This window comes from Mugil cephalus, chromosome 17, assembly GCF_022458985.1.
Source record: "Mugil cephalus isolate CIBA_MC_2020 chromosome 17, CIBA_Mcephalus_1.1, whole genome shotgun sequence".
NCBI classification, from domain to species: Eukaryota; Metazoa; Chordata; class Actinopteri; order Mugiliformes; family Mugilidae; genus Mugil; species Mugil cephalus.
Window position 1 is genome coordinate 19,989,588 of NC_061786.1, and position 570,851 is coordinate 20,560,438.

At 41.5% G+C, this 570,851-nt stretch overlaps 33 protein-coding genes and 1 long non-coding RNA gene across 86 annotated transcripts in view; 21 read left to right on the forward strand and 13 right to left on the reverse strand.

Moving 5' to 3' along the window:
- Window positions 1-250: 250 nt before the first annotated feature.
- On the reverse strand, window positions 251-11,095 carry psen1 (presenilin 1). 4 transcript variants are annotated; one of them, XM_047610965.1, is made up of 11 exons: window positions 10,973-11,095; window positions 9,114-9,199; window positions 7,050-7,411; window positions 6,520-6,661; window positions 6,247-6,314; window positions 5,895-6,115; window positions 4,561-4,659; window positions 4,304-4,396; window positions 4,036-4,221; window positions 3,100-3,218; window positions 251-2,109 (listed from the first exon to the last, which is right to left on the reverse strand). In XM_047610965.1, exons 2-11 carry the CDS (start codon window positions 9,147-9,149, stop codon window positions 1,954-1,956), a joined length of 1,482 nt encoding a protein of 493 aa, XP_047466921.1. In that variant the 5' UTR covers window positions 9,150-9,199; window positions 10,973-11,095; the 3' UTR covers window positions 251-1,953. The 4 variants fall into 4 exon arrangements, with proteins under 4 accessions (XP_047466921.1, XP_047466923.1, XP_047466920.1 ...); XM_047610967.1 differs by having other exon boundaries at window positions 4,036-4,218; window positions 10,909-11,037; XM_047610964.1 differs by having other exon boundaries at window positions 10,909-11,036.
- A 981-nt stretch (window positions 11,096-12,076) lies between these two features.
- On the forward strand, window positions 12,077-15,433 carry LOC125023601 (enhancer of rudimentary homolog). The gene is made up of 4 exons (XM_047610968.1): window positions 12,077-12,415; window positions 13,298-13,385; window positions 13,836-13,956; window positions 15,236-15,433. Exons 1-4 carry the CDS (start codon window positions 12,413-12,415, stop codon window positions 15,336-15,338), a joined length of 315 nt encoding a protein of 104 aa, XP_047466924.1. The 5' UTR covers window positions 12,077-12,412; the 3' UTR covers window positions 15,339-15,433.
- Window positions 15,434-16,977: 1,544 nt separating this feature from the next.
- si:ch211-168d23.3 (BRD4-interacting chromatin-remodeling complex-associated protein) lies at window positions 16,978-34,263 on the forward strand. The gene is made up of 14 exons (XM_047611369.1): window positions 16,978-17,151; window positions 18,343-18,544; window positions 20,656-20,701; window positions 20,786-20,828; window positions 20,922-20,987; window positions 21,206-22,771; window positions 23,907-24,143; window positions 24,371-25,022; window positions 25,107-25,273; window positions 25,862-25,923; window positions 26,228-26,376; window positions 27,162-27,256; window positions 27,354-27,456; window positions 29,824-34,263. Exons 3-14 carry the CDS (start codon window positions 20,661-20,663, stop codon window positions 30,552-30,554), a joined length of 3,912 nt encoding a protein of 1,303 aa, XP_047467325.1. The 5' UTR covers window positions 16,978-17,151; window positions 18,343-18,544; window positions 20,656-20,660; the 3' UTR covers window positions 30,555-34,263.
- Window positions 34,264-34,488: 225 nt separating this feature from the next.
- On the reverse strand, window positions 34,489-42,608 carry exd2 (exonuclease 3'-5' domain containing 2). Of its 2 annotated transcripts, none has more exons than XM_047611370.1 (10): window positions 42,463-42,608; window positions 41,463-41,519; window positions 40,973-41,383; window positions 40,422-40,678; window positions 40,209-40,335; window positions 39,491-39,801; window positions 39,291-39,397; window positions 38,470-38,605; window positions 37,955-38,323; window positions 34,489-35,659 (listed from the first exon to the last, which is right to left on the reverse strand). In XM_047611370.1, exons 3-10 carry the CDS (start codon window positions 41,342-41,344, stop codon window positions 35,443-35,445), a joined length of 1,896 nt encoding a protein of 631 aa, XP_047467326.1. In that variant the 5' UTR covers window positions 41,345-41,383; window positions 41,463-41,519; window positions 42,463-42,608; the 3' UTR covers window positions 34,489-35,442. The 2 variants fall into 2 exon arrangements, with proteins under 2 accessions (XP_047467326.1, XP_047467327.1); XM_047611371.1 differs by having other exon boundaries at window positions 40,988-41,383; window positions 42,463-42,606.
- A 556-nt stretch (window positions 42,609-43,164) lies between these two features.
- On the reverse strand, window positions 43,165-85,028 carry numb (NUMB endocytic adaptor protein). Of its 4 annotated transcripts, XM_047610878.1 has the most exons (11): window positions 84,743-85,027; window positions 63,469-63,605; window positions 56,521-56,595; window positions 51,242-51,274; window positions 50,545-50,619; window positions 49,211-49,351; window positions 47,976-48,180; window positions 47,393-47,689; window positions 47,121-47,264; window positions 46,647-46,781; window positions 43,165-45,488 (listed from the first exon to the last, which is right to left on the reverse strand). In XM_047610878.1, the coding sequence occupies exons 2-11, from the start codon at window positions 63,592-63,594 to the stop codon at window positions 44,695-44,697; spliced, it is 2,025 nt and encodes a 674-aa protein (XP_047466834.1). In that variant the 5' UTR covers window positions 63,595-63,605; window positions 84,743-85,027; the 3' UTR covers window positions 43,165-44,694. The 4 variants fall into 4 exon arrangements, with proteins under 4 accessions (XP_047466834.1, XP_047466836.1, XP_047466835.1 ...); XM_047610880.1 differs by lacking the exon at window positions 46,647-46,781 and having other exon boundaries at window positions 84,743-85,028; XM_047610879.1 differs by lacking the exon at window positions 51,242-51,274 and having other exon boundaries at window positions 84,743-85,025.
- Window positions 85,029-88,649: 3,621 nt separating this feature from the next.
- On the reverse strand, window positions 88,650-126,655 carry galnt16 (UDP-N-acetyl-alpha-D-galactosamine:polypeptide N-acetylgalactosaminyltransferase 16). Its single transcript, XM_047611630.1, has 15 exons — window positions 126,201-126,655; window positions 118,274-118,455; window positions 115,079-115,177; window positions 114,895-114,962; window positions 110,786-110,851; window positions 105,608-105,729; window positions 99,963-100,050; window positions 99,562-99,646; window positions 98,196-98,299; window positions 97,386-97,512; window positions 95,320-95,412; window positions 94,469-94,552; window positions 93,782-93,908; window positions 92,733-92,849; window positions 88,650-89,862 (listed from the first exon to the last, which is right to left on the reverse strand). Exons 1-15 carry the CDS (start codon window positions 126,411-126,413, stop codon window positions 89,719-89,721), a joined length of 1,719 nt encoding a protein of 572 aa, XP_047467586.1. The 5' UTR covers window positions 126,414-126,655; the 3' UTR covers window positions 88,650-89,718.
- Window positions 126,656-136,979: 10,324 nt separating this feature from the next.
- On the reverse strand, window positions 136,980-161,587 carry vps39 (VPS39 subunit of HOPS complex). 2 transcript variants are annotated; one of them, XM_047611571.1, is made up of 24 exons: window positions 161,057-161,587; window positions 160,774-160,839; window positions 160,612-160,676; window positions 160,406-160,448; window positions 160,207-160,301; window positions 159,291-159,389; window positions 159,092-159,184; window positions 158,266-158,449; window positions 155,314-155,434; window positions 153,686-153,806; window positions 153,239-153,365; window positions 152,852-152,994; window positions 151,813-151,953; window positions 150,634-150,775; window positions 148,568-148,654; window positions 147,642-147,715; window positions 147,322-147,538; window positions 146,179-146,307; window positions 145,056-145,158; window positions 144,784-144,829; window positions 143,335-143,484; window positions 140,193-140,327; window positions 139,719-139,810; window positions 136,980-138,785 (listed from the first exon to the last, which is right to left on the reverse strand). In XM_047611571.1, the coding sequence occupies exons 1-24, from the start codon at window positions 161,127-161,129 to the stop codon at window positions 138,704-138,706; spliced, it is 2,628 nt and encodes an 875-aa protein (XP_047467527.1). In that variant the 5' UTR covers window positions 161,130-161,587; the 3' UTR covers window positions 136,980-138,703. The 2 variants fall into 2 exon arrangements, with proteins under 2 accessions (XP_047467527.1, XP_047467526.1); XM_047611570.1 differs by having other exon boundaries at window positions 153,239-153,368.
- A 2,348-nt stretch (window positions 161,588-163,935) lies between these two features.
- LOC125023724 (transmembrane protein 87A-like) lies at window positions 163,936-175,301 on the reverse strand. Its single transcript, XM_047611202.1, has 20 exons — window positions 175,143-175,301; window positions 174,167-174,224; window positions 173,471-173,568; window positions 173,124-173,240; window positions 171,861-171,908; window positions 171,734-171,775; window positions 171,519-171,645; window positions 171,343-171,404; window positions 170,613-170,796; window positions 170,416-170,515; window positions 169,906-169,999; window positions 168,102-168,173; window positions 167,851-167,959; window positions 166,460-166,518; window positions 166,264-166,367; window positions 165,738-165,814; window positions 165,321-165,385; window positions 165,176-165,228; window positions 164,202-164,232; window positions 163,936-164,094 (listed from the first exon to the last, which is right to left on the reverse strand). The coding sequence occupies exons 1-20, from the start codon at window positions 175,245-175,247 to the stop codon at window positions 164,053-164,055; spliced, it is 1,647 nt and encodes a 548-aa protein (XP_047467158.1). The 5' UTR covers window positions 175,248-175,301; the 3' UTR covers window positions 163,936-164,052.
- Window positions 175,302-177,335: 2,034 nt separating this feature from the next.
- LOC125023882 (WD repeat-containing protein on Y chromosome-like) lies at window positions 177,336-181,242 on the forward strand. The gene is made up of 2 exons (XM_047611436.1): window positions 177,336-180,612; window positions 180,742-181,242. The coding sequence occupies exons 1-2, from the start codon at window positions 177,450-177,452 to the stop codon at window positions 180,939-180,941; spliced, it is 3,363 nt and encodes a 1,120-aa protein (XP_047467392.1). The 5' UTR covers window positions 177,336-177,449; the 3' UTR covers window positions 180,942-181,242.
- A 1,081-nt stretch (window positions 181,243-182,323) lies between these two features.
- Window positions 182,324-192,079, forward strand: ganc (glucosidase, alpha; neutral C). The gene is made up of 25 exons (XM_047611077.1): window positions 182,324-182,478; window positions 182,976-183,038; window positions 183,215-183,317; window positions 184,033-184,160; window positions 184,289-184,468; window positions 184,641-184,644; window positions 184,738-184,801; window positions 185,117-185,213; window positions 185,316-185,499; window positions 186,031-186,175; window positions 186,261-186,496; window positions 186,574-186,700; window positions 186,792-186,871; window positions 187,750-187,893; window positions 188,054-188,150; window positions 188,226-188,327; window positions 188,614-188,788; window positions 188,901-188,969; window positions 189,487-189,551; window positions 189,639-189,715; window positions 189,793-189,867; window positions 189,957-190,070; window positions 190,692-190,804; window positions 191,192-191,295; window positions 191,788-192,079. Exons 1-25 carry the CDS (start codon window positions 182,450-182,452, stop codon window positions 191,895-191,897), a joined length of 2,685 nt encoding a protein of 894 aa, XP_047467033.1. The 5' UTR covers window positions 182,324-182,449; the 3' UTR covers window positions 191,898-192,079.
- Window positions 192,080-193,450: 1,371 nt separating this feature from the next.
- capn3a (calpain 3a, (p94)) lies at window positions 193,451-205,760 on the forward strand. 4 transcript variants are annotated; one of them, XM_047610525.1, is made up of 21 exons: window positions 193,451-193,928; window positions 194,150-194,219; window positions 194,857-194,975; window positions 196,022-196,155; window positions 196,310-196,478; window positions 196,788-196,871; window positions 197,004-197,098; window positions 197,179-197,256; window positions 197,328-197,488; window positions 197,577-197,746; window positions 197,941-197,952; window positions 198,074-198,282; window positions 199,504-199,540; window positions 200,174-200,257; window positions 200,418-200,475; window positions 201,466-201,539; window positions 201,813-201,881; window positions 201,965-202,043; window positions 202,992-203,108; window positions 204,285-204,343; window positions 204,555-205,760. In XM_047610525.1, exons 1-21 carry the CDS (start codon window positions 193,677-193,679, stop codon window positions 204,579-204,581), a joined length of 2,157 nt encoding a protein of 718 aa, XP_047466481.1. In that variant the 5' UTR covers window positions 193,451-193,676; the 3' UTR covers window positions 204,582-205,760. The 4 variants fall into 4 exon arrangements, with proteins under 4 accessions (XP_047466481.1, XP_047466482.1, XP_047466483.1 ...); XM_047610526.1 differs by having other exon boundaries at window positions 193,454-193,928; window positions 200,174-200,251; XM_047610527.1 differs by having other exon boundaries at window positions 193,458-193,928; window positions 201,466-201,530.
- On the reverse strand, window positions 205,461-221,414 carry znf106a (zinc finger protein 106a). The gene is made up of 22 exons (XM_047610524.1): window positions 221,333-221,414; window positions 218,685-218,767; window positions 218,424-218,485; window positions 216,856-217,050; window positions 214,245-216,038; window positions 213,709-214,162; window positions 213,565-213,634; window positions 213,316-213,470; window positions 212,631-212,691; window positions 212,224-212,529; window positions 211,152-211,905; window positions 210,720-210,760; window positions 210,123-210,268; window positions 209,449-209,583; window positions 209,250-209,366; window positions 208,959-209,150; window positions 207,912-207,974; window positions 207,690-207,809; window positions 207,372-207,443; window positions 207,203-207,274; window positions 206,971-207,117; window positions 205,461-206,893 (listed from the first exon to the last, which is right to left on the reverse strand). The coding sequence occupies exons 2-22, from the start codon at window positions 218,736-218,738 to the stop codon at window positions 206,837-206,839; spliced, it is 5,067 nt and encodes a 1,688-aa protein (XP_047466480.1). The 5' UTR covers window positions 218,739-218,767; window positions 221,333-221,414; the 3' UTR covers window positions 205,461-206,836.
- Window positions 221,415-222,124: 710 nt separating this feature from the next.
- pacc1 (proton activated chloride channel 1) lies at window positions 222,125-227,837 on the reverse strand. The gene is made up of 8 exons (XM_047610396.1): window positions 227,609-227,837; window positions 225,943-226,051; window positions 225,521-225,730; window positions 224,092-224,246; window positions 223,848-223,990; window positions 223,595-223,736; window positions 222,998-223,105; window positions 222,125-222,916 (listed from the first exon to the last, which is right to left on the reverse strand). The coding sequence occupies exons 1-8, from the start codon at window positions 227,642-227,644 to the stop codon at window positions 222,755-222,757; spliced, it is 1,065 nt and encodes a 354-aa protein (XP_047466352.1). The 5' UTR covers window positions 227,645-227,837; the 3' UTR covers window positions 222,125-222,754.
- Window positions 227,838-229,965: 2,128 nt separating this feature from the next.
- On the forward strand, window positions 229,966-233,549 carry nenf (neudesin neurotrophic factor). Its single transcript, XM_047611250.1, has 4 exons — window positions 229,966-230,145; window positions 230,223-230,283; window positions 230,417-230,520; window positions 232,101-233,549. Exons 1-4 carry the CDS (start codon window positions 230,002-230,004, stop codon window positions 232,275-232,277), a joined length of 486 nt encoding a protein of 161 aa, XP_047467206.1. The 5' UTR covers window positions 229,966-230,001; the 3' UTR covers window positions 232,278-233,549.
- A 149-nt stretch (window positions 233,550-233,698) lies between these two features.
- ezra (ezrin a) lies at window positions 233,699-244,909 on the forward strand. The gene is made up of 13 exons (XM_047611249.1): window positions 233,699-233,955; window positions 235,224-235,307; window positions 235,834-235,929; window positions 236,659-236,933; window positions 238,430-238,513; window positions 238,669-238,815; window positions 239,095-239,191; window positions 240,367-240,530; window positions 240,651-240,781; window positions 241,775-241,935; window positions 242,220-242,312; window positions 242,977-243,246; window positions 244,162-244,909. The coding sequence occupies exons 1-13, from the start codon at window positions 233,944-233,946 to the stop codon at window positions 244,324-244,326; spliced, it is 1,779 nt and encodes a 592-aa protein (XP_047467205.1). The 5' UTR covers window positions 233,699-233,943; the 3' UTR covers window positions 244,327-244,909.
- A 546-nt stretch (window positions 244,910-245,455) lies between these two features.
- Window positions 245,456-256,482, forward strand: kcnk3b (potassium channel, subfamily K, member 3b). Its single transcript, XM_047610234.1, has 2 exons — window positions 245,456-247,614; window positions 250,787-256,482. Exons 1-2 carry the CDS (start codon window positions 247,332-247,334, stop codon window positions 251,677-251,679), a joined length of 1,176 nt encoding a protein of 391 aa, XP_047466190.1. The 5' UTR covers window positions 245,456-247,331; the 3' UTR covers window positions 251,680-256,482.
- A 2,628-nt stretch (window positions 256,483-259,110) lies between these two features.
- Window positions 259,111-266,173, forward strand: marc1 (mitochondrial amidoxime reducing component 1). The gene is made up of 7 exons (XM_047611934.1): window positions 259,111-259,412; window positions 260,742-260,912; window positions 262,523-262,679; window positions 263,645-263,788; window positions 264,043-264,104; window positions 264,256-264,327; window positions 265,561-266,173. The coding sequence occupies exons 1-7, from the start codon at window positions 259,171-259,173 to the stop codon at window positions 265,685-265,687; spliced, it is 975 nt and encodes a 324-aa protein (XP_047467890.1). The 5' UTR covers window positions 259,111-259,170; the 3' UTR covers window positions 265,688-266,173.
- A 4,429-nt stretch (window positions 266,174-270,602) lies between these two features.
- On the reverse strand, window positions 270,603-281,743 carry hhipl2 (HHIP-like 2). Its single transcript, XM_047610434.1, has 9 exons — window positions 281,326-281,743; window positions 278,477-279,129; window positions 277,719-277,862; window positions 276,548-276,879; window positions 276,292-276,418; window positions 276,012-276,157; window positions 275,708-275,789; window positions 273,117-273,199; window positions 270,603-272,566 (listed from the first exon to the last, which is right to left on the reverse strand). Exons 1-9 carry the CDS (start codon window positions 281,659-281,661, stop codon window positions 272,019-272,021), a joined length of 2,451 nt encoding a protein of 816 aa, XP_047466390.1. The 5' UTR covers window positions 281,662-281,743; the 3' UTR covers window positions 270,603-272,018.
- Window positions 281,744-283,477: 1,734 nt separating this feature from the next.
- Window positions 283,478-295,118, forward strand: wdr32 (WD repeat domain 32). Its single transcript, XM_047611333.1, has 7 exons — window positions 283,478-284,169; window positions 285,758-285,871; window positions 286,432-286,629; window positions 287,460-287,662; window positions 287,764-287,844; window positions 287,924-288,069; window positions 290,815-295,118. Exons 1-7 carry the CDS (start codon window positions 283,712-283,714, stop codon window positions 291,184-291,186), a joined length of 1,572 nt encoding a protein of 523 aa, XP_047467289.1. The 5' UTR covers window positions 283,478-283,711; the 3' UTR covers window positions 291,187-295,118.
- A 616-nt stretch (window positions 295,119-295,734) lies between these two features.
- cpxm1a (carboxypeptidase X (M14 family), member 1a) lies at window positions 295,735-308,594 on the reverse strand. 2 transcript variants are annotated; one of them, XM_047611332.1, is made up of 14 exons: window positions 308,197-308,594; window positions 307,003-307,112; window positions 304,811-304,950; window positions 304,629-304,713; window positions 303,213-303,363; window positions 303,038-303,126; window positions 302,778-302,901; window positions 301,886-302,082; window positions 301,600-301,779; window positions 298,299-298,593; window positions 297,581-297,720; window positions 297,393-297,495; window positions 296,148-296,517; window positions 295,735-296,083 (listed from the first exon to the last, which is right to left on the reverse strand). In XM_047611332.1, exons 1-13 carry the CDS (start codon window positions 308,588-308,590, stop codon window positions 296,189-296,191), a joined length of 2,337 nt encoding a protein of 778 aa, XP_047467288.1. In that variant the 5' UTR covers window positions 308,591-308,594; the 3' UTR covers window positions 295,735-296,083; window positions 296,148-296,188. The 2 variants fall into 2 exon arrangements, with proteins under 2 accessions (XP_047467288.1, XP_047467287.1); XM_047611331.1 differs by having other exon boundaries at window positions 295,735-296,517.
- A 2,943-nt stretch (window positions 308,595-311,537) lies between these two features.
- zmp:0000000662 (RING finger protein 145) lies at window positions 311,538-324,584 on the forward strand. The gene is made up of 11 exons (XM_047611330.1): window positions 311,538-311,806; window positions 312,011-312,300; window positions 313,674-313,782; window positions 314,172-314,263; window positions 315,600-315,841; window positions 316,587-316,762; window positions 316,853-316,993; window positions 319,034-319,216; window positions 319,308-319,455; window positions 321,486-321,842; window positions 322,578-324,584. Exons 2-11 carry the CDS (start codon window positions 312,132-312,134, stop codon window positions 323,439-323,441), a joined length of 2,481 nt encoding a protein of 826 aa, XP_047467286.1. The 5' UTR covers window positions 311,538-311,806; window positions 312,011-312,131; the 3' UTR covers window positions 323,442-324,584.
- Window positions 324,585-325,518: 934 nt separating this feature from the next.
- On the forward strand, window positions 325,519-331,832 carry LOC125023822 (ubiquitin-conjugating enzyme E2 D2-like). 2 transcript variants are annotated; one of them, XM_047611334.1, is made up of 8 exons: window positions 325,519-325,898; window positions 327,501-327,564; window positions 327,951-327,982; window positions 328,190-328,267; window positions 328,613-328,718; window positions 328,823-328,916; window positions 329,063-329,112; window positions 330,691-331,832. In XM_047611334.1, exons 1-7 carry the CDS (start codon window positions 325,875-325,877, stop codon window positions 329,109-329,111), a joined length of 447 nt encoding a protein of 148 aa, XP_047467290.1. In that variant the 5' UTR covers window positions 325,519-325,874; the 3' UTR covers window position 329,112; window positions 330,691-331,832. The 2 variants fall into 2 exon arrangements, with proteins under 2 accessions (XP_047467290.1, XP_047467291.1); XM_047611335.1 differs by lacking the exon at window positions 329,063-329,112 and having other exon boundaries at window positions 325,523-325,898.
- Window positions 331,833-332,851: 1,019 nt separating this feature from the next.
- manba (mannosidase, beta A, lysosomal) lies at window positions 332,852-344,811 on the forward strand. Its single transcript, XM_047610229.1, has 17 exons — window positions 332,852-333,153; window positions 334,062-334,156; window positions 334,239-334,344; window positions 334,422-334,595; window positions 335,607-335,730; window positions 336,187-336,356; window positions 337,218-337,328; window positions 338,417-338,568; window positions 338,710-338,827; window positions 339,871-339,957; window positions 340,050-340,217; window positions 340,308-340,526; window positions 341,343-341,507; window positions 341,656-341,800; window positions 341,884-342,026; window positions 343,363-343,623; window positions 344,026-344,811. Exons 1-17 carry the CDS (start codon window positions 332,953-332,955, stop codon window positions 344,248-344,250), a joined length of 2,664 nt encoding a protein of 887 aa, XP_047466185.1. The 5' UTR covers window positions 332,852-332,952; the 3' UTR covers window positions 344,251-344,811.
- A 1,498-nt stretch (window positions 344,812-346,309) lies between these two features.
- slc39a8 (solute carrier family 39 member 8) lies at window positions 346,310-357,454 on the forward strand. Its single transcript, XM_047611252.1, has 8 exons — window positions 346,310-346,981; window positions 347,365-347,527; window positions 350,974-351,143; window positions 351,231-351,353; window positions 353,403-353,573; window positions 354,783-354,990; window positions 356,010-356,194; window positions 357,056-357,454. Exons 1-8 carry the CDS (start codon window positions 346,757-346,759, stop codon window positions 357,200-357,202), a joined length of 1,392 nt encoding a protein of 463 aa, XP_047467208.1. The 5' UTR covers window positions 346,310-346,756; the 3' UTR covers window positions 357,203-357,454.
- A 1,606-nt stretch (window positions 357,455-359,060) lies between these two features.
- Window positions 359,061-361,627, forward strand: nat8 (N-acetyltransferase 8). Its single transcript, XM_047610245.1, has 2 exons — window positions 359,061-359,203; window positions 360,718-361,627. The coding sequence occupies exon 2, from the start codon at window positions 360,727-360,729 to the stop codon at window positions 361,399-361,401; it is 675 nt and encodes a 224-aa protein (XP_047466201.1). The 5' UTR covers window positions 359,061-359,203; window positions 360,718-360,726; the 3' UTR covers window positions 361,402-361,627.
- A 1,207-nt stretch (window positions 361,628-362,834) lies between these two features.
- On the forward strand, window positions 362,835-402,623 carry dctn1b (dynactin 1b). 14 transcript variants are annotated; one of them, XM_047610550.1, is made up of 32 exons: window positions 362,835-362,973; window positions 372,471-372,722; window positions 374,467-374,545; window positions 377,507-377,538; window positions 379,184-379,228; window positions 385,014-385,031; window positions 386,773-386,793; window positions 387,365-387,541; window positions 388,495-388,518; window positions 388,909-389,106; window positions 389,849-390,053; window positions 391,204-391,282; window positions 391,373-391,532; window positions 392,035-392,139; window positions 393,998-394,189; window positions 394,280-394,396; window positions 394,493-394,645; window positions 394,756-394,916; window positions 395,000-395,168; window positions 395,274-395,342; window positions 395,431-395,643; window positions 395,745-395,906; window positions 396,238-396,369; window positions 396,456-396,584; window positions 396,711-396,853; window positions 397,018-397,184; window positions 397,685-397,696; window positions 398,252-398,379; window positions 398,466-398,652; window positions 399,805-399,878; window positions 399,970-400,059; window positions 400,750-402,623. In XM_047610550.1, exons 2-32 carry the CDS (start codon window positions 372,495-372,497, stop codon window positions 400,885-400,887), a joined length of 3,807 nt encoding a protein of 1,268 aa, XP_047466506.1. In that variant the 5' UTR covers window positions 362,835-362,973; window positions 372,471-372,494; the 3' UTR covers window positions 400,888-402,623. The 14 variants fall into 14 exon arrangements, with proteins under 14 accessions (XP_047466506.1, XP_047466499.1, XP_047466498.1 ...); XM_047610542.1 differs by lacking the exon at window positions 362,835-362,973 and adding an exon at window positions 366,320-366,491 and having other exon boundaries at window positions 387,368-387,541; XM_047610541.1 differs by lacking the exon at window positions 362,835-362,973 and adding an exon at window positions 366,321-366,491.
- Window positions 402,624-402,741: 118 nt separating this feature from the next.
- Window positions 402,742-415,612, reverse strand: alms1 (ALMS1 centrosome and basal body associated protein). The gene is made up of 18 exons (XM_047610540.1): window positions 415,263-415,612; window positions 414,073-414,235; window positions 413,859-413,979; window positions 411,993-413,784; window positions 411,705-411,864; window positions 410,364-411,512; window positions 409,936-410,051; window positions 408,655-409,591; window positions 408,103-408,207; window positions 407,356-407,511; window positions 405,717-406,594; window positions 405,361-405,478; window positions 404,949-405,164; window positions 404,605-404,873; window positions 404,068-404,233; window positions 403,930-403,987; window positions 403,020-403,119; window positions 402,742-402,921 (listed from the first exon to the last, which is right to left on the reverse strand). Exons 1-18 carry the CDS (start codon window positions 415,461-415,463, stop codon window positions 402,877-402,879), a joined length of 6,750 nt encoding a protein of 2,249 aa, XP_047466496.1. The 5' UTR covers window positions 415,464-415,612; the 3' UTR covers window positions 402,742-402,876.
- A 1,974-nt stretch (window positions 415,613-417,586) lies between these two features.
- On the forward strand, window positions 417,587-428,513 carry LOC125024174. Its single transcript, XM_047611890.1, has 18 exons — window positions 417,587-417,766; window positions 419,378-419,430; window positions 419,969-420,044; window positions 420,996-421,138; window positions 421,227-421,310; window positions 421,391-421,447; window positions 421,538-421,729; window positions 421,866-422,153; window positions 422,841-422,895; window positions 422,985-423,075; window positions 423,173-423,314; window positions 423,411-423,515; window positions 424,824-424,932; window positions 425,034-425,229; window positions 425,310-425,384; window positions 426,571-426,673; window positions 427,334-427,440; window positions 427,822-428,513. Exons 1-18 carry the CDS (start codon window positions 417,739-417,741, stop codon window positions 427,955-427,957), a joined length of 2,040 nt encoding a protein of 679 aa, XP_047467846.1. The 5' UTR covers window positions 417,587-417,738; the 3' UTR covers window positions 427,958-428,513.
- A 28,728-nt stretch (window positions 428,514-457,241) lies between these two features.
- LOC125023651 (nanos homolog 1-like) lies at window positions 457,242-459,008 on the forward strand. The gene has a single exon (XM_047611048.1). It carries the CDS (start codon window positions 457,397-457,399, stop codon window positions 458,087-458,089), a length of 693 nt encoding a protein of 230 aa, XP_047467004.1. The 5' UTR covers window positions 457,242-457,396; the 3' UTR covers window positions 458,090-459,008.
- A 726-nt stretch (window positions 459,009-459,734) lies between these two features.
- On the forward strand, window positions 459,735-475,069 carry bag5 (BCL2 associated athanogene 5). Of its 6 annotated transcripts, none has more exons than XM_047611215.1 (4): window positions 459,747-459,813; window positions 463,227-463,482; window positions 467,192-468,085; window positions 469,505-475,069. In XM_047611215.1, exons 2-4 carry the CDS (start codon window positions 463,451-463,453, stop codon window positions 470,043-470,045), a joined length of 1,467 nt encoding a protein of 488 aa, XP_047467171.1. In that variant the 5' UTR covers window positions 459,747-459,813; window positions 463,227-463,450; the 3' UTR covers window positions 470,046-475,069. The 6 variants fall into 6 exon arrangements, with proteins under 6 accessions (XP_047467169.1, XP_047467171.1, XP_047467172.1 ...); XM_047611216.1 differs by lacking the exon at window positions 459,747-459,813 and adding an exon at window positions 459,820-462,992; XM_047611213.1 differs by lacking the exon at window positions 463,227-463,482 and having other exon boundaries at window positions 459,735-459,813.
- Window positions 475,070-494,654: 19,585 nt separating this feature from the next.
- On the reverse strand, window positions 494,655-513,736 carry trmt61a (tRNA methyltransferase 61A). Of its 3 annotated transcripts, none has more exons than XM_047611073.1 (4): window positions 513,515-513,736; window positions 511,907-512,253; window positions 501,698-501,964; window positions 494,655-495,385 (listed from the first exon to the last, which is right to left on the reverse strand). In XM_047611073.1, exons 2-4 carry the CDS (start codon window positions 512,235-512,237, stop codon window positions 495,096-495,098), a joined length of 888 nt encoding a protein of 295 aa, XP_047467029.1. In that variant the 5' UTR covers window positions 512,238-512,253; window positions 513,515-513,736; the 3' UTR covers window positions 494,655-495,095. The 3 variants fall into 3 exon arrangements, with proteins under 3 accessions (XP_047467029.1, XP_047467028.1, XP_047467027.1); XM_047611072.1 differs by having other exon boundaries at window positions 494,655-495,388; window positions 511,907-512,306; window positions 513,515-513,733; XM_047611071.1 differs by having other exon boundaries at window positions 494,655-495,388; window positions 513,515-513,727.
- Window positions 512,851-517,212, forward strand: ckba (creatine kinase, brain a). 2 transcript variants are annotated; one of them, XM_047611069.1, is made up of 8 exons: window positions 512,851-513,000; window positions 515,191-515,378; window positions 515,470-515,624; window positions 515,702-515,834; window positions 516,206-516,377; window positions 516,464-516,587; window positions 516,670-516,859; window positions 516,946-517,212. In XM_047611069.1, the coding sequence occupies exons 1-8, from the start codon at window positions 512,978-512,980 to the stop codon at window positions 517,122-517,124; spliced, it is 1,164 nt and encodes a 387-aa protein (XP_047467025.1). In that variant the 5' UTR covers window positions 512,851-512,977; the 3' UTR covers window positions 517,125-517,212. The 2 variants fall into 2 exon arrangements, with proteins under 2 accessions (XP_047467025.1, XP_047467026.1); XM_047611070.1 differs by lacking the exons at window positions 512,851-513,000; window positions 515,191-515,378 and adding exons at window positions 514,155-514,329; window positions 514,609-514,810.
- Window positions 517,213-517,898: 686 nt separating this feature from the next.
- mark3a (MAP/microtubule affinity-regulating kinase 3a) overlaps window positions 517,899-570,851 on the reverse strand; it is a 57,406-nt gene continuing 4,453 nt past the window's right edge. For 2 of the 19 annotated variants that reach the window (XM_047611049.1, XM_047611050.1), the window contains exons 2-19: window positions 567,806-567,991; window positions 566,328-566,381; window positions 555,566-555,614; window positions 554,418-554,483; window positions 550,546-550,616; window positions 547,950-548,006; window positions 545,328-545,564; window positions 544,352-544,492; window positions 541,156-541,255; window positions 537,429-537,541; window positions 537,004-537,151; window positions 535,763-535,980; window positions 534,373-534,476; window positions 533,808-533,987; window positions 529,637-529,906; window positions 527,684-527,710; window positions 519,977-520,021; window positions 517,899-518,604 (exon numbers count right to left, since the gene is read on the reverse strand). In XM_047611049.1, the coding sequence (XP_047467005.1) occupies window positions 518,259-518,604; window positions 519,977-520,021; window positions 527,684-527,710; window positions 529,637-529,906; window positions 533,808-533,987; window positions 534,373-534,476; window positions 535,763-535,980; window positions 537,004-537,151; window positions 537,429-537,541; window positions 541,156-541,255; window positions 544,352-544,492; window positions 545,328-545,564; window positions 547,950-548,006; window positions 550,546-550,616; window positions 554,418-554,483; window positions 555,566-555,614; window positions 566,328-566,381; window positions 567,806-567,991 (2,412 nt within the window). In that variant the 3' untranslated portion in view covers window positions 517,899-518,258. Of the gene's footprint in view, window positions 518,605-519,976; window positions 520,022-520,485; window positions 520,505-522,151; window positions 522,200-522,452; window positions 522,533-527,683; window positions 527,711-529,636; window positions 529,907-533,807; window positions 533,988-534,372; window positions 534,477-535,762; window positions 535,981-537,003; window positions 537,152-537,428; window positions 537,542-541,155; window positions 541,256-544,351; window positions 544,493-545,327; window positions 545,565-547,949; window positions 548,007-550,545; window positions 550,617-554,417; window positions 554,484-555,565; window positions 555,615-566,327; window positions 566,382-567,805; window positions 567,992-570,851 lie in introns of those variants that run through there. The other 17 variants (XM_047611060.1, XM_047611051.1, XM_047611068.1 and 14 more) reach the window with 17 other exon arrangements.
- Window positions 522,433-527,107, forward strand: LOC125023657. Its single transcript, XR_007114660.1, has 2 exons — window positions 522,433-522,577; window positions 524,085-527,107. It is a non-coding gene; the product is annotated as an uncharacterized LOC125023657 (long non-coding RNA).

Below are 570,851 nucleotides of genomic sequence, written 5' to 3' on the forward strand. Positions count from 1 at the left end.
AGGCACGAGGCAGACCTGCACAATAACAGGAAGGTGGTCACAATATTGTGGCTGACCGGTGTACATTTTGACGGTGGCTAAATAGCAAACTCATAATCAAAAATGAAACTCAACCAGGCTATATTTGAACAGATTACTGCTTTCAAGGCAACACTGTGATTGACTGTAACTGCACCGGTTCAGAGACAAAAATCTAAAATAAGCGTCTTGAGAACTTTACTGTCACAGCAAAAAACAAACAGCCAGACAGTTTTCAGTTTCGTTGTTTATTAAAAAAAAAAGGAACAAAATCTGAATCAGAATAACCTTGCATAACACGCATGTGAAGGACAGAAAAAAAATAAAATCAGTCACCCAAAATATTCCCGTAAAAACTAATCAGGAAAAGAAAAAATGAACAAATACCACAAAATTGTTCTATCTTGGATTCTTTTTTTTTCTTGCAAAGGTTGAAACTCGAGGGCAACAACTTAAGAGCCGTCAGTGCATCTCATAAACTTTTAGCTTTTTTGTTTCTATCATGATTAAAATGATGCTCGATTATTATTATTTTTTTTCAGATATGCTCCACAAATTCACATCTAGTCCCTCATTTGTCGTTTTGAGTCGCACAAAAGTCTCAGTCCCAGATTTGAGATTTTTAGAAGTCCACGCCTAGTTTGGAAAATAATACCACTGATAATAATGATAATAATAATAAAAAAAAAAAATTACAAAGTGTCTCTTGTGCATATCTTGGAAAAAAACATACACACTGGTATCTGTGTACATCTGAAATCATTTCAGTGTGTTGATGTAGCATAGTTCCAAACAGCACCAGGCGAGCGTCATGAGGGCAGCTATAGCCTAAAGGTTCAGAGTGTGTGACCAGGTGATCACAGCTTTACAATCCATGGACACGGTTAAAAGAGGAAAAACAAAAAAAAAAACCCAAAAACTAAATTTCAGTCAGGGAAGAGAATTAAAAGCACATTTCTGTCCCGCACACTGACAAGAACAAGAACAACAACTACTGAAATGCCCCGTGATGCAAGGCACTGAACCTCCGACTGAGCTGCTCGGTGGCCGACCGGGTCCGTCGCCCTCTTCAAAGAAGCCGCGATATTAAACGTGGGAAAAAAAAAACGGCGAGGGCGGGAAACACTGAACCGATCCGTGTTCCGAGCTTCGAGTGTCTAAAGAGAAACGTTTTTTATTCTTAACAGCAGTGAGGACAAAGCACGCTCTGGTGACTTACATCTCATACATAATCACGATTTCTATCTACTATCATCATCATCATCATCATCATCAAATGCAAGTCCATGACTTGGTTGAAGGCTATTTTTTTTTTTTTGGGGGGGTGGGTGTTTGTGGAGGTGGCTCGTAATGCAAAATGGGCTCGTGACAGGGAGGGTTGAAGGTTGAGGGCGTAGTCTTTTAGAAAGGAGATTCAATGAAACCGCCTCTGCTCGTTCGACAGCTACCGCCAAAGGTGTCCCTGAGGAAGGCACCTGCTGTGAAGAATGTCCCCAGATATGAATGTGGCGCTGCTGGGAAAAGAAGAAGAAGAAGAAGAAGAAGAAGGAAAAAAACAAAACAAAAAGAAAGTAATGGGAGCTCTCGTGAAGCTTCCCTGCATAAATAAAGGTAAAATATTCCCACTAGGTTTGGACTGCGCCTCAAAAAAACGGCGGTTGTGAAATGTCATTTCCTGGTTTTGACACGGAAATAAAAAATGTTTCAGAAAAGCCGTCGAGTGGGGAAAGAGCCTCCCTTGGCGCCAGAAAGTAAAGTCAGAGCGAAAAATAAAACAACAACTTATGTCCCAGCATCGTGAGTTCTTCGGAGGGGACGTGAGGCCACGTTGATCCCTTTGGTTTCCCCCTTCCCACCCCCCGGCTGTGAAGGGACGGCTCTCGCGTTGTTGGCTGGAGAGCTTTGCGGGACGAGGGTCATCAGGGCGGCCTCCTGTTAAATGTAGAACTGGTGCAGCGCGAGCTCGTCCATGAAGGGGCGCACCAGGTTGTCTGTGGCAAAGTAGAAGACCAGGCCGAAGAAAATGGAGATGGGCAGAGCGGGCAGAGCCTTCTTGAAGATGGCGAGGAGGAGCAGGGTCAGACACAGGCCCTGTGGAGGAGACCAGAGGAAAATAAAACACGGGGACTGAAATATCGATACCGGGTCCTTATGCTCTAAAAACGATTCTCAAATCAAAATACCGATACTTTCAGTCATTCAAGGTAAAGTAGGAACGCAGTGGAAAGTAACTAAACTATTGAGTTGTGGCAACACAACAAACCTTGTGAAACACCTCAGGTTAAATCACAAGACAAAATATGAGGCATTTATGATGAGGAGGTGTTAGAATTAAGATGCAAGCTTTCACTTTACAGCAGTTCTTAATAGTTAAAGCATAATTTTGAATGGTTTTATTATTTAACTTATGTCTTTTTGTAGCATTTGAAGCAGCATTTTCACATATTTTGTATGATTGTGTCTCCATTCTGTTGTTGTATTATCTCAGTTATATAGTAAATGAGGCCACTACCTCAATATACTTCAGTTTAAAATGAATAAATATTATTTATGAAGCTATGATTTGAAATACTTGTTTTTAGATGAACCAGACACATTACAGTGTATTTACACAAATTATCGATATCGATGTCGATACCAGCCTTCAATTTCACTCAGTATTGGATCAGAAAGGAAATCGGTGGTATCAAACATCACTATAAAACACCCAGTGTGTACAAATGAGCTCAGCTTCTTATCAGGCATAACATTATGACCACCTCTCTAAGATTGTGTAGGTCTCCCTTGTGCCTTTGAGGATATTGGGATCTAGAGAATTTGGAGGCCATGTATTCATGTGTTTTTGAGTGTGAATATGAACCATGTCATTGCTATGTGGCGTCTAAGTAACGTCCACGTGAATGAAACGCCGGGTCCAAAAGTTTCCCAGCAGAACGCTGAATCGCCACAAGACGGTCGACGTCATTCACTTCTCCGGTCATAATGATGTGGCCGATCGGCGCATTAAAATAATTACATGTTGTGCCCAGAGACAGAGGATGAGGTTGCGGCGGCTGCAAAAATAAGCGGCCGGTCACTCACGATGAGGATGGCGACGAAGCAGGCGAGCGTAGTGTTCCAGTCGCCGCTGGCTGCGGCCGAGGCCTTCCCCACCAGCATGCTGTAGAAGATGAAGTCTCCGAGGCCGAGCTTGACGCCCCCTGACACACACACACACGAGGACACCGCATTCAGGGTGGAGACAATTCACAAACACAAATTTCACCCTGCGCTCCCCGCCGAAAACTCCCCGCGGGCTGTAATTACCGTACAAACAAGAGCTCCGACCCCGTATTTACCCCCGAGAAAGAGCAGAGACGCGAAAACCTAGCAATTGTGAATAATCGCGTCCCGATCCGCTCCGACTAAAAACGGGTGCACACACACACACGCCCTAATTTTCACAGAAAGAGGGGGGAACACATAAAAACATTCCTGGCGTGTTTCGTGTTGGGAGCAGAGGGAAGAGAGCGGTGATGATTACACAGTGAGAGGAGGCGGGATGACAATCTGGGAATTCACGAGTTGGAATTACAGAGTTCGGCTTCGTATTAGGGCCGGGAGGTGAATCTAAAAAAGGGTCGTAACGTGTTGTACTTTATGTCATACGACAACATGTCCCATTTCAGGCCACAAAAAACGAAACTCCCTACGCTTATAGACGCTCTGTGTCCCACACTGAGCATGATGTAGCATAGTAAGTTATAAACTGTGTAGCCATGGGTCTGCAACAGGGGGGGTTGCAAAATCTATGGTTGATAAGACATGTTTTATACATTTTTTTAACTTTCCCCCACAAATATTAAATGCAAAATGATGATAATAATGTATATTTACAAAGAGCACGAAGGAAAAGTTAATATAGAACACAAAAAATAGGTGGGGGGCCCTACTTAATGTCTCCAAAACTGAACTTTAGCCTCCTTTTTTAAAAGTGTAATTAAACGTCCTTGTTGGAGGACCCCGGTGCAAACTCACTCTCCTCGTCGTCCTCGTCTTCAACGGGAGGACGGGCCGACGGCATCTGCTGGATCTCCCGCCTGGTGTCCTCCGTGGACTGGAGGGGCCCGAGCCGGTGCTCCTGCTGGTTGACCCAGGAGGGGGTGAAGCCTCCGTCGTCCTGTGACGGGCTGGAGGGGTCCGGAGACGCCACCGCTGCTGCTGCTGTGAGGGGCCACACAACCGTCAGCCGTCGAGTTTAAAACTTAAAAAAAACGAATCCGCCAGTATTAAACTGCTCATTTACCTTCTTGAGCTTCCTGCTGAGGCGAAGCTCCTTCCGTCGAGTTCCTCTTGGGCCTGTCGGTGTCTGCCATGTTGACCAGCCACACCATTGTAGCTATGGAGGAAGTGTGGGAGAAGGTTTCAAGATGCATGTGCGCTTCCTCCTCGAAATCATCAATAGTTGGATTTTCTCAGATTGTACTTAAATTGTAGCCCCAACAATAATTAAACTGTCAATCAGTCAATCACTTATAAATAAGCGCCTGAGGTTCATCTTACAGGAGTAGATGAGAGCGGGAAAGATGGGCTCGTTCCTCTCCTGAGCCGTCTCCACCAGGATCCTCAGAGGCCCTTTGGGACAGAGCACCGCCAGCAGATCTGAGGGAGGAAAGACAACAAGTGATGTCAGCCTCCAAACTAAAGACTCTTTAGAAGCTCCACTTCCCTGTTTAGTAAAATGAGCAGAGTGAAATTCTCAGAATCGTTCGAGACTGTAAACATTTCCAGATAACTCCCCGAGACCCTGCTTCCTCAAACGGGGACGTTAAGTTTAAGGTTTTATTGCAGCTTATTCTGTCCTCGTGAGTGGACACTTTAGTCTGCCATCTAGTGGTAGCAAAGGTTAAAACTTGTTTATTTATGACATGCTGTACATATTTAACAAATTAACAATTTTTGCTAATTAGCAAGTACTCATTTGGGGACGTCATTGTTTGCAATTCTGTCTCATGCTGCCTTTTTTAATCCCAGCGTCCACATATGAGGACACTTTTCTTTTTCCCAGAACTACCACTTCCTGTTCAGAGATGATGCTTAGTTTCTATATGTCCAAATACTGTGGAGAAATTAAAAACGCAGACCAAATAAAAGCTCAGGAGGTTAAAAATCTTTTTCTTAGAAAGTAAAACTGACAAACTAACTGGAGACCTAACTTGAGTGATCGCCTTAAACTCCTGAGACCCGGCGTCCTCATACGAGGACATTACATTTTAGGTTTGTTGCAGCTTATTCTGCTTCATTTCAGACCTGCTGACACTTTTGTCTGCCATGTACTGGTAGAGTCAATGCACTTCTTCATTTATGCTTATTAACTTTTGTAGTTTGATATGACATGCAAAGTATTTGTTTGAGCACACTGGGGATTTCATGCATTAAAATATATATCTTGGCAGACACTGGTGACTTAAACTGTAATATACAGTAAAATAATCCTTGTGTCCACATCAATTCTTTCAAAAACTACTTCTAGTTCAAAGATGATGCTTATTTTTTTTTTTAATACTTTTTAGGCCCTACTAAGCCTAAATACCTAAAAATTCCTAAAAGTTTCTAAAGGGTTTTTGCGTGTCTGTGTCAGGCTGCATCATGAACTGAATCGCCACAAGACAGTTCATGTTATTTACTTCTCCTGTCAGTGGTTTTGTGTAAGAAATGTAACACAATATTTTGGACGTTCCCCTTTTTCCTCAGCCTCCGTCCGCTATCAACGGCAGCAGCAGCCGCTAAAAGAAACCAGATGTCTGCACAGGAACATCTACAGAGGTTTGATAAAGCCTTCGGTCTTCTTTCTTAACAGCACGCAGAGGTCAAAGCGTAGACGAGGGGATTTTTACCGTAGACCGAAATGACGGCTAATATGAGCCAGGCAGTCCACTCTGGCAGGTACTTGATGAAAACCAGGGCCATGAGGGCGCTGATCATGATGAGGTAGGCCTGCTGGAGCCGCAGAGGTCCCTTCCAGTGAATACACATCATGCCCACCACGCCGAAGTTCCACACTATTATCGCCAGGGTGAAGTAGTCCATGGCCACGTTGTAGGTCTTCAAAACCTCTCTGACGGAGGAAAAAAAACAAAACAAAAAAAAAACTCCATGACCAAGACTCCGTGTACCATCATGAATAATTAATTAATTAGAGGGCTTGATATCTATGAGGAAACTAATGTTGAGGTGTGTGTGGCTTACTGGAGGTAGATGTAGGAGAAGAAGAAGAGCAGGAGGAGGGAGGACAGGAAGAGCCAGCCTTGGATGACCTGTGATGGCAAAGGTCAGAGTTGTTAATATACAACTGTTTAACTGTTTTAATGACTTTAAATGTATTTTCAACAGGTGCATTTAAACGTCTTTGTGGCGTATTTAAACTTTCTTCTATCTTTACATCTCCAACTTCCACTGAAAATGACTTGTAGCCTGTTGGTTCTTCACCACTAGCGTGAGCACAGCGTTATGTTTCAGTACCTTGTAGCAGCGGTACTTGTAGAGCAGCACCAGCACCAAGGTCATGACGATGATCACGGTGATCATGATGGTGGCGTTCAGGATGGAGTGGACTGCTCTCTGTCCTACCGTGTCCGTGTCTTCGGGGAACGGCGTGTAGATCCTGAAGGGACGCGTTACGAAGCATTAACACAAACAAGTACGCCACTAAAGAGCAAAAATATTATTAATTTATTAATTAAAATAAGAATTATATGTAACGTATACTTTTGGGAACTTATCCTCTAATCTAGCTGCTATTTCAGGTGTTAAAATGCTCAGCGTAACAGCTTAAGATATAAACGTGTATGTTTAAGTGCTCTGAGTCAGACTCTGACATAATGATCTTATGCAATTACAGGACTGTCTTCAGGTTCTAACTATAATGGACATGATGGACAGTATATCACGTTAACTCCACCTGGTGGCGAAAAGACTGTACTGCATTTTATTTCCAACACGGCCCCTGAAAGGAGCCCTGCAGCCTGACATCTTTCGTCTTTAACACTCACAGTCTCTGGCCGTCGTTCTGGGTGTAGTAAGTGACGGACTTTATGGTCGCCACGACAACCACCATGCAGAGCGTCACGGGGACAAACAGCATGATGACGTGCTTGGCCCCGTATTTCAAGGTCAGCTCCTCGTCGTCGTCCTCCTCGGACGTCACCACGACCGCCGGGCGAGGCGCGGGGGGCTGTCCGTTCTGCTCCGGGCCACTACGGTTGACTCCGCCGTTCCCGCCGCCGCCACCGCCGCCTCCTCCACCTCCTCCTCCGCCATCACCTCCTGAGCCGCCCCGGGACCGCGCTCTGATTACCACCGCCTCCTGTTGTTGTGGGGCAGGTTCTGGGGCTGTACTGTCCTCCGGTTGGTTCTGTCAGTAGTGGAGAATAATCCTATTATTTTCTGTGTGTTTATAAAGATTGAATAAAAATGTATTTCTGTGTTTGCATAAAAACTGCAGAGGAGATTAAAAAAAAAGAGCAGTGCAAAAGAAACTGCAGACTGATCATAGCAAGAACAATCCACACTGGCATCAACTCTACAGGAAAAATATAACAAAAGAAGACGAATTTTTCCTCAACTTTATTGAGGACATTCAGTAGAAGGTGACCAAGTTGGACCCACATCCATTCAAGCTTCATTCATCTTTTAAAACGCTGTTTGTAACTTGATGTTTACACCACGTGGAGCCAAAATGCTCAGACAGAACCAGAGAGAAATGATAATATCAAAGCAAATGTTTTACAGACTGAACAGATTATCACCTCAATCCGATTCAAAACTCCTTCTTACCCGTCCAGTCTGCTCTCGCTGAAGTGGTTACATGAGCTTCTTTTAATTTCATTATTAGTACAATGTGAGTGTTAACAACCCTGGTTCAGTTCTGGGTTTCTGTTTCAGTCTGTTCTGCTCATGTTTCCCGTCAGCGCATCCTTTACATCTAAACAAAGATCCTCTTTGTCCGTTTAATCAAACCCTTCTCTATGTCCTCAAGCGGATTTAATGTCCACGGCACTTTGTTTTTTTTTTGGTTTTTTTACAGTTTGGTATTAAATATCTTCTCCTCCCATCTTTCTGCAAAAGTTCTGCATCAACACATATTTTATTTCTCCCGTTTGACAAAAAAAAAAAAACATCAATCACTGAGATAAAACTCCAGCAGACCGCCATCAGTCGAGCCATGTTTACGTTTCAGATCTTAACTGTTTCACGAGCTCACTTCCTCCACAGATAACAGCCAGAGCCGTTGCCTGTTCCCTCTCGCCCTGAGGATCCGTCCCAATCGAAGGCGAATCGAGAACAGTTTGCGGACTAGATCCTGTCGGGCACGTCGGGGCCTGCAGCAGCAGCCGGGACGTGAAGCAATCGCACCGGGCAGGTACGACGCAGTTACAGACGGGAGGCATCTCCACAGATTGACCTGAATAGTGAAATCTGCCACAGCTGTTCGAAATGACCTCGCGCTGCATTGTTATTCAGCCCCGGGAATGAGGCCAACGTCGGTCCCAAGGACACAAGAGATACAGACTACTTTACAAAATTAGAGTTAAATCAACCAACGACTCATGGAGCCGTATAACAGAATGTCTGTTTAATGTACTACCATTACTGTAGCATTGCTGCAGCGCTCATGTTCTAGTGTTATGGGCCAAACAAAACACTGGACAAGGCTTAGTGTTGTTAAGAGGACAAAAGGGGACTTCGACTCTTTCGCTCAGCTGTGGCGGAAACACCCTTCCAGTAAAGGCAACACACGGCCAGCCCAAATCCAGCCTTCACGTTCCTCCTACCGCAGCTGATATAAAAAAAATCTGCAGCTTATCGGGGCCGTAAAAAACGACATCATTCCTTATCGGAGCGTAATCATCCTGCTGTGTTTAAATCACCGCAACGGAGGCCAAATTAGACTCACTCCTCCACACTGCGCCGAGTCAAAAGATGACAGAGGACCAGAGGAATCTCTTATCGTCACTCACACACTTAAGCGCCATGATTTTCGCAGCCAAACATATTAGGCAATCATTACCCAACGCACGAGCACAGACGGAAGATAAAGAGATGTCCATACTGACCATGCTGTTCTCGACATCTTCTGCATTTTGCGCCATGGTTGGCTCGGCTGGCGCTTGTCCTCACATGCAAACCGAACTCTTTCAGCCTGAGGAGAAAGAGCAGGAAATAAAATTCAGTTTGTGTCGCTAGAAAATGGGTTTAAAAAAAATCTCACCAGCGACCACAATTAAACAAATTGAGGTTGTAAACATGAATAACGGAGGCTGTAAACAGAGAACAGAGAACATCACATATACCGGAGTTATTCCATTGTAAACTGTGTTGTTGTGATAAGAAACTACACTCACGCAAGCTACACAAAAACAAGTATAATGGCTGCAACTCATGCTAACACTTGTTTTAAGCCTGTATTGATTCTTACTTTTACTAACTCCAACCACTCACTGGACAATTCATTAGGTATGAAAGTGGAAATAAATGCATTCTACTGTAACAGTCCTGAAATAAATCGTATATTGATGAAGGTTGTGGTACTCAGACTTGTTGATTCGACTGTGTTTTCAGTTTGGAGGCTGTGGTTTCTATTAAATCACAGCACGTTGCACAGACACGTGTTATTTCATTATTTTAGTGAGTGGACCAGGCTAAATAACAGAAATCAGAATCAGAAAAAAACTTTATTTATCCGCGAAGGGCAATTAGGAGGACAAAGAGCGTTGGTTATAAAAAAAAAACAATATAAATTTGAAAGTGACATTGCAGTTAAAGTGTCAAAGTAGTATTGCACAACAGGTAGTGTTGCACACGTGACATTGCACTTGAGTGTAACACAGGAGGACTTAAGTTATTGTGACCGTCGTTTGGTTTTTAGAGTTCAGGAGAATAACATTGGGAGTTTAGCAAGTTTAACAGTGCCACAACCTACAGCCTCCAAAATGACCAGATCGTTGAATTATCACCTTTTTGACGTATAACTAAACGTTATAACAGTCGTGAAGGAGGGTTTCGTGGAGGCCTTCATTTTCATTAGTGCACTTAATGTGTTAGTAAGTGAGTTTAGATTGAAATGGTTGGTGGCTGCTCCTGTGAGTCCTGTCTATAATGGTGTAGAGTGATCATCTCTGCTTAGTCTGCAGTACTCTTTGTATTTCATCCCACTCTGACATCATGTATTATGCATTAATTGACCTTTATTCCAATTTTCTGAGAATAAAATTCCATTTCTCTGTGTTTGACCAGATAAAAAAAAACCTTTTTTAGCACAGGGATGGTAACACACAAATTAGATTTAAAAAGCACTGCAGCCTTATCAAATTAATTTTGGGCCTTACACGAGCCTTGGTTTAACTTTAAACGCTCCTTTCGCAAACAACAAGGACACTGTTTCTTCTCTTGTTGCTCACACTGGAACAATCTACGGCCATTTAGGACAGGAGGGCTTATTATTATATTAACCATAACTATTTCTATGTGTACGTACGATGGCATGTGTCATATAGAGGAAGTAGAGTCAATAACATCTGTAAACACGTTACTCATTTAAACGGGAATGTAACGTTCACGTCACTGAAAAAACGCCGGGAAATCATGATTCATCAATAACTGTTGAACGGTGTAAGTTTAATTGTGGCTTTTTACGTAAGTTACGCGGTAATTAAATATATATTAGCATGGGGTTACTTACATTTTCTAACTCACATGTATTTTTAGAGCATCGCTAAAATGGCTAGTTAGCCAATAATGTAATAACGGAAGACAAGGCAGCGGCCGAGCAGGGCGGCTAACAGTGGCTAACCTACGTAGCTCCGATTTAATGCAGTTTCTGAAGAGCAGCCTCTAAAGATTGGCGCTTACCTACAATGAATAGTAGATAATATCTTCGATTTTGTGTTCTCGAGTAGGTTTAAAACCGGGGTACCTTCTCCTCTTTGTTGTTCCTGTCTTCTTGCAGAACTTCCGGCCGCTGGTGTAACTACTTCCTGCTCGCACGTTCGTGATGTGCAGTTCGGCTCTTTTCTGGGAGTCGACTTTTTTTTTGCCACAGCTCCTAAACAAGAATTGTCTTTATTTAGTATTGTTTTATATTTTTAGTCCACCACAGTAATACAAATGATTTGTGGGTCGATAAGCCGCATTTTAAACAAGATATATACTTAAAAAAATCTATTTATACAGTTTTATACTGTTCTATCTAACCTTTGTTTTGACTGACTCCTGGGGAACTCGGTGGAATTTGGCTCCTCTGATTCACTACCAAGCATCATATTTTCAAGTCGACTCTGGAGTGAGAGTGTTAAAATGTTCTATAATTTACCAGTATGCCTAATAAACTGGCAAGTGAGGGTGTAATACAAACAACTCCTAATAGACTGCAAAGCCCCAGTGCACAGGTGTCAAACATCAAACCAAAAGTGGCCCACCGGAGGGTCTAATGTGGCCTGCGGCATGAATTTTCATGTGCCAAAGACTTTTATAGGACTGCAATCAATTTTTTTCACAGAAAACACCTATTAAACACCTGCTATTCCTAATGTGTCCACTCTTTTAGTCAGAGAAGTGGACATAACACAACACTGAGACCCAGGACTAAACAGTGGACAGCAATGTGCCCATATTGCACTTGTTTTAAAAGATATTTCAGTAGATGTAAACATTCTCCTAATTTACCTGTTCTTCTTTTCACTAAAACTAATTGAAAAAGTCTTATCATTACTTATAGGTTATTATTCTGTTATGTTGCTGGTCCGGTGTCCCTGGGCTAAAATCGGGTTGTATGTGGCCCCCAAATTTAAACGAGCTTGACACCTCTGCCCTGGTGTATTAGTGCAGTCATGAACCTAACAAGTAACTGGCCACATGGCGTGGACACCAAAACAAAGTTGTGTCCTCATCCTGATATGAGCAGAGATGAAACATAAAAGGAAAAAATAAATATTGGAGAACTGACTCTCACTCGATAGGAATCGGCTCTTCTTATCCACTACCAAGCATCGGCTCTTTCGTAAATGACACATCACTACCGCGCGCAGTCAGGGAGCGTTCAAGATCCGTTGTTTCACAATAGATTGCTGCGTTTATTATTTTAATTTGTGAACGAATTTATAAAATGTTTGATTAAACGGACGAGCTTCGTAAATGTGCACGATCAGTATTCAGCCTGGGGTGTTACTGTACCAACCTTTAAACTATTAAATCACTAAAATTAGCCTTAAGAAACGGAACCGTTAGAAATTAGCTCAAACATAAAACAGCCCCGTTTAGCTAGCCAGTTGTACTTCCGGTGTCAGAGTTCATCTCGTTCAGAGGAACCGAGGATCCAAGAAAACGGCAGTAACCGACAAAAAAACCCTCAAAAAGCATGGTTAGTGCGTGTTTATATGATCTCTTGATCTTTGCATTATATATTTTATGATTATTTCCAAATACCGAAACCAACGTGTCTGTTTTAACGTGTTATGTCAGGGGAGCGTGTGTGTTGATAGAGATAGAAGCTAATCCGCTAGCGTTAGCATGAATGTGGGGGACGTTTGGCTGTTGAGCAGCTGCGACAAAACCCCACAGACAAATAAAAGCTCACATTTACACTTTACCAACACCGAGTTTACGGCAAAAAGCAATTTCTATATATTTTTTGTGGTTTAAATGTACTTAATTGTCGCATTAAGTAATTGTTGGGCAACACGTCTTGCTAACAGAGGTGGGAGAATTCGCTGGTTTTGTTTGCTCTTCATTTAAAAAGAGATTATTTATCGCATGACATATAGATTTATGTCAATTATTATTCTGTTGTTTAAATGAAATGTACTGAATGATGTTTACTTGTTTTTATGTGCCACTGTGCTGAGCCCAATGCTGTTTCTGTTCTATTCTATTAAAAAATTGCATAAAATTTAGGACAATCAAGTGTTTGATGCTCAAAATCCAAAATGTTCAAACAAAGCCGATACCTGCGCAACACTTTACATCAAAACAACACCAAATGTCACTATTACTATATCCATTAACAAATGTATAATATGAAATTAATCATCTTCAGCTGACTAAGCACGAAAAGTCAAAGCAACACATTTAAACTATCTGTTCTGCACATATAGAGCAAAGAAAACAAAAGTGATCCACTTTTTTACCTGCGCGCTAAATTATCATAGCTGGACTAGATGTATTTGGTTCAACCAGGTGAGTGTTTCAGACATTGCAATGAATGGTTTAGTCATGATGTATCAATGTGATTATCTTCTTTCAGTCTCACACCATCCTGCTGGTGCAGCCCACCAAGAGGCCAGAGGGAAGGACGTACGCTGACTATGAGTCAGTCAACGAGTGTATGGAGGGTAAGATGAGGAGGCTTTTGTGTTCTCCTACAGTCACATCGTCTACTTGTCCATTAATACAACACAGAAAGGAGTCCCTGCTCTGTGCAATCTTTCTAGTTGAACCACTCAATGTGTCCATAAAACTTCCAAATGAGCTCCAGCCTTTGATAGTAAATAGCTGAGGTATATCAGTTAATATTCACAGCTGATGTGTATAACACAGTTTGTTATTACTTATTATTTCAGGTTTAAAAATGATTTAAAAAAAATCATTGGAATTATGTTGTTAAAACACATGTTATCACCTTCCTGTCGTCACAGATCTGTCTGATATTTAAGCGACAGTATCAAGTACTAATTTAGTTTGAAGTCAGTTACTTTCTCACTTTCTTTACTTTAGTTTTTGTATCAGTATTTTAATGCTTTACGATGAGGAGTGGACCACATTGTGTTTTCTGTCTCCTGCAGGGGTGTGCAAGATGTACGAGGAGCATCTAAAGAGAATGAACCCCAACAGTCCGTCGATAACTTACGACATCAGCCAGCTGTTTGACTTCATCGACGACCTGGCCGACCTCAGCTGTTTGGTGTAAGTTTGACTGCTGGTTATACACAAGCCTGCAGGAAATGACATGACAAAGATTTAATGTCAGAAAGCAACCATCAATCTTTTTTGGCCACAGTTTCACACACTGGCTCGGTAGACGATCAATCTTCACTCTAACTCAGTCTTCACAGACTCTTCAGTAAGCAAACAAGTTGCTCTTTCACATAGTAACATTGAAAGTTAACTTTCTTTGAATGACCAAGCAACATATTTTCTCCAGTTTTTGAAGAAAAGGTGCAAATATCACATTGATTCAGACGGCGTCTGGTATATCGGACTCTAAGCCGACCTGTTGTTGGTAGAAATTCCTACATTCTTGTCCCCAAACAGGTTTCAAACTCTCAAAATCTGAACCGACAGTAACATAACACGTTGTTTGCACGCGCCCAGATGTTAAGATGGCGTCTATCATCACTAAATACCACATCAGTTTTCATCCATTTATAGAAAATCAAGCACTTTGAGAAGATTTTCGTCTTACTGACAGTTCATCTCCGTCTCTACGCCTCTAATTTGAGGGTTTTCCTGTACTGTGAGAAATCCTAAAGCAGTTAGAGCTTTTAACAGCTTTAATCAGAAGAACGCACCTTACAAGTCAGAGTTAGGTCTCACCACAGTTGTTGCACATTTATCCTCATGCTGCATTTTCATTGTAGCCTAAAATAATTTAATCATTAAATTCAGTATCAGCATGTTCTGTTGCTGTTTTGTCTTGTGGTTAAACACATCAACTATTCATCACTGAAAAGCTGTCAGTAAATTATCTAAAACCCAAATAAATCCATGAGAGCATTTCCTGCTGGGATGTGTTGTTTCTCTAATAGATAATTTGCTTCCATTTATTCTGGTGCATCTGGCTGAAATATTCAAATCTGACCATCTACATGTTTTATTAATATTGTCTGAGCTAAATCCAGTTGTTTAGATCATTAGTTAAAATGACACTGAGCGCAGAGATGATGAATAACGAACCTGCTGCTACTAACCTGTGACAGCAGGTGGTTTCAAATAGCAGGTTCAGGTCTATACATGCAAGCAGCCCCTCTGCCTTGGAGCCCTTGAGCCCGACACAGTCCCTGCCAGCTGCCGTAGTGCTCCTGAGCTCAAAGAGCGACCGAGCAAGAAGAGCAATCTGCGAGAACGTCTCTGGTTCTGTCACGGTTTTGCGAGCGTTGCATGTTTCACATTAAAGCGGCTCATTAGAAACAGTGAGTGTGGACCAGTTAAAGCTGACTGAGTGTAACTTCCTGTGCTGCCTCAGGTATCGCGCCGACACGCAGTCGTACCAGCCGTACAACAAGGACTGGATCAAGGAGAAGATCTACGTGCTGCTGCGCCGTCAGGCCCAGCAGGCGGCGAAGTGACGCTTCCCCAAAGAGACGGGGCGGCGAGAGGGCAGGGGTCGGGACTCAGTTCTTTTTCCTATTATTTGTAACTTGTGTTTAAAAGTTTTTGAGTGATTTGTCAGCCTCCCTTGACGCTTTCTCTAAATTTACGGCGCAAGGCAGGGGAGGAGACTTTTTAGTTTATTTTCCTATTAAATTTTAACTTTTTAAAAAGTTTTGGTATCTTTGTTGCTGAACGTTCTTCACTTTTCTTTTTTTTTTTTTCTCTTTGAATCATTGTTATTTTACTGTTCGATTTTAATAAAGATTACCTTTACAATCAAAAGTCTAGTTGTCTGGCTTTGCTCATCTTTACCACTTTATTTCTTCCTTTAAATCAATCGTTTTCTCGCGTTTCAACTTCCATTTTCCGTATTCTCAACCGATGACTGACTGAGACAATTATTCTCTTACACTACAACAGTATGTTGGAAAAAAAGAGCAGAATGAAATGTGTTTTTTAAAATGGATACATCTCAAAAATGAAACATTTTTCCTGTCTTGCCTCTTTTTTTGTCTCTTTTATTTAACTTTTGTTTTACATCAAATCATTTTTATTATCAGTTAATCGGCAGATGATTTCCCCGATTTATCAGTTAATGGTAAAATGTATGAAAAAGATGAACGTTTTGTATATTAATAGACCAAATAAAGTCACTTTAAACGCACCACATTTGATATTCTGCTTAAATCACTGATTGATTTTGTGATCTTAGACTCATCGATCCTCAGTGGAAAGTCACAGCAGCTCAGTTGTGTTTAATAAACACTCAAAACCATTAGTAACAAGAGAAATAGGTATAGTTGTAAGTAATAATAATAAAATACACTAGTATAGATGTAAATTTACACTATATACATACGGGTTAGTTAAACATAGGATGGAATAATACAGTTGGAGGAGAACTAACACTTGCTGATTTAATATTTTTTGTGTGTGCTTCTGGGGGTATTTTAATTTCGTATCTTGTATTTTAATCTTGTATTCACTCAAAAGTTCATCTGGATGTCAGTTTTATTGGCAATTATCTCTTTTTCCCTCATTACAGTGAAAAGAAAATTAGGAAATAATGGTTTGCTGTTTAATTGACTTGGGAAATAGATGAATAACTAATTCCTTCTAGACATTTTTACACATAAACTTAAATTATGTCCGTTTGCTTCCACACAACAGACTTCCACTCAAGTCATAGATTTTTTGTAATGTAATTCTTGAAAATGTTCCTCCTTTCTTCTCTCTCCTAAACAGCATATGAACTGGATTGCAATTTACTCTAATTCTCACTTTTTTTTTTTTTGGCACAGTAGCAAATAGCCCGAGTGTCCAAATATTGATTTTGCTTTCCCACGCTATTGTGCCTGGGAAAGTTTAAAAAAAATAAATAAAAAATCTGCTCTTAAGTGAATAAAAAAATCAATTAAATGCAACGTGGAGTAAAGCGCGGGGACATTTGAAGCGTGCGCCCGGCTGACGGAGCGCAGGAGGCGGCCCGAGGTCTGGAGGCTGGATCCTCCGTCTCTTCTCCGTCTCCTTCGTGTAATTTCCCCACCTTTGTGTTGTGATCGGCTCTCTCCCCGTCTTGTTTCTCACACCCACACCACCCCCCCTCCACCCCGATACCCACCCCCTCCTTCATCCCACCCTACCCTACCCTACCCCATCCAACCACCCCACCTCCCCTCCGCTCCCTCCACACCCCCCCTCTCCTCCTTTTAGCATCTGAAAAGACCACTGAGTGAGAATCGATGGCGCAGAGGCCCGCTTGACAGGACAATAAACCACAAAGAAGGGGTGAGTTTTTTTTTTCCTCCTCCTCTGCTGCTTGTTTCCTCTTTCTTATTCTTTGCGGAATTACTCTAATGGCACAACGGCGAGGAGGATGTCTCGGGGCTGGATGCGTGGAAATGATATTTGACACAAGGCATCTTTTGTTACCGCGATATGATTTACAGGAGGCGTCAGCTGCCGTGGTCCCACTCCACAAATAACAAGAATTTTAAAGAAGAGGGGGGGAAATAAATAGAAAATGAGAGGAATCGGGAGCAAATTAAGCAGCGGTTCGGCATCATGCAACGTTTTTTTTTTTTTTTTTTTTTTTTTTCCTTATGAGGGGGGACTGGGAGTGTGAGGGGGGGGGGGGGACATTAATTTCTCATGAACACACATTCACCTTACGTAACCTATAAACGCGTCCCGGTGCTGTTATTGCGAGAGAATAGCTTGCACTTGTCTCTGCAGGTTTGGACGCCTTGGATTTCATTGGGCGATGCGGAACCTGGAGGGATGTTAATGCGGCTATCTTGTAAACAAAAATATGTCAGCGGGCTCGGAGTCTTGTTTTGGTTCTGTTGTATTATTATTAGTGCTACTATTAAAAGGACCTCCCCTGGAAGAGCTGAGCGCAAACCTGTGCGTAATGTTATAATCGCGCCGAGCTGTTCCACATTCCTTCCCCTTTTTCTTTTCTTTTTTTTTTTTTAACCCCCCCCCCCCCCCCCCCCCCCCTCCTCAGCCATGAGCCATGAGGAGAGGACAAGTCTCAATCCAAAGGCGCAGGGGGAGCCGTCTATTTACAGCTGAGGCGTTTTAGATCTGCCTCTCATGTCCTCTCATGCCACAACAATAGCTTCCATTTTCCTCATCAGCCTCGGGCATAATCGACCCCCCCACAAACACACACACACACACACAACACACACGCACACGCACACAAAATAAATAATAGATAGATAGATAAATAAAAGCTATTATTGGGTCTTAGTCTCCACATGTCTGCACGCAAACAGCTGAGGCGAAACTGATGAATCATATTATCGATCTCACCGCTGAGATGAGAATGTGTTTTTGGCTGCCGGTAACCTCAAGTGACCTGACAGGCGTGTGTTTGTGTGTTTGTGATGTACCCCCTCACCCTCCATCCCCACCCACACCCACACTCTCACTCCTCCCTACCCACCCACCCACCTCCTTTTCTCTTGGCAGCCTCTCCGCCGGCTTCCTGCACCGTGAGACGCAGCGATGCTCCTTCCGAGGGAGGCGTCTTCTCCGCCGTCCCGCCGTCTCCTCGGCCTCCTGGCACCGCCGTCCGCCCGCCTCCAGACACCGAAGCCCGGCCACGGCTTCCCATGAGGCGACCACCAGAACTCAACGTCGACCGCTCTGTATGGGGCCTCTCACATATGAAGTAGGTGCCTGTCATGGCCTGTCTCTGTGTGAACACACTGGAGTTGGTTAGTTAATCAGGTTGAGTGTGAAATGAAAGATCCAAGCTATACTTCCTGCCTCCTATAGACATGGAGACTTTCATCTTCACGCCTTTAAAGTCTGTGTCATAAAGTCTTTACATTATGACCCTTATTTTTAACCTCCTGAGACCCTGCGTCTTCATAAGTTTTAGTTTGTGGTTACTTCTTATTCTGCTTCATTTAGACCTCTTGTCCTCATAAGTGCATGCTTTTGTACAGAACCTCATCGTTTATTTACGCTCCTTAACTTTTCTTGTTTGATATAATGCACAAATTTAACAAATTCTATCAATAACGGGCTTCAGCATCGCTACTTAGCACGTACTCATGTGAGGACATCGGGGCTTCACTGTTTGCAATCCTGATTTTGCTCATAAATGTTCAGGTATTGAAATAGTTTTATATTTTTATTGCACATTGGTGATTTTATTGCATTACACAATCAAATAATGCCCGTGTCCACATACAGGACTTTTTTTCCTCCCAAAAAAACTCCTTCCCGTTCAAAGATGATGCGTTCAGAGATGAGTTTTCATGCTACTAAACCTAAATATCTTGGAGAAATTAAAGATGCGTCCCATTTATTGCAGCTTCCTGCTTCTAAAATCTTCAAGTTGCTGTTTTCTCTCATTTATATCACTGTAAATTGGTGTAAATGTTTGATTTGTGGCACTTTTACATGTTTAAATTGTAGTTTTATTGCAGCATGTACCACGAAAGCTGCGCTATATACACGTTAAGAACAATGATGCTAAAGCACAGCTGAATTCTAACGTCAGATATCGATAATGTGAATGCATTAAGTCAACTAGTTCTGCAAATTAAAAGAATGAATGTGTGTGGATATTAGGGTCAGAACTTTAGGTGTCTGTAATGTCAAGCAACTCCGTCACAAAGCTGCTATTTGGTCTAAAAAATAAAGACAAGAAATGGCATGGGTTTGTCTCCTTTTGGACTGAACAGACCCTGCAGACTCTTAGCTGGGAATGTTTAAACCACATACTTTCTACTATTGTGCTGATTTTTTTGTCATATTATCTAACCTTTAAAAACGAGGAGCTTTGTACGGCGAGAGGAGAATCCTATATACGGAAAGCACTGGTTAAAGATGAGTCTCGGCTGAAACTTCTGCAGCGGTTTTGTGAATAAGCCGGAGCCCCCAGACAAACAGTCTGATCTTTCTGTCAGTGATGCCGAGTTTCTGACTCACGCTGGGACAAAGATTTTCGAGGCATTTCTCAGCAGCTCGGTCTTAAAACAAACACCAGCATCCTCCCGCAGGTAAAAACAGACAAGGATCGATAATAAAACTCCTTCCAGTTTTTCATTCCTTCAGCAAAAAACTGCAGCAAAAATGTTTTGTTTATGACGCGTTATAGATTTATTTTTAATCACAGACTGAAACCCAAGGTCCAACACTATGACTGTGATCATCTGCACAGGAACACACTTAACTCCTATTAGTAAAAGTTTCCTTTACTACCCAGAATTTGCCTGGAAACATAAACTCATTAAATCGTTTAAAGTTTGGGCTGATTTCGATGCTGATTTTTTGGTTGAAATGCGACACAAAATGAATCCAAATGGCGTCTTACCGGACTCATATCAGCCAGAGTAGCCCAAAATGTCTCTTGCTCAGATGTAGAGTTGTCTCATTCATTAAAAAAAGTCTTAAAAAGGAAAAAAAAAAGGGACATGGGAATTAAAAATCATCTGCAAATTATGGCAACAAAACAGCTGAAAGAGGCTACAAGCATGAAGGCTGCAGCTGACATTTGTAAAAAAGAACAAAAAGAAAAAAAAAGGGGGGTTTTGGTTTGGATATGGTATTTTTTATGCTCTTGTCAGAAGGAACGAGTGCGCTGCATCTAAATCGTCTCATTAACAAAGATAAAATCTGTTTCAGTGACTCATCTGCTCAGTGAGTAGCTGCAGAAATTCTGACGCTAATTCTTGGATAGCTAAATGCTAAAGCTTGTGCATATCTGACAATAAAAAGTGAGAAGATTAACACAGTTTTCTTCTTCTTCTTCTTCTTCTTCTTCTTCAGTTGACATGGAGGATGAAGATGGGACTTGTCTACTTGATGTTTTGTGGTGAGTTTCTGCTTCTTATTCGCCTCAGTGTTCAACGTCCCGTTCGGTTTGGGTTTAACTCGTTTTGGTTCTCCGCCTTCGCAGTGACCCCCAAGCCCTGAACGACTTCCTTCATGGGACCAATGAGGTGAGTGTCTTCAGATGGAACATGCAAGAGCTGTAACGTAGCGCTGGGTTCTGTTCCTTTCCGACCTAAAATCATCTGATTTCATCCCACCAGCTGCAGCCTGAAGACTTGCTCATTAACTCCTCCTCTGGGGAGCCCTCCCTCTTCACAGACGCCCCGGTGAGTGTCTGGATCCACAGCCAGCAGCGTCACAACAACCAACATTTTCTCCCCGGAGAACCCTGTTTTTCTCTCCTCCTGTGCCTGAATGGGCTTTTCCTGTTAACTCCCGCTAATCACACGATTCTCCCCCACTTTCACCCGGACTCCTCTCTCCCCTCTCTCTCTCTCTCTGTCGCCTGAACCTCTCTTTCTGTCTCCCGCTGTTCCTCCTCCAGAGTCCCGTCTCCCTGCTGGGAGATGGCGGCGACTCCCCAGACACGCCTCCACCTGGGTGTGTGGATCTGTCGTTCCTGGAGGAGGCCCTCCTGTCATCTCCGGAGGGCGGGGGAGACCCGCAGGAGGCGCAGCGCGGGCCGCCTGCGGAGGCCGACCGCGAGGCGAAGAAGGGAGAGGTGGAGGAAGTGGCGGAGGCGGAGGTGGCCTGCGACATCCTCCAGCAGAGCCTGCAGGAGGCGGAGATCACGGAGCAGACCATGGCCCTGGAAGCAGGTCTGGCGCAAGCAGGAGACAGCCTGTCTCTGTACTCCCCCGCTCCTCTCCTCCCTCCCCCGGCCGTCCCCTTCATACACAAGTCTGTGACCTTACCCCTCACCCCCGCCCTGCCCAGAGACACCCAGGCGGCCGTGGAGCCCCCCCAGCCCTCCCTGCTGGCCGTGGGGCCGGGGTGTCCTTCTCTGAAACCCGCGGCTCCTCCACAGCTGATGGGACTCCTGCCTGGAAACGTGTTCCCTGCTCCTTCTCCAGAGACCTCCTTCTCTCTGAGTCCTGCCCAGGCCTCCAGTATGATCATCCACAAGGCTGTTCCCAGCGTCACCAGTCGGCCCCTCATCACCCCCACGCTGAGGGCGGCGGCGGCGGCGGCTGCGGCGGCCGCTCCGGGCATCGTCCTGCAGCGCGCCCCTCTCCCCATCCAACCCAAGCTGCCCATCAGCATCCAGCCCAGACTGGTTCAGATTAGCCCCAAGCCTTCCGGGCAGAAACCCACTCCCGGTCTCACGTTCGTCCCTGGGTCCGCCTCGCCAAATATTTTGCTGTCCCACGCCCCGGGCCAGAAGACGGTGGCTCCGCCGCAGCAGCCCAGCCAGCAGATCCACAAACAAGTCAGCCTGCAGCTGGTCAACCAGGGCGGCTCCTTCGTGCTCCAGCCTCAGGGACTCTTCCAAGGCCAAAACCAGTTCCTTCTTCCAGGCCAGTGCCCTGTTACGATTTCACAGCCCGCCAGTGCGGCTCGGCCGCTGCTGACGTCCAGCCACCAGGGCCCGTCGGTCCACGGCGTGACGTCCTCCACCGGGCAGCTCGTGGACGGCTCTCAGATCCTAACCGTGCCCCAAAGACAGCTGAACTTCAGCCCCGTCTTCACCACCCCCACAGGGCAGCTAGCGCTCCGCCAGGCCACTGTGCTTTCAGGACCTTTGCAGCTGCAGTCAGCGCCTGCTACTGTCTTCCAGATGCCGGCACAGCTGGCTGGAACCTACACCCCAGGAGGGCAGGGGCAGCGTGCCACCCTGGTCCACAGTCCCGCTCTAGGAAACCACATTACCCTGATCAACAGTTCAGGGGTGCTTCCCCCGGATCTCACTTCCATCTCGATCGTGAACGGCCCCTCGGTGGTTCAGGGGCTGCCTTTCGCCGCCCAGGCCCCGGCCCCGGCCCCGGCTCCTCAGGCGGGGGTGACTGAGGGGCAGCTGAGCCTCCAGCAGGCCTCTGTGGTGCTGCTGCCCGAGAGAGCTGTTCAAGAAGAGAGGAGCAGCCCGGAGGAGACGTTCCACCAGCTGCCACAGGTGAGCTCCCTCTGCAGAGACAGGAGGTCCGAGTTTAAATATTAGGCCGTGAGCTGGTACATGGGAAGTAGTCAGGAAGTTAAACTGTTTCACATTCATGTACAAATCCTTAAACTCCTCCCTGGTTTGCTCCTTGGATGTTTAACCTTTAATAATAATGTGTTAGAAAGACGAACCCGTCAAAACTGTTTTATTCCAAACAAAAACTGTCTAAAAAACAATGTTCATCATTATCAGCGTTGTTCTTCACCTCATATTTAACTTGTTTTTCATTCATATCCATGTCAACACCGGATTAAATGTTTTTTTTTTTGACCCAATAGACCTTTTAATATCATTATTATATATAAAAAAGTGGAAATTGAACTGAATTTGATCCACAGAGCAACATGAAACATTTTCTTTCATCCAGGGGTTCATGCATATCTGACCCATAACAACACAGGCGTCACTTTCTTTGTAAGAGATTTTAAGAATTTACTGAAATGGTGAAAAATTCTTTAGTTGTGTTAAAATGTCTGTTCTTGAGGACGTCATGAAGCCTCATCCCCACAGAAAAAATAATTACTTTTTACACATTTTTTACTTGGAAATGGGTCAAGTTTGACGCTAACACAATACAAGGTTATAAGGCTTAAAGTCATCTAAATCTCTGCATGCGTCATGATATGTGCCAACCGTTTTCAGATCTGAAGTAGAAATGCTCTTAAACTCCACTAGGGATGAGTATCGCTAAAGTACCCAAACCAGAATGGAAAACATCGAAACTTTTTTATTTTTGAGGCATTTTGTGACGTGCAGGTTGATCAGAATATTAATTTAAATACTAAAAGACGGCACATTTCTCTGCTTTTATGCTTTTCAATCAAATTCCTTGTTGCAGGTTGACCCGTCTGTATATTCCGAGGTGATATTTTAACCGTTTCTTAGGCATTTTGAAGGTTCACCTCCGTCTATGCAGGTGGAAAAGCATGTCAGCACCGCAAAAAAAAGAGCTAAGGGGACGCTAATTAAAAATTCAGTGGCACCGAAGTGAAGCACCCAAACGGTCTGGTTACGGCCGCTTGCGTCATCCCCGTCTGCCCGCGCCCGTCTCTAACAACAGCGCACCTCTCTGCTCTGCCCCCGCCCGCAGCCCTACGGACACGTTCTCCAGCACGTCTCCGTGCAGCCGCCGCCCCCCGCGGCCCTGCAGGCTTCGCCGCCCCCCATCGTCACCGTCCTGCAGCCGCCCCCCAAGCCGCCGCTGGCCCCCGATCCAGCTGCGGAGCTGCCCAAGCTCCTGATGCCCCCGGCCGACGTGACGCAAGCCGCGGACGAGGCGAACCACTCGCTGAGTCAGAACCAAGCCTTTATGCAACATCTGCAACAGGTCAGAAGAGACGAATAGTTAACACGCAACAGAGCTAAATATGTCATTCTCTTTTTACTTTAAGTCAGGTGAAAATAAGTGAAGGTTCTTTTAAATTGTGTCTCATTATTATACCAGAAAAATGTATATATTCACAGTTTTAATCAATCATTAGCTCATGTCCTGGAGGCTTTAGTTCAGAATCAGTGAAGAAGATTAAAGTGTTTTTTGTCTCGTTTCTACTGCAGCAAGCACTTAGTTCTCCCCTCACCTCCGACCTGCTGGCTGCTTCTCTGCCGGTGGTTCCCCTGGAGTCGCTCTCCTCCCCGGTCCCTGGCGACGGAGAGAACCAGCCTCTGGTCTCCGGTCCGGACGCCCACACCCTGATGTCAGACCAGTGTCTGGAGGTCTCTCCTCTTCACTCGGACCCCGAGGACGCCGCGGCGATCTGCTCCCCCCCCCTGAGCCAGGCCCTCTCTTCTCCTCCTCCTCCTCCTCTTCCGGCCGCCTCCCAGACGGCTCCGCCCGGGGCCGAGAGCTCGAGGACGGCGGCCCCTCCGCCCCTCGTCGAGCCTCAAGTCCAGTACCAGGTCCAGGTCCCGCATCAGCTCCAGTTTGCCCAGAACCCCGTGCAGATCCAGTTGTCCGCCCCCCAGTCTCCGCCACAGGTCCAGGCCTCCCAGGTTCAGGTCCAGCTTCCCGCCTCCCAGCCTCAGTCCTCCACCCGTGCTTCAGTCCACAGCAGCCCCCCGCCTCCGCCTCCGCCTCCGCCTCCGCCTGTCAGTGTCTCCGTGCCTCAGCAGCAGCCTCCTCCTCCACCTCCTCCTCCCACGGCTGCGCCCGCTGTCCTCTCCAAAGGAGGAGACGACGCCGCTGTCCAACAGCACACACAACAGAACAGTGAGTTTAAACACACTAAAATTAATAATAACAATAAATTATCCTGCTGCGCTCTCCTCTCACCTCCGTCGTCTCCTTGGTCAGAGCCGACAGCTGCCTTGGCCGTAGAGAGCAAAGCGTTTGCTCTCGATGTCCATCCGCCCTCTCCTGCACCCCAGGCAGCCCAAGTTCACGGGCCCCCAGCTCCTATGGAGTGTCCCCCCATCCAGACCAGCCAGCAGAGCAGCACTTCAAGTCCAGTTCATTTAAGAGTAAGAACATTCACGATTGACTGATGCATTCTTATAAATTCTTTTATGTCTAACTGGGAAGTTAGGTAGTTAGCACTGACGTCTCACAGCGAGAAGGGTTCTGGGTTCTAATCCATTTGCATGTTTGCATGTTCTCCCTGTGTGTGTGGGTTCTCTCCAGGTGCCTTTGCTCGTTAGGTTCTAAATTGGCCGTAGGTGTGAGTGTGAAAGGTTGTTTCCTCCTGAAATTTGCATCCAGGACACTTGTTTCTCAGACATATTACATGTGACATGTGACAGACATCAAAGTGGCCCCCGGTCTCACAGCGCCCAACAAATGATTCAACAAATGAACAGACTGAGGGATAAAAGAGTTCCTCAGTCCGTTTAATCTAGTTTTAATGAATGAATGAATGAATGAACTGTATCTGATCATAAAAGAAATGTATTTTTTATCATTTCTGTCATCAGTCGACATCATTTCCTCTCTGGACTGAGCTGAAACGGCTCCAGTCCGAGAGAGAGAAAAAAAAAAAAAAAAAGAATATAATGATGATTTGTTAAAGGTCAGCAAACGTCTACTCACCCAGAATGTTGTGTGTCTGCCAGCTGGCAGGTCCTCCGAAGCCGCAGAGGGAGGAGAGGCTCACACCAGCAATGCGCAGGCACAGGTAAGAGAGCGACGGTCTGCAGAAACTCGCCCACCGCTTAGAAACCTTCGCTCATCAGACGCACAGTCACGTTTTATTTTACTGGGGAATAACAGAAAAACGGATGATATGTTGGTTAATAAAATACGAAACTATTGCATCATGTTAAATGTGCAAATGTCACATGACATCAGTGGTGGAAAAAAACAAGATTTCCTATCAAACAGAAGATCAAAACATAATTTTAAGCCATTATTTTACAGTTAGATGACAGAGTAAAAGAGATCCAGTAGCACATCCCATGTCCTCCCTTCCTCCCTTTCAGGTTCCAGCAGCAGCTCTGTCTGGATCACGGAGCGGTGCAGAACCCGTTCACCGGCCCGGCCTTCTCCACGCTGAAGGACGCCGTCAGACGCCTGCTGCCTTATCACACCTGCGCAGGTCACCTGCCCACTCAGGATGACTTCAGTTTAGGTGGGCGAGCCTCGACCCTTTGTCTGTAAAAATCCCAGAGCCGCAGGCTAAACATTCACAGACCTAGAAAAACAACATTTGTCTATGAAAACATGGCTGCAGAAACGACGGAAGTTACTCAAACGAGGTCGAAAAAAAAATACGCGGCTTGTCGACCAGTGTGTAACACATCACATCGATCAGCCACAACATTATGACCACCTTCCTAATGGGCCATGGGCCTTCTCAAGTCGTCCTGTGGTGTCTGGCAACAACAGCCTCTATGGTGGATCATACTCGGATCAGTTTGGGATCTAGTGAATTTGGAAACCAGCTCAACAACAGTTGTTCTTAAACAGTTTTTTGTGTGTGCGTGTCAGGCTGCATCAATCAAGGAGTGTCACTTTTATGGGGTGGGGGGGTGTCTGGTCTGGTCTATGTGGGTGCTACATGTCTAAGTAACATGCACAACCTCCAAAAGTTTCTGAATTGCCACAAGATGCTCAGTGGTTTTTACTTTTCCTGTCATAAAACTAGCCGGTCATAATGTTTTGGCTGATCGATATGGTATACCTCCTTATTGTACTCGTGTTGCAGTTCTATCATGATCACGGTTCTTAACGTTCAGACTGTTGGGGGCTAAAAAAACGAATGACCACGGCTGGGGGCATCCTTGTCGTTGCCGTGGCGACCGCCTCCTTTCGGCCTCGCATCCTTTCAGTATCAGTTTCTGGCTTTTTCTGCTGCATGTGTTGACTGATCTGGCTAAAACCAGCTGACACCGGTTGAGACGTTCCTCTCCACAGTGGACCAGGAGTTTGACACCGTGACCGGGTTCCTGCTGAAGCGCACCAAGGACATGGTCAACAAATACCGGCAGCTACTGGTTAGAGAAGCGCAGGTGAGACACGACTCAGCGACATAATATTAAAACCCGTAAAGAATGCGGTGTGGAGGTGTGTGTGTTTGTTTGACGGGATGTGAACCGGTCTCCACAGCAGGAGAGTCCGTCGGCGGAGATGGTGATGCTGGAGCGTCTCTTCCTCCAGGCCGAGCGCTACACGTTAGCGGAGGACAGGCGGCGAGCTCGCAGAGACCCGGGTCAGTGTCCCAGCAGGAGAAACACAACCTGTCATTAGTATCTGTCAGCTCACAGACGATTCTTAACAGACTGGTTCAGCAGCGCCTCAGTAGCAGCTCCCAGGTGTGAACGTGTTATTAAGCCGGGTCGTGCTGAGAGAGACTCAGGCATTATGATTAAAAAAAAAAATTACATGTGAGAGGTTAAGAGCAAATTAAAGAAGCGGGGTTCTTATGTTAATTAAAAGATTGGGGAGAAAGAGGCTGTTAAATGTCAGGCCCCGGCTGATGTTGGACTCTAGGACCATTTTTAATTTTTTTTTTTTTCTTCTGAGGTTTCAGAATAGATCAGATGCTCTTATTATTAAAATTAAATGCTTGCGTTGATTAATTCACTTTACAACAGCTCACATTAATAAGGTCTGATTCTCTCTTGTAGTGTTAGGTGGAAATATAATACATTAAAAAAAACATTTGTTTTTTACATATAGAAAATATTTAATTAATTACAATAAATGATAAAAATATATTTGTCATGTTAAAAATATATCTCTGTCTGGTAACTATTTAATATCAGGAAAATAAATAAAAGAAAACAACATTAATTCATCAACACTACAAAATAAAAAAACATTAACTATGATAAATTTTAAAAAATATTTCTCTGCCTGCTTATTATTTTGTCCTACATTATTATTTTATTAATCATTGCTAAAAGGATAAAAAATAGTTGCAATTTATGACATGAAGTTAATTAATTATCAGGAAAATATATAAATAATAAATAAGGAATAAAAGAAGGCAACACTAATTCATCAACACCGGATTGGTACTGTAAAAAAAATTAAATAAATAAATAATAATAATAATAATAATGGAATAAATAAAGTACATTTTTATATTGTCATCGTGGATGAAATAATAATCAGATGAAATAATAATTAAATAATAATGCCTTCTTTTTCCAGACTCCGCTGTAGACAAACATCTGTGTGTATTTTTGTTTCTAAAAGAAATAAAATTACAGATTTTTTTTCTGTTCATTTGTTCCAGATCATAAAATTAGTTCAACTACTGAACAAAACTTTAATATGAGAAGTGATGCTGATTCTGTTAACTTTGGCTGCTGCCTATCACTATTCAGTGCTTGCAGGTCTCACGTGAGTTGCATTGTGGGTAATTGTAGGAGACAAATATGGACGAGAAAAACATGGACAGATTTCGTGACTTATTATTTATTTTGAAGGGTCAGTTTTGAGGAACGTTTCTAGGAGAGATGAGCACAGCTGGAACAGCCCTGCTGTTGCCGTGGCGACTCGACAAGTTCAGCCACCCTCCTCCTCCTCCTCCTCCTCCTCCTCATCCTCCTCGGCACAATTTCAGGATTTTAGATTTCTCTCAGGTTGTTGGTGACGTGTGTTAACAAATCGGTTTAGATGTTAATTTATTTGAGGAGTTTGTTAAACCAGCTACGTTAGTGACGTGGTTGTCATGGTGATGAGCGTGTACATGGATGGAGAGGTGTGGTTGTTTTGGCTCTGGAGGTCAAATATTAACATTTGCATGGACACTAGTTTTATTTATTTAGTCATTTAACCCATATTTATCCAGGTTAGTCACACTGAGATCAACGATCTCTTTTACAAGGGAGAAAAGACAGACTCCTGTCTACTTCTCTTTGATTAACACAAAAATATACAGAGACGTTTGTCTGCAGCTGGAATTTAATCTGAAGAATCTGGAAAAAAGAAGGCATTATTATTTAATTATTATTTAATCCACAATGACTATATAAAAATGTAAATTTTAGTATTTTTTTACAGTACAAATCTGAGGTTGATGAATTATTGTTGCCTTCTTTTATTCCTTTTTTTCTGATAATTAAATTAACCTCATGTCATATATCAGAACTATTTTCATCCTTTAATTAATGATTAATAAATTAATAATGTTGTATAAAATAATAATTAGACAGAGATATATTTTTATCATGACAAATGTATATTTTTTTATAATTTATTGTAATTAATCATATCTGGATATTGCAATATTTTCCACATATATAAAAAAATCTATTTCAGTTTGTTTTTAATTAACCTAAAACTACAAAGTAGAAACAGGCTTTATTACTGTGAGCTGTGAAGTGAAGTGAATTAATTAAGGAAAGCATTTTATGTTAATAATAAGAGCATCCTTTCTATTTTGAGACGGCCTTTATACACTTATAAGAATATAAATGCCTAATTTAATCACCTAAATTAGAACTTAATAATAATTTTTCCATATGAAAAACATTGGCATCATAAGTTCAGCCCACAACTGCATTAAATGATGCTTTGTGTATCTGGTGTAGATGAACGATGTTTCTCCTCCTCTCTTCCCATCCAGAGTCATTCATGTCGTCCCTGGCTGCGTCTGCATCTTCCCCCCACGGCGCCCACTCCTCCGGCCCCGCCCACCTGTGCTCCTCGGGCAGCCCCTCCTCCCCGCCGGCCTGGACGCGCCTCTCCGACCGGCCGCCCGGACTGAAGACGTACCGCTCCAGCTCCCGCGGCGCCCTCCGACTCACCATCAAGCACGAGTCGGGCTCCCGGAAGGTGATCCACAACTCGGCGTGCGACCCGGGGCTGAAGCGGGACCACACGGGGCAGCAGCTGACCAACGGCGAGCGGACCGACGGGGCCGCCCCCCAGCGACCTCGGCCCGACGAGGAGATGTCAAACGGGGCTCCGCCCGCTGACCCCGTAGAGAAAGCCCAACACGTGGAAGATCCCAAAATAAAACACCCTCTTTCTATGCCAGAGCCGCAGGGGGTTTGCTTCGCTCCCAGAGACGTCAGCGCCCCGAAACTGAAATGTTACCGGCTGGACGCGTCACCTCGGACGGAGCAGCAGCAGCAGCAGCAGCAGCAGCAGCAGCAGCAGCAGCAGCAGCTCAGCCCGGCGCCTCCACCCCTCCAAGAGGACAACATGCTCAGCGAACATCTACAGAGTGCCATCGACAGCATCCTGGAGCTCCAGCGCCTGCAGGGCCCCTCCGCCGCCGCCGCCCCAGCCAGGGCCACGTCAGGCCCTTCACTGGACCAGGCTGTCACCAGCATCCTGGAGGGACACCTGTGAGGTAATCCACCCCGACAGACGTCCCCCAGATAACAACAAAACAAACAAAAAAAAAAAAAAAACATCCGTCTGAGATGAAGGCGTCGTAGACTTTACCATCTGCTCCCGGAAGGAGTTCAGAGTTTTACATTTAAAGATTGTTTGAAAGAAAAACACGAAGAGGCACTATGAAGAGATGCATACCAGACAACAGCACTATCTATAGTCCCATAGGTGTTAGATACTTCATTTTGATGTGCGTTTGTGGAAAAAACAAAAAAAATCTATTTGAATAGGAGCTATATTGTTTCAGTGGTAGTCAAGTCATTCAGAGGTTTACGACACTGGTGTTAACCTTCATCAGCATATAGTATATAAGTAATAGTGAGGACAACGAACACGTGGAGTAGACTTGAGATTATTCAATAGTTTTTTATAAGATTTCTTTGAAGGAGTGGGAGGGACGGGGGGGATAAAAAAAAAAATAATGTGAAGTTTCTTTTGCATAGTGCCAAGCTTCCAGGGTATTTATTTTTTTGATAATCTGTGCCAATCGTGTTTGGTTTTTCTTTGCAACGCGTGAGGAACGAGTGTGTTTTTTTTTTTTTAATTTTTAGTTTGAGTGCGCGCGCGAACGACTTCCTGAGACGGGACCGAACAAACACACACATGTTAAAAAAAACAAACAAAAAAAAAAAGATCCCGCAGGTTCATTCATCATCACCATCATCATCTCGGCGTCAATGAATGAAACTCCAAAGAATTTGTGACTCGCTTCGTCCTGAATACACCAGCAAACGTCCGTGTCGTGTCTCATCCTGCAGAACTGGAGTCGAACCCAGAGAAAAAAAAACAAAAAAAAAAAAAAAAAACACACACACACACACTTTAGGCAGTTGTTTTATTTATTTATTTTAAAGTTGCTGTCACTCGAACTGTGAAATATTTCTGTTTTTCAGAGAATGATTTCCCACTCTGTGTGTATTAACATGCAAGCAATAATAAGTTGTTAGGAAGCAGCGGTGGTGGTGGTGGTGGTGGTGCAGGGAGGAGGAGGAGGGAGGTCTTGGCCTGTTCTTTAGCTCATCACCGTCCTTGGATGATTGTTTTTCCAGGAATGAGAGATGCTCAGTTAGTCATCGAAGCCCCGTGTACTTTAGAGTTTCTGACGTGTCCGAAGGGCTTCGTGGTGACGGCGTCGATGACCATTAAATAGAAAATAATTAAAAAAAAAAAACAAAAAAAAAACGTCAAAAACTAGCCTCTCTGCATCGTCGGACAGCCTTTGACCAAAAAACTAGAGGAATCATCCGCTTTTATTTATTTATTTGTTATTATTATTTGGTTTGTAGCCTGCCATACCGAAGCCGAAGATTTATTGTTTTCAATGATTTCAGCCGTTGTGGAGCAATATGATTTATTTTATTTTACTTACGTGACAATCTGTACGAAAATGTGAATTCTGTTGTGCAAAAATGTTCCTTGTAGATGATTTTTACCTTGAAGGTTAAAACTGACTTTTATTTTATTGTTATTGTTTTATTTTTTTTTGTGATGTAAATTCAAAAGAAAAAAAAAAATAATTAAGAAGTGCTTCAAAATGTTGCTGTTAATTGGAAAATGCCTTATCGTTAGTTCAGCGTACCTTTAAGGAAAAGGGATCTGCAAAGGAGAGATAATTCGTGTGATGTTTCGGATACTCCAACACAAAAAAAAAAAAAAAGAAAAACAAACAGAGATTTGGGGCTAAATCAAACAGGCTCATTTCTTGAATTATTTCTTTCTTTTACGTGTAAAAATCATCTTTTGTTTTAACGAACAAAAGGAGTTATAATATGCAGTAATTTAGTGTTGAAACTCTCTGCCGGTGGAAACACAACAGGAGGATTCATTGAGAAGTCTTGCTAAATGTTGATTATGCTAACCATAAAGCTAGCGGACACTTAGCTTAGCATAAGGGCTCCTCTTGTGTTACTCAGAGCCTCATAAGGCCCAGCTTGAAAAGTTCCGTACACAAACTCAAAAGTTCAGTTTGTTAAAATCTGCTTACCAGCACCGCTAAAGCCATGTTTGCATGCTATATGCTAAGCTAACTGAAAGAATTTGTCCCAAAAGAAGGTTTTGGGACAAAGAAGTTGTCAAAAAGCATCTGGGTTCACAGGTTCCAGTGTTGTAACCGTGAGCTTGCCAGTTCAATTTGAAGGTAGCATTAAAACCAGCGCTGTTTGCATGCTATATGCTAAGCTAGTCAAAAAAAGTTTGCTCCAAAACAAAAATAGCAAGCATATCTAAAAATGTATAAATCCCCCTATTTTATTATCATTATTGCTAAATAATGTTGAGTGATTCTACTTTTACCGCCATGTTTGGAGGCTAGGTGCTAAGCTAGTTACAAATTTGTCCCAAAACAACAAAAGCACATCACACTTCTGAGCACATCTTACAAAGTAGAAGCATTTCCAAGCGTTTCTTACGACAAGTTAAATTGATTCAAATTTTACATTGCATTTTTTGCTAACTATAAAGCAAGCTAGCAGCCATATGAGAGTGTGAGAGAACTACAAATATGGCGAAACAGATCATATGCCGCTTTCCAATGTGGGGTTTGTTCATCTTCCCGTCCACTTGAAGGCAGCTACAGTCATGTTTGCAGGCTATATGCTAAGCTAAGCTAAATGCCTATTTATCCCAAATCTGTGTTTCTCGTGAAAAGTTAGATTGATTCAACTATAAAGCTAGCAGCTACTTAGCATGAGCACTACAAATATGGTAAAAGAGGTTATATGCTGCATTCAGATGCCCTCTTGTTGGCATTCACAGTCTCGTGAGTGAACATTTCCAAAAAGCTACAGCCATTTTTGTAGGCTATATGCTAAGTTAATCGCAAATTTGCCCTAAAATGACAAAAAAGACATTACATTTTACAAAATGCAAGAACTTCCAAGTGAAAAAAAGTTAGATTGATAACATGAATTTATGCTAACTATAAAGCTAGCTGCTACTTAGCATGAGAACTACAAACATGGTGTAAGAGGTTGTTTGCTGCATTTAGATGTATTCTCAGACTTTTAAGCGGGAATTTCCGAGCTCAGTGAAAGCTCCCGACTTCCAGCACGACTAAAGCCATGTTTGCAGGCTAAATGCTAAGCTAATCGCCGATCCCAAAAGCAAGCGTATCTGAAAAATGAAATCATCCCCAGGTGTGTTTCCACCCTCCCCGGAGGTTTCTCTGTAATGCAGTAAAGATGTCAGAGTGCCAGGATTGCGCTCTCTTCGTCACCGCTAAACTTCTTAAAAAGGGGAATTCCACCAAAATTTGCTAGAAAGTATTTCCCAAAGCTTTGTCCTCGTTAATAATTCACTCGAGATGAGAAGAAAAAAAAAAAAAGTCAACTTTGGTGGAATCCCCTTCGACGAAGCAGCCGCCTCATGTGCCATTGTTATCGTTGCAGTGTCGAACACTGACCATTAGAAGGTGTCCTTAGTTTTGTTAGCGTCGTAGGACAAAGAGATTCTGCATGTCGAGCCGTTATCTTTTGTTTTTTTTTTTTAAATTTATTTGTAAATGTGCTTTATTTAATTTTCCTGACTGAACTGTGAAACCAGGGGAGCTCATAACTAATTCAGATACAAAAAAAACATTTGACTGACAGATTGTTCTGATGCCAAAATCAAGAGGCCTTAATTCAGCAAAACTAGATTGTAAAAAAAAAAAGAAAAAAAAAAAGAAGTCATTCCTGACAAAAAAAAGTTCAACTAAAGACTCCTTTGACCTGAAAGTCACGAGTGATTCATATATGAAAATGTTAAGAGAACCACTTTTCTACTCATTTTTACAGACTATTTATTAAACTGTGATTTTGTAAGAAATGATAATAAAAAATAAAAAAAGTGAACGTGTTTGTGTCTTTTTTTTTTTTTAAAAAAGTAAAAAAATACAACAAGTCACAGGAGATTAATACAAACTTTTATTTATACCTATATTTATTTTTCACAATTTTAGGAAAACAGCTTCAAGCTTAAGACAAAAAGGAAAAACACAAATAAAGACACGCTGCTGCTTTTGCGATGAGAGAGAACTGTCATTTTAAATTCTCACATCAGAGTTGGCACCTCATTTCGTTCCTCACTGTGCGGTTTGGATTCTGTGGAAAAAGACGTCGTGGTGAAACGGAAACGGGGTCCGGACGCCGCCTTCCGGCCTCCGGTTTCGGGCTGGGGATTAAGAGGCACATTAAAACATGAGCCATGAGACGTCCCAGCCGTCCGGGGGAGAACCGGCAGCAGGACCCGAGCGTTTTGGATTGTGGAAACGAAGCGGTCGAGGATCTCGACAACCAGACGGAGAAAAAGACGAAGCCTGGTGTCGAGATGTCTCTGGGGAAAAAAACATCATCTATCGACCTAAAACAGACAATAGACTGAAAACTGAAGCACCAAAATGATTTTAAGGTCGTGTTAAAATGACCCTCTATGCAAAGCGAGTATCATTTCTTCTCATTAGCTGCAAACCTGCATGGGATTGGAGGGGTGGAAATTTAAAGGGGAAATTAAGAGCAGGCTGCAGCTTTATCTAAAAATCAGTTCTTGAATTACAATATCTCAACTTTTTTTTTCTCCTTCATCTCATAAATAATTATACATTTGTCATCATAAAAAGTGTCCATATGCAACCATGACGTTAGCAAGCTTAGTGTTCAGTGCAGCTCCCTCCTCCTTCTCCTCTTCACAATTAAGAGTCGTTTACGTCTCTTATCCCACGGAGACGTCGTCCACGGTCCCGATCGCAGAGTGGCAGCTCGTCAGCAACCACGCGCTGCTCAGTGCATTCACCTGCTTTAAAGGTTCGAATCCAACGAGTGGACGAGACGCAAACAAAAAAAAAAAATAAAATGGCATCGGTCCCCGTTCAGTTGAGTTTGATGGGCAGGTCCTCTCCGTACTTGCGGAGGAACTTGCCGTGGTTGTGGTCGACGGACCAGAGGGGGGGGAGGTGGCGCGGGTGCATGCTGGTGAGGAAGTGCTGCCTCCAGCGGCGCTCCAGGTCCATGAGGCCCCGCAGGCCTTTCTCGGCGTGAGCCTGCACCACCTTCAGGCCGTGAGGCACGTACGCCTCGTTAAAGATCCTTCAGAGGAGGAGAGGAGGAGCAATTACTCAGGATTAATGAATAATTAGAAAATAGTCGTCAGTTGTTTGTTAACTTTTGGGTGACCAGACGTCCCCGATTTCTTTATTTATAAATATATATTCGATGTCCTGTACGCCGGCTGAAGTTGTCCCCGTAAAAGTGCCCAATTTCAGCTTTTTATCAATGAGAAAAAAAAATGTTGCACGCAGACTACAGTTATTACGGTAGTTGGTCGTGCTGCTATTGACATTACAGACACATCAGTTTAAATATGAATAAATATGTTGAAGCAGGCGTGTCAAACTCATTTGAGTTCAGGGGCCACATTTAGCCAAATTTGATCTCAATGGGGCCGGACCAGTAACACAATAGCTTATTAACTGGTAAATAACGACAACTCCAAATGTTTCCCTTTGCTTTAGTGCAAAAAAGTACAGCTACATGTAATGAACAACCGCGAATTTCTTAAGAGGTGCAAGGTGCAAAGTGCAATTTCTTATTTTATCAAATATTTTCAGCCGATATCTTCAGCGTAATTTTTGCAAATTTATCCCACGGGCCAGATTGGACCATCTGGCGGGCCAGTTTTGGCCCCCGGGCCTTATGTAAATAAAATTGCAATTGTCCCCGTTTCTTAATTTAATCTTGATAAGAATTAAATGTTAAACGTTTTTCTTTTTTAAATCTCTGAGCTGTAAATGTCCCCAGATTTCCCATCGGCAGTCAGTGCTGACACGAGTCCATGCAAACCTGTTTTACTACTAGTGTTGGATTATTCTACAATATTTACTCACAGTAAAGTACAGTTAATACTGTTCATACATTATACACACACACAAAAAATAAGAGGCTCATGGACCCACCTGAATAACACGTATTGACATTTAACTTCTTTAAATCAACACATTCATTTTGTTGTCCCTTTTCTTTCTCTCTGCTGATCTGTCCCTTTGTCTGAGTGTTTTTTTTTTTTTAATTAATTAGGTTCTGGTAACCTACCAGCTGTTCGTCACATAATGGGACGGCTCCACTTGGTGCCCTTTTTAAGCTCTGTCCTACTTCCTGTTGCTATGCCCCGATGGCGCGTAGGCCCGTGTGCTTTTAACCAGTTTCTGCCATGATTATATAAAAGGCTTTTTTTTTTATACTTTTTCTACCACAGAGTGCCTTGGCATTCTTTTTTTTTTTTTTTTGATCTCTCACCATTTGCTCCCAAATAGAGCACCTGAGGAAAGAACTATTCTGAAGTCTGTGAGCACCCTGAGTCCTTTGTGTCCTCACGGATCAGAAGAATGTTTCAATCAGACCGAGAGGAAGGACGCAAACCTTCCACAATTCAATAACTAACAGCAGTTTTTTTTTTTCCAGGAGCGACAGAAACATGAAGGTGAATGTGAGTAACAACGTTAAAAAAAAAAAAAAAACAGGTCTCTGCCTTGATCCTCTTCTCTTAACCTCCCGAGACCCTGCGTCCTCATGTGGGGACGTTAAATTTTAGGTTTTGTGGCAGATTATTCTGCTTCATTTAAACTTTTATCCTCTTAACTAGACAGTAGCTGGTGAAAAAACATGATAGCGGGCGTTTCAGTGGATTCATTCTGCAGCTGATTGGGGGACAAAAGTGCAAAACCTCATCAAATCTTACAGTTGAAACTTGTTTATTTTATATTAAATAACGAACTATAACTTCACGAATTAGCATGTGCTCGTTTGAGGACATTGGGAATTCATTATTTGCAATTCTGTCTTTGCACAACCATTTCCAGTTTTATATTTTGTTACATATCGGTGACTTTATTATAATATACAGTTAAATAATCCCCGTGTCCACACATGAGGACATTTTTTTCTTCAAAAAACTACTTGCTGTTCAAAGATGATGCTTAGTTTTTATACTAATCCCAAATAGTTTGGAGAAATTAGCAGATATAAACAGATATAAACCTCCAAGGTGACCAGAACTACTTTGTCAAATAAAGCTTTTTTTTTTTATTCTATTCTGCAAGTAAACACGTATTTTATTATTTTAAGTAGTGTCCGTGTATCCATTTAAATTTCTAATCAGATTTATTTCATTTTAGGTGAAGCTATGTGCAAAGACTAATAAATTGCACTCTTTAGCTTGATGTAACTTGTGCTATAAGAGGGTTACTTTCTTTGAAAACACTCAGTTACATTTACAGTTTATTAGTTTTATTTAAAAAAAAAAAGAAAAAAAAAGAAACAGCAGCCAAAAAAAATACAAAACCAACAACGTAAATCGATAATATATTGATAAGTTCTGAAACCCACCTCGTCTCCAGATCGGCCGCCCGCTGCAGCACCTCGTCCGTCAGCTCCTCGTCCTCCTTCACGTTCAGGAAGTTCTTGATCAGCGCCTGCAGCTCCTCCCGCCGCTGCTCCGGCAGTCCCCCCCCGGCGGTGAGCAGGGCCCGAGCCGCCGAGCGGACCCGCCGTCGGTCCGAGTCCTCCAGCAGGCGGACGCCCTCCTCGCAGCCCTGAGGGGCGGCGAACTCCTCGGCCAGCTGCTGCTTCAGGTAGCCGTCGTGCACGTTGGAGGCGGCGTGGCAGCTGGTGCAGAGCAGCAGGATGTCGTGGGAGTTGTGGTCCTTCATCTCGGTGGGAAAATGTCGCCGGTACTCGTGCGGCACGATGTTTTTCCTGTCGGGGACCGGAGGAAGCAACTCGGTGTCAAGACGGACTCAAACCATCTGCTTTAGCAGATTTCAAAGGTCAGATCATTCACGTAGAGTCTATATTAAATAAATAAATAAATAAAAAAGTTTTAAAGGAATTAAAAGTCAGACCTGATGTAGGAATCTGCTTTCCCACAGACCACGCACAGATTCTCCTTAGCGGTCAGGTAGTAGTCCTGCTGAGAGTCTGGACGTCCTGACGGCTCGAACAGGAGCCTCACGACGAACGGATCTTCACTCTCCAGCACTGAGACACAAACAGGCCTGTTAGAATTAATCTGCCACAACATTATGACCACTGACAGGAGACGTAAATAGGATTAACCATCTCATGACATTTCACTGATCTGCTGGGAAACTTTTGCACCTGGTTTTCATTCATGTGGATGTTACTTCGACATGTAGCACCCACCCAGACCAGACCAGACCAGACCAGACACCCCCCCCCACCCCATAGTAATGACTCTACTTAATGGCAACAGCCACAAAAACACTCTAGGACCAACTTCATAAACATGAAGAACAGAGCAAGGTGTTGGCCTCCAAATTCACTAGATCTCAAACTGATCAAGTACCTATGAGACGATCCACCATAGAGGCTCCTCCCCTCAACCCATAGGACCCCAAAGACCCCCCCCCCCACTAACAACATCCTGTTCCCAGACACCAGAGGACGCCCTCAGAAGATTCATGTCCATTCTCTGATTCAACTGTTCTGGAGGCACTAAGGAGACCTAAGGTGGTCATAATGTTATGCCTGATCTGTGTATTCACCCTTATTGTTCCGTTTGACAGAGACGGGCGTTGTTCACTAATAGATGGGTCATTCTGGGATTTAAACCAGTTAAAGATGTAGCGACACCAACATGATTGTGCCTCGTTAGAAAAACAATCATCAGCTTTAAGAAAGAAAAAGAAGCCTCCAGCGTTACCTCCTATTCCTTTATCCAGGTACCACTTGGCTTTCTTCTTGTCGCAGGTACACAGAGGCTGTCCATCCGGCGCATGCAGGTAGCAGTTATCATAGAGAGGAGACTTCCTGAAACAGGCAGACGTTTATCAAGCATCAACAACAAACAAGAATATCTAATAATTCCTCTACGGCCAACGACAACAACAGCTCCGTCCTCACCTGGCAGAATATCCGACTCCCAGCGGTTTCCTCTTGTTGTTCTTTCGAGGGTCTGGGACTTGCTGATCTCCAGACTCTGGGCTTTCATAAACCGCCGGCTTCCGCATCCTGCGCCTCCTCTCCCCGTCGCCCGACTTGTCGTCTCCGTCTCCTCGGCCCTTGAAGGGCACGTCCACCAGACCCTGGCAGCGGGAGGCCAACTCCGAGTAGGAGCTCCCGCTGGAAAAGGCGAGACCGGCTTCGGGCTGGAGGCCGAGGAGGTGGAGGAACAGCGCGACGGAAACCTGGGCGTCTCTGGCAGCGTACGTCATCTGGGCGGGCAGACAGGAGGGATTTAGAGAGGTGTGTGTGTGGGACTGTCTGATTACTGGTTAGTGGTTTGAGCCTGGGAGTCGTCATTGTTTCCTGACGTGTTGTTTTTCCAGACAAAGACTCTCTATTGGCTGGCGTGGCAGAGCTGCTTTCCAGCACTTTTACAAGTTGAGAGCACTTTAATTCTGTATAAATTGATTTCCATTAATGTCACTCAGTGGGTTTAAGGTAAATAATCCTTCATTCCGGCTTTAAATACTACAACACCCATGAGTCTGAGCGCGGCTTAGATTCCAAAACCTGACACTAAAGTTGAATTCAAGCTGCAGATGGTATCATCCGTTTTCTCACCGGGCATAACTTAAGCTCTGAAAAATGAGGAGCATGAATAAATGTGGATCACCACCTGCTCCAGTGTCAACTGATCCGCTTCCCAGTCGCTGCAGCGCAGCTCGAGAGATTTATCCAGAGATACATTCAACAGATCCGCCGCCAGGGACTTCAGACTGAGGCCGTTATTCACCAAAGCTTGCCTGAAACGCAGACATATTTTTTAAAATGATAAGTCTGGAATTAACATAACTTAGCAAAACACGACTAAAGAGACGACGAAAGCCACCTCTGTCTCAAGGCGAGGTAGCGCAGGTCGACCGTGCACGTCATCGACAGGCCGTAGTCCCTCGTCAGACGCTTTCCGTCTTCGTAGCAGCCGACGCCGACTTTCAAGATGTGTGGGTCTCTGAGAACCTCGATCAAGGAGAGAGGGAAGGACTGTTGGGGGCTGCGAAACGCCAGCAGCCGGACCAGGACGCAGAGACCGGAGTACGAGGCCATCTGCAGCAGGGAGACCGCGGACGCTCGGCCTTTCACCGACACCTGCAACGGAAAAGTAGCAGCCGGGTCAGATTTCAGATGAGACAAAGTCAAATGTCAAATGTAGAGATGGACGTTTAAAGGAAAATTCCACCCATCTGAACTTATTACACTGATTTAAATAATCAATCTGATGTCAAATGCATTTTAAAAGATTTATTTGATCTGGTCTTGAAAGATAAATTAATTTGGTGCTTCCTACAGCTCAAACCATCCTTTTCACCCTCACAATGTTTGTGGCATTCAGGTGGATTTATCCTTTTTCTGATGTGCCAACATGCAAAAGGTATTTCTTACGCCTTTGGTCTTTACCCATTCACAGTCAAGCCCGAGCACAGGGAAGACTGACAGCTCCTCTTTCATCAGCGGCCATATCCGCTGCCAATCCTCTTCAGACGACACCATCACCGGTTTCCCCCCCAGCAGCGACGTCTGACACTCCACGGTCTTAAACTCCTTGTCTCGAAGAGGCGCCCGCTGGATCCGTTCGTGCTCCACGGCTGTGAACTCCTCTCGGACGGGACACGGCGCTTCCACGGGATCAGCCGCCTTCTGGACGGAAGGCAGCCTCTTCCTCTTGGTTTTGTACACTCGCCATATGAGCAGCCCCCCTAAGGCCGCTCCCAGGACTGTCGTCAGGACGGCAGTTAAAGGCCCTCGATGAGACATGTCGAACTTGTAGAGTTAAACGGCCGCAAAAGTTTAAACCTGGAGCCGAGAAACGCAGGAGTTGGGTGTCAGCTTGGGGTCGACTTGGAAGTGTTACACGTTTCGTGCGATGTCTTACCTTTCTAACGTCAGTACATCTGGCTCTGATTCTGTGATCTGGACGGGCACCGCATATCTACACACAAGCAATCATTTTACATTTAATATTAATACTGATTGCTAACTGAGATGATAAATTCACATCTGTGCAGGTGAACCTGCTATAATAGTTTCATTTGGCATCAGTGATTATAATGATCCCAAATATGTGACACATAAAAATGTATGTTTTATGGTCATTATTTTCCTTTAACTCCAGGTCTCTGCAAAATATGGAGCCAATGTTAAGCAGCAAAAAACATGCAAAAGTTTAAAGAAACAACAATAACAGAGATTCTCTAGGTAGGTGATGTGCTGCATGAAAGCTAACCCACGTTAGCATGCTATTCTTCTACATCCATGCAGAGTTACAGGCTATTTTAAGTCGATTCTAAGCAGAACAGAAGACGCTTCATTGCGTTGCGATAAATAACAACACGTTTTATTTGCAGGCGCCTTCTCGACACTGAAGGACGCTGCACAAAGATGCACAGATACACATTAAAAAGAAACAGATAAAAAACAAAACAACAGAAGTGACAGAGCAATTGGCGTCAGATGGAATAATAAGCACCTTTAAACAGATGTGTTGTTGTGATTTGAAATGAATCAATGTTTCTGATTTGAGGTGGTAATGAATTCCAGAGGCAGCGACTTCACACACACACACACAACACAAACATTTGTCTGGAGTCAACGTCAACCTGTCACTGAACGGCGAACTAGCTGTTAAATAACCGTGTCAAACACACTTGACTGTCGTTCCCCTTCACTGTAATTTCGTTTTAAATGCGCAAACTTTGTAAGAATTACTTCCCAGTGTGTATTCGTGCTACATTCTCTCATTTAGGCGAAGTTGGACCAGCGTTAGCACAAAAGCTAAGCGGCTAACCGGTTAGCTTAGTTAGCTACGCGGCTCTCAGGCCGCATTCAAGTAAATTAGTACTTCTGTGATGTAACCGACACATTCTGACTCTTACCTTTACGTTTTTAAGCAACACAACGCCACTTTCCCACACATGTACACTAGCTTGCTGGATGGAGCCATGTCTTCCGGGCTGTATTTATAACGACGCATGCGCACCGGGACCCGGCTCTATAGGTAGCGCCGCCTGCTGGAGGGACGGACCAACTGCCGCACTGCATCAACATAGAGATCACTATATATATCACCAGAGAAATGTATATACATATAAATAAATACCTATAATAGAAAAAGTCGCCACGCGGATTTAACGAGGCAAATAGGTACGAACCTCCTATTGCATAATTACTGCATGGGCGATTTATTATTATTTATTATTTAACTCCAGCTGATGCAATGAGTAGCGTCTCATTTCTTAAACAACCGTGCCAAGCTGTGTTTATTCTCATATAACATACAGAGTTCTGATTGGTTTTATATTATGTGAATTGTCAGGGTTTATTTTAAACTAACTGTTTGAAAGTTAACATATATTCCTGCTATTATTAATTAATATTTATTCATGCACCGAGGACGTTAGGAACTTTAATTTACAATAAGATAAAACAATGAAGCAACAGTTTGTCTTAATGAGATCTGGAAATCAGTTCTTTTCTGCAATAACATTCGCTGAATCTATAAAAACATACATACATACAGATAGAGAGACATCACTAACAGTTGTTTACTGCATTCAATCAAAAACACGGACCAGATATTTTTTTTCCTCTACCACCATGAATTTATTCAATCTTTTAGCTTCAATATTTCTCCAAAAAAGTGGAATAAAGTAATGAAATAATTACAAAATGGAAAAATAGATCAGAGAATAGATCGTATTCACAGGCTTGATTTAAAAAAATAAAAACATGACAGAGAGAAATCAGACGGTGAGAGATGAAACCTTTTTTTTTTTTTTTTTCCTTTTTCTTATTTTTTTCGTTTTTAAATCTCCCTGCAGTTTTTCTGCTGCCCGTCAGAACCACGGGAGGCTAACGGAGGACGGGGCAGGTCAGCCACTGCAGCACCACAACTGACCCAACCCACGTTGATCAAGGTCACCTGTGAGGTTCGAATCATCTACTTTAGTGCTTGTGCAAAATAAAACAGAAAAAACAAATCAACTACTACTAAAAAAAAAAAAAAAAGAATGTGGAGAAAGAGACAATGCATCCTACCGTGTTAAATAAAATATTAAAAAACAAAACAAATAGGGAGGTCGTTACCGCACACGAAATAAGAATGCAGAGTAAGACGGGAGAAGTTAGACGTTAAGTACTGTTGTGTACTAAACTATTAAAAACTGAGCACAGGTCAGAGAGGCAACCAGTCGGGCACCGCCACCATCGCTAGGTCCACATTGATTGTTGCTGCAATGATTCCCTATTTACAGTGAGATGCTTCACATCCAATCACAGGATGCAAGAGACGGCGATGAAGAGATCTTCTTTTTAAAAAAACAAAAATAAAACACAAAAGTAAAGCAGCTGTCCCTTCACAAAATCTCTTTACATCACATTAAAAATTAGCACTGCCGTGAGCTGTGTGTACAGTATAGATTCTTTATAGATATTTATATATATATATTTATGTATAACATATACGATCATTTCTTGTATACACGAACATAAACTTGTTTCATCGTAGCTAGCCTGTGCCTTTGGCAAAATTACTTACAACTCTTCTGTTAGATTCCAAAGCTATTTAAAATATACTTAATGCATAAAAATAAAGATTTTGGCATTGTCTCGCTCTATTCTCATGACTGGGAAGTTATTAATGAGAACTCCTCATGTGGAAGCCGGGTTCTCAGTGCTGCAGTTCCTCCAGGTGAGGGAGGGATTGTCCTGCCAACAGGGGGCGCTGGGAGCTAATGACGGGAGGGAGGGAGGGAGGGGGGAGGGGCGGCCACACCTGGGCAGGTGGAGGGGCAGACGGGGTGTGGCGCCACACAGATATTCCACAGGGTGATGGCGGCCTCGCGCTCCACGGCACAAACAAAACAATAGAGACGATGCTAATGAAATGCCCGGGGAGCTGCAGCCTGTTGTGTGTTTTTTTTTTTTTTCTTCTTCCAGTCTTAGGGTCCTGCTCCCCACTGATTCACTCCACCTCACGTCAGCCCTGCTGAGTTCATCCACTTAAAACCGAGAGGAGGACATTCCCACCTCTTCCGTCGTCAATCATCCAGCTGCTCGAGTCTTTTATTGTCCGGTACTTTTTCTCTACTCTAAACGAACGCGGTTCCTCAGAGCTGGATCTCGAAGGTCTTGTGCAGCTCGGTGGAGAAGGGATTCGTGGGCGACGGCGTGGTGCGCTGGCGCGAGCGTCCCTCCAGGGCCGCCCACTGGGCCTCGAAGGCGTCCTCCTGCGGCTGCGGGGGCGGGGGCAGGGTGGAGGGGGAGGACGGAGGGACCTGAGCCGGAGCGGCCCAGCCGTCCGCCCCGTTGAAGGTCACGCTGCCGTTGGACGGCTGCAGGGGGGTGGGGATCGCGGCGGCGGCGGCGGCGGCGGCGGCGGACGGCGGCGGGGGTTTGATGAACGGGCTGACGTGACCCCCGGCGTGGACGTCGTGCTGGGGCGTCGTCCCGGCCGGCATGGGGAACTGCTGGGGCTGCGTCGCCGAGCCGAACACGTTGGCCACCATCTGCGAAGGGGTGATGCCGAACACGGGCACGCTGGGCTGGGAGAACGGGATCCCGTTGGACATGGGGTAGGAGGCCGGGGCCGGGGGGTGGAAGGCCGGCTGGCGAGGGGGCAGGATGGGCACGGCGGGCGGGAGAGAGGGCATGTAAGACACCGGGGGAGCAGGTGCGACGGAAGCCACGGGCATCGGCGCGGCGGCGGCGGCGAACGGCTGGGGGGGAGGCGTGGGCGTGGCCGCCGCCATGATGGGGTTCGGCTGAGGGGCTCGCACAGATTTGGTGACTTCTTCCAACCACCGGTCGGCCTCTGACGGCGTGCGCCTGTGGGACGGCGCCACCGGGGAAGACGTCGGGGGCGGCACCACTATCACCGGGGCAGTCGATGACCAGTCACTTCCTGTTGGTGCAAAGTACAAGAATGAGTCTCTGACTAAACATTCACCAGAGGACACGAGAGGGGACGTCGTGTCAGGGACGAGAGACTGACAGTAAATGTTTATGAGCCTGATTATTAACTCGTTAAAGTGAATCATTAGACTCAATGTGCAACGGAGGCACGTGAAGTTACTGTCTTGAAGTAGATCTAGAGCAGCGGTTCCCAACCTTTATTCCTTGAAACCTCCTCTCTGTACATCCATAAGTCTTTTTTTTAATTAATTTGAGGAATTATTAGTAATTTAACCTTTTAATTCACTTTCAATTTATACAAAAACAACTGTAGATCACTTTCTAACTGCAAAATTTACATCCCAACATTTAATATAAGTTATAATTTACTATTTTAAAGTGCTTTGTTTGTAGTTAGGACACATTCTCCTAGTTTATTCTCCATCTTTCCAACAACAGCCTTAGATGATGCCTTCGCTAAAGCTCCAAAATTCCATATCCCAACTCGGAAATTTCAGACATCCGACATCATTTCGTTCACGTGTGTTAACTCGGAGGAGAATAAAAATAATTTTGCTATATTGTCACCGTTTGCTGGACATTAAAATATGTGCAGCAGCTATTTTTTTTATTTTGGAAGTGTCTTGAATGCAGCATCAACTGCAGCTGGATCTCAACCTAACTCACCACCCCCACCCTACTTCTGATTGGCTAGTGACGTTCGTTAGGAGTGTGTAAAGCTGTGTTACTGTAATTCCACTGGTGAATCGGTTGGAAACCACTGAGAAACCAAACGGATGCAGCACCTCCATATACCAGCAGGTGGCAGCACCCATTAATCATTAAACCAGAATAGCTACTTTTAGCTGGGAGGCTAATGAAGAAATACAAACTGATCTAAATGATCTTGTTGTCGTGAAAACATCTATTTAAATGTTTGGATGAGACGAAGATGAAAAATGAGAGAAGCCTCCTGTGAATTTGTTTCTTTTCTAATCAGAGCGACTTCCTCCACCACCGATTCGACATGCTGAATCGACTGAAGAGCCGCCCGTCGGAGCTCAAATCAAACGCCAGCCTGTGCTCGTCCATGCCAGTCAAACGTGAAGGATTTGAGTAAATGAGTAAATGTAATATCCATCTCTCAGATGGAGGAGGAGCTGCTTACCTGTCTGCGCTGAGGCCGGGGCCCCTGCTGGGTTCTTAGCCCAGGGGTTAGTGTCTCGAGCAGGCAGAGCAGGGGGCAGAACTGGGGGGTTAGCGGTAGCGGCGGCAACAGAGAAGGCGGGAGACGTGCCATTCACTAAAGCAGATAAGAGACACGAGCTAGTACGAGCAAGCTGATGATGACGTGGGCTGATGCTTAGTCGGACATGCACAGAGTCATTATGGAGTTAATTAGCGATCGTAAAAAAAAGGAAACAAACGTCATGAGTGCAGGCAGAAAATGTCACATCCTGTTATTCTATAGAGCAGGAAATTCATACAGAGAGTTAACCATAATCTAATCTACTATCATCCGCTTTGTCTTTTTTTCTAATAACTGCAATAATTGAACTTGAAACGTTGTGGTTTTAAGCAGATTCAGTCGCAGCAGATGAGAACAGAGAGCGGGCGTCCAGGTGCATGCGAGGCGTTTTACCTGGAGCGACGGGAGACTGCGGGGACGAGGCCGGTTTGGGCATCGGGGCGGAGGAGAAGGGGTCCTCCGGGGGTCCACTGAAAGCCACGGTGATCTGGGTGCACAGAGAACTGATGCTGTCGCTCTCTCCCTCCACCTCGGGGACTGAACGAGGAGCACAAAAACAAGAGGAAAATAATCGTTCTGGTAGAAGATCTTTTATGTGTCTCGGCAGGTTTTCTTTGAAGTAACAGAGGAGGACAGGAGCAGCAGGACCAGCGTCCTCGACTCACCTGTGTTTTTGATGGGGAAGTCGGACTTGCGCTGCATGGTGGACGGCAGCTCGTTCATGCGCAGCGACAGCTGTCGCTTGAAGGGGGACGTCTTCTGGCTGAGGGCTGGGAAGCCCCTGAAGGAGCCCTGGCGGGCGAGCGCCTCGGCCGGCGCGTGTCTCCGGGGTATGGCCTGGGGACCCAGCGCGGACACCGAGAGCGGCGGGGAGGACGAGGGGGACGGGGAGCCTCCCGTCTGGTGCACCGCAGAGTTTGTCACACCGCCCGAGCTCCCGGAAACCTTCATGTCCGTCTCTGCTGTAGGAGGAAAAGAAAAAAGTCAGACAATAATCCTCAATGGAAAAAAATTGTTCCAATTGTACGACCTTTAAAAATCTCAATAAACCCTAAGTGATAAAAAGAAAACAAATGCTGCGTGAGGAAAGTAAAACAAAGCGCTAAATTCTCATCGAAACATATGTCACTTTGACTTTTACCCTGCTCCTCAAACGTCTGTTTAGTCTTTCACACGTGTTAAACAAAGAGGTACAGGAGGTTAAGCTGTGTGGTCCTCTCCACTCGTCAGGTAAATAACGCCGCGAACCTTTTTTAGCATCCTGTATCTGCCTCATGACCTCCTCCCGCTCCGCCGCCTCCGTTGCCGTGGTAACGCGAAACGAGCCCTCCCGGGTGAACGTGGTTCTGTTGGCGTCGAAGGTCGCGGTGACCCCGCACTCCTTCTCCCGCTTCTGCTTTCGCTCCAGGCAGGCGGCGAACGCACAACCCACGGCGTGACTGAGGCGCTCTCCCTGAAACAGACGGAGAGAAGGGGATTATACTCATGAATTAGTAAAGAAGTTCAAATGTTTACTCGTTTATCAACATGATAGGGAAGAGGATTGGGGTCACTGGAAAAGAAAAATTGTAGTTAGAGTGAATAAATTATTTTATTTTTTTGAGTTCTGACTCAGAATTCTCTCAGAATTATGTCTTTTTTTCTCAGAATTCTCGCTTAAATCTCGGCATTCTCACTTTTTTTCTAAGAATTCTCACTTTAATCTCAGATTTCTGACTTTTTTCCTCAGATTTCTAACTTTTTTCCTCAGATTTCTGACTTTTTTCCTCAGATTTCTGTCTTTTTCTTGGCTTATCACCCTTTTTCTAAGAATTCTCACTTAAATCTCAGAATTCTGACTTTTTTTCTCTGAATTCTCGCTTAAATCTCAGAATTCTGACTTTTTTTCTCTGAATTCTCGCTTAAATCTCAGAATACTGACTTTTTTTCTCATAATTCTCACTTAAATCTTGGCATTCTCACTTTTTTACTAAAAATTCTCACTTTAATCTCATATTTCTGACTTTTTCCCTCAGATTTCCCCCCGTTTTTGTCACTTTTTTGCTCAGAATTCTGACTTTTTCGTGGCTTATCACCCTTTTTCTAAGAATTCTCGCTTAAATCTCAGAATTCTGACTTTTTTTCTCTGAATTCTCGCTTAAATCTCAGAATTCTGACAATTTTTCTCTGAATTCTCGCTTAAATCTCAGAATTCTGACAATTTTTCTCTGAATTCTCGCTTAAATCTTGGAATTCTGACTTTTTTTCTCTAAATTCTCGCTTAAATCTCAGAATTCTGACTTTTTTTCTCAGAATTTTGACTTTTTTTCTCAGAATTTTTGCTTAAATCTCAGAATTCTGACTTTTTTAAGATGTCAGAACAAAAAAAAAAATCATTCGCTCTAACTACATTTTTTTTGGTAAACCTCTTCCGTAACATGACATAAATACATTATGTATTTACTCTATACGTATTCTGTGGAATACGTAGAATTCATTCTTACTGAGTCTTTAATGGCCATGAAGCAGTGGCAGATCCAGCGTCGGGTGGTTCCGTCCCTACAGATGTAAGAGAACGCCCTCTCGAAGTTCCTGTCCGGAGCGCAGAACGACACCTTCTCTATTGTCTGGTCCAGAATCAGGTCCTGCAGAAAGCGTTGATGTCGCATTGTGTTTACATAATAGACGGTGGTCACAGTTAACTGACTCTCAGTCAGTCAAAACGTGGGTTGAATGATTTCATAATGAGCAGGTCTGCCTCAACCGTCACCCACGGATAAGATGCAACGCTAAAAAATAATCTCTCAGGTAGATCTTGGCATTAGTAGCATTATTTTTTGATTACTTCTAATAGAAAATAAGGTAAAGAAAGTAAGAAATAAATCAAACGGTCAATGTTTTGTTAGAAATTACAGCAAGTTGACCAATAAAAACTTTTTTTGGCAACTTCCTGGTCAGCAGAGCACATATACAGGATACGGTGCAGCAACTTTATAAAAAATGGAAACATAACATGTGCAAATGCTGAGATTTAAAAAGGAAGATAGTGGTCCTTGGTTAGTGTAACATTAGTATAAAATGTTCTACTTCTTAAATATTTCTCACTGAAAACAAAACCACCCAAACCAGTTGAGTCAAACTGCAAAATATTTACACTCCTGTGCCAGTTCATTAGGTACACTAGTGAAAACAAATGCATTCTTATAGAACAGTCCTGCACTGAATCTTCATGAAGGTTATGGTTTAATATATTATAAGTGCTTTTGATTCCTTTTAGAGGCTGTGGTTTGTCGTACAATTGAAAAAGAAAACACGTTTATATTATTATGCTAAACCCATCGTAGCCTGTGGGCTCGAGGCAGTTTAACAGCACCACAAACTACATCCTCCAAAATGATCACACAGCTGAGTCATCACCTTCCCGACGCTGCTTCAACATAAACTGAACATAATAAAGTCATGGAGGGAGGTTTGGTGCAAGGCTGTTATATTACAATGCATTTATTTATGGTCAGTGATAATAAAATGCAAGAAAAGCAAAGTGTGCTGCAGTACCAGCGGCTTCCAGCAGGTGTCAGTGTGCTCTGTAACGCTCTTAACAGCTCTGCAGGTGCATTGAGCACATATTTCCTTTTAGAGGGCCTTTTGGAGGTCACTAGACTAAAAACATAGCAGCCTGACGATCATAATTAACTCCTGGAGCTCAGCGGCTTCCACCTTCAAAGCTCCTAAAAGCCACGTGTTTAAAAAAAAAAGAAAAAAGCCTCCTTGTGACTGCTCTTTCTTTAAGATCCTGGTATTTGCAAGTCTGCGCCGGACGACCGGAGAGTCTCGCTACCTTTGTTTTGTCGTCTACGACGCGGAGACCATCTGCAGACACCCACAGCACGGCTCGCACGGGCTTCTTCCCAGCCTGCAAACACACACACACACAACACAAACAGCCGAGTTAAAGAGAGGAACACTTCTCATGCATTTCCTTGTTATGTACCAATCCTTGGCACCTAAAAAAAGACTGTCGACACACACACACACAAAGCACGCCTGTAAATAAAGAGAAAGACAAAAGAGCAGACACGCGTCAGGACTTTTTTGTTGTTGTTTTTTTTTGTTTGAGTGTCGTATGGTTTTAGATTTGGTTGTGACCTCGTAGGTTAATCACAACAATAAAAAAGGAAACGCTCATTCACACAATAATAAGTTCATTGTTCCATTCTTGGTTCAAGGAAGAAGGGCTGAAGGGACAGAAGAAGGCAGGCCTGTTAATACAAAAAAAAAATAAAATAAACATACACCAAAGTGCCCCACCCCAGCCTAAACCACCCCACCGGTTCTCAGACGCATGCATCTCGCCACAGATTTCCCCTGCGTGGTTTTTATTTTTTTTTATTTTTCTCGTGTGTGTGTGCTTCTTCCAGCCTTCAGATGTGATCAAAGAGTGAAATGTGAGAGGAGGAAAAAGAAATAAAATAATAATAATAATAATAATGATAGTAAAGAAAGTGGCACTCAAGACACACAAAGCAACAACTTACTTTTGCAAAGAATCCTTTGAAGAATTTCCTGTCCTGGAAGTGGATGTGGTAAAAGAAAACAAAAAAAAAAAAAAAGAAAGGGAGGAGGGTGGGTGAGAGGGGTGGAGGAGGAACAAGGTATGAAAATGTTACCTAGGAAGAAGTCTAAACATTGTCTGGAGCCCGCAGCAAAGGAATTGATTTGGTGTTTCTTTTTTTTATTTTCATTTTTTTTTTTTTTTTTTTGGTGAAGCTGGGTTACGGGTGAGTGGATCGATGGGTGTTGTTTGATGATGAATACTGTTAGTATTTATTATTATTATTATTATTATTATTATTACAGTTCCCAACCAGATCCCAGTGACAGCAGGAAGTGAGACCCATGTGTTATTGTGTGATTTTAATTAAAAGAAGCAGCAGCAACAACAACAACAACAACAACAACAACCACCCTACAGGACTACGAGCGTCCCACGGCTAAGACAGAAGAGTGAGCAGCCTGGACAGAGGAGATAAACATGGCAGACCTTCAAGGTGTGTGTCTGCGCCGGGGGGGGATAATCCCAAATCCCGTTTTACTCTTTCTCCTCTGACTCCCGGAGCGAGACGCCCCACGGCTGCTCATCAGACAGAGACAGATTCCCACAGACGCTGGTTTGACCCCTGAATCGAGCCTCCGCTTGTTTCTGTGGTCGGCCAAGAATCAGGGGTCAAGTTAAAAAAGGCCTCAGAAAAAACCACGTAACGAGAGGAAAGTAAAACCAGACCCGTCCCAGTCTTAATCCCCCCCACCCCCCAAACCTCCCCTCCTTCCTTTCCCATCTTCCCCCAGAGTTCCTCTCCTCCTCCATAAGCTGTGAAAAGAAGTGCCACCCTGCTCCTGTTACACGGCCGCGGTGGAGACGGCCCCACGTTAATGCATGATTTAACGTGTTAACCAGCGCTGGAGATTCATTTGGAATGAGCTAAGCGCTTGTTAGTGTGTGTGTGTGTGTGTGTGTGTGTGTGTGTGTGTGTGAGAGAGAGAGAACCACACAAACATGCAGATGATGGCAAAGCCTGCACAGCTAGTATTAGTAAGCTATGGTTAGAGGGGGGGGGGGGAGTAAAAATCCAACTACTAGAATGGGATTGTGGAAGGAAAAAGGGGATTTAGATCTCTGCAATAAAAACCTGCTTAAAAAGACAAAAAAAAAAGGATGACACCAACAAAAATGTAACACAGTATTATAAGTATATAATGCGTGAACGGAGATGAAGCTGCAGCAGGGGAGGGGAAAGGGGAGGGGGGGGTTCCCTCGGCGGAGAGAACAGCTGAGCTTTGACAGATCAAGGTGAAGCCAACGAGGCAAAACTGAAACGAGTGAAGCAGGAAACTTAACCTCATTTCTAAGTGAGACGGACACACCCCAACACGCGCACACTCAAACCTTTTTAATGGTACGACCGACTATCGGTTTTGCAGGAGGGTTCTTACCAAAACCACCACCAGCAGCAGGATGTGCAACAACGACTCGCGCTTCTTGTGCAACTTCGGTCGCAGGGGTAACTTTGTGCAACAGATCAGAGTATCAGAGAGCATTCAACATCCTCCTCTTTACTTGTTGTCATATGATCTAAACCAAACCACTAAACGCATTAAAACAGGAGGAGACCTGCAGCGATGTGCCAACAAGAGATTCGTCCGATTTCATTAAAATCTCTGGTGATTACACGCAAACAAAGCTGTTGCGATGCAAGCTGGAACTAGTTCAACTTGATCCCTGCATTTTAATGGTTTTTTGTACGATAAGTTGTGAGGTAAAGAGAAAGGAAACATCGTCAAATCAGATGCAACATCACTCACGACTCAGAGAACTTCCTGGGTGCACGTCTCTTAAATCTTCAGCACAGCCCCTTGATCGCACAGGTTTAATTATAACGTAGCCCCGTTATTGCCCAAAGTTAATTAGCTTGATATGGAGATTTAATGGCAAATGATGTGACGTACACTGATCCGCCACAACATTATGATCGGAGGAGGAGAAGTAAATAACACTGACAATCTTGTGACACAGGCAAACACATAAAAACCCTTCAGGAACAACTTAAAAATCCACAGAGGCCGCTCAGAAGGGGGCTCATCTCCGTTGGGGGACCTACACACCATCAGGTAGGTGGTCATAATGTTATGCCAGATTGGTGCAGTTGCTCCACTGACCATGAAGCCAGTAAACGCCAAAACACAACAACAAATTCCCCGTGTTGACAGCAGGCTCGGAGCGTCTGGTGAACCCAGATGGAGATGCTTGTTGCACAACACGGTTACCGAGGCAACAAGAGCCCGGACCGTCCACCAGCGACGGGGCGATGAGCGAATCGCTGTCACACGCGGACGGGGTTAAGCTCCAGAGTGGAGCACGCATCATTCCCAGTGTTTATTTTAGTTTACGGTGGAAAAACATCCAGCGAGGCGAGTTTTCAAAACTGTGTCACATCAAAAAAGTCCTCAACGAAAAGCGTGACAGCACATGAAACCTGACGGATTTAGACCCATTGTCCGTGAGGCTGAAGTAGAAACGAAATTCCTCCGGCGTCTTGTGGCAGGGCGTGCCACCCAGTCTGCGCAGAGGAAAACAGTTCTGGGTCAACGTGAGCTCCCGAGCAACAGCGAAAAAAAACACTCGCAACTGCTAGAACTCCAGAATACACCTCCAGCACCCGGGAAGGCGGCCAACAACAGCAGCAGGAAGTGATGTCACCACGATGACACCGCCAAAGGGCAGCGAGGAGTTTGATGCCGCAGTGCAGCCTCCTCCTCCTCCTCCTCCTTCTACCCTCTGAGTCACGGGTCGCAGAGCTGTGAGAAAACTCTCATTACCGTCCCAAAGGCTGCTGGGAACACAGCGACTTAAAAGCTGTCGCACACAAACAAACACAAACACAAACTGACTGACAGCGAGGCCAACAACATGCAGCCTCCGGCATCGTCTACGCACGTGGACGCCTTTTCTACTTCTTCATCAGCTGCAGCAGTTTTTCCCCCCGACTTCCTCTCACATTAAGCACCTACAGGTGCAGCAGAGCCTGGTTTCCGACCAATTTACTTATTAGTTCCTGGAAATAAGAGTTTACTGCCGAGCGATATTAACTCGCTCGTGCTCTCCGCTGGTCGGAGCCTGCGTTTGTTTCCTGGCAACGGGCCGGCTTATTAAAAGAGTGAAGGAGGGAGGATGAACTGGGATCTATCAGGACTTTGCTAATTGTATATTTGTTTTAAGAGGACGTCCTCTGACATGGCCTGCTCGCTGTTTACGGAGACCTCGGACGACATTAGGTCTGCAGGCTGAAGGCCTATGAAACAAATCACCCGTCAAAAACTCCTCAGTCAAACCTCATTTCTTCAGTCAAATGCACTTTTTATGGACATCACTCTTTAAACCTTTCTGTTGATCTGCACCGTCACTCTTAAATATGAATTTATAACCTTGTAAAACAGTTTTTCTTTCCTTTGTTTCCTCATGATCTGAGTGATAAAGAAAACAACGGTATCGTGAAAGGTGGGGGGGGGGGGTAACGACCAGTATTAAGTGATTATTTCGGCCGCTTCCTGTAAGACGAGCCGCTTCGGGGCACGGTTAAACTGCTGCATTCAGGGCCGGCGCTCGGCAACGCGCACGAACGTAACGGTGGCAGATAGACTTCCCTTTATTTAGTTTGTGGGAGAGGACCTTGAAACGCTGCCAACCTGTTCGCTTCCCACCTTATAAATGCAGATCAATAAAGCCATGCCAGCCATCGAGCGAGGCCTCCGGGTAACGGGGGGATGGAGCGAGAGTGGTCGCGGGAGGAGACGGAGGAGTAAAATGTCATTAGATGAAGGAGGGGGAGGTGGAGGAGGAGGAGGAGGAAAGGAGGCAGGAGCACCCGCCTTTTTTCCTTTTAAGTTGGCTCCATTTTGTCCGCCTTGTTAAAACGACCGTAACTCAATCTGACCTTGCAGCCGTGGGCTCCGTTCACGCCATGTGACCTCATACAGCACAAGTGTGTGCATGCTGCCTTTGTGTTTGTTCAACCTTTGCGCATTTTCTACACACAAATAAATACATACGTACGGTATCACTGTGTAAACTGTGAGTCTGTTTGCCACCTGCCTGGTGGTGAACCTTCGTCCAGTGCGTGTGTGTGTGCAAACAATCTCCATCACGGCGTAGCACGAGTGCATGAAAATGTTTTACGTGCACGTTTGTGTCATGTATGAACCTGTGTCTAAGTCAGAAAACACGTGCATCCCTATAAATGTAAAGTTCATGATCTGTGTCGCCCTCTAACGAACACGAATCCTTAATTGAAAACATAAAAAAAATGAATTATTATTATTAGGCGTATTGCTCGGCTTAACTGTAATAACAAATTGCTCAAGTGGTCCTCAGCGCTCATTAAGAACATTCAACAGGACTAAAAGGCCCTTTACGCAATTTAATTCCAGGAAGAATGAGCACTGATACCAAGAAACAAGGTGTGAATTATTGTGAGTCACCTCTAATGGAAAAAAGAAAGCAGACACGGCTAATTTACCCCCGTTGGCACAGAAATCAATTTCGGTGAGCCCTCAGACACAAGCAACGCTAATGACATAGCCGCTAATCCTCATGAATGAACGCCGATCATACGGAGCATAGTCAGGCCTCAGCTGCAGACCTGTTGACTCAGGTTTGGCTCAGACTAAAAAAAAAAAAAAAAGGAGTCAGCCTCCTTTTACCCATGGGAGTTTATGACCTGGGTGGGGCGTTTACAAAACAACTGACGGCATGGAAAAGCGATCGCGCCGCGGCTTTCCCTCCCCTTTCCCCTTCCCGCCTGCTCCCCAAACTGGAATCTGTTCCTTTTTTTTTTTTTTTTCGCGCGACTCCGCCGGAATCTACCGCGGGCAGGAAGCACAAGCCGGCCTATCTGCTCCGACTACGACTACGAGGAGGGCGAGCGGCAGGAAGAGACGTCCAGAGCAGAACCCCCGAACGTCCCGGAGGTTGTTCAAGGGCCACTTTTGGGTGGAGACACAATTCAACGCCGGCGTCTCCAAGTGTAGAGGAAAAAAAAAAAAAGAGGCAGGAATAAACAAAAGATGAGAGAATAGGAAGAATTAAACTGCGCAGTGACAGGTCAATGGAGAGCCGCCACGATGCGCAGATGATAGAGACGGGTCAAAAAGAAGAAGGGAAGCAGTGGAGGAAAAGATAAGAGACCAAGGAAGTGGAGTATCTAGTGTTTTATAGCCTCCTTCCTGGAAACAGAGGAGGCTTTTTTCGGGTGAAACCTACCGTCTTCAGCCGCTTCACTGCGTCCTCACAGATGTGCATGCCTCTGGACTCCTCCACCTCCACATGTCCCAGGTACTGCAGGGCAGAGAGAGGACAGACAGGGACGGAGTGAGTAATGCTGCGACAATCTGTGGATGGCTCTGCTCAAGTTTAACTAAAGCCCTGAGAAATAAAAACAAACTCTGGAACGAGAACAGACATTTAAACGAGTCCAAACTGTCTCAAATCCCCTGGTACCCCAGCGCTGGTGATTTATCGACTTAATTAATTACTATTCTGAGGTCAATCACAGTTCAATTGCTCCCTACTTGACGCCTGAAGTCGTCCGTGGGGGGAAATGATAAGCCTTAAAAATAAAAGTGGGCAGATGCAACGACAACGTGTGTGTGTGTGACGCGACGAAACTAAAATAAACAGACGTTAAGGGCAAAAGTAAGCAGCTCTGTGCTCGTGCACCGGGCATGCAACCGACTCTTAGCCGACGGAAACACAAATTAGGGTTGTGTATTTTTTCTTTTGGGCTTCACCACATTCCTGGTACGAGAGGGTCATTACAACACAATTAGGACGAGGGCGAGCGAAGGTGTCCGTCACGGAAAACTGACTTTCTTTTGACCGTCTGTTTGGCCGGGAGCCGTAAACTGCAGCACGGTTACTCCCAAACAATATATTACTGCTTAAGGGGCTTCCCACAGTATGTTATCGCAATGACAGGCTGCTCCAGATGAAATAAACCTGCCTCTGCTAACGCCCCGACAGCAAGAGGAACGACTTTATTGTGAGAGCAGAACATTGCAGCGTCTGGCCTCCGTCAGACGTTATTCTCATCCTGTGGGTGGAAACATGGTGGTCTGAAGGTACAGACGCTGAACCGCACACGGCTCCTCATACATCAATAATTACCACAGAATCACACTCATATAATCACATTAAATATGACTTGGATTTATTTGTATTTAGTTAGTAAACGGCTGCAGGGACAGAAGATTTTAAAAGGATCTTGTTACTAATAAACAAACATCAGTTGTGGTGCTTTTTGCTTTTCAGACGTCATAAGTTTTTTCTGAATGAATGAGGAGAATCCACCTTTTTTTCCTGAATTCTGAATGTTACCCATGATTCATAGCGGAAGACGGTTTTGCTACATTTCCATCATCGCCGCCAACGCCGGCTTTTAGCTGACGATTGTGGACACAGGTGGACACATGATACGAATGTTTTAAAAAGCCGTGGGGATATTTCTGTGACAACATTTACAAGCACGTGAAAAAAAACAAAAAACGAATTATTGACTTAGTCTGACTTTAACTGGACAACTGCAGTACATGTAAACATGTTACTCCGACTAAAATGAAGACACCCAGACAATGTGGTTGGAAATCGATTTTGGGCATGTATACGGCTTAACTGGACTTTAACTGGACAACGAGTGTGCACATGCTCCACAACTGCTGCACGTCCAAGAAAGCCGGTCACAGAAGAAGAAGGTAACCAGAGTAGAAGAAGAACCACCTGAGAGACAGCGCCATCTTATCTGCACCTAAGTAGCGCACATATTACGTACGAGATTAAAAAAGTTGTACTATTATCCATCTTGTTGTTGTTATGCTGGTTTGCCGCATGAGCGACTCTTGTTTATTATATGACAACCGTAAAGGGGGCCATATTAACCCGCTGACAAGACACATATCGCCACCTAGTGTGGAGGAGGAGGAGGACATGTTCCTGTCAGTTATTGAATTTTCTCTGTTGTATATAAACTGGGACATTCAAGAAAGTTGGATTTTGAGCATAGCTCGATTAAGTCGTGCATGTAAACACACACTGCGTGCTTCATCCATCACTTCTCACGGACTGGGTAGATGACTTGAAGCTACACTGACATTGTCAACTACTTTTTGAAAACTATAAAAGCGTGGAATCATATAACTACCAGCACAGCAAGAACAATGGGCAAAGCTTTAGGCTTTAGGTTCGTTGGGTTCACCTGACCTAAAGTCATTTAGGTCCAGTTGGCCTTGTTTCAGCTCTGTTATTTGAAAGCTAAGACTCATCTAATTAAATAAGAGACGAGAAGTGTCAGCATCCGAGATACGATCAGTCACATCAATACTAATAACTCAAAACACAATTTCTTACTCTATTTTACAATTCTTGTGCATTTTATCGTAATTAAATCGTATCTTAATATTTTATGGGAGGTGTGTCTGGTCTGGTCTGTCTGCGGGGACGTCGTCTTGGAGGACATCCCTCAGGCCTGGAGGACAGAGGGGGGGGGACTCTACCCTGGTCTATCCGAGCCGGGTTGGTCTCTGCCCTGCCGTGTCACTGGACTATATGTTTACGTGTGCATGCATGGGTATTTTGTGAACCACTTTGTGTTGCATTCTCATCGTAGTTTGACTGATTGATAAAGATGTATATTGAAATCTTGGTGACTGAATGAGAAGAAAGGTCATCTCCTCCTCCCTCCTCCTCCTCCCTCCTCCTTCCTCCTCCTCCTCCCCCTCCTCATCCTGAAGCAGCATCACACCCTGCTATGTGTCACCCCAGAGTCACAACCCTGACCGCTCCAGAAGCCATTGTGCCGTTGCCGTGTCGGCCCCGGAGAGGAAGTCCTTACCCTTTCCTTGCAGATACAAACGCACAGCGAGTGCCGCCGCTGACCCGCGCCTGTCAACCCCGCCCCTCCGGCCCTGCTATTTCCAGCAGCGTGACGCAACAGCTGTGAGTCACACGGGCCGCTGTATTAGAATACAAATGTGTACACGCTCGTAGATGTGCACAATAAAGCGTGTGGGCTTTTTGAGGACAATGCTGATGCGAGGAGGCAGCCGTGGGTAGCGGGGAGGGGGGGGGGGACAATGGAGGCAGCAGCGCCGCTAATAGGGGATCAGCCAGGAGAGGAGGCAGAGGTGGGATGAGTAAACGCAGGGGGAGGCTTCAAGTGTCACAACAGATGCTTCGTCGTCGTCGTCGCCGCGTCTTTCTGCTTCCTGTTTGTAATCAGCCCCGGCGGCAACAGGCTGGAGGCCCGAGACGTTTCGCACTCGACAGATGTGCTCAATCAAAACAACAACAACAACAAAAAAAAAAAAAAAAACGTGTCACCTGAACGCAGCGCGGTACATGTGTTGATTAATTTAGTCGTGAAAGCCAGATTAGTTTGTGGCCCCGCGGTGGGATTAGTGTCACTTGGTGGTTAATCCTGAGGTGGGATATGATGAGATGGAGACTATACTTCACAGGAGGAGACGTGTTTAGGTTTGTCTGTTCCTGTGGTTCCTTCCTCACTCACATCCTTCCTTCCTTTCCATCCACCCTTCCTTCTTTCCTTCCTATTTCTACTTTCAATCGTCACTCCTCACATTTTTCCTTCCAACTCCCTTCTTTCCTTCCTTCCATCCCGACTTCTTTCTTTTCTTCCAACTCCTTCCATCCTCCCTCCTATCTTTCATTACTTTTTTCTTCCAACTCCCTTCTATCTATCCTTCATCCTCCTTTTCATCCTCACATCTTTCCTTACAACTCCCTTCTTTCTGTCCATCCTCCTTTCTTTCTTTCCTTCCATCCTCCCATCCTTCCTTCCTCCCTCCCATCTTTCATTACTCTTTTCCTTCCATCCTCCCCCTTTTCCTTCCAACTCCCATCTTTCTTTCCTTCCATCCTCTTCCTTCCTTCCTTCCTTACACCCTCCATTCTTTCCTTCTATTCATCCCATCTGTCCTTTCCTCCTTCTTTCCTTCAATCCTCACTTCCTTCCTTCCTTCCATCCTCCCTTCTTTCCCTCCTTCCTTCCTCCCATCTTTCCTTCCTTCCATTTTTCCTTCCATCCTCCCTTCTTCCCTTCCTTCCATCCTCCCATCTTTCCTTCCATCCTCCCATCTTTCCTTCCTTCCATCCTCCCTTCTTCCCTTCCATCCTCCCTTCTTTCCCTCCTTCCTTCCTCCCATCTTTACTTCCTTCCATCCTCTCTTCTTTCCTTCCTTCCATTTTCCTTCCATCCTCCCTTCTTTCCCTCCTTCCTTCCTCCCTTCCATTCTTCCTTCCATCCTCCCTTCCTTCCTCCCATCTTTCCTTACACCCTCCATTCTTTCCTTCTATTCATCCTATCTGTCCTTCCCTCCTTCTTTCCTCCAATCCTCACTTCCGTCCTTCCACCATCCCTTTATTCTTTCCTTCTTTCCTTCCTCCCTGTGAGCGACTGATTTCTGCCTAATAATCACAGTCGATCAGCTGATCAGACGTATTGATCAGTATTTATTTTTAACCCTTTAATGTAAATCTCTTTCTGGCTCAGAGTTGGATGAGAAGTGACGAGCTCGTCTCGTATCCGTGAAGTAAACGTAGGTGTGTAGCGAGCAGCTTGGTTTCACAGAGGACCACAAAGACAAAAACCAGCCGCACAAGTTCACATTCACATAAGAATGAAACCTCATCAGTACCAATTAGACGGAGCTGGATCTGAGGCCCAGGTCCTCTGGACGGGAGCCAGCTTATTAAATGTACTGGTCATAAATCAGAGTAAAAAGTCTGTCATATTCAGTAAGAATTCGCTCCGGTAAGCAGCCTGACTGTTTGTATCTGCAGAACATAAAAACTCACACACACAAAAAAATCTAAATTCAGCCATAAACATTTAGGTTTCCCTCTCATTTTATTCTAATCTTACACCCATCGTCAGCCTTCAGCCGTCACATAAGCGGGGAAAAAAAAAAAAAAAAGCGCAAAGTCGTCATTTCTCTGCCTTTGACAAATCACCTTGAATCATGAATAATTGTCCGTGCAGGCAATTTAAACGCACCCAGGGAGAAAACATGGACGGAAAGACGTGGTAGTGGTGGAGCTGGGCAGAGCGAAGGAAAGCTGCAGCCCAGAAAATGAAAGGCCAATTTCTCTCCCAGCGTCAACCATTTTTTCCCCCATTCAACTTTATTTAAAAAAAACAAAATAAATAAAATAAAGCCCATCGTCTCCTTGCCTCTATTTGTTGCTCTTGTCGTGTTGCAGTCTGTGATAATTTCACCACAACTAATCCAACCCACGCTACGAGGTTCCTCTGAGGCACCTAGAGCAGGAGGAGGGGGGAGGACGAGGGGTAAACGAGTAGCATGGTGGGTTGCACCCTCATTACGAAAGCCAAAAAATAAAAAAACATTGGTGGAAAAGTGTGTGCGGTTGCAGACATATGGCAACGAAAGCATAACAATCAGAAATAGGCCTTTTTTCTTTTTTTTTTTTTATTTCACCCACAGTGACTCATCTACTGACCCATTTCACTACTGTGACTGTGAACACTTTTTAATATGTTTTAGTGAAATGATATAAAGAAACAGGTTAAAAATAAGTGTAGCAGCGGCGGAGCAGGTGGAGGAGGGAAGGTGTGAGTCGAAAGGTGACGTGTGGACGCTTAGAGGACGTTTTGAATCTGAGATGCTCCACATACGGGATAAAAAAAACCGACGCACACACGTGCTTAAAGACACGACGCGTCGACATCTGCTCCACAGGTGCTTTCGAATGTCTTAATAACACGAATCTGAAGGTAGTCATAACACCTCTACGCCACCTCCTTTCACCTCTCAATTCCTCTTTCTAGTTTAAAAAGAAACGTGATAAAAACATCCCACAGGCAATCTGTTCTCTTCTTATGAACAATCAACATCTGCCAACCCACAACGAAGATTATCTGTCAAGAGAAAAACCTTCTCTGTCTCGTATCTGAAGCCTCTGAATCCTGAGTGAGGTGAAGCGTTCGAACCCGTGTGATGAGAGGAAGCGTAGCGTCGCACTTCTGTTTTGCAAAAGTGGGAAGCCTTTGTTGCCAAAATAAGGTGAACTCTCCACTCCGTCCACTGCAGCACAGCAGGTCTGATTCTATTTTTCTTTGCACTGCAGAGGTCTGCAAGTCCCAGACTTATGGGTGTTTTTTTTTTTTTGTCAGAGAGAGTTTCAGAGAGGCCAGAAATTTTTTTGCACATATACAGATCAGGCGTAACATTATGACCACCTTCCTAATATTGTGTAGGTCGCCCTTGTGCCTCCAAAACAGCTGTGACTCATCAGAGAGTCACAAGTGGGCGGGGTCTTTGGGTCCTATGGGTTGAGGGGAGGGGCCTCTGTGGATCATACCACTGATTAGGGGTGGGAAAGAATATCGATATAGCAACATATTGCGATATTTTCTTACGATGCAATATCAATTTTGAAAGAAAATGTCATGTTTTGATGTTTTTGTGCCGATAATGAACGACTCCCGCGCCTCCACCACCCTTTTTCTGTCCAAGTGTAATAAATTGAAAACGAATCATTTGGATAACTGTTGTTTTTTGACTCAGTTTGTTCAAAGAATATTGCAATATCTCACAGTATCGTAATATCGCAATAATGTATCGTATCGTGACTCAAGTATCGTGATACGTATCGTATCGTGAAGTCCTACCATAGATACTTTATCAGGCCACGTCAACACCTTGTTCTGCTCCTCATATTTTTTGTTTTTTTTTTGTGAGTTGCTCCTAATCAGGCTGCATTTTGCTGGGTCATTGCTATGGGGAGGTGGTGCATTATCTGGTCTAGGCGGGTTGCGCATAACATTTAAGTGACATCCACACAAATTGCCAGGTCCAAAAAGTTTCCCAGCAGAACATTAAAATTGTCACAAGGCAAGGTTTCATTCGCTTCCCCCGTCGGTGGTCATAATGTTCTGGCTGACTGGTGTTGGAAGGCTGCTGCCGCAGATGATCACGTAACCTAGAAAAGAGCCGTGCTCACGCTCTCTGAATGGCCATGATTAATCACAGCCGTGTCCTTGGGGAGGAAGGCGGCGGTGAAGTTTCTCAGAGGTTTTTGCCACAGTGAGGTCAGAGAATCTGTTGTAGGATGTGATGTGATGTGTGTGTGTGGAAGAGAGTTAATGTGGGAGGGGGGGAGAGCGTCGGGAGTCACCTTGACTGCGAAGCTGCATTTTCCGCTGCGGACGGCCTCCTCGTCCGTCTGCCACTGGTGCGGCCGACTGGACTCGGGCACGTAGACGTCTTTCTTCCGGCGGAAGCTCTGCCGTAGCTTATTCATCGCTGAGCTCCCTGCGAGCGGAGACAGACACTTTAATAATACCAGGGTGAAAACTGGGCTGTCGGCAGAAGAGCACGACTGACTAAAGCAGCTAGAGCAGCACCAAAAAAAAAACAGACCGTGTTATGTAATAAAAAAGTTGCAGTCAATTGTGTATGTCAACAGAGAAATTAGTCCACTTCCTGGGTTTGATAATGGATGAAAAGCTGGGGATTGTGCACGACCACATTACCAGAAAGCCGCTCTCTAGAGCTCCTTTTATTGCCTGTAAATGTTGAATCTTTTAAACACTGACATCAGTGCAGAACCGAGAAAAGCTGTTTTCTCTCTGACTCATCAGCAGGAACAAAGAGTCGGAGTCTGTGCTGCGTGAGGAGTCACGGTAGCACAGATAAAAAGCAGCTTTTCTTTTTGTAAAGGTAACTTTTTACCGGTTGACCATGGAACGACTGCAGTGATAGTTTAGATTTCAAAAGACATCAGCTGTATTTACATGGATGTTTTTTCCTCATTCTGATCAGAGATTAAACATTTATTCAAATTGATCCGTTCTCCTCTCGCTATTTGTCTGATTATTAGTGGAATACGAGAGTCAACGTAAACTCAGCAGCTGTTTCCACCTCGAGAAGTTGAGATTTTCTGTCATGTTTCATTAATATCTAGACCACGTCACTTGAGCTACTGAGGGGAATTTAGTTACATCAATTTTTGTACCTTATCACTCAACTAGAAAACACAGTTTGACAAGACGTGGCTTTTATTTTTGTGGCTTTCGCTTCCAGTTGTTTCTGTCGGTTATTTCAACAGTTATTGCGAACTGATGACGTCTCAGAAATGTGACAATATATCACTTAAAAATAAGTCCAAAGAGGAAAAAAACAAAACAAAACACAAGCAGGTGATTATGACTCAAAGATAGACACAAGTTATTTGGAACAAGGGGAAGAGTCAAACTTTCAACATGGTTTATAAACTTATGATCTTTATACGTTTCCTGTATAATGAGCGACTGTAAGAAACACGCAGGGTCATAAATCCGAAAGAATACGATGAGAAATACAGAAAATCGTAGCTCTAATATTTAAGGACGGTGTTGCTACCGTATCAGGCTGTTAAATATGAATAGATATATCAGATAAGTCAATAACGCCACATGTGGTAGCTTTATATGAACTACGTTACTATCAGCACATTAGTAAATTAGTTCAGAGTCGCTGCTATCAACATTTCAACGTGACAAGAAATGGGCCGAAATTTGGATGTTGTCCAGACTTTTGCCTCGTAGATCCTGGTTTAGCTTCACTAATCTCTTGTTATATCTTATTTGCAGTAACTTTTGGCAAAAGAATAACAAATGTTTGTTTTTTTATGGTCTGTCTGATTGGTACAGTCAAAAACACTGCAGCAAAGCGCTTTGTTTACCGTGCAGAGTCCCTCCAAAATGTCAACTTCCCAATTAATGACATGTTGTGAAAACCTCCTATAAAGTTATAAAACAATGATGCAAATCTGTTTTATTCTGGCTTATTGTCCACTTGTGTTTGCTGCACGAATATTCCTCCTATTAACAGCTTGACGGGTGGAGGAGTGAAAACTAAATTCAGATTTGTAGTATTGACTTTTACAGACGTCTCTGGGTTGAGCTGTTTTGTTTTGCAGGTTCAAAAACTTAAAAAGACATCACAGTTAATTAGGCCGGCGGCGCCACTTGAAACGGTTGCGCGTATGTCCGCTTGGCTCCGAGAGAAGGGGGATTAACCGGCACAAAACGCAGAGACCCAATTAAAAATTCCTGATCCCAACTAGAAGTGAAAGGTGCATCCATCACAGAAAGCTCGGCTCGCGTCTCTGCGGCGACTCGTAAACCGGGGACCAGGAAGTCATCCGGCCGTTTCCACCCTGACTTCTTCTAACACGTGAGCAGAGCAAAACTCCTCCACTCACAAGTTGGACCCGCCAACTTCTGAGCTGCTGAGGATCTGGCGAGATTAAAGGTCTTTTAATCCAGGAGGGCCGAGTGTCCGCTCGCATACGCTCTCAAGAACAAGCAGCAGCAGCAGCAGCACAGCAGCATGCACTCATGATCCTAACGCACACACACACACACACACAGGGCCTGAGCTCTCTGTTTGCATAATGAAACCTGTCCTGTGAGCCGGTAATGGCTGAGAGTAAAAAGTGTGTTTGAGGTGAGGCTCTCTTATCTGCATGTGACAGGCTGCAGCTCTGTGGGGCAGCGGACAATAAATAAAGCTTTCAGCGCTGACCAGGCCACCACAACACACATAAACACATCAAACTTCCCCACCGTCACTCCAGGCTGGACCCCCGGGCGCACCGTGGTCTTCGGCCGGGAATATCTCAAGAGCTTTTCCACATTTACTAGTATATATCTACACACTTAAAAATAAACCCGAGGGCATCTACAAAAGTTAAAAACCTAACCTTCCTTCACGCTGTCTGCAGCATTTCTTAGCCAACAGTAAGACTGAGCCTCAAACGCAGATATACAGAGAGTCTGAAAACTCTATAAAAGACAGAAACAACAACGAGTGAAATACAGGTGCTAAGAAAAATAGAAAAGCACCTGCTTCGCTATAAGAGCCAAAGATAATCCTGAGTGTACGTCTGCGTTTCTTGCACACACACACAGGTTGTAGTCTGCAGAGGAGTGAAGTGTTTGAAAACAAGACGACCGAGCGAGGAGGAGGAGGAAAAAAATATTGCTTCATCCCCCTCTCCAAACACGCTGGTTTATTTAGGTCATATCATGTTTGGGCTCACTGCAGTGCCAGTGACAGGCCGCATGCTTCCAGCCTGCAGAGCGACGAGGAGGAGCAGCGGGGAAACAGCTTTGCCTGCATCCTCGTCGTCCTCGTCGGCGCAACAAATTACAGGATTTGTTTCCACTAAACTATGCATGCGCGACAACGGTGTCACCTTGAACTGGTCTGCTACGCTGTCAGCGGGCGTGAGGCTCGCGCCCCAGCGGAGACGGTTTAAACACAGATGCTTCGGCTGCGCCGTTGTTCTTTTAACGCGTCTTTAAGGAAAGCGGCGGGATGGGTTTTGTGTCATACGGATATATTTTTTTTCATGAGCCCGCCACCAGAATTTGAAGCAGATGTGTTTCGACACTTGCCACAAGTTTACCAACTTCGCGAACCACACATTCTCTGCAAATAACTTCCAGAAGGAGGTTATGTTTTTTTAAAGCTGCGAGGGTCGGAAATTACAGTTGAAATGCGTCGCCCTTTCAGCTGATAAAATCTGGATCGCGTCAGGAAACGATAAAAAAAGACAGAGCAAGAGAAGATGTCTACATCCTAAACAGCCGAGTCACTTAATAAAGAAGAGAAATGTATACGAAGCTAAACATTTCAACCTGCAGTAGCTATTATTATTATTATTTGTTCTTCCAGGTTCTTGTCTTTTGGAACAAACACAAACTGTGAAGGTAAAAAGAAACAAATCCTAAGCCAAGCGTCGAGAAACACGATGCAAATCTTTGTGGGACACGATGGTCGAGTGCACGTCACATGAATCTTCAGCAGCTGAGTTCCTGGTTCAGTTCTTGGCCAGAGACAGGTCTCTGCTACCTGTCACTTCTCTATCTATCACTACTGTCTTATCTAAACAAATCCAATCTTTTTGTAGCTCGGTCTTTGCAGGTTATGTAAAAAGGAAGCTATCTGGCAAACAACAACTTTGCAGAGTCTAAAGTTGAGGTGTTTGGGGAGAAAACCTTTATAACAGCGGTGGCAGACTCTCGGAGAAAACGTGCAGAGAAAAACAGCGTCGCCTTTTTGAAGGTCTCGGAGGCTCAGGTTTGGCCATTAATGCCCCGTAGTTTTTTGTCTCATCTCACAGCGCCTCACCAAACTCCAACCTTCTAAATCATTTAACACACACTGCCAGCTTACAACCCACACACATTCTCTCCTGCTCACTGCAGCGACGAGAAAAAAAAAAAGAAAAGGAGGGAGCGGGAATCTAAGTGAAAGCGCATATATTGGTGTGCGTGGGAAAGAAAGCATACGCTCGCTGGGTTTGTGTATGTATACGGTGAACGCTGGTGCTCGGCCGAGCGTATGAATCTACGGAGTGAGTGTACAACATGTGTAACCCTTTGCAGTGAGTAGCATATTTCAAATAGCGCTGAATTTTTTTAGCAGCGTTTGAAATAAGCTCGATATTATTTTATGCTTTTACACGCCCCTAAACCTGATCCGATGAGCCAAGACAGCAGCATTCAAGTCAGGTGCAGGTAGTTTTACTCCTCTGCAGAGCTCAGAGGCGTCTTCATCAGGGTGACTGATCTGAACTAGATCAGCACAGATCATCCTCCTGCGCGGCTCAACCTTGCTTTCAATGTGGGATTAACCTCAAACTGACACCGGTTTACTCTGATTTAAATGCAGAATGACAGGATTATAAACCCAACCTGAAGTTTTACGTTATTTTGCCAACAGTATTTTGTGGACTGGATTTTATTAACTGCAGCGAGGCCTTTATGAACAGATCCAAGTCCAAGGTTCTGTAGGGTAAATGTTTATTTTATGGCAATTTGAAAAGTCTTACAGCAACATTCTCTGAATTGAAGTCGTAAAGGACGTTCTGTGCCAACGTTTGAACTGTATATGGTCACAGCTCCACCAAATACATGGAGATTCTGTGCAGAATCTGCATCCTCATCAACGTTAATAGTAATTGTATTGTGTGAATGGTGACGGCAGGAAGTGAACGGTAACGAGGACGGAGGTCACGCGTCGTGGGTCAGAGGGAGTGGAGCAGAGACCGAGCAGCGAGTGGGAGCGTTTAACTGCGTTGGTCTGGTGCAGAGAGTGGGAGTTTGTGGGTCATGAGCTGTGCATTCAGGCCCTTTTCGTTTGGCCATGAGCCAGAAGGAGACGTGGAGGTGGAGCAGCGAATTCAGACTGGGAACGCGGAAGAAAAGTGAAATAATTGGAAGGGAAATTTGCAGGACGGTGGGAGGTAGTGGTAAAAAAAAAAAATAACATAGAATCCCTCAGGTTTCTATTGTTTCTGATGGATCAAAAAATAATGGTGTGAAAACAATATGGAGCCGCTTTTAATTGGGTTTTTTATAAAATCTAATCAATGCAACACTCTGTTAAAGAGAAACCTGCAGCTAAGTGATAATAACAACTTCCAATTAAAACCGCAGTTGGGATTTATTGGCATTAAGGCAAAAACAAACAATGAAGACAACTGCAGTGAAACATAAATGGAGTAAAAATGCTTTTTACGTTCTGATAAAATCTCACAGAAGACTGTATTCCACTTAGTAAAATGTGTCGTATCTGGTTTATTCACTAAAGGTACTTATGTTTTTTTTTGTTGGCTAGGGACTTAACTTTGCAGCTGCATAACAAATGTTTGGAAACTCACACCTAGGGACATCCCTGCTGACAAAAGAAGCCAGAAATAGAAGGTATGTAAACGGTACTTTCCATCTATTAATATAACAGGTGCAGTCGTACGACATCGTGGGTTAAAAATCGACGACATATTTTCCTAAGGTCAACGTTTAGACAAATCCAGGTGAAACGGCGTAAATCGTGCGTGTTTCTGACGGTCGTCCATCGAGGATCCGGGTTTTTCTGTGACTGGAACCTTTTTGAATCGAGGTCGCAGGGTGAAAAAGAAAAATATCGAGCATGTGCCGATTGTTTTTTTTTTTTTTTTCCAAAGGTGTGAAAGTCTGCATACAAACACGATGATTTCATTGCCTCAACCCTCGACCCTCCAGCCCACAACAACAACAACAACAACAACAACAACAACAGCATCAATGATGGACTAGAGGCTTATAACAACATCAGTTACTGAGGCTACGTCAAAATATACTGTTGCTTTGCCGCTACAACGAACTAAAAAGGATTGTGGACTTTAATCGGGGCTGTATGTTCGTGCAACGTTGACGCACATGCTCTGCCTCTTCTTTTTTCGAGTTCTGCAGCAGAAACAGCGCCACCCATAGGCCTGGGATATGCACTACAGCCTTGGCACAACCAGACGCGGTTTTGCGATTGATCCACCTTTACAGATAAATTCTCGACACGACGCCAAGAAAAAAACTGACCAAAAAAAGATTGTTTTGAGGCATAAATACTGTCATCCAAGAGCAAGTTTTTAGAGCTTTTATGAGAAGAAACTGAAGCGGGACTGGAGACTAAAAGTCGTGAAGGGAGGTAAAAGCTTCGGTGCAGGAAAAGCAGGATCCGAAACCCTGCTGGAGCTGTCATGGCTCCTACAGTCGGACGCTGTGAGGATCTTTGGCTGCTCTCCTACCAGCACTAATGAGGACAATTACACAAGGAGCGCTTATGCTCTCCCTGTGTCCATGTACACAGAGACGACCGAAGCGGCGGGAGACAAAGATTCTCACATGCAATATCGCCGGGGCGCTCACTCGGCAATTACGGGCGCCCCCACAGTCAACAATGGAGGTGAAGTGTAAAGAGAAAAGAAACAAATAAAAGAGTAAAAAAAAGGACTTTTCTGTCAGTCACTGTGGTGCTGCTGCATGGGAAGGAAGGAAGGAAGGAATGAGGGAGGGAGGGGACGCTGGTGCTGGCTGCAGATGTAACAGTATTTGAATAATCTCTCCAGGAATGGAAAACTGATTAATCCTTGCAGAAGGATCCTAGGGATGAGTACAGCGGTTTGGTTTCAAAGAAGAAGCAGGGAGGGAGGGAGGGAGAGGCTCAAAAAAAAAAAAAAAAAATGGAGGGAGCGTGAGACCCAGAAAAAGAGATCGAGACAAAAAAAAAAAAAAAAAAAAAGGCCCCACTTGTCTGTCTCCTTTCAGGACCTGCCCCGCCGCCGTGCCAGCTGATACTCTTCATCCTGCTTTTGTGGTTCAGGGAATTCCGCGTTATCTGTGTTATAGTTTGGAGAGCAGCAACAATAAGATAGGATGTCCTCCGTCAATAAGGCCCGGGCCGAGAAAAGGAAAACACGGCGGCGGAGCGTATCCACCGAGCCACGGCTCGAGGTGATAGTGCCCCCGTTCTGCTCCCAAACGGCCTTATGAAACTGGGTGGCAAACTGCCGTGGTAATCCAATTTTCCAGTTCCTGGTTTATGCTTATAATATATATATATATATATATATAAAAAACACAGAAGGAGACAATCTGGACGAAAACGTGCAGTGCATCATAAAGAGACGAGAGAGGATCACAAAGTCCAGGACAAACCGTGGGACCAAGGCCAGGACAGTTTGTTTTTGTTGGTAGATTTATAGTAAGGAGCTGAAGGTATTTATAAGCCCGTAACAGCACAATAAAAACATTAAAAAACAATAATTCACAACAGACGTGGGTAACGTTACCGCTCGGGGGGCCTTGCAATTGATTTTAATGACAGCCTGATATCGGCATTTAAAGTTCAAGTACGAGAGAAACGATATGCGACGGGGGCGTCCCGCTGCTCACTCGATTAATGCTAAACCCCTAAATATGACATTCTGGGTCACGTGCAGCCATACAGAAGTAATTACTGTACAGTATTATACAGGGAAGTTTGACCTAAATGAGTCTGATCCTCGTCAAACTCAGGAGCAGCAGGCGGTTCGTGCTAAATAACTATTCTGCTGTGCATGTGTATGTGTGCAGGTTCAATAACGGGTTAAAATCCCTGTAATGTATTTTTTATTCATGAGTCACTCAGGAACAGAAACACAGAAGTAAACGGAACTTATTTGACAGACAAAAAAAACGTGCACCAACCTTGAAAATATATGCAATTATACTAAAGCCACGTCCAATAGAAGGCAAATTCCTTCAGTGCCACTTCACAATCAGTTTGTCTTCATGTTTATGTGGAACTGCAATCGCCTTTTTTTGCAAGTGCACAAGCATTTGAACCCTTTTCACACAATGTTAAAATGGTGTAATCTGGAAAAACAGGTTTGGTGCCGCTGTGACCGAGAATAAAAGACAGACCTGCTGCGACAACAGTGGAGTTGTTTCTGCTAGTTAAAGTGTATAACTAGAAGAAAAAAAAGGGGAGAAAACGGACAAATCACGGACGCGCTGCTTTTAAGCCAAGTCAACAAGTGTTAACTCATCACCATCTGCTCTGACTCAGCACACTTCCCTCACGCTTTCATGATCTCTACACTTTACGCTGGAACGGCCTCCACAACTGTCAGTGTGTCTTTGTCAGGTACAAGATGTGTCTGAACGATGGTCCAACAAACACAACCTGATAAAAAAAAAGAAATATTTAAAAAAAAAAGACACGTGCAAATAAACGCAAAAGTATTAACAGCGGACTGTAGCGTCTTAGCCTGCAGTTAAACTTGTTCTTTGCAGCACAGAACAAACAGCAGCCAAATATAGTCAGCATTATTATTCTGATAGCAAACTAAACATGTCAACAGGAAAATGTGTCTGTAATACTGAGAGTATTATTAGAGTGAAGCGGCTGCCAGACGGAGAGCGAATGATTGGGCCGCGGTACAAATGGGTGGTGCTGCACGGAGGAAGGAAACGGTGGGAATAGGAGTCCTGGCTACTGTTTGCTCTGCTCGCTGACTCCCCGTCGGCCGCTGAATCATTACAAAGTCCTCCAATCTGTTCCCTGCCCCCCCAGCGAGACGCGATGACCCCCCGTTTCCTGAGTGCACATGACTGACTGGGGTTACGGTCGAGGCGGAGGAATAAAGTAGGAGCCTGCGCAGGGGCTGTTAAGTGGCTCCTCTCTCCAGTAAACTCTAATGTGTGCACATCAATCCTTGAATATCTGGCGTTTTTTTTTTTTGTGTGAGTGCTCTCGCATGTGTTTGTGTATCTAGGAGCGGTCAGGCGCGGCATTAAGGAAGGCCTGGGCCGCCGGCGGCAGGTCGACCGGCCAAAACGCGGCGGAGCCACACATCACTTTGGGCAACAGCTGAGGCCACATTTAAAAACAGCCAGGGCAGATCCCTGGCACTGACCCGGGGGGTGGCAAATCACTGTCACCGGATCATCTGGCCTCGGGCATACCCGAGCGGTGATTCACAGGCCGAATCGATAGTCACGGTCCGGCTGCAACACGGGCCATCGAGGGGGCATCCTCAAGATTTATACTCCTTGCATTTGCCCCAAAAACACCATTTGGGAATTGTTTTTTTTTTCCTCAGACTCTCCCGCCAGTGGACACGCTGCGCCAAACGGAGTGACGTTTCAATTAAACGAATGGCGCTGTAAAAGCGGGGTAGTCATGCCACGAAGTAGCGCGGCTGAGTGAAAGCGCTAGGGCTGCTAGGAGGGGGTTTGATGTAGTGGTCTAAGTGCCCCAGCTCCATCAATCCCGGCCCCTCTTTAGAGCAAGCTGCTGCTGAGGACACACAAAAAGAGGGCACCGACTCATGTGGCATCCATGGGAAGACGTCTTTACAAACGAGCGTGCGTCCACATCCTGACCGGCGACAGAAAGAATTTCCTTTTTGTTCAATTAAGAATAATCACTATTCGTCCGTCTTTTGTGCAAACTGTGGGACAGAAGCTTGACCTCCTCGCGGGCAATCACTCACAGCTAACTACAACACATTGTCCCCGGCTGTGGAAGTGAACTCTTCTGGGAAACTTTGAGTAAACCTCCGAGCCAAAAAGCTACTCATGGAAACCGTGTTTACTTTTTCCCCTTGACATCACTTGCATGACACACTACAGCGGCAGCAGCAGCAGCGGCGGCGGTGGCGGCGGCGGCGGTGCAGAAAGCACACACACAAGCAGAAACAGATACACACAAACGCACGAAAAAAAACACGGATTTAAAAGTGAAACAGACGACCACAACTTCTCAAAGCCCCACAGACAAAAAAAATAAAAAAAAAGACCCTATTATTAAGCTTTGGTGGTCTTGAGAGTCCCATTAGGAGAGTTTCAGAGTGGAAACCAGGCCAAATTGTGCGCTGCGGGTATCCTTCCTTGCGTGAGCGCTGAAGAAACACAGCCAACGTTACACATTCACCAGGTGGTTAATACATGATCTATTAATCCTACTTATCGATGACTCACAACAGAAAACGTAAGCAGTCTCCGAGGCGAAATGCTGAACTAAGATGTAGTTTATATCTCCAGGGCTTCGACGACACCCATAAATAATATTAAACTAAACTAATAGCTCACCGTTTCTGGATTAGTACTTGTTTTTTAACTTGGTTCCAGCTGAACCAGGAGTAGGTGGGGACGAGCACAATCAACCACAGAAAATGTGACGCTAGGCAGCTGTTAAAAGGAGGATTTAACCAGAAGAAGAATAGTTTGTACCGGGTCACGTCAAGTGCGACACGGACGGGACCGTTTCTGTCAAGCTAAACAGGGCAGTTAGCAGGGAGGGTCATAAAAACAAACCGACTCTTTCCTGCTGAGCTGCTTATTCAGAAGAGAGAAATAAAATACCAAAAACTGAGTAACATGTATGAGGCCGACACATTTGGGCTTCTGGCAATCGCAAGTCAAACCTCTCACGTTCAGCTCTTCCTGTCGCTGTCGGGGCCAGTGACAGTTCATGGTTGGGTTTCTGAAACGCAGTCATTACTGCTGACACACGCGGGTACGACCGAAAATAAATAAATAAATAAATAAATAATAAAAGAAATAGTGCTTTCACTTTAACCGCCGACTCCGACTGCGGTTTAATTCACAGGGAAGTGATCGCGCGCTTTAATAGCACAAAGAAAAGCAATTACTGTAAGAAAAAAAAAAAAAGGGTCTCATAAAGAAGAAGGCTGCGTTAAAACCTTTAGGCAGATCACTTTAAGTGCAACAGCTTCATTAAATAAAACCGACGGAAAAGAAAAAACGGAAGCTCAGTTCACATCCTTTTTTTTTTTTTTTTATTATTATTTTACTCGCGATCGCATGAGAAGTTTGTCTCCGGGTCAAACAGTGCAAAGTCTTCTCTGTTACCAGTGTTTGTTTAATGGAGAGATGTCAGAGGTATTATCCTCCTCACAGACCTCTCACCCTCCTTGTTTACTTTGGTTAAGGTGACCCAGAGGACACGTCTGCGCGTGACGTCACGGTGAAGGGGAAGTCTCCGTGGACGTGGCCCGTCAAAAAGTGACAGATGAGCGCGGAGATTAGCAGCATTAGTTTGAATCAACAGTGTCTAAACTGTAAAATTAAATAAAAAACAAAGGGGGGGAAGAGCTGTTGTGTGATTGACTGAACCAACAGATTTGAAAAGCAGCAGATATTTTACAGGGTCCTGCATCACCAATAAACAACTGGGAAACCAGGCACCGTGTTGTTTTTCGCATTCAGTGTCAGGTAATATTAATGTATGTTTACGTTTCTGATGAAGTCATACCTTAAGTTACTTCTGAAGTTAGGTTTTGGACACGTTTGTCCATGTTGTTGTTGTTGTTTCGGCGTAGTTACGGCCCGACAGTAACTATTTCGGTTCCCAGAATAAACAGAACAGCTCATCATCTCCTTTTAACGTCGGGTTGTTTGGCTGCATCTGTCATTACTGAAGTGAAGTAAAACTGAAACTGAGGCTAATCCACTTCTCCAGATAAGGAGGTACTCCAGCACCTAGCTGTTGGAGGTGCGTTGCGTAACGTACCAAAGGTCATACTGTACTATTAGTATAGTATTTCCCCCCCGTGTTGATTTCAGGTCCATATAAATATCAAGATAACTGATTTCTGGCCACATGTCAATGTTTGTGGACCAACTGTAATTTGGTAGTTCGTAAAGATCATTGTCAAGTCCAACGGTCCTTAATTTGATCTGATAATCCACGTTTTCCTGCTCTCGCTGTATTTACAGATACACATTGCCACGTTTTTGCCTCTCGGCCAAATGAGCACAGACGCTCCTTATTGATAGGATGCAGCGACTCTTATTTGATCATAAATTCAAGAGACGTAAGTTAATTCAGTCATCAGAGAAATACTACAAAGAGGGGAAAACTACACAGTGATCAGAGCCAATTAACACGCTCCCCAAATGAGCTCCGCAGTTAGTCCAGGAGGAATTAAGCTGCACAGGAATGATCGCACTACTCCACGAGCGGCGGCGACGCACTCAAGGAAAGTTGCTCGTTAGAACGAGCGTCCGTGCATCCTGCCAGAAGCTGCTTGTGACTAACATTACTGGCTGTTTTTGTCACCGTTACTATCTCGGTAAACAGTGATCACGAAGCCAAGAGAGACATTTATCTGCCACGCAGTATGCAAATCAGACCAGAAGGATGCAAAAAACGAGAGAGTAAACAAAATGAGGATTAAGAACACAACAACAAAACCACCGACGGGAGCCGTAAATAACATCGACCATCTTGTTGTCACGACGAACTCGTCGCGATGACACTTATTAATGTTTCCCGTGTCCATTCTCTGATGAGTCACGACTGTTTTGGAGGCTTACGCAATATGAGGGAGGTGGTCACAATGCTGTGGCTGATCGGTGTGTGTCAACGTCTTGTCCTTAAAGATCATTCATGCTGTCTGGTGCATGAGCGAGGGTAAACGCCTCACAGCGGGGGACGCTGTCAGTCTGGGAGCTCACGGAGCGATGATGAAGGCCCGTCACTCTCCGCCGTCTTTCGCTTCCTCGTCCAATCATCGTCAAGCGACGGCTGCAGGGGGGGAAACCGATTCTTTCCGGGGCTTTCAAAACTGCACCCGCTGGCGTCTGACATTCGCACACCCACGCCCACACTTTTGACACTTATATTGATGTATTGCAAACACTCGCACTGAGAGCATGTGTCGCTTAGAGATGCGTTCAGACACAGGAAGGACTGAGAGGGCAGCGCAGGCGAGAGAAACGCTCGCCCGGTTCGCTGGGTGAACTATGCAAAGCAAAACGCATCCTGATATAACAGCCCTGCACTAAATCTTCTTAGAAAGGTTCTGGTGTTCAGCAGTTCTCTAACGTAACTAAGGGAGCTCTCAGTTTAACTATGTTTTTGTATTTTGGAGGCTGTGGTTTGTCGTCCTACTGAACTGCACCACATTTTTAGTCAGCGGGTTAGGCCAAATTACAGAAGCGCTTTTGTGTTTAATAAAATCCAGTTTAACAGCACCACAAACTACACTCAGCATCAGAGTTGAATTACCACCTTTCTGAAGCCGTTTCAACATGAACTGTGGGATTTAGTGCAGGGCTGCTATAGAGTGTACCTAATGTTTTGTCGGTGTCAGGTGTTGCTAATGCTATTTCCCCAGTCATTCCAATTATAATCCAATTCAATTCAATATCAATTTATTGAGAGATACTTAAGCTTTGAAACAATAATACAAAAAAACTAAAACTAATCCAGAGTTCTGTAGCATTTCCACAATATTTCCCTTCTCGTTGGCGCGTAGATACTTGCAAATCTTGCAAATCAAAATCAATCTGAATCAGAAAATCCATTTTTTTCGCTTTGATATGCACAGACACGCAGCAGGACCGAGAGGGCAAGCGACAGGGTTACATGCAGAGGCGTACAAAAGAGATAAAAGTGTGAGGAGAATTTTGTTTAAATGAGGAAAAATGAATTGGAGAAGGACAACGGGAGAGGAAGGCAACGGTTTTCATGGGAAAAAATATAGAAAAATCAATGACACAGAGTACTGCCCGAGTCAATGCGGTGTCAATAATACAGCTGTTTATCCAACAGTGCCGTTGGTCAGTGGCACTCACAGCCTGTGTGTGTGTGCGTTCGTGTCGGTAGCAGTATTTGTCGAGCAGCGGGAGCGATGAGAGGATGGAGTGGAACAGGAACTTCCTGCTGAGCGAACAGACATGTAATCGCTGTGCTGCCCCTATGACCAGGCCAAGACACACAACAAACACACACACATAAAGTCCTGTATGCACACACACACACACACACACGCAGCGTGCAAAAGTCATTTTCTGTTCACCTCGCCTGCCCTCCAGGTCGGGTGAAGGGAGCTTAAAACGTGCAAAAAATTGCTGCACGTTAGCCATTCGAGCCTGTAAACTACCTTCGATTAACTCGCGGGGAGGAAGGAGACGGACTTAATCAGTTAAAGGATTCCACGTGATGAGAGGAAGGTCCTGCTGACGTCAGGAAGGCGACCAAACAGGTCTTGTGAGCGCGAATGTAAATGCAGTTGTAGTATTCGGTGCAGCTGTGGAGCCGCTCGCCGGTGTCAGGAATTCCTCACACGTACCTGAGCACGAACTCTTCGGTTTCGCGTCTGGGCTATTTGTCAAGTTCAGGACGACCGCTGAATACCAAATTACACAACTGATTAAAGCCAAACTGAAACCACTCCCTGGCTATTTACTCAGCAGATTTATAGTGCGGCTCAGACGGGCGTCGAAGCAAATAATGTATATCTTAGAAAATGACTGAGGGGTTTCTGTAATCCTGTAGCCACCCGACGTATGCCTTACGTTTTAGGACTATACTGTGTTGCTTAGCAATGATGTGTGAAGTCTGGCTTGATGGCTTGAATTGTGTTAGCTGTGTGGCTAAATTAGATTAGCGAACAGAGCGCAGCCTCTGGAAGGAAGGTTTCAGTCTTCGGGCGGATGTGAGGCTGGACTATGAACTCTAGGAATGTCAGTAGGAATCAGATTATATTATGACAAGCTTCACTCCAAAACACTGGGATTCTGACTTTGCGGAGACTAATGTTTATGTAAGCACCGGGGTTTCTAAAAATAAGGCAAGAGATTTGTTCAGTGGTATATGATTCAGCCATCTACTTCCAAAAAGGAGTCCAGAGGAGAGGAGTGTAATATGATTTCAGCGCGTCCGTTCACACAAACCAGGATGAAGACATTTTACGTTTGAGGATCTGGGCTCAGTGAGCAAGTACGCTCGGCGGGTGTGTTTTCATTCCACCTAAAAAGGTAAAGCGAGGTGATGTCATTTGAACACCACGCCTTGAAACGGAGGCAAACTTATCAGTGAAATCACTTGGACCAAATACCCGGATGACACATGACTGAGGTGTAGGTGTCGCTGAAGGAAAGCTCTGCCAATTCACACGCCTGCTGGACAATAACGCTGCTCCCGGGCTTTTTAACTTGTGAGTTTTCCACTAAGGAAGCTGGGTGCCACCTCTCCTTATTATAACAGATTTAACACGAAGGATAAGGCGAAGAAGGAAAAGACAGATCAGTCTTGTCATTTCGTACGTTCTCAACAGACGTCGAGCTTTTCCTTCCTCGTCCGGAGCCAGGGGTTCTGGGCAGAGACGAACAGAAAAAGTAGGCAACGGCTGCAGAGCATCAGAGAATGGAAAATTACCAGGGCTCCACAATCATCTGGCCACCTTTTGATCAGACGGAGCCCAGGCACCAATTACCGCGGGATAATCGGCCGGCCCCTCGGAGGCCTGACGAGCTGCAGGCTCTGTGGGCACAACGGGTCAGTGACCAGGAGGCAAAGGCCTGGTCAACAAGGCTCGCAGAAGCAAAAGCTGGTGGTGGCCCTCGATGAAAATGCTGCACGAAGGCGGCCAAACAGCCCATCAGCACAGCGAGGCCATTGTTCCCCTGCTGTCGACTCAGCACAGTGGCGCTCTCACAAGCCAGACGTCGACAGAGGAATGGTGCAACGTAGTGTACAAACCTTCCCACTGCACAATCACTAAGGTTTTTTTTTCCACAGCTTTTTTCTTTTCCCCACCGTTTCGGGCAAATGACACACATGCGACATGCGTGGAAAACAAATGCGCACACGCGTGCTGCTCGGGCACCTGCCCCTGTTAAGTCCGCGGTCCGAAAAAAAACGCTGCAGTGCTCGAGGCGGCGCCGAACACACGCTGTGATGCAACGCACAGGAAACACGTTCCTCGCCGGCCTCCTCCCCGCACAGCTGATAACCCTTTTCCTACACGGGAAAAAGTCCAACCTACCTGCCCCTGACTTACCTCGTGCTATCGGGGAGGAATGTGGACTGACAATTAAATTAAACTGTGGCTGCTTCCTCGCTTTTTTTTTTTTTTTCTCCCCTCTCCAGCATTTTCCAGTTGAATGCAAATTCAGAAACAAAAACTTAGTCTCTCTACTTGAGGCTGAAACGTGAAATTCAACTCGTTAATAATTGATGTCTTTCTTGCGCTGGGAACGTTCGTTATCGATCGGGCTAAGCTACGGCGTCGGCTGCTATGCTCTTCCTCTCGCCGTTGTCAACAACAACAACAACAACAACAACTCCTGCAGTGCTGAAATGAGAAAATAACTCAATTGCACTATCAGGCTCCTCATCACAGAATCTTTTGCCTACTCATACCACCGCAGTTATCTAACAGAAATACAGTGGCCAGGGGACTTTGGATCAGACACGCTGCAGTTACACAACGAGCAGTGCGGGTAAAAGTAAACCCATATGGGCTGGTAGGAGCTTCCCAGCAAACCACGAGTGAGAGGAAGAGTCTGTTCTCGAAAGCAGCACGGTCTGAAGAGGCAAGACGCGGTAAAGCTCGGGGGCAGAGAGCTTGTTTATCAGGACATAAGCAAGAGAATGTGACAGGCCGGTAACGCTGTCACACTTTTTCTGCTGATCTAAAACACATCTTTCGGTCTCATTTGACATGTTCATGTCTTACTTTGCTGAACAGATTCCTCTGCAAAAACCTTTGTCTGCATTCAGTAAAATGAAGCCAAACCAGCTTTTTTAACACTAGCAACTATGTGAAGAATACTCATTAATAAAATAGCAATATTTTCTGCCATATTTATGATTTATGTTTGACACATTGGCATCACAGTGTATATAACAGATACATTTCACAGAAAGAACATTGCATGTGTGTGCAGCACACAAACAAATAAGCCACCTACATCTGTATAATAATAGAACATCTGAAATCTGTCCTCTTTTTTTTTTTTGTTTGTTTTTCATGAGCATATTTCTTCTGCCTTTGTGACACGTAGGACTAAAAACTCTGAACATTTCCGTGGGGTCACACTGTTCTGATCACTGCATCATCCAGCATCCACTGTGGTGGTTACCAGGAAACCGGTGCCACGGCAACGTAGATACGCGGGCAGCAGGCGGGGCCGGCAAAGGCCGCGACCGCACCACATGATTAGACACAACTCCGCCGAAAAGCCGCCTGCAGACGGCCGCGACGTGTGAGGGAACAGCGTCGCCGCCACCCGTGCTACACGCAGGGAGTCATTTGATATAAATACAGACGCGCACACGCAGGCGACACTTAGATTTTTCTGAGAGAAGTGGTCATTACAACAACCACAATCTGAGTTCACAGGAGTGCGTGCGCAGGAACCGAGAAACAGTCGCCTGAGAAGAGGCGACTGTTTCAAAAGCCCAGTGCCAAAACGTGATTTTGTGTCATCAACGTAAAAAAGTCTTTAGTCTTTACTACAAATGCAGCTGAAGATGAAACCGTGCACACGTGTGCATCGTTCCGTAATTAATGTTTTCTAAAAGGCGTTTAAATTTCTCAGCCAGGCGCAAACTACCACTGTAATTAGCAGCTAAATTGATTGCAGAATAAAATCTGATGGCCCGTCGGTGACTTTTAGGTCATTCCTATTGTTTTGTCTTATAAATAGATGCCTCTTTGTTAAGCGACGAGAACCCTGAGCCAAAGGGTTAGCGCTGGTAGCTGGTGCAAACTTCCCACCCTATGAGACGCAGCACCGTCATTCCATCCCGCTTCACTGATAATTAAAGACGAGATCAGAGGCCTGAATAAAGCATGAGCTGTTCCAGCCCAGGAGGCTCAGGTATCACACTATATTGAGGCCCAGAAAGAGACAAAAGGAGTCCCTGAGCCCCATACCATATCCAGGGAGGAGTGATACAGACGCAAACCTGTAAGGCAACTCCCTGCGTACAGTGACGCCCGCCCGCCCCCCCCCACCCACCACCATCACCAACCCCCTCGGCTTTAATCCACGGTTAAAACAGCCAGGGCAAAAAAAACGAGGAGCTCAATGCCCCTTGGACCTAATTAAGAGCTAAAGATATTGTCCCAAATGGGGACATTCAAAGAACTGCGCTCAAAGCAGTGAAACACCTCGTAACACACAACCTCACACTGTTGTTTTTTTTCCATTTCTTAAACGAGCGCTGACAAAGCTGAAGATGGCTACAAAGAAACTGCCTACAGATACAAATGCTGCGTAGTTTGTACGTAACATAGCGAAGAGCAGTCATTTCCTATAGAAATTGAAATATTTGCCATATGTGTTCACACCTGGAATTAAATGCATCTTATTTTATCCGGACACAAGTGGACTTTCACTACACAATCTATGTAAACAACTATATAATTTCCATTTCCAAAGATCGTTTTCATCCCTTGGAATAGAGTGATGCACTTTCCGCACCTGATCTGACAAAAACAGAAAGAACAAATAATGAAAAAAATTAATAATGCATCAGGGGCTATCAACCCCCAATCGACCAAGGTGTTTGATGGATTTGTACAATATCTCCTTGGACCATTGCAGCTTATGCCATTTGAGTAACTACTTGCACCCATGCAGAGGTTTTTATTAGTATTTTTAAAGGTGGCCACTTAATATGGTTTGAATGACCAGATCTTAATGCATCCCCAGTGAGTTTTGTTTTTACACTGTCCACTTGCAATCAGATCAGCCAAGACACATTTGGAAAACCAGGAGTAAACAGGAAAAAAAGGAAACAAATATTCCCACATGACCGTTTTCTTGTGGGGGAAAAAAAAAAAAAGTCATAATCAACTCCAATATCTGTTTACCAACAACCCTGCTTACCAACAAACACATGGGGAGTTCAGATCAACCCTGCGGTTCGACGGAGCCTATTTTTGGCTACTTATATTGAAACGGGGTCAGCTGCACATTTGAGATCCCGGTTCTAAAACCTCCCCTCTGGTTGAATCCTCTCAGAGCGACTCTGCTGGATCCCGTCCCAATCTGCTAAGAATATGGAGCCGCATGCAGAGAGCGGACGGTGGACTTTCAGTGCAGGGAAGTAGAGTCACCGAACGTCACGTGGACTCGGATGCCCGTGACGCTTACGTGAACTCTGGATCTCTGAGGGGACCATGAGAAGGATTTCGGCAATCTCCTTCGAGAGGCGTCCGTTTTATGGATCATTTTCTCTGTCTTGAGTCTTGAGTTTACTTTGGTGCATTTCGTTCATCTTGAGTCACACTGTCCACTTAGGGCTTGTAACTTAAATCTCCATCAGCCTTTCTTTTTAGTGCTTTCATCCTCAAAGGACACAGTTTTGCGGGTCAAAACAAATCCCGCTTTAGCGCCTGATGATTTGTGACACTGATGCAATCAAAGACTCACGTCTAATGAATAAATATTTCTTCACTAAAAGACAATTGGATTAAAAGCACATCCCGTGTCCCATATCGACGCTCTCACATTACGACAGACTGAATAAGTAACACGTGGGAGTCATGGACTATTGATGACAACACCTTAACCGGCACCAGAAAGTAATGATTAACGCGGCAGGTGAGTTGGATAAGATACATTGCCCTGGTCTGAGGATGAAAACAAAGAGGCGTATCTCTGCTTTCTGTCATTTCTCATTGATTCTGACTCAAAGCTGAGCTGACGCTGATTTCGCCATAAGCAATAAGAAACTCGGGGCAACCTCTCTGCTATCAGGGGACAAAAGTGAAGCATCCTGATTGCGTCGTCATCGCACAGTCAGTTTATCTACCTGCGTTGCATCACTGCTCGCCGTTCAAGCATGCAGCCTCACTGCTGAGAAAGGGCCTCTGGTTTCGGAGAAAAACGCTGAGAGCGACGCTGGTTTTCTCCCACAGAGTGAATCACAAAGCCTCGGACAGATACTGGCTCTTGCATTCTCCTCCTCTCCCAAACAGCTGACAGACTTGAACAGTGGGTTCGGTGGCAGGAAGCCAACGTAGCCTCCCTCACTCCGAGAGATGAGCTAAGCCGTGAGTTAGCGAACAAAAAAAAAAAAGGGAAAAAACTCTGCAGTCGTTTATTTAATTTCCAGAAGCCAAATCGCTTTATGAATTAATAGAAAGTCCTTATGCTATTACAGCAAACAAGGGGCGACATTATAGTTCATAACAAAATAATCTGCAGCTGTAGATCATGAGTGACCGCTTAAAATTTGCAGGGGCACGAGCAATGTCAATGTGTCAGTTGCTTTTTTTGTGTTACTCAAAATAAAAATATCAAAATTTATGGTTATTCAACTATAAACTATCACATCCTTGAGGTGGGCTCCGCTAATGAGGAACAGAAACATGATAGGCCGGGGCCAGAGGGAGTCACGCTGCAAATGAAGTGGTAATAAATGGACGTTAGGATTTAAGACTTAACACTTTATTGATGATTCCAGAAAGCTACCGGCTACATCTCACCTTGTATTAAATCTCAAGTCCCAGCCCTCATCACCACCAAACCACCATCCACAAAGCAGTAATGACTTATGGCCTGTAATGAGCTAATCCAAATGGGGTTTACCATCCAATAAACAGGATGCTGATGGTGCATGATCTCAGTTATCTATCATGTGGCAGGTAATCTGACCACTGATGTTTATCTGAATGGAAATGTCCTGCTCTGAGGTTGCTCCGAGCAAACTCTCTAGTAGAAAAAGGAAACATATATAACATAGAAGATCATCAATGGGCACATTTCTGCCACTTTACACAAGTCTTTGGACTGTGAGTCACTCGTTTCTATCTCCAGGGCGACTAACCTGTCTGATGACTGAGCTCAATTGAGACGTCTTTCTTGAAACTTGCCAAGAAAACTTGAACCTTCAGCCTTTAAAAATTGCCACAGGCTGTGAAGGATATATATGGTGACATATAATTAAAAAGACACGATTTTTAGCACGAGTTGTGCTGATTGATTCTGCTGAGTAACGTTCAGGTCTTAAAGTTATCCAGGTAACCAGAGTATCGGTAGCTACTTAACTAGCTATTTCTAGCTTAGCTAATTCGCTCGGGGGAGGGAAGAGGCAGGTATTCTCAAATATGTGTGGGAGTAAGCGGAAGGTCTCACGGCTAACACTTTGCTCGTTTTTATCTATCCGCTCGGGCAGTGGGAGCTAAACGGTAAGTGGGAGCTAACGTAGCCGCATCCGAAAAGCTAGCGCTGGTGCTGCTTTAGCCTGCCGAGCTAACGAGCTCCTTACCGCACCACAAACTTAACGCGCGTTTGTATTTATCCTTATTATTGTTTTCAACCAACCTGTGATCACCGCTGCGATCCAGAAGATGCCCCCTTGTCACGTTCCGTGCCGTCACCTGTGTCCCACGAACCGTGCCAACACAAAAAAAAAAAAAAAAAAAAAAAAAAAAAAAAAATATTCAAATCCCAGAGAGAGAGAGAGAGTGAAGAGCAGCTCTGAGTCCACCGCCGCTGAATGACGCTCCGGCGAGCCGCAGCCAAACTTCCTCCTTAGCAACGGACCGCCTCCCAGGCCCCGCCCCGTTGGTAGGAGGCGATCGATCGCCGTGATCGATAATCGATGGAGCGACCTGGATCACAGAGAGAGGAGCTCCTGTGCTTAAAGCCCAGGTATCAAACAAAACATGCCTTTATAATAATAACAATAACAACAACAACAACAACAATAATAATAATAATAATAATAATAATGATGATGATGATGATAATAATAATAATAAAAAAAATAACAAATAAAAAAATAATAATAATAATACATTTACAAAACATAGTGGCATCTTCTCAATGACATTTTGTTATGAACAGGTGCATATAATAGAGTAAAACAGGAGGAGAGGAGAAAAAACATGAAGATAAATCGTATTTCTTAATCAGATCAGTTTCATTGCATGTTTAGTCTTCACTACTGTTTTAAGAACTTCAGTGAAGGAGAGAAATTTGTCATGAAACACATATAATTAACCATCATGTACGTAAATTATTTTAATCACATTCTTTGTTTTCTGAGACAAAACCTTAAATAACGTCCTTTTCCAGAAAGGGTCAAACACATATTTTCCTTAAGCCTCTTGTCCGATGACTGCTGGGATAGACTGAAGCCCTCCTGTTACCCTCTATCTAATCTAATCTAATCTAAACATAAACATTTTCACAATGCTCTTCTTTGCACGAAAACTAAAGGAAACATTTGGAGTTGCCATTATTTATAGGTCAGTACACTACAGTGTTCCAGCCCCCTTGAGATCAAATCAGGCTGTATGTGTCCCCCCCCCCGAACTAAAATGAGTTTGACACCCCTGGTGTAAAGTATTCAGCAAGAGTTGTCACTGCAGCTGCTCCTCCTCTGTTTTCTCTTTGATAAAGTCCAGCATTCAAATCAAACCTTTATTTATCAGCTGGTCCATAGGTCAAACAAGGCCGAGGAACAGTACAGTACATTATAATAATAAGGAGAAGATTTATAGAAGAATTATATTTTATATTGAAGTGAATGAATGGGTAGATAGAGAAAAAGTACGTGTATATGAAAAGATACACAAAAATATATGCATACACATTATTATACTGTGTTTTTACTGTAGAGTCAGCTGGTAGGGTCCTAAATATTATTATTATTATTAGTAGTAGTAGTAATATTACAATGAATGAGTGAGTATGATTTAAAATTTAAATATATACATACAACTATTGTACTGTGGCCAGCTGATAGGGTCCTAAACATTATTATTATTATAATTATAATGAGCTAAAGTACAAATTCTTTAATGCTATATTTATAAATCCTCTATTAATTCTCTTGTTAATGTGTAATTCTTTACTGAGTATATATCCACGACCCTTGAGGTGGAGCTGATTGTGAATTAAACAGCATGTAGCAGCTATGAAACGACTCTAAAGTATAAGTATTATCCTGTAACAGGACTAATGTGGAGGTGATCGGGAGCATTTAACGAGCGTCGTGTTCTCTCTGTCTGACTGATATGCAAACTCCTTCCTGCCAGAGAGCGGCCTGCTCCCGTGTAACAACAGTCTTTTGCCTATTTTGCTGCATGTGGCCGTGTTATTCTCACTCTTTCCTTTCACATTCACCGTCCAGAGCTGCTCCCAGGTTCGACCTCCCTCCCCGTCCTCTCCCCGCTGATGACGAAACGTTGGCCCCTGTAAAAGGCCAGAAGTTTATCAGCATTAAGTTACATTCCTCGCATAGCTTTAGAGCCGACTGAGCCGCAGTGTGGCATGTTCAGAGGTTACAAAACCAACACAGCAACAAAAGAAAACAAAAGGAAAACCTATTGGTTAACAAAGTTGTCAAGCCTGTTATGCTGATGATTAGTAAATGTATTCATCATGTCTCTCTGTCGGTCAGACACGAACTGTCTCTCTGCTTTTTATCCAGAACTATCTTAAACTCAATCTTCTTTATGACCCGTGAGTTTTTCTTTTTTTTTTTTTTTACAACAAGGCTTCATTCATCAACCTGTCAAGGTCACTCATAAACGCTCCGACACATTTGTGAGGATATTCTGCCTCCCTGTGGCTGCTGCTCCCTGTGAACTCACACAGCTCTTCTCCTTTATTATTCTAATGCACTTCTACCACAGTGGATTTACATGTTGCTGTATCATGGCAGGAGACGTACAGATGGATTAACGCTGCCTCCACTGATCATAGTATCATTACTACGATTATTATCTATTAGTATTTTATAAACATTAATGAGGCTAAAAGCTTCAGTTCTATTTATTTTTGTTCCTTCCTTTCTACTTCTACTTTTACTTCTTTTATTTATTATTTTTCTTCCTACTTCCTCCTGATCCTCCTTCATTCCTTTCTTCTACATCATTTTCTTCTTATTCTTCCTCCTTTCTTATTATTTTTTCTTCTTCCTCCTCTTTCTTCTTCTTCACTCAAACAATACTGCTGTTTTTATATGAACCCAATAACTCCTGGCTTCTTTACTTCTCTCTCTGGTTTCATACATTAAAGGACCAAATGTAAGTATTTTTTATTTTTTGCTTTTTAAATTCCAACTCTAATTTATTTTTTATTTTTTTATAGGTCTGTTTTTAACAGAAGTCATTTGGATCTGATCTCTGAGGACGGTGAATGTCTGATATTTAGAAGAACTTACATCTTGAATTGTCTGTGAAGATTGTAGATCATTAAGAGTTTATCTAATAACAAAGCTTAAACGAAGGCAACTGGACTTGTTTGAGTTTCTCTGAGGTGTTTCACAACTTGTCCAGGAAGTTTCATTCAGTGTCATTCACACCTTTTGTCCGGAGAGTTTCTGGTCATCATTAAGTGTTTCAAGAAAAAAGAAGAAACCACCCAGGTTTATCTATTGAGCCGGCCTCCTGAAAAGAAATAAGATTTGTTCATTGCTGGTTCACTGGATCGGACCGTACTTGGCTCCTCCTTGGCTGCAGATAACGTCTCTGATTCACCTCCTCTCCTTCCCTGTGCCACTTATGAAAGATGCCAACACATATTTAGCCCTTTAGTCATAGTCTCTCACATCCTCCTGCTTGCCCATTTTTTTCTACTTCTACTTCCTGCTTTCTTGCATTTGCTGCATATTACATTAGAATTAGGAAAATCCAACATCACCAGATAATCGGTGATTACTTCCTTCACCCATCATAATCTTATGGCTGACCTATGTATGTGCTGCATGTTTGAGTTTACCTACTTCCTTCTGCTGCTATTTTCTCCTCCTCTTATTATTATTATTATTAATAATAAAAAAAAACTGTTCTACTAGATTTGATGTCATCTGCCACCTTGTGGAATTATGCATGTGCTGCAGTCAGTGGCTTTTTGACTGCCTTGTCCAAAATGTCTGCTTTCAAAGACGAATTTCTATTTTATTTTATTTCTTTTTCACATTATGACATCCTAAAGTATGAATCAATTCATTTCATATTAGTGGATTTATTTATTTATTTTTAGATATTTGTTTTTTCCATGAAACCTAATGTTGCAGAGGGAGGTCCATCTGGAAATTTTTGTTTTGTCATTGCCAGTTTTAATCAAAATAATAAAATAACTGGTTAAATCATAACTTGTATAATATATATTTTAAGTTCTTCTCTGAATTGGCAGAGGATTTTTTTTTTAGCCCATCTTTGTCTGAGCCAGGACAGAAAGTTGAGACAGAAAAAATAAATCCAACCAAACCAACAGAAAGGTTTGAAATGTTCCAAATACAAAGAACTTTTTATTTTGTTTTAAAGGTCTTATAATCACTTCAATAAATAAAATGGGGGATTTTCTGAGTTTCTCTAAAGCTTTTAGATACAAGCAAGATCGTTATTGTTGTTGTATGAATGAAGTTAAATTGAATCCTACATAACCGGCATTTAAAGCAAACCACTGAACATTTACTTGTGAGTTTATATCCAGATTTGCAGAACAAAAAGACACAGTCTTCGCTCCTCTTTGCATCTATGCTGTGATCAAAATGACGTCCGAGACCAAACCATTTATTTTATGTACATTAATGTCTTTGTTACCACGTTTTAATTTTTCAAACGACATATAGAGTACTTTACACAAATAAAACAAGCCATTATCTGCTTCAGATATTTACATAAAACTTTTATAGAGACAGAAAGGAAAACATTCTTTGGGTCTGACCATGCAAAACAATAAATAATCTTCCTGACGGTGCTTTGCATGGTGCTTCTTTTCATGACTGCTATCCATTAGCATTAATTAAAAAAAAAAAAAAAAAAAAAAGACAGTAAAAGAAGCTGAGACTTTAGTTGGCTATACAGAACGCTGCCCTGGTCCACGCGGTCATCGGTGGACGAGCAGAGACGCCGACTCAGGTGCAGATCAACACATTTGCTACAGAACAGCGTGGACTCTTTCTTTTTCTTTTTTTTTTTTTAAAGAAAATCCTCACCATTGCACCGTTGCAATTTCACGCCAACTGTGGACCAGGACAGATAACAGAAAAGGAAAAGTGAAATGTGCAACAGTTGGTTTTTTGTTTTGTTTTGTTTTTTCAGTGAAAAGCTTAGATTAAGAACTGCAGCATCCTTTGAAGGATGGAGCACTGTACACAGACGCCCTCAGACGCTCGACGGAGGCCTCGAAACGTTTCCAGCGACGCTCTCGTCCCCGAAAATGAGCAGGAGCTTGAAGCCGACATCACAAATGTACAGTTCTGACTCCTTCCATCCCTCAGCGAGGCGGCAGACAGAGTGCAACCAGGATCCAGTGTCCCCCCCCCCCCATCCAGCGGTGGCTCAGGTGATGACTTGCGGCTCCCAGGACTGGCTGGCAATCTGGGGGCGACACTGCGAGATGACCGGGGGTCCTGCCGGGGTCTGGCTGTCCAGGCAGAGTCCGCTCACCATGTGCTGCAGAGCCGTGCCTTTAGGCTTCCACTTCTACAGAATAATAAAAAATAAATAAAAAAGACATAAAATCACCAGTTAATCTCTGGCTGTCTCTGCTGGTGCAGACGTCCCCACGCGCTCCGTGGTTCGTATTACTCACGAACGAGCACAGGAGGTTCATGCTAGTTGTGAGTAATGGACTGAGTCAGACCTGGATTACAGCGAGCACGTGAATGACAGCACTCAGAGTGGAAAAAGCAGAGTACGGCCACAGCTGCAGGGAACAGCACCCAACAAACCACCGGAGGAGAAACGCCTTGAGCCAAAGGGGCCAGGGGACATATTTTAATCTTAAACACACTCACTACACTGGTGAAAACAAATGCATATAACAGAGCTGCATTAATCTTTATGAAGGTGGTGGTGTTCAGCATTTATTTAAAATAACAGGAGATCTTTTTATTCACCTTTTTGACAATTAATAAACTCCTCATGTTTTTCTGAGTCGCTCCTAAAGCATCAAGGAGTGTCATTGTTATGGGGTGGGTGGTGCCTGGTCTGGTGGGTGCTACAAGTTACATCCACATGGATGAATGTCAGGCCCAAAAGTTTCCCAGCAGAACACTGAATTGTCACAAGATGGTCAATATATAGTAAATATATATATTTACTTCTCCTGTCAGTGGTTTTAACGTTGTGGCGGATCGGTTTTTGTTCACGCATGTAGCTAATAAACTGGCAAGATAGCAGCAACAATACAGCTAATACAACTTACTGATTGAAAAAGAAATGTATAATAATATTTAATATAATTTTCAAGTCTTATTATTTACATGTTTTTCTTGTGTTTTTCAGCACCCAAAAAAGTTTGTGAGTAAAGTCAACTCATAAAAGTAAGCTGACATCATCTGCAAAAGTAAATTGACTTTACTTAAAAGACTACTCTCTAGTTTGATCTGCAGGATAAAATGAAGCAAATGTTACATAACTTTTTTTAAAGTAGATGGAGCTCCATGTTTCTGTCAGTGTAGTTACAATAATAAACGCAATTACTTTGACTGAAGGCAACAGCTTGGACAAATCAGCTCATTAACAAACTGCAATTTCACATGTTTATCTGGAAATAAATGATGTGTAAACGTGTTGTATTTCTTTCCTATAGTTTCTCTCATATCATCAACCCTCCCAGGAATCCGTCACAGGGTGCTCAAAAAAAAGGGGGTGAATTCAGACATGTAGATTATCTTAAGTAGCCCGTCTGACTGCAGCCTTCAAGCGCGTCTTTCGTCCTTCATAAATCTCAGGCTGTTTTCCACGGAAAAAAAAAAAAAAAAAAAAAAATCCCCAAGAGTCTAGACTCCCGTGCGTCAAAGCGCCACAGCGGGTTCGACGAGAAACCCGAGACTAAAAGCAAAGCCAGTGCAAAATCACCTGCTACACGAGGAGTGTTTTCCTCATCGGCTCACTCATTAAGCTGTTAGAGACGAAGTTAAGATGAGAGAGTGCCACGCTCAGGTTTCTGGATGGATGGAGGGGCGTAGGATGATCTTAAAATCCCAGAGAGAGTGCATGTGTGCCTCATACCCAAGGAATGTCAATAAAAAATAACATAATTTGCAAAGAAACGTTGCCAACAACAACATTCCTTCATATTTAAATGCTTTTTTTAAACACGCAGCCGCAGCCTCATTGCTGAAAATAAATATTTCAGTCCTCTGTATCCAACAAATACAAAGGCTGGAGTAATTTTTCCCTTTCTAAGGGATTAAAAACTCAGGACAAAGAGACCAAACGTCTCCCACAGCAATAACTGATTGCTTGTTGATGGGCAGGCTCCCAAAGACCTCTTAAAGGATTGCAATGGGCCCGCTGAGAGATGAGAGGAAGGCCTGGCGAGAGTCCTGCACACCGCACACACATGGTCTGAGTTAATAGCTCCCTCCTCGATGTCATAAATCCACCATGCGGCCAACTCGGGCCTCTCGTGGGACTCTTAGTATTCAACATCCACAAAAGAGGGGGGGGGGGGGGGGCGAGGAAGGAACAGGGTGGGGGACTGAAGTTATTGGAGCGCTTGTTCTGCCGCGTCCATAAAGTCAAACTGGCCGGATCTGAATCGGAGGCAATAAGATGAGTCTGAGCCTCCTGGCATCGTCGGGCAGACGGGCTGCTGAGCATCTGGCACCACCTCTCGTTTCCCAAACGTTTCATCTCTGAGCAGGGAGACGTGTCGGCAAGAAGAAGTCACCACTGATAGAGCAACGTTTAAACTAGCAATGGGACAGCTGGGATCGGGTCCGGTCCCTCCCACGACCCTCCAGAGGACAAGCGCTTAGAGAATATGAATGAATCCTTGTATAGTGACAATAAATAATAAATAATATTCTCTATCTCTAAAGTTGTCGCTCTGATCTGCTCATTTCTTATCCCGTCCATCCCGGTGACTCAGCCTCCTTTCTTTTAGACACAGCCACTGTCCCCAAACCATACATCACAGCAGGTTTCACTAAACCTTAATATAATAAATAATAATCGGAGTAAAAAAAATTTAAAAAAAAGCTTCATGTAACCACTTCAGTTGGAATAAACTGAATTTCCATATTGGGGTTTGATAAAGCATCATCTTAAATTGGTAAATTTTGCAAAACTCTTGATTTGATTGTTTCTGTCTGACTGGAATAAAACATTTCTGAGCATGTTTGATGTACGTAGAGGGAGCAAAGATGTTGGAAAGATGAACGTAGTAAGAACTGATGTTGACTGTGAGGCTCCATCTCGGTTGGTCTTTTTCTATTGAATCAGTTCTAAAAAGTCTCCCTACAGCAGGTGAAACCCTTTGTTCAGAGCCCAGAGGTTAAGGTGGAATATCCTGCTCTGGTCCATCCTGAGAACTTGATGTGCGCTGAAAGGTTAAGTCTCACCTGTCTGGGCTCTTTTGCGCTGCAGGGCTCCATCTTGACCTTCGACCCTGCCGTGAAGGCAGAAATAGCCAGGCAGAGGTCCTGCTGTCGGATCAGCGGCTCGATCAGCTCCCATTTCTGGAAAGACACAAGAGAAACATCTCAACTGAATTAATAAGAAAACACAACATTTAGGTTCAGCTGCTTCAAATAATAAAAAAAAAGCTGCAGAGTAATAAATGCCACGTCCAGGGGGGGGAGTCAGAATGTGACTGATGCAGTGTTTTAAATTAAGATTTGGCACAAGGCTGTTTTTCATGGGCTAACTGATGGCATGTTGATCAGCTCCGTCGCCTAGCAACAGAGACAGATGTTTTTATTTGTGTCAGACTGGAGGGACCGTCTTTTTAGAGATCAGAGATGATCAGGTTATTACTCAGATAAATCACAGAGCAGATGTTAATGATGCAAAACGCACTTGGACATAATAATAATAATAATCATAAATACACAGCACACTGACGTGCATTTTTTTTTTAGCATTATTTACCAAAACGATCTGTCAAATATCAGTTCAAATTAAGAATCTTTTATGATATACATCAATCAGCCATAACATTATGACCTAATACTGTGTAAGTCTCCTTTGTGCCTCAAAAACAGTTGTGACGCTTCAGTGAACGGACATGGACTTTCTTTCTGAGGGTGTCCTGTGGTGTCTGGTAACAGGATGCTGTTAGTGGGGGTGTTTGAGAGGGGGGATCATCCCACAGATACTTGATGAGTTTAGGCTCTAGGTGGGTGCTACATGTCCACATGATGAATACCAGGTCCTAAAGTTTCCCGGCAGAACATTAAATCGTCACAAGATGTTATTCAGTTCTCCTGTCAGTGGTCATAATGTTGTGGCGGATCAGTGTAAGGCTGTCTGTTTTTGTTGATTATGTGGTTGTTGGGCATCAGTTTCAAGTAGCAGCTTAAAGTGAAGAGTTTTGTCCAGGATCCGTCTATAACCTAAGGCGTCGGCGTGTGTGCAGCGACACGTTTACAGCGACCCTCCGTCTCCTGACCTGTGACTGCGGCCTGTTGCCCCCGATGCCCCTGCACTCTGCCAGGCCGAGGCCGTCGCTCCCGCGGGTCTCCAGGCACAAACCGCCCTGCCTCAGCACGCTGGACACCGCTTCCTGCTCCGGGACCCTGAGGGACAACCACAGACAGAGAGGAACCAAAAAGAAAAAAACGGGTCTTTATTACAACCAACGAGGAACAGCTGGACGGGGACTGTAACTGTAACTGTGGCACGAAGCAAAGCGCCTCAGTACGACATTGCTCCTATAAGAGGGTACGGTGACGATTAAAGGGGCGATGGATGTTTGGAGCAGACGCAGCTGGAGAGGCAGAGTGTAGCTTGAGAACAAAAAGCTCGTGGGACGCACTCAGAGGTTCTCATCCAGATCTGTTATATTTAGAACGAGAGGGCCATGACACCTCGAGGGGTTTCAAAACTGAACTTATTATACTCTTATCTGGTGCTCCATAACAGACAGCTCAAAATAAATATTAGGAGGAATAAAGTCAGCCCTATATTGTAGGATAATTTGCACATTAGCTGTATATCTTCTCTAAAAAACACTTATTTGTTGCCCCTCTTGCTGCTGCTGCTGCTGCTGATGGGATGTTCTTACTCTCGCCTGCTAAACAGGAACTTTAAAGTGGGATATATTCAGTGAAATGGCACCAGCTGAACATCGTCACACCTCAGCTCAGGATAGACGTTCTCCATGTACCAGCGGAAAGGTTTGCAGTTCAACTTCCGCCGCAGCGTCAGGCGGTCGGTGATGCTGCAGGAGGGAAAGACAGAGGGAGGAAATGAAACAGAAGAAGAATCAGATCAGAAGAATCAGGTGAGAGCTAAACCTCATCTGATTTTAAAACTGTTACGTTGTTACCATAAAGGGACAAAAGTTTGATTCATTTCTTTTAACCCTTTATATGTCAGTGTTTGTGAAGGCATAAATTTTTTTGAAAAAAAAAAACACAAAAATTGAAATATTTTAAATAATCTGAATGTCAGTGATTAGTAGCAAATCTGATTGTGATGATTGTAATAACAAAAATTGTTATGTTGTTACCATCCTCTTCAAAAATACCCTAAAAATAGCAAGTTAATATTTTTTCTACTTTTCTTTTTTTTCCATAAATCTTTTAATCCACTTCAGAACTAATCACAAATACTTAAAGTTTGATTAATTTCTTTTAACCCTTTATATGCCAGTGTTTGTGGTGGCATCAAATTTAAATACAAAGTGTATTTTACTTGATTAATTAGCAGCAACATTGATTCTAACATTTTGTCCCTTAATGGTAACAACGTAACAGCTCAGGCTGCACAGTGTAAAAATGAGCAGATCTTTAATAAGAACGGATCTTTAATAAAAATGAGTTGCAGTCCTCAGTGTCTCTATAGAAACTCTTTTGAGACAAACATTAACACAAAGCTCATCAGGCTAAAACATGAATAACTTCAACACATGAGGAGAGGCTGAATCTTCCACCTGTTCCTGTGTCTATGTGGTGCACGGACAGATGTAATGTGTAATAGACAAACCTGCCAAAGGCTTTGCCCTGAGCCGACGGCCTCGCAGAATAGTAGTACTGCTTATACTCATCCATCCAGACTTCAGCAGCCCGCCGGGTGTTCCTGCACGGACACAGACACGGTAAAGACACAACGTTCCTGCAGTCGACTAGAAAGATGACATCACAGCTCCTCTCTGCACCTTCATCAGCAACGTAATGATGCCTTGAGACTTTATTTTATTTTCAACAAGTGGAGACGGGTTAGTTATCTAACAGATACCTCCATGTTATTAATGTTACTGCACATTATCCTTCCTTTGTATATAACATAATATATATTTACCTCTGACACTATTTCTTGTACATAAGTTCATATGTACAATTTTTTGTTTATACTATTTTATTTTATCAGATTTTATAATTATTTATTTTTTATGTATTAATTAGTATTTATTCATAATTTATTTATTTGTAATTATTTTATTTTATTTATTTTTTAATTATTATTTAATTATTTCATTTCATTTTACTTTTTTAAATTACCTATCTTAACCTATTTTTCTTTTTTTACTTTAGAGTGTAGAACAACGTCTGTTTAAGTCTAAGTTTGCTTCAGAAGGCTCTGAGAGCTCCATGTTGCAGAATACTGGTTTTTAGTTTCAAGAGTTGATAAATGAAGAGGGACAAAAGAAGAGTAAGAATTATCACCTTGCTTTTATTTCGTCCAGCTCCGTCCAGCCTCATATAACATGGATTTCAATCAGTGTTTTCTGGAGCATTATGGCGTCAAAGTGACATTTGACATTTGTGTGAAATCATGTCATGATCAGAGCACAAACTCTTGAGTTCTGTGCGGCTGCACTGACCCTTCTTTTGATAAATTAATCCTGGCCTCTTCAGTCCGAGTGGATGTTTGTGCCATGTTTGAACAATTCATCCATTAAAGTTTCCTGAGACATCAATCACTAGAACAAAAACAGGAGGTAAATGTGACACTGACTCTGGACCATCTGCTTTTAATCAGATCATCCCAGAGTCCAAGAGAAAGTTTGGGCCAAACTTGAACAAACTCCATCCTGAAATCATGGCTCCGATATCGATCAGGTTCAGAAAAAACAGGACGGACGTGAGGTCACAGTGACTCTCTGACCCGATCAACGTGATCCAGACCCCAGAACTCTTATCCCTTCACCCTTCATCCAACATATTCCACCAAAGAGCAATTAATCAGTTATACACCACGGCCGAGCCACAGGTAACGGACTTTACCTTCCTATCGTGAACAAACTGAGTTTATGAACAAACAAACGTTACTTTGGTGTAGTTATTGACGTGAACGAGTAACCAATAGCAACAGCCAATACAGCAACACTCCATAAAACGGCCTGTGATTGGTGGAACACTACTACAGTCACGCTCAGATTTTTGCCTTTAAACACAGTCAGGAGGAGGCACAGAAGTCAACTGTCTCTTTCATAACTCTTGAATTAAAATATGCTAACCGGCTATTATCGAATTTGGACAAAATTTTGCCCAAAAAACTTACATATCCTGCCTTTAAGCACTTGGTTTTGTTTGCACAAGAGCTGGACTCGGCACATTTTTGGTCACTCTGGCTACATCTTGTTTGCATAGAGACATTTAGGTTTGGGAGATAAGTTTTTCTTTTGAGATTTAATTTTTAGCTAAAAAAGGACTAAATGTTTAGTTTAGAGCGACGTAGCAACATGTGTAATACCATGTGTCACTGTGGGAGGAGATAATACATGTAATAAACCTAATAACCACTTCTACTATTGTCAATCATTACACATTAAACCTTAACTAAAAAGCCAGTTCCACCTGGTTGAGCCCAAAGTGAAATTCCTTCAAGGCGTGGTCCCTGATACTGATCATGAAGATGCTTTTTTTTTTTTTTTGAAATGTGTGAAAAGTCTAGCCGGCGGGGGAAAACAGAAACTTTGCAGTGAACTGCGGTGAATCATGTGACAGTTAAAGACTGTGAGGCTGAACGCAGGATTAACCTTCTTGGCAGTCCGTAAATGCCATTTCAGGGTAATAACTATGCGCAGGCAGACAGATCAACCCACTCACTTGATGTAGGTTAGAGCGTTGCCCTCTGGGAAGTCGTACGGGTGACGCTTTCTGAACACGTGACCCACGCGGCTGCAGGGGAGAATCTCCAGACTTCCTCCGCACATCCACACCCGGAAAGAAAGCTCTGCGGGGACGGACAGGCAAACGAGAATGTGAGTCCGGGCACGTCACCGAGGAGCTGACTGTCAACGTGCATCCGTGCGTGTTATTCAGCCCGATGTGCGTCCGGCCCCGGGCATGTTCACCTGATGCGTTTTCACGCAGCAGCAGATGAGCTGTAAATCAGTGTTATGGAAGCTCTCGCAGCGAATCATTTAACTCGCTGCTGACTTGCAAATTCCAAGGACGTGTTTGGCATAACGCGAGCGTGAGGCTGTTGAACCTCTGCAGCATCCGAAAGAGCCACGCATAAATACATAGAATGAAGACATTTCCAGATTTGACTCCAGAGGAACGATATTTATTTATCCTGAGTAGAAAGTGCACTGTTGTTCTCATTAAGCTGAGGTCAAACCCATTATCCCGGTATCGATTGGTTCTTTATTTTCCCTTTTACTCGGGAGGGTGAAGCTAAAGAGCTAAAAGAATCTTTTTCAAAATGCAGCACACGTGCAAAACCCGTCTAGCAACGTTTAGGTCATTTACAAAACGCCAAAATAGAACAATATCATGAATCACTGAGTTCTAATAAATTAGGAATTTGAGAGTTTACGTCTGGGCCAACGTGGCCGAGTGAAGCCTGGTTTTCTAAACTATTTAAAGACTAATTTGGACGAAGGATGATTAATGCAGAGTTAGAAATCTCACCGAAGTTCTCCCCTCCCCAGATGTCCATGTGGATGTCGTACTGGCCCAGGTGGTTGAACCAGCTCTTGTCCATGACGAAGATCCCACCAGCGATGACGGGAGTCCTGCAGAGCGCGGGAGGGATGGGGGTTAATTAGGTTTACAGTGATTTATTCACACTCTCATTTCAAATCAACTAAAAAGGAACTTTTCTTTGCAGGAAAAAAAATAAAAATTAAGAATTTCTAACAACAGATCAAATAATCAATTAATTAAATCCTGTAAAGTCTGAACCGCATATTTAAGTGTTTTGTAATATTGACGTTTTCTCTCCACAGAAAAGGGTCGTTTACAGTTTTACAGTTTTTCATTTCTTGGAAAAAAAGATTTGCTGATGACTCATCCAGCACTAAGGGGCGTGTACTTAAGGTTTGTTCCTTTTGTACTTAATTTCCGAGTTCAGAGTTGGAATTTTCAACTGGAAGTTGGAGTTTCTACTCAGAAAGTCGTAGAATCATCACTAATTACCCCTGAGTTGAGTCACCAAGATGTCCGCCCTGTGTGTAAACACTAATTAGAAGCTCCTGCAATATTTCGTTTATTAGCACTTCTGACTAGTTTTTGTTGCATTAAATTGGTCGTACAAACAGTATTTTTCCACATACATGTGTTGAAAAGTTTTATATGGAAACTACAAGCTCATGTCCCGCTAACAAAGGCTAAAACAATAGCCTGGTAAAACCAAAACAGAGCCAAACACCATCGTGGCAAACTGGGGTGTATTTTTTTCTACATTTACGATTATATTTTTTATTAATTTTAGCCTTGTATGGTCTTATAGATTTCATCACTGTAAATAATTCTTAGTTCAAGTTATCTGGTGCGTTTACAATTTCTGTAACATAAATAACCTGAATTTAGTTTGACATTATTGCAAAAAACTTTACTTTCACTCAAAAAATGTAAATACTGAACACAGTAAGTTGTAATCGGACAAGGCGCTTTCATGGATACGGCCATTTAGTTTCGAATTCTGCCCTCCAAGGTAAATGAAACGCACCATTATTCTGTATCTAAACTATCTCAAAATTATATGCCCCTCCCCTCGCTATGCAGTACTGTATCTACAGAGGTGGGGCAGGACGAGGGGGCGGAGCCTGATGAAGCCACTGGATCCAACCAATCAGAGCAGTTTTTAGGAGGAAGCTGTTTTTAGAGGAAACACGTAAATATGCAGATACATACAGCACCCCAGCTTTAATTTATTACCTGTTCATGTCTTATTGTCTCAGTTATGAAATACTTTGATTCTGTTCTACTAAAACTGATGCACGTTAACGAGGTTCCCGTTTTAGAGGAGGAGAACGAAGTAAAGGTGTAAACGTACCTAATCGCCTGCGTGGGGTCGCTTCTCGCCATTTTCTGCTCGATGGGAATCTGCTCCCATTTGAAGTGAAGGCTCCAGTCAAATCCTGACAAAAGAAGGAATCAAGAGAGAAGTAATTAAAGTAAAATTCACAACCTCGATGCCCAAGTATCAGTTCTAAAGAAAACATCTAGATATGAGACTTTGGCTAAACCAAAGCTACATGATCTCATACCAGTCGTATGTTAGATGCCTTGTTTCTTCACACATGTATCGTATTCCAGGCTGGCTTTAATTAAATTCTGAATTTCTGCTCTCAGTATTGAATTCTGGCAGGAATTGTGACGTTACGCAACAGGGGTTTTCCCTTCCTGCAGCTGTGCGTTGTTAGTTATTACTGTGCACGAGTTGCGTGTCCTGACCTCCTCTCAAATCAGCTGACGCAGCCAAGTAGGCAAAGTTGTCCAGGCTGATGACGTCAATGATGGGGCTGACCACTCGCGTGTGATCCTGCATGGGAAGACGACAGAACGGCAGATTATTAGGACGCTGAGGGAAACACTGGACGGCATCTGAGGACATGGAAAGCAACCAGAATCTGAAGTACAGTTGTAGTAAATCATGTTACTCTGCAGGGGGCGGTAACAGTAGGGTTAAAAAAAAAGCCAAAAAACTCCAAATAAGCAGAAAAAGTTTGTCATGAAAACATGTTTTACTGTCAGTGTGAACTCAGTTGCTGTTTTTGATATTTACAATATTAATAAAAATGCATTAGCATAAAGCTGAAAACTAGCCACCATGCTAACGCTGACATATTTACACTTTTTAAACGTTTAATCACATAAAGTAAAGTAAGTAAAGTATTTGACCATTCCAGAACTTTAGTGAGAGTAATAAAAAAACTAAAAACTAAAAAAATATTAAAAATATCCCTGTGATTTTAACCTAATTATCACGGGTCTAATTAAAAATATCAGATTTAAAGATTTCCATGCGTCGTCCTTTCACTCTTCATAGCACAAATAGTTCATCTGGTAAAATATCCTGAGTTCACCAGAACAGCTTCAAAGGTTCGAAATACTAAATTTTATATTCATCTCTGAAAAAGTTTGAAAAATGAGCTGTCGGCATTTTATGTTGACAACAAAGCTTCGTCAGAATCGCCTGTTGGAACCTAAACTTACAGCTCCTTTACAAAACTAACAGAAAAAAAAAAAGTGCAGAAAATGTTCAACGGTGCATATTGTATTCGTATCCAACACTGTTTTTGAAATGCAAATTAGACTTTTATGTAAAAACTAAATACATAAAAGAATTGAATGACACTGTAAAAATAACACTGACTAATTTAAATCTGTTAAAGTTTAGTCGTTTACACATATATTTATTTTGGCTTGTTTATGCAAAAGATTAAGTAGGCATTTTGCAATATTAAGCTTTCCCTTATCCCTTTATTAAAATATGTTGGATTCATGTTAAGGGGGAATTAAAAAAAATCTATATAAAAAATGCCTAATCAACCAAAGATTTTGCGACCTCCTTACAGTACCTCTGCAGACCACCTATTGGAGACCTATCATTTAAAAATATAAATAAATATTAAACATTAGAGCGAGGGGTGGTGAACTAGTCCCCTAATAAAGACTAAAGGTTAAACAGTTAATCTTATATATTTCACAAAGGGTTTAGTTATTGGTCGTTTTGGAACTGGGACACATTTACGTAAGAAGAAACACGTCCTGCTCCAAAAAGCAACCATGATGTAAACAGAAGAGCCCGTTGATTGCAGATATGTGCGTCCATGCCAACACCACTGCTGTTTGCCCATAAAGCATCTGTGTGTGTGTGTGTTTGTGTAGTGGAAACAGCTTAGTGTCAGGACCGTCCAAACCAACTGTTTCCAATTAGAGCCCCGTCCCCGTCCCCGTCTCCGTCTCTGCTCCGAGATCAAACCTGCTGTGAACTTTGAGTTCAATGCACCAAAAGAGTGCGGGGGAAGTGTGAAATGCCAATCTGCCACAGAGCAATTTGGAAAGTGATGGTCTCAACAGCTTAATGCGACAGACATTTATTGGGCTTTTAATGGGCGTCTGTGATTCGGTAATGAACAAAGAGGCTGCGCTCCCAAAAATGGATGTCACTGATGATGTCTCAATATCTCTACCCCTCTCTTCCTCTTTTGTTTCTTCTCTCTTCTTTACTGCGCTGTCAGAGTGATGTGTTTTCCATCTGCTTTTAATGTCATGGAGAAAGTAATTTAAAGTTACTTCAAAGTCCATGTGAGAAGTGGAATAAAAATGAGAGAGGAAACAAATTGAACTGAGATCTGCAGAGAGGAACACAAATCTTAGCCCTCCGTCATTAGGAGCATATTTTGTGTGCGTGCGCCACAGTTTCGCGGGTTCCTCTTGCCATTTTGATGTGTTGTTGATGTGATTTTTTTGCCTCATCGTCCAGAAATGCCACACGGGTCTCTGAGTAAGAGCCTGACAGGAGGACACACTGTCCTGAGGAGACGAAGCTAAGGATCAGGAGCCAGACCTAAATCATGTTTTCAGCTGCACGTAATCCTTCATTTTACTTTGTTTGTGAATGTAATTTAATGCTAATGCTGAGACCACTCAAGTGCAAAAAAGCTGCAGACTCCATTCCCCGTAGAACTCTGTGTTAAAGTGTCCAACTTTACAACAGAAATAAAAACTATGGCTAATTTCATCATTGAAAGCAAGTGTGCAGGTGTTTTTTTTTTAATTTAAATCAACTAAATCTGAATTATATCAAACGTAACACTTAAAGCTTGGGTCTTCCAACATATTTTAGTAAAGGGATGAATGACGTTATCTTTCAGTCACCACTTTATTCAGTGATACAGGAGCTGTCTCAACACTAGACCTGTCAATCTCATCAGTAAGGCCCCGCCCCTATCGCTGCTGAGCCAATCACAAGGCTGCATATTACACGCTGACTCTGCCAGACTCAGCGTGAACATTACGAACATTACGCAATATTTATATCAGGTATGTTTACAGTAATTAGCCACCCTACTGTTGCACATGCTTGAAATAAAATTAAAAAAAGAACATTTGGACCTGTGTATTATTTCAATATCTTAATATTGAATGCAAAATTATAATAATAATGTATATTTATCAATAGCACGAGGCTGAGTTCAACATAGAACACAGACCTGAGGGTAGGTAGGGAGTTACAGGTGTAATTTTGGGGGGGGGGGGGGGGGGGGGGGGGGTTGTCCATCTTTATATGTATTGACAAAATTAAACTCTCCATCAGTGTTTCTGAGCCACTTGAATGTCTCCATGAAAAACTATAAGTCCAGTTACAGACTGAGAACCTTCATAAACATCTTTAAATGTAGTTAATATCACTGTTGTGATTCGTTTTGTTTCAATTTTCAGTCTGTTACACAAACAGGTTCCAACCTGAGGACAGTTCTCAAGACAAACTCAAAGTTTGCTGAAGAAGAAGAAGAAGAAGAAGAAGAAGTAGTAGTTGTAGTAGTTGTAGTAGTAGTAGTAGTAGTAGTAGTAGTAGTCCAGTCTGGATTATTGTACTTCTTCGAGGATTAAAAAGTACTCAAGGTCAAAAGCAGAGAGTAGAGAGTAAATCGCAATTGTTCTTCACGATCAAAAGATTTAAATAAATGATGCCATCTGAGACGTCACCTACATCTAGAGTGGAAACCATCTGTCGAAAGAGACTGTGCAACATCAGCGCAGGGAAACTAATGAATTATCAGCGAGCGCAGCAGTAAGAGGCTGTAATGAAGGCTGGATGAGTCACAGCCGCCCAGAGCCAGAGATGAGTGTATGGAAACACAAACACAATGTGCTTGTGAATAAAACATTGAAAGGCTTTGAGTTTTGTGTCATGCACAGTGTTTCAGATCAGCCAAACACAAAAAGTCCTCTTATTTTAAATGAACTCTTTCTCTACACTTTCCTCTTTTTATGGGTAATTAAAGAATTCTAATTTATCAAGTCTGGGCGAGAGGACTATGGAGACGAGGAGAAGATGGTTAGCTTAGCTTAGCTTAGCATAAAAACTACAAACAGCTAGTTTAGCTTGTATATGACGATATATCATGGTATATATATATTTTTTGTTCACCACATTTTCTACTGATTTAGAGAGGATTTAATGGACTATTTTACTGTGGTGATGAGTAAATATTGTAGATTAATCCCACACTAGTAGTAAAACAGGTTTGCATGGCCATGTGTTAGCACTGTAAGCTGATGTGGAAATCTGTGGGGAGATTTAAAGCTCGGAAATAAAAATTCTTTTTGAATTTTATCAAGATGAAATGAAGAAACAGGGACGATTTCATGTATTTTTACATATTAATTCACATTTAAACTGCTGTATCTGTAATGTCAATAGCAGCACAACCGGCTACTGTAATAACTGTAGTATGTGCGCAACATATTTTTTTTCTCATTCATAAAAAGCTAAAAGTCGTCTTAATTTTCCATCACACTTTCTTTTTTTACCTCCTCAAACAGCTTAGCTTCACATTTTGCACCAAAACTCTTGACAATTAAGTGACTCCTCTAATTAAATGGCACTCTTACACAAGATGTTTTCAGACACTTTGACCGAACCAGAGAGGCACTCGAAGCTAAAAGAGCCGACGATAAGAGCCCGGTGTTTGGGAGTGGAGTGAAGAAATTGGGGCGCGTTGAGGGCGTCTCTATCAGGTTTAGTGGGAGCACACGGAGGCGATTACCGAAGAGAAATGAGAAGTGAAGCCGCTCCTGCTGACTGCTGGGGTCAGCGGGAAGGTTAGCGATGGGGGTTGGCAGAGGATTTAAGGAGCAGCAGTGCTGATTAGAGCCCAGTCACAGGTCGGTAATGTTTGAGGTCATCAAACAGTCTATTAATCATTACGTCCAGACGGATTTAAATCAGATTTAGAGGGGCGGCGTAAACCACTGATAATCTATCCAATAGAAAAATATCCATTAAAACATAATGCTTCACTTAATTACCTTAAATAAAGACAAAAACAAAATAACAAAAAGGTTATAATCTGATGAATGTTTCTTTCTATCTGATTATTTTATTTATAGCAGTTTTAGAGCAGATTTTAGTTCGTGTTGAGAAAACAAATCAAAACTTCTTGTGTCTTAGCAGCTTCACACGTTGATCCCTGCAGGTGCTTTTGTACCTCTAATTATTGATCGTATTCACATTCTGTGCACGCTTCCCCCCCCCCGCGCGTCTCGTGTTGCAAAAAGCCGACAGGAACGTAAACAGAGAGGGAAACAGAGAGACTCGCGGCCAAAACGACACGGAAATTAATAAAGAGACACGCAAACGAAAAAAAAGAAGAGAGGCAGCGTTCACATTGTCGTTTTTAAACCACTAAAGTGACAAACACTCAGGAGCCTGGAGCAAGAATAAACACTGTCACATACCACTGTAGTAACTCTGCAAACCTAACATCATATTGTACGTTATGCACAAATAAAAAGAATAAAAAAACAAGCTGTTTAACAGATAAGGGAGTGTAGGTGGTAATGATGAAGGTGGTCAAACAGGCTCCGTCTGCACAGGTGGCGATTTTATGTGACGGAAAACCCTGATGTGTTCTCCCAGGAAAACACACAGCTGATAGTTCGGGGCCCAAAAGCAGCTCGAAACTTTTCCAAAAAACCGACGCCACAGATGCTGCTAATGCTGGCGGAGAATAAATGCAGCCGATTGTAATTATAGCCAATGGGGAATAAATTTAGACTCACGGGGACAAGTGGAAAACAGATTGGTTGAGGAAAATGACACCATCCCCGTTTCCAGCAGTGGCAGGAGCGTTACAGCTGGTGGAGCGTGACTCAAATCTTAAACCCGAGTGTTTATTTAATAATATGAAGTGCCAACGTATTACATCACAGCCAATAAAATATAAAAAGCAGCAAAAATCCCCTCAAGTCTACAGGAACAAAAAAAAAAAAAAAAAAAAAAACGTCCACCTCCAGATGAGTGTGTGCTGCGTGTATTAAATGTCTAATTGGAGAGTGTGAATGACGGCAGAGTGTGAGGTTTGTACCTCCTTGACTCGCTGGATCATCGGCTGCAGCCAGTCGGTGTTGACTTCGCAGTGACTGTCCAAGAAGGTCAAGATGGCGGCGGACGCCATGTTGGCTCCTCGCACACGGGACCGGATCAGACCTGAGGGAAACGCAGTCAAAGCTCGGTCAAACATCGAGTAGATTTTTTTTCTTTTACGATTGATTTTAAGATTTCAGTGTAGGCAGTCCCAGACACTGCCTGTTTTTAAATCCCTTTTATGATAAAACTCATTTTCACTCTCTATTTCTAATTTAGTATTTTTTATATAAATATACATATTTTATCTCTTGTATTGTACCTGTATATACATCCTTTCATCACTTTTACTTACTTTTGTTTAGTTGTTGACAATCACCAGACTGTAGTTAGTTAGTTAGTTAAACCTGGTACATTCTTTCATGTTCCCTTAATATATTATTGTCATTCTTATCTTATTTTATTTTTTATGTAACCTGTATTTGACATCCAAATTTTCCCTTTAAAATCAATCAAATTTTATCGCATTTTTTTTTTGTATCAAATTATATCGTGACATGCTGTATTGTATCGTATTTTATCATATTATATTGGTTTTATTATACTGTTTTTTTTTTAATCTTATCGTATCACATTGCATCGCATTTTATTGTTTTGTATCAGGTTTTATCGTATCATATTTGATATTTTATCGTATCGTATCGGGTTTTATGATATTATATCGTATCGTATTATCGTAGTTATCGTAACAAAGTGTATATTTTGCTGGAAGGACTCTTACTTTTTATCAAAGTTACTGTACTAAATTGAATCTGTGCTGTTTACTGTTGACTGTATTTTGTTATGTATGAATCCTCTGGCACAGAATGTTCTTGAGGATTAGTAAAGGTCGTGTCTTGTCTTGTCTTAATAGTGTTTGTAACTGAACGATGACTGATTGATGACTTGTCCTCTACACATCTGATCAGACATTTTTTTCATTTAATTTCTTCCTTTAAACAGGTGTGAACACGTTGTTTCAGGTATGGATCGCAGGTATAGAGGAGGCGGAGGGAAAGACGGCAGCAGTAAAGCTTCTCCAGGTGGTAACACTCAGATCTGCTGAGGCGACTGTTGACAGAAAACTCTCTCCGCTTCTTCAGCTAGATATTGCAACAGATTCATCACAGCTGAGAATCAAACGAGAGAGGGAGGACGTGTTTACAAGAGATTATTATTAAAGGCCACGATGCCGTCAAACTCAATTTAAACTGCGTTCAAAAGCAGAGCAACACATATCTCTGGTGTTTGCTCCGAAACAATCGGGGTTCTTGTTCTCACTAAATGTTTTTATTTTGGGGAAATGAATCATCTGTGTTTCTGGGATATTTACATTCGCCCTGAGCCGGCTAAGCTTCTACAGAACAAAACAGCCTTTAGGAAGGAAACCGATTAATTGGATTATTCTGAAGTAGACGCCAGAGCGTGTCTCGGTTTGTGCCCTAGCAACCACTTTAAAGGGCCTCGTTGAAAAGTGTTTATTTGGAGCTGAGAGTTTAACTCTCTTTTAAAAAAAACAGATCAGCTTAAAACACAGATTTAGAGCAAGCGGCGGAGAGGCGACAACAGATCTGAAGTGTGTCTACAATCACAGTAATTTGGATTTAGAGCAGGGATCTGTGGAGGAGGTTAACTGCCTTCCCGTTTTCTGCAACATCTACAGTTAATTAAGCAGATGTAGCACATCCACTCCAGTGTTTTGCTCCAAAATCAAAGATAAAAACAACAACAACTGCTGGTTCTATATATTTTATATGAAATAAGTGACCAATGCTGCATCTGTGTTGCTTAGAAACAAGTAATTATTCTCTATTTTAACACAAATTAATTTGAGATGCAGTTGATAACGAGGCTGATAACCTGGATACGGCACAAAGCAACAACAGATATGTGGGAGCCTGGCTCATCATTGCTTACTGCAGTTCGATAGTTCAAGCACAATGTTGTTTACACACACACAAAAAGGCACAAAAAGGCTTATTGATTAGCAGCAGCGCAGAAGAACGCGCACAATGCTGCGATGGAGGAGACGAGGAGGATATGTGCTCGAATCAGACACTTCCACCTCTCGTTAAAGCCCCGGTACAACAGCAGAGAGATTGGTTCAAATCCAACAAAACTTCATCATTTAAAAAAAACCTCTGAATTCATGGAATCAGGACAAATTTTCATCTTTATAATTAACTAAAAAACAGTGTTTGTTGGCACCAGCTGAAGGTTTTGAAGCTCCAGTCGTCGCTATCGTGTTAGTGCCTGACTCTGCCTAAAGCTCGGTTTATGCCTAAAGCTCGGTTTATGTCTTGGTTTATGCTCTTGCAACAGGTTCAACGTGGAGCCTATGACACAGGCGGCTACGCTGGTTAATGGCGTCTACACTGTGACCTGGTGTGCTGGCATCGTTCTGTAATTGTGCAGATAAATTTAGCTGTGTGGAGTTTCTCTGTGTTGAGATGAAGATGTGTGACCACAAATGCTAGGGGATGGGTGGTGATAACATAATGGCATCGGTGCTAACGGTAGTAAGTAAAAGCAACGCAGATTTCAGTGCTTCATTTCGGTGCCAGTTAATTTTTAATTAGCGCTCGTTTAGCTCTATTGCTGTGCCGACACTACACGTGATGTTGTGTCAGTTTTTTAGCTGCAGGGATAAAATAAAAAAGTTTGACTGGACTTCATCTCAAAAGACGTAGACTGGGCAAAGGCACATAGCATTTTTTTTAAAAGCTGAGAGATCTTTGATAGCCAGGCTGCTGCTGTTAGCAGAGTTAGCAGTAGTTCATCTTTTTCCAGAAAAACTGTTTAAATTTGTAAGTTGTGTTTGAAATACTTAAAATTTGAAGGTTCACTGAAAGTACTTGTTCTGTGTTGCTGCTGGTTTTGACACACTGTTGTTTTAATTATGATAATTATGACTTTGTTGTGAATTTTACTTTATATCAGTTACTTTATTTCTTAGTCTTTAATCTTTATGTATATTATTTAAATGAATATTCCGTTCAACTTGCGCGTCACAAAATGCCTTAAAAGTAAAAAGGTGCTGTTTTTACACAAAGTTTGTATGTTTTCCTTTCTTTAACAACTGGTACCGTTTCAGAAACACCGTCAGTGAAAGTGGCAGCACCTTTATTTTTTGACCAGCTTTAATTATGTGTACCGTTGTCATAAGGAAGAAATCAGGCTTTAAACACGTTTATTTGAGCCGTGATAAATGGAGGTCTATGGGGACTGACTCGCCTTCATAGCCACCCTCAGGTGGCCATTTGAGGAACTGCAGCTTTTGATTCTTTTCTATAAATGTCTTTAAATGAAAGTCACTATCTTATAACAATATGAAAGTCATTGAATTTATAATATTACGAACTCCGTGTCTGACGTTACAACGTTTAACTGGAGTAAGAATGTCGCACAGGTATTAAAGAACATACACGCATTTACACCTTACTGCCACAGAGGGCGTCAAAGAAGGCTATTAAATGTGATCAGTATTCGCCAACATGAACATTAACGCGGTGTTTGTGACCATAGAGGCATTTAATAACTCAGAACTCGAACTATTTCCTCTTAGTGGAAATATCTGAGTCTTGGATGCTCCTCCAAGGCGCCAGCTTGTTTGTTGTTTAGTGCTGAGAGAATCATGTGCAGCTGCTTTAACCTTTAATACTTGCAGCTGGAGGGTGACAGTTGCTGGCTCTAAAACCTAAACAATAAGCTCAAGGACACTAAAACGTTCCTGGTGCTGCTTGTTTGCTGCAGGGTGCATTTAATGCTCCAGTACTCGATGACCTCTGGCAGCCGTTGGACACATTAAAGGAGAGAAAGTCGATGACGCCTGAAGGTGTGACACCATTAAGAGTTAAAATCAATCCAGTCGCAAGGGGACAGGGACTATTTGATTAAATCTCTCAATGCCGTATTTTGTGATGTAAGACTTAAAACTTTTAATCATTTTTAAGCTAGACATGTGCACAAAGTTGGTCTCCTAAATCCAACAAGCTTATGTTTGTCTGCATGAGGTTGTTCAGTGCAAATAAAATCTTCAGTCTGCAGCGAGACTGGAGGCAACATGGAGGAAGAATTTGATTCTCGTTCCAAACTAATCAGTAACGGTCTTTTGAGTGTCCTTTCGTGTCAGAGGAATCTGATTCAGCAAATAAATGAATTCAGCACAGACACCTGGGTGTGATGGTTCAAATGGTGAACGAGGAGGCAGCACTTAAAAGGACACAAATATACATTTAATTAACTTAGATACTGGCGTTACCTCACATCTAGGACCAAAAGGTTGAACAGGCGTAACATTATGACCACCTTTCTTTGCTTAAATAGTTCAATGAATTGAACTGTTACGGTTCATTATTACAACTTCATCCTCTTCTTTTCAGAGACTCAGTTTTGTATTACTTCTAGAGGTTTGTTACTTTGGAATTCATACTCTGATTTAGCAAAAACATCAGCTTCATTAATGAACTTTAAATCCAGGCTGAAGTCCTTTTTAATACAGCAGGACTACGCACAATAGCTTAGACTAACTTTGTCATTTTGTATATGGCTCAGGAGAATGTAATAAAATTACAGATAAAATAAGATAAAAATTACAATATAACGTGCAGCAGCAGCGATGTAGATGTATCATAGTGCAAAAGAAATGTTTAAAAATGTGCAAAATGACAGTAAAAAAGAAAGTATGTTAAGTTATGTACATGTACAGTGTGAAGATGAGTCCAGTTAAGAGTCAAACAGTAGCCTCCTTTTACACATGACGAGTTATATTAAGGTATTTTAGTTTTTTGATGGGGGAGGTACCTTGAATTAGCCCAGTTGGTTTTTTTTGTTTCTTCTTCTACATTATTGTCCCTGTATTATGGCGCAAATAAATAAATTACAATAAATGGTAATTGCCTCTGTTTGTCTTGAGAGGCCACTGTTGAAGAGCCGTCACTCTGTTTTATTGTTTCAATGTTTTATTGCTCATTTATTTCTAATCTCAATAGGACTTATTATTAGCAAATAAAATGTTAAACGGTCTGTCTCATCTTTGTGTCTAGACTGATTAGAAAGCACACAACATACTGCGTCCTTCAAGCCTCTCGTTGCTGCTGCCTCCCCCCTCCCTCCTTGACTCCCCCGTTCCTCGACTCACCCTCTCGCCTTGCGTTCCTCAGGCATCTCACTTTGGGGATCTGAGCGAGCAGCTGGCAGTCGTCAGCTGGAAGAGGAGAGCAGAGGCGATGGTGTGTTATGGTACAAGAGGAACACTCACAGAGAGGAAAACATCTCCTCATCGCCCTCGTCAAACCCGTCACAATTCCACAAACACCATTTACTGCACATAAACACGCATAAACACAAGGACGCACACTCCATCTCACTGCAACAGTCAAAAAAAATAACAAAAATAAAAAAATGAGCGGCTCAGGCAAAAACAATAGATGAATGAATTAAAAATTTTCCATAAACAAACCCATTCCCATCATCGCTTGTTGCTGCACAAGTTGTTACAAACAGGTACACACACACACACCCTGGAGAGGATTAGCGTTAGCATCAGAGAGTGAGTGTGATCTTTTTTTTTTCTTTTTTTTTTGCAGAGGGATTGTGGGGTAGATCAAGCAGACCTGTTCCCCTCCCGGCAGCGCTGACAGAAACAAGCATGACAACACGTAATCCTCTCTGATTAAATTTGCTGTGTGTACAAAACGGTTTCACCGGGTTGGGAGAATGAGATTTGAGTGTGTTAGCGTGGCTTCAGAGGAGGAGGAGGAGGAGGAGGAGGAGGAGGACAGCTGGTGTGTGTGGGTGAAAACCTCCAAACATATGCGACAATGTTTACGGAGGAGACTCTAAACGACGAAGAAGTCATGGATCACGCCCACTGAGCAGATGTTGGCGTTTCTCTTTGTACACACTTCCTGTTTTACTTGGTGAAGACATGGTACTCCTACGTGTTTCGCCACAGTTTTTCTGTGTTGGATTTACATGAGTTTCGACTATCCTGCCTTTTGACTGCGGCGCATTTTGATTTTGAAATTTCGTTTTTTGTAACCTGGGTGGCCGTTCTCTAAGCAGCAAACTCTATGATGTGAACGAAATGCATTCTGGGAGCAAGTCCACATAAGTCACCACCAGATGCAGCCTCGATAAAAATGTATAGGGCCACATCTGGGCAGATGAGACGAGAGATGATGAGATGAGATGAGATATGATGAGACGAGAGATGATATGATGAGGTGAGATATGATGAGATGAGATATGATGAGGTGAGATATGATGAGATGAGATGAGATGAGATGAGATGAGATGAGATGAGATGAGATGAGATGAGATGAGAGATGATATGATGAGGTGAGATATGATGAGATGAGATATGATGAGATGAGATGAGATATGATGAGATGAGAGATGATAAGATGAGGTGAGATATGATGAGATGAGATATGATGTGATGTGATGTGATGTGATGTGATGTGATGTGATGTGATGTGATGTGATGAGATGAGATGAGATGAGATGTGACGAGATGTGACGTGATGTGACGTGATGTGATGTGATGTGATGAGATGAGATGAGATGAGATGAGATGAGAGATGATGAGATGAGAGATGATATGATGAGGTGAGATATGATGAGATGAGATATGATGAGATGAGATGAGATGAGAGATGATGAGATGAGAGATGATATGAGGAGGTGAGATATGATGAGATGAGATATGATGAGATGAGATGAGATGAGATGAGATGAAACGAGCTGAGATATGATGAGATGAGATGAGATGAGATGAGATGAGATGAGATGAGATGAGATGAGATGAGATGAGATGAGATGATCAATTATTCATCCCACAGTGTGGAAATACGCAGCCTCGCAGCAGTAGCAACTAATAAAACGATGTCAAGTGGGGGACGAGTATTAGTCTCATAATCTAATGCATGACAAAAATCCAAAGTCGGAGTTTAATGGACGTAATTTAGGCTAAAACTTGTGTGCTAGAACTCAGAATTAATCTTCACTGGAGCGCATTCTTGTCTCGACAGTTACTGGGAGTCACATGCACTCGCGGTTAAGATCGCTGTCCTCGGCTGAAGGCGGTGTCCTCATGATTAAGGCAAGCCTTAACAGGATTAAAGCCCAGCCCGACATCCTGCACCACCTCCTCCACCTGGCCGGGCCCGCCAGGTCACGTAAAGCAAACAATCGGCTCACATTCTCACTGCATCAGCTGACTGCACATGTCTGAACTCCCCCTGCACTTTGGCCACAGGAGCCCTTACTTAACTGTATTTATCTAATTACCACTTACGTTAAAATCAGTGCAGATTCGGGCTGATTAAATCGGGTTTAAACATAGCTCCGGGGTGCAACTCTGAAATCCAGATAAAAATTTCTGTAATTTCTTTCAGCATCCTGGTGTTTTAAACTGTGGTTTCCGTGGCAATGTTCCCATGCTGGCGCATCAGCTGAGGTGGATTTTACAACAACCAGTGATTTTCTTGTCTAAAGAGGCGAGCGGTTAACAGGGAGAAACTTCTGCAATTAGGAGTGTGTGGGGGAGAAAGTTACTCATGTAACCTGGGTTCTATGATAATTAGGGACGTCCTATTCTGTTCTTTATTAAACTCAGCCTAGTGCTATTTATAAATATACATTATTATTATAATTTTGCATTAAACATTTTTACTAAAATATGTTTGATTCATGTTAATGTGTATTTAAAGAAATTTAAATTTGTGTGGGAAAGTTTAAAAAAAAAATATATAAAAAATTTCTAATCAACCAAAAGATTCCGCGACCAAACAATTTCCCTAATTTCCAGACTTCATGGTAAAAAACAAAAGTAAATAAATTATGGAATTAATAATTAGTTTTTATTATTCTAAATATACATGATTCTTAATTTTATGTTTTAGGAACCCTGTCTGATGTGGTTTTTCCTCATTAACGATCACTGAAAGGAAGGCTAGGGGAGAAATTTACTCAATAAAGCAAATCCTAGGTTTTATTTCACTCCTTTTAGCGTCATATGATGGCCTTGCTGACTCATGATTTATGTTGTCACACTGTTATTACAGGGGTTGTCACTGCTGCTCATGTGATCCTCGACTTTTTTGTTTGCAAAATGTCCATAAAATGAAAAGCTTGAATGTCAAAGGAAAAAGAAAAAGAAGAACACTGGTTTCCAGAAGTGATCTGCAAGTCGTACGATGAACCAATCTCAAGACACAGCAGCAGGAGAAACCACAGAGAAGCTCCGGAGGAAGCAGAGGAGTCAGCCGGCGGGAGGCTTATTGGCTCACAGTCTAAAAACTAAAAGCCACAAACTGGAACCACAATGTTTGAAGGTGTTCCTCAACAGGAAGGAGGTTAAAATCTTCTGCTTCCTCTGACCGGTCCATGCCCTGCTCCCTGCCAGCCCGTTGCAGGGTGCAGGTAGACTGGCAGCGGCAGCGGTGGCGGCAGAGGGGGAATAAACGATGCATTAGTGAGCTAATGGAGCTCCCGCTGCTGCTGCCACTGAGACTCCACTGTTTAGATGTCTGGCCAGATCTGACACCTAGGAGCGCGTCTGAGCACACGGTGAATGTAGGTCGGTCGTCCCGTCCCGTTCCCACAGACCCGCATGTGGTTGCGATTAGAGAGAGAAAGCGCCGTGGACGGCGTAAACCCTGAGCTCACGTAATTCTCCCCGTCTAATGCTGACAAAGTGGCGTAATTACCAAAATGTGGTTATCCTCTAACTGCACAGTCAGTCGTGGTTAGGCACATGAAAACATTTTTTTATGGCGCTATTAAACTGATTTTCTAAATGTCAAGGTTAATGTCTTCTAATTCTATTTTACATGAAAAAGAAGAAGGGAAGCTCATGGTTTGGTCGCTCATTTCTGCTCTTCCTCTGATGTTAATGGACTTTTCATTTCCCTAATTTACATAAAAAATCCACAACTCTGACTGCATTTCAGACTTTCCGTGCTTTCACACGTCACTGAAGGACGTTAAACATTTCAGATTATTTGGATTTTTCATTGTCCCTTTGACATTTATGTCAAACATTCATACTGATGTTGGCGTGAAGACGCCTGGAGATCAAAAGTGCACCACATATGTTTTGATGAGCCACATCAGATTTTATAATTATTGATTTTTTTTTAAAAAGAAAAGGACAGAGAAGATGTAAAATCTTGCACACATTCAACACACACACACATCGTGCAAAATTAGCATTAATTTAGAGTGAAAAGTAAAAACACTCACGGTCGGAGCTGTAGTCGTCTATCAGGATGATTTCTTGAATCAGAGACGGAGGAGTTCGCATCAGGACGCTGAGCGGGAGAGAGACGCGAGGAGGAGAAGGAGAAGGAGAAGGACGAGATGAGAGGGAGGAAACACTAGGCGGTGTCATTGCTCCCGTCTGATTCAGGGGTTCGTTTTGTTTTACCTTTTGATGGTGCGGAGTAGAGTGGAGCGAGCCTCATTGTGGAAAGTGATGATGATGCTGGTGGAGGGAAGGTCTGGATCAAAATTCAGAGCTGCACACCTAGAGCCAGGAGAAGAGGAAGAAGAGGAAGAAGAAGAAGAAGAAGATGTTTTGAGTTTCCAACTTCCAAACTAACACATCTGATGACATAGGAGTGACGTTAAATAAAGATGGCGGAGAGTACACCCCAAAACGTATCATAAACGCATTTAAAAAAAAGCTAATTTTATTTAAAAAGGCTGATTTTTCCTATGTTTTATTTCCGTATTTTGTCTGTTCCGTTGTTTCATATCCTCTTTAAGTTCAATACTCACACTCCTGTCCTTGTCCATACAGACCCCTTGACAGTTTGTAACCGTGTGATGTATTTTGAGGGGCGGGGCTTAGCTGGAGGCAAAACACTATAGCTTGTAAACGGTGGTTAGCATATTTTAACGGACTGTTTTGGCAAAAAATGGACGAGGAAAATGCATATTTTAGAGAATATACTAATACATTCACTCCCTGAGATCATGAGTGTTTAATTTTAAAAAGCTGACTCTGACTGACGGGACTATATTCAACGACCCGTACACTCTCACTCACTAGATGGACGATTTGACCAAAGCAGGACACAGAGGGGACGAAGTCTGGTTTGTCTTTACCAAGTGAAGCCTCTCTGAAGTAAGTGGAACCACTGTGGAGAGTAAAGTAGTAAATGTAACTTCTACTGTTACTCTGTGACAGTGTTCGCCTCAAGCTTCCCTCTGTTTTGCCTCCAGCTGATTTTGTGACGTCACAGTGAGACCATGACGTCGGCCATGAAGGCGTCTGTTGGCCTCCAGTGACATAGAGGGCGCTGCTGAACCAAACAAGGTGCCTAGAATTGCGGGTCTTGAATCTGCAGCCTCCGGGTCTGCAGACATACCCTCCTCCTCCTCCTCACCCCTCTGCCCACTTGTGTGTATATCGCCCTGCTTTTCACTTTTGTTCTCTGTCGTGTCGTTTGTCACCCTTTTGTGTTCATGCCTCGTTATGAATTTACTTTCCATCTCTGCGGCGCTTTCTGTTTTCATTAAATGCCTTTTGTCTTGAACCCCTGAGTCCTGCTACTCCTGACAGAGAGTGGGAAGCGTGTTTACCTTCTTTCGTTTTAGACAACGCATACACAAACTGGCCAGAGTTTTGGGAAACGGTGGCCCACAGAGTCGCCTCAGCATTGTTGCTGTAGTGACATGGAAATACCCAGTTGCCTGGCAACGACTGCACAGACTTCTGACCCTCAGCTTTAATCTACTACCTGTCGCTGGGAGCTCTACGCACAAGAACATGGAAGCACGTTCCTGTAACTAATTCACTGCTTGTTTCTAAAATAACTAAATATATCATAAATGAGCCCATTAATAAAGCTGCTATTTTTTGGCTTGAGTCATATATTGGCTTAATTTGTACCTGCATGCCAATAAACACCAACCTGAAAAATGATGCTAACCTTTAAGTTGCAAAAACTGCAGTTCCTCTAATGGCCACTTGAGGCTGAGTCAATCCCCATAGACCTCCATGTTAAAAGGCAGCAGAAATAAACATCCTTACAGTCCAGTACAAAGACAACAGTTTTGACCTGTATAAGAAATTTCTCACTTCATGACAACAACATGTTTTAAAGTTATGCATAATTTAGGACGGGGCTGCTGTCAAGGAGTGTCATTGCTATGGGGTGGGTGGTGCCTGATCTGGTGTAGGTGGGTGCTACATGTCTAAGTAACACCCACACGAATGAATGCCAGGTCCAAACGTTTCCCAGCAGTTAGTACACTGGACTGTCACAAGAGAAAGTGGAATTTGGAGGATCCTGCAAATGCGTCATCAGAAAGGCTCTCTTGTGCAGTTTTTAAGCTCAAATAGTCCTGAATGCATATGTTTTAATTGAGAATGATGTCATCCAAGAGTGAAATGGTCACAATGGTAAACACAACTTCAGAATAATGATCATTTAATGACTTCTAAGTACCTCAACTGAGCTCACGACTCACTTTCATCTGCTCCTGTTAATTTATGTCTCATTGTAGCACTTAATGGCAAAATGCTTTAAATGAGGAGTCAATGTCACATTATAGCATAAATATGAAAAGGGAAATGTTTGGTTGAATGCGGGTCAGCAGCATTAGTGAGACAAAGAAAACTCTGATATGTGGGGTTTAAATAAATTAGAGAAAAGTAAGAAGGCTCTGAAGAATTTCACTTCCAACTCTCAAAGAGGAGCGGGTTGATTCAGAGTGTATTCATTTCAGCGAAGGGACGTCCATGTTTACCTAACTTTAATTTTGACTTTACTTATTTGTGGTTAAAATGAGCCAAAGAAGAACAGGGCATGTACAGAAATCTTGAGGTTAATTTCAATACATTTTTCAAAACCTTCTCAGTATCTTCTAATACCTCAGCACCACTTTGAATTACAACCATTTACATCAGTGACACCTTTAACATAACAGTTATAGTTTATGATAAAGACTATAGACCACTATCATACAACAGAATTCAAACAGGCTGGGTGAATAAATCGAAGGCTCATATACATGTTTAGTGTACAAACACTTGCACATTATTTATGCCTCTGAATTTCTGTCACAATTTACAAACGCACCCATAGTCGTCCAGTTTTTATCAAACGAATAAATTCACACACTTCATTGTTTCACCTCAAAAATACCTTCAAATTTTAAGACCTCATAAAGTCGTGATAAGACTTTTTAATGCATTTTAAGTATTAAAGAATTGAATGATCAACTTTTAATACTTTTCAAGACCCTGCAGATACCCTGAAGAATAAATGCATAATTAATTAATAAAATCCATTTCTTTCATTTCAAATGCATACCATATCTTTCAGAAAATCTTTCCCTCCCATTGTTGCTCATTGGTGGACAGATGGAGAAACAGCCTGGTGTCAAACAATGTGTTCGCCAGTGATTTATCATGATTTATTTTGCAAGGACTAAACTCACGACAGGTAAAGACTCATTTAAAATATCGATGAGATCATGGGACGGATCTTTCTGCACAGCTCCAAATCCAGCTCACGTTGGGATTTGTCCCTGATCCACTTGCGCAGATCAAAGCGGGCAGGCAGCACATGCATGCGGGGCGTCGAGAGCTTTTTAATTTAACGGCACTCACCTGTAGTGTCGGGTGTCCCGGATGGCTCGGTCGGGGCCCAGTCGGTCGCTCTCCTGCAGGTTGAAGGCGTGCTCCCTGTAGGGGTCATCGCCGGGTTTGAGCTGCTTCGCTGCCAGGTAGGCCCTCTCGTCGAAGCTGCCCAGCAGCTGACCCTGCTGCTCGGCCCGAGGGGGCTGCGTCACCTGCACAGGAGAGGGAGGGGGCACTTAAAATGCTTAGAAGAACTGGGCTGATATGAACGGTTGAGACGCGAAATAACTCATGTGCACACACGACGATGAAAACACAGCAGCACACGTTGTGCTCAAGAAGGGAATTAACTGTCTGTCTCAGAAAAAAAAAGAAAACAGTCAATGCTTCACAATAATAAAAAGAGTAATAAGCAACACACACAGCATCCTGGCTGCAATATTAGCCAATAAACTCCTCCAAATTTAAATATTTCTCATCCAATACTAATCCCCTACTCTTTTATTGCTAAGTAAAAACCCAGCATGATGGTTTTCAACAACATTAATATTCTCTTGTCAGTCTGTTTCAGGACGATGAAGAAAAATAGCTCCTCTGCAAACTAACTTTCGCAGCGGTTATTAAATTGCACCGCCCCTTGTTAAAATAAATAAATTGCTTTGACTTTTTAATCCAGTTTCCAGAAAAGTATCGGCCAACGTGATTAAAATGCAAATGCCGTTTTCTTATTGGGGTCACCGTGTCAGTACTGACCGAGCAAAACGGGATGGGCACTCATCAAACACAGGAGACACAGCCCATAAATCATGAGTAATTAATGGATTTTCCCCTCAAGGAGCTTTAGCGCTGGCCGGCAGTGCTGGGTGAGTGGGAGGTTAGAGCAGCTGATGAATACGTAAAGCGAGACGAGAGGAGCCCTCATCAAAGAGGGGTAGCGGTGAAATGGACAGAGAGAAAGACAAGTTTTGTTCAGTGCTGCTTTATCAAAGGTCGGTGTAGATGGAGGATTTCAGGTGAGCATGACCTCATTTTCAGTCTGACCGGAGGAGCAGTGTGACCCAAAACGTCAATGAAGGATTCACAGACAGAAAGCAGACTGACGGAAAAAACTAACACACACAATAGATGAAATGACGACGCCTACTGTGACAAAACCCACAGAAAACAATCTGACTCATCTCACTTCTGTGGCTTCGCTCTCTTGTTTACTGTTTTGGCCACCCTCGTCGTGTTCATGGTGTCAAATTCAGATGGAACAAGAAGCTGTTCGACATGGCACCCAGCAACTTGCAAATTGCGTCTTGCTGGAGTAAATAGTAAATAGAGTCGTTAGGAAACACGGAGCTAAGCGAAAGTGAATGTTGGCCTACACGCCTCAAGATAACTGCAAATTATGTTCTGCATCACGCTGCTTTCAAATGGGGTTGTGTTCACAAATAAACGCCACATGAGCATCACACATGTCTCCGTCACAACCTCGAAACTTTTGGGAAATTTTGGAAAAGTCAGATTTAAATAGTCTTAGACAAACTTTAATGATCCACAAGGGAAGTTGCTTGGTCACAGTTAGTTGCAAATAAAAGAAACACCACAAGTAAAAACTAAAATAAAATATAAGTAATATCTGCTAAAATAAAAATAAATGTACAGAATCAGCATATGAACTAATGTATTAAAATTATCTTATGTCTAAGGATAACATTGATATTCCCAACAACCTCATCCTTTCATTATGCCTTTATACTTCCTCCATTAAGGTACCTAGCTAAACTGTGAAAACAACATGTTAAATGCTAACAGTCAAGCTAACAACCAGGTTATCTTGAAATAGAAAATGTTACAAAGAAAACTCAAATTATATAAATCAATAACCCACTATTAACTCACTATCTTAAAAGGTCAGAGTAAACACAAACAAATTAAAAAGCAACATTATTTAGCTACTAGCTAACAAGTAACTTAGCTCAGGTGGTAGCGAAAAATGCTGCTTTCAAATTAGCTAGCTAGCTAGCTAGCTAGATGGATAGATAAACTGTCCTTTCTCCACAAATTTATGGGAGGATATTTACGGCTTTATTTGTACTTGTATTAAACCACATTTTTAATTTTATTTGAACATATATTGTTTGACTTCTTTGCCTTCATCTGCTTATATCATGAATCTAATTATACACTTAGCCGAATGCTATATCCATAAATGTCGATACACTCACCAAAAACCACTCCTCTCCATCTTTGAAAATGAGGTCAAGCAATATATTAAAACTATGAGACGTTCTACTAATAAGAAAGTCACTAAGACTTTAGATTTGTGCGCCCTTTTCATTGTTTTTGTGTAGGAGGATATTCGTGTCGCCTTGTATTTCTCAATAAAGTTTATTACAAAAAAAAAAGATAAACACGCAAATTAAAGCAAACTACGGAAGCCTTAAGTGGCCATGGAGGCACATATTATCTTTTTTCCATTTTCCTTTGATAACGAGTTAATTTCGAGTGAACGAGCGGGCTCGTTTTCTTGAGATAACGAGTTATTTATATCGTTTTCTCAGCAAAACAAAGTTTTGTTTTCTCAAGAGCTCGATATATTTAATTAGAGAGTGTTATGTCATTCTGACTAATGGATGCCCTTAACACTAACGTTATAATGTAGTAAAATAATAGCCTAACGTAATAGGTCTACTGTAAAGTGAGCCATTTGTTTTGTGCTTTAATGTTTGCTAGATAACGATTAAGTAAAACAAAGCTTTGTTTTCCGGAAATAACAAAACTTGATAACTTGAGATCTCGAGCAAACAGAGGAAATTAAGTCATTATCACAGGAAAACGGAGGAAATAATATGTATGAATGCATGGCCACTTAGGGCTTCCGTACAAAACCCAAGCTAGCAGATGCATTAGCTTGAATCTTGAAGACATTTCTGGAATTATTAACACAGTCAAAATTTCACAAAAAGACAGAAATAATGTATCTAGGTTGTTAGGTTGGTCTCTAGGTTGGTTCCTAAAGTTAGCAAAATGTATTTCTTAGCCATAAAACATATGAGGAACAAACTAGCTAGGTGTAAACGGCTAACGGAGCTAAAGAGCTAAATGCTACATATACTGTAACAATCAAGAGGAGCAACTAATAGTTAATGGAGGAAAATATTACATAAAGTATAAGTTTCTGTTGTCTTTGTTGGAATAAATAAATGCACCATAAATACAAAGGTTATATAAATGGCACCACACAAGACTTATCCAAGTGTGTAACCACAATGCTACCACAAGCCACTTGCTTAGAGCCCCCAACAAATGCAAACATGATGAATTAAGTCCTTCAGAGTCCAGTAAAAAATGTGTTTTTTCACAGTATTTTGCACAAACAACACCATCTTCACAAGAAAAATATATGCAAACACAAGCCTCTGCATCGTGAACACTCACATTTGAGTTCAGTTCAGTTCAATTCATCAGTAAAATGAAGATCAAGATGCGTGAGCTCGCAGCGTGCTCCCACTTCAAGAGCATCTCCACAGTTTTCAGACCACTCCACACCTAAGTACTAATTAGAGGCTGAGAGATTTCTAATGACATCTACTTACTTCTTCTGCATGCCAAACATTACTAATTATAGTTACCTGCCAAAAACGCTTCACATTTCAGGGATTTTAAGTGATCACACAGGTACATGGAGATAATATCCCACAGAGTTCAACCTCTTTAACTATGCATGTAAAAAATCTATGAAGGTACGGCTTCATCAAGTCTCATCTGTTTGCTCTGACTGTTAAAATATACATGTCTCATCCATGTTATGATCATTAGTGAATCACACGAGCAGAGCTACAGGCCTATATTTATCACTTTACTATTAGTTTTACTGGATTTAGCTTTGAGTATACTTCACATGTTCAGCCGATAGATTTAGATACTATATTATAATTTTCATCTGAGATGGATACTACAGCCAAATAAGATGGCAGTAAGTCTTTCCAAAACTTTGTAATCGTCAAGTCTCATGTGATTAAAAGTTAAAAGCTAAAAAAAAAAAAAATGGCACTCTGAAGATAATAAGACAAAAATAACAGAGGGCTCTTCGGGGTTCGGTCTGCTGAATTAAACATGAACCTCGTCTGCTGGCTCTTCTAAGCCGAGTTAAAGGGCTCTGCAGAGCACAACACACTGTTGTGTGTATGTAGCGGTGATGTTGTGCATTTAATCCTATTTATGATGTGTTTAGGTGACGCAGGAAACATGGAATCTATCTAACAATTCTGCTAGTTTAATGCATAAAATTGCATCTTGAAAACTCTTCACTGGCTTCCGGTCCAATTCAGAATTGAATACAAGGTCTCCCTCATCAGTGCATTCACGGACACAAACCCTTTACCTACAGGAACCTACAGGAACCTACAGGAACCCCAGTAAACCCCCTGAGACCTGAGCTTTTGTTTAATATGCATTTTTAATGTCCCCATTTGTCTTTATTTGGGGTTAGTAGCTATTGACTATAAAAACTAAGGATATCCTTTAAACAGGAAGTAGCTTTTAGAAAAAAAAATGATGTCCTCATGCGTGGACTCAGGGATTGTTTCAGTCAGGATTATAATAAAGTCACCAATATGTAACAATATGTTAATTTTCATGTCTGAACAAGGTTTAGACAAAAGCAGAATTGCAAATAATGATTTAATGTCTTCAATCAAGTACTAATTAATGACAAAAGTTAAAACTTACTTAGGACAAACCTTAAAACTTAACGTCCCCATGTGAGGACGCAGGGTCTCAGGAGGTTAAAAAAGCATTTTGATGAATGTAGCACTTTGGGATTGTTAAAATGTAAAGTGCAATACAAATTACATTTATTATTATTATTATTATTATTATTATTATTATTATTATTATTATTATTACTATTATTGTCTGTGTTGCACATACAGTCTGTTGGAGGCGTTAGCAACCTATTTGTCTTGAGCTGCAGGTGGTTTTACAAACTCATTAATTAATTGGAAGCACAATTTAAGCATTCTACATGTATTTCTTAAACTAAATAATATTGCAAAAAATTGGATTGTTTCACAGGAGAGATATAGTTTGGTTAGCTGAACCACACACAGTATTTGCTGGTGTGCACGGATGCAGTATTGATGAAGCTGGGATGTTAATAAATAATCAGACGAGGTTTCAGGTTATGTTGTTTTCGGGGGCTTCATATGAGATGATGGTGCAGTGAAAGTTGCCATATTGTGCAGATAAATAAACCTTTGTCCTCTCTCAAACGCTTTGAGTTACAGTAACCGAATCTGCCGTTAATCCGAGCCCAGACGAGGTTGTTAACGGCACATTTAACCTAATTCTCCCGGGAAGTGTTTATACGGTCACATGTCTGCAGAGTCCAAGAACACCGACACCGACCCGGGCGTAAATAATGGATCACTACTAATGTGTACACATGACGTTAGGTTAAAGAGGGGGATGACGACCAACTGATGGCTCTGCCGTCCTCACATGTTTACGACATGAGGCCTCGGCAGCAGATGTGCAGGTCAGACAGAAACCGAATTAGACTGAAGAGCAATGTTCACACACTCCATTACCGTCAGCGCTGGGAAAAGAGAGGAAATAGGAGCCAGCAGACAACTTTCACGGATGACGTCAGGAGTGAATCAAATGCTGCTAATGAACGTACTTAAATGGAGGGACGGAAGGAGGCGGGGGAGCGCTGGAGGGATGGGCACTGGAGGAAAGACGAATGAAATAATAATAATAATAATAATAATAATAATAATAATAATAATAATAATGAAAAAAAGGAGGAAAAGATAAAAGTAAATAAATATAAAAATATATATAATATATTCCTCAAGGTTAAACACTACAACTCAGTGCAATATCAGACAGTCATTATTAATATATTGTTTGTTCTGTTCTATTTTTATCTCATTATTCTTGTTACTTTTCTGCCTCCATGGACGTGGTTAGAAACTGTAATTTAGTCACTGTGGGACAAATAAAGAAAGAAAGAAAGAAAGAAAGAAAGAAAGAAAGAAAGAAAGAAAGAAAGAAAGAAAGAACAGAGTAGAAGAGGAGGAAAGATAAAACAGGGATACAAAGAACAGAAAGAACATGACATGGACGGAAAAGGGCTGTTAGAAAGAAAGAAAGAAAGAAAGAAAGAAAGAAAGAAAGAAAGAAAGAAAGAAAGAAAGAAAGGATGGAAATGTACAGCCGGAAAGAACAGGAGATGAGGATAGAAAGAGAAAGAAAGAAGAAGGGAAACATATAAATCAAATGACGGGAAGAAAAAAGGGATAAGAAGGAGAGATAGAATGTGACATGGATGGAAAAGAATTATAAAAAGGCAAAAAAGAAAGAAAGAAAGAAAGGAGAGTAGAAGAGGAAGGAAAGATAAAAGAGGGGTACAAAGGACAGAAACAACATGACATGGAGGGAAAAGGGCTGTTAGAAAGAAAGAAAGAAAGAAAGAAAGAAAGAACGAAAGAAAGATGTGAATATATGGATGGGAAACAAGGCAAAGGAGAGGAAGAAAAAGAAAAAAGGGCTAAGAAAGAAAGAAAGAAAGGATGACATGGACGGAAAAGACAATTATAAAAAGGCAAAGAAAGAAAGAAAGAAAGAAAGAAAGAAAGAAAGAAAGAAAGAAAGAAAGAAAGACGTGTGGGAGCCGGTGGTGGAGCTGGCAGCCTGTGAGCTCCAGGTCAGATTACCAGAACAAACTACAGAGAGAAGAATCTCAGTTTGGTGTAAAAGGTGAACGACCCCACTGAGCAAATCAAACATTCATCTGAACAAACAGTTCAAAGAACGAACTGATACAAGAAAACGCTTCCACTGTCTCTGTCTCTGTCCACGTCTGTCTCTCTGTGTCTGCTTCACACATTAAACTGAATCATAATAGTCCTTGCACAGCTGAGGCCTCTTATTGATTCACTAATTCACTAATCTCCTCAAATTACAACACAGTAAGTAACGGGTTGATTGAAAGTATCTTTATAATATTTTAGCCAGGATTTACATTCTTTTACGTTCGTCAGTGATGTGCCCCCTTTGACAGGTAGACACTCTGATCCCCGCTCACTTTATTTACAGCTCCAGCAGCACAGGCCAGGGCTACAGGTCTAGTATCTCTTTCCACTTAATGCAGCTGAGAGCCCGCAGCCAAACAGAGACGGGTTTCTAATCCGAGCTGGCACGCGCTCAGCCACGGCGGTGAGTCCTGTCTGTGGGCCGTGTCAAAGCCCCGAGGTTACACGGAGAAGCCTGACAACCAGCACACCTACGAGCCTACGAGCCCACGAGCCACGGCGTCCACCAGAGGTTATTTTCACTCCTTCTCCTCCACCACCACCTCCTCCTCCTCCTCCTGCTCCTCCGCCCCTGACGCAGGCGGCGACAGCCCACCCGGGGGCCCTTTAATGACAGAGTATAGACCTGAGAGCTGGATGTTTTCCACCTCACTTGTGCAGCCCCGGGAAAAAAAAGGTCTGAGCATAATATGGTTTACGAGGCGTTTGCGCACGACGCGCAGGACTTATGGAAAGCCTCTTACGGGCACTTGAGATTTCTCCCGGGCTCGGGCAGAAAGCAGGAGAGAAAGGGAAACACAAAGACACCGAGATGATTGTGCGGCACAGCCTGTGGAGTAGTAGTGATAATAATAATAATAATAGTGAGGATGGTGATGGGAATGCAGGAGACTGGAGGCGGCGTGTTGAGTCCGTGCATGCCCGTCAAACGCATTCCTGCTGTGGCACCCAGCTGTGCGCCACCGCCACCTCCTCCTCCTCCTCCTCCTCCATCCTCATCACCACCACCACCAGGTCTCACACACACATGCACATCAACATGCAGCACACACTCTCCTGCAGCGGCTCCCGTCTCCCTAACCTAACACCCACCACCACCTCCTCATCTCTGTTTCTCCCCCTTCGCTCCCCCCTCTCCTCTCACTCACTATCAGCGGGATGGTCCTGTCGTCGCGGTGGATCTCCAGCCGCCCGGGGACCGCCTTCTGCCCGTGGCCCCTGCCGCGGGTCTGCGACGCCGACGACGACGGAGACGACGACGACGACGACTGCGGCTTGTTGTCCTGCCACAGGTAATAGAACGTGCCCAGGATCCACGCAACGGTCAGAATCGCGATGGCGTTGGCCCGTATCCTGCGCATGGTGAGCCCATATGGAGGGCGAGCCCGGCTGGTTCAGGTCCGTCCGCGGGCAGAAGGTGCAGCCTCCCCCGCCGGTGATGGGTTGAACCGCAGCTCTGACAGACAACCTCTCCCCCACCCTCTCCGTCTCTCAGTGCGTGCGTCTCCGTGAGCGGCAGCAGCCTCTTCTGCTGCCGGAGCTCTGCCTCCTCTCTGCTGGGATTTGCGCACTGACAGAGCCACGGTCCTAGCGCCGAGTCATAAGCATCCCCCGTCCGTGCACGCACACATCATGCACTCGTGCACGCGCGCACTTTATACCATCCACTGGTGACAACGAAGGAAGGGGTTTGTCCGTGCAAAAAAAAAAAAAAAAAAAAAAAAAAGAAACGCATCCAGCGAGGATCCACTCACTTCTGGGTTCATATCAGCGGGGGAGACAGAGCAGAGGAGGGTCAATCTCTCCACCTTTTAACCTCCACTCGTTGTGGCTTTTTTTTTTTAAACTCCTTTTGTATTTTACTTCAAGAACATCACGTCTTTCCCTTTAAAACCTTAAGCCCTTCCCCTTGTTTGCATCCTTCCAGTATAATGTAGCCCATGCATTAACTTATACTGCATAAAGAAGCGTCTTCCATTAATGTTCTGCAGGTTTATAATCATCCATATATTTATTTAAGACTTTACAAGCAACAAATATGATCAGTTTAAAACATATTAGCGAGTATAATAATTCATAAGGTCACAACAACATGTAATATTGGCCAGTAATGGTCCAGAGTTATCCTGCATAAAGAAAATTACATTTATTTGCTTATTTATTTTCTTTAATTGCAGGCTGCTTTCACTGTTTTTCTGCTTAAATGAGTAATTTTCTTTTGGCGCTAATTAAAAATAACCACATATCTGAGAGTGTACAGGATGAGCCACGGTCATTTGCTTCAGTTTCTGATATAAAAATGGAGGAAAGCTGCTATTTCTCCCGGATGAAAAGCAAAAATGTGCAGGATTTTAGTATTTTTGTTTGAAACATTAGTTGTTGACCAATTTAAGAGATAGATTTGAATCACAAGGCAGTAAAAAGGTACAAAATAATGGTAGAGTGAGGTAGAAATGTACAAAAAGATATATCTATATGGAATATACTAGAATATGAAAATATGGGATGATGTAATGTAAGAGCATATAATATGGAATAGACATGGCATATGTGTAGATAAATATTTGATGTATAGAGTATGTATGTATAAAATGATACAAGATATATAAATACTGTATAAAATAAATGAATATATCAATTAAACAAGTTGTTTAATCATGACGTGTGTGATTTTCTTCATGCAAAATACAAAAAAACGTTTCTAACTGATCTCAGGGGAGATAGTCTGGGTTTTATTGGTCCAGGTTTAGAATAATCCTCCACGTTAACGTAACGCAGGTCAGTGCAGTTCATTTATTTGTGCACCGTCCACTCACACGTCTCCTCTCTCCTCTGTGTTCACTAATCTTTACGGTTCCTCGACGTTTATTCACTCCAACTTCAGCGGGAGCCGCTCAGTTCCAGTCACCATTGTCTGAAAATGCTTACAGCGCAGGCGAGGGCTCTGAATAGACCCACTGCTGAGGACTAAACTCAGCTTTATTCTTAATCCACAAAACATCCTGGAGTTTTTAATGGGGGATATTTACTCTGTAGCTTTTAATTAGATTGTTATGACTCAGGGATGAGCTTCATTCCGACTCCTCCCTCTGTTTTCTCTACTCACTCCTCTTTTCCACATCTGAACATCATCACCCGTCTCTTCATCTGACCTCTTTCATTCCTTCCCTTTGACCTCTCGCCTCTCAATTTTCCTCGAGTCCCATCTGTTGATAAACTTTCTGTGATGTCAGGGTCAAGGTGCGGCCTTTGTCAGTGCAAAGAAAAGCAAAATAAATCCCAAACTATCCACATACAAATGAGAAAACGTGTTAATTTAAATAAACTGACACTTTAATTTCTCGTAGGCTTCTTCCCCCTCAGCCGGACTTTCAGTGCACACTTACTACTGCAACATATGTGTCCCATCTGAATAAGAAGCAGCTCAGAACAGTATTCTGGGTATGCATTTTCAATTATGCATTCGAATTAAGAGTCTGCAGCTGAATTGATCAAGAGGAAGAAGAAGAAGAAGAAGACTTTGCAGTTGCATGAATATTCAACTCCTTTTCAAGTTAATTCAGAGTTTGCACAAATGACCTCTGTGACTTCTTCAGTGTGCGAATGAATCTGCAAGGCGTAAAAAAAAAAAAAAGTCAGAATACATTAGACCGAGAGGACCCCATCACCAAAATCCACAACGGCCTTTAAACATCCGCGCACACCAGTGAAGAAATCAGAGCCGTTGCATTAACACCCCAGAGGCATAACAGAGCCGGGGAAGCTGAAAGTGTTCATCTTATTCCCGCTCTGCCAGAAGAAACATAAAAACAGACCACAGCATGAGCTCATCCGACCCCACCTAACAGCGTCCACACAGCTGGGCCCACCAGCAGCACAGACACAGGGAGTTTTCCCTCATCAGAAACACAAAGGAACCAGATCCAGAGACAGAGCAACACGGAGTCAGAGGAAAATTGATTTCCAGCTGCAGCTAATCTGTGAAGCGTTTTATTTTAGAGATAAAACATGGTGGGATTAATGACTTTCTGCACAAAACGTCTTATCAAATCTGCTGTATTTTCATATTTCCACTACTTGTAGTGGCTTTATTAAAGGTAAATCAAACATTTGGGTGGTCAGGTTGCACATACTCATACATTTGGTTATTTAAAGTGACCAAAACAGCATTTAACTCCAAAACGTTTAAGTATTTATTAATGGATTGCAGGTATGTTTGAAATTTAACCCTGAACAGAGACGATTAACTCAGAATGGGCTCATGTTGAAGGCAGCGTGTGCACGGAACAAAAAAAAATAAGCAGATTTTGGGTCTGTGATCTGTGAAAAAAAAAAAAAACTGACATAACAGCAGCTTTAAATGAGGAATCGCTTGAAAACCTTCGGCTTTACCGCGGATAGCATGAACTTCCCTTTCATCGGGAGACTGCAGCTTTGTAAAAATTCAGTGATATGAGCTGCGAGCGGAGCTCTGTGAACTGTGTCTGGTGTCTCTGCGGAGCTCGGTGCTTGGAGGTTAATCTCATTATACATGTAAGCCGTCTTCCTACTCTTCACGACGCCCGTTAGCCCATGAGATCCGCCCAACACACACCCACCCCCCATACCCCGTGTAGCATGTGTGTATAGAAAGAGGAAGGTCGCGGGGGTCAGAGACACATCTGGCTCGAGGCTGCGCAATGTTTGTCTTCATTCGAGTGGACAGGGCCGCTGCGCCTCTCGCGGCTCAAAGCAGGAAGAGGTAATAAGTCTCTACACATTCAGACATCGATGGGGTGTTGGCACCGGCAGCTCGGCCTCACTCTCCATTTTATTTTTATTTTTTTACAATTTGTTTCTTCCTGGATGTGGAAACCCTGCCCTGAACTGACCGACTTTCCAGCCCAGTCAGTCAGTCGGTCCACCGCTCGTGTCAACAATCTCTATCCTGAGACACACAGAGAGACAAATCTCCACATTCCCATGTCGGCTGTGAAAAAAAAAAAAAAAAGGGGGAGGCGGGGTGGGGGGAGACTAGGGAGACAAAGTTAAATAAATTGGGTGGAAACTTGGAGTAAAACGTTGGCCTGTTCAGACTCATGAATCATCAAAAACCAGCTCACTAATCACAACAAGATGGAAAAAACAACAGAAAAACAGAAAATCTATATTTTATTTTAATTTTTTTGTCGGCCAAGTTGAAAAGTAAGAATCTGCTGACTTCGTAAGAAGAAATGCACAGAGTTAATGTAATGTTAGAGTAATAAACAGTAAGTCTGCAATTAAACAACTTTTCTGATAAAAAAAAAAAAAATGCAGGAATTTCACTCTAACTTGGAGCCTTTTGTAAATTTCATTCAAGCATTAAATAACTTTCAGTCGATCGCAATGTTAGCTAAATGCTAACTTTACCATGCTAACAAACTGTCAATGCAGAGTGCTAACGGTCTGACCGGCGTTTAGCACTAAGCACAAGGTGCAAACGTGAATGGATCATTAAAAGGTAATTTCAAATTTATCCATAAAAAAAGTCACATCCCAAATTTCCCTTTAGCTTTGATGGGACTTCATTTATTGGTGAGCTTAATGCTAAAACTAAGCTAACACGAGGAAAACTCTAAGAAGCCACTTTTATCAGCAGATTTATTAATTATCATGTTTACTATGTTTGAAACACAAAGTGCAGAAGAGGAAATGTTATATTTAAAGCTTTTACAAGTCGTCCTCCGGGAATCATGACTGGTTCTTGAACTGAACCAAGAAATTTAAATGAAACCATTGATATAGTTAAATGCATGGCGCAAATATTTCCTCTTACCCCACAGGTATTACCTGAGCTAATATACAGCTATTTATATATATTAGCTAACCCTACCGCTAATATTCCTGTAGGGTTAGCTAATATATACTTTATTAGCTAAGATATATACTATATTAGCCAAGAGTGTTTGCATGGATAGAAGGCAGTTTGATGAACATCATCCTCTGGGAAAACATGAACATCTCCACCAACTAATTATTCAGCGTCGGAGGTTATCAGGAGTATGTGAGTCTGTGTTTTCTCTCCAACAAATATATCTACAAGTTTTTCCTTATATCATATCCACAGACCGCCTGCCTACGAGGAGGTTGAAGGATTGTTGCGTTGATAGACGAGGCTTTTTTTTTTCATTTGGAAGCAAGAAAGTGCATGTTTGAGTGTGTGAGGACAGGTTTTGGTGTTTGTCTAAGGACCAGTTTAAGGTAAATCTCCAGAGGAAATGAATGTAAGTCAGTGGCATGTCTTCGACTGTGTGTGTGACTTCAGCCGTTTACTTCCAGGAAAAATCACTGCTGGCATTTCAGACAACTATGCCAGAATCCAGAAACGTGAACAAAGACACAAACACCACACACAGACACACACACACACACACACACAGACACACACACACTTTTAGACAACTCCCATAAGCCTCTGTGGAATTCCACAATGATAACAGTGGAAGTTCAGCCAACCGCCTCTCGGCTGTAAACGCTGATCATCGAGCTCAAAGATGCACAAGTTCAGTCTTGTGTGTGTTGCATGCGTTACTCAAACACAAGCGTCAGGGTGTAGACACACAATGAGCAGGAATTTATTTGAGCTTCCCTGTGATGTTGGGTGAAAAGATTTCCCATGCTGCTTTGCTGCAGACAGAATAAGCAGCTAGCCTAGGTCGACTATGGATGGATCAAAGTTTCTCTCTTTTATTTTTACATTTCAAGAAATTGTGGAGGAGACAAATTAATGAACACTTGGTGCAAATACACGACGTTGTGTAAATATCCCGGATTTAGATAGAAGCTAATTTCCGTTTAAAGTGTTCACAAAAAAAGTCCTTATGAACGTCGCCCTCTGTTTGGAAATCACTCTCCGTACCAGCAGGGGGCAGTAATCTGAATTTATTATTCAAAATTGGAAAACAGAAGCCCTGTTGTGGGTCTGCCCGCTGGTCAGAAGATCTCGGTCACAGCCAGTTACTAAATGGTGCAAATCTTCGTACTGGATCAGGAACCACGAGTCTGAGGTCTCCATTAATCCTGATTAATCCTGGATCCTATGGCTGTTAAGTATGAGTGGCGAGTTAGCGGACTAACCGGAAACACTGACCCCACTACAGTCAGTGAATCTAAGGAATTCATTAAATAGTGCATAGATATGTATAGCCTGTATAAGAACAGGCAGCAACTCAGCACATTCAGTAGCCTTTAATAGTACTCCACAGCGTGTTGTTAGATAGTGTAGGAGTTAAAGGTCGAATAACTTTATCAAATAGTTGGCGTGAAGCCTCCTTCTGTCTGTGACTACTATCCAGAGGATTTGGACCGTTCCTCTGTTAGCGTTAGCGGATGTCTTTTCAGATACATTTCAGTAGTACTTTAGTTGTGTTTCAGGATTGACATGTCACAGCGGCATGGGCTTTGATCCTTAGTGAACTGATGCTAGTTTGCTACAACGACCCACTGGCACCTCACCTGTCTTCTAGGAGGCGTCCATGTTGTTATTGTCACGTGATTAGTGACCAGGGATGGGCATTGATATGATTTTATTGATGTCACTGCTTTTATCGATTCTGCTTTGCGAACCGATTCTTTATCGATTCACTTATCAGTTCCGTCTGTGAATTTTTCATCTACAAAAGGTAGACGTTCATGGTTTCATGCAAACAACAGAAATTTTATTGAGTTTCTAAACAATAGATAAGAACTTGTGTAAATTTGGTAACTAATTGGAGACTTAGCGATAGCTGCACTTTTTGTCGAATCCATGGCACTTTTGGTATTTAATGTTGTGTGTCGTGGACAAATGCTTCATCATGTTGGTGGTGTTGCCGCCCTTAGTTGAAATTACGGTGCATAAATTGCACGTTGCTCTGTTACAGTCCCTTCTGGTGAAGTGAAGCCACACTTTGGACCATTTCAGTCTCTTCACCATCATGTCTTCCTTGGCGTCAGGTGATGGGAATAATATGCTTCTTCTTATGTTTTACGGCGGGTGGCTTTCTCCTAAACAGCTTTCAAGGGCATTACCGCCACCTTCTGGACTGGGACGTAAAGATTTGTCGTGAAAAGAATCAATAAAAGGAATCAAACAGCATGAGGGCTAATGATATCGATGAATTGAACCAGTTGGAACCGTCTCTTTTAAAGAATCGGTTCTCGATGCCAATCCCTATCACTGACTGGTCACCATGATGCTCAGTTAACCTTTCCTTGATGTGTTCAATCTGTGTTGATCCAAAACTCAAAAATCTATTTGAAAATTGTGGAGATGCAGAAGCGAATGGAAATACTGATGCGGAAACACGCTATCACCAAGTGGACCAATCACAGCTCTTGTGGTCTGCGGCATTTAGTTACATTTCTGGGGAGGTGCATGTCAGGATACGGCATCAGGGTGTGCGTAGAGTAGAAGAAAAAAATGTGTTAAATGTTAAAATTTGAAAAGTTTACTGCAGTTGCATCAATTACATTGGTGTAAAATGTTGGTTCTAATAAAAAGCTTGAATGTGAAAGATGTGAAATATTAACCTCTGACTAACCTTTATCCCTAAACCCAGAAAGCACCTCATAAAGAGCTGTTTTGTCTCTGTAAGCTACCACACCAGCTACCATTAAATAAGTCCAACTGTTTTCTTAATCATCCCTGACGTCTGATGGAACAAAGCTTTGTTTGTGGTTTCATTCGAGCTGACCACACCAGACCGGGTGGAGCTCCAGGATGCAGGGTCTTGTGAGCAGGAAAGTACACCAACCTGTTGTGTGGACATTGTAAAAGTCTTTCTTTGCTGACGTTGTGAGTGTGTTGTCTCTCCTTGCTTGGATTATTGTTAGCATAAGGGAAAGCGCGTCCTGTTGGAGAGGATCCACCAGGACCAACATGGAGCCACCAAATCCTGAGTTTACACACACCCTTTAAATACATACCGTGAACAGAACAAACTGATGTGATGACAATTACAGAATTGGATTCCCACGGAAATCTGTGCAGCTGTTTGATTCAGATCTTACATTTCATAGGCTGCGATTGTGTATTAATACCCGGCTCAGACTCTGCAGTGGCTTAGCGCGTAGCCAGCTGTCAGCGGGTGTTAGTGTAAATCTGTGGATGTATAAGCAACAGGCAGCAAAGAAAAACACTTTCCTACAAACCCTAAAACAAAACTGTGACAGTTTGCAGAAAACACGGGTGCATGGTAGCTGCGAGTGGTGAAACACTACCCTCAACAACAGGGATGAAAAATAGGGAAATTAAAAACAGGTGGTTGAAATGTGAATATTCATTAATAGACAAGATGTTACAATACCTTGTGCCATGATGCGAGGCAAAAAACATTCAGAAGCCTAGTCCGACTGAAAAAAAAAAAAAACGACCAGCAGGCTAGCAGTCAGTTAGCTACTAGCAACCGATAAGGAGACACCAGCTAACTAGCCTAGCCAACAGCAGCAGGTAAGACATGATGGGACATGCAACTGCACCTCAACCAACACTTCCCCCTCTGCCTAAGTACAGAATTAAGACACTAAAAGACACCAGCTAACTAGCCTAGCCAACAGCAGCAGGTAAGAAGAAGGAAGAAAAGAGCTGCTGAGACATTTCATTGACAAAAAGTGTAAAGAGAACAAATGCACAAATTGAACATCTGTTTGAAATGTTACACCAGGTCATTGAAGATGAAGAGAAAACTGAATCAAGTCCCAGGGATTAAATATATATAGTGGCAGTAGAGAAAATGATTCATCCTCTGGCAGCCATGATTGAAATGTCATACCAAGTCATCGAGTTCTTTTACTTGAAACTCAAACCAGGAACATGGATTCATCCTCTGGCCACCACGAATGTTTGTTTATGCCAGTTTATCAAAGTAGAAGCCGTGGAGATAATTTACCACAAAACTGAATGGGAACCAAATGATTAAAATTCTCATGGCCGAAGAAAAGAAATCAAGCCACACAAAAGAATTTCATGGTGTATCTAAAACAAAAACACAGGCAACAAAGGAACTTTCATCTTTCATCTTCGTCGTCATTGAGAAGCTGGTGAGATAAGTCCTCGAGATTGTCATGGTGACAGTAGAGAAATCTAACACAAAAGTAATCAGGATTCATCCCCTGGCAACAATGTCTGCCCCCTTTCTTTACACCAATCCTTCAAGTAGCTGCTGAGATTTTCTACAGAAGCGGAGTTTTCAGGATTCCCACGGTCTCCCTAATGAAAACAGATCACTAGAGTAAATAGGATTCATCCCCTGGCAACAACAAACATCTGTTTCTTTACACCAATCCCTCAAGTAGCAGTGGAGATAAGACACGAGACATTTAATTTATCCCATGTGACCGGAAAATTGCCTTGTCACAGTGGAGCAGAATTAGACAAGAATATATAAAACATATATGTAAATATGAAAGTATATACAAATGCTGAGGAGTCCACAAACATCGTGTTGTCCACCTCCTGGAGCCACCTCAAGAAAACTGACTTTATATTCACTCTGAAGGGGATTTTCTGGATATTTAACTTCAGCTCTCTGTTCTGCAAACCAAGGAGAAAGGACTAATTTGTGTGAACTGGGCCAACTGGAACATCTTGTCCATTTACACACTGGCGCTCTAGCCCAGGACATGACAGGATCCCAGTACAGTACAGTGAAACCACACAGACTCCTAAAGGGAGCTACACTTATTTAGAGCTCGATGAATTATTCAGCGTGTATTGAGCCTCGGGGGAACACTCGACTGCGACTAGAGTACGATCACGTCGGTCCGTTTTTCCAGAGACGATCGGCTTCAACACTCTGTCGGCTTGGGCCTCGTTCTGAGACTCGATTCCTGTCTCGGCGCCCAAAACGAGGGGCGTCATCGGGATCCGTCCCAGGCCCCGATGATGTAGAAAAAGGAGCTGGCAGACTTCGCCGTGTGAGTCGAATTGCGTTGCTGAGTAATCGGGCTTGTTGTGATTCTGTTACTCCAGCTGGCTCTGCTCAGAGGAGGAAGTCCATTAGCAGCACGAGTTAACAGTGCCGGTATTCTCCAGCGCCTCAGCCCCGGGGATAATGGACCTATCTGGGAAAAGACTTTTCAGATGAGATCTGGGATGTTGAACTGCTCACGATAAGATAAGGAGTCTTTTTTTCTGTCCCCTCATGGGAACAACAAGGGCTTCAAAATATAAAATTTTACAAGAAAATGTAGAAAAACAAAATGACTTCTGTTTAAAATGCTCAAAGTCTGTTCTGTACATATATATATATATATGTGTGTGTGTGTGTGTGTGTGTGCACAGGCTCTAAGGTTACATCTGTTTCCAATAAGACTTTTTATTTGTTGATTTATTGGCTCATCTGTGGAAGTTCAGTAGCGCCATAAAAAAAAAGATAAAACAAATAAATATGATGTAACAAAAAAGTGCCAAAATGAAATACTCAAAGTTATATTAAGGATGATTAAAAAAATAAAATTTAAATTAATATTTTAAAATCATTTAGCAATGGTTAAATTTCTATTTATACAAATATATGTGTAATAATAATAATAATAATGAGGGGGAATACGTAGTTTAATATACAAATTTAAATAACAATTACAATTTAAAAAATAATGTTTTAATATTCATAATTATGATTCAATATGTCAAATTGAATTTAGAAAACAAGACATTAATATTAATAATAATATTCTGTACATTTCAATGATCATTAATTTACCAGTTGCTGTATCTCACAATTTTCTTTTAATTTCCTTTAATTTCTTTCTTTTGTGTTTTATATTTGTAAAAACTTTCATTTATATATTTATGTTTAGAACTTACAGGCATCTGTACCTTGTTCAGAAAACACTGGTATGAATTTCAGGGTATATTTTCAGAGACCGTGATGTTCAGAGAGAACATCACGTTAAATAAAGTTAAATAAAAATAAACACCAGCCTCCAGACAGAGCGGCTCTCACGCCGACTCAAACATGAGTGGAAATGCTCGTTTATTACGGATTAAAGCCAAACAAACAGATGCTACCTGCTGCGTCGCCCGTCACAAGTAAACAGTGAGAAATTCCACCATCAACGCGCTTTATACAGCAAACGCACAACGGTACAAATGCTAAAAAAAACAAGAGGTCTTAAACAGTCTTGGCAAAGAATTGTGTGCAAACCTTGGAGAGCGGAGGAAGAAGGGAGTGAGTTCTCCTAATTATTCGTATTATAAACGTACATTCATCAAACACACGTTAACACCGCGGAGTCCAGCATCTTCTCGAGTCTCCTCCAGAAACAGCCACGTTTTTTTTTTTTTTGTAACAATATTGCCGTTAAAAATGATCGATCACCACACCTCGTCAAAAGTCACTGCTTCCAGTTCTTGTTACATGTGCGATTTGACAATAAATAGTTTGGACAACAAATCCGCCTTTAAAGTGCTGTAACGTGTCTTAAAGAGAGACCGGGTGAACTTGTAGAAACCACAAGATAAAAAAGCTGAATCCATTAGTGATTCTTGCTTTGGCTCCTTATTAGTTCATCTGAGACTAAATCTGACTCATCTACACTTATGGGGATCAATCAATGAATAAATCTGCTGTTTATTTTAATTGATTAATCAGAAATTCTTTGTCTTAACTATCCAAAACCTAAATGGTGAATGTTGCATCTTCTCAGCTATGCAGTGACATCATGAAGTGACACACTAAGCCACTGTCTGGGGCGTGGGTGAGTTTTTCTGGCGTGTCCTCTGGCTCTAGTCTGAATCCTGTCACCAGCCGTGGAACAAGTCGGTCAGTCTGATCGGCTGAACCACAGGAAACTAGAATAAACAAAAACGCGGCTAACTACGTTTTCCCTTTGAATGAAGAACACAGACTAGTTTTAAAGTCACCTTAGCGTGAGGTGGTTTCTGGGTTATTCTGTAGCTCAAAAGTTACCCGGTGTCACTTTAAAAATGAGACAACCTCCAGAGTAAATGCGTTAAAGAGTGGACGCAGCCGTTAAACGAGGAAAAAAAAAAAAAGGCCGTAGCTGTGAACGTTAGCCAGACGAGTTGCATCAGAGGTTTAAATAAAACACACAAACATGCTGTAATACAGAAGCTGTTCGCGCTCGGTCGGCATCGACACGTCGCTGTAAGTACAATCTTCAGAGTCACAGAAGGCATTTAACAGTAACTCCTGCAGAGTCTCTACGGCGTTTCAAGCAGTGTGAGGCCGACACAGTGTTACAGGAGGAGCAGGAGGAGGATGAGGAGGAGGAGGAGGCCGCGAACACATAACAAAAACAACATGATGAGCTTGTAATCTGCTCCTGGTGAGTGCGAGTCTCTGTTGTTACAGCTGTCAGAGGAGCACATTTTCTCCCATGTGTTACCGCGGGGGCAGCGAGTCCCGTCTAGCGTTACAGAGACACATGCTTTTTTCAAATGTCAGGGTCCTTCTTTCTCCTCAGCGCTCAGACATTCCTCCGGTTACTTCATGCACAGAGAAAGAAAAGCGGCGGCCCTCGCTTTCGGGAGGAGCTCCCGGGTCCGTTTCGGCTCCGGGAGTTCGACGGCGAAGGGTCCAGGTCCCCGACTCTGAGCTCCACCAGCCCCCCCCCCCGCAGTCCAGTTCAAAAGTGTCCGAGCAGCTGCAGCGTCCACAGGGAGGTTCACGCCCTCGCCTCGGTGTCACTGCTCCGTGGGACACACGGTGCGGTCTTTGCAGCAGAAGTAGTGCACGACCACGCCGTTGGGGTACCTGGCGAACGCACTGAAGGAGAAACAACGAAGAAGAGAGCGTGGGATTGTTACCGGAGGCGTCGGAGTGCGGATAAACAATTAAATATGTATGAGCGAACTAAAAATGAACAAAAAATAAGACGTTACTCGAGCTGCAACACCGTTATAGTCCCACACTGGGGAGGATTAATGTGCAGAAAGAATGCATGCATGCAAAATATATATATATATATACTCTCATGCACTCACACACTTGCAAACGTAAATGCATTCTAATGAGAAATTAGCTGAAACAAAACCAACTGGACATGTTTGTCTTCATGTCTAAATGACTCCTAGAGAGACTTCACGATACGATTTGTATCACGATACTTGAGTCACGATACGATACATTATTGCGATATTATGATATTACGATATATTGCAATATTCTACATAGAGAAAGTTAAATGCACCTTAAAAAAACAAGTTGTATCTGTGTACGTCAGATGATAATAATAACTAATTGGAAAATTGAGTCAAAAAAAATCCAAACGATCCATTTCCAATTTATTACACTTGAAAAAGTGGTGTTGGAGGAGTGAAGGTTGTTCAAGATCAGCCCTCTTTTAAAATCGATATTAAGACATACAAAATCAATACTGTATCGTGATATATCACCACATATATCACTCCTCCTCTACTAGAGCGGTTTAGGTTTTTAAGAGGAACAGCCCACCTGAAACGTACATAACTAGAGTCTCGTTAACGACCAGACACTGTCGTCCTGTTTCTTTCCCAGTCACTGATTCTCTAATGACCTAGAAACAGACACAAGCTCCAGGCTCAAGCTGTGACCGTTAGTTACAGGTGTAAGTTTCAGGTGGACACCCGCCACAGATGTTCCCAGTAAAAAACCTAAACATCCAGCTGGTCATTTAGAGCGTTGTCTTTTACTTTACATACTTCACGATGCCTCAGTTACCTGTTTCCTATTTTCTTCTTGCAGACTCTGCAGGTCTTTTCTTCCGTGATGACACATTTAACCTGTTGGTGGAAGATGCGTTCCTCCTGCACCTGAAAAACAGACGAGAGCAAACGATGTCAATCAAATTTTAACTGAGGGAGCTTATCGGTTTATGGTATTATGGGAAGTAAATTAAACCTTCGACAGTCGGTTCAATGGGAAAATTATAGCTCTTATAAACCACGTTAACTATTGACATGATGGTTTCTGTCTGGGTGGAATAAATTAATTCTTCCTGGACGTAGTAAACGTTTGAAAAGATGAAAAAAAGACTATTGAATTAATTGTCAATAAAGTTGGGAAACAACTCCCATCAAAAACATTTAATTTGGATTGAAGAACATTTAATTTCTCGTAGCAGATATGTTTTTGATAAAGACAACAGGTGATTAAAGTCCTCGTCAGACTTGCGGGAATCCACACGTCGCTCACCCGGAGGAACTCGGCCTGCAGCAGACTCTTCAGCACCTGGTTGCAGCGTTTCCTCTGAGCCTTCTCCTCCAGGACGCTCTCCAGGAAAACCCGGATCTCTCTGATCTGAGTGTTTGCCGGGAGAAGATTGATGGCCTGGAGAAAACATTGGCAGATCAAACACTGCTATCTTAACCGCATTAAGTCAACAAGCACATTGCAGCTCCTGAACTTTGTTGGGTTTTAAAATGAGCATCCTCTCCAGCAGCAGCAGCAGCAGCAGGCGTGCAGATTTTCCACATTCATCAGACTCATTACTTTGAACTTGTTAATAATATTATGCTCATATATTAAATTAAATTACACTCCCTCGGAAATCTAATCATCGGTCTTGCTTGATAATTCTTACCGTTGCACGATCCCCCAAAATGGAAAGTGCACCAGAATAACTCGATCACTTGGGAAAAGCGAACACAGTCGAGGCCCAGCGCTCTCGTTCTGCTCTTACTTGATTTGATTTGCTTGAATTAGCGAAAAGTCCCACTCAGACAGACAGAACACAGCTTCTGAGGAACACAAGTGGCGTTTATCTGAGAAGAGGCCAAAAACGAAGGCAGCTGGACCTGCAGACTTTCCTGTGGGTGGCGTCCACTTAAAAAAACTCACATGATTAGAATCTATTAGCCACCCACTAACCTGCGGTTAGAGGGTTTTATTCAGATCAACCTGGGTGGTTTGTTCTCTGCTCGGTTAATGGAAACTTTTAAAGCTTGGTGTTTGGATCCACCCAGAGGTTAAGCTCTACTGGTTGTCAGTATTTATATATTAATACCTGTGTGCTGGTCTGTACGTTGCTATAAGACTCGGCAGCAGCTAATTAAATGAAGTTTTTGTGTGTTGAAGTTAATGAATGTTGGAAAAAAATGTGTGATAAGACGACTGAGTCACTTCTCAGCCTTAGTCTTTCTGATAAAGCTTCCAGTTAGCGCTGGCTCAGGTGGCTAAAGGTCTAGACTGCTGGGGGACTTCCCATGATGCACTGCGCCTCTGTCCTCTACTTCCTCCTCTATTGCTATCAAGTTATTAGCATTAGCCATGTGTGTCCCTCCATCTTCTCTCTGTGTATTTCTTTCATGTGGAGCTGTTCATTAGTATAGTCAATCCTACCTGAACACATTATTCTCCAGCCGACCTCTTACACCAATCAGCCACAACATTAGGACCACCTTCCTAACATTGTGTAGGTTTCGCTTTGGGTCATTTGGATTGAGGGGAGGGGCCTCTATAGCGGATATTCCCACAGATACGTGATCACTTTGGGATCAAGTGAATTTGGAGGCCAGGTCAACACCTTGTGCTGTCTAAACTGTTTTTTGTGTGCGTGTCTGTTTTCAGGCTGCATTTTGAATTTTTATGGGGTGGGGGTCTGGTCCGGTCTGGTCTGGTCTAGGTGGGGGCTACATGTCTAAGTAACATCCACATGAATGAATGCCAGGTCCAAAAGCTTCCCAGCAGAACATTAAATTGTCACAGGACGTTCAGTGTTATTCACGTCTCCTGTCAGTGGTCATAATGTTACGCCTGATTGGTGTATATTCAGTGTTTATTCCCCTGTAAACAGGGTAAATATAGGAGCTCACTGTTCACCCAGACACCACTGACCTACTACTTGCTACGGGGGCTTCTGAAAGCATCTCGGGACCGTTTTAATTGTGACTGCTGCTTTATGAATGAGTGGAAGTGGTTTTATTAGAAGTGAGGAAGCCTCTTAAAGGAGTGTTGAAACATCCTGGAAGTCTGAACAACTCCTGAACAGCTTTAACTACCAGTCAAACCTCCAAACAATCAGTTGATTTATCACGATTGCAAAAACAAAAACAGCTACTGACACACATATATCAGTCATTAAAACCCTAAATACATCATCACAATTCCTGTTTTTAACCGCGCCAGGAAAAATACAAGTTTGTCCTCAAAACTTTTAAGCAACTATAAAACAAAGGACTTCTTGTTGTGTCGTCTTTGTCTCATCAACGACTGATTCTTATCTCAAAAATGAACATGAAATCTGAACTTTAGAGGCACTCTGATGATTAACGGCTGATCTAAATGCAAACATAGTCTGCTTATAGTCCTGTAGCGAGAGGTGAAACCTGATAATGCCGCACACGTTCTCTCCTGGAACGTTTGTGGGCACAGACACTGCAGCAAAAAGCAGCAGCTGCAGAAAGAATTTAAAAGATCTTGGTTATGTTCTCCCCTCCAAACAAACAAATAAATAAATACTACACATTAACAGAACTAGAAGGAAGTGTACATTCTGGTGTCGTCGCTCTGTGAGTCTGGGAGCGCGGCCAGAGGAAGCGATGAAAGCAGGATGCCATTAAAGTCAATGAGGGAGCGCGGAAAGACAAGACGGAGCGCTGCCGCCTGTGGGATGTGAACCCAAACACGCTCGTAAACCTGCCGCTCTTCCCCCCTCGAGGGACCCTTAATTTGACACGACTGTGGCCCGACACGGATCGGCGGCTCCTTTCACACACAATCACATCGAGACGCGCACACACGCCACTGTTTTTACAACTGCAGCGTAGCTCAGATCAGATAAAACAGCTTCTTTTATGTGTTAAAATATTTACAGTGACACCGAGATGGAACGGCAGCACTCCTCTCAGCATGAAAGTTTGACGAGCGAAGTAGGTCGCGAGCCAGTTTTTCCAACACCTTTCATTCAATTAACTCTTTGCTGTATCCGCATGCAGGTATTTGATGCATGAAAAGAATTTCATCAAAGGTTTTCACGGCGCAGGCATCTCTCCGGGGAGATCAGCTCCCAGCAGAAAAGTCTTTTTCTGGTTTTCTGGATCTTCTCTGTCACAAAGGAAGCGGCTTGATTACCCCCCGGCTGCTCCAATCTTTAAACGAGACGCGCCGCGTTCGGGCGCTGCTTTATTCTCACAGTCGTCAAACGGCTTGTTTTGTGCGGGTGCGTGTTGTCGTTTAATCATGTGAGCGTAAACAAGCCGACTCTGCCCCAGAATGAATTGGAAAATAACCCTTCCTTCGACTGAATAAGCAGTTTTTTTTAGAAAGATGAACTATTTTTTTTGCATTTCTTCAGACGGCAGGTTGATCTTCAGACTTCAAACCGATCGCTGTTTACCTTGGTGGTGTTGAGTTTGCTGTGGTGCAGCTCCAGGACCTGCAGGGCCGCCTGGAGGTTGGCCTGAGGCTCGGACAGCTCCATCTTGATGGGCCCCAGGCAGTGGACGTCAGGGGGGGACAGGTACATCCGCAGCAGGGACAGATAAACCTGCGGAGCACGAATACAGACGTCGATGTTGAGCTTAGCTTCTTCTTCAAATGACCGGAAATTTGTCGAACAGACGCAGAGAGAACAGCACAAAGACAAGTGGACACATAATTCCACGTAGGACAATAAACAAACGTCAACTAGAGGATCTCTTACAGTAAAAAAATACACAATTAGTGAATCAAATAAGTATAATAAGTAAGTAAATATTTAGTTTTTTTGTATTTTATCTTACATTATAATTCTTGTAAATATTGTGCATATAATATATTGTTTTTTTTTGTTATAGTGTTGAGTGTTTGTACATTGCTGCTGCAACGGTGAAATCTCCCAGTTTAGGATGAATAAAGCATCCATCCATCCATCCATCCATCCATCCATCCATCCATCCATCCATCCATCCGTAATCAATATAAAATAAGCCTCTAGTTCACACAAAAACACTGTTTTTTTTTTTTTAACAGAGCCCAGGAACAAACTGAAGAGCAACTAAGATCACAGACAAAATCTCAAATGTTTATATTTCTGTTTCTGTTTACATTTTATTATTTTTTCCCACTTAAAGTTTTGTATAAAAGGAATAAGAAGGAGATGTAATGCGTTGATTACTGGATATTTGTGAAACCTCGTGCATGAGTAAAAACTTATATTTAAGTCATTGCCCTTCACTTTGCAGCCTTTGCAGTTGGTCTCTGACGGACGCTCACGGCTGTGGTTGCCTAGGTAACCGTGTTAAATATTTTCCAGCCTAAACTCCATCGGTGTGGTGAAATTTGTTGGTAGGAATCAAAGCTGTGGAGGCTGTTTCCTTGGTCAATCAGCTGTATGAGTGTTCTCATGTTGAGATTAGTTCTTTGTGTGTAGGCCTCTTTATACTTGAGCAGAGCTCGTGTCTCGTTGTGTTTTGTATGCTAAGCTAAGATCTGCTAAAATCTTAACAAGAAAGCAAAAAATAAATAAATAACGGCATTAAACAATGATTTTTTCTGTGCATAAACAGTAATATTTTATTTTCATTGCTGCAGCAGGAATAATTCACTACGTCAGCTGTCATCTGAGCTCAGGTAGACACGTATTTGTGTTTGCAAAGCTGTCCCCCTCGGCCATAAATAACCCACTATATTTGCGCAGCACTTTCTGCAAACACAGAGATGCGTATCGCAAAGCAACAGAGCACACAAGATGAAGTAAGTGGTCATGAAAAAATAAACACAAGAGAGAGCCACGATGACATCTGAGCGGACAAAACAAACACGACGAAATACAAGCGGGAGAAAAAAAAAAGGAAAACGAACTCACGTCTTTATTTCCTTCAACTGAACTGTTGTAATGTCGGTGACAGTATCTGAAATCAGAGAAAAGCATCACACACCTCATAACGCTGTGCCTCCTTAACTTGTTGAAAAAGCTTATGATTAAATATGGTTTAAAGGAAAGAAAGCAGCTCATTATTACCACAAATACAGTTTAGACTCTTTTAAATGAATTGCTGAACATGAAATTAGTTTTCAAGCGTTCAGCTGCTGGTTTGTGTTAATACCAAACACGGTGATGTTTGCAGGAGAACTCACTCTTCAGCCATGCGGGTGTCTTTCAGGATGTGCACGTAGATGAAGAGCGCCTGCTCGTGTTTACCCATGCGGCCCAGGAGCAGCGCCCGCTCCTCCAGCAAACCTGGGAGACGCACGACGAGGTCAAAGGGGAAAGATAAGTCTGGATATTTACAGTCCTCACTGATCACAGGTTATCAGGAACATTTAGCTGCTGTCAGTGCTGCATGAGGAGGGGTCACACCACATACTGGACACAGAGTTGTATAAATGATTAATTTGCTTGAATAAATAACGGTTTTGCTTGTTTAATTGGGTTCTCTTGGTCTATTTGCAGGACATCTGCTCATGTTTTGAGTCATTTTTCTGCACAAAAGTAGAAAATTCTCATTTAAGCAGCGTGCATTTAAAAAAGAAGTAAAAGCTAATTACACATTCTAATATAATATAATCCTGCATCAAATCCTCACTGGGGACTGATATAATGTTCAGTTTATAAAGGTGGAAATTCAGCTGGATAATCATTTTAGTGCAGGAATCTTCAACATGTTGAGATTAAGTAGAGTCTCCCTACCAACTATATGTGTCCTATATTAAACTCGGCCTAGTGCCATTTATAAAAATACATTATTATTTTTACATTCAACATTAAGATATTCAAATAATACAGGTTCAAATTTCAAACATGTGCAACTACCTTCACCTTTAAACATTGCTAAATGTAACCTGATGGAGTCGGCGTGTAACTTTGCAGCTTTGTGATTGGCTCAACAGCGATAGGGGCGGGGCCTACTGTGTACAGGAGGCACAGATTGACAGGTCTCAGCTACTGTGGCGCTGACTGACAGATAACCTTGATTTATCCCTTCACTAAAACACGTTGGATTCATGTTAACGTGCGTTTAAACAAATTTGAAAAATGTCTAATCACCCCAAGATTTTGTGACACCAATGCACGATGCAGTACCCCCGCGGAGCCCCTAGGGGTCATGGGCCTATGTTCACGCCAGTTTATAAAATGAATTTAATTGCCACAATAATCCCACATCCTTGTTTGCATTAGCTGAACAAACATTAGAGCGAAATAACAGTGTGTCCACCGTGCACGCATCCGTCTGAGCCGAGTGTGAAGTCAAGTTCCTACCATCGAAGGGAAAGTCACTGATGAGTCTGCTCGGCTCGTAGCTGGTAGAAATATCCAGGAAGGACAGCAGCTTGTTCCTGAACTCCCCCAGTTCGCCGCCCTCCTTCCCCGCAGCAACAGCCTGAACCCCTGCAGCAACACAGAGCTTTTTTATTAAAGCATGAACAGAGCTGGAACGCAGGAGCAGAATTTAAAAGGCAAAACAAACGAATAAGAATCCGTGTTTCCCCTTTTCTCAAGACCCAATACTTTCTCCTCCTCTTCTTCTTCTTCTGTTGGAAAAAATAGGAGCTGAAGACTCAATGAACTACGCTTTATACATTCACTGAATAATTAAAGTTACATCCTCTGTGTTGATGTGAGCACAGAAACGTTTCAGTTCATTAGGTGCACATGTGAAAACAAATGTATTCTAATATAACAGCTCTGCATTACATCTTAGCTTTGTCTGCTTCACATTAATTGTACATCAGAGCAGTGATGAGGGAGGATTTACTGCAGGACTCTTTGTTTTCACTGGTGTTCCTAATGCTCCGGCAAGTGAGTGTATATTTAAACTGCATGAAGCCAAACTCACTGTGGAGAATCACAACAATCTCCGAGAGAAAACAATATCTTCATTTCATGAGGCGCGCACCGCGATACGCCTCAAAACTCTACCTGAAGTCAGGACAGATTTATTTATTTTATTGGTCGTTTTTATTCCACAAAAAGTTACAGCGTTGGCCCATTTTGATGCGTAGTCCCTGAAAGAGCATTAAAAGAGACCTAAGAGATGGATGGGTTCGATAATAAATCCCGACGTACGATCGATCTGCAAAGACGTGAGAGACAACGCTCTGACTTAAGAGGCAAAGTGAACCCATGTGCTGTGATGTCATCCTAAAATAAATTCACAAAGTAAATTGTTCTTTTGGCAGAGTTGATTTTCAGATGATATCAAAGCTCCAGGGTCACGTTGCCTCACAGCTCTGATGCTACACGGCCATATAAAGCTCTCCTCGCAGCTTCAAGTAGACAATGATGAATGTTGGGAATAAGACATGAGGCTCCGATTTCTTGCTGAAACGAGTGATTTTCAAAGTTTTTGAAACGATTCACTGTAAAAGTTTTCGTGTCTCCGGAGTTTCCTCCTGCTCGTACCTTCTGACAGTGAGTTGAGGTACTCTTTCATGAGGCCTTGGACTCTCCCCAGGTAGAGCTGGATCAGGTTATTGTGAAACTCGGGGCCCTTCTCGTCCCAGACGTAAATGATGTGCTCCAGATACGGGATGGCGAGCTCCTCGAAGCCCTCCTTCAGGAACTGCAGCACCTTGTCCCTGGGCAGAGTTTCCACCTCTGTCAGGTCTTCAGTGAAGATCTAAACAGGTAGAAAATACAAAGAAAACATTCAGAACTAAACACTGGGGACAAAGTCAGATGACGTTCTTGGGTGACACTTGTGTAGTCGTGTGTGTGTCTACCTTCAGGCCATCCTCAGGACAGATCTTCAGCACCCAGGGAGAAAACTCAAAGATGATGCCCAGATTCTCCACTCCTGTGTGCGTGAGTTAGTGTGGGATAAATTTAAGATTCATATTTCATTTTATACGTCAAATGCTCCCAGCAGACTCGTTCTGTCATTACATCGTTACCAGCATGCTATACATTAAGCTACCAGCCACTCCAATGCCATGAAGTGTGTTTATGCAACTTCCCATGTTGTAACAATGCACTAGTTTAATTTGAAGGATCTGTACACGGCCAGAGACATAAGATCTATTGGCACAGGACTAGTTTTACCTGTGAACATCTGGTAATGTGTAATAATAGTGGAGGTCCTGTGTTAACACTAACACAAAGATGCATCTCTGTGACTTGTATTTTATTTTTTTCTAGGACTTTTGTTTGATTTGCGGCTTTTTTCTGCCTCTTGTCACATAAGACTTGGATGCGCTGTAAATATCAAGATATCATGATAACAGATTTTGATGGACGATATATTACCAGACAAAGATAAACGATACTAACACAATGTGTTTTAATAGCAGCATAATTTCTTCCACGGGATCAATAGTCGCCCCCAACATCATGTTTTATTCTTTAAAATATATTTTTTATTATACTAATTTGCAAAGTATCTTGTAGGTTGTTAGAAGGTGCATTAACCATGGATAGTAAATTTGAGTGGAACTTTGCTTATCCCATGTGAATGTGCCACACAAAACCCAGACACAGTGGGGTCAGCTCTGTATCACATGATGTCCCTGGAGTAAAACTAATCCCGTGAGAATAGTGCTAAACATTCAGATGCCACCCCTGACATTTAGTCCGTGCTTTTCCCTAAATCCGCCTCAGAAACCAACTCCAGCGCATGGAGCAGAAGTGACATGTTTGGGTGGATTCTTACCGAGCCTTTGAAGGTACTGCACCGTTCGCTCGTGGCCCTTCAGTGGAGAGTTGGCCTTGGTGGACTGGTCCAGCAGCACCTGCAGAGCTGAGAGAAAAAGAAGAAGAAGAAGAAGATGTGTATGATTAGTGATGTACAGCAGCAACATGTCATCCGCCCTCCTCTGTCTTTACGCTGTGTTACATAATCGACAGTAAGTGGATGAAGCATGTGTGCAGAGTTAAGCGGTGGCCAGGAGCAGCTGGTTTGAATTGCGAGACACGGAGAGAGCGAGGCCGACTTTCGGCAGCATGACATCACGAGCACAAATTGCAGCAGGCCAATTAAAACCAGCTGCACGCACGGCGAGAAGTGCCCAGAATCTGCCGCAGAGCGCTGCCAGGGACAGAAAACACCGAGACAGCTCTGATTTACGACTCCAACGCATGCAGGAAACCCTCCGCTGAGATAAACTGTGTAGCCCTCAGACTACGGCTCCGGTACAAACACGTTACCATTTCCTCTTGAATTTACACATAACGGAACAATTCAGCTCAAAAAGCGTCTCTTGTTTTTGAACTGGGAGTGAACGTGGACATTTCTACCGTCGACTCAGTGGACATTTACGTATTAAGCCAGAATGCAACGTTTAATTTCAGAGAGTTATTGGAAACACATGTCTCATTGTGTTTTGTTTTTACGTGTTCTGAGGGCTGTAACGGATCAAACACGCTCTGTCATATAACTTGAACTGTGGTATCGCTCGTTATTCAGCTGCCTGATGTATGTGTTGTCTGCTGCAGGATGATTCAATCCCAGCCCACGTTATAGAGGCTGTGGTTTGTAGACATATTGAACTGTGCTGTGTTTTACTGACACTTATTTGTGTTATTTTGACCGAACCCATTTTAGTCAGTGGTTTAGGCTAAATGTAGATAGTTTTAACGTCTTTTAACGTCAGTCTGACCCTAATCTAACCCTGGTCTGACGTGCACCTCCTCAGAAATGTAACTACACATCGTGGCTTGGTAGTAGCGTGTTTCCACTTTAGTATTTCTGGCTGTTTCTCTGTCTCCACAATTTTTGCATTGATTGTTTGGGATCAATAAAGATGATAAAGATGCAACACATGCAGCAGTGGTTCCCATCCTGAGGGTGTCTGATCTGAGCTCATGTTGATGCGGGATACTGTCGGGTTTGAGGAGTCATTGAGTTCACCTATCAATGGAGAGTAACGTAGCTTTTCCTCTCCAAACTAACATCAAGAACCAATCAGAAATAGGGTGGGTCATGGAAAGGCCCCCCAACCCAGAAAAAAGTCTCAGTTTTTTTATTTTTTTATTTATTTAAACCTTGAATATGATTCATGTATTGATGGAAATGCATAATACTCTGGAGGGTCCAATGGTTTGTCTGTTTGTGTACAGGGTGGAGTGGGGTGGGGTATCTTAGATACAAGCGGGGGGGGGGGCTCCAAGGAAGAAAAGGCTGGGAACCAGTGACATAGAGGAAAAAGTTAACTGAGGAGGTTTTGCAGATTCAAATATTTACATGACTCATGAAGGTAAAAGCAATAATGAACCCGACTGGCAAAAAAAGACACAGCGCCATCTAGTGTTTGGGTGGTGGTGTTGTTACAGAGGGAGAAAAGGCTTGTGCCGGAGTCGTCTATGTGCGAAGGTTTACACCGTTTATGTCGTGCAGCGCTCCAAAAGAACGGTCTATATAGTTTAATGGCACCACAAACTACATCCTGCACTGTGATCTTTAATTTGATGTATTATGTTGGCTGCGTATAGCTATTACTCATTCATGCAAAAAAGAACATCTAGCTTTTAAAAGAAATAGCCTGTTTTAGGAGAGAAACACCATTCCAATCAGATAACATTTTAAATAAAATATTTGGATTTGTAACGATTTATTACCAAAGGATGTGATCTCACACCAGCTTGCATAAAGTTCTTTGCTGTAGCTCAGGCGAGACGCAACAAGTCCCTGAATATTTTACTATTCAGTCCTTCACAAAACATCAAGCGATGCTCATTTGATTTATGCAAACAGGATGTTTGCAGCAGCCTGGGACTCACCTTTCTGGTGCAGGCCCTTCTTTTCGTAGAGAATGATGAGCTCGCTGTACTTGTGGGCCTTCTTCAGGACGTACTCGCTCTCCTCGATGTGGCAGTGGTTGTTCTCCAGACGGAGGAGGGGGGACACGAGGGCCACGTTGGTCTGAACGAGCAGGAGATGAAAGGAGATTAAACAACACAGTGAACTTCCTCAACATGAATCAACTGGTTGTCGTTTCATCCAAAACAATTGTCAGGAAACGTCATTAGTTAAAGGTCGTACAAACAGAAAAAGGGACCGGCGGCGATGTGGCAGCGAGGCGCCGTGTAACGTTAAAGGAATTCAGAAAGTTGCAGCTACAATAGGAGAAAAACTTTTTGTGCACAGAGTTGCTAGCGAGAATCACGTGAACCCTGATCGAGAGCGGAGTTGACAGTCTTTTCTGATGTGTCATCTACTGTAGGAGTTATCCTGATCAGATAAAAGCCCGACCGAGCACAAACATGTGGTGGGAGTCGGCTGGATTCCCAAACGAGGGTGGACTGTTTCATTTTAACTCACGTTGGCGGCAGAAAGACTTTAAGGTCCATCCAGGTTGTTTTGCTCTTAACGCAGAGTCCAACAAATCGGTGAAGAAACTCATTCTGGCTGCTTCTACCTCTGACCTCATCCCTCATTCCAACACCATTCATCCGTAAATGAGGGCTGGCACGAAGATTTTCTGGGGTGAAATTCAAGTTTTGCTACATTTACAAGGTTTTTACTTCACAGAATCAAGCCCAGAATGATGATACTGTAACTATGACGATGTTAGTCTTTCAGTGCCTTTAACCACGACTCGAGACTTTTCCCAAAAGTAATTCTGCCAACATTGTTTAACACAAGACACATCTGGTATATGTGAGTTGCGGTAAAAAGACCGTGTTGACAATAGGTTTTATAACTTTTAAAGAATCACTGACTTATGCGGACGATGCAGACGGCCAAGTCTGTGACAGCTGATTTAAGTTGTGTCATGAAACATAAACATTAGGATTAGGCTGCTCGTAAATCACAAAGCACAGCACGAGTGGTCGACCCTTCACAGAGCTTCCTCTGCAGATTCATTTGTTTACAACGTGAATGGACGAGGGAACATTTATGAAAAACAACAATTAAGAGAAGTAAAAGTGGAAGCATTTAAAACGATTCGAACTCACATGCAGGTAACATTTCAGCAGCGTGGTGTCGATGATCTGCAGGAGTTTCTTGCGGCTTTTGATGGTGGGCGTTCCCTCCATGAGAGGAGACGTTGTAGACGGACTAGTGTCGTTCAGCTGCTTCACAAGGTGGCTGCGTTTCTGTGAGGAGCGTTCAACAAACATGTACAGTGTTAACATCGTGTGCTTACTTTGACAATTTCTGAGTGGATGCTTTTGTTGTTTTCTTTAAACAAACAAATAAAAAAACAGAAACATAAAAAGGGGCATATGTGCTATATAGACACTAGAGGTCAAGTTTGGAAGAAAGAGTAAATTTGTTCATAAACGATCGTAGTTTCATCGGTATATTTTGCATCAAAATAAACAGGATTATTATGTAAAGAGTAACTTATCAGAGGACATTTTTACTTTAATTATCAGGTACTTGAGTTTTTAGACTTAGACTTTGCTTTAACAACATCGTGGCACATATTAGGCATTGATACCATAAGAGATATCAATAAAAGCAAAGTCTGACCATGCAGTAAATAAATCCTAAAATACATAGAACTCATGCTGGATTTTAAAAAAGGCATTTTAAACAGAAACTTGAAGTTGCTTCCAACTTTTGGCCTGTAGTGTGTTTATACATATATTATATATATTATACACACACACATATATACAAACAGTCACTGGCCAGTTCATTAGCTACACTAATAAAAACATTCTCAGGAGTACATCTACACCTCGATCTTAAAAGGGAACTTCCACCCTCAAAACTTTCTCCACACATTTTATTTTCTTCATTTCCGGCAAAAACATCATAGATAGATGAACGTACCTAGAAATGAAGACACGGAAATTATATTTGATTTGTCTTGTCTTTGTCGATGTGATAAAATATCTCATAATGTTTTTGCATCCACATTCTCTCCATCTCCAAGCAAACTTAAATCTAGAACCACCACACACACACACACAACACACACAACACACACACACACACACACACACACACACACACACACACACACACACACACACAGTAAAATACCTGGGTGAGGTAATCGATCAGAGCGAGATGAGCCTTTTCCAGCTCGGCCCCGGACAGAGTAGGCAGAGGGTTGGGGTAGTGCAGCTGTTTGCGGTAGTCTGATGGAAGCAGGTCCGGGTAGAGTCCAATCACGTGTGTGGGATCTGCAGTGAGTCAGGAGGAGACAGGTTTATGTGTGTAGAGGACAATTTACAACACACATATGCTCCAAAAAAGATGCAACTGTAAGGAAACAGTCAAAATAGGCAAACTTCACAATTAGTTGTACGTAAATGGTTCGTCACAGTTGTCACAGCCAAATCAGATCAAAAGTACATGGTTTTGAAGACGTCCCAGCTAAAGGAACTCAGAGCTGGATCCCATGTGCTGATGCAACTGGAGTCGTACCTGTGCCGAGTTTGGCGAACACCTGCATGGAGTCGTCAAATCTCTTCTGGCAAAACAAATTGAAGGCGTACAGATTCTGGATGTGATGTATCTGCTGCTTCTTATCACCATCTGAATCATCCTTCATCTTCTGGCGGGAAGAAAAGGAAGAGAAAGACAAAAAAAAACAAAAAAAACTCATCATGCCACAGATAAATGTCTCTGGTTTCACAGTGTGAGTTTCCAAGGACACCACAAAAAAAGGACTTTACTTTTTTTTAAATTCTTGGAAAAGTCTCTGGGTGGCTACATCACTAGATTAGCTGACCACAAAGTACGGAGTTGATAGCATTTTACTATTTCCACACAGTTGCGCTTAAGATAAGTCATCTTTTTTGTTGGGTCCTTGCAGCTAAAGCCTAAACTGAATGGTTGAACAGTGAAGGCCGTGGTTGCGCCGCTGCTCACCGCCAGCTGAAGAGCCAGTTCAAACTGCTTGTCCTGGAGAAGCTGCCGGATCTGGCTGGCTATGGACACGGGCACCAGGCGCCAAACAAAGTGGTTGCTGGCAACGTACACGATATTCGGCCTGTGAAAGAACAAGAACAAGAGCAGAAAACGCAATTAGAGCGACGAGGCTTCTGAGGATGCACCAACGGTATCAGCATCATTATCGGGAGGAATGGAAACCCTGCGAGAACTGATGAAAGCTACAAATGAGGTTTAAAGAAAGGAGCCGTGAATGGGAGCATAGAGAAAAGAAAGCAGTCATTATCAAACCAGCAAAAGTGCAGCGGTATCAGCTCAAATCTATCTGATGCAACTCCATAAATAAAAGGGAAGGGAACAAATAATGAGGTTGTGGCCTGTTTGCAAACAAACATCGACGACATTTTCATATTTTCCTGAACCCCAGGCAGCTGTTGTCTCAACTCAGGGGATATGACGCAGATTTTTGAAAGCTGTAAAGCAATACCTTAGGTTATTATTCAATTATTGATCTCCACCCTGATGTTAGTTATTGTAGAGACTCGCACGGCTCAAATTATAACTGGAACTCAGGAAGGTTCCACAGGGAGGAATAAAAAGTAAATAAAGACACAGTGAATAATGAGATAATATTCATTTAACTCCACATGGCTGCGCTGCCAAAAGTTTCATTTGTCGATTCTTGCTTTTAGATTTATTTATTAGTTAATTAGTTAACAGCTGCACACACAAAACATTTGTCTCATTACTAATGAACACGCATCACTTACAAGCTTTTTTCTTTTCTGGTAATCGTTCAATTATGTTTTTTTTTCTAAACAAATGAGAAATAACTTATGCAAAAGCAAAGCAACTGAGTAAACGGTGCTTAATGTGGCCGTGGATCCATTGCGCTGGTAGGAATTATGAAAATGACTGAAACCGATTAACCCCTTTATGAGGCAAGGAACTATATACGGTAACTTCAGTACACTTGTTAAATCGCATCCCTGTGTCTCTCAGTGAGTTTTAGAAACATGTGGTTTTCACTCAGCCAGTTAGTAAAGATCAAGAAAACATTCTCATGTCAAATTCTTGTCAGATTTGGTCGACAAGGTCCACGTCTGCACTGAGCATAACTCATTTATCATGTACCAGGGAGAAGTGTCCTGTATGTTGAGTGTCTGAATCAGCACTTACGTTCTTATGGTCTAAATGTTTACATTTGTTTACCACTTAAGGACAAAAAAGGGGGTTGAAATTTAGAATTTTAATGAGTATAAAAGGTTAAACATAAGCCCAGTAAGTTGTGCATTTAAATAAATAGCCTGTAAATTTACAGTAGCACCACAGCTACGCCAGCTTTGCAGCCTCTAAGCAATGAGGCGTCAGCGTCAGTGTTTGGACTAATGCAGTTTTGTCTGATTGTTGGTTGATGTTCAGAGTCTGGAAGTCATCACTGTGTCCTCATTAGCTGTTTTTTTTCCCGACAAAACAAACACTCTGTTGAACAGATGCTAACCGCTGTTACGGCTATAATGGTACATAGGATGATGGACTGACAACAGAAACAGATGAACAGTTACTGAACGTCAACAAAAAGCCGCGCGGAGGCCTGGATGTCTCACCCTGCCGAGGTGATGAAGCGCGGCCTCTGCAGCTCCACGCTCTGCACCAGCAGCCGCGGCTCGAAGGTCCGGATCTCCACGTACCGGGGCAGAACCGCGATGATGTAGGGAGGCTGGTGCTCTGGGAACGTTGAAAAGAGGGTTTCAGAATGAATGCTGTCGTATTCTTGTGCACATCAACCGAAATCAAAATGACCACAGTTTGGGAAACAACGATATTCTGCAAATCACCAAGTACAGCGAGTATTAAAAAGGGTTTTTGTGAAGTAAATCATTTCATGATTGCAAAATTAATCTGGGTTAAATATTTTTACTTTTAGAAATATGACATTATCCTGTCTTTCAGTGGCATTGTGCAGATAGTAAAATTTAAAATAAAACTGCTGAAGTTATGATATGATTTATCTTTCTTTCTTTTTTTAAACTGGGCACTGGGAATGACGTCACACCTGAGTTATCAGCATAACAGTCATAGAAGTTTGGAAAACTAGATATCTGCATCCATTAAAAGGTCTTGGCTTGTTCAAATATAACTTGGTGGGAACTTGGTGTGTTCAATATTTACATTTTTTGAGTGCAGAGTGAAATTAAAGTTTAAAAAAAAAAATTCATATTAAGGAATATCATTACTATAATGTAATGTATAATAATAATAATGTAATAATGTAATGTATAATGTATAATGTATTACTATAATGTTAAACTAAATTTAGGCTATTTAAGTTCCACATATTGTAAATCGAACAGATAACTTGAACCAACTCATGAGTCTTTTACTAGAATTATTTTCTGTTGAATTACAGTGATGGAATCTACAAGGCCACACGAGGCAGTAGTGAGGATTCTACGACTTTCTGAGTAGAAAAATACGACTTCAGGTGGCGTTTCAGTTAATATTTGGACTCCGAGTATAAATGGAACGCACCATAAGGCTAAAAAAGTCTAACCTATGCATGTTTTCTACACCGGTTCGTACTATTTGTGTTTGTGCACTTGTCAGTCCAAACGTTCGTTACCTCTGTGTCTTTTTTGCCAGTCTGGTTAATTTTTGTTTCAATTTCAACAATGGCGACCGAAACCTCCGGCAAAATGTCTCCAAAACTCCTCAGTTAATCTTTCCTCTATGTGTTGCATCTTTATTGATCCAAAACAATCAATTGCAGAGATGGAGAAGCAGCCGGAAACACTAAAGCAGAAACACGCTACTATCGAGCCGACCAATCACAGCTCTTTGCGGTCTGCGTTGCCGTAGGATGTAGTTACATCTGTGGCGACGGCGTTATAGTTTGTGTAGGGTCAAACTGACGCCGAAGCCTAAACCGCCTTTAAGCATGTGATACAGCTCTCTGCAGATTTCAGTGGTTGTGGTTTTGTGCCTGACATGATGCCCTTAGAGAGTGTGAGAGTGGAGCGAGGTTTAGTAAAGCCTCTGCTGTGATCGAGGTTTAAATTACTCGGGGCGATGATGCAGGAAGTCCAGCCTGAGATGGCGATTTAGCAAAGACTTTAGACTTTTTATGATGACCAATAGAAAAACCCCCTGGCCCGAGTCCTCTGCTCGAAATATTCTAAACCGACTCTCATGCTCTGCAGACGCACGCCAAAGCAAATATGTTTACTGCATCAACATGAGGAAATTGCAAATTGTAGTGAAACCACTGCTCGGAGGCTTAATTTCCCCTTCAGCTTTTTCATTTCTGCATTCCAACAAACCGGGCAGCTTTTTCTTTATAACAACGTGAGAGCTCATCTGCATCGCTCCTGTCATGAGGTTCCCTTTTAAGCCAGACGTATGGTGTCACTGTCATGGGATGAAAAAAGAAATAAATAAAGAACGAATCCAAAACTGAGCTTCATCTCCTGACATGTGGAAAACAGGATCGCAGCTCAGACAGAGAGGAAAGAAAGACTTTGCACAAGGGAAGAAGAGGCTGAGAAAGAGAAAAGTCAGAGCAGCTGGATGACAGTAACTGCCAGAGCAAAGGCGGAAAACGGGCCAAAAAAATTTAGTCAGGTGTTTGGTTCATGTACAGTCACGGTTATGTGAACAAACCTGCTCAATCACTGTAATTGACGGGAGAATAGTTCACATACAGGACATGTTTTAAAAATAAAAACATACTCATAGAGCTGTAACGAAAGCTTTTATCTAAAGTGTAATTTTTCATCTATTGTAAATACTAAATAAAGTAATTGCATTATCTTACTAATTTTGTCTTACTATTGTTTATTACATCATGAACCGAGACAAAATCCTTGTATTTGTGGAGCATTCGTGGCAATACATCATATTCTGAAGGCACTGCAGATAGCATGCGCACAACAAAAACCTGCATGTGAAAATAAATTCCAGTTCCTATATCTGTGCTCTCCACTGTAGCTTCTTTTTGTCCTTAGAAGCGTCGAATTACTGAAAGCCTGTTTCCCTTTGTTTCGGCCGACACTGTTGCCAAAGCAGAAGAGTCACGAGTGCAATTGTGAAGTGATCAAAACAATTAATGTTTAACACTGACAACACAATAAAGTGTAAGCTGCTGAAATCTGAAACGGTTCATATGTGGTTTATTTTCTGCAAACAGGTGGATTTTCTGAGGTTAAATTGTTTAGAAAGTGTGAAATGAGTCCAACTAAAGCGGAGCACGTTAGACCAAGAGCGACACATTTTGCTTAAAAAAAATAAATAATGAAATAATAAAAAAATAGCTTCTGGGTTATCTGGAAGACAAGCTCACATGGAGCGGAGGGAGGATTTCTGGCTCGCGCTGCGTCCTTTTGACTTTGCTGTCAGTTCCTATTAATATCAGACACAAGTAAACTCTCGCAAAGATGTCGAGAGGAAACAGAATTGGGCTTGTAGTATTTTCTTCTGTCATGTGAGTGGATGTGTAACAGCAGATTATCCGTTTATATTCTGACTGCAAAAAAATTAAGAGCAGAATCTGTTTTTCTTACCCATGGCTATAGGGATATCTGTCCAGTTCAGGGCGCACTTCTGGGTGCAAACGCCCTCTTCGTTAAGTACCACAGTGAGGTCGTCCTGCCCAACAGCCACTTTGCCGTCAGCCAGAGGCGCAACAAGAGGCTCTAACTGCTTCCCAGTGGGGAAGAGCTCCTTAATAGAGCCACGGCCGTCCATCTAGACGACAGGAGAGAGGGGACAGGTCGGCCGTGAGAATAACAACATCCCAGCAACATAAACATTATCTGAAACTTAATTTATAAAGTTCTTTTCACAGACAATGAAATACTAGTTAGAAACGGCAAAATGGTCGAGGTATAGAGTACCAAAATTTAGCTGATGATGTGGTAAGAAGATAAGGAAGAAGGGCAAAGGAATAAACCAAAAATAAATACAAGGACGAAGGAGGGAGGGTGGGAGGGGCATGACTCAGATATGTGACACTTTTCAGGTGATAGTCCTTCAAACTAAGGCATGAAAAGCCAGTTTATATACAAGACAGCGTAACAAGGTCGCCTGTTAAAAATAGACGTTTCAGACACACGTTGCATGGTGAGCAGATTTTGAAAAATATGGTGAGTCGGGAAAAACTTTATCTGCTTCGAAGGACACAGATAAATCAAGTAGACAACAACAACAACCTGAAAATCCCTTTTAGACGCTGTAAATCCAAAGATCAACCTTTCTTCCATTTTTAAAGATTACACTTAACCTTTTATAACCAACTTAGATCTACAAACTTAAAAGCAATATGGAACTAGCATCGCTTTAAATTACAAGCAGGTAAAAGCTTTGTGTCACACTTTTTGTCACACGTACCCGGATGAGGTAATAGTCCCGTTTAAAACCAACACATATGGAGTTTTCACACCAGGCCATGGACTTTGGAATATCTGGTGCTCCGAAATCCCCCTGGGAGACAAAAATAAAGCATTAATAAGTGTAAATGTGTCGTAGGACTGGAAAAAAAAAAGGCTGAGAGTCTGTGAGTCACATCTCTTATGTACTTTAATTTTACCTGCAGCTCATGAAACTCCCTGTCCTTCCAGTAATACATCTGGAGTTTCTTTTTAACGGCAACACACATTCTGAGCTTTTCATCTCCAGCGCTGGTTTGCTGAGGGGAAAAAATTGAATAAATAGATAAATAAATAGAGACAAAATATAAAATTTTAAAATGTGAGCACAATACAGAAAAATATATTGTTAAGGTTTATTTAAAATAAGTCTTTACAATGCTTTGCCCATTTTCTACCAACCAAACCTAATGTCTCTAAATTATTTTTGTGCATTTTTAAGTATATTTTCGTAACTTGACACAACCGGAGCTAATTTAATGTTGACAAATGCTGAACTCTAATTAAAAAAAAAAAAAATTAAAAAGTTTATTTGATGTTACAAGGCAGAAGCATATTAGATCTGTGGACTGTTGCCAGTGTTGACACCATCTGAGGAAGTGTCCTGAGACCTTCACGTCTGATATTTCAAATGTCAAATATTTTAAAACCCCAGATTTCCATGAACTTCTAATTGTGAGCCTTTCATTTTATATTTTTCTGTCTGTACTGAAAGCTCCTGTTGATAGTGAGTGGTTTAGTTGTAGTAACGGGTTCTAGGTATAAACCTGAAGCTAAATTTGTGAAGAAACTTGAAACTCAAACTCCCCGGTCTCCATTAAGAAACAAGTTGCTGATAATATCACTTACAAATGAAAACTGTTCTCAACAGACAGATTCATATCTGGGAACAATAGATGCATTAACCAAAGACTCATAGAAGGCACCACCTCACGTTTATGTAAATTGTTTGCCTGGGAAATGAGTGAGGTTTTAGCTTCCAGGTTTGAAACTTCATTTATAAAAGTGAATTGGCAGAAAGGCTGACCCAGCGCTCTTAGTAGTATTGTAGCATTGTGCCTGAAATCCTAAACTGACCTGCAGGTCACATGCAAAGAGGGTGGCCCCTTTGGCTTTGGACACCACGGTGATCTGCTGGAAGGTCAGGAGGTCGTGGACATGAATGTTGTTCTCTGCAGCGGAGAATCCAAAAGGTTAATGAGGATAAACGCTTTGCTGTGTGTGTGCAAACAGAATTAACTAATTACAAAAACGTGTCAGAATGACAGGAACTCACCGAGCAGACTGACGAGAATTTTGTACTGTGAGACAACGTACAGCTGGAGAAAGAATAAGAAACATGATTAAAGGAGGTCAACTCCAAATGAAGCCTAAATTAATACTTGCAATTAAGAGCCATGTTTAGAGGGAAGTGAACCACTTGTTTATATTATTAGAAACAATGAGTCATTTATCCATTTTTAGTCCTAAACCTCACCCTACCTGCTGAATCTTCTTTGAGAAGTTCTTGTTGGATTTTTCCAGCGTCACCTCAAAGCGGTTGGTGCCTAAGACGACAAGAAAACAAGTTAATCAAAACTTAGGCTGCTTGCAATTACACGAGCAATGAGATGACGACCACATCCCCCATTTTGCTCTTCCTACCAGCATCTTTCTTGATTCGGTAGAGAAGGAGATGTCCAGGCTTCGTTCCAACAAGCAGCCAGTCCTCTGTTGGAAAAGAAACTCAAGAGTCAAAGCCAAAAACAAGAGATACACATCGATCACTTCAGGGAGGTTACAGTATGGAGGATTTATTTATTTATTTTTTTTTTTTAAGGCAGAATCTGAGCTGTGACATCTGAGACTACAATTCAATAGACGCCCAGAGAGACCACTTCAATGTCACACAATAACACAGTAGCTGTGGGACACTTGTATCACTTACCCCAAGCCGCAAGACAGTCGATCTGAAGAGGAAGCTTTTCCAGAATAGGAACCGACTCATACGCGTCGTGCATCTTGAAGGAATATTGCTGATTGAATAAAGACGAGTTGGTAGCAGCCTTTCAAGGGTGGTTGAACCTTTACATATTAACAAACGGACACGTTCAGCGTACGCATCGAGGAAATCTCTTCTTAAAACTCTCAGTGTCACCGACTGCAATAATCCAATGCAGTTGTGGCTTTTTAGCCAGCTAACTCCTCCACCAAAACAACAGCTGATCGTTAGCCTGCTAGCTTAGACCTTAGCAACCAACGGCTGCTGCTCATAAACATTGTCCCCTCTCACTCAACCGAAACTAAAAACAGAGCAACGGGAGTCGGTTACTTGCTCAATACGGGATAATGTAACCGGTGGTAACGCAAGACGCCCGGTAACGGGACGTCTAATTGTCCCCGACACGTCGTAGTCGTTAGCTTCGGGTGAGATTCTTGCTACTTCCTCGGTTGTGTTGACGACGGCTGCGCGAGGAGACAGGAGGTTTTGACAGACACGTGACAGACGTCAGTGCAATCACGAGGAACGCGTTAAAGGCGCGGTGCCGGCTCTTGTGATTCTCGCGAGATCTCAGAACCAGGCGTGAAAACAGCCGCATGGACTTTAATGAATTATCTATGGAAATTACTTGGCACATAAAAGAAACACCCTTAAGAACCACAACTAAACCTAAAGATAAAATAAAAATAAGATTAAAATGAAATCAAAATAAAATCTAAGTAGTATCTGGTAAAATAAAATAAAAAATAGGGAAAGAATTGTACAGACTTAACATATCATTAGCCTAACAGCATAATTGCTATTTTTTTGACTTGTTACAATATCAATAAAAATACCAATGCATGCAAAAAAATCGTATTTTGTCATGTTTTCCAAATACAGTTGAATATGACTTGAGCAATTATGCTATTGTGCTAACGACATGAACAAATACAAGTACAAGAAACAGAGATGGAAGAATATGCAATATATACATAGGAATAATAATCAGGTGCAATAGTGTCCATTAACATGTTATTGCATTATTACTTTGAAGATTTCTGGATTTAAAATGATGCAAGAATTACTTAGATATTGGAAAATATATTCCTTTATTTCCTATCTATCTATCTGCACTAAATCGTTTTATACTTTTTGATTAATTTAATTTTGTGGCTTGGTTGTTAATAATTCTGTTCCAGAAAAAACTCTTCAGGTGCAACAAAAACAAACTACGTCATCATTGTTCACAACAGTGTACACCCACCTTCTTTTATGGACCTCATAAAAAAAAAAAAAAAAAAAAACATCAAAAACATTTGAACCATAATTCAATATAAATTTTATTTTGCAGGACACACGCAAAACAAAAAAACAAAAACGTCTGACAGAACCATCAGCTTCACCAAAGAATGCAGACTCAGATCCAGACGTTTGGCATTAGTGTCTCTACGAACTTAAATATTCCCAACATAGACAAACATAAATAATGACATTTTTAATTTTTATTTTTTAAGAATATCCATACATACCGCAGTAGTGTGCACATGTTATAATTCTGCCAGATAAGGCAAAAATATTTTTGCAGTGTGACTGGGAAAGACTGAAAGGAATCTGTAATAACTGTGAAAGGATTATTATTTACTTATCATTTACCATTTAATGAACTACCTTGTGCTACTGAACGTGGATGAGGGAAACTCTGGCCCAGATGTTGAAGAAGGTGAAGAAGTAGTGAATTCACATTGTTGTATTTCAGCCCATCCATGAAGCAACAGACTTTTTCAGTTTTCACTTTGGTGATTACAACGAGAAGGAAATCAGTGCTATTAATTACAAAACCTTTCAGGCCTAATTTTTTGACATGTGACACTTTATGTTGTAAATGTTTAAGGAACATTTTATATATACATATCTTCCCCACTCACCAAGGACCATAAAGTCTTTCAGCTGTGTAAAAAATGATCTAAAATAATACACTCAGTAGTTTTTATAACCAGTGTTATTACATTTACTCATCTCAGACGACAGCGTTTCCAGGAATTCCCTCAAAACACAGCTGTAGCTTCAAGTATTAACATTCTCTGACAACGTGACCGTTTTTTATTTATGTCAATATTCTGATTACTGAGTTAGCCCGACAACAAAGAGGTGGCTACGTGTTACATTTAATATAATTAACAAATTAAAACAAACAAACAAACAAAAAGAAAAGGTGACAGTACATAAATGCATTAAAACTGAGTTATCTGGATAAAATCAGATGAAACAGCTCATTTAAATATTACCATTATAATGTGACCAGTTAAATACGTAACACAACAAACACATGTCCTGGAAAAACAGCATAAATGTTCAAAGATGTTGATGGCTTCAATATAATTTAACCATCCACGATAACTTAGTGTGATTCGGCATGTGTTTTCATAACAAATTAGGTTATCATCATCATTAAATATTAAATTAGTCAAAAGATAAAGGATAAGGTTTTCACAAATATTCCATTTTCAATAAGGGTTTTGTGGCATATTCATAATTTCTGATCGATTTTGGCCACGTTTGTGCAGAGGCATCATTGTGTGACCCAGAAAACCAACCTGTGAGATCATAAATGGCACGACGCATGTTCAAATACGCCATTGGCTTCAATGTAACGGTACCATCTGCAATAGCTTAGTGTTTTTTTGGCATGTGTTTTCATAAAATCAACTGATATCAAAAGTTGTACCAGGACATTCCTTCAAATCTGACCCTTCAGGTGTCACTTCTGCAGTTGAAGAGTGGTAAATTATTATAGGTTCATCATCTTAGAACCACACGTCTACATATTATAAAAATCTAGTTTCTGAGAAAGTGCGCTCAACATTTTTTTCTTTTTTCTTTTTTTGGTAAGTCACTCACTCACAACGCATTCATTGCTGCCTTAGTGAAACGGCTTTCTTTCCATTCTCACGTCATCGCTTCTACTCCATTTTGGATCGCTCCATCTTGGTTTTCAGGATTTCCTAGAAAAAAAAAGACGATTGCACAGTTACAGGGGAACATTTTAAACAGACAACAATGTGACCGGGAATCATGGGACTATCACGAGGAGAGTAAAATGACTCGTTACCTCTTCCTCGTCTAGCATTACAGGGAGAGCTCTGGATGTATAAAGAGAGAGAGGAAAGAATGCAGTGAATGGTTCATACAGTCCACGTTTGACATTTCAACAAGTTTGGTTGGACTTCCTGAAAACTGCCACACCCTTCCAGTCTGAGCTGGAAGCTGCATTAATACCACAGACAGTGTAAAGATGGACGCATCAAAAGTGAAGCCAAAATCAGGCGGCAACCTTCAGGTCTGAATGATGAAGCCTGCAACTATAAACTGCAGTTCATCAAGTGGCCACTAGAGGCTTCAAAAGGGAGCAAATCCCCATAGACTCCCATGTTAAACAGCCAAACTTTACAGCATTGTTAAACATATTTACAGCCTGGTACAAAAAACTGTTCTGGTCTCAATAGTTTATTTCACTATTCATGACAGCTGTACGGGGCGTGAATTCTTATCGAACTCATTTGTTTATTTTTTATTGAGGTTTATGTCAATATTTGTTATATCTGTGTGTGGGTGGAGTAAAAGAAGAATCCAACGGGTGACATAACGATGAGTTTGTCCAAAGTATATACAGTAAATGACCAGGCCAGTAGAGCTCCCCCTGGTGGCTGGCTGGAGTATAGGTCATAAGCTCCGCCTCCTCCATGTTAGTGGATGGGAATTGGGTCAAACTAAAATACTAACAACACACGTCAAATACATTTTTTTTTCTAAGGACAGTTTCTTACAGTTCAAGACTATTTTTTTTTTTTTTGGATAAGTTTCAGGAAAATGATGATGCATTGTCCATGTTTATATACAGTCTATGATTAACACACTTACATAAGCCAAGACAACACGACATACTATTGTTTTTAAGGTAGTGTAACACTGCATGGTTTCAAAAAGAAAAATTGTACTGTAAAACCGTTATGCTGTATTGTTAGCTGGCCACTTGTCGTCATATTACTCAGGACACATTTAAATACTAAAGTCCACTTTACTTACACATCAGCAACGGTTGTAGGAATGTTCTCCTCAACCCATTTAAGGTCTTCATCCTGACAGGAGCAGAGTTGTTAAACCCAAAATTAAAATTAAAAACACAAATGGACTAAGGAATAGAGAAGGTGAGAGGAGAAAGTCAACCTACCTCTTTACTCAACAGTTTCTGGGAGCCATTAGTGTCGGGTTTTGAACCTCTCATCTTCATTCCCTCTACAAACAAAGAAAACCCGGGTTGAGATAAAATCCTCATTTAATGCACGACGCACTACGATTACAAGCAGAGACTTTCTCTGTGAATCTGTGTCTGTGTGAACAGATTGAGGTCATGTCCTCAGTATCACTGGGTTATAAAAAAACAACCCCGAGATTAGTGGAGGTGCGCGAGCAGATTATTTTCATATTTGTGTTTCCAAGCTTCGCAGCTGCCACTCAAAATATAACAGAAAACTTTGCTTACGCCATCACGGACGTCATTTTGATGAGAGAAAATAAAGGCCTCACTATATATGTTCATTATAGCAAAACCAAGACAATAGGTTCTATTTCATACAATGTGTCTCACCAAATGCTTCATTCAGCATCGGCTCCTTGGCCTCATCCTCTTCATCCTCTTCATCAATCAGAGGGGAATGGGAGAACCTGAGAGGAAACAGAACACCAGCTGAAATCTACTTCACACCAAGTGCATCAGAATCAGAATCCTACACAAATACACAAAACTGGGCAGGCAAAAGCATCAGATTTTGTGCGGTAGGAGACCTGCTGCCAGTAACAGTGTGAGCAGTAAAATATATTACAGCAGAATGAGCAGCAAATCTGACAATGACATTGTTATAATGCACGTGAGGACATATTGCACACGAGACAACACTGCACAAAGCCTGAATTACTAACCAAGCAATTAACTAGAAGTCTTGGATTCTAGGATCAACCCGGTAATAAATCAATTAGTTTTTTTCAAGTGCATGTAAACGTACTGAGAGAAGAAACCAGATGTTCTCAGATGTGGTTTTAATGTTGTGGCTGATCAGTGAACTTTTATTCTGACTGAGGAGTTTATCACGAATATTCGTGTAACTGACTCTGACCTCTGGCTGTTGGCGGACGGCCGCAGCAGCACCATTATGACCAGCAGGATAGTGGAGAACAGGAGACGCCAGAAAGCGTCGTCCACCCACAAGTCTCTCCAGCCCTGCAGAAAGGATTTAAACAGAGGAAGACAGGGGAGTTCACGTTTCATCTGAGCATAAACAGAAAACAGAAGAAAAGAGAAAATAAACCAACCCTCTGACAGTCCACCAGCTTGAAGACTTTGGTGGTCCAGATGATGAATATGATGGACGCTGTGGACACAAAGCAAACACACAAAGTTTCATTTTGATGCAAATTAAATATGCAAATGCATAAAAAGAGCACATAGAGTCAATAAGATTAGAACTGAATGTAAGAGAGTTGCATGTGATGATTATTTTTTTACTTGTTACAGTTGTTTAGCTTAGCCTAGCATAAAGATTCAAAACACAGGGTAACCAGCTTTCTTGTGTCTTCAATAAGATATTAACGAAGTGCACATAGGAAACCGTTTTAAAACTGAGTGAGGAGGTATGAGCACCACGATATGAAGTGTAATCTAGTCAGGCAAATTTTTATTTTTTGTTGTTTGGACAGCTCCAGGCGAAATGTTTTATCGTTTCCTGTCGTTATGCTACGCTCGACACCTGCTGTCTCCCTTCCCTGGTACAGCTCAAGTCAAATGTTTACATACACCTTAGTCAAATACATTTCAACTTTTCACAATTCCTGGTGTTAAATCCTTGTAAACATTCACTGTATTTCTTTGAAATTGTCTCACCTTGGGTCAAGGTAGTTTAGGTAGATAAAGGTGTCAGTCACATTTGAGTAAAAAAATCTATAAATGTCTTATGATCTTTTTTAAAGGATTTTATTTTCATGGACCTCTTGCAATTACACCACAGGCCACAAGGGGGTTATAATGCGCAGGCGCAAGCAGTAATTCCTCTTTTTAACTGAACTTATGGCCTAGTGGCTTCCTCTTTACTGAACAGCCTTCCAGGTCATGTCGACGTAGGTCTTCTTTGATTGTGTTAAACTGTGTAGATGCAGCCCTGAACTAAATCTTCATTAAGGTCCTGGTGTTCAGAAATAGTCAAAGCTAAACTGAGAGAACTGTTTATTTGACTGTGCTTTCATTTTGGAGGCTGTGGTTTGCAGGTTTGCTTTCTATTATATTCTCAACACAATTTACCATTTTCCAAAATGATTGTACACTTGAATCACCACCTTTCTGATGCTGTTTCAACATAAACTGAACATTATAACAGTCGTGAAAGTGGTTATAGTGCATCTAATGAACTCCAAGGTGAGTGTAGATTCTTTTGCACCTAATTCATCCAGTGTCTTCACAAGCTTCACTGCTGTTTGATTAGTATTTACTAAGTAGTGGTTAAAAAATCTGTTTTAATCATTTCAATCTAAACGTAAATGTGTCTAAATGTTCACTAGTGCACATGCAGTTAAGTAGCACGTCCTAAAACTACAACTTGAAACTTATTATTTCCATTTCATGTAGCAGCTGTTTCTGAACTAAGGCACAGCTCTAATAATAGACGGAGCCATTTTTTTCCCCCTTTCGTCCCAGAATAGCTGCGACTCACCGACAACAGAGAAGATGAGCGTGTTGGTGAAGTGCTGGTATAGAGACAGCTTCACCACGTTCCTGCGGAGCTTCAGGAGACGAGTCGTTTGGGACAGACTGATGAAAATGTAGTCGGAAATTAAGGAGAACTCACGTGTGCGAATGCATTCAGATGAACTAAACACAACCAAAGGCTTTGAAGTGCTTCGGAACATTATAAACGTGATTAGACATGAGCATCCCTCTCAGATGTTTAAGAGTAAAGGATATCCACCACATGACGCAGGAGTCAATGAGGGAGAGGCTGAGATTAGCCACCAGGGCAACGGTCCCATAGAAACCCTGCAGAAAGAAGACACGTTTTAATAATTAACATTAAGAAGTCAGAGCCTGGAGGACACCATGGGGTTTTAGGTGGAATTATCCCAGAATTTATCCTTCCCAGCAGCTTCTGCAGAAATCCAGATCTGCACCCTGATCTAAATAATATCCTGTAGTGTGTCACGCTACAATTTTCAAATCTTTTCAGATAAATATCTCCTGAAATTTCTCCTCAAGTGTGAGATGCAACCCTGACTGAAAAATTGTGTTTTAAAACTTCCTGTAGTCTGGACTCAGTTGAAAGGAGAAAAACTCCCCATCCTTTTTACTTATTGCACAATTAATTGACGCACGTAAAAGACAGTCTGACTAAAAATGTTGTGTCTTTATTGTCATTTCCTCCTTCACTTTCAACAACGGCGACTGAAACTTTCGCTGAAGTCGAGTCGTATGAATGCATGTACCTTTGAAACTCCTCAGTCAATCTTTCTTTAATGTGCTGCATCTTTATTGACCCAAAACAATCAATTTGAAAATTGGGGAGAGGGAAAAGCAGCTGGAAGTACTAAAACAGAAATATGCTACAGCTGAGTGGACCAGTCCCAGCTCTTGGGGTCGGCATCGCCGCAGTGCGTAGTTACTTTTCTGGGAAGGTGCACGTCAGGCTACAGCGTTTGGGGCTGTGCAGGGCCAGACACAGAAGCACAAACCTATCACTCATTAACAGCTCCCTCTCTGTTTCCACCGTTGCAATCAGCTGACTGGGAGAGTTTCTGCTTAACCTTCTGAGACCAGAGCTGTTTGCTGTGCATTTTTTAATTTCCCCATTTCTCTTCATTTGGGATTAGTATAAAAACTAAGCATAGTCTGTGAACAGGAAGTAGGTTTTTGGAAAAAAAATGATGCCCTAATATGTAGAAACAGGGATTATTTAATATAATAATATTAATATAAATATCGTATCAATATTATAATAAAGTCACCAATATGTAATAAATTATAAAACTGTTAATTCTCATGTCTGAGCATGGCTGTGCAAAAGCAGAACTGCAAATAATGAAGTCTCAACGTCCTCAATCGAGTTCTTGCTAACAGGAAGTTGTAGCTCGTTACTATGAATAGAATTTGTGTATCAATCATAAATAAACAAGTTCTCATTTTATGAGGTTTGTCCGCTTTTGTTACGTGATCGCTCATGTTTTTACACCAACTAGTATCTAGATATGAGGATAAAAGTTTAAATGAGGCAGAATAATCTGCCACAAACCTGAAACTTAACGTCCCCACATGAGGACGCAGGGTCTCAGGAGGTTAACTATTCCGATTATCAGATGTCATTACTGTTGAATTTCAATGTGTTTCTACTCTGCTGCTGCTATCAGATGTCTTTTCAAAACTGCTGTGATCCTTCCCCATCGTCACAGCAACTCACCAGAGACTTCCGCTTATTTGGATCCAATCGCCAAAGACTTTAACTTTTCTCTGCTGTGCACGATATTAAATAAAATCTTTAAAGCCCCTGTCATTGGCTGCTTTTACAAAAAACACCCTTCAGATAAGAACTGTCAACCTATATCATCATCTCATCTGCCTCCCAGAGACTGAACCTGTCTGCACACTCAAAACAAATTCACATATATAAAGAACGCCTTGAATTCTGCAGTTTCACATAAAACAAACAGCTGGCTCGTAAACGCAACTGTGTGTGTGTTAAAGCCACGTGTGAATAAGACCGTAGAGTAGTCACACTTACACCTGTCACTCTCAGCACACCTTCCACCGAAGAAAACAGAAGGTAGAGAAGCCCAACAGCTGCCAGACGATGCACCGTGGTGCCCAACCTAGGTCTGCACAAGAGGAAGGAAACATCCAGTTATTTATATATGTCAACATCCTGAGACCTGGCGTCTGCATACAGGGACATTTTAAGTTTGTTGCAGCTTATTCTGCTTCATTTAGACCTGTTGTCCTCCATGAACTGGTAGCGAAGGGTCAATACACGTATTTATTTATGCTTATTAACTTTTCTAGTTTGACATAACATGCAAATTTAACAAATTCACAAGTACACGTTTGAGGACGTTGGGATTTCATCGGTTCCAATTTAGTTTTTGTATTAAATAAACATTTTTTTTTTATTCCTCTTATGTCAAACTAATCCCAAATACCTAAAGATGTTAATCTTATCTTTAAATCTTTAAATTAAGATGCATGAGGTTATGTATTAGCGGAAATAAAACTATTTTTTAAAGGGTTAACTCACTTGACTATGCCATATCCAAGACTGACAATGAGGACTAGGATTCGAGCCAGAGATCGTTTGAGTGCAGACAGCAGCTCAGCAAATATCACAGCCCCGAGAACTGCAAAGAGAGTAAGAACAGAAATAAACTGATGTCTACAACAGACACTAATCAAAACATGGAAAAAAAACGAACAGAAAAAAAGCTTTTCTCCTACCGTAGACTCCTTTGTATCGGATGCTCTGGTACTCGGAGTAGAACACGGCTTTCTCCAGCATGCCGAGGATGATGACGGCCCCGATCCAGTACTGGATCCGTAGCAGGTCCCTCCAATAACAGGCGCACCAGAGGAGCCAGAGAGCCCCGAACAGCACGTACACGATGCACATGATCATGAAAAACTGCAGACAGACAGATTTGAGATTTGAGGAAACCTCCAAAAATGCAATATGTCCAAATGAATCAAATAATTGGCCCAGGATGTTAGATTGTCCCAGGTTATTTACTCCTACTACTTCTGTCACTAGCACAAGTCATTCCTTTTTATGCATGTTGACAATGCCAAATAAAGAGAATGACATTATGCTACACAAGTCTCTGCTTTAAGAAAACTGCCAACTCTTCTAAAGGTGGAGCACTTCATTGAAAGAAGCCTAGTTCCTTAGCGTGTTAATAATTTGATTTGCAGCTGAGCCTTAGCCTGTGTCATTCTAGATGTTGTTGTTGTTTACAGTGACAACACAACATTGTGGATCTTTGGACACTCTGTCTGTTAATCTTTGATATCTTTATCTTGTCAGGGATTTGGACGTCGAAGGCCAGATGTGCATCTTGTTTCAAGGACTTGCGCGCTGCACGTCCACTCTGCTTATGTGATACACTCAGGAGTTTGGAGGTAGATCAGATGACAAACAGACAGAGATTCCTTTTAATTATTAGTGAGGTACCATCATCTGGGGCCAGTCCGCTGGAGAGGAGTAGTCATGTGGTCCCTTCATCTCCACTTTCACTGGGGAATTAAGGAGAAAACAAACCCGAGACCATTTCAATGAATCTCTCCGGTTTCATAGATAAATATGCAAACATAGTCCAAAGCTGTTTATGTTCAATAGATGTTTCTCACTTGTAAAAGAAAAGCTGGGCTCCTCTGCTATAATGTCCTCGTCCTCAGCTCCACGAGACAAAAGCTGCACGTTCACTATGAACAGATACGGACTGTCTTCCCAGGCTTTGGCCACTGCACCGATATCCTGCACAACGATTAGTCAGAGCCTTGAATATGACGGATTTTATTTATTTAGAATATTCCCAGTAAGAAGTAATAAAAGAGTGTCTTACTGGTTTGCCAGGCCAAGTCAGGCTCTGATTGGACGAGTCACTCTAACAAGGGAAAGACACAAATAAATAAACGTAAAAACCACGACTGAGCTTCACGTTAGCGTGGTCATTATGATCAATCACCAACCTTTGGGCTGGACAGAGGCTGGTAAGGATTGAAGTCTGTGTAATACGCCTGGAAGAGAAAGGGCACAGTAAAGAAATACATATACACTTAAAAGTATTAGAAGCTGTGAGAATTTTTTTACATTTCTTCTGCATAAAAATGACTCAAAACATCAACATTCTTTCACATAAGTCCTGATCACAGACAAAGAGAACTCAATCAAACAAAATATTATACTTGTGTATCTGTTTATTCAGGAAAATGAGCCAATATTACATATCAGAGAGGTACAAAAGTAGGTGCACTTCAAGTTAATTTTGAGGACAAATTAGAGTCCATCTGTTCAGAAGTTTCTCCAAACAATGTGATGAGACTCAGGAGTTGTCCAGTGTCTCATTGATAGATCTTTAGAGGAGTTGTTGGTTACAACATCATCCCTTAAGAGTTGGGAATCTACAGATCCACAGTCAGACAGATTGTGAACAAATGGAGGAGAATTAAGGTGATTGTGCGGTCCTCCAGAGACGTCTCAAAGGAACGCAGGATAACTTATAAGCAGCTAAAAGTTACCGATCAGCAGTTACTGGAAACCTTCATGTGGAGGCCTAATGTAGATTTTTTTTGTTTCTTGTCGGTGTTGTGCATGTTTGTGCCTGTAGGTGGCAGTATGTTTAGGCTTGTGCCTATATAGTCACGTAGATTAATAAGTGCAGGTGCACACACTGGAAAAGCCTTGGAGTGTAACGTTGCAGGTCGAGTATCGTTCTACTAACTTTATGGAAACACGTTATTGTGTCTTGAATAAATCAGCACAGAGAAAGAAGGAAATGTTTGGACATTCTTCTTTTTTTGTTGCACTTACACCTGCCCTTCATACCAATATGCACAGATAGTGACAAAGGAAGCCACTATACCCGACCTTCATGTGAGGAAAGAGTTGGGGAGGTTCTGTCCTGAGGAAGCTCCTGTCAATAGACCCTGACGTTTAGTTTAATGTTGCTGTTGCACAAGGAATTGAAAACAAGGGTTTACTTTACTGTTTCACTTGTTTGACTGGGTTCTCTTTGTCTCTTTGTGGGTCAGTTACTTTTATGCAAACACTTTTAAGCGCCACTGACTGGAGGAAACCAGCGAAATGCTAAAATTACAAATAAAGGACTTATGAAAGGCTCCTGATATTAGATACCTGCTACATTAATAAAAACTGAGATTCTACTGATACTAACGCGGCGTTTATGTGCCGTTTGTTGTAGTGGAAGAGATATCTTCGCCTTTGTCACAGACCTTTGGTGAGAAGAGGGAGGAGCAGTTCTCGAATAACATGTAGCCCTGACTGTGGAAGCCGGTCCAGCCGTCTCTCAGCATGTGGTCCATCCCAAACATGTTCATGGCTTTGCTGTCCTTCAGAGGGACGCAGAGAGAAGAATCAGTTACAACATGCAACCAGCTAACCGTCTAAAGTTATGATTATACACTTTACATTTTTAAATACTTTACTCTCTCATTATTATTATGTTAATAAATCGTTTTTAAAGCTCTAGGTACTGGAGCTCCTACTAACATGTTAAATTATATTTACACTGACTACAAAACAAATATTCACACATCCAGAGGAAAAAGTCAACACTCACTGGTGTGTTAAAGACCTCGTTATAGCAAACAGACGAGCGCAGGTACCAGCTGATGTTGAAGCCCAGGTTCTTGTCACATGACCCAGGGTCACCCTGGACTGCAGAGAAAGCAAACTCAAATGTTCGACAGAAATAAGACTTCGCTTTCCATCAGATCACACAGCGATTTGTGCTTTTCAGAGATTTACTTACTCACTTATACCTTAAAAATAAAAAAAAACAAGATTAATCACGCTGTACGTCCTGAATCATGAGACAATCCAGTTAAAAAACAATTAACATACTTTACGTCTGCAGCATTTTTGTAGATATTTGCAGGTATACAGAACTACAGAGCCCCACAGTAAAGGAGACATATCTCTGAAGATCTTTATGGGCTTCGACAGCATCATTAAGTCATATGTTCTGGTGCTGTCAGAGAATATACACCAAAACAGCATCACAGAACAACCAGCAAACTGAGGCAGACTGTGACGTCACCACACGCTGGACCATAAAGCTGCACCTGAACACACCACAAGAGACCGGAGGTTCATGGCTACAGGTGCAAGTTGGAATGCAGATCAACCAGTAAACCAAAAGCCTCACGTCTCTCGTCACTGCAACGCTTGGGGGCAGAGACTCAACACAGACGAGTTAATGTCATCATGTCGTCTGGTGAAGGCCAAAGTCTTACGTAGAGGTCAGATTACTCACACTTCACGAAGATGGTGGTGTTGGCGTACAACGTCTTCCGAAACACAGCATGTTGCGCCTGAAAGCCAACAGAGACGATTCAGTCTTAACTTTGTTGGATTCTCTTACGTTATGTTAAACTTTGTCGTACAAACCAAACAATGTTGCTGTGCAAATTAGTTAGTTAGTACAGTTGGGGGGGATTTGCATGCATGACAAAGATAATTTGCACTGTTTGTACTGAGACTTTTGCACACGTCCAGACTCCATCAAAAGCAGCAAACATAGGCCAAGATCAGCTCACTCTTACATCCTCCTTGGTGGTTTAACCTCCCTTTATTTACAGTGTTTATTTCAGGAGGATACACAATGATGCATTCATCCAGTGCACACATTTACTTCCTCATAAGAGGAACCAACCAGCTCACGTTACTGTATTTTCATTCAGGGACCCAACAGCTCAAAACAGACATTTTAGACTTGGAAAGAATTCAAGGATCCACAAGAGGAATTACTTGGTCACAGCAGCTTAGTTGCACATAAGAAAAAATTAATAAATAACCTTAACAACCACAAGTAAAAAGAAAATAAACATACACAAATGCACACAAAAAATCCTCTGTTTAGCACTAATGTAATAAAAAGCTGAATTAAATGCATCTCAACTATAACATGAACCTTTCTAATTACTCATCTGTCTCCTCTTGTGTAACACACCTGCACTACTACCATCACCTTTACTTGATGTGGGATAATACAGTTGTCGCCATCTAATAAGAGACGTTATTGTCAGGGAAGCATCATGGCTTTAGATCAGTTTAACATAGATTTAGATTCAGTTTAAAATATTAGCGCATCTTCTCACACTAACACAATGAGAACTGTCAAAGCGGAAATAGGGGTTGCTAGGGGACAGGTAGCTACCTCGGCTATCGACTGCTACGGAAGATTTAGCATGTCGGACCGGGTAATGACGGTAAAGACGCATAACACTGACCGGGTTGATGTCCACGCTCCACACGGAGACCTCCGCCGCAGTACCGGGACGGTAAAACAATGCAAAAAGCAACAACCATAGCAGATGCGCCTGAGGATCCGGCATCTTCGTATCAGCATCTACTCACAAGTGGTGGGCGGATCGATCCAGGAATATCGATACTTGCGAACTAGACGTGTGTTTTTTTTTTTAAAGTCGATCTCCACATCAAAATGTCGATACCAAGTCCGTTTCCACAAAAAATATTAACGTTTTTACGACATCGAATCGAGTTAGATTTGATGGAAGCCCTTACATCTAAAGAACACTCTGGTCAAAAAAAAAAAAAAAAAAAAAAAGGAAAAAAGAAGCCTGATATAATTTCACAATTACACTCACAAATGTTCATTGTAAAAATCATCATTTTCAAATAGACGTTTTGAACATATCGACATCGGTATTGGTATATTACCCTTGGTATTACTTGGTATCGGATCGAAAGGTATCGTACATCTCTACGGGTCAGACTCACATCCGCCTCCAGTTCCGGGTCCTTCTCAGGTGTAGTTCACACTTGCGCCGACAAGAGGGCTCCTTCTTTATTGAACCACATTTTCCTCTTGCTTTGAACATATATAGTTGACTATCCATCTGCGAAAAAGAAACAGTTCTTTATTATTGCCAAATGGCATATCCACAAATGTCGATACACTCATCAAAAAACAGTCCACTTCATCTTTGAAAATGAAGTCAAGCAACATATTAGAATTATAAGACATTCCACTAAATGAACATTATGAGGTGTCTTCCAGTGTTGCTAATGTCCCAGTATCGTACCATATATATATATATATAATACACACAATGAAAAAAGTAGAATTAGAACACTAAACATTTCAACAATAGTGCAAATGGTATGTATGTTTGTGCAATTTATTGAAATAAATGCGGGAGTTATTGCCCAGTAGGCTGTGAAGGAGAGGATTAAGGCACGAGGGATTTGACGGCTTGCGGGTAGAAGTTGTTTTTTAGTCTGTTAGTTCTGGATTTGATAACCCCGTATCTCTTCCCAGAAGGCAGTGTGGAAAACAGTCTATATCCAGGATGGGTTTGTTCTGTGGAAATGCGATTACCCACTTCTGGTCATTGCTACAAGTCAACAGACTGGAAAAAAAAGAAAAAGTTAAATTCAGCAAAAGTTTAATTCCGATTCCAATAACACAACAGAACAAATCTCCAAATAGACCATGATATGTCAGTCGGATATGTGTAGTGGCGTGTGTATGGTGGTAGAATTGTTGTCTTGATGTTAAGGGAGGGTAGATGGTGAATGTTACCTGTGTTTGTTTTTGTTTTGTGAATGATGTGCTGTATTCTCATGCCTGTAAGTAACGAAAACTGCATTTTTTTCCATTTGTTTCTGTGCAAAGAAGAACAAGTAATGTAGGAGAATATTTACATTTAAGAAATTATCCTTCAAAAACATTTTCTTAAGATAAATTAGTGCAGTTTGGGCACATAGCTGTCTTCTGTTTAGTCCTGGGTCTCAGTGTTGTGTTCTGTCCACTTCTCTTTATAAAAAAAAAGTGGACAATTAGAGATAGTTGGGAAAGTTTTCAATGACAATTGCAGTTACAAATCCAAATTCATGTTAAAAAGTCAAAGTAACGAATGTTGATACTGAACTGATACGACAGTAGGTAACAAAAGGGCTAATGTTGGCTAAACTTTATGCTGTATTTATGTCAGGATTAATTAAGTCAACATTTTGGAGTGATTACGAATTGGTGATAGATGTCATACATTACCCAGAGATTCATGTCGTTCATCCATTTCTCAGTCCGTATTATATACATACGGCCTCTATTTCTTAAAGTTTTTCTGTCTAACGTCGCCGGCCATTACGACATGCGCTACGACATTATATATATGTGCGTGTGCCTGACTAACGGTAGCAATTTCATCCGTTTTCCGGTCGACAAATGCTAGCAACGCAAAAATAAACACTGACTACATGTGGGATTTGTATTTACCGCTAGTGGTTCGTTTTCACCAAGATGGGGGGTGTGGCCTAATTTGCACATGATGTTATCTGCATATGACACCACTGTAACTGTCGGTGTGTGGGCGGGGCTTGTTGCTAGGCAACGTAGCTGAGTTTGGCTATGATCGAAGCCAAAGTGATCAAAGTCAATATTAGACTTCATAGTCATCTGGCTTTTATTTATTTACGGGATTCTATGAGAACCGTCTCAGACACATCAGAGGGTAAGAAGGTAGTAGTAAGTACGTGAGTAGTGACATCGTACCAGCAACAAGCGCACAGAAATGGACAAGCACAAGATGGAGGAACAGGTGCCAGAGAACACAGACAATGAAGAAATTATGTTTACGTCTGAAGATTTTCCAGAGCTCGTTCGCATATTCAAAGAGGCGGACGTCGATGGAAGTGGAGGGCTGGACACAGACGAATTCTGCGAGGCGATGAAGGAGTTGTTCCCCAACGCAAAAGCAGAAGACCTGCTAGCCCTCCATATGAAAATTGACGCAAACTGCGATTACAACGTGGACCTCGGTGAGCTTTTGGATTATGTGAGCAATAGTAAGAAGGCAGTAGAAACCTTGGACCACAAGAACCAACTTTTCCCAAGACCTTTTAAGGTCATTCCTGTAGATCACTATAAATCGATAGTTAGTTTGATGTACTGTCCTCTCAAGGATGAAGACGTTCCCAATGTTAAAAGAAAAAAAAATGATCCTAAGAATGACACGGATGATTCATCAGACCAAACCAGGCCTTACAAAACATACCAGTACATTTCCATCACTTCTGATGGTCTGCTGAAAATCTGGGGTGATGACTTCAAGAGCTCTCGCACAGTTTCGCTGCAGGAAAAACAGGAAGAGGCACCTCCCTTTTCGCACCAAAAGAAAATAAGTGTCACTGACATGGTGTACATAAAGGAACTCAATAGGATCGCTGTCTCTACTTCTGAGAGGGAGGTGTTGTTCTGTTTTTACAACCAGTCCCCTCTGGAGTTTGGAACACAGTACTCGTTAATTGAGGAGGAAAACTTTGTGAACGTCCTGAACTACTGGTCTGACGGCAAAAAGGCAATATTTTCCTTTGGTGATGCGGTTGGCTCTTTCTCTTTTTTCATATCTAATGATGTGAATTCAGGCCTCTTCTCCCCCAAAGCATTTGAGATGATCTCCTTGAGACCTTACAGATCCGCTTACGTTTCGACCCTTTTGAAGAACCAGAACAACAACTTCAACAGCTTTAGGATTTCCCTCTTCATCGACGAGTGCAGTCAGATTAAGTACTTTCAATGCATCGAATCATTTGCGGTCTGCGGTAGGTCTTCTAAGGTGATGGCCCTCGTATGTTTGTCCTTTCATTCCAAGTCCAGCAAACCCAGAATCTCTAAAAAAGTATTTAGGAGCACTGGACATCATGCGTTTTTCTCCTGTGCTGAATACTCCCCTTGGTCTGACTTTATGTTGACTGGTGGTACAGATGGATCAATGAGAATTTGGCTTCCCTTCAAGAACACATCCTGTGCACTTGACTTACCAGGACACAAGACACCCGTCACCCACCTTGTCTACAATACTATTGAAAACATATTTATCAGTCTTTCAGTTGATCAGAACATCCGTGTGTGGACTGATGGCGACTGGATCTGTAGACAGAGTTTTTTCGTTGAATGTTTGAGCAAAGCTCCGATCACCAGTCTGTATTACAACACACACAACAATGAGCTGTTTGTGGCGAACTCAAGTATGGCGCGGTGTCTGGGATGTGGCACAGATATTTTTAAAGATGAGCTAACATCCCACTACAAGCCTGTTTCCTCCATGCTCTACCATGGCATTTTCAAACAGATCATCTCCGTTTGCTGGAACGGCATGGTGACGGTGTGGGACGTCTTCACTGGGAAGGCCGTCATGCAGTTCAAGATCACGTCAGATGATTGTGTGGGCCCCATCATCATGGTATTTGATCAACCTCAGCGAAAATTAATAACGGCCGATCAGGATGGCAACATCAGCCAATGGAATTTCAACAATGGGATAAATCTCGGGACTATTTCTCTCACCGTCCCGAAGAGGGTAACAAGTATCCTATGCAGAGAAGACAGATTGTACGTCGCAGCAAGGCATATGAGCGTCCTCTTTGACTTTGACACGGACAATTGTGACCACAGATTTTGGAAGCATCGCTTACTGAAGGACATTGCCTGTGTGGATGTGCACGAACCCATTCTGGTTACTGCATCAAGCACGGGAAATGTTGTCATCTGGGATATAGAAACTACTGAGGTTTTGTTTTATCTCACAACCAGTGAAAACCCACGGACATGCATGGCATTAAAAGGCGACCAAGGACACGTTACTACAAAGTTTGCCCAAAGAAAGCAAAAGAAAGGGAAGGAGGCATGCATGAAAGAAGAGGAACTTTCCATTGGCTTTCATTTTATATGTCTGAAGACCAGGGAGGTGACTTGTAATACAGCCACAGTGCTGTCAACAAACGACGGCTATATCTTTGCCTGGTCGACTCTCATAAAGGGAGGACTGATAGGAAAGTTTAAGGCAGTGGACAGGGATGATGCCTTTATTACATCTATGGTCACGGATATGAAGGAAGACAATCTAGTGACCGGAGATTCTACAGGAAGGGTTTGTTGGTGGAATATTTCCGATTTTGGTTTTAAAACAAGAGACGACAAAGGACCATTTGAAAAAATACAAGGCTGGCCGGTGTCACTGTGTCCACCTCCTTTGCTGGGCTCCTGGGAGGCTCATCAAAGTAAGTTGGTCAGTGTTGCATGTGACCCTTTGTGTAAAAACATAATTACTGCTAGTCTGGACTGCAACGTCAAACTGTGGACAAACTCGGGTACGTATGTGGGCCTTTTTGGAAAAGACACGTGGAGGCAGATTTCTGCACAGTCCCAGGCTAAGGAGAAAACTGACCAGGAGAAAGACAAAAAACCAGATACACCACCAGCAATCGCTGATGGGCCAAGCTCTGTGCCTCAAGAGTCACCACCGCCATCGCCACCGCCACCGCCATCACCATCGCCATCAACATCGCCGTCACCATTGCCATCACCACCGCCGTCACCACCACTCTCACCGTCGCTGATAGACTTACAATTTTCGATAAAGACACCTGTAAAGGCGATAATAGATGAGGTTATGTTCCCACAATATGCAGTCTTAAATGTCATAAATGAAAAGTCACAAAATTTTGCATCGGAGCTGCAATTTTGGAAAAAAGAGACTCAGGAGTGGAGAAAAGAGCTGAATCGATCAACCATGAAGATAAAAGAAAGACTACCCGATAAATACCACTCAGAATCACCACAAAAACAGCAATCAGCTGGTATGCGGAAGTCAGGACTCAAACCAAAACCTGGTAGGGTTCAGCCCGCACCACATCCACCCAGCAAAGTACAGCTCCCAGCCATCGCAGCTAAAGGTGAGCTCACACATCTGACCCCACAGTCTGGTGGTAAAAGACTGAAAGACAAAACAGACAAACCGGAATCTAAACATGTACACCTGCCACCCATCACTGGTAAGGGTCCTCTGACTCCCCCCACCACAGGCCAAGATGGTACAGCTAAGCAGGGATCTAAACTAGGGTCAAGTAAAGTACAGCTCCCAGCCATTGCGGCTAAAGGTCAGCTCACGCGTGCGCCTCTGATCCCACCCATCCAAGGCCAGTCTAGCGGTGAAAGACTGAAAGACGGTGCAAACAAACCGGGATCTAAACGTGTACACCTGCCACCAATCCCTAAGGTCTAGTCCACCTACAGACACCAACATCCTAAAACCACGTAAAAGCCAGTAAGGCAAACCAAGTTGTTTGTGCATGTTTTCTCTGTGGGTTTTCCCCGAGTCCTTCGGTTTCTCCCCACATTTTGAAGACTTGCACATGCACTGTATCACAAAAAAAAAAAAAAAGTCTACTGTCTGTCTTATTTCACCCACCACCAAACTGTTTCTTGTTTATGTTAAAAGTTTCTTCCTTGGTGCTTCATGTCTTGCTTTACTTCCTGTGATTATGTGATTGGTTTCACCTTGTGTGCTCCTTCCTCTGTCGTCTCACTCCGTCTTTGTCCCTGTCCTTTGTCAATTGGTCCATTCATTTATCTCAAGGTTCTTTATATGTCTGCACATATGAAATTTGTTTCTCAGTGCCAGGAGCATAATATACACGAGGAATATAAAAACATAGACATACAGTGCAGAAGGTTAAACTGTTTTCTTTCTCAAGGAACACATTGACGAGACACAGTTGCATTGGTAACCATCATTCAAACTTGTTGTCGTTGGTTGTGTCCATGTTTCTTAAAAAAATACTTCATCACAAAACTGCAAAACTGTCCTCTTATTTAATACAATATTCACAGCCTGTACAATAGACATAGCTTGTTCCCTATAATTGTGTCAATGTTACACTTTTTGCTATTTATACGTCTGCTTAAATGTGTAATTTCTTATTTATGTACCTGTACTATATGCAGTCATAACATGGTTGCATCTAATCTCATCAAAAAAAAAACAAAACAAAAAAAAAGAGGGTAATGAATAATTGAATGCCAAGGATTTTATGTCAATGCACTGATAAAATATTACTATTACTTTATTAAAAATACCATAAAGCTGTTTATCAGCCACTATTTATTAGTGAAGAAGTATACGAGGAGGAGAAAGAACAGATGCTCTTTCTATGAAGGACACCCTGTAGATGTTATTTTAGTTTTGACCTTTCTCGACCAAACTATGGGAAAATATTTGCAACTTGATTTCTATTTTCTACATTGTTCCTCTTGCTTTGAACACATACTCTTTGGCTTCACTGACTATCCATCTGTGAAAAAGAAAGAAAGAAGAAATATCATTAATCTTATTATACATTTAGCCAAATGGCGTATCCATAAATGTCAATACACTAATCAAAAAACACTCATCTCCACCTTAGAAAATGAGGTCAAGCAATATTTTAAAGGTATTAGACATTCCACTAATATGAAAGTCACTTTGGTGTATTTGTATATTTGTATATATTCTGTAATATTGTATCTGTGATGTGTGTGGCCCCCTGGCGGTTGTCATTGCACTGCACTGGTTTGTATTTCCTAATAAAGTTTATTTAAAAAAGAAGAGGAGGAGGAAGCGGAAGACTCAGCAGCAGCAGAAACAGGAGGAGGAGTTTAACAACTTCAAACGTGAAAAAATAATGTAGTTGTTGTACAGACAAACCAAACCCGACTTTAGACCACAGGTGTTTCTGCTCGTGTCTGGTTGTAATGGCGGAAGTGAGTCAAGCCGTTATCAGGTACAAACACCTGTTGACATTTCACATTTCACATTACACAGCCTGTCAGTGTAGTTACTATGATCAGTGTTCTTTATTACTACATTTATTATCCGTGGCGCTGTCTCGATAACAAGCTTCTGCAGATTTATTTCCATCCAGTGTTGCATCATTATGGCGTTAAAATCATGACAAAATCTTACAGACACACAGGTTTTACTCGCGCCCATTTATTCACAAAAAAACTCAGTGTGGTTTGCAACTATTTACACTTAACTATTTTTATTTCAAATAGTAAACGAATAGTAAACAAATGCATCATGCTTCAGAAACAAATACAGCTTGTTTTACACATATTACACACGCAAAGAATATTTTCTTTCAATTACAAAAAAAAGAAAAAAAAAGAAAAGAAACTTTTAAGTACAAACTAACTAACCAGTTATTAGACAGCCAGGAAAAGAGTCCGTATCCCACCTCTTGTATTTCTGTTTACTTTCTGTTTGCTTGTGTCTCAGCGTTGTCCCTGATGATGAAGGCAAAGAGAAGTTCAAGAAGAGCCACCACGTGGCTTTTTACAGGTATGTGGTGCATTTAGAGAATTCATGAACACAGATATGAACCACTCACCTAGACCAGACCAGACACACACACAAAAAGAAACTCAGAAAACATGCATAGAAGATTGAGCTGCATGTCGTTTCGTTTTAAATGCACATTAATTAAACCAGCGCTGGCGTTTCTTGTCCCTTTTGAGGCGACAGATTCAGGGGCCAAACTTGCAGCACCGGGCCCTTTTGGAAACGCTGGTGCTCACGGAGAAGGGGGCACGTTTGGAGCTGTTGGAAACAGCCACACAGGTCAGTGTGTTTGTATTGACAATATTTGTGAGGTCTGTTGCATGTTCTACTACAATGACAATAAAGGCTCATTGTATTTTATTATTGTATTTTAAGAAAAACCTTTGTTGCCATCACATTTCACACTAACAATATTTTATTATTATTTTTATTATTTGAGATATTAATAACTGAGTTACTTTTGGAGTTTGACACGAATATGTTTAGACAGAGATTTAAAATGATGTGTTTTAGTCTCTTATCATTCCAGCCTTTTTGCAAAAACACACTGAATGCTGTTCATGAAGATTTTGGAGCTCATTAATGGTCATAGTCGCTTTTTAAAGCCAAGACTCTGAAGTTTCTGTCACGAAAGTCAGAATTGCTCTAAGTGGTTTTGTTCTTGAGTAATCAAAGTTGGCGCACAGTTAAAAAATAAGAACAAGTTGTTGGGTTCACCTGAATTTTTTGGTTTTTGAAAAAAACGTGTTGGTTGAACCCTACTTTAATTAATGAAATCAGAAGGAAATGACATATTGCATCATGCAGCATTTAGTCAAACAAGACTCCTGTACAAAGCTCTGTTAAAGAATTAAAAACAGTCTCACAAAGTATGTAATGATAAAGTAGAATTTCACCATAAATGAATAACACATTTATCCATAAAACATTAATAAAAATCCACCAGCACGTCACCAGTATAATTATCTAATTCATTTTTAATATCTGTTCACAGGCCAGGCTGCTTCTTTCTTTGTCACCTTTCAAATGTGACACTGTGAGGATATTAATAGATGAACTCCAGCCCATTAAAGCACGATACCGAGTTCCAGATGTGATGACCGAGGAGCCGCCATGTGAACAGTAAGAGCAGTCTTTTGTCTCTCTTTGGACAAATACAACAGATTAACTTCAGTTTTTTTATTCAGCTTCTTGGAAACAATCTCGATTTGCTGCGGTTTTACCTCCTTTCCTCCTTTTTCCTCTGGCAGGTTGAGAGTGGAGACGCAGACTAAGGACTCTGTCACCCTCTCTTGGTCTTCGGGACGTCACCGGGTACATGTGTGCCGTTTCCCTTTCCGTCTGGAGATCCTGTGTGAGAACGAAGTGATGCTCACATTCAACTCTAAAAGCAAACTGTGGTTTGAAAGGCTGGAAGATCCACCTACCAGGTACTGGTAAAATCACCGGATGAGATTTACCTTTATCGACCTTCCCTTAGAAATACAAGGTGATACGGAAAAAACAAACAAACAAAAAGAGAAAATACAGCAATCTACGCGGATAGTAATTAATTAAATACTTTTCTGTTTGTGTTTTTCTCATGGACGCTCCTCACGGTAGCGAGGTAAGACTAAATATTATGATGTAATAGTGCTGTTACCTTGAACCTTGGTCCAGTGTGTAATTACCTGTTTATTCTTTGTCGCCTTTGTTTCAGCTTCCAGGCGACCACACGTTGTGGAAGGAGACATTCAGACAGTTTGTGGATGTCAAAGCTAACGGTGTGTACCTGAAACCATCCCTGAAAACAAATAATTTGACGTATTTTAGTGTTTTAGTTTGACCCATCCACTAATATCGAGGGGGTGGAGCTTATGACCTATACTGCAGCCAGACACCAGGGGGAGCTCTACTCGCTTTGGCTTCACTTTAGAGGATCTGTCCCGCCGTCCATCTTTATTTACAGCCTCAGGTTTCAACATAAACTGAACATTAACGACCATGAAGCTAAAATTTAACTGTTTAATTAAATTGCGTCCGTTTTAACTAGTGTATCTAATTAACTGCTCATCCAGCGTCTATTTAAATCTGTTCAGGTCCCAGCAGCATCGGAGCAGACCTCTGCCTTCATGGATTCAGCCATGTTTACGGTCTACCAGAACACTCTGACAACCTGCAGCTCAGAGACACGAGGTCCACGCTTGTATTTCACGTCGTCACTAGCAACCGTGTCCTTTGCCTTCAGCTTTCAGGGTTTGATCTGTAACTTCGTCTAAACATTTCTCTCCGTCTCAGGGGTGGGGAACCGTACCGGCTTTACAACCTGGATGTTTTCGCCTACGACTTGCACAGTCGCCTCGGCCTGTACGGATCCGTGCCGCTGGTGGTGGCCCACAAGCCGGACAGGACTCTGGGAGTGTTCTGGCTGAACGCATCAGAGACTTTTGTAAACGTAGAGTACTCCACCACCGACCATCAGGTAACATCTGGTTCCAGTGATTGTCTCATGCCGTGTCTGAAACACCAGTTTAATATTTCTGTTTCATTTGTTTGATTGTGTTCTACTTTCAGGACGTGTTTTGAATATTTTTTATGCAGAAATGTAGAAAATCTGAGGGTTTTGTTTTTATTTATTTGCCAAGGGTACCTGTAAATGTTTAAACTCTTAGTATTTCATATATTTCACTTAGTTTTTCCAAAAAAAAAGAGAATTTAGGGACAGTGATAGTGCAGGTTATTTAAAAACTGTAAGACATTGTAAGGCCCCGATGAAGACCTGTGTGCTTTTAACCATTTTTTTGCTTAAATAAAGGCTTTTTTTATACTTTTTCTACCACAGAGAGCCTTTGCAATCTTTCCTTTTTGATCCCTCACTTCACACATCTCAAATATAGCACCTGTGTAAAGAACTACTTTGAACTATCCCGAGCTCCCTAAGCTCTTTGTGTTTTGTTGTAAGACATTTTATAAGGTAGACAAACTTTAGAAAATGATTTCCATCTTCACTCAGGACGACCAGACCCCCCCGGTTAAAAAGAGGAGGGTGCAGCCTCAGACCGACGTCCGCTGGCTGTCGGAGAGCGGTGTGATCGACTGCATGGTTCTTCTGGGGCCCAGTCCACGGCAGCTCTTCAGCCAGTACGCTCAGCTGACAGGTTGGCTGTGCAGCACTAAATTTATTCTACACACACATATATATATAAAAAATAAACTTAAATGTGTATATTGTTTGTGTGTCAGGATACCAGGCCCTGCCCCCTCTCTTTGCCCTCGGGTACCACCAGTGTCGCTGGAACTACGACGACGAGGCCGACGTGAAGGCCGTGGACGCCGGGTTCGACCTCCACCGCATCCCTTACGACGTCATCTGGCTGGACATTGAGCACACGGACGGGAAGCGCTACTTCACCTGGGACCCCGTTCTGTTTCCCGAGCCGGCAAACCTGCAGCGCCACCTAGAGAAGAAGAAGAGGAAGGTTGGGGTCAGCCTGAGAAATGTGCAGCGTTTAGAGCTTTTTCGTGTGTTTTTTCATGTTTTCCTCGTGCGTTTCAGCTGGTCGTCATAAGTGATCCTCACATTAAGGCCGATCCTGAGTGGTCCCTCTATCGTGAGGCCAGAGACGGAGGACACTTTGTTAAAGACAGAGAAGGACAGATCTACCGGGGCTCATGCTGGCCTGGTAATGTTTGTTTACACATGGAGACCTCACCTTATATTTGCCATCATGGTTGTGTTGTTTATTTCTAACTAGGGTTCATGTTCTTTCTCAGGTGAGTCCTCTTACCTTGACTTCAGCAACCCAGCGACTCGAGCGTGGTACTCCAGATGCTTCATGTTGGATAAATACAAGGTGAGGTTGTTGGGAAGTTTATTTTTGAGGTCGCAAAAAAAACAAAAGACTTGTGCAGTAGTCATGGATTTCCTTTATTCATACCCCTCCCACCACAAAAGCTCAGCTGCCCACAAATGACGCCAGTGTTCGTGGTTGGGAATTGAGCATTTTGAGCTTTGAAGTTGATGTTGGACGCAGGGAAAATGGGCAAGTGGAAGGATTTGAGCTGGGGTTGGGTGTTGCTGGTCTGCAGTGGTCAGTAGCAGCTGTTAAAATGGTCCAGTGACAGGTTCATGGACAGACAGGGACCTTAGAAGCCTGGACTGTGGTGGTTGGATCAAACAGATGAGCTACTGTAACAGTAAAGCTGACTCTGATAGAAAGGAGACAGGAGGTCCATGCTGCCTCCTGTCCACTGATGAAAGCTCCAACAACAGGACCAAGGAGACATGGACGAAGGAAGCTAATGAATCACGATTTCTTGGACATGTGGATGGCTGGATTTTGCATCACTTCACTGGGGAACAATCGGTCAATCTTCTAGTGGAAGACCTCACTTCCTGAAGCTAGTTGCAGACCATCAGCACCCTTTCATGGAAACTGTGTGGAATTCTCCCTGTTACAAAGCAAAAATGGTTCAGTTAAGAGTTCAAGGTGTTGACTTGTCTTCCAAATTCCCCAGGTCGCTGACCCCAGTCCAGCATTTCTTATTTTAATAGAGCCTCCACCTCTCAACCTGCAGGAACTTAAAGGATCAGGTGGTCATAATGCTATGGCAGATTGCTGTATTTTCTTCAGCGATTTGTTTCTGCAGACAGATGTAAAAGCATTCAGATGTTCTCTCTGTAGTTTTTGCTGTTTTTTCTTGTTGTTACAGTGTTTCTGTCTTGACTCAGGGGTCGACGTCGTCCCTGTTTGTGTGGAACGACATGAACGAACCGTCCGTATTCGACGGACCGGAGCAGACGATGCCGAAGGACGCAGTGCATTATGGGGGATGGGAACACCGGGATTTACACAACCTGTACGGCTTTCACCAGGTGAGCCGGTCACCTTTATACATCACCATATATGCAATTTCCATGCAGAGAAATTTGATTTTGAAGACGGATTTTGAGGAAATTAACGAACCTCAGCTAATGTTAAAGTGCATTAAGTGAATTCCTGCTTCACATTTAAATGAAATGTTTGTTCTCACAGCACATGGCCACAGTGGAGGGTCTGATAACTCGATCAGGTGGCTCACAGAGACCTTTTGTGCTGTCACGCTCTTTCTTTGCTGGATCGCAGAGACTTGGTGAGCTACTCGAACTGTTCACACCATCTCTGTATATTTCACTGTCCGTCGTCACTGACTGTGTTTGGGATGCAGGAGCCATATGGACGGGTGACAACGTCGCCACCTGGGATTATCTGAAGATGTCGATCCCAATGCTTTTGTCTCTTAGCTTGGCAGGCATAGCGTTCTGTGGAGGTGAGCACATCGCTGAACGTTTAGAGAAGAGTTTTAAGTTAGCTCAGGTTCTGTAGTTTATATTTAATGGATTTAAAACGTCTCTATACGGTCTCTATGTTAAAACATTTATATGATGAAGAACAAAAATATATTTATTTTAAGAATTACAGCCTTTCCAATGACACTGACAACTAATATGAGACATTTCAGAATAAAATTATAAAATTTAAAAGAAGGTTATTTATTCATTTATTTTATTCCCAGTGTGCAAACCTACTACCTCTTTAATCTTTCTGGTTTTCAGCTGACGTCGGTGGGTTCGTCCAGGACCCGGAGCCCGAGTTGTTGGTGCGCTGGTACCAGGCGGGCGCCCTGCAGCCGTTTTTCCGAGGCCACTCGGCGAAGGAGACGAGGCGCCGGGAGCCCTGGCTTTTTGGAGAAGAGGTCACGGCTGCGATCCGCACCGTGATCCAACAAAGGTATCGGCCCGGTTGGAGAGTTTTCCTCCGGCCCGCTTCAAAGACAAAAAAAAAAGTTTGTGTGGTTACGTCACACTGTAAAGTAAGTCAGTGTTATCTGTCGTGCACTCAGGTACTGCTTGCTGCCGTATTGGTACACCCTGTTTCACCAGGCTCACACCTCTGGATGTCCTCCACTCAGGTTGGTGTTGCTGCTATCTGCTGTTCAGTGGTTGAATTTCAACTACAGAGGTGGAGAAATATCTAGTCATTTATCAGTTCATAGATAGATAGATAGATATCCAATAGATACTAGATAGGTATCAGACAGATACTAAATAGATACTAGATGGATACTTGATAGATATCAGACAGATACTAGATAGATACTAGATGGATACTAGATAGATATGAGATAGATACTAGATAGATATCGGATAGATACTAGATAGATATCAGACAGATGCTAGATAGATATCCAATAGATACTAGATAGATATAAGATAGATACTAGATAGATATCAGATAGATACTAGATAGATATCGGATAGATACTAGATGGATATCAGATGGATCCTAGATAGATATCAGTTAGATACTAAATAGATATAGGATAGATACCAGATAGATACTGATAGATATCAGATAGATACTGATAGATACTGGATAGATACCAGATACTGGATAGATACTAATTTTATTCTCGTGTTATTCTACAGACCTCTGTGGGTGGAGTTCCCTGCAGAGCAGAGCACCTTCTCTGTGGACAACCAGTACATGATCGGTGACTTTTTATTTTTGCACATTTACTCTGAAAATCCTGAGATAACTGAACTGATCTGGGTCTAACTCTATTATTTTGGCGGGGCAGGAGGAGCCTTGTTGGCCTGTCCTGTAACTGAACCAGGTGTTAAAGAAATCAAAGTCCTACTCCCTGGATGTGAAGAGGTCAGGTTTAGTGTTTATACGTAGAGAATCATCAGCGTTTACATCAGCTGTGACGTTAAAGCTGGTTTCTGCTCTAGGTTTGGTATGACATCCATTCTTCAAAGGCCCACAGAGGAGGGGGGGCTCTGAGTCTTCCCGTCACCCTGGACACAGTCAGTGTTAACCTCATGTCGCCTCAGCCTCAGATTATATTATATGAAGGAGACGTAGCTTTGATGCTGTTGGTGTTTCCTCTGCACAGGTTCCTGTGTTCCAGCGCGGCGGCTCAGTGCTGTGCAGATCAGAAGGAAGTGGTTCTTGTACAGCTGACGTCCAGCAGCTCCCCCTCTCCGTCACCGTGGCTTTAAGCTCCCAGGTAACCTCCGGAGGATATTAAGAAGCCGGCTTTATATTTAAATACCGATAAATGTAAAAGCCGAAAACACTAGGGTCATGATTTCACCATCAAAATCTGCCTGAATTATTAGAAATTTAACGCTTTAATAAATTAAAAACTGTGTATTTTAATTAGGGACAAAGTCATCATGGTAAATACTCTGATGTATATTTGTATATTATTTATCTGAAAGTGACAATGCATGTTAATGAACAAACATAGAGTAAAAAAAGATGCTAATATCCAACAGGCAACATAACAGATATAATAAACAAGCAAGCTTCTTACAAATTGGTATAAATATATATACACTACAATGTTTTAGTACCAGGATCCTCTGGTCAGGGCTTCATCCTACAGCAATAATGACCCAAAACTTTAGTCAAAGCTATTTATCAGGATAAAAACAAGATGGAAAGCTTTGAAGAGTGAAAGCAAAGCTCCCTACAAGTGACACAATAAAAAAAAAAAGAAAAATGTTCTAAAACGTTTTGACCCCTAATATATATATTCATATCTGTAAATTTGTGTTCAGACATGTTGACGTGTCTATGTTTTAATCAGTGAATCGTTCCTGCCTCGTCTCTCGTTTCTCTTCAGGCCGTAGCTGAAGGCGAGTTGTACCTGGACGACGGTCACTCCTTCAGATACAGAGACGGACAGATGTTCTGTCTGCGCAGGTTCAGCATGAGGTCAGGTCGTCTGCTCTGCCGGTGAGTCACAGTCAAAGAAGAGGGCTCCAGGTTTAACATAAGATAACATAAGACAAGACAAGTCAAGAAGAAACAGTGACTAGAAAAGAAATTAAACAGGACACAAACACAGAGCAGGCAGGCAATAAAGGTACAGCTCGTCGTGCAGAGGGTGTGAGGGATTATACAATGTTGCACAGATTTTTCAGTCCCACTGCAGCAAAGATTAGCGCGATTAGACTTTTAGAAGGTCTTCAAGAGTCGACTGTAGAAGATCAAACATCCTCAGTCTCCTCTTCTGTTCCTTTTTACAGTATTCCTCCACATGCTGGCTCTCGATGTTAAATAAATAGTTTGAATCCATTAAAACTCACACGTGACGGTTTGACGCCTGCTGTTTTCTTTCAGTTCTGCTAACGAAGAAGGAACATTTGACTGTGGGACCATCATACAGTCGGTCACCATCCTGGGGCTGAAGAGCAAACCGTCCACTGTGGTTGTCCACGTGTCAGGTGAGGAGGACACAGCAAAAGTTTGGCTACAAGTTTACAGATGCTAACTAACAAACTAATAACCACCTTATATACACAGGAATAATGTAATTAGTGGAATTAGTGTGCATTGACATGAATAACATGGAGCAGGAAGGTGAAATGTTGTCCCGGATAGAGAGCAGATTGTCCAGTGTCCTCCTGTCCCTCTCTGTGACAAACATCTCCAACCCAACGCCAACAACATGCCCAGATATTTGGATCAACTTGTCAATACTAGTGGTGTCAAATACCAATGTTGAAGGCAAACATGCTTCTCCTCTTGGGAAAAAGGGTGTTTGTGTATTTCCTGCTGTTGCCACAAGGAGGCGACAAAGCTTCCTGACTGCAGCTTTAACTAATACTACGACATAATTTCTTTCACTGTGCGCTGCTGCGTTTGTAACTGGATATAAATACAAAAATATGTTATAGAAAAGCTTCACATGTTTTTTTTTTTGTTTTCATCACCAGGTGTTACTGACACTGCAGCTGCGTTTCAGTTCTCAGAGACCAGCTCCAAGCTGACGGTCCACGGCCTGAACCTCAGAGTGGCAGCGGACTGGGAGATCCAGATAGGTTAACTGAGACTACGGAGAGTTCTGTGATTTTTACTAAATGATGACTTGTGCCAAAGCTTCACGTTTAAATTCTGAGCCCTGAATCCGTCCACACGCTTGTGTTTCTCAGAGCAAGTCTGAACAAACCAGACACATCATCAGCTGTGAGCAGCAAGATTATTTTAATAAACACTTTCTAAACAATAGTTATTATCTGGCCGAAAGTTTCCTTGAATGAATGTGATGTTGCATTTGTTATACCAACATTGTTTTTTTTGTCGCTGTGTGACCTGACTTCTTCTTCTTGTTCTTCTTCTGCTCCTCAAAGTCAAACACAAGAATAATTCAACAAGAAATTATTGAAATAGCCAAATCTCTACAGGAGATAGTGATGTTTGATACTAGTGAGATCCAATACCGATAAATCTAAAACAAACAAAAAAAGTGTATTTCAAATCATTGTGTCATAAAGAATACTAGACATCAGAGTAATTTATTTATTTATTTTAAACTCTGAAGTATTGAGGTAGAGGCCTCATTCACTATATAGCTGAGCTAATACAACAACAGAAAAACCACAACCATACAAAATATGTGAAAATTCAGTTTCAGACACTAAAAAAAAGAAATAAATAAGACCATTAAAATAAATTATTTAATTATTAAAGAACTACAATAAAATGAAAGCTTGTATCTTAATTGTGACCCTGTTCTCTCCTCTTCTGTCCTCCTCGTCATAAATGCCTCATATTTTGTGTTGTGGTTCAACCTGAGGCTTCGTTATAATAGTTTAGTAACTTTCCACTGTGTTACTACATCACCTCTAATGACTGAAGTATCGAAAGATTTGAGAATCAATTTTAGAGCATAAAGACCTGGTATCGGAAGTATCGATATTTCAATATCGATCACTAATGGGAAACACTAGAATGAAATATTTTAAGTAAAGATCACTGAGAATATTTCAGTTTAAAAAGCATAAAAAGTGACTGTTTAGTCTCAGCCGCTTTCTGTTTTCTCTCTAGTTGTTGCCTTATTCGTGTTGGGATCGGGAAAGGAGGCAAACGTCACAGAAATTAGTTTTAAGCTTCTGTTTTTAAAGCTGTGCGCTGGTTTGGATTCTCTTGAGACGACGAGATCTGAACATCTGGGCGAATATCTTTTTCGATTTTGATCCCTGACGATGACGTTTGTCACCTGAAGCGTCCCAGTGGCCTATTTGTGATCCCCCGTCTAAACCCCCCAAAAAACGGCGGATTGAGTTCAGTGCTAAAAATGGACGATGCTCCTCTTCGTAGCATTATCCTGCTCCAGTTATGCTGAGACTGCTCGACGCTGAGCTCCATTGAGAACAGGTTTAAAGGGCTTGAATGCCTTCTGCTGAGGCAGGCCATCTAACGACCACTCTTTACATGCCCTCTGGCGCGGCCCGCTGGCCTTTGTCACCCAACAATGATGGCACCGGAGCACCGCAGCTGGGGAGGGATCATTGTCCCCCTCTCGGCCAATGGGAACGCGACGAGCCGACGTTCAGGTGCAGCCTCCGTGCATGTGTGTGCGTATGTGCAAAGGTGAATGCATGTGGAGTGAATGTCTCTTTCACACCGAGCATCGACTCTGTGACGAAGGGGAGGGGGACGTCACGCAAAGGAAGAGCCAATCAGATATTAGCTGTTTGGATTTATGCCAGGGTCTTTAGGGCTTGTAAGACTTTAGTACAAGAGGTAAAAGCCAGTTTTTTCTTTTGCCCTCCCCAAAAAAAAAAAAAAAAAACACGGAAGAGAGGAAGCGAGCCGAGACGAGATGCCTTATACACCGTCTGGCTTTTTCTGCGACCGGTTGATCCGGGAACGAGAGCGGAGGGACGGGGAAGGGTCCCTGAACAAGCCCCTGCGCTTCAACGGCCAGGACTACAACACCCTGAGACAGGAGTGCATTCAGAGGAAGAGCCTGTTCGAGGATGACTCTTTCCCGGCCACCGTCGAGTCTCTGGGCTTCAAGGAGCTCGGGCACAAGTCCAACAAGGTCAAGAACATCGTCTGGAAGCGGCCTAAGGTAGGACGGAGAGGGTTCAGGGTGTTATTTTGTTAGAGCTGACGAGGGATGTTACCTGAGGATGGACCTGAAATACCACAGGAGGGAGTGGAATTAAAGGAACGTCCAATAACATCAACTTATATTTGTGAAGTTTTCAGTGTTTGCAGCAGAGACGTCCGACTGATTCTTAGTCGACCCTGAAGTGACGTTAACTCCTGTTTGTGGTTTGTCTTCTGCAGGAAATCTGTGAGAATCCCCAGTTCATCGTCGGAGGAGCCAGCAGGACCGACATCTGCCAGGGAGATCTCGGTAAATCAAGCTTTATTCATGTCAACGATCGGATCACATTTATTCTTTTTGCAGTGAAACTACAGTGAAACGCTGGAGAGGAGCATCATCCTGTCATTGTTTAGCTCTTTCTAGATGTGGGAACCCTGCTGACTGAAGCAAAAAAACAAAAAAAATAACACACACAAGACATGTTGGGAAGTGTTTAGGTGATAACATGGTGGCAAACATCCCGTGTATTCCCTGCACACGGCCTCCCTGCCTCCCTCCCTCCCTCCCTCCTCCCTCCCCTCGTATTGTGCCTACTCTTTTGGAAGGGAATCCATCCAGCAGCACTTCTCATTGTTGTTCAGATTGGACCACAAATAAAGGGACAAAAGTCCTGGCAGACACTGTTAACCGTTCCCCGTTGAAAAACTTTTGACACTGTCCCCCAATCAGAGAATGCAGACGTCAGCAGCGTTTCTTTTCCTCATGCAAAACAAAAAAACAAAAAACAAAACAAAAAACTACATCCAGGAGAGATGTTGATGAGAGGCTGTAGAGCTCCACTACTGAACATTTATCAGACACTTCATCCCAGGAGCAGATCTTATCACCCGGTGGCTGTTTCCTCTTATTAAAGACATTATTTGAAGCTTCGTCTTTCTGTGTCCAGGTGACTGCTGGCTGCTGGCTGCTATTGCCTGTCTCACCCTGAATGAGAAGCTTCTCTATCGAGTGGTTCCCCACGAGCAAAGCTACTCAGACAGCTATGCCGGCATCTTCCACTTCCAGGTCAGAAACAATCACCTGTTCAGTCTCCACTTCTGTTTTTATCATTTTATACCTTCTTAAAATCAATTTACGGAAAACTAAACCCATAAGTGGATGTTAGAGCTTCAATAAGTTGACCTTCATCATCTCATTAATATTTTCAGGCAGTTTTGTTGTACATATAAGAGTCTGATGAGTTTTCTTTTTGTGCATGAGAGCTAAATATAAATCACCTGAACAATGCTAACTCAGCTAACACCTCTGACACAACAGAACAAACCACAGTAGCGTTAGCACAAGGCTAAGTTAGAGCTAACGGCTGAGAGCACACTTCTTTCTTCCTCACTGCGTTCACAACACAGTTTTCTATGTAGCCCAACATATTTGAAGACCCTGAATGTAAAGTCTATAACATAAACAAATTAATTTAAAATGAACTAAATTAACTTAATTAAACTGACACGGCTTTGGTTTTTGATTTCAAAACATCTGCAAACTGACGGCCAGAAATGTGTTTCACAGCAGGGTTAGGAGAATGTCTGAAATGAAAAAACTTTCTTGTCTTTTTTTATTTTTTTATTTTAAATCTGTCGTATCCAACAGGCTCTTAAAAACAATAAAAGACAAGATGCCCGTCTTGTGTAGCAGATTTCCTTCCCCAGTAGCTCGGTGTGAAGTTAAACTCTGACTTTAAAGTTTTTTATTTAATTTTCTGAATAAACAAATAATAAGATACTAAAAGAAGATAGGATCTTTTTTATTGTATTATATTTATTGTATTTTTTATTGTAATTGTCCAGTAAAAATGAATCCTGGAAACAGTTTAGCCGCTCTCAAAAAATTAATTAAATGATTGTGGAATAAACAGAAAAAAATAGTGCTTCTTTTTGTGAATAAGTAAAAAAAAACCTTTGGTGTAGGGGTGATAAATTAGAATAAATAAACGGATAGAAGACGGTGACCAAGGTCCAAAGTTTAAAAAGACTTTACTAAAAGTGACTAATCATAAAAAGTTGAAGAAATGTTTTTTCACTTCTCCTCCCTGACCTCCTCCTGTATCCCCTCAGTTCTGGCGTTACGGCGACTGGGTCGACGTCGTCATTGACGACCGCATCCCGACTTTCAACAACCAGCTGGTCTTCACCAAGTCCGCCGAGAGGAACGAGTTCTGGAGCGCCCTGCTGGAGAAGGCCTACGCCAAGTGAGCCGCTTTACTCTCCGACTGTTCACGTTACATGAAAGGAAGATAAATTACCGACACATCCCACGTCTTTGGATCCCTCCCGGCTGCAGATTTAGGCTTTAAACTTGCACATTTTGATTCGTCGATGAACGTAGCGTCTCTCTGTTTTCAGGCTGCACGGCTCCTACGAGGCCCTGAAGGGTGGAAACACCACGGAGGCCATGGAGGACTTCACCGGTGGAGTCACCGAGTTCTACGAGATGAAGGAGGCTCCTAAAGAGCTCTACAAGATCATGAAGAAAGCTCTGGAGAGGGGCTCGCTCATGGGCTGCTCCATCGACGTGAGACACCTTTTAATCTCATTCCTACTTCTAAAATATAGTTTAATTTAATAAAGCTCTGTGGTAAACCTTAGATTATTTAAAACCAAACTCAGAAGCAATGCATGGTTTATTTACATTACACTAACTTTTTAACTATTTAAGCAAAAGCAACATGTTTACGATGGTTATTTCACATTGAGCTTGTGGTATTTATTCACTGATTTTTATTATTTCTGCTTCATAATGATCTGTTTAATTTTTTCCACTATATGATGAGCTGCATGCCCTCCACAGACATTAAATATTTCCTTTATCCTTTATCCACAGTCCCTGGTTCCTGCTCGCTTCGAGACTCGTACCGTGACGGGTCTTGTGAAAGGTCACGCCTATTCTGTGACGGCCGTGGACGAGGTAAAGCTCAGCCAGGGGATAATAGCGCGTGGGACGATCCCAAACGTTTGTCTTATTATGGGGGGAGGGGGTTTACATGAGGGGCATGCAAATTCAAATATGAGAACCTCCAACTTGTGTGTGTCCCTGCAGTGTAAACCGTCCCAGCACAAAGACTCTAAAGTTCGCCTGGTGCGTCTCAGAAACCCGTGGGGTCAGGTGGAATGGAACGGCCCCTGGAGCGACAAGTGAGGATGTTTTAATCTCGATCTTTAGCCTGAATTAAAAACTTACTCTGAAGACTTTAACGAGATCTTCTCTCCGACAGCTCCAAGGAGTGGGCCACGCTCTCCAAGGCCGATAAAGACAAGCTGCAGCACCAGAGCGCCGAGGACGGAGAGTTCTGGTCGGTGGAACGTCGTCTCGGCTTTTCACTGTAGAGTCTGCGAAGTATCTAAACGTTCTGTTTCCGTCCAGGATGTCGTTCGAGGACTTCAAGAAGAACTACACCAAGATCGAGATCTGCAACCTCACCCCCGACGCCCTGGAGGACGATAAGATCCACAAGTGGACGGTTTCCGTGAACGAGGGCCGCTGGGTGAGAGGCTGCTCGGCCGGAGGCTGCAGGAACTACCCAGGTACCGTCCAGAGTGACGCTGACGCTCGTTCCAGTTCCTGGTAAAATATCGTCAAAGAAACCTAAATGCTAGCTGAAATGTCCCGCAGATACTTTCTGGACCAACCCTCAGTACCGCCTCCGTCTGCTGGAGGAGGACGACGACCCCGAGGACAACGAGGTGGTCTGCACCTTCGTGGTGGCGCTGATGCAGAAGAACAGGCGGAAAGAGCGCAAGATGGGGGCCAACCTCTTCACCATCGGATTCGCCATTTACGAGGTGTCCGCGCTGGTTCTCGTTGGCTGGTTGGAGCGTTAGGGCAGATTAAATAACAACGTTTCTTAGCATTTGTTTAAATTCCCATTTTGATTGTTTCCTAGTCTTTTAAAGAAATTAGTAAAAAGAAACATGTCTCTATGTTTTATTAATTTTTAAAAGACTTCAATCCTGATGTTGCCTCTTTCTTTCTGCAGGTGCCAAAGGAGGTAAGAAAGATGTAAACCACACTCACACTGGAGAAAGAGTTTGCAAGTTAATCACACAATTTACAAATTAGTTATCTATTATTTAATATATGTACAGTAACTGTCATGACCTCCCCTCCAGATGCACGGAAACAAGCAGCACATGCAGAAGGACTTCTTCCTCTTCAACGCCTCCAAGGCTCGCTGCAAGTCCTACATCAACCTGCGCGAGGTGACCCAGCGCTTCCGCCTCAGCCCCGGCGAGTACGTCATCGTTCCCTCCACGTACGAGCCGCACCAGGAGGGAGAGTTCATCCTGCGAGTCTTCTCCGAAAAGAGGAACACCTCAGAGTGAGTGGGTGAGGGCGAGGTGGGGGGGTGACCTGCAGGGGGCGCACTAGGCTGCATGAGGACGCCACCATAGAGAGTATTTTTATTGGTGTATTACTTCATTTCATTTTTTTTTAAGTAGGGCTGGGTATAGAATACAAATAAACATAAAAGTCATGTTAGATTCTTTGCACTGATTGTCATTTCTAGGAAGTGGAGTATATTAATGTGGAAAAACTCAAATTGAAGGAATTTCTGAGAGTTGCAACACTGTTTGAGACCAATTTAAATTAAGATTTAATCAGAAAAAGTAGGAGTAACATCCATCCAGTCTCACATTTAAAGATGTACCTTTTACTCTCAAATCAGACAAAGAAAAAAATCCTATTTAAGATTAAGAAACAGGCAAGTTTTTGGCATTTTTGCTCAAATAAATTATACAGATTAATTTAATTTGCTGCAGATGAACAATTTGGCTAAACAATGCTGTTAATATCCCAATGAATATGCATTTTAATATGCAAAACAAAACAGAATTATTAAGAGACGCTCAGCAGTGTTACAAGTCTTTTACAGATAAACAAAAAGCAAATGTTCCCAGCCCTGCTTGCTAGAATCTGCCTTTTACTGTGCGGGTTTGTGTGTCTGCTGATGGGGGTTGGGGGCTTGTGTCGGAGTGCTTGGCGGGTGGGACACAAAACCACCAAGAACAAACTGTTTTAACGGCGATTTGATTTGTAGAGCTGGACGAAATCGGCCCCAGTTCGAAGCTGTTATGGAATCTTTTTTAGGACAAGCGACTTCAGATATGGGCACGATCTGGTAAACGTTCTTTAAGCATTCAGTGCTGCATACTCTACAAAACAGCCACCTCCCCTCCCTTGCTGCCCGTGGAGGACCAGACCGGGGGGCCGGACCATGGATCATGAAAATTAGTTATTCATAAGGCTAATTAAAGTTAAAAAAAAAAAAATCAGGATTGCCCAAAACAAGAGAAAACACTTGACGGGAGGAAGCAACAGGTGGTATAAAACTAACACACTTTATTCACAGCTTCATTTAACAGTTTATTATTTTTACATTTACAGTGCAGCAGGATTATGGGACTATAAGCCTCTAGAAACTGTCAGTTTTATTAATTTATTTGCTCAGTATCTGTAAAGAATAGGAGAGAACAGGCTTATGGTCCAGATGAGAGGATGTTGTCACCATGGTGACCGCTGTTTGTTCATCTTCATCCAGGGAGATAGAGAACAGGATCGAGGCCGACCATCCAGTGGTAAGTGTCCTCTCGTTTTTCTTCTACATCCTTATAAAGATTTAACCTTTTTTGTGGTCAATAAATCCTTATTTTATTCATTTATGTTATGTTTCTTTGCAACTTGTGAAAAACATCCATCACATACAAATTTGAAATCTTCAAGTGTTTGTGACGGAAATTTAAAAAATTTTGGTCATTTGATTTTAATTTATGCTTTTATTTAATGTGTAATTTAAAGGTGAAAAGTAGAGCCCCTATAAGAAAGTATTTACCACATCAGATGTTTTCTGCCGTTCTGTTTTAACCGTAAAAGTGTGAACAGATTTCTACAAATAAATGTAAATTAATTAAAAATATATGAAACCTGGAAATTCTCTCAACTCAACGATGGAAACTACGATAAGAAAGGCAAGATAAAATATATACAGTATATATCCAATATTAAAAGTAACAATATTTACTGATATATTACAAGATAAATATCATTTTACAAACACAGCATGATGCTGCCACCACCGTGCTTCTACCTTCAATCTGATTTTCACGAAAAGGTTGAACAAGTCACAGAAATGACTCAGACACACGGCTAATCTTCAGATTTCTTTTATTTCCTCGCCTTCTTCTCTACTTCGCTGCTCCGTGGCGCTTCAGCCGGCCCCGGCCTCGGCAGGAGAGGAGAGCGAGGAGGACCAGCAGTTCCGGACTATTTTTCAGGAAATAGCCGGCGACGTGAGTGTAGGGAGAGAAATTTACGTACTTAAGAAAACTTTTACAATCCAAGCCTGTTTTAACTGCAACTAATATCTAAAAAACATGTGTTACAACATCTATATCCTGTCTTCTTCTTGTTCTTCTTCTACTTCCATGTCTCTGCGCGACCACTTCTGTCTCTCAGGAAATGGAAATCTCAGCCAACGAACTAAAAAACGTTCTTAACAGAGTGATCACCAAACGTGAGTCAGCTGAATGGTTTTCACTTTGTTTGTATTCCTTGATATTTAAATGTGACACTGTTGCTTTCTATTATTTTAAAACTGTAAAACTATAATGATATTTTCTACTCTGATCTAACAATGACAAGAAAAAGTCATTTTATTATTAATTATCCTGACAAATGTTTGTAGTACGTCGCTGACTCACCCTGCACTAAGGGGCGTGTACTAATTCTGCATCCAATGAAACACGTTCTCAAACTTTCATGCCTCTGCTCTGACTCTTTATTCCAATATGTGACTTAATGGGAGCCTCAGTCCAGAAAAATGGAAAATAATTGATACTTCTACAGTAGCTTAAAGAAATGTACATTAATATGGTTATTATGTCCAACAATGACAAGAAAAAGTAATTTATTTATTTTTTTAAACAAATGTTTATTCCTATGTTTTTTTTTTGTATTTATCTTTGATAAGCTAATATAAGATAAGATATATTACACTTTTTAATAGAAGAAATGTATGGAAGGGTATTGCATTTACTTGAAAAAAAAATCTGGTAATTTATTTTTTGGTTTGATTTCTGGGCTAATTATTTCTGTTTTTCTGAGTAATATATGTTTATAATTTTTAATTTATTTATTTTTGGGCTTGTTTAATTTAAATCAAGAACCACCAGAACCACTGGCGGGCTGGTGGTTCTCACGGGACTTCGAAGTACCTCAATAATTTGGGGGAACAAAAAATCTGAAAACAAGAAAAAAAAATATGAAAAACATACTCTGAAAAACAAACCAAAAATGTGTATATATTACTCAGAAAAACAGAAATAATTATCCCAAAAAACAAACCAAAAAGTAATTTTTTTTTTAATTTGAATGCAATACGCTTATGTAGAAATTCACCTGAATACTGTTATGTTTATGTAATGAACTTGTAGCTGAGATGAGACTTGAAGTCTGTGACATTAAGTTTTAATAATATTAATAATCATCATCTCTCTCCCTCCAGATAAGGACCTGAACACCGAGGGCTTCAGCCTGGAGAGCTGCAGGAGCATGATAGCTCTGATGGACGTATCCTTTGTATCGAGTGCATCGGGCCGACTGCGTCGTCTCTAGGAGGCACAGTCTGCCGAGACCCGTGGCAGGGTCTGTGATGGACGCTCACAGGGTCTAGGTCTCCAGTCACCCCCCCACCCACACCCCTGCCCCCACCACCTCCTCCACCCCTAAACACATTCACAATTTGACCCCCGACCTCAAACGTCACCTCAGTGATTTCCTTTTTCTCTGTTATGCTGCAGCTTGAAGTGAACAGTCTGTTGCTCGTGTTTGGTCTTAACTGCGTGTGTTTAGATGGACGGGACGGGCAGACTGAACCTTCAGGAGTTCAGACATCTGTGGAATAAGATCAAACAGTGGCAGGTGGGAGTTTAGACGTCGCTTTCTAGCGTTCGGTAGTTTTTTAGCTCATGTGCGTGACGTAGATAAAACCTGCTCTTTTTCAGGGAATATTTAAACACTACAACGCCGACCAGTCCGGTACCATCAACAGCTACGAGATGAGGAACGCTGTCAACGATGCAGGTAACAACACGCACACTTTCTTCATTTATTTCTTTATTTCTGTTACAGTTAATTTAATAAGCTAAATTCAGATCATCCAGGTCATGATATATCTAAAAAACAAAGCTAGAACAAAAACAACTGGACTTATTTGAGTTTTCTTGAAGACATTTTATCAGAGTCTTTAGTTGTAAATGATGGATGATGGTGGAGAACACCCGGGTTAATATAAAGTATAACATGACATGGATTGATGAGAATCTCCAAATATCAGTTTCTGTTGACTGAATTTTCTTTGCTGAGGTTTTGAGATATAATTTGATTTCAGTGGAGGTGAATGGAATTTAGTTTTCTTGACAATTTTTGTTTGTTTTACATCAAAAACCAAAATATGACGTGTGCACGACATGATATGCAAGAAGAGGAAGGCTGCAAAGATGCTGAGGCAAAGAATTAAGCTAATAAATATATCTAGAAATATATATAGTAAGTTATTTAATAAAAAAAAATCTTCTTTTCATCTCATGAATCTGTTATGGTTAAAAAAACAGAATATTTTCCATTGAAAGTTTGTCTTTTAACTCAAAACCTCAGCAAATAAAATGAAAACGAGCTAAAAGTTCACACAGTGCTACTAAAGCTACTGCTAATTTTATGAATTAGCTTTTATATGATGCATATTTATATAATTAAAAATTTTATCCATTTGGAACATTTCTGTTTTCTAAAACACAAGTTAAACCTGATGAACTGATCCATGGACGTTCTGTCCTCGAGCACATTATTAGCCACAAGCTAATCCATCCCACCAGCCGTCCTGTTCATCCTCCTTTCTTACAGACCACAGTCCCACCGGCTGATCTCTCTCTCTGTGCTCATTCAGTCTTTGCTGCAGATGAACTTACGGCTCGAACCCGTCCTCTAAATGTTCTCGTCACTGTACAGTCATGTGTCTTGTGTCCCGCTCAGGCTTCCGTCTCAACAACCAGCTGTACGACATCATCTCCATGCGCTACGCCAACGAGAGCATGAACATCGACTTCGACAGCTTCATCAGCTGTCTGGTTCGGCTCGAGGCCATGTTCAGTAAGTCGGCTCTGAGATACATCGGACACATCCAAGCCAGTGATGCTCAACTTTTTTTGGGGCCCTGCACCCCCTTGCATATATTTGAGTCCTCAGGGTAGAAAAATTAGCTTAGTTTAATATCAAGTGCTAACCTGACCATGCAATTAACACCTTCCTGCAGATGTCTAATAATAAGAGCATTATTAAGAAATGAATGGTGTATGTCCACTGAAACAGTAGGAGCCTCATAATTTGAAATAGAGATTTTCTATTTGTAATTAGAGAAAAAAATCTTGTTCCCCTCTGTAGTTTATGTAGATAAATGTCACATACAGTAAATATAGTAAAATAATTCTATTTCTATAAATGTTTTTTAAAGGATATTTTATTTTCACGGACCCCTTGCAATTACACCACAGACCACTAGGGGTCTCCAGACCCCCGGTTAAGAATCTCTGATTTAAGCCGGTGGAGGAGTTTGATAATTCAGCAATAACCAGACTAAAGCACTTCTAAATGACTCTAATTTAGGGTTTTTAAATTGCAATGGAGCTCCCAAAGTCTCTGGAAACTAATTCAGTCTGAATGTTGGTGAATACTAGAAAAGGATGAATGATTTCTAGGGTTTAAAATGTGTACATACATTTTTTTTTATAGCATTTGGTCTATTTACCTTAAATCAAACATAGCTGTTAGATACTTAAAGTTTCACACTGTGCTTTAATGCTTTAATGTCCCAATGAAATCGGTTTCTTTTCTGCTAAATGTCGCATCTGCTCCAATCTCTGACCCAACAATGACAAAAAAAAAGTCAGTTGTCAGTTTCCTTAAACTGGAATTTTCTGGAAAATGGTTTGGGAAACACTGATGACTAATCGTGCACCAGGGGTCGTGTGCTAATTGTTCATCTAATCAAGTGTTTTCCCATAATTTAAATCCTCTGCTCCGGTTACTTAGGGGGAGGTGGTCTCTTTAAATTAAATAAAAACAGAAGCTGCAGCATCTCAAGTTGAGATCCATGGATTCGTTCAGTTTGTCCTGAATAAATTCTATTTATCTCTTTTAAATTAAAACATAGTTACCCGTTTAAATAATGTCTCACTGTATTAAAAGCACTATTTTTCATTTTCATTTTGCATTTCTCTCTCTGTTCATAGACGAGTTAAAACACACTTGATGTCTTTTTATTCTCAGGGGCGTTCCAGGCCTTTGATCAGGACGGAGATGGCACCATCAGACTCAGTGTCCTGGAGGTAATAATACATTTAAGATAATGTTTGGACATATATATATATAGTTTTATCACTTGGGGATAATAAAGATCTGAATTGATCTCTTAAAGGTTAAAATGTGGTCTGCAGAGAAACTTGAGTTTCTTCCTAGACAGACTGTCTAACTCTTAATGCATGGTATGAACCCTGTCCTCCTGTCCTCGTCTCCTCATCCTCTTGTCTCCGTCTGCAGTGGCTCCAGTTGACCATGTACGCCTAGAGAGGCCCATCTCCTCCCATGTGAGGACCAGACCTGCCAGCCTTTACCTCAGTATTCAGTGTGCCCGACCGCCGTTCGCTTTCATCCACCTCCAGCCTCACCCTCCCCTGAGTCCAGGCCCCGCTCTGCTCTGCTTTTCCTCTTCCTCTTCCTCTTCCTCTTCTCGGTTTCCATTTCTCTCCATCGACAGTAGATCTCAGGCATTTCCTTCTCCACCTTTCGTCCTCACATACCTCCGGTCTCTTTTCAGTCATGGGTTTTGTTTTGACTCTTATTTTACCGAAACACTCTCAGGCAGCAAACACACACAACCTCTCTTATTTTATTTTATTTTGTCACAATACCTCACAGCGACTCAACTCAACACATTTCTGTTCTCCTCCTTTAAACCACTCCTCATCTTCTGTCATCGGGCCGAGCAGCAGGGGCCTTTCTTCCTCTTTTACATCTCTGAAAGCTAGTTACAGGAAGGACGTAGCTACACTTATTTTTGTCAATAAAACAATCCTCCTGGTTTCACTGTGCTGCCGAGCCGTGTCGAGCGCCACCAGACAGCGCCCCCTAGTGGACAAACTCAGGCTTCTTCTGTCCATCTCCATCAACTGTGTCCAGTCCGCCAGTCTCTCACGAAGATGAGTCTCACGAACGAAACCGCGGAGCCGACGAGTTTTTTCGTCTTATTTATTTTCCACAACACAGACACTCGAGGTTCAAATATGGATTAGAAAGAATATGGCTAATGGGTTGGACTGCAGCTTTTATTTTTCTTTCTATTAAGGCTTTGGTCGAATGAGTGTAATGCATTTTTAACCAAATAAATGAATGTGTAGTTATCGGTTTGACTGCTTTCTGTTGTTTTTAAGACAAACATGACAAACATTTTTGGAGTTGCAAACATTTTCTTTTATTTATAACTTTTATTTAAGATTGCACTTATAAAACATCTCTTCAGAACGTTGATAACAACTGAAAAACGTGAAGAAACTCAGGAATGCTGGGTGTGAGGCGACCTGCACGGCTTTCCCTCCGTCGTAAATAGCGAGTCAGTGAGGAGAAGTGGCGGCTCTGAGATTAACTCGGCTAAGAACAAACGCAACAAGCAGCTCTTTGAGCTTCCAGCAGAGCATCAGCTGGGCTTTTACGCAGATTAAAAAGTGGGTGAAATATTCCTTAAAAAAAGAAAAAAAAAGTGGCTTTGTTCTACCACTTGTTGTCTTCTTTTTGTTTTTCTCCTAAGAGGGTGAGGTATGGCATGGGAGATGAATCCTAATTCTTCCCTTCAAGCTCTTCCATCAAACACCTCCTCTAAACATCCTTCACCTCCACGAATCATCATATTTACTGTGGGGAAATGCTCAAATATAAAATAAATTCCTCAAACCCGCCCGTCGCACTCACTCGAAACGGGGTTAAAAAAAAACAAAAAAAAAAACAATCTGTCGAGGAATAAAGGAGCACACGCACACAAACGACACACGGCGCCATCTCCTGGTTTCTGTTATCACTGCAACCTCAGGCCACACAACAAAGTCCCTCCTGCGTCTATCAACCGTCTCAACGAGCAACAAATAAATAAAGATAGAAACTGTGTTTTCTTTTTCTGAAAGTAAAATGAAAACCCAAACCAAAAAAAAAAAAAAAACTCCTTCATAAGAAACAATCACACCGTTAACCGTGATCTATGAGGATACGTTGAAATCCCTCCTCATGAGCTCATTACTCAAATAAAAATAAAACAGGTTGCTCAACACCAACAACTGCACAACAACAATAAAAAACATCTCTCAGCCCATGCCATGTTGTAGCCAGCCAGTCTGGAGGACGGTTATCGGAAAGCGTGACAGGTCCCTCGAACACCGGCAACTCTGACGTTTCTCCAGCAAACAAAAGTCAGGTTGTTCTTTGTCGTCGTTTACTTTTTTTTTTTGGTCAGTGAAAACAGGAAGGAAGTGTAGTGGTCGGACAGAGAGAGAGAGAGAGAGAGAGAGAAAGGCATGTTTTGTAAAAAAAAAAAAAAAAAAAAAAAGAATAATGACAACAGCAGCGCAACCAACCCTCCTTTAAAGATTGTATTATGGTTGGATTCCAACACCGAACATAAAGGATGGAGTCGTCGAGACGCCGCTCGTCAGGCTCCAAACAGGAGCGCTGATGAGAGAACGTGGCCCCCCCAATATGGGAGGTTAACAGGAGAGGGGCGGGTACAGACTACAGGAAAAGGGCCGAGGGAGAAACTAGGTTCCCACCATCAGCCCCTAAGGCTCCACTTCGGTCTCCTCCTCAGCGTGTTTCTGCATGTGCACCAGCATCCCCTGCAACACACGAAGCGTCACCCTCCAAATCCTCCTCTAACAATCTGAAAATGTGTTTTTACTAAATATATTCGTACCTTCTTGGAGCTGTTGCGCGAGCAGAAAAACTCTTCACAGTTCTTCCAGCGGCACTTGAGCGTCTGGAATTTGACGCTGGTGTGGTCGTTGATCAGGTGCTGCTGCAGATGCTCCATGAGCCCGAAGACCAGCGAGCAGCCGTGCCACTGTCCACACAAGTTACATCTTTTAAAGCTCATGCATCAATCAGAAAGCCTTCCTAAACAGGTGAGGACGGCGGTTTTCAGTTACCCAGCATCTGTAGTTCTGCATCAGGTTGAGCTTGACGGCCTGCACGCTGCCGTCGTAACAGCCGGTGTAGATCTGGAGACGTTAAGTCAGAGGTTAGTCTTTACGCTCAAGCTTTCCCCCAAAATATGCGACAAAGATCGTGCAAAGTAAAGCCACGCAGGCCTCTCACCATGTTCTTCTGGACAGCCATACACATCACCATGTCCTTGTGTCCGCCGTAGACCTGCAGCTGCTCATGAGACTGTGGAAGAAAAAAACAACAGATTTTAACAGTTTAAACACACAAAGGCCTCAACGTCCAAAATTAAAGACAGGGTATGAAATTTACTTTTGTCCAAATTCAATAATTAGCCTGTTAGCGTATTATAATTCAGGCTGGGTTTAAGCGTGCGAACGGGGAGGGCGGAGTGAAGATTTCTACATTCCTCGCCTTTAAGTCTAACTGAGACTAATATAACTCATAGACGGAGGGTTTGAGGGTGCACACCTGCAGGTCGTAGACGCGGACCCGTTTGTCCAGACAGGCCGTCACCATCACCTTCCCCAGGACGGTCACCACGGTGACAGCGTGACTGTGGCCCTTATAGACCCGAACCAGCTCCCCCGTCTGCAACACACAGTTTTATACATATATATATATATATATAAATATAAATAAAGACTTGTCAGGTTTTGAGACGTGCCACTGATAAACGTGTGAAGAACTCACGTGGATGTTGTGGGCGTAGACGCACTGATCGCTGGATCCACTGAACACCAGGTCATTGACCACCTGAGAGAGACAGAGAGGAAACGATGAGGATGAAAATCAGTATTATTGTCTCGACACAAACAGGCTTAAAACATCTTTAAAATCTGTGCAATAACTTACCTATGTTTTATCATGAGCAATATGTACAACTTCTATTTAATATTCTATTTTTTGTATTTATTTAATTTAAAGTTTTACTTTTTTTTTTATCTTGTTCATGGTCCTTTAAACAGTCTGCAGCACTGCAAATTTCTCCAATAAAGGCTTATCGTATCATATCTTACTGTATCGTATCATATCGTATCTTATCTTATTGTATCGTATCGTATCATATTGTATCTTATTGTATCGTATCGTATTGTATCGTATCGTATTGTATCGTATCGTATTGTATCGTATTGTATCATATTGTATCTTATTGTATCGTATCGTATTGTATCGTATTGTATCTTATTGTATCGTATCGTATTGTATCGTATTGTATCGTATTGTATCATATTGTATCTTATTGTATCGTATCTCATTGTATCGTATCTTATCTTATTATATCGTATCTTATCGTATTTTATCGTATCGTATCGTATCGTATCTCAGTTGGGCCTTAAAGTGCAAACTCTCTGCATTAATGAATCTAATTTGTAGGAAGGGTTTAGGAACCACAACCATTTTAGGAGCTGAAAAGAAACTGCTAAAACAACCCAGGAGTTTCTGAAGGGACAGAAATGAAACATTGTGAAATGTCCATCAGCTGATCTTAACGTGATGGAGCTGCATTCGACTTACTGAAGGCAAAACTAAAGGCAAGCCTCACATCATCCTTCAGCCTTTACTCCAGCTTGGATGTGACAACCCTAGACCTAACTCGACTATATCTTGGCAAACAAATAAAAAGACCAACGACAGAGATATCTGTGCATCCTCCAACACTATAAACCACGGAAGCTTTGAATATCTCTGTGCTGGCTCTTGTGTGGTGTCAGTCAAAATAAAAACGTTTGGCTTGACCTTCATGCAGAGCACAGTCTTGGTGTGTCCCTTCAGCGTACGCAGCAGCAGTCCGTTCTTGGCGTCCCTCACGCTGATGGTGTTGTCGTAGGAGCCGACCAGCAGGATCCTCCGGGCCCCCTCCTGAGACGAGGCCAGACAGCTCACGGCCCGCGGCCCGTGGCACTCGAACACGTCCGTCTGCTTGTTTGTCTGAGGGGAGGACGGGGAAATGAGCTGGTGCTGACTACATTTCATGCAAACAGCCTTTGGCTGCAGCACACTGTTTAATAAAGGAATCTTCTGATTTACCTTGAGGTTAAAGGTCACCACGGTGCCGTTGGCCATCCCCGCGTACAACGTCCTCCAGCGGCTGTGGAGGCAGAGGACTCGGTCCGACAGAGGAAACTGCTGCTCCAGTTCTTGTGTCTACGGACCAGAAGAACAGAGACTGAGTGAATGCTTTGAGGGACTAAACCTTAAGATACATTTATTTATTTATTTATTTTACCTTGAGGCTGTAGCAGCGGATGGTTTGGTCACTGGAACCAGAGTAAAGGCGATGATGGAGGGACGGAGCTGCAGACACCAGCAGGCAGCTCACTCTGGAGCTGTGGCCCTCGAACACACCAACACATTTATGGCTCTGCAAACAATTAATTTGAAAAGTATATATATTTAGAACAGATCTTGACCTTGTTTCCAGACACCCTCATATAATATTAGCAGTGTGGTCATAATGTTATGGCTCATCGGTACGTGTATTAAGTTACTGCTACTGCAACCTCTGTAAACAAATATCTGGAAACAAAAACGCCACACGATCAGATGGAAGCCAAGAGACTGAGGCTAAAACAAACTAAATCTTTGAAACGAGGAGGAGCTGTTAGATGAGGAGCTGCAGCCGACTCGTCAGGTCACAGTTGTTCACAGGATAAAAAGCCAATTATTAAAATGAAAATTAACTTTATTTTGCTGCAACAAGAATTCTGTGATTTGGAGCAGTTGAAAAAAAAATACTACCACCAGACATGACCACTTTCATGGTAAACCAAAGCGTGTTTAAAGAAAGGCGACTGGACGACTTCAAGAATCCCTGTAAGTCCAGTTGCCTTTATTTTGGACCTGGATGACTGAGAACCGTCACAGACACACTTTCATGTAAATCAGTAGAGATGCACCCACCACCAGGTCAAAGGCTTTAACGGTTCGGTCTCCGGAGCACGTGTACAGCAGCCCGTTGTGGATCTGCATGGCGTTCACCGCCTCCTGGTGGCCCTCGAACGCTCCCTCGGTGGGCATGTCGTCCTCGCCGTGGTCAGAGGAGGCGTCTGGGAAACAAACAAAAAAAAAAAAAAACAGCACAAATAAATGAGAATCCAAGTCTCAAGTCTCTAGATTTATCCAGTTCTGCTGTTCTAAACTCTATACGTTCAATCAAACATTTACTAAGTGAAGGGTTTGTATTATTTTGAGCCTGAGCTACGTCCATTCATCACTGCTGCACCGCGTCATCCGACGTCAGCTAACAGCTCTATGAATATCCTGCCCTTAAAAAGTAATTTGGGCCCCGCAGGGTCTATTTTAATTTGGTCACAGAGTGTGACATTTCTAATTCTGGCTGCTATTAGATGACTTTATGTTTAGCTTCACTGGCGAGCTACGATTCCAGCAATTACTGAGACAAAGGGGGTGATAAAAAGTGACACCAAAGATAAAACAAAAAAACAAAAAACATATTTTTAAGTACTAATATTTGATCCTAGTGAGAGATGAACGTACCTGAGGAGTTCTTAGGCAACGTGAGGGCAAATGGCATGTCACTGTAGGGAGGAAAAAAGGTTAATTAGATTAAATATAGCAGCAGAATATTAGTCAGTATAAAGTCTCATCACTTTATAATCAAGAAACGACCAGAATCAAACTTTTGTGCATTTATTTTTACAAACCTATGCAATGCAACTGAAAACCAAAGTGACACATTTAAGATGAAAAGGATAAAAAATAAAATAGTTTTTGTTTATTATGTTTTCGTTCATACTTAATGAGAAAATCTGACGTTGAATTTGATTGATGCAACTTTAGAACAAACACTTTATTTGTAGAAGTAGATTAACCTGTGTTTCTTTTGTTCTTTTATGTTGGAGATGAATTTAAACAATAAACAATCAAATGCAAAGCCGTGGAATCTACGTTTTGCAGACGACGACTCACCTCTCGGACGATTTACACAAATCCATGTCGCTGGTGGAGGAGACCTCGTTGCAGGCCAGGCTCTGCGGCTGAGGCCTGGAGGAGTCTGGGACCCGGTCTGGAGGTGGAGGCATGGCGTCCGCGCCGGCTGCAGTGACCTCCATGCTTTCTTCAGAATCCAGCGTGAGATCAGCAGGGTCCACCGGAGGACGCTCCGCCACCGAAGTTCTGTCCTCCCTCTCGAGTTTGACGCTGGCCCTCGTCTGAGCCTTCTGGTTGGCCCCCGCGTTCGTGTCCCCGTTCTCCGTCGGGACGCTGGAGGTGCTGACCTGAGAGCCTCCACTGGGCCTCCTCCGCGTCCGGAGCCACCGGGGACGCGAGGCCTCCTCGTCCACCTCCGTCTCGCTGCTCTCCGGCTGCTCCGCCCCCTGAGCCTTCTTCAGCGCCTTCCTCTTCTTCAGCTTCCGCACGCGCTTCCCACTCCTCAGTTCGGACGGAGAGGGCGGCAGGTGGAAGACCGGAGGCGCCGGGGGGGACTGGGCGGACGTCTGGATGTCTGCGGAGTCGACGACGCTCCCGACCTCGGAGCTTCTCCTGCTGGGCGAGAGGAGCTTTTTGGAGTCTGACGAAGGGCTCAGGGAGTTCCTCGACGCCTGCGCGGTCTTCTCGGTCGTCTCTGGCGACTTCTCTTTGCACTCTGAATGCTCTCCAGCGTTATTATCTTGGCACGGCTCAGGTTTTCTCTCAGGAGAAGGCTGGAAGTTATCGACAGAATCTGCAAAAAAAGTTTGAAATGCAAATGGATTAATATGCTGCAGATGTGATGATTTAACGTTTTTTTGCTGCAGCTAAATTAAACTAATTAAATAAAGATATGAACCTTCTATTATTTAAACTGAAAATGAGAAATACTGTTGAAATATGTGTAAAACTGCCCATTAAAGATTGATATTTACACTCATGAGGTCTAAGGATATTTTCTTATGTGTTCTTTTTCTACTGCGTTTTATTATTTAAAAATTTTTCTTTCTATATTACCACCAGAAGTAAGTGCATATACCTGTCTGGCATAAGAAGCGCTGATAGCAGTTACCTGATGGAGAATCGGTGGCCGGAGCGACTGGGAGCTCCAGAGTGGTGCTGTGAGCGAAGTGGGTGGCGCTGTCTGCGGCATCCTGCTCGGCGCTGACGTGGACCGGGGACTGCGGCTCCTGCTTGATGACCACAGGCGTGAAGGGGAGGCTGGAGGACGGAGGGGAGGCGCAGTCTGCAGCCTGATTAGGACTCGGGGCGGCAGCGTTCGCCACAGAGGAAACGAAGGAAGGTACGCGAGGCCCAGTTTCTTCTGCATCCATCCTCTCCTCTTTAAGTTTGAGCAGAGGCGCTTCCTCCGCGGAGCCTGAAGAAAGAAATAGAACAATTAGTGGCTCATTCTATTTAGCATTTATTTTACACATCAAACTATGGCTGGGTGGTATGACCAAAAAATTATGTCCTCACCTTGCATTCCTTTTAGTAAATCAATGCGCTTGTTTCTTAGTGTGCTCATCTCTTCGGTCATCTAAGAAAAGACAAGGTCATACAATGGTATATTTCTGCTTGTTAGTGATTTATTACTGCAGGTAAATCTATTTTTTACCTCCTCATAAACTGAAACTTAACCTCCTGAGACCCAGGTTTTTGTCTGGAATAGTGCCAATTATTACTATTATCATTCTGCATTCAATATTAAGCCCTTATCCCTCTACTAATACATATTGGATTCTTGTCAATGTGTATTTAAAGAAAAAAATGATTTTGCGACCCCCCTGCATTACCCCCCGTTGAAGACATGTGCTGTATATTATAATAAAGTCACCAAAGTGTAAGAAAATATAAAACTATTTATTATAATACCTGAGGAAAAAACTTCAAACAATTAAGTCCAAACATCCTCAATTGAGTACGTGCTCATTATCGTCACTATTGACATCATTTATTAAATGTGCACTTTATATCAAACTTGAAAGGTAAATAATCACGAGTAAAGAAGTTCTTTAAGAACTAAATCTGATGAGAAGTAGAATAAGAAGCTGCCGCAAACCTAAAATGTAACGTCCCCATATGAGGACGCAGGGTCTCGGTAGGTTAAAGCTTCAGTTTGTATGTCACCAGAGTAAGACGTAGCCTGAATGCAAACACACACCTGCTGTTTAACCACCATGAGGCGCTGCACCTCCATGTAGGCGGCCTCCAGCGCGGCCCGGGCCTGGACCAGGCTGGTGTCCACATGCTGCAGGGACCGACTCAGCTCGTCCTCCCGTAGGGACACTGCCAGCAGCTGGTCGATGTGTAAACGCTCTGCACCAAACACAGAACACACAGATCAGAGATCAGTGGTGAAAACAGGCGGCGAATTACGAGGACGTCCTTAATTTCTAATGTGAATACTAACCTCTTTTGGGTTTGACCTTCCTTCTTTTGTTGTTATGTTCCAAACAAGAAGACTCTGTACTTGGAACATCCTGCAAGAGAGAAAGGAGAGTCAGGGCTGCATATTCTGCATGTTATTAAAGAAAAAAAAGTTTCCTAAACTCACCCCCGTTGCTCTTCGCCTCTTTCCCGTCCCCTGAGCGTCGCACTGCTCCGTCCCTGAGCTGCTGTCCCCGAGCACCGACTCCGATCTCTGGAGGACTCGCGCCGTCTCCGACTCGATTTTTTCCGGCTGCTTCTTCTCAAACTGACCGAGCGTCTCTGGCTGATTGTCTGGATTTCCTCGTGCAGATACGTTGCCGTCGCTGGGAGAAACGGCCGAGGCCTGCTGCTCCGAGCCGAGGTCTTCTCCCTGCGCCCTCTCATTTGATATGAGGGATGTAAACAGGGAGTTAGTGAATCCGGGGGCGAGGCTGCTCTCTGATAAGGAGCGTTTTCTGGAGGCGCCCTGCGAAGAGCTTTCCATCAATGCTTCCCATTGGAAACCCTCCAACAGGGGTATGTCCCCCTCCTCCTGGCTTTGGTACTCTTGCTCACATGGCACCATCTCGATCCCAAACCTGGAGGACAGTACAGAAACAAGACAAACGTTGAGCTAGAGGAAGCTGAATACCACTAAAGAATAAACCGCTATGAACTCACCGCGGCATGCCTTTCCCCTTGTCCTGCTTCTTCCTGACCTCCTGGTAAACCTGCTCCCAGTTGACATTGCGCCGAGAGCCAGAGGAGCTGATGAGCTGCCGCACGGTCGGTTTGAGCCCCGAGTCCTTTTCCGAGTCGCTCCTCCGCGACTCGCTCACGTTACGCACCCGCCTGGCAATGTTCAGGTTGGGCTCCAGGCTGCCGGCTTTGCTCTTGGAGCTGATGTGTTTGGTGAGGTCGCGCTTTAAGACGGGGGGAAGGTCCAGCTTGGACAGACTGTTCGACCCCGAGACCGTCTGCGCGTCCCCGCTCCTGGAGGCGTCGCTCTCCGAGCTCTGCCCGGCCTCGGCCACCTGCATGGACTCGTCTGGAGACGCCGAGCTGGGCTGCTTCTCCGACGCCGCAGCCTCCGAGCCCTCCGCGGTGGAGGTGCTAACCTGCAACGACTGGAGAAACTGGCCGCCGTCCGAGGGCGGCGACGAAAGCTTTTCTTCTCTGGCTGCGTCCGGTGACGTTGGCTTGGCTGCGTTCTGCCTGCAGCTGTTCTCTTTGTTCACTCCCATCTGACTCTGGTCCCTTTGCTGTTCCTCCAACGAGGCCCTCCGTTCTAACGCGATCTGTCTGGCTTTCAGTAACGATTCCGGGAGCTGTCGTTCTTTTCTGGACTGGAGGGGCCCGACCGGCGAAGCTCTGGCTTCACTCTGCTTTCCGGTCGGTTTTGATTGTGCTTGAACTTTACTGAAAGTCACGCTGACTTGACCTCCGCTACCGAGACCAGGAACCGATGACATCTTACGATCTGCGAGTAGCAAATCCTTATTTGCCTTCTGACGGGAAGAACCGGAGGAGGTTTTCTGCTGCTCGTCTCTCTGCGAACTGCTGCTTCGACTGCTGCTGCTACTCCCATCTCTGGGTTTCGACGAGGGGTTTGCGTTATGTCTGTCTTTCTCTTCGACGCTTTGTCTACTTGAGGTGAACTGCCCTGATTTCTGTTCAGGTCGAGACTGCCTGCTAAAGCCACTGGTTTCTGGTGTTCTCTCTTGCTTCTGTGGTTTGGCGATTTTGTTATACTTCTCTGATGGATTTGCATCGGTATGGGGAAGGGATTCAAAACCCTTCGCGACTGGATAGGGCGACCAACGACACGCTTTGTCCAGCTTTGGGTTGCTGCCAAAAGTCTTCGCGCTCTTGTTACTGTTATGGTCGGCTGATTGTCCCTCTCCATTGTGAGACCCAGCACCCTGTTGACCACCTTCATCATTCCCCTTACTCTGAAACTGGTTCAGAGCGTGGGCAAAGAAACTCGGCGGAGGCCCCAATAAGCTCAGAGGGCGGCTCTTTTGAGCGTACTCTGAAATATTGTTGCGGCCATAGAGCCCGTTACTGCTGCCTCCGTTGCTGAGCCAAGGCAGCCGGCTTTGCTGGCTGCCAGAAAACGCGCTCTGACCCCAGGTCTTGTTGCTGCGCCCTTCCTGGCCGTGCATGCGTCCACCCGCGAATTCTCCAGACGCCCACTTCTGCAAGTTGGGAGGCTGCTGAGCGTGCCACGTGGAACTCTTCCCCTGTTTGTTGTGGTTCCAGGGTCGCGCCTCCCCGTCTCGCGCGTCATACCGGTTGCTCTGGTACCAAGAACCGTGGTGACCGGATCCACCGAACTCCGGCGACTGCTGCTTCCAGCCGCACTTCCAGCGGTAGCGATCCTTCGCCTCCTGTAGCCTCTGCTGAAACGCCTCCTTTCGGCGGCAATCTTCTTCTTCTTGAGCTTGCTTTGCAGCGGCAGCCTCCTTCTCTTTTCTACAAGCAAAGGTTATAAATATTATATGTACCTTTTTATTTTTAAGGTTAAGTCTCATAAGAATCTATTAGAGGTTTGTTTTCTGGCATCACCAAAGCACCAAAAGGTGACGATGTTTCACTGTGTTTTTCTATTTGTGGAAGGCATTAAACTGAAGGCAGCATGTGTCTGAACTTTGAGTGTGCAGTCATGCTTTTTTTTTTAGCCTACAGTCCTGACATATGACTCCGGTCGCAGCTCGCGGTGGAGCAGTGACTAAATGAAGCCAGTGAGCATCGCCGAGTCTATTCACGGCGTATGTACACACAAACCAGAGCTCGTGAGCCATCACTTGTCTTTCCATTTACAATTCAAGCATAAAAATATGAATTATGAGACGCTTATGTTTATTTATTTATGCTTATCATGAGCTGAAATCCACCGATGACGCTCAGACTACTTTTTTAATGTCTAAAAATATACATATTTTTGCAAATGCGACATTTCTTTTGCACAATAATGTGCTTTTTTTTGCACTAACAATTAGAATACATTATATTCCAATTTTTTTCAGCATTTTTTAATCAGTCAGGGTGCTGTTATATTCTTGTATATTTCATGCATTTTTTCATATTTGATAATGTCTGCGCTACTGTGACAAGGTAATTTCTCATATGTGGAATAAATAGAACTTAGAACAATCTATATTAATTATATAAATGGTAAAATAACACCAACTTTTTACTGATTTCCCCTTTAAAGCGACACATTTTTGACACCCTAGCCATAAATCAATATATATATATAATAAAAGCACAATTTAAATGTTCTTCTCACCTGCTCTGTTCTTTCCTCTTTTCAATCAAGTCGACCAAGGTTTGGTCGAAGTAGTCCTCATCCCGGTCGTTCCACGCATGCTTCTGTTCGGCAGCCTCCACGTTCTGCTTGTGCGTGGGGCTGGAAATGTGGCTGGCGTAGTCGGTCAGGCTCACCACCTCCACCTTACACACTCGGCACTCGTGTCCACAGTCCCTGGGGAGGGAAGGCGAGAGCGGCCGTTCAATCGATCCTTCAGGCATCTTTACTTTCTCTTAATTAAATCAGGAGAGGAGAATACTCAACAATCCTTCAAAACAAGTCCGAATTCTCTACTAGTCACAGATCAGGAGGTTGCTAACTTGTAATTTTCCCTTGTTGAAAAAAACAAAACAAAAAAAAAGTTTAAATCTTTATCATCCTGATCTTTGGTCGGTGTTTCTTTAGCGGGCCATAGGTGTCAGGGCGAGAGCAGGAGGAGCAGCCAGGCTGGCTGGACGCAGAGAAGCGAGCTAATCGAGCTGTTTGTGTCCAGCCATGCAGCACAGAGCGTGGAGGGGAGCGAGGCACGGCGCCCTCAGCCTAGTGCGTTGTCATGATGGTGTCCGCTGCGCTCTGAGACTCTACACAAGGCGATGTCTGTATTTGACCTCACACTGAGCTTCGAGAGCCAGGACCTAGCACCCCCCTCCCCTCCCCCTCCCCTGCAGGACAGCGTGTTATTAGAACAGGCCTCAGGATCCGCGGCGACCAATCCCCTGCACAGTCTCTGTAACCGGAGTCGAGTGCAGCTGCTCACTTCAAAAACCTCTCCCAAGTATGCCATCCTGTGATTCTGAGAGGGGCCGAGGGTTTTCTGGCTCCTTCTCAGTTTCTTTTTTTCAAATCTATGTCAGGGCACGCTGCCATTTTCTGACCTCTCGTGCAGCTGGTAAGCTCTTCCTCAATGAGATAGGGTTACTTTTATCTGACGCATAACTTCTCTGCTGCAGTAGTGGAGAAAGTGTAAACCTTTCCAGATATTTGAAACTCAGAATAGTCCATTAAAATTGTGAAAAAAAAATGCATTTGCATGCTGTTTATTACGAATCATCCCGCAATTTCAAAGGTTCTGCACAAGAGCAAGATATAAATACAATTAAAAGTGTTACAATTAATTAATAGATGCACCCAAACACAATGCTCCATAAGATGTCGTCTGTGCATATGAATAACTAAATGAAATTCCAGCCACTGAATCAGTATTCGCTCCTCTCGAGATTCTTCCATATCAGCCACAGGCCGCATACTTGTGGTAATCTACATGGCAGTCACAAGATCGCCAGTTGCCTCCTAACGGCCGCGGCTGTTGTTCCGGAGAGATTGTGTCTAAATATATGTGCCACAGTGGAGACAGCTGCCCTCCCCCCCACACACATCCACTCAGGACGAGCACGTGTCCACACGTGCCTCGTGACCCGAATACTGTACAAAATACTTGAGACAAAGTCAAAATTTGTATTTTCGCAGTTAGAGTTTTTCCACATAGGATACCACTCTGCTTTAACGGGAACGACCTCTGCGGTTTGTGATCTTTGGAGAAAACTCACCGGCCTTTGAGCTTCTCCAGCTCGCGGTGGTGGAGCATACTCCTCATGTGTTCATCCATCTCCTGCAGACACGTATCGCACAAAGAATATTTAATTTAAGTAAATAAAAAAAGCGTGAAGGATCCTCAAACTACACGTCCCAGCAATGTAGAATAAGACTAATAAAAAAGATGAGTACAAACAATTAAAGTTAGGTTATCAGAACACTGTGCTTCATATTTCTTTCACACACGTTTATGTTATTAATCATAAATCAATTACCTGCTTGGACACGCAGACTGTTTCACAAAGGATGCACTTCCTTTCTCTAGCCATTTTGAATGCAGGTAGATCTCAGCCCATTACTGTCAAAAGAAAGAACTTATTCAAGTTAAATGACTCAAGGATATCATCCTGATTTTTAAACAGTTGTGGTTTTACCTCAACTGGATTTCATGACAACAAATAACGCCGCTGTGTGCGGTATGTGAGTGATCACCATTGGACCGGGACACGTCATCATAGTAGGAGGATCACGTTTGTTTGTTTTTTTTTTTTTTAAAACAACCACACCTTTCAACAACATACCTCTGTGCTACATCCTGGACGCCAGCAGAGTTCAACCTGGACACTAGTCTAAATCTAGTCTGCTGATAGAGCAGCTCTGCAGCCAGGAGTTAGAGCCGTGGCAGCACCGGGGCTAAGTCTGGACTTGTTTAACGGTCACAAACAGGGTGAGAAACGAACGCCAGCCGCGAGTCAACTGCTGCTCAAGGTCTCGTGTCATGTGGAGGCCTTTGTAATGAAATGTTGCTGGTGTATGAATTTGGGGAGGCACAGAGAGCTCAGATACACCCACATTAAAGGGAATCATTGCTCCCATATCTATTATTTATATCTGAAACATAAACTCTCTTACAACCTTCAAATCCAAACTCAAAACTCATCTTTTTAAAACAGCTTCCTCCCTTTAAATCACTTTCTCTTTCATCTCATGTCTATATACTTTTTAAATCTGTTTTTATTTTTATTGCATTTTGACCCTGTGTGCTCTGAAAGGGAGCCCACAAATAATGTGTTATCACTATTTATTTAAGTTTAAGGACTTAAAACACATGACATGGGCTCGGAGAATCTAATATCAGTGAGTGCATGAGACCAAGTTTGACTCAGGAGAGGAATGAATCAAAACAATTCCATAAAGGATTCCTCAAACAGGCTAATCATCACAAACTAGAAAAACTGGCCGTCTAACCCTTCCACAGACAATGACAATGTTCTTATGTGGATTTTTAACATGTGAGAACAAAACTAAAGAAGCAAATTCCTAAAATAAATGTGCACAAAGATGAACCTTAAGTTTGTTAAAGCTTTATTGTCCATCTGCCGAAACACAACTTTCCCATCTTCCCATCTTCACTGACGTTAAATATATAATTAACCCTGTGTCTTGTTTGTTTACTTCCAAAGCACCGGCTGTTTATAACATTAATAAGATCATATTCCCTCTCAGTCTGTGAATCTTTAGAGAGCAGCAGACGGGACAGTGAGAGATGCTTGATTCATTTCTAAACAGTCATGTTAGATAATTATGTAGCCATGACAAAATGTTTTAAAATACACAGATTGCAGTTAAAAGCGTTTCTGTTGCTAGCATCGTGCAGAAATTACAAACGACAGCTGTATCTGAAGATATATTAAAAAAAAAAAAAAAATTCAATAAAAAATAACTTTGAGTTCAAACTATCTTGCAGGGCGTTTTTCTGAATAAGACAGAGCAACCAAATAAATCACATTTACTCAAACACTGGCAACAACTTCCACTCTTATCAACAATATACAGCACTATTGACAAATGTTAGCATGTAAGCTACCTAGTTCAGGAGTTTATCATTTCGAGTAGTGCAGTATTTTACCACCTGTGGTAGCAAGCGAGCAAAGTTATGTAGTTTTCTTTTAGTAAATTTCACAAACTATTTGAACACTCCAAATTATGAAGTTGGAATCCAGTAATACAGGTGAACTGCGCTGGAGGGAGTGTGAAGCGTTGGGTGACTTCAGTCATATATTCTGGGGCTGCCCCAAAAAACATGGGATTTCTTGGTATTAATTTCCCTTTGGAGCCAGCACTGTACATACTGGGTACAATTCCAGACAGTATGACGGATAAAAATACCTAATCTTGCAAAGAAACTATGCTAAAAATATGATAACATCTTCCCGGTTAAAGCCACAGACATAATGCAATGGAGAAACAGGGTAAAAAAATACAAATAAATGTGTTTATCGTGGAGAAAAGCAACTTCTATTTCCACAGCAACACAAGATTACACCTTGTTTTTTCTCGAATTTTCTCCAAGGGATGAATAAAGTATTTTACCTGTTGAAAGATGGTCATTACTAGCACAGGAATCTGGTCACCTCCTTCTTTGACTTTTTGTTTTATATTATAATTATTATTATTATTCCTGGTATTTGTAAAGTACTTTTTGCTAATGCTGAAACACATTTCGTCCGTGTTTGTTGGGGTTGTCTTCATGTGTGTGTATGTCAAATAAAAACATTAGTTTAAAAAAAAAACAATAACAATAACATAAAGTTGGCACAACATGCAGCCAAAAACGCAACTGGCTGTTACTACTTAGCTGCCCCTCGAAAATAAAACAACAAGGCAACAGGACTGTCTGACTCGAGAACAGAATAAAATAAATAATATAATTTGTTAATACGAACCGTGTCTCACTGTTTTCGTTTACTTGGTGCTAAACTATAGTTAGTACGTTAGCATGTTAGCAATGACATGCTAACAACAAACACCAACGTTAAACCACACATAAACGGACAAATAATTGAATTCTAAGGGAGCACAGCTTCGACAGTTTAGTTATGCTTATATACGCCACGAATACGAAGTCTGGGTTGTTTACTACCTTAATAACATCCAAAACTGTGTCGGACTACAGCATGTTTGCATCCATCCTTTGCAGCTAACAACAACATCTTCTTCTTCTTCTTTGGTTTCGGCAGCCTAGACTCATACAAGGCGTATTGCTGCCCCCTACTGTTTTTATGCGGTACCTGCACAGACGCTGCAGCAGCTTCTTCAATTGTTCCAGTCTTCCTTCCTTTCAGTTTTATTCTGGTCATGACTACATCATATTTCCTGGTGCAACCAAATGCACTTATTACTTTTCCCTATATATTATAAAATATGCTGCCTTTGCTTCCCTTATCTCATAAGTTCTGTGACATTTCCTTTGCTGCCTGGTTTATTGCAGATAAATAAAAAATAATCTAATAAATTATGATCCTTAATTGTCCCACAAGCTGCGCCTCTAACCACAACTCCTATGATGAGTATTCAGGTGGTCAAATCTTAATTATTCAATCTGCTTGTTCCTGCTTTATTGCATTTTTAGCCATGACGTCTGCTTCCTCATTTCCCTGTTACACCCACGGGGGTATAACGTGCACATTTCTGTTATTAAGTCTTGTCTTTTATTGCCTGTATAGTTGGTGCTGAATCATTGCATACGACTGCATAACTTGATTTGTAGTCCTCCGCTCAGCTGATTACCTGAATATACTGAATGACCAGGTTATTCCATCAACAAATTTGTATATTCTTGGCTACTTTGGTTAAACATTGTCCAAGTGAACGTAAATAATGTTCAAAATCTACAGTTTTCATATTTCTTGTTAAATAAACTTTAACAATGAGATTCAGGCATAAAATGTGTTTATTTTCGGATACATCTTAAAATGTAGCATGTGAGATATAATATTGACCAGCAGAAAAATTCACAATTCAAGTAAATCTGAACAGCAGTGAACACATGATGTACATATTTCCAAACACGTTGTGCTTCAATCAACTGGAAACAGCAGTAAAACCAAAAGAGATAAAGAATATGCTACAAAAATAAACAGCAAGTTAACAATATTCTGACATTTCATCTTAAAGAAATAGTATCAATGCACTGAGAATAAGTCCAAAATCCAGCAACATCTTCACCACAGTTCACATTTTCTGAGTTTTAAACCTGAAACATCTGGTTTTTAAATAAGCTTTAAAAGTGTCTCAACTCTCAGCAACAATTCATTTCATGCATGTGCAAGTTCCAGGGATCACAGTGATATGAAACATGTGAAACATTTGAAATACAACAACAACAACATCAACAAAATCACGATAAACGATTAAAGTGTAATCATTACTCTGTTGAAATAAATGGAAGCATCAATAAAATGTTCTAAACGTAATTAATAAACACGACTTGATGCTAAAAATTCTCACCTCAAACGGTAGTGACCTCAACAAATGTAGCAGTGCGTCATTTTTACAAAGTGTTTCAGTTTATCGGGTTCAGTTCCCGCACTTTATTCCTCAGGTGCCTCTTACGCATCCTGATAATCCACTGAATAGTGAGTTTGGCAAAATTAGCAGCTTTGAACAGGGCCATAAAGACGCCGCAGAGGATGGCCACAGAGCTCCAGGGGTTTGCAGTCACTATCTGTTTGAAAAAAAAAAAGGAGGAATAAATCCCGTTAAACGCTGGTGTTTAGAATGGAAAGTGGTAAAAAAAAGTACTCACCAGTCGGATTTCTTGCATGTAAGGATCTCGCCATTCGAACACGGCGAAGAAGAGCTGGTTGGTTTTCTCTATTCCAGGTCTTTTATCGTTGAATTTCACTACAGCGGACTAGAGGATCCAACACAAATCATGGAATTAAAGCTTTAAGAGTCACCACACACACTCACTGGCCACTTTATCACCAACACAAATAGCTATTAGCCAATCACACGGCTGCAATTCAATGCATTTAGGCGTTGACGGCTACTTCCAGCAGGATAATGCACCATGTCACAAAGCTCATATCATCTCAAACTGGTTTCTGGAACATGACGATGAGTTCACTGTACTCCAATGGCCTCCACAGTCACCACATCTCAATCCAATATTTCACCTTTGGGATGTGGTGGAACGGGAGATTCACATCGTAGATGTGCAGCCAACAAATCTGCAGCAACTGATGTTATCATGTCAATATGGACCAAAATCTCTGAGGAATGTTTCCAAACACCTTGTTTAAAATAAGTATATCATGAAGAATTCAGACTGTTCTGAAGGCAAAAGGGTGGCCAGTGAGTGTATATTTGAGCCTGTGTACGCTGGCTGAGACATTGATACCTCTTGTCGAAACTCGACAGCTTCGTTGATCTTCCCAGACGTCCTCACCAGAGACATCTTGACCCAGGTTCTGAATCCTCCGGAGAAGGTCCACATGGAGTAATTCCTCTCACAGTCCTTCATGAATTCTGATTTATTTGCACTGGAGATCCAGAAAATCACACATGTTTTTAAACAGAGCCAAAAACCACACAATGGTTTGACTTTTAAAAGACAAATACAGCAGCGATCAGTACGAGCTGTTTGCACGTACCTCTCGATCAAGTCGCTAAACTTGGCAAAAAGCATGTAAGTGATGTCGCTGAAATCCTCCTCAGTCTCGTTTTGACTGAACTGCATGAAGATCAGCTCTTTGTTCCTGACGTCAGACGGGCCTCGGACCACCAGAGCATGTTTCTGCGGCACACAAACAGAGACTATGATCTGTCTTTTTTTTATATATATATATATATATATATGGAGCGGTATAAGGTTAGTGGTATTATTACAGATTTTACCTGTGTTTGATTTATGAACGGCCCAAAGTACGTCACGTTGACGATCTCACAGTCGCTCTCCTGAGGCTTGCCGGGGTCCACTAATGGAGGGATGTAGTCGTGGTAGTGATGCCTGCAGCTGAGTAGCCGAGCGTTGCCGGGATACAGAGCGATACCTGCTCAAAGGAGGAACAATAATGGATGACAACGTTTGACCAACCACTTGTCACAAAGATCAATATCAGCTCAGTCTGGGTGCACAGGACAATAAATACTCATTACATAACACAGCAAACTTAACACATTATTCCTGCTTTTAAAATGATCTAATTAGCAGTAATTTGCATGTTCCTGCACCTTGCTCCAGCTGTTGTTAATGTAAACCCCACACGGTTAATTATTTTCAAAATGACTTTGTATTTATTCAGCCGTAACTATTTCACTGTGAGGGAAATTAGATTGTAACTTAAAATGAGATGCACCAAACCAAAATCAAAGTACACTACACTGACTGTGGTGTGTCTGGACCAAAAAGTTGCACCTGAACACACCACAAAGACCAATAGCCAATGACCAGCTGGCACATTACACCGTAGTTCTACGCCCACGTGAGACGAAATAACTCCTCATACCAGCAGGGGTCAGTAGTCTGTGTCTGTTATTCAAAACGATGGAGGCTAGGAAGCTACAAGAAAATCTAGGAAGTTTTAGAGAGTTGACCTGTCCTGAATCACGCTGATAAGTTGGTAGATATGTTATTAATGCTAGATGAACATGTGGGAGCAAACTAAGAGTTCAGACGAAATGAAGATGAAAACATCTGGTCAGAAGATGAAGAACTTATCACAACAATATCTCTTACCAACAATCTTATCTCATTAAAGACGCTCAGGGCTGTAATTAGTGTAATACGTGTAATAAGCTCAACTTTCAGAGCTAAAAGTCCATTTTTGTCCATTGCTTCAAGCTTCAGCTTTTTGTAACTGTGCAGAACCTCACCTCTTCTTCTCCGCTGCAGATCTTTGGCTGTTTTAATTCATTTATCGCTATAAGCCTTTGTTTGTGTTAACTGTGGCGTCTAGTTTCCGTGTAAAGCTTGGTTTACACTCCTGCAACCGGTCCATGCAGAACCTTTACCACAGGCCTTGAGCACCGGTGTGTCTGCATTGTTTCGCAATTACAACCACTAAATCATTAGTCAGCTGCGTTGAGTTTGCTCACGCTGGAGTTGAAGTTAAGAAATGCTGATCAACAATAACTTTAACTGAAATCACAGAAGACAGAGAAGACGTTCGTAGGAGGATTTTCTGTTGTTGTCTGTGAACAAGGAAATACATTTCGGACCAGTCACAGTTGTGCAGTTGGAGTGCAGCATCCACAGCTACTTACGTCGTACCGACGCCGTAGAAGTGACGTGCAACTATAAAAAAAACCCCAAAATGACCCTTACCAGGGGGTGAAAACGAGTCCACTTCCTTGTAGGTAACGGACATGACCGGGTGGTTGAGCTTCTCCAAGAACTCCGAGATGGTTTGGTAGGCCAGGAACACCGCCACCGCCGTCAGCAGCAGGTAGATGAAGATGAGCACCACCGTGAAGACGTTTTTCAGACATGCTTTACTGAATCTCATGGGCGGACTGTTCCCCCTGAATTCATCCTCTGCAGCGGAAAATAAGAAATATGAGGGGAAACGCCTCAAACTGCAGCTGAGACAAGAACGAACTGAATATACATGTACATGTTTACATTAACATGACGCTAAAACCCTATAAACTATACCGCAGCTAGCAGCTTGTTAAAGCTGAGTCCAGTTAAAAAATGTATGAGGTAGTGATTCAGTGACACGCTTCGGTTAAGACTCACTGTCGTACCTTGTGAGATGCTGTCATTGGGCTCTTTGGGCTCCAGCTCTTCAGTGACATCGTCAAAGAAGTTTGGAGACTGCATGATACCTTCATCATCGTCTTCGTCGTCATTAAACTGTGAAGAAAACGTTTATTACATATGAACAGGAATCAATGAATGAATGAAAAAGACAAGAACTATTTGAAGCAACCTGCAAACTGACATAAATTATCTTCAAATTTAAGAAGAACATGACTGCAAAGACATTTTAACTCATTTATTTCAGTGACAGTAAATAATAGAAACATCGCGCAGACTCTCTTATCTGGTTTCCGCTAAATTAGTTTCACTACTGGACATTTGTTTGTCCTCAAAAGTGTCAGCAGTTCTTCAGAGACTGAGGTTATTTGCCGCGTCAACAAGCAATAAAAATGAAAGAAAAAGATACAAACGAGCTACAAAGACATTTCTGACAGTAAGTCCTGCAGTCACTTTGTCCAAGCACAGCTACAAACAGATATGATAACAACAGCACAGACAGCCAGCAACTACAGCTATGCAATACACAACAGCACCACAACTACCAGCTTCCCCAAACAAGTTCACCAGCTGCATGTTTGTGACAGCTTTGGGTCTGGTTGCAGCAATGAAAAATGCAGAATAAACACCAGATAATGACAAAAAAATGCAGAAAACTGTTGGAGGAAAACCTGCAAAGTGAAATAAAACAACCATTAGGAGTCAAATGTCTGCAAAGAAATTTAAACTTATTGATGGTTTATAACAGAAACACCTGACACAACCACAAATGACAACCAGTGGTGTGAGTGTTTCTAAGTGTGACTGCAGCTACAAATAGATGTGAAACAACCTGTACGTCACAAAACAGATGCAACAACTACAGCTATGCAACAAGGTTCTATCATAAATACCTCACAGCACCACAAACTTACTCCAAACTAGTTCACCAACTAGACATTTGTGACACCTTTAAGTGTATAAAACTGCAAAATGAACAGTTGGAGGGAAACCTACAAAGTGAAATAAAACAACCACAAAGAGAAACTGCTTTCTATGGGTCAAGATGCATAAAAGAAATGTTATAAACAGATACACGGAGACATAAAATGAGGACAACAAGGTGTAAAATGTCTGCAAGAACTTATTAATGGTTTATAACAGAAACACCTGACAGCACCAAAATGACAACAGGACCTTTACGAGTATTTCAAAGTATGACTGCAACTCCAAAGAGATGTGATAAAAACCTATAAGCCACAAACTGCAAAATAAACAACAAACAGGGACAGAGGCAGAAAACTGTTGGGGGGGAAACATAGAAAGTGACACAAACAACCACTAAGAGGCAACACTAGGAGCCAAATGACCGCAGAGACATTTAAACTAGTTCTATAATTGATGATAAACAACTATAAACTACTGACAGCGCCACTATTGTCTGGTTATGCTTCAACAAGCTCCATTTTACAGCTGACACTAGCAGGAAGGACACATGTATTATTCACTGCTGTCCTCAACTGTCCAGTCACATGATGCCAACTGAACCGGACACTTTGCGGACCCTCCACTCGGCGAGGAAGTCCCCAGACTGCTGCCCTCGCATTTTCTTTTAAACAAACATTCAAGATAACACACACCGACACACAAACACGAAGCAACTTGTTACTTTACCTCTTGGTATGACCGAGAGCTTTCCTTTCTCCGCATTCCTCCACGCTTCACCTGTAAAAGCTGCCGTAGACTATTTCTGCAAAGTCAGACTTGTTTAATGTTTTGATCTTAAATAAGGCATATTTGAGGAGTTCAGGTTTCCGCTCTGGAGGGATACAAACCACTCACACGCCCGAAGACACATCCCACTAAAATTAAGAGCCACCTACAGGACGAGACCCAATAACAAGAAAAGTTGTTTCCTTTGGTTCATACCTAGTGCTGCATTCAGGTGCTCATAGGAACATTCAGAGTCCCAAACACAGCCGCCACAAACTGAGCTACATTCAACATTTTAAATGATTACAGCACAATGAAAGAAAGAAAGAAAGAAAGAAAGAAAGAAAGAAAGAAAGAAAGAAAGAAAGAAAGAAAGAAAAGCAATGGTTCAGTAGAAATCCTTTCTTCTAAATGAAATGCTAACTTTACAGAATGCATGGTTTTATATTGTAATTCCATTGGGATAAAAAAAAAAGTGGTTTGAATGGAAGTCAATGGGGCATTTTTGACCACAAAGGTGTCTGTACATAAAAAATGCAATCAAATAATTTTTATTGCTAATCTTTGACAAATCCAAAACTCTAATCACCACCAAAGCCACATCCACCTGCTGTTTAATTTATGGAATATAATCCCGTTTTGGGATTGGGATTGTTTTGTGAAACAAAACAAAACAACAACAAAAAAAAACAAACAAACAATTAATTCTTCATATAATCAGACTGGCATTTACGGGGTTAAAATCCTGTTGAAATTTTGGCAGTTTTGAGCAGGTTTGAAGTTGTTAAAGAGATTTGTGTAATAAAATCTGACACTAAATAATAAATACTTATGCAGTCAATTCAGTTTTATTGCTAATCTTTGACATATTCAAGACTCTAATCACCACTGAAGTCATCTCATCCCCCAACTCTTTATTTCATGGAAAAGTTTTTTTTTTGTAACAAATAATGAAATATTTCTAAATATTAGGCATTTAAAGGGTTAAAATCCTGAAAGTTATTGAAATTTTGGTAGTTTTGATTAAATCTGATTAAAGATATTTTAAGATGGTTGTTTTGTTTTGTTTGTTTTGGAGGGAAATATACTGTTGCTCCAAATAAAAGCAGGAACAAAAAGATTTAATGTGCAAATTGTTTGTGTTTAAATGCTTTTCAGATATGTTAACTGATGTGCTTAATATATGAACTTCAGGTAGATGGAGTCAAGCTAAGGTTTTATTCTTGTATTCAATGTTTAAGCTAAGCCAATGACACTAATATGTCATTATTTAAAAATTTCCAACAAATTATAGGTCAAATATATTTACTACATTTGAATATGAAAAAAAAATGCTTTGTCATTCGGTGAAAACAAGAACATAAACAAAAATGCATCATGTAAATTTGAGAACTTTATTTGGGTACAGTCAAGCTAACCGCTTCTTCCTATTGAGTATGGACAAATTAGCTAAGCTAAGCTAACAATCTATCAACGGCAACGATCTCCAGTGTGTAATTTCATATTTAAACCATATCATATATAAACTAAAAACAATCTGCAAGTAAGTAAATTAAATGTAAATATTGAGCTGCTTTTTAAATGACTGAGTCAGTTTTTGTCAGTCAGCAAAAACGGATGGCATTAAAATTTCCTATAGCAACGAATGCATCCTCAAATATTACACACTTTAATAGAAAATTCCTTACAAATTAAAATTTTCTGACAAATTACAAACCATATACATTAAAAAGCATGACATTTACAAAAAAACTGTGTCACTGGGAGAAAATATGGACAATAAAATAATTATTACGTTAATTTGAAAATTTTAGTTGGGAAGGCATCAGCCAGGCTAAACTGTTGTTTCCAGTGCTAAATGCTAAACTAAGCTAATATTTACTAACTATTTGCTGGCTGTAATCTTACACAGACTTTAATGACCCACATGGAAATTTACCTGGTCACAGAAGCTCATCTGCTCATAAAAGAAACACTCTTATTAAAAATAATAATAATAATAATAACACTGGCAAAAGGATAAAGATAAATAAGATAGCTAAAACAGAAAATAGTGTAAGCAACAAATGTACAGAATTATCTTATGAACAAATATACAAAATCAGTCAGGAGTGGGCGAAACAGTGTCCAGGGCGAACCAAACACATAACAATGAAAAAAAAACAATATGACAATAAATACACGATAATAGTTTTATTAAATACCGAAGCATTTTTTTATGACGATTGACTTTTGTGAAATCCTTTCACCAACGGCTGCGTTTAAAATTTCCGACGCTACTGAACGCCTCCTCTGCTACAAGGAAGTGAATGAAAGAGTTTCCGCATCAGCCTCGTCCTAACAACCATCCTACCATGGCAACAGCGCGACTTTCTCTCATATTTATTGTAATTTGCGCGAGTTTAGCCGACGACGAAGTTAAACTAAAGTTCAAACCAGCAACAAAACCCGTGAGATTATTCACCGAGGAGGAGCTGAAGAGATACGACGGTAGCGAGGTAAAGTTTATTTGTAATCCAAGTTGTGTTTTTGAGGATCAGTTTGTGTGTTTGCATTAATTCATCCTGTGTTTTAGGAGGGGCAGCCCATTTACATGGCAATAAAAGGAGTTGTGTTTGATGTCACCAAGGGAAAAGGTAAATAAACCCCACCTGTGTTGTTTTAAAGGCTAAAAACCTAAGTATTAAGTGTTAACTGAGACAAAAACATCTTGCAAATCCGCACCTCATTGATTAGATGTTGCATTCAATGTCCTCTCTGTTATTTCAGAGTTTTATGGTAAAGGCGCTCCATACAACGCCCTGGCGGGGAAGGACGCCACTCGGGCTGTGGCCAAGATGTCCCTGAACGCAGCAGACTTAACATCAGATACTGTGAGTTTACTGTGAACATCCTCCTCACCCACCCACCGCATTGTCGCGGGTCACTCCCACGGGTGGAGAGCACAGATATATGACACCCTGTTGCAAAACAAGCCGTGCAATCTGAAGTGGGACACACAATTTCACACAAGTGCATTTTTTTTCCCCATATATATATATATATTTTACACACAATAGACTTTTATAGGAAGGACATAATGAACACAAAAGGACATTAAAACAGTTAGGAATTAATTTTACGAGTGTAATAATATTAGAGAGCCTTATTTCCATTTAAATTTCTTGTATCATAGCATTCGTATTAGGTCAGATGTTTACATTCCCTTTTTAACTTGGGTTAAACTTTTTGACTGCCCTTCCACTTCTTCTTGCAGTAACTAGTATGGATCTTAGTTCATTCCTCCTCACAGAACTGGTGAAATTTTAAAGGCCTCCTTGCTTGTACATGCATTTTCTGTTCAGTCCTGCAGCAAAGCAGCTACGCAACATGATGCTGCCACCGCCGTGCTGCTTCACAGTTGAGATGGTATTCCTTAGATTGCAGGTTTCGCCCTTTTTTCCCCAGACAACGTTCATTATCGTTAAAATACAGTCCTTTTTCCAGTCTTAAGACAGGAGAGACCTTTGTCCCCACGTGCAGCTCAAGACCTTCCTCACTGGGTAACCTTCTAAGTTGTGTTGATGTTGTGTAATATGATGACTCGTTTTACTGTGGATACAGATATTTTTGTACCAGTTTCCTCCTCTGTCTTAACAAGGACTTTTGCGTTTGTTCTGCGATGGATGTTCATGGTCACCTCTTAGATACAGGGTGTGTCTCCTTGTGAAGTACAAACGAATGTGGTACCTTACCAGATAAGATAATCTCTCATTTATCACACAGTGGAAACTCCTTCCAAGGATGAATCAGACTTATGGAGGTTAATTTTATTTGTTTTTTTTTTAGGCAAACTCAACCGAGTATATTTGATCTTCTGACCCACTGGAATTGTAATATAAGAAAATATGAGTGAGATCATTTTTCCGTAAACAATTGTTGGAAAAACGAGTCGGGTCGAATTTGTTTACACAAAATCTGTTTTAATGACGTCAGTTTATTTAATCTTCCAGTTTCAACGGTGCATAGCCCTAAAATGTCAGGCTAATATCGCACGATTTCAAAGTTTCAGACAATTAATGAGTTAAAAGAATATTTCATACGTCCAACAACAACAAGGATTCATAGCGTGATAGTTTTAGAGCTTTAGAGGAGATGAAAGATGGATAGAGTCCAGTTTCCAGCCTATAAGCTAATAATAATATAATCCTTTTTTATTTACAACATTATAAAGTGCTTAAAAAATACATAAAACAGGCAACAGACTTATTAAACAATAAAAAAAAATACAATTAAAATCTCAGTTAAAGTTGAGCTAAGAACACAATAGCTGCATGTAAACACAATGATACAAGATGTAAAAGATGTTGTAGGAGATATTTTACTCTAAAAGTCATTCATGTACCTTTCAGGAAAATAAAGATGTGTTGATAACTGACTCTTTGTTCGTGTTGACTCTGTTTTTGATGCTCAGACGGGCCTGACTGAACAGCAGCTCCAGTCTCTGGACAGCGTATTTGAAGGCACATACAAAACTAAGTATCCCATCGTGGGCTACACTGCGTCAAGAATCCTCAACCAGGATGGAAGTCCCAACGAAGACTTCAAACCAGAGGACCAGCCTCAGTTTCAGCTCAAAGATGAGTTTTAGACTTGTGTATTTTCTTCTGAATCAAGGTTTTCTGTGAATGTAGCGATTTTTAGACAAATCTCCTGTTTTAAATCATGATCAAAGAGTTTGCAAGAGGAGAACAAAACCGTTTTTTACTTGAAATGAAGATTTACTGTTCATAGACGTAAAGAAACCACTTTATCTTTCAGGAAATATTAAGTAGATTTACCAGGAACAAAGCGAGTGTTTCAGCTCACTCACTTTTAAAATTTCTATGCATGTTAGATTATGTTGTAGTGGCGCAAAGAAATGTGAAAAGATTCATAGAAAAGCATCCGTCCTTTCTCATTCTGGTCAATTATTGCCTCGGTCTGTGGAAAACTGTGACTCATACGTGACGAAAAACTGAAGAAAGAGCAAATAAATGCACACGAAAATGCTTTAAACTCATTATAAGTGAAGAAATACAGTGATTATCATCACATTTCCTTTCACTTCCTCCACAAAGAAACAGGGTTGTTTAGCTTTCCAACATGTGAACAAATATAAAAACAAGCAAATGAATCTGGTAACACTAATGTTGCAGCAATTGTTGGCAATCATTGCCACAAATCTGTCACTTAAATCAGACACCAACAGGCAAATAAACACCTAAACCTTATAAGTGCTGAAAAAAAGGATAGTTGTCAGTTTTTTGTAAAAGTTTTCATAAGTAATTCATTGACTGCGGTCGATACATTCATGATTACAGAACAAATAGGATTAATTTGACCATATATTTCACGTTAACAACGGCTAAACATTAGCTTATGTGAAGCTCAGGTTTATTATATGTGGTTTCAGAGGTGAAGTGAGGTTAAAACTGCCAGAAACGAGACTGGATTTTAGTTATAGCTGCGACAGCGATCGATTGATGAATGAAGTCAAACATTAACGAGAAGAAAATGCCTTGGAAAGACTTGGAGATGTGACAAATGTTCAGTTCTTCTTCCTGTAATGTGTCGGACAAGCAGTCGAAAAATACTTGTTTACTGATAAATCACATCTCATAACATGATTTACTTGTCTTTGTACGTGTCCTGAGCCTTATTCTGTACAGCACCTTTATTGACTGTTGTCACATTAAAGGTACTTTATAAATAAAAGATTCATTTGCGATTGTTTCAACTGTTTACATGTTGTAACAAATAGAATAATTATGAAAAAGAAAACTGTAAATCTGCTGCTCTGTAAATGTTTACAAGATCAGAATTGTTCCATTTGATTTCAACTTGATTTTTGTACTAAATAAACTCTCTGAGTCCTCTACTTCGAATCGGCCTGTTTTTTTTAGCTTCCAAAGAGACAACACAAATAGCCCCTCCTGCCCTACATAGCCTCATGTGCTTCGATCAAAGGTCGCAGGCGTCCAGGTGCTGAGGCAGGTGATTGTCTTTGGGTGGAGCTGCCGCGTCTCTGCCAGCGCCGGGTGTCCACGGCCGAAAGGCGAATCTCTCCGCTCTGTGCGATAGCCACCAGGTCGAAACCTCCCACGTCACCGCCGAGCCGAGTTCAAAGGACACAAGCCCTGCCCTTGAGTGAGCCAGCGAGAGCCGAGCTGCTTTCTTTATCAGGTGGGGGTTCTGCTGGGAGTCGGCCACTGCAGCCTCAGTCAGCCTGGGAAACACTTTCTTCTGCTGGAGCTCGTCCGCCAACCAGAGCCAAGATGCCCAAGACGGTAAGAGCCCTTTAAAACCCTTCATTTAAACGTTTATAAGTGTATTAAATATATTCTCATTTTGAACATTTTATTTTTCTGCGTTCAGGAGTTTTATTGTTTTAATTTTTCTTTTACTAAGAGGCAGGAATCCTACTTTGCATTTACTCATTAACCAGTGTAGAGTTTGACCCATGCTACACACATTCCTGACAGAAAAAGGAAAAAAAAAAAAAGTGATTTTTCACAGTTGCAGTCGAGATGCGTGTTGTAAAAATGACTTTTAGAGACTCGAGTGATTTCTGTGAACTCATGACTGGACGCTTTAACTCTTTTATTCTCCCCCTCCTCCTCTTTTTTTTTTTTTTTTATCGGTAATCAGTCTCAAACAAAGAAACTCTTATGAAGTCCTGAATCAGTTAGATTCGTACGTTCTCAGCATCAGTTTGCAGAAAAAGGCTGATAAGAAAAAGGTTACGACAGCAGCTCTGCTCTTATATCTCCAAGGAGAAAAAACCCTCCCGGGAGGTTATGCTGACAAACTCAAAAAGCTCATTTCTGACTTTGACTTGAATCCGAACAGTTAAACGTGAATTTGAGATGTTTCTTGGTAGGTTAGGGGGTCACGCACTGATTGACAAGTAATGCATGACTGTGTCCTCCCCGGTCAATGATTTGAGAGCAGCTGCAGTGGGATGTCGGGGAGGGGGGTTGAGATCTCTCACATGTGATGGTGGAAATGATTGAGAAACATGGCCGACGTTTCATAAATGGATGTTCCAGTTTCTGCTGCCAAAGTTTGAGATGGTTTATCTTTATGACACCACAGGGTGTGCACTTGTATAACTTCATAAAAAAAAAAAAAAAATTGTGTAACTTCTTCCCATCGTGCCTGATGTTTATTCTTCACACGCAAAATCAAGCGTATCTGTATTTCCTCTATTAAAAAAACAAAAAAAAAACATTTCTGCGTGACTTTAGCCGATCTTAACTGACGGTGGGAAAGTCAAAAGGGAACCTGGCAAGGGTTTTCATATTTTAATCTGCGTATGTGCAACCTTGTGGCACCTTGCAAGGGTAGTCCAAAGTCTAATGAGATAGGGAGCAATTATGGTTTATGAACAATCCACTTCACAGCTCCTTTTAAAGACATCATTTTGGGTTAACACCACAAGACAGGATGTTTGGGCAGAATTTAAATTAAAATATTCCAGTGCATTCACAGATTCACATAGAAGAATCTGAGGTGTCTAAATGACTAAATGCCCCTTTTTTTTTTTATGTTGCAGGTTAACGTTCGCGTCACCTCCATGGACGCAGAGCTGGAGTTTTCCTTCCACCCCAACACCACAGGAAAGCAGCTCTTTGACCAGGTCCGTTTGTCACAGTTCACAAAGCACACGTAGACCGGCCGGCTGTATTTTCGTGCACAAACAGCGGTTGCATAACTTTAAAAAAAAAATAAAAAAAAATAATACACTTTACAGCAAGTAAAAGTCCTTGGCTGGAGTACAGAATTATTATCAGTTGAATACAATTTAAGCAAACTTTGAGATTGTTGTAATTATTTTATGGTTGTGAATGTAATCTCATCATAAACTGCTGGGTGTTTCAGTGCATAATATCTTTTTTTTTTTTATCATTTTTATATAATTGGATTCCAGCTGCTTTTGATTATAGCTGCCAATTAAAATCACATTTTTAGATCGTCTCACGCCAACACGCCTTCATATATCTTTGTGAGGTCACCTAAAAGCAAAGCAAAGAATGTAATGCTAATCACTCAGGGATTACGATTATGGTTGTGTGTTCTGAAGTGACGTAACAGTTGAAGCACTTTAAAATAAATTCCAAAAACTAAAAAAAAAACGTCCCATCTCTGTCGCTGCTCGTCTGAAGGTGGCCAGGACCATCGGCCTGAGGGAGACCTGGTACTTCGGGCTGCAGTTTGTCGACAACAAAGGGTTCATGACGTGGCTGAACTACGAAAAGAAGGTCAGTTTGTGCGTTCGCAAAGTGAAATTAACACCAATCCTGATCAGCCACAACATTATGACCACAGACAGGACACCACAGGGCATCCTTAGAAGGCTCACGTCCATTCCCTCTATGAGTCACGGCTGTTTTTGGAGACCGACACAATATTAGGTCATAATGTCATGCTGGATTGGTGTAGTTATGGACGGATGATGCCACCTCTATAAAAAAAATAAAAATTATATGGCAGCCACACATGATTCAGACTTGCTGATTTATGTGTGTGGAACTAAAGGAATAAAATAATTAACATCTGACCTGTTTCTCATTTAGATTTAAAAAAAAAATTCTCACTGGGCAGTAACTTCTTATTCCATCTTCTGCTTATTTCTGATTTCTAAATTTCATTTATTTTTTATCTGTGGATGCCTTTTAAAGCTTTTTACTTTACTTAATGTTAACAATTAAAGCAAGTCAATTCCTTGTTGTTGACCTGAGCTTTTAAATAAATACAAGTGTGTCTTTATTTTTTTCATCCATTAAAAAACTCTATTTCAATCTCATGTTAAACTCTTATATTATTATTAGCTCCCACTGTGTCCTGTTCTACTCCCACTGAACTCTGTTTTATTGAAGCATATCCTCCATGCTCCACCCACGTTAACTAACAGTGTTCTCCTCTTTATCTCTCTGTAATCGCTCGTCTTCTGTAATCTTTTAATTATCCTTTTAATTGTCGTGGCGAAGGTGATGGCTCAGGAGGTGAAGAAGGAGACTCCCCTGCAGTTCAAGCTGAGGGTCAAGTTTTACCCGGAGGAAGTGGCCGAGGAGCTGATCCAGGACGTCACCCGGAGGCTCTTCTTCCTGCAGGTGAAGGAGGACATTCTGGCGGAGGACATCTACTGTCCTCCGGAGACCGCCGTGCTGCTCGCCTCCTACTCCATCCAGGCCAAGTTCGGAGAGTACAGCAAGTCGACGCATCACCCGGGCTACCTGTCCTCCGAGCGCCTGCTGCCCCGGAGGTGAGTGTCACATCACTGGATATTTATTTATTCCAGTAGAGAACAAAATACCAAAAAGGAAGTTCTGCACTTAACAACATCAGTGATACAAAACCAAATAACGCCTCTTCTACACACCTGTAGAATAAAAAAAGTCAACGGAAGTGTTATTCTAGTTTGAATAAACTTACATATTTATTTTATCGTCCACTCTGTTGTTGTTACGTTAAGCTTAATTCTGCGTCTATACAAACACATTATCTCAGGTTTAACCTCCTGAGACCCTGCGTCCTCATATGGGGACGTTAAGTTTTAGGTCTCATTGCAGCTTATTCTGCTTCATTTAAACCCGTTGTCCTCGTTAGTGGACACTTCAGTCTGCCATCTAGTGGTAGCAAAGGGTCAATACACTAGTCAGTAAAAACATGATACAAAATCCCATCAAATTCTAGGGTTTAAACGTATTTATTTATGTTTATTAATGTTTCTAGTTTTACTTGACGCGCAAATTTGACACATTTTATGAAAAGCAACGAGCTACAATGTCACTAATTATCAAGTACTCGCTTGAGGACAATGGGACTTCACTGCTCTGTCTTTGTTCAGTCATGTTCAGGTATTAAAATAAACAGTTTTATATTTTGTCACACATTGGTGACTTAATCATACTACAAATAATGAAATAATCCAAGTGTCGACATATGAGAACTACAAAAACTGCTACTTCCTTTGCTTCTGAGGTCGTACTGATCCCAAATACCTTAGAGAAATTAATGTAATGTAATGTAACATTGCAAAATTCTATTAAATGTCATTCTGCAAGTCTGAAAAAAAAGAATTACATGTTAGAGCTTCCCTTATAAAGAGCTTTTCTCCAACACATTCTCACTTCTCCATGTGTATTAGTTTGTTTTCCAGGTTTGAAACGTTGAAAATCTCAAATCTGCAGGGTGAATGTTCATAAAACATGTTCTGAAAGTTTGAAAGTTTATTTTGAAAAATGTATATATATATATATATACATATATATGTATTATACCAGTCTTCAAAACTTACGTTTGGTTTTTAAGACATTTCAAAACTTTTTTTCTAGTTACATGTATAAGGCAAAGACTCTTTTAAATATCTACATTAAATGTATCTACACAGTTAAAATATTCCCAACAGTGAGAAAACCTCACTATTCTTCTACTTCTAATGAAATAAATACTCTTTACAGAACTGCTGTGGGAGGGAAACTGAGATTATTAAAACTATAACTTCAGCTCAAAGCTCCCTAACATTATTCATAAGAGACAAAGCTTCAGGAAGTTCTCCTGAAACTAGAAAAAGAAACAAATGTGGGGAGCGTGCAGCCGATTAGCTTCAGTCTCAAACGACGACACAAAAAGAAAAAGGAGATATAAGCGGACAGGAAGGACGCTACAGTGCAGCATGTGTTTGTCTTAGCGCGTATGCACAGACTGTTTACATTTCACCAGCGTGGGTTACAGCTTATAGCTCGTCTCTCCCTTCAGAGTGCTGGAGCAACACAAGCTGTCGAAGGAGCAGTGGGAGGACAGGATCCAGATCTGGCACCGGGAGCACAGATCGATGCAGAGGTAAGAGGAGGCCGATTGATACTAACCCAGGAAGCCTTTAAGGTCTCACACATAAATAAATCAAACCCATTTTTCCTGCTTCTGACGTCAACTTTGAGGACGGGTGGTCATAATGTTAAGGCTTGATCGGTGGGATGTTTTTTGAACCTGTACAGGGAAGACGCCATGATCGAGTACCTGAAGATCGCCCAGGACCTGGAGATGTACGGCGTCAACTTCTTCGAGATCAAGAACAAGAAGGGCACAGACCTGTGGCTCGGAATCGACGCTCTGGGGCTCAACATCTACGGGAAGGACGACAGGTGAGTCCACGGTTCATGTCCCGTGTCCAGCCGGTCCATTTCACCTCCTGGTCTCCATGGTTTCAGCTCTGTAACCTCACTGTTACATCATATCAGTGACCTGACAGCGTTGTAGTTGTAGACAGGAGACTAACACACGAGCAGTCATCGACCTTTCCCTTCAGTCTGTCAAGCTTTAAATAAAACATGTTGTCTCCTAAAAGGCCATTGACCGAATTCTCTCCATTTTTACTACGAACGTGTGAATCTGACCTTTTTATTTTTTTGTCGTCTTTCAAGGCTGACCCCGAAGATTGGCTTCCCCTGGAGTGAAATCAGGAACATTTCTTTCAATGAAAAGAAATTCATCATCAAGCCCATAGACAAGAAATCCCCTGTAAGTTTCATCCTCAGTGTCTCCCCAAACAAACACAAAACACGTGACAAAAAAAGTCATGACGGCTCAAAGAAATGTTCGCCTACATTCTCACAAACACTTGAAGTTCACACGACTGGAGTCTGTTTACAGTCGGATGCTCGGCTGTTGTTGTTGGAGGAATTTGTTCTCGCAGGTGAGTGTTTGGACATAAACAGACTCCATGCGTGGGAGTTTCCATCCATCCATCCATCCATCCATCCATCCATCCATCCATCCATCCATCCATCCATCCATGAGAACAGGTCATGTTTAAAAAGCCCAAATATTGGAAGAGTCTGAGGGAAAATGATCTAGAAAACTCTTATTTATTTGAATGTGTATGAATATAACTTCAGATTGTCCCGTTGGACCTGGAGATGGTGTTATGTAACTATGGAGGACATCTTGATTTTGGTTTATAGCTTCTCATAAAAATGAGAATTGTAGATGCCTGAATATGCATTATTTAATTCGCCCGTGGCTTTTTCTTTAAATTTTTTTTTTAAGTATGAGCATAAAAATTTATCAGCCTTATAAGAGTTTTGCCTCCCCCCTCATTCTCCATTATTCTTTCTATTATTATCACCAGAATTATTAATTGTTTTGCATTTGTTTTGTTGTTTCTTTATTTTTTTTAAACAATTAACTGAAGCTTTATGTTACTATTATTATTGCAATTTTAATCACTTAATCACTACATTTATAGTTTGTAAAAATTACCAAAAAAAATGTAATGCTCACACACTTTATTCACAGCTATGTTGTCTATTTTTATTTCACAGTAAAACAAAATTAAAAAAGAAAACAGGGAAAACTCAATTAAAATATGTGATATATAAGGGTTGGCAAGAGGGGGTCTGTGACCCCTAGGGGGTCCATGAAGGTACTGCAAGGGGGTCGCAAAATCTTTGATTGATTAGACATTATTTTGTATTATTTTTTAAAATTTTCCCTGACAAATTTTAATTTCTTTAAATTCAACATGAATATGAATCCAACATTTTTAAGTAAATGGATAAGGGACAGCTCAATATTAAATGCAAAATGATAATAATGATGTATATTCATAAGTAGGCCGAGTGTTTGGGCTCCTTCGCCTCCATGCGTTTTTTTTTTTGTGCAAGACTTCACACAAACTTTTTTGTCTCTCCAAGGACTTCGTCTTCTACGCTCCACGCCTGCGGGTCAACAAGCGCATCCTGCAGCTGTGCATGGGCAACCACGAGCTGTACATGCGCCGCCGCAAGCCCGACACCATCGAGGTCCAGCAGATGAGGGCTCAGGCCAAAGAGGAGAGGCTGCAGAAGAAGATGGAGAGGTGGGTGCAAGCAAGATATCTGGACAGACCGAGGAGTGGGATTTTTTTTTATTTATTTATTTTTTTCGTGGGCTGTGATTAAAGTGTGAGTATTTATTATTTTGTGTGTGTGTTCTGCAGGGATCAGCTGGAGAACGAGAAGAGGAAGAGGGAGGCCATAGAAAAGGAGAAGGAGCAGATAGAGAGAGAGAAGCAGGAGATGATGACGAAGCTCTACGAGTTTGAAGAGACGACCAAGAGAGCGGAGAGAGGTGGGATGGAGAAAGATGCCGAGTGTTGATCGTTTTCCTTCCCAGTGATTTACAAAACAAGGCAGTGAAGTCTGATCTGTTGGATATCACAGTGTATTATGGTTTTACCGCCCTCTGCTGGTGATTTGCTTTACAGACACAGAAAGTGGACGTTAAATCACAGAATACAATTATATTTTCATATAAATGCTCAAGCTGACTTCCATAAAGGTCCCTCAGTCAGCATCAAGTTACTTTTTTTTAATGCAAAGCAAAAACAGGCTCGAGCTGCAACATTTAGTCGCACGCATGCATTTGTACCACGGAGCCAAAACGTACAAACGCGAGCACTTTCTATCGTCCTACCTTCAATTTATCACAGCACTGTTTATTTGATGCTCTGTCAGACGTGACAGCTGTCTGCGTTATTAAGGTGGAAGGAATCCGTTTTGCGTAGTTAGGCGTCCCATAATTGTTCTATTACTCGTGTCTTTTCTTAAACAGTTTACTTTTCGTTGGTGAAATCTGCATATTTTACCTTGTAAGACCTCTAAAAAATCATCCAAATGACTTGGAGAGTCTGAAAGATGACTCAGAGTAGTTATTTTTTTTTCTTCTGGCCCCATTATTAAATAATAAATAATTAATTCTAACGATGCTCAGCAGTTACTAATTTAGTTAAAGGCAGATTAAAGAAAAATTTGACCATATTAGAGATGTTCCAGCTCAGCTCCCTCCAGATAATATTTGTTTTTTGGGTGTTTTTTTGCAAAAATTTGCATTTGCAGCATAGTTGTAACGACGCTAGACTAAATTTTCTGGTTAATCGTTGAAACGGTTTGATGCACTTCTTTTGAAATCTGCGTATTTCACCTGTTCAGGTGCCTATAAACCATCCACGTGGCCGTAAAGCTGGAAGACGTCACCCCCAGAGATGTTATTTTCTCCCTCCCCTTCCGTTAACACCACACGGCGCTTAATAGATTTTTCCTGTGCACTGAATTTGTCCCGCAGACCTTCGGGAGCAGCTGGAGCGGGCCATCAGGCTGGAGGAGGAGAGGAGGAGAGTGGAGCAGGAGGCAGCCCGGCTGGAGGCTGAGAGGATGGAGGCCATAATAGCCAAGGAGGAGCTGGCCAGGCAAGCTGAGGACCAGATAAAGACCCAGGAGCAGCTGGTGAGTGTGGTGCACGTGAGAAAAAAACACACACACACATATTATCTGTTTTAATTTCAGTTTAAACTAATGCATTCCTCAGTGAGTGCGGGTCAGCTTGACAAACATTTATAAAAGCTCTAAAATTAATGGGGGAATTTGTAGCTGCAGATAGCTTCCAGGTAAATATACTGCCATTCAAAGTTTTTTTTACTCACTTATGACCTCATCCATGCATAAGTCATTTATTTATTTATTTATTTATTTATTTATCAATTTGATGATGACGCGCTTTGTGCCTCCAGGCCGCAGAGCTGGCCGAGTACAGCGCCAAGATCAGCGCGCTGGAGGAGGCCAAGAGAGCCAAGGAGGAAGAGGCTGAGTCATGGCACAGCAAGGTGAGTTTCCAACGCACGATCAAAGGAGGCACGAGCTCCACGGAGGCGCAGGGATTACCAGGAAAATGTCACTACGAAAACCTTCAGTCTTTGTCCTCCTGTTTGGTTTATAACACGGTGCCTTCGATAACTCTCACTTCTGGACCAGACATCTGTCTGAAGTGTGTAAATGGATAGTAAGACCCAGTGGAAATATATGCAATAAATGTTCTGTTGCTACACTATATTGTGAATAATGAAGATTTTATAAGTGTTATCTGGTCAAAAGTCTTTCAGTGTGTAAATATAATAAAAAATTAGCAATGTAGCATGAATTATATCGAAGTTTCCACACCTCATTTGTAATTTCTTGAAGGGAAACCCCCTAAATTCCTTGTAGTAAATAAAAATAGAAATATGTCTATATTAGTTTGTATTAGAATTCTGCACATTGTACAGGTTTGTACACCAAAAAGCCTTTGTTTCCTTGAATAAATGACCCATTTTGCACCATATACTAGTGCAGGGAACAAGTCCACATCTTCTTAAGATGAGATGCAAAATTACTTAAAAGAAACTAAACTAAAATACAACATTTATGTTTAGATGAGACGCTGCATACAAGTCTAGTTTAGGACGTCACCTGCCCCCTGTTTCCGTCCTAACGCCTCCTCTTCCCTCGCAGGCCATCGAAGTGGAGGAGAACCTGATTAAGACGAAGGAGGAGCTGACCATCGTGATGACCTCCACCTCCACCTCCATCACCACCTCCAACGTGGCTCCGGCCTCCTCCTCCTCCTCTTCCTCCTCGGACAGCGAGAGCGACCACGAGCAGAACGAGGAGAACGGCTCCTACAGCGCCGACCTGCAGTCGCAGGGCTTCAACGACCACCGCCGCGAGGAGGACCGGCTCACCGAGGCCAAGAAGAACCAGCGCCTGCAGAAACAGCTGATGGTGAGTTCAAGGGTCCCAGGATACGTCACACGTCAACCAAATTATATATATATATATATTTTTTTTTCATTTTTGTCCTGAAAAAAATGTTAAAATATGGTTCATGGCCCAACAGAGACACGTTGGTATTCTATAAATGTACTCCTTAAATTGAAAATAAAGCATATTACTCAGGGGTCTGAAATATAAAATGCGAGTGAAGACAGTAATGATAAAACAAATGAGAAAAAAAGAAAGAATATAAGAAAAAAAAAGCACCATAAAAGCACAGAGAGCACTTGAACATAAAAAATAAATTCTATCAGTGAGGGAAAATTTACAGTTTAGCTTTTACACTGTTAAAAAAAAATAGGTTTAAATAAGACTTGAAAACCAAAATGAGCGTTAGAACAAGTCGAGAACGAGTTTTGGTTATAAAGTCTGCAGAGTCCCAGATGGAGGTAAGAAGGCCGGGACAGGACCTGGACAAACAGGATGAGGAGGAGGGAGCGGTCTGAAAGGAAGGGCAACAGAATTAGAGTTAACAGAAGAAGGATGTTCAATGACACTTGAACAGAGCATTTTTTTATTTAAATATAAGTAGATAGAGATTTGACAAAGTTTTCTACAGAACGGCATAAGTAACTTCCACTATTTAAGACTTAAAGATCTTTTTGTTACTTAGCAAACACAGACAACTGAACAACACAAATAAAATAAAGGTAGCCTCAACAGACCAGAATGCATTGCAGCAACTTGGAAAGTATCAATTTCTTTCTGTTGCATTAAAAAAAAAAAAAAAAAAAACATAGTTCAGCCTCACATCACAAATTGATCAAATATTCTGATGCAACAGCGAACAAACAGGGTGGATTTTATCCTGCAAAGCAAACACAAGAAGTGTGTACTTAAGCTTTAATGACTGTTCCCCCGCAGGCCCTGAGCTCAGACCTGGAACTGGCCCGGAACCAAAACAAGAAGAGCCAGTACGATCTGCTCCACGCCGAGAACGTCCGAGTCGGCCGCGACAAGTACAAGACCCTCCGCCAGATCCGCCAGGGCAACACCAAGCAGAGGATCGACGAGTTTGAGGCCTTGTAGAAACTCCAGAGACCTGAAGAGCTCTAATAAATACCTCACCCAGGCCCTGTTCAGAGTATGTTTAATTGAAACGTGACATAGCGACAAACCACGCGTTACCTTAAAGATCCAACAAAGATCCACGGAGCTGATCAACACCAGCGCCTCCGTGAGTTTTATTCAACTTACAGCCGTGTGGTTTTAACTTTTATTTTATTTTTATTTTATTTTAGTTATTTTTTTGGGGAGGGGAAAGGGGGGCAGTGAAACATTTCCAACGTGCTGCTGTTTAGTCTCATTTAACGTCCTGCTGGATGATGGTGTGTACGTCACTCTGGAGAGCAGATATACTGGAGGGAAATTATAAACGATCAAATGTTAGCGCAATCTGGCTTCGCAGTGTTGTTGTTGTTGTGGTGGTTTAATTTAAATTTATTTAATGAATGCTCCGTGGGGCAAACATCTACTGATTCCTTTTGTGTAATAGTCTTGTCTGTAAAATATCAGCAAACTGCAAACAGAAAATGACATTCTCTTAAAAGCCCACTGTCATGTCTCCATGTATAGTGAATGTGTAAAGAATAAACCGTACATCTGCTTTCTATGTACCTGTAAACACTTCTTTTAATGTCCACATCCACTCACGAGGAAACAGATGCAAACTTTAGCCTGTTCTTTTCATGCCTTCACTGTAATATGGCAGATTTGATTCTGAATTCTCTTATAAAGACCAAAACTGAAGCGTTTCAAGCTCTAAATATGCAGTTTCCCACAATGCACTTCTTATCATTAAACTCTTCCTGTCTTCTGAAGGCTGTTTCTTTTCACACTTCACATATAAAAATTAGATTAACATAAAGAGAAGTGAAGCTAATGCAGCTTTGAGTGCAAAACGGTGCAACACAAAACTTTTTTCCACAAAATACCAACATTTTTCAAGTCAAGTCGACACGATACAGGATTGAAGTGACCTTTCTCAAAGGCCTACAGTGCAGCAACTAAGCAAAAATGTGCAAACAAAATGTGCAAACGTTGAGAATATATCATTTTTATTTTATTCATCCTGCAATGGGGAAATTCTCATTGTTTGACAGCAGCATCACAGACAGTGCACATACAGGTGGACTAAAGAATAAAAATATAGGAATATAGAAGTTATAAAAAAGAAACAATATATTACAAACAAACAAGGCAATGTTCAAGTAATAAAATAAGGGAAATGAGTATAAATATATATATGTAGCCTATATATTCACACGTCTCCATTGGTGCAGAACAGCCGGTAGAAAAAATCTATGTGTATGTAGATGCATCTAGAAAGGATATTGCTCATTACACAGGTCTTATCTGTCTTAGATCACATCCTGTGTGTACACAGTGGACTAAAATAAAACATAGCGCATGACAATATACAACATATATATATAGTGGCTGATGCAACCCGGAGATGAACAGTGCAAACAAAATGGTGCAGTGATACATACAGTGTAATATAATATACATGTCAATGATGAAATGCAGTGAGGCATAAATATCCAGAGTGTAGCAGTGACCAGTTGCATCACATTAGCTAAACTCAAACAGGTCCATAAAAAGGTAAATATTAAGGGATGCACACACAGGAAGAGATTAGCAGCCATGTGGCGACAAGAGATCAATGAATGTTAGTAAAATGCAGTGAATTGAATTGTTCCATTGTTGGATTTGGTGGCCAACTATAAAGAACTTTCTTAGTTTTTAAGTGTGTAACTCTGACCCTTGAGCCAGGAAACCACAGCCACAGAAAACACAGAGTTCATCTAAACTCCAGCTTCACATTTGAGTGATTAGAGGCGTCTCTGAAACAGACAAACCACAAACCAGCCAACAAGCCTCCAAAAACCCCTTTATCCATTCATCTGGTTTAACTGTGTGAATCAGAAGCCGATCTCTTCATCCTCTGCTGTATTTATCAGTTGTCATCTTTACCTTAAATTTCCCGTTTAAAACTGCTCAGTTTATTTTCTACTGAGTAAAAAAGCATCCACCTGCTCTTCCCAAACACCCACCACTACCACCCGTCCTTCTGCTCTTCATAAATAAACTGTTGGAGTGGTTTATTTTGTCAGCCCTCGTGTTTATATGTGCACCTAAATGCTTATTATTTGCAGTATTAATAAAACAAGGCAATATAAAAAAAAAAAAGATATCTTGGGTGTAATATTTGCTATTTAAATAAATGTTGGCTGCACGTAAGGGACAATTAATGTGTCATTAAATCCACCTGAAGTCAAAGTGGCTGCTGTGTAATGGTTAGGACTCACAGAGCAGATGTGCACTGATAAAGGTCTAAACACTGTTAAGTCAGTGACCACGTGGCCTCAAAGTTAATGGGGCGAATTAATGAGGGGGATTTTTTTTACCCAATGATGGATCTTCTGTCCATCGGAAGGAGCTAAGTTTGCACTTAACCCGAAGAATCCCGCAGCCCTGCAGCCCTGCCTGAAAAGGATGTGCCTCCTTTAAATATTTACTCACGCAAGGGGCTGGTTATCATTGGGTTGCTAGACAACTTGCGAAGCCAGTTCAGCTCGACTGTTTAAATAGTCACAAGGTAAATATTTTAGTTGAATGAGCACAGGAATCATACGGCAGGTCATATCTGAATTTGAAACAACCACCTCTGCGCCTTTCTTTCCCTCTAAAAAAAAAAGAAAAAAGAAAAGAAAACCAAGAAAGAATTGGACGCGTGCGTTTGTGCGTACTTGCGCAAAGGTGAGCGCTTGATTCGAGCTCCTCTGACATGTCAGTGGGATTGCCCCGGCGCTTCTTCTTCTCTGCGCAATCTAAATATAAATCGATGACAAAGAGTCCAAATAAAGTAGCAACCCAACTGTGATGTGGGGGTGGTGCTGAGAGAACAGCTCCGTCTCCAAAGTCTCCCCCCTCTGTCGGATCCGGAGTCCGTCAGGAGAAGGTCGCAAAGCGAGCGGAGGAGGAGAGGAGGAGAACGATCCCTTTTCCTTTTCCTCCTTTTTTTTTTTATCATGAAGAGACAAAACGCCCGGACTCTCGCGCTCATCATCAGCATCCTCACCTACCTGGTGGTGGGAGCCGCCGTCTTCGAGACGCTCGAGTCGAAGCAGGAGAAGAGTCACAAGAGGAAGCTCGACGCCAGAAAGTACGAACTCATGCGCAAATACAACTTGACCAAAGAGAACTTCGAGGAGCTGGAGCACGTCGTCCTGCAGCTCAAGCCGCACAAAGCGGGGGTCCAGTGGAAGTTCGCCGGGTCCTTTTACTTCGCCATCACTGTGATCACCACCATAGGTGAGCGGCGGCGTTATTCATGTCTTATTTCATTTAACGCCTGAATGCACGAGTTGCACTGAAAGATGCTCGCAGCAGGGACGTAGCGAGGATTTTAGCAAACCTCATACGTGCCCCCCACCCCCCCCCCACAGTTATTTTGTGTCTCTCTTTCTCCAAACAAAAAATAGTTTTAAACACTTTTAACAATCCAGATGAAAAAAACAAAACAATTTTTTTTTAACAATTTACTAATTAAGTTAAAACAAATTTTAAAATCTTTTCAGCATCAGTTTCAATACACACACATAAAATTCAGTTTAATCTTTAATATTTAACTAAATGAAATCGTTTTTTAATTTCTTTGTGTGCAAATCGTCCATTACCAACTTGTATTCGTATAATCCGTCCTTGTTATTGCACTAATATTGTATAAATTGACGTGCTGTCATATTTTGTCATACATTTTTATACTATTACCACCACTATTAGTTCTTTGTTTCTCTTCTTTTGTGGCTCTTTCATGTATTTAATCACTTTTTCTGTCTCTGTTTTCCTCCTTTACAAATAGAAACTTCCTTCTAGATTCAATATTCACACAACACACAGTATATAACCTATTATTGTAGATGTTCTGTATTAGCTTTATTATTATTATTATTTACGTTTGTGTCCAGGTTTTGAATTCCGAATGTTTTTTGTGACCCTGTTTAGTTTTTTTCCTTGTGTTTCCTGTTTTTATTTTGTAAGCTTCTTCCTTGGTGTTTCTCATCCTGCGTTTCCTCCTCTTTGATTGTTGGATTCATTTCTTCCCAAATGGCCCCTGACTTTCCCTTTGTTCTCTGCTAACTCACCTCTGATGTTACAACGTTATGTTTTGCTGTTCAGTTCCTCATGTTCCTGTGTTGTCATCTAGGTTTTGGTCGTCATCAGTAACTCTGAGTTGGATGTTTTTGGGGGGATACCCTGTCTGTTCTGCAGCTCCTTTTGGATTTTGTGTTTTCATGAAAGTCATGTTGGTTTCCTACTCCTGCCTCCACCTTAGTGTCTTGCACTCAATTGCTACTTTACCTGATGGTTTGTTCACATTGGCAATAAAAATGTCGTCATGCTGTTACATAACAAGATGAGGATTTCATTTGTAGTTTAAAACATAAAGCACACTAGATATTCACTTAAAGCTAACAGAGCCAAACCTAATTTGTGTTTCTTTGCTTTATTTTAAGTCCACATTCATGTTAATTTCACTTATTCTAGTTCAATTACATTGGAGCCTACATTTCCCACAATGAAACTCTTTCAGGTGGTTTCCTTTCAGACTTCACATTTCCACTTTGTTGCAAGCTGTGTAAGCCATATAAAAGATGTCCGTAGTCAGTACATTTTTGAACAATGGGTTTGGCACAGGGTCATCAATCCAGAAGTCGCCATGTTGGAGGCACTCTGCAAGGTAAACAAAGCACATGGACTGGTTGTGGAAAATGGAGAATTATTGTTGTGTTTTTGGCTGTACTAACCAGGCTAGTGGTTAGCGAAGCTAAACCAGGATCTACGAGGCAAAAGTCTGGACAACATCCAAATGTGTTCACTTTGTTTCTTGTCAGGTTATTGAAATGTTGATAGCAGCGACTCTTAACTAATTTTCTAGTGTACTGATAATAATACAATTCATATCAAGCTACTTGTTTCTTCAGGTGATCTTTGCTGACCTGTCATTCCAACAGATTTCACACAGTCTGGGTCATTCTTTTGATAAAGGTCAGAATTTTTACCTGGAATACGATGAGAAATACAGACAATCTTAACTCTACCTTTTAAGAACAGTGTTGCTACTGTAACAGGCTGTTAAATATGATCAGAATCAGATATAAGCCACATGTGTTAGCTTAATATGAACTATGTTATTATCAGTACACTAGAAAATTAGGTCAGAGTCGCTGCTATCACCATTTCAATAACCTGAATTTGGATGTGCCTCTTTTGGTCTAATTTCTGCAAAATTCTAAATATTTTCCACAGCCTGCTCGGTTGGTCCAGCCAAAAACATTGGCAACAATTCATCATTTTCCACTATCTCCTTAAGTCCGTCTGCTTTGTTTACCTTGCAGAGTGCCTCCAACATGGCGACGTCCAGACAGATGACGCACTGTGAAAACCCTCCATAGTTATTACATTAGCGTTCACCAAACTCACCTTTTTGTATTCATAACTTAGTCATCTATGTCGTGGTTTACACAAGGAGTTGGGAATGTCTCAGCGCATGCAAAAAGTAAAAGATCTAAAATATTTAGACAACTGAGTCATTATTTCTTCTAATGCGTTGTACTTTTTTTTTATGCTTGTTCGTTGGAAGCAGCATGTTTTTTTTTTACTTTAGGTTTTCTTTACACTTACATGTAAACGTAATGTGCATCATCAACATAAACCAAACTATAGGCAACACGATTTTAACATTTACTGTACGTGTCCACATTCTCAGTCTCTTGTGCTGCCCCAACAAGATGCAAGATGGATTGAAGATTGGTCTTTGTCTTCAGGGCAAATGCAAATAATACTAAATAAATAACTGTTTTGTTTTTTAAATAACAGATTTACCCTTTGACAAAGCACCCTTAGGAAATATTTAATGACTAGTGGAATATTTTCATCTGAGTAACTGTAATAAACATTTTACTAAATTTAAATCTAATTTTGTAGCATATTTAGTTATGGTTCAGTCATGCAGCTTTTATTTCAAAGAGGGTTTCCTGGTGAGTTAAAGCTTAAATAAATATATAATACAGTATATATGTATTCTGTATATTTTCCTAGTGTGTCAAAAAACATGCTACAGAAAGAACAGGGACATGTTTTTTTACCTCGGGTTCAGCGTGTGTTTCAGGGTGATTCAGGTAATTAAAAAATGACGCCTGTTCTGACTAATTTGCCGTTTTTACAACGGCTCAGCTGGCAACAAGGTGGGAGTTAAAAATAAATAGCTGCTAGTTCACAACATGAGAGTCAAGCGGCGCAGTGTGAGTGGGTTTTTCATTAATGGGAGGATTCAGTGGGAGCGTGTGTCCGTGGGTTTAAGTCAAGCATCTGTTTTTCACACAGGGTGAGATGTTTGACTCATTTACCCACATCAGAAAAAAGACAGCGACCGTGATTGGTTTTGCTCCGAGGTGAGAATGTGTGCTGTCCTCTCTCCCAGGTTACGGCCATGCAGCGCCCAGCAGCGACTCAGGGAAGGTGTTCTGCATGTTCTACGCCCTCCTGGGGATCCCTCTCACCCTCGTGATGTTCCAGAGTCTGGGCGAGCGCATCAACACGTTCGTCAGGTACCTGCTGCACCAAGCCAAGAAGTGCCTGGGCATGCGTCAGACGGAGGTGTCCATGGCGAACATGGTGACGGTGGGCTTCTTCTCCTGCATGAGCACCCTGTGCGTGGGGGCCGTGGCGTTCTCCCACTGCGAGGGCTGGAGCTTCCTCCACGCCTTCTACTACTGCTTCATCACGCTCACCACCATCGGCTTCGGGGACTACGTGGCCCTGCAGAAGGACGACGCCCTGCAGAACGACCCCCGGTACGTGGCTTTCTGTTTCGTTTACATCCTCACGGGTCTGACGGTGATCGGGGCGTTCCTGAACCTGGTGGTGCTTCGCTTCCTGACCATGAACATGGAGGACGAGCGCAGGGACGCCAGGCAGAAGGCCCTGCTGACCGTCAGCAAGCCCAGGGGAGAGGTGGCTCACCTCTTGCCTATCTCAACCTCGACGGCCTCCACGCCCGTAGCAGAGGACTCGGCGAAGGCCAAAGATTTGAAAGGCGTCTACACCGAGGTGTTGCACTTCCAGACTATATGCTCCTGCTTGTGGTACAGGAGCAAGGAGAAGCTGCAGGGCTCCTTGGCCAGCATGAACCCCCACGAGCTGACGTTCTCGGATGCCTACATTCAGCAGAACAGTAACTGTCCTCACTACATGGAGCCCGGATCAACAGGCTGCGTTTGCAGTCCACGTCAGTGCACGAGCATAAGCTCCATAACAACAGGCCTACACATTCTCTCCCCGTTCAGGGTGTTTAAGAGGCGCAGCTCCGTGTAGCCTTTCAGCGCAACAGCTTTCAGTGCAGCGCAATACGTCCACGCTGCCAGGCGGACCACAGATACTTGGCAGTCCTCGCGGTGAAGACGTGACTACAAGTAAATGTTTGTGGTGCTAAAATCCCGGAAATCCAACACCAAGACTCGCAAAAAGGGAAAAGCACATCGAGTACTGTAAACAGCAATGTCTTACTCAAATAGTTATATGAGAAAGAGCAGCACGGGATGCTTTTCTTTTTTTTTTTGTTTGTTTGAGGTCTACCTGAAAGGCGCCCTGTATGCTTTTGAGGAGTCGTGTAGAGTAGATGAATCAATACACTGGATCAATACACACCTAAACCCGATGCAGTGTTCACGGTATGTAAACAGTTTGTAGGTGAGAAGCAGAACAGGTGCTGCGGGAGGAGTTTCAGGTTGAGTCTATTGAGCAAATAAAAGGATGGAGATAAAAAGATTAAAAAAAAGAAAAGAAAAATCGTCTGAAACCTCTCAGCTCGGCAGTAAACTGGGACATAAAAAGTTTTATGTCCTTGTTTATAATCTCAGAGGTGCTCATTCCACTCAGGGGTTATTTCTTGCTGTGGTTTGTTGGGTGTTCACTTGTGTTAGGCACATTTCACGTCATCAATGAGATTAAATCTATTAGCAAATCTTTAGCAACTAGACAGCTAAACGGGAAGAAGACCATCGTGGGAAGAAAGTGAGGTTAGAGGCGTTGTGTCTGGCCTCATATTAATTGCCTTACACTAAAGTCGCTTTCACACCAGAGCTGTTTGATCGGCTTTAGTCTGCTTGATTTGAGCAGGTGTAAAAAGTCAACCAAACTCTGGTGCGGAACAAACCTGAGTTCACTTGGAAACGTGGGGTAGTGAGGATTCTACGACTTTCCGAGTAGAAAATCCGACTTCGGAGGGTGTTCCAGACGAAAATTCCAACTTGGAACTTGGAAATTTCGACTTCTGAGTACAAATGGACCATAAACACAGGACCGAATGCAGGAAGTGACACAATACGCAGTGCCAACACCTCGCGGTCTCACTCTTTTTCCTCCGGTGCTGTTTCTCTTTCATTCGTGTAACATTAATTGCAAGAGGAAACACAATCTCCAAAACATCTTCATATGCTGCGTTCTTTCCACCAGTCGTTTGTTTTGGGGTTTTTTCCAGGTTGCGAGGGAGGAAGGGAGGGAGTGGACCCCTTTCAACTCATAAGGTTTGGTGCTCTTCATAAATTGAAAAGCCCCCTAATCGAACCGAGTCCTCTTGGTCATTTGTGAAAACGAGCTAGAAAACTAATCAGCTTCTGTAAAGCCGGTGATAACTTCATGTGACTCATGTGCTGCCTGTTATTGTGACTTCTGGCGTCCTCGGCCCAAATTGCAGATGCATCCGTCACAAACACCAAAAGCACGATGAGCCGCAGCACTGGCTTCATTACATTCACTGTCTTGATAGCTGGATCTAGAAGTTAGTCTAATTTGACAAAGTTCTCCAGGAACATGACGAGATGTACACACCAACCTTTCAGTGACTTAAGTTACATCTGGGAACATAGTGGTCGTGACTTCTCATGTCGTAAACACAAGCGGAAACCTGTAGAAACATCTAGTCTGACTTTGTCAAGAGAACCAAAAAAATAACATGTAAGTTTAACATTTTTAGGTCCCACTTATATTTGTTTTTCACTTGTGAAACTATAGATAAAAACCTTGGAAGTTAAAACATAATCTCCCTTCAGGCACCTCCAAATCTCACTAATTAATATTTTATGCCCCACTGGATTTTTGCACAAATTAAACAGTATTAATGAGTTTATTAGTGAGCTTTCGGGCTAAGATGCTAAGCTAGTCAACTGCTATCTGTTGCTTTGTAACTTGAGTTCACTCCTGACAGTGTGTTATTTGTTTGGTAGTTTTACAGGGTGTTTTTTCTTTTTTTTTTTCTGTAACAATCTCTTGACAAACAATAGTTTTACCGTCATGGGCCTGCTAGACGTCTTTTTACCTCCACCGAAATCCAATATTACCAACTTTTACACTTTTTTTTTGTGCAGATTTAAATCATTTGTGAATAGTGCCCCAAAAAGGGGCACAAAGACGCAGATTTTCTTTCACTTAGTTCTCTGCTTCTTATCATGCTAGGCTAAGCTAATCAGCTGCTAGCCTCAGGTTCACATTTTGCAAGCAAACATGAGAACAAAAAAAAAAAAGTTCGGGTTTATATTCAAGGTTAAATATTCTAGTTTGTTCAGGGATTTATGAATCGCTAGAGTCGCAGATGGAGCAACCTTTTGTTGTTCCAGGAACAGCGTCTCTTTCTTCCTATAAAACCACAATTTTAAGTCTCTTGGTTGTGTGTGGAAGGTAAAATGTGTCGATTAGCGAACCTACGAACGTCTACCTATGTGGAACAACAACTCGAAAAGTTGTTAATGTCTTATACGCAGAAACAGAGAGGACATAAGACACCTGAAGAAGCTGCTTGGATGAGACGCAAAATGTCTTAACCTACTGAGACCTTGCGTCCTCATATGGGGACATTAGGTTTTAGGTTTGTCGTAGCTTCTTCTGCTTCATTTAGACCCATTGTCCTCATAAGTGTACCTCTTTATCTGCCATCTAGTGGTAGCAAAGGGTCAAAACACTAGTTGGTGTAAAATAAAAAAAATGCATGATAGCGGCCATTTCAGCGCAATCTTTATTTTATTTTTATGGTTGAAACGTGTCTATTTGTGCTTATTTACTTCTCTAGTTTGATACGACACACAAATTTAATTAATTCTACCTGTAGTAACAAGCTACAGCGTCGCTAATTAGCAAGTACCCGTTTGAGGACATTGGGATTAAACGTCCTGCTCAAAGATGATGGTCAGGTTTTATAATTCTTTGGTTCTTGGAGAAATTAACAACACATAACAAATAAGAGTTTGTGTCTCAGGAGGTTAAGGAAACTCATTTCAGCTTTTTTGAATAAAACACCCAAACATGTGGTGACGTTTCAAGTTGAACACACCACAAAGTGTACTGGATTAATTTTGTGCATCTGTAAAAGAAAGTATCTCTTTTATCTCTTTATACCAGCATGTGGCAGTAGTCTGTAGCCACCATTTAAAAGGGGAAACAGGAAGCGCTATTATTAGCTTAGGAGGCTAGGAAGCTAGACCTCTTCTGAACCACGCAGATAACTTGGTGTATTTTTTTCTAGATGGTCATGTCGTTGTGGAAATATTTAGTTAAATTACAGATATGTCCAGAGAGGCACGATAGATCTTATGTAGAGGCATTAATAAAGCTTTAAAAGCATATAAACACACTCAATTTTAAGAAAAGTTCCAACTAAGGAGCACATGAATGCACCATTGACACAAAGATATGAGAGTGAAAGCAAATACATTCATCCAGTCTCCTTAACGTCCTCTCCCAAATATTTGGTCCTCATTTCTCCCCGCTCTGCTCTTTTTTTTTCCACCCTCTGAGAATTCACACAACTCACTGATTAATCAAACAAAAAGAAAACAAAAAAAACCCCAACACAACAGCTCCTCAGAGATGAAGCGCACAGAGCCGTCCAAGTCACATATGGATCAAACAGTAGATGCAAGCTATTTTAGTAGGCAGTGGCAGATGGGAGGAGGGTTACCATGTTGGTACAAAGGATAATAAGCTGGTTGTCAATCACAGACAATTACGCCACAAAGGACGGACTCTGTGTGATTGACGGAGAAGGGAAAATCCACCCCCAGCTCGTGTCTGGGCCCATTTTAGTGGTTTATATTTGTGTGGGCGGCACAGTGCGACGTCACGTTCGGTTTATTTCCAGCAGCTCATTTTACCGACCTATGGACCAACCTCAGACGACCAGAAAACAACACTGAGGCTCATGATTATTTATTATAATTCATTCATCTGCTAAATATTACCCCCGATTAAGTCTTTAAAGTGCAACTTACTGCGTATAATATATCCAGGTGGCATATTCAGATGGCTGGCGAATAAACGTTTACTGAATGTGCGACAAACGACAAAGATCAATTACTTTATCATTATTTTAGATTAATTTCTAATTAATCTATGCACAACTTTCACATTTTCTCATTTTTACCAACCTACAGCCAACAGCTCTGGATTGTAGAAAGGCATTCTGGGAAGTGTAGGAAATCCTGATGCATCAATACATAAATGAGTCACGTGGGCACTAGAAAATGTACTGCAAGGTTTTTATTTCACTTCTGAAACAGATGAAACACTACGTATTGTTTGTGGATGTATTTTTCTTTTAATATGTTTCTTTTTTTTGTAATTTATTTTTGCCTCTTGTGAATAAAAACTGCTTAAAAATTGCTTAGCACATACTATTTTGCTTGGATCGGGCGTCCAAAATACGTCATCGATGCTGTGAAGGACATAACCAGATGAATACTATCATAATACTGTAAAAAAAAAAAAAAAAAAAAAAAAAAAAGATTCTTCCCAAACCCAGAGAATAAAAACCTACGAATATTTTATGCAAGTACTGTAAATGGATTACACCAAGTTGCACTAGAATAAAACCAGTTTGCGATTTATTGACTTTTTTATTTATTGTCGGAAAATAAACATTTTTAAAGAAGACGTGGTAAATAAGCACTTCAACTCTCAAAAGACAACTTGAAAATTATCGAACTTGCCAAGGGTCGTGTGTACAGTCGAGTCACATGTCATGAATACTAACAACATTGTACAGTTTTATCCAGTTGTAGTGAAGATCACCCTTAGAAAACATTGAAAAACCATGTATATTTTACTCAATAAATGTATTTTTTTCCACTATTGTCTCTCTTGCCGTGTGATGTGACCGTCGTGTGAGAAAATCCCACTGAACGTATAGAAACGACCGTTTGGACCAGATGGTTTCCCTCTGGGTATTTTGACTCGATTCCAGTTCCGGACAACCTACAGCAGGTCAGTCACGAGCCTAAATAACGGCAGTGTATCATTATGTCATGGTTTGTTGCAGCATATAAATATATATATTTATTATTATTATTTGAGAGGAGCTCATTATCATGTGAGTTTTTGATGGAAGGGTGGACGAAATAACAGAAACATCTCAATTTAAAGCAGCAGATACTGTTGATTTTTGAGTTTTTAGCTACAGCACAAACTCGTAATATCCATTTAATTTGCTTTGTCGTCATTTCCTAGTGCAAAAAATACATCACACAAGATAAATAACAGGTTCTAATGCTACAGTCTGATAAAAAAGAGGCCTTTTTAATCCTCCAGGAGAAAACGCCACTGGTGAAAAACACAGTGCAGCAAGTTTCAAATCAAAGTCGATAATTAGGAAATGAAGAATGATATAAATGAACTTTGTTAGTTAGTAACTTCACATATTCAAAACAGATATAATCAGGGTCAGTTCTCACTTTTTAAAACTATTTCTCATATGTCTTACAAGTTGTTTCTGTCAATAATCTCTGATTACAAAAAAAAGCCAGATAGAACCTCATCTTCTCAGCCAATACAATAGATTATATGCAAAAGAAAAGATTTCTACACATTTTGGCCTGTGACCCCTCAAAATGCAGTAAAAAATCTGACTCGTGAACATCGCTTCAGGTTTTATTCCACATGTGCAGTGACATCATGGGCCTGAAAAGCTAAATTGAAGATTATTGTATAAAATTATTATTAAAAATAAGAAATACAAAACTGACAGGTTATGTAAAAGACGTAAGACTAAATTAAAGCCAGTATGAGTTTTTTCTCATCATCACAAATTTGTCGTGTTGCATCTCAAGTTTGGGAAGCACGACTTTACATTAAACCTATTTTGAAGCAAACACCATAAATAATATCAAATACACAAAATTACAAATCAAACTGCACCAAGACCAGAATTACTACATCAAAGTGTCACTTGGGACTGCAGCTCGTTATCAAAATTTGCCTGCCACTGCAACATCAGACCAGCTTGTAAGAGCCTGGCTCGGTGCCGGTGAATCTGCCTCCAGCCATTAGACATGAGCCACAGAAAAGCAACAGAAGGAGTATCCATTTGACAAATCCCTGTATTGCCCCCCTGTGGCGAGAGCATCTGCTGTTTTCTGCTTTGGCCGCAGACCTGAGTATCTATGTCAAAGACAAAAATAGTTCCACTGAGAAGGTCAGCTATGACATTACGTCACCTGGTTTCTTGTCTGTTTCTGGAAGAATTCGGGGAAGATTAAAACTGAAGGTGTCTCTCGGATACTAATGCCAGGTGGGACTGGGAATGAATCGTGATGGTGGAGCTGTGCCACAGTCACCTGACTGCAAACCCACTAAACATTTATGGAGCACTTGAAGAAAGACAAACATTCCTGATATGACAGGAAGCAACTTGGAACATTATCGGATGACGCTGGGATGGATATCTCTTATTTTTAAAAACGACACCACAAATTCAGATGGGCAGACATTTCTATTAGTTTAAATGTGCATGCATCTCGTAAAAACTGAGAAAATGACTGAGATCATTTCTGCACCAGAACCCTCTTCATAGCAATAAGTATTTTATTGGCGACCTACACTGCAGCCTCCTCCACTTTAGAGGAGCTGTGAGGGAGTCCAGGCAAGTAGAGCTCCCCCTGGTGACTGACTGCAGTGTAGGTCACAAGCCCCACCCCTTCCGTGTTAGTGGGCGGGACTAGTGCCAAACTAAAATACACGGCAAATATTTATTTTTCAAGGATGTAATTTCAGATTAACTGTTAATATAATGTTGATCAATGTTCAAATGTATTTTTTTTTTGCTAAGTTTCATTTTATTTATTTATTATTATTTATTATATTTATTTGATGTTATAGAAACAGGATGTGACATAATGGCGACACCAGTTGTCATGTCAACCTAGTGCTTTTTATAAATATATATTTATTATTATTATTATCATTCTGCATTCCGTATTAAGCTGTCCCGTATCACTTTACTAAATAATGTTGGATTCATGTTAACGTGTATTTATAATATAAACAAAATATATATATATATATATATATTATATATATATATATATATATATATATATATATATATATATATATATGTATATAATGTCTCATCAACCAAAGATTTAGATTCTTTTTTAATAGTTCAAGTAGGGGACAAACAAATATAAGAAGCACTTTCTTCTTGCTGTTCCTTTCCAATCATGGAGGTGTTGATTTGTAAATGTTGTGTACAAATTATGTTGTCCACTTTCATGGAAGGAACACATAGATAAATAAATAATATGATGAAATCACGGAATGTTCATTATTACGCCGAGTCTTTGACCAATCCCCTGAGACCTGCGTGTTAAAATATCCGACTTTACAACATAAGTAAACATTTGTTTGACGTTCATGAAACTCCTTCTTGATGTGTACCGAGCGTCAGTGAACGCCACACGCTGAGGCCGCTGCCTCTTTAATATATATAAAAAAAAAAAAAAAGTTCAATGTCCAAGTGAAAGTCTATGTCAGTCTAAGATGGACCGGGCCGTCGACGTGTTGGTGCAGAACAAAAAAGTGGTTCTGCTGATCGGCGGAACCGCCGTTGCAGCTCTGGGGCTCTACGCCGGATATAAATACCTGTGGAGGCCAGAAAAAGCTGTTCGCGTGGGTGTAGTGTCGCAGCTCCTCATTCACCCTCTCAAATCTGGCAAAGCGGTGCCCGTGGCTGAAGCAGAATGCCAGAAAATGGGGCTGAAGTTTGGAGAGCTGCAGGATCGGTGAGTGTCGCGCAGAATTTTAAAGTTGGACCAGGGAGCAGCTGATCACATTCCCACATTAGCGGAGGAACGCTGCGCAAATGGTCACACAAAACACGCCTTATTCAAACTCTGCACTGCACAGCTGTGGAAAGTGACCAAGTAATCGTTTTATTTGCTGTTTTTGCTGCTTAATTAAGTTGCTCCATTTGTTTTAGTGCTCTGGTAAACTTAACTTTGCTTACAAAACATATGATAAACTCACACCGGCACATGTTCTGGTTAATTAGCTGTCAGTTTGTTAAAGAGTCAGGATTGCTCCTTAATTAGCTGCTGTATCATCAATAATAATCCACTAATTTAGCCTGGCGTGTTTAATATGGTGCAAGATAGAAGGACATTTATTTATTTAGTTACACAATATACAAACTTTTTATTTTAACTTCCACTTGTGGTGCTATACGATATTACAATTTGAAAACTGAAACCTAAGTGCATTTTTGTTTTTTAATTTAAGTTTATATTCAGATATTCATATGTGTGCAGAAAACATTATACTTATACTGCTCACATTAGGCTTTTAGGCCATTAGACTTGACTCCATGTTACTGAACATGACCTTAAATGCCCCATTCCCACTGTGAAGCATGGTGGTGGCAGTATCAGGCCTCTGGCAGCAGGCCCAGGAAGAGGGTAAAAAAAATTACAGCACAATATAGGAAATTGAGTTTGGAAATTAAACTACAGCTGGAAAGAATATTTATTTTCCACCTGTGAATATAAACATAGCTTGTACTTTGAATCACATCATACAAGATATGAAAAGGACTATATCATATTGATATGGAACAAAATCTTATGTGTTTGTCAGTGATTATTTTAGGGCCAGTTTGTCCAAATGTCAGTGATCACTTATCTTGTTACTTATTTTTCAGCATACCTCTTAAAATTTTGATGTAATACACATGTAACTTGACCGTATATGTTAATAAATCTGATTTAGCATTGTTTTTGTTCAACATAAGTAGTTTGTAGTAACAGTACAACAGTAGATTTGCTTTAAATTACACACTGCCTGCTCAGCTGACTGTGATTTTGCCTCTTTATTGCACTAATGGAGCCCCGTGTATTAGCCTTTAGGTTTAAAACATGATCTTTCCTCATTTCTGAAGTGTTGTGGACTTTATCATTTCAGTTCTCTGTCCAAACACTGACAACACAAATGTGTAAGGACAGTTTAAAGCGTTTTATTTCATATGTAAATAAATCCTCAGATAGCCTCACATTTAAACCAGGGATGCCAAATGGTGCAGCCGGGGAACTCCAACGTTGCGTGTGTTTTGTTTGCAGACACTGGCTGGTGGTGACGGAGGATGGTCACATGGTGACGGCCCGGCAGGAGCCTCGGCTGGTGCTGGTGTCTCTGAACTGTGAGCGAGGTCAGGCCAGTCTGAACGGACCCAACATGGAGGAGCTGAGGTTCCCCATCGAACAGCCCAACAACCCCATCATCGGCTGCAGGTTTTCACGTCACGCTTTTAATTTCCACCGTCTTCTCTGGGCGAATGAGGGGAGCTGATTTGATTGTGCCACTGAATCTATTTTAAAAATACTTTCGTCACCTCCTGAGGCTCACTATCAATCTTTACACATATTAAAAAGTAAAAGAGACGGTGGACGGCTGCTAAGACTGCATCTGTTAACCTCTTAATGAGGATTTAACCAAAAAAAAAAAAAAAGTTCAGAAAACATTTAAAAACCATTAATTAAATCTTCCATGTTGGAAAAAGTCCATTTTATTCCCTTTATTTTGCACAGTTTGTTAACTTAGAAAAAGCAAAGGACATATTTAAAGTCTCTGCCTTACACTTTTATAAAAAACACAAAACTACGTAAAACTGACAGAAGAAATGAAACATATCAAGCAAATAAAACTTAAATATATGGACAAACATTTCTAAGAGGAGTTTTTTTTTCTTTTTTTGCCAAATTAGAGAAGCTATTCCATAATTAATTTACAAAAGAATGAATGAAATGAATATTGTCCACAGCCAGTTAAAACTGCTGTCGGATGAAAATCTGGAGCTGGGAATTTACTATAGGTCTTGAATTGTTGAGGAATATTCCTTTCACTCGAAAGTAACTTGGAAATAAAAACACATGTTTGAGAGCTATTACTACCATAAACACTAAGGCCCAATCCCAATCCTTAGCCCTTCCCCTTAATTTTGTGCGTTGAGGGGAATGTGACGGGTACTGGTGTCCCAATTCTACTTCTGGTCGAGAGCTAGGGCTAAGGGGAAGGGTTACATAGCCCTAGAAATCAGGATTATCTGGGAGCTCACTTGAAACGAAGGGGTACAACGGATTTCCCATCACACATCGTATTCAACCAGCTTTTGTTTTGTCTTGTTCCGTTTATTCCATTAATTTCGGTAGTTATGTAGTCACCTAACGTGAGTTAACGTTAATAATGTGCATTAGACGTCGCTTCTATTTGCCGTTACATTACAATTACATGTTTTTTTTTCCACACACATATGTAGCGCATGGGAAAATGACATGTTTTCAGCCACAGTTCACATTCACACACGTTTGTTTTTACTCCAAACGCCGGTGACTTACAGCTGTGCATGAACGGGATTGTTTCCATTGCAGGTTCCTCAGATACCGTTGTCTTTTCGTCTCGTCTTCCACTTGCCGCAGAAAGTCGTAAATACATATGAAGGGCCAAAACAAACGCCGCAACAGCTGGCAGCGGCATCATGGAAGTTTGGATGCGTGATGACGTAACCAAAATCTGTTTCCTAGGGGAATGTTTTCACCCCTCACCCTTGTCACTCGAAACAGAAGGCTGAGGGGAAGGGGTAGACGAAGGGGAAGGGCTAAAGGGGAAGGGCTAAAGGGTGGGGCTAAAGGGAAGGGCTAAGGGGGAGAACTGGGATCGGGCCTACCAGAGTTTCTGTGACTTGTGATTCTAACAAAACACAACTTTTGCTTCAAATATCATCAAATGATTTTTCAGCCTTGATGTGTGCTCACTGTTTAATGACGCCTGGTGCCTACAGACGCTCTTTCCTGCGTTATTCTCTTCAGAGGCTGTTGTCAGACTTGTGTTTTTTCTGCTGCAGAGTCTTCAGCGCTGACATCCAGGGACGGGACTGTGGGGACAAAGTGTCTCAGTGGCTCACCTGTTATCTCGGTTCGGAGAAAACCGTTCGCTTGGTGCACTTTGAACCTCACATGACGCCGAGGAACTCGCCAGAACCTTTGTTCCCTAAGAGCGAGGTGGTTACTCTTTTACTTACGCTTGACTTTTATTGTCCCACATCGATTACACAATAGTGTACATATAACTGTACATTCTAAAGCCATACTTTCTATTGCGCACTCATAGTTATATTGATATTATATTTAAACAAGAAAAGCAAATACATGTACAGGCCAAACGTTTGGAAGCAACTTTAAGCTTCTGTTCACAGTTGTTTCTTAAGAACCAGCATGAGTTCTATGTATTCTGGGATGTATTTACTGCATGGTCACTTTTATTGATATGATCCTCAGTTTACCTTTAGTTGCACATTAATATCACCAGAACACTGGTGAATAAATGACAGCAAAAGAAAAGAAGAAGGGCTTAGTTTTAGGGTCGAGGAGATTTGCAAGAGTCACAACTAAAGTGCAAAATTTAGAAACAACAAATCACAGTTTGCATTATTCACTTTAACTCTTTGGTTTTTGAGAGTCTGCGTACAAATATTCCTTATGGTACGAATGCCTCGTATGTGTCATGATGTTGTTAAAGCCAGAGGAGGAAACTATGAAGAAAGAACAACTAAAAATACCTGATAATTACAGTAAAAATGTCCTCTGATAAGTGACTCTTCATATAATAATCATTTTTATTTTGATGCAAAGTAAACCAATGAAACTATGATCATGTGCAGATTTGATCTTGCTTCCAAACATTTGGCCGGTAGTGTTTATACATGCACAAATGAACACACATACACAATGCATACAAAAAAATAAACAAGAGTTAAAGTGTGAAGTTAAAAACATATTAATCTATTTTGATTGAGATTTAGATATATATATTTATTTATTTTTTTTATTTATTTTTTTTTACTGTTTATACTGAGCACCTTTGCAAACATAATCCCGTTGCACTGTTCAACTGTGTATTCTCCAATGACGATAAGGGACATTCTGTTAAACATCTCCCTAATGAAGTGGTGTTTTGCTCTGCTCAGCAAGTGGCATATCCAGATGTGGCGCCTGTGATGCTGCTGTCAGAGGCCTCCGTTAAGGATCTGAGCAGTAAGCTGGATAACGGAGTGACCGTGGAGCGTTTCCGCCCGAGCATCGTGATAAGCGACTGTAAACCATTCGATGAGGTGAGTTAGACCCCGACCACCACATCTGCAAAAAAAAAAAAAAAACACGAAATGTCTTAAAAATGATCTATCTCATGCGTCTCTGCTCGACGTTCCGAGGGATTGTAGTTTTATTTTTCCATCCTGCTTCGAAAAAAAAAAAAGATCATTTGGTGCTTTTTAACTTGTGACTAATCCCTCGCCCTTTGCAGTGTGAACAGCATGGACTAAATTTATCTCCCACTCCAAAAAACCCAACTGCTCTGCTTTTTCAGGATACATGGGAACAGATCCAGATTGGCAACGTGCGACTGCAGCGTGTAATGTCATGTGGAAGGTAACGCAGTTTCACACAGATTTTAACGAGGGATGGAATAATTTACCAGTAGCAGTGAAGTCGTAGCAGAATTATTACTGCCTCCGCTTTGATTACAGATCATTATTTAAGGCCTGGATGTGAACTAATGTCATTATTTTATTGTGGGCAGGTGTATTCTCACCACGGTCGACCCAAACACGGGTGTAATCAGCAGAAAAGAGCCTCTGGAAACACTGAAAAGGTAAAATTGCCACTTTATATGCACAATGTTTGACAAAATAAATAATTTATAAGAGCAATATTACCTTGCTGGACGCATAATTACAAAAGTATTAAAATTCCTGCATCAGAACCAGATTTTTTTGCACCCCACACAGTCCCACCATAGATGCCATGCATAAACATGATCGCCCCCTGGTGACTGTCTGCAGCATAGGTCATTAAACCCCACACTTTTCATGTGTATTTTCACAAAAATGGTCTTTTTCTTCTGTTAATGTTCACGTACATATGCTATAAGAAGGGAATTTGCTCTGAATGAAGCAGTCGTGACGGCTGAACTAAAAAATAAGCGGTGTCGAAAACTGCAGTTCCCCAAATGTCCACTAGAGGCTTGTTCCAAAAGTGAGTCAGTAGACCTCCATGTTAAAATGTAGAACTTTACAGCAGAAATACACATTTACATCCTTAAACTATAGTGATTTTGGTTGCTACAGCTAATTTCTGCATTGATGACAACTGTACGATGAATAATTTTAATATAACCCGCATGTTTGAGTTATATTCATCCTTAGAGTTATGCATAATAAAGAGCTATTTAAGTTATAGTGCACTGTAATGACTGTTGAAACGGGTTTGAATGAAGTGGGGCTAAAAAAATAAAAAATGAAGCTTACGCCAAAGTGCCAAAATCTGCAGTTCCCCAAATGTCCACTAGAGGCTTGTTCCAAAAGTGAGTCAATCCCCATAGGCCTCCATGTTAAACTGAACTACACAGTTTACAGTGATTTTGGTCGGCACAGCTAATTTCTGCATTCACGACAACTATACATTGGTTAAGTTATATTAAGGTTTAAACTTTTTTAAACGTAATTAAGAGCTTGGCTGCTTTGCGTGACAGTCGGGTGCAGTAACCGGTTGAAAATTTGGAGGTTTGGTGTTAAAATATGCCCATAATTCATAGCTTCACTAAGCTTTGAATTACTGATACAGTCAGTCTGAATCTATTTTAATGTAATATACACTGTAATGAATGTTGAAGCTGCTTTGAATGCACTTGCACTTGCCTGTTTTTAAATTATATAATGAATAGAAAGTTTTGTATAATTAAGAGCTGGGCTGCTTTGGGTGCTTTGTCAGAATCTATTTTAAGTATAAATATATTTAAATGAATGTTGTACGCAGCCTAACAGAGTCACTTTCGTTCCTGTCTAAACGTCACACCTGAATATCTTGGACGACTCTCCTTCCACAGCTATCGTCTGTGCGACCCGTCCGAGAAGCACATCTACAAAAAGGCCCCGCTGTTCGGACAGCTGCACACGGTGAAGAAGACGGGGACGCTTAAGGTCGGAGACGAGGTTTACAAGATCAGCCGCTGAGAGACGGGAAGCCAGAGAGAGGGGAAACGTGACCTCAGAATCATTCAGAAGACGAGAAGAGGTGCATCTAATTACACCTGGTTTATAGTAATTGTAAAGGAAGAGGTTATTAAAGTTGTGAAGACACAATGAGAAAAGGGGGCTGTGAGTCACAGAGACACAAATATCCTTTCATAAGAGTTCGTGGTGTAGTTTTTTTTTTGTATTAATTGTCATTCCACGGGGCTGCGTCTACGTCTGATGAGCTATCGAGCAACACTAATGAGATTTGAATTAGACACATTTCAACACAACAGCGGCACATTGTGCCCACTGTTTATTAAACCCACTGTTTATTAAATCTCAAAGGCTCATGCTGTTATTCATGGGTGAAATGAAAATTGCCCGAAGTGTTTGCTTTGTAATGTTCCCTGGAATAAACAAGTAAGAGAAGAACTGCTGGAGCTTTGGTCACCACTGAAATGAAAATAAAAAAAATAAATAAATAAATAAAAAAAGTGGTTCATAAATGTCAACATGCTTCAGGACACTACTAATAATAGGAAGAAGAATAATATAATTATTAAAACATTATTAGATTGAATTCCAGGCTGACAAAATGGAAGTTAATTAGTTTTTTTCTAAAAATGTTTTAGAAAAACCATCAAATAAATAAATAAATGCTGCTTCTGTTATGATTAAAGTGGTTATAAAAAGTCTGCTGTTGAATCAGATCAGTGATGTAAAAATAAAAACAAAACTTAAATTATGACTAATATAAGTGCTTAAGAGTGAACACCATTTTATTATTTGGTGTGTGGCTGTGTTCAGAATCAAAGTGTTTAATGCTGATTTAAAAACAAATATTTAAAAATAATAATAATGATAGTAAATCCCGTCTTCTTTTAATTGTTTCTCAGGTTAAATATGTTCCAGCTTCCATTTTTGTCAAATTTTCAAGACTTTAACTTCCTGTGTGACCTGTAAAGTATTTTTAAAGCAGCGACTGAAGTTTCGTTCAGTTTAATCCCAAAATGTTTTATCACCTTCGTTCATACTGCTCTAAATGTTTTGCTCCAGTTTTAGTTGCATCCGTTGTCCACTAGGGAGCAACATGGCTTTACTTAACCCTAACAGGAGCCTGTTGGTTAAACCAATACACTGTGGATTTGTGTCTGTAGATGTTTTGTTGAAGATGGTCAGAACGAACAATAAACAAAGTGAGTAGACGGGTAGATAGCTGTGGTCGTGTTTTCGGGTTGACAGTCTTTCCTTGAAGAAACTTAATGCATCTGGTTTGAAGCTCTAATTTATCACCTGGGTGCCGCCATCTTGGATTTTTTTGGTTCCTGAATTGACAATACGGTTAAAGTGTTAAAGTGAGGGAGGGAAAGTGGATATTCTGACTGAGATGAAGTGAATTAAATAAAAAATGTTTTATTGATCTAGAAGTTGGTCAGTTTTGAATGGAAGCCAGAGCTTTTTTGGAAGCAGAGCTGTATATTAGAGAGAGTCTGTCCAACCAGGAAATGGAGCGTCTGATCTGTCCCTCTATGCTGATTGGTTCTGAGCTGGTCACGTGTTACGTCGGCGCCGTGTTTGATACATCTAACCAATATTCACCCATAGAGAAGTGGCAATAACAGAGAATAAAGTTGGATTAAAAGTTAAAATATACCACAGTTCTCAGCCTACGGCTCCAGCACAGGATCAGGAAAACACGGAGGAAACTCCACCGTTTCAAAAAACAGAGAAAGTTATGGAGCAGAAGATTAAAAGGAAGAACTGGATGTCAACCGATTTCTCCCTGTTATGTGATGAGGTAAATGTCAATGTGTCTCTTTTTATAAAGGAAAAATAAAATCACACCATCATTAATGTGAACCTTGATCTCAAAAACGCTTAACACTGCTTTACAAATGAATGAAGTTAACCAAGCCTTTTGCTAGCCTTATGCTAGCTAGTTATCTAGACTAAAGACTTAGAAACATAGCAGCTACAATCACTGTGAAACCCATGTGTGCATGTAATTTATGTCAATGTAGATAGACAAATTTAATTTACACATAATTTTACCACGGTTACTACTAAGTTATTATGGCTAGTGTGCTAATGTTATCATGATAATACTAATGATAACAGTAAATAACAGCAAGACTAATTTATTTTCACTATTTCTGAGTATTTATCATTTTTTCTGAGTAATTTCAACCTTTTAACGGTGATGGATGAGACTGAGGAGAAAGTAAACACGGCTCCATGACTGATGAGGTGAATGGAGCTACAAAGCATTTTCAGGCACATTTAAGATATTTAAAGTAAGTAGACGCTGGGATATTTAAGTGAGGGCCTTTTACATATTGACGGAGGTTGGCAATAACATTTATAGGCCCGTTAATGATGAAAATTAGACATTTATGTTAGCATAACACATCCATCCCATAGGGTTACACTGTAGAATCTAACCTCCATTGCAGCAAATATGGCGCCCATGATTTGACTTGGCCAGATTCTCTAATATATGGCTCTGTTTCGGGGGGCAGGTGGAGTGTCACCTAGTGGCTATAAATGGTGTTACACTTCAATCCGCTTCCAGAGGATTAGTAACAACTTTGACCTGTTGTTCCAGCTGGAGACATCCAGAAATAAGTGATCACCAGAGTAAGTGATGAAGTCTCCTGGTGACACAAATTCAGACTATGTTTTTTTAAACGTTTGGTTGGATTATTATCTCCGTCCCATGTTATCAAATGAAGAGAAACCACTGAAAACAAAGAGAAAGAAGAAAACAGATATTATCCTTCAGATTCACTCACTTATTTCTCTACCGGGCAGTTTGTTCCTGTGCCAACTTTATTGCAAAGGAATTCAAGGAAAATGTTGAGAACTTTGAAATTGCCAACATCCTCTTGATGAAAACCATCCTGCTGTTGTGTGTGAACTGAAGCGCTTTGGTTGTTGAGAAGTGTTCATCATTTTTTCCACACTTCAAAGGCAACGCAGCCACAGCTAATGACAAACGGTGCTGAAAGGAGTCGTTGCACAACAGGAAAAGAGCCACTTCCAAAACGCCTTCAATGGGTGCTTTAAAGGAAACATTAGTGTGTGTGTGTGTGTGTGTGTGTGTGTGAGTGTGTGTGTGTGTGTGTGTGTTTTAAAGCAAAAAGTGCAAAAAGCTGCATGTGTGTAGCGCGTTACACTGGTCTGTAATTTGTGTTTAAAGAACTTCAACATATACTTCGGCATACAGGGAACATGTAGTAGACGCGCCTGCAAATTTAGACCCGCCATCACTTCAAATGCACTCCTAGTGCTTCTTTTCCAAATAAGTGTAATTTCATTTGTTTTTTGTCCTGGATATATGTTTGCAGACGTGCTTGTTTCATGTGCTTGATGTGGAGGCTAATGAGTACCTGTGGTGCCCTTAAAAACTTCAATTTAAATAAAATAAGTTTAGAGTGTTTCTCTGGGACATGTATGTAACTTTGTAGAGATTATATTATGGTCATGGTATGTCACATGATACACACAATATATTTAAGTCACATTGGGTTATGTCACACCAGTATTAGTCGTGATGACATTCACCTAACAATCATAAAATGGAAATGTCTTTGGTGCTAAAGAATGGTACACTATGGTATTCTGTGGTACTATACATGTATGCCGTGTCATTTTACTATATTAATGTCATCTCATCCTCCGGGTAGATCAAAAAGTAGCTAAGCTTAATTTCAAGCGCTGACCTGAACATGCAAGTTAACGAATTTCCTACAACTCCTCCCTGCAGACGTTTCACAATAAGAGCATTATTAAGCAATTAACTTTGGACAATGCAAGATATCTTAATAAAATATGGTAAATTACACTTATAATAATCCTATTTCTATAAATGCCACATGATCTTTTTTAAAGATGGATCCCTTGAAATTACACCACTGGCCACTAGGGGGTCCGCGTCATGTCATTCATTTTATATTATGCATGGCAAGTTATATACATTTCATGTCATGGCATGACAGATGATAGATGGATGCTTTATTTATCGCGTGCGATATTTCAGTGTCTGGCAGCTCTATAACATAGAAACAGATATAAAAGATAAGTTATATGATAATATACGCTACCAGTTTGGTATTCAGTTCAATGCAGGTGGAGTCTGTCATGACATGATAAGATGTTTTAATATCATATATATTTAATATCTGATGTGTTCATGTCACATAACGTGATTTATGGTATATTCAGAAGTACTGGTTGATTATTTAATTGCATGCCACTGGTTTTCTCTTTGAGATTTATGTCATGTTATAGGATTTTTACCCTGACTAGACATGTTTATGCCCTGACATGTTCTATTGTACAGCATCTTAACTGCTTTAATTATATCATGATGATCATGAAAGTATGGCCTGCCATTACATGTACTAAATGTAGCAGCCATTTTTTTCCTATATGCATATTCGTGTGTACATTGGACGTGTTCCTGTTTGGATAATGGAAGGTTGTATTTAAAGAGATCAACAATAACCAGCTCCAGGTGTTGTGTGTCTGAATTGTGCATCTTTTTTGACCAGGCTCTGCAGTCATGGTGGTAGTTTACTGCAGCCTCAGTTGACACTTCCTTCACCAGCATCAAAAACATGTAACATCAGCCTTGTTCCAGGAATTATAAAATACACAGCATGTGGTGAGATTTATGTAACCTCAGTGTGCACAACTGCACGTGGAAGTGAGGATGTCTTAACGTTTACAGCAGTCGTTATGTTTCAGGCCGCGGTCTCTGTGGTTTCAGTTATGATCAGTGGTGCGCAGTTTAATTACAGAGAGCTTCAGAGACACACAGAAACATTCTAATGTTTATTTTTAACACTTGCATGTGCTGTAAAATTAGAGGAATTTAGCAACACTGGGTATAAGTGGAAGTTTTTTTTTGTGTGTTTCTGCTGCTTATTTTGAGTTATTTGATATGTTCTATAAACAGACAAGGCAGTGATTAAGCCGGACCAATGAGTTTACAACAGTCCAAAATAAAATGTAGAGGAAACAGTGTCATTACATGCATAACTGCGTGCTCGTTCTACGAGAACTGTTTTTTTTTTTTGCTGAAAAGGCAGATGAGAAGATATCACTTTCAAGTCTGTGCAGCAAATTAAAGCTACGACGTGGAGATTGTTAGCGTAGCTTAGCATAAAAAACCAGAAGGAGAACCAATCCCGTTCTTTGCAAAACTAAAATGTGTTTTCTAGCAAAGAAACTGAAACATCGCTGTGGTTGTTTTCTTTTCCTTTTCAGTGTCTGTGCAGGTTAAGCAAACTGCATAAAATATTAATGTGCTAAGCTAAGCACATGCTAAGCTAAGGAATAGTTGGACATTTTGAAATATGCACGTATTTGCTTTTTGGCTGTAAAGGCAGATGAAAAGATTCACTTTGAAGTCTTGACAACAAATTTGAAGCTACAACTTGGACATGGTTAACTTAGCTTAGCATAAAAACCAGAGGGAGACTGAGATTCATTCTTGTCACTGGTGAAAATATGGTAGCAGCTAAAGAGCTGAAATGTTGCTGCGGTTTCGCAGGAGTTTGGACGAGTGCAGACTCACATTTTTTTGTCATTTCCAGTTGTTGCACAGATTAAACTAAGATATTAAAGTGCTAAGCTAAGCTAAGATAACCATGATCAAATTGTAGCTTTAAATTTGCTGGACATATTTGTTTTATTTGCTGTAAATGCAGGTGAGAGGATTGATAACACTTTCAAGTCTACTTGGCAAATTTAAAGCTACAACTTGGACATGGTTAGCTTAGCTTAGCATAAAAACCAGAGGGAGACTGAGATTCACTCTTGTCACTGGTGAAAATATGTTAGCAGCTAATACAATACTACAGATTAAACTATGTGCTAAGCTAAGTTAAGTTAAGCTAACTGTCTCCAAGTCGTAGCAAACATATTTGCTTTCTTTGCTGTAAATGCAGATGAGAGGATTGATATCACTTTTTTTAAGTCTGGAGAGCAAACTTGAAGCTACAACTTGGACATGGTTAGCTTAGCTTAGCATAAAAACCAGAGTGAGAGTTAGACGTCACTGGTGGAAATATGGTTGCAACTGAAACTGTGTTGTGAAACTGTCACTGCACGAGTAGACTCTAGTGTTGTTTTAAGATACTGATATATTAATGTGCTAAAATAAGCTAAGCTAAGCTAGATGGCTACTTGCTTCATATAATCTTATTTATCTAATGCTCCAAAATAGCAAATAAGCACATTTTAAATTTTCAAACTGTGAATGCATGACAGTCAAACAAAAATATACAAATATAATGACTCAGTTATAATAAAACAGACTATTTTAAATGACTGTGACGGTTCTTGCTTCCTTCTTTTCTAACTTTAACTGGCTTCTCATTGTTGTGTTGCTTTTTACATTCAAGGTGGTCTTGGTTTTGTTCACAAAGGAAACATATTCCTTCACAGATTCTTTCATCTTTAGTGCGTTTATCTTTTGTGCTGCTTTCCTCCTCCTCTCTGCGTGGATTTTGTTGTCCTTCAGGCTTTTTAGAGAGTTCAGACTCTCTGTTTGATTCGTCGTAGGTTTTACTTGATTTCTGACGCTGACTGGCGTCTTCTTCGACTGCTGCTTCTTCGTCAAAGCGTTCTTCTTCTTCATTTGTGCGTCAGCCTTCGGCTTCTTCTGCATTTTCGTCTTTTTCTTCTGTTGTTTCAGTTTCTTCAGCTTCTTCCTCGCCTCCTTGTAGGATGACTCCAGCTTCACCGTGGTCCCGCTGGACGCCGGCGTCGTCGCTTTGGCCCGGCTGCTCGTCACCGGCGGCCTGGTGGTGAGTTTGAATTTTCTCGGTGGTGGTCTCGTAGGTTTTTCATTCGTGTCCAGCACGGTCACTGAAATGATGCAGAGATGTTGGTTAAGGACCCATTTTCACCACTGTAGTTGTTCAACTCTGCGGCTCAGGGAGGACGTCTTTGAATGCCTCAAAAACTTAAAACTAGAACTGTTTCTATTTTAAATATGTTTGATGTAAAACTGGGCAATGTTTTTTTATAGTTTATAGTGACCCAGTGTGATTATACAATCTGGCAGCATCCAGTACGGACGTGACATGTAGAGAAAAAGTCGGGGTGTGCTCAGGACAAGCAGCTGTGAATGTAGGCTAGCTCGCCAAAGATTTTTTTCTTAAATGTTTAGACTCAGACTAACCTCTAACATCAATTTAACTGACTTGAAAATATGTTGCGTATATGTTTTGTACCCTTAGTTTGCCTTGAGTGAACCATAATCTAAAATAGCTTGTGTCATGTGTATTTCAGTTTACAGTGCAGTTTCAGCGGCTCCGAGCTCAGCGCTATCAAATGTCTGGAATGTTCACAACATCTAATGAGAAGAAACGATTGAGATGCAGAAAGGTGAAGGTTATGGTTGAGGTTCTCTTACGTTCTCTGGGCACAAATGGAAACTTCTTCCCTCTCACTTTCACGGGGAGCGGCTTCTGCTTACATTTGCCTGGAGGAGCTCGCCTGCAAAAAGTTGAAAAGTGTAATTGTCAAGGCTTTATTTTCATTCAGATTCAGATTTCAGAACACCTGCAGCATCACCTGGAGTCATCCAACTACTCAGCACCTACAAGTTCTACTAGAAGCTTTAGCTTTCCAGCACTCTCTCTCAGTTCCTACTTTTTCCTTTAAACCTTCTCTGTACTTTTGATTCATCCACAGCCAGATGGATTTATTATAAGCGCGAACTTGCCTTTTAGTTAGTTAGCGAACGAGATTTCTCGCTTTTACAACCCACATCTTGAGCTCTTAGGTCGACTGATGTGACATCTGGCAGGAAACATTCATCTGTGGTTCTGTTATGAAGGATTCTTTGTTTATTTTAGGTCAACATTTTCTTCGAAATCATGTTTATACCCTCCCCCCCGCCCACCCTCCAAAAAAAAAAAACCCCAAAACTAAAAAAGAAGCATAAATTATAGCCGTCAATAATGAATTTCCTTTTAAAGGAGTGTGCAGGTTTTTTGCGCTGGTTGAGTTTTATCCGTAAACGATGCAGTGCAGAAAGAAACATCAATGCTGACTCAGGAGTTTTATTTCTGGTATATTTTAAATCAACCAACTATGATTGTTTGCCAGAGTTTAAATCTCTATATCATTTTTCTTTTTTTTACATATATATTTAGCATCAATAGCAATAGAAACATTTAGTGGCTGTACAGAGCGTTGAGTCATGAAGTTACTGTTACGAGCAAGAGCAGAAGTATCAGTAGCTCTATTTCAGGTGAGGGAGCAATGTGAATATAAGACAAATCAGTACCAGGTTGCAGAAAAGATCCCAAATTGCTGAAATTGTGCGTGTGGGCTGGAGCTGCGGTTTGCGGGTGATTTACTAAGACTGATTGCATAAATGACAGCGGGTTCAAACAGACGTATGTACACAAAGGTTTTTCCGTGCGCTATTGGTGTTCACCGCTGAGACACCAGCACAGTGGAGACGCAAACCTTTAGTAGTAAGACAGAAAAACAAGGGTTACTAATGTAACCTTAGTTCTATGAAATCAGCATCTCTGATGCAAAATTTAAAGGATTTCAGGATTTTTGGGAGCATCTTATCCCTAAGACTGCTTCCAATGTTAATCTAAGTGCCAGGGACTTTTATTTCTACTGCAAACAATAAATTAATCTCATTTTAAAAATCCTCAATCTCTTTTTCACTCCTTTAAGTCGCCCCTGGAAGTTTTAGGCAGTTTTTTAGTCCTTCAGATAAAAAATAAACTTATTGTTGCTGAGGCTTTTCCTCACTGGTTAATGATGATACAAGAAACTAAACTGAAACTAAGCTGTGAACAGCTTCTTGTTTGGAGTCAAAGAAAGTCAAGAAATAACAATCAAGAGCAACTCCAACAAATGTTGGAATTCCTTCCAAGCAACTTACAAACCGGGTTCAGGGTTTGGACAAATGAAGTTACAATAGATCGACTGTTTGAGGGAGATATTTTAAAATCATTCACACTACTGCGAGAAAAGTTTTGTTTAGGCTCTAATGATCTCCACAAATTCTCCACAAGTACGAAGACGACATCCTGCTCCCATAGCATTAGTGTGGATTTCAGAACTCCATTCTTGGTAGAAAAAGTTGACAAAAATAAAACAAAGTTTATGCCGGAGAAACTATAAAGATTTTGGAGATCACACTGAGATTTTTTGGGACTGTCCAAATTTGAAATCACACATGGAAAGGAAACATTTGCCATTTTTAATGTTGTTTTACAATTAGATCCACTGAATTCCAGATGGAAGTGATACGTACTGGACATCCTTCTATTAGTGGCAATGAAAATGATAATGTTGTTGTGGCTTAAACTCCACCAATTTACCCAACATCAGGGGGAAGAGAGATTAATGACAGTGAACTAGATGGAGAGAATAACAGAAAAACTCCATGTAAAATGTGATTTCTTCTTAAACCGATGGGCCCCTGTTATTGCGTATTATGGAATATCTGAGCTTTGCACCCTGCAGCCTGTTTGCAGCTTTTCTGATGCTGAAATAAAAAATTTAAAAAATCTCGCAAATATTTAATATAACGTCATTCATCCTGATCTATTAGGGCGCCTTTATTTCTTCTTCCCTGAGAGCGTGAGGCTGTTTTCTTGTTGGGATTTGCCCCCCAAAAATATCCAAAACCTTCCTTGAGATAAAGCCTCTATAGGTTTGAACTGAGGACAAGTGTTGGCATCAGCGTGATGAGTGACTTTAGTCATAGTCTAAACGCACAGAAATTGTTGTGCATTCTTTTTTACATTCCTGGAAGAAACATACTTATTACAGACACAAAGCCGAGGGTCTATTATAACGTGTGCCAATTTTTTTTTTTTTTTTTTTTTTTTTTTTTTTTTTTTTTTTTTTTCTTTTGGATGAGAGTTGGAAGAAAGCCAGTCTGAGAAGGACTCAAACTGAGCGGGTGTGCCAGTCCAACGCTGCACACGCCCCGATAAGCTGCAGATTTAATGTGGGTTTATACTGCACCTGGAGGGGTCCACGAATTTAAACACGGTCCCAAGAGGAGACATGGCGCTGGGGTACGAGGTGGCTAGAAAATACAGCTCCCCTGAAAACAAAAAAAATAAATAAGCAGCATTTATTTTAAACTCTGAAGTATATTGAGGTATCGGCCTCGTTTACTTTGTAGCTGAGCTAATGCAACAACAGAAAAACCAAACAGAGACATTTGATTTGATTTGAGAATCTATTCTAGAGCATAAAAACCTGGTATCGGAGGTATCGATATACACTACTACATGAACCTAAAAAGCTGCAGGACAAATGTTACCTGCTTCATCCTCAGCGAACGAGATGATGAACTTGTGGTGGTGGTTAATGAGTCCGGGGAAGGAGCACGTCTTCGTTTCGCCCATGCACACACTCTTCTCTTTCCAGGTTCCTGTCGCCTTGTCCTCCTCCAAGGCCATGATTCGCCTGAAAAAAAGTGAGCGAGAGGCGCTAATTCACCAGATATCCACAGGTTTTTTAGGGAAACGGGAAACGACAGCTGACTAAACAAGCCGAGAAAAGAACGCCGCCTTCTCTTCTCTTATAAAAAGTTGACTTACCCACTCATGAAGTCTCCAAAAATGTACAGGCCGTTCAGATTGGGTGATTCACATCCTCTGTACACATATCCCCCTGTCACAGACTTCCCAACATGATGGCTGTATGCAAATATAGGCAGGATGTCATCTGTCGTGGCAGAAAAAAAAAAAAAAAGAAGGGAACAGGCTGAATTTAAAACCTAGTTAACTATGCCAAAAAAAAAAATGGTGAAAGTAGTCAGAAAATAGCTCTTGATTTCTCTCCTCATATACTCACCCAGGGACGAGTTGTGGCACAGTTTCATGTCGTAGCACTCGAAGCCCTCCTTGGCCCTCCACCCGTAGTTTCCTCCGTTCACGATGATGTCGATCTCCTCGTAGCGGTTTTGACCGACGTCCCCGCAGAATATCCGGCCCCTGCCGTAGAGGCTCACCGGGTCTCCGCGGTCCACCGAGCACCGCCACATGTTTCGGACCCCGTACGCGAACACCTCGGGCCGGGCGCCCCGGTCCAGGATGAACGGATTGTCTGGGGGGATCCTGTACTGCCTCCCACTGGGGTCACTTCCATCCACATCAATGCGAAGCGCTTTTCCCAACAAAGCGCTCCTGGGTGACACAAAAAGAAACAGATTGTCAAGGAAAACAAATAAAATATGGACACACTACAGAAAAACAAGAGATTGCATGATGACACAGTGCAGTCACAAGATCCAACTGTATTTCACTGCAAAAAAGGAATTTTAAGAAACAAAATATCCTCGTATCAAAGAAATATATCTTATATTTTGTCCAGAGACAAGAACTTAGTGCTTATTTTAAAAAAGCTAAACCCATTGGCAGATTTTTCTTTCTTAATACAAGATTTGATTGAATACAACAATATTTTGCTTCTTTCTCGTAATGCTATTCTTTAATAATCGTCTTAGCAGAAAGCAGAAAATTTAAAAGTTGGATTTTGTCCGGATCAATTCTGGCTCTCGGGACCTGCATCTGTACGACATCCTGAGAGCGCAGGAAATACTGGCTGAGGTTTCTACATGTGTGTAGACACAGATATGTAGGTAGAAGTCCAAGAATAAATTTATAAATAAATAAAATATACCTATAGAACATGCTTGCCAGTCCATTAGGTACGTTAGTGTATGAAAGAAATGTCCAGTAACTGTGCAATATGTGCAGGAGAAATAACATTTAAACCATCTTGAGGGAGTTCAGTGTTCTGCTGAGAAACTGTAGGACCTGGTGTTCATTCATGTGGATGTTACTTAGACATGTGGCCCCCACCCTATAGCAACGACACTGCAGCCAGACAATTATTGTGAGATGTAGAAATAACATCCAACTTATGGTGTTCTCATTGGTTTGCCTTAATCAATACTACTGCTTTACTCTTTTGATATTGCTGCACAGTTTACGCACACACACCCAAACAGAAGCCTCCTTACTTGTTTTGAGAGTTGCCATACTTCCCAAACGGATCTCCAGCTTTTCCGCCGTCTCCAGTGAAGATGTACAAATAGCCGTCCAGACCGAACAGCAGCTGGCCTCCGTTGTGGTTGGCGGCCGGCTCCTCGATCTCTAAGATCACCCTGAATGCAAGGAGAGAGGATGCAGTCAAGTACGATCACGCACACTCTATAGGTGACGACGTGATGTGTCTTCAATTATGAGCATCCGGTTGCCGTGACTCTTAAGTACACCCTCAAGGCCGGCTGTGATTAAGTCTTCACGTCTTTAACAGCTTTGGCGCGTGTCAGTCACTGCTTCCCGCCGTTAAACATTTCGTCTTATAGAAAGAAGTGATGACAGCACAAGCCTGTGGCGTTAAATAGTTGTTTGATCCGTCTTACGGTTGATATTTGGCACCAGACCAATTCTTGGAGTCTTTAGGTCGTGCTGTCAGACAACTCACACTCATTTTACAGACATGGGAAGAACAATGATCTTCCAATCTATTCCTGTTCATTGTAAGAAAACAATAGAGCTGCTCTATCATCTTTTGCTTTGAATTTTTTATTTTTTTTTGTGTAACACAGGCAAAAACTTAAAGGGACATTTTTAACGTGGAACATGTTTGTGCAAGCTCAGGTGCTAGTAGAGCTGAATTATAATGTCACACGAGATGTCTTTTAAGGTGCAGATTATGCAGACCTTTATCATTAGTCAAACTTTGAAGCCGTGAAAAAAGAAAAAAAGAGCGTACCTCTCTGAGTACGGATCAGCCACGTTCATGTCGGAGGCGGACACCTTCATCTCGCTGATTCGGACCTTCTCCAGCATGCCGTTCACCTGGATGGAGTAGTAGATGAAGAAGCGCCCGTTGTCCCTGTACTTGGGGTGGAAGGCCATGCCCAGGAAACCCCTCTCGTCGCCCAGCCAGGGCGTGGTCAGCACCTCCCCGCTCATGTCCAGGAAAGGTTGCTCCAGCCGGCTGCCGTCGCGCAGGTACACCCACACGAAGCCAACCTGCTCGGCGATGAACATGCGGTGCGTGTCGTCGCCGCTGTGCAGCATCAGCACCGGGTTCCTGAGGTTGTTGGCCACCTCGGTCAGGCACAGCTGGAGGCACCCTCTGGGGTCCTCCACCACCCGCCCCAGGTTGCTGTTGAGGCCTGGGCTCTTTAAAACGTTGGGGTAGCAGTAGTCCTGGTCGGACAGGTCCACCATGCTGCAGAACGTGAGCGTGTCTCGCTCGGAGGTGTCCCGCAGCAGCTGGTTCTCGGTTAAGTATTTGATCACGTGCCGACACTCGCCGTGAAACTGAGAGCAGTAGCCGAGGCAAAGGCCGGGTATCTCTCTGACGGGCGTGTAGGGATCCTCGGCATCATAGAGGTGGGCGGCGTATGGAGAGCACTCCTGGGTGGGACAAGCATGTCTGATTATTTAAGGTGTGCACAGCAGAGGAAACCGACGGGGATTACATACTTCAAGGGTTTCTGTTTGCGTTGGCACCACCGAGAGGAAAGCTGGATATCACCACTTAGTTCTGCACAACTTACAAGACCGCACGTAGACTTGATAAGGACTAGACTTCACTGGTAGCCTCTTTTTCCATATTTTAATCCATTTTTTTAGGCTAACCTCAACACACTGTTAGCAGTCACATACAGACCTGGGTGTTGGTTAGCACTGATGCCTCTCAGTAGGTAGGTTAAGTAGGTTCTGGACTTGAATCTGGGGCCTTTCTCTGTGGAGTTTGTATGTTCCCCTTGTGTCTTGAGCTTGTTAGGTTAGTTAGTGATTCTAAATTGGCCGTAGGTGTGAGCGTGAATGGTTGTCTGTAACAAATAGTTACAGAAAACGAATGAATGAACGTACAGTCTTAGCATAAAGCCTTGACTTTGAACAAAACATGGAGAAATGTGCCAACATTAGTTATTTAAGACTAACCACAGCTAATAATTGACCAGTGTTTACATGATTGCACCTGTGTGTGGACACACTTACATCACTAAAAGTTCCTCTTGTGCTTGGGAAGTAGCCCTGAACTAGGAGCTGAAGGACTTTCTAAACCTCTGTCTCTTTGTAGCTGACAGTTCAGTCAGACTACGGCTTCTGGTTGCCTTGGTAACCCACTTGTACATTTCCCACCCCGAATATTTTCAAGTTAATCAAGCAGAGCGTGAAAAGGCTGACTACAGACGGACGGAGGTAGCTATTCTTCCGGTCACAGTCCACTGTCCTGGCATATCAACTCTCATTTGAATATACGGTCAGGGATGTCTGTCATCACTTTGTGCCGGTGCCAAAATAATAATTAAAAAAAACTGAACTCCCAAGCCACCTTTGATTGTTATCTGATATAAGCGCTGTGGAGTTCCTCTGAACTGCATTATAATCTGATCTAAATCTGTTCAAACTGGCAGCAGTTTGTTTGATCTGATAACTTAATTCACAGGCAGTACAGTTTATATCACTGAACAGTTCAAACATATATATAAAAAAAAAAAACCTTTAAAACGTAATGTGGACCCCAAGCAAAACACGACTAGGAACATCCATCAAACAAACAACATTAACTGTGCACATTCTAACACCTTATCATGAAGCTTTACCTGGTAAAATGAATGATTTCTGAGATTGTTACATGTGCTTCACCTTAAAAAATGTATTATTATTTCATCCAGACTGCAAATCTAGTGCAAGGTAGTATTCTAGCTCCGAAAACTGCACTGAGAAGTTTGACTTTTCATGAAAGTGATTTAATAAGTCTACTGACTCATATATTCTATCTATCTATCCAAAGTTTGGTTCCTACCATCAATTTCACCTAGGAGATCTAGGTTCAATTTGGCACCAAAGTTGTTTTTTTTTTCTTTCTTTCATCACTACAGCTTTCTACATTTCATTGAACTTGTTGCCACACTTCTGCTACTCTTTTCCTGCCTCTACACACTCGGCCTCTATTCTCTGCATAATTTCCTCGGTTCCTACAGTTAAGATGCACAACAAATGGGGTTCTTTCTGCAGATGAAAAGTTCCTGCAGATGGGAAGAAACCTTTCAGGTCACAAGGTGAAGAATGGAAATGTTCCATTCGCACACGGACATAGTTTAGTTTGCAAAAGCACCACAGTTGCAGAAGTCACGTCTTAAAGTGACGTGATTCACTTAAATATGCGTTGTCTGCAGTGTTGGGTGATAAATACTGTAAATATAGGAATTTTCTCCTGTCAATGATTAGTATGAATCACTCAGGAATGGAGCTTCATGTTTGGTTTTGTTAAAAAATAGTTTGTCAGACAGACGTTGAATCTTGTAACCGACTTGAACTCTGACTAGTTTGCATCAAATCAGAGCAAAGTGTTTCTCCATGTAAAACAAATTTACATTTCAAGTTACATGATACTTAAACTTTGATGAAAAATAAAATAAATCCAAAACTGAAGTTGTACATAACGTGTTCTTTTAAAACGTTTTTGTAATGGTGGCTAATCAGAAAATATATATTAGACGAAAGATTCTATAAACATATATGTGCAAAATCCCCACAATTCATCACATCAGCATCCTCAAAATATCAAGAGAGAGAGAGAGAGAGAAAACGCTTTACCTGACACATAACTTCCTTCAGCTTGTCTGAACAGAGCTCAAGACCCGCTACTTCCAAGTGTTCAATGATGTCCCAGTATCTCTCCGCGATGCTGTTGTCTGTTTTCTGGTCGCAGCAGCCAAACTCCTCGTACTCAGTGCAAAACTCCAGGTGCCACTGAGGTTTGAAGGGTGGCGCGAAGTCCAGGCACTGGGGATGAGCTGACGCTGGCCGGACCGGGGCGAGCAGCATCACTGATATGATCAGGATGAACCCAGGAAAACTTTCGGAGAAGCTGGAAGCTGCGCGTAAAACCGCGCTGCAGGGATGGAGCGCAGCATCCCGCTTACTTGTCATTTTCGCCGCCTGACCCCGAAAGTCTTCAGCTGTTTGCTCTGCTTTTTATGAGCAGCAAGCCAAGCATGTGTGCGCGCCTACATGTATACATTACGCGTGCGCAAAAGCATGTAGGTGGAGGTATATCTCCACATAGTCCCTGCCTCACTTGCCCTCCGCGTCTCGCCACCTGCTTCAGACAGATGAATCGCACCCTGTCACCAGCTCTGTCTCCAAGTTAAAGGCAGTTAAAATGGAACTAATTCATGATGGGTTTTACGCTACTTATTATGGTTTTCTATATGGGCTATATGAAAAATGCGCACGACTGGCTGCTCTTGCGCACTCACATACACAACGCTGGGCACGGAGTTATGCAAACACAAAGGCCACCATCACACACACTGTAATTTGTCTCACATTTGCGTAAAAGCGCCTCCAGGCAGCGTCCTGTTTGTACAACATCAGCAGCAGCTGTCTCCCTGCCTCCGATCCACTGTCCTGGCATGTCAACTCTCATTTGAATATACGGTCATGGATGTCTGTCATGACTTTGTGCCGGTGCCAAAATAATAATAATAAAAAAACTTAACTCCCAAGCCACCTTTGATTGTTATCTGATATAAGCGCTGTGGAGTTCCTCTGAACAATATTGTAATCTGATCTAAATCTGTTCAAACTGGCAGCAGTTTGTTTGATCTGATAACTTCATTCACAGGCAGTACAGTTTATATCACCGAACAGTTAAATCATTAAAAAAATAATAATAAAAAAAAACTTTAAAACGTAATGTGGACCCCAAGCAAAACACGACTAGGAACATCCATCAAACAAGCAACATTAACTGTGCACATTCTAACACCTTATCATGAAGCTTTACCTTGTAAAATGAAGATTTCTGAGATTGTTACATGTGCTTCACCTTAAAAAATGTATCATTATTTCATCCCAAACTTCAAATCTAGTGCAAGCGAGTATTCTAGCTCCGAAAACTGCACCAAGAAGTTTGACTTTTCATGAAAGTGATTTAATAAGTGCACTGACTGATATATTTAGTCAGTAGACTTGCGAATTAAAAGTTTTTGCGAAAGTTTTGGAATTTAACCCAGAAAAGAAGTATAATATGTACCTGAGTACCTAATAAAGAGGAAAGTGACTTTATATAGATCAGGGGTGTAAGAAAAGACAACTCCAGATTTTTTCCCATTCGTTTTAGTGCAAAGACTAACAAGTAAATTAGGGGGATATTTATATTTAATAAACTATCCTTCAGAAAAAAAAAATGAAATTTCTTTAGAAGAATAAAGTGCAATTTGGGCTCATTGCTTTCTGCTGTTTAGTCCTGAGTCTCAGTGTTTATAAATTGGGGATAGCAGTTGTTTCCATTGAAAATCTGCAATTTTACGCAATTTCCAAGTTTTGGTATGTTTAACACCTGGATGCGATGCTGTGATACAGGATATAGATGCATTAAAACTCTTTTGTTTTCCGGATTTATCCAGCAGATGGCAGCAACCAACCTACTAACGCAGCAGCAGAACGAGGAAGCGGAACTTCGTCATATTCTTTTTTGTTTTGCATTTGTTTTGGTGAAGAGAAAACGTAAAGCTAGCTGAAAAATGACAGGAAACATCCGGCCGGAAGCTTCAGCTTAAAGTCTGCATTGATAACAAGTTGTATTTTATACGCGCTATGATATATGAAAGGAGGATAAATTATGAGATGGACAATTATACTGCTGTTAATTATACTTTTATTGTGTGTTATTACATTTAAAGGGCTTAGTTTGTTCATTAAATGAATGACGTGATTTTATTTTGAAGTCTAATCTGAAGTCTCCCGGTAGCATTTTAGCTAACCGTGTGAGGTTTGACCGGCGGCGTTAAGGCGCTGCCAAATCTGGCAACACATTTTTATTTTGTCTACCGTAACCCGTGCAGCTGAAATCCCTCCACCATGGCAGATTAACGGGGGGAGGAGGACGGCGCGTGTTGACGCTCGGTAAGGTGGCCGGAGTCCGTGTACTTTTTTCTCCGCTGAACCCACCGACGACCGCGCTGGAGAAGCTACAATGAGCTCGGAGCACCAGAGCGACAGCGAGGACGCCGACGAGTCTCAGGACAGGCCCCACAGCGGCAGCATCTCCGACAAAGAGGACGACCCGGACCCCGACATCGACGACTCGGACGAGGAGGACCGCATCGTCCGGGGGGTCTCTCCTCTGACGCCGGGCAGCGGCGAGGAGCAGGCGCAGCGCAGCGCCAGCTCCCCGGGGTTAAGGGAGGGCGAGCCCCGCTGCAAAAAAGGCGACGTTCCGCAGGTTTTCGGCTCCGAGACATCCAAGGCTGAAAGTCTGTTCTCATGGCTGCAGAGCAGGACTATAAGACGCGGGGTGTTTGTGGACCCAGCCAGGGACAATTTCAGGACAATGACCAGTTTATACTGCTCCATGAATCCGGCTGCTGAGTCTGTGAACCTGAGCACCAAGACCCACGGAGCGGTGTTCAACCTGGAGTACTCCCCGGACGGGTAAAGTCTGCCATTTAACCTTGAATTAAACCACTAAATTCACCTTTAACCCGCCTATTACCTTCAAATTTACCAACACTTTTTTTTTTTTTTTTATCCTTGGGGTCAATGCGACTCCGGCAATTTTAAAGCTCCCAAGTTTAAGTGTCTGCAACTTTATGTTTGTTAAATATCTCTTTAAATATAAACAAGCTTCCCCCCCTCCGCCCTATATATACAAAGATTCCAGGATATTTATTTTGCAACCACACAGAAGAAGCATCGGATTACTTCCCATGAATAAAGATAATATAGATAAGAGTAAAGACAAATGAAACAAAGTGGAAATGTAAATAAAAGCAGCATGAATTTGTGCAGGGAAATATGTACAAAGTAGCATGAGTTGTGCAATTCACACTCACAGTCTTCCAGCTTCTGTACCTGTCCAGTATCCCTGTTAAACGATGATGGAGAAATATCCAGACCGCCCAAAAAAAGACAGAAAGAGATGTGTTTAAGTGGCTTTATATAATTTATAAGTGCATATTCTTGTTCTCTGTACATAACATCTATTATGAAAACTATCATCACAACTATTATTAAGAATAATAACATATAATCGTGCCGGGGGCCAGTGTCACCGTTAATATAAAGCAAAAAAAAGGATGTTAATCATATATTCAGAGACATTAAATATTGAATGCGGGAAAACTGTACAATGCCACTTTAAATGTTCCCTTGTAAATATGGAAAATTGCCCGATTAACTGTACATAGTTTGTAACCACGACTACTCAGACACCGCTCTTTTGCACAGTAATACAGTCTTATATATATATATATATAAAACTAGTCTTCCATCTGCACTGCTGATGATGTCTGACTATGTTTGTGTACAAGCTACCGGACCCCCCAAGGGATGAATAAATTATTCTATTCTAAATTGACTCCAAAGATAATAGGAGGGTTAAGAACTTCTCACCATCCAAACACATCGCCTCACATTCATGCATTGGAGTTTTCTAAAACGTGGTGTTGCAGAAGGCACTGGCAGTAATCTGAGCTCATTATCAAACTCAATGTTTAAGCTTATATGAGCAGACAGCAGCTGTACTAGGAAGGAAATCCTGCAGCCAAACCAGGTCAAGTCGCGGCCAGTCTGGGTCACGTTTGTCAGGACGTAACACCGGCTCCTTCGAGATTTAAGTTCGCTTTATTGATCCCCGCAGGGAAGTTATTTCATCCGAGTGGTCACAACGTAAGAAAGACATATGTGAACAAGATACAGACGTAGGAATGAAGTAAAATGAGAATAATGTGCAAGTAATATACAGTTAATAAAACATTTGGCTAAAGTATTTTAGCATACACTTAAATAAAGCGTCTCATCCTGCACAGAAATGCTCCTTTTGATAATAATTAATCTGAACTTTCCCATTCACAGAGTCTAAATTTGTCTTATCACATGCCCCAGTTTTAGTTTTAATCTTATTCTCATTTTTTTTCCCCAGCCATTTTGGATCATAGTCTAAATGTGAACAAAATTCAGTACTTGCATTTGATTTTTTAGCTGCATGAAAGTGTCTGATTTGCGTCTGGTTTGTGTTCAGGTCTGTACTGACCGTGGCCTGCGAGCAGACCGAGGTCCTGCTCTTCGATCCCATCTCGTCACGACACATCAAAACCCTGACGGAGGCCCACGAGGACTGCGTCAACAACATAAGGTTGTTAATTTTTCTCTCGTCTTAAATCAAGGCTCAAAGTGGTGAAACACTGTTGTTAAACCTCTTTAATACGGTTCATGAATGTGGGACGTTACGTTCAAAATGCATCTTAACTATCCGACTAAACGAGATGAAAGTGGATGTGTTTGGTTTCTTGAAAGTGTTTCCTTGTTCCTCATTCAAGACTTGGTTAACTGGAAATATATTCCAGAAACCCTCCTAACAAGTCCATTTACCTTTTAGTTCAGCTATTGTTTTTGGACATACAATGATCTGTAGGACTGAAACCTTGTAAAATAAAAGCATAACTGGGAAAATGATTTCGTCTTTGAATTATGCAGAATATTGCAATATATCGCAGTGTCATGATATCACAATAATTGGATCGTATCGTGACTCACGTATCGTGATATGCATCATATCGTGAAGTCGTTGCCATTACCCACCCGTAGTTACTGATATCACTTTTAGAAGTTTTTAAACTGGAAGAGAAGAATACAACATGATCACGCTTTCTAAATTCCTGTCCGCTTTTTTTTTTTTTTTGCAACCTGCTGTAGGTTTTTGGACAATCGTTTGTTTGCCACCTGCTCTGACGACACTACAATTGCGTTGTGGGACCTCCGTAAGCTGAACTCAAAGGTGTGCTCGCTGCACGGCCACGCCAGCTGGGTGAAGAACATCGAGTACGACACCAACACCCGACTCCTCGTCACGTCTGGCTTCGACGGCAACGTCATCACGTGGGACACTAACAGGTTCGTGGTCTGCACGTTCAAACAATACAATAATCATACAGGAATGGACACAGTGGACACAAAATAAAAAAATATTCCATACTGTACATGTCTGAAAAGGAGTGGGAGGAAGTGTGGATTGGATAACTTTATGGTGTGATAAAAATTGATTAGTCCTTTACCTTGTTAGGATTGCAGGAAGAGCATTTAATCAATTTAGTTGTCAATCAGGTAAAGTGTCTGCCTCTAAAAGCTCGGACAATATGGAAATTGCCTGTCACGTGTCCTCAGAGACCAAGGAGACATTATCTAATTAGGTATAGGGTGCGATAAATGGTCCAAACCCCCCAAATACATTAATTATAGAATCATTTAATATAGGCAAAAGTAATAGACTAGAAGGTTTTGAGGCTTAAATGTGTGAACATTTACCATTTTCTCTTTATATTTAACTTATACTCATTTAACATATCAAACAGACCATCAGTCTTAAAGACACTGACAACATTTCATGCACTAAGTTGCACTTTATGTACATTATTTACATCATTATGTACATATTGTAAAAATTACCCTTATCTGGTGGATATGTCACTGTCTATTACTGACTTTTACACACCATTTTGTGGCTATAGTTCAAACCTTATCTAAAATTCAACTGCTTAACCTCCTGAGACCCTGCGTCCCCATGTGAGGACACTTTTTTTCTGCCATGTACTGGTAGAGACGGGACAATACACTTAAATGCTTATTAACTTTTCTAGTTTGATATGACATGCAAATTAAGTACACGTTTGAGGACGTTGGGATTTCATCACTCACAAACCTCGGACGTTGTTCTTCCTCTGCAGGTTTACGGAGGACGGCTGCCCGCACAAGAAGTTCTTCCACACTCGCTACCTGATGAGGATGCGTCTGACGCCCGACTGCTCCAAGATGCTCATCTCCACTTCCTCAGGGTACCTGCTCATCCTCCACGACCTGGACCTCACCCAGTCCCTCGAGGTGGGCAGCTACCGCATGCTGCGAGCTCGACGGACGCCCCTCAGCTCAGGTCGGAACCAACGCATTGGTTATTCGCTATTCCGTTTGTTATTAATCGTTATTGATTCCTTTTATTATTGGAAAATTAACCGTTTTATTTCTTTTCTGCAGACGGAGGCACGTCAGCGTCCAGGTCGGCCAGCACCCCTCGCCAGGGAAACGACTCCAGCAAGATCCACCCTCACAGAGAAGGTGAGAAACAACCGTGGTAGACAAACTGAATGATCAGCGATCAATAAACTAAATGAACACAAGCTCTTTTCCCTCACAGGCCTTTCTCCCAGGAACAGCCTGGAGGTGTTGACTCCAGAGATCCCTGGGGAGAGGGACAGAGGTAACTGCATCACCTCCCTGCAGCTCCACCCGAAAGGCTGGGCCACGCTCATCCGCTGCTCCAGCAACATGGACGACCAGGAGGTTAGAGGCATTCAGTCGTCTCAAGGCTGTTTCTAAGACACTTCATTTGTGTTTATTGAACCGTTCACTTTATTAGTTGCATTCAGATCCCCCACACCCCCCAAAAAACTAATTAAAATGCCTCTCTGGGTGCTCTGGTTTCCTCCCACCTCCTTGTTAGGCTAATTGAAGACCCTAAATTGACCCTAGGTGTGAGTGGGAATGGTTATTTGTCTACCCAGTGACAGCTGGGATAGACTCCAGCAAACCCCGCGTAGTAGAAGATGAAATGAAACACGATTTATTTAAAAAACATGCTGCTCAACCATCTTCTTCAACTCTCCCCAAATTGGTGGTTTTGCTCCAAAGTCTTGACTGAGAGACTTTAAATCTGACCCTTGGGCCTCCGAGCTGTGCTGGTAACCACTACTCCAGTGGATGCATTGCACATTTCTCTCCTCCCTCCATTGTTGTTTGTACTTGTGTACTATAAATAGTAACACACAGTAACTTAGATGAGTAACTTACGGGAAAAAAGTGGTCAGATTAGAGTAACGTGTTACTAAGTACTGGCATCACTGATAGTTAATGTTATACTAGTCTTCTGTCAGTGGTCATAATGTTGTGGCTGGTTGGTGTATCTCTTCAGTGGATGGTAAATTACTTTAACATTGGGTAGTTGTCACAAGAAATTAAAACTTTAGAAATCTAATCCCACATTCAGAAGCAGCTGTGACAGTTTTCATTGTGTGGGTGAGTAATGAAGCGAAAACTAAAGTACGACACCCAGTAGTTCACATGAGATCTGATGCAAAAATGTATCAACTTTTGCCTTAATTTAATTTTTCTAGACAGGGCCGTCTGTGTTATGGTTTCTGACTCTCATTAACTCTGGTGTTTGTCTGGATCTGGAGCGGACCCGCGGACCTGAACCCGACCCGCGTACATTAATTTTCCAAAAAGCGAGACCTGATCTGTGGGAGACTGGAGCACAGATCGAATGAATCAGAGGATAATTGGGCCGAATTCAAAGGGCTTTCGACCTTTAAGGAGAGGGAACAAAAAAACGCAGACAGCCGCTCGATGATTCACCCGTTAATTTTAACAATATATGAGCGGCCGTGGAGAGAAATTGCAGCTGTGTAATAAGAATAATGAGGCTTCAAGAGGTTATGTAAAGTCATAGAAACTATAACAACATTTTGTGCGCTTCAAAGACCAGTGTACTGTGTATATCCCACAGTTCTCCTGTTATTTAATTGAACATAAAAGCTATTCCAGCCACTTGGTATTGTCTAAATTACAATTATTCAGGAGCCAATTAACAAAAATTCTATCTTTTATAAGTGTGTTAAATATACAGGACTGTGCAAATGTTTTACAAAATGCAAAGTGAATGAACAAAAGAAAATTCTACGTCACATCAATATTTGGTGTTGCTACCCTTTGCCTTCAAACCAGCATCAATCCTTGAACAAAGTCAGGGGTTTGGTAGGATTGTAGATGCAGTGGTCGGCCAAGGAAACGCATCAAAGCTTATTTCCATTTGAAATCAGAAGATGTCCAGCAGAGCCATCAGCTCAGAACGGTCAGAAACCAGTGAGACCCAGGTACACCCATCCACTGTCTGACCAGAGGTGGTCTTCATGGAAGAGTTGCAGCCAAGAATCCATCCTTCCGACATGGAAACAAGGCCAAGAGACTCAACAATGCAATGAAAACATAGGAACTGGAGTCAGAAATATGGCAGCAGGTGCTTTGAACTGAATTTGAAAATATTTGTCTGTAGCAGAAGGCAGCTTGTTCACCGAAGGGCCGGAGAGAGCTACAGTAATGAGCGTCTGCAGGCAACAGTGAAGCATGGAGGAGGCTCCTTGCATGTTTCTGCAAATGGAGTTGGGGATTTGGTCACGATTAATGGTCCTCAGTGCTGAGAAAAACAGGCAGATACTTATTCATCATGTAATACCATCAGGGAGGTGGATGATTGGCCCCAAATTTATTCTGCAGCAGGACAAAGACCTCAAACAAAAAGAAGAGGTGTGGTGGCATGAGCCCCCACAGAGACCTGATCTCAACATCATTGAGTCTCTGATTACATGAAGAGACAGAAGGATTTGAGGAATCCTACCTGTGGTTAGTTCTCCAAGATGTTTGGAACAACCTACCGGCCGAGTTCCTTCAAAGACTGTGTGCAAGTAGAAGAACATGATGCTGTCTTGAAGGCAAAGGGTGGTTTTGATTTATATTTGTTTTTCTTCTTCTTTTCATTCAGTTTGTTAAATGATGATAACAAAGTATTAAAACTTTCATTTTTGAAAGCATTCTTAGTTTACAGCATTCAGAGCCTCTCCCTACCCCTACTTACTATATGTGATCTATATTAAACTCGGCCTAGTGCTATTTATAAATATACATTATTATTATCATTTTGCATTCAATATTAAGCTGTTAAATAATAGACAGGTCCAAATATTCTTTTTTTTTTTTAATTTCAAGCGTGCAACAGTAGGGTGGTCGTGTCGGTAAATTGTTGAAGACCTACAGCATTTTACAGCATCACACCTGCTTAAACCTTTGGCACAGTGCTGTATATGTGTATTTATAGTTTGTATTTGTAAGTGTGGTCGTGTTGACTGACTATGAGTCAAGTTAAGAGCCTCTCACCGCTGCCTGTTGTTGTCTCTGTGGTTTCTAGTGTCTCTCTAAATACTTTAACCACCTGACATTACACTGACCCCCTCCCTTCCTGTCTCTCTCTCGCAGTGGACGTGCGTGTACGAGTTCCAGGAGGGGGCGCCGACCCGCCCGCTCGTCTCCCCCCGCTGCTCCCTGCGCCTCACCCACTACATCGAGGAGGCCAACGTGGGCCGGGGCTACATCAAGGAGCTGTGCTTCAGCCCGGACGGCCGCCTCATCTGCTCGCCCTACGGCTACGGCGTGCGCCTCCTGGCCTTCGACGAGAGCTGCGGCGAGCTGGCCGACTGCCTGCCCGTCCAGACCAGCTGCCTCCGGGAGATCCGCTCCATCTACTCGCACAGCGACGTGGTGCTCACCACCAAGTTCTCCCCGACGCACTGCCAGCTGGCCTCGGGCTGCCTCAGCGGACGCGTGGCCCTCTACCAGCCCAAGTTCTAGCGTCCGGTCCCGTCGAGTAGTGACGCGCTGCAGACCTGGGTACTGAGTCTAAACACATGAAAGAAGCATTTAGCAATTATTGAATTTACACACTAAAAAGTTCACACACATAATTTGTGACTCCTTGTCTTCTAATATATGCAGATATTTGCTTTGTATTTATCTACAGAGTGATATGGCGTCTTCAGTTCAGATTTACACATCAAATCAAAACACATTCACTGATCATTAGCGTGGAAAGTATTTGTTCTAGACCCAGGTCTGCAGCGGTGAAGCGGACACTCGGAAACAGAAAGGACGGAGAAGACTTCAGCCGTGGCCGTGTGACTGGGTCGCTGCCTCTTTGACCCTGAACATCAAGTAAAGGTGCAAAAAAAAAAAAAAAAAGACATTAACGCAGCTCAACAAGGAAAGAGCGAAACTCCAGACTGAGAGGAGGGGATTCGAAACGTTAAAGCTCCTCAAATCAAGACATCAAGGCGTCTAAATTAACTCTGCAGTTCGCCTCCGGCTCTTCTTTTCATACTAAAGATTCATTTTGGTCTCTATAGCAGTAGAACACTCCTTTCTTTCTTTCTTTTTTTTTTTGTGAGACTCAGCACGTCCAGATGTTGCTGTCTCAGGACAAAAATAAACACTAAGGATGCAAACCGTCAACAGTCCGATGAATTCAGGACGAGCAGGCTGCCGAACGTCTTCGATTCGGTTCCTCCGCTGCGCATTGTGTCGCTCTCTGCTGCTCCGCTCATGCCTTTTTCCACAGGTGCTGCTTCTCTGCTCATACAATCTGAACTATAACCCCCCCCCCACCGCACCCACCGACCCTACACTTCTAGTACCTCATCCATCATCAGCCGCCTTCCCCTCTTTGCCTGCCTGTTTCTTCACGGTGCTTAATCATTTTTTTTTTTTTTTTTTTTTTAGCAGGTTTTATTGGTGTGTTAATGCTGGCACTACTACTCGTAGCACTGTGTATAATTTGAGGCCACTTTAGTCACGTTTGAATCACCTCTCGCTTTCTGTGTTTTTATCTTTAGCCTGTGGATGAAACCCCACTGTTTTTTTTGTTGTTGTTGTTGCTTTGTTTTTGTACAAATAAGATTTGAAACTACTTGTTTCTCCCTCCTAAAGGCTGGCATTTTTGTATTTGTTTTTTTGTCTTTTTGTTTTTTCACAGCAGTCTGTCGGTGCTGCAAATTTAAACTGATAAATTAATAAATAAAACCACTTAATAATTAAATAAAAAGGATGAAATATTTGCCAGAAACTACTTTTAGCAGCAGATTAAAAAACATTTGAAGCGCTGATGACCACCTACGTCGCGGCGTGTCATCAGCGCGTCATCAATCCGGAAGTCGCCATGTTGGCGGTTCTCTCTGATTTTTTAATAACATTTGGCAGTCGATTCCAATTCCAAATATTTTTCACCTTTTGCCCGATTGGTGCAGCTTAAAACACGGCAATAATTCACAGTTTTCCACCATCTACTTCAGTCCGTGCGCTCTGTTTACGTTGCCGAGTGCCTCCAACATGGCGACTTCCGGGTTGATGACGCGACGTAAAAACCCGCACAGAGTAACGATACATCTCAAGCTTTGGGAGCGCCTTTTTTGTTGTTGTTGTTGTTTTCAATGTGTTTACTTGACACTTAGTAAAATTCAGAATATTGCCAGCTTTACTCTTTTAAATGGCTTCTTCACTTTTTTCCAGGATGAAACATTTGATGATTTTTTCCCTCCTATTTACCTTTATTACAATTCGATCCTATCACATCTAGTTTCTCACCTCCAGTGTCGTCACAAAGGTTGTTTTCTTTTTCTTCTCTCTAAGGAGCAAATGGATAGCTAGCATCCAGTGTAGTATAGCTGCTGTAAACATACGCCTGACTGTTACACCTTAAATGTAAACCGGCTTCACTCATACATGCATACATACATACATACATACTGACTGACTGCAGAGTAGATAATAATGTGCTGTTAGGTTAACAAAAAAAAGATAGACATAAGTGTGTACTACTATGCATAACAGCCTTATGAAGATTCTCCTTTTTTTATTTATGCGGGGCTCTGTGTCGAGCTATCAGATGCCAAAATATGTTTTGCTTGTCTGTAGTGAAGTGTGAGCTGAGAACTAAAAAAGTGAGCTGGTTTAAAAAAAAAAAAAAAAAAAAAAAAAAAGAATAAAAAAAAAGTTCTTTACATGTGGATAAAATTACATTTTTAATGGAACTGTTTGACATTTTCAGAAACCTGCTTATTAAACTTTTCTGGTGCAGCGTTAGATGAGACTTCTCTCTTGTCTTAATGATCGCTACTGATTTCCTGAATCGATTTGATTCAATATCAATTCATTTTGGAACTATTTTACTGAGTTATGACTATATGACTATAAACTACTGTTGTGGTGTTTCCACAAAATCTTACCACTACTTTAACATCTTTGTTTCTGTTCAGCTCTTTTCTGTTGTCTTATACCAATATTTCAAGACCTCAGCAAGATTTTGACTTATGAGGAGTAAATAAAAAATTGGTCCACAAATTAATCAGTATTAATCAGATCAATTTTAAGTTAAGGAATTCAAAAATAATTATAATAATAATTAAACCCAGACAGATGTTAGACTATAGCCTATATTTCGGGCCACCAAAGGGGGCGCTAGAGTTCTTTAAAACTAAAATCTTGAGTCAAACTGATATTTTTTTCTCATTATTGTAAGCAATATTATCCAATACTTGGCCTTTGTCTCACCTACTTTAATAATAGTTGGTTATAAAATGTAACAGCCAAGGAACAAGCCCATTAAGATCAAAAAATATAAAACCAGAAACTGGTTAGCTTAGCATAAACACAGGGTGGAGTTCTTCTTGACTTTGTTTAGTGGCTACAAATTGCCCAATGAACGTAGTTAAAAACAGTTTTATATTGTTTATTAAATACATACATATAAGTCAAATCACACACCTCTTTAAAATATTTTGCTTTTTTCCAAGTCTGTTTTTTTTGTTTTGTTTTTCACAAGAAGTTTCAAAAGAAATTGTGACATGTACATTATTTGTTATTTAAAAAAAGGTCTCTCACTTTATGGGACTACAGTGCCCCCTATAGTGAATGGTCTAATGTAAGAAGAGCAACCAGTTAGCTTAGCATTAATACTGACCTTTTCTGGCTTTGTTTGTTACAGAAACATCACACATTAACTTGTATATCTTGTTTAATTTCTGCATTGGGCATTTTAGAGCTATTTCTTGTCGCTAGCTGAATTTATGCTAAGCTAATGCTAACTGACTGCTAGCTGCAACGTCTTTGCTCATTAAACTTGGTGCCAGATTTTTTTTTTTAAATTTAGATAATTAAAAATTGAGTATTTGAAGTAAAAAGTTGTTGTAAGACAGATGTAAATGATAAGTTTTTGTTTTTTTTTTTCAACTCACAGCCTGCTCCTGTCAGTAAAAGGGAAACTTTGTACCTCAATTCAAAATGTGCTTTTCATTTTGACACAAATGGGCTCTCTTTCACTTTCAACTCAGTCAATTCATGGACCTAATTTCTGTATTTTTCTGAAATTGTGGAATAATTTAACTAGTACATTTACAGACATTTAAAATAGAGATTTCTTGTGTGAACTATACTGTAAAGGACGATGTATATTCGCAGATGCTTTTATTTCACACACACAATCTCTTCGGAGGGAAGTGTCTCATCTTCCGTTTTCACTTCAGGTATATGGACTTTATTTTTGCTTTTATTTTTTTGTTTTTTGCTCTTGTTCTGGGTTATAACCTTTATTCTGTTCTGGATTAAATGGATGCCCCCAATATCGTTTATCATGCAACAGACATGTTGCTCGCTCAGTTGTTTCAAACCCAAGTAATCAGTGATTCTGAAATGGTACTTATTATCAAAGAAATAAAAGGTTAGCTTCTTTTGCACTACTGACTTTGAGTAGTTTTTTTAATGTTTGTTTTTTAAATTTGTGTATTTTGTTAAAAGTTATGCAAATCAGCCCCTCAATGAGTTCATAAAAATGAAAATAAACGACACTAGCCAATAGCAGCTAATCATTTTTAATCTCTAAAATGATGAGTGACTAGTAACTGCTTACATTAATCCAGACTTCAGCGGCTGATATGTTTAGTCCAAGGGGTGCTTGCTAAAATTTGGGCCAAATATGTCACTAGTGCAAGATGGCAGCCACCATTTCCACAATGTTTTGGTTTCACTTTTGTCCTGGAGCAGAAAGTAGTCGTCCCATCAGTGGTAGACGTATGGTTTGGCATAAGTACACAGGTTTATTTATTCTTCCATTATGGATGAACTCATTGTGATGAACCTTGTGATGTTGTCCTTAAGTTGAACCATTTTGAAGCTCAGTGTGGTGGCTCAGGGTGTCGCCATGTTGGCAGTTTTTGTTAGCTTTGCTCTGTGATTAGCGCATTATGCTCGCACACTAAGATAAGGTCAACCACTGCTGTTTCGTGTTTTTCTTTAGCTTTAGACTTTTGTTCTTTATTTTTCTTAACCTTACGTTCAGACTAAGACACTTGATAACACTAGACAGCACAAATATTTATTAGGGCTTTAGTCATAATTGTTGGACTTCAGTCAAACAAACAAACACAACATTAGAAAAAAAAAAGGATGTGACATATCAGGCCAGCTGACAGGGAAAGTGAATTCACCATTTATAGAAGTTGTTTGTGAAGTTTTTTCTTTTATAACATCTGGATTAGAAGTTGGTTTAAAAACGTCTTCTGTTGACATGTTGTCCTTTGTTTTTTTGTTGTTCGATAATCTGCTTTAAAGGGTCAGTACACTCAAACACCGTGCCACATTCTCAAAATATCCAAGTATGTTTGCGTTAATTAAGTGAATTGATCCTTTAATAGTAGAAACATTTCACTTTTGTCCAGAAGGCATTTTTATCAGATTGGACATAACTTCTTCAACCTATAATCCAAATCATCTCTAAGGCCTCTTCAGCCCCTCGTCGCATCCACTCTCATACTGTCCAGGCTCCGGCGGACCGAGCTCTCCTCCTCTGCATCTGCTGACTCTCCCTGCGTCGGTTTATGGCCTTGGTGCTGGCACGTAGCTTGCGAAGCCTCAGGGCACGAAGACGCAGCTGCAGGTCCCGAGGGATCTTCCCTCCTTTGGCCCGGATCTCCTTCAGCCTCTGGATGGGCGTCTTGGTGAGGGTGAAGTCACAGATGGTGGGATGCGGCTCCATGCCGACGTGGCAGCGGCGCACGGATGGGAAGTAACCCTCGGCCCAAACCTCCACCTTGTACTCACCCGGGTTCATGAGCCGCCAGTAGTCCCCATCAGCAGCTATAGATAGATAGATAGATAGATGTTTTATTCATGCCAAACTGGGAAAAAAAACAACAACATAGTGGCAGTTTGTAAACAATGTGACATTTTTTTAGGGGCGGGGCTAAGCTGGAGGCAAAACATCTCAAATACTATAGCTTGTAAACGGCGGTTAGCATATACATTAAGACTGTTTCGGTAAGAATGGATGAGGAAAATGCATATTTTAGAAAATATACTAATACACTCACTCCCCGAGACTGTGAGTGTTATTTTAAAAAGATGACTCTGACTGATGGGACTATATTCACCGACCCCTACGTGGATGGAAGTCTGGTCTGTCTTTATCACGTGAAGCAAAGATCTCCTACAAAGATATTACCAGAAGTAAATGGAACCACTGTGGAGGGTAAGTACCAAAGCAACTTCAGCTTGGACACCCCTGGAATACGTTGCATTAGCTAGCAGTTAGCATTACCGTTAATATGTAATAAGACGCTGAAACTGATGATCTATTACATATTATTCTTATTTGATATGAAGTGTGCTCCTTGTTGTTGATTGTCTCCATTTTTTTAATGTCAAAAGTAAAACCAAAGTTGTCTATGAAAGGTACAGCTGGTAAAACTACAGCAGGAAGACATTTTCATGGTTTACAGTGACAATGTTCACCTCAAGCTTCCCTCTGTTTTGCCTCCAGCTAACGTTGTGACACCACAGTGATGTAGGCGATGAAGGGGTCTATATACACAGTATTTACAAGGTTTATAGAATAAGTGAAAAGAAAAAAATGCTGTGAAATGAAATGAATTTACAACCATTAACCAAACAACCATGTGGAAATGTGCAAAAAAAGTTTAAATAAAACAGGAATATTTTAATTCATCACTGACCTGATCTGATGTCATGTTCGTGGTCCTCCACCTTGACAATAGCATCTGCTATTCCTTGTTTGGTGATTTTGTCCCTGATTACACCTTTAATCCCTCTGTGAACCTGAGTGAAGAGCAAACATCATGCCGTCAGTCGATTACTTTCTCCATTTTCTTTGTACACCCGGAGACCGTGAACGCAGACCGACCTGCTCCATGTAAACCAGCAGAGACTCCTTGTTGTTCTCCCACTCGATGGGCAGCTCGCTGACGTGAGGAAACTTATCACAGGAAAGCTCCACGGTCACCTCGAAGCAGTTGGTGTGCAGGTAGCTGAAGTCATTCATACCTGCAGAAAACACACACGCAGACTAATTATAAATGAAGCAATTAATTTAAGCAAGAAGTTAAGCCCATTTTTTTGCAGCTGAGTCCTGCACATGCACAAAAAATATTTAAAAAATGAGTATATTGAATGTTTTGTCATAATGTAAAGCGCTTTGTAACTTTATTTTTTAAAGATCTGGCATATAGTCAAAGTTATGGTTTTAGTTATTATAAACAAATATTTGACAAAATAATGCAACAAAGAAGGATTTAAGTGCAAAGTTTTTAGAATTAGTTTAAGCTATGGTTTAAACTATTTAACTTAATCATTAATAGATAATACTATTATGTATATACTATAGAAAATACTGCATAAGTTATTATTGAGGGGTTTGAGTACTGAAGTTACTATGGGATTTTGTGAGCTAAACTAAATTGAAGCTTTGATGCGCCCACATTAAACTAAAGCATATGTCCTGAAATCACGTTTTATTTTCCGGCATTAACTGACAAAAATCCTCCTCAAAGCACCACACTGCATTTTTTTTTTTTTTTTTTGGCTGATGGCTCTCAGATGTCTCAGCTCTGTAGGTGACTCACTGCCGGGGACGGTGTGCCAGGCCCCGCCGTTGATGATGTTGTTGTGGGCCTGGAAGTCCTCGTAGTGGCAGATGCGCCTGTCCGGGTTGGCCATGACCAGGTTGGTGGACGCGTAGACGGAGGCCAGCCAGCGGAAGAAGGCGTTGTCCGCCGTGGGGGTGTCTTCCTGCGGGGCCCAGTCGCGGGTGCAGTCGAAGGGGTACGTGACGACCAGCTCTCCTCCGTGGAGGTTGGCGCTGAGCACGAAGGGGATGTCCTGCATCCAGCTGATCACTGCACGGGTCTCCGGTGCAACCTGGAGACAAGGTGGAAGGATCGGCCATTAATCAAGATTCAAGAACTTTATTTGCCATTTTGTGCACAGACAAAATGGGTATGATATGATTTTTTGTGCAGATTTCTCCAGGAGTCACTCTAAAAAATAGGTTAAAAATTTTAAAAGAAGTTATCTAAGGCATTGGTCTATGTGTCACACACCTCACACATAGAGTGTAGTCATGTCTTATTTTGGTGTGTTTGTCTCGTCATTTCCTGCTTTATTTTGGAAAGTAACTCTCCTCTCGTTTCAGGTGACTTGCCCTTCCTCATGTGTCACCAGTCTGATTGTCTTCTCTGATTCCTGATTGTGTCCACCTGGTGCTCCCTTCCCTCCATGTGTTTAAATAGTCTGCGTTTCCCTTGTCTTGTGTCAGTGTGTTTGTCATTTTTGTGGTTTCTACCTGTGCCTACGATCCATGCCACAGTCTCTCTTGCCTTGCTGCCTAAAGCTTCCTCGAAAGAGTGATTTTTTTTGTAGTAACTTCCTAGCTTATTTCTAGAGGTTAGGTTTCTGTTTAGATTTTGCTGTTTGTTGTTTCCTCCCTCTGGAGTGTTTTTGTGTTTAGTCCTTCTTGCTTTTCCTCCCGTTTTTGGAGTTCTTCCTTCATTTCTTAGTTATTCTTACCAGGTTTTGCTTCCTCCCACCTTTTGTTTGTCAGGGTTTTATTTTTCCTTCCCGTTAAGTCAGGTTAGTTTGTTAGTCAGTATAGTTCCTCCCGTTTGCAGCACCTTTTGTTTGGTAAGTTTCATAGCTGTGAGTATCTTTGTTTTCCTCCTTTGGAGTAATTTTACTTTTGATAAGGTTTCATAGCCACATCAGGAGCTGATTTCATAGCACTTTTATTTTCACTCTGTTCGAGTACCCTCTTCTCGTTTATTCTGTGAAATAAAGTCTCCTTTGCCGCCACCCCTCTGCATCTGAGTCCTGCTTTGAGGTCGGCCTGACAGTATGTTCATGTTTACAGCAGTTGTATGGCCACCCTGCTGTTGTACATGTTGAACCTGTGCATTATTTGAATGCAAAATGCTAATAATAATGTATATTTCTAAATAGCGTTAGGCCGAGTCTAATATAGAACACATATGGTAGGTTAATCTCTCCATCAGTTTGCGGGTCCCTAATCTAAGGTAGTTGGTCGGCACAGAAAACAAGAGGGGAAAAAAATCAATAAATAAAACAGTCTAACATCGGTAGATTATATAAAAAACATGTATATATTTTGTTTAAATATGTCAGTAGATGTCATTAAAGTGCCGAGTGGCTATGATGTCAGTGGTCTGGCATCATAGCCATATTTATTTAGTGTTCGCCATGAGTCAAACTGTGGTTGGGAGAAAACTGTTGTGGAAACGTGTGATGATTCGTGTGAAGGCTCGGTGTTGCCATGTTGATTGTTTGTGAGCAGGGTGGGAAGTGTCCTTCGTCATTTTAACTGCTCGTTTTCTGCAGCGCTGCGCCCAGTGCTTCTCTGCAGTCGTATTGACTCTTCGGAGAGCTTTTCTTTCTGCTTGTGTGGTGTTGCTGTATCTTACAGTGATGCCTGTAGTGAGTATCTATCAGACCTCTGTGTGCTAGGGTACCAATATATTAAGGCTGTATTATTAATCATACGAAAAAAAGGAGCAATTAAAAGGTACACGTTACAGAAAACCATTTACTTTACCTATAGTTAGGTAGTTTACTCCCACCTTTCCTGTCATGTTATTGACTTTGTCAACCTCTTTAGTTTTCCTTGCGCTTCCTGTTTCTATTTTAAAAGTTTCATCCTTGTTGTTTCGTGTCTGTGTTTCCTTTGATAATTTTATAGGTTTCTCCCTCAGTGGTCTCCCCCGTGCCTCGTTAGTGTATATAGTATATATATAGTCACTTTATTCATTCGCTTTTCTTAAATTGGTGGATGAACTACACAACTTTCACACCCTCTCCAGATTTTGAAAAGACTACCAGCACACACCAACACTCCTGCTTCAGCTGATTTCTGTACGACTGCGGCTCGCTCGCTGAACAATCTGCACCTGATGAGGGATTACAGACTGTAATCACTTCACACTACCTGACTTTGTCCAGATTCGGCTCAAACGATTCAAACATGCTTGACTGTGGCTGAGGTCCAGTCTGTTCCTCTCACACACTTGCAGAGTTTTGTGCCAAACTACCCGTGATTGTGCCCGACCAGGACAGACTGGGGCAGACTTTGTCCACCTGGAAATTGTGGGCAAAATCTGACAAAAACAAAATCTTTTGGCGTCCTTATGTGCATGTCTTGTATTTCGGTCCTACCTCTTCGCTCCAAATGGTCATGAAAAAAAAAGTTATTGCAATATGCATGAGAAAACTGTACCGTATAACCGTATTAATGTTTAAAATGTGTTCTCTATCTTTTCCTTTTATCCATTATCAGTGCTCCATGCATCACCTTGTATCACTTACTCTTGTTTAGATCCTCTTTATATGCTACTTCCTCTTCTCCTTCCCTCATGCTTTCATAAATAAAATGTCGTGCTTTTTGTGCATTTCTAGCTTTTAAGCTCCGATAATATCCGCTTGTTGAAACCTCGAAGGAAAAAGTCGCATAAAATGAATACTGCTGATCTTTTTATATCCTCAGGCAGAGTTTCATGTTTTCGTGATTTTTGCCCTGAACAAATAATCTGTTACCAGACAATAATCAGGCTTCCAGGAAAACTGCTGGCTCTGGAGTTATTTCCTGATCTGAGGCTTGCATGCAGCTGAAGTGGAAACACAATCCTCCCCCTTTTTTTTCTCAAGCTGTCCCGCATTGCACGGACTTAAACGGCTTTTCGGTGCGATCTATACGAGAGCAGCAGAGTTGGATCCACGTTAACAGCTAATATTTGCTTCATAAATCCTCGTTCTTATTCTGGATATTTATCCGAACTGTTGTTCTTAACAAAACCACCAGATGGAGCCAAAGTAAAGGATTTTATAAATGCATAAAAAAAAAATGCAGCATGTCCTTACAAAGGCGTCTTCTTTAGTGTAGTACTCTGGGATGGGGATGTAGTGGTTGGAGACCTTGGCTGTTTCTCCTGCTTTCTCCTGGGCGTCCCACATGATGTTGTTCAGATCAGGAAAGTTGTGATTTAGATCGATTCCTTCGAAGCTGTAACGCCCTTCAGCCCAGCCGGCCAGCTCTGAGCCCTGAGCAGATAGTTGGAATAAAAAAACAAAAAACAAACAGTGGATAAATTCAATTATCTTAACTTATCTTATTTAATAAAATGCCCTCATTAAAGCGTGGCCCCACCTTCTCATAAGCTTGTTCATATCCGTCGGGGTTCATGGAGGGCAGGAGGTGGATTCTTGTCTCTGTGACCAGCCGTACGATACGCTGGTTGCCCCGTTTGTATTCCCTGCACATGTACTGCATGAGGTTCAGGACCAGCTCTCGGCCAAGAGCCTCGTTCCCGTGCATCCCGGCCACGTAGCGAAACTCTGGCTCGCCTGGCGCAGAGGGAAATACACAGAGTCACTTACAGAAAACACACACCCAGAGACTCATTTTAAACTGGAAACGATAAAATATGACCGGGTCAGCTTAAGATTTTCAGGTCACATTTGACTTGACTTGAAGTTATTCCTTAAAAACACAGACTCCCAAAGACCCAAGACCTGATCTTGGTATCTAAGGATTTATTGTAGCTCGAATGTGTGCCTTGTCCTCCCCTCTTCCTCCCAGACTTGGCACCGATGGGCTCTAAGACGAAAACCACTGAAATTAATATCAGCTGTTGACGCATAAAAAAGAAAAAAAAAAAAAAAAATCCAGCATCTCTTCTGGGGAGTGAAGTGATTAAAAAATGTGTTTATATCATTTTTCTAAAGCAAGGCGGTAATTTATTCACTCTTTTTTGGCAGACACACAGACAGAACTAAGCTCAGTTTCAAGTCTGCGCCTAAAGACAATTTTACCAAGAAATCAAATGGATGTCAGTTTATTTATATAACAGGGAGGCCTCCTCGACATGACACCCCTGCCTCCCTGTGTGGTGCTGCCTGAAGAACCCCAGGCTGTATAAACACTGGAGGATGTTGACTGGGCCTCCGAGCAGCCAAACTTCAGGGTAACTCGAGAAACGCGATGAACTCTGGTCTAGAAACATCTGAATTCAAGGTCTCGAGCCTCAGCAGCATTTTACCGAGTTCATGTTTGCCGGGGTTATCGGAGATCTCCATGACGTAGAGTTTGAGGCCCGTGTAGCTCTTCCCTATGGTGTAGATGCGGGTGATGTCTGGACACTCCTCAGTCACAGACTTCATGAGCTGCGGGGTTAAAAGAAAAAAAGACAAACTGAGTCGAAAGCCTTTAAAGAGTTAAGTCTGAGCCCTGAGCTGTTAAAAGTGGGAGTAAAAAGCCTTTACGGGAAGCAAAGTTACTCATCGTGCGTTGCACTCTAACCTTCCTCATCTCTTTGTAGTTGTGGTGTCTGAAATCCAGATTGTCCTTTGATCCTGGTACTCGCTCCGAGGCGTAAATATCGGACGGATCTGCGAGGAGACAACACATGAACTTAATATGTTGACGCACCACAAACTAAAACACTCAGCGAATACGTTAACGTTTCTGCCTTTACCGTCGACGCGACAGCCGAGTATCTCAGCCCTGAGGCAGATGGTCCCGTTGAAGTACCAGGTCTGGGGGTTGATGCGGATGAAACGGGCCACGGTGGGAACAGGAAGGAGTCCGAGAACCGGGATCTCTGGACCCTGATTCCCCTCAAAGATCTGCACAATTCAGTGTAGACGTCACATTGATTTAGCTCAGAGATGAGAATAAGACTTTGCGCTGAGCGATTCGTGCTAAACAGACTGTGTCCTAATGGTTTCCAGGATTACCTCATGTTTTCCCCTTTCACAATGAAGTTGATGTTTGAGGTTTTAAGTCAAATGTTTCATCAAATATTTAATAAATTACCATGAAATTTGATCCCTCAATCTTCGCAATGTTCAGTCAAACATGTATCTAAAGGTAATTAGCCAATTCTAGCATGTTAGCAATGGTCACAGCGCAGACATTAGCATTAACATGTTACTCTCATCAGTAATTTCTTGGACTGGCTTTCAAGATGTTTTAAGTAAACTCTTTTTTTTCCCACCAACATTTCAAAATATTGTGCTTAACGTTGCCACTTGACAGCAACTTAGCATGCTAATGCTAGGTTGCTGCTCCAGCTATTTGATGCACTGAATTTTGGCCCAAATATTCATATTCTCTTTTGGATGTTATCATCAGTTAAACCTCACTTAGTTAAAACTTTGTGTTTAATGCCAGTTAGCAAATGTTAGCATGCTAATATAGAATCTTTAAGACATTTTGACTCTCACACAAAGTATTAAACAAAACTTTGCCAATGCTTCAAAATGTCTGTTGTGAAAAAAAAAGGTTCTTGACTTGAATACATGGTAAATGTTAGCATATTAGCATTTAGCTCACATAAAACCTCACATTGCCATCGACAAGCCTTTGGATGTGGACAAAAATTCACACAAGCTGCTAAGAAAAATTCCAGATGTTATCGCTTTGTTGCTGAGCTTTCAACAAGATATAAGATTAAAAACAGAAAAAACCTAGAGTGACAAAATGAAACTGTGGAAACTTTTCGTGCATTTACCCTCAAGTTCCAGAGAAAGACATTAGATTTTCCAAAATATGAACCATGGTGGCAAACAAAAAAGCCCCAAGGTTGATTCAAGTTTGTATTAAATTAATTTTTTTACATATTGCATTAATCAAATTTGTCATAGTAGAACCACTGCTTGGCAACTAGAACATGGAAAAGGTTTCTATTAGTAGCAGAATCAGCTAATGCCAGACACAGATTTCAGTCTCTTGCTATACGTCATTTTTTTGGGCCCTGTTTCTCTGCACAACTGTGACTTTTCGTTTTGCTCTACATATTTTTTTTCTTTGGCACTAATGCTTGAAAATCTGTTTTCCAGCTGCATCAGTTATGTTCCTTCAATCACAGAATACAGGAAGTGGTTCCTACCGCTTCTTCTGTCCCGTTCATGCAGGGTTGCCAGTTTACAGAGTCATTACTTAGCTGAACTTTGTAGGTTTCGACCCAGTCCCAACTGTAACGGAGAAGGGTAATTAATAAGTAAACATGCATGTATGCTTTTTAATAACGTGGGTTTCCATTATCTGTTTTTAATTCTGATACTACCTGACCTCCAGATGGAGTTGCGGCCCTGCAGGATGACCCCGGTGAACAGGGTGGGGTGGATGGCGTCCACCTCGAGCCACTGGTTCTGGTCCTTGTACTCTGCACACCACGCGCCGTCATACAGATCTCCATCCTCAATGCCAGACTAAAGAAAACAAACATTTTCCACGAGTTTAAACAGACTGAAAAAGCTCCCGACTCCATGTCAAGCGTTGCATAAGAGTTTGATGTCGACCTAATTGTAAAATAATTGCTTTCAGACTGCAGCAGAATGAGGGAGGCGGACGGTGGATGGCTGCGATAATAAACACTTCTGGCTCTGCTTTCACCAGATTATTTAACTTATTTCCAAGAGGCGTCCCTCTTAGAAAAACTGGATGAAAGTGCTCTTAAGAGAACATTAAATAGATTTTATTACGGTGGTAACTTTACAGGCTTAACAAGGGAACAAATAACGAGTGTGGGTGATTTACATGAAATTATAAACAGAAACAAACTATATTTATTATTACAATAAATAAGAACAAATTAGTATTCTGAAGTTGTGCATCTTTAAATATTCAGTTATTTAAGAGATTAAGGCCTAATCAATAAGCCCTTTTCATGCTTTAATAGACTCGTTTTAGACTCAGTATCTCAACAGTTACTGTATAAATCGTCACTAGATCTTGTACAGACATTCGTGGTCCACAGATGTTGAACCCTGCTGTGTTTGTGATCTCTCGATTGTTCCCTCTGCGCCAGTTTGAGGTTGAAACTTTGCAATTTGTGTTTTATTGTGAAATATGCTGACAACTCGCTGAATTTGTGATTGCACAACTTTTCATCTGGGAAACGCATGACGTAGAAATTTGGGTTTTCAAGAGAAATATTGTAAAAAATAATACTCATTATTCCCCTGTCCACATCCAGTGTTCAAACAGAAGTTTGGCAGTGAGTGTTTTTCCTTCTACACGATAGTCGCTTTTGGAGCCAGCCTGAAAACTTGTTCTGGAACTGCACCTTTGGGAGCGGACTGTGCTCCAGCAAAGATCAAATGTTTAATGCAGGCTTCATGTGATAATGGACATAGTCCTACACGTCATCTGAGCACCTTGGACATTACATCACAACAAAATGACTGATAAGAATCTGATAAGACAGAATAAAGATTCATGTTAGTATTTGGGACAACTTTAAAAGATCAACTGAATTTGTAAATTAACTCTATGAATGAATTGATCTTATATGGGTCAGATAGATCCTTCAAGATGTCACTTATTTTAGTAAGACATTGAAGTTATTCATGTTCAGCGAAAATGCTGAGTGTCCTATGGGTTTCTTACAAGAAAGCTAAATGAAAGGGATAAGATAAGGGTAATCCTACTAAGGTTTATATTTATGATTATGTTGGTATTAAACCTGTGGAGTCTACGTACGCGCCGGTGCGTCCAAATAACATGACCAGTTTAAGACGACGTAGCAGCAACACGCATCGTCACTGAATCTTCGTTTCAACTTCACACTATATACCAGTTTTTAAATCGTGTTGATAGGCCAAGTGAAACTAAACTAATTCTAAATTATTTATGGCGCACTTTTTCCTGAATATCGCCGTCATGTTGGTGCAAACGGTGAAAAGCAAAACGCTAGAGATTTGGGACTTTTTAAATTATTACTTATCGTTACACCTGATAATTTTGTAAATGGTTGTAAGTAGTTTGCTAAGTTTGTTACATTAGCTTTTGAAATTTACAGTTTAGATTTACATTCTAAGCTCTAAAAATGGTTCATTAAACATGTTCGTGGTTTTTATAGAGAAAAATCTAACTTTTTCCTACTTAGATTTTGTGGTTTTAGTTTGGTTTTAGGTCCAGTGTGTTGATACAGTTTGTCAAAATGAAAAAAAATTATTGTAAAATGACGCAGATGAGGTTGTGCTGAAAAGCATGAAACCAAACAAGGCAACAACGTGAATCATTGTTAAGATGAAACACCAATTACACCCTGGACTCCAGAGGGTTAATCATGTTGTCGGTGAAGACTCTTAGTCACCCTGGTCAACCTTAAACTCCAGCAAGTTGTTTCCTCACCCTCTAAAGTTTGGTTGTGAGACATTAATAGTATGGATTTGTCCCTACTGCTATATAATATCACATAAATGTACCGGTCTAAGATCTCTGAAACTCTAAGAGAGGCAGTTCACCCCAGAACGGACCTGGATGTTCAGCCTCCCTCTGTGTGGGCCCAGACCCGATCGCTGGTAGGAAGAGGCTTGAATCTGGCTGTCGTCAACCCGCAGGGACTCGAGGCCGAGGGGCGGACAGTCTGGAGGCAAAACAAAAAGGAGATAAAGTATTTGCGCCTGCACATGCTGATCATTCTCAGGAGCCACTCTGGGGCTAAACACTCTGGTTCTGGTTTCTCTGAGTAAGCAAACACATAACAGATGTAAAACGAGGTCTCGGTGATTGTTAAGTGGAATATCCCTAATCATCCTGGGTCAGTTCAGTGGAAGTTTGGAGGCCCTCACCTCCTCCTCTTCCTCCATCTCCTCCCCTTCTGCTTGTATCAGGGACTGGAGGAAGCTGAAGATAAGTGAAATGTAATTCGAGACGAAGGCAGAAGGCCGAAACGCTCACAACTTCGGCTGCGAGGCATTTTATGGCTTTGGGAACAGCCGGTAACATTCCCATCAATCACAAAAACAGCTCACACTGGCAGGTCAAAACAACTTTGTTTTTTTCACTTTTCACATGAATAATATGTTCACCAAAACTCTTTGAAAACAAAAAGAAAAAAGAGAAAGTTGTTACTGGCAAAAAAGGGAAGAACTAATCCGTCACTAGTAGTAAATTACAGTAAATTTTTGTCCATTGGTACAAGAAAACAAACTACAGCCATGGTAAAAATGGGAAAGCTACCACACATTTCAACAATTTTCTTGCAAAATCAGTTGCTTGCTGGAGCCAATTAGTCAAAGACTGTACCACCGGTTCCATCTGAAATCAAACATATTTGAGTATTTTGTGGATATTGTGTGAGTTTGCACATGAACATATGTGAATTCGATATACGACTGAAGTAAACTGTCTGCAAACAGCTCTTAATTATTAGAAAAACTCCAAATTTCCACCATTTCCAGCAGTTAAAACTGATACTTGCTGGTTTTCTTAAGAGAACTGAATAGGTTTTTTGATTTGGGGCATTTTTCTGGCATTTAAAGGCCAAGAAAATAATTTTTTTTCGCAAATATCCAGTTTACTAAGAACATTAACGTGTGAAGATGACTGACAAATGAAAAGAGCAGAATCAGAGTGTCCCTGAAGGCATCATTAATTCGCGGGTTCAGGGTTTAAAGTTGGTCTCATGCAAATATAAGTCTACAAGGCAGATGTTAAAAATGTCCTACCCAGTTGTGTTTTATCATCATCATCATCATCATCATCATCATCCTTTTCTTCTTCTTCTTTTTTGTTTTTTACGTCCTTGCTGACCTCTGTGCTGTCCGGCTTTTTGCCTTTGCTGAGTAACTTTGTCTCTGTAGTTGTCGTTGGGGTCGCTCTGCTCAGCCCCTCCACAGTGACAGCCCCGGTCCAGTTCACGGTTGCAGCTGTCGTGAGGTTGGACAGCGAGGGGCTCTCCGTCGCTGCATCGTTTATCAGAGCTCCGGTTCCGTGCGAAAACACTCCCAGATAAAGCACGGCGGCCAGCGTGCACAATGACTTTTCCATCTTGCTCTTTGTTTGCCGCCGCTGCAGAGTGGGGGGAAAAAAAATGTGGAGATGACAGAGCCAGACCTCCATCCACATCCCCCCTCCTCAGTCCCTCCTTCACTCCCTCCCTTCCAAAATTCCAGCTGAGGAAAGAGAAAAAGGAAAAAAAAAAAGGCGATTCAGTTAAGACTTTTGAACAACTGAACTTTGCCTGCATGCAAATATTTCAAATCTTTTTACAGATGACTCCACGATGTCGACCTCTGTGGGGTCCATATCCTATGTGCCCACGTTCTTTTTAGTCCTCAGGGTAATTGTTTTATGGCTCGTGGTGCAGGCTTGTTGGTTTTGGAACCTGAAGGATAAAAAACTTTTAAAAAACTGGATAAAGTGTAGAGCATGTAGAGCAATCTGCAGTTAACTTGACCCTAAAGATTCCCTGCTGTAACATACTAACCCCTAAATAAGAGTCTAATTAATGAATGAAGTAAATTACTTCATGCTCAAACAGACTGTGTTCGTCCAGATTATGTGTTGAACTGATGTCGTTCTGCCACGAGCTTTATTCGCTTCACTGTCAAAGTCCTGCAAACTCAATAATGCTGAAATGCAAGATGGCATTTAAGGAAAAGAAGGAGTCACTCTCTAAATATGCGATTTGCTCTTGGAATCCTGTGAGAGAGGCTTTTGTTTTTCTAGGTTGGGGCCAGTCTTGTAGAAATAACTGTTCTGCATAAGAAACAGATATCAGGAGCCAGAGAACAACACCTTTTCTGTGTTTTTCTTGCAGAGACAGAACAATGAGACTGTATAAGTGGAGGCTTGTCAGTTGATGATTGAGTTTCAAGAGTTATAATAGGAATGTTTCTAATGTTTTCCACTGTCTGTCTGATGTGCTTATGGTAATGTCTGTCTAAGGTGACCTTAAACCATCCCTCAGTTGTCTCAGCAGCCCCTTAGCAGATGAGTTCCCCCATATGTGCTGCCCTTAAAAGGGAGCTGTTTCCTGCCACATGGGCCTTTTCTCTGGAGGGGATTCAGACTCTGGGTTATGTAAAGAGACAATATGAATTAATGTTGTTGATAAAGGATTCTTTTCATTGTTTAAACACAACAACGTAAAAGTGTAGATTAAAGATACATCCTGCATGTGTATTTCCTGCAGGAAGTATAAACTGTAAAACAAGTGGACACTGGAATGTGTATCGATGCTTAATTCTTACTGTGCGCGATAAAATCAACGTTAGCTAATGACACAACAAATAGATTTTGTATCACGTGCATCTGTGGCCCTTTTGAAAGCTTATATTTATATATATTTGCATCGTTTGCTCTTTCCTCGGATATACGTGCACTGAAGGTAAATATTCAGTTTGATTGGTGTATTCTGTCTCTAATGTTTCATGTTACACCACTTTGTGTAATGGTTAAATTTGACGTTAGCAGGGTGTATTCTGCGACAAGACATTTTCCTTTCTGGAGATTTCGGGAGCGAAGAGAACAGCAGGAATAAATCGGTGCTACTGATCTGTTCCTGTTCCACATTTGATTCTGTTCGCTTGAATCCAGATATGATCTTTCATGGTTTATGATTCATGTTTCCTCCTCCCCCGTCTGATGTGGCAATCCTTTCCTGTGCTCCTGTACTTGGCCGGTTATGGTTCTGAATCATGAGTTTGTCTGATGACTGTTCAGGAGAAATCTTGCATTATAACATTTTTTTGAAAACTATTTTAATTGCTTATTATAAAAACATCAAATACTGTACTTGCATGACCTTCTATTTTGTCTTTATGGGCCCAGAAACACCAGCAGAGAATTATTAGAGCTCATATAGACGATGCATTTTATTCACTCTACTGTGATCATGTGGTAAAACTCAATAATCCTGCAATGTTAGGTGACATTAAGAAAAACTAGGAGTCACTCTCTGAACTGTGTATGATTGGTTCTCAGACACAAACGGTCCATACAGTGAGGGCATTGTTTGTGTTTCTGGGTTTGGCTCAGCTTCATCCTGTCCTGTCTGAGAGGATTTTAATGACTTTCTCTTATTCTGCTGTAATGTTTAGTCGAAATGCTCCAAACTACTTTAATGTCCATCATCCTTTAAGCAGAAAAAATAATGTCATTGCAGTTTCAGTGAAAGATGAGAAGATGAGGCAATGAAATTCAAGACTTACGGTGCATGAACACATTTGTATAAACATGTCATAATGTAGCACGCTTAGTTATAATATCTTTGGCTGAATAGATGATCTGCCAATACTTTCAGTACATAATTCTTTCTGCAGGAGTTTGCATTTTTACTTTCTGCTTTCTACTTCACATTTGAAGTTTAAGATTTCTAGTTCAGTCTAATCTCCACCATTCAGTAGTTTCGTGGAATCTTTCCTGCTTGCAAATAAAAGTTGGTTTGTCACCCACGCGTTCAGGAAATGCACTTTCTCTATATTAGTCAACCTGTTTCAGAGACTCTGACGAGGATCTATACTTCAGAGCCAAACGTTTGAATCTTTAAGAGCCACTCGTGAAATTTTCATTGCTTAACCTAGGAATTTAATTTCCTACTTAGTATATGGATCAACAAGAGGACCTTCTGATTCACAAAGACGTCAGACACAGCTTTACAACTTGATGGACGATGGCAGGAAAGGTGAGGCGTGTCTGTATTTCCGTTGACTGAACTGACAATGTAATTTTTTTAGTTTTTTTTTATCGTGCTTTGTTATCATGTGATCCAAATAATATCAAATATCAAAAATTGCAAGAAGAGATTAAAAGAAAACGTTCACATTAACATATATTTCCAGTATTTTTGCGTGTGGCATTTTAAAATTAATTATAATTATTACTTCTACTAGTAGTATTGCTATTACTGTAGCATTATATTCTTCATTATTATTATTATTATTATTAGTTGTAGTAGTAGGGGTGATAGTAGTAGTTCTAATAGTAGTGTAAATAAGACGTGACTTTTATTTTGAATTATCAATGCCGGATCCTGATTGGTGCATTTGCGTTATGACGTCAACGCCGGAAGTGGCCACGCAAGCGACAGGAATCACAACATTGAATTTGAAGTCTCTCTACTCCTGCAAATATCGTTTAATTCGAAATATTTAATTTCGCCTTTTTCGATGCCGACTGTTTCTATGTATCCCGGAGAAGCGGAAGTTGCTGAAAAAATAAAAAAATCCGCGTGCAGTTCTTTGAAAACATGTTTGTTTCGGGTCGATGTGGAAGCTAGCAACTAGCATTAGCTAGCAAATGGCTTCTCGGCTGTGATGTCTGTCACTTTGAGAGGTAAGTGAGCCACTATCAGTTTACATACACTAACTACTTAATAAATATTTGTCAGCAATTCCCTGTATAAATGATTCCCCCAAAATAATAGTTTAAATAGACATTAAAGTTGGAATTTACAGCTAAATCACCGCCATATTGCTCATAGCTGAGACAGAAGCTAGCAGCCTGTACACTAAAATTGTGTTTTTGTGTGTTTCTCAGATGACAAGACGACGATCAAAATAATCGTGAAGCTGCTGGGAGTCTGTGACCTGTACAGTGAGACCGTTAGCTAACAGCATGTGACTCGACAAGCTCTCAGAAAGTTGGTTAAGATATCGAGATGCCTCGTCTGGAAGAGCTGGCCAACGTTGCCCTGAGGGTGCCGAGCATCCTGGTGCTGGACCTGCTGTACAAATGTGACATTGAAGGCCTCACGGAGCACCTCAAAGCCAAAAATGAGGACATGCTCTTCAAATACAAATATGTCATCTGGAACATGTACTACCTAGGTGAGTCTAGGTAACCGCCTTGATAAATGAAGATAAAACATGATAAGAGTCCAACATCGGAGAATCCATGGTGACACAGCAGCGTTAGAATAAGATAACTGTAATCTGCATGTAAATATGGCGACCTGCAACCTATATAAGAACATACTCTGTGTCTATGGTTAATTGTGCAGCTAAAATATCCAAAAAGCGTTTAAAAAAAAAAAAAAGAACAAGCAACTGGACTTGTTGAGTTTAGAGAAGACGTGTCGTCCACTCATCCGAGTAGCTTCTTCAGTTCACTCTTCAGATGAATGGCACAACGTCTTATCTGAACCCATCAAGTCCAGTCGCTTTTTTAAAACACTTTTTAGACATACAATGACCTGGATGACTGAGAACCTACAGACAGGGCAGCTGAAGAAACAGTGGTGTCTTTGTAAGTACGACCAAGTGGAGTCCGTCTACAATCAATAATCTATGTAGTATCTATGGTTAGAAAAAGGGCAGAGACGGTGGAAAGCACAGATGCAGATGATAGTGAGTGGCATCTGTTATCTGATCACAGCTTCACGTAGGGTCTGGTGTTCAACATTTATTTAAGATCACTGTTTCCATTTTGGAGGCTGTGGTTTGTAGTACTGTTGAACTGTATTGTGTTGTACCGACACACGTTTCTATTATTTTGACAACCACAACAACAGAAATGCTTTAATATTTAATTCATTCTGGTTTAACAGCGTCACAAACGTTTGTGATGCTGTTTCAACACGAACTCAACATTAGAAAAGTCATGAACCAGGATTTAATGCAGGATTGTTTTTATTCGATATAACTTTTCTACAGTGTACTTAATGTTTTGGCAAATCAGTCTAAATTAATTTGTAATTAATTACCTTCTTGATGCGCAATCTGTAAATAAAAAGTTTTGTATTGGTTTTATTTTAAGTTTTTGATTTATCGTAAATGTTTTTATGAATTAAAAAACGAGGACGATAAATTAATTATTTCACAAAATGTGCAGTTTTTCATTCATTTATGTATCTGTAAACTGAATCTTTCTCAGACTGTTGCTTGGGCATTACAAGATATTTGAGGATGTACATTATGGATCCACATTTTATTAACAAAAGTTTCTATTTTTTATTGATAATGAAAACAATAATTTTAAGCTTTAAGAGTGATTTGGAAAAAAACATCTGCTCACAATTTAATTGTGTAATTTCAGACTCTTCATCGTCTTAATAAGGAAACTCAGCACTTTTCATAATTTATTACCAACATTCAAAATTGCAAAATGCAACAGATCTAATGTCATGTGCATGTGTGGAACTTTTCCAAGCAAATCCGCGTTAAAATCAAATATAACGTGAGAATTCCTCTTTGTCTTCCAGGTCATCTGATAAACGTGGTGGTGTTGGTTCTGCCGTTGAGACACATTGTGACGCTCTACCTCCACATCCTCGCTGCCCTCCTCCTCTACATGGGGCATCAGATTTCCAAGTGAGATTCTTTAGTACTACACTCCTGCAGATTTATTGCCCCGGGATCAGTTTTCTCTCTCCGGTTAGAACCTGGCAGCGGTCACAGTGCTCCTCCCTCTGTTCATCTACCATCGCTGCAGAATTTAATTTAATTTTAAGGAGTCTTGTGTCTTGTGTCGAGGCCACTCTTCAGCCTTTAGTCTTGTAAATCTAGAAACATGAGAACACAACTGTGCTCTGGAAATAAAGCAACACGTAAATGAATAATGCGTTTTAGCATTTCATTTATTTATTTCATTAGACGTACATCAAAATAAAACATGATTTCTGCTGCATATGTACAAAAAAATCTGCGTACCTATAATTACAAATTATTATAGTAATAATTTCCTGCCATAATTTTTACAGGGATTATGTCCGTGAGGAGCTGCAGTACGGTTATGATGGAGCCGTGTACCTTGATTCTTTGGCCTTCAACAGATTTGTATCAGCGATGACTAGTAAGTACCAAACCCAGCCTCTTATGTAAATACATTCAGGCTCAGATACTTAAAAAACCTTGTGACGGTAATATTTGTTTTATTGCAACACAATAAATACGTCACAGCTGTGCCTTTTAATTTCACCTACTCGATAGTTCCAGTCTTTGTTCATATTAAAACCAAGCCGACTGTTTGCCTTTTTCAGGTGTTTCCTAGTCAGTGGTAGGGACGGGCATCAACGGGGATTTTACTGGTATCGATTCTGCCTCTCGATCCGATTCTTTATTGATTCCCTTGTGAATTCCTCCTGTCAATTTTTGGTTAAACAATGTGTAAACAATGGCAATTTCACTGAGTTTCTAAAGAAGAGATAAGAGCTTGTGTAAGAAACATAGTAAACTGGTCATTGGATCCTCACTAGCTCTGCTCTGCTGAGACTTAACGGCAGCTGCACTTGTTGACCAGAGATTGTCGAACACATGGCACTCCCTGAATTTAATGCCGTGCGTCGTCGACAAATGCTTCATCATGTTGGTGGTGTCGCCGCCCTTGTTTGAAATTACGGTGCTGCATAAGCTGCACGTTGCTCTGTTACAGGCCCTTCAGTCTCCGCATCTTTGTTGTATTCACGTGATTTGAATGACGTGCTTTGACGTGAAGATTCTTCTTCTTCTTTTGTTTTATGGTGGTTGGCAAACAACTTTTAGGTGCATTACTGCCGCCTTCTGGCCTGGTAAAGACTTGTCACGAAAAAAGTATCGATAAGGGGAATCGCTAAGCGTGAAGGCTAATCATATGAATTAATTGAAGTAGTTGGAACCGAGTTATCGATGCTCATCCCTAGTCGCTAGTCAGATTTCTATCAGCTTGCATTGGATGTTCATCTTTAAGAATCAGCGCATGAGATGAGAAGCTGTAGTAAACGAGACTAAGAAATTTAAAAACAAATCCACAAATAATCCTGATCAGCAGAGTTGTAGCTAATCGTAGCCTCCTGGCTAATAGTAGCTGTTGTTGTTTCCCCTTTTGAGTCACAAATACAAACTACTGCCACCTGCTGGTATGATGAGTTATACACTGTTTACTCAGATAGACTTTGTGGTGTAGTCTTTGTGGTGTGATCCAGGAAAATGTTTTGGCCCACACTCGGGCAACATCACAATCCGTCTTTCTTTAATGCTGGTTTGGAGTCTCTGTCTTAAGACTCAATGTTTTTATAGCTGCAGAGTTTCTCCAGCAAGTTTAGCTGTGTAGAAAGACTGTACATGGACTTCCAGATTCTTTATGAGCAGCAGATGTAAAACAGTTTAATAATTAATCAATAAAACTAACTGCGATATGAATTTCCGCTCAGGTCAGATTATCCTCAGCACGCTGTGTGCCTTCCTGATGAAGACCAGAAAGGTGTGGCTGTTCTCCGCTCACATGCTCCCCTTGCTGGCCCGACTCTGCGCCGCTCCTCACCCCACGCTGCTGACGGTCAACACCTTCTCCATGGGCCTGACCGCGGTTTGCATCGTCGTGTTCCTCCTCTCCAACCTCTTCGTGCCGTATCGCCTGGCGAGGGCTGCCTACTCGGAGCTGCTTCACCTGGAGGTACTCTTATTCTGAAATCCTGCTTATAGGTTAAAACGTGATCACAGCACTTCCTGTTTGTCAGTCTCAAATTCATTTTGTGTTATTTCTTTTCTCATAGATTTTCATATTATTGAAATCCCGTATATATGAAAAATAATTAAGATATTTTTACCTTTTTTATTTAATAAACATCTGACTTTTTATTTTTGTGTTGACACAGCGTTTGAAGACTTCATAGATTTAATTGTGTGTGTGATTTTAATGTAGAAACACACCAGGAACCTTCGAAACATGTTGAATTTGTCCAAAAAACAAAATGAATCCAAGTTTCTTTTTTTTTCTTGCCTCTTTCTACCCTCTGCAGATATAATCAGTCATAAATTACATGAAAACAGCACTAAAAACAATAATAATGCAGCTTTTTGGACGTCTGTAGATTTTACACAAGTTTTTTTTATTATTATTATTACTAAAAAGAAGTCTTTTTCTTTTCTTTTGAGGGGTGTTTTTTGTGATTTTTACCCCCTCTTTTCTATTTTATTTTTTCTTACTCTGTGTTTCAAGTTATATATATATATATATATATAGTTTTGATGTAATCCACTGTAAACTTTGTACTTAAATGAATAAATATATCATTTAAAAAATGGAATGTTAATGTTAAATATTTCTGAAATTTTTTAAAAAGTTTCACATGTATTTATTTAACCCTTTTTTGTGTGTGTGTGTGTGTGTGTGTGTGGGTGTGATGTGTTTCCTGCAGGTGATCGAGCTGTACAGGCTCCTGGCCGTGGGAATCTCCCTGTGGAACCAGTTTGCCGTCCCGGTTCTCTTCAGCGTCTTCTGGTTTGTTCTGTTCATCGTCCAGCTGTTCTCGTTCACCGTGTCTGCCAACGCCTCCGCAGCCCATCAGGGAATCATGTTCTTCCTGCTCACAAGGTGCGTTGTGGTTTGTGCTGTAACTTATTTGTGTGTTTTTAAACGGCAGAATAAACACGTCCGTTGCGTGTAATTCCCCCCTCTCTGCAGTGTCTCTGAATGTTGTGCCACGCCGTACTCTCTGCTGGGTCTCACCTTCGTCGTGTCCTATCTGGCTCTCGGTCTGCTCAATCTATGCAAGTTCTACCTGGGAGGTTACGCAGCTGTTCAGAACGAGAACGTCATGCACAGGTCAGATGTTCCCTCCCCTTGGTTGAACCTTTTTTTTAAAACACTTTAAAATTGGGTTTTTAAGGTAATAAAATTGCACATACACAACCAGTCAAACGTTTTAGAACAGTATCCTCTGGTATAGTTGCTTCATCCTGCAGCAAGATAATGACCCAAAACTTTAGTTCAAGATCTGCCAGAACTACCTCAAGCTTGTAAACATGGAGTGGACCATGGCCCAGTCTGTAGACTTTATAGCTCCCTATAAGAGACACACATTTCTGGGTACAACTCCGTGAAAAAGAAAAAGAAAGAATATTTTGGGTTTTATATTGAGTTCCACAAGTTTGTTTTTTTTTAGCTTTAGTTGAATATTTGGTCTGTCCTTTCATTTCAGAGTAACATGAGACATTATACTGCATATATTTAAAAAAAAAAAAAAAAGAAGAAAGAAATATTGGAGTGTTCTTTTGACCGTTAGCGTAGTTTCTGCTCTAAATATGAAACACGTGAGTAGATGCAATAATTGTACATAATAAAGATCAAAGTAAAGAAGGAAAAAAAACAAAAAAACAAGAAAAGAAACAATAAGCATAGAGAACAAAGCTTGTGGGACATTAATACATTAATACCTTTCCAATAGTCGTCCTCCATGTAATGTTGCTTCCAGCCAACATGTCAGTATCCTTATATTTTTCCTTTTTCCCCAAAATGTCCACTTCTGCCGTCTTCTCTCTAACAAACCTTCTCTCAGACGTAGCACATGACTCATTCTTTCCATCGTCCTTATTTCCTTAATGATGTCCAGCCACTGGTTCTGAGTAGGAGATTTGTACCAGTTTGTTGTGACGCTTTAAGAAGGATCTTATACAAGCAGGGATCCTCCACCTGCACCAGTGGTTTAATGTAGCTCAAGTACAAAATAACACTTGTCACTGGGATCTCATATCCACGTCACAACTAAGTGTGTACACATATGTGTATGATGCATTCAAGGAACCACATTGTCTCCAGCAGGGCTGAGGCGTTTACTTTGGATCTTAGGTGTAATAAAAGAAGTTTTTCTAATTAAACACCTTCCATTGTTGTGAGCTAGTGGAACTATGCAGGGATACACGCACGTCATCGCGTCCTTCGCATGTAATGACTTACATAAAACCTGGAGATGAGGTTTATATGCACTCAGCATGACGTTACATTTAATCTACATTTAAACCGATTTCTGGGTCACGTTTAAGTTTGTTTGTCAAACTCATCATTTGAAGTTTGTGTGCACCAAATAAATTTAAGTTTTCACTCGACTTGAGCTCCGTTTATGGTCTGTATCTCCTCGTGGATGTTCCTTTAGCTCGTCGCTAACTGTGTTTTCTGTTTGGTGCCGAGCGCACAGCATAGAGTAGCAGCTTCAGAAACTTTCTATACAAATCCATGAGGCTGGGGTTAACTTTATTCAACTTTATTTAGATAAATGTTTATAGGATTGTACATTAACAATGGGTTAGGGTGAGAAAATCACTTTGAAAACACACAACATCCATAATATCGTTGTTGTTTTAAACATAAAGGTGCTAACTAACAATTCATTCATTTTAAAGTTGATTTTTTTATTCTTCTATAATAATATATCATATTTTGGTTTATAGTGTAATATAATTAGGAAAATGCCTCATAATTTACAAAATTGTCGAAATTTCAGTTTCAGCTAATATATTTAATTAAGAAAAATTTAATTAAGGTAAAAAGGTTCATAACCTGTCATCTGATTAATTTACTGATCATTACAGCTTCAGTAATAATCGTTTTAAATCTTTTCACAACTGGTTATTTATCATAAACAGGGAAGTTTTCTTTGCAAGAAGATCTTTTTTATCTAATTTATTTGCAAAATATAAAGTGATTCACTAAATAATTGAATTTTTTACATTTTAGTGTCACATAAAGGCAGCTTTGTTTGCGGTTTGTGAATTTGCCAGTGTTGTGCACAAGCATTCAGTGAAACCTGTGTTGTGTTGTTTTGTGTCTGCTCTGTTTTGATTTCGTCTCCATTGTTCTGGTGTTCAGAGGTGTGACCGAGGGCGTCACTCTGCTCCTGCTCGCCCTTCAAACCGGCCTGCTGGACATGCAGGCCCTGCAGCGCACCTTCCTCCTCAGCATCATCCTCTTCATTGTTGTGACTTCAACCTTGCAGTCAATGATAGAAATAACTGACCCAGTTATTTTAGCCCTCGGTGCGTCACGCAACAGGTACCAGCAGCAACTCGGAGAATGCAAAACAAGAACTGTCTCCTCAACTTTTTCTCTTTCGTTGACTTTTTTACTGCTCCCGGTTTTCTAGGAGTCTGTGGAAACACTTCAGAGGCCTCAGCATGTGTCTGCTGCTGCTGGTTTTCCCGGTGTTCATGGCTTATAAAATCTCCCAGTTCTTCCACATGGACTTCTGGCTCCTCATACTGGTTTCCAGCTGCATGCTGACCTCCCTTCAGGTAAAGTTTACTTGATGGATGATGTTGCACCGGGTGGAAATAAAACAAAAAAACAAATTGTGTGCTACGTTCAGTCTCATGGTAAATACTTATACTGTTTGACAAAGACTAGACAAAGCTACACCCAGAGTGGAAGATGTGCATCCACACTATCGGGGTGCAACTGCTCCTCAAAAGTGAAGCCAAAGCGAGTAGAGCTCCCCCTGGTGACTGGCTGCAGTATAGGTCGTAAGCTCCGCCTCCTCCATGTTAGTGGATGGGACTTAGGCCGAACTAAAACACTAAAATACACTTAAAAAATAATTTATTGTCATTTAGTGTCATTTTTTTGGTTAATTTTCATTTAGTTAGTTATTTCACACTATAAATGAAAGATGTGACAAAAATGTGACCACCAGTTGCCATGCCAACCACTTTGTAAATCCGTGAGAGCTTTAAAAAAATTAAAATAAATAAAAAAGTACAGTGTATAATCCAAAATTTCCCCCTGTGAGTGTTGGAGGTATAGCAGAGTGTAGTATTAATTAAATCAAATCATGTTTAATCCGCTCTCGGACCGTTCTGATGGCGCCGCCCGTATGCGAAGGGAAAATGGCGTCAGTTTGGCCAAAAGCAAGGAAGTGGGGACACAAGTAGGATCTACGGTCCACACTGACTAATCGTAGCCCGGTAACTGTTGCCATGGCAGTCACGTTGGTATGGCAACTTACCAGCAAAGCTCAATGAGGACATCGGTTGTTATTGAAGGAGTAGCAATCACACCTTGTACGTCCTTATACATCAGCATGAGCACATCACATACTTCGATTAGTTCATTCTTATTTATACGTATTTCATATTTAGTTAGTGAACAGCTACAGGGGCAGAATATTTATGTTTAAAAGGCTCTTTTTTTTTTTTTTTACTAATGAGCAGACATTACTTACAGCGCTCGTTCCTTTTCTGGTGATTTTTTTCTGATTTTTATGAATGAATGAGGCAAATATCTGCTTACACAAGATCGCCCCTCTTGAGTCGATGGTCTTTAACGTGACCCAGGACTCACTAAACTGTTTTGACTACCAAAGGAATGAGGTCAGATGTGTCCCGGATCACACGTGGTGGGAGATCAGATCACTCAAATGCGACCTCAATGCGTCCTGGGTGTGTTCACTCAGGACTGGATGGATATTATTGCAAAATCTGAACGGGTTAATTTCATGTCTAGGGGACTGGTGCGGCCTCTGAATGCTCACTGATTGTGTAATTTGTATTTTAGACGCACCGATGTTTTTGCACCTCTGATGAGGAGTAAGGTTTAGTCTTGGGACGGTGCACGTAGATGTTGCAACACGTATTAATTCGACCCATTTTACACCAAGACGACTCTCTATACGTCTGTTCTGTGATATAACTGTGAAATAATCTCTGAGTTGGAAAAGTCACGACTCCGGCGCCCCTCAGTGGTCATCAACAAAGAGATCGTGGTGGATATTTTGTTATACGCACAAAACATGAAATAAGAACAATGAAATAATGTCACAGATTTAAATCTTGCGAAATAAATGTGTGTATTATTGCAAATTAGGATCCCTGTTGGGCTCCTACTATGATTCCTGGAGTCCAGAGGGAAATAAAATGCACTGTTTTTATTCGTATACAACATGGAATAAAGTAGCAATAATAGTTTATCAGAAGTATAGGTATACGACACTGTTAAACTACATCAAAAACGTAAAATGTTGAGCAAAAAAAATGGAAAATAAAGGAAATGATAACCAGACGCTCATTTAATTTTCCAATAATAAAGCCTGCCTGTAAAAAACACAACTAAATAAAGATAATAGAATAGATTAAAATAAAAATAATAAAAAAGTGTCGTCTAGTAAAATAAAATGCTGTTATTTAAATAGTTTTATGACTTAACATTTAAGACCTTTTCTAAAAACGCTAGATCTGTGTTGTATGAAACGGCTCCAGATCTCATAACAATGTTGTTAATAATTATTTATATATTGGTTCACTAACTAAAATAGTGTCTTTTTTCCCAGGTTACGGGCACCATGCTGATTTACTCGCTCTTCATGGTGGAGCTGTTTCGCAGCGACCCGATCGAGAGCCTGGACGAAGTCATCTACTGGGTGAACGCCGTGAGCCGGGTGCTGGAGTTCGTGGTGGCGCTCTGCGTGGTGGCGTACGGGACCTGGGAGTCGCTGTTCGGGGAGTGGAGCTGGATGGGCGCCTCCGTCATCATCATCCACTCGTACTTCAACGTTTGGCTCAGGGCTCAGTCCGGCTGGAGGAGCTTCCTCCTCAGGCAGGAAGCGGCAAAGAAGATCAACTCCCTCCCCAGAGCCACGGCTCAGCAGCTGCAGCAGCACAACGACGTCTGCTCCATCTGCTTCCAGGTCATTAGCGCTGTCATTAGTAGGTCAAAGGAAATATGTCACTACTTTCAGATTGGATTCCACAACGCGCAGACTAAACAAGGGACATACCCTGCTACGTGTATATATGAAACACAACAAAGTGTTTATTCTCAAAGTATGCGATTCCTGTTTTTCCAGTTCGGTGCCAGCCTCCGCCTTTTTGTCATCAGACTTAAATCTTTGGGCCTGACACAGTTTCTGTTTTCATACCTGTCAGTGCTGTTCTCTTCCTGTTCAAGGAAGCAGCTACAGGGAATCGTAACGCCGGGCAGAGCTGTAAAAGACAAGACAGATAAGAGCTCGTTACATGAGTCAGAGAAGCACAAGTACAGACTGAAAACAAACACGTAACAGATTTTGTGAAATGAAATAAGAGATTGAAGAGGGGACAATAAAATTAATAATAATAATTAATTTAAATACCTTAGAGTGTCTGTTGGCAGCCATGATATAAGTACTGCAAAATAAATTATTATAGTATTTGTTAGAAACTGATCAGCCACAACATTAAGACCGACTGCTCAAGCAAATTAACCCTTGGTTATATATCAGGCAGCAAGTCAACATTTTCTCCTCAAAGTTGACGTTGATGTGATGGAGTTGAATGTTTTACTTGTCCTTGTTCACCCAGGTTTTTGCAGAAAATCACTACAACTGCTTTTAATGTCGCGACAACAAGACAACAACAACATTTTTCTACGTTTCTCCTCGCAGGAAATGAGCTCTGCCGTGTTGACGTACTGCGGACATTTCTTCCACGGCAACTGCCTCCGTAAGTGGCTGTACGTGCAGGAAACGTGCCCCATGTGTCACCAGAAGGTCCGGCCGACGTCGTCGGGGCAGGAGAGCCAGAGCGAGGCCTACGGTGACGGGCCTCCGCCTCAGAGAGACGCAGATCCAGATCCAGATCCAGGTCCGGCTGCAGAGGGAGGAGAAGACCTGAACCCGGACGGTGACGCCGCTCGGGAGCTGCAGAGGGACGATGAAGCTGCTGATCCCACGGAGGAGGAGGAGCAGCAGCAGCAGGAGGAGGAGGAGGAGGAGGAGGAGGAGGAAGGATATGGAGATGGAGAACATGAGGACACGCCGGCTGATCCTCACAGTGAAGCTGTCCAAGGTCTTTGTTTCAGCTCCAGTGGAGACTTGGTTGGATTTATGGACCCTGCGGCTTCAGGAGACGTTTCTAGTTCCCACGTGCAGCTGGTTAAAACCCCTGACGCGCTCGGGGAGGAGAGCGGCAAAGACTCACCGCTGCCATCGACTCACGAAGCTGCAGACTCTGAATTAGCAGAAGCAGGGGACGGTGTTGCCTTCAGTCGTCGCTGCGATGGGACGTCTAAATCACGCTTCCATTCGCCGGCGTCGAACAGTACTGACAGAAGCAAAGACGGCGTGTCGGGGAGCCCCTTCGATAGCCAGACACGTGTCAGATCACGCAATCAGAACTCAGACTGCCACGACCATCATCACAATCACAAGGTTAACAGCACATATTCGGACAGGCTCAGAGAGTCCGAGCCACAGCTACTCCAGCTGTCGTCCTCAGACGTTTGCACAAGCACAGACGGCAGCGAGTGACTGCCCTGCATCAGTGCCTTGAAGGGTTTACAGTCGGGAAATCTCATTAATGGGGACTTAAACACATTTGCCTTTCTCCATGTGAAAGAATTACCAGACACTTTGAATGAATGTGCTTCGGTTTCAGCAAATAACACGTCTGGACACGAACGTGAGACTAAATTGTGGTGTACAACTGTAAAGGAAAATAAGAATATAATTAATATGGAATTTAAAAAAAAATCATGTGTAATATAAAGCAATGCATCAATATTTAATTACTTCTAGCAGGTCAATGATGTTTACTCAGAGATAATGCATTTGATTTCTTCATTTAAATTTTTTTTTTTGTTTTTGTCCTTGTAGTTTTCATGTGTAGCATTTTATGAAGTAGGAAAACGGAAGTTGTTCATGAATCAAACTTTTCGAATGTTCATCCAGTATTACATGACTGCCATGAAGTTTTTTTTTTTTTTTTTTTTTTACATCTTTATTAAACATGACATGTGCACAGAGCGGGCGACATTTTGTGTTATGATTAAAAAGTGTGAAGAGAACATCAGTTTTGGGGCCTTAAGCTGAGACAGACTAAATAACGTTTGTTGGTCTGAAGATTCAGATTTTCTTTTTAATGTCTTTGCTGATGTTAAATTTAAATATAGACAGGTTTACAGTGCTTTTAAGTGGCTCTTAGTTTGCTATTTTAACCTAATGATCTTAAACTAGAAAGCAAATATAGGAAAAGCCCTAAAAAAAAAAAGCAGGCCAGAGTTACGGTAATAAAGTAGAATCCACCTGAAGGCCCTTATTGTGTGGTCTCTAAACAAACAGACTGGGGAAGCGACTGAAGACTATCGTCATCAATAATTAACAGTTTTGACAGTAAACCGTAATAAAGAAAAATGCCCACAACTTCCTGGAACCTAAATTAGCACATCACATTCAAACTGCTTTCGATACAAACCAAAAATGATTCAAACAAGGTTTGAGGAGAATCAGCTGATGATATATTTTAAAATTAACTTGTGTACCAGGCTCTAAATAAGACTAATGTTTAGATCTGTTCCTGTGCAAAAACACAAATTACAAGCACTATAATATGGTCAATACGTCAATAACGTTGCTAATTACAGACGTTTTTCCAGCTTGGAGTCGTCTTCTTTTGTCAATAAAAAGAATCAGACAGTTTGAGCAGAAACTGTTAATTTGATATCCATTTTTTAATTAATTTGTGCAACAGTCTGCACTAAATAACACTAATATTGACCATGTTCCTGTACAAAAGCAGAGGTCCAGACATAATTAATGCTTCACTTATCCCGTTACATAAGGTGGCAAATTCAAATGTCCTATTTTATTAAAACAAACCAAACTACACTTGAACAAAATTAACAGAAAATCTTTACATTTCAGAATCGGGCCCTAAATAACACCAATAATGGCTTTATTTCTGCACAAAAACAGGAATTGGGGCCACTATAATTTGGTCAATACATCAATGAAGCTGCTAATTATACAGCTGCTTTGCCAATGCAAACCACAGGACATATATATTACAGTATATGTATTACAGTTGCAGTTTTCCAGAAAACTTGGTAAATACAAATGTCCTGTTTTGTCAATAAAAACTAGACTCAGCATCTCCATCTTTAATTAATTTGTGCACCAATATGCCCTAAGTAACACTAATAATGGCTCTGTTTCTGTACAAAAAACAGGAATTGGGGGCACTATAATGTGGTCCAGACATCATCAAAGTTATTCATTACAGCTGCACTTTTCCTGTTATTAAATTTTACAATGTCTGATGAGAAAAAGTCTTTTTTTTTCTTTCTTTTTTTTTTAAACCACCAACCAGCTGCCACACAGTCCCCATGAGGTCCAACCCAGAAACGTGTATAAACATAAAAGTCATGCTTTAACATGTAGTTAGTATCAGTTACAGTGACATTTAGGCCTTTAGTATTAATTACAGACTCGCATATTGTGGCTGTCATACATGTTGTGTGTGTTTTTTTTCCAGCAAGCTTGTAACCAATCTGTCATCACATCCGCCCCGTCACCCAGCAGCGAGCTGCACCGCCTTCACATCATAAAGCTTCAAATACATGTAGACGGGAAACCGAAACAGGAGTTTTCGTTCGACCGGGTCACTTCACCGGGCACACGCACTTACCCAGCTTCCCTCGAGGATAACAGATAACCGAATATAAGACGCTAAAAAAACTGCGAAGGAAGAGAGCGAGTTACCGAAGGACGGTTTATAACCCAACTCCGCGCATACGTAGTTTTAGCTCGCTAGCCGGCTAACGACGCTAGCTCGGGAAGAAAGGCCTTCAGGTTGACCCAGCGTTAATTATTTAGCGGGGAGCGAATCATCCTGGCATATCACAGTTGCCCCTCACTACTTGGATCGAAAAACCTTCGAAGTAAAGAGCAGACCACGGAAAAAGGATGGCCCTGAAAAGGATCCACAAGGTAAGACGGCGTCGTTAACTAACGGTATTCGCTCGCCTCGCTAGACTCCCACAATGCAGCTGACGCTGTTCTCGACCCAGTATCGTGTGAAACTAGGCGCTTATTCGTGTCAGAGAAGTCGTTAAGTTTGAACTTCTTAGTGGGTATTGTTTGGTACGTCCACAATTTATGTAAATTTTGCTATTGGCACCGGCTAACTCCAACGGACGCCGCTTAACGTTCGTTTTGGCAAACACCATTCGGCTAACTAGCTAACTGGCTAACATTAGCAGTTTCAGTTACGGGATAATTCAGCTAAGCTAACTGGCTAACGATAATAAAAGATTTTTTTTCCCAATTTTTGTTATTATTTTAGCGGTATCTGTTATGGGGTCACTTAGATCGCTAACTACACAGCAATAATATATATTTAATGGTATTTATTTTTAGCAGTGCCCGAAAGAGGATCATTCAGCTAAGCTAACTGGCTAATATTAGCACTTCCAGTTACGGGATAATTCAGCTAAGCTAACTGGCTAACACTAGCAGTTCAGTTCGGGGATAATTCGACTAACATTAACACATTTTTATTTTTTGTTTATTTATTTTTAGTGCTGTCCGTTGGATGAGTGATTCAGATGGTTAACTCGATAACATTAATAACAATTTTTGATTTTAATTTTATTTCATTATTTATTTATTTATTATTAGATGTGTTCGTTCGGGGGATCTTTCGGAAAGCTAACTGGCTAACATTAGCGGTTCGGTTAAGGGATCAGTCGAAGTGGATTGACGGCGAAAAGAGGCCTCGTGGATTGCCCAACACTTGATACGTCCACATGAACGGACACATGTTTTAAACACTGCCTGGTTAAATCACCAAAACTTTAAACTGTAAATTTTAAAACTTTAAACGTTTTGCGCCTTGGTAGTTCGCTGACCGATTAAACATTCCATATTCGCAGTGGTTCGGGGTTACCAGAACCAGTGACTCATTTTCTCAGTGAGGATTTGTGTTGGTAGTCAGAGCTGTGTTCATGATACACCTCCTTGGTATTTGTCGAGTCTCTTTACGTAGTAGGGTGTGTGTGGTCAGGCAGTGTAGTGGAGGAAAATGGCAGATGTAGAAAAGACGTGTGAACACCATGGCTGGGTTTCTGAACTCTCCTGTTGACTCGAATCTTCTTTCAGGGATGTCCATAAACTAACTTGTGAAATTATACGTGTGTGTGTGTGTAGGCTAACCAGGGTGCGGCATTGGCCTCCACCTCTCTTTTTAAAATAGACCTAGATCTAAAAATACCACAGACCCTGGTATACAGTATAGGCCTGAGTCTCTTTTTTTAAAGTGGAGCTGATAAACAAAGTGGGCCCCCTACCCCTGAGCTGGTGCCGGGTTGAATTTGGAAATAAGTTGCCAGAGATAACAACACCACCCTGAGGAAGTTGTGAAATAAATGAATCCCCAGCTACTCGCGTCCACCCCTGACCCAACTCTCCCGTGTTGACATTTGGAAGTGCTGCACCGTCCGCACATTGATTTTTAGATCACCCTCATTGTTTTGTCTCCCTAAGATTACTGTGGTCTAATTGGTTATTGTTCTAAACCTCTTTTCATTACAGGAGCTTAATGACCTGGCTCGTGACCCTCCAGCACAGTGCTCAGCCGGCCCTGTGGGAGATGACAGTAAGTGCTTAATTTCATTTAAAAAAGAAAAATGTCTGTAGTTTCTCTCATCACATCTTCTAATATAGTATTATGTGCGACTAATGGCCACAAAACCTCAAACTATACTATGTTGTGATGCAAAATATAACATTTTCACATTTATATAGCTATAAAATGGTTCTCTTTACAGAAATATTAATTTAGTGTTGAGCCTCTAAAGCAGTTTAATGTAGGGAAAAGCTAAAACTAAGTCAAAGTTACATTTGACTTAGTTTTAGATGTGTCCTAAAAGTAAAAAAATACTGTTACCAGGAAGGTGCCAGAACATTTGAGAAGCCTAGTTCCTGTCAGATCACATACCTGTGACCTTTCCCCATTTTAACGCTTTACTTTCTGTTTTGCAGTGTTTCACTGGCAAGCCACAATCATGGGACCTGTAAGTACTTTATGATATAACTGTTGCTATCTTCCTACTTGAAAGCAGAACGGTGTTAAAATGTTGCAGTGAACTTGTGTCACCGACTACTTAAAATGTAATCACAAGATAGAGGTTAAGGTCTAATTTGGTAGTGGCGTGTGGCGTCGGGGGGAAACTGTGGTCAAGCAAAGTTTATAATTTGTGTCATTTGTTTTTGTTTTTCAGAATGACAGTCCATATCAGGGAGGTGTTTTCTTCTTGACAATTCATTTTCCAACAGACTACCCCTTCAAACCACCCAAGGTCAGTGAGCCTGGTGTAGAAACCATAACATAAACGGCTAACTTAAGTTTCAAGGAGCTAAACTTTAAAACCCTAAACACTTCCCCGTTTTTGGGTAAATAATGAATGCAACAAACATTTCCTGTAAGTGGAGCCGAGCCCGGGCCACTCGGCAACAACAACTCGTGTTATCTGCTCAACAACCTGCATTAAGTAATACCTGTAATTCCAGAAGTTGTCAGTCATGAGGATCAAGCGTCACTGCCTCGTATCAAGGAATTCAAATTACATAACAATGATCTTGTTCTGTGACTTTACCTTACCTAACTTCTTTTCTTTGTTTTTTTTCCTCCCTCTCTCACTCAGGTTGCATTTACGACAAGAATTTACCACCCAAATATTAACAGTAACGGCAGTATCTGTCTGGATATTCTCAGATCACAGTGGTCTCCTGCACTTACTATTTCTAAAGGTATTAATCTGTTTATTACAGCAAATCTGTTTATCGTTATAAAGAGTCAAATCCTGGTGTGGTGCGTTGTAAAGTTTACAATGTCTTTGTTCTGTTTGTTGTAGTTCTTCTCTCCATTTGCTCACTCCTATGTGACCCGAACCCCGACGACCCACTAGTGCCAGAGATCGCACGAATCTACAAAACAGATAGTCAGAAGTAAGTACACATCTTATTCGTGTGTCTTAACTATTCTCCAAACTTGTGAAATAACCCCATAGCCCCTGTAGCGTGTATTCTTGACAGAAATTGCTGTAGTTTAATTTCAAAATTAAACTGTAGTGAACCTAGTTTCATCCTGTCAGGTACAATAAACTAGCTCAGGAGTGGACGGCGAAGTATGCCATGCTTTAGGGTAAGGCCAAGAGCTCGTAGTGCACCTTGGCTAGTGCTTTGTGGTTTGGATGTGTTGTGATTCTCCGGTCTGACTTGTCATATCTAGAGGCCTGGCTCTTTGCTATGAAGCTGATAACTGCAGCGTACTAATCTCTGTAATATAGAGTTATGTGTTAGTCCCAGTCAGCTCAGGTCTTTGTTTTTACTTCTTGGTTCCCTGAAGATGGAAACCATAAACAAACAAGAGTGTTTCTGAGCTACAGGTGCTCTGATCTCTTACTGGAGGCCAGAGAAATCAAGATGTCAACAGACGAAACCAGCCAGGTCTACCGTTCCAAGAAACGACACTTGATTCTTTATGCAATTATCGTGGACCGTATCCCAACACGCACAATACGTTTAATTACATTCCTTTAGGTAGAATTTAAAAACAACTTGCAGAGACCTGAGAGAGGGAGAGATGATCCATCACAGCTAATGATGGGTTGCCTTTCTTTGTCGCAGTTGTTATTGTTGCAGTGAACATCGTGAAAAAATGTTCTTGCTTGTGCGATTGAGGACATGCCAACAGCTCGCTTTCCAAAAACGAACAGCGTTCATGAGCCATGATGTCTGAAACTGAAGCCCAGCAGCCAAACAATAAGGATAACATTAGTCACTTGCATGAAAAGGTTTCTGTGGTGGCAGATTATGAGCATCAGGTGTTCTAAGATACAAAAGCACGAGATGACGGGTGTGTCACCGTGTAATGATGGAACATTTCAAAAAGGAAATGGATCCTAAATCATTTTCTGTGGAATTGAACAGACGCCAGAGGAGATCCATCTAAAAGGTGTTGTCAGGAATAGATCTATGATTCAGCAGCTCGATGCTTTACATAGTTTCAGCCTCATTGAGTTAATATGCAAACTAATCATGGAGCAGGAAACGAAACGTATAAGGAAAAGGAGCCGAAACAAACTGAGGCATTTAAGAATAACCTTTCACTTTTGAAGTTGAGCCGATCGCGCTGTTAAAACCATCCTAATAAACAGTAAATAGATGTTTGTAGACATGTGACATTCATGTCATCTTTAATCCATCTCATTATTATTATTCTTTAAGAAGTGTCTAAAAAGCTATTGCGCGTTATTTAAGTAGCCTAAAGTATTCATGACTCGTTATTTACCATTAAAAAAAATTGCATTGAAGCTACAGTTGAATTGGTTTGACATACATCATTAACTTTTAGTGCATTTAATTCCAGTTTATTCCATTTTAAATGGTGTTCATATCATCCGGGGATTATGTTTGCATGTGAACCTAGTCACTAACTCCAGCATGAAATGGATTGTTCTCACAAAAAATGTATTTGTCACATTGGTGCATAAAGGTGATGCTTGACTTGACAAATATTGCACTGTTTGACATAAGGATGTTGAGACAAAATGTTTGTGCATATACTGACACGTGGTGTTTGTGGCTAACCTGCCTTGACCTGGTTTTGTGCACATGCATTCAGATCTAGCTGGAGTCGTGCACATGTGCGAGTTCTTAAAGCCGGAGATGAGCCTGCGCAGTTATGTAACTTTTTCTTTTTCTTTCTTCTTCTTCGCAGATACACCAAAATGGCAAAAGAATGGACACAAAAGTACGCGATGTGATGGCGTCCTATGGAAAGCTGGTGGAAAATGTTGTTGCTGGTTCAAACTTAAAATTCCGGGATTCAGTTTTTCTTTTTTCACTTTATTTTTATTTTATTCTTTTGTTTTTGTTTTTTGTTTTTTTTTTGGTTAATCAGAGCATTTTACCCCTCTTCCTTTTTCCACCTGACGCGCTCATAAGAAGATAGTGTTTCCTCTCTAGGACACGTGCCAGTTTCTGTAACGTCTCGACTCCTCTGTTTTGTATGGAGTTAAAAAAAAAAAAAAAAGAATATTAATAATAATAATAATAATTATGGTTCTGAGCACTCGGCTTGAGCATGCACCAGTACTTTTCTTTACAGCCCGAAATTGGTGATGTTAGTCATTTTTACTCTGCACACACTTAGTAGAATCTGATGCAGCATTTAACCCCACGATGATCCCACCGGGTCGAACCGACTGGATCCTCTGAGGTTGATACTTCACTGTAGGCTCGGTTTCTAAGAGCACTTGTAAAAAATAAAAGCCTGCATTTTGCCGTAACCCCATTTACTAATGTCTCAAATTGGCCAAATAAAAAAAAATAAAAAAAAATCAGCATTTTTATTTTTTTAAATCAGAGAAGGAAAATTCTGCTAAATATTGAGGGTTAATGGCTCCTGGACTGGTGCAACGTTGCTACGTTCTGATCAATAATATAGGAAATCTATTACCTGAGGAAAGAAGTGTATCTTATTCCACTATCAAAGTGTGTGTACAGAGAAGCACAGCAGTATATATCAATGTTAAGGAAACAAAATATAAGAACTTCAATGTTGTATTTTATGCATGTTAATAAAGGTAGGCTATTATATCTGATATGTTTCTGCAAATTAAGTGGATTGTAAAGGTTGAACAGTTGGAAACAATTTGGTTCCCCTCAAAGGCTTTCTATTTCTCTTCTCTTTTTTTTTCTGTTTAGAAGCCAGTAGATGAGCAGTTAGTTTTTACGCCCACTCAAACACTGTCTTCTTGTAGCCCTAAAATACTGATGCAAAGCTAATGGTTGATAATCAACTTGTGGCTCTGTTTCTTTTTAGTTTTCCCTTCAATAAAGTTACTCAAACCATAAAAACGCTCTCTCGTGCTTGGTTTCATTTGAATTAAGAGCATATGTTGGAGACTGATACTAATGGGGTTGAAATGGGGATCAACCTCTGAAGGACCTTTTGTTAATGAGTCAAGTGCTTTTATAGTGCAGGTGTCAAATATGCGGCCTGTGGGCTAAAAACGGCCCATCAGACGGTCTAATCTGGCCGTCGGCATGAGTTTACAAAGTGCAGCAAGTGCATAGCAGACGGCTATTCTTAATGTGTCCACTGTTTCAGTAAGAGAATTAGACATAACGCAGTGAATAGTTCATTAAAAGTGATCATTCTCCTAATTTACATGTTTTCTGCATTAAAAAAAAAAATAATGGAAAAAGGCTGATGTTGTTGTTACATATAGGTTTTTATTCTGTTATGTCACTGGTCCGGCCCCCAGATCAAATTGGGCTGAATGTGGCCCCCAAAACTGAAATGAGTTTGACCTCACTGCTTTATATATGCTTTTCTCCTAGACTTGGCTAACTTGCTCTTCCATGCAGTGATTTGGCCTTGGATCGACTTAAATGACTCTCAAGGGAAATTGCTTGGTCACAGTAGCTTAGTTGCATATTAATAAATTAACAAATAAATAAAATAAAAATGGTAGAAGCAAAAAATGTGAATAAATGTATAAGTATGAGAAGAGTTTAGAAGAGATAATAAGGTGCAATAATGTTAGTAACATGGATCTGTTGCAGAAAGGTGAGTTGTAGCTGGATAGAGTAACTTGTTCTTGTTCTTGTTGTTCTTGTTCTAGTAATTGGATGTCTTGCTTTCATTAAATTATGCTCAAATTATTTCCAAAATTGGGTACTATCTTTAAAAATTTTATATTTAAAATCTATATTTCAACTGGAAATTTTATTTTATGTGTGGATATTTAAAATCAGGTTAAATAAACGCGTGGAAAAATTGATGGAATTATTTTTTTATGTATAGATCAGCGTCTCTATTATTTATTGTGAGAGGTGGTCAGCTGACTGACGCCAGCGGGTCATGTGACAAACCCGGAAGAACATTGTAGGCAGACACAAGGAAAAGATAAAGAAAGTGAACTTCTGACGAAGGATTTCTCTGATTTACCTGAGCTAAATCAAACCACAGACAATGAAACTCTCTGTGAAAAGTTGTATTTGTGTTTCGCTGTGCGTGTTTTCCGGGGTTTTGTCGGCATTTTCTCCAGAGACGCCTCTAACTCTGAGTCTGGACGGTAAATGGAGTCTGTCAAACTCCAACGGGTCCGTGTCTCTGTTCGCAGAGATACCTGGATGCGTCCATTCAGCTCTGCAGCAGCAGGGAATCATCCAGGTACGAACAATTAGCAACTTACGAGCAAGACGTGGCTGAATTCATGTGATAATCTGAATTACTTTCGTTTTAATGTGCAGGTTTCTGTCATTTCTGTGCAGCTGGTGCCAAATGAATGATGCAAATGCTGCAGAAAACATTTGATTTAATATCTTCACAGTCGTGTTCTACGTTTTTAGCTACTTTTTCTGTTTTTTACATTCTCAACGTTATTCTAAAAAAAGTATTAAAAATATAGACAATTCAATTTTCTGCATGTTTATTTATTAAATGATTAAAAAAAAAACTAAATCTAACTACAATCGTTCACAATTGTAACTAAACTGAACAACGTTTTCTCCAAAAAAAGATCAAGTATTAAATACTAAACAGTTGTTTACCCTCGAAATAAAAAGAAAGAAAGAAAGAAAGAAAGAAACATAAAAAATAATGGTCATCCATCACTGTGTTACTGGTTTCATTAAACTGCCACCAGTGAAACCAGGGTTAGGTTTTACTTCATGGTTCATGTTTTAATGCTGTGCACGTCACAGATATGTAATATTGGCTCACTTGTTTTGAATAAACAAAAACAATATTTGTTTTATTTGTTTGCGTGGGTTCTCTCAGACTATTTGCAGGATTTATGAGAGGATTTATGCAGAAAATATATGACTTATGTTATTATACCTGTCGCAGTAAAAGCAGATCTTATCTTACATTTCATTTCAGGTTTTTCCACCTGGAAACTTGTCAGTTTCCAGGTGGAAAAACTGGCAAGTCTGCTGACACTTTATTTTTATCTGAGATGTTTGGTGACACTGAGTCAGACTTCCATATTTCTTCCTGTTCCCGGCATGAAAATGTGACTAAATTGTCTGTAGTTGGTACTAAATGAATGTCATTAAACTTCGTGTCTCTTATTTCAGGATCCATATTTCAGATTCAACGATTTGTCTTATCGATGGATTGCACTCGACAACTGGACGTACACGACAACATTCACTTCGTCTGCCCAGATGAGGTCAGTGTCATGATCTAGATTATTTATTTATTTATTTATTGTTGTTATCTGAGACTCTCTTGCGTATTTTGTGCGTCTACAGGGTCAAACAGAAGGTGCTTCTCATCTTTGATGGCGTGGACACTGTGGCGTCGGTGTCTCTGAACGGGATCGTCGTGGGAAAGACGGACAACATGTTTCGTAGATACGTACGTTCACTTTACGTTTTCCTTCTCACGTTGATGCGCGTGTGTTCTGTCAAATAACACCTGATTCTGTTGTGTAGCACTTTTCGGTGAGAGACTCGCTGAAGGACGGCGTCAACGTGCTGAAAGTTGATTTGCTGTCTCCGGTTGTTTACGCGTCTGAGCGAAGGAACGCTCACACGTCCTACAGAGTTCCTCCTGAGTGTCCTCCAGATGTGCAGAAGGGGGAGTGCCACGTCAATTTCATCAGGAAAGTATGTCCTGCTGCCTTTTTACCCTAATGAATTAATTATAAAGTAAAATTCTGCAGATGTTTTTGTTAAATGGGTTGTTTTGAATTGAATCCCTGTTAATGAGGCGGTTAAGTTCTGCTCTTTGTTCAGTTCCAAAGGAAAACAACTCAAATAACTTTATTTTTCTTCCAACTTTTGTTCTGTTATCGGTCGGCTTCGTCAGTCGATTGGCATGTTGTGAACCTTTAAAGACAGAGAAACAAAGGTTAACATTTTAATTTAACAGTTTAAGTGAATCTTAAATTAAATACCAATATTTTAAATCACGTTTCAAATGAAACAAATAGAATAAAGAAAAAAAAAACTGATCCACGAGCTTAAAGATCGGCCCATGTTCAGCATTAAATTTCATGAATTTTCCACATTTTTAACATTTAACAGAATTTTAACATTTTTAAACATTTGCATTATCTTTTTAATTTGTCAAACTCATAGTGAAATATCACTTTGTGCAAACTCATTTATCAAAAATCAATGCTTCTACGTGTTCCTCACCTAATCTACACAGCAGTTAAACATGAACTTGAACGCAGCAAATAACAAGGAAGTAAATCAGATATTTCATCGACTGAACCCATGAGGGAACTTGGAGCTTCTTCTATCTGAAGTTTGCTCCATTCTTTCTCAGGCGCTTCAAACCAGGAAATGAGCTGCTGGTGTGCCACCCTGGTGCACTCTGGGAAGTGTAGTTCTATGATGCACACAGTGTTGAAAATAAGGAAAAGCTCCTTTCCTGACACTCAGCTCAACAATGGCAATTTAGAGACATGAACGGTTTAATTACTAGACATAATGTGGTTTGTGGAAACTAGAATATTGAACATCAAGCTTTAAGCAGGAGACATATTTAATGTTATGTAAAATATTTATTTTTTTACTTTAGTTTTTCCCCTGCATTAAATAGTTTCTTTCTGTGTTTTATTCATATTTTAATAAATTAACAAAACATCTGCGTCCTCTGTCCTGGTGCAGGAGCAGAGCTCGTTCAGTTGGGACTGGGGGCCTTCGTTCCCCACGATGGGCCTGTGGAAAGGAGTTCGGCTGGAGGCGTTCGATACCGTGCATCTGCTCCAGGTTTCCTCCGTTCCACTCTACGGTACGTCTCCTTCAACCTGTTACAAAGCACAGCCTGGATAAACGGAGAGACACAAGCAGAACGTCTCTCATCTGATGAGTTGAATTATTTACGTGTTTCATAAGAGCTGTTGTGTAACGTGCAGCTGCAGCACTTTAAGACCTTCGGTGTTTTATTGCAGCCTGGTTTCATGGATAATGATTGATCAGAAGGTTATTGGAAAGTGTCACAATGAACTCAGCATAAATTCTTGAAGCTCCGCCCACTTCCTGGAATAACAAAAACAAACACTAGGAATTCTTCACAGTGTTTTACCGTCTCATTAGGGACTTGTATATACGAAAAGGTATTAATATTTTCTCCCAGTCGCCCATTTATCCAGAATAAATCACAGTATTATTGCCCCTTGTGTTTTCTTTCCTCTCTCTGCTTCGTTTTGTGTGAATTTATTATTATTCATGTGGCCTGTTTGTCCAGATTCCAGCTGCTCTCAGTGGAGGCTGCAGGTTGAGCTTCTCGTCGACACCGATCAGATGTTGAGTTTAGAAGTGGAGCTCTCCGTCCCCGAGCTGGACTCCGAGCAAACCTTCCAGACGGGGCTTCTCCGAGGAAAAAACCAGAACAAGTTCACCTTATTCATCAGCACGGTACCTCAAACAGCTCTGTTAGCGTGTAAAAGAATGACCACAGCAGCCCAACCTAAAGCTGTTAACAGCTTAAATGACTCAAACTTTTTTTTTTTTTTTTTTTTTTTGCACACCACACCCAACAGATGCTGGATTAGACTGAGCTCTAGGTTCTTTGGAGGCCAAGTCAATACCTTGAACTTGTTATTGTGTTTCCTCAGACTATCCCCGAACCAGTTTTTTTTAATTTGTGGTGAATGAAAAAAAAAAAAAAAAAGTTTTACTCCAACCATAGGTGAGTATCAGGTTATTGTCATGCGAGTTTCTGATGTGCGACACCCACACATGTTCATATTCAAACTGCACCAGCCGCTTGGAGGCGAAGACGCTACTTGGATCAAAGTGCAGTCGCCCTTGTTTCAGCTTGTTTTTTTTGGGGAATAAAAAATTACCTGGAAGACTGAGATCTCCACTGCGATCAGGGAGTGCCGCTTCCAGGAAAGTGTTTACATGATCTGCAGTGATGCTTAGGAAGGTGGTATGTGTCCAAGTAACATGCACATGAATGGAAGCACCAAAAAGTCTCCCAGTAGATCAGTGTCTCGTCTTCTTCCCATCATGCACCCTGGTACAACACGTTCCCATGGTAACCGATGCACCCGGCCGGCCACCATGATGGATTCGTTCCTCTTGTCTATTTTTTCGTGCTTCTAACATCAACTCTGAGGACAAAATGTTCACTTGCTGCCTGATATATCCCCAGTACTCACAGGAGTAATCGATAATCGATGTTATTCTCTTCACCTGGTCATAACGTAATGGCTGATCAGTGTGCATATATTTCGTCATTGTCATGTTTGTCATGTTTTTCTCTCCGTCCAGAGCAGCGAGGTGGAGCTGTGGTGGCCCAGGGGCTACGGTGAACAACCCTACTACAACCTGACTGTCAGAGGATTTCATGACGGATTTTTAATCCTCGACACCGAATCTAAGGTCAGAGCTCACGTCACGTTCTCCTCGCGTAATATTCATCAGAGCTGTGTTGGAGATATCTGCAAAGTTTTGATGGAGTTAAATATATTGATGTTATAATACAGGTTCAAATTAAAACACGTGTTGGCAAGATAGTGGAAGGAGTGAATACGTTTTTTTTACTTCTTCCTGCTCCTTTTTGAACATGAGTTAAGCAACTGTTGTTGTTTTAGTTGTCGTAACCGTTTCTTTTTACTGCTTGTTTTATTTTGGATTCTTCTTTTTAATTATGTTCAAAACAAAGATCTTCAAATTGAATCAGATCAGATCAAATCAAAATCCAGAATATTTATTGTTTCTTGGTTGTATGTTTTCAGGACATGAAGAGTTAACGACAGTAAAGTAAAGTCAAACTCCCAAAGTTCAAAGTAAAAACCCCAAGTTCAGGGAAAATGTGCATGTTTTTTTTTGTTTTTTTTTTACCTTGTCATCGTCCAAATCTTAAAAAAGTATCATGAATAAAAATCCACACTACAGATTAAACAGATAAATAGAAGCAACATAAAGATACTCTGTCTAGTAAAATAAACAGTGTGATCAAAACTATTTACAGAATTAGTTTGTGTCCGAGGTGACGTGGTTGTTTGGCCAGTTTCATAGTTTTATTTATTTTGCACAATTAAAAAAAGTAATGAAACGGTGCAGGGAGAGGCATGGGAGCGGGCTTATATGTACAATATTATTATAATGCATTAATATCACAATGTCATGTTGTCTTAAAACACAGAACATCAGAAAATATGAGCACATTCATGACCCAGATTCAGAATGTGGGTTTATGGTCTGTAGGTTAAAAACTTGATGTGTATTTGTTGTGTTTTGATCATGATGAATCAGGAACGTCTTCAAACGTGGCCCTAATACTTCTGGTTAACTTGAACTTTGCTGTCAGGCCACCAAACACTTATTATTGACCTCTAATTATCACAGATTCAGTTCTGATGTGAACTGTAACCTGCCAGGTTTCCAGAGGCGCTGAAGTTTGTGTATTTGTAGCTGATTTTAGCCTCAGTCTGTCGGTCGAGTGTTGATCAGCGTCTCTGCTGCAGGTCTATTTCCGCACGGTGGAACTCGTCCAGGAGCCGATCGTCGGATCTTCGGGCCTGAGCTTTTATTTCCGCGTCAACGGGAAACCCATTTTCCTGAAAGGCTCCAACTGGATCCCAGCCCACTCCTTCCAGGACCGAGTCACCCCCGCTGTGTGAGTTTCTCCTCCTAAAGCCGAGCGAGGCGAATATTAATCACTCTTTTGTGTCCGGCCTTTTCAGAGCTACAGAACAGTCAGTGTTGAGTTTTCGGTTATGAATACATTAACGCTGCCCGCTGCGTGTTTGTGCTGCAGCTTAAGGAACTTGTTGGAGTCGGCGGTGGACGCCAACATGAACGCCCTCAGGGTCTGGGGGGGCGGAGTCTACGAGCAGGATTCCTTCTACGACCTCTGTGACGAGATGGGGATCATGGTAAATGCAGCCTCCTTTAAAACGTCATCATGTAGTGAAATCTCTCAGTGAGTCTTTGGTGGTTAATGGTGAATCCAGGTCAGTGTAGATCTAAAAAGTTCAAACATGGATGGATGGATGCTTTAATTATGCCCTGAGATATTCGGTGTTCAGTAGTTTCATTAAATACAAACAGGAGGAATTACAGTCAAAGATATAAAAGATATTTGTTTTTTCACCCTTTAACTGTACAGAACTCTGCACAGGAGGAGTAAATACTGCATGATGCAATATATTATGTAAAAATAATAAAATAAGTTAAAAGTCAGAATAAAAAGGTAAAAATAATTAAAAAAAAAAAGTAAAATTCAATTAGAAGTCGAACCAAAAAGATAAAATATTGAATAAATAAATAACAAATAACCAATTAATAACCAGACTAAAATGGTAAAAATAAAAAATAAGTAAAATTCAGTTAAAAGTCAGTATCTTTTTATCTAAAAAGATAAAATATAAAATAAATAAATAACCAAAGACAAATTAATAACCAAACTAAAACAGTAAAAATAAATAAATAAAACAAGTAAAATTCAGTTAAAAGTCAGACTAAAAAGATAAAATATCAAATAAATAAATAACCAGATAATAACCAGACAAAAACAGTAAAAATAAATAAAAAACAAGTAAAATTCAGTTAAAAGTCAGACTAAAAAGATAAAATATTAAATAAATAAAATTAAATAAATAATCAGACTGAAAGGAAAATAAAATTCAGTTGAAAGCAAGATTAAACTCATCCATTTGCACAATCCCTGCTCCCAGGGAGAGTTTTATCCTCTGGTTTATCCTCTAGTCTCACCACTAGTCCACTTAGAAACACACAACAAATACAACATGTTTACAATAAACCCTGCGCTAAAAGTCGGTCAAAGAAGTTAATAAGGTCATTTCTGATATTAGGAACTAAAGAGTCTCAGGTAAAGCAGCAGCCGCCTTTATTTATTTCATGCTTTAAAATAAAATCAAGCAACAAAATCTTAAATTCTGCTCTGTGTGTCTTCCAGGTGTGGCAGGACTTCATGTTTGCCTGCGCGTTGTATCCCACCGACGACGACTTCCTGCAGACGGTCAGAGAAGAGGTCGTCCAGCAGGTGGAATTAAGCTCTTGGTTCACGTCACGTAACTCGTTCCAGGCAGCTTCGTGTATCTTTAGCTGTATTTTGTTTTGTAATTATCTCGTCAGGTCCAGCGGCTGAAGTCTCACCCCTCTATAATAATCTGGAGCGGGAACAATGAAAACGAAGCGGCTCTGGCTACAAACTGGTTCAACATCCCAACTTCACAGTGGCCGACGTACGACGACGACTACGTGACGCTTTATGTGGACAACATAAGGAAGATTGTGCAGGAGGTGAGAGTCCGATTCAGGCACTCATTTAAGAAAGATTGATTAAAATAAAAAAACTGTTTTCAATGCAAGATTTGACGGTGTCTCCTGCAGGAGGACGAGAGTCGTCCCTTTCTCGTCTCCAGTCCGACGAACGGAGCCGAGTCGGAGCAGGAGGGATGGGTGGCAACGAACCCCTACGACCCTCAGTACGGAGACGTTCACTTCTACAGCTACACACACGACTGCTGGGACTGGACGAGCTTCCCGCGCACGCGCTTCGCCTCCGAGTACGGTTTCCAGTCCTGGCCTTCCTTCTCCACCCTGCAGCCGGTCAGTGAATGAATGAATGAATGAATGAGTTAGGATCAGATACTTATCTGCATTTTCTTCTTTCATCTTATGTGTTTAGACTTTGTAAATTACAACTAACCCTAATTCAAATAAAACAGCTGATCATACACCGATCAGGCATAACATTATGACCACCTTACAGCTAATATAAACAGTCGTGACTCATCAGAGAATGAACATGGAGCCTCTGAAGGTGTCCTGTGGACTTATTTTTAAAATGGAACAGTTTGTATTAACGTTTACATGTCAGTGCAAGAGATTATATCCATATGGCTAATTTCCAAATTAAATTCCTGAACAAAAACATACAAAAGAGAAGAAAAATGCACATGTCCCTACAATCATTACACACATTTACACTGTAAATGTGGCTTAACACTCTTGCACACACTGTATCTCTGCTCTCATGGATCATCCCACAGTTTGTACCTTGTACTGTTGTTCTTTTTTTTGTTTTTAGTTGTTCCTCATCCTGTTTGTGTGTACCTGTGTGTCAGGTTGTGTCATTGCTATGGGGGTGGAGGTGTCTGGTCTGGTCTAGGTCGGGGCTACATGTCTAAGTAACATCCACACCAATGAATGCCAGGTCTAAAAGTTTCCCAGCAGATCATTAAATTGTCACAAGATGCTCGATGTGATTTACTACTCCTGTCGGTGGTCATAATGTTGTGGTTGATCGGTGCAAAATGTGATTTTTAAACCAGAACAAAAAGGAAGAAGCAGAAATGACGAAAGCCAACACATTTTAAAACCTCTCACTCTCACTTCCTCCCGTGTTTTTTTATGACGCTGCAGGTTTCCATCAAAGAAGACTGGAGCTACGACAGTAACTTCACCTCCCACCGTCAGCACCACGAGGGAGGGAACCGGCAGATGCTGCTGCAGGCTGCTCTGCACTTCAACCTGCCAAACTCGACAGACGCCCTGAAAAGATTCACAGACACTCTCTACATCACTCAGGTGAACACACGGGCACTTTTTAAACCTGCAGGTCTGAGCAGCTCTGCTGGAGCCGCAGACGTTCGCAGATTTCCCAGGAAAAAAACTGCAGACGGCCTTAAACCTGCGTTACTTATAATCGTGACTTATGAGTGTAGTGAATGTGCAGGTGATGCAGGCCCAGTGTGTGAAGGCTCAGACTGAGTTTTATCGCCGGAGTCGGAGTGAAATCATCGGCGGCGAAGGTCACACCATGGGCGCTCTGTACTGGCAGCTCAACGACATTTGGCAGGCGCCGTCCTGGTCATCCATCGGTGAGTTTGTCAATTCGAGATCATTACGAAAAAAACTTTTATCACTTCAGGTTAATGTGATTTTTCTCGTCGTCTTTGTGCAGAGTTTGGTGGGAAGTGGAAAATGCTGCATTATTTTGCGCAGAGCTTCTTCGCCGACGTTCTTCCTGTCGGCTTCGAGGACCGCGACACGTTTTTCATCTACGCTGTCTCAGACCTGATCAGGGACCTAAAGCTCAGGGCTGTGGTACGTTTCCACTGGGAAACCAAATATATATTTATTGTTGTGCAAATTTTATGCGTATTTAAACTCGGTCTGCCAAAATGAACACAGATTAATCAATCATCATGATTAGGATCTGCTGCTGAATGACTCTGAGCGTCTCTGGCAACACATTTCATGCAGTTTATCCAAGATGAGTTGTTGTCGTACATGTGCAAATGTGATATAATGATAGAAGATGCTTAACAGCACATTGGTCGTCTCCATGGGACATTTCAGGACAAAAAAAAAGGAAATGAGACAGAACAGTCGACTGACATAAAGTATTATCACACTCTGCAGGAAGGAGATTTCTTTGCTCTTCCAGCTTCAAATAGCACATTAACACCAAGCGTATGTCAGTCTGGGATTCTGTTAGCACTTTGGCTAACGTGTCGTCCAGCTTGAGACAAACCAAGACAATGCTGACGTGCAAATATGTGTCCACTCCTGAAATTGAACTCGACAATGATCCATACAAACTAGTATGGATTTGGAAAAGTGGATTAGCCTCAGTTTCAGTTGGTTTAAGTTAGTTTTAGGTCATTTCAGTTCTGGTAAATGTAGCTAAATAAAAGATGCTAATGCTAAGAGCTTTACTGAGAAGTAGCTTTAGCCATATAATACTGTAGCGTTAAAAGGATGATGAGGATTGATCACAAATATTCAGTTTAGTGTTTTATTGTTATTTATTGTTGGAACTGAAATAGTTACTGTCGGCCGTAACTACGACAAAACAACAACATCCACAAACTCATCTGACAGCCCTCCAGAACGTAACTTAAGAAATAACTTAAGGATAAAAAAATACAGCATAAATAATATTACCTGACACTAAATGTGAACCACAACACCAGGTTTCTGTGTCAGGATTCCAGTTGTTTCTTCTGATGCAGCGAAACATTTACTTCATATTTTCCCTTTTTTTTTTGGCATTGGTTTTTTAAATATATTTTGCAATTTAGATACAATTGAAGCCTATGATTCACACTAATGCTGCTAATCTCCATGTTCTACTGTCCACTTTGTGGCCGTAACCATGGAGACTTCAGCTAGCTGTGACATCACGTACATAACTTCTATAAGAAGTGGTCAACTCTCCTCTCGTTCGACAATGTCAACAAGTTAGTTTGTCTTTGTAGCGGGTGAAAGAGGAGGAACGGGGCGTTTTAATAAACACGTTAAGTGCAGATATATTCCCTTTCTTCAGTGTTTGCTCATGCAAAGCAAAACACGATTAAAAATTAATGATATTTAATCAAAATAAATCCAGATCTGATTAAAGTTTTTAACGGTTTGAGTGTATCCTCATGTCTACCAGGTGACCATCTACTCCTGGGCCGATCCGGATCCAGTCTGCACGCACACGTCCGACCAGTTGCTGGTGCCCGGAGGCGCCGCCGTCGCCATTTTGAAGCAACCTGTCGCCACCATGTTGGCCGGATGCGGACGCTGCACCCGCCTCACCTGCCTGCTCACCTTCCACCTGGAGGACCAGAGGGGCCGCCAGCAAGGCCCCACCAACCACCACTTCCTCTGCTCACCCAAAGACGCTCAGGGGCTCCAGAGACCCAACATCACAGTAAGCATTGATAATCTGTTAGTTTTTATTAATTAAATATGGTCCAGGAATGACTCTTAAAGCATTTAAACGGAAATTTATTTGTAAAGCTGACTGATCTCAGAGTGGTTGCTTATGAAATTCTTATAGGTGATTAAAAGAGATGTTTTACAAACCTGAAAATCTATTATTTATTTGTTTTTATTTGTTCTTTTCAGCTAGATTCTGAGTGTGCATCATGCATTTTTTAAATTTAACAGGAACACTAACATTTGGAGCAAACTCGTGAAGAAGAAATGAATAATTAAAATGTACATATGTAGTTTATTGCACGGGGATTAAAGGATAAGTGAAGACAAAATAAAACATTAAAGGTTCTTGAGAATACAAGTATTTTGTTTCATGTAGTGTTTTCCTCCACAGGCGAAGGTGCAGGAGGATCAGGACGACTTCACGGTTACCCTCCACTCGGCCTCCGTGGCTCCGTTTGTTTGGCTCGACGTAGGAAACGTCCCGGGACGATTCAGCTCCAACGGCTTCCTGATGGTTTCCAGAAACCAGACGGTCAGCTTCTACGCGTGGCGTCCCACCAGCGTCGCCGAGCTCTCGGCGTCCCTCACCGTCACGTCTCTAATGGACGTGTACTGACCCGAGATCAGGAAGTTTCCGTGCTGAGTTCAGAAGTAACGGATGGGCTGAAACGGTGCAGGGATTGATCTCTTATTAGCAGCTAAAACCCCTTTTTAATGTGTCCTAAAAGAATATTTTTTTTCCAGTACATTGTGCCAAGAAACTATTTTTTTATATTTTTTCATAATGCTAATTCTGTAAATTTCTAATCTAATTTTATTTTCTTTCAGGTGTTTATTTTTATATGCAACAAAGTTACGGTGACAAAGTAATTTCCTAGTCTAAGTCTAATACTGACTTGTCATTTTCAGCTTTGGTTTGAGGTCTGTTGTTGCTCTGACTTCTTAGATTTATTTATCCAAATTAAAATACGGATAATGAACTAAGTAAGTACTCACTCCGTCCACTGAGCTATGGTTTGTTTGTTAACTGAAAACTACCTTTGCCTGTTTTGCACATGTACTTGACCTCCTGAATGTGTTGTTTCACATGCAGAATTGTCTAAAGATTGTTTTTTATATTTGTGACAAATCAATTTGTACAACTTTATTTTAATAAATAAACAAAACCAAACAAAGTTTAAAATATGTTCAAAACACTTGTTTTGCACTAATTTGATTTAGAAATATATTCCTCCCATTTTGCAAACGGTGGACACTTTATCATACTTTATCATATTTCTACTGAAGAGGTTTTTAAAACGGGAGGATCCTTGGGGAAGCTCTGAAGTGCGTCCATTAATGTAACATTAACCCTCTATACATTATCTCTTAATTATAAGAAAACCATCTCATAAGCCAGACCGGGGAAGATAATATTCACTAATTCTGTTTAGCTGTGATTATTAACTGTGATTAGCTAATTCGGCGTATTTAATATTCAAATGCAAGTTTAAATTAAATGGAATATGCTTATTTTGAGCCCAATTGCACTCAGTGTATGCGTGTACAAAACTTGCCTTTGAATCGTCAGGTTTTTAAAATTTCCTCAGCAGCAGTGTCAGTGAGAGACGGTAAGCACAACATTCAATAGTTTATAGTAAAACCAAACGGATAATCTCTGTTTTGGCATTTTTAATTTTCCAAAATGTAAACAAATACAGGCTAAAATGTGTTCTCACTGCACGTGTGTACAAAACAATAGTCATTTTTTAAAGGTTTCTTCAGTTGTAGCATAATTACGTGATAATGACACTACAACCACTAGTATTTAAGTGTCAAAAATGTAAAGAAATATATGGTAAACATGGTGTAATCACTGTATGTATTTAGGCCTACTAGAATAGGCTTCAGAACTTGCCTGAGAATCGTCAGGTTTTCAAAATTCTTCTGTATTAAAGAAGTTTAGTGACAGATGACAGTACAACCACCAGCTCATATCAAAGATAAATAGTCAATAGCTAATTCGGCATATTTAAGTGTCCAAAATGTAAAGATATATAAGGTAAACATGGTGTAATCACGGTATGTATGCAGACCTACTGGACAGGGTTCAGAACTTCCCTGAGAATCGTCAGGTTTTTACTTATTCTTCTATATTAAAGAAGTTTAGCGAGATCTGTCACTACACTGAGCTATTCTTGGCAAAAAGCAGCCAGTTAGTAGCTAATTCGGCACATTTAATATTGTAAAAATCTGAACGAATATGAAGATGCATTTTTTTCACAACCTGTAACGAACTGTATCCATGGCAACTGCATACTTCCGGTTAAAAGTTACGTACCTGCAGAAAAAATAAACTTTTAACTCCACAAAAAATAAACACTGATATTAGTATTTAATCTAACAATTATCAACCATGTTTAATCAACATACTGTTCCTAGTGTAGTGTAATTAATAACCATTTTGTTATTATTATTTTTGCACTGATCCCTACCTGCCACTAGGGGGAGACAGGAAACTTTAAAAACAATAACACATGTTTATGCTTTTTTTTTAAATTATTTATTTATTTATTTTTTTACTTCCAGCTGTTTCATAGTCGATCAAACACTAGACACAGCTATAACCCGTGCAGTAACACACACTGCACATCCTGCGTGTTTTTTTTTTCCAGCTAACACTGTCACCTCACACAAATACACACTCTGTTTTTCCTAAAGTGTGTGTGTATGTGTGTGTGTGTGTGAGTTGTGAGTACGTTGCATACCAACAGAGAAAGTCAGTCACCAAAGAATGCATTGAAACACTGAATGCACGCGGCCGGTCACCTCCATTTTTTTTTTTTTTTTTTTTTTTGTGCATGGATGATCTTTGATCCTGATCTACCTCGTGTAGTCCTGATTGATCAGCTCCGCGGCTAACGACACACACTGGTACCACTAAACAGTTAAACAAGGACTGTAAAAAAAAAAAAAAGCTGCAAACCTTAAACGATAAAAGGCTTCGACTCTGCAGGACATGGATCTGACCCTGAGCTGCGCACAAACTCCTCGGACATAGTGAGTTTCAACTGAAAATGCTCTCAGGACAATAACCAAAGTCATTCACCAGAGGAACCTGTTCACTTTTTTTTTAAGCAGAGATGTTCACCCTAAGATGTTTCATTACGTGCGCTTTGGCTTTTATTACGACATCCCAGGCTGTAAATTTGACCGAGCAGGATGGGTTGGAGTTTTTGGAGAATATTTTACGTTATTATGGTGAAAATGAAACCATTACAACTGGGAATCTGGAAGATTTGCTGCTGCTAATCTCAGCCAGAAGATCCGATTTAATAACCAAGACAAATCCACTGGGAAACAAAGAGGTACGTATATAAACTATTTACTATTTTATAGTTTTGCAAGCATTTCTTATATTGTGCATAATTTAGATGTTTTCTTGTTACTTTTCCCTTTCCTACTTATTTCATCTTTATATTTGTTTATTTTTTAAACTTTGCCATTATTAAAAGTAATATACTTTTTACTATAAAGTAATAGCCAATAATACTGTTCCGTTATCTACATGCTTGTATATGAATAATTTGACTAACCAAGTTATGAATAATGCATTTTTTTGGACAGGAAAATGCAATATAATTTGCTTCAGGCAAGGTGCAGGGATAAAAAAATACTGGGATATTAAATAATAATAATAAAAAAAAGTATATATAAGCAATAAACAGATGTTTTTCTGTCTCCACCTCAGTGTCCCTCCGCACAGAAGATCTTGTCCCACTTCGGGTTCAGCCATGTGCATGAACTGACTGTGGGACATCTGGGGAGGATCTGCCCCGCTGTGTTGACCCAGGTGCTGCTGCCCTCCTGCCCCTACACCGCCCCCGAGCCTCAGCCGACTCACAACTACTCTGGTGAGTTGCTTCATCCCAAAAAAAAAACAAAAAAAAAACTGGTTTATTTGTCAAGACCCCCACAACTCAAATAAGTGATGGTTCAAGGGGGTTTATTGCCTTTAATTTGGTCTGGCAGCGCTTTCATCCGCTGCAGAGCAGACAGGGTGTTTTTTTAAAGGCTTCTTGCTCGTAGACTCTATAAAACAAGATTACATGACACCGTTTTACATAAAAACTCACCAGACAGTTGATTGGTGCTATATAGTTTAGTAAGATTAGGTAGCTACTGCTTATTATTTATGCACTGTTTAATTCTCACTTTATCTGTATTTTGTGTTTCCTGTCACCATCTGCCCATTTCCTCCAGTATAAATTATGTTAAGGTTCTCATTTGTGCTCTAATTACATCTAAATCTGTATAGTATGTTCATATATATCTCGTTCACACGTCTGTACATATGGTTTTCATCTGTAAATATTGTCCATATGCTATAAAACCAACCTACAACATACCTTACCTACTTATTTATCTACACACTATTTATGCTGCTTATTGCAGCTCTGCTTTGATGCTAAACTGTATTTCATTGCTCTGTACCTGCACATGTGTACTAACAGTGAAGTTACATCTAATCTAATCTAATCTGATCTAATTAATCACACACTAGATGCATCTAAAATAACTGTCCTGCACTAACTTAATGACATGTCATAATGTTGAGTTCATGCTGAAATTGCATCAGGAAGGTGTTGATTCAACTGTGTGATCATTTAGGGAGGATGTAGTTTGTGGGGCTGTTAAACTGGACTGAACTAAAAGTTACTCATGTGACGTAGCTCACTGACTGTAGCAAGGTCGTCAAAATAATAGGAACATGTGTTTGAATCAACACCGCTCTCTGTTATTTTAATGCTGTGTAGTAAAACTGTCAGTGAAGCTGAGATTTGCATTAATATTTATGAGTGTACCTAAAGAACTGGCACATGAGTGGAGACGCTCTGTCCTTCACTGTGTCTCTTATCATATATCTGTCTAGTGCAATGTCATTAGTTTCTCTCAGTTTATTTTATTATTTATTTATTATTACTTGACAAGAGAAAATCTGCTGCAAGAACTACAGCATGAGAACAATAAATTACTAAATTAACTTTAAGTTTCCTTAGAAATCTGGTTCTTTTCAGATGTTTCACAGTCACATGACAATATAAAAACAGTCTGTGCTTTATTTAATCAATTGCCTATCTTCGTTATCTCGCCGTGATGCATCAACACACCTTTAAATTCAAATGTGAGGGGATGTGTGACTCTGTGACTGTGAGAAATGTGGGTGCAGTGAGTGAGTGCTCATGATAACAGAGCCTTAAGGTGCACGCAGCCATAACGCAGCGCAAAGATAACATCACTTCACCCTGAACTCTCTGCTCTCCGACCTAATATCAGTCAGTAAAGTATGTCACGTTGACAAATATTTAGATATTACTTCCAGAACGGGTTACTCCCCTTTTTTTTTTCATTTAAATCAGCTGGTGTAGATTAGATATATACATAATAATAACAAACAAACTACTACATCGCCCACAATAACCACACAGATGAATAAACACCTCCCTTATCTACAGATAATTAACATTTAAATTTTCATTAATGGACTGTTTATGTGAGGCGTACCTAATAAAATGTCACTGTAGACTGCTGCTTTTTTTTATGTCTTAAATTCGGTTCAACCGCTGCAACTTATTATTATTATCTTCATGATTTATTATTAGTTTCTTAATCATTTTGTGCCTCAGAGGAGCAGTGATGCAGTAGTTGTCTCCCTTCCTGTACCTTCTTTGCATCTAGACGTGCACCTGAAGGAGTTTTCTTCAGTTCTAAAACACTGGTGGTGAGTTTGGGTTTAAACAGAAACATCTGAGGATGTTGCTCATCAGAAACTTGAATGACTAGTGACTGTTAATGTGTGAATATAGTGTCTCATTCCCCAGTGAAAAGTACTCAGAGATACGTTATTAACTAGCAAAAACAGATAAATCAGCCGTCTTTTATCCATCTGACAGTTCAGATTAATTCATTTTCCCCCACAAATTCAAATCTCTTTAAATGTACATTAACATGAATCCAACATATTTTACCAAAGGTATAAATGGAGACGTTATCTTTCAGTCAGCTGTCTCAACAGAGCACCTTCCCACTAGCCGAGACCTGTCAATCAAAGCCTCCTGTACGCGGTAGGCCACGCCCCTATCACTGCTCAGCCAATCACGAGGCAGCATATCACACATCGACTCTGTCAGGTTCCCTGTAACTGGCCGAGAGCTTATTCAGTCCCCAGGTGAAATCCAGAAGCACCACTAGCAGAAGAGAAGCTAACAGTGCAGCTAGCTCCCATTGTGTGTTCTTTATCGTGTAATTTAATATTGCATTTAAAATTAAATGAAAAAGATGTATATTTGGACCTTAATCTCTCTGGGTCCTAAAGTATTTACTACAAGTAGATGCTTTGTGCATAAAGCAATAAGGCAATAAAAGAAACACACATATGGAAAGGATCAAACTGGAAAAGAAAGCAACGCAACTAATTAGTTAATTGTTTGAGTGGCAGTAAATCCGTCTGCTGCTGCTGCTGCTGCTGCTGCTTCAGCTTTGTCTTTGGTTGCTTTCGCTGATCAGCTCATTTTTACTTTATAATCGTCCATAAATCAGCCTGACTGACCCAAGCGTTAATTCATGACCTCGTCATTAGCTCCTGTTTTTCCGCTGCCTCAGTCACACGGAGTGATTACTAATTAATCCTCCCTACTATTATCTTTATGATTACTCACTTAACGGGAAATTTGATCTCAGGAAGCAATTACGAACATGTATCACCACTTACTGTGCAGAAAAAATGCCCGGTGCTCCCATCACATACGGTGGAGCGGTCACTGGGTTAAAGTTCACTCGCTTCATGCTCGGCTCAGACTCGATGTTTTGAAACCGGACTTTGATTATTTTAGGTATTTCCTGAGTCATCCCCGTTTGTCTCTCAGATATAACGTCAGGGCTGTTGACACAGTTACAGCCGACTGTGACTGTTGTTCACCCTCCATGCTGTTTCCTCCCCCAACACGTCTCCTCTTATGCAAATAAATATCCTGTCTGTCTGCTCTAAAAGAAATATATCCGCTCTAGATGGTGTTGTGAGGCTGGAGATCTGTTTTTGATGTTTAATATTTAATGTTATGTGCTCTTTAACTTCTGTTTTCTTTTTAATCTGAATGTGCAGCTGCTTGATTCCTGCAGGAACATACGTTTAGTTTCTCCATTCAGTAAATATTACAAATATAATTCAAATATATAGCAAATATTACCATAATATACCAGCACCTCACGGGACTTTATTTAAATTTGTTTGTGAATTTGCAGTAAAAACACGAGGAGAAACTTAATGTTAAACGTTAAACCTGATTTTTTTTTCTGACAGTGTGGGGTTACGGCTTTCTGGCCGTCACCATCATCAACCTGGCGTCTCTGCTCGGCCTCCTGCTGATCCCCTTCACCAAGAAGCCGTATTTCCCCAAAGTGCTGACCTACTTCATCGGCCTGGCCATCGGGACGCTCTTCTCCAACGCCGTCCTGCAGCTCATACCGGAGGTGCGGGTTAAACGGAGACAGAAAGTCTGTATTATCTGGGAAATTCACATTCGCCCGCGTCACTAACGTGTGTTTGTTGATCTGTAGGCGCTGGGTTTTGATCCTAAGTCGGATAATTATGTGGCCAACGCAGTTGGAATATTTGGAGGGTTTTACCTCCTGTTCCTTGTGGAGAAGATCCTAAAAATGGCTCTTCATATGGACCATGAGGTGAGATAACTCAGGTGTATCATTAACACATTTATAACATTTCTGTTAATCCTCAAAGATGTGGATCAGGGACTCTAGTGGTATGAAACGATGGGTTAATAATAATATGGAGGTAAAAACGTGTCTTGTCTGACATTGTACAGTTGCTACAGAGTCACTTCCAGAGTTTATTTTGAACGGATGTACCAGGTCATGATGCAGAACCAGCTTGGAGTGACATCTATTTACTTATTTTTGAAGTAAATTGGCGAAGTGTCTGAAGATAATACATTAACATCATTAATCAAATTCCTTTAAACCAAATAAATTGTTTTATTTACGACTTTTAGCCGACGAGAAACACTATTTTCTGATTGACTGGTTCAGTCGGAGCAGGCTTCATCCATACATTACTAATCTCTTTTATACAGTTTATGTTTTATCAAGTTTTATCAATTCTCAGGATGAGAAACGTCATGTGTGGCCTGTTAACTTTAGAACCCTGTGCAGAACCAGTGACGTTCCTAACAGTTGTCCTGTGTATTTAATGCTAGTTCGCACATGTATTCATGCTAACATGCTAAACTAGAATGGCATTAAACCTGCTTAGTAAGCATAAACTAGCATAGCAGGTTAGCATCACGGTCTTTAGCATCGTACTTATGCTACACGTGTATTTAGAGAAATAATAACATGATGTTTTCGTATCGTCGCGCTCAGTTCCGTCAGGAGGATTAGTTTTATGGTCACACTCTGACACTCTTTTTTTATTGTCCGATACTCTTACGTGGAAGGAAAAATTCCCTATGAACCTATAGCGACAGCAAATGATGGGGACTATTGAAAGCACCACATTCAAGACGCTTACAGACAGACAATAGGTTAGGGAACGACTGAATTAATAAATTAATTATGCAAATCAAAATATTACTGGACTGTTTAGGTCTTGTTTTTTTTTAAATGAGGTAAATACAAACCCATTAAATCTTTCTGCACGTGACCCCTGTCCATCCGTGTCAGAATATAAGAAATTAAAACCTGTAGCTCATTGAGGTCTGTTCATTGGTAATAATCAGAATCAGAATTACTTTATTAATTGAGCAGCTCCTACTCAAAGTGTGAACCAGTGTTCAGAACAAAGAGCAATATGTAGAATAAGTACGTAATTAGAATCAGAATACATGCATCAATGTCACGCATGAATTACATGCATCAATTATTGCACAATTTCAGTATAAATTACTGCACAGAACGAATTCATCCACACATCCACATATTCTGCCATTGTAGCTGTTAACTGACTAAATAACAAATAAATCTCGACAATAATTAACAAATGAAACAACTATTTTTATGTGAGTACATTGTGCTTAATTAAAACACGTGTCAGCTTCCGGGTCAAGTATTGATGTTGATCCTGTTGATGTTTACGGGCCACGTGCTGTCGTTTCCTCAATAATTACCGGCGTCTTTATTTACCTTTATTACTGGAGATAACAGTGCACGTGGAGTCATGGGGGGAGTTTTGTGCAGGTCTCCAAAAAACGTAACATCAACGCGGAGATAAATAAATAATAACGTCCAACAGCACTGACGTCGTTAGGCTTATTTCATCCAATCCACTCATTGATACTAATTTAACTGGAATAATTCAGTAATATCATTCAGGGCTTGAAAATCACAACTGTTTTAGTCACATTTGTAATGTGAAAATATTTGAGAGCAAACATTTATTGTGTTGTGAGTGAAAGTCACACCTGGATGTTGATCGGTTATAAATAGTTACTGCTGGAACTTGTTGTTGCATCATGTTTGATAAGAGACTGAAATAATAATAATAATAAAAATTCCATGCTCACGTGCTACGTTTGGATACATCCTGTTCTGTAAAACCTAGTGACGCCCCTGTTCAACAAACCATCACTGAGCCACAAATAACGTTGCTGTTTATTTTCATACAGAGCACTTTCCATCATATTTTCAATGCAAGGTGTGTGCTTTGTTTGGGAAAAGCTTGAACATAATGGACGTAAAATGCATCTCACATCCTCTCGTCTCTGCTGTTTCCAGCACGGCCACAGCCACTTCAGCCCCGCAGAGCTTCCGCCAGAAAACCCTCTCCCCAACGGGGACGTCCTGGAGAAAAACGACTCCATAGTTCTGACCAACATCACCACCATCTCCGCCGACAAGAGCGGCGCCGACCCGGAACTCCTGCACTGCAACGTGAGCCTTTCTCAGGTATCGCTTCACGCCGCGTACACATCCGCATCAGCGCGAATGTGTACGTGCTGAATTAATCTCTGCAGGTAGCCATGTCTACTCACACTAATCACTGTAAATCACAGAGCAATCAACCCTCAGTGCCGTTTTATCTAATGAGTAGCTCAGCTTTGAGATAAACTCATAAAAACAGTGAGTCTTCACTCAGTTCTAATCTGCGGCGACCTGGCGTTTGATAGAGATTTGCTGTCCGACGCATTCTTCAATCACATGTGACAGGAATTCACCACGGACTCTAAATAGTAAAATTTCCCTGAGGCTGTTATCGGTGAGGCGTTCGGGGCCGTGGTTAATATTTAAATATCTCGTGTCGCACGGAGGAACCTGGATCAAGCTGCTGAAACAAACACACGATGAAGCAGTGGAACCAAAGCCGTGGGCCTCAGATCCTTCCCCTCTTTTGTAAATGCTGGAATTGTCCGACTTGAACACAAAGGCTCCTTGTCCCGTCTTGGGCCTCGTAAAAAAAAAAAAAAAATGGAACGTCTTGTCACTGCAGAGTGTCTCCTACCGAAGCCTAAAGGCTCTGTTTGGGTCCGCATGTTCTCCGGTTTCCTTTTAACAACACATGTGCCATTATATCTGTAATTGAAGAGTTGTGTTGCATCCACTTAGAGGAAATCTTTCCTGTTGTTGATGCTGTATCGGTTACCAGAGATTGACACACTTTGTTGATTAAAGCCTGGAGTAGTTAATTTTTTCGCTCGACCTTTGCAGGGATTTCTCTTGGTTTTTCTGCAGATCTTTGAAATGTTTTATCAGATATTGGATTAATAATCATTGCAGCTCCCAGGTAAATTCAGCTGCACAGTCAAAGTTTCAGTTCTGCCGTGTGCCGTCAGCCTCGATGCAGCCACGTTGATAAAGCCACAGTTTCTTAACCAGAGAGCGTTGACAGGTCCTGTTTGAAGTCCAGCCTCAGAGCTGCATTTAAAATGGAAATCTGATCTTTGAACAGAGCAGTGTCTGTTTTCTTTTTTTAAAAAAAGCTCCTTTACCCTCTCCACTGATGTTCACATTAAACATACTAATATTAACACAGAAAATACAAAAATAAAGTGTTCAAGCTCGTTTTGTTTCCTGGATAATTAGAGTTTTGGTTTTTAAACGCAGACGTACGCAGACACTGAGTCCGTGTGTCTTTGTTTTGTCCCGTCCCTCTTCCAGGACGCCCAGGTGTCCGGCGTGATGTGCCACTGGCTGCGCGGGAAACAAATCAAAAGCATCAAGACGGTGGCGTGGATGATCACGCTGAGCGACGCGCTGCACAACTTCATCGACGGTCTGGCCATCGGCGCCTCGTTCACGGTGTCGATACTGACGGGGTTCAGCACGTCCACCGCCATCGTGTGTGAGGAGTTTCCTCACGAGCTGGGTGAGCGACGGGGGGTCGTTGTTTGACCTTTTTCAGTTCCGTGCATTTTTATTTCACACCCGTGTCTGTTCGCTAAAGAACACAGATTTTCATTTATCAACATCTAAGCATGAGCCAAGAAAAACCACCAAAAATATATTTTCTCTCACAAAGAGTTTGTCTTTAAAATAAAAATCCCTGTGTTTAAGTTTAAGAAACCAACAAAGCATTAAAGGATAATGATAATAAATAGTGTGAGAGTAATGTGTTACAAAAGTAATGCAATTACTGTAATGCATTAGTCTTTGATTTAAAAAAAAATTATTGAAACATTTTACTTGGTACAATGGATTTTAAACAAAAAATTAAGTAACTTAATGAAGTTGTGTGTTTTTATACAAATTCGAGATTAGCAGAGGAGAAAAAAAAATGTGAGTTAACTTCCTGTTAGTGCTAGAGAACAGCTGATTGGGGAGAAGAAGAGTCGGACTCTACATTCACCAGAATATGCTCATTATTTTCAGTTTGACAGAGAAAAGGAGACGAAGAACATTATAGTTAAGTTCACTTAATTAAATGAAACATGTAGAAATATTGATTTATACGTGAATACACTTAAATTTACAGGATCTCTATCACAATATGTATTCAGCCATTAGCCATAACTGCTCCATTATACTGTACTGTTGTTAGCGTTAGCTTAGCTTAGTCATTATGTCTTATTCTATCACCTTCTACTGGATGTGGAAATGAGCTACACTGGATGAAATAAGATCTACTGGGAACACAAATCCATGTTTTTTTGTTTTGGTGAAAGTAACTTAAAAGTAATGTAATTCCTTACAATTCAAAGACAGTAATATTATAAGGTAACTAATCGCTGAGATGATCTTTTGCAGTTTTAACTGGAAACAACAGAAAATTTTTAGTAACTTTTAGTAACTATCGAATCAACAAATCTCAAAAAGTTCTTTGCAAGAAATCTCAAAAAGTATCAAAATACTGTTATAATGTTGTGTTGTGTTTTCCTCTCTGTGCAGGAGACTTTGTCATCCTGCTCAACTCCGGTATGAGCATCCCTCAGGCCATTTTCTTCAACCTGCTGTCGGCCGTGTCGTGCTACGTCGGCCTCGTCTTTGGCATCCTGCTCGGGAGCAACTTCGCCCCCAACGCCATCTTCGCCATCGCAGGGGGAATGTTTCTGTACATCGCGCTGGCGGACATGGTGAGTCGACCGCGATGCCTGCAAACGTCTTATAAAGCTTTCCCTGCCGTGTTTTTGGGATGTTCACCTCTAAAACACAATATCTGAGGCTGGACGGTTGCAACAAACTAGAGAAAGAGTTTATTTTATTGGACTTCTACCCAGTCGTGTCTTTATTCACAACTTCAACTGTCTTTCAGTTTGTCGCCTCATTTTTACAAACCACAATAGTAATGTTTTGACTTAATATCTTCTTCCATCAGAGACAGGAAGTGATGACTTAAGACTCTATTGTTCCTGTTTAGGACACAGATAAGATGGACACTTCTCCTTCAGGACTCCAGAGTAAAGCTCAAAGAAATAAAACACTTTAGTCTAGAGAGACTCCACATCAATCTTTATACTGTTTTGCAAATTTGCAATTTGTCAGCTATTTGACAACACAATCACTGCAACAGGTGACTCTGCATGTGACTGTTCTGCTGCCCTCTGGTGGTCAAAACCAACAAGTGCAGCTTTAAAATTAGGTCAAACATGTATTTAAAAGCAGTATTGCAAAAAAATATACTGAAAGATAAACTGTATAAGAGGAAGAGACATGTGTTTATTATCCGTGCATCGTAATAGACTTATAGACGTGCAAAAAAAATCAGTTATATCATGTTTATTTTTTGTCTGTAAGATAAGGTCACTTTCCTGGAATTTGCTGATACTGAGAAAAATATTTGTTTCTGATAAGACTTGAATTGTTTTACTCCTGTGAAGCAAATCGTCCATTTTTCTCCACTGAGAGAGTTTTACTGCCCGGTAAACAATATCCACACGAACCTCCACTTCACGTTCATGTGATATTAATTCCCTTCGTGTTGTATCTCATTTCAGTTTCCAGAGATGGACAACATAGCACGGGGAGAACATCGAACGTCCACCAAGATCGTCTTCTTCCTCATCCAGAACGCGGGGCTGCTCACCGGCTTCGCCATCATACTACTGATCACCATGTTCGCCGGACAGATCAACCTGGGCTAGAGGAGACGAGGAGGAGAAACGACAAAGAGTCATGAGCTGCTTTCACTTCCGCTCACGGGGCGAAGTGAACGTTTTGTACAAACAGAACCAAATGTTTAAAGGAAAGAAGGGGGCATTTATACCTTGTGGACGATCCGTTTAGTGAAATGTTCACTCCATAAAGAAAAAAGGGAAAATCTGATACAATCACCATGTATGAAATCTGAGTCGCTTTTATTTCAAGGAGACAATAAATTATTTTTTTAGTCTTCATCTGCTGTCTTTGGTGCTGTAGTGTCGACTGACAGACGCTGCGTTCAGACTCTTTAGCTCGGCAGCGTTTCACCTCTCTGACCTCTTTCAGGTTGTGTTTCTGGAGTTTCATATTCAGCGTGTACATACAGGATGTAAAGATTTAGACAGAACCAGCAGGAAAGAGTGACCTTTCCACTGTTCGTATCTATGTCAAAATATAGAGGAAATAACAAGAACCACAGCTTGTCAAATATCCTTTTCTACTTTTTACCATTTTTATTTTGTTTTTTTGTTTTTTCAGGGAGTATTTGCACAAAAGTCAGCACCATAAACTCTAAAAAAAACACAATTATTCTAAATGCTAATTGTGTCCTGTGATTATATGTCTCAAATACTATTGGAAATGACTTGTGCAAACCATTTTTTTTGTAAAAACCTAATATTGTAAGTACAATTTATTTTTTTTGTAAACAAACGTAAAAGTAAATTGAGGTAAACTATAAATCGTTGTTTAATTTCTGTTAAAGTTAGATGTTATTTTATTTTTTATTACGACTAAATATGACACCTACTTGTACAAATCTCACTTAATAGGATAATAAATTATTACTGCTGCTGTACAGTTTGCCTGGTTTCACTGAGTTAATAACAAAATGTTAAATGTATAACCGGTGTCCGTTGTCAGATCTTAAATGTTGTGGTGTATCAGTGTGAAAATACAACACGTATTACAAGCAAAACATTGGTCAAGCTGGAGACTGTACTTTATGGAGTAGTAGAAGAAGAAAAAATACATGAATGGTTATCTTGCAGCTGGCAACTGATGCAATGAGCAGCTTCTCCTTCAAAACAACCATGTCAAAACACACAAAATCGTGAAAATATGTTGAGAAGTGTCAAATCACTGGGATGCACCAAGCAAAGAAAACATCTCTGGAGCAGAAATTACTACAATTGTGTTTTAATAAGGTCCAGGTTCAGCAACATTATGCCCAAAGAATGAGGTCAGCTGACTGCATGAATACACTGAATGACCAGGTTTTTCTCAACCTAGTGGTAAAGGGCATATTCAAAGATGACAATACCAGGAGGGCTCAAATAGTGAAAGAGCTGGAGAAGGCTTTGAGCAGTAGTCAGACTCTCACATCATCAATGGGGAAAAATGAATGCACCACTCGATGGAAATAACTCTACATTTAAAAAAAAAAAAAAAAAAAAAAAGGTGGTGGTGACATTTTATTGACTTCACTTTTGCAATCTACATGCGTCATTTCCAAAGAAGTGTCATAAACACACATTTTCAGTACTGTATTCTTGCGAAATTACAGTAAGTGGATGTTTTCATACTTTTTCTTTCCCCAGCCTGTCTGAATCATGGGCTCTCTGATTGGGTGTGCCTGGATTCCCTTAATCAGGAAGTGAAAACAGGCTGCGTTCCCGGCGCATCGTACAACTCTGCATTGTTTACAGTCGCCGAAATACAAAAACGTTTTTTTTATTATGATCCGTCGGATATTCGACTTCTAAATTATATTTTCCTACAATTATTGAATATTGAGCTAACGTGGTAGCATTGCCAGCTACATACGATTCCATGGCGACACTAAAATAAGAGTACTCGCAGTTAATGTATAGACATGCTTTCTTCCGAGTGTCCCTGAATGCAGCGAACCCGTCTGGGGGGAAACCACACAAATGGAATGAACTGAATTTGAGTCCAGGAAACTTTCACCGGGCTCCACTTCTTGAGTATTAACACAAGAGCAAGTAAGTACCGTTTATTTTTTTTTATTTTTTATTTTTTATTTTATTTATTCATTCGGAGAGTCTCAAGCGAACTGGAGTCGACTCCTCAGTATCTTAGTGGGGTTAGCACAGATGCTAGCTGCTGTTAGCGAATCTGACTGCATAGATTTCCTTACAAGGACTCGTTTATTGTCGTTACGATGTATTTATTATTGAATAATTACGCGGTCACGTCAGGTCTCCCGTGGCTAGAAAGGATACTAAGCTTTATTTATTTATTTATTTATTTATTTATTTATTTTTTTACCCAAACAGACCGGCTCTCATGTGACCTGCACCGATGTGACTGTGGGTTTGAGGGTCATTGTGATCAGAGGTTGTGTTATTATTGATCTAAATTCACCCTGCAGCCATCGGGGAACCTTGTTTATGCAAACATTAACACTGCTACTGCTTTTTATAAGCAACAGAATGAGGCAGCAACTTAAAAACTAGCGCCTGATCCATTCATTATAATTGTGTCAAATATATAGATGTACTGGATTAACCAATAAGCACCTGAGGTTTAGAGGATTAGAAATGTGTGTGTCACCATATTTTGACGTCTAATACTGTTTTCAGCTGGCTGATTTAAGTCGTGTTACTTTTAAAGAGAATATAAATGCTAATTATGTATAATGTAAGCTCTGTTATATGATTATATCCATCAGACTATGTTAAAAACTATGATATGCTTGTAAATTCCTAATATTTTCACTTTAGTCGACCTCCTGGTTAATTCATTGTCGATCCGATGTGTCATGAATTGACTTTATACAGGGATGACAGTTAATAAGAATACTTATTCACATAGTTAACTTGCGATTTATTAGATCCTAAAATGATCTTTTTCACGTTTTTAATACTTTTAACAGCATAGAAGTAGATGAATGAGCTTGAAATGTGACACAATGACAAATACTGTCCCTGGAATAGAAAAGAACAGAACACAGGACGCTTCAGAGAGTTTTGAAGGACAGTGTGCTCCCTGATCACAATCTATTTGCACCTCTTCCCTCTGGGAGGAGGCACCGGAGCCCGAAAGGCATCCGATCTGTGTGTGCTGCTAATTTATGATTAAGTGCAATGTCTTCGTATTTAAAATAACAAAGTAGTTACTATTTTTAATCCACGTTTATTACTGTTTGTATGATTGTGCAGGTTGGTGACTGTGTGAATGGGTGTCTTTAATGTTTTTAATCTTTGCACAGTTCAGAGGTCGTATTTCTAATTTCCTTACCCTGATGCATAATAACAATGAAGCATTTTAATTCACTTCACACCTACAGTGAAGGCAAATAGCTTCAAGGCAGATGCAGAGATTTGAAGCTTAACTAGACGTTAAATATCTAGTTTCATTACCCATTTCTGCTGGAGAACATGTGTTTCTGCTGCACCGCTTCCTCATTTCCCAAGTTTCACAATGTCCAAAAAAACGAGTGGCTGATAAGGGAATATGCGTGTGACCTCTTTTGTTTATTCTTTTTGTCGTGCAGAGCTGAGTCATGACCAACATTCAGATCCGGAAGTACCGGGACGCAGACGCAGAGGTGGTGAAGGAGATATTTACTCTGGGCATGAGCGAGCACGTGCCCTCGTCCTTCACGCACATCCTGAAGCAGCCGCCCACCCAGATGTTCCTCATGTGCGTGTTCTGCGGCCTCATGGCCAGCTCCAAGTCCTTCCTGCTGCCCGTCCTGGCCGTCACCTTCGTCCTGGCCGGAATCCGGCAGCTGGTCGTCCACATGTTCAACAAATACATCGACACCTCCCTGAAGAAGGACCTCAACAACATCAGCGGCACCTACCTGCAGGCGCAGGACTCGTGCTTTTGGGTGGCGGAAAACGACGGCGGCCGGGTCGTCGGCACGGTGGCCTGTCTGCCCGCCGAGGGGGCGCCCGGGTGCTTGGAGCTGAAACGCATGTCAGTGAGCCGCAGCTACCGCGGGATGGGCATCGCTAAGTCTCTGTGTCGGACGGTGGCCGAGTTTACTCGCGACAGGGGCTACGCCGCCGTCGTCCTGTACACGTCTGTGGTGCAGACGGACGCTCAGAAGCTGTACGAGCACATGGGCTACGAGAAGACGAGGGAGTTTCTGGCTCCCGAGCCCGCTGCTAAAATCACAAACTTCAAGCTGTGGGAGTACAGGCTCGACGTGCAAGGAAAGAAGAAGGACTGAAACTGAGACGAGAGAGACGCTGTCAGGGCTCCACCACCGTCCATGTCGTCCGGCCTCCGTGCTTTTGTTGTCCCTGCATATGTTTTGTTTTTTTACCCACATGGGGATCTGTTTACTGGACACACTAGCAGAACGGGTCTGTTTTCTTTAGTTACAAAACAAACACAAGATAAATTCTCTCTCATTTCTACATGATACTTTGAATAAATTTGTAATGTCAGATAAATCTTTTGTGGTGCTCACTTTTATTTTTGGGGAACCGTTATGGATTTGCTCATATAAAACACCCTGTTAGTTAAAGGGAAATGTTTTAGGAACAGGATAATTCCTGGTGTCATGTTTCTTCATATGACAATGATTTCAGGGCGATAGACGGGTCCACAGTGGGATCAGATCAGCTGCAGCTTGGTGCCAAAGCTCGAGTTTAAACCCTGGAAATGTGGAGAGTACAATAATACTTAATTTACTTACAATTTATACTCCTCTGTTTTATGTGAAATCATATACACATACGTTTCCAGATCTTTGAGCAAACTGGTTTCTAGTTTTTATTACCTGAATGTTGTATATGCGTCTATTCTTCTGTTGCTTAAAAAGTCTCAAATGAGAGACAGTGTGAAGACTGATGGAGATAATTAAAGCGCAGCTCTGGGATATTTTTTGCATACACTGTAAATTCCTGTGATCCCCAGTCTGTGCCTTTGTCAGGTTGTTTTCTTTCATCCCATTAAAGATGTGAAGGTTTAAAATGTATTGTATAAGTATGAAGAACCCGCTCAGACTTAAAACACTTAAAATGTATTATAAACCTTACAAATCAAGTGACCGAGCCTCCACATAAACACACAAAACAAATACGATCAACTTGAATGATTTATTTGTTTAAATTTCTGCTTTACAGGATTTAACATGAACAAATGAGATTACATTTTTGTTTTCTTAGGCTTTATTTATTTATTTTTTACCAGTTTACCTCCATGATTTATTTACTTTCACACGCATAAAATAAGTATATACAAACATTATTTAGTGCACAATTTAAACAAGTGAACAAAAACAATAGAATAAAACATTATTGCTTATTCTTGTTTAATATTTGTCCCATGATTATTATCAGTGTGATTTGTTTTGTGACTGGAAAGCTCTCGGGAAGAAACTGTTCAGGAGTCTGTGTGTGTTTGAGGACATGAAGTCAAACATTTTGTGTATATTTAATAATAAAAAAAAAAGAATAAAAAAATTTAAAAAATAAAAACGTATCATAAATATTTACTTTAAAAAAATATATAATATGTAATTAAATTAATAACAATAATTAACCATAACCACCTAATACATATATTGTTTATTAATTATTGTTATTTATTTACACAGTGTTGTGCTCTAAACCGTCACTTCGTATCTGTGGTTGGTTTTAAATTTCACCGGGCTCCTCGGTGTGTGCCAGGCCGACGCAGAGAGGCACCTGCTCGGCCACCTCAGCCCGATGTGTCCGGTCAGACGTCCACGGATGGATGTAGCCTGGCAGGGACGAAGCTGAACCGTTAGCCGGATATTTTTTGACACTAATAGGTAAGATTTAGCACTCGTTTGCCCTCTGTGCGACATGGCTTGACTTCAGAACACACACACACACATATGTTTAAATATTTAAGTGTGTATTTTGTTTATATTAAGTCGTTAAATTGATTTTTTTTTCTTCTTGTTGATTAAGCCAATCGAGGCTAACAGCTACTGGAGCTAGCAGCTGGTCAGGGAGTGTCTCAGTGACCTGAGCTAATAAACACCAACCGTTAATAAGGCTTAATAATGTCATTTAAAGCCTATAAAAAACAGAATATTCACATTAAAATGATTAATAATTAAGTCAAGAATATCAGAAATATGTTTTGAGCTTTGGTTGGTGATTATAAACGCGGTGTGGAGGCTAAATATCTAATACAAACTGGGTGATTGAGCTTTATTCTCGTTTAAATTACATTAATCTCTCAAATCCCGATTGTTTTTCTTCAAATCTTCATCCTATTTGGTTAATCTATCATGGGAGAAATGCCATGTCAGTCTGCAGCCACACCCATGCTGTGATTTATTATTATTTCCATCTGAAACAAGAGGTAAAAATATGTTTTTCATTCAGCCTGATGCTGAATAAAAGCTAGTTTTGCTCTTTATAGTAATTAAAATAATAGCATCTTTATACATCAGTATGTATTTGGAGCTTTGAACACACTAGATGGCACCAGATTACAGTTTTATCATTTCCCTTTTTATAGCATTATAAATTAGACTATAAGGATGTTATCTTTGTGTTTTTTGCGTAATTTGATGCAAATTTAGCTTAAACGGGATTTAAGTTCATGCTCTGCACATACTTCCTGTAGATGACCTACTTTTTTTTTTTTTTAAGTATGCATTGCATAGTGAACCTGAATATCATCAGCATGCATGCAGTGCAGTCGGCCAAAGAGCTTTTTTTGCTAAATATGGAAAAGAGAATTTCAAATGAACTGTGCAAAAAGGTCTCTCTTAATCACAGTGATTGTTTTGTCTGATCAAATGTTAAAAAATACCCATGTTTTAAAGTTTCACCAAGATATGAAGCCGATAAGGGCTTGAGGAGGTCATTGAGGGTGAAATTAATGTATTAAATGTGATAAAATATCATTAGTGTAGGCTATATTGAGGATAAGGAAATGACACATATACAGTAAACTTTAATTTAGAGACTAAGAAGAATAATATTAACCTTTTTTTGCTGTGTCATTCTGGTCATACTTGTAACATTTAGATTAACAGTGATTATAAAAGTTTAATTATTGCTTATATTATTAAGTCAAGCCGCTACTCTGGATGTGCAAAAGTAATCAATCATATAATTAACAAAAAAATAATAAACCTGAAGACAAATTCTCTTTATTTTTGATATAAAACAAACCGATTACTAATGAAGGACCTAAATACACTCACTTAGGTGAAAATTAGTGCATCTTATTATAATAATCCTGCGATAAACACCCCCTGCATGAATCTAAAATGTTCAGTTTGTGTTGAAACGGCGTCAGGGAGGTGGTGATTCAGCCGGATGATCATTGTGGAGGATGTTGTTCCTGGTACAGTTACACTGGATTGAATTAAACCCTGAAATTAGGTTTTTTAAAATAACAGGAACATGCGTCTGTTAGAGGCAACACAGTTAATTTAAAACAAATGCTGAATAATAATATCCTTCATGAGGCAGCGATGTTATATATTATAATACATACATTTTTATCAATGCACCTAATGAACTGTCAAGAAAGTATATAATAAAATATTCATATTAAGCAGATTATTTACTAATGAAATGAACCTTTAAATGAAACTCCTCTTTACCTCGATGACCCCTGACGCTGCAGTTTCTGCCACCCTCTGATATTTCTTTCGCACACACGCCAAACTTTTGCTACGTAATGTATAGTTATGCTCGTCTTTACCTTGTTTGGTGACGTCGGTTTGTTCCTGCCGGACTTGCCGACAGACAGACAGACGGACGGACAGACAGACGTGCAGTGTGGTCGTAACGTTCCTCTCTGAAAATCCCAGAGTGTCACCTCTATTCCTGCAGCCTTCCCGTCCCCTCGTCTCTTCTCTTTGTCCTCATTTTGCCGTGACGAGACAGTTTTGCTGTGGGCTGGTCCTCTCTCATCTCCTCTCATTCCCTCTGTGGAAGATAAGGACTCCCACCCTCTTTGCTTCTTACCACAGATCCCCAATACGACCCCCCACATCCCCCCTTTTTTTTTTTTTGTCTGATTCTGCCTTCGTCATTTGCATAAAAGGGTGCAAAGAGACTGCAGAGGTTTGTTTTGTGTCCCCAAACAGCACCAGCTCTGACATTTTAGCTGTTAGTTAGAATCTAGAGACGTAAACACTCATTCTGTTGGATAATAATAAGCCCGCAGATGAGAAATGTGTCATTCTGGCTTCTGTGTTTGGATGAGAGATGTATTATTCTCCCTCTCCTCAAAGCTATCTTTCTTTTGTTCTGAGGCTCAAACGCACGCTCGCCCCCAAACTTCCAACGTCTATCGGCCTCCAAAAAGCTGAAAGCTTTTACACAGACACCCTGCAGCGCTCGCCTCTTTTTGCAAAAAGGGATGACAGCACAGAAAGGGAGAGGACCGAGCCCCGGCCTGTGCAGTTGGCTGATAAAAGAGAGTTAATCCTCGCTCTGTGATGAGCCGCGACATCAGGCCCCGGGACCTAATTCAATCTGTGTGCGCTGCATTACTGAGCATCACCTGGACCTTTTGTGTTCAGTCACAATGAAACAGCATCCGAGTGCATCCGAAATGCTTACAGCTTGAGTTTCTGGACTCTTTTTATTTTTTTTTTGCACTTGCAATAGAAAGAATTGCCTTTTTAAAGTTATTTTAACAGTCATTTCACTGCAACGCTGTGAGATCAGCTTCTTTGGTTGTATTTTCTGCAGCCTTATCAGGACCGAAACTGCTCTTTGAACAGTTGTGAAGTAAAATAAATGATTCATCCATCATTAGGAGGCTAATTACTGTCTATTTTGAGAGGGTCTTGAGAGGCACATGTGCAGGCTTTAGGACCCAGTGTCTGAGCCTCCGTCTGGGCCTAAAGCTCCCTCCCTCCCTCCTGCAGGAGCCAGCGCAGTGCTGCCGCTCAGCTGATGCTCTCACAGCTCGCCAAGCCTTCCTCTTTTTTTTTTTTTTTTTTTACCCTCCTCTCTTCTTTGCTCTGCCGTTTGCCCGTTCATCAGAGGGGTTTGGTGATCGGCGACGCGTCAGAAACTTCCAGATAGCCTCCCGACGACTTTTGTTTGCGAGCGGCTCGAAAAGGAGGGGTCCAGTTTGGTGGAGAGGCTGCTCTGTGGGGATCAGGGATAAGGGGATGGTGTGATTCTGTGAGGAGGAGGAGGAGGAGGAAGGAGGAAGGAGGAGGAGGAAGACACTCCGGCAGCATCACTGAACCTCCACTCTCCTCGACCCCCTTCTGTCTGGCTTTTTCCCCCAATAACACCGAGACAGGACAAGGGGGGGCGAGGAAACATGTCACAGACCAGGAGGAGCACGTACACCCGGGTGAGAAAAGTGTATTTACATCTCGGTCTGAGTTCTGGCTGATCTGTTGTGTCTGTTTGATTAGTTTTCACTCTGGTGGTGGGTTTCGAATCCGTTTCTTCTCCGCTGCATTCCTCTCCTCTCTGTTTGAATTGTCGCCCCTTTGTTTGGCTTGGATTTCTCCTCCGGGCTCCACATTGTCGTAGTAGATGTTAGACTTCAGCCCTCTGCTATGACTCAAACCGGGACGACCTGTAAACTAGCACATGACAGAAGACAAACAGGTGATCTGCCCTTAAAGGTTTTTTAGTCGCCCCTACAGACCTGAGACACAGACGACTTCCTGCTTCTCATCGGCGTCTGACTCAGTCTCTGTCACTGGAAGGAATGACATCAGTGCTTCATCTTAAATTTCAGGACACTTCAGCTTCCTCCCATCAAAGCCCCGTGACGTTTACAATGCAGCAAACTGTTTTTCTGGCATTATAGTCGGCGTGAGCTTGCATGTTGTAAGAGTAGAGTGGCACTAAATAATTCAGGACGTCGTCCTCGGGTCCTTTTGCCTCCAGCACATGGCAAACAAGACGGAGCAACCACCGAAACCCTGAATGCATCATTAAAAGACTGTTAGCTGGAGCGAGGCATTCAAACCCCAATGGATGTTTCATTGCAGACAGTTGACGGGTGCTTTTGAATCGATGCATGAGTCTGGAGTGACTCGATGTTGCCTTCAACGGGGAGCTCGTCAACTTCCGGTTACAACATGGGAAGTCGTGTACACAAAATAGGTTCACGAGAAGGCGGCTGCAGTAAGAGCTGGATATCGACACTAGTTGTGTTTCCATTACAGGTTTTCGCCAAATAAAAGCGATATTTCTGAAATTTTAGCACAAGTATCACTTTGTACGTGTTTCCATTGAAAGGTGTTTAGCGAATGAGCTGTAACTCTCGTCTTGCGATATCCCATAATGCTCTTAAATTCTCATCAAACGAGTTTATTTTGAGGAAGATGGACTTCAAATGAACTGGTCACATGACCCCCTGCATCATCTCCATTGATGGGGAAATGCAAAACAAAGTGTTTCCATCGCGAAATATCGATATGAAAAACTGCCTCATGAGAGCGTAAAAATGTTTTAGCTTTAGACATTTGAGAGGTTTTTCAAGGGGTAGATGTTTCCATGACCATTTTTTTATCCCGATATTTGGGGTTTGCGCATTTCTAGAGATAATGGAAATTAAATATTGATTCAATATAAGCTGATTTAGAGATATTTCCTTTGGAAAACTGTTTAATTTTAAACTAAAACTGTCTTTTCCTTAGACATTATAAAGAAACCTCCAGAAACAATGAAATAACCATTAATTTCAGTCATTTTTATAAAAAAAAAAAGACGTCTGCCATGAAATAATTTGTCCTTCAAGATTGTGAGAACCACGAGATGAGATAATCCCTTATTTTATTTTATCCCACTTGTGAACACGGTAAACACAACCAGATTTGAGGGTGGGTCGAATAAAAGCTCTGGAGACTAAACAGTGATGTAGAAACTGTAAAGTACAGATGTCCTAATCAGGTGTTTGTCCGTCCGATCTATTAACACTGAGTATTTGCCAGTCTGAGTCCTGTTTAGATGTTAAACAAAACTCTCCCGGAGGTTGGTAAAGGGTTTTCTTGTCTTCCTTGTATTTGACTGGATTTAGTCCAATAAATAGAGCTGTCAAAGTTAACGTGGTGTGGAGAAGGAACCTTGATGCCTTGGTACCTTGGTCAGTTTAGATGCCAACCGACCTCTATTAGGATGGATGTGGAAGAAGGCGTTTTGACTCTACAGATACATGGTTTTGGTTTTTGGCGGAGCTAAAATATCTACAAAAGATCTGATCCTATCATTTTAAAAATGTTTCGATTGACCCTGATACCGAACTCCCGATACTCATCAGGAGGTTCCTACTGTAAGTCATCCAGGCATTGGTATATCCAAAACAAAATGTCTTGAAGAAACCTCAGTGAAGTCCAACTCCCCCTGTTTTAGCCTGGATAGATATCTGGATGCAACAATTGCTGCTCATTACCAGTGGAAACCAAACCCTAACCCTCCTGTGTTTGTCGTGAATTATAACTTTAACTTTAAGTAGTCGGGGGGAACCCACTGAATCCTTCTGAACACCATTATGCGCCATCTGCAGCTGTTAAATAATGTCTGGCTTGACATGTAAACAGTTGTATATTAAAGAAACATGAGAGAGAAAGTGATGACCCAGCTTTCAGTTTCTCCTGAGGTTTTGCTTTATAGCCATTAAAGTTCTTTGTGTTTTTTTAAGAAGGGCAGCTCTGAAACAAAACACTCTTTATCTTAGTACATTCCAGCGTATACTTTGCTTACGTTTAAAGCCCAGACAGCTGACTGTTTAAGACCTGAAGCTATGGGGTTTAACCAGAAAACTGCATTTACATGTAGCGTACAGGGAGTAGATGGTTTCGTCGGATGTTGGAGAAAATTTCTGGTTCGTTTTTATGTTTAAGAGTAAAAATATGAGGTTCAAATTAAAGCTTGATTTGTTCTATGCAAAGAAACACGAAATGGGATAAAAAACGAATGTTTGCTAATGAGCTAATGTCTCAATTAGGAGGATAACGCGGGTAAAATATTCATTCCTCAACTGAACATTACAACTTTCCTGAGATTTAGTGCAGGACTATTATATTAGATTGTATTCAGTTGTGTAGGTTGTGTATAAATACTAAGCACACAAACGTTGGACTTGCATATTTGGTATTTTGGAAAATCAGAGTACGTGATCACCTCCGCTAAATGCATTCTGGGATATCTGGCTGTACGTAGTCCACACAAATAACTTCCTGCTGCATCCTTGATTAAAATGGAAACACAAATACACATCCAGGACTGTAATTGATCGATAGTTGGTACCATGAAACATGTACTTCCTGTTAATAAACGCTCCATATCGAGTACGTTTTGATTGATGTACCTTGCCACACAAAGCGTTTGCATTATTGATGATAAGCTGTTAGCGCCGCGAGCGCTTGTTACTGTGTCCTGGACGTCACCGCGGAGCAGCGGTTAATGACTGATGTTTGCTTTTCTTGTGACTGTTGTGTGATCTGGGTTGAGTAGATGGTTGTGATTGGGTTTAATCCCAGTTGGGGACGAAGGCATCAGTTTTAGAGCCCACCTTGATCTGAATACGGGTCAACTGGGAAAGCATAAGATCAGATCAGGCATAACATTATGACCACCTTCCTAATATTGTGTAGCTCTTGATTGTGCCTCCAAAAGGGTTGTGACTCATCAGAGAATGGACATGGGCCTTTTTGGGAGTTGTTGGGGGGGTCTTTGGGTCTTATAGGTTGAGGGGAGGGGTCTCTATGGGGGATCATCCCACAGATACTTGGATCAGTTTGGGATCTAGTGAATTTGGAGGCCGAGTCAACACTTTGTGCTGTTCTACATGTTGGCTGCATCCTGGTGCTCTCAAGGAGTGTCATTACTATGGGGGGGGGGGGGGGGACCTGGTCTGGTCTAGGTGGGGGCTACATGTCTAAGTAACATCCACACCAATAAATGCCAGGTCAAGTTTCCCAGAAGAACGTTGAACTGTCACAAGATTTTATTTACTTCTCCTGTTGGTGGTCATAATGTTGTGGCTGATCGGTGTATATTGGCCAGTGATTGACAGAGAAAAAGCTTAAGATTCGAAACCAAAGGCGAGTTTTGTTTTTAACACATTCATTAAAAGTGTTTTATTACATGTTGACGTAAAGAAATCAGGCGGTTTGTTTTTAGATTTTATAAAAACTCGATTTTTTTAGTATCTGTTGAGTGTTTTGTCATGTGCATCCTGAGCTTCATATCTCTGCCGTGTACATGCATTTATTCATGTATGGAAGTAGTTTCAGGACTAAAGTGCTTTGTTGTGAGATCCTGCAGGGAGCTATCGTGTTGTCTGTTAATCAGCCTTCATGCTGTGGCTGTTTATCTGTTTTGGTTTCTTTTCGTTGCTGTTTTAACCTTTTAAGTTGAGCTGCGTGTGTTTACAGTAAACTCAAGGAGAGTCAGAGCACGTTCTCCCGTCGGAGTAATGACATCGTCTCATCTTTGCGCTGTTCCGCTGAGTCACCATCGCTTCTAGGACATCACGCTGCAAATTGGGTTACGCAGGATTATTTGATTAGAAAATATTGCAGCTCCAGTAAAACGTGTTTTTTTTTTTTTTTTCTGCTGCGCAGTTTGTTCTCTTAACCTGAGGTGATTTGTTTGCATGGATTCAAAAATTTGACATAATAGAAAGAGCTGCGCTGCTGAAGACTGCATTGACATTTACAGAGTGTTGTGGGAGGACGGGGCCTCGGTTTCACTTTTTTTTTTTTTTTGTGGTGCCTCAGAGGGTCAGAATAAAGCTACTTTTAGTTTTTTACTCTGAAAAACTCAGCCACTGTGGCAGTAAAGACAGTTTCTCTTCCAACGTTTCAATGTAAATATCTGTATGATTTCACAGAATGGTGTTAAGATGGTGAAAAGACAGAAAGTAGAGGCTGCTCTTAGCTTTTATCTCATGCTACTTGTGCACAAATACTGTATATGTTCAAATATTACATATATTTATCAGAAAAACATTAAAACTTTTCTGTGACAAGATACGTGTTTAACAAAACATATTTAATTTGCAGTCATATAGTGAACTTAACTTCCTGGATCATTGAATCCTTCTGCAGCTCCTAAATAACTGGGTGGGGAGTTGGGGTTTTATCTGGTACCTTCAATAAAACAATAAAACTGAGACGTGTGCAGCCGTCTTTGTTTTAGCCTAGAGAGGCTGTCAGGAACGCATTTATCCTCATTAAAAATACAAACTGTATCTACTGCAGCGAGGCATGTTAGCATAGTAAAACAGCAAAAATATGATCTTTAACATTATTTAGAGGCTAAAAACTAATTATATTAATCTGATCTTTTTTAAAATATGTCGATCAGGATATTTGCAGATTGGAGGTTAGTGGGTCCTCCATCAATTACAACATGATCACGTTTCACCCATTTTAGCCTCACTCCACTGGTTGCACATACATTTTAGGATTCATTTTAAAATTCTTTTATTTGCTTTTAAATCTCTCAGTAGTTTTGCCCTGCCCTCCCTCTCTGAGTTCACCCGCGGGCTCCCTCAGGTCAGCTGATCAGCTGCTCCGGCCAAAAAACTCAAGCGCAAACTCGGACGGGACAGTGTTTTCGCTGTGGGAGCCCCTAAAATATGGGATGATCTGCCTCTTCCTTCTCTTAAATCTCTTCTCCCGGGCCTCCGACACCCTATAAATTGATTTTATTTTATTGTTTTGTATCCTCTTATTGTATAACTGTTTTTTTTATTTATCTTGTATTTATAACTTCTGCGAGTTATTACGTCTTTTATTTGTTTTCTTTTATTTGCTCTTCTGTACAGCACTTTGGCACCCTGCGGTTGTTTTAAAGTGCTTTATAAATAAAGTTGGATTGCATTGAATTACAGGACGATCAAACATAATAAGTGAGACTATAGACAGAATTTAAAAAGGTAAATCACATAATAAAAATAAAAAGTTATCATAATAATGATAAAACAAGCAGATAAACACACTCACTTTAATATAAATACAACTAAGACTAGTTGTATTGGGCTCTGCTTTTAAAAAAACGCTGTTTCGTGAGATGTTGAATCTAATCCCTTTAATTAAGAGCCTTAATGAAGTCCAGCCAAACTTTTGGTTGTTTCGCTTTAGACATTTTGAAGGTTAATTTCCATCTACTATGACGTCACGTGTAGCATCAACACAACAATAGAGCTGAGGAGACGCTAATAGAGAATTCAGTGGCACCGAAATCTGCATTGTTTATTGGTTTTCATATTAACGTTACTCCTGGTTTCCATTATGCTCAGTCGCCCCCTGAAATCTGTGAATGAAACCTTGAACCTGTGCTTCCTTCGCCCCCTCTCTCCACCCAGACCACCAGCAGTGGCAGCAGCAGGATGAGCTCGGACGGGGGCGGCCGGCCCGTCAAGGTGGGCTCCCTGGTGGAGGTGATCGGGAAGGGGCAGCGCGGCACGGTGGCCTACATCGGCAACACGCTCTTCGCCTCCGGGAAGTGGGTGGGGGTCATCCTGGACGAGGCCAAGGGCAAGAACGACGGCACCGTGCAGGGCAAGCGCTACTTCACCTGCGAGGAGAACCACGGCATCTTTGTGCGGCAGTCGCAGGTGAGAAACAGTTTGGTAAAACGTTCAGCCGGAGGATGAATGGGCTGTTTTCCTTTTATTTGATGCAGTGTGCGTTTGTGCAGGGGTGGATATTTTTCCTCTGCTGTCTGTGTTGTGTTTTTCTTTTGCTCCAGGGTGTTTATTCAGAAAAATACTGCATAGTGTCTCTGCCTGATACAGTGACCACAGATCTCCTGTAGTGGCCTTGAACCGTAGAATACGTAGTAAACTGATAATCGGTCATTTTAGATGCTACTTTTTAGCTTTTCTGACATTAAAGCCGCTAATGCAAAGTGGGTTTATTCATGAGCTAAATGCAGCCACCAGGGGGAGCTCTGCATGCTTCAGCTTCACTTTTGTTTCGTTGTCATGGCGTCCGTCTTCATACGCTCACTTGACAAAACATTAGGTACACTAGTGAGTCCTGACAGTCCTGCACTAGATTTAAGCTTCATGATTCAGCTGTATGATCATTTTGGAGGATTTGTTTTTGTTATTTAACGTAACTCACTGACGAGTGCAATACTTCTACAAATCACAAACTCCAAGCTCTAAACCAGGCGTGTCAAACTCATTTTAGTTCAGGGGCCACATACAGCCCAATTTGACCTCAAGGAAGCCGGGCCAGTTACCCAATAGCTTATTACCTGGTAAACAACGACAACTCCAAATGTTTCCCTTTGCTTTAGTGCAAAAAAGTACAGCTACATGTAATGAACAACTGTGAAATTTCTTATTTCGTCTAAAATTTTCAGCTAATATCTTCGGTGTAATTTTTGCAAATTCATCCCACGGGCCTGATTGGACCCTCTGGCGGGCCGGTTTTGGCCCCCGGGCCTTATGTTTGACACCCCTGCTCTAAACTCATCTTTGTGAAATGCTCAATGTCTTAACCTTCATGGAGCTAAGATTTGGTGCAGGGCTGTTACATTACAGTGTACCTAATGAACTGGCAGTGAGTCTTATATGCCTCATGCTGGAGCTACTAAAGTGATTTTCTCTTATTTATAAGTTTTATCTTTTTTTTTTTACATCTGGAGCAGATTTTTAGTGACTCATTCTATAAATGTTTTGGCAGAACAACAGACGGCTGTTCAGCAGCTGCACACTCTTTCACTATAATCACCAGGCGGTGAATTGTATTTTCTCATCCATCTTCGCGACCGTCGTGTCACTGCATCAGATTTTTAATGCTCTAACACTTAAATAGCAGCTGTAGAAACAGTTTATCTCAAGGCTTTTTGCATCCTGCTGAATTCCTCTGGTATAATCAGACGATTTCTAACTGTTAAATGTGATCAAACTACTAAAGTTAAAATGGAAAGATGCTGTTTAGTGTTTGCTTCATCCAGACGAATCAATCATCCTTTAACGCGGTCATTAAAAATGATTTTGATTATTTTGACGTCTATTAAAGCCTCAAAAAGTAATGTAGTGAAAAGTTAAAATATATTTCATGGATTGCAACAGAAAACTCAGCTCTCGGCCTTTGTATTGATCAGGTGTTGTGTTACTAATCCCCTTCATTATGTCTCCTGCTTCTCGTAAAAGACAATCTGTCTGACCCTCGCTGTCCCCGCAGTGCAGTTGTACAGGTTGCTATGGAGACGTGTGATTTAAAAAAAAAAACTCACATGAACATCAATAACGAAGCAGGATTCATTTTTTTTTAGATAAAAGATGCCCGGCTGTGTGTCGGATGACTAACTCTTCCTCTGTGTCTGTGTCTGTGTCTCTGATTCAGATCCAGCTGGTGGACGACGGCGCCGACACCACGTCCCCGGAGACACCTGAGCCCGGCACCGGCAAGGTTCCCAAACGAGGTAAAGGATCAGGTCGTATTTACAGGACGCCGTCAGTGATCAGGAAGGAAAAACACGAGTACGTCTTCGCTGTCCTCACCTGTCAGAGGAGACACAGAACATCTGCTTTTCTTCCCTTTAACAGAGGATGACGTGAACTCATGATCAATGAGACTTAACTTCCACTTCATTAGGGACACTAGCGAAAGTCCGAGCACTAAATCTTAGGAGGTTCTAATGGTCAAGCTTTAGTTTGAAATAACAAATTTTAATAATTTTATTGTGTTTCTATTATTTTCACAGCCTCGTTTTAGTTAATGTTAGGCTAAATAACAGAAACACTTGACTTTCTGACACCGTTTCAGCGTAAACTGTAAATTGAAAGGAGGAGAATTTATTGCTTGACTGTTACATAAGAATGCATTCACTAGTGTACCTTATATTTTGGTGGGTGGGTGGGCGTATGCATGCCATTGAGCAAGGTGGTGTAATGTGTCAGCTAAAGAGATAAAATATAAATGTGCTGATCGGTACTTATCCGATTACAGGGGCCGTGTCTCCTCCAGGGTCGTGGGTTCGAATCCCGCTTTGCACGCTGCTTGTTCCTGACTCAGAGATTCAAAAAAATAAATAAATAAATAAAATATAAAGAGCTTTTAACACCTGGTCAGTACTATGTTTTACCTCGTTTTAGAGGATGGAGCTGGATTGCGTTTCCATGGTTACGCCTCACTGCTGCTGCTGCTGCTGCTGCATCAAATAAGAGAAAAGGGGGGTGTTAGTTGATGCATTGCACTTAGCGTAGCATTGACTGGTTAGCTCACAGAGATGAAGTTTTAAGTGGCGGCGCATTAGGAATGTATTTTTTATTTTATTTGTTAATTTATTTTTTGATTGAGATGGAGGCCTACGTTTCCTGGCAACGAGATGTTTCTTTTTCAAATTAAAGCAGTGACGCAGGGAAAAATAAAAATGCAGCTCTGCACCAGAATTAAGACGTGTAGCAGTAGAACATGTGGGAAACTTTCATTAACAAAGAAATGAATCCTCATTTTGTATATTTTCTTCCTCCAGATTGTCTAAATACTGGAATACAGCATAAAAATGAATATTCATATTCATCAATATTCAGGCATGAGAAAGTACATTTATATTTTGATTGGACACATATTTCCAAAGAGCAGACGACGAAGGCAGATCAGGATATGAGTCTAGACGCTGGTGGTGGTGAAGCAGTAGCAGAGGAAGTTAGGAGGAGGAGGAGACGTCTGGGAGATGGGGACAGATTTACCAAGAATCAGAGGAAGAGAGTACGAGAGAGAGAGGTGACGTCAATATTGAGAATGGAGTGATTTTGATAGGAAGCAGGAAACATGTTAATTTTACAGGAAAGGAAACAGAACGTGAGGAGGCAGATTTAATTGTCAAGGAGAAACCATGAGTGTAAACTCATCAGTCGTCTTTCATGACAGTCTGAAAGATAAAAAATCTGCATTTATTCTTGGGAGTGATTAAAAATCTATCTCACGGTGTCACAGTCGCTGTATTCGGTTCCAAAGCTGTAATCTTGTCTAGTTTTAAGACATATACATCAGCCACAACATTAAAACCGCTGTCATGATAACTCAACGTTCTGCTGGGAAACGTTTGGACCTGGACCTGTGTGGATGTTACTTAGACATTGATGTTATCTGATTTTATTCTTTCTTTTTTTGATAAGAATTTAGGGAAAAATACACAAAATAATGTCAGTTAACTAAAGATATACATTGTAAAAGAATTATTGACCCTCTTTCATATCCAGACAGTGAAGGTTTATACCGTTATTCTTTCCGAGATTACTCGTGAACGGTCCTTCTCAAGTCCAACTACAAATTCACTATTAGATTAAGGTCTAAACCAGCGGCCTTCATCCTTTTTCAGACCAAGGACCAACTGATGGAGAGATTAAGTAGGGACCCCCTACCTACTATATGTGTTATATATTAAACTATTGCTGTTTATATTATTTTACATTCAATATTAAGCTGTCCCATATCCCTTTACTAAAATATGTTGGATTCGTGTGAAAGACCTATGAAAGAAACTTTCTCTGTGCATAAGATACGAAGCTTGACTGATGCATTTATTACCCTTGTTGCCACGGTTACCTTGAAAAACTAATACGATTACTGATTTCTCCTTAGTTACTTTACTGATTACTTGATTTTAAAAGTAACTAAGTTAGATTTAAAGTTAAAATGTAATTAAAATGTTTTTTTTTTTTATAAAATATTCCTCAAAACATACGACCAACTTCTTTAACTCTCCCCAACTTACTGGTTTTGCGTCAGAGTCTTTTGATCCCAGCAAACCTTAATATTATTGTGTTTAGCCGACACAAACTCAAAATAGCGGCCGTGTTTCTAGTTGTTTACGTTGGTGACGCTGTGACTTATCTTAATGCTGAAAACATGACTTGTCACTTCCTGCGATGCAAAAATATATGTTTTTATTCAGGAAAATGGGAAAAATAGTAACGCACAGTAACTTGGGAAAGTAGTTTTAATCTGATTACTGGTTTGGAAACAGTAGCACGTTACTGGCATCACTGTTTATTACAGGGATCTATAAAGATGCACATTCTTCTCTTCATGTTCATCAGAAGCTTTTAATACTGGCTTCTGAAAACAGAAATGTTAAAATGTCCGGGTGCTTGTATTAATGAATTAATCAGGAGATTCATGTAAAAGCTACGATAGAGGCACAGAAACACAGAAGATAAAAGAGTGTTTGTGTCTTTCCTCGGGGGAGTTCATGGAGGTTTCCTCCGACATCAGTGTTGACCATCTGGTGAAAAGCCAATAAATCATGTTGACTTTTTTTGCTCCGCTTGCTCCCGGATCTACTGCAGGACTTTATACCTCGTAAAGTGATAAAAGTCCCGCTAATAGTTCAAGAACGTGTCTCACACTTTGTTTGTTTCTCTCTTTATCTCTTCAGACATCCTGGAAACGCCCAAATCTGCCAAACTGGTGAGTTCAATAACGCTGCTCCGAGACTCAAAGTTCTCCTGCAGGAAGCTGATGTGGAGGCACACACCTGCACACACCTGCACACACATGCACACACATGAACACACCTGCACACACATGCACACACCTGCACACACATGAACACACCTGAACACACCTGCACACACCTGAACACGCATGCACACACATGAACACACTTGCACATACCTGCACACTCACACATGCTCACATATATAACCTGTGCTCTGCTGTTTCCATGTGATTCAACATGTATGGTTAGTGAGTGTGTGTGGAAGTGACTATTATTTTGCTCAGTAGACGTTTTGTCAAATGTGCAGCTGATAAAAGCCTTTTCCTGGTGCATGTTATTGTTCATATAATATAAATACACATAAATATAAACCGTGCATGGAAGCTCTTATTTATACAGAGAGAAAAGAGAGAAAATTTGCATCCCCCGTGTTCTTAATTACACTTGAATATCTTCCTCCAAATCCGGGAATATTTTTTGAAAATTACTGAATATAAACTATATGTAAATATCTCCTCATTATTGAGATTAACATTTTTTATTTATATCAAATAATTCTTAACAATGTAAGTTTACCGAAATAGAAAATGTCTTCTTCTTAGTTTAAATATTAAAAATAAAAAAGTATTAAAACTATAAACTATTAAAATGAAGATTTCTTTCTGCTTATTGTAGTATAGATAATGTTTAGTTTTATAATCTTCAATTGTTAATTTACCTTTGATGCCAAACCAAATCCTAGAGGAATGTTTTCTTCTAAAACCAACAGAGGGCGCTGATTCCTCACAAATACTCTGGTATGAAATGGAAAGACGTTCTTTTGTGAAAGGCTGTGTTTTAAATTTAAATTTCCTGACAAGATGCAAAATGAATAAGTTTAAAAATGTTACTTTATATTGCAGAGATTTAGTTGAGGCCACAGAATTTTAATAGATACCGAAAATGTGGAGACAGTGTTCCTGCAAACCTGGACAAATTATAGCAGTGAAGATTTATTGTGTGCGTGTTTGAGTTTTAGCCGACATTAGTTAAATCACAGCATTTTATATGAGTCTTTATCATTTTCTTTTTAGATGAATCTCACCTTTAGAAAAGAAACTAGGTGCTGAGTCACCACAGTCGTGATTTTTTCAAAACCAAATAAGTATCCAGCTCGCCTTGAGTTTTATAATCTTTATATCAATGAAGCATTACATTATATTATTATATTATTTCTGACCAGAAATAGAGCGAAAGTAATTCTTGACTTTTATAAACACAAGCTGAAGCTAAAAGGTATTTTAGATTTTAATTTTTACATTTTATGATTAATAAAGGTTTCATATGTGCTAGAATTGGTTAAACAATATAAGCAAAAAATACTGAACCATAAAATGTCGCATTTATGAAAAGTTTAGGATTTTTTCGGTGGACTTCTTCTACTATGCAGGAGAGATGTGTGTGTGTGTGTGTGTGTGTGTGTGTGTGTGTGTGTGTTTGTGTAAATCACTACAGCTCCGGTCACGTCACAGCATGCCACTGACACAAACTCTTCACCTTTAACCTTCACCCTTCCTCCCTCCTTCCCTCCTTCCCTCCTTCCTTTCCTCCCTCCTCCCTCCTTTGACCACGCAGCGAGGAGTGAAGCCCAAAAAGGTGCTGCATGTTTCTCTAACCTCGGTACTGTGGTAATGTTCTCATGATGATGATGATGATGATGATGATGATGACTGTAGTAACCGTGGTAACCATGGCTCTCAGCTGGCTCCCCCCACCCCCCCCTCCGCTGCTGCATGGCAACCGGGCCTCACCCCTCATTTACCCATGATTCCTGGCAGCTCGCCACAATGCTGTCCCTCGTCTCTGTGCCGATGTATGAGTGAGATTCAGCAGATAAAGAGGAGGATGATGATGATGAGTCCGTCATATTCACCTGAGCTCTGTCACCTCACCGTGCTCTGTCACATGTGCACATTTAAGCATGTTTCATCAGCTCTCAGCCATCCGGTCATCATCACCAGTTACAGGAATGATTGTCTGGTTATCTGTCAGTGGCTGGGTTCATATATATCAGTCACCAAGTCAACGTATCGTTGACTTAAAGTTGATGTTAGAAGCAGGTGGAGGCGACTTTGACAAACTGCAACGTCTAAATCACTCACAGAGGGTCAGAGCATCTCCAAACCTGCAGCTCTCGTTGTGGTATTGAAATATTAAAGGTGGTGAATCAGAGACAGGATTGTTGTTGGAGCAGAAGGCTGCTGCTAGTGTTGTTTAGATTGTTGGAAAAGTTGATGCTGTTTCTGGTAGAAAAGAGTCAGAACGCACAGAGGAGGATCTCTGTTTGTTTTTGTTTGAGGCTGAAAAAGATCAATTCTGTCTTCACCGGAATAATCCTTGATTTCCTTTTGCTCCTCCGTGCTTGTGTTTCCACTTCATCCCAGGGAAATAGATTAAAAAAGATGAAGATGGGGGAATGAAATTTTAATTTGCAGGAGATGGAGACTGACAACTAAGGCTAATGATCTGATTATTGGAATATTTCTGCCAGACTCATGAATCTGCCTCCAGTTTAAGTGATCACAGCTAGATAGAAGGAAGTTTCGTCTCTTTAAGTTGAATCAAACCAAACTGCAGTGACAATATTACCAGTGTTATTATGGCTGATATGCTGCATTAGATATCAAAGTAACATCCACATCTGTGCCAGAGGCCAGGTTTTACCCACTTCACTTGTGGGTGGTTGTAATGTTGTGGCTGATTGGTGAACGTGAAGTTGTGAAGGGTGTCATTTTAAGTTAGAGTTTATCAAGTTTATCATCGAATTTAGCAAGTATTAAGATTACTTATCTTTTAATAGTTTTTTTCAGTGCCCTTTTCAAAGTATTTTACACAATTTATTCTTGTAGATTTAATTTTAAATGAATAAAAAAACAAGATAGTTTTAGAAATCTTTGTAAATTGTACCAAGAATCAAAAACTGTCTTGTGTCTAGAACCCGACTGGTGCAAAATATACTAATTGGATGGATCCAGTGTATCTTGTAATTAGAGCATCAGTCTGGCTTTATCCCATAAATCTTAATTGGTTAATCTCATAAGCAAACAGATAAATGATAACAAAACTAAATGTGAGCTGCAGGACATTTTATGGTTTTACTCTCATCTTATCTCTCCATCTCTCTTCTGTTGCTATAAATGAGATAAAATAAATAACATTTACCTCTGCTGTTGGTTAAAAAACATTTTTGGATCGACTGGGAACTTCCCGAGCGTCGTCTCTTGACCATGTGTCTCGTGTCCTTCCTGCTCATGCTGTACGGGGGACGTGAATCTAAATGCCTAAAATAATGAGACAGAAACGAGTAAATATTGTGTGTGTTAAAGGTGCATCCTCTTTAACCGTCGTCCTCGGCTCAGTCATACGCGCCGGCGTTCCTCTGCTGCTCCGTCTACAAAATGTCAGAATGTGAGTGAGGTGAAACCGGCCGCCCTCCCGCCTGCAGAGCATTGATTTCCTGTCGGCTCGGTTCTGCTTTATTGTCTCCGTGCTGCGGGTCGGGCTCTGAATGTCATAAACCTTAAATGTTCAGTCATGCGGTCTGGATGGAGCCGAGGCTTCAGGATCATACCTGCGTCAGATTTACAGACAAGACACAAATATGTATATTTATATTTATATTTATATTTATATTTATACGGAAAATAGATTAATTCACCTACTTTCCCTTAGATGAAGGTCTCAGCAGGAAGATGGATGATAGATGGATGTATTGATAGGTAGGTAGGTAGGTAGGTAGGTAGGAAGGTGGATGGATGCATTGATACGTAGGTAGGTAGGTAAGTAGGTAGGTAGGTACGTTGGTAGGTAAATGGATGGATTGATAGATAGGTAGATGGATGGATGGATGGATGGATTGGTAGGTAGGTAGGAAGGTAGATGGAAGCATTGATAGGTAGGTAGGTAGGTAGGTAGGTAGGTGGATGATAGATGGATGGATTGGTTGGTAGGTAGATGGATGCATTGATACGTAGGTAGGTAGGTAGGTAGGTAGGTAGGTAGGTCGGTAGGTAGGTAGGTGGATGCATTGATACATAGGTAGGTAGGTAAGTAGGTAGGTAGGTAGGTACGTTGGTAGTTAGATGGACGGATGGATGGATTGGTAGGTAGGTAGGTATATGGATGGATTGTTAGGCAGGTAGATGGATGGATGAGGGGTGGATGGATGGATTGGTTGGGAGGAAGTAAGGTAGGTAGGTAGGTAGGTAGGTAGGTAGGTGGATGCATTGATAGATAAGTAGGTAGATGGATGATAGATGGATGGATTGGTTGGTAGGTAGGTAGGTAGATGGATGGATGGATGGATGGATGGATGGATGGATTGGTAGGTAGGTAGGTAGGTAGGTAGGTGGATGGATGGATAGATAGGTGGATGGATGGATGGATGGATGGATGGATGGATGGATGGATGGATGGATTGGTAGGTAGGTAGGTAGGTAGGTAGGTAGGTAGGTAGGTAGGTAGGTGGATGCATTGATACGTAGATAGGTAGATGGATGGATGGATGGATTGATAGGTAGGTAGGTGGATAGATGGATGCATTGATAGATAAGTAGGTAGATGGATGATAGATAGATGGATTGGTTGGTAGGTAGATGGATGCATTGATAGGTAGGTAGGTATGTAGGTAGATGGATGGATGGATGGATGGATGGATGGATTGGTTGGTAGGTAGGTAGGTGGATGCATTGATACGTAGGTAAGTAGATGGATGATAGATAGATGGCTTAGTAGGTAGGCAGGTACGTAGGTAATAATTTTATGGATGCATCGATTTACATCTTAGATCTATTTACCTGAGAACTGGGGCTATTTTACATATTAATTTAACTCTAATAAGAACATATTTAATAAGAATAAATAGGAAAGTGAGGCTGAAATGTCTTTGTCCTCTTTAATACGTCTCGTTGCTGCTGACACCCACATAACCGAGAATCACGTCTTTATCAAATTTAGCCGTGTTGCACCTCCAGGACCAGCTGATGCACAGTTAAAGCTTCCTGGGCAGTAATTCTACCCCCCCCCCCAGCGATCCTCCCCGTGTGCTGGGAAAGCAGGAATCTGATCCATCTCCCCCCGTCCCATCATCCTTCATCACTTCTCTCCTCCCTCTCAGAGCAGCACTTAGCTGCAGAGAAAGCTCTTTAATATTTCAATAGGACAGATTTGCCTCGGCTGCTCTGTAATGGATACTCACGAGCTGGTTTCCTTTCGCCCGGTTGAATCTTATATATATATATTTATATTTTTTTTCTTAAATACTCACAATCGGATCCTGTCAAACGGAAACAATAGAGTCGTCTCCTTCGACTTCTGCTCGTGTTTTTGTCTGAGACGTGAAAGTATTTTTGGGTTCAAAGCTCACAGCTAATCAGAGTTTCCCCACTGATTAATCCTCTTACGTCCCTTCTCTCCTCCCGCTGAGCTGCTCGGGCCGAGATGGAGATTAGAGGGAGGAGAGGACGATATATAACTATAGCTGCTCAGATGGAATCAAGTGACACGTTAAATCACTTTATATTAAAATATCACGTTGTTTTAATGCAATTAGAATGATCTCAGCCGTGATAGTCTCAGACAGATGTCAGATTCTTTTCAAGACATAACTATAATACAGTATTAATAAAGAGAAATATGGATCAGTGTATTTACAGATAGATGAGTCAATAGCAGCTATTACTTTATAACTTATTATAACTGAGACTGGAGCGAATTAAACTAGAATAAATTTAACAAGAAGAGTGAAACTAAAGAGCAATCGTCCTCCTCAACCTAAACATATACACATCATTTTATTTATTTATTTATTTTAATCAATGATTCCTGAATACAGTGTGCTGTGTAATGTGCTTTGTTAAAGTTAATTGAAGCTTCCTGGGATTTGGTAAATAAATACCCACAGGTACTTGGTTAGTTTGGGATCTAGTGAATTTGGAGGCCGGATCAACACCATGTTCTTCTTAATGTTTGTTTAGTTGTTCCTAAACCGGTTTTGTGCATCAGGCTGTATCCTGCTGGGGTGTTGCTATGGGGGTGGGGGTGGGGGGGAGGGTATCTGGTCTGGTCTGGTCTAGGTGGGGGCTACATGTCTAAGTAACATCCACGGATCCAAAAGTTTCCCAGCAGAACGTTGAATTGTCACAAGCTGATCAACATTTACTTCTCCTGTCAGTGGTCATAATGTTGTGGCGGTTCAGTAGGAGCCAGCCTCTAAAATCTGCTTCTGTCTCTGAGTCCACATCAACGAGTGGTTGTGACGGAGGACGTCTACAGGTGGAGGACGCTCCCGTTTCGTTTTTTTGTAGTTAAAATAAAGAACTTCTGAGAATGATTCATCTTCGTAGACGTCGACGACGTGTGGAGACGTTTTCCTGCTTCGGGAGAAAAAAAAAAATAACACGTGACATAAACAGACAAAGCTGTGTGAAATTTTTTTTTTTTTTTTTTTTTTAAAATAATTATTAATGCAGATCAGGTGCAGGCCCCTCTTTTGTTTTTGTCTGCCTCGTTTCAATGAGCCCATTGGAGGATCGGCCAGCGTTGCTAGGCGACAGGAGAGGCTTGCATCAGGCTCGCTGCTCATTTTCACCTCGTCCGTCTCACATCCCCTGTTTCTGTCCCCAATCACTGCTTCACACACCGTCTCACCCGTCCCTCCCTCCCTCCCTCCCCCTCTCCCCCTTCCCCGTCTGCTTGTGGTGGAGGTGGTGATGAGTGGGTGAGAAGCAGGGAGGGAGGGAGGGAGGGAGGCAGGGAGGCAGGGAGGAGGCTACACAGTGATGTAATGCAAGCGCAGGGCATTGGCTGGGCTGACAAATCACAATGAGCAGAGTGAGGAGGAGAGAGGAGGAGGAGGAGGAGGAGGGGGGAGATATGACACAGGAGGGAGGAGGAGGGAGGTTAAGTGGGGGAGAGGCGTCTCCTCTCGGTGGAAGGCAACAGTATCGGGTCGGAGGCTGGCGGCAGCGGCGGCGGCAGCAGCAGCGGCGGCAGCGAGATGTCAGAGTCTTAATCGGAGCCGAAAGCAAAAGAGGGGAGGCAGCGACCGAGGGCTCCGGAGGGTGGATTATGAGAGGAGCCGAGAAAGAGGACAAAAAGGAGGACGACAGAGGGAGGAAGGGACGGACGGAGGGACGGAGGGAAGGAGGGAAGGAAGGAGGGGGGAGCCTGGGAATAAATCGCCGCGGCCATTTGCACCACTGCAGCTTCCCCGTCTGACTGTTTGGGCTTCAGCTTGATCCCTGTGGATCTCTGTGGATCTCTGTGGATCCCTGTGGATCTCTGCCCGTCTGCCTCAACGCCGTCCTCTCTGTGTGTTTGTGTATTTCTCGGTGACTGTGTTGTGGTTGTGTCTTCTTCTTCTTCCTCTTCTTCCTCTTCTTCTCTTGCAAATATGATGAGACAGACTCCTGCACCCCGGAAGGTACAGAACTCCATATGATCCTCGTTATGTGTTGGGATGATGATGATGATGATGATGATGATGATGTTGTCGTCATTTTGTTGCGTTGGCAGAGCTGTCGTAGAGGTCACGCTTACAAGTTTCCGCTTTTCGACCTTTTATTGATATTTTGAAGTGTATCTGCAGCTTCTTTGGTTCATTTAATTACTTTTTTTTTTTTTTTGCAGAATTTATTTCCACGCTTCTGTTCGTGTGTGTGTGTGTGTGTGTGATTGTGTGTGTGTGTGTAGTTTATGGGTTTTTTCTTTGGCTCCATCACGGTGACAGTTTCACTCTCTCTCGGCTGCAGATGTGCTTTCAGTACAGCTTGTCCTGGTTCAAGAGGTGCTGTCAGCTCTGATTTGGTACAGCTGTTAGCTCGGGCTAATTTCTGCCCGACGGTCCGACTCTGATCCGATAAAGACCGATAACTAGTCGTGGGGGGGTGGGGGGGGTCAAAGGTAGAAGATCGTTTTATGTGAGAGAATCTGCACAGACCTGGGTTGGACAGTCAGTTATTTATGTAATGTATGTAGCACTAATTATGAGTAAATGTGCTATTTTTAAATGGATTAATCACGTTATTAATTAATTAAATGCTAAACTAGAGTCCACAACTTTTTGAAAATTGGTTTATACAATAATTCAGAAGCAGGAACGGAGTTAACCAACACGAAGAGCAAAGTTTCCTTTAGTTAATTAATGAGTTATGAACATTTACTTGGATTAAAACAGTTTATCCTTCTTAATACTGGGAGATTATTTTACACTTTATACTCAGAAACAGATAAGTGTTAAATGAAAAATGCAAAAAAGTTTAACATTTACTTTTCCTTTTCATTAATAATTTAATATCTTTTGAATTTTTCTGGACTGAATTTGAATTTGAAGAAAAAAAAAAAAGTCCATAGACTCATAATGGATAAAAAAAATATATATATAAATAGAAAATAATTTTCCAGTTGTTTGATAATGAAAACAATCCCAAATATGACTGTAAAAGTCAAAAATAAAGTTTCAAATACACGTTTTGCCATAATGAGATTATAATGTAGTAAAACAGTGAAACATATTGTGGACTCTTCAAACTAAACAAAGTTTGAATTTAGTCAAATTTAACCGAAGCGATCAATCAAATTTTTAGTGTTTACTTCGTCCGAGCTGTAAAATTTATTTAAATATCGTGATTATCTCAACTTTTTACTAAGTATTCTGTCAGAAATCCTCAATTTCTCAAGTTTATCTGATAATACTTGAAGTTTTTGGTTAAAAATGTTAAAAACCTCAGGTCTGTTTTAGAGGAACTCGTCCTCTCCTTGTCTCAGAGCTTTTACTTTCACGAAAGCAGCAGATCTCAGATCTGAGATGAAGCCGATCGGGACACAAAGCGTCATTGAGGGTCACGGCGGTCGTACCAGACACAGCGTTCATGTTGTTTTTTTTTTTTTTGGTCTCGTGGGAGGAAGAGATGAGGCCCTGGAGACCGGCGAGGGCAGGAGACATGATTAGAGAATGAGAAATATTATAAAGTAGAAGACGAGGATGAGAACTAAAACAGGGTTTTCAGAAAAGCCGTGTCAGCATCATTCGCCCATTTCATCGTTTTTCTTTGTGATTCTTCCGTTTCATATGAACTTGGCCTTGAATCTCTAACCCTGGATGTTTCTTTCCTTCCCTCCTTCCCCCTTTTCCTGCTTCCTCTCCTCCTCTTTTCCTTCCTCAGACCACGGCCAGAAGGCCAAAGGTGAGCCCAGTCTGCAACATCCTCAGGGCTTTTACTTCCTATTACTTTCACCTCATTCAAGACTTTATACGTTAGAACTTTCTCTTCATTTTCTCTGCACACACGTTTTTCCACATGTTTATCAGGTTGTTTATTAAATTAACTGCATTACATTCCCAGATATCAAATGCTTTGTAACTTTAATTAGAGTTTTCATTTAATTTTGAGCATTTTTCAGTAGGAGTTTTGTATTAGAGGCTTAACCGAAGAGCTAACACACCATAAAATAAACCATGTAGCTGCTAGTCTCTGCTAATTACACTTTATATGATGCAAAATGTGTTTTTTACTAATGAGTGCATATCTCATAATTGGGAAAAAAGTTAGAAATATTCATTTGTTGTAAATTTTTAGACAATATCTACTCGGGAAGATGAAAACCATCATGTATTCTCTGCTTCCTGTGACTAGATTAGAGGTTTGTCATATAGAGACTTATTTAAACATATTCATTTAGGGGAGACTAATAACAGTGAGACGTTTTATGTACTTTATGTTTTCCTTCATCGCATATTTTCCTGATTTCCTCCAGCAGCCCAGCCGAGCTGCAGGCACCGGGGGGAAGGGGGCGGCGTCCGGCTCGGCCTCCGCCTCCGCCGGCGAGATGAGCAGCAGCGAGCCCAGCACGCCGGCCCAGACCCCGCTGGCCGCTCCGGTCATCCCCACCCTCCACTCCCCCGGAAACCCCCCGGCCCCCGTCCCCAGCAAGGTGGGAAAGCAGTCAAAGGTTCACACTCTGGTTACACCGCGCACAGGGTTAGGAGTAGAAGGACGAAACACGGTTCTGTGGTTCTGTAGATCGAGGGAGACTCGGGCTAAAATCAGGCGTGACATATATTTGTCGTTTCTCTTCTATATATACATACTCTTTGACAGCTGTCAGGTTATATCGACGTCATTCAAGTCAGAAATGAGCCACAGGGCAACGTGGAGAACCTTCAAAATGAAATAAAATACAATAAAATGCACCAAATCTTGTGATTCATCTATCAAACTAGAAGCATTTTACAGGAAAAGTACTTCAAGAGGTGATATTTTCTCAGTGCAGCTTCAAATAATCTCATAATTTGTCTGTGAGAAATCAGAAATATACACAAGCTGAGATCGAATCCAACCAACCAACAAATAAAAAGATCAGATTCAACCATAAAAGTCTCCTATTTGTTAAGATGGATCAATGAAATGATAATGAATCACCAGAATGATTAGTTTTACTTCCACAGATTTGCACACATCACTATATTTAGATTAACTGTGCAGATTAATTGTCATGTTGAGAGACACATCCAGTGTGATGTCATTTCTCCCAATATCACATATTTTACCTGAGTAACATTTATTGTTATAAATTAGATGCTGATGCTTCAATTGCTCATAAAATAAAAAATATATCTGTAATTTTACCAGAAGAGCAAAATAAAAAACTAGGAAAAAAAAGTCTTTACCTGGAGATAAATAGATTGAATCATCAAATGTAGAGGAAGTGATGTTGTCTTGAGTCCAGATCCTTTAAAGACCCAGTGAGTTTCTAAATGTCTGTGAACTTCACCGTGGGCGTAGATTGAACCCGTTCAACACGTTCATTTATATTTAAATGTCAGCGATTGTCTTTCGGTCCGTTTTTAACTTTTAGTCATGCTCTAACTCCCCCCCTCGGCCCAGGAGGACGTCGCTATGGAAACACAGGTGCAGCAGCAATGTGGCGTGATGTGCTTGATAACTCAAGTGTTGTTTTCTCTCACTAACGTTTCAATAAGTCGTGGAAGGTGTGACACTTTTAATTGGCTTGTGTGTGACAGAGAAAAAAGGGGATTAATCGGGTGTTAGATTTATAGAAGTGGCAACTACTAAAAAGCATGTGTTTGACTTCTCTGCACAGGTGAGTCACATTTAGGAAGCTTTAAACCTGATCCGCTGCTGTTATTATTCACTAGAGCGATCGTGAAAGTGAAACGATTTAAAGAAACGTCACACAAATAAAAAGCTGGAGTAATAGATGGAGCAGGATTAAAGCTTCCTTATGTGTGTTAAAGCGTTTTTCCTTCTGTCCTCATCACCTCATCCTTGGTCACGCAGGAGGAGGAGGCGCTGCGAGCTCAGGTGAAGGACCTGGAGGAGAAGCTGGAGACTCTGAAGATGAAGCGAACGGAGGACAAGGCCAAACTGAAGGAGCTGGAGAAGCACAAGATCCAGCTGGAGCAGCTGCAGGAGTGGAAGAACAAGATGCAGGAGCAGCAGGCCGAGCTGCAGAAGCAGCTCAAAGAGGCCAAGAGGGTATGAGACGCTCAGTGGTGCAAACATGGCAACCACAAAATGGCTGCGGACGAGAGAGAGAGATGATGCAAATTAGGTCGGTTTAAATTTAAAAGCTGACACGGACGGAACTAAATGTGTGGATATAGTTAGATTTAATTACTAGTCCTTCAAATCAGGCACTCAGGCTAAGCTGCAGATAGATTTTAAAGGATCATACTGATGTTTTAGGCAGTTAAATCTCTGAAAACCTCAGATCTCAGACATGAACTCTTTAAATCTTCTAGCTATGGCTCTAAAGTTGTAGATATTCACACATCTGTTCTGCTAGTTGACTCTTTTTAACAGAAGAAAATGGCGACTAATCACCAAAGAACATTATTCTTGTCACACAAGGCTGAAAATTCAATGAGATATATAAAAAAATAAACAAATACACGTATATATTAATGTCTAAAGGAAATTAAATAAAGCACATTGTTGCACATTTGCATTTGCACACAAGACACTTTAGCTAAATATTTTATTTACAGTACATACTTTATTTAAATTGGACTGTATATTTTTACTTTCTTCTAGTTTTATTTTGTATTCTTATATCTCTGCCTTGTTCATATTCGTTGACTCCTAGTACAAAATAATAACAATAATAATAATCTATTTATATGGCACCTTTCACGTCACCCAAGGCCTAACAGAGAATAAAGACTAAAATAAAAACCATAAATAATAGTAATGAAGTGATCCTGAATGTCGTGCGTAGGAGGCCAAAGAAGCCCTGGAGGCGAAGGAGCACTACATGGAGGAGATGTCGGACACGGCGGACGCCATCGAGATGGCGACGCTGGACAAAGAGATGGCCGAGGAGAGGGCGGAGTCTCTGCAGCTGGAGGTCGACTCCCTCAAGGAGAAAGTGGACGAGCTCACCATGGACCTGGAGATCCTCAAGCACGAGATCGAGGAGAAAGGTAGAACACGCTGAGGCACGACCAGAACCAGAACCAGAACCAGAATCAGAACCAGAATCAGAGCCAGGTTACAGGAGTGTGATGCTGTCAGATCTGAAACCAGGTGATATCTAACAGCAGCAGATAAAGAAGTTTCAAATTAGGTTGAATCTTGTGTGGGAATGTGAGCAGGATCAGTTAAACTACACTATTTATGCTAAACTGCATTTCGTTGCTCTGTACCTGCACATGTGCAATGACAATAAAGTTGAATCTAATGTAAATTTGTAATTCCAAACAAAAACATTTAAGACCCTTAACGTAAAATTAGCCGAGATTAAACAATATGTTTAAGTAGTAAAAGTTTTTACTCAAACCTGAGCTCTATGTTTATATGCGACACTGATCAGCTGTTCTACAGTTTATTCATCATAGATGACGTTGTGTTGTTGTGGAGATATTTGTGGAAAAGCTTCGTCTTTCTCAATGTCTCTCAGTAAATGCGTTTCCATTACAGTTTTTAAGCTAAATAAAAGCAACATTTCTGCAATTTCGATAAAGTACTTTTACTCTTTGTACATGTTTCCATTGAAAGGTGTTTTGCGAATGAGCTGTAACTCTTGTAAAGTCTTAAATTCTCATCACTTTGAGTAAATGGTCTTCAAAATAAACCGGTCACATGACCCCCTGCATCAAATACGTGAAATACGAATCACCTCATGAGAGCGTAAAAGTGTTTTAGCCGTTTTAGTTTTTCGAAATGTAGGTGTTTCCATTACCAGTGTTTTATTGTGATATTTAGTTTTTTTGCGTATTTCTAGGAGGGAATGGAAACACAGCAAACGACTGATTCAACGTACTGAATCATCTTAAAAGCTGAGGTCTGACTAGAAGCAGTGATTTAGTGCAAAAAACTAGGATCACAACCTGATCAAATATTTCAAATAAGCTTAATATGTGAAACAAAATGTAGCTCATGAGAAAAGCAGGGCTCCACTGTAACGTGATCAGACTGTTAAAATGATTTATTTATTTTTTTTAATTTCCCATCGATCAGAGCCAGCGTTCAACCACAGCGCTATTAGTCAAATTAAAAAAACTGGCCGTCATCTCTTTTGGCGGCGACTCGACGATTGAATAAATTAAAAAGTTGGACTCGTCTCGTTTTCAGGTTCGGACGGCGCCGCCTCCAGTTACCACGTGAAACAGCTGGAGGAGCAGAACGGTCGGCTGAAGGAAGCTCTGGTCAGGTGAGGCTCGGGGGGAAAAACGTGCACCAGAAAAAGGTTTGTCGTGAGAAAAGGTTTCGGATACGCGTCAAAGTTTGTGCCGTGTGTCAGGATGCGCGACCTGTCGGCGTCGGAGAAGCAGGAGCACGTGAAGCTGCAGAAGCAGATGGAGAAGAAGAACACGGAGCTGGACTCTCTGAGAGGACAGAAGGAAAAACTGCAGGAGGAGATGAAGGTGGCGGAGAGGACCATTGACGAGCTGAAGGAGCAGGTCAGACATTTAGAGAGGACGAGAGACCCAGCGTCCTCATACGGGGACGTCAAGTTTTAGGGCTTGTGGCAGCTTCTTATTCTGCCTCATTTAAACTTTTATCCTGTTAACTTGATACTAGTTGGTGTAAAAACATGATAGCGGCCATTTCAGTGGATTCATTCTACAACCAATCACGTAACAGATCAAAAATGTACAAAACCTCATCAAAATATACAGTTTAAGCTTCTTTATTCGTGCTTATTAACGAGCTATTACTCAATTCGGGACATTGGGACTTCATTATTTGCATGAAAATTAACATATTTTGTTACATATTGGTAACTTTATTATAATATGGAGTGAAATAAACCCTGTGTCCACACATGAGGACATTTTTCTTCCAAAAACTACTTCCTGTTCAAACATAATGCTTAATTTTTATAGTACTGATCCCAAATAAAGAGATATGGAGAAATTAAAAATGCACACCAAGCATTTGTGATTTTCTTTTCTGTTCCAGGTGGACGCAGCTTTAGGGGCGGAGGAGATGGTGGAGACTCTGACGGAGAGGAACCTGGACCTGGAGGAGAAAGTCAGGGAGATGAGAGAGACCGTCAGCGACCTGGTGAGTCTAAATCTCTGAGAAAAGGAATGAATCTCCAAACGTTGTCGTTCTGCTCGGACCATTGAATCTGTTCAGAAATCAGAGGAAATGAAAGCGCTGCTGTTTGCTGACTCACGGGGATCATTGATATGCTTGTGGTGCCCTCTGGTGTTTATCACTTGCTGCTATTGTCCTTCATTTTACTCTGACCTCAGTTACATATATATTAATTTCAAACTGACTTCAGACATGGTTTCACACTAATTAATTAATTAACTCAACAAGGATCCAATCAGAAGTCGCTTTCTGTTGATTGAGATTAGATGCTGCTTGTGTTTGAAGCAGCTGTGACTATTTATTCCCAACAAACTGAAGATGATGAATGAAATAATTTGCATGAGCGATAATGAGTTGCTTCCCAAAGCCCCATTCACACGGGACTAGTTTTACTCAAGGACGTCTAGTGTTGTGTAATAATTTCAGAGGACGTCTACACGGTAAATTACTCGCCCTGTTTCTCTTAGCACAGAGATCCTGTGATAAAACGAATCCATTTTTTATTTTTAAAATGATTCGTTTTGTTTGCAGCTTTTTTTTCTGCCTCTTCTCACACAGGAATTGAGAAGGATTTGTTATAAATGTGTAAATGTTTGGGTGCAAAGTCTAGATGCATAAACCATGAGATGTGTTGATGAGATGTGTTGCAGAATATTTTTATTATTAATCCAAATCCACCAACTAACTACAGATATAATATCACCTCTGACACGTAGGGGAGTGGAAGTGGAAAGTAGAGGAGACATAACCAGAGTTTATTTGTCCCGTGGAAATGAGCCTCATGAAATATGAACACAGACAGAAGGTTCATTTCTAAATCATTTCTAAATGATTCATGCATCAAGGTGTTGTGCTGAGTTTAACAGTTTAAAACAACTACGTGAAACATGTTCAACATTATCTATATTTAAATGAAAACTGAAACAAAGTGTAAAGATTTTTACACATTTGTTTTTTTTTTTTTTTTTTGTTTTATTTTTATTATCATTCAAATATATTTTGGGCTATTTGAATTTATTCTGAGGCATCATTTATTGCATTTGTGTGCGTTTGTGTGTCGAAGCACAGATGTAACCCCATGTTTTTCTATAGCCCTGTTCGCATGAGACTAGTTTTACCTTGGACCTCTGATAATTTGTAATAATCACGGAGGTCGTCTGTGATTTTAATCTCATGCAAATCGTCCGTGTCCGTGATTTGCAAAGTAGAAGTTACACCACAAATTATGTGAACCGTAATTCTCGTAACACAGAGGTTCTCTGATGAAACCAATCAAGTGCAAATCAACTCTTGTCCCTTAAGAAACATGAAGGATGTGCTATAATTCAAAGTTTGGAAAGATGTTACAGCACAAAGTGGAGATGTCGCTGAACCATTCACCGTTTAGACAAATAAAATCATTAAACCAACCATTAATGTGTTTATCGGCAAAGTCAGGTTTGATTTAAATACTGACAGGTCGTTGGTTATTTCTTCCCCGGGATAAATAGTATCGAATGCATTTTTTTATCATCCATTATAATTTGCAAAGTAATTAAAACTGTCTCTTACATGCAGTGGGGTGAGATGGAAAGTAGCAGAGCCATAACAACGAACGCGAATTTGAGTAAACGACAGAGTTTGTTTATCCTGTGTGAATGCATGACATGAAACACAGACGTAGGGGGTAACATCTGAATGACTAGGGCTTATGTGTAATGTTCCTTTTTTTTAATAAGTGCAAACAGTAAACAAAGAAATAAATCACATGACAGGTGAAACTAATCATATATATGAACAGAGCTTAAGTGAGTACATGTCGATCGTCGTCTCCATCCTGCAGGAAGCTATAAACGAGATGAACGACGAGCTGCAGGAGAACGCCAGAGAGACGGAGCTGGAGCTCAGAGAGATGTTGGACCTGGGGGCGGCCAGAGTCCGCGAGGCCGACAAACGAGTGGAGGCCGCTCAGGAGACGGTCGCCGACTACCAGCAGACCATCAAGAAGTACCGCGAGCTCACAGCTCACCTGCAGGTACTGGTTCAGAAGAGACGTGTCGCGTCATGTGCAGCACATCGAGCCCGTTGTCTGATCATCATATGCATGTGTGTGTGTTTGCTGCAGGAGGTGAACAGAGAGCTGACCAGCCAACAGGAAGCCTCGGCCGAGCTGCAGCAGCAGCCTCCAGCAGAGATGTTTGATTTCAAGATCAAGTTTGCAGAGACGAAGGCGTACGCCAAGGTCAGAACGACGAGGTTCTAATTTCAGATTTAAACTCAGGGTCTGCACACGTTCATGATTTATGCTGTATATGTGTGTGTGTGTGTGTGTTTTCAGGCTATTGAGATGGAGCTGAGGAAGATGGAGGTGAGTCAAGCCAACAGACACGTTTCTCTCCTGACCTCTTTCATGCCCGAGTCCTTCCTTCGTCACGGTGGCGACCACGACTGCATCCTGGTGCTGCTGCTCATCCCCAGACTCGTCTGCAAGGTAAATCCCATTTCCAGTTCACGGTGAGGAAGGTTAGGTTGTACTTGGAGTATTTTTAGACTGCAGCTGTTTTATTTATTTATTTATTTATTTATTTTTTGTGTCTTCAGGCCGAGCTGATCAGCAAACAGGCGCAGGAGAAGTTTGACCTGAATGAAAACTGCGTGGAGCGAGCCGGCCTGAAAGGAGCCGTCGGGGAGCAGATGAGCTTCGCGGGCGGTCTCGTCTACTCGCTCAGTCTCCTCCAGGCCACGCTCCACAAATACGAGCAGTACGCTTCGCCCACTTCATCACAGATAAACCTGTATATAAGTGACTAGTTTCCTTCACATTGAGCTTTTGTGTGTGTGTTAGAGCTCTGTCTCAGTGCAGTGTGGATGTCTACAAGAAGATTGGCTCTCTGTACCCGGAGATGAGCGTCCACGAGCGATCTCTGGATTTCCTCATCGACCTGCTGCACAAGGACCAGCTGGACGAGACGGTCAACGTGGAGCCACTCACTAAGGCCATCAAATACTACCAGGTGATTTTCCATTAAGCAGTAACACGACGTCAAAGTAAATTACCTTCTGCGTCAAACACAAGATCAAGAAAAGTTGCCTTGATGACGTGTTTTGTCCCTTTTCAGCACCTGTACAGCATCCACCTGGTAGATCAGAACGAGGACTGCACCATGCAGCTGGCTGATCACATCAGAGTGAGTACCAATGAATGAAAAGTAAAACCTAGAACGTCTCTGAGGATTCCTGCAGCTTCATCGCCCCCCCTGTTCGTTGCGTGTACAGTTTACCCAGAGTGCCTTGGACTGCATGGCGGTGGAGGTGGGCCGTCTGCGGTCGTTCCTGCACGCCGGTCAGGAGAAGGCCGACCTCGCCGTGCTGCTGAAGGACCTGGAGACGTCCTGCAGCGACATCAGGCAGTTCTGCAAGAAGATCCGCCGCAGGATGCCGGGGACGGACGCGCCGGGCATCCCGACGGCGCTCAGCTTCGGGCAGCAGGTAACCGACGGCAACCAGGCTCGCGCGTAGAGTTTTCACAGAACGTCTGCGTCTCACGATTTTCATCGACCGTCTGCTGATGTTTTCTCGACGGGGTGCAGGTGTCGGACACGCTGTCGGACTGCAGGAAACACCTGACCTGGGTGGTGGCCGTGCTGCAGGAGGTGGCGGCGGCCGGGGCTCAGATGGTGTCGCCTCTGGGCGAACAGGAGGGGCTGTCGGCCGTCAAACTGGAGGACGTGGCGTTCAAGGCCGGAGAACAGGTGCGTACGCTGATACCTGACCACGACTAGAAAGATCACACATTTCATTTATCATAAGACAAGAGGAATATAAATTAGTGCTACAAAAAATCTGCAAAATATACTGAACAAACGGGAGGAACATAAATTGCATGATCAGAGGAAGTCTAATGTACCCAGACAAAATCTATAATGTCTACTACACCTGTGAATAGAATAAATAATCGAGGTCAAAAAAAAGGAATGGTAATTTAGTCACATATTTATTGTAATTTGTACTTTTTAAAGATAAGATGCAGTTTTGAGCCTATACACTGGACACCTTATTTATTTTAAATGCTTTCATGATCAGATCTATGGATCCCAGGGCGCCAACCCCTACGAGTGTCTGCGACAGTCCTGCAGCATCGTCATAGCAACCATGAACAAGATGGCGACGGCCATGCAGGAGGGAGAGTACGACTCAGAGAAGCCTCAGAACAAGGTGACTCGTTGTGACGACTTAGTTTTGCGTTTTAAAAACTCGTCTCCAGCTGGAGCAGGAAGTCATTTTCATCCGTCTCCTCCCAGAATCCTCCGCCGGTGGACGTGCGAGGGGCGGCCCTGCGAGCAGAGATCACGGACGCAGAAGGTCTCGGCTTGAAGCTGGAGGACAGAGAGACGGTGATCAAAGAGCTGAAGAAGTCTCTCAAGATCAAGGTAGAAAAAAACAAAACAAAACACAAACGTCCTGATGTTTCATAAAAAGCAACTGAACTGAACGTGTTGTTGCGCAAAGAAACACGAGTAGAAAGTTGTGCAGACGCAGCGTTTTTGTGTTTCCAGGGAGAGGAGCTGAGCGAGGCCAACGTCCGTCTCAGTCTGCTGGAGAAGAAGCTGGACAGTTCGTCTAAAGACGCGGACGAGCGCGTTGAGAAGATTCAAACTCGACTGGACGAGGCCCAGACTCTGCTGAAGAAGAAAGAGAAGTAAGGACGAACTCAGAGGAAGAGCTGATGTTTAATAGTTCACTGTTTTAAAAGCTGCTTTTTTCCCCTTCATGTATTTTATTGTGTATAGCTGATATAGTATACAAGTCGTTTACTGTGACAGACGTGTCCAGCTGTGTGACGTCGTCCTCTCGTCTCTGCAGGGAGTTCGAGGAGACGATGGACGCTCTGCAGGCCGACATCGACCAGCTGGAGTCGGAGAAGGCCGAGCTGAAGCAGCGGATCAACAGCCAGTCAAAGATGACGGTGGACGGGCTGAGAGGAGCCGGGCCGTCGGGAATCGCTTCCATCGTCACGGGGATGTCAGGAGGTGAGTGACGGAGGAGGGGGACGAGAAATACGACACGAGCAAACAGAACATGCATCAACAGCAACGTACAGAAACACTGAAGAGCAGCTTTACTTTAAAGGTTAATTTAAGTTAATAATGAATATTTTGAGTTGAGTAAAAAACTGCCTGCAAGAACTAAGAACATTAGACATCAAATATTTTCATTTTTTCAAAATAAAGTTCATAAAATATATTTTTTTCTTTATTGTGCCAAACACACACTGATCCATGACTCCAAAAACCAACTTTCATATCAAATTTTGAATCTTAGGCTCCTAGTAAAGAAGCTTTATATATGCATTGCATTTGCAAATTATACTTATAATAGACTAAATACCAAACATGAGAATTATTTTGATCTGGTTATTTATCATAATTTTAGCTCCAGCTCCAGAGTTTAATTCCTATTTTCCGACTCTTTTCTCTCTGTGTAACATCTTCTCTCTTAATCTCTCCTCATTTATCTATTTATTCTGCAGAGGAACAGAAAGGTATCTACAGCTTGTGTTGGCATCTGTTGTGAATCTGTTTGCTGTTATAAAAAAAAAAAACTCTTGAAAATGTAACGTGTTAACTGTGCATGGGTTTGACAGCAGCTGAATAAATAACATGCATGTTTTATTCAGACTGTGTGCACGTTTAAAACATTTACTTGAACAAATGATTATTTATAAAGTCAGTTTTTCAACCTGAACGCATGAAAATAAGCTTAATTTATTTGCATGTGCAGATATTAAGAAAATCTGAGTCAATAACAAGCTTTAAATATAGTTTCATTTAGTTTTTTTCTAAATTTAAAAGCAGAAAATGAGAAAAGTGAACAATAATTGTGTAAAACATCTGTGATATATTTAATTATAGTGATTTTAATACTGTAGCAGGTGAAGAGGGAGTTAGTTTTCACTCCTTTATAAACTTATTTAGGTCTTAAAATCTTCAGTGTGCATGTTTTTATATGTTTTTTATATGTTTTTATATATTTGCTAACAGACTAAAGCTTAAAACGAGGTCGGTGTTGACGCAGTGTCTCCTGTTGTCGTCCACAGCCTCCACGATGTCTGGAGTGGGCTCAGCGTCGGGCGTCCAGGTGATGGACTCTCCTCTCCTGACTCAGCAGATCGAAGCCCAAAGACTCTGCATCAAACACCTGAAGAACGAGAACAACCGGCTGAAGGTGAGGACGGTGTCTTCGGTCTCTCTGCCGAAGCTGCGCTGACGTTTTATTATTATTATTTAACGTGGCGTCGCTCCCCGTCGCAGGCGGAGAAGATGCGCGCTCAGCTGGCCTCCCTGCCTCCGCTCAGAGTGACCAAACTTCCCTCCAGAGACGGAGGACGGCCCGAGGTGCTCTCCAGCGCCCTCTACAGGAAGACCGACCAGCTCCTGGAGACTCTGCTGCAGATGAGCGCCAACGTCAAGGTGGTGGACATCACCGGGAAATCTCCAGGTACGAGTCAGACTTCCACCCACAACACCACGTTTATCTAAACTGAACATGTCGTTAGCCTATTAGCATAATGGTCTGTCAGATCAATAAAAATACCAATGTGCTACTAAACATTTACCAGAAACTTTCAAATATGGTTAACGATGTCCTTAGTTCTCAATGAGATAGGAAGTTCTGTTCTCTTCATTTCACCTGATACCGTGAGTTTTTGTTAATTTTTCATTTAGTCAAATGTTGTGAGACAGGAATGTATTTTTATGGCCTTACAATATATTTGTCTGCTCATTTTTTATGTGTTTTATGTTTCTTTAGTTTGTCTTGAGAGGATTAAAACAAATCCCGAAGCCCTTTTTATGCTTGAGTTAGTAAAGACAATTAGTTGCTAACTGTATTTATGATTATTTTTTTTCCCCCAATCAAATTAAATTAAACTGCAAATCAATCATAGTGAATCTTTTCTAGATGTACCTTATTTACCTTATTACATTTCATACCTGATTTTAAAATTGTTACAAAAGTGTCCTCTTCAAAAATACCACATGTTAATATTTTTTTTTTTCCAGAAAAATCCACTTTCAATTTGGTGTTTTTTTTTCTCCATAAAATTTGTGATGTCACAAAAAACACTGATATAAAGGGTTTAAAGTCAGAAATGAATCAAACTTTTGGTAGTTATGATTAGCACTGAAGTGAATTAAAATATTTATGTAAATATATATATATGTATATCTTAATAAATGCAATTTTTAGGGTGTTTTTGAAGAGGAAACTTTTGTCCCTTAATGGTAACAGCGTAACAATTAAGGTAAAAACGGAGCATTATGGGATTTGACTTTGAAATATCAAAATTTGCTAAAAAATAAATAAATAAATACACACCTTTGTCAATTATGATAGCAAAAAGCAGAACTACCACCAAGTTATTAAAAAAATAAATAAAATGGAAAAGGACACTTTTTATTATGAGGGTTAAAGAAGTTTTTTTTTTTTTTTTAATACATGAGGGTGAACTTTGCTGTATTTTCACATGAAACTGAATAACAGAAATAGCTTCAGGTCTTTCCACAACTATTATATTGGGTTAATTTCAGGTTGTTCTTGGTTCAGTTTTCTAATTCCCTGGTGTCACATTCACTGACCTCTGTCCTGCAGTGACTCCTGGTGCTCAGCTCCTGGAGCAGACGGCCAGACTCCAGTCACTGAGAGACACTCTGGACAGACTGAAGGTAAAAAAATAAAAACACTCACCAGGACGAGTAAACGAAGCAACTCCTTTAGATCCTCACCTGAAAAACGCTTTATTCTTGGTTTTATCAGGACGAGGTAGCAGAGCACGTCGTCAACCAGCAGCCTGGAGCTCGAGTCTCATCCGACTTCGCCACGTTTCCTTCGGCAGCGTTTGTTAAGGTACAGACGTGAAAGATCCTCTCATCCTTTTATTAGAGTTAAGACTCATAGAGGATGAATGAAAGCTCCATTTACAAATTTTTTTTTTGTTAGAATAATAATTTCTTAGTGAGAATTTACTAATTATTATAAATATTGTTTTAAGAGTTGGTCCTCAGTTCAGTCAAATGCAGCCAGAAGTAGCATCGTTTCAAAATGTAAACAGCAGAAATAAACTCAAAGGATTCATTCATTCATGTTGAAAAGCCACGTTGGTTTATATATAAGGATTTAAGTTTATTTTTAGAGCTCTCAAGTTTTGAATTAGCTTGATTCATAAACATATATCCTAGACTGTAATAAGCAAACTAAAAAAAAGTAGGCGTGCTTAGAGCACTTCTATTTTACCTGGCAACAACAAATACTATTTTCTGATTGGCTGATTGGTCGCTGATCTCCTCATCTATTCATAGATTACTAATCTCTTTTAAAGTCTACGTGCAGGAAGTTTTATTGATTTTATTGATTTTCCAGTGTGAGAAATGCTATTTTTTTCATCATATCTAACCTCAAAGAACATATTCTGAACAAATGTACTTTAATTTCTAGTTCCTAGTTTCCCTTGCTAGTCAGACGGGACTCTGGGGTTCATTGAATTAAACGTCTTCTCCCTCTAAATCCCCTCCACTCGTCCCTGTGTCCTGTGTTCAGGCGAAGGAGGAGCAGCAGGGAGACACGGTGCTGGTCGGCCGGGTCATGGTGCCGTGTCCTCGGGGACAGGAGCAGGTCCACCGCCTCGTCCTGTCCCAGTGTCAGCTGCAGAGAGTCCACAGTCTGCTGAGGACCTAAACCTCCACCTCCACCTCCACCTCCACCTAACACACCTGCTGCACCCACACACACACATATAACACAGCTTCATCTCCACCCCAGGGCCAAACGAGGAGGGAGGCGTCTCACTGCTCACATCACAGCCGGGTAAAGGGAATTATCTTGGGAGTGAAAGCTGGAGATAGAGGTCAGTCGGCTGCCATGTCTATAAACAGGTTAGTTAAGAAGTCATATACGCTCGTTAGCCATTTAATTAGGTACACCAGTGAAAACAAATGCATTAAATATCCTATTCATGGAGGTTATGGTGTTCAACATTGTATTGTGTTTCTATTATTGTGGCCACGCAGTGTAAACCTTTTCAAAGTTCAACCTTTCTAACGCCTTTCAACATCGGATGAGCGTATTTCAAGAAGTGAAGAAGGAGGATAAAATAAAGTATTAATCTATCTACGAATGCATTCACTAGTGTACCTAATGTTTTGGCAGGTGAGTGCATGTGAATATTTTGAGTTTGGTCAATTTTTCATTTTAAATTTCACAATTTTTTTAAAGGTTAGATGAAAAAAATAGTCATGGCTGCTTAAATTAGTCACAATTATGATTATATTTATTTAGTTTAGTACTAAAAGCAACAACTTTAAATAGTTAAAGTAAAGTCAACCTGTTTGACTTCATCCAGATGCAGATTAATGATTCTCCAGCCTGTTGCTTCTACGTTTTAGTTTTAAATCCTAGAGATATGAGAGCGAGTGCACGGCTGCATGCTGCCCACATTCACAGAAAAACATTTATTTATTTATTATTTATCCTCCTCCTCCTCCTCATCGTCGTTATCAGCCCTGGTCGGAGCCGTTTACATTAGGCCAAAACATTGTTTGACTGTTACTGACGAACAGGATGTGAAGAATCATGACGCTGTGTTGTAAACGTTCATCAGGTGTTTTTATTTTATTTATTTTATTAACAGTCTAAAGGGAAAGAAGGATCAAGTGACATTAAATCAATTTAAAGTTGATCAAATAGACTTTTTTTGCACATTTAACCAACAAACATTTTTCGCTGCGATGACGTTTTTAACAGATTAAGATTAAGAACAAACAAAGGATTTCAGTGTTTCACTAAAACGTTTCGCTCTGATCGACGTCAGTGGATTTACTGTGTAAAAACGTGGCTGAACTTATTTTGCAGATTAGTTTAGATACTTGACGGCACTTTAGTCAGAAGAAGAAGAAGAAGACGACGACGCGCTATATAGTTTGAATTATTTAATATTTATTACCCTCGTGGTGTTGGAGTTGTCACTGTGTCCTCCTGCTGTTCGGTTACGATGACGCCGCTGTGTGTGTTAGTGACGTTACACAGACGGTTGTGTTTTGTTGATGTGTGTAGACGTGACTCGGTCCGAGCCTTAAAACCTGCAGCGAGCCTCGTGGTAAAGATCAACCCGCCTTATTTCTGTCGCAAACCAAACATTGTTTCAAGCAAAACTACATCTTTGCCAAAGACTCTTCACCACATTTGCCATGGCTGATTTTAATGTGTTTAGTTTGTTTACGTTTACAGTAAAACTGTCACGACTTGAAGTTTACGTTACATTGATTTAACCGGAGGAACGTGCAGGTGTTTCTGATGGATTTATTTATCTGTACTGAATCTGCAGCTTGTCTGAGCTCGTCTTACCTTGTTCTTTCCTCGTGTGGCTTCCTGCTCTTGCACAAACGATAACTGATCAATAAAGACATTAAAGCGAGTGTTTCGCCGTCCGTCGTCACTGTCTGAGTCCGTAAAAGTCTTTTATTAAAAAAAAAAACCACACGTTCAGGTTCAAACAACTAGAATTTCTACTCATCTAGAAAAGTTTTTTTTTTTAAAAAAGGTCCATGATGCTTCTGTTCGAGTTTAATTCCCCTTCAAAAATAAATAAAAGATTAAAATAGGTAGTTTTGTTTCTGTATTAGAAATGTTTCACTGATTTCATGTTCAGTCCGGAGGTCACATGTCTGATCACTGCCACGCTGATCTTCTGCCCAGGACACGGTTTGTGATTCTCTGAAAGACACGAAGCAACAAGTTTGTTTTTGACTCTTTAAGCTCATTTAAGGTTCATTTAAAGATTCGTGTGAATGAAGAAAGCAGTTATTTTGTACCTTGTTGTAGAGTTGTGCGTTCAGTCGGTAGGATTTATACTCCGCTTTCCTTCTCTCCTCCTCTCTCCTCCTCTGAACTTCTGGCAGAGTCTCATAAATCCTGAAAACCAAACTCACTGTTATTGATCCTAAACTACACTCTGATTTAAACTAATATATTTTAGCAGAACATAACAGTCGTGAACTAAATCCTCCTTCATGACTAATGTTCAGTTTATGTAGAAACAGGATCACAAAGATTGGATTAAATTAAACGTTTCTAACAACGTGGTGTTTTTCCAACTTGAATCCACGTTTGGGTGAATTTTCCCACTGAGGAAGAAGAAACGTTCAAGTCAATCAAACTTTATTTATAAAGCGTCAATAATACAAATTTGGTTCAAATAACTGAAAGTGTCGAATGACATTTTTTTTTAAATGTTTCTATTATTTTGAATAAATAATTATTTAATCATAACAGAGACATAAAATAATAGAAATGTTTCAGTTGTTTAAAACCAAATTTGTGTTATTGGCGCTTTATAAATAAAGTTTGATTGACTTGAACATTTCCTTCGTTCTTTGCTGTTGTGCCAACGTGTCGTTTAAACACTTCCTCCGATAAAATCCATATTGTTTCCTCGTTAAGTTTTAAATGAAAAACAACCTCCCAACAGATTATCCAAAGAGCATGTGAATGCAACACGAATTACCCACTAAAAATAGAAGAACTCACTGAAAACTGTACAGAAACAGTTTCAGTTGACACACTGCTATTACTTAAATGCAAACTAATTTTAATAGCTGTATGACAAGAATCAATAACTTTAGGAAAGTTTACTGAACCAGTCAGTTATTCTATCAACAGATTTGTTTCTTTAAACTAACTAATAGTTCCTATAACTCTTTGAATCATCAAAGAGAAACTTACTGTTTGGATCTTTGGATCATCTCCTTCCTGGGAACGACCCTCCTCATCAGAGCGGCGCCTCCAGAGAGAAAAGGATGTAAATGAGTGATTAATCGCTCCACGTATTAACACAAAGAAGTAAACTCTCGTGTTCAGTACCTGGAGGCCTCATCAGCCTCTCGGCTCCTCCCAGCCGGTCGAAGACGTCGTCTCTGTCTCGGGTGAAGACGGCCTGTAGCTTCCTCTCCTCCACCTGCAGAGCCAGACGCTTCATCCTCTGCCTGGAGCGGGAGAGAAACTCTGGACGACTCATCTCCAGAGCTTCCTGCAGCGCGGAGGACGAATATACCAGCGTTTAAAACGACAAAGAAGATACAGTTTGATGCTCAAACAGATCTGATCTGATCTGATCAGGTTGGAAAATCCAGAATTTTCCTTGATTTTAACATGAATTGTGCGTCATTCTTAAGATGAAAATATTCAAATGAATCTACTCTATAGTTTATGAACACGTTGCTTTTTCTTTTTTAAAAGAAAACTAAATAAACTAGTCGTGACAAACAATGAGGATTCTAGTGTTTAAAACTTAATAATAAATCCTGATTTGCTCCTTTATAGATTTAGATAATTGTCTGCACTCGAGTCAGAAGAAGCTTCAAATTATTACATTACTTGATCTGAAATACATCAACTAACCTGGAGAGAGACTTGAGTCAGACCAGAGGACGTGGTCTTGGCTGTAGGTTCCGGTTCCGGTTCAGGTTCTAGTTCGTGTATCACACCGTGCTGTTCGTTTCTGTCCTCGAGGACTCGTCTCTGTCGGAGCGGCTCTCTCCACGGACGGATTCTGCTGTACGGCTCAAACCAGACCGCGCTCGGCCTCCGGGACGACGAAGACTCGTCCGGCCGGTTCTCCTTCCTCGCATCTGACCTCAGGGCGGCGGCGGAGATGAACCAGGAAACGCCTGCGAAGAAGAAGCGGAGTTAAAACTGTGCACGATTAAAACAGCGAAAGGTACGATTCTAAAAAGCCATCGTACCTTTAGGGTAAAGCTTTGCTGGACTCCTCCTGCTCTTTCTCTGCTTCTGGACGCCCTGACTTTTAGAAGGGCTCCTCCGTCCTCCTCGTCCTCGCACGGCGCCCGATGAAGACGGTGAGATCTGCCCCAAAGCTCTGGCGCCAACAGGTGATGGGAACGTGGTCCCGACGTCCCTGGTGTGTCGCCGCGTCCCGTTATTAACAATCTCCAGGTCACCTGAGGAAAAAAATGAAATAAAATTAAATTCAACTTTTTATTTTTTTATTACAGCTTCACATTTACATTGAGACATAAATCTAAAATCTGAATGAAGCTCCTGATAATAGAATTAACCTCAGAAGAAGTAAATGCTTCAAATATTTCACAGAAACTTGACATTTGTTCTGAATTGATCCTGCTCTGCTGCACTGACCTGCCTGGACGCCTTTGTTGACCAGTTTCACAGCCTTCTTCGCTTCCAGGGTCCTGGACGGGCCACGGTTTGATGGGACGGTGTAAGTGCTGCTTGATGAGGCAGAATCAGCAACAACCTGAAGACAAAGTCAGTGGAAACTTAAGTTTAACACCTGTAATCGTGTGTTTGTAGGTTTAGTTTGCTCAGAGCTACTTCTGTACACGCTGAGCTTTGTCAAGACATAAAAATCAAATATGTTTCTATAACTTTCAACAACTCAAATAGGTGTGAACCTCAGAGTTCATTACACTTGTTATTATAATAATCTGCACATGACAACAGAAACGAGGACAGTAATACTCAGATAAACCTACAGATCTCTCAGTGCCGGTGAAGTCCGACGGGGTGAGGACGAGCGGAGGAGTGTTCCTTCCTCTCCTCTGTTCCCTCCCTTCTTTCTGCCTGTTGATGGCGCCGTACAGTTTGCCGAGGCTGGGCGTGGCCTTCAGGCGCTGCACCCTGTGGGCACCGAAGGCTCGGATCAGCCGGGCCGTGTCCACGGTGGACACGGAGCCGGACGCGGTGGACAGCGTCTCTGACGACTCGTCTCTGCCCGCGGGGGACAGGTGCAAACTCTGGGAGGAGTCGTGGGAGAAAGCGGACGAGTCGTCGTCTTCAGTCAGCGAAGGTTCAACTCCTCTAGCTCCTCTGTCATCATGTAAACGAGTGTCCTCCTTTCTCTTTGTCCTCCTCATTATCACATCGTCTCTTCTCCATCCTAAATTGTCCTCTGGATGATAACCCCCCCTCTCCTCCTCCTCCTCCTCCGGTGCTGCAGACATATCAGTCGACCTCGTGCTATGAATTAGCCGAGACAGACGCTCCAGACGCTCTAGCAGCGACTCCTCTCTGTCTCGGGTCGGCCGCGATTCCTCCGTCGTCCACTGGTCACAGAACTTGTCCCACAGCTGGTCCAGAGCGCTGCTGCTGCTGCTGCTCCTCTGGAAGGAGGACTCAGGACGATGCTGCTGTCCACCTCTTCCTCTCTGAGCCACTGATGTTTGGAGCGTGTGAAGGTGCTGAAATCTCTGCCGGCTTGGCTCTGGATGATCGTAGTTTAGGAACTGGATGGGGCTCGTCCCCTGGTCTCTCTTGGAGACGTCTTGGTTGCTCAGTGAAGGCACTTTGTTAAAAGCTGCGGACATCTGAGAGGACGGCTTCAGAGTTTGGCTCAAACCCGGAGAGATGGCACCTTTATAAGAGACAACGAAACAATCAAAACAATGGAATGAAACATAATCAAATAGTAAAAACTGTCACAGGATAGTCAGTGTTATTTAGTTCTACTGTCAGTGGTCATAATGTTATGCCTGATTGGTGTGTGTGTGTCTTGTGTCCCTTTTTGGCTCTGGTGGCAATGGACAAGAGTTGACAAAAGTTATTGTCATGTAGCTGTGAAAGTTTGAAGAAATGGCATTAATATCTAGTGTAAGTATATTTTGTATCATCTTCCAGAGAGAAAAGCTTCATGAACACGAACACAAAGGTCTGAAAAGAGTCGAGCATTTGCATGAAACTGAAGAAACGCATGAAAGTGAGCTATAAAAACACTCTGTTTAATAAACGTGAAGACAGATAAAAATCCAACATCAGTATCATTAGCTACTTTAAAGCCTGACGAATGCATCATGTTGTTGTTTTTTTTTTCTAGTAGTGAATGAGACTCTGGTTCTTAGAAATGAAGGAATTAGTTCATAAATCATTCAGTTTAATCGATTGATCTGTTTTAATGTCTAAACCTCCTCAAATTAGTAGAACTATTAAATAATATTTAACAGCATATCCGATTGTTTTATCCTCACTAAGTTAGTCTCTTAGCGTTGCATTAAAATAAACTAAGATAAATCTCTAGAAGAGAGTTTTATCTGATGCTTGTTTCTCAAAAGCATTTAACATAATGAAACCTGGTGTGACGTTAGGGAGGTATCTGGTGCATTTAGCTGTTCAGCTCACCTCTGTGTCCAGGCTCGTTCATTCTGAAGGTGGACGTCTTCGTCTTCTTGCTGTAAATCCCCTCTACGTGTTTGATGGCGACTCCGCGGTCCAAACCCGGGTCCTGGCGCCCGAGGACCTCGCTGCTGAAGTGAGGAGGGACGGCGTCGTCCGAGCCTGGTTAGAATTAAATACTTAGCTCATGACGAGTGCAGATTAAAAACGGGATAACGGGGAGAAATAATACGTTTGGTCGGAGCTGAACGGGAGACGTCTAGTGACAATGAGTCTTCGGTGGCTTCTACCCGGTTCTCAACTGGGGCCCCAACGCTGCCTTTGTTTCACCGGCCCCTGAACATGAATAATTAATGTTCTCCCTGGTGTATGTTACAAAGGACCAGCTGCTGCTCACACAGACACAGAATGAAGTCTAATTTACATGGATTCTTCTTAAGTCATTCATCTCTAATTTATTATAGGATATATTTTTGTATTTACAAAATATTTTGTGGGGATCTGAAACCAAAAATAATCCAAGAAATGTATTTCAAGTTATTATTTTTGTATTTGTTCATGTTTTAAGGATGGAAATGTTGCTCGTAGTAGACAAAAGACAGGCTTTTATACTTATAAAATATATACTTTTCACTTAAAAGTTTGACATAATGTCATAAACACAATTTTCTTCCTTTATTGCTCGTGGCTTGAACATAGTTGACACTCGAGTTAATCTGGGAGGAGCTGTGTATATAATTTATAGGCGTGTACCTGAGTGGGAGCTCTCCATGGTGGTGTCAGAGACATCAGCCTCAGTCTGAGGGACGTAGAAAAGCTCCTCGCTGCCACGAGGTTTATAAGGCAGCAGGGAAGGAACTGTGGCAGGAGGAGGAGTGAGGGCACATCAGTGTTAATGTCACACACATTATGCTTTTAATTTATACTCTCATTCCATACAACATCATTTGATGTAGGACTGAGCGAATACTGGGATTTTTTTTTAAGTTATATGAATTTTTAATATTTTATCTTAATAACATTGAATTCTTTTTATTTATTTATTTATTTTTTATCTCCGATCAGCAGTCAGTGTTAACACGGGGCCTGTTTTTACCACTAGTGTGGAATTATTCTACAATATTTACTCCTAATCAGAGTAAAGTCAAACCTTAGTCACACGTGAATTAAAAAATAATAAATACCATGATACTGTCAGAATTTTGAATTTGAATTTTTGGTCATATCACCCAGCCCTAATTTGTTGCATGATAAATAGTAAATAGAAGTGTATATATTTATGGATGAAGTGAATAAAAAGCGTACCTGGTGTTTCAGAGGTAAAAGGTCCTGGTGAGGTTTCAGGTGTGTGACGCGTTGTAAAGGATTGTGTGGTCGTCTTGTCTTGAGACGCAGCAGATTTAAACACGGGTTTTTCTAGCCTCCTTGGTTCTCTTGTGTCGAGCCACTCGGGTGGACTGGACAAACCGACGCCTTCGTCCGGGCTGCTGGCCGCTGATGACGAATGTCTAAAGTGGACAAGCTCTTCCCGCGGCAGCCTCGAGAGAGCGTGACTGGAGCGGGACGCAGTGGACGGGGTTTGATCGGTAACTTTGGGCGACAGAGTGAGATGGACGTGTGAGACGTGACCAGTCCCGGCAGGAGATTTAACGGCGGATGAGCTTGTGGTCTGAGAGCTGTTATGGACTAAAAACTTGTCACCTCGCCTGCTGTCACGTTTGGTCCCATCGTCTCTACCCAGTGGTGGTGGAGGTTCTTCAAAGTGGCCTCCAACAGCGTCTTGTCTCTCTGCTGCTGACGGAGAAGTCACATTTCTGGGGTGCAGACCACCTCTTACTCCTAATCTTTCCTCTTCCTCCAGTGGGGGTGTGTCTGTGGACAGCTCCGTCAGGTGCAGAGGCCCTGGAGTCGGCGCAGGGGACGTGGAAGGCGAGGGGGAGGTCGAGCGCCTGCGGGTGGAGATGGTGATGGATGTGAAGGCCCGGGGGGGTTTCGTGGGGAGGGTGACTCCTTCTCTGGCGGCGATCTCACAAACTTTAGCCTCCAGGTCTTGGTGAAGATGCTCTGTGCTAGAGAGAGGAGGGTTCGTACGGGGGCCGAGCGGCGGCGGCGGCGGCTGGTGTGGCTGCTTGTTAGCGTCGCTGACGGAGGCAAATACCTCTGCTAACCGAGCCTGGTTGTTCTCTTTCGGGTTTAAAACACTGGATGCTGCACTGGTATCTGTATCTGTGCTGCTCTGGCTCTGGAAGAAGAAAAAAAAAAAGATCAGGTAAGATTTTTACTTAGTCAACACAAAGATAAAAAATAAACACACTGCAAAACCTCACTGAAACTTTAACGGCGGTTTACAGTTTTATTATTCTTTTTCTAAATGGGCATCTTTTATTTGCTGACACACACCATGCCTGCAACAATTACCTTGCGTTTGACACCTGTACTGTCCAGAGATCGGAAGCAGATTAGAATATTAAAATGATTAAAATGACAAATACATAAATGACAAAATAAAAGTTTATGCTTAATAATGTAAAAAAAACTGTATCATTGTAAATTGTAATGATAAAGAGAACCACATGAGAGCGTTACCTTTATGGGGTTTTTTAACAGCAGCTCTTTCTTAATTTCTTCAATTCTTCTTCTGTCTTCTTTGTCCAACTCTAGAGGCTCACACTGTTGTCCCGACACCTTCAGCTTAATCCACTCTGCAGAACAATAAATGAAAGATGACTCAAAATACAATCCACTGATGCAGGTTAAGGAAGTTAAGAGTCAATAACCCAGATAATCCAAGCTGAAATGTCAGATAAGCTATGATGTGGGCAAGTTAGATTCTGGGTAAATTTAAAGACCCACTTTGTGTGAGAAGCTTAAATGGGGGGAAATTAAAGGTGACAGCATGTGGGGTGACCCTTATAGTTTACCTAGTTGAACCCCCACTCACCCCATTGCTTTCCATCTCTCTTAACTGATTCAATAAAGGCACAAAAGTCCAAAAAACATGTGACTTGTTTTACCTCTGGCTTTGATCTCCTCTTGGTCCGTGACGCTGGGCGTGCTGGACATCATGGTGGCTGGAGACTCACTCTGCAGTAACTTGGCCACGCGTACGGCCAGTGAGCTCTCGCTGCTCCCGTCGCTAATCACTCCCTGGTCCGATTCTTCGAGGACAGGAGAAGGGGAGACACTCAGGACAGGAGCTCCGGGTGTTGTCCTCTCTTCTTCGTCCTCCTCCTCTCTGGTCTGTGCCGTGTCTACGGGAGTAGAGGTGAGCTGTTGTGCACTCGCAGCCGGCGGAGGCTGCGTTGGGATCGCGTCAGGAGGTGCAGCGCTGCAGCCCTCGGGCTCCGTCCGCCGGGCTGATTTGGAAAGGACGAGGGACGTCCCTGCACCGCCACTAACAGCGCTATCTGCAGGTGTTTTGGGTGTAATCGTGGCGGGTCCCGCCGTAAAAGCTTGTTGCCACGATGACGTCATATTCTCTCGACCAACAGAGCTCTGCCTCGGTTTTTCTGAAGTCAGCACTGAGTCGGACGACGACCTGGTCCAAGGATGTGAGGAATGAGTCCTGAGGTCTCCAGCAGAGGAGGAGGAGGAGGAGAATGAGGACTCGGGAAGTCTGCTGGTTTTCTTCTCCTGCGAGAGGAAGAGGTTCTCATCGGAAACGAGACGGGGCGCAGCACGGGAGGCCGAAGACGCTGCAGAAGACGCAGAAGACACCATGTTGTCTGCCTGCGAGAGGAGTTTACGGATTTCCAACAAGGCTTTGGAGCCGATAAAAGACTCTTCCGCACTCTGATCCAAACTACCGCTCGTTTGTAACAGTGACCCTGTGTTTCTTTCCCCACGTTTATCACCGACAGGTAACGAGACCTCAAATTTGTCTCTGGGCTGGTTGTTTTTCAGGTCGCTGGTTGAACCGCTGTCCTGCTGCTGGCTGTGATGCAGTGTTACAGAGGAATCGGAGTCTTCAGTCGACTGTGAGAGGGCTGCCGGTCTGGGTTTACGCTGCGTGGCTTCAGCATCAGACGGAGGAGAAGTGCGCTTGGTTCGCTCTGGGACAGAAACACCTTGACCGAGACTGTCCAGGCTAAATGGGATGGATATACTGGAGTCCACTGACACGATGCTGGACCTGGAAAACTCGCTTTTGTGGGGACTGCTACCTGGAAACGCAATGAAACACGTTTTAAATGTTTTCATAATGGATAATAGACATGCATTTAACAATTACCAACAACAAAAAAAATGTTTTAAAAAACAAATTAATGCAATTGGTTGCTTAAACATTACATGTTGGTTTAAATAGGTTTGAGCTAGATTTTTATGTTTTCAAGGTAAGTTTAAAAGTAAGATACCTTCAGAAGGCTGAGTGCTCTTGGTCGGCGTCCCAATGGATCCTTTAACTGTAGAGAGATCAGTAGGAGAGAATTCAGGCTCTCTGATTGGTCCTCGGGGGGCGAATGGAGTTAAGATCGTCGAGGGAGACTGGTCTATGCCGAGGTTATGGAGATACAACTGCAAGGGGACAAAAACATGTCAGGTACATATACAGAAATTAGATCTGACATAAAGGTTTCGTAGGCATTAAGGCATCTGAAATAATATTTTATAAATATAAAGAGTTTTTCGAGGTTTTCATTTACCGGAATTCGTTCATCAATGTCGAGCTCTTGAAGCTTGGGAAGAGGCGGTGGCGTTGATCGTTTTGACGACCAGTGGGGGGCATAATTGTCAATTTCCAGGCTGACAACAGAGGACGCTCCGACAGAAGCTCCCACTTTAACGCCACTGTAACTACCTTGGGAGCTCGAAAGCGCAGAATCACGGTCGAGTGACACATCGCTGAAGTGGCCCAGGCTCATGAGATTTAAGGGTTGAACTGAAGAGCTTGGAAGATCATCCTGACGGGGGCTCGCCTCTTTCTCCGAAGCCCTGTCCGTCTGTTGATCTTTGCGGGCGGACATGACGACTGTGCTGAGAGAAGAGTGGGACTGTGACCTGCCGCAGGGTGAGGCGGAGGGAGGTGCTGCAGACCCGGTGTTGTCCACGTCGCTGGGAGTACTGCCCACCGCCTCCCCTCTTCTCGGAGAAGACAAGGCAGACGGAGTGGAGGAGCTTTGTGGGACATTATGATTGTCAGAACCTGAAACAAGAGGCTGCTGTAAACTCTTCACCTGCTGACTAAGGATGCGATTCAGCTTGTCAGATACTGCCTCGTAAGCTTTATTTTTAGGAGAGGTGCCAGAGAATCCTTGCAGCGCTAGGTTATCAAATAATGAAGTCTTGCCTGAACTCTGGTTTGCCCTCCAAGCATCTACTTTCTCCATATAGTTGAGACTTGGGAGAGACTGGACTTTTTCAGAGCTACCAGCCTCTTGACGCTGATTTGTTGTGTCTGGGCCTTTGGCATCTTCTACAGGAACAGCTGGCTGGGGTGAGACCCCTGAGCTCGACTGGAAAGAGCTTTCTTTATTCGATTCTATGGCTGAAAGTTGGTCTAATTTAGCCTTGATACTGGATTTGTGTGGGGCCTTGAAAACTCCTGGAGTGGATTGAGACTGTGGGAGAAAACCCAGGTAGGACCCATCAATCCCCGTTTGGTTTCCGGACAACCAAAGGTCTTGTTCTCTGTGAGTCCGTACTACACCTGCTGAAAATGGTCCCGTCCAAGGAACGCTACTAAAATTAATTTTGATCACATCTGGCTTGCCCTCAGACATCTCTTTGAAAGATGGAGTAACAGACTGAACAGGTGGTTTGTTCTTGGATTCAGCTTCAGACAGCAGTTGTCTGTGTAACTCCTCACTGCTGTCATCGGGTTGAGTGCTGCGGGAACCCGTGGTGATGTTACAGACCTCAGATGATGGCGCTCTCGCATGGCCACGGTTTGAAACTCTGTCGTGTTGTTGTTTCTGCTGCAGGGAAAAAGAGGCTTCACCTGGAGGACCCTCTCTTACAGCCATGTGCCCTTCTGTAAAAGACAAAGTGCTCTTCACAGACGTCTCGGAAGCAGAAGAAACAACACTGCCGCTGCTGTCTGGCACGCCAACATCTTTCTGTAAGAGCTCCAGGAGATGTTTCGCACGAACATCCTTATTCAGAAAGAAAGTCTCATCTTCGACAGCCTCTCCTACTGGCTTGTCTGGAGGATTAGGTCTCGTCTCTGGCTCCTTTATTCTGCTACCCGTTTCATCTCTTGGTGGTGTTTCCTGTCTGTCATCAGCTGAAGAAGTATTTTCCTCTTGTTTGCCTTGGTCCCTGGGTGACAAACTGTGCGGAGAGAGGGAAGAGCAGCTGATTTCTCCCTCCTCAGAAAGAATGGTTGCCTGGGCCAAAGGGTGCTGAGATAATGAGCCACATTCAGAGACATGAGCGGTGTGGTCCTGGAGTGGAAAGTGAAACCTCTCTGATGCCATGGAAATGTCAGGGTATGCTCTTGAAAAAGTAAACAAATTGATTAAATACATTTATTACTATTCAAGTGTTGCATAAAATCGTGTCCTTCTTACCTTAAAGGGGCAAATTCAGTGTCACTTTGTTGGAATAAAGAATATTCAGGGAAGTTATGTCCTACTCCCGAGGCTGCAGGCAGCAGTGAAAGGGCTGGAGACAAATTACTGTCCTGAAATTCTGATGACACACAAAATGCTGAATGTTATCCACATGAAGAAACATCCACAAGCCACCACTGCCTGCAATAATAACTTTATTTGATGTGTATACCTAGCTGCAAAGAGTGTCCCCCTGGCTGCTGGAGCACCGGGTCATTTGTTTTTAGCCTGGGCTGCCTCTGGTCTTCGCCAGCACTTTGTTGGCTTATAAGTGTTTGTTCAACAGGCCGATTCACATCGTCATCTGCTGACAAGTGAGGAGATGCAGCCGCCCTCTGTGGACAGTCATCAGACACATGTTTACATCCCACAGTATCCCGGTTTGTATTAGAGTACTGCAGATAGCAGGCTGGAAACTAGGCTTGTTCAGGTTTCATAAATCATAATTATTATGTGGAGCAAGTAACGGACACACACAACATCTATGGCATTTGTGCCAATTGAGAAAGACACTTTAATCTTCTTTGGCTTCTGCAATTTTTCCCTTATTTATTTTGCAAGGTTGGCACTTTCTTCTTAATCTAAACGAATGTCTAATGACAGTGGCTTTAAAGTTTGTGAAGATCTTGAAGATTCATTTTAATAAAGCTGGCCTGACTATCTGTAATTTACATTCAAATAGCTTAGAATAAAGCCACAGATTTCACTGTCAGGATTATTATAATTGCCCTCTTTGTTTTTGTGATTTATTGAATAGCATTTAAACTTTTCAGCTTCTCTGTTTTGGGAGAAACATGTGGATTCGTGTCTCAGAAATAAATTCAAGGTGAAGCTCATCACTTTTTAATGGGTTTGTTTTTGTTTGTTGCTTTGTACATGATTCCCAATCTAAACAAGGGTCTAATGACAGGGGGGAAACTGTTAAGACTTCTAAGATTAAAGCGGATCTGACGATCTGTACATTTAAATAGCTTCTGACAAACCAGCGTTGACAGGCAAAGTAAACAATAAACGCCAACTAGGAGCAACAGGTTTCCGTTGCTCTGCGTTTCTGCATAATGTATTGTTACCGTACATTTGCAGTCGAGTTGAAGCCAATTATCCGTGCTAATACTATCTTCAACAATAAAGACCACCTGTTTTGTTCAATATATTATGTTTAAATGGAGTCACGTTCGGGGTTTAGTGGATAAATAACTTAGCAAAAGCGGTTAGCACTTAGCTGATTAGCTAACGACAACGGCCAACGTTGGGTAAAGCTGACCCAGATTTACCGCGGTAAAAAAAATACGTGAGGGCGAACTAAAGGCGGCCCGAATGATCGTTTTAGCACCGTAAACAAGTTAAAATCACAGAAATTACCTCCAGTGCTTCCATGTTGTTATTGGTGACAGCCCGCCACACTGAGCGCGGTTGGCTCAACCCTCGTATCCAAGGAACGTTGCTAGGAAATGTGAGAAGAAAAAAAAACACCCGGAAATGAGTGGGGGAGCGCGAAAGATCGTCTATTGCACAGAGTGATTCTTTGTCTGATAAAACGCGACGTGAATTCACAGCGGCCATCGTTCAAATTTCGATAATGTTCTGTAATAATTGCACAATGCTGCTGATGCTACATGCTGATACATTTATTGAATAGTATTTAAACATTTCTGGCCCTCATTCTTGTCAGCTAAATGGCAGCAACTTGAGTTACATTTTACTCAGAAATAAAACCGAGTTGACGCTCATCACTTTTTTTTTTTTTTGCAGCTATCACTACCCCTTAAAGTGGAGTAAAATTCATCAGTACAATTCAATATCAGAATCAGAAATCGGAATCAGTATCAACTTTATTGGCCAAGTATTTGTGCATTTACAAGGAATTTGACTCCGGTCACTTTGTCCACTTGTAAAAAAACACAGAACTTGAATAAACGTAGAAATTAAAGTAAAAATAAATAAATACATAGATAAAACTGAAAATAGAAATCTTTTAGCTGATGAGTCCACAAAAAGTAGGGGTGGATTAAATGTTGGAGATAATTATAAACATGATACAGCACTACACAGTCTCATAAATCACCAGTGATCATATTACATCATATATAATTATAAATTAACCCACTATCAGGAGATTTAAAATCGGGTATAACATGTTAATTAACAGTCATAGCAACTTTTTACAAAAAGGAAAATGTGTCTGAAGATAAAAGGAAGCCAGTGTCAAAATGTGTCAGCCTGATGCTATTCTGAAATTGGATGCACTCTATGATTTAACTCTGCTGTCATAAAATAACAGTCAAAGTTTATTTCTAAAGCACATTTAAACACAACCTCAGTTGTACAGCCTGCAGGCGGCGTTTTGATGATGTTTCCAGCCCAATGAGGAACAAGGACCAGCAGACTGAGAAACAGCTTTTTCCCCAGAGATGTGAACGAACTGAACTCTACCCCCCACTGACCCGTTCAAACCAATCCACTCTTCATTCGCTCTCTGACTAAACTCAAATCCCACCTGTTTAAAATCGCTTACTCATTCCACCCTTAACTCCAACACTGCCCTACTTCTCCCTTCTGCATTTCCAAGTTTTATTTTATTCATGCTGTTTCATTAAATGATGCATATTGTCTGTCCGTTAATGCTTGAATGTTGCTTATTGTATGTTCTTGTATTTGGATGTTTGAATGCTGTTGTTTCTTTGTGTCCATCGATGTTTCTATTGTTGAATTCTCTGTTTCTTTCTGTAAAGTGTCCTTGGCTGACTTAAAAGGCGCTTCTTAAATAAAATGTATTATTATTATTATTATTATTATTATTATTATTATTATTATTATTAAAGACTATTACCCCATCACCAGTGCACTACTGGACTGATCTTTCACACTTTAAATATACCAAATATTGCACTAGTTTAAGGTTAGGTAGCTATTGCTTATTATTTATACACAGTTTAATTCTAACTTTGCCTGTATTTTGTATTGCATAATTTGTCATCTGCCATTTCCTCTAGTATAAATTATGTTTTTGTTCCTGTGTATAGTCAGCTTACTTTAACGCATAAACATTCATAGTACCTTAAGTTAACATAAGATATCCCTGTATTCATATTTCCCCATTGAGGGATGAATAAAGGCTTATCTTATCAATCATTGTGTATATTTTGCTCACTCACCTGTACTTAGGTTTCATCTGCAAATATTGTACATGTGCTATAAAACCAACCTGTACCATACCGCTTGTACTTGTGCATGTGTAATGACAATAAAATTGAATCTAATCTAATATAATGTACAGAAAGTTACAGTAGTCTAATGAGAAGTAATAAAAGCATCAAATAAGTCAGATTCGTTTCTCAGGAAGTCATTTGCTCACATGGTAGGTAAAAGATAACTGAAACTCACTACAAAATAAAAGGGCTGTCTTCGATAGTACAGTACAAATACTGGTCAGTGCAGTTTGACCACAACAAGGAAAGGAGTACCTACTCTAACACAGGTAAACAAATCAAATTGTATTTAAAGCCTGTACTAATTAAAGTTGACTTCATAATTATTACAACTAAATATAATTATTTTACCTTAATCTGTCATATTTAAGAACCAGAAGCTGTAGAATATGTGTTTGTTAGTTGCAGACTAAGAGAAAAAGAGTTTCCAGAGGGTTTCATTAACTACCAGCGAAGAAGAAAATCAATCGAGGAGGAGGGAAAATTAACGTAGAAGAAGAAGAGGAAACCGGAAGAACATGCAGAGTTGACAACCCGTGGAGGACAGAAAACATTAACCACGACTGTGGGCGAGAATCACATGTAAACAACAAACTTGGACCTCCAGTCAGAAGAGACGAGTCAGCACCATGTCGAAGAAGAAAGCCTTAGTTAAAGGTGAGAATAAAGCAGCGGTTTAACGCGCTAACGTGATACCTGTGGTGTCGCCCTCTGAGTTTCATTTGCCGAGAACTTGACCTGTTTCTGCCAGGTTAGCTTCACAGCTAGCCGCGTAATGATAATGTAGCTTCACCATCGCCGACATTTATGATTGAATAATATTTATTGTTGTGTATGTTGGTCTTTTTTTCATTGACTATGTATTATGTGGCGTTCAGGTGTGTGGGAGCAGTGCTCGGTGTTTACTAGTGTCATAGATCGTTTTTACTGAGCACTCTCTTTAAATCTCCACGCATTTTGTTATTTTCTTATTATTTATATGCTGTTGAGATGCAGTAAGTGTAAGCCTATTAAAAGTGAGTGACATATTGGTGAAAACCAGTAAACATGATAACAGAAAAGGCAAAGATAAGATAAGAGATTTAGCAAAAGCGAATCAATCTATTTTATTTTTGTCTTGGACACATTTTCTCTGAGTTCACACTGTTTACATCTCTACATTGCAGTCCAGTTAATTTAAGGCAAATAAAAGTGAGTGAAAACAAGTCAACACGGTAAAAACAAGCAAAGATTAATGTTTGACTGGTGCTTCTGTTAAAGTCCGTATATTAATTTAGCTTGGCACGTTAAAAATATTTTAAAGGCAGCTTTGACGAATGACCCCGAGCTTAGTCAACCTACGATTATCCACACCCTGCTACCTGCACCGGTACACACCCACACACACACCCCCTTACCTGCCCTTTTGTACTCTTGTAATTTCTCTTTTTACACTCAATAGTGTATAATATTACACAGACTAAATTCAAAGAGTTTGGTGTGTGTGTGAACACAGGAAGAACTGGTCTGCATGAGCCAAGCACAGCACACACACAGGTTAACTATTACATTATGACTGACTAGTCAAGTGAATGACACAGATTGTCTGGTTATGGCAGCTGTCAGGAGGTGGGATAGATATCGGGCAGAAAGTAAACATTTTTGGTTTTGGATTTAAGAGACTTTGACAGGGGATAAATTGTGATGACACACAGTGCATCACGGTTTGTTTTTTTTAATGGGGCTGCAGATCCTGACCCCTGTCCACTGCTAAGAGACATATATAGAACGGTGCAGGAACATGTCCTGGTCTGATGAATCATGGTTTGTTTTTTACATCACACTGATGACCTGAGCTCTATGCGTCACTTATCTGGGGAACATGAGGCATCGCGGATGATTGGACCACACCTTGTGGTTGTTCAGGTGAATGTTCAGGTGGTGGTAGCGTCCAATATCCACATCAGTGCCATTGGATGTAGCAGTGGACGTAATAATAGACTTGTGCTCAATGGGACCTGTGCTTCTTTATTATTTTCATAAATTACAATATGTAAATTAGTTCTTTCTTAGTTTGGTTATTTGAGACAGACGAACAAACACAGAAGAACCACTTGTTCCATTCATGTTTGTTCAAAATAAACACGATGTTTTCCACCCGTGACTAAATAAATGAGACCTCGTTTACATATGATTTGCAAACGAGATCAAGTCATCATCTGTTGAGTGAGTATTTACACCCTTTGTTTATTTATTTATTTGTTTATTGTTTATTTGTTTATTCGTCAGGTGGCGCTCCAATCCAGAGGATTCGAGAAAACTCCAGACTTATGCACACACATGTAAGTATGATTCAGCCCCTAAAACAGATCTCGTTGCTGTTGTTGTGGATTAACAGGTTGTTCCGGTTTTTAGACGAGCTGTTGCTGGAAGGTAAGTCTCTCATCACAGAATGGTCGCGTAATCTCTTAAAACGAGCGTAAACACTATTATTTATTGTTTATTATCTATTATGACATGAAAAATCTAATTATCATGCTACGTCTAGATTCGGTGCTTCAGCCATTGATTCGTTTGATTGTGGAGCGATGTATTGTTTTTGAATGTCAAGCCGATATCTCCACGGTGATTATTTCGTTCAGCTGATATAAAACTGCAACATCCAGTTTAGGAAGCTTGTTACCAAAGTAGCTGGAAACTAATTTCCTGTCAGTCTATCGAAGCTGTTTTAATTTATATTTCACAAGGCAAATATTACATTATATATGTGATGAAATTTACATTTCACAAGTGGGAAACTTCCTTCCGTTTTACAGCTGCGTCAGTTTCAGCTTTGGTTATGCTGCGTTCTGAGCCACTGACATATTTCCTCCTTCTTAGGAATCAATGGTAGATTACTTAAATGGGCGTCAGTCATCATATTCCTTCCTGGATGTCCTTGCACCAGCCCTTTTCGGTAAGTTTCGTTCTTTTTTTTTGTTTGTTTTTGTTTTTAGTCTGAGCTGGTTGTTGCAGATTGTTTCAAAATGCATCAAAACAGACTTTAACCTGGAAACCTGGACATGTTTTAAAGTCTGACTGAAATGTAAAACTCAAACCAAAAGGCTCATTACTCATCTTAAAAAGCTACACAGTCAATATTCCAGTCAGGGAACTGAGGAGAGATGTAAAGTTAATACAAATTCTTTTGGTGGCAAATAGTTGATCAGGAGAAGTTGGCTCAGTCCAATCCCACCTGCTCTAGAAGACTGGATCAGAAATCATTAGAAATATTCAGAACGGAAAAGTTAACTATCTATTAAAAACACAGCGAGAAAAGTTTTACCTAATCTGGAATAATTGGATAATATTTATCATAACCCCAATGAGACCAGACTTTATATGATCTCCCAGACACCACGACCACGTTCACTCATTTATTTATGTGTTTATCCATTTTCACTTTCATTCGGGTCCCACGCAGGTTCTTGTAAATAGTTAATTTGATGTCAAGCTGTGAAAAAGGCTGTGAAAGTTGTGGGTGTTTAAGAGCCGCAAGAGATCTGATCTGTATGTGACATGTGACAATGATGTAACACCATCACTGGATGTGAACCATTAGTTTTTAGTTAAGAGTGATATCCAACCTAGGAGGAGGATATTTTTTTGCCTTTTGACTTTATTTTCAAAAAAGGGAAGAGGAAATAATCTTTTGTGCATGTATCGTATTTCGTTCCTGCCTTCCCTAAATAAAAATAGAATTAAAAAAAAGCTACACAGTTAAGTCAAGATACAGATGCATTAGATCCATTAACACCAGACATTTCTTAAAAATACCACAAGCTTTGTCTTTACTAATCTGATTAAACTCTATAACGATGTGACCCAATTAATGAGTCTTCTCACGTTTCTCTCTTGTGTTTTGCAGGTTACAATTTTGGAAGGCCCTTCGAGGATGACCTCATATATTCAGACGACGACGACGATGACGATTACAGTTACAATTTTCCACACACTGCTCCTAAAAAGTCTTTAGAGCCGCATCCAAAAATAAAACAACTCACCGAGGAGGTACCGCGCCTCAGCTTCTCCTCACGCAAGCACGCTTTCCTTTTAGAAACTGGCGATTATCAGTTAACGCGGCACGCTTTGTTCGCAGGAGGCGGATAAAATTGCACAGGAATTGATAGAAGAAGAGGAGCGGACGAAGGGGAAGACGCAAAAGAACAAGCGCAAAAAAATGGTCAGCATGTGGATGATTATCGGCGTTTAACGGTTTTTCTGTGACACCTGCTCCTGACACGTCTCCTCTTTCTGTTACAGCGTAAAAAAGAGAAGAAACGATTAGAAAAGGAGAATGCGGTCAAAGAAATTTTAGCTGTAAGTCTTCTTTAATATTGCCCGGGTTCCAGTTTAAAATAAAATCCATGCTCATTGCTTTTAATGACCTTTTTTTTCTCATTATTTCAGGAGGAAGAGGAAGGAAAGTCGGACTCCTCAGAAAGTCTGGAAGGAAACGCTATAATTAAAAGTGTTGTAGGAGGCAGTGAATCTTCTCTATCTGGTAAATCTCAAAACGCACCTACGGCGGCCGGATGCGACGAGAACGGTGATAATTCTAAAGAAACGAATCCTGTCAAGAAAAAAGACGAGGAGCAAACGGTTCGTTTTTTACAAAATTATAGTTTCCTGCTTAAAAATGTCCTTGCACACACAACACTAGTACATCACAGATGATTATCCTGAAAAAATAATCAAAAAACAAAAAAAACGAAACACCTCGTCTTATTCTCCACAGAATCTGGAATTAAATTATTCATATCCTCCTCCTGCTAAATCGGTGCCCGAGGCGACGTGTAACAAGAAGCCGACAAAAGACAGAAAAAAGGAGAAAAGTAAATCGCCCCACGTTCGGCAGCCCGCGGAGGGAAAGCCGGAAGCTGCCGAGAAACCGAAGGAGGAACAGATAAAAATTGCAGAGAAGACGGAGAAGAAAAAAACAGAAGTTAAAGAGAAACCAGAGGAGGAAAAGCCAAAAATTGCTGAGGCACCTGAAGTTCGAAAGAAACCGGAAGCAAGTAAAGAGGTGAAAACACAGGCATTTTCAAAGCATGATAAAAAATATATAAATTTGAAATAAAAATTAAATTAATAAATTAAATTTGAAATAAAAATGTAATTAATAAATTAAATTTGAAATAAAAAATAAAATAATAAAAAATATAAATAAAATAATAAAAAATAAATTGAAATTATGTATTTTTTTATTACACTATATAATATTTATTTTATTTTAATATGATCTTATTAATATTATTTTTATATGTGTTACTTTTATGTGCAACAAAGCTGCTGTGACCAAGAAATTTCCCTCATGGATCATTAAAGTCTAAGGATAATGGCAAAATCTAAACCTTATTTTTTAATTTTATTAATTATATGTGAATATATGTGTGTGTGTGTGTGTGTGTGTGTGTGTGTGTGTGTGTGTGTGAGAACATTGGTGGATGTGACATTATTTTAATGGAGTTTAACGTTTTAGAACATGTTCCATTTGTTTCTGACATTAAATTAGAATTGTTTTCATTTTTTCCCTCTGGGGCTCAATAAATTATTAACCCGTCTCATAAGTTGAGCTCCTCAGTCACTTTAGGCCCCGACGGTTTCATTTTCCTCCGATGATTTTGCATCTTAACTTAAAAATGACTAATTTAACGTGTCCTGAAGCGACCACCTGGCTTCACAGACTAATTAAAAGTCTCGGCTTTAACAGAAAACAATGGATTCGGTTGCAGAGGAGTTTGCGAAACGAAGCATCGAACTTGCCAGTAAGTTCATTCTCTGTTATCGTTTCTTTTAATTTTGTTTCTTTGAGACATAAAACATAACTTAAACTGCCCTTTCTCCTTCCTTTCAGGTTTGGGGAATCGTTTGGCCTCCGCTGGACAGTTTGAGATGGCGGTGGGATGCTTTACAGACGCCATCAAATACAACCCAAAGGAATATAAGTGAGAACGAGCGTCCTGACTTTTAAATGAGTCCAAACAGCAGCAGCAGCAGCAACTATCAGCGATAACCAACTCTGTTTTGTTGTGTCGTGTTCAGGCTGTTTGGAAACCGGTCTCTGTGTTATGAGAGGCTGCTGCAGTATGAAAACGCTCTCAGAGACGCCGACGTCGCTCTCACCATGGAACCGAATTGGATCAAAGGTTTATTCCGGAAAGGGAAGGCTCTGTGTGGCCTCAAGGTGAACGGCTGCGTCTTCTCGTATCGCGGGGCTTTTTTTTTTTGGTGCAAATTTATCCCGACTCCCCCATTTGAACGTTATTTAATTCCTCTACAGAGATACTACGAAGCCTCGCTCATCTACAAGGAGGTGCTGAGGCTGGAAAGTACGAGCGCAGAAGCTGCACAGGAGCTGAAACGAGCGCAGACTTTACATCTCATGGTAGGAGAAGAAGCTTGTGGACAAAAAAAAAAAAAATAGAAAGTAGGAAAAACTCTCCACGACCGCAACCAGAACGTCTCATTCACTGTTAGAGGAGATTTACTCATTCTGCCCAGTTTTCTCTTCCTCAGTAGTTTCAGTTCACGTCCGTTTAGTGTTTTTGGAGAAGTGGTCGTACCCGTCGCTCCATACGTTTGGTTTATTCTGAACCACATGTGGACGTAGTCGGGTTTTAGCTCGTAGCCTGAGTCAGCATTTAGACTTCAAATACTTTTCAGTGTAGATTCTCTGTGTTTTCAGGACACGCAGAAGAATCAAAAAGCCGTCGTCTCGCTCCCCTTAAAATTAAACAGATGCACTGATCAGCCAGAACATTATGACCAGGAGACGGAGACGTAAATGACATTAAACCATCTCAGTTGGTGTTTAATGGGGGTGGAGTTTTTGACAAATTAAATCAAAATGTGGCATAAAGGAGCCATTTTACCCACTATTTATAATGATTATGCTAAGCTAAGCTAAGCTAAGCTACAGATGTCAGGTGTAGCTTCATATTTGACAAGGAGACACGAGAAAATTTAACTAGAAAATGAGAAAAACATGTATCCAGAAAGTCAAATTACTCTTTCACACCAATAAGCCATAACATTATGACCACTGACAGGAGAAGTCAATAACATTTAAACCACCTTGTGACAATTCAGTGTTCTGCTGGGAAACTTTTGGACCTGGAATTAGACATGTAGCCCCCACCTAGACCAGACCAGACCAGACCAGACCAGACCAGACCCCCCCCCCCATCCTATAACAGTAACACTCCTTGTTGGCAGCAGCCATCCCCAGCAGGGACACACACACAAAAACTGTTTAGGAAAAAGGCACAAGGTGTTGACCTGGCCTCCAAATTCACTAGATCCCAAACTGATTAAGTATCTTAAGGATGATCCACGGAGGAACCCTCCCCTCAACCGGACAGGGCGACCTCAGACAGTCCATGTCCATCCTCTGATGAGTCACACCTGTTTTGAAAGGGAACCAGAGACCTAAACAATATTAAGAAGGTGGTCATAATGTTATGCCTGATCAGTGTATAAAATAAATATTGGAAAAAAATTAAATAAAATAAAAGTCAGCAAAGAGTAAAAAAGAATAGGATAAAGAAATGCACATTAGACCAGTATGTATTTCTGTGAAGGGGAAACTTCAGCTTAGATCCACTGCAGATGCATAAATCTAGTTCTAAGTGTCTCTAAGTCTCGGATCCTATCGAGTAGAACTTATGATGACGTCTCCGCTCTTTCATTCCAGGAAATGGGCTTCAACTGGGCGCAGAGCTCGGAGGCCTTGAAAACTCACGCCACGTTAGAGGAGGCTGTGGAGGCTCTGTTCGCTGCCGACGGCAACAGGAGGTTTCCAGGTGAATGTCGGGGAAAAAAAAAAAACATGTGGACCGACGTCACGTCACACATGTCCCCCCGGTGCATAAAGGGCTTCACTGTTTGTTCCCTTGTCATTTAGACGCCGGCGCCAGTGGTGACGTCACGGAGCAGCCGGCGGCGCAGGAAGAGGACGGTGAGGACAACGACGAGGGAGAGTGGATCGTCCTGCAGCCGAGTCGTTCTCGAACGCATCAGGTCAGAGAGTCGGACGCTTCGGGTCAGAGTAGATCCAAGTCTCGGTCTCCGACTCCACTCTCCAGGAACGCTGCAAAACCGTGAGTTTAACAAACTTAATCTTGAAGTTTTGACTCTGAAACCGTGAGCTTTGCTTTGATTGAATCTGTTTTCTTACAAGGCCTCTTTTCCCTGTTTGGGTCGGATCCTTGAATCCGGCCGTCACCTACGTGAAACTGCACGAGATCTTCAGCAGGTAAAATTATCACAGCCCCGTCTCCTTCACGCCAGTTTGTTTTTTATCTTATTGTCTCAGTTTACAGCTTTATTGTAGATAAGTAGCAACAATAAAAAAATAAACAACCATGAAATAATTAAAGTTTAATTAAAGGTGCTGTACTGCCAATTTTTATTTAGATTAAAGTAAAACAAGGTTTAAATCTGAATGTGGTGCAAAAAAAATGTGTTATTTAATATTTAACAGCTGCAAAAGAAATGTTATGTCTATTATTTATTAGTTTTGTCTATAAAGTGTCAGAAAATAGTGAAAAATGTCCCACTGTCACGTCTTTAGATGTAATTAATGGCACATAGAGCAGGTAACACACAAGACTGAGTGGAACGGCTCAGTTAAAAAGTTCAACTAATTGCAATAAATATATATATATCTATATATATATATATATATATATATATATATGTATATATATATATGTATATATATATATATAAGTATATACTTAAAATAAATGAATAGAAAAGCACCTGGTGATGATTAGTGCAAAAAAAAGTAGCGCAATGACTGAACATTATGTGCAATATGCCAACAGAAGACTTCTTCTCATTTTTCATTTGCAACTAATCTGAACATTTAAATCCACAAATATTTTCACAGTAACATGATCAACTAGAACAAATAAACCAACGGAGGCGTCTTCCTGACCTCTCAGCTAGTGGTAGCGTCTCTTTGTCCAGATTTACTGTCATTTACTCTAAATATGAAGCTCCTAAACTGATCTAAAATATTTAAATTCTGATTATAAATGTCGTTAGCAGCTCATTTTCTGTCAGTTAATTAATTAATCTATCATTTCAAAGCTAGAAATTCTATTTATGTTCATTTTTCCACATGTCCACTGATCCTAGAAATTATATTATATTCCAATGTTTTTTTAGCATTTTTGAAATTCCCATCCCACACTGTATATACAGACAGTATATACTGCTCTATATTCGTGTATATTTTATACATTCTTTCAAATTTTCTTGGTCTTTATTGCTTTTTTTTGTATATATTTCGTACCTAATTATGTGCTACTGTGACAAGGTAATTTCCCACACGTCGGATAAATTGTCTTATGTCTCATATTTAAAATACACATTAAAAACTAGAGGACAGAAGCTCTTGTTTGACATCTTCGCCCTCGTCTCTCCTCCTCCAGGACGGGGACGGTCTACAGCATCAAGATGCTACTGGAGCAAGAATGTGCCTTCGTGAACTACCTCCGAAAGGAAGACAGCGACAGAGCCATCCAGTGTCTGGATGTAGGTCAACCGCTCACTCTGCACTAAATGTGTTTAACCGATGATCAGATACGTGAGCTCGTTGTAAACGGTGATCTTGACCCCGTAACAGGGCGTGATGTCCTTCCCTTCACTATCAGCTCCGTTTCTCTTTTATCACGATGAACTTTGACCGAGATCTGCTGCAACCGCTGAATAAAAGTGGAGAGATAAACCAGCGCTGACTTCAGGCTGTAATCTTCTCTCAGCTGAGCATGAAGTTATAAACAAGACAACTGCATCTTTTTTTTTATTGTGCAGAAGCTTCTGCCTCTCCAACGCTGCAGCATTATTTTTCCATCACATGAATCGACCCTGACATAAATAGTTGTTTCTCTGTAGAGCTGCTTCTCAAATAAACCACTAATGAAATTCTACATTATTCAACGCAGGAATTTTACTGCTTTGTTTTGTACTTTTGATTTAAAACGGTTTATTTTTCCCTCTGGTTTCGTGAGCTTCTGTGTAAAGTGGCTCCGTATTTACCTAACGTGAAATTAATAATCCGTTAACTGGTTTCAAATGTGAACACCTGTTCTCATTCTGTGTGTGAAGATGTGACGCCTGCTGGGCGCTGTGACACATCAGGTTTGATGGAAAACGATGCTCTGACTGATTGATTTATGTGTGTTTCCTCTGCAGGGAATGGTGGTGGAGGGCTCTCCGCTCTCTGTGCGATATCCTTTCAAAGTCCACCCTGAACTCGGCGTGTCCAAACTGGCCCCCACCGACCCCTTCCAACGCACCACGTAAGAACATTTCATTTATTTTATCATAAAATAAGACGAGACCGAGAAAAATTAGGATTATCAGATCAAATTAAGGACAACTGGACTTGACAATGATCAAGGAAAAAGTGGATTAGCCTCAGTTTATGATAAATCCAGCTAAATAAAAGATGCTAACACTAAGAGCTAACGTTACAATAATAATAAATAAGTGTCTTAGTTAATGTACCTTGGCTCCAGAAATGTAACTCCCTCCAGAATATTTTCATTTTGCTTATTTTAACACATAAAAAGGCCTCATGTTCTTGATTCTGTTAACAATAATAATAAAAAAAATCAAATGAAATCTAACGTGTTATCTAGCTAAAACTTCTGCACGTCAATGGTTTTTCTCCCGTGCAGAAAGAAGGAGTGCTTTTTCTGGAGGACGACCGGGTGCACGAGGCAGGACTGCACCTTCAAACACATCCCGGAGCACAAGAACATCGACAAGGAAAGATTCACCAGTCGTCTGGGATGTGGAGGATACCGGAAATAGCGAGAGAGAGAAAAGGCGAGAATGCTGGAAAAAATAAAAATAAAAGGAATTCTGTTTTATATTTTGGTTTGCAACGTGATACGTGTCACGGTTGAATAAATGCAAAGGACACACTATACTACATTATGCTCCTGTACTATGGTAATAGTCTGTGTGCCTTTTTATAGTTTAAATTTACAATATGTGCCTCAAGCTTTGAGCTTTCCTTGGGATAAGTATTTCGTCAGGGATTATTAGTGATGGTTTTTAAGTCGTTTTAAAAACTTGATTTCTTCTGTTCGTTTAACCGTCACCACCAGGTGGCGCCGCTACACTTATCCCTCAACGTTTAGGGCTGCAAAGCTTTCATTTTAAAGGCCGCCATTCATCTGTAGTTACTGTTCCAGCACATTCACTGTGTCCTGTTTACATTCGACAAAGTTCTCTCCACTCATATCTCCGGGATTCTTTTTTTTGTGATCCGTTCTGTAGTTGTGTTCAAACTGTGTAGAAGGACTTGAAAATTAATCTCTACAGGAAAAAAAAAATAAAGTCAGATTTGTGATGACCTGCTGAATCATGATTTGTTGGCGCTGTTATTTATATGATATCACTGTGAGGAGTGATGACTTTCACTGTTACACCAGATTAATGCCACTAACAGCAGCAGCAGCAGCAGCAGACACGTATCCTGTTGCATTTTTCTTGAGTGAGAAACCCTCCACATTCAGGTCAAATGCCTGAACAGTGAGCACTGTCCTTGAGATTTTATCTGAAAGGTCTTCTAAGCCTAAAAGGCCTCATTTTTAGTCTCCCTGGGTGGGATCTGATCCCTCTCTCTCCGCTGAAGCCGTGTTTGTTATTTGACTCAAGCGGCTCAAGGTCACTTTTTCCCGACTCCCGTTACGCAATGTTTGAGGTGTGAGTTACAAAAACCTTCCCCAAGAGCTGCTTAATTAGCCAAAAATGAGCGGTGGAAATAAAGTTGAGGCGTTTTAGCTGTGAAAAGTGCTTAGTCTCGACCTCTCAGGCAGAGCAGCTGTACTCCGGGGCATTAATTGGCTGGTGACGGCATACCTCGCAAAGCCCTTTTGATCTGTGTGAGATTTGAGAGCTTGAAAGACCCGCTATGCTAACAACATGAACTCTGGCTGAACCTATAGGCAGCGCTTTGACATGCGGGGTTGACACATTAACAACCTTGCGAAATAGCGGGTCTATGTTTAATCTGACTTGTGTCCGCTTTTGGATTTGCTCCCTTCGACGAGCAAAACCTGTTCAACGGCAGATGGAGTGTGATAAGAAGCTGAGGTCGGAATCAACATCCCATCACTCTCGAGAGTCCGCACAAAGCCAGTCCTTCGCTTGACTAAAGCAAACACCGGGGAGATTAAGTGCATCTTGTTAAAAGACTGCCTGGTTTGTAGAGCTTTTAACAGATTTCTCTCTCCTGACCGACAAAGCAAGCAGGAAACCTTAGTAACAGAACCGAGTCAGCACAGAACGACTCTTTAATATACGACTACGCAGCAACAAAATCTTCCTCTCTCTCTCTGCAGCGGCAATTGAATGCGTGGATGCATAATCTAATTTTTTATTCTGATTCTGTGGTTTTCTCCGGCTGTTAAATAAACGACTGATGAGGGAGCAGCTGACTCATGTTGCACATCAACAGTCTGAGTCGCGTCACAACGAGACAAAATAAGCAGCTTTTACCGGCTTTCAGACCTCTTACTCAAACTCTGCAACGTTCCCAGTTCCCGAAACCTGCAGCTGTTTGCTTGTCCTCTTAAAAGGAAAGATTTTTTTATTTTTGTTCTTAATTTAAAACTAATTACTGCCATTATATGGATGCTTATTCCACTAATAATCACAGTAAAAATGCCTTAACCTTCTGAGACCCAAGCATTAGTTTGGAATTCATCTTAATTTCTTTACGATAAGATTAAGATCTTTAAGTATTTGCGATTAGTAGGATCTAAGAAGTATAAAAAATAAGCATCATCTTTGAACTGGAAGTAGTTTTTGATGTGCACACGGAGATTATTTTACTGTATATTGTATCTATACCAAAATATAAAACTGTTGATTTTAATGTAAAAGCAGAATTGGAAACGATGAACTCCCAATGTCATATCAAACTAGAAAAGTTAATAAACATAAATAAACAAGTGTATTGACCCTTCACACTGGTCTAAATCAAGCAGAATAACCTGCAACATACATAAAGCCTATTGTCCCCATATGAGGACATGTCCTGACGTTTTCCTTTTAGAATTTGTCGATATAATTCATTGGTCCTGCATGTTGCCATCAGTAATGGACCAAACAAGAACAGAGTTCAGCGTCGTTTCATCTCCAAACGTGACACCTTACCTCATTTAAATCAAATAATTCTGCAATGGTCTCATTGCTTATATATATATATATATATTTAAATATTAGAGTTAGTGTTTCTGTTATTTAACCTAGCCCAGTCACTAAAATGGTAGACATGTTGTAAACAGTGTGACGTGTTTTTGAGGGGCGGGGCTTAACTTGAGAAAATCAAACACCGGTTAGGTTAGCATATGCTAATAAACTGTTTTAGCAAGAGTGGACGTGGAAAACACATATTTTAGACAATATACTAATACACACGCTCTCCGACACCGTGAGAGTTATTTTAAAAGTTGACTCTGACTGATCGGACTATATTCATGGACCTCTACACTCTTTACTAACTGGATGGACGGATTGACCAAAGGAGGACACAGAGGGGACAAAGTCTGGTCTGTCTTTATCAAGTGAAGCCTCTCCAACCACGATATTACAAGAAGTAAGTGGAACCAGTGTGGAGGGTGATGTAATAAATGCAACTTAAGCTTGGACACCCATGAAAAACACGCAACTAACGCTGCGTTAGCTAGCGGTTAGCATTAGCATTAAACTGTAGCAAGAATCCCCCTAATAATCATTAACTTAACATAATTTAAGTCACAATTTAGTCTAATTCATAACATTATCCAGACTGAAACTGATGATGCATTACATATTAACCTTATCTGATATGAAATGTGCAAAATATTGTTGATTGACTCCGATCATTTCTTCAAATCGACAAAGCCAGTTATCAGTGAGACCATTGTAGAATTATTTGGTTTAAATGAGGTAAAGTCGTCTACGACCGGCAGTGGCTTTTATGTGATAGTGTTTTTGATTTTTTCAGTTTTTACATTCAAAAAATACAGTAAGACGACATTTTCATGGTTGACAATAACAATGTTTCAGCTCCAGCTTCCAGCTCTGTTTTGCCTCCAGGTGACACTGTGACGTCACAGTGACATAGGCCATGAAGGGGTCTATAGAATTCACTAGTACTTCAAACCAAAATCCAAACAAATAATGAATAATTTAACCTTCATGAAGCTCAGATTTAGTGCCTATCTTATTCCTACTACACTCGTGTACCTAATGAACTGGCAGGTAGGAGTAGCTGCATGTGATAACTGATATTAGCAAGATGTTTTGGAGCTGGAGTCACAGCACGGCGAGGCATCTGCTTCTTCTGCTTCTCTGCCTCCAGTTCCTTTGTTGCCCTGTGAAATGAATACAGTAACTGTCACCATGAGAAATTGACCTTCCCTTTAATCGAGGCCGAGGCCCCCTTAACAAGTTAAAACAGCACAAACTCAATTAGAGAATTGATTGCTTGCTTTCATTTTACCTCATTTGCATCGGGGGTCATGTAGGGGAGATAAATTAACGTCTAGCCTTTTGTCCGCGCTGTCGTTCCCGCTTGTGTGAGTATTCATCGCTAAGAAATGAGCTGGAGGAAGAAGAAGATCCCTTTTTTGTGTTGGGCGGTTGACAAACTCATCGCTGAAAATCTGCCATTAAACACCGACAGAAATAAAAGGCCCACAGAGGATTTCATGTTGCAGTGGGAACAGATTAATTATCTGATCATTTCAAGGGCTTTATCAGTACATCACAGGTTATAAATTAGTTTGAATTTGGATATTATGTCTGTTTTTTTCAGTTCACACATGATTTATTCAAGTGTTCCTCTATTAATCTGAATAAAAAAAGCAACTCAAATCATATCTTAATCAAAACAAACTGGCCTGATGAGAAAATCAGACTGAGAGCTACTTATGTAAATATTTATATCATGCTTTAATTTTAAAAGCATTCGTTGCGTTGGCCGTGACTTGATATAGTAGAAGAGTTTCAGTATCTTTTAGTGGTCTTTGACACAAACCTAGTATTTAAAGTCATAGACGATCATTTATTTCCTCCAAAACAGCTAAAGTCTATATAAGATAAGATCAGATAAAACTTTATCAATCCCCATTGGGGAAATATAATGTATGTATAATATATATGCACGATGCCATGATATTTTCGCACATAAATTACTGTTTTACAACCTGGACACACACAAAAGAAAGTACATTGAAACCTATAAAGTTACTCTTTAAGAAGGTAGTTAAAATTTTACACAGTAAAACCTCTTCACTTTCATTATAGTCCTAAAAAAGTATAACAATCTTGATCTAGACAGCTACCAAATTTTTATAGATATCTGTCTCATTTTCAATGTTTTAAATTCATCCAGAGAAAAATATCGGTTAAAACGTTGTTGTTTTTTTGTTTTTTGTTTTTAATGTGGGTCAAATATTTTGTCATGATATCGTCTGTGTCGATACTGTGGGTCTGCATCTTTATTGGTTTGTTTTGTCTGTCTGTGTCTGGTTCTGTAATTGTCTGTTGTATGATTGTTGTTTTAAAGCCTTGGGACTGAAAATTAGCATTTGTGCTAACAAATGTCCCAATTCACTAAACTAATAATAATAATCTGGTGTTGTGTTAGTTCAGGTTGCATCACTGGACGGAGGACAGTGTTTATGTGGATAAGGATAACACACAGTTGCATTGTGGGTAATGTAGTTTTAACAGATAAGAATCATATGCAGATTAAACTGGTGCAGAGACACATATAATATTTGTGCCCTGCTTATATAACCAATATAACCAATATAAAAACTGTATCAGATGCAGAAAATGCATTTAAAAATTCTCCAACACTAAACACTGTGTTTTTTTTTTTTTTTTTTCATTACATCCGTGCTTTTGTTTTTTTTTCTGCACACAGTTTCATCCGTACCTTCCTGTTTTATTCATCTGGATAAATAGTGCAGGTTTAATGTTCACACATGGAGAGACTGCACCGTTGACAGCGACTCCCTTTGTTGTCTCTGCTGATAAATGACAGTTTAAAGGTTGAATCTCTTTCATCTCCGACAGGCGCAGATTCCGAGCGTTTGCCACTTCGGTTCAGTCTTTGTCGACATGATCGATCTGGAAGTGGCCCGTATGGGAGCCAAGTGTCATTAACATGATTAGAGGCTTGTAAACAAAGAAGGCCTTTGGGTTTTTCACAGGCGCCGCCGCTCACAGCGTGATGTAAAGCCAGGCATGCCTCAACTCGCATCTCCTTCAAGTATTTACGTGACTTAATGTGTGTGTGTCCTGTGTGTGTGTGTAATCATTTAAAGCTCCGGTCGGGTTGTATTTCTCCTCGGTATCGACCCACGTATCTGGAGGTAACATGTTCAAGGGCATGAAAAATGTCACGGCCTGTAAATCCTCTCATTGTTGCCTCGAGGAGTTTGACTTCCAATAATTGATGCCCACTTCCATACATCACCGGCCTCCTTCTTATACATTGTCCAGCGGCTGCCTACTTCTTTTTTTTGTCATTCATTTTTCAAAAAAACATAGATTAACTTGTACAACGGCGAGCAAAAAAATAATGTCACCATTAATCTGCGGGTTATTGCTTGTGACAGTGATTTATAACAGGAGACACTTTGTAATAAAACTTTGCCCTCCAGGCCTTTGGGCATCCTGTTCAAATGAAACCTGCTTCCTTTAATTCAGATAGCGCTGAGTGACACGTCAGCCCGGTTAAAGTGTTTATGAATCAATAATTTCCCGCAAATTCATCCTCGTTACTTAGAGCCGAGCTCTGCCTTGCGGTGGAGAGGGGACGAGGCGAACAGTGTAGTGTTTACCGGCCGTTTAAGCAGCGCTGAGCTGAGGAGGCTGTTTATCTCTCTCCTGTTGCAGCGACCGGGGGGGGGGGGACGTCTGTGACGATTTAAGACTTCCTCCTGCTTTGCCTGTTTGAAAATGCTGCAGAGTATCCATCTACTCCTCCACCCGTCCTGTAATGAACCTTCCCCCGGGGGTGGTGGTGGTGGTGGGGGGGAGGGCCCGGGCTGCACCGTGTGAAGACGCCTTAGCACCAGAGCGATTCATTACCTGGGAAATGTGAGCTTTTGTTCCGTTTTTCAGCGGAGCCCTCATTAATCTCGGGCTGCCTCCTGGCATGCGGGCCAGGTACTGCTTAGGTAATTACAGTTAATCATCGTTCAGACGCTGCTGCTGCTGCTCCTCGGTGGCAAACCTTATCCCCCTTACGCTGTTGTTTACCCGCCTCTAACCGTAGCATCCCAGTTGCGCCATAAAGGAGACGTTTCTGTCTTCGCTAACCTAAAACCTGTTTCTTTTTGTGAGAGCGTGTCCAGTAAGATTTGGCTCCAGCCGCGCAGCAGATCCTCCTCCCAAACATTTTACCGTCCAGCTGTCGCCGTCGCCGCAGTTACTGGAGCTTGCCGTTCACCTGCCGTTTATGATTGTGATTAATGGACGGGTTATGAGAGGGATGATTTTCAGGAGCAACAAGCAGAAAGAAGCCATCTGTGTCTCGGCTTCGTGCGGCAGAGGGAGATAACTTCATCACCGGCGTCTCTCTGAGATCACGCCGAGATGAAAGAGCCCGAACTAAGAGGCTGTTTAACCTAAATGGATCAATCTTGTTCAATTTTTTAACACGACTCTTGTTTCCAGATATGGATTCAGTTTACTTATTTATAAAGGGTCGATAACGATTTTAGTTTTGTCAAGATGCTTTACACAACCCAGAGTATGAACCCCCAGAGAAATAGCACCACCTTTAAAAAAAGACCCTCAAACAGTGATTGAAAACAAGCCAAACTTCTCTGTCTGTTCTATCTTGTGTATGAACTTTCAGCCTTTATGTCATTATGTGTTGTCTGTATGTTTTTTAAGATATATTTATGTTGATTAATGTGCATTGTCCTAATCAAATAAATGAATAAATAAATTAAAAAAGAGACCTTGAGCAGAAAAAAAACAGCAGAGAGAAGGAAGAGGAGGAGGAACCTGAATAAAGCAGAATATATGTAGGCGATGCATGTTACATGAGAGATTGATAATGAATAAAAATAAAGAATGGACAGGGCTCAGAATATTCATTGTAGAAGTTGGTATAAGCTGCATAAATTTGCACAAGCAAGATGTATCTACTCTGGTGCTGCAGGGAAGTGGACGTACTTCTGATTACAATTTCTCAGCTAATATTGAAAGAATTACCATGAAATATGGTGCAGACATTGATGTTTCTCTCGGGATCAACTCTAACCTTCCACTGTCTCTATTTAGCATCATTATCAGATAAAAGGGTCAATATATATATAATAGTTGATCACACTTAGTCTGTTTTCAGGTCTAAAATCTATGTGTCACCAGTAAGAACATGGCATTTTTATGGAAAGATGACTCAAAAACGTGTCCAATATTTTGGTTTACAGCCGAATAAATACTGACGTAATGATATTTCAATTAGCTAAATTTTGGTGCTAAGTAGCGAATGCTAACGCTAACATGATAAGAAGAAGGTACTGTCTTCTAAAATGTCTCTGAGTTCAAATGGAGCTGAGATTAGCTGGTTATTATGATTCAGATTCAGAAAACTTTATTGGTTTTAATTTAAAGTATGAGTGAGCAGCATGATGCACAAAAGTACAAGACACTTTTAAGGATAAACACAAAGTAGAGCACATCTAGTATAATAGGTAATAGTATGGATGATAAATATATTAAAAAAATAAAAATTGGAAGATGGATAGCTGTGTTTTTATTTCAGCGCTAGTAAAATGATCCAGGTTTATTCTGCTACAGAGTCAAAAACAATCTTTCTTCTTCCTATAAAGAATGATGTAGCTGCTTTATCGAGGCAGGAAAGACTTTAAGACGTCTGTGATCCGTATCGACCACTGAGGCAGACGTTCAGCACCTCAGGTGTAATAATGACGGCTCCATCCCAGGAAACCGTGACACTTAAACAATAAACACAAAAGCAGGACGTCCTCTAGCAGGATACCTGTGTTTTTCCTGATAAATATATCGTGTGCTACTCTCATGCTGGAGTAAAATACATATGAACCAGTGATCCCTCATCCTTTCATAATGCCCTCGTGTTTCCTGCTTTACTCGCTTGTATACTAGTGTTTTCTTAACTTATAGTTAGACGCTGTCAGTTGCTTTGCCACTTAAACACAGAAAAATTATAGGCTGAAGCTGTAGCTTACTGTGCCTGTTCGTCTTACACTAATAAAGTTTCATTAATTATCTTAAAAAAAAACAAAAAACAGAAAGAGAAACATCTGCTCACAATATATTCAAAAGGTTCCAAGGTAGTTATACAAATAATGTTCATAATTTTGTTTTTATATATTTTTTAAGTTCCTAAGACCCTGTGTCCTCATATGGGGACGTTAAGTTTTAGGTTTCTGTCAGTTTTTCTCGCTACATTTAAACTTTTATCCTGTTAACTAGATACTAGTTGGTGTAAAAACGTGACAGCAGGTGTTTCAGCGGATTCTTTCTACAGGCGTAACAAAAATGGACAAGGTTCAAAACCTCATCAAACTTTAACGCTTCTTTATTTATGCTTATTAACTTTTCTAGTTTATTATGACACAAATTCTGTCAATAGTAACGAGCTATAACTTTGCTAATTGGCAAGAACTCAATTGAGGACGTTGGCAATTCTGCTTTTTGCACAGCAATGTTCAGACATGAAAACGAACAGTTTTATATTTTGTTACATGTTGGTAACTTTATTATAATATTGAGTGAAATAATCCCAGTGTCCACATATGAGGACATAATTCTTTCCAAAAACTACTTCCTGTTCAAAGAGGATGATGATTTTTTTTATAGTTACTAGGTTCTATTAATCCCAAATAAGGAGAAATGGAGAAATTAAAAATGCATAGAAAACAAAAGCTCAGGTCTGAGGAGGTTGAACCTTCTTTCTGTATTTTACATAATTTAATTACTGTTTATAAGTTGTTCCATAGATTTACACCTTTCACTGTTATACATCCTTGTTTTGCATTGGTTCTTGTGTGCAAAACTATCTATTTATCTATCTATACTAGTTAAATTCCTCCTGTTGATCATGTGTCACTTCAAACCAATTTGTGCTACGACAAAACCCATTTGCAGGATTTAAAAAGCTGCACAGACTCTCGATGTTGCACGTTCCTCTAAAGGCCGACAGCTTTTTCAGGGTGTTAACGTTTCAGATACGAGACAAGCAGAGAATCTGTGTGTGTGTTTTTTTTTTTTTTTTTCTGTTTGGAAAAACACGCCCAGAGCGGTTTGTTGTTGTGAAATTTGAATGAAGACAAACTCAGGCCAACGGCAGCAGCAGCAGCAGCACAGGAGGCAGTTTTAGTTTGAGTTCGGTCTGACCTCCTCCAAGGAGAAACAAATACAAGACTGAGCTGCTGTTTGCTTTGCTGGATTAAAAAAAAAAAAAAAAAGCACCCTGAGATGGTGATGACGGCCTGAAAAGTGAGTGAAGGTTGTGGACTATTAATCCGGTGTCAGAGGAGAGAAGGAAGCGTTTGTCTCACACCTGTTACGTTGTGTATTGTGTTTCCCTTCTTGTCGGATTTGGGTCAAACATTTGGCAGAAAATCGCTATAAAGCATCATCAGATATTCTTGATGTCTTTCTTGTCTTTGTGCTGAGATTTACGCTTTTAAACATCCACCACAAAGAGCCAGTTTGTGACTAAAAATCTTCCTCTTTTTTTTTTTTGTCATGTCATTGTTCTGAGTCGTTCCCAGGGAGAAATTATTGCCAACAAAACAACCTGTGTGCGATCCCACCCTGTAGCCTTTTCCTGTGGGTCGTACATCTGCATTTGAAGCACATGACTGAACCACAGTGTTACACTGAAACCCTTTTTATTTGTGTAGCCAAATAAGAGACAAGTCTCTCATACACTAAAGCCACTTCATTCACAATAAAAATAATAAAAATATTTAAATTAAATGGGACCATTTCCTGCTAATGATGTTCGATAACGGAGGTTTTCTTTCCGATCTGAGTAAAATTCAGGGGATCCGATACCGATACTTTGTGTAAATACACTCTAAGATGTCAGAGTAATTTATTTATTTATTTATTTTAAGTATATATTGATTTACTATATAACCGAGCTAATACAACAACAGAAAAAAAACAAACACATCATACAAAATATGTGAAAATGTTGTTTCCAACACTAAAAAAAGATATAAATAAAATAATAGTAGCATTAAAATAAATTATTGTTTAATTATTAAGAACTACTATAAACTCACAAGCTTCGTTATAATAGTTTAGTTACTTTCAACTGTGTTACTACATTTCCTCCAATGACTGAAGTATCAAAAGTATCGATATTTTGATTTGAGTATCAATTTTAGAGCATAAAGACCTGGTATCTGAAGTATCAATATTTCAGTATCGATCTGCACATCACTAGTTCCTGCAGATTAGTGTCTTCAGAAGTAATAAGTCTGATAAGAGCATCAGGCATCAGGTGTAGAATAATGTTTTCTTAAGGTTTGTTATTATTTTTTTTATTCCTGGATGGATCATTACAGGAAGAACAAACTACGGAAACACCTTCCGTCAACGAGGACTTGTTTGCCTTCTGTGTGTCCTCGTCACCGCGGACACCTTAAACCGCAGGACACCTGTCCCTTTGTGCGACACTTTGCACACACAGTACACAGCACACACACACACACACACACAAAAAAAAACCTCTGGGGGTTTCTGCCCAGTCATTTGGCACATTTTTGATGTTGCATCAAAAAAAAAAAAAGACAAAATGAGGGGACGAGGAGGAGGAGGAGGAGGAGGGAGCAGAAAGGGAAGGAGGGAGGGAAGGAGGGAGCAATCTAGGCTTTCCACTTCAGTGAAAGGCACTCTTTGTTGAGCCCCGCACACACACACACACACACACACACACACACATAAACACACCCCCTCAATAACCACCCTTCAGCCTCCTCCTCCTCCTCCTCCTCCTCCTCCTCTGAAGCCCGGGTGGATTTTTCATTAAATGCTATCAGAAATGTGACTGGTCCTATTCATGGGCAGATGGAGGGGCTGGCGGTGCGGCTGGAGACCAATACCTTCACTGGAGAATGACAGGAATCTGGATAGTATCAGTGCAGGTTCAGGGCAGAGGAAGAACAAACTCTTATTATTATTATTATTATTATTATTATTACTTCCTCCTTGCAAGGCTTTCTTTCTGTGCTCGTCCCCTTTTCCCAAAGCTAAATATGCTTCATATGTTCCCCTGAACTAGTCACTTTCTCCTTTGTTTGCAGAGAAAAGAGCTTCACATTTGTTGCGTTCACTGACAGCTCAGTGTTTTCGCCGCCTGTTCTCAAGCCCCCCCCCCCAAAGTAAGACCTGAAGCTTCTTAAAGAGTTAAGAGCGCTAAACAAACACAAAAAACAAAAACCCACATTGTCGCCACTGTTTCCTCGGACCAGATCCGCCCGCTGTTCATTTTCTCACCAGAGAGGAGAGATGAACCTCTCATATTGTCGGGGAGCGTTCGATTATGTCGCGGGGACAATGGAGAGGGCGTCGGGCTGGAAGGAAAAACACAAACAATGACTTCCGCAACAGCAATTTAATCCTCCGGCGTTAAAAACCTGACACAAAGTGGACAAAGGGCGAGGAGGCTGGCACGAATAAAGGCCGAATCTGAAGATTAAGCAAAAAAAAAAAAAAAAGAAAAAGAAAGAAAGAGGGAGAGAAAGGAATCTTTTGTGTAAAAAAAAAAAAAAAAAAAAAAAAAGGCCCTTTATCTGCTTTTGAAGTCAGCGAGACCTGCCAGCCTCTCTTTGTAAGCGGCCCCCATGTCCCACAGCAAACCACCACCTCACTTTCATCTGCCCGTCATCTTAGGGGGCAATTAATGCCATTCAGGTCCACTACCCACCACACTGAGGCAGATAGACAGAGGAGGAGAAACATGGTGCTATATCAGGGTATTTTTCTTTTTTTTTCATGCATAATCACGTGTTTGCAACATTTTCTACTGGTTGAGGGATGAGTTAATGCTGTAGATCGACTAAGGATGGACTATTTTATGAGTAAATATTGTAGAATAATAAACACTAGTAGTAAAACAGGTTTGCATGGCTCCATGTTAGAACTGATTAGTGATCTGAGGACATTTACAAACAAAAAAGAATTAAATGTTATTAAGATGAAAAGAAGAAACAGGGACAATTATTTAAATTTGACATATTTATTCATATTTAAACATATTTAAACTTCTATGTCTGTGATGTCTATAGCAGCGTGACCATCTACCGTAATAACTGTTGTATGCGCGCAACATTTTTTTTTCTCATTCATATTAAGCTTAAAATTGGGGACATTTTTAAAGACATGTATAGCCGGGGGACAGGTCACTGTCCCCAGATATCAGGGACATCTGGTCACCCGAAAAATAAACGTCGGAAGTCATCTTGTTCTTCCGTTTTTATTTTACTTTCCATCTTCACCACACCTCGTAGTTGCACCCTGAATATACTATGGACAAACCCATTGGATTCTGTATAATGTGAAAAAATTATGGCCCGTATGTCATGAATAGTAAAATAAACTATTAAGACCAAAATCTTTTTTTTTTATTATTGTACCAGGCTGTAAACATGTTTAATAATGCTGTAAAGTTTGGCTTTTTAACATTGGGGTCTATGGGGATTTGCGCCCTTTTGGAGCCTCTAGTGGCCACTTGATGAACTGCAGTTTTTTTGCAGAGGTCGCTGCTTGGTTGCACCATGTGTGTTTAGTGAAAATGGTTCAGTCTGAAATAGTCTAAACGTTGTGTGATCAAATACACCAGTAGTCTGTGCCGATATGTTAAATACGTATAATAAAAAAAATTACCGGTATTCTATATGAACCGATAAACCGCCCATAGCTCACACTCGACTTGTTGAATTTGACAACAGTTTAGTGAAGCCTAATTCGCTGCATATGAGTCAAGTGACATTTCTTGATCAGATCAAGTTCCGCGGCCCCTTTCACCTGTCGTTATATACGTTTGATTGGGCTCCTGTTTGCAAGGCGGCCGGCGCGCCGTGAAAAACCAGCCGGGCTGCTGCTTAATGAATATTTCACCGCCTCCACACACAATAAGCCTCCCATGATAGCCCCCGCGAATAAGGTATACAATTCTAGCCGTGCAGCCGTGCAGCCGTGCAATAACTCCGGCTCATAGTTGATAAAGCCGCGTGCGAGGGGAGGCCTCGGGTTTTTATCGTTGACCTTTTTCGCTCCCTTGCTGTAGCTCCTTTGCTCTGGGGATTCCCACTGTTTCTCCTCTGCCGCTCCAAACACAGCGGCCCCGGCGCTGGCGTCCGGCGAGAGGCTGGGGAAATAAAGCCTCCATTTGCATTACGTAATTTCATGCATTATTCAGCGCTTCGGAGAATCGCTTCACCTAGACAACTCCTCGGAGGGCAGTGAGGAGATAACTGTTAGTGACAGGGCCCGGCTCATGAAATGCAGAGTGACTTAACCGCGCAATCTGCAGATATTACCCCGGACTGAATTGGAAATAGACGTCGCGGCAACGCTCGCACAGATGCGCTTCTAACAAAAAACACTCATTGCTATTTTTCGAGGAGGGGTGGGGGTGGCGAAGCGATATCAGATGCACATTTTTATTTTTTTTACGCCGTATCTGTTTTATATACGAAGCTGCAGATATTTCAAAGGAATTCAAAGAGCAGGAAAAAAAAGCCACAGCAGGATTCAGATGCGGTCGGATAATGATGTTCTGTTTCTGCCCGGTGCAGCTCCTCCGCAGCTCGTTACTGTTGTGCGGCCCCCGTCAAAAACGAGCTGCGCGTAAAGAGTTTTTTATTGTCATAATCTGTCTTTCTTTAATAGGCCGCATTGTGGAATCAAAACGCGCAGAAGCCAACAGACTGCGGTCGGGCCAATTAGCGCAATCAAGGAGCCGCCGACGGCAACTGGACATTGTCTTCTTTATTTGTCCCGAGCCTTTCACATCGGCTCCAATAGTTGTGCAGTTGTTATCGCGCGCCGGGTAACAAGCGCTGCAGCGCGAGGCGGCGAGACGAGCCCGGGAAATAAAGCCCTCTCCGTCTAATCACAGACAATGGAGTGTATTTCATTAAGCCAGATAATGGTGTGTGCATTTCATTACCATAGATAACTAGGAATATTTAGATGAGGGATGAGGTGCTCATAAAGCGCCCCGGTTGGTCGCCATGGTAACCCGGATCTCGGCAAACAAAAGGAGTCGGAGGGGGGAAAAAAAAATAAAAATGTTTTGCTAGGGGACGGAAAGAAGACGAGAGAGGAACGAGGAGCTACCAGAGCAACCAGGAAACGAGTTGTTGTTTCTTTTTTTTTGTTTAGCTTCTGCATTCAGGACAAAAAGACTCAGGTGACCAACCGTGATCCTCCTTTGTTCTCAAAAGTTAAATATTCCTTCTCTCTGCAGGATGCCCGGGATAATCACATGCTAATGCAGCCGCGGGGCCAAATAATAAACTTAATCACCCGAATGTGGAAATCAGTGTGCAGTCAGAGAACCTATCCATCCATCTTGTTTCGCCTCTGTGAATATTACAACCCCTCCACCACCTCCACCACCTCCACCACCTCCACCGCAACTCAGGCTGCCAGTCAAAACCTGACTTTATTTAGAGTGTGAATTTCAAATGAAGATGTGACAAAGAGAAGCGCTCTGGAGCCTAAATGAGCCCAAACGATGACCTTGACTTCAGGGAAAAGGTTCTCGTTCATCCTGTTCCAGAGCTGTCACTTTGAGGACAAAAACCCCAGGACGGGTTATATTACTGGGGACGACACCGAGGCAAACGACATCCATTTCATTTTGGCACCGTGCAGCATTAAAGCCTCCCCCACTTCCTCCCCCCCCCCCCTCCTCCACCTCCCCTGCAGTGTAAGTCTATCACTATTAATGTAGAAACATCATTTGCAGCTGGAAAATTAAGGGTTGGAGTGGAATGACAACTCCGCGCAGCCGATTTGCGGCATTTACAAAGTGTGACATTGATTACAGCTGCTCACATTTTTCATCCTAAATTGGCCCAAGTCAAGCTCCCAAACGCTGTAATTACCAGCCGAGGCACAATTGCGTTCTTTAATTGAAGAGATTAAAACACATATTTCACTCTACGCATCTGGTTGCACAAATCCGAGTGAACGTTCCTCAGACGACAACGGAAAAGATAACCAGGAAAATGTATTTTGCTTCTATTTATTGTCTTTTTCAGTTAATGTATATTATTTTACATAATTTATCTATTGTTTTTTCTTTCTGAATGAGGTTAGAACAACAAGGCTGCGTTCACGGTGGTGGTGGATATTGGCGACGACTTCACGATACGATACGTATCACGATACTTGAGTCACGATATTATACATTATTGCGTTATTATGATATTGCGATATATTGCAATATTCTACATAGTTCATTTTAAATGCAGCTTAAAATACAAGTTGTATATACGCGCAGCAGATGACAGCGAGTCAAAAAACAATGTTAATCCAATTTATCCATTTCCAATTTATTCTACAGAAAAAGTGGTGGTGGAGGCGTGGAAATTGTTCACGATTGGTTCAAACCAACATTAAGAATTAATTATTACACAGGATGAGATGTTACGAGGCAAAACACATTTAGAAGCCCAATCCAACTGAAACACCGACAAGTAAGCTAGCAGTCAGCTACCAACGAGCAACCAACGAGAAGACACCAGCTAACTAGCCTAGCTAACGGCAGTAGGTCCACAAAATCCCGTCCGCCAGTTGAGTGTGAGTGGGAAATGCCAGCATTTAAAACACTGTGACAGTAGGGAGGAATTTCTGTAAGAAGTAACGAGATATACGACTAAATTTCAACCAACACTTAGGGCCCTAAGTGGGGCCAAGGGCCAAGATCCGAGTCAAAACACATTTAGAAGTTCAGTCCAACTGAAAAACCGACCTGCAGGCTAGCAGTCAGCTACCAACTAGCAAGCAACAAGGAGACACCAGCTAACTAGCGTAGCACCTCCCTTCACCGATGTTTCGTTAAGTTTTTACACAACCATGTGACTTTCAACCAAGAAATTAGCTTAGCCCTACTACTAACTACTAAAACCACTCAGCTAGCCTTACCTCTAGCATGCTCCCCAGCTAGCGTGTTTCCTCCTTAGCCACAGCTCGCTCTGCTGCCAGGGACATGTAGTTTACTGCGACCCTCCGTTCTGTTCAGGAGAGCAATGGTGGATTTTGCCAGAAACCCATGGCAACCCACGCTCCACCTTCAAAAACCTTCAAAACTGATACTGCATCGAAAGAAAAAAGTATTGCAATATATTGTCATATCCCACCGCTGGTTTATGGGCAATGCTAGCATGACGAAAAAAAAGACACAATGACAATGCTAACGTGCTAATATTGAGCAGATATAATGTTTACCATGGCCGCCGTCTTATTTTAGTGCCTTATCATGTAAACAGAGGCTGCTTTGCATTTATTTGGTCATAAATCTAATAATCTGACGTCGGCACTAGATAAAAAGCTAAGGTTTCTCCAGAATTATTAACGTCCCAGGTAATCTGTGTCATTGTCGCTCAAGATTACAGAGATTCAGGGAGGCAGCAATGCCTAATAACAAGATGGACGCCTCCTAGAAGATGGGTGAGGAGTCCAGTGGGTCATTACAGCAAACTAGCAGCAGTTTCACTAAAGATGAAGCTCATACTACCGTGACATGTCAGTCCTGAAACCCAGCTAAAGTACTACTGCAATGATTTGTCCTTGTGAGCCTCATAGTGTCTCTACAGCGACAGACTGAAGACAGATATCTCCGTCCTTGCAGCAGACGATGCAGAGAACACAACGGCACATGACCTGCACATGGAGTCCAGCCGTTAGGTGAAAGCAGATAGGACTCCATATGGACCACCAAGTCATTGTTGTTATACTCCCAGATACTCCACACTGACAGGAATGTAGCACTGCTGTCACACCTTTGATGTCAGAAGAAAAACAAAACACTTAAACATTTATGTATCCTGGGAACTGTTTTGCAGAGCGCATTGAGTACGGTCTCAATATCAGCCTGCAAAAACTTGATTTAGAGAAGCTCCAGGAGCAGATTCGTTCATGCACATTTTCTATATAGCTACCGGGGACTGTGCATTATTTTAAATGCATTCAGCACAGCGTCTATTAAATATTAAATTTCAGGCCGGGGTTTGGTCCACAGCACAGAACGAGAAACAGGTTTATTCGGAGTAGGGGAAGAAGAAGTGCACACTCCCGAAAAACAACATTAAATCAGAAGTTGTTGCACGTTGCAGGAGAAAAAAACAAAATGCTGGAAACTCTATAGGAAGCAGGCTATGCAAGGGGAGAGAATACCACATCTAAAAGAAAACAAAGTCAGAATGTAGCTCCTTTTGTTATCCAAACACAGTAAAACAACACAGAATCAAATGTTTCCAGTTTAAACAGCCACGAAAATGTATGACAAACCACACACAGGCTGTGACAGTCCGGCATGATAATGTCGATTCCCCCCCGGTGATGGATGCATGTGTGTGTGTGTGTGTTGGTGGAACCAGACTCCCTCATTCTTGGCCCAGAGTAATAAGATCAGCCTGTTTGGGCCTGACAGGCTGAGCCTCTCTCAGGGTGGCCCATCTGGCCAGCGCCCAGTCTGTGGCGCCAGCCACCGGCTCCGCTGTGCAGGGACCCATCTGTGGTCCTGTGTGGTATCAACCGTTACACCGCCAGGCCTGTCCTGATCTGCACATGGGTCCACTGGTCTGTCTCTATGTGTGTGTGTGTGAGTGTGTGTGTGTGTGCAGCAAATCATTCTTAGAAAGTGTTTAACCTGTCTGGGTGGGATAGTTCTCACAGATGGAGTCTGTTGAGTAAAAGTGTAAGAGTGTTTTTATTTATTTATTTGCTTTCTAGCAAGAAAGGAAGAACAAATAACAAATAAATAAATCATAGCATAAAGGTGAACTGGCCATTTTCCCACTATTCACAGTGCTTATGCTAAGCTAAGCTAAGCTACAGATGTCAGCTGCAGCTTCATATTCGACAAAGAGACATGAGAAGACTCTTGTCATTTAACATTTAACCAGCAAAGAACAATAAGCGAAAATTACTTTTTAAAGATTACACACTGATCAGCCACAACATTATGACCACTGCCACAGGGGATGTAAACAACGTTAAAACCATCTTGTGACAGTTCAAGGTTCTGCATGGAAACGTTTGGACCTTGTATTCATTCATGTGGACGTTACTTAGACATGTAGCCCCCACCTAGACCAGACCAGACCAGACCAGACCAGGTCCCCCCCTCCACACCCCATAGCAATGACACTCTTTGATAGCAGCAGCCATCCCCGGTACAATGACATACAAAACCACTTGGTGAAGACCTGTGGATGATCCACAGAGACACCCTCCCCTCAACTAATAGGACCCATGTCCATCCTCTGATGAGTCACAACTATTTTGGAGACCTACACAATAATGAGAAGGTGGTCATAATGTTCTGCCTGATCTGTATGATGACAGTTTTCCAGGAGAATCAAATTATTCAGTCCAGTAAAACTTTCCCTCCACTAACTTATTAGTGGAATTTCGGCTAAAAACAGCTGGAGAAAACCCTGTTTTAGATTCTGCACGTGTGGCGACACACAATCACAGAACACGTGTGCAAAGTGAGATTCCCGTCCGGCCTCAAACTCATCAGGAGCCAAATCCGTTTTCCCCCGCAGTGTAAAGTTCCCGCGTAATTCAGTTTCGGGGAAAAACCGACGGCAGCTGCGACGATCACAGATCACAGGAGACGGGCCGAGCGTGAGATAACACGAACCGAGACACATCTGTCTCCGAGACCTAATGGTTCCACGCGATGGCGACGTCAGCGGCCGACCACAGGCAGAGCTACGAGGGAAACTTATTCATATTCATCTGTGAGAAATTTAATTAGAATCCTTCAAATCGCCTTTTTTTTTGGGGAGATTTTTCTAAAATTAAGTCGTGGGTTGGTCGACTGCCTTCGGAGCCAGCTGCAAATAAGACTAAGACATCTACTCTACTGTGTATGTCTCTGTCTTGGATTGTTCCACAACATATTCTGATTACAAGCTTGTGAACAGTTGCTTTTCTTGTTAAATTCCTTTTGAAAAGCTTCGCTCAGCAAGGTTTAATCCACCCGTAGCACTTGTTCCTCTGCAGACCAGCTCTGCCAACCTGAAATGTGTTGTTGACGTCACAACGTGTTAACAATGAGGGGGGGTAGGGACATTTAGTACAGTTCATAGAGGCAGGGTGAGCAACTCAAAGTAAAATTTAAAATATGCAGCAAAAGGAGAGGTGAGGTAATTAGGTTCAATCCAAAAACTGCATCACTGACACTAGTCACACAGAATCTGTTCCTCCATTTTCTTCTTCTGAATACAAACAACCCTGTTATTATGAAGAGTTATTCCCTTTCAAGCAGGTGCAGAGCGTACGGACGAGCTGCCTGTTAGCGTCAGCCTTCACGGTGTGTTCAAGTGCAGCTTTTAAGTCCCGGCACACAAAAGAGGAGAGTCACGGTCAACCCTTCGCTACCGGCGTCTGGGCCTGACTTATGAGATCTGTTTGCAGAAATTTCCGTCTACACAGAGCGAAGGATCGTGGGGCAGTTACAGTTGGTCTTTGTGGTGTGTTCAAGGTGCAACCTTGTGCTGCAGACGCTGCGGCTACGTGAGGCCTTTGCTGCAGATGCAGTCAGTTTAGTGCGTCTGGATCTTAAAAGCTGCTTCATGGTTCCTCGTTGGTATCCGTTTATGTGGCCTCTCCTCCATACAGAGTGAAGGATCATGGGAATTAAACACACCGGGCTGTAGTCTTTGTGTTGTGTTCGAGTGCAGCCTTGTAACCTGCAGACACGAAGTCCAACACATTGGTTTGAATGTGAAACTAAACGATTACAGCTCAGTTTAACTCAAATAATCATGTGTATTTATGGTTCAGGTGCATCTTTTTTTTACTGTAGCGACATAGTTCTTTATCCAGTGTTTCTGCAAAACAAAATTATCCAGTTTCACTTAATTGGTCAGAACATTATTATTTATTTACTGCGAATAATTAATCATTGTCCGTCTATGCCAGCGACGTATAGTGACAGGCGGAACAATTAAATAGTCCAGCAGAAGGTAGATAATTAACCTGTCTGTCCATTCAAAGAACAGAATAAGTCTTCCCTCGGAGTGAGACGTGTGATCAGGATGGATATTTGAAATAAAAGACTCATCGGATCCGGAAATTGCCAGATGAAGGTCTAGTATCAGAAGAAGCTGCGAGCAACATACATGAAACTTCCTTGGATTCTATGGTGTGTGGAAAAGCTGAGGTGACTGAAACATATCGATACTTATACAGTCTATGCCTAAAATTGATCCTCAAATCAGAAATATCGATATTTTCAATATAAATACAAGGCATTTATGACCCGACTTTAATTTTTGTTTCTTCTTCCGGCTTCACTTTCAACACAAGTCACACAAATGTGTGTATCTCCGAACCGCCTCAGTCAATCATTCATTATTGATCCAAAACAATCAATTTGAAAGTCGCAGAGATGGAGAAGCAGCCAGAAATACGAAAGCAGAAACCTGCTACTATCGAGTACGACGATACTGGGAATTTTGATATTGATACTTACCGATACCGATACTTTTTCTTGAAACATCATGATCCTTGAATAACTTTGTAATTTTGCCTTTAGTTCAACGGCCTCGTGATTGGTTCACCAGCGATAGGGGCGGGGCCTTCTGTGTACAGGAGGCTTAGATTGACGTATATATATATATATATACACATATATGTAAAAGTTTGATCAACCAAAGATTTTGTGACCATCCTGCAGTACCTCCATGGACCCCTTAGGGGTCGCGGACCCCCTGTTGAAGACTCATGCTTTAGTTAGTTGATTATGATCATGATAAAATACAGGACAAATATTTAGGCAAGTAAATAATTCCCCTTTTACTACACAAAACTGTTAGAAAAAATGTGATTAGTGCAAAATAAGAAAAAGGAACAATAAAACAAAATTATAACAAAGTAAACAACACAACAATGGTAAATAAAGTGGGTAACAGTAGTCAGCTGAGCAAAATAAGTAAACAAAAGCAACAATCTAATAATAAATAATAAAATTTCTCAGAGAGGGAAATGTTAGCACATTAATTTTCCACCAAAGAAGCATCCTGTGTAACTGTCTTCTCTTCTGAGTACCGACGCATTTAAAGTGCTGGTGTGATGCTAGGATCTGAGTATCAAACTCTGTCCATATCAAACCTTTGGCCACAGATGGGGATGGAGAAGCTTTTAAAGAGGTAATTTACTGGACGTTTATCAGAGAAACTGTAACAAAAGTATCGATCTCATCACACTAGTATTGATCCGGTGCCGATACCGGCCTTGGTATTGATACCGCTGATATTTAAATCAATACGCCCAGCACTGCTGCTGTCAAGTGGAGGAGCTACGTCAGCTACGACGCTAGGGTCTGCGTCAACTAGAAACTCTAAACTGCCTATTAAAGCCTTAACGCTTCAGTTTTATAGCTCTTGGACCCATCGCAGGACTCTGCAAGAGGATGCAACTTTTAAAGCCTTCACCTTTCACGTACACATCCACCACACTGTAGCGCCTCGTCACAAGCCATTAAGCTCCATACCACCGCATATATTTCAGGCATGGGCGGCCGCCGTGTCAATTAATGCGGGCCAGCGCTACCGTTAGCACCATAAAGCAGAAGCGCACATCAGCGTTGTTTCAGCAGCCAGGTTGTTTCCTACTACGAGCGGACTTCAAACGCCTCGCGGTCCACTCGCCTGGCTGCACGGTTTAAAAGCTCGACATGGTGTGTGGGACAATGGCGGCTCTCAAAAAAGCACTGTGGTAATCAGGGCCGGTGGAATTTTCCCTGCATCATTAAAAAGGGATTGGTGCGCTCGCCGCGTTCATGGGAAGTGCCGTTAGTTAACCCAACAAAGGTGCTCTGGCCGTGGACCCCCAGAGATGAAGGGCATCGCAGGGGCTCAGCGAATCCGCCTCTAATCCTCCCGGCCTCATTGTACCGATACACTCTAAGCCCTTTGACCACTTCCCGCTCTAATCTCTGCAGATTTTGGGGGAGTTAAACAAGTTTCTGATCCGCGGGCCCACGACTTCCCTCCTCCTCCTCTGTTCTGACAAGTTCAGTTACAGAATCGAGACTCGGCGAGAGAGTTTTCAGTCCTTTATCCTGATAAGAACCATGGGATAAAAAGGCAGATAGACTTAATTTATTCATAGTTTGTGAAATGTGAGATATTTTTAAGCAGATTTAAAATTAAACTAGTCCTCTGGAGCCAAATAGATTTGATTGATAAGCTGACTTAATCAGCCAGTTATCATTTTCCTCCTCTGGTAAACTTAAACATATTTAACATTCAGGAGAATCGTTCAAACAAAACATGCAATTTCAGGAAAAACTACGATTTAACAATTAATCATGAAGATCATGGCTGCAATTCAATGCATTTAGACATGTAGAGGTGATCAAGACAACTCGCTGAAGTTCAAGTCACGGTTTCAGCTGCAGCATTCGGATGGCAGGGTCAGAATTTGGCATTAATGAAAGCATGGATCCATCCTGCCTTGTATCAACGGTTCAGGCTGGTGGTGGGGGTGTAATGGTGGGGGGGTCATGGTTTAAATCCCACAGTCTACCTGAGTAGTGTTGCTGACCATGTCCATCCCTTTATGACCACAGTGGACCATCTTCTGACGGCTACTTCCAGCAGGATAATGCACCATGTGACAAAGCTCATATCATCTCAAACTGGTTTCTGGAACATGACGATGAGTTCACTGTGCTCCAACGGCCTCCACAGTCACCAGATCTCAATCCAATATTTCACCTTTGGGATGTGGTGGAACGGGAGATTCACATCGTAGATGTGCAGCCGACAAATCTGCAGAAACTGTGTGATGATATCATGTCAATATGGACCAAAATCTCCTTGTTGAACGTATGACACCAAGAATTAAGGCAGTTCTGAACCTTTTACTAGCAAGGTGTACCTAATAAAGTGGGTGTACATTTTTGATGAAAACTATATTTAATTCTTTTCCAGTTTAAAAAAAAAAAAAGCAAAAATGTGGTTTGGAAATTTAGCTACACGAGAAATTAGTAAATTATACATAATGCATATTTAATATAATAATGTGACTGGACGTATCTTGCAGATTTGATCGTTAATATTAATTACTAATCAATGAAATCCACCCAGAACTCAAAATGGTGAATTTGTTTGCTTGAACCAGAGAAAGTTTGCTGAATAAATTATTAAATTTTGTGCCCAGTCGATTCATTTTGACTCATGTCTGCAGCTCTCAAAGGTTTTACCACTTCCACCGTGTCAAGAGGACGTTAATCCCTCATTAACCCCTTAACGTTCCGCGAGATACGTCGCAAACACCTCATTGAACCAATTCAGAGCTACTTTGTCCCGACGACAGATTTCAGACGCCGATGAGAGTCAGCGCTGGGAAGAACCTCCCCACTTCTTTCATTCATAGACTGAGCCACCTGCAGCCAACTCAGCGGACGATTGGCGTTTCTCGTAGCCAATGAGCTGCTCTAAACAACGATGTGCAGATAGACGAGTGCGTATTGGAGCTGGATGTGTGTGCGTAATTTTACTTAACTAACTCTACATCAGCTACTCTGATAGTGAATCTGGCTGTAAAATGTAATTCCTCCGTTCAGTGGAACCTTTTTATTCAAAATGTGTCCAAATGGCACAGTTTGGAAACGCCTGGTTACACACTTAGAAAAAAGGGTTTAAAAAAAAAAGTCAGTTTTGGTTATTTTTATATGCAATTTGCACTGAAAGAAGGTAAGACTTTTTGCTCAGATCAGATCAGATCTGTCCTCAGGCAAAAATTCAGGAAAAACAGTCTTATTTTTTAACTGCGTGCCAACTTTGATTAGTCAAGAACAAAACCACTTAGAGTGATTCTGACTTTTGCAATAGAAACGTCAGAGTCTTGGCTTTCAGAAAAGGCCAAGACCATGAATAAGCTCCAAACTGTTCATGAACAGCATTCACTTTGCCTTAGGTTTGTCCTAAATACTAGGGGTACTAAGGGTTAAGCACACGTGCATGAATACATGAATGTGTTGGAGGTGGGCGGAGTCTGAGGATAAGTAGTAGAAGGCCGCGCTCGGCGAGCCGGTGGTCGCGACAAAGCACTTGACAGGCCGACAGACACCCCCTAATTTCATGTTGACCTTGCCTTGTTCCCCACCGCTGCTGCTGCTGCTGCTGGTGACGGTGACACGTGTCTGGGGTTTGGGTCGACTCTGGGAGCAGGGGGATGCGAATGCGTTCGTGCAGATGGACGACCGTTGGGGACGCAGGCTCGTATTCCCACGAGAGGAGGCAGAGGTCAGGGATCAAAGCCCCCGACCGACTGACTCCGTGTCCACGGTCCAGAATGAGCCGAGGTTCGGTCCAGGCCTCAATTATACAGTTTCATGCAAATTTAATGCAGCGGCAGGAAAGGAAAGGAAAGGAAAAGCAGGCGTCTATAGGAGAGGTGGGAGTTGTATGTCTTGTGTGTCTCTGGTGCCAAACCGTTGTAGCTCACACAATGAGGCAGTGCAGCTGGCACGTGCTACACACACACACACACACGCACACACACACACCAGAGTCTAGAGAGGTCTTTTAATTAAGGGATTTGTTAATTTTCTATTCAACTTGACAGTGATGAATGAGAGAGAGGGGGGGGGTGCTGCTCTGCCCATCTCAGCCTAGGAGGCCTCTGGGTACGATCATCACACTCTGAGGTCGTATTTACACATGGAGATTTATTTTAACCCCTCGCAAGCCATTTACTGGAGCTGAAAGAAGAAAGAAGAGGAGAGAAAAAAAAACAAAAAACGACAACTTGACGTGAGTGAGTCTGTGTGGAGGCCTGATAGAGCTGAGGAGCAAACACGGCTGAACAATGGCCACACTTTTTGTGCGAACAAAGCAAGATTTGTTGCTGCTATCTGGCCACAATGGGGAGCGGTGATTAGTTATTGTTATCTTGGCCGGTTACCAATTTAAGCTCATAACGCTGTCTCTGTAAGTCCCTCCAAACGTGAACGGTCTGTTTCATTTCCTCTCGTCCGTTTCAGATAAAACAAGCATTAAAATATAAGAGATAAAATGTTATGTCGCATAAATAACATTCATGTTCTGATCTGAAACAGCTCTTTTAAAAGAGGCAACGTAATCTAACCCGACTTACTTTTTTCTTTATCAGGATTCAGATACAGCACATATTTATAAAACCAGTTGTGAGTATATGTGCATCACCAAAACACCGTCAGAATACACATAACTCTTTAAGTTCAGCTCTGTGCATCACCTGTAAAAGCAGTGGTACCAATCTGCAACAAATTACTACTTTAAAACAATTCATTCATTCAGAATGTGCTTTAAACCGGGAGGTAGTGAGTTCATTTGGCCTTGAACTGAAAATGTGAGGTGATGCAAAGGAAGTTTTACGGCGTCTAATTCTGCACGGCCCCTCTGGTTTGCAATATTTGAGGTAATAAAGAAAACTAAAATAAAAACGTTTTACAAAAACAATGTTGAAGGTAGATGGTGCAGACAACATGCAACAAAACAAACCATAGCAACCATAAAATAATCATAAAGTAATAAACTCACAACATGCAATATTTGGGGGAAAATGAAGAGATGGGTAGAAAGGTTCAGAAGCTTCTCGGATCGGAAGTCCAGTCCCTTGTTTTTAGCTTTTTTTTTATCGTTGGCTAATCCCTGATGTTATAAACTGATTTGAGGAACATAAGAACCACTTGGCCTCCTACCTCCACCCACACCTCAGTGAAATCCGGCATCCGTGGGATGTTTCATAGAGGCCTCCACCTCCCAGTTTAAAGGATTAAAGGATCTCCTGCAAACGTGTTGGTGCCAGATACGAGGGCACAGCCTCAGAGGTCCGGAGGAGTCCGTGCATCAACAGGTCTGTGAAGCCAACAAGGGACCTACACAATGTTTGGTCATAATGTTATGGCAGATCAGTGTGTCGGTGTAATGTGCAGTTACATCGCAAACAAATTTTGCAGCCAATAATTTAACTTTTTCATGGTTTTATACAGAGTTTGGTAAAAGTAAGAGAAATCTAATCTCAATTCAAATCAGTCTAAATGTAGCAATTAGCATGAAGCTAACTGAGCTGAGTGACACACACACGAACTCCAGTTAAGAACATTACTCCTGTTCTTGAAACGACAGTTCACGCCGACTTGTAATTACCTCGTTCTGTGGCTTAGGGCCAAAAAAAAAAAAAAAAAAATCATTTCTGATTTCAGTTTGCAGAATATAAATCAACGTCTTTACGGAGCAGAGTGAGCGACCGGCGGAGACGTCTTCTGCAACATCCTACACCAAATTTAGCCTCCTTTAAAGCTAAATTATTTCCCCGCATGTTTGAATAATTAATTTCATCACTGCACTTTAGTTTCCTCTATTAAATCTGGGTTCAAGTATTACCGCTCCGTAACTACCCATTAAATATTAGCTTTGCCTTTTTTAAACGTTATGTCCCACTTCTTTTTAAGTTTACTCCGCTGTACTTTGCTCTGGCTCTAACTTTGTCGCCTAAACTCATCGTGCTGCAGCCCTATTTCTATTTCTCCCTCTTCAAATGTAAACGTGAGTGCATTTCATATTCATTATCAATACTTTCTTTGTTGCAGCCAAACACGTTTTGCATCAGGAATAATAAGGGCCGCCCCTGGAGCAGCGGGGCCACGTGTCTTATTGGCCCCTGTGCAGTTTATCTATTGTGATATGGCAGCCATTCATCTTTTAAATGCTCTCTCATGATTTTCCTTTGTGTGCGCGCGGGAGCTGGAGGTGACCTTGAAAACGGACCATGTGGTGTTTTTCGGATGATAATTTATTCTCACATACTAAGAAACTGTCTCGCTAACATGATTTTCTTCGTGCTTTGTGTCGCTGGAAACTTTTGCCGTGCAGCCTCCGCCCTCAAAGAAGGTGATTTACATGAAAGACAGGAAGATTTAGAGTCAGAAGCATCAGTTTTGCGATGATGCTGAATGCACAAAAGGTCTCATTTCAGAACAGATTTGATGTGAAGTCATATGGAGGCAAACTGGATAGAAGTTCTTCTCTTTACAAACGAATCAACCTGAAGAATTCAATAACGTATATTCAACTATTTTTAACTCCATTCTTTTGAGGATGAACTGATGCCACATCCCACTCAGCACCAAAACCATCCTGGTATCCATCCATCCATCCATCCATCCATCCATCCATCCATCCACAATTCAAAACCCAGCAGACCATGCTAGCTGTATTTATATACTATATACATAAGAATACTACTTTATTTGTTAATTATTAATATTATTTCCATCATTACTCAATGTACTTGCCTGCACTTTATTTATTTATTGTTATTTTTTTGTTCATGTATATCTGATCGTACATGTTTATGTGTGTACAATAAAAAATAATAAAATAAATAATAAGTTCTTATCAAATTTCCCCCAAAACTCTGAATGTCCAAAGACTCGTTCTAAGTCCATCGTAGACAGATCCTGATTTATTTCATCAGTGAACCCCCCCACACACAATGGCAGCTAATTAATCTAAGCTCCAATTTTAAAATATCAGACTTGCAAATGACTTTTGTCTCAACTTTGACTGTTCTTAATATTACACTTGACAGTGTGACAGAATTAGTAGCGCGCTCATTGTCCTGGCAGTCAGGTCAGTTATCAAGCTCTGGTTTTTTTTTTTTTGTTTGTTTTTCTTTGTGTGTGTGTGTGTGTGTGATGCTGTCTTACTGGGTTTTGACCGTCACACACACAGATGTGACACACTCGGTTTTAATGCATATTAATGAAGTTAAACGGCGCGCTGTAGAGAGGAGACAATGGGGCGAAGGACTCGCTGGTCGCGGGCACAAAGCCGCGGGCTCTGGGGAAGCAGAACAGGTGCAGCTCCAGCACGAGTGTTAAACGTGGTTAAAAACACACAAATGTTTTTTTGTTTTGTTTTTGTCGCAAATTGTGTCCTAAAATCCTCATGTCAGTTTTCTCTCTTGCAGCTTCTCTCAGTGTAGTTTTGGTGTCAGTAGGTGGCGCTCTGTTTTTCTCTTGTCACCTTTACTCGTCTTTCTGTTTAAAGCTGCACGAGTCACGGGTAAATACTCACTTTACGGACTTTTAAGATGAAATGGTTACCTCACAGGTCTGTGTGCGCACTGAAGCTGTTTGCTGTAATCATTCCTCCTCTCCACCATGAAGAGACTCATTCATCCTGGGTCTAAGACTCTCAGTAATCTCTGGTGTTGGCTTTTTGACCTCCTAAAAAAAACAAAGCTCAGTCTACTTACGATCCCTGACTCGGTATCTCTAAGCTTTGACCTGTTACCTGTTTTCCGCGTGTGATCCATGACAACATTTCTTAATTAATCATCACAAAGGCAGCAGAGGAGTGAGGGCGGAAAATGTGACATTGCACAGTTATTTAAAGAGGAACGTTATAATAAAGGTGATCTGAATGGATCAGTTTTTTTGGTGCAAACATGCGCACAGCTGCTGCGAAAAGAAGCAATCAGAGAATCTCTAGAAAACCTACAGGGTGTGGAAATGTAAATGTTGCAAATTAAAAGCATTTTTATATAGAGAGAGTATTAGCATCTCTCCGTGGACGTTTAGAAATGCTAAAAACAAACACGGAACGTGGGCAATGCGTAAAAAATCCTGCAGGATGTGACTTTCCCGTAACACAAAGAGATACCAGAGCTAATGGTTATATTATGGGGAGGGAGGGGGGGGGATGATTTTCCCAGCTCGGCTCTGTAGACCCTCCTGTGGGGCCAGAGAGAGAAAATCAACTTGAACCAAACCCCGCCCCCTTGTTTTATTCTGGGGGAACTTATCAGCGCCTCCATGCTGGATGCTCTGCAAACTGGACCCAGCGAGAGAAGAGAGAGGACTCTCTCCCCCCCCTTTTGCCCTCCCCTCTCCGCTGACTGACCCATGCTGACGGACACACGATCCCACCAAACGCCTGCTCGCTGCTTCTGCGGACGCTGAAACTCTGCAGCTCTGACAGGATGGAGTTCCTGGACCGCGGCTACCTGGACGCGCGGTCTCCGTATGATTACACCTTTAATTTTTGGAACGACTACCTCGGGCTGTCGACACTTGTCGCCAAGAATAAGATCAACAGCCAGTCCTGCAGCCCCAACTCTATAACCGAGTCTCTGAAGGCGACCCTGGGGCTGGAGGACGAGTCCCCGGTGTGCCCCTGCGTAATTGGACACGGCAGGGACAGCGACGGACACTTGGACTGCTGCTGCTGCTGCGCGGCCCCGGGCTCCCCGCCGATCTCCATCTACGACCTGAAGGAGCGCATCTCGCTGCTCAGACCGTACGAGCACCTCGCGGGCGGCGACGCGCAGCCGGGGGACAGAGACTCGCCCCCCTACAGGGGGAGCTTCCCCGGCCTGGACCTGCTCTCCATGGAGCGGAGGCGCAAACAGACTCAGAGGGGCAAGCCGGAGCCGAAAGTGTGCGTCTTCTGTCGGAATAACGGCGCGCCGGAGGAAGTTTACGGCACCCACATCCTGAAGACGGCGGACGGGAGGGTGCTGTGCCCCATCCTCCGCGCGTACACCTGCCCCCTCTGCAGTGCCAACGGCGACAACGCGCACACCATCAAGTACTGCCCGCTGTCCAAAGACCAGCAGAGCCAGAGAGCGGCGAAGGGAGGCAGGGTGGTTGGCAAAAGGCTGAAAATCTTCTAATCCGAGGAGATAAACGAAGTTGCACTGAAACGCTGACGCCCCCCATTTCATGCACAAGACAAGTCCGGGAAGAATCCGAAGAACAACCACTGCTTGATTTCTAATGTTTCTTGTCTTTATTGTCACTCTATGGGCACATAGTTTACACCTGGACGCATTGGACGCATTGTGCGCAGTCTCCCCCCTCCTCTTCCTCTCTCCCTCCCCTTCCTCCCCCCTCCCTCCCTCAGCTGTCTCTACAAGGACTCTGTAATTAAAAATGAACCAAAGTACTATACAGATCGACTTGTGAATGACCACTCATGCTGTAATCATAAAAGTTCCCGTGCATGTCAGCAAGGCCGCTCTCTGTCTGTCAGCGACGTGCCAACACAAGTGAATATGCAGCGCTCCTGATAGGAGGTGAATGTTTAGCCCCCACTCCCCCCCACAGCCCCCACAGGCCCCACGGATGTGAGAAAGTCCGAGAGGCCGTGCAAGATGCAAGATCTTTATATCCAGCACATTTTTATTTCACTCAGATAAATGTTTTTTCTACCAAAGGAGTTCACTTTTTCTACTTAGCCTAAAGGTAAAAAAAAAAAATCTCTGTATCGTTTCTATGTTGGATGTGTCTTATATTCTTTATGTGATTTCTATGTGCATAGCATTTTACGACTGAATGTGCAACAGTGGTTCACGCTCTTTGAGTCCTTTATTTCTAGCACAAGTTCGGAGTGATTGATTTTCTCTTTTTTAAAAAAAACAAAACGTGCACCTGCAATTCTTGTAAATGTACAAACGAGTTTAGCAATGAAAAGCCTGACATTCCAAAGTCTTTATCTGTCAATAGAAATGTTTTATGTACTTATTTTTACCTTATGTACCACTGGGGAATATATTCACTGTAAATGACTTCTGAATAAACATGTAATTTGCATTTTTTTTTGAGCAGCGGTGCAAACGCGCCACCCAGTGGTCAAAGCCTTCAATGACAACACTACTACATCAAATCATACTGAAGTTATTTAATTAAATAGAGTTAAAGTGCAGATTATTAGCTTTAATTTGAGGTTAGTCACACCTGAATTGAAGGCAAGGTTTAGAAATTACAACCATTTTTTTAAACACGGTCTAAAAGTTTGTGGAGTGAAGTGAATACGATCAAAAATATCAGCGTCATACTTATATTTGTTTTCTCCTCAGTTATTCTCATTTATGTAACTGGTGAAGAACCTTTTTACTCACTGCCAGAAATTAAAAACAACTCAGCCCACCTCAAAGTTCCTCCATGTTTGTAGTTTAGTGCTAATACTAAAATACTTTGCAATTGATCATATTTAGTTGTTTAGTCATGAAAATCAACCACGTGAGGAGAAAAGAAGGAAAACTTGTAACCGTGTGACTGTTCTCTCACCAGAAAGACATGTAAACAAACAAAATGGCCACTAAGTTTGCTTCTGGGTTTGTTAAGAGAGACTAAAGTTAGCACGATATGAAGGAGCCACAATTATAGAGAATAATAAAGGATAATAATTCTAATAATATATATATAAACACACACACACACATTTATATATAAACTATAATCTCCAGAGTGAGGAGTCGTACTTTGCTCACACAGACGTCATGTGTGTTTAAAGTTAGCGTCTGACATCCACTGCTTATCACTTCAGAACAGACGTCATGATGAGAAGAGCGGCGAAGAAAAAGAAACGATCGAAGCCTCAGAGAACAGGAAACAGGTAGAGATCCTGAAAACATGGCAGTTTAAACACTAAATACTTTAATTATTCTTAGAATAATAATAACTACTATTTTATGTTTTCCATAACTATATTTTCAAGTATAGTATTTATTTATTTAGTAATTGACAGAAACAGCTCCTATTTCTCAATAGGGAAAATTATATTTTATTTTATTAGTGAATAATAAGTGTATAAATATCTTAATTACTTTTTAAAATAAATAATAAACAATTTTAAAGTGAATTACATTTAATTATCTCAACTTTTAAAAAAAACTACTCCTAATACCTTTTGTTTTGTTAATAAGAGATACCTTTTAATCACAAAAACAACGTATGTGAGAAGGTAAGAGGTGAGAGCTGCTTAATGGTATTTGCATCCTTCAGTATTTTCTACATTTCTGCATAAAAATGGCTCAAAACATGAGTGGATTTTCACACGAGTCAGCATGAGAGTGGACAGAAAGAACCCAATCATAGACATGAAACTGAAATGTCACATTTAGAATTTGTTTATTCAGGAAAATGAGCCGATATTACATATCTATGGAGTGGACCTGTTGGATTACAAGACGATTTAAAGGCCACATTAGTCCATGTGTTTACTTCAGTGTGTCATTAGATTTCTGCTTTGACGTTTACTCAGCTCAGGTAAAAAGTTGTTGTTGCTCATCAGGCTGAAAAAACGTCCCAAAATAATCTCTAAAGAGTTTAAAATCCACAAATAATCTACCGTCAGACAGATTTTAGACGACTGTTCCCCTCGACAGGAGAAGTGACGAGTTCACTGATGATGGACAAAGACAAAGACACTGCTCTGTGTCCAAAAAGAACAATTCTGAACTATTCATTCTTAAATGAGAGGTGTCACATTTGGAAATGAACCAACAGAACCTCATATTAATCAAGAGGGCGGTAACGTCCTAGTTTGAAACTGTTTTGCTGCATCTGGACCCGGACGTCTCATCACCATTGACAGAGCAATGAATTCTGAATTACACCAGTGAATCCTAAAAGAAAATGTCAGGACATGTGTCCACGAGCTGAATCTGAAGAGAAACTGGACAACGTAGGAAAACAAGGAGCCCAAGAACAACAAATGGTTTTACAGAAGAATAGTTAAAGAGGAACGGCCAAGTCAAAGTCCTGACTTTAATCCAATAGAAATGTTGTTTAGTTTCTGTTATTGCTGCATTAGGAGGTCACAGCAGGCACTGAGAACAAGTGTCCACACATTTATGCACCTAAATGATATGGAATAGTTATATCTATAATAACTTACATTTGTGTTATTGGGTCCTCATCATGTATGTTCAGGACTTATGTGAAAATCCAATTATGTTTTTAGTAATTTTTAAGCCTAAATGTGGGTGAAACTCTTAAATATATTGCAATATATATTGCTTATATTGCAAAACATAGTTTTTTTTTCTTTATCAACAACTTCATTACGATTAGGTAAAATATTTTTAGCAGTACAAAATAATTTTAGCTAAATTTCCTTTTTATTTTATATTTATTTGCTTATTTTTGTCGGGACAGTGCATATTAATGGAAAGTGCAGTTCATGACGCATTGTAAATATGCAGGAGTTAGCATTACATGCTAAATTTCATCCGCAGTCCCCAAAAAATAAATATATAAATGCATAACTGTAATGCTAAATAAGGTATTATTACATCTTAAATGTAAAAAAAAAATAAAAATAAAAACAACAACAAAAAAACAATACTTAAATAACACCCAGAAAATGTTAAGTCCGGTTCATGACCATTCAGGACATACTTGACATTTATATCCTCTTATTTATTTATTTTTTTTAATTTAATACTGTTAATTTTTCCAGTAACGCTCTGTTAAATGTAAACAAAAAAATATTTAAATAACGACCAGAAAAGGTAAACACGACAGTCAGGGCCGCTCAGTGGCTGACACAGCATTAAATAAATAAAAGAGGAGTGTTTATAAAATAGTTATAATATGAACCTCCGGAGGTTTGTCCTGCAGGGCGGACGGTCTGGAGCTCCAGATCCGGTTCCCTGCAGCTAAAAGCCGGACTAGAGCAGAGAGGAGAGGCTCCTCCATGTTGGACGTCCCGCTGCTGCTCCGGCGGCCATTTTGGAAAAACCTTCACTAAACCGGCGTCTTAAAAAATATGATAAATAACATCAGACGATGTTACACATCACAGCGTTTTTTTGTCGTTAATCGACACTAACTTTTTAACTTTCACCAGTTCGCGTTTTTTCTGCGCATAAATCAGCTGCTGGGTCACGTGAGCACGGGTCAAGACCGTGGGTGCGCTTGAAAATCTCACCGACACAAACTAAGATACAGAAACAGAAATACAATTTATTAATACAATTCAGTTTCTACTGTTCACCATCTAGACATACAACCATTCACACAACAATAACACATAGCAGGAGTAGCATGATATGGCCTGAGATTAAGTACAATTAATTTAAGGCGGAAAGCAGAATAAATAGTAATAAAGCAGAATACTTGAAAAAATGAGATAAAAATAAGATACAAATAACAGATTAAAAGGTAATATGTGCATTTCTTCACCACAAAAGCACTATTAGATTGGTTATTTTATTAATTTTACACATAGAGATATTTATTCCACTTAGTACAATTATTTTTGGGACATTAAAATGCATTAGCATTAACGTTTTATAAAAATACCAGGCTAATATTAAATTACTAGACAAATCCAAGCGGAAATTCTGCTTTAAGATATTTATTAAAGCTTTGATAATTAAAATCAACCCGCTGCTAGCATTTATTTGGTGCCCGCCTTTCCCGCTACGTAGAAACGGCTACATGGAGCGCACCCACACTTGGACAACCAAAACTTGCGCTAGGTTAAAAACAGTAAAACCGTCCATCCCGAAGATAATCCATTTATGTAAATTTCTTCCACGTGCGTAACACTTTATTACGTGTTAATTAAACATAAAGCCTTGTATTTTATCCGAAAACGTTAAACGGACGCCAGCAAAACGTCGTTCGTGTCATTTTGTCGAGCACCGACGAACTCCGTGTTAGTTCATACTCGTGGGCAGGAAAGTAACTACTAGAAGGTTGCTAGGTAGGCTAATGTTTTGCTTTAATTAGAGGAGGTGCGCACTTTTCCGCCACGGTTCAGATGGCTGTACGCTGGTTATGCAGGTAAGAGTGAAACTCCGCGAGTTGTGTTTGTTTGTAAAGACCTCCGCCCCCCAAAAAACTGGAGTTATTTGGCCGAGGTGGGGCTGAGTCAGGTGATCATCGGTAGCTCGCTTAACACACCGATACGCGCACACACAGACACACACACAATGACACAAGGCTTCTGCTGTTAATTTTAGATGCTACTTTAAATATTATGTAAGCACCGGTAAAGGTATTTATTTTTAAACCGAGACGCTTTAGGAGGAAGACCCTCTGTTAAGGCTGTGGGAGGGGCGACAGCAGCTGGACCGCAGTCTCTCAGTGTCTCTCAGTGTCTCACTCGGTCTCCGGGTGCTGAAGCTGTGACCGTAGCATCGTCTCCTCTCTGGATTCTGGATCTATCCCTCCAACCCACCCACCCACACGGTCTCTTTCCACCTGCCTTGGCTGATGGAAACACACACACGTCCGCAGAAATGTGCGCGAATGTGTTTGGCGTTTTGAAAAGGTGAGATGATAATGCAGCTGTAGTTTGTGTGAGAGGGAGAGGATGCAGCTGACAGCATCTGGATGTGTGAGATCTGGAGGAAGGAGGAGTTGGTGGAGGTGGTGGTGGTGGTGGTTCTGGTTCTGGTTCTGATAGATTACCCCTTTTTGCAAGCATATCTGCGGTGACATAATGCGCAAAAGCCGTGCAGCAGCACCGGTGCAGGCAGTGTGGAGCTGGGGGAAAGGTGCTTTCCAGAGACTGGAGGTGCTGGATGATACCTGCAGCCCTGTTAGCCCTCTCATTTACGGTTCCCTAACCCCGGCTTTCAAACCACCTGCACCAGCTTCTCTCTCTCCCACCCACCCCACCACCCCTTTTTTTTACTTGTCTATTTCCTGGCCATGAAGCTGTTGGCCAGGCTGGAGTGGATTTTGCTGAGATTATCCTAATAAATGCTCAGATTTGTAAGCTGTGACTCGGCTCGCGTCCCAGCCCCTCGCCCTCTTACATAAAAGTGCTTTGGGGGGGAAACGCTGATGCATAATGCTGCCAATTCTAATGAGCATAATTGATGCTGTGGGATAACAAGGCGTCACACGTTGTGGGTTTTTTTTTTTTTTTTTTTAAAGTGTTTATGTGCAACGATTCCACTTTGCTTTTAGGCACCTTGGTCACGATAACCACAGCCCACAGTCTTGTTGGCGCTGCATCTCCTCACAGCCATGTTCTGGTTCGCTCATCTTGATCCTGTGTTTACTGCTCAGCCTGTGGATGTAGAAAGTTCACGTGGGTTGAATATCGTTTCTTTTCTGTTCCCACTAGAGGCCGTTTGGGTGAAGCTCTAGGCCCCTGCGGGGTCAGAGGGCATCCTGTTATGTGCAGACAGAGGCAGCGTGGATTTGCTGTATTAACAAGAAGTTCAGGGGCATCACAAGAGTTAGCGTTTGTCTGCGAGATTTTACCAAAAGAGAAATAATTGGTGTGTTGATAGGAAACTGCTGCAAAAAGATGCAAAGCAAATGCAAAGAAATTAAAAAATGACTGCAAATAGACACAAAATGGTGTAAAAATTACCATATACACATGCACAATAGCTAAAAAGAACGACAAAGAGACATCACAGACACACTTGGATGCAAAAGAGGCACAACAACTACAAAGAAAAAAAGCAGAAAATAGCCTTTTAGTTGTGCACTACAACTACAAAGACGTAGAGATGCAAAACTATCACAAAAAAGACACTAATCAGCTACTGAGAGACGCAAAGTTACTTAAAAATGAAGCAAAGCGACTACAACGGGACACAAAGAGGTGGAAAAGAGATCCAAAAGGTCAATAAATAAATATGGAAGTATTAAAAAAAATTATAATTTCTTTTAGTGTGGGTATATTGATTGTTTACGGATTGTTTTCTCGTTGTTTATAGTCAGTTGTTGTCAGTTTATTTGTCAGTCAGCAGCAGTTTAAAAAAAATAAATAAATAAAACAAAAAAAACACCAACTTGTTCCATTTAAAATGACTCAAAACTGAGGAATGAAGGCGGAGAAGCTTGAATCAACATCGCTCTGGCATTTTAGATTTGAAAACAAAAAAACAATTCAATCTTTTTAGCTCCTACGTATTAAACCCACTTCTTTCGCCGATGACGTTTTTCTAGGTGTGGAGTCGAGAACGTTTTCGTCCGCCCTGAGGCACCTGTGACACATTTAATCTCCCTCCCACAGTGTTGAAGGCTTCTGGGTGTTGGTCAGCTCTGTGTTTTAAGGGTTGACGGAGAGAAGGGAGGCTTTTAAACGTGGATTACAGCGCTATCAGCTTCCTGTCGGGCGGCGGAGTCGATAGCAACGCTCGGTGATGCTCTGAATGGTCGTCACGTGGGTGTTCTTGTTTCGAAATGTAGGTTGACCTCATTGCTCTGACTTAAGAACAGTTTCACTTGCTGCGCTTTTTTTTTACAAAATGAAAGCGATATTTCTGAAATTTCAATTGCAGCTTGCACCTGTTTCCATTTAATAGCGTTTTGCGAATGAGCTCCTGTGAAATCCCATCTCCCATGATGTCCCATGTGATATCCCATAATTTAAAAGACTTCACTTTAAGGAAGATGGACTTCAAATGAACTGATGACATGACCCCTTGTGTCATCATCTCCGATGACGGTGAAATGCAAAAAAAATGTGTTTCCATTGCACTTTTGCGATAACAAATCTAAGGTGTTTTCAAAATGTAGCCCATTACCAGTTTTTATTGCGATATTTAGATTTTGCGTATTTCTAGGGGTAATGGAAACATAGCAAATGCCTTTTCTTTGCTTTATTAGCTACACCTGCAAAGCAACTAAACCAACGGTTGGATGTTTTTCAGCGTTGGGTTGTCGGCACTTTTAAGTCAATTTATTTTGCTGTGTTGAGTGAACCAGATCACTCTTGATTGGCTGATCCGCTTGAAGAAGAGAAACAGGAAGTGATTGCAGTAAACGAACCAGCAGAGACATTCAAATCCGTAAATGTTTTCAACCCGATGATCTAGAATAAATAAACCGTTGACCAACTGATGAGTAAGATTCAGGAGAGACCAGCTCTTTATTTTTGTTGGTTTTTACAGTTAACGGTAGCTCTGCCTGGCCTGATCGTGAGCTTGGAGCCTCAGGTTACCCCCTAGTTGAAGGGGTTTTCTTGTCAAATAGAAGAAGAGCCAGGCCTCTGTCCGTACACTATTCAGTATTTTTACGTTCGGCTTGTTTAAATCGGAAATGCACCATTTACACAGGAAACCAGAGCCACTGGTTGGTATGAAAGTCTTCGTTTTAATATCTTGTTCATTGACTCTTTGGCCCCAGAGGCCGCGTTGGAGGATTGTACGATGTAGGATTATCTTCCACAAATATTAATGCTACATTAATTTTCATAATAAGTAGTATGTTAAATTCCTCTGGTGGGGATTCCAGTGCTTGGCAGAGGTCTCAGAGTTTTTCTTTGCGGCTTTGGCGAAGATCCAGGCGTTGGTAGTAGGTCCTACTCGACCAGCGCCGGCTGTAACAATAAGAAAAGGAACTTTTGAAGTGATCCGCCCTTTTCCGGCCAGCAGACAACATTGTTGGGTTTTCAGAGGCTCTGATTGTTGCTCATTGTTCTGCCGTTCCATTTCGCAACCCGAAAAAAAAAAAAAAAAAAGTCCTTATCTTGAGCTTGGAGCCTCAGGTGGACTCGTAATGGAGAGGTGGCAGCGCCGCTGAAGGTTTTTTCTTTTCAAATAGAAGAAGATCCAGGGCTCCGTCCGTACACTTTTCAATATTTTTATGTTCAGCTTGTTTAAGTCGGGAAATACACAAGTCACAGAGGAAACCAGAGCCTGGGACGCCCACTAGCGAACCCACTGTTGGTATGAAAGTCTTCAGGACATTTTAATATCTTGTTTATTGACTCTTTGGCCCCAGAGGCCGCGTTTGCAGGATTGTGCGATGTAGAATTGTCTTCCACAAATATTAATGAAACATTGATTATCATAATAAGTATTATGTTCGTCTGGTGGGGATTCCAGTGCTTGGCAAGAGGTCTCAGAGTTTCTCTTTGCAGCTTTGGCGAAGATCCAGGCGTTAGTAGGAGGTCCTATTCAAGAAAAGGAGCTTTTTTTTGAAGTGATGTGTCCATTCTGGCCAGAAGACAACATTGTTGGGTTTTCAGAGGCTCTGATTGTCGCTCATTGTTGTGACTTTCCATTTCACAGCCTGTTCGGGAAGCCCTTTGATGGCGGGAAGAGGATGGACCATGGTGGCCCGCAGCAGCAGCAGCATCCGATGGATCAGCAGCAGCAGGCCTACCATGCGCACCACCCGGCCATGATGCGGCTGTACGAGGTCCAGAAGGAGGTGGCGTCCCTGGGGCCGCAGGTCTGCACCTTCAGCGGCCTGCAGGACGACCGGGACTACAAGCGCCTGGAGCGGGAGCTGACCCGGCTGCTGCTGGACGTGGACCAGGTGGACACGGAGGGCAAACCGGAGCTGCAGGGGGCGCGCAAGAGGGCCGCGCAGGAGGTGGAGGGGCTCCTGCGCTACCTGGAGGAGAACGCCACCCACCCGTCCCGCCTGGCGATCGAGCAGCTGAGCAACGAGGCGCGGCGGCTGGTGGACGAGCGGGTGGTGGCGCCGCAGCGGGCCGGCGGCGCGGCGGAGATCAGCGACGAGCTGGTGGACGCCCTGCAGGAGCTGGTGCTGAAGCTCACCCAGGTGAAGACGGAGGGGCGGGTGCCGCTGCGCAAGGCTCGCTACCGGGCGCTGACGCGCCTGTGCGCCGTGCAGGACGTGATCGAGGGGCGCACGCAGCAGCAGACGCTCTCCCTGCCGCTGTCGGGCGACACGCACGAGGCCGTCAACCGCATCAACCAGGTGATGGTGAAGGTGAGCGTGGCCCGCAGTCAGCTGGTGGCGCTGCTGATGGGCCTGAGCGGGAGGGACAGCTGCGCCCACCTGTCCCGCATCCTGACGGAGATGCAGGTGGAGCTGGACGCCCTGGACGTGTCCGGGAACGCCGCCATCAGGAATTACAGGAAGCAGGTCGTGGAGGAGATAAACGGGCTGCTGAAACACCTGGACCTGGAGGGGGAGGGAGAAGACACGCGCAGGTGGGTGTAAAAGATGCTCACATGCTTTAAATGATTCTTTTAAATGTCCTCATAATAATACAATTAAATAACCTGTAAATATTCAGATTTAAGTTTATGAACATTAACTGTGTCCCATTTTAAGACTGAACATCTCCTGTTTAATCTCCATAAAAACAGTTTAAAATGTTCATAAACAACTTCCTCTAAGCTTTGAGTGAGATCTCACATTAACGCACAACGTTGCTTCTTCACACTGCAGACATCGTGCCCTCTTGTTGCGGTATTAGGAAGTGATGTTCTCCATCTAAAGCACCTGGAGGTAGACAATAAGACGAGATCAGAGCACGATGATGGGACATTATGCACCAATGAGTTGCTTTTAAACATTGGGCTTTTTCCACTATGGTTCCCAAACCCAAATGGTCCTGAAATCCATTTTTTTTCCAAACACAGAAATAGTAAATACAACTTTGTGGTAAACTTCCTGAACAGGAAGGAAATATAGAGGCTGTGCACTAGCGTCACTTCCGCCCTGAGAGGCAAAAACATGGTGAAATGTATCAGTAAATACAGCGAGACCAGGGAAAATGTGGATTATCAGATCAAATTACGGACAATTGGACTCGACAATGATCCATATGAACTAGTATGGATTTAGAAAGTGGATTAGCCTCAGTTTCAGTTAGTTTTAAGTTAGTTTTAGTTCATTTCATTATGTTAAATGTAAAAGAGCTTTACTGAGAAGTAACGTTAGCCATACAATTTGGAGTGATCACAAATATTCAGTTTATCGTTTTATTTATTGTTGGAACTGAAATAGTTACTGTCGGCCGTAACTACACCAAAACAACGACATCCACAAACTTACCTGACAGCGCTCCAGAACGTGACTAAAGAAGTAACTTAAGGAATGACTTGACTGACACTAAATGTGAACCACAACACCAGGTTTCTGTGCCTGGATTCCAGTTGTTTCTTCATAATGCAGCGATACATTTACTTCTCTTTTCTTTGGCAGATATCTGTAAAAATATAAAATATATCTCTGACTGCTTTTCAGATCTGCTGGTTCAGTCATTTGCAGAACAGCTCTTTTTAATTTTAATTAATTTTACAATTTAAACGCTATGAGTAATGCTGCTAATCTATCCATGCTAAAATGTCAGTTTCCGTAACCATGGAGACTTCGTTTGCTGTGATGTCACGTACATGTCAAGCAAACAAGTTTTGGATTGGGCACATCTATGGTTGATAACGAACCGAAAAACCCCAACTCTCCATCAGTGTTTCAGAACTAAAGGAGCTACTTTGCTGAAACTTCTTCAAGGAAATTAAAACATGTCCACTTGTCGTTGTTGAAGAGACGCAGCAGGGTTGTACTTTCCAGACTAGTTCAGGTCGATCCAACATCTGGTGATCTGGTGTTTGTTCCCGTAGGTACGACTTGGCGCAGAACAACTCCATCCGCGAGATCGAGGCGGTGAGAGCCCACGTGTCCCACCTCCGAGAGGGCGTCCTGCGACACTGCGCGATGGGCGACCTGGGCTTCAGGCCCAAGGCCGAGCTGCAGAGCCTCCTCACACACCTGGACCAGGTGGACACGGCCAAGAACCCGTGCATCAGAGAGGCCCGCCGCCGCGCCGTGGTGGAGGTCCAGGCCATCATCACCTTCCTGGACCTCCGCGAGGCCCTCGCCCGCCGCCAGCCGGGCCCCAGCGAACACCCGTCGCACCGGTCCGTGTGGCTCGTCCTCGGGAGCCTGTCGGACCTCCAGGCCCAGGTCCTGGGCTTCGACGGCAAGCGGGTCGACAAGAGCTACATGATCCTGGAGGAGCTGCTGACCAAGCAGCTGCTGGCGCTGGACGCCGTGGACCCGCAGGGCGACGAGTCGACCAAGGTGGCGCGGAAGCAGGCGGTGAAGTTCGCCCAGAACATTCTCAACTACCTGGACATGAAGACGGACGAGTGGGAGTACTGACTGGGTCGGGCGAAAAGGAGCTGACGATGTATGTAAATGTAAAAAAAAAAAAAAAGAAGAAACTGGTGCGTTTATCATTCCATGGGCTGTAAATATTGACTCAAATCCCCAGAATGCACTGCAGCAGCGCTTCTCCGTCATCTCTCTGTGGTAGTCATGGCCGACCCCGCTGAGAAACACAGAACTCCTTTTTTTTTTTTTTTTTTGTGAAACACACTTCTTCTCTCGGAGATTTCTTTTAATATCTCCCGTGTGTGTGTGAGTGTGTGTGTGCGTGCGTGCGTGCGTTTGAGTCGTCGTCGTCGTATTTGGCGTGTGGTCGTCGAAAGCCTGCTGCCAAAGCACTAAACAATTGCCTGTTAAAGTGGTCGCGTCCTCCCCGACTGCACTTGATATCGATAGATTGGATTAAGCGAGCGGTGGCTTCCTCGTCTGGCCTGATTAATTTGTTGCTAACGGAGACGGCGTGCGTTACACACGGTGACCTAATTAACGAGCGTCAGACCTGCAAGGTTTTTTTTTTAGGTGAAAGAGTCGGTTAATTTGATTTTGCTGCGTTTTCTTATTGGCCGAACGGGGGAAGTTCATGTGATCTGCGTTGAACTCTGGAGGTGAAGCGCGAGGCACCAGCTGGCGTTCAAGTCAGGCAATCTGTGTTTAAACAGAAATGTAATTAGACGGGGAAACGGTGGGAGTCTGCGGATGGAAGGTCACTCTCCTTTATCCCCCTCAGCATTTGGTCCAGGTCTCTGTCAGGCATGTCAACCCACCCCCCCCCTCCTCCAAAAAAACAAAAACAAAAACCAATCCAGATGTTTTCAAACTCAGTTGAAACCCTTCTCCTCCCGCCGCTTGTGTAGCTGCTGTTCTGTCTCGTTTCAGATGTTTTGTTGTGACTCTGTGTGAACGGCTACAAAAAGATCAGGTTCAGAGAAAGACGAATGGAGGCGAAAATGCTTTTTTTTTTTTTTTTGGTCCCCCTTTTTTGTTTCTACCCGCTGCTTCTTATACTGATGGAGGACAGAAGAGGTTGAGGCGGCGCTGTCCTTCGACACATCAAGGCTGAGTATCGCAGGGGCCGACAGCCGGGTTCCTGCGCCGCGGTGGAGGAGCATTGACGGTGATCGGAGTCGACGCAGCCTTTCCAGAAACTTCTCTGAGCCGCTGCTGGAGATGGTGGGTGGGTGGGAGGGTAAGGGGAGGGAGGGAGAGCGAGGATGAAGTCCAAATATCTGTGCCTTTATTTTCACCCCTCCCTTTGAACCTGTTCGTGTATTTAAATAAAAAAAAAAAAAGAAAGAAAAAGAAACAGAAGCAGCCTTGTAGTGCATAAAGAGCCGGCTCGTTTCTGCGTTAATGCACAAGAATGAGGACACTAGAGCGCTGAATGTGTTTACGGAGAAGCACCTTGGCCGTCGTTGCCACAAGAAATTTGCACTACGTGTCAAATCTTTGTAAAAAAATCTGCAAATTTTCTTCCCCCCCCTCGTCCCTCAATAAACTTCCGGTCAGTGATTTGTAGTTTCACGCTTGCAGGCAGCCTCACTGGGAAAATTAAGATTAAATAATAACTTAAAATGACTTCACAGTTTCCTGCTTAACCTCCCGACATGAAGTTATCACATGATCTTTACCGGTGGATGGAGGCTCCTCCACCAGCTTCCTCTTCTCTCTTCAGGTGTGTGAGTGCAGCGTAGCATACCTGAGTAATAATAATAAAATAATCAATAATATAAGTAGATAAGATGGTAATAAAATGCTGTTCTTGGTTCTGAAACAACAGTATAAAAATATGTTTTAGTTTTTTTGTTTTTTGCATAATTTTTCTTTTATTTTTAGTTGTTATTTTCATTTTCATGATTCACAGTATAACTTATAATATATACCCATCCTAAATAATCAATCCAACTGAATATCTACAAAAAAAACACACAAAAAAATACAAAAGAAAACAAAATCAGTTGCTACAACGTCGCAGTTATGTCGCTTAGAACTTCTTTCCTTCTAATCTTCTATCATCTTATATTTTAGGGCTTTTTTTTGTTTGTATTTGTTTTTTTGAAGATTGATATAGAACAACATAGGTTCAGTTTATCCTGAGGTAGTTCTGGCGTAGCTTGGACTTTTGAGTCATTATCTTGCTGTAGGATGAAGCCCTGAACCAACAAGACCAGAGGAACTTTTGACCAGTAGTGGATTTAAAAAATAAAGAGCAAATGTTGAACATCATCAGGGAGGAAAAGTTGTTTCTAATATTTTTAATTGAGCTACATGTAAGAATTTAAACGTGCCACATTCAATAAATAATCTGTTAGTTGACTCTAAATAACCCATTTTATTTATTACTCGTGTAACTTGTCCTTTACGATGTAAATCTCCACAACTCTTCCTTCATCGTGGCTCATAAATTAAAAATACCTCAGCGGGAAAGAGGTTGTCGACCGATCTTGTCTGATTGGCAGATTATGCGACTTTTCTTGGCTGTGGAAGCTTTTTTTTTTTTTTTTTCCTGAGTTTATTTCCGTGAGGTTGCCTGCAGTGCGAAGCCAAACTAAAGTGTCAAATAACGTCCTGATAATTTCTACCACGACGAGTGATTGAGGCGACGAAGCCCAAGCAAATGTTTTGTCGTTCGTTCCAAGCCGCCCAGAACGGTGTCGTCCTGTTTCGCTGCCTTTGTGTTCCACTGAACTCCCACGGACCCTTTTTATCTGCTTTAAGCTGCTACTGGAAGCATTTTGTATCGGCTCGGCCTCGCCCCCCGTCCCACCGGGGGCGGGGGGCAGCCGTCTGACTCATTATAAAATTAGATTAAACAGTGGTCATTAAGCATGGCCAGCCGGCCTGGATGCTGTCGCAACAGATGCTCTCTCTCTTCAGACCAAACCAGTCCGGACACACCTTAACTTCACTTTCTATTTCTATTTATTCCCTTTTGAAACCTCTCTTTGAATAGTTTATGAAAACACTGTATAAAGAAATGTTGGTTACATCTTTAAGTGTCGTCCCACAGAGAGCGAAGATCTCTAAATGTTTTTGCTGAAGGATTTTGTTGAGATGAAATCACCACTGCTCCTCCAAAACTGTGACGTTTGCGCATGGACACACTTTATTTTTTATTTATTTCTTTTCTTTTTTTCAAAGTATTAGAAGCTGGTTTCACTTTTGAAATGATGGATCAGTGTTGTAAAAAACAGCTCTGTGGCATTTATGTGTGTTTACACTAAAAAGAAGGTTTGTTTTATAGTTGTAAAAAGAAAACCCAAAAACCTACCAAGAAGATAAAGCTTAAGATGTATTTTATTTTTTCTTTACTGTCAACATATCCCTACAGTGCTTCTGTGGCTCATCAGTTTAAAAAACTGCTCACAAATTATATTTTAATAGACTAAGAAAATATTCAGTAAATTTCTTTAAATGCATTTTTCATTTTCAGATATTAACTCCAGACACGTGGCTACGTTTACATGGACATTATAAGTTAAGTATATACTTACATTAACTGGCAAATCTGCACATAATATAACATTTAAAATTGAGGCATTTTCAGATTATTAGTGGATTTCCATGTAAACGTTGCAGACGTAAACTCCTAATTACATTTGCATGACTTTAAAAATCAAATTCAAATCTCGGATTTACTCTAAAAAAGAGCAAATAATCTCTTATAATAAATGTGAACCAGCCTCCAAACCACGCACTTCAACATAAAATCTTTTCAGTCTTTTCCTTGCCTCGGTTTTTTATCCACCCACCCCCACACACACACAACACATAGGCGGCCCGCTAAAAGCAGCTCGGGGTCTCCGCGTGTCTGAACTTGGTGGCTCTGGAGTCCATTAAACAAGGGTTTAAAAGATTCAGATCCAGTGGGTATTCAGAGACGGCCCTGTTGCGGGACGATGCATTTACACGGGAAAAACAACAAACAGGCTGAGCGAGCTGCAGGAGGTTCAAAGGTTTGACTTTCCTTTAGAGGTTGAATGTAATCGTGGAGGAATGTTTATTTATTTATCATCATTTTTTATATTCCATAGAACCAAAGTTTCTTATGATATAGAGAGATGCTTGATGACTGGTAAGATGGCAGCAGAACGGTGGATTGAGGTGGTTTTAGCATCCAAATGTCCACACCTGAGTCAGTAAATTGAAGCTTGAACGCTACACCAGGAAAACCTGTTTCAGCTGCTGTTACAAGGAAACCTTCATTGTTAACCATTTGTTTTAAATGTAACGATTACTTGCAGAATTTCAGTAAGCTAGCTGTTGATTATCAGTTTAAACTACGGATAAAATTGTGCAAAAGTGCAAAAAAAAACGATGGCAGCTGAGCACCACCTCTTTCACCATTTTTTTGGAATTAGCTGAGAGTTCGGTGGAGTAACGCACTGCCAAGATGGCGACGGCCGCAGACGCCACACTGAGCTTCAAAATGCTCATCAGGAAACCTATTTTATATACAGTCCAAGGACAATACCTGCATCGCTGTGTATCAAGTCATAAAAAAAGAAACGAGAACATGTAAAGCATGCTTCTTATAACTTAACTCTTTTCCCAGCACTGTCCTTTTGCTAAGCTAAGCTAACTGCTAGAATCACATCTAAAGTCTACATTGTTGAGTTGGTGCAACTGGCTGCAGAAAAAATTAAAAGAAACACCAGAAATTCACCAAAGGAGAAAAGATTTTCCTTGCTGAGCTTTTTTTTTTTTTTTTTTTTTTTTTTTTTTGGTCGCTCTTGTTTGTTACTGCTTTGCCTTTCTTTCTGCAAAAGACAGGAATGTGTTCATAGGTGGAAAAAGGTATTTTATTTTTTCTAATTGTACGTTTTCTTACGTCGCCTTTAACTGCATTGATTGTGACAGGCTTTCGATGTTTCTCCTCCGAGATGCGCTTGTACAAAAAAGCACACCAACACTGGAAAAACAAAAAGAAAAAAAAAGAAAAATATGTTGTGTGAATGCCCCATGGATGGTTGTGTTTAGAGTTTGTATTCCCAATGCAAAATAAAGACGCGGTGTCTTCATTCGTGTGTGGTCAGTGTGTTTTTTTGTTGTTGTTGTTGTTGAGCCTTTACACATGAGAAAATGTTTATGGTACAATGCTCACATAGGGTTATTTAAAGAAAATATATAGCATCACCAAGGGACACTGGAAAAAAAAGACATTTCCTGCATCACAAACTCACCCTACTGCATTAAAATTTTAGCTCTTATCCAGAGTGGGTAGTTGAGTGTCTCGTTCAAGGACAGTGTGACAAGATGTTTGGTACAAAAACAATCCTGATAATAGATTTTCTGCACCAATATCTAGTTTCTAATAAAGAATTTAAAAAAAAAAAACATTCTTTTTTTTCTATTAACATCTTTATTGATATACAGAAAAAAGACAAACAACCACAGTACAGCTCATCAGACAAAAAGACCTGACAAACAACAAACCGTGTAGGACACTAAAAATACAAACTCAAATTAAACCACACGGGGGGCCAGTACTGTACCATAGAAATTAGGTTGTTGCATTCATTATCATTTACAAGTTCATCTAAATGGAAACGAGGTGACAATAATCTCTTACAGAGCAGCACAACAACAACCCTCCATTATCTCAAACCCGTCGGTATGTTCGGCCCTTGGATCCGGCGCTTTCGTATGACGTCACTTCCTGAAAAGTGCACGATCATATCTGGCAGGCTAACACATTTGGTACCGATAACGGTATCATTCATTTCTGCCGTTCGTTCCATTCCTAGAACATCACAAATCCAATAAACACCGTTTCTTCTGTCTTGGCTCTGAGCTGTGCAGCCCTATATCCATTCTCGACTCTGTTCTCCGGCTGCTACTAATTAGCAAGAAACCAACGTAGCGACAATGCTAACATTCCCCATGTCTGAAATCGTTCATTCACTCCCCTGACTATAGCAAGCCGATTTAACATTTAAATAAGTTTGACATTAACATTGTAGATATCAACAACGTCTTTCTGACTAACCGTAATTACATTTTGAATACAATTAAATTGCGACTATTCCTAATTTCAGTTTGAGATATCTACAACGTCATTTCGCCTAGCCCAAGTATATATATATATATATATACAGTGGTTATACCATTATAATTTACACGTTACTAAAACGCAATGATTTTGTAAACAATTATGTGTGATGCTCATGAAATAAAAAATAAAATTATGTTTTGTTTCGCGACGAAACTTCAAAATGTGTCTCACTAACGGCCACTAACGGCCATTAACGGCGGCGCCGCTACAGACGCAATGCATGATGGGATACCCACCACCGTTGGGTGTTGTGGCCCTATGTGGTGGATAGGGGACGATTATGGACACTGCCATTGGTATGTTGGCAAGAACCTAAACCCCTTGTTTTGAATTATTTACATTTAAGCTATATTATTCTGGGCCTGGGAGATGTGTTAGCATGCTCATGTCTGTCCCGTTCCTGTCATTAGTTTCCAGCTCCCCAATTTTAAAGCAGAAGCAGTGGCTCTACTACCCAACTAGTGGTTGGGTCACATCATGAAGAATTGATGAATCCTGCCTAAAATGGGCTGAGCTGTTCTTTCATTCCATCACTATATATGTGACCTATCTTTGACTTGACTCTTTTATTACCTGCCTTACCTGGGCTCCCACCTCACCTGGCATCTGCACAGAAACCCTCTGGACGCTCTTAATCCTGGATGAGGTGACAGGAAAAGTACAGGATCCTTCACTCCACCAGTTATTATTCATCATATTATTCACTGAGCTGAAGCACTGTCCTCCCTGCCACACGAGGTCATTCCACTCAATAAAAAGCAGCAAACTAGCTTCCAGGAAGTGCCAATGATTTGTATTTTCTCCATTTCTCTTTATTTGGGATTTGTACGACCTAAGATCTATAAAAACTAAGCATCGTCTTTGAACAGGAAGTAGTTCTGGGGTTCTCATAACGCATAACACGGGAATTATGTCACTCAATATCATAATAAAGTCACCAATATGTGACATACGAACTAGTAAAGTTAATAAGCATAAATAGATAAGTTTAAGCTGTAAAATATGATTAGGTTTTGAACCTTGTCCACTCGTTTAGAATGACTCAGCTCAAATGACGGCTATCGTGTTTTTACACCAACTAGCATCTAGTTAAGAGGATAAAAGTTCAAATGAGGCAGAATAATCCACCACAAAACCTAAAACTTAACCTCCCCATATGGGGATTAGTTGGCTCCGAGGTCTCAGGAGGTTAATTCATGTTTAGATGTTTGGTGATTAGTTGGGATTTATTTAGATTCTAATTAAGAAGCGTGTAGCATCAGCATTGCTAGCTTATATAATCAGAATAGAGAACGGAGTCCTGGATAATGAGAAGGTGTAAAGCATTGTATAAATCAGTGATTTCCAACTGGGGGTCCGTGGACCTCTAGAGGTCCGTGGTGTAATTACAAGGGGTCAGTGAAAATAAAACTCATCATTTGGCATAAAGAGAAATAGGATAATTTTACTTAAATGTGACTGAGACCTTTATTTACCTAAACTACAGGGGCTAACAGGATTTATTTCTCTAATAACATCTGTTTCACATGTGTAATGAGAGTTCATGAGAGATCATGAAGCAGTTAATACAAACTCAACACAATCCGCATCCATTTCAAATCATGAGGCCGCTACTGTTTCAGTGGGCAGAAACTAACATAATGTAATGTGACCTATGTGTACCTATATAAGTGCACTATTGTACCCTTTACATACATCATACTTCTGTTTTTGAGTATCTGAACACGCTGAGTTATTTGTAGTTTTATTTTTACTTTACATTTGTGGATGCATTTTGCTTTACATGGAGGAGGTATTTCACAAACCGTTCTCGGCTTCCATCTCTCCTGCACAACAACTCCTCATTTTTAATACCATTTTTTAAATGTTTTCTATCTTTAATGTGCAAATAAACAAATCAAAGCGGAAAGACTTTAACTGCATCAGTCTCATATAATGTTGGAACAGAAACAAGTAGAACTAGTGAAAGTACTTTTTTTTTTTAACATAGCAAGGTCAAGCTAGCTGGAGAGAAAGTTAGCATGTTAGCATGCTTTGTCATGCTAACACGACAGCACATTAGCGCCAAGCCATAAAAATAATGACGTCAACTCTACATTCGTCCTTTGTTTTAGTGCAAACAAGTGAATGTTTTCAGTTAAAGTGAACTTTTCTCCTCTTTCTTCTCCCCCTTCTTCCTCTTTAGTCTTTCTGATTTTCATTCCTCCTCCTCTTCCTCCTCCTTCTTCTACTTTTCCACCTTCTCCATCTACTTCCTCTTCTTCTTCTTTTACTCCTTCTTGTTCTTCCCCTCCTCACCTCCTCCTTTTCCCTCTACTTCTCCGGACCCTCCTTCATCTTCGTCTTTCACTCCTTCTTCTACTCTTCATCTTCCTCCCTCTCCTCCTTCCACTTGTTCCTCATTTTCCTCTCCTCCTCGTGCTCTTGTTTGTTCTCCCCCATCCTCCTTTTTATTCTTTCTTTTTATTCCTTCGTTTTCCCACTTCTCTGGCTCCTCCTTCATCTTCGTCTTCTCTTCCTCATTCTCTCCCTTCTCCTCCTCTTCCCTCCCTCCTACCCCCCTTTTTCTTCTCCATCATCTTCTACTCTTCCTTGTTCTCCCCCTTCTTCTTTGTTCTTTCTCATTTTTATTTTCCTTCTTCTTCTCCTGGTCCTCCTTCTTCTTCTTCTTCTTCTTCTTCTTCTCCAAAAAAAGCCAATCCAGATAGATTATTTTAAGCTTTTTAGTTCATTTTTCATTTTTCATTTTGATGACATTTATTTAATTGCAAAATAAAATCACATGAATTATATTAATTATATTAAATGAAAATGTAAGTTTTAAGTTTGTCTTTTGCCTCAGTTTTGGTCTCTACCATAATCCTGAGGGAAGGAGTAAAACTGTTGTGGTGTAAACATCTAAACAACGAGATAAAGCACAGAGGTGCTTCTCTTCATCGTTGTTTTGATATTTATGACACATATTTAATAAAAAATATGTGTCATATCTGCTACCAGGGAGTTCTATTTCAGGAGCCTCGACACGAGCTCATCCCTGACATTTAAAAACGAACGCAGAGCTCGCTAAAGGTCAGAAACGTCATCCTTTAAGAGTTGATGTTGCGACGCAGCTCAGAGTTTGTTTTTATTTTTGTTTTTTTTCCAGTGAATGATGAGGAAACCGGTGGGGAAAAGACTGGACCACAGTCACGTTTTCCAGCTTCCATTTTCCAGTGCGGAGGAGGCCTCGCGGTCAGAGAGTCTCCATGTGTGGGATCAGCCGACCTTTCACACTGCAGTCGGCCATCGGGGAGTCATCTTCAAGTCAAGCTCACGTCCTCTCGGAGACACACACAGAACCCGGGTTCATCTGCTGATTTTATTCGCAACACAATCAAGTGCAAATAAAGAGGCAGAACTAATTATTATTCATAGATTTTTCTGCTAAATTTAGGCCCCGTAGATGTCGAGATATTTCACACGTTGGCTGAAATGCTGCAGGCAGGGCTAAAGAAGCTTTAATTGGCTTTCTGCAACATACTGCAACCCTCCATCCAGTCCTTCAGAGGAACCACATGCAGTCAAGATAACGCAAACACATCAGCTTGTGCTGCTAAGACGCTTATTTTTGGGCAGAGCTGCTCGTCCGTGTGCCTGAGTGTCGTCCTCGGAGGAAACCTGTAATTTTCCTGCAAACAAGGAGTCATTTTGTTGCCTAAAACAGAGTCTGTCTGAGCTGCAGAGACAAACCTCTGTTCCTTCCCTTACAACAAACACGACTCAAGACGTTCACGGGAACAAGTATGTGAGGAGATGTTCGCTGTTTGTGCTGCTCACATCACATGTCCGCCCTGAGGCTGTGACCTGTGGTCTTTTCACAAGTACATGAGATTATAGATTTTTGTCTCATTTTGTGTATCTTTGTGAATATTATGCTTCTTGTGTGTCTCGTCGTGGTCATGTCTCATTTTGTTTTTGTAATTTTATATCTCTCTGTGGCTGTTTTTGGTCTCTTTGTGCTTATTTTGTATTATCTGATCTCGCTTTGCAGTCGTTGCAACCATTAAGAGCATTTTTTAGGTTATTTTGTGTTTCTTTTTGGCCATTTTCTGTCTTTTTATTCAGGTTCTTATTTTATATTCTTTGGTCTCAGTTCATCGTTGCTTCGAGTCTCATATATTTTGTTCTTATGCCTCTTTTTTGGTCATTATTGCGTCTTTTTGTCTAATTTCCTGGTTGTTTTGTGTCTCTTTTGGGTTGTTTTACACCTTTTTGAAGTTATCTATATTTTAACCGAGCACTGTGACTTTCCTAAAACATTATTAGACGGTAGTTAAGGAAGAATTAATTAATTTAAAAGTAAAGGGGGCACTTACTTGATCCTTAAAATGAGTCTAACTACAACCGGCCTGTTTCACATGTGGCCACCAGAGGGCACCACAGACTCATTTTTGCAGGAAGGGGGCAATAAAGTGAGTAGGGCAGGGCTGCAGTCACATACACACTGTAAAAATACTTTCTACAGTGAAGTGCTGTATCTCTGAGGCTTGCATAATCTCTAACGCAAAAGTGATAAACGCTTACACGGTTTCCCCGTATCAGCACCATAACAATAGCGCCGAGTCAAATCTATGTAGGCCGCTAACAGCTTTTTAAAGTGCGGCGTTAGGGCTCGAGTGCACGCAGTATAACCCTATTTAACCCCCGCTCTAGGTGGAAGCAAGGCGTGCCTGTTCCTAATTAGTGTTCATGTTAGCTCAGTTTTAAAGGACAGCTGTGTTTCATTTTAACCGCATTAAAATTGGTAGTAATTCACAAAAACTGCTTAAACTTAAATAGTTCACGAAGTTAAATAGCTCTCGTGTTTGGTAATTTCCACACATTTAACCCAGGAGCTAATGTGATTTTGAGAGGCTTCAGGTGTATGTCTGTTAAACTTCTAACTAATTCCCAAGAGGTTTTAATACCATTCACATCTTGACGTGAGGGGCGCTATTCATAGGGAAAGGGGACATGGACAAACAGTCCCCAACCTTCAATGCATGCTAAGTATTTAGCCGCTTATTGAAATTAGGTGCACCAGTTTCAGGTCAAGCAAGTTTCTGATGAGTTATACCCACAGAGTTCCCTTTGAAAAGCTCAAACTTCCCACCCGTCCCTTAGAACAGAAGAAGCTACTCAAATGAAACATCTTCTCAAATCTCATTAAGTCCAGTTGCCCTTTTAAATACTTTTTTTGGCTTTCAAGTGTAGTAAAAATACATTATTAATAGGAAAACTTTGATTAAAACTTCTTCATTTGTTATCATATTTAACATCTTACAAGTCATATTATTGTCATATTGTGAAATTCCCATAGAGATGAATAAAGCTACATGCTACATGCTAGACATATATAGCTAACGTTAGCTAACATTTGCCACACATTGGCTTAAGTATAACAGCTACATATGTTAGCCTATTTTGCTAGGTTTAAGGCCTTCTAATTTTAAAACTGTGTAGAGCAAACAAACAGATGGTAGCTAACAGTAGCAAACAGTAGCTATCAGTTAAATTTAGGCTTCAACTATTGTTTTATCAGTGTTAGCTTTTTGTTAGCTTTATGGCCTTAAGGTATTCTTTTACAATATAGTGATATCTAAAGACATCAGCTAGCGTTCAGTAACATTTACCACCCATTAGCTATGGTTTTATTGGTATGTTGGTTTTAGTATTAATATCCTATATCCCAAACAAGGAAATGTTAGCTAACACTGACATTAGCTTACATTCGCCACCATTTTTTTTTGTTAGCTTTAAGGGCTAAAGTCTTCTAAAGATAAAGATCATGTAGCCCAGACTAGAAAACTAGCTTCAGCCTCTAACTATTATTGCTTTGCCCGTTTAAAGTTTCATTTTAAAGTTTCATTAAAAAGGGTTGCATAATATTTTACACGTTCAACAGAACTAGCTTCACAGGTAATCCAGCAGTTTTTTTTTTGTTAGCTTTAAGGGCTAAAGGTCAACAGATAAGAGTAAATGTAAAATGTCTGGTGTGTTCAGCAGAAAATAAACAACAACAGAGGTCAGCTAGCATTAGCTAACACGTAGGGCCACGGGTTTTTTCAAAGTGTCTTGAGACAAATTGTTATAGATGCTATAAATATAAAATTGAATTGAAATGAACTGAATACACGGGTCAGAGAGCATCATGAGGAGGGCGCATAAATACACACACAGGGATTATGGGAGGACAGAGTGTTTTCTATTTGACGAGGATTATGTCACGACAAACAAAACGTCCAGAATGGACCGAGACCAAGAAGGGGATGAGTCAAAAGAAGCCTCAAACATCCAGGATGTGGCGGAGAGCCTGAGGATGAGCGTTAAATTCCTATGAATAAACCGAGTGTATGTCAGTTTTTTTTTTTTTTTTGCCAAGCAAAAATAGTCACTGAACAAGAAGGGGGCAGCAGCAGCAGCAGTGGCAACAGAGAGTGCCCGGAGGGGGTGGGGGGGCACACAGCGATGAAGGAGGACACTGTGTAGTTAGATGTGTGGACAGTTATGTCATGCAGTTTGCAGCAGGGTCTCCAGCGCTGTCGGCTGTGCAGCGGTGCAGAAACAGAGGAGGAGGAGGAGGAGGAGGAGGAGGAGGTTATGTTATGCAACACTCCCAGAGCCTCTTTAGCGGGTGAGAAAAGCCTGCAACAATTAGCGTAAGCGGCTACAACCGCTCTGAGGCCGAGGAGGTTAAAAAATAAAAAATGGTTTCCAGGCTCCTTGACCCGCAAGTGTGATTCAGATAGGAAAGCTGGAAAATCAGTTTCAACGCTATCAATAAATAAATGTTTATTCACGTCGGTAGCACGCGTACCTGCAGGCACGGTTAGAGGGTTTGTGATTATATTCTGATTATGAAACTAGGACTAGTAACATTAGCTGCAAGTAATAAGAATCCACAGATGAGGCTAACGGTTAGCATGCTAACAACAATATTATTTAATGTAAAGGTGCGATAACTAATGAGGTTATTGGACACCTAAACAGATATATACTGACATTATATATATATATATATTAAATGATTGGGAATATTTGATATGTTTGCATGAAACAAGTATAACCTAAGAACTTCTAGTAATTTATCACATCACATCTTGTCCTGTCATAATACTAGTCCTGTGCAAATGGTGTTTTTATTTCCTCTACAAAAACTTTGTTTGATTCATGACTTTTCTTTTTTTCTTATTTCATAACAGTAGTTTCTAGGCTACAGGGGATATTTTTCATTGCAGTACCTGGAGAATATTATCGGTATTAGACAAATGTTTTGGATTCCTGGCTGTTAGCTGAAAAGGACCTGTCTCCTGACGGGTCACGGGAGGACCGGGCGAAAATCTGAGGCCTCCCACCAGACTGGAAACACTGGCTTAGGTCCGAGACCCATCTGCCTTCTGTAAAAAGCGCGGTTTACAGCCTTCGACAGTGAAACATTTCGGCTCCAGCTCGGGACGACAGCTGGAGACCCGTTTTTCCTTCCAATTCGCCAGCTCACATTATTTATGCACAGTCAGTGAGGATTTTTAGACGAGGGGGGGAAAGCATCATGCAGGGCAAGTTATCTCTATTATGTGTGAGTAATTTTAAAGAAAAACAGAATAATCTTTTATTTATTCCTCAGCCTTTTTCAGAATAAACTCTCCGGGAAAAAGAAATGTGGAAACTCTAAATACACATTCAAGTCACTGAATATGTAACAGATCGACGTTTATATCCTGGTGGTCGTAGCCGTGGTACCTGCCAGCTGTGGGCTCCGTGCTGCATTTGGCCGGTTGCCACAGCAACAGCGGGAATTACTCACTCGTCTGTGGCAGCTGCCCTCTGTTTGGCCCGCAGTTATTACTGTGGGTCTCCACTCCCACGTATTACATCTCTGCAATTCACTCGGGCGACGTGACGAGGAGGTAAAGTGCACCGGCGGTGGCTCTTAATGGTGGGGGGGTGGGGGGGAGGGAGTTACCTAACGTGATTGCGATTTGCAGGAAGGAAGGTATTAAGTGTCATAAACGGCGGTTTTATAGGTCGGCGTCGGGATTAAACTCGGTTATTCGTGAAACACAAACAGATGTTGCTATTTGCCTTTAAAACCAATAAAAAAAAACTTGAAAATGTGCTCGTATGTGGATAAAAAAAAGGCCCTTCATCGACTACATATACAAAAAACATATAATACTAACCTAAACCTAACTGACCTGACCTAAAATACTATTCATTGCTATAATTATATAGTATTTATACAGTATATGCAATACAGACATCATGGACAATATATAATATACTATATTTATACATAAATAAAGGGAAAATGGGGTTAACAAGTGCAAAAATACAATATAAATATGTATATTTACACTTCCATGTGCCCTTTATATTTACGTTCTTACACACTGTATATAGATCTTATATTACCCATATTTCATATCCTTGCATATTGCATTTATACATATCTGAACAGGGCTGGCACACTGTTGTCTGGGCTGCAAAGGGTGGCAGCTGATAGATGCAGCCATAAAACCACGATAAAAACTTTACCACGCCGTTAAAAAATACGACATCATGTGAGCCGTGAGCCCTTTCAAGCTGAAATGTGATGCTAAATCTCCTCTTATAAGCGTATTTGCGGCAGATTTGAGAACAATAAAGCCGTCCGAACACACGCCCCAAAAGCTGCACACAGTCGCAGAATGATTAATTAATATCTGTGTCGGTGTTGATCTATAGGAATAAATAAAATCTCCTTAAAGAGACGCCTCTGTCGTCTCATGCGCATGCAGTTCAGCAGCCAGATCACCATGTTCCTGTTTTCCGAGACAATCACAACGTTGTGAACGTTACTCACTGCATCCCATGACACAGTGACTCATTACTGGGCTGCACAGACTCAGGGACGTGGAAAATATAAATATACTTGTGCTGCTCAACAATGGAATAGGAGCAAATCCGATCCAGAGCTCTTCCTCTTGGATTTTATCAACAGAGCGATCACCTGACGAGCTGCAACCGTCTCTGGTTCTCTCTGAATAGCTTCCATCGATCGATCATGAAGCCTAATCCGTGGCTCTAAAAGGCTTCATCTTGCTTTTACTTATTAAGCAATAGTTCAGAACTTCCTGGTTACCATGAAAACACAACGTTTCACGAAGCATCTGTTCCAAAATTAAATAAAGATTTTAGCGTATCTGAACATCCACTGACGAGAAAGTTAAAGGTCGAATAAAGAAAGCAAAAATATTAGCTTAGCTGCTGCGAATTTTGAGGTGTGTGCAGACTGCAGGTCAAAAGTCCAGTTATTATGAACTGGTTTGTGCAACTTATTTGGCAACGAAAGGGGATAGGAGAGGAGCACACAGCTAACAACACGCTAAACGGTGGTAGAAAGCAATGCATGAGAAGAAATTAGCTAAGAAATTAGAGGACCTAGCAGCAGCCTAGGCCTATAATAGCAGCGTAACTAAGGACGGGTTCAGGGTGAGCCTTAGAAAAACGGAAATCCTAACCTTACAAGTGGAGATGGCGTCTGATAGCTGAAGGCTCTATCTCCCATTCAGCGATACCAGATGTACAGATGTTACCTTCGATACACGGCTATTAGCAAACACAAACAGTGCATTTAGGTTTATTTGAAGGTAAAACTGCATTATAAGCTATATTATATGGTCTGTTGTCATGTTTTACTGTAGCAGATGGTCCTGATGGATGTAAAATCGGGTGTGTACGATAATCACTGCTCCCATTCTACGTTTTGAAACTCTAGGAATCGCTAATAGATCACTTCGTTTTGATATTGAAGTGATGCATCGACAGGACAAAGGTCCCACGAGGCCTTTAAGGTCCTTGTATTTCTGTCGTGTTCTAGAACCGCCGCGGTGCTACGTGACGCCGCGTCGCCCTTTAAAAACCTCGTCGCCGTCGTCGTCGTCTCCTTATCACAAGGTCGAGCTCTCTCTCACAATGACAGTCTCAGGTCAGCGCTGGGGGAGAGATTAGGGGCCGGGCGTCGAGCCAACGTTCAGGTCAGTGGATCCTCACCTCATATCGGCCGCTTTACGACTCTTTACACTTCCAATGACACGAGCCTCCTGACATCACCGGCGGCCAATCGTGAGGCCCGTAACGAGGTTAGCAATAAACCTGCAGGTGAGTTTAGACGTCGTAAAAACGGATTCGAAAGTTAATGTTCACTAAGATCTGTTTTATTTATTTAATTCTATTCTTCTCTTTCTGATTCTCTACAGTGACTTTATGGCTCATTACTTTTTCTTTTTTTTTTTTTTTTAATCACCTTTCCAGACTCCACGCCAGTCACCTCTGCAGCGTTAGCTAAAGATATGAGCCTGCGTCCATGCGGCGTATCTGCTCTCTCTACAGTATGTCCTCTGTCTGCGGGCACAGGACAGGCTTCACATTTACACTTGGTTCAGATAAGATACCGGCCGCTGCCTTAACATATCAGGACTCTGACGAATTCGTCCTGCCGCCGCACAAAGACGTAACCTCCAAAAGGTTGGAGAGTGTGGAGTCCTGCTTTATCGCTCCGTCCACAGCAGGTGTCCCAGCTCCGGTAAATGGGGCCCCTCTGCTCTCCTTGTTTATCTCCCGAGACTCGTCCTCTGAGACTCCACCGGACAGGACGTCCACTGATTGGATGTTTCTGTATTGAATCGGTGGACAGAACTCGATGTATTGATCTTCAGAAGATCTCCACCTCTACCAAGAACCCTCTTTGCTCATAATAACAACCTGTCTCCTCATTTAATTCAGATGTTTCACACAAAAAAAGAATAAAATTAAAATTTAATCTCGAATATTATCATGAAATATTCACGTTTCCTGCATTAGGTTCCTTTGTTTTAGTCATTTTTGCCTCTGAAGAACTTTCAAATGTAATGACTTTATATAGATATGAAGAAAAATGTGTCTCTTAATAAAAAGCACAGCCTTCATTAGCGCCTCACTGGTACCAAAAGGACCCAATACTTAAACTTTCTTATGTATTTTTATGAAACCAATCAATTTTTTACAGTTTTTAATGGTTGTTATAGGATTTTGTCTGTGAATGCACGACAAGAAATTGCACTTGAAGACCTAAGACTCATTCACAAATGCATTTGCAGGAGGTTCAGCTGCATTGACCAACGTGCACAAGTGTAAAACGAGTGATTTATCACATAAAAGTCTTGCATGTCGAAGGAGAGTTTTCAGCCACATTGCTGAAAAGCCTATCAGAGCTCATTTAATCCTCTCTTAGAGTTTTTCAGGGCAAAAACAGTGGAGGCTTTTTTTTTTTTTTTTTTTTTTTTCTGGGCTGCACGAACGGGCAACAAAGACTCAGCTGACGCTTCGGTGACGTCAGAGCGAGGCAGGAACAAAGCCCGGAGAGAAATACTCCTCCGAGAAGCCGCTGATAACGCAGGTCGACACAAAGGCATCGCGCCACATGCTGATGCTGCAGGAGATGGTGCAGATGATACCGATCCCACGTCGAACAACGAGGAAATGTTACGAAGCCGAGGTCCTTTTTTTCTTGCCTTTTTTTAAGTTTTTTTACACGCACACAATGGTGTCCCTTTTTTCCCAGGCTCGTAACGGTCCCCAGTGAATGCCCACTTTCACACATGGCCCCCTGCCAACCAGGCCATCCATCGAGTGAAGATGAGCAGAGCAGGCCCTGCTCCCCTCTCCAAAGGGGGGGAGGAAAGGGCCGATTAACTCCCATTGTCGTCCCGTTTAGAGTGCGACCCCACACCTCGGGGATTAAAAAAAAAAAAAAAAAAAAAAAAAAAAACGACTGGCTGGCGTCCAAAATGTGTCGCAGGAATGCTGGGGACTATGACTATTAATGAGCGTGGCTCCAAGGGGAAAGAACAATCGTCCTTCAAGTGCAAAGGACGCTCGGTGCAAAGATGGACGTCGACTTCTAAAGTTTACGGTCGAAAAGTTTTAGAACAGTTGGTTCAGGGATTTCATCCTGCAGCAATTCATAAACACACAGGATAAGATGTTTCAATCCCTTGTGCCATGATCTGAGGTAAAACACATTTAGCCGCCCAGTGGCAGTTAGCTACCAACTAGCATCCAACAAGAAGACACCTGCTAAATAGCCTAGCCTAGCCAGCATCAGCAGGTAAGAAGTGATGGGACATGCAACTACGCTTCAACCAACACTTCTCCCTTTGACTAAGAACGGACAGAATGACCCAAAACTTTACTTTCCAAGCGACTCCAGAACTACCTCAGGATAAAAACAAGATGCAAAGACATGGAGTGGACCATGGTCCAGTCTCTAGACTTTAACCCCACGGAGCTGGTTTGTGCTGTGTCAGCAAAGCATTCAACAATATTTGATTTCCATTTTAGAAAGAAAGAATGTGACACGTGTATTGACTTGTATTAAATCAGCTAAATATGTTTACTTTGATGAGATGTTTGTTTGATCTATGCTTTCATTTCAGAGTAAAATGAGACATTAAACTGCATTTCAATAAAAAAAAGAAAGATTTGAGTATTATAAACCTTTTGATTGGTAGTGTACATTATCTAACCGTGTTCTAAGTTTGTGAGTAAAATCTAGAGATCATATTCTTCGTCAAACCTTAAAATATATCTATTAGAAGCAAAATATCCACCTAGAGTTTGTTTTTTTTGTCATGTAAGTAAATGCTTTCGCTCATTTCTTTAAATATCTGGGAGTTATTTACAATTTACCGCATGTTGTAATGACGCTAGCAGAGGAACGGTCCAAATCCACTGGACATCAGTCAGTAACAACTTCACCAAACGTCCTGAAACAGAGAGAAGGAGGCTGCATATCAACTATTAGATAAAGTTATCAGACCTTTAGCTGCTCCACTATGTGTAGTTCTGTTAAATGCTACTGATGGTGCTGAGGTGCAGCCTGTTTTTATACAGGCTATACATATCTGCAGCTCACAGTATGTAGCTCAGCCACTATTGTGTGCAGTTTTTTTTCTTTTGTTCTGAATTGGTTGAATCATAATGGAGTTTTTATTCTCTCCTGTCGTCGCTCCAGTTAACTGAATTAGCATTCACAGTCTCTTCCTCTTTCATCTCCCTGAGCTAAAACAGACAAATATATGCAAACCTTCTCCTACAAACATAAAAAAAAAACTCAAATAAAGGCTCACAATACAATTTTTACAGTTTTAGTAAAAAAATATATTGAGAAATGTCCCATAAAAGGTGTGAGATGCTGTAGTTTTGACCCGGACTATTTTCAGTCGCGGATGGATCCGCGTCTGTGGCTCGGCTGAGTATTTGGGGCAGCGTGGATGGATGGATGGTGCTCACTGAGGTGTTTTAAATGTGGACAACAATGGAGGAGGAATCAGACTATTATGGGATGTGCTGACGATTAGAAAGAAGATAAAAAATCGCCCAAATTAAATTCTTTAGAACTATCGACTACGATAGTGGAGGTTTTTCTGCCCTACGTGGAAAATGAATAATAATGCTGCACAGATATAAATAAATACAGATGAAAGGGTTATATAACCATAAAATAATTTCATGACTGCGGTTAGTGTTTCCAGCATCGACTCGTTGAAACAAAACGGATCAATTTTAATGCGGCAAATGACTGGAACCAGTTCCTCGTCAATATTTTATACAGTAATTAGATCATGGAGGAGGCGGGATGGAAACATTTGTCCCCGTCGCCGGGTGATAAACTGGGTCACAGGCCTTCATCCATCCCGTCCCTTAATTCTCACAATTTAACGCCTGCAGCAGCACGAAGGCAAAAAACACTTGAGACGATTTAAATGTTCGTTATTTAAAGCTCGGGTGGTTCATCCTCTGAGGAGCAGGAATTATCACTTAATTTAATATGAACCATTTAAATCAGAGGTCTTCATCGTTTTCCTTTCCCAAAACTGTTGGAGAGATTTAAGTTTTATATTTTTTCTATATTAAACTTGGTCTACTGCTATTTATAAATATATTATTATTATTATTATTATTATTATTATTATTATTATTATTTTGCATTTAATATTAAGCTATCCCTTATCCCTTTACTAACATATATTGGATTCGTGTTAATGTGCATTTAAAGAAATTTAAATTTGTGGGGGAAAATTTTTGAAAATATCTAAAAAATATCTAATCAACCAAAAAGTTTTTCTTTCTGCAGCGCCCCCTTTTGTTTGGTGGAAGCATTAGTATTGATCCTCTGAGGACAATGAATATTAAATTAAAGTTTAGTTGAACAACTTTGCTTCCAAAAAATCTGATTGGATTTAGATAAATTACATCTTTCTACATTCTCACTGTCGTCTATGATTTAGTTTAAATGTGATGTATAAGTAAAGAAGTTGTTTGTGGAGAAAAATACAGATTTTTTTTTTATTATTATTATTTGTATTTAACTACAAGGGTGCATGAATGTTCAGGTTAAATTTACTCTGAACCCACTTAGACTTTGCTTATACTGAGCCTGAGAAGAAGAGTCACATGGTCACAACAATCTCTAGGATTCATCCTCTGTGGTCCGTGAATAGTCAATCATATTCAGTCAGAAAATATCCTTCATGTCTTTGTTTTTATATATTTTTACAAATCGTTTCACTCGTAAAATAAACAGTGGCCTCCGTAGATAAAAAACACGTAGGAAACATTGAGGATTTTTAAAGCAGTGACAATATTTTATGTGTTTGTAACAATATATTTCAGAACAGCTGTGGCTTATTACGGCCTACAAGTCATTATAAAAGAGGAAGCACTTTATTTAATTTTTGTTACTGCTTATTTATAGTTTTTCTTGCACATATAAAAGTCACATGTGCGTAATTTTAGCTGTCGAGGTCACGTCCTGGTTTCTTCCTGCAGCTCTGGTGACCTCTGACCTCTGACCTCTGGCTAATAATCAATCAATAACTTTCACTTTTTTTATTTTAACGATAAGTCAGATAGCACCAGGCTCTCCTCAACGATCACAAAGGCAGTTATTGATCAGATTAAAAGTGTTTGACACAGCGAGGCTTGTGTAAGAGGTTTACCTGCAGCGACGAGCACCAACACGGCTTTAGTCGTTTCAGCCTCTAATCTCATCATCGAGACTTTTCACCGGGATTAAAGGGTTAAAAGAAAACCGTCGAGGTGTCTGTAAAGATGTTTCTCTATGCTGCCGGTGTGATGTTTTCTGACTTTACTCGTCCTTTCTTTAGCTGCGCTGGGCTCTTTCTCGGCCAACGTACATTTCTTCTTCAGTTTTAGCATCTTAACGTAAACATTTCATCTGCCTCATCAAGCTCAGTTACAACTCAGCAGCTATTTTAGGCTTTGAAAGCGTCTTCCTCCCCCCCCTCTCGCCTCGCTCTGAGCTTGTCGCGTGACGCCTTCGTCCCGTGCCACCCCCACCGCCGCCGTCCTCGCTCTTTGTCGACGAGGTTTGCGGCCTGGACGCTGAGCTGGGTATCAGCGCTCGGATCAGGAGGGCAGAAGACAAGCGGATTAAGCAGCAGCAGGATTTCCAGAGGCTCAGAGCTGCTATTCCCGGCCTGGACCCGCCGGATTATTAGACCCCCCCTCCCTCCCCCCCTTTCTGCTTTGATTTCGTGACTCAGTTTTCTGGAAGATGACCAAGAGAAGATGATTTAGTGGAAATGAATTCCGCTGCGCTCTCAGTTCGAAGACATTTTGATTCGTTTGCTGCGGAAGAAAAGCATTAGGATGCACAAATGTAGGAGTAAAGTGGATTACAGTGATCGTTAATAGTAATCTGAGGCCTCAAACCAGACTCCCTGATACAGAAGTGGGTTTATTGCCACAGTGATGGCGATTGTCAGATTTAGTGCAGAACAACATTTTTAAAATGTATTTTTTTTAGGTTTTTGATGCACACATTCACACATTGTGTAGCAAATTCCTCTTATCACACAATATTTTAATACTGTTATTATATATTTTTTTTTAAACCTGCACGCCCCTGTGTTTTCTGTCCATTAGTATATCTGTCTATTTAAAAGCATGATGCATAATATATGCGTATTTTCTTTCCCAACTGTGCAACCGGCGTTGCTGTGCACATGGATCCAGTTTGGTTCATCTTTGCAAACATCCAGTTGTTTTTCTATCTCCATGTTTCCGTTCCTCTTGGAAACTCCAACGTGGAGGAAAATACGCCCAGAAAGCCTGAACTTATTCCAACCAGAGCGAAACCAGCAGGTCAAGAGTTTATTTACATATTTATTAAGAGATGAGATTGTCAAAGGTTTAAATTAACGCTTCCTATCAGGTCAGTCTGTTCTGGCTGAGGTGGTCTCACCATTTTTATTCACATTATTTGAGGTATTTGTGTTTTATTGTAGGTTGTATTTCAACTGAGACATAGAAATAAAATAACTCTGCATGCAATTGGATATTAACCAATGCAACCAATCAGAGCATTGCTTGTTGTAAACAGAGATGACTCTGATGACGTGTATGTGTTTCCATTAGACCTAGAAATGCGCAAAAACCAAATATCACATTAAAAAAAAAGGTAATAGAAACACCTACATTTCTAAAACATTTTACGTGGTTTTTCAGATGTATCAATATAAAAATTTATTGCATAAATGCAGGAGGAACGTGTTTTTTCCCCATTTCCCCGTTACGGGCATCACTGGAGATGATGCAGGAGGTCATTTGATCGATTCATTTAGCTGGAGACTCACATGACGAGACTTTATGAGAGTTACACAGCGCTGCCAGGCGACAACTATTGTATTTGTAAGATAATATCGCCCTCTTTACGATCAATAATCACCAAAAATCCCCTAATTTACGATAATTTGACCCGTTTGACCCATAAAACTGCATTCTACGCTGTATATAGGTCGTGTTTTACTTGGCAGATGGTCCTGAGCAACGTCGAATACGAGCATTTGCAAAACTCTCGAGATGATTTCAGCTCGTTCATTCAGCAAATTAACTCAAACTAGTTTCTCTCCAATAGTTTCCTGTTGCTTTTTTTTTGCTGCACCCAAAACAAGCTGAAAGACACTAAACCGAAGACAACAAATGGTCCAGATGTTTACACAACATCAATAATCTGCTGCTTATATGAAAATAGGAACCAGCGCAGCCTTTGCACAACGTGAACAGATATTTTCCAGTTGAAGCAGCAGCGGCAGCTTCGAGTCGACTCGTTCGCAACTCAATTAAACTGAATGAATCAGCTGTAACATCCACCACCTCCTCCTCCTGCTGCTGCTCCTGCTGCTGCTCCTCCTGGTAAGGGAATGTTAGTCACTTCCTCCACCCACACACTAGCTGCTAATGTGAGAAAACGCAATATTTAGTTCTGTCTCTCCGTGTTTTGGTGGAAGAACTGATTAAAAACAAAACAAAGAGGTTGGACTGGAAAACTGGCGGCCGCACTCGCTCACCTGTCTGAGCACAGCAGACTCGGCCACAGTGCTTTTTATAACCCACAGTAAGCTTTGGATTATACCGTTAACCAGAGATCTGTCCTCGCAAAGAGTGGAGTGGGAAACCTCAACGGGCGCTTCTGACAGTCGGGCCTGAACTCCTCTGTGTGGTGACTCTTTGCGTATTTTTAACGCTTAAAAAAAGGCAGAAGCTCGTAAAGAAAATTATACTTTTGTGCATAAAAATGACTCAAAGCTTTAGTTGATCTTCACATGCATGAAACAGCCTGTTCTGCTGCATCTGGACGAGGACGGCTTGAACCAATGACATGTGTCCACGAACTGAATCTGAAGAGAAACTGCGTCATGCAGCAAGACGACGGGTCCAAGAACACATGTGGTTCTACTAAAGAACGGTTAGAGAAGAACTAGATGAATGCTTAAGAACGGCCAAGTCAAAGTCCTGAACTTAATCCAATAGAAATGTCGTGGAAGGACCTGAAGCCTCAGTTCATGTGAGGAAACCACCAACATCTCACAACTGAAGTGAACTGAACTGAATCACTAAAAGCTGCTGTGCACCACTGATCAGCGGTTACCAGAAACATTTAGTTACGGGCAACTGCTGCACAGAGGCGGTCACAGCAGTTATGTAATAATGGCCCATTTTCCTTGAATTAAATTATAATATTTATGTTTCATTTGTTTGTTTGGGTTCTCTCAGGAAAAGTCTCACTGAGTTGCTTCTTCTTCTTTAAGAGAAAGAGAGTTATCATGTCAAAAAAGATGCATAAACTGCAAAAAAAAGGAATTTCAAGAAGGCAAAAAACCCTTGTATCAAAGAAATACAACTTATATACTGTTCAGAGACAAGAACTTTGGGCTTATTTTAAGAATTAAGTAAAAAAAAGCTCAGTTTTGTCAATACAAGATGATTTGAGTGAATATAAGAATATTTTGGTTCTTTCTAGTAATACTGTTTTTGTAGTGTATAGATTCTGAGAGCAAAACTGCATAAAACACCAAAGAACTGAAATTGAAAAATTGAGAATATTCCTTCATAATTCATATTTTTATCGCTATAAAATTGAGAACTTTTCCCTCTTTTTCCTTTTATAAAGCCCCTGATGTGCTATGTATAAAAATAAATGAACATTCTTGTGAGCAAAAGAGATTTTTTATAAATGTGTTTATCAGGTAAAAGTAAAGAAGGAAGGACTTCACCACCAGTCTGTGCACAGATGGATTTAAAACGTGAATATTTTCATGTTAAATAGACTACAAATGTGTCAAAAAAAGAAAACTTCTTCATTTAAAAATGAACTCTTAAAAAAAAAAATAGTTCAAATGGGAAATTTTCAGAAATAACTTTGTCACTTGGATTTTTTTTTTTTTAACTCCTGCTTGATGCAAGCAACAAACCGGTGCCAAGTGACAGAAGTGACAGAGCACTTTCAAGTTACGTAACACAAAGCTGTAAATCCTCTTGGCGCTGCGGTGCCAACCGGGACCTGGGGGAGCCTGGCACCCTCCCGCTGGTAATCTTATAAAATTGTAGAAATTACACTGAAGAGAAGGCTGATTATAAACTTGGAGAGCTCAGCTTCTGGGTTTGGTGGCGAAGGTGAGGTACCCCGTGTGGCCGGGCATCCGTCTGGGCGGCGTGGTGGTCTTCATGGTCACGGAGGGGTGCTCCGTGGCGCCCACGGCGGGAGGCGCCTCCTCCGAGTCGGAGCCGAAGTCCGGCAGCGGCAGGGAGACGGTCCGGACCTCGTGGACCCTCAGCAGAACCTCCAGGGTGTCGATCTCCTCGAAGCCGTGATCGGACAGAGCGTCGCACGTCCTCTGGACCTGCTCTATGCACGGGGAGAAGGAGCACAGCCGGCCTCCTGCTGGAGACAAGAAGAAGAAGACGACGATATAAAGACCGTCTCGTTTTTTTAAGCTGCACTTTTTAAAAGCCGGTTGATCCGGACGGTCTGAAATTCAAATTGTTACCAAATAAACAACCCCTGCATTGATTGGACGCTCCTCCAACCAATCGGAAATGACTACTGGTAAAAGTTCTCGCAATCACAACATAAAGCACCTCCCAAAATTATTTGATTGGCCTGAGACACAGACAATGACTTTAATCTTGAGCCATTAGAGATTAGAGGTAAGTCATGACATCACTTCCTGTCGAGCCTCCGAGCTCCATCTTTCGTTTGTTTCCTTGAACCTCGTCCACATGTCGACGGATTCCCTCGTCGTCCAAACTTCAAACTATATTTATCCATCCATTCATCCATTTATATCTATATGTCTTTTCATCCCATTCTTCGTTATCTCCATCTTTATCACCCGTCGTGACCTCTCTCCATCATCCTCCAAGACAAATAGACAACATCACGTGCAGAAGTTGTGCTTACAAACACTGAACAGACATAAATAATCTAAACTCCATTAACAATCTGTTTATTTTCCACCCCGCGGCCCCAGTCCAGAGCATGTTTTTCCCGTCTTAGCCCGTAACAGGCGACATGCTGAGGTTTGTGGATCACCAGGGGATGAGCCGGCGCTCTAATGAACAGAGATCACCTGCCGGCCCGAGGCCTCTCGTCTCTAAATGAGGCCCCGCTGTGATGGCGGCGGGAGGCCGGAGCAGCGGTCCAAGAAAACTTTCACCGGCTGACCTGAAGACCGGAGGATGAGCCCTGCAGCTGGAGAATGCTGGAGCTCTGGTTAAACACACATTATATCCTCTGCTTGGAATCTGAATCAGTCAGAGAGGTGACTTCAGTCTATTTTTACAGCCTGGCTTTACCGACGGACCAACGATTCCTGAATTCTAGCAGCAAAAGAAAAACGTCCATGAGCCGAATATTAAGAGAAACCGGGTCACGCACCAAGACAACAAACCCCCCGAGCACACATGTCGTTTTTTTACAGCAGAATGGTTAAAGAGGATCGGCCAAGAGAAAATCCCGACCTTAATCCAATAGAAATGTCGCGGAAGGACATGAAGCAACCAGTTCATGTGAGGAAACCACCAACATGTCAGAAGTGAAGCGGTTCTGTTCGGAGGAAATGAGCTAAAATGCTTAGTTTTGCACCACACAGATATGAACAAATAATTCATTTTCTCTAATAAATCAGCAGAAAAGCAAAATATTTCTTTGTCTACTTTTCTGTCCCCACTTTAACCTATGTTGATAACATCTTATATTTTATTTCACTTTCAGGACGCCCTTCACCACCTGACTTGGGGCTACAGCTGGAAATTAGCTTAATTAGCTAATGTTGCACTATTTACCGGCACCTTGTGCAGTTGATCAACCAGGACTGTCCATGTCACAACAAACGATGAAAGTCTGATGATGTTTTGAGTCATTTTTATGCAGAAATGTAGAAAACAAAAGTCAAATCAACTGTATCAGTCAATCCAACTCTTTGAATATCACTGATTTGTTGCCGTCAGTGCAGTTTATTAAGATTGAGGCAACAAACTTCATAGGAATCCATCTGACGACTATCTGACGTCCACATGCTTCGGTCTTTTGTGTCTTTTATCTGGGTGTCCCCATACAACTTATTCACTTCCGCTACGATACTGATACTGCAGCCTTGGCCGATACCAATACCGATACTGCAGCCTTGGCCGATACCAATACCGATCCGATACCATAGCAGCATGAATCATACATGCGTTTATTACTTATTTTTTAGTGTGAAATGTTAAAAAAGATTTGGTCTTGCGATATTAGAAGACCCTGAAAAATAACCTCAATAAATCAAATAAAAACTGCTTTCGGCTGTGTTTTCGGAAGTGTTGTAACGAAAAATACTGGCCGACATCACTGCTACGTCTCGCTACTTTGTTAGCACCTTAGCACACATGGTGTGATCCCATGGTCTCTGTTTGCTGCTGGATAGAAGCTGCTTGGTAGATTTTAGATGTAGGCCGATATAATCCGATACTTTTCGCTGATATCGGGCCGATAATCGATATGTAATGTCTTTTACCTCGTCGTACAAACAAACACAGTTTCCTCTTTCAACTACTCTTTTTATGCGCCTTTTATCTGCTACAATTTTTGTTTTTTTAATGACCTACTAAACATCCAGAGGCTATAGAAACTTTAAAAACAGGGCGGACACAGGAAGGAGCCATGCAGGATGGGATACGGTATCCAAGTTTTGATGTTACTGAAACATTACAGGAGACCTCTGGATGTTTCAGATAGCAGTCGTTCCTTTGGCTAACAGGACCAGACCATAAACACAACCCAGTGGTTTCTTAGCGACCCGCACCAACACTTGCAGGGAGGGGTCGCGTTGATGACTAAACCAGGAAAAGAGGTTATTTATACCACGGAATATTAAAACGAAGCTGTCGCTCGAAAACGCGCATCAAACGAGCTCGTTCGTCGAGGCCCAGTTCTCGAGTGTTTCTTTGTGCCGTGCTTTACGGTTGCATAATAAGATCATAAGTCTGCAGAGGGGGAACGGGGAGGGAGGGGTCGGTCTGTTAGGATTCATGGTCCTCCAGCCGAATGGAGCCGGGCTTCAGGCCAAAACATTAGGAGAATTACAACATGGAGGGAAAAAAAAAAATAAAAAAGAGAGAAATATTTCACTGCCTCCTGTCTTACACCGCGTCCACTCCAGAAAAACAAGTTCTCAGAGACTTTGAGTTGAGCCTGAGAAAAGCTTTGAGCAACAAACATAATGAAAGTTTAGATTTATGGACTTTAGGGGGATGTAGGCAGGAGTCTTTTTTGGCTTTGTTTACATTTCTGGTGAAGTTGTATTATTAAAAATGATCTGTGGAGCCTCTAAATTGTGGAGAAGGGTTGATATTTTGGGAATTTTGTAAGTTTTAATTGCCTATAATAATTAAAATCCTGTCAGAGCTGGAGCTTCTGTCACGTTTTAAATCTCCCACACAAATGGAAACACATGAATTTATATTTTCTAATGAGAAGATGCAGAAAAAAGAAACTATTACAAAGGATTTCATGAATTAATTTCTGATCAGTGGTTTATGGGTCTCACAGTGAATGTTATTACCCACTCGGATGCACATAAATGCAGCACAGTTTTAAAAAGAAAGCCCCAATATGCAGAGGAATTCAGGAGGAGCGAGGACGCTGCCCTGCAACTCTACCACCTCCTCTCCGACTCCCTTTTATGGTGGCACTGCTACATTTTCCTTTCTTGAGCTTTTGCATGGACACACACACACACACACACACAGATAGAGATAAATAGAGTGTAGCCAGATTACAGAGTCAGTCCCATGACCATACAGGGTTATGCTGCAGGGACAGAGCCGCTCGATGTGGCTTCATAAGGAAAGGCTTGATTTGTTTTCCACGGCCACATGCAGAGAACAACCGTATCTAAAACAAAGGTTGTAAAAGTGGAAGTCGGCTTGGAGACAGAGAGACGGAGAGAGAAGTTGTGATACTTCCTGGTTGGACATGATTTGTGGACTTTAATTAGCCACCGTGCACCTCTCTTTGTCTGCAGGACAGTTGAACATTAACTTTGGTTCCTACCATTAAATCCACTGCGCCAATGAACCCACACGGAGCCAAATCCAAGATGGCAGCTCCCATCTCCACAGTATTATGGCTTCAGTTTTACTTCCTCTGACTCTCCACATTTCTGCTCTGTCTTCACATTTCATTATTTCTTCTCACCTGCTGCATCAAACTCATCACACTCTTCCATCTTTCACATCTTTTTTCATGCAACTTTTTCTTCTTTTCTTTCCCCAACTCTTCCTCCTTCTTTTCTTTCTACTTCTTGCCCTTCCTTTCTCCTTTTTGCTTTCTTCCTTCCTTCTTCTTGCTCTTCCTTTCTTCTTCTTACTCTTCCTTCCTTCCTTCCTTCCATCCTTCCTTCTCTTTGTTTTCTTCATTTCTTCTTCTTGCTCTTCCTTCATTCCTTTCTCCTTTTTGCTCTTCCTTCCTTCTTCTTGCTCTTCCTTTCTTTTTCTTGCTCTTCCTTCCTTCTTTTCTCCTTTTTGCTCTTCCCTCCTTCCTTCTTGCTCTTCCTTCCTTCCATCTTTCCTTCCTTTCTTCTTCTTGCTCTTCCTTTCTCCTTTTTGCTCTTCCTTCATTCCTTCTTCTTGCTCTTCCTTTCTTCTTTTTGCTCTTCCTTCCTTTCTTTTTGCTCTTCCTTCCTTCCTTCGTTGTTCTTACTCTTCCTTCCTCTCCTCCTTCCTGACTTTCTTCCTTCATTTTGTTCTCCCTTCCTTCCCTCCTTCCATCCTATTACCCTTCCTTCCTTCCTTCCTTCCTTCCTTCCTTCCTTCCTTCCTTCCTTCCTTCCTTCCTTCCTTCCTTCCTTAGCTAACTCCATTCACACAGACCCAGTTGATGCGATGGGCCGTGATGAAGTCTCTTCATATGTGGACGGAGAAGGTGAAGGACATTAAACATTTAGGCCTTTTCTAAATATCTGAGGACATTTTCTCTAAAACTAGATTGAATTTAAACCCTTCAACCCTTTTCAAACCTGCAGACGTCAACATATTCTATATTTCATTCTCAGCTTTGTGTTAAAAGGCTCGGCTCGTTGCTAGGAGACCTCCGTCTCTTCACCTATAAGCATCAGACCTGCCCGGACACGCCGACACGTTTTCTGCCTCGCTGGCTGGAGCTTGTGTTGTGCTCATGTACCTAATAACTAATGCAATGTTAATGAGAGGAGCAGTGGCCCAGATCGATGGTCGGTCTGAGAGAGAAGGGTGATGGGGTGATGGAGGACGGGAGGATGGGAGGATACATTAACCGTCTGCTATTTTAAAACGTGCTCAGTCACAGTCACGCTGCTGCTGCTGCTGCTGAAGGACGAGTCACAGAGAATATTCATCATCAGGTGACGGTTCGTCTGAAGACGCTTTTACACATAAAGGAAATACAAACGAATATTTAGAGAAATCTCTTAAATGTCCCAATCAGGACTAAAACGAATCTGAATAAAATAAACTGAAACTTAATATGAGCTCAAAGACAACGCAACTACACAAAGGATCATAATCTGACTGCAGCAGTTTTCACTGTCATACATCATAGACTCACAGTCGGACCATTCACATGTTTCAGTGCAAATAATTCTTCTTTCCTCTCATACTTCCGTCCTTCTTCTCACCCTTCCATACTTCCTTCCTTCCTTACTCTCATCCATCCATCCACCCACCCACCCTTCCTTCCTTCCTTCCTTCCTTCCTCTCATCCTTCCTTCCGCTCACCCTTCCATAGTTCCTTCAATTCCTCTCATCCTCTCACCCTCCCTTCCCTCCTTCCTCCATCTCACCTTTCCTTCCTTCCTTCCTCTCACCCACCCTTCCTTCTTTCTTTCCTTCCTTCCTCTAACCCTTCCTTCCTCTCACCTTTCCTTCCTTCCTTCCTTCCTCTCATCCTCTCACCCTCCCTTCCCTCCTTCTTTCCCTCCTTCCTTCCTCTCACCCTTCCTCCCTCTCACCTTTCCTTCCTTCCTTCCTCTCACCCACTCTTCCTTCTTTCTTTCCTTCCTTCCTCTAACCCTTCCTTCCTTCCTCTCACCTTTCCTTCCTTCCTTCCTTCCTTCCTTCCTCTCACTCACCCACCCACCCACCCTCCCACCCTTACTTCCTTCCTTCCTTCCTTTCTTCCTTCTTCTCACCCATCCTTCCTTCCTTCCTTCCTCTCACCCACCCTTCCTTCCTTCCCTCCTTCCACATTTAATGCATATATTTTTTGTACCGATATAACCATAATAATATAATGTTTTTATATTTTGTGTTAACAGGGTTAACCTCTTATCATCTCAGCGTTTTGTAAGAAAACGTCTATTTGGGACCAAGTATTCAAGGTCTTAGTCTCTTTTGAAAGACTCAGGTTTCTCAAGTTTCTATCACAAAAGTCAGAATCACTCTAAGTGGTTTTGTTCTTGAGAAATCAAAGTTGGCACACAGTTAAAAAAAAAAAAAAAAAAAAAAAAGTTGTTGCGTCTGCCTGATTTTTTGTTTGTTTTTGTTTTGAGAAATGTGTTGAATCCTATAATGACTATAATCAATGAAACCAGAAGAAAATGACACGTTGAACGCAGCATTTACTCAAACACAACTCGTGTCCAGGAACCACCCAGAGGAAAGTTAAAGGATTAACTGCGTCAAACTCTCCGCCTGCTTCAACAGAAACTGAAAAAATGAAAATTACTCCTGGTACCTCGCTTCTTCAAAGCAGCCTTGGCGTGTCCCACCGCCTCCCAGGGGCTGGGGATGTCCAGGAAGACGGCGTCCGCCACCCCCGTCACTCCAAACCCGTCCTGACACACGTCCTGGTTCCGCACCGTGACCAGATGATCCACGCGATGCTCCTTGAACTCCTCGGCCACTTTCTCGGCTCGCTGCTGGTGGAACTCCACGGTGTGGAGGTGGCCCGTGGGGGCGATGGTGCGGAGGATGGCGTGGGACAGGGAGCCGCTGCCTGTACCTGGAAAACCAAACGGGGGGAGATGAAGTAAAAAAATAAATAAAAAATCTCCAGACGTTGGAGGTACATCAGAGTTTGGCTCCATTTACAGCTGTGATGTTAGCTCGCATCTCATGTGTCTGGACTAAAAAGCTGCACTTGAACACACCACAAAGACTACAAGACCAGCTGGTGGTACAGTTCTGGGAAGCTAAGGAGAGCTAGTATTAGCTGGGAGGCTAGGAGGAGCTAGTATTAGCTGGGAGGCTAGGTGGAGCTAGTATTAACTAAGAGGAGCTAGTATTAACTGGGAGGCTAGGAGGAGCTGGTATTAGCTGGGAGGCTAGGAGGAGCTAGTATTAACTAAGAGGAGCTAGTACTAGCTGGGAGGCTAGGAGGAGCTAGTATTAGCTGGGAGGCTAGGAGGAGCTAGTATTAACTAAGAGGAGCTAGTATTAGCTGGGAGGCTAGGAGGAGCTGGTATTAGTTGGGAGGCTAGGAGGAGCTAGTATTAGCTGGGAGGCTAGGAGGAGCTAGTATTAGCTGGGAGGCTAGGAGGAGCTGGTATTAGCTGGGAGGCTAGGAGGAGCTGGTATTAGCTGGGAGGCTAGGAGGAGCTGGTATTAGTTGGGAGGCTAGGAGGAGCTAGTATTAGCTGGGAGGCTCGATGGCCAGGAAGAATATGTGGGACAGGTCACATTCACAAGTTGACTTTTTTCCTTCCTTCCCTCCTTCCATCCATCCATCTCTCCTTCCTTCCTTTCTCCCCCCCCTTCCATCCTCCTTCCTTCCCTTCCTCTCAGCCACCTTTCCTTCCTTTCTTCCTTCCTTCCTCTCACACACCCTTCCTTCCATCTTCTCACCGTTCCACCCATCCTTCCTCCCTCCCTTCTTTCCTTCCATCCTTCCTTCTCTTCTTTCCTTCCTCCTTTCCTCTCACCCATCCTTCCTTCCCCCCTTCCTTCCTCTCTCCCTTCCTTCCTAACTAGTTCAGCCTCTGAACTTTAACCAGGTTGACATTATTATATCATATAAAGTGTGAACACGCTGTAAGAAATAAAAGCTGAAGTGTCTCATAAAGGACAGCGAACGCCTCCCTCCATCCTGATCCAGTCTAAACTGCTCTCAGCTGTTACTACCAACACACCCACACTTTCACACCGCTCCACTTTCTCCTCTGGGCCGACGAGTGGATGCTACATTTCCGAGTGGGCCTTGAACACACCCTGCAGCCGTCCAGTTGGTGCCACAAACAAAGCCCGCCAATGTACAGTCTGAGAACGAGTGATTTTTTTACAAGAAGAGGAGGAAAAAATGGCACCGGTCACGTGAATGGAGAGTTACAACGAGTGGCCTGCAGATCCTCCACCCCACCTCCTCCACCACCTCCTCCTCCTCCTCCTTATTCTCCTGATATTACATCACCGCCGCCTTTGTTAGTGTGGCGACAAAGAGGGCAGTGTTCACCCGGCGGCTGTACTTTGACTTGCTAAAACCTCACGCTGCTGGAGCGGATGGTGTGTGGCTGCAAACAACAGTCAATGGGGAAACTTTAGAAGCAGCAGGAATAAGGACACCCACAAAAAAACTCACTTAGATTTGGTTTTTACCTCATTTATTGATAACGACAACAAATTGCTATCTCCGTGCCATGAAGGACAAGCTGTCACTGAACTGGAAGTCCAGATAATGACACATATGTATATTTAAATTTAAATGTGCCAGTGGTTTTGTTTGTTCCCTGAGGTCGTATTTTCTGTGACGAGATGTTTAGTTCCCATCTTTTAAAACGAGCAAACTCAGCAACTACTTTACAGACTTCCACTGAAATTTGGTAGAAGGGTAGAGCTCGGCCCAAAGAACAAAGGGATTAGCAGAGGATAACGAAAGAATGTTTATTTTACATTAGAGGTGGGAAATAATATCGATATTGCAATATATCGCGATACTTTTTGTTACGATTGATTGATTTTGAATGACTTATTATCGATTTTAAAAGAAAAAGTCATGTTTTGGGACGAGTCTGAACGATTTAACGATAAATTAGAAATTGATCATTTGGATTATTATTGTTTTTTGACTCTTAAAATTTCTCTTAAAATGTATCGTATCGTGACTCAAGTATCTCGATACTTGTGCAAATCTGGAATAATTCTTTTATTAAAAGGACATTTCTGCTTTTTTGCACCCCATCATTTCTCCTCCCAAAAATTAAATCCAAGTTCACAAAATAGTATGATTATTATCTGCAGCCGTGCATGTAGCTGTTTTGCCTGAATGAGTAAACTAATACAGAAACAGCTGCACTTCTTCATGCTCCACATGTATTTAGTGAGTCCCGTTCTCACATCCTTGTCCTTGTTCTTGCTATGAGGTTGCTACTCCATCATGCTTCCCCTTATTGTCTAGCCAGAACCATGATGAAATAAAATAAAGTCCCCCCTCTTCTTCTTCTTTTTTTTTCTCAACAGGTCACCGTTGTGTTTTCTGGTCTCTACTCAGCTCGGAAAACCATTTACTAGCTTTTACAGTGTTTTATTCTGTCTAATCAACGCTGGAAGATAACTCGATTTATGATGCAAGGGACATAAAACAAGGCGATGCGCCGTGTCGTGTTGGTTCTGCAGCAAAGTGATGAATTTAGGAGGTCACCACACCGTAACACTGTTCTGAAAGAGTGAACTTATAAAGTTTACCATCGAGGGGCAAGTGGCTGCGAGCACAGTTTTATCTGTGTGATGGGTCTAGAGCTCAAACAGAACTCGATCTGCATAAACAGACGATCAATCAACACATGGCCGACCTCGGGCTTCGCGCCAGGATGCCACTGGGTTCAGTTTCCATGATAAAGACGATGGATGAGGGTGACAGTCACGTCTATGACGGATTCACAGAACCTCACGTACAGGGAAAACTTTTTCACACCGTGGTTTAAATTCAACTTTGTTGCACAAAAAGTGTGGTTAATTAACTGTTCCCATGGACACAAACTAAAATGATCTGATAACGTGTGTTTACATGCTTCAAAACATCATGCACGTAATACAACAGAAGACGACGCTTTCTTCAGTTTTCTCTCCAACCCTGAATTGACTGACATGAAGACAATGACCGAGATGCCGCCACTGTTGCTGCCCACATGGATTCCAGTTTTGCTTATATTTCAAAATACTGGCTGTTTTCTGTCCTTCCTGCAAACTCGTCACCTGATATTTACCCCCACATGGAGCGAACATGCTCAGAGAGAATGGATTTATTCCAACCAGAGAGGAGATCACACTGTCAATAGTTGACACCATCCCTCCAGATCGGATTGTTCTCAGTCTGTTCAGAGTGAGGTGGTCACATAACGCATTGATTTGGGTGGCAACGAAAATGTAGGTATCGGTTGGTATTTGGCGTCGGGAGAGAGAGAGAAACGTTGGAATGGTTCAACCGCAAATTTGAAACGAGGCGGAAACTTTAAACCAAGGATGTATCGGCTGAACTTTGGTGTTTGGCCCAGGTTATGAATCCGCAAAGGTGTGTTCAGGTATTTTGGCCGTGGTGACCTTTGAGCATTGGATTCTGGGTGTGTACAGACTGTTGGCTTGAGAATTTATCAAGTAAACATCACAGACTCATACTTATAGTAATAATATGCTTCATTAAAAGACAGTATGTTACTATTAGCAAAGGTTAGCAAAGAACAGGTTTTAATCTGTTCTGACTGAGACGTTTACATGAGGCGTTTTTATTCTGAGAATAACTTTAGCGAATGTTAAATAAGTGTACTCTGATCTACTGACGCTTTAACTGAAAACAAACAGACGAACATCCCGAACAGAAGTTGTAAAGCAGAACAACAAGCGACTACAGTGTGAGTAACTCTTTCCAAAAATGAAAATGGGGAGTATCTGAGCAGGTCTGTTGCAGTGACTCACTGTGTTGCTGGGATCTGAAAGCTGAGTTGACCTTCACTGGCACATGCTCACAGACCTCTAGTAAAGTGTATATTACTTATTTATGAACGGCTTTTAAGCTGGTAAGCTCCCCTTTGGCTCTATGCTAATGCCTGCATGTGTTGAAAGATGGATGAGGATTAAATGACCTACAATCCAACATAGACGACAACAACAAAATAGATGTTGCTTGGTGAGGTTCTGAAGATTGGAGTAACGTCTGCAAGTTGTGAGTGGACGCTACATTTCCGAGTGGGCCTCACACTGTAAGAGCCCTTCTTGTTGACCTCAGTGACGCTTCTTTATTGGTGCCAACGGCGGCACAAGAAAAAGCATAATACGATGCTTTGTTGCACAAACAACAATGAACTGCCTTTTAATTAAAGATTTGCTTTGTTGGAAATGTTCAAATAATGGGGTTTTCTGATCTGCTCACACAACGAAATGTCCGGCCGGTAGAGAAGTACTTGGAGGAGAGGACTGTATGTAACTTTTGACCTAAACTCTGGGTCATTTCTGCTCTCAATCTTCTTCCCCTATCGAGTCCGACGCCGTGGTTGGCCGGATGAGAAGCGAAACCAGGACAAAGGTCAAATAACTTCCCAGCAGTCCATCTAGAAAGCGAAAGCCGCAGAGAAATGTCCTCCCGTCTTTGACCAGTGTGGTCTCTGGATGCTCATTCCCAAGCGCCACTGTGGATCAACTCTAAGGTCAAATGCAGGTGTCTGGGTGATAGTTGAGGGTGATTTTTTGCCATGGACCAACAAATGGACCAAAGGTGGGGTTTAAAATAGCAAAAAAAAAATGATGGACATATTTCTGTGTTTAAAAGGCTGATTCACATCTGGGGTTAGTTACAGAAGAGTGTTTTTGCCAGAGCGGGACACAAACGCCTGGGCGTACATCAACGCACAATCCAACTTGTAGGTCATGATCAGATCACGTTCCCACATTCCCAACAAAACCAGCCCTGAACCTGTTCAAGTTACCAAAACCACTTCCTGGAAGGATATGGTTGCTTTGGCCCCGAAGGACAAAACAATGCAGGTTTGGAAACTACCTCTGAACAACCTGTAAGTAATATGGGGAAATCTAATCTTGGATATTAACAAAAACCTCATAAAACCACTTCATTTACAGTTAAAAAGTGAAGGGAGTTTCAATCAAACCTTGAAAAAAACAAATATTTGGGTAATAGCTCCCTTTGTTTAAGTGACTTTCAACATCCTCTTTCTGGCCCAGAGGTCATTAACACGAGTGAATATTTTACTGCTCGATGTGAAACACTGATACAGGTGTGGAAAAATAAAACTCGCTATAAATTATTAGCTACAAACATTGAAGAACAAACTAACTCCAGGGTGACTCCCTTGCACGACTCAACAGCCAACACAATTATCACCTGTAATCTCTAAATGTTTACACAGCCAGCTGACAAAAGGTCTCCTCTCCACAGAACCGCTGTTAATGGCCATCAGACTTTAGCAGCGTTACCAGTCACCGCTAAAATGTGGATCAGCAGCTTGCTGACACATAATAATAATAATAATAATAATAATGAGCTGACACTGTGGATTAACACGTCCAGTTTTATTCAAAGCCATGTTTGCATGAAGGAGCAGAGTGACGCAACCTCCAACAGGGGGTGGGTTACGCAATTCGGCAACATCAGAGAAATACAACAAACTTTATGAGTCCATCTACGACAAATATTCCTCATAAAGATTGAGGTATATGCAGATTACAGGAGTTTTCGGGGAAAAATAAGGGAAAGAGACGAGGTTGGGAGGCGCCTTCAAATGTGGTAGAAATATGGTCCAATGACTCACCATTAGCATTGTTATGACCCAATAGCCGGTATAACAGGCGTCTGGTTTGATGGGCGGAGGTCAGTAGCTCATGGAGTACTTTGGTAGGGTTCTCTACTTTCTTACACCGGATGTGTTTCTTTGACTTGAGGCTATTTAGTGGCCAGATAAATGTTAGCCGCCTCTTACTCACAATTTGTCTACTTTAGCTCACCTAGGTCGCCCTGGGCAACGCATAGCTTTCAATGTTGGATGTGGAAATGTAGGTCAAAGATGGTAACACAACATTATAAAGGACTAACCCTGTTTTAATCGAAAGATTTATCATAACAACATATTAATAACATGAAATCTATGAATACAGGAAACATTTAAAACTTTTATCTGATGATACTATTCATAAATAGTACAGTAGTAATAATATTGAGATTTATTGAAACTAAGTAGAATTTTGTCGCTTATTAGTAGGGATTGGCGTCATTTAAGCAATATTAATATAATAGTATTGCGATAATACAACAATTACCAACAAAATAAAGCGTATAATTACATATATATTCATTTTGATGGATGTTTTGCTCTCAAAATGTAAATTTTTTTGAGTGTGCTTCCCGTTAATATGGAAATAAATGGAGTCTGACTAATAACTGGAACACAATCAGTCACATCAGTGTGTAATGGAACCTAGTTCACCACTACGGCAGATAATCCGAACCTTAGTAATGACCTAGCAACAGAAATGATTTTCTAGTCCCAGAACTGAATCAATAATGCATAAATGAGCAAAAAATCCTTACTTTCATTGCCTAAGTTATAACAAAGATGCTGATTTTTTTCTATTATATTCTATTATATTGATCATGGTTGTTTCCTGCTCCAGCTCTGTGTTGCCATGGAGATAGACACAACGTTGCCACAGACTTGGCGGAGCAATACTTTTAGTGATGAGTCAGCCGTGATGTAATGCTGATTTGAGCAATGTCTTATTGACCAATCAGATTGCTTGGTCAGAACTACTTGTTGTATAATAAGATTTCATTGATACCAGTGCCATTGTCGATCCGATTCATTATCAATTCCTCTTTTGGTTATTATTGGTTATTGGTTTAGAAAAAGTGGCTTTGTGTAAACAAGGCATGAGCTTGTGCAAGTAAACAAATAGGAAATTGAGCCTCACTAGCTCTCTCTGCATTTAATGCCATGCGTCGTTGACAAATGCTTCATCTTGTTGGTGGTGTTGCTGTCCTTGCTTGAAATTACGGTGCACAAATTTCAAGTTGAGCTGTTACAGTCCCTTCGGGTGACGTGAAGCCACACTTTGGACCGTTTCAGTCTCTCCGCCATTGCTTCTTCTTTGTTGTCATGTCATGTGAATGATGCACTTTGGCGTAAAGATTCGTATTCTTCTTCTTCTTCTTTCTTTTTATGGTGGTCGGCAAACAACTTTCAGGTGCATTACCACCACCTTTGGGACTTGGACGTAGAATTTCGGCATGAAAAGAATCGATAAGGGGAATCGATAAGCATGAGGGCTAATGATATCAATGAACTGAACTCGGTTCTCGATGCCCATCCCTACTCATTAGCATTGGGTACAGATCAATATGTTAAAAAACAAACTACTTACAAGCAGTACTTGGAAGCCGTGCCCATTACCTCCTGTTTATTGACACTGAACACCAGCTAAGAATCAGACTAAAGTCACTGTAATAGCCAAAGTAGCAGCGTGGCCGTCATATGATTGGGTTCAGACTTTATTTCCTATTGTCCAGTGATGCCTGGCAGCAGAAGAGGCCACAATTTGGGAGGAACATGGCAACAAATTCAACGTCAATCAACACATTTAATTTAATTGATGTGATGCCTAGGCCATATAGAGCAGCGTGCATCTGTGTCCCCATGGTGCATTTGCAGGTGAGCTTTTGAACTTTTGCATCTATTTCTGGACAGAAACAGCGACGGGAGCCAACCGAGACAAAAACCCGACCATACTCTGGGACACCCTGCAATGCAGATACTGCTGTTTTTTTGTGCTGACTACACAGAACACCAATTGAACCTATTCATCACCCGCAGACCCTCCAATCTACGCTCTCACATGTGACAAATATATACGATCAATAACGTAGAGGGCAGCCAGCAGTAAAACATGATGAACGACTGCAGCACACACATATTTCTTCTCACCCCGACTGCTGCTTATAGACTGGAAGAATCAAACTACTTCACCAAACACACCAACACACTCTGGGTGATTGCAATTAGACAAATGGAAATGGATCTGAATGCAAAGAAGTGGAAGCATAAGAGGAGAAAAATCTGAGGAAGGACAAAACGTGGCAATGTCACAGATTTTTTTTAACCATATTACATAACGCCTGCATGCACTGAGACACATCTGTCTCAATCACATAACGTTATATACCAACAGCTGAGGCTGTGAGGGTGAAAACATCTGGCTGAGAGTCAAAGGTGTAAACAGGGAGATTAAAATCAGGCGGTTCTTTGAGCTAAAGCGGGAAAGATTTTGATGTCACATTAGATCATAAAATGAAGGCTGCAACACGCAATCCACAACAGACGAATCTTTCAAATCAAAAGCTCATGTTGGGTAACCTCATAAAGAGTCCAGAGACGTCTTAGCAACATGTGATTCATTTAATTGAAAAAGAAAAAGAAAAAAACAAAAATAAGAGGCACAAACGGTGCAAAGATAGAAACAAAACTGAATGGTAAGTGTGGGAAACCTTTCATCCACTTCATGCACATTTGCTTCTATTGTAATCAATCCAGCTGTGTCATGGCTCGTGTTTCACTTGTACTTAACAAGCTGAACAAACCTCCTCTTTCGCTTTATGCACTAGTAGCTACGGCGATTGCGTAACGAGCTCTGAGCATTTCCAGTGCTGTCGGGAAGTTTCCTGCGTAGACTGTAGCTACTTTTTCATCTAACCCAAATAATTTTGAACACATACCTAAAGCTCAAGAGTCACATCACAGTTTAAAATCGAAGACGTCTGTGTCAAATCTGAGCATTTTTTGCGGCTCATCCAATGTTTGGCCGCTGAGTCAGCAGCCAAGACAATTTCCAGATGTTTCCAGAGGTTTTCCCAGGACTTGAATCGCTGTATAATCTCTCCAGTATGTTTAACAGAAAGCCTGTAAAGAGGTTTTACCCTGACATCCCCTACTAGTTCCCAGAAACCCTCAAATGAGAAATCTGAGCTCCTCACACCACCTCGAAAAGAAAACCCAGTCGCTACACGCTTGTTTCTTCAATATCCTTCTTTCGACAACGCGGTTGATGAATCACAACCGTCGGTTACAACACTGCGGATACTGCACCAATCTGCCATAGTCACGTCCACATATGAAAAGTAAAAGTTACAAAATATGCGACTGTTCCACAATGTGTACCACTAACAAAGCTGGGATGCACACACAACCCACAACTGAGTATTTTAAAATGGTCAGATTTCTAAAACAGCCTGGCTAGTTAGCTAGCCTAGGCAGCGTAAGCTTCATTGAACCTCAGTGAGGATCAAGGTTACTTGATTATAAAGCACCTTATTAATTATTGGGTTATGAATGAGCTAAATAATAATTACCAGTAAGCACAGTTGGAGTTTAGCTAGCTGAACTTTACGTATTTGCTTTCAGTGAGAGTCGTTCCACAACCTGCACCAATTCCCAATTGGCCCCATTGGTTGTTTCCTAAAAAAAGAGATGATTTCAACATCACATCTTAAACGTTTCTTCTTCTGTTGTCGCTACAGCTATCTTAACATGAATATTCATGGACACCCATTGCTACATAGCTTCAGATTTCTTGCTTTCCTGCAGTGGCCGTGTTTAGCTACACCTTTTCTGTGCAAGAGTTGCTAAAGTTGTGCGTTAAGGCCACAGTTCTCTCTCAATCAAACTAGATATTGACCGACCAATGCATCAGGACGATTGTGCTTTTTACTGGTATCGGCATCAGCCAATATGCGTGTGCCGATATAACTTGAGACTTGTAACATATGTTATGATTGTGTCATTTTATCATGTAAATGGAGAGAGAGAAAACAATATCGGCTCCCAAAAATTGGTATCGGCTCTAAAAAAATCCATATCGGCTGATCTCTAGATCAAACTATTGTCTCGATTTAAACGATATTTGTGTGTCTTTTCTTGTTCTGCAAACACTGACAACCGTCCTTTCTGTGACTCACCTGACTCGCAGACGACAGAGCCCGGCTTCAGCTCCAGCATCATGGTGATGGTGGCGATGTCTGTGGTGTAGAGGATCTGTGTGCGGTGAGGCAAGGCGACGGTCCACAGCTCCGGCGTTGGGTGCAGGACGTAGACCCACCCGCCTTTGCTGCAGGTCACCTTCGACCCGTAGCGCTGACCGATCAGGTCGGTGGAGTGGCGAATGACCCCGTAGCGTGTCTGCGTTTGGGCGCCCTGCTGCACCTTGACGGGCATCACGGAGTTGTGGCTGAGGTAAACGATCGCGACGTCCCCATCCTGGATGAAGTCTGAGTACTCCACAAAGCTCATGGTGAGCACTGTCACTCTGCAACAAGTGATACACAAATTAAGGTTGGATTCACAGGCAGAGTAGATGCACTGCAAACAAATAAATAAATAACAGCACAATTATCTGGGCTCTGTTTGTATTGGTTGATGATATATTACTTAAAACTAGGAGATTTGGGAGTGATATGTGTGATGCTAGCTACCAGCTGCAGGCTGCATAAGGCAAAGCCCTTTTCAAAAGTTTATGCTGAATAATATTAAGTGGAAAATGGGGTTAATTTTGATATGTATGAATGTAGACAATGGATTAACAATGGATGCATTTTTTTTTTTTGGCAAACTAATTTATTCACTCATAACTATGAAACCTGGTTATTAAACGGTAAAATGCATTTCCAAGAGTCCAAATGCGCAATTTTATTTTAATTTGTAGGCTCCAAGAATCTTAAATTTACTTGATTTTGACTTTGTAAATTACTTTTCATTTTAACTCTGATTTTTTTTTAAGAATTTTATTTTCAATCTATGTTCAAATTAATAAAAGGAAACAAAATGGCTGCCCTGGTTGCTGTCGCGGTTGCCGTGGTAACCGCTCCACCATCGAACATGCGTTAATTTTAATTCCACGCGCACAAACCGTTGTCATTTAACTCCTGAAAACCCCAACGGCAGATTCCGTTAACGGAAAGGAACGTTAGTTAGGAGAAAGAAGAGAAGTTATCCGCTTTAAGTTACTGCTTCTGGAGAAAAGAGACGTAAATATGTCCGAGAACATGGAGATGATGTGAGTGATTAATATGTCCTTAGTGTCCTGACATTTTTTTAGTAGAAATTTGATTTACAAAGATAATTTCACCTGTTGTTACTTCCCATTAATTCGGTATATTAACTGGATAGGCATAACGGGAACTTTACTTAACAACCTTTCGCTGATATAATCTGTAAATAAGGTAAATTGAGGGGAAATATCAGCCCACGGAGGATAAGATGTGAGAAGTTACTGAGATTTAAACTAACGTTAGCTCGTTTAGAAAACGGTTGGCTCACTAACGCATAGATGTGATATTGGGTCAGAATTTAAAGCAATTTAGAAACAAGCACAACCTTGGATATTTGGGAAGGTCACAGTGCAAAAATGTCTGTACGTTTTCAAACTAACAGGTTTAGTGGTTGAACGTTTGACGCCAGTTGTGCCTTGTTGCTAACTAGCTAGCATGCTAACTAACCAGCATGCTAACTTTAGCAACGCTACCGTTGAACTCAGCGAGGACGCGAATAACTGGAATCTCTTCGCTTACCTTCTCTGCGATCTGTCCTCTCTTGGTTGCCGAGTGAAGACGAGCAGACCTGAGTATTTAGGGGATAAATTCTTACTTTAATGCTGCGGGGTGAGCGTGTGGACCAGGCTGACAGCTACCCATTCATTCCCCGCACACGTGGTGTTGTTTTCAGAGGAAGTTGAACCGATGAAACCGGACATGGCTCGAGTCACGGATCAATAAATCGCCTCCTCACACTGAGCTTACGCAGAGAGACTGTGCATATGGTTTGTGAATCTGTGCTTTTCACCAAAAGCAATTGTCATCAAGTGATCAAGTTATTAAGGTTTTTATGTGCAAGTTGCATTTTTGCTGAAGTTAATTTAAAAGCAATGCTAATAAACATTTTAAATTATCACATGATTGCAAATTCGCGATCGAGACGTTCAAAATTGGAATTTTGGAATTTGAAATATGTCCATAACTATTACTTTGCATACACGGATTTATATTTAAACTTCCGTTTAGTCGAATATGCAACACACGAGCACCCTGAAACTCATCTGTTTTGATTTTATTGTCCAATTGTGAATTATGAGTGAAATGTGTGTAGAGGGGGAGGGAGTCCCCGCTGGACCCAAATCAGCGCGTCCAATTAAATGAATGGACTCCAAATACCAGCCAATGGGGGAGGAGAGCTCGGCTATAAAGGACAGTCTCGGAGCATCGGCCCGACCTGAGAGCTGCTGGGACACCGCTGGAGATTTGTGAGCTCCTCGGCCGGAAAAATAGGGATCTTTGTGTCAACGACTAGTAGTAGTAGTAGTAGTAGTCCACAAATCAGACAACAACAGGTAACGGTTCGGTTTAACTTGCAGTGCAATGAGAATATTAATTTTACTGTTTTAGTGCATTATAGGCGGATTAATGTAGCCATCTGGATGCTTTCTATACAGTGTTAATAATTGTGTTGTTTTTTAAGATAATGAAACCGATGTATTCGCTGTTTGAACGCGCTCAGGCTCGTTTGTGTGATGTGATCTGTCGCTGTGAGCCGCAAGTGTTGAGCGCTGAATCTCGGTCACTTTTCCTCGCTGCTTTTTCATCGTCTCTCCCCTCCATCCTCCGCCCAGGGAGCAGCCATGCCTTTCGGTAACACGCACAACCAGCTGAAGCTGAAGTACACCCCGGAGCAGGAGTACCCGGACCTCAGCAAGCACAACAATCACATGGCCAAGATCCTGACTCCTGCTATGTACGAGCGGCTGAGGAGCAAACAGACACCCAGTGGATTTACCCTGGATGATGTCATTCAGACTGGGGTTGATAACCCAGGTAAAAAACGCGAGCGGCTTCCCGGCGGAGCAGCCATCTGTTCTGTTTCTGTCCGATCCACTGGGTTTAATGTCCGGTCCGAGGAGTCTAACCGCTTTCTGCACTGTGATCTTTCCAAGGGGATAAATTATGACCTTCATGTAGACATATGGAGAGCTGCAGCCTCCTGAGCGAGCCTCCATTATCAGAGCAATATTCCCCAGCGCTGCAGCAAATGGTAAAGATTAGAGTTACATAATGTATGCAGGGCAGCCGCTCCTAATCCTCCGCTGCTGTCAGGTTTATTATGTCATCTTTAGCTCTTATCGCAGGGTCAGCCTGGAGACCGGAGTATGGAGGTGACTCGCCCTCACCATGTAGACTGTTTTTTTTCTGTTTAGCTCTGAGAGTATGGCCAAGCTGACGCTGAAGAGGCTGTTAGCTGAGGATGAGTTTCCAGATCTCAGTCAGCACAACAACCACATGGCCAAATACTTAACCCTGGACATGTACAAGAAGCTGAGGGCTCTGGCTACACCCAACGGCTTCACCATAGATGGTGTCATTCAGACAGGGGTTGATAATCCTGGTACAGTAACAGTCAGCACCATGAGGTAGTGAGGATGTGTTTCACACACTGTACTCTGTCTCCTGCGTGACCCTGTTATATCTGTGTGCAGGACACCCCTTCATCATGACTGTGGGCTGTGTTGCCGGGGACGAGGAGACTTATGAAGTCTTCAAGGAGCTGCTGGACCCTGTGATCGAGGACAGACACGGAGGATACAAACCCACAGACAAGCACAAGACTGACCTCAACCCAGACAACCTGAAGGTACCACAGCTCCTCACTGAGCCCGGACCAGAGTAAGAGTCTGATATTATGAGTCTAACATCACTGTCCTTTCAAAGGGCGGCGACGACCTCGACCCCAACTACGTCCTGAGCTCCAGAGTCCGAACAGGACGCAGCATCCGCGGCTTCTGTCTGCCACCGCACTGCAGCCGAGGAGAGAGACGCGCCGTGGAGAAGCTCTCCATCGAAGGTAAAGAGCCTGAAACGGGAGGAAGCTGTCGTTCTGGAACAAATGCATCATGGTTTAAAAAAAAAACAAAAAACAGTGAAGCAGGATGATGGAGTCATCTCTGCAGCAGGATCGACCTCTAGTGGCAGCAGATGGAACAACACAATGTTCATAATGAAAATGAATGAGCCGAGATGAACTGAGCTCATCAGCTGCAACAATCTTCACCTTTTAACCTTTAAATGTGATGTTACTTTACCAAAGACATTAACGTGTTCGTCCTAAATGCATCATTTTCAATCAAACTGCTGCAGTAGCAGGATTTAGTTTCATGTTTTGGTGGACGTTTGACATTTGAGACATGTTCATTAAATGTCTCTTGTTGCTTGCAGCTCTGGATTCTCTGTCTGGAGACCTGAAGGGGAAATACTACGCCCTGAAGAACATGACGGATGCTGAGCAGCAGCAGCTCATCGACGACCACTTCCTGTTTGATAAGCCGGTGTCTCCTCTGCTCCTGGCCTCAGGGATGGCCCGAGACTGGCCCGACGCCAGAGGAATCTGGTACCTCTTGACATCTATTACAGTTCAGTCCGTCAGCCACAAATGTTTCTACTCGTGGATCTAATGTGTGTTTTCACCATTTTCAGGCACAATGACAACAAGACATTCCTGGTGTGGGTGAACGAGGAGGATCACCTGCGTGTGATCTCTATGCAGAAAGGAGGAAACATGAAGGAGGTGTTCAACCGCTTCTGCACCGGACTCACCAAGGTCGGTACCCAGAGCCTCATCACTGACCTGTGGCTCGGCTCGGTTCTGTTCACTCACGTCTGCCTGGTTCTGTTTGGTTCAGATCGAGAGTCTGTTCAAGGACAGAGGCCACGCCTTCATGTGGAATGAACATCTGGGCTACGTCCTCACCTGCCCGTCCAACCTGGGCACCGGCCTGCGCGCCGGAGTCCACGTGAAGCTGCCCAACATGAGCAAACACGCCAAGTTTGAGGAGGTTCTCAAGAGGCTGAGGCTCCAGAAACGTGGAACCGGTGAGTTGCCTTCACTGTCGTGGTTCCGAGTTCATCGGGGTTTGTCCTGTTCCACACGTTAGTCTCACATCTGGTTTCCCCATCAGGTGGCGTGGACACGGCTGCTGTGGGCGGAGTCTTTGACATCTCCAACGCCGACCGCCTGGGTTTCTCTGAGGTGGAGCTGGTGCAGATGGTGGTGGACGGAGTCCGGCTGCTGGTGGACATGGAGAAGAAGCTGGAGAAGGGAGAGGCCATCGACAGCATGATTCCAGCCCAGAAGTAACTCATCCTGGAACCAACGCCACCTCCTCCCTCCTCTCCTTTTGTTTTTGTGTAATTTAAGGTGAAAATAAAAACCTGTTGAAGCTGTACTGAGTTGTGATGTTTAGTGAAAACACAATCAGAGCCCGGAAATGTTTAATAACAAGATGTTCTGACTCAGTGGGAAACTGGACTTTAGACTGAAGGGTCACTCTGGTGGAGGAGCCCATGAGCAAGGCAGCCAACCCACAACCCTCCATGATACAGCTCCCTGTAGTTAAAGTACATTTACAAATGACACTGTGTCCCTGAACTCAACACTCAGTTTAAAGGGACAGCTCCCCTCCAATTATACTGGAGACTGATGCATTATGGGAAATGTAGGATCCAGTATTTGTGAATTAAATCTCTTGAAGAGTGAAGTTGAACTAAAGATAAACGCCTCCTGCTGGTAAATTATATTTTTAGCTTTAACTCCCAAAAACAAAACTTCCCATGTTGCGTTCAGGCGCAAATGACGAGACGGGAGACGGTTTTTCAAGTTGACAGACACTTTAATTGAGACATGAGTGACCCTTTAACCATGTGGGCATTATACAGACTGTCCCCCCTCTCCTCCCTTCGCCTTCTCTACGTTTTCAACAAAATACAAAAGGAAAAAAACAAAAACAAAATGAGTACTGCAGTGAAGCCGTGTTTGAAAGTAAGATACATTATTTACACAGAGAACAGAACGCTACGTAATGTTGCCTTTGTTGTTTTTTGTTTTGTTTTTTTTTTTTTTCCAGGAGAGAAGAAAAAAAAAAAAAAATTAAGATGAAATAAATAAGACCAGGAAATGCTTTTTTTTTCTTTTGTCCACATTCACAGCATGACAACAAATCAAGTCGTTAATGTCGACCTTTCCCTCCGCGCGGCCAGAACAGACTGAGATATTAGTATTCAGTGATTATTGCCAAAAAAGCCTTAATCTATACATTTTAATATTCAATACATACTCTGTATTTCTTGTTTAAAAAAAGGAGACATTTGGAAACTGCTACTTGTATGATTGTACAGCTTAAATACTTCTAGATATATATATATACTTTTTTTAACATATATATATATATATGTATGTATATATATATATATATATATTTTGAAACCCTTTTGTTCATAGCTTTAACTCGTTGGCAACTTTGGAAGCAATGTTTTTGAAAGCGATGGATGAGCCGGATATCCGCTTGAACCGGACGCCGTTGAGCGAGAGCCGGGGCAGCTTGCAAACCTCCATCTCCCACTGCACCAGGTTCTCGGCTCGCCCGTCTCCGTGGACGCAAAGGAGCAGGAAACTCTCCTGCTGCTCGTAGTCGCAGTTGTTGGCGTCGAGGACCTTGCGAATCTCCCGCATGATGTCGCAGGGCTCCATGGAGCTGGTGGTCCTCATACTCCAAGTGAATCTGAGGGAGCGGGGTTTACCGTCTTTATTTTCCCCTTTTTGATCCCCAGGTACATGGCGACTGTCGATGGGAGGAGAGAGGGAGAGAAGAGTTTGTTTTTTTTAGTTTTTAAAAGGAATCATCTTTTAAGTTTAAAGGCCAAAGCAGCTGCTGTGATCAGTTAAAATTTGATAAAATGTAGCTGGAGTCTGGTGCGAGTTCACCTGAGACACCTTAGCAGTAAATTAATTAATCAATGTGGATTAATTATTTAAAAACAAAACAAAACATAATTTCTCTGATTCATAATTATCATTTAACCAACAATAGTATTTAATTTTTTAACCAGATTTTGTTTTTGAAGGCCTCAAACTGAGCATCCGTTTAATTAAATTAAATAAATCAATATATATATAAAAAAGAAAATGATTATTTATTAAATTCTTTAAACAATATTATTTATAATTATGAATTATTTACTACATATTTTTGAGACTTCAAACCAATAATTTTTAATAAATTAACAAATATAAAATAAATATATAAAAAGAAAAATATATTAAATTGATTAACAATAATTATTATTATGATTATTAATACTTTACTACATAAAAGTATTAATCATAGACTTCAAACCAATAATTTTTAATAAATTAACAAATATAAAATAAATATATAAAAAGAAAAAAAATTGATTAACAATATTTCTTACTATTATCATTATTAATGATTTACTACATATTTTTGAGGCCAATCATCTCTTTTTTCATAAATTAACAAATATAAAATAAATATATAAATATTCAGACATCTTTGAAAAACCCAGAAGATTGCTGCAACTTTAATTATTTATTAAATCAATTAATAATTTAATTGTTTAGCTCATCCAAAAAATAAATAAAAAATAAACGATTTAACACCAAAACCTTGGTCCAGATTATCCAATAAGAGAATTAATCCAATAAGAGAAGATTTAAATTATGTAGATTTTGCAATATTTTGGTTTATAACAACAATAACGATGGTTTAAACATAGTTTGACGTTTTAAAATGTTCAATTCTGCCTTTTTTTTTTTATTTATTGTGCAGCAGACAGATTATTTCGCCTTTGACGACTCTGAACACGTTTTAAAACAACGTTTTCTGGGTTTTTCATAGATCGAAAACACGACACTTTTAATGTTGAAGCTGGAAACTGGAGCGACACACATTCAAGCTGCATTCGAGAGCCTCGAGGTTTCGGGGTGAACATGCCATGCTTTAACAGAGCAGCAGGCGAGCACACGGCCATGCAAACACAACAAATACAAAAAATAACAACAAGTAATGATGAATACGCAGCGGTGCAACACACTCAAACATCCCAGGGGACACGAAGCAGAGAGGGGGGGGGGGGTTCCTATGCACAGGTGGGGCTGAAGCTACGTTCAGAGACGGATGGAGTTAACCTCACCTTGAGCCCTCAAGTCTCCCGTTTCTCTCAAACTCGGTTGAGACTCTGGAGACGAGGAGGAGGAGGAGGAGGAGGGAAAATAAAAAAGAAGATCAAAAATGTGGACTGTGCAAATTATTTTAATTTTATGAAATTTAAAAAAAAGTAAAAAAAAAAAGAAACATGTGACGAATACGACGACGAGAGCCACCACCACCACCACCACCACCAGCACCATCGAGACCAGTGAAGAGTCATGAGAGAAATAAAAACAGTGATGAAACGTTCAGGTCACGAAACTTAAAACCGACGACGGCAACAACAGAAAAAAAAAGAGAGAGAGAGAAAGAAAGAGAAAGAGAGAAAAAACTGCAGAGATTCAGCCGGAAATAAAAAAAACTATTTATTAAGAAAAATAGTCTGGGTTTTTCTGATTTAAAACCTGATCTGGAAAACTGCTTTAATTTCTCTAATTAGAATCATAATTAGAATTATAATAAGAATAATAATAAATCTTATTATCTCACCTCACAGTTAGAAATAAATCACCTGAAATCATCCACACAGATGAAAAAAATAGTCGTTAATTAAAAAAACTCTTCATAAAATATGAAACTGGACCTTGATTTAAATGTAAAATGAATTTCAACTCATTTATATTTAATGCATCAAACAGAAATAAGTCTTAAAAACCAAAAAAACTATTTTTATTTAATTAAATTAATAGAAATATTATTAGTTTGGTTTCAATCTTTTTTCATTTTTCTGATGAATCTGTGTGAAAATTCAACTAAAAGTCGTCTTAAACGATTTTAACCTCATTATTGTGACGTTTTAAATCACATTTTGAGTGAATTATTGTCGTCATGTGATGAACTGAGTGCGTTTTCTTCCTGCAACACGGAGCTGAAACCAAACGATTTCCACCCGACAATAACAACAACAACAACAACAACAACAACAACAACAACAACAACAACGACAAGTTTAACGTCTGGACCAGAGGAACTTCACTCACTTTCCTTTCAAACGCCAACAACTAAAGAGCAAAGAGGAGCTCGGGCATCACCCGAGAATTTATTTAAGGAGAAACCACGTGAAGTCAAACTATGAACTTCAAGACCTGGGAGTCGATTCAAGAAGCTTCGGAATTGATCAGCCATAACATTACGACCGGTCACTGTGGCTCATCGTCGACGTTCAGAAGGAAAAACTACGATTTAAGACGAAGAGTTTAAGTCAACCATGAACCAAACATGTCCAGCTCTGGTCCTGGTCCTGGTCCTGGTCCTGGTCTGTGTTGGTCTGGTACCGATCCAGTCTGATCCATCAGAGGCTGGTTCTGACAGAAAGGAGTCAGCTGACTGAAAGCTGCAGCAAAATGCATCAGGGACACGTGGACGTAGGTGGTTCTGATCTGAAGGATTCCTTTAGGATGCACATGGGAAGTAAAGAGGAACCCCACGGCGTTACCATGTGGGGGGGCTTGGTCTTCAGGTGGAGGAAGACATCCCGCCCCCCCCCAGTCCTTCAGAGCTGCAGAGCTTCATGAAACTCTACAAGGACAAAGGTTTCCCAGAAGCTCGACCGACCTGGTTCTTTGGGCTTCAGAGGTTTTTTTATTCTTTCCTCTGTATCGGTTAAAAGCTGAAATGGCTTCACTTGGTTGGTGGTTTTAATGTTGTGGCTGATCGGTGTGCACCTATCAGAGCAGCCATTTGTCTTATTAAAGATTATTTAATCCAAATAAACCGTCTTCCTGTTCTGTTTTTCTCAGGATAAAGAACCAAACGATGATATAACGTCACATCTATCCCTCGGTCTCTGTGCTCCTCCGACAACACTTCCTCTTCCTTGTGATTTACTGGACTAGATTAAAAGCACATTATTATTATTATTATTATCATCATCATCAACATCTTGTGCGTCAGGCTCCCATCATGCACTGCAGCCGGCGGGACAGAAAAACAGGACGAGGTGGAGGAGGAAGAGACTCTAAAACTCCTCGACAACAACAAGAGGACGAGTGAACAGGACAGGACTGACAGCGGGTCCTTGTGTCGGCTGTGAGGGAGGGAGGGAGGGGGTGGGGGGGTTGGGGGGGGTGAAAGGGTGAGGAGGAGGAGGAGGAGGAGGAGGAGGAGGAGGGAGGGAGGAGGAGAGTCCGACAACTTGGATTAGAAACAGCCCCCTTACTCTAGATCTTCATCTTCCTACAACTCTCTATATCTTCTGCTCCTGAATCTGAAAGAAAAGAACGTGGATCTGAGGAATAAATCTCACAAGAGAGAAGAAGAAGAAGAAACAAAAAAAAAAAAACAAAGAAGAAGAAGAAGAAGAAAAAGAAGAAGAAGGGAAAGAATATTTAAAATGGATGAGGCATGAGGACAAAAAGGCCGGAAAAAATAAAACATAAGGAGGATGGATGATGAGAAGGAAGGCAGGAAGGAAGGAAGGAAGGAAGGCTGATAGAGAGGCTGGAGGGCAGGAGACTTACTAAGGGTCTTTCCTCCCTGGGTAGAAGGGTTGGCTGGCCCTGTTTTGGCCGTCTGCCGTTTGGCCGGGTCAATAGTGACCCTAGGCAGAGAGGAAGAGCAGCAAGAGGTTAAAGGACACAAGAAGGTAAGGAAGACAAGAACACACAAACCGTGAGAGGGTGAGGGTGAGGGAGGGGGTGAGGGAGGGGGTGAGGGAGGGGGTGGGGGTGAGGGTGAGGGTGAGGTGGGGGGGTGAAGCTGGGAGACGAGGAGGAAATGACGGAAAATCTTATCAGACAAGTCAAAAATATACTATTATGTTTAAATAATTAGAAACATCATGACTTCCTTTAACATCAGTTGTAGCGTCATGGAGCTAAATGCTAAAGCTAACGTTTAATAACATTGTGTCACAGTGAAGAAAGAGGAGGTTCTGTTTTTGGTCCATTTCACTGTAGTTGTGTTTCCATTAGGGATGATAAATATATAAAACAATAAATATTATAAAAAATATTCCAATTCTAATCCATGTTTTTGACTCAGTGTCTCTACATTCTGATATTTAACCATTTATAGTAAAATAAGCTGCTTAACTACAGGTTTAAATAGGAAGTAACTAATCAAACAAGTCTGAAATGTGATTTTTTTTTTTTTTAATTTTTAACTTAAGTGACCAGACTTCTGTAATAAATTATGAAATCCACATATAATTTACAGCCACGGAGTTTAAAAAAACAAACAAACAAACAAACAAACAGGGACAATTACGGTTTCATTCCACTTTATCACATTTATAGCGAGATGGGTAATAATCATCGTGGGGATTGTTTTTGGCGACTTATTGTCTACATTCATATTCTCCATCACAGTTTTTCACGAAATAAAAGCGATGTTTCTGAAATTTGGATGAAGCTTTTGTGCGCGTTTCCGTTGAAAGATGTTTTGCAAATGAGCTGTAACTCACGTAAAGTCTCGCGATATCAGAATTATCTCTTAAATTCTCATCACATAGAGAGAAAATGGTCACTTCAGTCTCCAGTGACGAGTTTTTTTATTGCACTTTTGAGATATTTGAGAGGTTTTTAGAAATGTAGGTGTTTCTATTACCAGTTTTTGTTTTGTTTTTTACTGTAGAAATAACATGTCAACATTTGTTTTTATAAGTAGTAGTGGTGGAAATAGTGTTTCCTTCTAAATGTATGAATATCTAAAGAATAACAGAGCTACTGTTGGCGCTAAAGGAACTTAACATGAGTAACAACGTCTAACTTTAATTTATGTTTTATCTTCCTAAATCTTTAAAAGTTATATAAAGAATTAAAAATCAACCTCGATCATTAATCGCTTCATAAAACTCAAACTAAACATCTTTAGTGTTTTTTATCTACTTTGAAGTCATCACTGTGGATTCTGAACAGCTGACATCCACATTTTCTACAGTTTGGGCTTTTTAATTGACAAAAACCATCAATCAATAGGTAAAATAGATAATCATGTCATAAGGAAACTCTAACATGTTTCCTGAATAGATATGAGGTAAATAACTGTGTTTAATGCTTCTTCCTGCTCTGTGTTATGCTCAGTTAATATAAATATCATGTATTTGTTTTATTTTTGACTTGTCTGATGAGCTCTTTGCTTCATTTACTCAGTTTATGGACGTCACAGAAACGAGGACAACGGTGAAAACCCATGTAAAGAGCGATGATGATGATGATAATGAGGATGAGGAGGAGGAGGAGGATGAGGATGAGGACACCAGAGCTGACTGACATGAGGCTCCAGGTGAAGATGAGGATGATGACGACAGAGAAAAACAACCGTCTACCACTCGGCCACCAGAGGGCGCCACGAGCCCTGCAGCTCCTCCGCCTCTGAGATAAACTAGAGCAGAGCCTCCTTCGCTTTCACCACAAGAACATTCGGTCTTTAAGGAACTCGGTGTTTTCACAGCCTCTTTAATCCGACCCGTGAGAACAAAGACTGAACTGAAACCAGCGGTTTTTCTGTGTCTGTCTTTGGTAAAATGGGACATTGAGACCAGACCTCAACTGTCTGATAGTTGTTCATGACCTGCAGAAAACTGTTAGTAGTGGCTGATGAATCTTTTCTTTAAATACTAAAATATAACTATTTTTTAAATACATTTTATTCACAAATAATGAATTAATCAAACGTGATTTCTATCAAAGACATATCAAATTTAAGAAAATCTTATTGTGTGTAATTAATTAAGATGATTTTACTATATCCTGTAGTTAATTAGCGTACGAGCTAACACGTCCCAGTCCAGTCTGAATGTAAACAGACATTAATTAACCCAGTTCCCTGTTCGTTAGCTATAACTAAATAAACTCTAGTGGAGTTGAATCTAAAACTTTCACAAGCACCAGATAAAAAAAAGGGAAGGTGGTGAGCAACGTCTTCAATAATAATAATAATAATAAAAAAAGATTTAAATACATTTTATTCACAAATCTAACTCATGAAAATCCCATTTCAAATTTATGAGTGTATTTAATTAGGATGATTTTACTATATTCTGGTCTAACTTCAGTGAATTGTGCCGTGACTATAATTACTAACGATACGACACGTATCACGATACTCGAGTCACGATACATTATTGCGATATTATGATATTGCAATATATATAGCAACTATATACATTTGACAAATTGAATCAAAAATCAACATGAATCCAAAGGATCCATTTACAGTTAAGTGAACTTAAACAAAATGTTGTGGTGGAAGTTTTTTTTTTCCTTTTCTTTGTATCGGAAGAAAAAGTATCGCGATATATCGCCATATCAATATTTTTTTCCCACCCTTAGTAATTAGAAATATATGTGTATTTTATTTATAGTAAAGTGTCACCATTCATACATTGAATTAACATGCACGTCTATGTGAGAGGAAGCGCAGCAGAAACAGGAAGAACGTAGGAAAGATCCCCAGAAGGAAAGAACCCACAACCTTAATGATGCTAAACACCGCTAACAGCGTTAGCCTCGATGTCGAGGAATTTTTAAAAAACGATCAGATCGGTATCAGGATCTGGCATGAACCAAAACCACGTGGCTGTAGCGTCAAATCATCTAATTGTTCTTTAAAGGAGATTATTAATTAAGGACAACGCTGCAGAAAATCCGAAGAAGAAGAAGAATCAAAATCTGAAATTAAGCAACGAGGATGTTTGGTTTGGTGAGGTGGCAGCAGGAGATCGTCACACGAAACAAAACTCGATTTCGCCACAAAAATAAAGCAACAAACACGAAGAGGAGGCAGCATCAAGGTGGAAAATCTTGCAGAGAAGGTGCAGAACATTTCTCCACGATAAAGAAAAATTAAAAATTAAAAAAAAAAAAAGCTGCAAAGTCGACAAAAGAATCTTCCACCGAAGAAATCTGGTTTAAACTTTTTAAATTCCTGCAAGTGTCTGTAATGAATGGCTCTTTTCCCTCTGCACTGGGGAAGATGAAGCTACACGAACACGTCAATGTAGATAAAAAGCTGTGTTTAAAATAATAAAAAAATAAAATAAAATAAAATAAAATAAACACACACACACACAAACAAAGCTCTTTATGGCTCAGAAACAGAAGAAAATAAATTAATCGTTCCTGCGCCATAAAGAGTCTGTTTTATGGAGAATAATGCAGCAGGGGTTTTGTTTTAAAACACCACGTCTAACATGAGAATCATTAACAACAATCTTTGTGGTGAGAGAACAAACCACAATCGATGGCAGCTGAGAGAAGCCCCCCTCCCTCCCCCTTCCCTCCCATCCCTCCCCCTCCCCACGCATGCACTGGCGATTGATTAGTGGCAAGCTGCGTTGTTTGTTGCTGTTGGTTAATCGACTGATTGTTCCCAATCATCGCTTATCCACTCAGACCAACCACAGCGACGCCGGGTCCGTTTACACACACACACGGGGACACGAGTTGAAACCGGATTAATGCAAAAATAACGTCTAGAGAATCCAACGTCGTCTGCCTCAAGAAACATCTTCACTTGTCTTTGTATCTGTTTTATTTAAACTCTCTTAAAGGGAACATTTTGATATCAGGGCTGGATGTAAATCAGCCTTCAGACTGTTAGCTTAGCTTAGCTTAGCATAAAAGGGGGGAAAACGGTTTAGATCTGTCAGAAAAGTAACGAAATGCAGCCTTTACACCTTTATTTTATTCATTTAAAGCCTCCACATGTGTTAAATTTCACCTGTTCATGAGACAGTGTGAGTTAAAGACGATTAAAGGCCTTTTTGAGACGATTATGGGTTAAATTTAAGTACTAAAATAAGGAAAATGGTAATAAATGGTAATAAATGCATGTAAGGATTTAAGACTAATTTACGATTTAAGACTTTTTAACCCCTTAAATTGGGATTGACAAATTTTAGACTGTGTTGTGGAGCCAGTTTTTGACTCTCCACTAACTGCAACTTCCTCGTTTGTCATGTGATGCACTTTGGCCCATAACTCTTGCTTGCTCGCTCCATTCATGTGTGCAAAGGACACTTGAATGAGAATTACTCCAGGGGCTTAAAACCGTGGATTTCAGCTACATGAACGCCCTCAAAAAACCAGCTCAACTGGGAGTTGCAGCTCTTCCGCCGTCGAGCGAACACGTCCCAGTCCAGTCTGAACGTAAACTGACCTTAATAAACCCTCCACACTAAGATCCCTGTTTATTGGGTAAAACTAACCAGGTCTGGTGGAGTCTAAAGAAACAATAGAAACTGACTAAACTCCGAATTTAGTTGAATTTGAACTTTAAAATGCACCAAATACAAATTGAAGGTGTCGAGCAACCTCTTCAAAAGTAAAATTATTCAAATAAATAAGAGTAAATCTGTTAATTGAGTGTAATTACAGATTAAAACCAGGGAATAACAGGTTGTTGCCTTCAGACAGAGCCAGGCTAGCACTTTCCCTTCGTTCCCAGTCTTTATGCTAAGCTAAGCTAAGCTAATAGCTTCACACGGAGTGGTTTGAAGAAGTGGGTCACATTAATCTGATTTAAAGCCTGTGTGTGTGTAAACGAACCCAGAGAGCGATGTTGCTTTTTTTTTTTTGTTGTTTGTTTGTTTGTTTGTTCCTGCTAAGCGTTGTGTGTTAGTTCAGTGCCAGCAGCCTCACACGGAGTCCGTAGACTTTCAGTTTTTTTTTTTTTTTTTGAGATCGTGAGATCGTTTTCGTTATTTTTTTCTTTGGTAATAGAGCGAAAGGCAGTACAGGAGTCCTACCTTTTGGTAAACCTGAATGACATGTTTCTACAAACAGAACCAGACAAAGGAAACAGTGAAAATGGTGAAAGAGGGAGTGAAAGGAGGAGGAAGAGGAAGAAGAGGAGGAGGGTGGGAGGGATCATGAGGAATCTGAATGAGTGAACAAAAATGGGGTGATTGGAATCATCAACATTGAAAGCAGAGTTTCTTTTTTTTTTTTCCTTCAGTTCTCATCAAATGATTTCAATTCCTCATTTTAGGTCAGTCATTGCAGGAGTGATGTCGCTGGCCTGGCTGCAGCTGCTGTCAGAGAGTTTTAATGTGGAGAAAACGTCCGTTTGAATTCCTCTCGGGATGTTTTTACTGGAGATAGTGACACATTTACAAAAAAAAAAAAAGGGAACTGTCACGGCAAATTGCATAAGACAGAAATTATTCAGTTAAGAGATTAAAAGTCTGACGGTTCACCCAGGTCATGGTATATCCGAAACAAAAGCAGCTGGAGTTTTTTTTTTTAAATCCACGTTTGGCTTCAGTTCTGGCTTTTGTTTGAGACACACTTCAAGTTCGTCTGGTTCAAAACCCAAAATAAACGCTTCTTAAACGTCGAGACTGAAACTGGATCTCATGTTAAAAAACGGCCAAAACACAAACTTATGTTTCCTACATCATCTTAAAAAAAAAAAAAAAAAAAAAGTAGCTTTCAGGCAGATCTGAGATCCCCCAGGAGTCACATTAAACCAGTTTTCTCCGCTTCCTCTCATTGGTCACTGGAGTCTGTGCACTAACTACCTAAAACAACAGAAACCGTCCTTCAAAATAAATTATCTTACGTGTACTTTATAGTTTTAGTTTGGCTCCGATCCACCATCCGACATGGGAGGAGCTTCTATGACCAATGACACAACCAACCACCAGGGGGAGCTCCACATGCATTAGCTTCACTTTAAAGGAGTTGTCATGGCCTCCACTTTTCTACAGTCTATTGTTTCACCAGGTATATTTGCTAATAAAATAAATTTTATTCCATTATGCTAAAGTTGCACTGAGAACCAACCTCCCGGCTGCAAAAACTGAACGACTAGCATGAATTTAAGCTCGTCAAAGGTTATAAAAGCAAACGCAACCTCACAGATGAAACACAAACGACTGGTTTACTGATTCCTGGAAGCCGTAAACCAGGGAAACAGAACTGACAATCTTCCTCATCTGATCAACTTCTCCTGGAGAAGTTCAAAAAGAACTAAATGTGCCTTTAGAGATTTTCAACGTAGCTGGTTGGTTCATCTTTTCAAACCGTGGTTGTTTTTGTTACCTGATGTGGAGCAAACACGCCCAGAAAGACTGGATTTATTCTATTCAGACACAAATCAGCACGTCAAGAGTTCACACAGTTATTAACAGATAAAACAGATTCTTATTTAAGTCGTTTTTATGCTAAATGAGATCCAGCTGCAGCCTAAACGTTACCTCTTGGTGAGCACCAAACTGAAATTGACCTGTTTAATAAACCTTGGATGAAGCTGATGGGACGCGGCTCATAATGTTCTTTTTATACCCAGTTTCAAACTTGGATCATTTAATTTAAAATTCCTCAGACCTAGTTTTAGCTTCTCTAGCAGGCAACCAGGCAGCGACAGATAAACATTTAAGAATCGAGAATAAATCACATTGTACAGGCCAGTTAAGTGTTTTCCCGCAGCACGTAATTAATCATCCTAACTCTACAAGGCAACTCTGCGTTGATTGGCTTCTAGTTGGAGCAGACAGAATCACAGTTAGATTATATTACACAGAGAAGAATCAGAGTCCACCCTTTTTTTTTTTTTTTTTACTAATTCAGCCTCACGACAAATAAACCTGCACGATAGATTTAAGCTTCAAAAACCCCCAACTTGTGTCTGCGTTGGTGCTCGGCTAACGTTCGACCCGAGTGGGAGGGGGAGGACGGGGGGGGTGAACTCGCCTTACCTGCGGGTCAGTTTGGAGGTGAGTTTGGAGAAGAGGTTGCTGGTTCCCCGGCTGCGTGTCTGGGAGAGCGGGGTGGCGTCGTGGGAGAGGGTGGGCGAGGCCGGCGGCCCGTTGTACGTGGCCGTGCGCCGGTCCCTCAGCTGGCCGCCGTGGAAGGTGCTGCGGCTGGCGGTGCCCCGCGGGAAGCGGAGGCGGTCGGGCGTAGTGGCGTTGGTGATGCTGTGGGTCGACGCCACCGGGTTCCTCTGGGTGCTGGGCGACACGGCGACGCTGCAGAGGGTGAACGGAGACGGCGTGAGGCGTTTTTCCACGTTAGACGTCAAAACTAAAATATCACTATTTTTGCCCGTCCTGCTCAGATACAGATTTAAATACTGCAACGTGAAAAACACGCTGATCACTTTCATCATGTTTCCCTCCTCATCTTTAAAGTTTGTTATTCCTACAGTGACTTCTAATGTCGCCATGAGGTAAATGAATACTGCAAAGTTAAGACGTCAACACGGTGGGAAATTAAAATAAAAAAAAAGCTGCACATTATTAAACTGATTCCATCAAATGTTTTAGTCTTGTGGCCTTTAGTGTCATAGAAACAGGAGCAGAAGCAGAAGATCTAAACTACAACAACTGGTCGACAGTTTAAGGTTATTGCTATAACCCCGGGTTCTCTGATTAGCCGTGGTTAGCGAGAGGGCTCAGTTGAACTAGCTTGTGAAGCTATGGAGTGAGACCAGAGGAAATGTTGCTATATTCCCTGCTACATAAAAAAAATCCATCAAATGTTTTAGTCTTGCTGCATTTAGAACAGAAGAAGAGCTAAACTCAACTTATTTCCACTGTGGGGATAATTTAACTGTATGTGGGGGGAAGCAGGGAAGCTAATGTTGCACATTTCTGAACTCCCAGAGACATGTAACTCAAGACTTGGTCTAAAACGCAAGGTTATGAGTATAACCCCCGGTTCTCTGATTAGCATGGGTACACCATTAGCTAGAAGGGTTACAACAGTAGTGAGAGAAGGGGAAATATAGCCATTCACAACAGCTTAACAAAAAGCTAAACAGTGGAGAAGCTAATAGGTTTAAAAGGTAAGGTTATCTCTATAACCTTGGTTCTCTGATTAACACGAGTGAGCCATAGTTAGCCAGAGGGCTCAGTTGAACTAGCTTGTGAAGCTATCAAGCGAGACGAGAGACTAATTCCATTAAATGTTTTAGTCTTGTGACCTTTAGTCCTGCAGATGCTGCATATAGAACAGAAGAAGAGCTAAACTCAACTTATTTCCACTGTGGGGATAATTTAACTGTATGTAGGAAAAGCAGAGAAGCTAATGTTGTACATTTCTGAACTCCCAGAGACACATCTAAACTTTGTCTAAAAAAGTAAGGTTATGAGTATAACCCCCGGTTCCCTGATTAGTATGAGTACGCCATTAGCTAGAAGGGTTACAATGCTAGTGAGAGAACGGGAAATATAGCCATTCAAACAGCTTAAAAAAAGCTAAAAGTGGAGAAGCTAATAGGTTTAAAAGGTAGGTTATCTCTATAACCTTGGTTCTCTGATTAACACGAGTAGCATAGTTAGCCAGAGGGCTCTGTTGAACTGCTTGTGAAGCTATTGAGCGAGACGAGAGACAATTCCATAATGTTTAGCTGTGACCTTAGTCCTGCAGATGCTGCATATAGAACAAAGAGCTAACCACTTATTTCCATGTGGGGATAATTTAACTGTATGTAAAAAAGAAGGTTATGATATAACCAGGTTCTGATTAGTATGAGTACGCCATTAGCTAGAAGGGTTACAATGCTAGTGAGAGAACGGGAAATATGGCCATTCAGAAAACACAATGGCTTAACAAAAAACTGGAAGGTGGTTAATATTATGCATTTCTGAACTTGATCTAAAAGATAAGGTTATCACTATAACCCTGGTTCTCTGATTAGCATGAGTGAGCCACGGATAGCTGTAGGATTACAATGCTAGTGAGAGAAGGGGAAACATTCTCCCTGCTTAATTAGAAATTTAACAGAACAATGCTGCACATACGCTCGTGGATTTAAACAGGATACTGTCAAACCGTGCTAGTGTTTACGAGTCTGATGAACTAGCTTATGTAGCTGTCAAGACAAGGAGCTAAATTAAGATTAGTAGTGAAAAAAAACTGCACAGTGGAGAAGCCAATATTGTGCATTTCTGAACTTGGTGTAAAAAGGTAGGTTATCACTATAACCTTGGTTCTCTGATTAGAATGAGTGAGCCAGTGGGTACTTGTCTGCTAAATCAAACAAGACAAGGCCATTTTTTTTGGCTTCTCTGGATGTGTTACTACCCGACGTAAGTTCTTGTTGTTAAAATTAAGACCCACAACAGACAACAGGACTAAAACATCTTTTTAAAAGAATTTTAAAGTCAAGCTTTAGATCTGTTAATTTCCCACCCTGGACTTCAAGCTGTTGCTGGTGTGTAGAATGAAGAGAGTGAGCTAGTTCCTGATCAGAGACAGAAAAGTGGGACGGCTGAGAGGAGGAGGGGGAAAGGGGGTAAAACCGAGCTGAGCGTTGGAGCCCCGGGCCTTCGCGTCGGACAGGTGAGGTGATCCAGACGGGAGAAGATCAGGGGTCAGTGCTGACGGACGGACGGCAGAGGATGGAGGAGAGATCAGGAGCAGAGCGGTGAGAGTTTGTTATTGGAAATGTCTGCAGCGGAGGCCGAGAGGTCCTCGGGTTTATGGTTCGACGGAGGGATGACGGAAAAATATCATCACACACACGACGTCGGTCGGAGCGTGGCAGCTTCAGCTCAGTGTGTGGATACATATTTTTCTCTACTTGTGCCTCCACTTTCTTTTTTTTTTTTTTCTTTCTTTCTTTAATCAGCGTCTGAAATAAACACTCATCTGACAGGATCCGGATATTTATTCATCTCATTTGTTGAATGCTATAAAACAAACACCATGCGTGTAAGTTTTTCTTGAGGTCTTGTATAACTCGTTACAGTTTGGATTTTTAGAAATTGTTTGGTGAAATTAGAACCGAACACTTCAAGCTGTTGTGGTTTTTGAGGTTGTTGTTGGTTTGTTTATCTTGTCTATAAAGAGAACTGGGCTGCATCTCGGTACAGATACAGTATCAGTCAAAAGTTCATCTTCTCATTCTTCATATTTACTATTTTCTACGTCTTAGTTAAACACTGAAGACTCATATTGATACAGAACAAATAAAAAATTCCAGGTTTGAGTGATGAAGACCATGGGGAAATAAAAGAGGCTGCAGTTCATCAAGTGGCCACTAGAGGCTCCAAAAAGGAGGAAAATCCCCATAGACCCCCATGTTAAAAAATCCCGCTTTACAGCATTATTAGACATGTTTAAAGCCTGGTACAAAAAAACGATTTTTGTCTCAGTTTATTTCACTATTCACGACAAGGCCGACCGTCGTGATGAATGAAATTTTCAGTGACTGGAACCTTTTTGAATCCAGGTCCCAGGGTTAAAAAGACAAATGCAGAGCCTGTGTGGTTTCTTTTTTTTTTGCCCATGATACGAATTAAGGAAATATATACCGTTGCTTCGCCGTTACAATGAGCTAAAAAAGGATTACGGACTGTATGTTTGTATACAGCACGCAGGGTTTATGAGTTCTGCAGCAGAAACAGCGCCACGTCTGGGATATGTACTACAATCTTTCTACAACTAGATTTACACTGGATCGATCTTTTATGCAGAAATTCTCAAGGAAAACCGGAGGAAAAAAAAAGATTGTTTTGGTACGTGCAGACGTGGCCTCAGTCTACATGTGGATTTAAGACTGTAGGTCAGACAAAAATAAGCAAGGGCTGACGTTTGGGCTCAGACTACAGGAGAGTTCACACCTCCTGACCTCACTCTGAACAAAGGCTTGGACCGGATTTTGTAGCTCAAAGCATTACGAGCATTATTTTAAACGCTAATGAGATGAGTGTAAATTTCAGACTCTGGCACTAAAAAAACAAAAACAAAAAACATTTTTCTTGCAGGAAATGGTGTCCATGGTTTAGTCGTAGGGTTACAGAGAGTGAAGCTGGCTGGATGTGTGGGTTAGCGACGGGCCAAACCAGGGGCTGAGACATGAGAGAAGACAGGACAGGGATGGGGGGGCGGGGGGGTGGTGGTTTGGAGTCCCTGCCGTCTTACTTGGGCGAGCAGTAGTCCAGAGCGTAGTAGGAGTGGGGCAGCGTGGCCCAGCCTGCCTGGCAAGCGTACAAAGGGCCGACGGTTTGATGCCTCAGCCGCACCGAACCGGACGAGGCACCGAGCGAAGCGGCCGTAAAGGCAGAGGAGGAGGGGCTAGTGGCACAAGCCACCTCAGTCATGCTGGTCATGCCACAAAGAAAAGATAAAGCCCCCCCCCCAAAACACACAAACCACAAACACACACCGGCCCAGGATCACAAACACACAGGTAGAAATGAAAAAAAAAAAAATAAGATGATGAGTAAGAGGGAAAGTAAAAACACAAGTAAGAAAGAAGGAACAGAAAAAGAAAATCGGGGGGGAATGAAACAAAAATCTTTTCTTCAAGTTTAGACCGATGATATGTGGGTATTTATGAACTTAGCTGAACAAAAACCTTGGTTGTGTATGTTCTACTTGGATAAACACACCGGCTTCCGCAGCAGGACCCACAGTAATAATCAGATATTTGCATGTTTTTTTGTCGAGAGACCCGGTCGAACGAGAGCGAACATCCTCCTCTCACCTGTTCTCCTTCCCGTTGGGGATGACCGAGAGGCGGTCGGTGTTGTTCCGGTCGCTGCAGACGTACGTGTTCCTCCTGGTCATACCTGCCGAAGCGGTGTTATTCTGCAGAGACGACAGAGAAAGTAAATAAATATGTTTCAGTGGAAAATCCCAGGGCAAACAGGTTAAACAGCACTTTCAGACAAACGCTCGTCTTCTCCGCTTCCTTCAACACGTTCGCTCACTCGTTGAAAGGAAGCGTTTAAAGCACTTCACATATTTGGGTTCTAATGCGTCATTGTCATTCGCATCCGATTGACCTCAGATTCATTCTGCTGCAGGACGACGGGTCTAAACGTCCATGACAGAAACAGTAAAGTCCTAAAACAGCTGCTCTGATCTCAGGAGACACTGTGTTAATATGACGTTATTTATAGAGATTTCTGTTTCAAAAACAACTTTAAACTTTTTTTTAAATGCACCACATGCACTCGAAAGCGCATCTTAAATAAACAAAAATAAAATAAATAAATTAGAAATGCGTATATATACATGTAGATACAGGATATGGTGTTGGGCCGCCTGCACTCTGGGGCATTCAGGGGTTATTATTATAAAATATTAAGTTGTCATATCTAAATACTTATATTTATTCGTTTGATTTTATAGTTAATATTATTGCTCTCGCTCTTTACTTGAAACTAAAGCTGATTTAGTTTCAGAGATTCGTCTTAATTCTACAATATTTTGTGCATCTTCTTCTTCTCTGTTGTCATTCTTTTTAAATCTAAACAGCTTCTCAGAGTTGGAGCTTCTGTCGCGCTTGAGATCGGCCTCAAATGTGAACGAACTCGCCGCCTGGTCTCGTGGGATCAGTCGTGCAAAAAGTTTGAACGAGAGGTTGCAGGAAGCGTCTTTTGTGCACAACACTGCAAAAAAATAGTAGTGATGATATTTTTGCAACAAAATCCTGGGAACTCTACCGGCGAGAAGACGAGAAAATATGAGGCGGCCATATTTAATTTGACGTGCATCGACTCATGTTGTGCGTTTGTCGTCATTTAAAACGTTTATATCTGTGTCTCCATTGTCTCTACTGTATTGTTCTTTAATTAAGTCGTAGATTTCTCTGTGCACCTCAGAGTCTCTGTGACTCAGCGGATGTCGTGCGCGAGGAATCCGACTTCTTTTAACGTTTCAAGAGTTTAATAACTTTTCCGACGGCTTGTGTAACGTGTTTTTCTGCCATGGAGGAAATAAATTCCTGAGGAGGAGGAGAAGAAACTCCCTCCGGAGAAACAATGAAGGCTTTATTCTACTTATTTTTACATGCGGTGCATCTCTCTCAGCACCAGGAAACAAACGCCGATGTCTAAAAAACGCAGAGGAGAGAAGCTCCGGACACTCACAGCCGGACCGGTGGTGGCTCCTTTCCTGCGGTCGGGGATGTCGGCCTTGTTGGGGTTGTTGGCGTTGCCCATTAAAGGGCTGGAGGGCGGAGCGCCGCGGCTCCCCGGGGTGCCCGGTTTGCGGAGCTGGACTCCACCTTCCTCCTTCGCGCTGCCGTCCGTCGTCGTGGTCTGACTCCTCTTCGGATGAGCCATCCCCGGAGGAACGTTCTGACCGACTAAAAGAAAAAAAAATGAAATCACAGACGGATGAATGACTCAAAAAACACCCGTTTGTACCTCTGAAAAAGAACAAATATGTTAATTTCGACGCTTTTTTTGAAATCTAAAACGAGACGACCTACATTAGATAAAGGGATAAACCTGACAGTGAGTCAGAGAGAGTCAGAGCGAGGACACGATCATCAGCGCGTTATTTAAAGCATATTCCGCTTTCTGAGAAAGCAGATTCAGTTCACGGTTGAATAATGTCTCATCTGTGTTTCAGCGCAAACTAATGAGGCCAAATCCTGCAGCTAAAATAAACATGTGGCGACTAATTGATCCACAGGAAATGAATGAACTCGCAACGTTAAAGCAAACAGAGGTTATTGACCAAGCATCATATCCCAGCGGACGGCACGGAGCTCCGCAAATAAGCATGAGGCTAAAGTTCTCCGACCATGTGACTGGTTGGATTTATTTAAGTGCGTCGACAATAAACTACTGACAGAAACCAGCAGAGGTTCATCTGATTAACCTATAGCTCCAAGTGCATCCTATTTAATACATGAGACCTCTGCACCAACCGTATGATCAATACTTGTTGTATAAGCCCCTGGTGGATTTATCAACAGCAGGTTTATGGCAGCCATTTCCAAAATGGCCGCTTCCATAAGGTAAACTTTGCTCATTTTAGCAAAGTTACAGTAAGAATGTAATTTATGTTGTTGCTGATATTTCAATATGAATGTTTACTCAATTGAAGTAAATCATTTGAATTAAACTTAATAAATTAAAATATCCTCTTAAAATATACATTAAATTATTCCATATGAGTAGATTTGCTTTAGATATTCATGTTTTTTTAATACATCCTTATGTTGCAGAGATAATTACACAACTTAAACCAACTTAAAGAAATTCAGAGACACAAACATCATTATTTATAGATTTTTTTTTGCCAAAGCAAAATAAATAAGTCATAAAGGGAGTTTTTGATGATCCTATAAGAACTTGCTAGGCTTTTACGTTTCCCTCACCTTGTTCGCTGTAGCGTCTCTGTTTGTGGTTGGACGAGACGCTCCTCTGGACCTTGAGGTGTGAGGGCGACTGGCCGTTGAGTTCGCTGTTGGGCCTGGGTTTGGCCAGAGAGAGGTTGCTGCTGGAGGCCGACTCGCTGGGCTCCAGCTGAGTGAGGGACAGGGGACGATATTTAGCTACAACACGCATTCGGCCGGTTTATAAATACATGACTCAAATTTAGGGCATAATGTGGTCACTGATGTTTGATCGAAAAGGACTTCAAAGGTGGTTTTATAACTTTGCAGTATTTGTGGCTGGTCCTAATGAGCCTCAAGGATCAGCGCAGTAAATTAATCTATAGCTTTTCAACAGTGAATTTAGATCCTAGAGCAACACACTGGCTTCCAACCCAGCACCAGCTGATCTTTAGTGACGTCTGTACCTCGGAGGCCTTCCTGCCCAGCAGCAGGTATGTGGCTGTGATCTCGTCGTACTTCATCTTGGCCAGAGAGTCCTGGATGTCGTCCAGGTTGTAGCCCATCCCCACCATCACATCTGCACACACACAAACAGACACACAAAATAATAAACATTAATTGCAATGACTTTCAAGCAAGAGATAAAAACGAGGGAAACGAGGGGACTGATACTCGGTACAATAATGGCACCGGTGCTAATGCTAATGCTAATGGTAGTAACCAGACCGAAAGTCAAAGCCAAACGTTTGACAAATGTTTGGCTGTACTTCCCCTCAAATGATGAAGACTGGGCAACGTGCAACAACACCTGGAATTTGATCAAATATCTGTCGACGAATAGCATTTTTTTTAAAGTTCAGAAACCCCACACCACTGTTTTTATGTGATAATGATGTTGTTGTGAATTTCATTTTATATTGGTTCATTTATTTTTCAGTCTTAGTTGTATTTATATTATTTAAATTAATATTCTGTTCAACTTACACGTCACAAAATGCCTTAAAAATAAAAAGGGACCGTTTTTGGACAAAGTTCGTACATTTTCCATTCTTTAAGCACCGATAACCGGATAAAACCTTGACAACACCCGTCCCTAATAAAGACTCAAAATCCTTTGTACATAACTCCAGGAAGAGTCTTTGATTTGGGACAGTAAAGAACTTAAATACTGTTAAAGTGTTTGTTTTAATCGGTATTACGAGACCAGTGTGAATTTACACAACAGAATCAACACAAATGCAACAATATTCAAGGGTTTTCACGAGATTTTAAAACTTTTAAACTGAGGCTCCTAATAATTTTTTTTGTCGTCTTTGATGTTTTGCACCAGGAAATGTTGAGCATTTTTTGATATTTGGCTGTTGGCTAACGTGAAAAGAAACATCAAACAGTACGTAGCAGATGCACAATTTTGCAAATAAAACTCGTCCCAAACTACGTGACTCTGCAAGAGTGATGATGAGGGAAATCACCCGAGTCTGTAGCGCAAAGACGTCACTATTTCTGGCTACAATTACACCTGAAAGACAAAACAACAACCAAGAGAAAAAGTGGTTGAAGAGTACGAGGATGAAAATGTGCTGTAGCATGATGCTGCCACCACCATGCTGCACAGTGGAGAAAAGTTTATTTAAAAGAGTAAAAGTCACTGGAGTTCAATTTAATCCATGAATAAAAAATGGAAGGAACATGTCACATGTCTGAATCCACCAGAGGAAACCAAGACAAGGACTATGAAGGAGGTAAAAGCTTCAGAAGCTCCGCATACGATGACGGCGGCACAGGTTCTTCACCAGGCCCAGATTTATGGGAAAGAGGCAAAAAAAGGAAACATAACTATGGTGAATACAAGAACACCTCCCTCTCACACATGAAGACTCTTCTATCTGTCGGGGAGCAGATTTACAGATTCAGAGTCTCTGAGCAGAGGTGTTAAAATGAGTCACGAGCTTCATAGTGACCCGCGATGTGCTCCGAGTTCCTGCCAATGATCGGAGCCGGCTGTCGTTTGATTTACAAAACGATGTCCTCATCTCCTCACGAACACTTCTTAGTTTTGGTTTGGTTTAAAAAGCCAAAAATCTACTTTTCGAGCTGTGCGGGCAGGTTTGTTAACACGAAAGAAGAATGTGCGAATACGACACTCTGGTTTTAGACCCTGTACACCAACTCTCTTGTTTTTTTTTTTTTAAAGATTTTACAGACTCTTCTCTTCTCGCTACAAATAAATCATCAGTTTATGGTGATTCATCTTGCTCAAAGATGATTCATTCTTTTGAGCAAAAAAATTCAGAAACGCTGCATAAAATCCTGTGAAGTTAAAAAACGTTTCATCCTGTCCGGCGGAATTTTTCCTCCTTCTCGCGGCCGATCTTCTGATCATCGTCACACAGCTAAAAGCTGCTCTAATGCCATTATTTTCGGTGGTTTAACCGCTTTCTTCTGCCAGTTTCTACCGACTGAGGGCGTCTAATTTGGTCGAATTAAATCTTTCCATGCCAACGTGGAAAAAATACTTGTGGCAGACGTGACAAATCAAAGCATAAACTAATAAAAAAAAAAAAAAAAACACGTTCTCGGTCGGGCTTCGAGAGAAAAAGGAGGCGAGAAACGCCATCGCTCCTCTCTGGGAGATCCATCTTTCTCACTTACACCCTCAACACTTCATTCCCTGATTCTTTCACTGCGTCACAAGAGGCATCAGTGCATCCATTTATTTATTTTGTTTTAAGTCCTGCGCTCAAAGGCTGCACAGGTTCGGGCTGACTGGTCGTGTCCTCAGTCTGACTCACCGTCAGATTTATTCCTTTATCAAATTTAGGTCGTCTTTGTTCTTTTTCAGAGCTGTTTTTGAGTCATTCATCTGTCCGTGAAAATAAAACAAGAAAGAGACTCGACTTTTGAGGTTTCCTTGAAGATGTTTAATCCAAGTAGCTTTTAAGAAACTGAGGGGGAGTTAGGGTTGAATTAGGACCCACCTGAAACTAACAGGATGGTGGTACAACTGGTTATTGGCCAGAGACTCTAGATAATATGTTCCATACTAAACTCGGCCTAGTGCTATTTATAAATATACATTATTATTATCATTTTGCATTCAATATTAAGTTACTCAAATAATACACAGGTTCATTATTATTCATATTCACGTGCAACAGTAAGGTCGCAAGTGGTGTAAACATAAAACACACCTGCTATAACTGCTATAATTGACAGATAAAGAAAATAAAAATTGGAAGTTTCAAGTTTTACCTTAAAAACAAAGCTAGCGAGCTACATTGTTAGCTTCTCTTCTGCTAGTATTGTAGCATCTGGGATTTCACCTGGGGACTGAGTAGGATCTCAGCCAATGGCGGGGAACCTGACAGAGTTAGCGTGTGATATGCAGCCTTGTGATTGGCCCAGCAGTGATGGGGGCGTGGCCTATTGTGTACAGGAGGCTTTGATTGACAGGTCTCGGCTGTGTTGAGTGAAGTGTTGACTGATAGATAATGTGTTCTGCCTCCCAATTTAAATTTGTGGGGGTAAATTAAAATAAATAAATAAATGTATATATATATATAAAAAATGTCTAATCAACCAAAGGTTTTGTGCCTCCGTGGACCCCCTACACCCTAGATTAAGAACCTCTACAAGTCCGGTTTGTTTTTTCTGAACCAACCATCGACCTGGTTGACTGAGAAACTTCACAAGGCTCATGACGAATGGTCGAAACTTTTTCAAGGCTATCACTTAAAACGTTTCCATCCATCCGGGGGGGGGGGGGAAACGTTCATGTAAATCTCTGCGTGCATTATTTGGAAAAACGGGGATTTCTCTTTCTCCCCCCCTTTTCTTTTTCTTGTTCTTTTCCTGGGTGACCGGCAGTTCACACCGACACATGTGCATGGGCAGCCAACCCCAGCTGCTGTTACGTAACCCCCCCCCCCCCCCCCCCCTCCGCCATTTGCAGCCCTCGTCTCTTCGCGTGCAGCAGCAACTCGGCCCCTGTTTATTTATTCATCGGCACGTTTCATCTTTTTCTTCTAAAGCTCCTCGGCGGTGGAATAATGAGACCGCCCTCTGCTCTGAGGAGGCGTAAACCCCCGCTAACATGGGGGGGATGTTAACATCCAGGTTTTACACTAATGAATGAAAGGAACACGGTCTGCACTCATAGCATCGAATCAATCTGAAGAATATTTATCTTACCTATTCTCTTCTGATCCGTGATGTCCAGCTCGGGTTCAGTGTAAGGCTTGAGTTCGTCCTCATCAAATCCTGCGTTGATCCATCGATCCTTCATGATTTGCTGCGAAAAAAACAGAGACAATTAAAAGTCAGGATTTTCTCAAGCTCAAACTTTTTTTTTTTTTTTTTTTATTCACATCTGGAGGTGGTCTGGGTCACATGTGCCCACATCGGTCCTTATTCCTTTGGCAGCGTGAATGCAACAACGCATCCTGAGTCACATTTTAAGACGTCCTACTCAACAGGGTTCCTCACTCATTTAGAAAAAAACATGCAAACCACTGTTATAAATGAGCAACAGAAAAGAACAAAGCACCATAAGTTAAGTCTGTTCTTTTGTAAATGGAGCCTTTGTAGCTGTAAACTAACTATAATTTAAATAAATCCAAGTAGGTAATTAACTAATTAAAGTATTTATTATGATTATGGTTAATTATTGACGTGATCATGCAGGAGTTAAGTTACTATTTCCATCATCGCTTCGTCTTTGTTTATTTAGCATTTAAGCGTTCTTGGTTCTGAAACAACAGCAGTAGTGACCCATTTTAAAACACTGGGCACTAAAATATGGACACATGTGACGGATTTCTCAACACAAAGGAGCATTTTCTAGATTATATTCTTGTCCTAAGAGCCAAACTACGTTGACCATAACTCATTTATAAAAGCAAAAGGTGAATATTTTTACTTCCTTCCCTCACGGGCCTCATGTGGCTCACTTTACAATGCTGCCCTTTCCCAGTAACATCCATATTGAGCCGCGCCGCATCTCATTCGCGTGCACCTTGATTTCTAATTTGCGGCCGATCGATCGGCTCCATGGGTTTTTAATAAAAAGCCCGAGCCAAACTAATTATCACTGATGATCGCGCTCAGATGCAACCGCGACGAACCAGGTCAAACCAACCCCGGGCAGATGTGACCCCGAGAGTCGAGTCCAGTTTTAGTTTTAGTTTTAGCGCAGCCACGGCTCCACAGAACTCAACAGGAAGCAGGAAGCGAGACTCCACGGCTCCCGTGTGAAAAAGCAAATGAAAGGAGGCGTCTACGTGATATTCTGTTGATGTAGGGCAGCTGGAAGGTGATTATTAACACTTTGATCGATCTGTGGAACAATCCCCTCGGCACTTTTCGGCCTCCTACATCAAACATCTTTCAGCCCCGGCGGATGTTCTCACTGGAGGAAGATTATTTAAAGTATATATTTAAACGTTTAACTGGAAGCACTGAGGACATTTTGACACTAACCTTTGATAAAAGGCATAAAACTCTAAACAAAGTGGAGCTTCACAGAACAAATGTTCCTTCAGTCGGTCATATTTCCTCTTCTATTTAGATTTTCGAGGAACTTGTAACAGGAAATGATTATTATAATGGATTTAGTCTTTTCTTGACCGTTGCCACTAATATATTTCAGCGTTCGTGCATTTACTCTTAAGCTGCAGTTATTGATTAGTTTCCAGATTTGATACGAGCCACTGATTCTTCTTAAGGTCTAAATGTACCTTAAATAAACCTTAGATAAAAAAACACAGTAAGAATAAGGACAATGTTGCACAGAGGAGTTTTTCAGTGCGAAGGCTAATACGTCCACACACAGAGTCACTGAGACATTTATATAGAGACTCGACAGATATTCTGCTCTTGCACAAACCGCGGGACATTGTTCAGATTACGACGCCAGATCAAAGAGCCACTGAGAGAACCACTTGATGTGAGAAATGAATGTGAAGATGAGAAAATCAACAGTTTTCTGTGCGCAGCAGCAGGCTAGCTAACGTTAGCCTTTAGAGCTAAAGGTTTACAGCTGTTCTGGCTCCTTGTAGTTGTGGTTATTGGTCAGTGGTTATTATTTTTTTATAGTATTTGTGTAGAACCTGTATTAAATCTCAGTACAGAGCGAGATCTGGACCAGATTCCTCCTCCGATCCAAACAAACCCTCATATCAACTATGTGCTATTTGTACATGTAGACGCATATTTACAGCTATATTTATGTGGATATATATACATTTATATATATATATATATTACACCTTTTATGAACTCATATTGTCAAATACTGACTTACTCCTTTCCTGTCTTGGTCACTAATGAATGGATCTCCTTGTATTTGTTTGTTCCAAGTCCATTTTTTTATTCCTCTCAGTGTATTTTCCACATTTTCATCCATGTATTGTTTTTTTCTCATGTTTTTATTAGCATCAACCTGCCTTAGGGACAAGGCCTCAGCTACATCTGGCACTATTTATAATGTTCATTACTATATCTGTCCCTAATTTAAATAAGGAAATAAACTACTTAAAGTTAATATAGTAGTCGTAGCTGCTTCTTTATTATTGGGTAAGTTTTGCACTTTTTTTTTTTTTGCCATTTGCACTAAACTGCATTTAATTGTGTGTCTATCTGTGCGATACATACGATGACAATACAGTTTAATCTAATCTAAATAAAAACTTAACAACTTGCCTGGAAAAAAACACAGTTTTAACACTCAGTTTTAAATATATAACATCTCCTGCATCCTCTCATGCTGAGTCGGTCTAAGATTTGTCCACATGTGAGAGAGACTCCAAAGTACGACTGAAGATCTAACCATGACAACCCCCCACCCGTCTGTCTGAAAGACGACTGGTTTTAAAAAGATGACAAAGACGAGCCATAAAAAAAAAAAAGCAAAAACGTGATTCGAATGTGATGTGAAACTGGAGGTAAAACACTGTGGAAATCTGTCTCTTCCGCCGCTTAATAACTCGACTAATAACTCGACTCAGACGAGTTCCTCTGAAGACTGCGAGGTATCATCAACACACACACACACAAAAAAACATAAAATAAAACGGCTATGCATTATTCATGGTTACAACATCAGACAGAAGAAGAAGAAGAAGGAGCAGCAGGAGGAGGAGGAGGAGGAGGAGAGTGGGGCCGGGCGCACACAGAAAACAGGACACCGTGGGCGTCAGAGGAGATGATGCAGTGGCGAGATGCAGGGGGGGAGGAGGAGGAGGAGGAGAAGGAGGATGTTTGCCGGAGAGGTGGAGGATAGATGGAGTTCTCCGGGTGGTGCAGACGTGCTTTTTTTTTTTGGTAGGGAGGGAGGGCGGGTTTGAGGAGATTGAGGAAAAGTGTGTTAAAAACTGAGAGGTATATTTACATTTTCTGCGTCCTCCCTCACCTCGAGAGTACCCCGCTTGGCCGGGTTGAGCACCAGGAAGCGTTTGAGGAGGTTCTCGCAGTCTGTGGACATGTAGAAAGGGATGCGGTACTTCCCTCTGAGCACGCGCTCCCGCAGCTCCTGCACAGAAAAACAGCGGCGACAAGGAAGTCAGAAAACAAAAACACTGATCAGCTACGAGCAAAATGAGAAGTTTTAATGAGAAAACACTATAAAAGATATCAGCTGCACAAAAATCCTCGGTATCCCCTGCAAAACTTGCAGCGGTCTCGCGAGACATTGGTTCAGCGTGACTGATCTCGTGAGACGGGTTCATCCGCGTGCGAGGGAGGTTTTTAAAACACGACGGGAAAACGTCGTCGAGGCTGAAAGATGATGATTGGATTTTAAAAAGTATGACGACAGAGAAACGGAGGAGAGCGAGATGAGAAGATGAAAGCTGAGCCACGTGAGAGACGAGAAACTAGAAGGGAATTTATTGTGAAAATACTAAAAAAAAAAATCCCTGAAACAACAGAAATGACACGTTTTTGTTAGAAAACGTCACATGTAGCTATGATACAGGGTATTTACCACCTAAATACAAACTCTACTTAATGTTACAGCAGACGAGCTGAAAAAAAAAAATTGCCAGACTTCTATGCTGCATATCGATGCTCTAATGAACAGAGCAACCAGATTTCCCTGCATTTAATAGACCTAATAATAAACTTTTTCTCTGGCTACTTTTCTCACGTTTTGAACGTTTCCCAAACACAGTATTTTAAGGAGAACTGAAGGTTTTGTGGCAACTGAAATTCCTCAAAATAATATAACTTTAATGCGTAGACACGTCATTCCTCTACAAATGTAATGCACTCAGGAGGGAGCAGCACTGTACCAAGATGGCCGCCCTGCAGGCGCATCACTCCAATGAGTAGCAGTCGGTTGAAATGAACAGGAAGCGGTTTCCTACCTTCAGGTTCTGTCCGTCGAAGGGCAGCGAGCCGCTGACCAGCGTGTACAGTATCACCCCCAGACTCCAGACGTCCACCTCCGGCCCGTCGTACTTCTTCCCCTGGAAAAGCTCCGGCGCCGCGTAGGGCGGCGAGCCGCAGAACGTGTCCAGCTTGTTGCCCATAGTGAACTCGTTGCTGAAGCCGAAATCTGCGATCTTGATGTTCATGTCGGCGTCCAGGAGCAGGTTCTCCGCCTTCAGACAGACACAGGCAGCAGCTTTTAACATATTACCTTTAATATTTTACTGTTGTTTTGGGGGTATTTTTAGTACTGGGGGAAAGAAACGGGAAGTAATGAGTTGTAGCTAAAGCAGGAATTGAACAAGATACTAATTTTATTGTAAAATACAAACACAAAAGTGATATTTCAGTTCATATTTCTTTTGTTTTAGTTAAAAACATTGTTGTTTCCAATTCGCTCAATGAGTTCCACTGAATATAAAAAAATATATATATATATATTAACGCCTCCTTTGTGAATGAAAGTGAAAGTGAAGATCTTCTACTCGAACAGCTGCTCACACGTCGCTTTAGGCCAAAGACTAATTAGGAAGCTGAGACGGAGCGTGCAGCATTTAGACCGACATCCTGACAGGATTTCAGCCGCACGGAGGAGGTGAAGGACGACCGCCGGGAACATGGCCGACCGCCGGGAACATGGCCGACCGCCGGGAACATGGCCGACCGCCGGGAACATGGCCGACCGCCGAGAGCTCAGCGAGGGAGAAAGAGATCATCGTAACCATCGATCCCTGATCATTTTTAGTGTGGATAAAGGCAGCCCTACATGGTTTTCAGGTATAGAAACAGCTGTTTTATTATCTAACGTGACTTATATAACATGAAAAATAAATGAACACGAGTGATAAATAAATAGGGATGATGAAACAATGTTAGATTTTCCTCATCAACAGAGGTGCAGCTTTAAAACCGTGGCGTTCTGTGAACTTCATACCGCGTTGGGTCGACAGGTGTTTCCACATGTTGCTTGTATTTGTTGCACAGTGGAAGTGGAGGCATAAATGTGTGTCAACTTACTGGATTTGCAACAAAAAAACTCCAAAAGACAAGTTTAAAGGCGAGTTTAACGTAACAAGCTAAAACAAGGACAAATGGACGAGTTGGGTTTGTTTCTTTTGAGTCTTTACTTTTAAGAGACCGGCGGGTGTTGTCAACCAGAAGGTCACATGACTAGAGTTTGCTAACGAGCAGATACAAGAGGAATCGGTTTAGTTTTCGATCCCAATGAATGAATTTAACCTTTAACCTCGGATACAAGTTCACTTTCCCTTTGTTCAACCTGAGAACCACCACAGGCGTTTTGACACGGCTACGATTCATCGTCACTGAGACGTGTAAAAATAAAAACGTTGCGAGACTTTGGGGATTGATGGGAAGCACAAAGCGAAAATGTTGCGCGGTCGTTTAGAGGCTTTGGTTTTCACGTGTAGCCTCTGCGTGCACAGAGCGTCTCTCTCATGGATCATTGATGAACCTCCACGGAGGAAAAAACATTTTAGCGCAGATACACGAGCTTCTCTTCACCCAGAGACTCCCACCGACGCCGAGATAAAAATACAGACGCATCAATATTTATACCCGTAGAAGTGAAAAGGAGGAGGAGGAGGAGGTTTGCGTTTACACTGAAGGAAAACATGTGAAGAGACACTCCCTCCTCCTCCCTCCATCCATCCATCCAGCCGGGGATGGAGGGAGGGAGGAGATTCTCCAGCCTCGTCAGCAGCCGTTTGGCGACGTCAGCGCTACGTGTTTTTTTTTTACGACTCCCATGTTCCCTCTGTGACCTTCTCTGTCCAACACGAGTCTGAAGCAATCAGCTTTAAAAGGTTGAGACATTTTACTAATTTAAGCTCCCGACAGTGAGAAACACAAACTTCGTCGCGTTAACGCCTTAAAACCGAAGCTTCAGCTGCAGGAAATAAATACGTCCTGATCGCATCGGTCTAAAAGTGGACAAAGTTATCTCTTATTTTATTTAACAATTAATCAATCAAATGTCAAAACCTCCTCCTTATAAGAGACGCCCATGAAGGAGTGTTGTGTTGTCAGTGACGGTGCAAAGATATTTATTTTAAAATTGAAGAAAACGAAACTTATCTTTAGTGTCGAGTTATATTTTTATATATTTTTATATTTTTTTTTAAATGGTCCTTGTTGTTCAGTAAGTTAAAAAAATATATATTCTAATAAATCATGAAAAGCCTATTAAACAGACACTTGCATTGTTTTTATTACAATAAAGAAAGCAATGCCAGTTCATTAGGTACCTAGTAAATTTCGATGTTTTCATTCTGTAGTTCGGATCAAATCTTCCACCTCAGCTTTTTCCTTTGTGTTAATATTGTTTGAGAAACCACATGTGAGAGGAGAGTGGGGGGCTGCATGTTTTAGGTACAAAACAAATAACATAATTGTTGGGACTGTTGTTTTCTTCTTGGCATTTTTTTTTATTTATTTTTTTCCAGGCATTTCCCAGAAACCCGTGTGTTTTCTATGAAGTCTGCGTCAGAGCGTGAAAAGCTGCCTCGGCCACTTCTGAGATCATTTTCTGAACTCACCTTGAGGTCTCTGTGAACAATGTGCTTCTGGTGGCAGTACTGCACCGCCGACACGATCTGCAGGAGGAAGAGACGAGCAGAGTTTTTTTTAAGTTAAACGTCTGGCATGTTCTCAGATGATGATAAAGGATGTGGTTGATGAGGAGATGTGGTCGACACTAACGAGAGAGATTAAACGTAGAGGAGGTGGGAGTGGAGACATCACAGAGCTGAGAAATTAGGTGCTGTCTGTGCATCTGTCTCACAGGCCACGAATCATCTGAGCAGAAATCGATTTGCTTTCCAGACCAGTGAAATAATTTAGGGATTATGTGTTTAATTTTTGATGATTTCCACGTCTGCCGTGTTGCTGCAAAATGCTGCTGCATCCAACCATTCAGAACAAAACAAAAACTCAACAATGAGATGATTCAGCTCGAAATTTGGTTTGCACAATCGGGGCATTTTGTGCCTTCAAAAGTACCAGAGCTGCACACAGACACCGACACTCCTTTTATCAGAATCACCAAAAGGTAAAACAGACAGTTCACAAAGCAGGAAGTAAAAGTGTGATGTCAAACTTTTTATATAGGTCAAACAGGAACACAGACACAAAGCATTCTGTGTTCATTCATGCAGGTAGGAAGCTATGAAGACCTGCTGTTAGCTAGGACGCTAGGAAGCTATGAAGAGCTATTATTAGCAGTGAGGCTAGGAAGCTACAAAGAGCTACTGTTAGCTGGGAGGCTATGAAGCTATGAAGAGCTGCTGTTAACTGGGAGGCTAGGAAGCTACAAAGAGCTACTGTTAGCTGGGAGGCTAGGACACTATTTAGAGCTACTGTTAGCTGAGAGGCTAGGAAGCTAAAAGGGCTGCTGTTAGCCGGGACGCTAGGAAGCGACAAAGAGCTACTGTTAACTGTGAGGCTATGAAGTGCTACCGTTAGGGAGGAGGCTAGGAAGCTATGAAGTGCTACTGTTAGCTGGGAGGTTTGGAAACAATGAAGAGCTACTGTTAGCTGGGAGCCTAGGAGGAGCTACTATTAGCTGGGATGGTAGGAGGCTATTTAGGACTACTGTTAGCTGAGACGCTAGGAAGCTACAAAGAGCTACTGTTAGCTGGGAGGTTAGGAAGCTACGAAGAGCTACTGTTAGCTGGGAGGCTAGGAAGCAACAAAGAGCTTGTGTTAGCTGGGAGGCTAGGAAGCTATGAAGAGCTACTGTTAGGCAGGAGGATAGAAAGCCTTGAAGAGCTACTGTTAGCTGGGAGGCTAGGAAGCTATGAAGAGCTGCTGTTAGCTGGGAGGCTAGGAAGCTATGAAGAGCTGCTGTTAGCTGGGAGACTATGAAGCTATGAAGTGCTACTGTTAGCTGTGACGCTAGGAAGCAACAAAGAGCTACTGATAGCTGGGAGGCTAGGAAGTTATGAAGAGCTTCTGTTAGCTGGGAGGCTAGGAAGTTATGAAGAGCTTCTGTTAGCTGGGAGGCTAGGAAGCTATAAAAGGCTGCTGTTAGCTGGGAGGCTAGGAAGCAACAGAGAGCTACTGTTAGCTGGGAGGCTAGGAAGCAACAAAGAGCTACTGGTAGCTAGGTGGCTAGGACACTATTTAGAGTTGCTCTTAGCTGAGAGGCTAAGAAGCTAAAATGGCTGCTGTTAGCTGAGATGGTAGGAAGCTATGAAGAGCTACACTTAGCTGGGAGGCTTGGAAACTATGAAGAGCTACACTTAGCTGGGTGGCTAGGAGGAGCTACTATTAGCTGGGAGGCTAGGAAGCTATTTAGAACTACTGTTAGCTGGGAGGCTAGGAAGCTACAAAGAGCTACTGTTAGCTGGGAGGCTTCATTCCAGATCAGTGTGTTGAATATATTTGTGAATTTCAATTTTCAGTAAAGAAAAAGATGAAAAGCAAGAAGAGTCTTTGGTTTGTCTTTCTCTTTTCTTTCTGGACAAAGTCCAAAAAAAACAAAAAAAAAAACGGGGCTTTCGGAGTTAACACAGGAACGAGGTGGCTCCAGAAAACCTCTGTTCTTTAATTCAGGAACGGGCTGGTCTGGCTCCGTAATCCCCTCTGGAATATTTTTATCCTTGACACCGTCTCAGGGAAACTTTGTTTCAAACATTCAGCACTTGTTTAGATGTTGTTTAGATGCAGCCTTCACAGCGGCAGATATGATTTGTTACGTGATTTTAGTTCCTTTAATTCTAGCTCATACACAAGCCAGTAAAACAAAAAACAGAAGAAGAAGAAGAAGAAGAAGAAGAAGAAGTCGTTTTCTTCAAGTTTCTTTGGCAGCTTTGGCACCAGGCAATAAAGAGGAATAAGACGTTATGACGCTACAAGGACGTGGTTTTTGGTTTTTAGGGAAGGTTTAAAAATAAATGACTACAAAAGATCGGGATTGGCTAAAAACTCGATACTGATCCCATAATATCAAAAAAAAAAAAAAGGCCTAATCTGGAGCTCTGAGGTTTGTGGAGAGATATTTGTGGCGGTTTGGACGTTTCTCATCGGTCTTTACAGAGGACGAAGGACGGCGTCCCGTCTGCTGCTGCAGAGGAGCCGGGAGCAGAGGTGTGAAACCAGAACACTGCAGGGTTGAGAAAGAAAGCTGGGTACCTGTCTAAATTTAGCTCTGGCCTCTTTTTCCTTCATTCTTCCATGTGCAACCAGGTAGTCGAACACCTCTCCTGCAGAGAAAAAAAAAAAAAAGAGAGAAGGAAAGAATAAGAGAAGTTGGAGAGTAAAAAGGACGAGACAGATGCAAAAGGAAGGAAACAAAAAAAGTGAATCACAAGAGGGTAAAAATAACTTTTCTACGCAGCTGGCCTGCCTCATCTACCATGTGCATGGTTCGAGGGCCTTTCTTGACCATATTGAGATTGAGACGAGCGCCGCCGCCGCTTCCTCTCTCCCGGAGGCATAAAACCTGCCACTGAGCCTCTTCCCTCGGCCCACACTTCTTCTTCTTCTTCTTCTGCACACTTCCGGCCAAAACGTGACTACGCTCGCTCGTGTGCTTAGCTGCATGTGTGTGTGTGTGTGCCCTCACTCAGGTGGAAACAGGAAGTAGAGACAATAACAAGCAACAACACCTCCCCCCGTTTCTCACGAGTCCTCAAAAAAACTCCACCGCTCTCTTTCTCTTTTTCTGGGCTGACCTGCGGAGGCGGTCAGAGAGTTTCTTCTATGCTTCTGAGCTCTAGAAAAGCAACAATTCGACCGTGCTCTCTGACTCAGCCGCTGCAGACGGAGCGAGCGAGCGAGCCGACGCTTTAGCATGCGAGAGCTAAAGGGCAACGCTTGCGAGCTGTGCGGGAGGAAAAAGTGGAAACTACAAGTTCCCTTTTAGAAACAACGGGAACATAACAAAAAAACGAAAAAAAAAAAAAAAGGAATTATAAAGGCCTGAGGTTGAAAAGGCAACATTAGCTCTGATCCAGGTCTCAACACTGCGAAAAATAAATAAAACACAAGAAGCCAGAGGTAATTAAACACGTCCACATACACAAAGCAATTCTCGTGTTGTCCAACGTCTTTTGTAGCCGACTGGTCGCCAGTGGACGCTGGTTGCCTAGGTAACCCTCTTGGGCTATGCTAACATTTGGTAATTAGCACTAAAAACCTAAGTCCTGCTGAGGCTGCTGCCTTTGAATGTAGCTGGATGAATGTCTGATTAATTTTATGGCAAATAAACCAAGTATCAAAGAAATATATTTTGTTCAGAGACAAGAATTTTGTGCTTATTTTGAGAATTTTTGTCAACGTCTCCTAAAACAAGATGAATTGATTGAATATAGGAATATTTATTGATGAAATCATGACACAAACATGTGAAACTTAAAACAACAGAGCTGCATCTACTGCTACTGTGCTGCAGTCAGACCTTCCTAACTTTTTGTTTTGACCTCTCTCTTGGAGTAAAGGATGTCTTTTTTTATTTATTTTATTTTTATGGGCCAGAGTTTTCTATGTTCTGGAGCTACATGTTCCTGGAGATTATCTGTGACGTCTGGATCTCGGGGGGAGACGGGGGAATTTGTTGGAGCTGCAGACGGAGCTGAGAGGTCACCTTCAGATTCCGAGCACCGACTTCTGAGAAATTCAAAGCCTCGACGGAGACAAATATTAGATTTATATTATAAGGATTTAATTCAACGCTCCGTCTCTAACGTGATTTGCTCCATGACAAGCAGGTCCTCAACGATGCGTCGGCAGGAGTTTGACCTCTGCGTGTAATCGATGCTGAGATGTGGCTTCTAGGGCATCTGCATATGTGACGTAACTGGAGCAAAGCAGCTCGTTTTTTTTGGGGGTTTTTTTGGAGGGAGGGGGGTTCAAAGCTAGAAATATGAGCAGGAGAATGAAGTTATATGGAAACTTACATAATTATGAAATATAACAAATACGAAAAAAAACATTCTTTGCAGATGATCTTCCTAGAAATTGGGAAATAAAAACTTTACCAAGAAGCATTAATCTTCTGAAAGTCTATTGAAGTTTCCAGCTCTTCTGCACAAAACAATATTCTTGCACTTCCTTTCAGGTACAAGTACAGACTCCAGACTATTTGCTGCTCCCAGGATGTATAAATTATTAACATGCACATTTATCATTTTGTGTTAATAAATTATATCTGGGACTTTCACAGCCGCCCGGTCTGATCTGTAGAGTCTCTACCTGGTCTCGTGTGCAGCAGCAGCAGCAGCAGCTGTTTTTGCAGCTATTTTATTCGCTCTCGTGCTCTTGTCCAGGTTTAGTATCAATTCTAAGCTCACTCAGCTGCCTCGTTTACATGCGTTTGTGCATTTTGTGGATTAATTCAGCCGTTTATATCGTGTAAAACTGTAATTACTTGATGTCAAAATGATTAGAAAATGTGGGTTAATTACGAGCCTGTGGAATATTTAATGTAACGTTGCAGCAAACGTCTTCCGAGTTAAGAGGAGAGAGGAGATAACCTCTGAATTGTAGGTATCATTAGTGGTAGCTAAAGCTCAGGGCAACATAACTGGTGCATGCATGTACAAGTTTGAGGATATGTATGTAGTCTGATCAAGTTTGCAGAATCAACCACAGACTTTGCTTATATCTATGAATGTACATTTACTAGGCGGAGGTTCTTAATACCTGACTATATCCCTAAGAAAAGTAACTTATACTTCATAAGAAACACAAAGGGAAGTCCTCCCACTGCAGCACACGTAACACACACTAAGCATTGTGGGAGATGCAGGAAAATGACAACGAGAGGCGCACTATCAGCACTATGACCATCTCTACCCAGGACAGATTAGCGCTCACGCTGCTAATATTAGCACCCGTAGGTTCACAGAGCGGCCGCTAGCGTTTCCACTTTTCCCCACTTTTCATTTTCTGACCAATCACAGAAATGTTGCCGGGACACCACACACACGAAGAAAGCTTTGTCCGGTTCACGTGTCGAGAACGAGCTGCAAGAACTGCCAAACAAGGACCTCGTTTTGTTCTCGCAGCCGGAGAACCGAGAACAGATTTCTGGCTCCTCACGATGTATTGGTGGTTCTGGGAATGACGTCTCACCTGAGTTATCAGCGTTACACTTATAGAAGTCGGAAAAACTAGATGACTGAGTCCATGAAAGCTCTTGCCTTGATAAGTTTTTTAAAAATTCTTGATAGTAAGTAATATTATTACTATAAAGTTAAACTAAATTCAGGCTATTTAAGTTCCACTGATTGTAAATGTAACCGATAACTAAACCAACTCATGAGTTTTTTACTAGAATCATTTACAGCGATGAAAACAAGACCACACGAGGCAGAAATTTAAATAAATATAGCCATTGTTAGCGCGACATGAGCTTATAGTTCCCATATAACACATTAAAAACTTAAATTACACAGAAACAGCATTTTAACGTATATATGTGGAAAAATACTGTCTGTACGATCAATTTAATGCACCAACAACTAATCAGAAGAGCTAATAAACAGAATATTACAGGAGCTTCTAATTACTGTTTACAACACGGGGCGGCCATCTTGGAAACTCTACAAGGGGGCAGTGAGGATTCTACGACTTTCTGAGCATGAAAATCCGACTTCAGGGGGCATTCTAGTAAACTCCGACTTCTGAGAACAAATGGCACCATATGCAACAGCTTTTATTCCTGGAGCCGGGGGTATGCTAGCCAACGTTAGCCTAGAGGGCTAAACAACCCACTCGTTTCGCTGTAATTAGACACGTCCCAGTCCAGTGATGTATTCGCCACCCATGGTGCCCTGCAACCCCTCAAAACGTTGACTTTACTCAGGGAAACCTCACAAAGTCTGATTTCTGAGTCGGTTCTCAGGGAAAAGAGGAAATTAAACTTAATCTTCCCCCTTTGTGGATAAATAAAGCTGTATCTTATTTGACAGATTTGAGACCAGAAGACAAATAACAAGGCTAGAAAATCTGGACATGTTTAGACTTTTAGTCACAGCAACAAACTCTGTGTCGGGTCTCACCTCCGCTGGCGTACTCCATCACCAGGTAGAGCGTCCTCTCCGTCTCGATCACCTCAAAAAGCTTGACTGGAGGAGGGAGAAACACAGAGACAGAGAGAGAGGACATGATAAAATAAATCAGCCGTGTGGGTTTTCAGTGTGTCGTGACCGTGCAGACACAACACAGGGGAGATGATCACCACTCTATTTACTGAACAGTTTGTTTCCTTTCTTTTTTTTTTTTTACTGCACCAAGTCCAACTCAGAGATGTAAAAGACTGCGAGAGGCTGCACGGCTAAATATAGACAAGGTGGGATGGAAGACAAAGAGAGAAAAGAGGGAGGAGAGCGTCAGAGATAAAGAGGGCGTTAAGGGCTGGTAAGCGCCGACTATCACCCCGGTAATTATAATCACATTTCTGCCGAGGAAATCATGGAGCGGCGAGGAGAGGGGGGGGGGGGGGGGGGAGGAAATAAAAAATAATTAGTGGGGAATCCCATCTCCAAAACCAGACGCACCTCGTATCTGGTGTTTTTTTATTTCATGTGTGTGTTGCTGCGAGTAGGAAGGAGGAAAAAAAAACACCTCCTAGGTTCATTTTAATACTTAGAAACACCACAATTTATGGATTCATCGAAACCGCTCGTTGGATAATCTTTCAGCTGAAGTAATTACGAGCAACAGAACACACACAAAAAAAAAAAAAAAAGTCCACGATCAAGCTCTCGGCAGCTGAGGTTTGTGAAAATTTTGGCTCCTCGCTGCAGAAAGTGGTTTTGGTGTCGGTTGGTATTTCCTCTCGCAGACGACTGTGCGGTGGTAAAAGTCTGCTACCGCTCCAGGCGGCGCGCTCGCTTGTTTACCGTTTATTCCCAACGCAAAGAGGTGAGAGCGGCGCTCGAGCTCCCAGCCTCAGCGTTTACCTACAGCTGACCGCGCGCTTCAGAGGCAGTTTAATGATAAAATAAAACATGTGGAGAATGCGGCGCTCGACCTCAGCTGACACGCAAACGTTCCTCCAGATGGTTGTTGTGTTTCCCAGAAAAATCTTTTACATCCACCGCATTGTTTGACTTTGAGGAACATTAGGAGGCTCATTAGGTCTGAGGTTCACTGGCCGTGTTCCTAATGAACTGGCTAAACGAGTGCGCGTGTCACATCCACTTACCTATATTGGGATGATTCAGGATCTTCATTATTCTAACTTCTCTGAAGAGCTGAAAATGAAAGAGAAACGCGGAGTTTACAATCATTTTTCGTTAAGCTTCAACATATCATTTGCAGCCTTACTAAACATAAATCTGCCACAACATTATGACCGGAGAAGTAAGTAACATTTAAACCATCTTGTGACAATCCAATGTTCAGCTTTGAGGACTTTTAGACCTGGCATTCATTCATGAGGATGTTACTTAGACATGTAGCACCAACCTAGACCAGACCAGACACTAAAATGTTTTAGGAACAACTCATAAAAATATAAAGAACAGCACAAAGTGTCGACCCGGTCTCCAAATTCAAGCATTTTGTTACCAGACTCCACACCCTCAGAGACCTACACAACAGGAAGGTGGTCATAATGTTACGCCTGATCGGTGTGCACACGCATGTAACATGGCAGTGACGAAGCAGGAAAAGAAAGCAGGACCTCTACCTGCGTCCTATTTTGACGCTCTGCTGTGTAAAGTCAAAACACATGCCACGGAAAAGTCAACAGGAATAATTTAGTCGCATCAAAAGAATAAAAATCCACTAAGACATAACATTATAAAAAAAACATTTCATCTGAGCCCACAATAATAAAAAACAGTCTCGTATTGTGTGGAAATCAGTGTGCGCTTCATCCGAGTTTTCAGTTCATGTGTAACTCATCTCGGTTCTTTTACTATAAAATACAACCACAGCATTAAGGAAGAAGAGCGAGAGAGGAATAAAATCTCATTTTAAAGAGTTTCATTTAGAATAAACCTTTAAAATCAGGAGGAATCAGTTACTTGTTAAGCTTTACATATAGCATGACATTACAGTCACAAGGCGATGAATGAAAATTAAATTAACTCGGCTACAGAGCTGCTACAATCGGACCTCTATCGCGTCTATCTGATGTTTCTGAACTCTGGAAAATTAGACATTTTTAAGACACTAGTCATGCATTTTTCTGATGAATTGCACCAATAGATGTTCCTATTTAAACTCCAACCAGTCCTTTAGAACCGGAGGAGCTTCTTAGAGGAAACGTCCTCAAGATGTCCAGTTCCTCTCATTTCAGCTAAAACACTAAACATTTTTTAATTGGCTGGAAGTTTGTGTGGATTCAGACACTGACGAGGCCGGAGACGCCACACTGAGCTTAAAGACGGCACTTTAGGAAAATAGGAGTGAAATGAGTGAGGCTTCATCCATCTTTATATGTGCAAAAATGTATTTTAATCGCTTTTAAATAAAGTTTAGTTGAAATTCCTCACTATGAGTACAGCAACAAAGCAAAATTTAATGTGGCAACTCAAAATTTAAGACATATTTTGATTAAAAATAAGACATTAAGATCTTAAATTATCTGTGGATTCTCCGTTTTGTATTTCTGTGCCGTTTACTTATCCGGGGCTTAAAGCTAATTAGGGAGTCAAGCTAATTAATTTGAGGAATTATTCAATTAGCGATTGAACTGGACTTCTGGTGTCATACAGGTTAACTCGCAGGAGATAAAAAAAATAAGTCTGGTGTATTGTCTCCGTTTGCTTAACATTAAAACATGTGCAGCAGCTATTTATTTTGGAAGCGGTAATTCGCGAGTTTGACAAGACAAGGCTATTTTTTTTAACCGAGTTGTCTTGAATGCAGCATCAGCTGGATCCCAACCAAGCTTTCCAAGACCCACCCTACTTCTGACTGGCTAGTGATGTTTTGGAAGGAGAAAGCTGTGTTACTCTCATTCTATTGGTAGATGAACTCAATACACTGCTCAAACCTGACAATGTCAACTAGTTTTAGGTGTTCTAGGATTTTATTCAAATATATTTGTGCCTCGTTTAACAATAAAAGTGTTCAATACTAATGAGTGAACGTGCAGCGAGGTTCCCTCACATTTGTTCCCTGAACATTTCTGCTATTATTATTATTCTTAGCTCACTTCTTTTCTTGGACGGTTCCTGACGGAGATCTCGGGTTTAACGACATAACACTCAGGATGAACACGTTTGTCGGGGAAATGTGATAATTCAGCCACCTCAGCTTCACAACATCAGCTACCGCCGCTCTGACGTCTGCAGATGAAAACAGCATTTGAAGCTAAACATGCACCATCAGACCTCCCTCCAGCTCTACACCGGAGTTACCAGACCAGCAGATCTGTGACGGCCAAAAATGCTTTTTAGTGTTCTGCTGCACGAGGCACAGAAGAGGCTATTTATTATTGATAAGCTGTTAGCTACACCTCGCTCTCCTTGCTTCCATATGAAATATAAAAAAAGCCATCAATCTTTCATGGGCAGCCAGAGTGCACGCACGCTCAGAATCAACAAATGCATGTAGCGCTAAGTGTGTTTCCGCTGTGTTTAGGTTATGAGAGCTGAAAGAAGCAGTAGTCACCAAATGCTTGACATTTTTACTCAATTATTAAAACCGAAGTTATTCCCTCAAATGAACTCAAACTGTTTCAGAAGTGACATAAAAAAACATAGTTGGGTTGTTTTGCTGGCAAACTAGCAGCAGTTCATTAATCAGGATGGGTCCCAGTACCATAACCAGTGATGCTAATGCTAATGGTAGTAACCAGAACAAAAAGCAACGCAGATTATGGTGCCAATAAAATTTTTAATTAGCGCCCATTAGCTCTATTGCTGCGTCAATGCTACACGTGATGTCATGTCAGTTTTTTCTGATTTTGTTGGTAATTTCTTCCCCGGGATAAACAGCATCAAAAATATATTTTTATCATCCATTATAAGTTTTAAAAGTAATTAAAACTGTCTCCGACACGCAGTGGAGTGAGGCCGAAAGTAGTAGAGCCATAATGACGGAACGGAACGAGGATATTTAAACACGTGTGAATGCATTAAAAAAAACACAGGATGTCCTCAGGCAAAACTAATCCCGTGCAAATAGGGTTTAGATTAAACAACTGACAACGCATAGCATTTTTTTTTTTAAAAAAAAGGTGAGAACGTGGTGTCTTTGATAGCCTGTGATAATTATGACAGTTTGTTGTTAGTTTTATTTCATATTGATTAATTTATTTCGTAGTTTCCATTTATATTATTTAATATTCTCTTCAACATACATGTCACAGAATTCCTTAAAAAATAAAAAGCCGCTATTTCCGGACAAAGTTTGCAAAGTTTTCCTTTCTTTAAGCAGCAGTTCGGGCACCGTTTCAAAAGTAGTGGTAAAACCTTAACAATACCCATCCCAATTCATCAAGTGTGTGGAAATATTTCACTACAGATAAAGCCCATACTACCGTGACATGTCTCTCCTGAAATACAACTAAAGTACTACTGCAATGCATCCGCTAACATTAGCAGAGGAACAGTCCAAATAATCTGGACATCAGTCAGTTAACAACTCCACCGAAGGAGGCTGCACATCAACTATTTACTAAAGTTATGAGCTTCAGATACCTGCTACACTATCCCATCTAACAACACTCTGTGGAGTACTATTAAATGCTAAATGCTAACGAGATGCAGCCTGTTTTTATACAGACTATACATATCTGCAGCTCACAGTGTGTAGCTCATGAGCTGTCTGTTCTCAGCGTATGCATTCAGCTCAAGGACATAGATTTCATTATTTTCTACTGTATTTTTATTAGTGACATCAACTTGGCTTTCATCACATAATAGTCAACTCTGCAAGCTCAGTATAAGTCATAAAACATTATAAAATTGTACAATTTTTCTCCTTTTTCAGTTTTATTTTATACCAATGAATCTATGAAATGCCAAATATAGTACCTAAAGTTCATCAAAGAACTACAACCAATGAAGGACGACTGTGACGTTGCCTCACGTCTTGAGTGTCTGGATTAAAAAGTTGCTCTTGAACGCACCACCAGGACTACGGCCAATGACCAGCTGGTACGTACATACGTACGCTCTACACCTGAGAGGATACAACTCTTCAAACTTGCAGGTGGCTGGAGTCTGTATTTATCCTGCAAAAAGGGGGAAACAGGAGGAGCTACTGGTCTAATACCACGAAGTTCTCCTTTGTTTGTTTTTCTTAAATGGATCCCATTTCCTGTATGCGTCCTCGTTAGGAAACACACTGTGGTCTCGCACAACAAGATTAGCCTACATGGGAGGCAGATCTCACACATGGCAGAAGCCTCGACACCGCGAGCACCACCAGGCCTGAAAGCTGATTGGATTTAACGGGATTTGACAATGGAAGACATAACCAAGATGTTAAACTAGAGGGAAACTACTGTGGAAATGCCACAAATCTCAACATTAACTTCTGTGAAATTAACTTCCATAAAAAAAACAAAACCGTTTTGAAACTGAAATCTCTCTACATGAAGTGAATCGAAAAGGGGGACCTTGTGAACTGGAATCCGGTCAATTTAGAGGAATCATTATCAGTACCAAGACCTATTCATTGTTTTGATTTCTTCTTCTTCTTCTGCTTTCATCACTTCCTGACCCGATAAGCCAATCAGACTGATCCCTCTGACTGACTCCAACAGTGCAGGATGCAGCCGAACGTCTGGTTGAGTTGGTCACGGCTTTCAGGCCCCAGATTGCATCGTAAAGTGATTATTTTATGTCACAAACTTATTAGAAATTTTCCCTCACAGTTCAGTTAATCAACTGAAACCAAGAAGATGAAGAAAATATATTTGATTCGTGCTTAAAGCCAAGAAAACAACGTTAATAGTTGTTGAAAATATGTCTGTAGCTTCATTTTTAAACATGTCGCTGAGATATTTGTGCATCAGCCGCATTTATCTCTGAGGTTTAATCCGTTCTCTCTGCGGGGAGTGAAAGAAATGATGACAGATTCGAACCCGCGGTTCCACCGGGATGACGCGATGAACCCTTCTGTCCTGAACCCTTCTGTCCTGAAGCCTGGACGGCTGAGGTCTCGAGCCCGAGAGGCAAACACATGGTTGCAAACAGCAGCGGGTGTTGTTTCCAAGTCCTATATGCCGCCTCGACACACACACGTCTATAAAAACCTGGACGGTTTGAGGTGTTTCTGCACATTTATCTGCAGAGATAAACGCACATCTCCGTGCAGCTTTAACGCCGCGTGTCGCAGCAAAAACAGCAGCTTCTGTGGAGCGACTTAAACGCTGACGTTCGCCAAGACGTCCTGTCAACCTTCAGCTCTCCGCTTTTCGGAACAAAGCCACCTATTATCCAGGGATTGTTAAGGAAACCATTCGACACTAGACGCGCTACAGCTGGGACAAATTCAAATAAGATGCCTGGTTGTTTGCAGACAATGAAGCGCGACTGGAGCAGGATTGATGAAGGGAATCGGCGCAGTAGCTGCAGAAAGTTGTTTGTGTGCATTTATACACCACAGTCAACTCATAACCACAGATTCTTTGTGGTGGAAAGTTGGTCTGGAGTCACTCTGCTGGGAGCTGATCACGCTCCAGCAAAGATCCGCTCGGCCAATAAAATAGTTTGGGTGGGTTAGTTATTCAGTGCAGAACAACCAAGTTATTAAAACAACTAATCAAACGCAGACAAATGTGATGAATTGATCCACAGATCGTTTACACTAATGAGAAAGTCACTTAGTTTTCTGTCCGTCTGGCGTTGAAAAGCAAATACCGTCAAAATAATAATGTAATTATCTGAGTAACTTGAACAGCGGATCGTGCAGTGATGTCTGGCTACGGAGAAAGATAATGAACCTCCTTTCATTCTGGGGTCAGAGTTAAATTTAAGGTTAATTATGAAACTCCAGACAGCGAGGCCTTCTAACAAAACGAGCCAGGAGGAGAAGAAGAAGAAGAAGAAGAAGAAGAAGAAGAGCTCCCTCACTGTTATTATGATCCTTCCTCTGTCCATCATCATTCTGAAAATACTCTGAGCGACTCGAGGACAATAAATCTTTGCTGTGTGACCGTGGAAACCTCTCCACTGCCGCCGCCGCCGCCGCCGCCGCTCGTACAGGAGGGAAGCAGCTAATCCGTTCAGGACACCAAATTTATTTATGTCTTCTAACTTTTTGTGACTTTGTAAAGCATTTTGGCACAGCCTGTTCTGTCCTACATAGCAGGGCCAACAACAACAACACGCCGACGAGTATATGGGAATACTTTGTCAGGTATGCTGCGCAGTAAACAGAATTAGTGGAAAAAAAACACACGAGAGGCCAGTGATTCACCGCGTAATGCGAGCGTTAGGTCGGGCCGGTGATCCAGTCATACCACCGCAATGATGCACAGCTGTCCACATTACACAATCCGCCTTGTGATCGATACGAGGCTCCTCAAGGCCAAATGACACACACGTATGGGATGAAGGCGCACCTACAGTCGGCTGGAGGGTTTTTATAAACTTTCTTCCCACCAAACAAATCAGACCACAGCAGCAGTGGCTGCAAGATCAGGCAAGAGCAATAGATGGGATATGTTTGTTTTATTTCAGCCGAGAGGAAATGCATCCGGACGGCAATTTTCTTTTTCGCACGAGCTCAGCTTCTTTTAATGTTATTGCTCTCATCTGGATAAACACATTAACCTTAAGGGGGAAGCGACGGTCTGGTTCAAATCCAACTGCACGAATACGGAGACGAGTCTAAAAGACGAAACTTCATCCGTCAGATCGATTTAAAAAAAAAAAGATAATTAAATGCTATCAAGGTGAAATGAAGAACCCGGGACCATTACGGTTTGATTTATTTTGACATATTTAATCTGTAATGTAAATAGCAGCGTGGTCAGCTACCGTAATAATTGTAATGTGCGCGCAACTTTTTTTTTCTCAATGATAAAAAGCTCAAATCTGGGACGTTTTCAGGGACAGGTCATGCAAAACAGGGACTGTCCCCAGAAATCGGGGACGTCTAGTCACCCTGATTTACTCAATTTGCTGGTTCTCGTCGTACTCTGGCTTGTGGTTATAATTTAGGTGGTGGAATAAATTTGTGTCGCTATCCTTAGCCATTTTTTTTTTGTGCAAACCATATGGGACAGTTTTGTTCCACATCCACCTTATGATATCTGAACCAGTTCCATATCATTGATGAGGAGCCTCGTTAGCCGTTAGCCACAGGTGAGCTAAAAGTGAGTCACCTAAATAAATAAACCTCCAGCAACAGGCCTTATATTTGTTCTAAGCGAAGATATCTTTTCAGTTGAGGTTGTAAATTATACTTTAACAGAAAAAGAAAGAAATGAATTACTGTTTACATGCGTACATAATGTTGTTTATTGTTGTGTGTACCAAAAATAACCCGAAATAATAATTATAAAAAAAATGACGCAGCTCCAGTTTGCTTTAAATGAAGCTGAAATCTTTTAAAAACTGTTCCACAACCTCCGAGAAAACCTGGGAGGTCGTTCCGAGCCGACACAGTTTACATTTAATCAAAAAGAGTTCTAAGTGTCCAACTCCCTTCCCCGACCTTCGACCTCGCCAGACAACAAGACAGTTCCAGGACAGAGAGGGAAGAGCGGGGAGCCAGGAGACGCTGACAGATGTGAAAGTCGACTCAGCTCGGACAAACTATCGAGAACACGAGGCTGAAAATAAACATTTAGGCATCAGAGACGATATCCCCCCGCTATCAGCCTCTCGCCAACTCTTCCGCTTACATAAGAGGTCAGGACGCGGCAGAGCTAGCGGCAGGTTTTTAGCAGCGCAAAGGTAAGAGGAGTGTGGAGAAAAATAGATTCCGGTCCTTTAAAGTCCACCTGAACCTGAACACAGCAGCTGATGATGTTTTAAAAGATTTCTTCCTCATGAAAACCCATCATCCGTGTAAAACCCGGTTCAGACCAGGTATTAACCAGATACATAAGGTCTGATCTCACATCAGGAGGTAGTAGCATGAACATAACAGCCTCTTGGGAAGGCAGAGTTTTTCCGAAAAAGCAGCGCAAGGTTGTGAAAATATTTTTGCACCGATCGTTATCAAATTAAACAATAAATCAACCCAATAAGATTTAAGGGATTTATTGTGAAATTCCGACCTGAGATTGTGAAACTTCCCCGGTTTCAGTTATAATCTAAGATCTGTGCAGGTCTCAAAAATAACTAACACCAGGTTAGATAAATAAATACATAACTCAACATGTGAACTTGAAGTGGGAAAGAGATAAACTCGACCGTGTTCCTCAATTTGGTTCATATCTAAATGATTGAGAGGAAGCGAACCACTTTTTTTTTTTTTTTTATATACAGCTGCTTGCAAAATGATGACGTCTGTGTTTATTTGCATAGAAACTGTGTAAACTGGGATTTCTAGTTCTGGTGTGAACACGCAGGCTTAAAGCTGGATACAAGCCTTAATACAAGGTCTGAACCAGGTCAGATCAGCCCCTGAGACTGGTCTCCTTCCTGCAAACAACTCGGAAATATAAAACTACAGCAGCATTTAACAAACACCACTGAAACAGAAGTAAACTACATTTGTCAGGGGGTCATTTCTAAAAAAGATAAATAAATAAATGTGTATTTTATGGCTCCACAGTAGTGGATATATTAACAGTTTTGGCAAGAATTAGATAAATAGATGCGCGTCTGCAAGGAAAAATGTTCATGCTACAAGCTACAAACGGTTAGCCTAGCATCAACAACAAGTCTTATGTTTAATTCATGAAACAAATAAACATTTAATGCTCTAAATGTGTATTTTATGGCTCCACGGTTCATTTTAACTGGATATATTAACAGTTTTGGCAAGAATTAGATAAATAGATACGTGTCTATGAGGAAAAATGTTCATGCTACAAGCTACAAACTGTTAGCCTAGCATCAACAACAAGTCATATGTTTAGTTCATGAAACAAATCAATATTTAATGCTCTAAATGTGTATTTTATGGCTCCACAGTGGTGGATATATTAACAGTTTTGGCAGGAATTAGATAAATAGATGTGTGTCTGTAAGGAAAAATGTTCATGCTACAAGCTACTAACGGTTAGCCTAGCATCAACAACAAGTCATATGTTTAGTTCATGAAACAAATAAACATTTAATGCTCTAAATGTGTATTTTATGGCTCCACGGTTCATTTTAACTGGATATATTAACAGTTTTGGCAAGAATTAGATAAATAGATGCGTGTCTGCAAGGAAAAATGTTCATGCTACAAGCTACAAACAGTTAGCCTAGCATCAACAACAAGTTGTATGTTTAATTCATGAAACAAATAAACATTTAATGCTCTAAATGTGTATTTTATGGCTCCAAGGTTCATTTTAACTGGATATATTAACAGTTTAGGCAAGAATTAGATAAATAGATACTTGTCTATAAGAAAAAATGTTCATGCTACAAGCTACAAACGGTTAGCGTAGCATCAACAACAAGTCGTATGTTTAGTTCATGAAACAAATCAATATTTAATGCTCTAAATGTGTATTTTATGGCTCCACAGTAGTGGATATATTAACAGTTTTGGCAAGAATTAGATAAATAGATGCGTGTCTATAAGCAAGAATGTTCATGCTACAAGCTACAATAAGTTAGCCTAGCATCAACAACAAGTCGTATGTTTAGTTCACAAAAAATAAATAAAAATGTGAAGCTACCAGAGCACAAAACCAGTCTCATCAGCTGTTATCAGGCACACATGAGGGTGGTAATGATTTTCCTATCTAACTGATTAGGTGATTAAAAACATGAATTACTCCTTTAACCCGTGCAGATGTGGGCGCTGCAGGATCAGGGCCTGGCTCAATTAAAATAAGTCACTAATCTGATCCATGATTGCCTTCATCTCGCCAACCGAAGAAAAGAACCGGCCTATAAATGGAAACATGTGACCGGACCGGGACCCGTTTTTAATGTGCCAATCATGAAAAAGGTATTTAAAAACGCGGGTGTCGCGATCCCTCCGTCGCGTTTCCTTAAAATAAACATTAAAAGGGAAATCTGAATCCCTCTGCGGAGCGGCAGGAAAAATAACTTAAAAAGCGACAAAGCCGTCGCTAAAAACAACAAGGACTGCCAACAAAAGCTCGACGCTTTGTGTTTCTGTGAACGGCGCCTGTCATGACTCAGTGTTTTTCTGTCAACGCAGAGTCACAGCCAAACGCCAAGGGGCCCGGGCCTCCGAGATACAAAGGCCAAAATCAATGCAATGCTTTGGAAAAACTGATGGAAAACCACTAGACGGCCGCTGAGAGGAGCCGAGCGCTGGTGGGTGGGGTGGTATAGTGGGGGGGCAAACTTTAACACCCAACATCCTCGCCGCTGTCACCACCACCAGCAGCAGCTCCGTCCACTCTGACGGCCGAGTCGATATCACATCCTCAGAAACCACCAAAAAGAAAAACCGCAACGATCAAAGACAACAATGCATCTCCCTTTGCTAATGAGCACACACACACACAAACACACACACACAAAAAAACCAACAACTGTAAAGTGAAACTGCTATTCACTGAGAAGTAACAGACACGCTCTCCACCCTGTGACATTTGCATCTTAAAAGACAAAAAAAAAACCCGCTTCCTGATTTGGTCAATTTAAGGAGAAAAACAAAACAAAGCTGTTCACTTCCCAGATAACGAATGAACAGCTAAAAAAAAAAAAAAAAGGAAACGCACCACAACAACACCAGCGCTCAATCCGACCTCAGGAAGCTACACGACCCGACACGTGCTCTTTCCCAGCATGCACCGCTTCCCATTTACACAATTAATACCCAATCTGTTGTAGCTTCATGAATTAGTAAATGAGTTCTGCCACAGTGTGAGCGCAGAACCGAGAGGAAAAAAAAAAGAGCTGGTAAATTACCTTCTGAAGGCTGTTTGGGTTCAGCTGTGTCTTGTCTATTATCTTAATTGCCACCTGTGGAGAGAGAGAGGACACACAAAAAAAAAATAAAAAAATTAATCGAAACCGAGTTAAATGGGACATAACAGCAGAGAGGAGAAGTGTGAAAAAGAGGAAGCAGAACGAGACACTGAAATCAAAAAAAACGACGACAGCTCACGAAAGGAAAGTGTCACTGAATTAAACCACAGCTTAGAGAGTCAATATGAGAGAGCAATAATAGTTTCAACATCCTCCCCGGGTTAGAAATATGACTAAACTGCAGAATTATTTAAGAAGAAAAGACCTTTAATGTCACTGTCACACAAGTTAGTAACGAAACTTTGTTTGGCAGCGACCTCCAGTAGCAGGTTGATATCAGGTGTTTAAAGGTAAAACATACATTTAATATAAATAAAAAACAATAAATCATATAATCTGTGTCTGAAACAAAGGGAGTGGATTAACGTTTCTTCAGCCATGGGTGAAAAAGCTGTGAAACGCTGTTTCCTTAAAAGCTCTAGTGAAGAAGCAGCTCATGAATTATGCACAAATGAAACGCAACAAACTGCAAAAAAAACAAAAAAACAACCATTACTGCCAAACGAGATTCAGAGCGACGGATGCGTCCGAGCGCGAAGCTGAAACAGGGGCCGAGCTTTGTGTTGACGTCTTCTTGTGACAATTTCTTGTGATCGAAATTTTAAACCCCGTAAATCAAACACAAGTGGCCTTTCAAGAACTTTTCCAATGCTTGTGCCATTTTCATGATTTATATTAGGGATTATTTAATCTAAGAATAGATGGACAAGTGGCTCCTCAGTAGGTTAGAGGTACCGACTCTACTGTGTTCGTTTCACGTCGGCCGTAAAGCAAAAACCAAGCGTTAAAGGAGCGAGACGCAACACGTCTGCTGTCTGGAAGCACTTTGTGTCGTCTTGTTTTATAATTCTGGTCCGGGCAGAGAAAACAGGAGCTGTTTTTGTGATTAGAGCCAGTATACATTTAGTTTCTGTTGGCAGAACGCGTGTGTGATCAGAAAAACCTTTATGAATCACTGGAGGAGGGAATCGTATCGGCCGGAGCTCATTAATATATGATAGCTCCTAGTATTGAGACAAAAGACGAGCCTGGAACCATCTCACGGATCAGGTGTTTGAAGGAGCAACAAACAAAGTTATATTGCTCCTAATCTAATGTACTGAGCGTTTCCTACAAGAGCTCCCATTTATTTATTTAAGTGTACAGTCAGATGAAGTCCACATTAGGTTTGTAGAAGCATTTATTCATGGAAACTTTCATTTCAGCTTTCTGCTATTTGCTAATCAATTCTCAAATTACATAAAGCCTGAAACCTCCACAATGAGAACTGAGGTAGAATCTAATCCGGATAAAGTAGAAGATATTCAGAGTTTCGAGGAGAACGACAACCACCCTAAAAACAAATAAAGACGTCTCACCTCTCTGCCGGTGAGGATGTGTCGGGCCAGTTTGACCTTGGCGAAGTTTCCTTTGCCGATGGTCTTGAGCAGCCGGTAGTTGCCGACGTGCGGCGGCTGCGGCTCCTCGGAGCTGCGGGATCGTACGCCGGTCCGACCCGAGCGCGTGGTGCTGATCTCCTGGCGGCCATTACTGTGAGACGTGTGCTGTGTGGGGGGAGAGAGACAGACAGAGACAGAGACACACGTGAAGCCAGACTGAAGCCGAATCGGTCGTTAATGTGCAACAACATCTAGAGCGTGTATCTTGAGCGGTGACTCATGTTGACCTGCTGTGGCATATCCTCTTAGAAAAAAAATAAATAAATAACACAACCGATGTATTTATAGACAAAGACAGTGAGCTGTATTTCCACCAGCTGCTGACAAACTCCCCCATCGTTTCATCAAGCAGACGCCAGAGTTTCAAACCAAGGCGAAGACAATGCAGTCATTTACATTACGCCCCTAAACAGTCACTGTCCAATCATACGTCCTAGCAACCGTTACTACGTAGAAATGTAGAAAACCTGAAGAAATCTCGAATGGGCTAAAGTAACGAGACACTCATATATATATATATATATATACAAAACTATATATCAAATTTACGGTTACTGTTGGCGAATATTAGTAATATTAGTACCCAACTAACGGTAGCTAGCCAGCTAGAGAGGTCAGGTTAGCTAGCTAACTTTAGCTGTTGCGTTTCATCAGTTTACATCAAAGTTGAACACAGCGTCCGAGCAGCTAAATTAAACTCATTTTGTTTTCATCTGCCATGAAGCATTTTGTGAATGGCCTCCTACTCCCGACGCTGTGCTCGCTGTGAAGTAGAGGTCATGAGGTTTCTCAGATTTTGCCTCGACATTTTCCTTATTATCTCCTTCGTTGCATATTTTAATATTCTGGATACATCCCTCCACTGCGTACTGGAACCCCCTTTTGCCTCGATCTGGTGGACATTGTGCAGTTATTGCACCGTTATTCATGGGTTTCAGTGACGTCACGTTTTTGTTGCGGCCGCCATCTTTAGGACCTAGCGCCACCACCCGGTCCCGGAGAAAAATGGCCGGTCAAACGGCAAATACGCATCTTTCACCTTCCGAAAAACAACGCTATTTAAAGAAAATTGGTATTTTGGGTTTCGATCTCTACTTAATTGCCCTTGAAATGCTAATTCCCCTTCAATCTGCCTTAAATTTTTTCAAATTTGTCCTTTGCTGACATATACATTTGTCTAATTCATAATCCATCCCCCTACACCAGCGAGTCCCTGAAGGCTTCACCTCAGGTTGGGTCACCGAGGAAAAACTTTATCACCTGGAGGACTAAAAAATGTTTGTGATCATGGGAAAGGTAAGTTATGTATTTGTTTACTACTTTCCGAGCTTTCTGGCCGATTAAAACCACCACGGATGTTACATTTGCTAGCTTGTTTTTGGCTAACTTAGTGTTTATTTCCCAATATATTCGCTGCCATGTGGTTAAAACCAACGTAAAAGTAATGGTTGTATCTGTGTCACTGTAACATTGATACAGGTTGAGAGGTCGTTTTAACCAAACCCATGGTTCTTATAATAGATCCATGAACCAACCTCGTTATAACTGATGGCAAAATAACGCGCTGTGCTTAATGAAAGGATCGTTATTGCTCGTTGTATTCTTGCTGACATACTAAACCTACGTTTTTTTTTTTTTAAATTGCAGGTAAAACATTCACAGAGCCTGAGTGTGACCCCACACACCCCTGGATCACAGTGCAGTACGGGCTAGCAACAGTAACTAAGGGAGGCGTGGCTAGCAACAGTAACTAAGGGGGCGGGGCTAGCAACAGTAACTAAGGGGGGCGGGGCTAGCAACAGTAACTAAGGGGGCGGTGCTTAGGGGGCGAAAGGTAACTACAGTTCATGATCACCTTTGCTTCCGTTTTGTTTTTAACTGACAATTCTGTGATCTCTCCATTATTTGATTCATTTAATTTGCTCTTTGATCCACAAAACTTTTTAAAAAATCCAACGATCGATAATCAGTTCATGCTACATGTTTTTATTTAGCTTAATCGTAATTACATAGCATCAAAAATGATTCAATTTGTCTCTGAAGGCTTTACAGATGCTGCAACCACCTGATCTTACTTCATATCTTCATGTATTTGTGTTTGTTTCAGCCTGACACTTATACTAATGCTATTGGAATCTGAATTTCCCTCTGGGCCAGTATGAAGTATAAATATAAAAGAAATAATCCTGAGACACGAGAACATGTTGGTTTTGAGGGAAAATTAAGTTTTCTACTAATTATTTCAACACAAAATTAAATACTGTGGAGTTAAATGTTAGTAGCAAATTAATTTCCTGTTTGAAAGCTTCATTTAAGGGATTAAAACGGCACAAAATAATGATAACACTGTCCAGAGCTGTCATGCTCACAAGCTATGCTGTATATATGTTGCTATATATGTTGCTAACTTGCTAACTAGCCAGTGTGGCCTGGTGGGCTACACTCCTGTGAAAACTCACTTCACATTCATGCAAATAAGTGTGCTCTTCTCAAAAAAAAAACAAACAACAAAACAACACACATCTGCCACAACTTCATAGCTGATCATTTTTATCCATTTGTGCTGGAGGATTTTTGCTGCTGCTACCCAGACTACCACAGGGTCATATCACAGAACTTTAGAAACATTTGCATGAAACAGATGGAAGAAGGAAACATTTATAGACATTAGTTCAGCTGATTTCAGATTAAACGTTGCAGCTGTTTTCCCACCCTGTCAAGTTCCTGCACACGTCGCGCACAACACAACAGAGATAATGTGACCCGGGGGGGGGAAGTTGTTGTGTTTTTCTTTTGCTTGTTTCAGATATTTTCGACCTCATATCTTCCTCATTTTATTGCCCCGCTTTTAACGGCATCAGCTCAGCCACAACCCAGCGTGTCGATTAAAAAGGTGTTCTGTGAAAAAGGAGCTCGGCCTACAAATAGAAAGCACGTCATCCTGTGATGGGCACTTTGAAAACAG

Coding starts and splice junctions, on each gene's coding strand:
- LOC125023651 (XM_047611048.1), top strand. CDS start 457,397: ATGGAGTTCCTGGACCGCGGCTACCTGGACGCGCGGTCTCCGTATGAT.
- numb (XM_047610878.1), bottom strand. CDS start 63,594: ATGAATAAGCTACGGCAGAGCTTCCGCCGGAAGAAAGACGTCTACGTG. Junction 49,352..50,544: donor TCGTAGACGACAAAACAAAG/GTAGCGAGACTC, acceptor CGCTTTCTGCAG/GACCTGATTCTGGACCAGAC. Junction 47,690..47,975: donor GATACAGGATGCTAAAAAAG/GTTCGCGGCGTT, acceptor TTCCTCCTACAG/CAGAGACGGACATGAAGGTT.
- manba (XM_047610229.1), top strand. CDS start 332,953: ATGAAACTCTCTGTGAAAAGTTGTATTTGTGTTTCGCTGTGCGTGTTT. Junction 333,154..334,061: donor AGCAGCAGGGAATCATCCAG/GTACGAACAATT, acceptor CTCTTATTTCAG/GATCCATATTTCAGATTCAA. Junction 342,027..343,362: donor ACCTAAAGCTCAGGGCTGTG/GTACGTTTCCAC, acceptor CATGTCTACCAG/GTGACCATCTACTCCTGGGC.
- LOC125023601 (XM_047610968.1), top strand. Junction 13,386..13,835: donor AGTCAACGAGTGTATGGAGG/GTAAGATGAGGA, acceptor TGTCTCCTGCAG/GGGTGTGCAAGATGTACGAG. Junction 13,957..15,235: donor GCCGACCTCAGCTGTTTGGT/GTAAGTTTGACT, acceptor GTGCTGCCTCAG/GTATCGCGCCGACACGCAGT.
- zmp:0000000662 (XM_047611330.1), top strand. CDS start 312,132: ATGCCTCGTCTGGAAGAGCTGGCCAACGTTGCCCTGAGGGTGCCGAGC. Junction 316,763..316,852: donor ATGTTCTTCCTGCTCACAAG/GTGCGTTGTGGT, acceptor CCCTCTCTGCAG/TGTCTCTGAATGTTGTGCCA. Junction 321,843..322,577: donor TCTGCTCCATCTGCTTCCAG/GTCATTAGCGCT, acceptor TTCTCCTCGCAG/GAAATGAGCTCTGCCGTGTT.
- alms1 (XM_047610540.1), bottom strand. CDS start 415,463: ATGGCCGCTGTGAATTCACGTCGCGTTTTATCAGACAAAGAATCACTC. Junction 411,865..411,992: donor ACATTGATGAACGAATTCCG/GTAAATGAAAAC, acceptor GTCCCCTTGCAG/TTGTATCTCCATAACCTCGG. Junction 404,234..404,604: donor TGACTCAAGTCTCTCTCCAG/GTTAGTTGATGT, acceptor TCCGCGCTGCAG/GAAGCTCTGGAGATGAGTCG.
- hhipl2 (XM_047610434.1), bottom strand. CDS start 281,661: ATGACAAGTAAGCGGGATGCTGCGCTCCATCCCTGCAGCGCGGTTTTA. Junction 276,880..277,718: donor TATGGCAACTCTCAAAACAA/GTAAGGAGGCTT, acceptor TGTGTCACCCAG/GAGCGCTTTGTTGGGAAAAG. Junction 272,567..273,116: donor TCCATTTGTGCCCAGAGAAC/GTAAGAGAACCT, acceptor GCATCATTTCAG/TGACCGTGCTGGACACGAAT.
- psen1 (XM_047610965.1), bottom strand. CDS start 9,149: ATGGCGCAAAATGCAGAAGATGTCGAGAACAGCATG. Junction 7,412..9,113: donor AAGATGTCGAGAACAGCATG/GTCAGTATGGAC, acceptor CACTACTGACAG/AACCAACCGGAGGACAGTAC. Junction 6,662..7,049: donor CAGAACGACGGCCAGAGACT/GTGAGTGTTAAA, acceptor GCGTCCCTTCAG/GATCTACACGCCGTTCCCCG.
- ganc (XM_047611077.1), top strand. CDS start 182,450: ATGGCGGAAGTGAGTCAAGCCGTTATCAG. Junction 183,039..183,214: donor CACCACGTGGCTTTTTACAG/GTATGTGGTGCA, acceptor GTCCCTTTTGAG/GCGACAGATTCAGGGGCCAA. Junction 189,868..189,956: donor TTCCCGTCACCCTGGACACA/GTCAGTGTTAAC, acceptor TCCTCTGCACAG/GTTCCTGTGTTCCAGCGCGG.
- capn3a (XM_047610525.1), top strand. CDS start 193,677: ATGCCTTATACACCGTCTGGCTTTTTCTGCGACCGGTTGATCCGGGAA. Junction 194,976..196,021: donor CCGGCATCTTCCACTTCCAG/GTCAGAAACAAT, acceptor GTATCCCCTCAG/TTCTGGCGTTACGGCGACTG. Junction 202,044..202,991: donor GAACGCTGTCAACGATGCAG/GTAACAACACGC, acceptor TGTCCCGCTCAG/GCTTCCGTCTCAACAACCAG.
- wdr32 (XM_047611333.1), top strand. CDS start 283,712: ATGAGCTCGGAGCACCAGAGCGACAGCGAGGACGCCGACGAGTCTCAG. Junction 285,872..286,431: donor GACTGCGTCAACAACATAAG/GTTGTTAATTTT, acceptor AACCTGCTGTAG/GTTTTTGGACAATCGTTTGT. Junction 287,845..287,923: donor GATCCACCCTCACAGAGAAG/GTGAGAAACAAC, acceptor TTTCCCTCACAG/GCCTTTCTCCCAGGAACAGC.
- vps39 (XM_047611570.1), bottom strand. CDS start 161,129: ATGCACGACGCGTATGAGTCGGTTCCTATTCTGGAAAAGCTTCCTCTT. Junction 159,185..159,290: donor GGGAGTTTCATGAGCTGCAG/GTAAAATTAAAG, acceptor TTTGTCTCCCAG/GGGGATTTCGGAGCACCAGA. Junction 144,830..145,055: donor GACACCCGCATGGCTGAAGA/GTGAGTTCTCCT, acceptor CTCTGATTTCAG/ATACTGTCACCGACATTACA.
- znf106a (XM_047610524.1), bottom strand. CDS start 218,738: ATGGCTAGAGAAAGGAAGTGCATCCTTTGTGAAACAGTCTGCGTGTCC. Junction 218,486..218,684: donor CAGTCTGCGTGTCCAAGCAG/GTAATTGATTTA, acceptor ACGTGTCTGCAG/GAGATGGATGAACACATGAG. Junction 207,975..208,958: donor AGACTGTGCTCTGCATGAAG/GTCAAGCCAAAC, acceptor TGTCTCTCTCAG/GTGGTCAATGACCTGGTGTT.
- trmt61a (XM_047611072.1), bottom strand. CDS start 512,237: ATGAGCTTTGTGGAGTACTCAGACTTCATCCAGGATGGGGACGTCGCG. Junction 501,965..511,906: donor CTCTGTCGTCTGCGAGTCAG/GTGAGTCACAGA, acceptor TTGGTTTTCCAG/GTACAGGCAGCGGCTCCCTG. Junction 495,389..501,697: donor GGCTGCTTTGAAGAAGCGAG/GTACCAGGAGTA, acceptor TCTTGTCTCCAG/CAGGAGGCCGGCTGTGCTCC.
- LOC125023882 (XM_047611436.1), top strand. CDS start 177,450: ATGGACAAGCACAAGATGGAGGAACAGGTGCCAGAGAACACAGACAAT. Junction 180,613..180,741: donor CCCAGCCATCGCAGCTAAAG/GTGAGCTCACAC, acceptor CCCCCACCACAG/GCCAAGATGGTACAGCTAAG.
- bag5 (XM_047611213.1), top strand. CDS start 459,755: ATGATGAGAAGAGCGGCGAAGAAAAAGAAACGATCGAAGCCTCAGAGA. Junction 459,814..467,191: donor CCTCAGAGAACAGGAAACAG/GTAGAGATCCTG, acceptor TCCATTTCACAG/CCTGTTCGGGAAGCCCTTTG. Junction 468,086..469,504: donor GAGGGAGAAGACACGCGCAG/GTGGGTGTAAAA, acceptor TTGTTCCCGTAG/GTACGACTTGGCGCAGAACA.
- cpxm1a (XM_047611332.1), bottom strand. CDS start 308,590: ATGGAGGTCTGGCTCTGTCATCTCCACATTTTTTTTCCCCCCACTCTG. Junction 303,364..304,628: donor TGAACGGGACAGAAGAAGCG/GTAGGAACCACT, acceptor TGAATTGTGCAG/ATCTTTGAGGGGAATCAGGG. Junction 303,127..303,212: donor ACTCGGCTGTCGCGTCGACG/GTAAAGGCAGAA, acceptor GTCTCCTCGCAG/ATCCGTCCGATATTTACGCC.
- marc1 (XM_047611934.1), top strand. CDS start 259,171: ATGGACCGGGCCGTCGACGTGTTGGTGCAGAACAAAAAAGTGGTTCTG. Junction 262,680..263,644: donor CTTTGTTCCCTAAGAGCGAG/GTGGTTACTCTT, acceptor TGCTCTGCTCAG/CAAGTGGCATATCCAGATGT. Junction 264,105..264,255: donor CGTGTAATGTCATGTGGAAG/GTAACGCAGTTT, acceptor TATTGTGGGCAG/GTGTATTCTCACCACGGTCG.
- si:ch211-168d23.3 (XM_047611369.1), top strand. CDS start 20,661: ATGGAGGATGAAGATGGGACTTGTCTACTTGATGTTTTGTG. Junction 20,702..20,785: donor TGTCTACTTGATGTTTTGTG/GTGAGTTTCTGC, acceptor CCGCCTTCGCAG/TGACCCCCAAGCCCTGAACG. Junction 27,457..29,823: donor GCGAGCTCGCAGAGACCCGG/GTCAGTGTCCCA, acceptor CTTCCCATCCAG/AGTCATTCATGTCGTCCCTG.
- exd2 (XM_047611370.1), bottom strand. CDS start 41,344: ATGTCTCATCGAGGGCCTTTAACTGCCGTCCTGACGACAGTCCTGGGA. Junction 40,336..40,421: donor TACCTCGCCTTGAGACAGAG/GTGGCTTTCGTC, acceptor TCTGCGTTTCAG/GCAAGCTTTGGTGAATAACG. Junction 35,660..37,954: donor GCGGCCGATCTGGAGACGAG/GTGGGTTTCAGA, acceptor CCTCCTCTGAAG/GATCTTTAACGAGGCGTACG.
- ckba (XM_047611069.1), top strand. CDS start 512,978: ATGTCCGAGAACATGGAGATGAT. Junction 515,625..515,701: donor TCAACCCAGACAACCTGAAG/GTACCACAGCTC, acceptor GTCCTTTCAAAG/GGCGGCGACGACCTCGACCC. Junction 515,835..516,205: donor GGAGAAGCTCTCCATCGAAG/GTAAAGAGCCTG, acceptor TGTTGCTTGCAG/CTCTGGATTCTCTGTCTGGA.
- pacc1 (XM_047610396.1), bottom strand. CDS start 227,644: ATGCGGAGAAAGGAAAGCTCTCGGTCATACCAAGAG. Junction 226,052..227,608: donor GCTCTCGGTCATACCAAGAG/GTAAAGTAACAA, acceptor TTTTCTTCACAG/TTTAATGACGACGAAGACGA. Junction 223,106..223,594: donor CTGTCGAGTTTCGACAAGAG/GTATCAATGTCT, acceptor TGGATCCTCTAG/TCCGCTGTAGTGAAATTCAA.
- dctn1b (XM_047610541.1), top strand. CDS start 366,459: ATGTCACAGACCAGGAGGAGCACGTACACCCGG. Junction 388,519..388,908: donor ACGTCGCTATGGAAACACAG/GTGCAGCAGCAA, acceptor TTGGTCACGCAG/GAGGAGGAGGCGCTGCGAGC. Junction 398,653..399,804: donor CATCACCGGGAAATCTCCAG/GTACGAGTCAGA, acceptor TCTGTCCTGCAG/TGACTCCTGGTGCTCAGCTC.
- ezra (XM_047611249.1), top strand. Junction 240,782..241,774: donor GACCAAGAGAGCGGAGAGAG/GTGGGATGGAGA, acceptor TTTGTCCCGCAG/ACCTTCGGGAGCAGCTGGAG. Junction 243,247..244,161: donor GCCTGCAGAAACAGCTGATG/GTGAGTTCAAGG, acceptor GTTCCCCCGCAG/GCCCTGAGCTCAGACCTGGA.
- nenf (XM_047611250.1), top strand. CDS start 230,002: ATGGCAACAGCGCGACTTTCTCTCATATTTATTGTAATTTGCGCGAGT. Junction 230,146..230,222: donor AGAGATACGACGGTAGCGAG/GTAAAGTTTATT, acceptor CCTGTGTTTTAG/GAGGGGCAGCCCATTTACAT. Junction 230,521..232,100: donor CAGACTTAACATCAGATACT/GTGAGTTTACTG, acceptor TTTGATGCTCAG/ACGGGCCTGACTGAACAGCA.
- nat8 (XM_047610245.1), top strand. CDS start 360,727: ATGACCAACATTCAGATCCGGAAGTACCGGGACGCAGACGCAGAGGTG.
- slc39a8 (XM_047611252.1), top strand. CDS start 346,757: ATGTTCACCCTAAGATGTTTCATTACGTGCGCTTTGGCTTTTATTACG. Junction 351,144..351,230: donor TCCTGCAGCTCATACCGGAG/GTGCGGGTTAAA, acceptor GTTGATCTGTAG/GCGCTGGGTTTTGATCCTAA. Junction 356,195..357,055: donor ACATCGCGCTGGCGGACATG/GTGAGTCGACCG, acceptor ATCTCATTTCAG/TTTCCAGAGATGGACAACAT.
- LOC125023724 (XM_047611202.1), bottom strand. CDS start 175,247: ATGCCGGATCCTCAGGCGCATCTGCTATGGTTGTTGCTTTTTGCATTG. Junction 167,960..168,101: donor ACTCCTGCGTCATGTGGTGG/ATATCCTTTACT, acceptor ATTTCCGACTAC/ATTTTCATCAGTCTGTCCCA. Junction 165,386..165,737: donor GATGCTGAATGAAGCATTTG/GTGAGACACATT, acceptor CTTTGTTTGTAG/AGGGAATGAAGATGAGAGGT.
- LOC125023822 (XM_047611334.1), top strand. CDS start 325,875: ATGGCCCTGAAAAGGATCCACAAG. Junction 327,565..327,950: donor CGGCCCTGTGGGAGATGACA/GTAAGTGCTTAA, acceptor TCTGTTTTGCAG/TGTTTCACTGGCAAGCCACA. Junction 327,983..328,189: donor AAGCCACAATCATGGGACCT/GTAAGTACTTTA, acceptor TTTGTTTTTCAG/AATGACAGTCCATATCAGGG.
- galnt16 (XM_047611630.1), bottom strand. CDS start 126,413: ATGCGCAGGATACGGGCCAACGCCATCGCGATTCTGACCGTTGCGTGG. Junction 100,051..105,607: donor TGATCCAGCGAGTCAAGGAG/GTACAAACCTCA, acceptor CTTCCCATGCAG/GATCACACGCGAGTGGTCAG. Junction 93,909..94,468: donor AACGTCTATCCTGAGCTGAG/GTGTGACGATGT, acceptor GTTGTCCCTCAG/GGTCCCGGAGCAGGAAGCGG.
- kcnk3b (XM_047610234.1), top strand. CDS start 247,332: ATGAAGAGACAAAACGCCCGGACTCTCGCGCTCATCATCAGCATCCTC. Junction 247,615..250,786: donor CACTGTGATCACCACCATAG/GTGAGCGGCGGC, acceptor CCTCTCTCCCAG/GTTACGGCCATGCAGCGCCC.
- LOC125024174 (XM_047611890.1), top strand. CDS start 417,739: ATGTCGAAGAAGAAAGCCTTAGTTAAAG. Junction 422,896..422,984: donor ACGAAGCATCGAACTTGCCA/GTAAGTTCATTC, acceptor CCTTCCTTTCAG/GTTTGGGGAATCGTTTGGCC. Junction 425,385..426,570: donor CTGCACGAGATCTTCAGCAG/GTAAAATTATCA, acceptor CTCCTCCTCCAG/GACGGGGACGGTCTACAGCA.